At 38.8% G+C, this 576,716-nt stretch overlaps 4 protein-coding genes across 6 annotated transcripts in view; 2 read left to right on the plus strand and 2 right to left on the minus strand.

The window, feature by feature from the left end:
• The first annotated feature begins 43,124 nt into the window (after positions 1-43,124).
• Positions 43,125-44,591, plus strand: LOC308131108 (SCAN domain-containing protein 3-like). The gene is made up of 2 exons (XM_080497711.1): positions 43,125-43,781; positions 43,897-44,591. The coding sequence occupies exons 1-2, from the start codon at positions 43,128-43,130 to the stop codon at positions 44,443-44,445; spliced, it is 1,203 nt and encodes a 400-aa protein (XP_080353837.1). The 5' UTR covers positions 43,125-43,127; the 3' UTR covers positions 44,446-44,591.
• A 94,060-nt stretch (positions 44,592-138,651) lies between these two features.
• On the minus strand, positions 138,652-431,427 carry lrp1bb (low density lipoprotein receptor-related protein 1Bb). Its single transcript, XM_080497951.1, has 92 exons — positions 431,297-431,427; positions 345,342-345,464; positions 319,963-320,100; positions 298,283-298,402; positions 297,492-297,620; positions 293,872-294,129; positions 291,532-291,694; positions 284,615-284,837; positions 282,587-282,776; positions 282,310-282,453; positions 279,774-280,010; positions 279,247-279,427; positions 275,668-275,887; positions 274,135-274,324; positions 272,844-272,966; positions 272,382-272,525; positions 268,274-268,399; positions 266,774-266,887; positions 261,154-261,234; positions 260,908-261,078; positions 258,776-258,958; positions 255,296-255,496; positions 252,729-252,974; positions 249,012-249,209; positions 247,958-248,162; positions 244,418-244,582; positions 243,875-244,119; positions 238,526-238,657; positions 238,147-238,374; positions 237,574-237,748; positions 237,174-237,268; positions 233,760-233,909; positions 227,705-227,845; positions 227,478-227,603; positions 227,187-227,318; positions 223,192-223,326; positions 222,718-222,847; positions 221,074-221,200; positions 220,731-220,882; positions 219,956-220,080; positions 219,389-219,760; positions 215,843-216,032; positions 213,269-213,473; positions 209,662-209,854; positions 207,384-207,509; positions 205,501-205,629; positions 205,259-205,378; positions 204,368-204,481; positions 204,043-204,192; positions 203,684-203,806; positions 199,991-200,110; positions 199,099-199,227; positions 198,452-198,574; positions 197,203-197,343; positions 196,810-196,997; positions 195,070-195,253; positions 194,883-194,968; positions 192,625-192,747; positions 189,839-190,020; positions 189,271-189,470; positions 187,391-187,579; positions 187,100-187,248; positions 186,746-186,839; positions 186,420-186,536; positions 185,755-185,874; positions 184,758-184,877; positions 179,357-179,473; positions 178,200-178,306; positions 174,321-174,453; positions 173,346-173,452; positions 173,107-173,239; positions 171,896-172,018; positions 171,624-171,746; positions 169,888-170,031; positions 169,467-169,601; positions 168,858-168,977; positions 168,417-168,658; positions 167,966-168,189; positions 167,310-167,416; positions 165,363-165,479; positions 164,914-165,087; positions 162,110-162,235; positions 161,689-161,853; positions 155,247-155,408; positions 154,525-154,699; positions 154,039-154,143; positions 151,064-151,177; positions 148,714-148,790; positions 147,786-147,876; positions 147,314-147,464; positions 143,675-143,749; positions 138,652-139,889 (listed from the first exon to the last, which is right to left on the minus strand). Exons 1-92 carry the CDS (start codon positions 431,385-431,387, stop codon positions 139,749-139,751), a joined length of 13,932 nt encoding a protein of 4,643 aa, XP_080354077.1. The 5' UTR covers positions 431,388-431,427; the 3' UTR covers positions 138,652-139,748.
• Positions 431,428-541,404: 109,977 nt separating this feature from the next.
• Positions 541,405-550,167, minus strand: LOC308131151 (eIF5-mimic protein 2-A-like). The gene is made up of 12 exons (XM_080497764.1): positions 550,060-550,167; positions 549,357-549,430; positions 548,076-548,252; positions 547,730-547,824; positions 547,546-547,611; positions 546,574-546,709; positions 544,106-544,215; positions 543,675-543,845; positions 543,220-543,366; positions 542,848-542,986; positions 542,463-542,585; positions 541,405-542,055 (listed from the first exon to the last, which is right to left on the minus strand). The coding sequence occupies exons 2-12, from the start codon at positions 549,418-549,420 to the stop codon at positions 542,024-542,026; spliced, it is 1,260 nt and encodes a 419-aa protein (XP_080353890.1). The 5' UTR covers positions 549,421-549,430; positions 550,060-550,167; the 3' UTR covers positions 541,405-542,023.
• Positions 550,168-561,664: 11,497 nt separating this feature from the next.
• The window catches only part of myo1b (myosin IB), a 55,232-nt gene continuing 40,180 nt past the window's right edge, over positions 561,665-576,716 (plus strand). For all 3 annotated transcript variants that reach the window (XM_080498732.1, XM_080498733.1, XM_080498734.1), the window contains exons 1-2: positions 561,665-561,798; positions 565,054-565,169. In XM_080498732.1, coding sequence (XP_080354858.1) covers positions 561,673-561,798; positions 565,054-565,169 — 242 coding nt within the window. In that variant the 5' untranslated portion in view covers positions 561,665-561,672. The remainder of the gene's footprint in view (positions 561,799-565,053; positions 565,170-576,716) is intronic.

The raw sequence follows: 576,716 nt of genomic DNA on the forward strand, positions 1-576,716 counted from the left end.
CACCACTTTAGGAAACTTTCAAGCACAGGCTTTTTAAAAAAAAAAATTTTTTTTTATCCAGGCCATGGAAACAGTGACATTTAATGACTTATAAACATGTATCCTGGACAATGCCCTTTGTCTTAATGGCTTTTTAGGATAACTCATATATACTCCAAAAGTATTTGTACACTGCAATCTACAACCTCAAATATGAGCATGTCACCATTAAATCTCAAACTAAATAGTGCTGACGACCCAAGAAGCTTAACTGCTTCTACAGATGGCCTAGGATGACAGCAGTTATATGGCACACCATTTTCTCCAACTCAGCAACACCCAATGTGAAATCCCTTTTGGGTCCTTCTTGACACATGAACGCCGTTAACAGCAGCCCTGATTATCTATCCTCACTTATCAAACCCATGCAGAATAAATCTTGGTGTTACTTTTTATCAAGACTGGACTACTTTATCTTTTACAGATACATAAATAATTTATTTTGCATTTACAAATGGTAATTTGCTAATAAACAGCTTCACATGACTTACATTTTAGCCATCAGTATCACTGTTTCAGGCTCCTTGAGTCCCCCCCTCATGTTTGATTGCTGTTCCCTTCCACGATGTCTCTCCTACCACATTCATTCATGTGTGAATGTCTTCAGCTGGTGACAGAACAATACATATATTGGGCATGAATTCTGTGTCGAGTTTCCAGTTTGCACAGTATGTGTTCTTGGATTCCCTGTGTTCCTTGCGTTCCCTCTTTTTTAATAGAGAAAAATAGTTCTTCTGCACCTGTATGACGAAATGGACAATGACAACGATGGCGGCCTCCAGAGTGGTATGACTCTTGGTCCATATTCTCCTGGGACTTCGTAGTTTTATGATTACAGCCACCCAGAATAACAATCCAACGTTGTCGTCTTTCCATATAAATGTCCCTATACTCACCACTGTTAAGTTTACAGCCCATTGTGTTCTGATTGTGCATGTGTATGTGGTTTGACTACAAAAACAAACAACAGCACCCTCTAGAGGCCCAACATGAAAACTACATTGATTTCAGCATTTCTGCCATTTCCACGTAATTGGAGATTGTTTTCAAAACGTTGCTGTGTAAATGTGAGACTTTTCTGAAATAAAAGCGCAAAAATGATTGCGTTTTTATTATTATTTGAAACTTTGACCTATGAAGACGGTTAGCCAGGGTTGATTATGTCAACTTGTTGTCATATATTCTATCAACATAATGGAGCCTAGATTACTATGTAGGATTGTGAGTGTAGGATACATCATGCGAAAAGTAAATGAGTCTGTCAGAGGTCTGATAGTCATTCTGGAAAAGGAGAGATTTTTGTTAAATCATGGTCAGACTGAAGGTTTCTAAAGGGGCAGTGCAAAAACACTTTAGGAATCAGTTGTATCCTCGATCAGACGGACCAACATTGACCACAACATCAGAGGATCAATGCATCAAGGTTTTTTCACAACCTTGATGCAGCTTCATCACAAGAAACACGATTTGCTGAGCAAAGAATGAAAGATTCCAATTACCAAAATGTTCTGTCAGAGGAAAGCTGTTGAGTAGCGGTCTCAGTGGATGACCAGCAAACTTTTTAACCACTTCTGTCGAGGGGAAACACGGCTGCAGGCGAAGACATATCGGCATTTCACCAAAAAAAAAAAAAAAAAAAGGTCATATTTGCCAATGACAGGCGGGAATAGAAGAGTAGATGTGAGAAGGCAAGCAGAATTGAAAATGATACAGCAGTGTGTCAAACCTACACTGAGACAATGTGCTAGGAATATTCAGCAATGAGGTGATTTGGTTTCGCTGCAGTTCCACGAGTACAACGTATTTACCACATCGTGACCAAGCGGGAGGGGCACACTGTCCTTCACAGATATGCTCCACCCTGTGGTCTACATCTTACTGTATAAAGAGACTCATACTAAAGGAGGATAATGAGCTCAAACACACCTCAAAACTTGGAGGGAACTTTGCTCCACAGTCAAATGACCTCAACCCCATTGAACATTTATGGGGGCACTCGATGGCTGAGAGGCTGCAGCAGCTCCAGTGAGGGCTGCTGATACAGAATACTAAATGCTACAGCTTGGCTAGTGCGATCGAGAAAAAGAACCTTCTGGTTATTTGTTATCTATGTAACAATGGATCTTAATTTAGCCTATTTAATAATGAAGAACATAAATAAATCAAAATAATGTATTTGCTTATTTGAGTTGTATCCATCTTCAATCCTCTAATACATACTTAAATCCATGTAGCACTGCGGTCTGCACACTGCGATGAGTATCCTGCGCTTGTATAAGGTCATCCCTCACAAACAAGGACAACATGTAAGTGAATTGATTTTAAACCAATTAAAGTTCATGAATGAAATTAAATCCCAGCTCTGTCAAAATAATTAAATTAATAATTTGGGGTTGCTTTGTAGATATTCACCCTGAGCCAAATATGATTAGTACTCCAAAAAATGTTTTATTATTAAAAACATATAAATATACATTTATTAAATGGCTTAATCCTGGGAGAAATTGGATGAATATTTGAGGAGATTCCCTCCAAGATTTATTCAAAGCTTAGGATTTCACACGTATTGAACATTGGAGAAGAATCAAACATTACTTCTATTCTGACAAGAAAGAGGATCTTTAATACTCAAAGTATGTGAAGACAAAGACCTATCCACCACGACAGTTTTACTTCTTGAGATATTCCTTTATCTGAAATGTTTGCACATGTTATTGAGTTAAATGGAGCACTGAAACTAACTATGGTGATCATTGTGTTCCTTATATAAAGAAACATTAATCAGTACAATAACCTCAGATCATTAAGAGGGCGTTTCCTCTTTAAATAGGTAGTGTTTATGCCTAGTTGATCCATTTTTGATAAATATTCTGAGGTCATTTCAATTCTTTTCTGCATTGCTCTAGTTTATTAAGTTTATATGGGAATCGTGCTCAGAGCAACGTTTCACTTGCACTCCCATTTTTATAAATGGTCCTGCGTCTAACAATGTTATACATTATCGCCAATAACTTTTGATTTTTATTTCCTTGGACTGTTGACATGAGTTGATTAATGGCTGTGTTTACGGCTTGTGTTGACACACTTTTGCAATGTGGGACACCAGGTGGGAGATATAGAGCCTTCCAAATTCCCCACATTATTCATTTAATTACCACCGTGAGGCTCAGGTAAATGTTTTTCTTCAACACCAGCTTGCGCACGAGATGCACGCACGCAGACACGCACGCAGACACGCACGCAGACACACACGCAGACACGCACGCACGCACGCACGCACAGTCCTATGTGATGTGAATCTGGCATAAGTCTCTGCATGACTGTTAATTACAAGCTTCAACAGTGCTTGAAAGGTTCTTTTGAGCAGGTTTGGGGACACAGTGAGACACGCTCCTTTGTAGCGACTGCTAATGACCCCTCATCTGGAGGCTGGCGTCTCTGCGATATGAGCACACGAGCAGATAACAAGGGACTGATCTGCACACTACACTGCGTCACAAGTCTTTATGAGAATAGTAAAGTCCTCTGACAAATAACTTGGGATTTACGAAACAGCGCTGACGGGTCTCGGTGGAGGTCATTACAATGGGGATGAACAGGGTTTCCTTTCACTGAATGGAGCATCCACTGTCAGTACAGCCGAGAAAGCGAGGATAGAAGTGTGATTGTGGAGCGACGGAGGGGACACGAGTCAATGTTGTCAGCGAGACAGTCATTATTGGAGACACATTTAAAGAAGTGGGAGTGCTGGGAGAATGACATAAGTACATGGATGGATGATGGAGAGATGAAAAACCTTGTGTGAAACCAACGCAAGTTCGCTCCCTGGACTGTAGCTGCTTGAATAAGCAATGTGAGAGTTGATGCTTCTCCACCAGGTCATCAAAAAGAAGCAATTATTGGATTATTTATTGTTTAATATTTGCTGTGCTGGGTGGCACAGTGGTGGAGTGGTTAACACTATTGCCATACAGTTGGTAAACCTAAAGCTTCTGTATGGCATATGGGTCTTCTCCCTGTGCCTGTCACTCTGAGGGTTTTCTTCAAGTACTCCTGCATGTGCTTCACTGAGTACATCACAGTCCAGCTTGTTAAAGCCGTTGCTCAGTTTAAATTGCTGTGTGTTTGTCTCAAAGCTCTTGGAGATACTGGAGATTTGCCAGACTTGTGCCTTGCCTTTCTCCCAATGTTGGGATCTGGGACTTTCTCTAATTCCTGTAACTTTAAGTTGAAAAGAAGGAATAGAAGATAAATGAATGGAAGATGGCTCATAGTAAATTGAAGTTATTGGCTATACTCTATATACGGATGACATTATTGTAGTGTCTGTGTTTGAATTATACACAAATCTATCGATGAGGCTGTAGGCTCAGATTTGTATTTTGAATTTGTATAAGATTTGGCTGTCATTTTAATTAGGTGTCAAATTCCACTTTACTTCTATGCAAAAACAGTGAATCTTACAAATGCCCAAAGCTGGACAGCTAACTAAATACTGTAGTCCACAGAAATTGTTTGGCTCTCTGAAAACGTAAATACTATGTATTAGAAAAGAACGGCAATGAAGGAACACAAATAAAGTGACCTACACATGCAAAATCTTCATATGTAGTGCAGACTACACTAAATAACAACCACAGAAGAAAGTGGGAATGGCAATATTTTGACAGGATCATGGGTGGAACAAGATTGCAAAGTCTAAAGAGGATAGTTGACCTTTTTTTTTCTTTTTTAAATTAAAGTTCAACACTGAAATAAAAATAGTGGCTGGACAGAGACATGACCCATCACCTACCACAGCAGTAACTCATTGCAAAGAGGAGATGTTTATGGTCTAGAGTTGGCGCAGGAATAGAAAGAGCAAGTCAGCCAAAGAAATATAGAAAAATGAGACAAAATACAATGTCTACGTGTTACAACATGATCATTAACTCAAATGAATCCTGACAAGAAATATATATATTCGGAATGGGCAACTAGATCGGGAAAGGATTAAGGCTATATTTGAAACTAAACTTTACAAACTATTTTAATAACCATAATATCGTTTAAACATGTGGTTCAGCACAGCTCACCTGGTCAATAAAGTTATTTCAGGATTGAATGTGATATGAGACGTCACTAACCCTATTCTCCTGCTTAGGAAAATTACTTTTATTTCCCGCTGTTGTTTGCATGTTGAATTTCTACTGTGAAATATGCTTTGAAATATAGAAGATTTCTCCTCATATTGAACATCCTGAATGTCAGTCCCACTTAATCTTAGTCATTTTTTTTATGTAATATTCCAAAGATAATCCTAGACCAGTTTCATTCATTTGCATGTGATAATTGGTTTGCGGCTGTGAATGCGGTATGTAATTGCCAGTAACCAAGCACTCGCGCTCTCCGCCAACTCCGAGACACAGACAAATAAATTGATGGCGAAGTCAACTGATGTGACTCAAGGTGAGCTTTCCACTTCACAGTTTGAGCATAATGCACGTATGTGTGGAGATGCAGCCACAATCCTATCTGTGTGTGTCAGAAGCTGATTCCCCGTTGAGGCCTTAATTGCATCTCTCACTAATCCCGTCGCTTGTCAGAGCTGCCGTCGCTGATGGCCCGGTGCAGACGGATAATCGCCAGGCTCAACGGGCAAAACAGTGCACACCTGTCTGCCTTCCACCTGTCTCTCTTCCAGCAAGTTGATGAGCAGACCTTGTGACGCTCGCGCTTTCATGTCAGTTTGTGAATCCAGACATCCACATTACCCAGAAAAAACAAACTGTAGAAGCAATAATCTCAGGTAGTCGTCTCTTGGTGATGCAAGGCCTATATATATATGTAGCTGTCAGGTGGTGAATGTGATTTAAACTTCTTTTCTTTTGAAAATGTCATATTCTGAGGGAGTTAATCAAACATCAACTAAGTTCAGCCTTTTTATCTGGTCGATATGAGAAAGTTAGGTGCACAAAGTTTATATTGTTTTTCTAGGTTTGTTCAAACATGTTTTATTGCATTTTGAATTGGTTCAAATTGTGTCTGAAGAAAGGGTGTTTTTCTTTTCTTTTCACTTTTATTGCACCATTAGAGAGAAGAAAGCAACAACAGAATGTTTACATCCAGACTGAAATTTGTTCACATTGTGTTTCAAAAATTTTTTTTTCCTCAGGTAGTATATGGTTAATAGAATTTTATTTTCAAATGTCTGCTCAGGAGTCCATCCATCTGTCACATTTGGTGTGTCTCCTCAATACCTAATGATAAGTGAAAAGGAAAGACGAGGTGATGGCTGGGGTTTTGTTGTTGTAGGCAAATCTCCAGCTTTTAATTTTTTAAGGTCTCTCATCTAATCAGCTGCCCCCAAACAGCACAGTATCGGTACAGTGATCTTAAAATCAATGCTGATCCCTTCTTTATCGTGGGCTTTAATATGTGTAAGTACTACATTAAAGGCAAAGCGACTTGCTGCTTCTACCTTTCTCTCTGGAAAAACAGTTGAGAAACTTTGAAGCTGTTTAGTTAAACTTTTGTCAGACAAGCAGCCTGCATAGAAACTCCTGATTTATGTCACGAGAGACCTGTGTTGGGGGCTCGGCGCCATTTACTAGAAGCAATATTTGATTGGGCACTTCCCTTCAGCAAGAAATCAGGCATAGGGACTCTATTGTGGCATTGGCTTGTATTTCCATGGAGCCCCTCTTGCCTTTGCATGCTTTTCCAACTTCTGTAGTCTAAATTTTAATGGAAATACAAGCCATGTCCCAAGAAAGGGGCTGCTTTCTTCAAGGGTTGCATTTGAAGAGACATAACGTCAGTGCCAGTATGATGAGAATGTCCCAGTTCAAATGCAGCCCACAAATGTGCCCTTTGTTTCCAAGACAACCAAGGATCCAACAGCTGGATCCTGTGTAGCTTCATGTATCCAAAGATTCATACTGGGAACAAGACATAAAAAAACTACTTACGCAGCAATCTTATCTGGCATACATTCTCAGCCCCACCAGTATTCAGTTAACGCCTTTGAGCAACGTGATATTAGAGGGTTTAACAGAAGTTGCTTGATCCCTTTGAGCAAAAGTGTCATACAAGAACAAGAAGTTTTTGCATCAGACTGATGACACCACAGTTGAAATACAATTGGTGGCTCATTGTCACTCCTCTCCATCTGAACATGCCCTGTCGCCCACATCATTCTGCTGGTGCAGCCTGCACATGACCCAGCCTTCAGAGAACAGGTCGTTCGAAGGGTGCAGTCCCTAAATTGAGTGAAAGCTCAAGAGGTTCTCGCTAATCATATCGTACTGCCTGTCAGCTCAAGAGGAGGCCATGTGCCTCTGACCCACTCACCTCTGACAGATTGTCACTATCCAAAAGCTATCAGACAAAAATATCGAAACTATTCTGCTGCTTTGCTGCAGCACTAAAATCTGAGAGAAAAAAAATGTCCAAAAGTCACCTTGAACCTTGAGTTTCATAAACAATGAAAGGAATCTCCACTCAGGTAGATATGTTTAAGCAATTAGCCTTCTGTTCTTGATGTACAGTTGACAAACATTGTGGTCATTCTTTTAGAGATATCTAATGATTTGCTAGGAGACTACAACCAAAACTAGACCAGCACGATATGCTAGTGTTAACACCGGTCTCCTATTAATGGTGTTTGAAGAATTTGGCAGTGCCTTTTGCTGAGGGGACTTTGTTGTGGTTCATCCACTCCAACAGTCCTGAAAAATGGTCCTCTTCCTTCCAACCCGGGCTCACCTCGATCCAAACCACAACAGGTCATTCATGAGGTCCTTATACAAAAAGAGAATTTACCGGAAAACTCACATACAGTTAAACAATATGAGACCAGATGCACGGTAGTCATACATCAGAGCTTGTGTTTGGCGTTGTGCCTCTGCTGTCAGATGAAGATGAAGACTAAGACAAATTCCTATCCTCTCCTCGTGGAAGGTTACAGGCTTGGCAGGGCTCATCTCATCACCGCTTGACTGTTCTTCTTAAGCTGCTCTGGATAATACTCCGTATCAACTGCCATTTCTGACACTTTGTCTTCTAAAGCATTCCTTAGCTGATAGTTTGACCTCCTCAGGTATCACCATCAAAGATTTGATCAAGAGCCTCAGACAAAGTGAGTCATTTGGTCACTGAATGAAAAGTTGGCAATGAACAAAGCAGGCTTTATGTACGGAGGTATGTGAGAGATAGACTTAAGACTTTTAAAGCAATGAGAAAACTGTTATGGAAAATTATTTTCCATAACAGAGAGCTGTTGTGCCTTTTCAGGAACATTCTTTTGGCTATTGGTGATGCACAGCAACTGCAGGTGGCTTCTTGTAGAGTATAGTAATTTTAACAGTGGCAAGTGTGTGTTGTTGGTGTTAACAACGTATTTAGGCTGTTATATATTTACATGCAATTTCATATTCATCTGCAGATCTTAGAAGCCTCATTGGCACATTGGTCTATTTATGTTTGCTGTTCTCAAAATTTCGCACAAGTGGTTAATCTTAATGAGACCATGATACAATAAGAGATCATGCTGTATTAATCGGCTCTGTTGGCATAGTTGTGATGTCCTGATGTCCTTCATTGTATCACACTTTGTGTTTGCATTATATTAGTGCAAAAATTGTACAGTGACAGCTCCTGCTGGTAAGTGTATGACAACTATCAGCCTGGAAATGACTTCAGTAAACAACAAGATATGAGTAATGCAAAACATCTGCTCATTACTACAGAGTCTCTATATATTTTGTAATGTTCTTAAGGGGCGGCAATATATTTATGTGGTTTTGACTATTTGACATATCTTCTCATCTCAAATAAAAAGAAAAAAAAAATATATAATTAATCTTAAATGTTCTATTGAGCTGAATCATGGTCGTTATACTAGTGATGACTATAAGCTTGTGTAAATTACAACACTTAGGAAATTATTTATGTTTGTAACGTCTGATGTTTATTGATTCATCTGATGGATCATCTTGCAATCATTATTTGCTTCAAGAACTGTTGTCTGACAAGGTTGTAAATGATATGGAGCTCCAGAATGTGATGTATTTGATGATTTGTTGACTGGATGTTTTTGTTTTTCTCAGTTTCACTGCCGGTCGCTGCACCAAAGCCTGGAAGGCCTCACCACCACAGTGACTGGCGATGGGGTTCAATTGCATGTCAGCTCAAACAGTCTGTACAGAAAGGACAGGACCACCACATACAGTTTTATCAGAAATTGTCATGTGTGTCAGCATGCTTTTTCAAGGTAAGAAAATCTCCAAACAACACACTGCCAAAGCAGCTATAGGGCAAATTCTCATACAACAAGTAAATTTCTCCTTTGTGAGATCAATAAAGGCTTATCTTATCTTATCTTAACTTATCTTATCTTATCTTCTCGTCCATCAATTTGACCTATTTGTGGTTTGGGATTAACTCAGCCTGTGTCAGTGGCCATGCCAATATCAAGCAGCTGACTGATGTTCAAAGTCAACCAAAATTCTTTCTTCAGAGTTTGCATTGAATGGTTAGATTTAAACAAAGCAATATAAATACCAGAATCACAGATTGTCATGGTGCCATTGGACAAATGTACGTCTGTGTACGCGTGTGCATGTGTGCGTGCGTGTGTGTGTGTGTGTGTGCGTGCGTGTGTGTGTGTGTGTGTGCGTGCGTGCACATTGGTCAATGCGACTAACATTGTAAAGTACTTTGGAAGTGTTTAATCAGTGGAAAAGTGCTGCATAAGTGAACTCCATTTGTTCAGTAAAGCTGCTGACATTCATGCTCCTGGTAATATGTTGAGATTATGGTGTTCTGCATTCACAGCAACTGTTGGCTGGATCCCAGAGACCTCAGTGGACAACAGTCCACCAAGTAAACTGAAGCACATGATCTTGGATTATACGAGGAAAGACACATTCTAATCACTATAAGGATGTGTCTTTCCTCGTATAGTCCAAGACCATGTGCTTCAGTTTACTTGGTAGTGACCAGTTGTCCAGAGGTGTGAATGTGAGTGTGTGTGTGTGTGTGTGAGAGAGACAGTATCTGTGTTTGTCCGGCTCCATGTTTGCACAATATAAGTTTGGTTAAAGCAGTATCAAAGATGGATGGATGGATGTACTGGAGCACAGATACTATATAGAGAGTATCTGACCACCAAATGCAGATAAAATAAATCTTTACAAAAATATATTAAAAGAAATGATTATACCCTGACACCAGAGCAACAACCCCCAAGATCATCTTGCTCAAGCCATCTCCGTAAATCGCAAATAAAAACTTTGTTCAAGTTTTTATCTAACAATAAAAACAATGATAGAAAAGCTGAACGTGCCCAACTATCTCATCAAAGCTGGATTCAAGTGTTACTAGTATGACAAGGTGAAGCAGCACTGGTACAGCGTGTTATTAACAGAGCACCATGTTGAATTGCATGTTTGACCTTAAGCGTCCACCTCTATGGTTGATGTGCAGTAGCGTTCAGGCAGTGTGAGAAATTTCTGCAGGAAACGCAGGTTAAAAACAGACCCTCAGTGGAGTTAGAAGTCAGCTGCTTACCAATCTGACAAATTACCTTTAGACAGGTTGTGGTCTTTTACACAGCACTCAATATGTACGGTAGTAGTCGATCAATAGCAGACACAGAGGGGACACTGGCCACGACCTTACAGTTTGTGCTTAACGGGCATTTCCAAGGTCAAGGGTTACACCAAGCAAGCACATGAACGATGTGTGAGATCAGAGGTCAAAAAGAATCTATTGCAAGTTTCACAGAAAATTTTGTTTTCTGTTAAGGCTCTTTTAATATGTATGCTTATGTACTTTTTCTGACACCTTTATGTTAGTACTGATTGTTTTTGTCTTATTAGACTTCACATTCGGATCTGCTAGGCCACCGACCCACTTCATAGCCCCCTGATATCAACGTTTATACAACACAAAAAATGGTGCAACGCTGTCATTATTGCCTTAAAATCCACAAGAATAAATGAAATATTAAAGAGCATGCAGTATGATTTAAGATTGCCACAGAGGATCAAACATCAGCAGCCACTACAAAGAGCCTTAAGTTGATTCAGCATCTTTTCAGAAAGGAACTGAATTGAATCGAGCTCTGACAGTGTATAAAATGGCTGTCAGTGTTCTACTGCTTTGTGGGATAACGAGCATGAACCACTGAAGTGGAGCTGAGAAAGCAGACTGAGCTGGTGTGAGTGTTTTCAGTCATTGCATACTCGCGACTTGGCTTAGCCAGAGGCTAACCCAGATGTGGTGTACATGTTAGTGTTAAGCAGTCTGTATTTGCTGTGGATAAGTGCCAGCATGCATCTCTATTATCAAAGCCAGATCTTCAAAGAATAAAGATAGAACACCACATCCCAGAAGCTTAGTGTCAGTTCTTTCAGTCCCTGTCACCCTGCATAAGACACTTACAATAACATCATTTTGGTCCTGTCTTGTTTGAAGAAAAGAGGAAGAAAGACATGCTGCAATTATGATGATGGGATTTGGTAATGTAACACTGATTCCAATGGTAATAAACAATGAATCTGATCCTCAGAATCAGCAAAACCAGAGATGTATTTTTAGACAATATGAATGTGCTACCTTTACTTTCCTATGGTTTCCGAAAAACACACACTGCAACACCACTCAACACAACAGCACACCACCACACACACAAACTAAATGTTAACTTTTGGGAACAGTGGCTTTCACTTCTTATTGTTGGCTTCTAGCATAGGAACGTGATAGATACAACCTCTATTATAGCATGAGTAAAATTGAATTTCAGTCCAGTGGGTCTACTGGATCAACTGTGATTGGTGCAAAGAAAGGCAAAACACACCCTCTTTGACTTGCGATTGGTTAAAAATGAACAAGTCAAGAAATAAATTAATAAATTCATTGAGCTTGAAGTGGTTAATTAACATAAACTTTATAGTTTTTTTTATAAACCGATGTTTAAATTGAATTAATTCACATATTCGCCTTTAGATATAATGTAGTGAATCAGTCAGACATTACAATTACCTTACAATTTGCTGGTCAAACATGCAGCTATAGTCACACATCTCAAAACATAAAGCACGCTCTAAGATTTAAAAGAAATTATACATATATATAACAAACAGAACTTCTGGAAATATCAAATGAAATGCAAGGTTTTAGTGGGCATCCATATTTATGTCTGTTCTCTGAATAGAATTCAAATGATGATCTCCATTTAAAGCTGTTTATGATAACAAGGCATCCACTGTGCGCTTCATCTATGAATAGTGAAACGCAGCTCCAATATATGCAAGAGACTTGGCAAGAGCCAAATATGGTAACTACAACTAAAATGGAGTGACTTCATGCTCATTTAAATGTATTACTGGAATGTGTTCTTATTACTTCTAAGTACACTGGCTTTGATATACATTGTACATGCTCCATACAGAGTCCATTGAAGCAACATTGATCAGAACGTGTGGGTTTCAAAAACCTGACATTTCAGTCTCAGTGTCTATAAACTCACTGAAAGTTAGCTAATTTGATTTTTATACAAGTGGAATGTTTAAGATATATAACTTCATCTTCTGCTTGTGCCTCGAACAAGCCAAACGAAAGCTAGAAGCAGCAGATGTGACTCCTCCACTTGCCTAATGTTTTATAGCCTTACTGAGTTTGATACAGGCCGCACCAGCCACAGCAGAGTACGTTGCCGCATAAGAACAGATCCTGAAATATATCTTTATACCAGAAAAAGACAGTGTGTCAATTAATTGCTGGAGGCCACCAACTACAGGGAGACCTCTTGTCATCGGGGAAGCAGTAATGAACATTTAGTTCTGCAAGGTTTAGAAAAAAGCAAAGTTGTTTGTGTCCTAACAGGTCATACGCTGGTATCCTGGATGACAGTCGAGCTGTCTAACTATCCAACCAACTGCAAACTCGAGAGGAAGTGAGAAACAACTTGTGATTCACCATTTGAGAGAGTAAATCGCTGATGTGGGTTGTTGAGTCTCAATATGCAAGCAATTAAGACAATGAGATTGAAACACTGAGTGTCAGTGTCCACATTAAGTGAACATATGCAGATCTCATCTACTTCCCATGCCGTGCTGTGTAAATTGGACCGCAGCCATATTCTGTCGTGCTTCACACAGAACACATCACTTTTTGGAGTATAATGAATCCTAAATATACCAACTACATGAGTAACGTGTCAGAGTTTGTGGCAGCTGCTGTTTCCCTGCAGTATTTCTTAGACTAGTGCCCAACAGATGCATCATGTGATAACGGAAAAAGAACAAAGACAGCAGCATGAAATCAAAACCGCAGCCTCGCCTCCTACTCCTGCAGTACGGAGACATACAGTGGGATGCCCACACCGAATTCCCACCTGGTTTTAATAAATCGCAACTCTGCTGTCGAACACAGAGGCTATAAATATTCTCACAGATTTTAATTAGACTTTGATCTCGTTAACAATTTTTTAAAAAAAAGGGGAGGTGGCACCTTCCACACGTCTGACCGCTTTCACCGTGTAACTGTGAGAAGAGGTGACCTCTCCAGGGGAGTGTAGAGCGAAAGAGTGGATCTTATTTTTTCTTTCCATTTCCTGCATGAGTGGATCTGAGTGCAGGCTTTGGTCTGCTTTTGTCTCCTTTCTCCACTGTGCCTCTCATCTGCTCTCTGCCTTACGCTTGACATTTCTCCTCCTTATAGGTCAGTCTCCAATAGGAGGCAAGGGAAGAAGAAAGAAAAAGGTGAGAAAAAAAAACAACAACTAAAGCCTAAGAAAACACAACACCGGAGCAATGAGAAGAAACAACTGTTTAGGCAACCTGTGATGTTATGTGCCACGGAGGAGAGAATGCTAATTGTCTCTACTCAGAGGACAATCTATGCTTCATTTTATTTTTGCTCCTCCACAAACCCCTGTGTCGGTTAATTAGGAAATGAAGGATCTTGTTCTGTTGTCTGTTGAAGAAGAAAGAATTGAAAGACAGAAGCACACAGAGGCTCCTTGATTACACAGAGGTATCTTTTAATAGAACAAGAACTGAAACGAAGACCAGATCAAATGTGATTAGCGGCATGTTCAATGAGAGCTGGCAAGTGAAGAAAAATACCTGTTTTGGAACTAATGGGAGGAGGCTTCATGAATTTTAAGTATCCGTGAGGGGCGGGAGAGGGGGAAAAATGACAACAGATAGAGAGGAAGAGTGTGGCGATCAGATCGGTTGTACACCCTCTCCATCATCCAGCTGTGAAGTCAAACACCAGTGCCTAGAGATAGAGTCATTTGTAAGATAAATAAAGGCAGATACAGCGGTCTGCCCTCCTGAACTAGACAAAGGAAGAGTCGCTGGGCGTCTCTCTCTGTCATCTGTCGCAGGGCCGAAGCTCAGCCTCGAAACTATCAGGGAGATGATGTGTCTCTAGAGACAAAGACGCCTGGGGAAAGAGGCAGCTCTTAATCATCTGAGACCCACTTCTCTGGCATTTTTCTCATTGCTGAGGGACGCACTAACTATACACACATACCGTATCCCTTTATAACGCTATTTGCATATTTGCAAATCCCTACAAAATATAATTCTGATCTGTCATTTGTTTTGGACTTCAACACAATGGCATCTTCATCATGAGAATATATACAATATACATCTTTTTTCTTCAATGGCTGTGCAGTGGTGGCTCTTAAGCAGCTAAAAAAACCAAAAAAACAAACGACCATGTGGCTAATTAGAAACATGAACCCAAACATGACTCATCTCTTCAAATAGAGTCTGGTATGCTCGAATGGAGAATGACAGAGGAAATCCATCTCCAGACCACCCCCCATCCATTAGGTCTGTTTGGAAGCACCAGCCAGCCACTGTGGACTATTTCAGCCAGTCTGCAGAGAGCTGCCAGGAGGATGATCATTTGTTATCAGTCAGTCAAGAAGCTCGAGACCACACTGAGACAGGAGGTGAGGTGATGTGACCTCCAGCGAATCTGACAGACGCCCACTGTGAGAGAAATTAGACATGATGTGTAATCAATAAGGAGCATTATACACTAAACCCATGACTCCGTCAGTGTTGTACATCTTTGTATTTTTACATGCGAGCGCATTGTGATTTCCGCTGAGGTGTTTATGGCCTGTTGTCTTTCATATGTTCTGGCTTAACAGGAAAAGAGGAAATCACATCTAATTTCACCTTTCCCTTTATCTATCCGTCTGTCTGTCTGTCCGTCCGTCCGTCCGTCCGTCCATCCGTCTATCTATCTATCTATCTATCTATCTATCTATCTATCTATCTATCTATCTATCTATCTATCTATCTATCTATCTATCTATCTATCTATCTATCTATCCATCCATCCATCCATCCATCCATCCATCCATCCATCCATCCATCCATCCATCCATCCATCCATCCATCCATCCATCCATCCATCCATCCATCCATCCATCCATCCATCCATCCATCCATCCATCCATCCATCCATCCATCCATCTATCCATCTATCCATCTATCCATCTATCCATCTATCCATCTATCCATCTATCCATCTATCCATCTATCCATCTATCCATCTATCCATCTATCCATCTATCCATCTATCTATCTATCTATCTATCTATCTATCTATCTATCTATCTATCCATCCATCCATCCATCACAACTGAATGCATCATAATGTCTTGTATCATTAAATGACATGTAACTACAAATTTGCATACATTGTTATTAGATAAGAACAGTTCTCCAAACTGTGATTTCACAATGCAATATTATATTATTTCAGAGTGCATTACTAATGCAATGAACTGCAGTCCTTTGGAGTACATCACTTACCTGTATAGGCCCTTGCAAATTTCGCTAATTATTGTTAAACTCTGTATGTCTTCTGAGGGAGTGAAGCAGGGTTTTTGATCATTGTTGTGGAGCTGGTATCGTTGTTTGGCTCAATTTAGCGGTCAATCAAAGGGGAAACAAAGAAAATCACACACACACACACATATACTTGCATTCACAACAACAAGCAAAGGTGACCAAATGACCTCAAGAGTATTTATGTACGTTTTTGAACTGTGAGATGAAACCAAAGTACCAGGACAGATTTTACAGATGCCCAGGGAGAACATGGAAAGTGCATGGAAAGTCCCCCAAGCCTGAGTGCAACACTGCCGTGCAATCCGGTTTCACTTTCATCTCAGCAAACAAAGTTAAACGAGTAAAAAAGGGCTTGAATGTCCATGATATTAGTTTTGTGCTGGAAGCTCTACTAACCTGAACTAAATTGTTGCACCTTATCCTTCAAACAGGAGCTATTTAAACATGGCAAGAGTAACATACAGTTAACTCTCAAGTGATTTCTTCAGATATGCTTGTTGAAGCAGATGTGGACGGAACACTGATGACAGCCGTCAGACTGAATTCAACTAACCCAGAGGTCTAAAACACACATAGTCTCATTTCATCTCCAGTGGGTTGGAGCAGTACCACAGTGTAGTACATACTTAATTTGAACAAACTAAGTGTTTCCCCCAGTTTTCAGTGTTTAAGAAAAAAGGTCAAAATTTAATTGAATGTCTAATTACAAAACTGAGCAAGAAATAAAGGTCACTTAACCATTAGCCATTGTCAGTATTGTCCATAAAGTCAGATGTCCAAGAGCGAGCTTTTCTAGTTGTGGTTGGTATTATTTGTTTTTAATTGTGTTGCATCCAACATTGTGACAAGTGACTCCGTCCCTCCGCTTCAGACTAATGTAGGCAACTTTTTAATTTAATGTAAGTTATTTGAGCTTATTATATTTTTTATTATGTCATCTTGTGGGTCAGATTAGTGAGTTTGTCACCCTCAAGCTAGTCAGTTCAAGTCCGCTTTAGCACTCATGTAAGTGCTCAATAGTGTGACACAATAAGTCCTTTATGTCAGAAGCTACCTGCTGTGTTAGATTTGTTTTAAAGGCCCTCCACTTTAAAACAAATCATAGTTCAGATCTAATTCTGAAATTCAAGTTAGAACTCACAAAAAAGAAAACAATTCCATCCTGCTTGGTCTTTCCCATTATCAGAGGAGCGATTGCTAGTGGCACCTTCTGCACATGAGGACTGGGATTTTGAAGGTTGTAGAAAACAAAATGTGGAATTGCTTGAAAAATCCCTCCATTCAACCGAGGCTGTTTAAAAATAACCTGAAATGTTTTTCTTCAATGGAAAAAACCCCCAAAAAAGACAATAACAACATGCAAGCAAGGTTTTACTGGTTATGTTTTATTAATACTGTGTTTGTGTAGTCTTTCAGGCATTTCTGTTTTTATTGTATGCAGTTCTTTACGCCTCCTCTCAGTGAAGGCTGCTTAAGAAATACACTTTTATTCATTTATTTTCCACAAAATTGACTATCAAAAGATCCAGGTAGGGTTTTTTCTAAAATAACTTGGATTTATTAAATAATTTCAAGTAATACAGTATCCCATATAATATGTAATTCTGTTCATACAAATAATTTGAAATATAGCTACACAAAGTAAATTGAAAGCAAATTTACAAGGATGTACTATCCATGTCAATTTTTAGAAGTAGTTTTGTGTAGGAGTGGAGAACTCATTACTTTCTTTTTATGTTTGGTTTGTTTTCCCTCATTGTCAGTGTCTCCAGGCCATCCAGTCACATTGAGTCCATCCTTGAGTCATGTTGGTTTGTTCCAGTAATGACCTATAGGGGGCAGTATATCACCAGAAACAGGGCAACCAGCATCTCTCTCTCACTCTCTCTCTTTTTCACTCTTTCACACACACACACACACACACACACACACACACACACACACACACACACACACACACACACACACACACACACACACACACACACACACACACACACACACACACACACACACACAGGGAAATGACTAGTATCACAGTAAGAAAAAAAAACATTCATTGACAGTTTAGGGACTCAATTAATAATGCCTGCGATGAAGCCCCACACAAATGCTAACACGTTAGGTAAACAATCAATGGGTGAATGTGGGAAGGGAACAAGCTGCCCTCATTTTCATCTGTTTGGGAAAACAAGGGGATCCAATAAAGGATCCAGACTCAAGGTGCAATTAATATGCCTGTGCTGAGAAGTGGGCTTGATTTTAGGCAGGTCACAATGAACGGCTGACCGCCTTTCTTTCTTTTCACTCCCTCCCCACTCTACCTCACACAAGTCTGATAATTACCTATTTAGATTCCACCCCGACAGCCTTTTTCTATCATGGGTAAAGAAAAGCTTCAGTGTGTGACTGATAGCGAGAGTAGGGCGACGAGGGCGACCCACAGTCATCATAAACTCTAGATAAAATTAATATTCCATTGTTCAACACATGTAGGAAATGACTGACTGTCTGCGGGGGTGTTTTTCCACTTTGGTTGGGAAATTAAAATTTAAGCTCGCTGGCGCTTTGGAGGACATTTGTTTTGCCTCTAAAAGACAGCTAACAGATGTACTTTGATGAGTGGTGCGCAAGCCAGACCAATTGGATGTTGATGTCCTTTGGCTGATTCATCTAAATCAGGAGGAAAAGAGGGGACATTTGTTTTCACTGGAGAGGGCTATTTATCAACAGTGATTGATATCCAGCAACAGTGGACTGCCTCGGGCTGCATTCATCCATCCACTGCCAATCACTGAGCTTTGGGAGAGAAATCCGCAGCACCTACAGGAGTGGAGGTTGGCTGCAGCCGCCGCTCAGAGGCATTCAGGAGACTTTACCCTTACACTTCATAACATTTCCTGGAGGTTGACAGTACTGACAAATATATGTGTTGTGGCATACTGAATGATATATTATGCTGGATCAACCAAACCATTAATATGGAATCCAAAATTCGCAACAAAAAGCTCAGCAAGACAACTTTGTGTGACAGGGCAACGTCTCTAGGTTGACATAAACCAGGCCCCTCAAGAAATGGATGGAATCACCTTGAAACTTCTGCAATAACCTGGTCTGGTGCTTTGTCTGTCTTTTGACCAGGACCAGATTTTTCCATTCTGCACACATACACAAAATAGTATTGAAGTGATTTAAAGACAGCACGATTAAAGATGGTTGACATATGTTCAGTCAAATTTTCTTTTGTCTTAGTAGTGAGTTGCTGCCTGTCAAATTAGCGCTGCTACTTAATCATGCATTTCCAGACTAAAATAATTTCTGGATTACATGTAACATGTAAGTTATGTTAAAATCTAAACATGTGAAAATAGCTCAATAAACACCATCTGGGACCACGAGATGGCACTGTATGACAGCATGCTGCTACAGGCCACCGCAAAAATCTCCATTACTATCATATTTGATAGACAAGCCCAATGTCACAGATAAACCTACAGTGGAATTTAAACGAAGACAATAGAAAAAGCAGAAAAAGGGAAAGTGTATCAGGACAGTTTGTAGTGTTTTAGAAACTTGTGAGGGACTGAAGAAAAGCAGAGGAACTATGACAAAGAACACAAAGAAAGATAATTGTGGAGTAAAAGCACAACAGCTGGGGCTGGGGAGGAAATCTACAGATGGTCCTGCAACAGCAGCTGCTGGACGAGGATTACCATGCAATTCGGTGAAGTTCCATCTGGGCATCGATAAAAACGTTTTTTTTTTTTTTTAAACAATCGTGAGCGTCATGGCGATATCTTTGGTCTTGGGCTCTAAATCAGTGATCCTACGTCGCAAGTTCGACTATCACGTCGACTCAAGTACATCGTATGCTGTGATTCAGCTTGCCTTTTGAAGGACGGAAACTTCATGTCGTGCACAAAATCTTTCCGTTCCTGTCAAACAGTCTGGTTATTTTCTTTTACAAATTTCTTCTTCTAATCCACTTTTATATTCATTCATTCACACTCACACACTAATGATGATGGCTGCCATGTAAGGCAATCATACACAATTGTGAGCATTGTGGGTTTCAGTAAAGATTCAGTGTACATAAGGACAAGGTATAACATGGTGATCAATCCATCAACCTTGGGAATGAAAGATGAGTCTACTCACAGAGCTACAACTTCTCATGTCTCCATGAATAAAGACTTAATCAAAAACATTATATCACCTTTTAAAAGCCTGCTTAATACATTTGTAACTTCCAGGAGCTCACTGTTACCTATAGCCGTATTTATCATTGTAAATCCTGAAGAAAGGAACAAAAGTAAAGTTGTTAAGAAAATACATCTTTTGTTAAAACCACAATGTGTTGTAGATGAGGACTCAACTTGTACCAAACGCAAGTGTGTGCTTGTTACATTGATTAGAGCTTTGGATAAGAAGGGATTACATCTCCAGAGGAGTCCTGCATTGATTTTGGCTTCTATTGTGTGTGCCGTTAATGACTGAAAAGTTTCAGTTTGTCAGGAAAATACAACTGGTAGAAGTTTTGATACTAAACTGAAAAGTTATTTCCATCAAAGGTGCACAGTGTTTCTTGGTTTGTTACAGAATGTCCAGATCTTTAAAGTTATAATGTACAATGGTACCACTAGTACCATTATGACAAAGGCCCTTGTAATTTAATCCTCATCAGTTAAACTAAGGCTATATGGTTAGTTATTGGTTAGTACTCTAATCTCACAGCAAGAGGATCCCCAGTTCGATTCTGTGTGTGTGTGTGTGTGTGTGTGTGTGTGTGTTTTCTCCCGGTTTTCTTCTTTATTCCCACTGTATTTATTCTTCAATCACTGTACAAAAATATATTTAAGGTTAATTGATGCCTCTGAAAGCAGTCCAAATCGTCAATTTAAGTGGCTCGTCTCTGTTTGCCTGGTGATATACTGGTGTCAGCTCCATACTAGCTCCCCTATTAGATATATGAATAACCTGACAACTCCACCCTAATGTTGAACCTTTCCTTTTCTAGTTAAGCCATATTTTGAACCCCCATCATAATATTTCTTGGTGTATCTCGCATCGCATCACTTCACATTGTTCGCACTTTAGCAAAATGCGCCCCTGTAGCTGAGTTAAGGTCACAATGGTCAAGCTTTAACTATGTGCAAATACTCCACTTCCTTCCCTGTTTATTTCTGCTCACCTCGATTGGCCCTGTTGTTGTTTTTTTTAGTGCCTCGGTCACTCTGGCATGCACAGGCTGTGAGATCTGACACTATATTTTGAAAAATGAAGGAGCTCATGAAAGTTTGATTGTTTTGTTTTTGTATACTGCTTTCTCATTCCTTTGCAAAGTGATACAATACAAGCATGACAAATAAGAAGATTATGAAAAGCTCAACGCTAAAAAACAAAGCAAAACAAAATATATATGATATGGAAGAGTTAGAGACCTGAGCACAGAGCTGTGTATTTAACTTTCTCTGTGACACAATTCTTTCTATTGTTTGGAAATTTACAATATCTGTGTATCATTTCAGCTTTTGGCACAAAGCTGCTGAATATCATCAAGTTTGTGTGTGTTTTTTTAATTTTAATTATTTTGTTTACTTTGTGTACTTTCTTTAAAGTTGAGAGAAACTGAATTTGAACTGAGGAATTTTAATTGAGATTTTTTTATGCGTGCTTGAATTATAACATAAAGTTTGTCCAAAATCATGTAAAGTCTGATCTAAGTCATTTTGAATTCAATAGATTTATGATTTGGGTTTTAAAAGAGCAGTTATAAGCAGCAACAACTTCTGCAATGATCCGTTACGCCAAAAAATTCAAGGAAGTTTGATCACTAATGAGTGGAATTAATAGATGTTTGGCTTTTTGCACTGAATATGATCCACTGTGCCGACTCCTAAGGACAACAGTTAAAAGATGAAGGAGAAGAAGCACTGAGCTGATTCACAACTATTGCAACAACCTTTGGCACCATTATTATTGGCACATACTGCACATACCAATTACTGTACTTTATGTGAGCCACATATCATATAATCACAATTGCTAACTCAGCATGATAATCCATTTTCATCTGCTTGTTGAGACAATGTGCTACATGTTTAGTATCAGTTGAGATTTTAATCTTAAATCAACATCCTCCCACGATATGCAAGCAATAAAAAGAGAGAAAAGATTCTCATTTAATATACTTGCACATTTTCTTAGACATTCATATTTGGTTGGAAGGGAAAAAACAGTTTTCTCTGTGTGACAGACTCATATCATAGATTTATTGCTGCTTTGCGTGGACTTTCAATAAATTACTAAACCTGGAACGAAGACTACAGACAGCATATTAATGGATTTACCAAAATGATCCAGTCGGTAATGTAAAATCCAAATTAAGCTGCCATATTTAAATGCATTTCTTTATTCTTACCTGTCTGGAATGAAATCTTTAAACGTCCCTCCACTCTTGCGCTTTCTGTCCTGTCACTAGTCTTACACTGCAGTGACAGCTGATGCAAGCATGGGTCTTTTCATTCGTTGAAAGATCATTCATCAAAACAAAAACAGGATGCACAATATTCAAGTCTTGGTAGGTTATATAGTAGAGTTTTCAGATGGACCGAAATGTACTCTGTACCTCTCTTAGCTCTTACTCACATGTGAAGTGTGTTTTCCTTCTAGTAAAGTACTTGCACTTCTTGTTTACTAGCTTTCAGGCCTTCCTCTGCTGCTGAGTATATTTCTCTACGTTATTGCCATCTATAGATCAGACACATAATGTGACAATGCTGGCAGCGCTGCGTGTAGCTGATGTTTGTGTATGAGATTAAAACTGTAAGTGCTACTAGAGGCTAAATTCTCCATGAGGAGACTTTACCAATACATTTCTGCCACTGACAGCACAGACTGGTTTATCCTCATGCTTCAATGCAAGAAATAACAAACTGCACAGTACAAAAAAAAGTACACTGAATTTTTCTATTAGCAAAACCAATCATAAATCGCTGTTAGGGTCCTGTGGCACAATTTCATTACAATTTGAATGCAACTGTAAATTTAATCATTATTGTCAGTGTAAGCTGGCTGCTGTTGAGCAGGTGCCATTTAATTCAGAGTGAATACCCTCATGGGGATACACATTTTTTTTTTTTAGACCTATTAACAATATTGGTGATATGATACAGCACAATAAACAAATGACCACAACCACTATTGTGCTGTGAAATAATCCCTCAATTTTCTTTGAAAGCGCCCGCCCCCCTTCTGGACATGCAGCCTTTGCCAAATAGGTTGTATTACACAATCTATTGAACCTGTGAACATCACTGATTCAGAGGTGTGTTACATGTGTTGGCAATTGCAAATGCTCTCTTCAGGTTGTTGTCTATAATGTGCTCCTGATTATCATACTTTTGGAGGCAATGGAGCATCAAAACCGGTAAGCCCGATGGGTCTTTCTGCCTGTCTTGCTTTGTATCTGCTGTAGATGCATGAAAGGTAGATTTCTCACGTGTATTTGCTCACAATAATTCTTTTGATGGTAAGACATTTCAAAACAGTACCGACAGCCAGTTTTTGCAAATGTTTTCATAAACCAACTTTTGGGGGACTGTACAGTGTCATTTGGAAACACACAGATCTTTGACATTTGAACACAAGTCATTAAGCACATTTGGAGTGTGCTCGACTGCAATCTATACCTCAACGTTTCGTCTATAAACCAAGATGCTGTTGTCACGAACTTTTAAAATACAAAATAACAGAGATTCTTGCAGTAATCTTTCATGTACAGCCATTACAGGTCATGGGCAGTGCATCCTATATTTTTAACACGTTGTATATAGCCTTTTTAATGGTACTTGTCAAAACTCCCACTACTGTTGACAGGCTGCAAATAGAGACGCCGATTGCATACATCCTACCACATCAGTACAGGCACACAAAGAAGAGGAACTCAACTAAGTGAAGATCTCCTCGAACAAGGTTCAACAATGTTGTCCACTAAATTTAGTTTGATATATGGCTTTTTTTCTTTCTCATGTGAATCACTCTGTGAGACTAGGAACAAGAGACCAGAGAGACTGTTTTTCATTTCGAGTTGCTGTATAATGTACCACATAATAGAATGTATAATGTATTTGTTGGTCTAAAAATGTTCATTCATTCTCTTTATTGAGAACAGGATGATTCGGATCTGCGGCTAAGGCGTGGCATATGTTGAGGAGTTTCACCAGTTCATCATTCAACTCACATTACCAACTTCAACCAGTTTAACTGTACCTGCATATTGTGACATAATTGGCAAAAGGCACAGGAAGAAAATGCAAACTGCACAAAGTGTTGTTCAGGGTTATTCATTCATATTTTGAAATAATTGAAAGGATATTTTCATAACCTTGAAATTATTTGTTTGGGGAAAAAAAGTTTTAAAAAATCTGATTGTACATACACCTTTACCATTTTCTATTCCTATGGAACCTATAAGACTGAACAAACACTTATAAAGTTTTTGAGTGACTTTTCATAGTGCAAAGACTACAGGTGTTTTCATGATCGATGGCCTCAAGCACCACGGATTTCTGATTTTTATGACCCCACAAAATTCAAGTTGGAGCCAAAAAAAAACCCCTGCAATGATGAATCACCTCATCAGTGTCCTTGAAGATGCACTGTAAATAAACAAGGCCAATGTACTGCTATGAGCTTCTGTACTCAGGCCCATCCCGTTTACCATGCTAAGCAAACTATGTGGACAAGTGGATTATTATCTTAAAACCTGAAGACAGTGAAGTTGGAGAAGATCTACGTTTAAAAGTAAATATATCTGCCATCAAATCAGCCACAATAATAATCCAGAAGTGTTGCAATTCCTCAGTCAGGAAAGTAAGTGGTGGCTGTCCTAAAAAGCTGTGGCCTTCGTCCACTGACCGGTGCATTTAAGTGAGTGAGAGACTACTATGACCGCTAACCAGTGGAAGTCACCTTACCTTTCTGCAAAAAACAAAACAAAACGTTCCCGTTAATGTTGACCCAACTCTTCACTGAAGGATTAATGACTCATTGTGACACCTTTGTTGAACACTCATTATAAAGTATATTCATAGTGTTGTTTTCTTTCTATAAAACACGCTGAACTGGCTTCTGTTTTTTCACTTAAAAAAAAAAACTGAATGCAAACCACACTCATCCCCTGATAAAACAAGTCAGGTATTATCTGTGTTAAAAACCAAAAAAACATAAAAACAAAAACAAAAAGAGCAGGTAATACTCTTTGCACCGTCAGCCTGTATCCAAATAAAACAAGCAAAGGTAGAAAATATCTGCCCGGTATCAACACCGGGCACGGGGCTTTGTGTCCCAAGTTGAATTAAGGGAAGGGATTGAGGAGCCACAGTCTTCTTTCATTCTGTCTGCAAACTGCTGAGGCAGTCTGGAGAGCCACATTTGGTTTTCAGTCAGAAATCAAAAAGAAAATGAAAAAAGTTTGTGGACTTTCCAATGATAAGAGTTAACCTGTTAGTAAATTTACATGTTTTGAAGGATCTTCGGGCTGACTTACTGACTTGAAACCCTGCATACAATTGTACACTCACACACATCGATTGTACTTTTAGTTTAATGTGCAAATGTGGGTGAACATCTACTAATAAGATTACCATGAGTGACATGAAACGGTATTGTTTCCATGTTCACTCAATTGTTCAATTGCATCCACCGAGGAGTGATCAGCTGGAGCGCCTAATTCCCACAGAAGTCCAGTTTAATCTCTGCTTAAGTTCTCGTCAAACACGTTCAGAATAGTTACTATGATGAACAATGCAAGAGTTTCTACATCTTGTAAATCACATTACATAATGTATATTAAACCAATAACATTAATGTAACACGTAACTTCGTGTTTGTGTCCATTTTTATGCAAGCAATCATTTCAGCCCATTTGTGTTCCATAACTTGAATTAACAGATGTGTTGTGGATCATACATGAATTTTGCAAAATTCCATGTACATTTATCTCTTGCAGTTTAATTGAATTGAATTGAATTAAATTTCAAGATTCAACATTTCAACAAATTTAATTTGATAATTACTGTTACTGATACTGAGACGTTATTGTCACAGTAACCACATTAAAGCCACAACAGAAGCAATGTTTAGTTACACTTTTTGTTCGGTACTTGCATTGTTGCAAAAGTATAATTCTTCAACTTGTGCTTTTACGGAGAAACAATGTTCTCCCTGATGAGTTTTTAGCTTTATAATCCCCATAATTGCCTCCCTAATGTGGACTTTACCAGGCTTCTATCTCTAATTCTGCAGGCCCTCCATTTATGAACATCAGTATAAATACTCTGCCACCAGAGGTTGTCAATAAGCACTCTCACTTAAATAAAAGGGCGGCAACATCAAGGGCCGTCATGCATTCAAGGTTTTGTTTTGTTTTTTTCACTTTTGGAAATGTTCTATACTGAGCTCATTCCAAAGTCTCTGTCATGAGAAAGTGTGTAGGGGTACACAGACTGCAATGACAACTTTATTCGGGCTGGAAACAGTCTTGGATTCTTTTACTGCAAGAGGATGATGGACATATTGGGATTGATTGTTTAAGTACAGCAACTTGTGAAAATGAGCCCGAATTGACAATCAACTCCACAAACTGCTGGAGCCAGGTCAAGCAGGGTCAGGGGTTGGCAACCAGGGCTCTGGAGCAGCACGCTTGAGCCTCGGTCCCACAAGCGTTTTCAAAATGTTCCATCCTGGGATCCGTTTAAAAAAAACAAAACATTTTTGTCTCTGAGCATCATCTTAATGTAAACAAACATACCTGACTGATATGCACAGTCAGCAGGGATCAGATGGAAAATATATCAAACATTGGTGGTTCACTAAGTAGGAAAAACATTCACAGCTTTTTTCCCCCCACTACTGTGCAATAAAGACACTTTCTCAACAGCTCCTGCAAGTAAAGTGAATACAAAAAAACAAAACAAAACACTACTTCCTCCCAAACCTCAGCTTCATGGCTGGATCAGAATAGATACCCCGGTTCATGTTTCTGCTGTTTCTGCTCACATATGTTGTGATGACAGGTCAATAACGAGTGAAGTCAACAAGTGTGATAGCGGTGTCACACTTGGCTCTCATCTCATTCCGGAATGTGAAAACATCGAGTGTGTGGTGTGAAGCATGTGATGACAGGCTCCATGATGCAGGCCAGAACGCACACTTATAATTGCAAGAAGTGTGTGTGAGTGTAGGTAATAATGTCACTTGTTCTGTGTCACTGGCATAGTACCTTGTTTTGGCGGCTAACTACAGCTACTAGTGTTTTTACTAGTTATTCGATGAATTCTTGTCGCCATTGTGTTCCCACCGTGAACCCAGTTAAAAACAAAAGACATCTGTTGCAGTTTTATTAAAAGCTTGCAACACAGCTGCGCCGCACAGTTTGTTGTGGATCATCCGAACCGAATGAAACTAACAAGCAACATCTGCCTGATTCTACATATGCTTACGTTTTAATGAGCTAATAGTTCCATTCAGTTCCACATTACATTAGTTTAGCACATCATGCCTCAAAGTCAATGGCACACAAATGCTCAGATGGAGCGTCATTACAGGTAATGGCACTTACACAACACCTACAGTTCTCCTCCGGTGTCCTTGATGTGACATCAGTTTATTTCTTGATCCGAATGGCATAACAATAGCAGCGTAATTAACAATCCAAGTGTGCATAAGCCAGTGCAGATACACTTTATTCAGGCGTGGCAGAAGGAGATGAACTTTCAAGGACTTTTCTACGCTTTGTCATTATGTGATCAATTTATTACTGTGGAATTCTGTACAGCTGTCCTGTACGCCTCTGCTCAACACATAATTTATTTTGTGTGAAAACTGCATTTCACTTACTCCCGCACGCCGTTACATTTCTCCGGGAGCATCACAATGACTGATCGCTCCTTTTTATTGCTGAACAGTTTAATTCAAATACGTGTGTGCTGTGAAAGGCTTTTTACCTCACACATCTTTTGCAGTTTCTGTAAAAAGCATGCCGGTTTCATGCCATTGCTATCTTGAGGCTATCTCTGTATCCTATTGTATTCTGTACAGTTTATGCGTCCATCCTCGTAGTTAATCCAGTGGCGATCACATTGACCTCGTTTCTATGACGATTCTATTAGATTTGTTGCTTTCTGCCTATGGTCCTTGCCTGTTTCCATGACTGATACAGGTCCAAGTTTATCCTTGAAAAGTAAGCACCGTGTTGTAAAAATATCTTTAACTTCGGAGTAAAAATAACAAAACCCACTACAACCATGTCAAACTTAGTGATTGGAGCTGATTCAAGAACAGACTGAAAATATAATTCCACATTTCCCACACTATAGCAGCAATTCCATATTCACTTATTTGGTCGATCTGATTGAATGACTTCTGATATCACAGAGATGAGAGTGTCCTGTTTTCATGAACACTGAAAAGTGATCAGGTTGATGTGTTTGTGTGTACCAAGAGTATCATCCCCATTCTGTCAGTGGATCAATCCCATGATGCTTCGCAATGTGACATTGGCCGTTTCTGACATACGCAAATAATTCCCCATCCAGCTTTACCTGGAAGTCTGCCAATGGAGAAGATTAATTTGTTAGCTCGGCTAATCAAACTTGTTGAGTTTCTTTTGTAACTGCAACAACAAAGAAACATTCCCTTTGTTCAAAGTCTGTTCAGTAACAGATGGTTATACATTTCAGAGTAGCATTGTCTTTTGACTCAACCTGTCATGTTTTGTATTAATATGGTATTTTCATTTACTCTCTTTCATTTGAATTCGGCCTTCATCCTAATTTTTTGTGTCCCTGCAGCTATTAACAGTAAAACCAATGCAACCTCTAACCTACAATACGCCCCATCCTATTGACCTCATGTCAAATTGTAAGTTTTGATTGAATAACAGCATTCTTTTATTTTCAAAATCAAACATTATCGTGAATAGTACATTAATAGACAAGAAAATAGTCCTTTTTTTCCCCCACAAATGTATTCACAACGTTGAGGCTCTGCAACAGATGCACCTGAAACATTAGCCTTTCATTTTGAAATCATTACATTGTTATGTTTATTACTGTAATTTATGACAACACCTGAAGTTTAAAACTTCAACTTCAATTTCAACACATTTTGATAAGTACCACAATACATTTATTCCAATGCATCTGCTGAATGTTGGTGACTAAGCCTCCTGTTTTATACTTTAACAATGGACCCTCTCAAAGTCACATTTGGACATTTGTATCATGGACATTATGCCTTATGCAATGCACTCAAAGTCTCTCATAATGAAAAGCACAATATATTATATAATATAAAAGCATAATTTATATGAAAATTAAATTAAAAGTAGTAGCTACTCAATTGTTACAATCCTGAGCAGCTTTATGCTATCATGCGTATTACACTGAAAGAAAAACAATTATGTATTTTGTTTTTCTGTGACCCCACAATTTAGTCCACTTTTCTGTTTTTCATGATTGGATACTTGTTTTTTTTTTTTTTTTTTTCTTGGTTGCCTTTTCCGTGTGTCTTTCCCATAATGGGCACAGTATTTAACTTTCTTCTTGTTTTCTTGTACTTTTTGTAAGCTCACTACTATTTTGGTTTGGTATTTTAAATCACTTGCACCTTGTCTTTGTTTCTGTTGGAAAACATAAACGTTGAGAGTTGTGAGCTGATCAGTTATGATTTTCCTTACTGAAAAGATTCAGTTTCTCCCCCCGTCTGTATCAGGCATCATGCCATTAATATATTCAGTCCTTCCTCTGCTGTGGAAACTCATTTGGGTTTAGTTTTATTCATAAGTGAAGATCATTAATGGCCAATGGACCAGACATTGTGGACAGTGGTGTTTTAATTCCCCCTCTGGAGATGGATAAGGTTATTGAACTGCATATTGAATTGGAAGTAGTTAATGCACAAGCAATAGAAAATTGTAACTGATGGATGTGATAGCCTCTGGTGACAAGTTATGTGGGTACTGAAACTCAGGCTTGTGAATACCAAATTCACCACTGCAATTGAGCACTTTAAACATCTTTTTTTCCCTCCTGAAATGTGGTAAACTAAAACAAGTAAACATATTACATCTTTGGATGAAGTCCACTGTGCCACAGTAGACATTTAATTAAGTCCACATCAAAAACAGCCTAAACATTTGGCAATTTTTTAAAATTTAATTTTTTTTAAATTATTATTATTTTTACGAGTTCATTTAAGCTGTTTAGTGAATTCTTGCACAAATACTGGTAATGCAATTTTGACTTGTGGGAGTGACTCTTTCCCACAATTTTACTTACATCATAAGGTAAAATTTTGTTTTGATCATTTCAGTTTTATTAAGCATCTCATTTTGACTGTAGCCACTTTCTTATGTGTTTGACACAACAGCTGAGGTCATCACTTTCAATTTCACTTCAGTCTAGTTTTTCTTTTTTATTATGTGGCATCAATCACTGCATAGCCATCTAAACCTTTACGTTATACAGAATAAGTAATAACACAAGAGTTTTACATTAAAAATCACTGGAAAAACACTTTCAATTTGTACTTTCCATTACTTTGGCCTCCTTTTTTCATTTAGCTAATTGACTGATCATAAATTCATCCGAGATGTGTGGGATTGTCTCTTTTTGTTCACGCTTTGATAGACTAGTGACTTTAAGTTGTGGAAAGTGGGTTTAACAGATGGATGCATGTCATCCTACAACCTTTCAGTTATTAGAGTTGGTGCCAAAGTCAGTGTACTGAAAGCAGGAAAAACGTTTTTTTTAATTGGTCAGAAACATCTTCAAGCAATTTTTTCTTTGTGACAAAGATTCCATTCACTCATAACCATCTGTGTTCCTGAATCAAGACAGTATTGCCTCACGCTAGTAGGTAAGAACTTGTGAAACTTGATTTAAAGATGACAAGGCAATTATCACATTTCACTTGAAAATGATTGATGATACAAAGGAGATTTTGACAAATTAATGAAAACACTGACAAAAGGGTTGGCTTCATAGAGTTGTCTTTTGTTTTGTTTTATGTCTTTGAATATTTGTAATAGAAAGTTGTCAAATGTTTTCAAAACCGCTAAACCAGCTGTTTACTTTGTTTGAAAGGTTGAGCTTGATATTTTCTAGTTTCAGGAGGATGTTGAATAGATTTCCGGAAGAACGAACCACCTCTGAAAGCAGAGTGAGTCGAGGGGAGCATTGCGGCTGCCTTCTCTTGCAGAGGCAGTGAATCTAAAAAGCAGGAGTGAGACAGCGGGGTGGATATGTACCGACTGAGAGCAGAGACAGCTCATGATAGCTTATCAAAAGGTGAGGTTCATAACACCCCACCACTCTGGGGAATGAGTGTCTTCCAACAGGATTTTTGCCCAGAAAATTTGTCTGGATATGGGATTCAGCATCTTTTAATCTCACACGGGTGGGCTGAGAATGAGGCGCCTCCCTTCTCTGATCGTCACGTTGAAAATGGAACAATGGTGAAAGCAAGTTTTTCAAATGGAACCTCACATCATCCAGAAAGTAAGAAAATAGCTATTATGAACTTATGGTACTTCACTCTGTCACTGTGACTCAAGAAAAAAAGAGGAATTTAACCAGTGGGGGGAAAAAAGTGTAGGCCTCTCAACAAAATGTAAAAACTGGATTTTAATTAAGACACATTTTGAATAAAAATGAATTGCATCAACAACAAAAAGAGACTACAAAATAATGTGTTTTTGTTTAGTTGTGTCTTGCTATGATCTGTGCTTATATTTGGTACATGGGAACAGTTTGCACTAAACAATTAGCAAGTAGTAAATTAGTAGTGCTGGCAATGCATTATAATGCAAGACGTCACTGCTACTGCTATGCATTGCTAATGCACTTACGAAAGTTACTTGATCCTTTAGTTCTGGATAAAATACATTGGAACAGCTGCTATCTCTCTGTGTCCTGCTGGTTAGTATGCTTTAACAGGGCCTGGGATGTATGCACACATCCTGAATAAACCTTTTTGAGGGCTGGAATTATATGCACACAAACCTCACATCCTAAATAAGAGAGACAATTAAAGATGATGTACAGCTCTTTTTTCTCGTATTTGCTTGAGGCTCCACTTCAGCCCTTTTCATCACTACTTCTTTAAAAAACTTGCAGGAAGAAAAAACTCCAACACACAAACAGTCATGTTGAAGGTTATGAACTGAACCACGAGTCTGAACACAAAAAAAAAACTTTACACCGGTGTGAAACATGGCATTTGCTGAGAGCAGCTTTTGTACAAAACAAACAGAGCTGTGGGAACTTGATGAAGGATTTGTACTTCTGTCATGACAGTAACAATCATGTATTGTTACCCTTGGATCATTGGAAAGACCTGTTGGCTCTGCAGAGAGCACTTACTTCCAGAAGTCTTTTTGGAATAATATGAAAACTCTTTTATTTTGTTTCTGTTTGTACTTGTTTGACCGCTTTAGTTCATTTCAGGTCACATCAAAGGTCACCTGATAAATATATTTTATTCTTTGTTTATCTCTCTGTCCCTGCTGTAAGTTCTCTTATAAATAAACACAAAACCATGCTATAGGAGCAGAATCATCTGTTTTGTTATTTCAAACAACACAGATAAAACAGCTTTCTTTCAGAGGAAATTGTTAATATTATGTGTAGTCAAAAGGGTAGGTTAAGTGCACTTGACCTGTGGCATTAAAATGTACCACGTTTGTATTTTTGTGTAAAATGAATCCACTCGCACGCAGAGAGATTCAAGGGCTTTGTTAAAGCAATTCTTGTCAGTCCTTGTGTCATCGTGTCACAAAAGTAGAGAAGCAGGTGAAGAATAATCCAATATCTGAGAGATCCAGGGTAAAACAAATCAATAAATCACCTTGTCACCTTAATCACCTTTATACTAGACACTGTCTCCAGAGGTGATGCTTTACAGGGTACATTTATTGTTTATGTTGCTTATTGTACACTATATACTAGAAAACCTCAGCACCAGCCTGGTGTCACAAAGAATATATTGCAGCAAAGATACAATGGATGCATAGATACTGTATCATTGGTAGCAATATTCATTTGACTGTTTATTGTAAGTTGCATGTGGAGGTTTATACTTATTGGTGAGCTCAAATGCAATTTCAGGTTTGTAGGTATCAGAATAGATCTTCCACATAATATCATAAAACTGTGATTGTATCCACACATCCAAGTAGTAAAAAGCTTCATTATGTATTGTTTTGTCTGAAAAGGAACCCACTGTCCTGATATTCTATCTCAGGATATGGCCATTGCAACATCTTCTTGTGAGGAGTTCCTGGTTTGTTGCTGAACTTGAGGCCTTCTGTGTGTTGTTTACATTATGTATTATTTTTCTCTCTATGTACCCCATGATCAGCACTGAACCCTGAATTGGTTAACAAGAGATAGAAGATGGATATGTTTTGTTTTAGTTATTTATTTAGAACAGCAAAGGGTACAATCTTTCATTTGAGGACCCCCCCCCCCCCAAAAAAAAAAAAAAAAAAAATATCATGCCATTGAATCACCTGAGTTTAAAACATGGCGGCACAAGGTGATAATTGTCCCTGCCATGAAACTCTTTACATTGCAAGGATGTATTAGTCTTTTGATTGTACAGCAAACAAGGATCTCACACCAATTAGTTTTAGTTCCAGCTTGACTGCATTTGGTAATGAGACACTTGCAAAGCCTGTCTTCTGCCATTCACCACATACTGTTAATAAACCATGACCATGAACAGTCAAGCAGTCCTCTGAGAGGAACAGAAATGATAACACTAATGCATAAACATCTTGTAAGTCTCTTCCAGATTAGTCAGGGAGCAGTCCAACAGGAAGCCACATTTCCAAGGATGGAGTCATAAGTTTAGAAAGGATGTTTAGAAAATGACCAGAAAGGATCACATATTATCCAGTTATTATTTGTACTACCAGGTTACACTCTATCCAGACTTTGTTTTGGGGTTTCTGCATTTTTGCTTTTAAATTCATCTCACTGGCATTGTGACGACAGAGAATGGATTTTGTATTCAGAGGATTCTTTGCCTGAAGTGCGTTACCCTTCATTATTTGAACAAGGAAATAATATAATTCTATTATGGAGACAGAAAAGCTGAATCCCCTCCTTTCAGCACTCCAAAGAATATTACACCAAAGCCCACCTTCTGTAAATATTCTACAAAGACTCTGCAATGGAGCAGTGATGAGAATTCAGCTCTGTTTGATGGTAGTTAAAGTAGCTCCATGGGGAGATGGTACAGGGTTAATGAAGTTGTCTGACATTTTGTAGATGCTGGTGGTATCACCGACGTGTCCTGAAAAATTTATTTAGTATTTAGAACGGGGCAAATGCCACAGGCAAATAAATATCCCACAATAGCATCCTGGGACAAGACCAACGCCTGGTGAAACTGCACCAGGGCTAATAAGCAGAGTCAGGTTTGTAATGTGGCTGTAACAGATGCTGCTTTTTAACTAGGTTTCTGTCAAACTGATACTTTAAAAATGTGTTGGAAGCAGTGGGAATTAGACAATAGGTGCAACAATGGTCTGTCGTGTCAGCATTCTTCAACACCATCAGCAAAAATCAAGGGTGACTTGCTGTATTAGTTTCAGTTCTGCCCAATACAAGACACTGAAGCAATTTTTTTTTTAACAAAAGATGGACAGTAATACAATACAGATGGTCCAAAGACGCCACTGATTGAACTAAATGGGATTTCTGGCTCCATCCCAAGACTCACACTTGTGGTCTGTGGACATTTTCCAAGTTCCTACTCATGTTGTAGCTTTCCCATAATTACCTGCACAGCTCAAGTGTCTGCTCAGAGCACGAGGTGTGAGGATTTTCAGAACACACTTGGATAAATCAGGCAAAGGCGATCTACCCGTTTACCTCATCCAAACGCGCCTTGTCACAGTTTTGCATTTCAGCAAGGACGACTGAGGTTCTTGGCCGTTTTTCCCAAAGTCCAGTCTCCTCACAATTTACTTTATATCCCCACAGTTCATGGTGCCTCAAACAAAACAGTTTTGTAAGTGAATTGTATAAAATACTTAAAATGGGGCGAATAGGGACAAATAATTCAACAAAGACCGCAGAGCAGACATTTTCTGCAAGGTCTATGATTATAAAATTTTAATCATTTCTCTGAAGAAAAATTATCCCCTGAATCAAACTTATACCCCAAAACAAGCCTTTACAATTTACCTCACTCAACCTTTCATATACAGTTGTGTCTTTAACCACGTTGTATCACATGGACACTGTGTTCTTTCACTCAGTTTGCTGAAAAGTAATGGATTCCTCGAGTTTCAGAATTCATTATATATTAAGGCATTGTTTGATTCGATTTACTTTTTTTCCCTCTGTCAGCCTTTCCTTTGAAACAGTAGGTTGTACAAGCCATTTTCAAATTGCAGAATTTGGTGTTTTGGTTTTCATTAATTGTAACGGAAAAGCACTGAACTGTTAAAATAAATCATAAATGTGCACATGTCTAGCTTTCTCACTGCTCGACCACATATACCTACCAGGTAGGCAATATCTAATATCTATTGAAATTCCCATCAGCACCTTAAATCAAATGGGTGGGAAACTTTCTGTCTTGATTTTTACCAAATCGTTCCTTCACTTTGTATCACTTATCCTTTTTACAACAGAGTAAATTCAGAAAGTCTTGATGATATTTGATCAAACAGTGTCCAACGTTTTGTAAAATTGATTATTACTGGATGATGAAAAAGTATGACTATGATTGTTACTAATTAAACCTTTAATCCGTGAAACTTTGTGCACCCCGTCCCCAATGTCGCATATGCTCAATGAGCCTCGGGCAGGGGTGGGCATTCCTGGTCCTGGAGGGCCACAATCCTGCATGTTTTCAATGTTTCCCTGCTCAAACGCAACTGAGTTATCATGATATATCTGCAGAAAGCTTGATAATGAGCCAGTAATTGCTGTCACCTGTGTTGATGTGAGGGCACATTGAAAACATGTGGGAATGCGGCCCCCGAGGACCAAGATTACCAACCCCTGGGGCATTGTGCCACCTGATGGCTGGCAATCGTTAACTACTGAGGTGCAGGGCAGAATGAAGGAGCCTGTGAGCCTCAGTTCAGGGTAGCAACAACTAGGCTTTACAGCGTCTAATCCTTCAGACAATAGAAGTGTAGCAAAAGTCACGTGTAAAAAAAAACAGCCAGTCGTGAAACTGCGTGACTCGTAACTGGTGAGTTGTCTGTATTTTCAGCACTTGTATTTGAATGCATAGACTTTTCAGATTCAGGTTCACATTGACCAATTATTTTACACATTGACAACTATGACTTCAGACCAACAGATTGAGGTACAGACAGACAATTCTCCATACACATAGCCACATAGTTTTACTACAATAATACCCCCATATAAGTCAATTTCAGAAGTAATGCAATGCTTCTTGAACAATGTTAATGCTGAATCGAAGAAAGCAGACTGAAGACAGACAGCAGCTTTCCAGCTGTTTGAATGACAAGTAACAGACCTCTTAAAACTTTATTGATTGTCACTGCATGGTTTATTTCATAATAGTTCAATTAGTTTGTGTTACATCCAAATGGCATTCCAGAATTGTGTTGTGTAATTTACGGCACTAAAATGCATGCATGGTGCTTGCAAAGGGTGGCTGTTATGTGGAGCTGAGTAAGGTAGCGAGAGAGAGAGAGGCAGACTAAAAGTATTTGATGCTAATGGCTCCACTGGTGAGTGCTTATCATTTGGCCCGATGTGTGCAGCAGCCAGTTTGTGTCCTGCTCAGAAGCCCATAAATGCAGCATTTAGTGCACCTTCAGATTGAGCAGCAGCAGCAAGAAAACCTGAACAAAAAGGACTATGCGTCATCAGCTCTATTCTCCAAGGCAATGATCAATACTGCCGAAAGTTCAGTATGAGAAATATCCTTCGACAGTTAAATTTAGATATTCATCCAACTCTACCTAACATTTCTGCTCAGTGAATGAAAGTGTGAATATATATAAAGACAACCAACAAGCTACATTACAGGTTAAACCTTTAGGTTTTCATTTATCAGCTTATCGAAATGTTCCTGCAAATGTCACCACCAAGCAATATCTAAAGATCTACCTACATTGCAGTAGATGAGAGGGAATGTCGCATGTGTGCCAAGGCTTTGGTTTTCAGTTGTACTTGTTTAGCTTGTCTCTTTCTGAAGTTGTGCAGCTGTAATCCAGTTTGATATAATGGTTATGTTCTGGGTGTTTGATATGAAGTTTATGGTCATTTTAATCTTTATGTGTTTTTGACAGACAACCTTCTGTGCATATGGGAGCAATATTATTCAGATAAATAACCAGTGTTGCCCGAGTTGTTGCCCATGAAGTGATTCAAATAGGAAAACAAACAATGAGATTGGCAGCTCAGTATGAGAAGCAGTGTTTATGCAGCCAGATCCTAAAACAATGACGAGTTGGGAAGACCACATTTTCCTGTTTATAGCATTCAATTGACCACATCAAACAAGCAAGATGGCTGCCTCCAGCACTGGTTGCTTTATTGCTGCTGTCAGACTTCAGAAAAGATACAAACAAGCTCATTATCACACACATCAATAGAGTGCTGGAAGAAATGAGTCGAGTCACAGAGAAGAAGAAATAAGAATAGTCACAATACATCCATGCACATTTGCTTTACATGGAATAAGTCAAGGTCTTAACTTTCATCAATGGAGTGATGTCAGACACACTTCAGGTAGCTTTCAATATCCCCTCTTTTTGCAGTGGGAAACCTGAAGCGTTCACCTTTCACCTCTTTCCATTCTGTAATACAACAAAACAGCAGTAAAGACACGTTTCTCTAAACCATGCCTGACTCTGTTCATATGAGGCTTCCTCCACCTTCAGGACACTATCCCGTCATTCTCAGAGTTTTTGAAGCACGAGTTAATCATTTTGGACTGGAGGCTTTTTGAAACAGGTGCTGAATATTGAGAAGGTTGTGTTTCCTTCCCAGTGGTCATGGTGAGAAATTCCTGAAGGGCCATGAGGATCGGAGCACGCAACAATGCCATTTTATTTGTAAAGATTATAATTGCATAAGCCTGCATGTTATTTATTCCATTAGCTTGCGGCTGAGTCTTGTGTGTCAATACATGTACATAATTTATCTTAAGAAGAGCAAGGGGGACAAGCTTCCCGGGCTCTGTATTGGGAAACAAAAGCAATGCTGCTTGTTTATAGTGCTGGTAGACATATTTTATTAGCTTTAGATGGAACAGGAGAAGCTGTGTCACCTTGTTTGAGGTCTTTATGCTAAATTAGCTATGCCACAAGACAGGTGGCTTTTTTTTTTTTTTCAACTGCACACTGTAGCGATTTGCTGTATGTTATGTAGTTTCACTCTGAATGGCAGAAAAACCCAGCAGCGGTATTGAAGTAAGGCTGTAAGTGCTGTAAATGCCAACTATCATTAAGATGTCAACATTCAATTTATGGGGTATACTGTTAGATTTGGCTTTTAGGCAAGCACACAAGGGAAAAATGTGAATCACAGCAATTATCCAGCAATGTCACTCTTTCTGCCATTCTATGGTTTAACCATTTAATGAAAATTCATTCAGGGTTTTATATAATCACACAATGCTTTGCTGTATTTTTATTTGTTTTTTTTGCATAATTGATCTGTTGCACTTTGTCTCTACATTCATAAATCCCACCTCTCAATTATTATGATGTAAACTGTTCCAGCAGAAGAAGATAATTTTAATGGAGAACAGTTGGAATTGCCCACCACCAGTCCACAGAGCCCACCACCTTAATGACTCAACAACCTCCACAAGCTGTGGATGTACCTCACATACACTAATTGCATGGCATGCAAATGTTTATTAGAAACTCTACACTTGTTTTGAGTCGACAGGCAATTCTTCCAATACCTGAATGAAGCATTTCATTGGACATTTCTGCAAAACTGTCACACAGGCCTTCAATGTATGTATGGAGAATATTTGCTGCCCCACAATATTCCCACTACTGAGTGAAGTTTCGACTTCTCATTTTCTCAATGACAATCAAAGCACAACACAAATAAGTAAAGTGACAAGATGCCACTTGGCGAATCCGGTACAGAGACAATATCAGTGTCTGCTGTCATTTCTGCAAAGGCCATCTCCCTCTTCACATGGAAAGGTGGAATGACCATCTGACGGTTTTGGCTCAGTGAAGCCCCTACACCGCGATGTGCTGTGTTCCCAACACAGGCACAAAATGGATGGATCTGTTAATAGTGCTGTCCTCATATTGTAATACCATCTGTTCAGTGGTTGGCCCGATGAGGGGGTTTGCCATCAATTTGACTGTGCAGATTGAGTTTGTATGCCCTCCTTTTTCAATTCCAACATTAGAAAAAAAAAGTTTTTCACAACATGTAAAACTCTACAAGGAGCTTGTGTGCACAATGACAGATTTATGAGTTTTCTATTAAGCCTCTTCCAATGTGCGCTGCTCTCCACCAATGTGATAAACAACAGCAGGTTAAAACATACGCGCTCTTGCATGTCCAAGCATTCCATATTGTCCGAGAGTTGAGTTAGCAGCTGCATTGTGTTAGTCTCCAATTTCTGGCTGTCTTCTGACCTTATTTGGATTTTTGAATGCAAAGCAAATTGTTGTTTTCTGAGCTGTGTATTCCACTGATTTGGAGTTCAGATTTGCAAAAACCTCAGTGGAGAATTAATGTAATATCTCTCACACTGTTTGTATACTTGAGAGTGTGAGCACCTATGTTTTGTTTGTATTCTATTAAGAACCACTCAGTGATTATTGCACCTGAAAAGACGCCAGGTCAATTTTCCCTCCTTTTTCTGTATTGAATTGAAAATAGCCAGATAATAGATTCGCTCCACATATTCCTATAAACATAATTTATCACTAGGAAAGCAAAAGAAATTAGGTTTCTCTGCAGTGCCAGATAAACAACAGTGCAAGTATTACATGAATACCACACATATCAATAGGTCACCTGACCTCATCTTGGGAGGAAACACAGGAACATTTCAGCACCACCACACACTCCTATCATTTTAACTTGTCTCCAGTCTGATGCTTGCTTTTCTCAGACCACCATTACCTGAGTTTTTAAGTTATTCTGTTTGCTGTTGTTGCGGTTTGGGGGTGGGTGGGGGTAGTAATAACAATTGAAATTAATGACACTATACTTACAAACATATATCAATGGTAAAGCTCGCCTTTATTGCTTTCTTTCTTTTTTTTGGCAAAATGATAAATCTAAAATTCTGGCCTGGCAAATTTCATTTATCAAAATTCTAACTCTCTTGATTCCTTTTGAGTTTACACTTGCATTTATTTCCTCATGGTGGTTTATGACGATAGCATGGTGGTAAAGAGCATTGTAGTACAGCTCAAACAGTAGTGAGGATTGTAAAGTCACTTTCCCGAGATAGACTGCTCAAATGGCTCGATAAAAAACATGCATGCAGGAAGCACAAGGTAAAGCTGTGATAGTTTATTTGCCAAGTTGTCCAAGTCATGTGAAGAAAGTTAAATTTCAGAGCTGAGAAATTTTTTTAATGTGCCATTAAAGCTTAAAATGTTGATACTGATGTATTTTGATATTCTCTGAATACTTTGTAACCAAAAACACTGTACTGTCACAAGTCAAACATGGTAAAAGTATTAAAAATGTTACTGTAATCAAATAGTTTTTCGGATAATTGTACTTTTAAACATATATTTTTATGGAGAATTAATCTCATAAATAAGTGAAATTTATACTATTCTAATTTATGTTGCAACTTTGATGTGTGTGTGTGTGTGTGTGTGTGTGTGTGTGTGTGTGTGTGTGTGTGTGTGTGTGTGTGTGTGTGTGTATGTGTGTGTGTGTGTGTGTGTGTGTGTGTGTGTGTGTGTGTGTGTGTGTGTGTGTGTGTGTGTGTGTGTGTGTGTGTGTGTGTGTGTGTGTGTGTGAACCTGCTCTACATCAGCTTCTATTTGCAATTTGCCTTGTTTAATTTCCTTATACTTGATTGTTGTTCAAATAAATGTGCTTGAAGTATATAAATGTTGAAGTCAAAGTTGATCAAATGCCTGCCTTTGACAATGAAATGCAAAAGTAATTATTTCTTCAAGTAGTTTTAGAGAAGAGTAAATAGGACTACAATATTTTTCTAACACAAAAGTACCACTATACACAAAAGTACCACTATATGGAATTGCACCGCAGTAGCTATACTGATGTACATATTTGCTCAAGTACTTAATTAAATCATGGCATTTTTGTTTTGAGGGTTTGGCAGGGACACCGCAGCAGTTCATAGACCTATTGAAGCAAGATTGTAACTTGCCTGTGATCATTAATCATACCGTCTCAGAGAGTCCCCCTCCACACAAGGAGCAATATTGCAAGTGTGAGCAATGGAGTGTGTCATCTTGAGCTCAGACCTCCTACCAAGCAAATCAACTGCTTTTTTTTTTTTAAACTGCTGGACATTTGTTGACGAGTTACTGTATGTCAGAGAGAAGAAGAACTGAGCCTAATCAAGAGTGCATTATATTCATCTCTAGCAAACAAATGGATCTAAATGTCCACAGGTACACTATTTAAAGTTTATTCAAAAAGTTACTACACTCATAGTTTCCTCAACTACAGACAAAGAGTCTATTAATAACTTCAGAACACATTATGAAAACATGTTTTGCTTGTATAGAGAAAATACAATAGCATATTTTTGGAATATAATTCCATGCAACATCCTCAGAAGACTTGTGTCAGTGTACAAGTCTCCAATCCAAGAAAAGCATTTATTTTCTCACTGGACTACTGTTGCAGGAGCAGTTTTATACAGGGAAACAATGATGCAACATGATCACAGCACTAATGCCTGCAGGGCTACAAAGACTGTGAACAAACACTTTGATGCACATTAATGTGGCACCCAGTTTTCTAATGCAACAAAACTAATCAGATCCTCCAAAGCTCATTTCCAGCTGTGTGACTACAGCTTGTTCAGGGCTAAATAAAGTTAAAGCTGAAGTCTCACATGAGCCAAGTCCTTTTTAATTTGGTTGTTGGGTTTAATTAGAGCGATGATGGCTTCGAGAACATTTGTTGCGCACGCACAATGCGTCACGTTAAGGCACACAGAGGGCCAATGCAAAGCTGGAGCGGACGAAAAGATTAATTTAGACTCTAAATTAGCGGTACTCAATAGGCGGCCTCCGGGCCGCATCCGGCCCGCCGGCCACCTATTTGTGGCCCCCGAACTGTTATTCCTTCAGTACGTGTTTTGGTTGGGTCAACACGTGTATATCGGGACTTGTCTCCATGCCAACGATACATACACAGCCTTCTACTGGGTGGCGCTGCGAGCGCATTTTTAAGTTTCACTTTCGTTTTTGAAGGCGTCCTCATATTGCCACTTTGCCAGAGAAGGAGCCTAGATTGCGCACAGAGGAAAAAACAAAAAAAAGATTGCATGAAAATGGCGTGTTCCAAGTTCTCTGCCAAAAGAAAGGTGGACAGTGAAAATCGCCAATTCAAAGAAGAATGGACGGAAAAATTTGCATTCATTCTCCCTCCAACCAGCACAAGACCCATGTGCTTAATATGCCAGGAGACTATCGCTGTGATGAAGATTTCCAATTTGAAACGGCATTATGAGGCAAAGCACACACATTTTGAAGAAACATATCCTCAAAATTCAGAGGTAAGAACAACAAAAATAAATGCGCTAAAATCATCATATCAAGCTGCAAGCAGGATTCTTGTCACATCTATGACACAACAACAAAAAGCAACAGAAGCCTCACTTAGAGTGGCTTGGATTTTGGGCAAACACAAGAAGCCATTCTCAGATGCAGAAATATTAAGAGAATGCATGACTGAAGTGATGGACACAATGTTTGAAGGCAAACAAAAAGAAGAAATTAAAGCTAAAATTAAGCAAGTCCCCCTCTCAGATTCCACAGCAAGCAGACGTACTGAAGTACTGGCAGGTGATCTAGTTAAGCAGCTGTGTGATGGAATAAAAAATGCAGAGTGCATTTCCCTAGCTGTGGATGAATCCACTGATACCACTGATAATGCACAGTTGATGGTCTTCGTGAGATATTATGATGAGTCAAGAAGGGAGTTTGTTGAAGATGTGTTGGGCATGGTAAACCTCTGTGGACAGACAAGAGGTGAAGACATTTACAAGGCAATACTGCAAATGCTGAATGAAAAAGAAATTGATGTGAAGAAAGTTGTGTCAGTTGCTACTGATGGAGCTCCATCTATGATGGGCAGAGAGAAAGGACTGGTTCAGCGGCTGAAAGTTCTCCACCCTCACCTGATATCTTATCACTGCATAATTCACCAGTCCGTCCTTTGTGCAAGTCTTGGGGAAATCTACTCTGAAATCATGGTGACAATGATGAAACTCATAAACTTCTTGAGAGCATCATCTGCACTGCAGCATCGTTTGCTGCGCTCGTTCCTGACAGAGGTCAATGCTGCCTTTGATGATTTGCTCCTGCACAACAACGTCAGATGGCTGAGCAAAGGCAAGGTCCTGGAGCGTTTTTGGGCCATCAGGAATGAACTACAAGTGTTTATGGCAGAGCAAAAGAGTGCTAAAGCAAAACTGTTCACAGACTTCCTGCAAAATCCAGAAAAGATGGAAGCTGTGGCATTTTTGACTGACATAACATCTCACCTGAAGAACCTAAATCTGAAGCTCCAAGGGAAGAACAACACAGTGTGTGACCTGATCTCAGCAGTGCGGGCTTTCCAAAGGAAACTGGAAGTCTTCAAGAGTGACCTACAGGTAGGCTGTTTAACATTTTCTACCACACACATTATCTGGGTTTTACTTCTTTTCTTTTTTTTAAACTTCATGCCCTTTTTTTAATTGATTGTACCTTTTTCATTTTTACCTATAGGAGGAATTGCTTCATTTCCCCAAACTGTTGGAACAGACCAAAGACAAAGCAGCTCATCAGCAACATGTTCAATTTGTGGAGAAGCTGATTGAAAACTTCAAGACACGCTTTGATGACTTCATATTGGGAAAACAAGTCCTTCTTTGCATTGACAATCCATTTTTGGTCAGAAATCTGAGAGAGTTCACTTCAGAAGCACAACAAATCTTTCCATGGGCCACAGCTGCTTCACTGCAAAGTGAGCTAATTGACCTGCAGGAAAACATTGCACTGAAAGAGACTCAGTGTGACGTTATCACCTTCTGGACGAAGATGGTAACTGCAGCTAGTTTCCCTCTGCTGCAGAAGATGGCACTTCACATTCTGACGATGTTCGCATCAACCTACTGCTGCGAATCTGCGTTCTCAACAATGAATGTGGTGAAGAACCAGTACCGCAGTGCACTTACCAATGAACACTTGCAACAGTGTGTCCGCCTGGCCATCACACCATTTGAGCCAAAGTTCCAAAAACTGGCAAAAGACACAAGATGCCATTTCTCCCATTAAGCAGTGTTTCATACTGACAGGAAGGATGTAAAATAGTTTTTCGTTACACTTTGACTCCTTTTTTTTGGTCCCATGACAGGTGTCATTTCTTGTTTTATTCAAATATTTATTTTAATTTAGTCAAAATGGAAATTATATTTTATTTAACTGCAGTTGTTATTGTTTTGAATAAAAAGGACATCTTTTGAATATTTCAGTACAGTACCGACCTCAATAAATGGACCTTTGAGTCACTGAAAAATATCTTTGTGGCCCTTGAAGATTTGTATTTGAGTACCCCTGATTTAGAGGCTGGTCAGTGGAGAATAAGTAATATTGCGGCAATAACATTGTGAAAATAACACAGAGGAGGCCCACCGATGCTGATCCAGACAAAGAGTCTTCACAGGTCCTCAGCAGCATGGACTACATTCACATTATTTACCATTTGAGAGCACACATGATGCTCTAACCTTGTGAATTGAAGTGAATGAACAGATGCCCAGAACTCATGAAGAAAAAGCTGCCAGCGCTGCAGCTGCCTCCTGTCACCAGTCAACTCCAAGAAAGCACATCTAGACAAAACAAGACTCTGTACAAGGGAGACCTTATGTTCTTTGGAGCTGTGAAGGGGGAGCATTTACTCTGCTAAAGTGAACTTGATGCACAGTCTGGGGAGTTTTCATTCAGCAGAGGTGAAAAGTTTTCCTGGGGAATAAGTCAGGGCACTAATTATGATTAAAAAAACACAAACAAGATTGCTCATGACACTTAAGTTATAGTGATTTTCTTTTCTTTTGTAGAAGCAATGCTATGTGCTGTTTGAATACCATAATAGCATGCCGATAGCGAGTAAACCTGTTTAATTGGCCATAAAAATCAGACAGCTTGGAATAAACAGATAATTGTATTAATGGGACCTATCATGTCTACATGCACTTCAAAAATGCAACAATTAAAAGAAATCCTGCTTTTATATGTTTCAGTTGTTCTTTTGGAGTGTGTACATACAAAGTCTTAATGTTTCCTGTGTAGGGAGTTTCATTTGAGTGATAGTTGACTCCTCTTCACTCCACAAGTGTCTCGTCATCAACCTTCTGCTGCAGCAAGTCAAATTTGTTGTCTTTTGCTTAAGCTGTGAATGAGTCACGCTAAGTTTTTTGTTAATGATTCAAAATTCAACAAACTTCAACAAATCTGGCAAGCTATCCCTGAGGGGCAATTTTAAGGCACATAAGCAGATGTAGAACAACCAATTAAGTCACAAAAACAGGTTTACATGCAGAAAGATATTGTAGTATTGGTTTCAGTCCAGTTGTATTAATCCGCTTTCTTATAAACAGATAACAGCAGTTACGTATCTCATAAAGCACAATATATTGTGCACATGGATTCCCAGACATCTAAAAATAAATATTATCAACATGTTTAGCTTCCATTAAATTCAGATTGCTCTAGTATACTTCATGAAATGCTAAATATGCCTCATTTACATCCCCTGGTTTACTTTGCGTTATTATTAACTCAATATTAACTTAAGAGATATAAAACATTTGCATTGTCGTTTTATCTACACTTTACACACGTCCCCAGGCATTTTGGGATCAGGGTTACACAGAGCTGAATTTAATAACACAAATTCCTTGATCTTTATACATGAAAGTTGCAGTGAATGGAAAGGGGGACCAACTCTAAAATATAAAGACAATTCCAGTAGCCCCTAACTCAGTAAAGGGATCCCAATAGTTATCTAAAAATCAAAAGGTGAAGAAGCATGGCAAGGCACCACCCTTGCATATGGTGGTGTGTACCTCAGGATCAGAGAGGAACAAGAGTAGCTGAGATCCACAATAAATAAATTATATGCGTTTGTTAATTACTACAAGCCTCTCAGTCCCAACAATCAAATTATCCAGAGAATACAGCCAACAAGACAGTTTTTAGTGATTGATTGGAAAGGCGGTTGGATCTGGCAAAGGAAACGCTCAAGGGAGCCTTAAATCCACTGGTAATAGCTGTTGCTAATTTGAATGGTAACATTATATGGCAGGCTTCCAAATGACATTTATGAAAAATTTAAACAGATACTTCTGGGCCCCATTGTTACGTATGCATAGTGAAGGGAGAACAGCTGAAGATGCTTTGACTCAAGATCACAAAATACTTTTAAGATGTTAATTTAAATTAAATCCCAAACCTGAAGTAAGGAACAGTTGTTAAAACTACCAGGATACAAACTATGCAGCCATATCAATTATGGTTGTTAAGCAAAATGTACTACTTTATTACAACTTTGGTTTTATTACATTTAAAATAGCCAAAACTGATTGTTATGCTGTAGTTTGCTACAAATGTGTATGGGAATATCAAGTTTCCCAGTTTGCAGTTGATTGCATATTGATTAATATTATAAGTTCGTTACAGTTCATTACAGGATGTTGATTATTATTATAAATTCAGTTAATTGATTGTTTTATCATTTTGGAATCTATGGCACTAGATGTCTGAAATGGAAGAGTACAATTATTTTTCAGGACTCTTTGGGCAGAGAGGAATTGCATTATCAGCAACAAAATAATTTAATATATCTCTATTTTCCATATAATGGATGAGACAAGAAAAGTGTGTCAAATTTGGTTTGATCTTTGAAGATATGAGGTAAATTATCACTTTCACACAGTCTTTAAATATCCTATCACATAGTTATTATTTGGCATATAGCTGTTGTCTTGATATATGCTTTATCTGATGCAGGGATCGCTGACTGCATAGCATGACAATTGTGTGACTACTACAAACATTTGACAATCCCTTGAAGATTTGGGTGCTTTTTTGTAACATATATTTTAATCAAAATAAATTGAGTTTATTTTCCCAATAATTACAATAGTAATTCATTCTCCATCTTGCAGAAAATTGTGGAAATCCATCATAATTGCAAGTCAGTGGAAATAAATGAGTCTTTCTGAGCTTCTGCCTCCTGAAAAATTACTTCTGTAATCACTTGCTATAATAAGGATCCTATTGTTGTCAGGAGGAGGTCCAAAAATGTACCCAAAGGTGCAGATGTGAAATAAAAGAAAAAGGGATCTGGAAATAAGATTTCTCAATGGAAGGAAACGCAATCAAACCACAAGTGAATCCCAAAACAGGGAAACAGGGAAGAATGCCAGCAAGAGCTGAATAAACAAGGGAACAGGTGATTACATATGATAAGAGGAAATAACGAAGACTGAACAGACCAGACTGACTATGCCCACCTGTATGCTCACACCTGGAGTGTTACGTTAACAGGAACCAGCTGGTTACAACCAAGATACGGACATGATTGTGGAACAACAAGACAATACGTGTACACATAAACACAGTCCTGGTACATGAAAAACAAAATGTGCAAAGCATAAACTGAACAATAATTAAATGTGAACTAAAAATAACCTGAAGAGAAATAGTTGCAAACTAATCACAAAACAAGAAAACATGGCCATAACAATTTCATGTTTTAAATAGCTGCAAAATTCTCAGTAATAGAGCTCATTTAGTTTTGAAGCGCAGGATCCAGTTAAAGCACGTTTACACACAGTTTTCAAGTGAAAACCAAAAATCTTTGTTGCATTTTGGGTGTCCGTTTCCATGACAACTGTGCTTGTAGCCACTGAAAATGCAACTTTTTGAAAACAGCTCCCAAGGTGGAATCTTTTGAAAATGCTCTGTCCCTGTGGAAACGGGGGAAAACACAACATTTCTGTAACTCTACTACTGTACATAAACATCACGGCTTTGGTAAATAGTTCTTCTGGACAATAACAACATTGGCGGCCTCCAGAGTGGCATGACTCCCAGTCCATGTTCTCCTAAGACTTGACACGGATGTCTATGTCCTTGCTAATGTTACATACACAGCACACATGTGTTTGTGGTTTCATTACAAAAGTAAATAGCACTGTCCATTCGTGGTGTGACTTACGAACTACATCGTTTTCAGCATCTCTGCCATTTATACGAACATTATTTTCAAAACTTTGCCACTCAAACATTACACTTTTATGAAACAAAAATGCAAAAACGATTCGTTTTCACTTGAAGCGTTGTGTAAACGGGGCCTGAGTCACATCTTGCAACACAACATAGCTTTAGTGAGTTAATTCAACATTGCTGCCTAAAGAGTCACCCGCTCAGTTGTGAACTGATTACAGTCAGTTCTGTTAATGTGTCTGTAAAGAAAAAGCTTGTCCTTGCCACTAGTATAATGCTGTCTTAAATCCACATGAATTAATGTATTCATAATTTCTGAATCATTAATTGTGGGCCTATGAATATCCAATACATGACAAGAGTCATGGTTTCAATGTTTGTGATCAAATTATATTTACAGTATGTCTTCTGTTCATGCATTCGTTGGACTAGCCCAGGGTGTATTAAATACACTAGATCTCATGCTGTTTTGAGAATTTTAATTGGCACTCATGGTAACAATCCATAGTAACCAAGCTTTCCACTGCAGGGTGTTGGTCCCATCTGGAAGATTTTTTTATTGGAATTGGCTCTCAGATGCAGTGCTGTTTCATTAGTGTCCACCCCAACTAATGGCAAAAATAGACACCCCTGTCAATTAAAATCTGATAACAGTCAGGTCAGAGATGTCTGAGGAGTGTGGGGTAAAATTGCAATTTGATACAAGCCCTAAGACTACTTCTTTAGATCCTCTAAGGAGGAAGAAGCAGGATGGATCAGTCCTTTTTAAATCAGTACCAATACCTAATTACACAGTACATGGCACTGGCAGACAGTGTGAAGCCGTTTCTGAAAGCCCCTTAATAGTACAAGAGCGAGCCACGTGTTTGCAAATGTCAGTGTGCCTGCTTTAACTACTGTACAGTCAGATCAACCGTGACATTAAGATTACTGACAACTGAAGTGAACTCAGTTCAATTATCATGCAAGACGGACACCTGGCAACAGCTGGGATAAATTAAGCAGTGAGCGGAGTGAAGAAACTGTAAGTTGCTGAAGTCTAAAGTAGGAGTAAGAAAATGAACAAGTAAAAGTATCTCTACAGTTTTCCCAAAAACAACTACTGTGGTGAGTGCCTACCAAATCTTTTCCAAGAAAAACAGAAAGAGTCAATTTTATTGGACCCAAAGTTTGACCGGTCCAGTAAAATATTGGCCATGTGGACAGACTCACCGAAGAGCAGTTGTGGTATGACCTGCCAAAAAAATGTAATACTCACAATAGCTAGTAGCTTGGAATGTGTGGGTTTTGGATTTTGTAGATGCAGATTGGTGTCAATGCCCATGCTGAACCTTGTTTACGACAAAAAGCATCAGAACGGAAAATGGAACTATGATTGAGAACTGATTCAAAGTGGTAATAGTTCAGTTCTTCACGATGAAGGTGGATCATCTCATATGTCTGTGAGAGATGCTAAAACAAGGACTTCAAAAGTCCACAGATTAGATTTAAGTTAAATTGTTTGTTTGTTTGTTTGTTTGTTTGTTTTCAGTGTGAATGATTAAGAAAATCTACACTTCTCATTTAGCAATATCTGCAAGGGTTTCTCTGAGTGGTGTATAATATTAACTGCGCTTTAAACTTTCAGTTTAAAGCACAGTTAATATTCACTTTGTTCCATTTGGCCTAAAGAGCCATTGGGAGAAAAGATATAACTAGAGTGAATCTTTGCTTAAAGTTAACACTTGTATTCTCACAGGAATCTCATTAGGTAGATATCCAGGCAGCAGCTAATCCAGGTCTGCTATCAGGTGGTTTTGTTTAATTTGCCTGACAGAATTGGCTCCAGCTCTGTTCGGTATTCAGACCGTAGACCGTTAGAGATTGTCGCCTATTAAATGCTATTAATGCGATGTTCCTTTTTATTGGACATATGTTTGCAGAAGATTTTTGAAGATGTTGGGCATCCTGGTCGCAGCAGCTGGCTGATCCTGCCCAAGTTTGCCTTCGCCTTTGGGCTACATTATCAGCCTGAGGGCTGGGGCTGATAAGACAGGTAGCCTAAGGTGTTACCAGTCACACGAGAAAAATCGTGTGTGAATATATTATATGATTTAAAAAAGAAAAAAAAAAGTTTGTTCCCGGGTTATAGACTTAGTTTTTCCCTTATTGTAACGTAGCTTTACTCTAGGTTTTAACTAAGCTTCTTACGCATATGTTTGTATGTTGGATTTGGTTTGGTGGATCCTTCTCCTCATTGCGGCTCTTCAAGCCATTCAACATCATGTCAGAGGAGGCAGCGCTTTAAAGGGATCAGGGGATCAAGCTGATGCGTTTGGTCACGAAGGATACTGTACCATCCCTACCTCTACCACCCAAAATGTTAATATATGATAATGCATTCCCTTAAATCCCACTCCAAGTGGGCTGTCGATTTGTATGAAAATGCCAATGAAAAATGCCACACTGCAGCCAGGTCCACACTTGCTTTTATTAAACAAGGCATTGCTGAACTCTGTTTCAGTTATTCACAAATAACACATGTATCGGAGCAGAAAATAGCAACAAATTACTAAATTACTCCCGCTAAATATGTCTCACTGGAGGGCACGGGTGGATAAAACAAGATTCATTGAGATTCCCTTCGGTTTTGTTGGAGCCCACACACCCCCTCAGTGCACTGTTTTTGTATCTGTTTTGATCCTGGGTTGAGAACACACCATCAAAAGATGGTGTGTTCTCAATCCAGGATCAATAGTGCACGACTGTTTTAACTGCTCACGGTCCTTCTGAGGACATTTGTGAGAGAAAGACGTTAGAGAGTTACAAGTGGGAGTGTTGGGTCTCGAGAGTGGTTTAGGTGTTTGAGGAAAAAAAGCTGCAATTGTAAATCTTTGTGGAGAACTGTAGCTTGTTGCCTATGGCAAAACAAAACATGCAATGGCAGTTTACACACAGATACATACTAACTGCATGTCTGGTCTTGTGTCTTGTGCATTATGATGATGAGTAACTGGAAACAACTACACCAATTCACCGGAACATTATAGCCTGTGTCTCGTTCCAGGCTCCTTGACTTCCCCTCCTCGTGTACGATTGCCATTCCTTGCCATGGAGTGTTTCAAATGTGCCTGAGTGTGTGATCGTCTTCACCCTATGATAGCAGTATATATTGGGTTGGAGTTCTGTGTTTCTTCTGCCAGTCATTCCAGCCTTGTTTTCTGAATGTCATGTTTTTGATCCATCTTCCATCAGACTTCACCCTCGCCCTTGAATGATTGTTGTATTTTGACCACCCTTTTCCACAACTACGTCCTACGTCGTCCCTGCTCTGTACTGAAGTGAACTTTTGTCTTGTTACCTGTTGTGTTGTGTATTTTGAATCCACCTGACAGATGGCCGCTCTGGATCCTTGATGGAGGGATTCCTGGCCTGCAGTGGTCAGCCTCTGTCAAAAGTGCTGAACCAGTGACAAGATCACAGGTAGCCATGGAGGCTCCACTTCACAACTGCCAGGACCTAAAGAATTCAATGCTTAACCTTGGTGCTCGATAACACAGTGTACCTTCAGAGGGGAGATGGAGTTCATGTTTCATGCAGGGCTGCTTTGGTAGCAGAAGGGGGACTTACACAATGTTAGGCAGATGGTAAGAATTTAATGGTTGATCCACACGGCTTTGAAAAACAGCATTGGCTGGCTCTTTACTTGGGGTACAATACGAGAATCAACCCAACCCACAAAACAAAAAAGAAACCCGATTATGATCAATTACAAATGGCGACAGGCCAAATTATACATTTTCTGTAGGTTTTTTTTTTTTTGCTTTTAAATTTGAATTAGTTTGAACATGATTTGTTCCAATGTGTGATATTTAAGACCAGATCCTCTTTTTTCAGTTTCACAAGAAATCAAATTTGACCATAAAGAGGATGTGTCTTCTATAAGGACTAATGAGAGAATTCTGTGAATGGTTTTAAAGTGATGCACTACAGGATCCCCATTAGCCCCACCATCTTGAACAGCTTAGTGAAAATATGCCAATGTGACATCGAGATAAAAGGGAATCGAAGTGACACATCATTAAGTAAAAAGTCTGTATGGGCTCAGTTGTCAGGAAAGTGTGAGCAGCACACTGACAATGGGCCTACAGGAATACATGTGACTGTCACACCAGAGCTAAAGCAAAGCAGAGCTTATTGAAGTGTAGCAATACAGTACAAATTAATGTTCTTGATTGTAATTAGGCTCATCGCTCAGTCATTGCTGATGGTACAAGCCCAGAAAGTCTCCACACGATTGCGTCACAAATGAGTTGCTGTGTTGGCTACAGTTTGATTGTGATGAAATTGCACACAAATTGTGATAAAAGTTGAGCTGTAATGACACAATAATGATTGGAAAGTTTCACTGGTTCTTCCGGGGAGAGCTACCCTGTCACACCTTTAGTTTTTTGGCGCAAGACCAGGCAAATTTATTTATAGAACACCATTAAAACACAGGGCAATTCACAGTGCTTTACAAAGAAATTAGAGAAATACAGAAAAACTTTACAAAGACATAACAAATCTATTGATAAAAGAAATACATTGAAGCTTTAAAAGAAATTAAAGAAATGTATTAAAGCAAATAATGAAGAAAAGTAGAATAAATAAGTTAAGAGATGTATTAAAATAAATAAAGTAAGTAATCTATTGTTTTGTTCTGTGCAAATAAAAATGTTTTAAGTCCTGATTTAAAAGAAGTGAGTGTGTCAGCAGTCTTCAGGTGTTCAGGAAGGTTGTTCCACAGGTGAGGAGGGAGGAACTAAAAGCTGATTCACCTTGTTATTTTCTGACTCTAGGGACACTGAGTAAACCTCTTCCTGAGGACCTCAGAGGTCTGGCGGTTTGATATTCTACAAGTTAATCTGAGATGTAATTAGGCCCGAGACCATTCAAAGCTTTATAGAACAGGAGTAAGATTTTGAAGTCAATCCTTTTTAGTTTATAAATAGCTGCAGGCACTGGCACCAACTTCAGTAATTGCTAGTTTTTGAGTGATATCAAAAAAATAAATAAGTGGAAGATAAAGCTATTATCTGAAAAATGTATTTTTTTTTAAATTAAAACAGACAACAACACATACTGCCATTAACTCCCATTAACATGTATAGGTGCTATCATTGTATTGGAAATGTCAAATGATCACAGCCTCCCTGAAATTGTAACCTAATAGAAAAAAATTTAATCTCTCCAAAATGAGTCCTCTCTGCTCTGAAGGCTTCACCTTTTTTGTCCCATTAAAATAGTCCATCTCTCCTCTGTCATCATTGATATAAAACAACCTAACAACTCAGCAGCCTGGCAGTACAAGCTTTGCATTTAACCTCACACAACTCCCGCATCATATTTCCTCCTGGCAGTCTGAAAAGGATCCAAGAGATGTGCGATGCTCAGGTTATGGATTGCATATCACAATAAATGGAAATGGGCTTTAAATCTGTGGAGTCCTCTTCCAGTAAAGGAAGACCAGTTGTTGTGTAATTAGCATAATATAGTCCCCGTATAGCCTCGATTTGATTATCTATATAGCACGTCAAAACAGTTCCTCAGGGTACCAGCCAGCAGACGACACAAGAAAGAGTAAACTTTTTTAGAAAAGTCATATCTCTAACATACATTATTTATGAGAAATGATGCAAACAAATCTGAATATAACTATCCAACACTAACAAATAAACTGGTCATGTACACCACAGCCATAGTAATGAGCATTTCTACACATGGGCGAGTAGCTGGACAATAACAACAATGGCCGCCTCCGGAATGTCATGATTCCCAGTCCATATTCTCCTGGGACTTGGTAGTTTTACACTTCAGAGTGTTCCGAGCATAGATGTTTGTGTACTCCTCATTGTTAATTTTTGTAGTGTATTGTTCTCTCCCGCACTTGTTTTTGTAGTTTCTTTAAAAAAGATATACAACAGCACCTACTTGTGGCCCAACATGCTAAGTACATCTTTTTCAGCATTTCTACCATTTCCGTGTAAATAGACATTGTTTCTAAAACACTGTGTAAACACAAAACCTTTCTGAAATGAAAACAAAACAAACAACAATGTGTTTTCACGTAAAACACATTGTCGTAAATGGGCCTTATAGTAAAATACTTTGGGTTATAGTTTCATGGTTGTGAATTGAGCCTGTATTTTGACCGTGAGTCATAGTCAATGCAATGCTATCTAGTAATTAAACATTACAGTAGAATTAGGCAGGTGAGGTCGACTTACAACACCTCAGTGCTTTAAAAAGTTGAATAACTCCAGACTGTTCTAACCAAAGTGACCATTGTTACTAAAACTCAGTAACTAACCAACAATATTTCACAATCTGCATGAGTGTTGTGCACTTAGTCTTTGAGACCATTTTAAAGACAATAGCTTTTATAGAAACCATGTCCTTGCCTTTACAAGAGATCCAATTTTCACATGCATGATTTGTTGTAAGCACTTTGTGGCTGAAATACAAGAAATACAAGAAATGTAGATTATCCGAGGAGTAGCAAAAGGGAAATGATATTGTGAGACAGCCTGGTGGTAACCATGAGACCATGAAATGGAACCTCGGCTCTGGTGTGTCAGCCGGGCAATTTTCCACCGTGTGAGGTCAGACAAATTTAGAGAAAAGCTTCCGCCTGCCTTTGTGTAGAATTTCACAGGAGAATAATTCTTCAGATCACAAAGGGCTGTTGTGGCTGCATATGTCATAACCTTCCATTTCTTTCTTCTGTGTTCAAAAACACATTCACTTACAGAACAAAAAACTATTTTGTGTGTATGCGTTGTGGGTATTGGTAGTGGAATGCATATGGAGCATGCTCATCCTAATATTTGAGCTGTAAAGAGACCATCTGTTGGATCCATGTGCATTGGGCCTCAATCACAAAACGCTCACGGCGAGCCAAATTTTGCAACAGTGCTTTTTTGATTCGTACATGACACGAAATGTCTGCCAGCAATGTGGTGAATATATCTAATGATTGTGACTTCCCATGTGTTAGCTTGAAGAACATTTTACGACTGGACCTTTGTAGCTGAGCTGCTCAATTCTGATGCTGATGAAGCAGATGGAAAAGTGAGCACCTTAATCAATTGAACACTTCTAATTGTCGGCGACACTATCAAAGCAGTCTGCCTTTGTTCTCCCCAGAAAATTCATGTCAACTCTTAGTGGCTCGTGACCTGTGCGGCAGCACACGTAGACGATTTATACTTGGCTCAGTCCAGGATTGAAACAATAGCGGCTCTTCTGCCAAGAGGCAATGATATTTGTCAGGCTTGTTGATTGAGTACTTATTGTAATGTCGCAGTTTTGCTCCTCCATCTCAAGGTAACACATTGTGGTGGAGGTATTAAACTGTGAAACCAAGCCAGCGCTGACAAATTTCTACTCCATTTATTGAAAATCAGTTTTTTGTCACTGTAATAATTCATGTGATGGTTTCTCCTGACAAGTATACTAAAAAGCACAACCTCCAACGGTCTTTTTTAACAGTTAATCACTGCAAATGAAAGCAAAATATGCTCTCGTCATTACAGTTCAGTTTGTTATCAATCATACATTCAACATTAAAATAGCTCACACCACTGTTGTCACCAATACACAATGAACTAATCACTGCTTTGTGATTATGAATATGGTTACAGTCATTTAAGTTTCACTGAGGTTGTTACTTGTCGTGTCACAGTTGAAGAGTTGCACAGCTGCTGTCTCTCTCTTACTGAGCTGTCTGTGAGCTTTTGCATTGGCGGAAACTCTCACCCGTTTACAGGACAACATTTCAAGTGAAAACTTTTTTTGTGTTTCAGAAGGTTTGGCAGTTAAGGAAATGGCAGGAAGGTGGTATAATTTTCATGTTGGGCAACTAGTGGGTGCTGTTGTTTGTTTTTGTGATGAAACCACACACGTACGCTTGTTATAAACATTAACAATGGTGGACATTTGTATGGACATATGATGAAGTTGGATTGTTATTACAGATGACTCTGAACTTTAAAACTACCAAGTCCCAGGGGAATATGGACTGGGAGTCATTGTTCTTATTGTCCATCTTCTGAGCATGTGCAGAAAAAATATTTACTATGGCCGTTGTAAATGTTGTATTTCCTTTTTTCTTAATAGTTGGAGTGTTTTCAAAACATTCCATTTTCAGTGGCTCCGAACACCGTTGTCGTGTAAATTGAGACCCAAAATGCTATGAAATGTTTATATTTTCACTTAAAGACAGTTCACTGTAAGCAACTTTTCCTTGAGCTTGTATCCACAGTAAACATAAATATAAAGCAAACCCTACCCTTTCTTGCATTTTCTTATTCTTATCATGGCTTTATAAATGTGACTTCATAAATCAGGGGTGTCAACATACAATCGGAGCCTTGTTTTTTGTGTGTGTTTTTTGGTCTTCATGAGTTATTATTCATTTTGTATAGTTCAGCTTTTTGTTACTTATTTTCCTGTCTAATATAATGTCTATATTATGTTGTTTTGTTCCACACATTTGATTTGACTACATTGATCTCTATTTTCTGGTTCATTTCTGCTTTTATGGCTGGTGTGTTTTCACGTGTCCCCTCGTGTCTTGTGTGTTGTGTGCTCCTCCCTGCTTCCTCTCTGATTAGCCCTTCAGTGTTTTCACTTGTATCTCTTGTAGCCTTTCTTCCTGCTGTGTAAATAGGCACTCAGGCTGCCCCCGTGTCTTTGTTGGTTCGTCTGTTTAATTACTGTGTGTCCTGTCTGGCAACCTATTCAGCCTCGCAATAGCTCCATGCCTCCTTGTTCCCTGTCTGTTTTCCTGATGGATTATAATTTTTTTGCACTTTTGTTTGTGATACAGTTTACGTTCAATGAAGTGTAACCCACTTCAAGGTATGTACACGTCTGGATCTCTAGGTTTGTAGGAGCTATGCATACAACAATAACCACAGCACACAAGTAATTTAGTTAAACATGAACTTTAGTTCAAAAACTGAAAAAGTGCACATACATCTTTAAATCACAACCTATGGGCCCAAACTAAGAAAATAAAAGTGTCTCTGGCAGAAGAAAGTTCTTTCCGGAACTTGTTGTGTCCATTCAATGTTCAAGTCAAATATAGTCAGGGGAAATAGTCAAGTCAGGGAATGTAACTCTTGAATGTTGAAGAATCTTGTTGGTGTCGGTCAGTGGGACTGACACAATCCTACCACAGCATCCGCAGGAATGGCGGTAGAGCTCAGAATTTGACTGGGAGGCTCGCCGTTTTGATTCCACTCCTCAACCTTGTTGGACTCCAAAGTTGAGACTTCTCAGTATCACGGTCTCAAACAAGAAAAAGACCTGACCTGTATTTACAAAACAGGTTTTATAGTACAATTTTTGTTATGCAATTGCAATTATATTCTTTAAAAAAATATATAAAAGTGTTGTACAACATATGTATATTCCTTCAAAAATAACAATATAGTTACAGATACGTATCTACTGTTACATCCAAATAAAAGTGTTATTTAGTCAAAATGTATCATTTTAACCCATGAAATGTCAATGAATTGTAATAATACAATCACACTTTACCAATGGATTTACTTATCTATGGAAAATCCACTAACTTGGGTAGTATAATGTCTAGAACATATTTTCTTGAGCATATTATATCATTGCAACCCGATTTAACACAGGATTTTAGATAGTAAGTAAAACAATTGAAATACATCGGTTTTAATAACAAAATTACAGCTTTTACCCTTTTTAAATAACTTAAAATGAAATGTATCTTGAAATAGCTTATTTATCTGACCCACATTCACATTCAGTGAGTGTGACTGGTACAGTGTAATACATCCATTTTGCACTTATTTCAATGACACAGTGTGTATCACCATGAATTTACAAATCAAGTCACCTAATAAAAATTTCTTTTAACTTTATATCCTTCAAAAATGTACTTAAAAGTAACGAAACGATACGCTAGCATGACCACAAGATAGCGGCGGCGTATATACAAATCTATAGGAACCTGTGGTTGCTCGCTTACCAAGATTCTCTTCAGAAGATTCGGGACAATAAAAGTGCGTACTCAACGTTTCTCCAACCTCTAAACAGGAGTTATAATCACACTAGATCAATAACTTCACGATTTATACTTCTCAATACATTCAGATTCGATTTTCATACAACACTGATCTCTTGCTATGACAAAAATAGTGCTTTTCCTCGTGGACAAATTTTTAAAAGCAAAAAATGTAAATTAAAAATTTAAACAACAGAGGATTTAACCCTCCTGCAGATTGGTTTTGGCCAACTGGGCACATATTTGACCGCCCTGTAATATGTGAACCAAAGTGAATCAAACAGCAGAAGATTCGTCTTTATTGTCGTCGTTAAAACAATAAAATTGCTGATGCAGTTTAACAGACTGTAGTGGAGAAGGCGAAACGTATGGCCGATTTTGATTTTCAGTGTGACTGCATCTCCAATTTAGTTGTATTTAACAATGCCAATAGAGACAATTCTGATTCATGACACTGACCCACACTAAATAAACAATGGAGCTCATGTGTTATATACATTAATAGTACATCCCAATGGAGAGAGATAAAACACAGGGAGGAAGGTTATCTTAGAACATTAAAAAGCAGTGACTATGAACTGTAACTTAAGAACTAATCTTCACTTCTTTATAATCTGAAAGCTGTGGTCAACAAAAATATATGTTATATAGCTTTAACAATTGATTGCAGTCTTTACTAGAAAGCTGAGGCATCTTATGGCTGCAATGACCTACAGTCCTTGTTTTTTTCAGTGCATACTAAGAACATTGTTGGACAAATATGGCATATCTAAACATGTTTTCACATTGTCTACACTTCCAATTACCTCAGCACATAACAATGAGCACAACTCTCACAGTTATACTTTATATTTATATTACAATGTTTTGTTTGCTGTAATGGACTATTTTGTCTCCATCGAATCAATATAATTGAACAAAAGTGTTCTTTTCCTGCAAGTTTGTTCTCTCTCCAAACCTCCCATATGTTGTGTGCAGCCACAAAAAAAGGAAAATTGTGAAATTAAATATTAGCTTTAAATGAACATTAAGCCACCAACGAGTAAGATCTTTTCTCAAGGAAGTGTAGAGACTAAATGGAGAGTGTGCATTGATCTGAAAAAAACAACAACAACAACATGTTGATGTCTGTTACATGCAATGGATGTGTGAGGGTTCGATACACTGATGTGTGTTCACAAACCAAAGTGTCACCCTAAATTGTATTTCTATAGATTCAAGAAACTAAACGTCTACATCCTCCAAAAGCACCCATGACGACAGTAACAGCAAGTGATTTTAACACTCAGAAGAAGCTTGTAACATGACTTATCCGATCTGTTTGTACATTCGGGTCCAGATTTGACTTTAGAGCAAAAATATACAGATAACTGGATTTTATTGGAACATTTTAACACTGGGATTTTGCATGTTCCCATAGGGCATTTTCTTCCGTCTATGAAAATCCATGCTGGAGTTCACTAAATAATAAACAGAAAAAATAACTTTAGCTACTCTAAAGCATAGTTACCCTATGAAACCCACGCATGAACAGGAACATGCAAATTCCATACAGAAAGACCTGGCATGGATTTGAACCCATGACCTGCTCACCATGAAAGCACTTACTCAGTGCTTACCCACAATACTCAGCTCGACCCGAAACTAACACATTCTGAAGATGGATGAAGGACTGATTTTCAACCTTATTTTTCTATTCTTCGATCTTTGAAAACTTTTTTGAAGGGGTCAAGGACTAAATGGTGTCTTTCTCTATAATTGTAAAGAATGTTTTTAATTAGATATAGGAATCAAACACCATAATGAGATAATTACCATTCATCCACACATTCCCACAGCAGGGGCTCCACAGCCGCAAGGTGCTCGTCCTCCATCGGAAGCAATTCAGTTTTGACCTGAAAGAGACTGACCCTGGTCACACAAGGTTTTCAAGGGCAAACTTTTGTTGAATTTAGCTGTTGATTTCCTAACAATGGTGTAGAGGTTTTTTTTTTTTTTTTTTTTTTTTTTTTAAATTACTTCCAGACTGCAAAGGTTTCGAAATGCACTGGTCCCTGTCGTGTGTCTGACTGGTGCACGCAGTACTGCTCAGTGTCACAAGTTAATTATTTGTGCAAGTAGTATTGACAACAACCGTGGCAGCTTCCCAAGTGTCTGTGCTGCTCTCTCTTCTAAATTTATCAGTACTTTTCCAGCTTAGGGTGCATTTTCATACATCATCATACACTGTATATAAGAGACAAATCTCTTATGTTAAGGATATTCAATATTTACATTGTGCTGTTGACTGGGTGCATGCGTGGTGGTTGTATTACAAAAGTACTACACTAACTGGCATGCATGGTCTTTTTGTGTGTACAGCAATTATTTGTAAAATGTTGTTTGCTGTATCTGAAACACTTAAGATGCCAGAAAAAAAAAACAATAGTCCTTCCAGTCAATCATTGCAAACAGATGTTGAGGTAGATGGACAAGCAAACTCACAATTGGTCTTTCTATATTAACAGTTTCAAATCAAAAGACCGAATGAATGTCATCAAAGCACCATCAGAGGCAATAAAAAGCTAAAACAACAAAAAATATTTTCAACAATAGCTGATACCATGAAATAATACCGATGGTATAACAGCAAAAGTCACATTCATGGAACTGACTGCTCAAGACATAATGACCACGACACACACACAGGGAGGAGTGGAAGATAAATGTAACAATTATTATGAATAACTAAATGCCTGCTTAAATTAAACAAGCATCGGGTAAACAATTATTGCAGTTCGAAAATGAGTACATACTGAGCGAGAATGAAATTGTTTTCTTAACATAATACATTCTGCCATAATTTCATCATGAAACTACCCATAACTGTATATTTCATGTTATATATATATATATATATACATACACATACATACATGCATACATACATACATACATACATATATACATACATACACACACACACACACACACACACACACACACACACACATATATATATATAAAATTATATATATATATTTATTTATTTATTTTTCTGCTGTCGTCGCAGATCATTCAGTTCAGCTTATGGCAAGCTGAAAGTCAGTCAGCTACAGTCAGTCAAGCTTTCATTGAGGTCTTTACAGCTTTATTCTCAACATCTTTTCAACTTGGAAATAAAAGCAATGTGTGCTGATTGTCAGTAGATGTAGCCCCCGAACTCCAAACACACACAATCAAAGTGCACAGCGCTTTTTCCCGGAGCCAAACCTCGAACTTCCGACACACACACACACACACACACACACACACACACACACACACACACACACACACACACACACACACACACACACACACACACACACACACACACACACACACACACACACACACACACACACAAATAGAGGTAAGCGCTGTCTTTTGTTTTCCAAAGCCGTTATCTCAGCCACTGCCAGCTCTTGTTAAATGCTGCTTTAGCCTTACTTCAAGCCCTTAAGAGAAGCCCTGACATATGGGCAATGTGCTGTTTATCACTGGAGTGTGATTTTCCATGTCCAGGCATATGTCCCGACTTCACATTTACAGTATAACGGGACGCAAGACAGTTTTTCATTTTATAAAAAATAAACATATTCTGTAGAATTGGTGTTCATAGAAAAAAGAATATAAACCTATTTGTAATTCATTACTGTACATACGTAGATTATTCTGGTAACAGTACTTGGAAATCTATTTCTTTATATTTGAACACAAATATCTGTACAAACTTGCATTCATCAACAGATGACGGCTCAGACTTACAGTAAAAGAAACAAGCAGCTGATTTCCACCTTGAAGCTGGTTAAGAGTGATCAACTTCCATCAATAATAGGTGAATACAATGGCTGAAGACATGATTTACAACTGTTAAAAATACAACTTTGTCAATGGAATTTTTTTTCCAGTTTCCAATACAAATTGAATGATGTTGTGTGTCACTACCATTGATTCAGGTGGTGTGTCATAACAAAAAAAAATCTTACATGTGTTTGTGTACATGTGCATTTGTGTAGGTGCATTTCAATATTACATGTGTATTAAATGCAATTATACTTAGTAATGTACTTTTAATTGAGTGTTTTCTAGGACTATTTTCACTGTTTTTATTGAACGTAAAAACAATATATTTTGTACTTGTTCTGCAGGAACTTGTTACTGGTGCATTCAGTGAAGTGATGATCATATTAGAATAAATATTTGCATTACTTAGATATACTGTTGTCAGATGCTTTTTATCTACTAAATTGAATCTGCTCTTGATTTCATTGTGGGTGGAAAAAGAGGAGCAAACACTCACAGTATGTTGTTCGACCTTGACAAGGTTTCGCAGCCAAATTACATTTTGGTCTATGATGTCCGTGGGAAAATACAATTTACCACTTTATCCTAGTAATTTAAATTCTATCCATGATAGGCAAAACCAATTTTCAAAGAATTATTTAGCATGTAAAAAGGGGGGGGGGGGGGGGGGGTGGTGGTACTTCCTCTGCTTTATAGTCCTTACACCAAAGTAGTGAATTTTATCCCATGGGAATAGAATATGCCTAAGCTGGCCAACACAACAGAGTGATGTTGAAGCATTGAGATGTTTACGCTAAGAACTACCTGCTTCTGAGTCAGACTAAATTGACTTCTTAGGGCTGTATTACATGTTCAAAGATTTTGAAAAAGTAACCAAACAGTAGAAAGATATCGCAAGAAAGATAGTATTTGAAAGTTAGGATATGATTCATGAAAAGTACATTTTTAATGAGTTGTTTTAGCAACACAGTGAGTGAATTATTCATGTTGCATTGGACAGATATTTGTTTGTACAGCCACATGGTGTTAGTGCATCTCCCATGGTGTTTTATTTTGGGATAAATATGTGAGTTAATAGAACTCCTCAAATTTTAATTGTTGTTTAATTGCACATTTAAATGTTTAGATTTTTTTATTATTTTATCACAGAACCAGTTGTTCTGTGTTAACATGCATCTGTACACTGGATGATGTGTTGACTGTCTGATTCTTAATGTCCCCAAATGTAACACTTTGACTAAAGTCTCACCAATATCAGATTAAGAATTAGATAAGGGAGCCTGAAGAAACAAAGGCTTTTGTGCAAGGAGGAGCGTTGATTTATGGCTGGTTTAGAAGGTGGCCCCCTGAGTCAAACCATGGTAGGATGCAGGAATAAATCTCCCCCCTGATCTGACTGAGCCTGACTCAAACATAACAGTTTGTTTGGCCCCTGAGGTCGAGTCATCTGGCCTTGGGCCACTTGCAGTATTTAATCTTCGGCCCTCTGGCTGAGCTAAAGCTTGGATAATCCAAACCTACATGGACACAGACGGTCCCCTCACCATTCAGAAAGACTTGCAGATGCAGAGGCGGAGGTTTACAAGCCATCTGTGGAGCCTTCTTCCTGCAGTTCACTGCACCTGGAAACAGTTTGTACAAAACAATCACAACAGAACTATATAAAAAAAAGAAAAACAACCAATTAATTCATGAATAGTTCATAAAAAGAGACTAAATAATGAGTTGCGACAGACTGTTGGACACACCCACATACTGACTCTAGTTTATAGACATACGTAACAGGTTGTTTTGGCATCTGTTATTCAGGTGCTCCATGCACTCCAGCAGCTTTCTTTTTTCCTCAAAAATGTTTTTTTTTCCTTGTTCTAGGAATGTACACATAAAGCCCAGTTTGTGTCTCTAATGCAGCAATATGTAATTTGCATATTCAACATGACGCACTGAAAAGCAGTGTTGTGGATGGTGCTTTAAAATGTAATGGATTATCATAATGCCTCTACTTTTGACTGGAATGCGTTAATATATTTGGAAAGTTGCAAAGCTGCCGTCTCTCTCGCTCTCTCTGTCCTCCTCAGTACCGTAAATGTTCTGCTGTTTGCATTTATCTCAGTTGTTTTGTCACTGCCTCTTCCTGTAGTCATGAACATATTTTCTTTACGCAATAGTCCTGATTGTAGAGCATCCTCCTGTAACTAACTAATGCGACTAACTCACACAGTGCTATGTGCATTGGGCTAAAGTAACTAATGATATGTTGCCAAGATATTGGTCGGACTCCCCACAATTGTTGGATCACCACCTGAATAGAGTCCAATTTAATTTTGCATTGATTTGATCATGGTGTGAATCAGAAATATAATTTGACATGGTGATCAAGATCATTGATTTTCAGCTCTGGGTGTGATTTGCTACCTTCCAACATATAAAATGGACTCTGACCACCTTCTTACATCCACACACCAGGTGTTATAAAATGTCTTGGTCTTAAAACCTTGAAACACAAACTATGATTTGGCAACTGTGCCAGACTGAGGTTTTACTTTTCAGATGATTTTAGATATTGCTCCTGCCAGACATGGACATTGTATGTGGAGAAATTAAGCTTTTGAGCACATTTGCTATATTTGTGTATTGTGTGGGTTGCTGAAAACAACAAAAACAAAAAATTCCTGACCCGCTCTACACTTCGGAAAGACTTAAACTGAAATTGCCTATCCTGAAAATAAGCAATAAGCACCTCTCAGGGTTAAAGTTGAATAAGCCAAACCAATGACAGCAATCAATGTCCAAAGGTGATTTGTGCAGGTCACCATTCAGGTCCTCATTTTGTGCTTCTAGTTTAGTTTTTGACAATATTTCTGTTGACAGTTGCTATAAAAACCTTAGAAAATGTTAACCATTTTTCATTTGATGAATACGAAAAAGGAACATTGTGTTGTACCACAAAAACATGCTCCAACAGATTGTGCGTAAATGTACTTTAATACACCAGTACTTAATCTAATACATCCTCATTGCTATCAGCAGCCTAAACAGGGAAACGGTTGACAAGGATTCACCATGAGCATCGCCAGGTTGCAATGATAAATGTGTCCAATGTATTTCAATGACAACAAAACTGGGGACATGCATGTCTTTATCCACTATTTCACTTGACCTCTGTGGATCACATCTATAACGCAAACACGTGCATGTCACTGAAAACTGCTTACATTTGCTTATTCATGCAGGTATTCCTGCTTTGAAGTTCCTCTCTAATTGCCATTTCCTTTTGAAGTCATAATAAATTAAATACTCTGCGTAGATTTCAGTGGGAGTCATTTCATCTTTGGAGCACGAGCTTGTAGTTATCTCCCTACCATGGGAGAGTGGTCCTCTGGGTTTTACATCGTTCTTTTTGGATTTGTTGCTGTACTTTATGCTAATAGACGAATGCAAATATGGTGCCTGACAACAATTCCTCTCATGGTCCTCCCAGGTGTTACCAAGAGTTTATGACCCTTATCAAGGTACTGTATGTGCATTAGTGTGTGTGTGAGCGGGAATGAAGGAGCAGGAGCAACCGACTCAGAGAGAGAGAGAGTGGGAGAGAGAGCGATGTAAGTAGTAATAGAATTAGGAATGATTGAGTTCACTGGCATGCACAATCCTAATCACCTCACATTTAAAAGACCCTTGAGTAATTGTCATGGCCTGCAATTGGGCAGATGGATAAGCAGGGCATAGTCTCAGTGGGCTAAATGTCAAAGGCAGACAGAGACTCCTGGAGCACAACACCCACGCATAATCTCAGTTCTTCGACAAGGGCACTGTCAAGGACAAAAGACCACCACATATCTAAAACAGCAGCACTTTAAAATACTTTGCTTGTGATATATTTATCAGTGCCTGTATATCATGTTATACTACTTATGCTCTCAGTCTACACTTGTACACTCTTTGGTTTCTTTCTATATTTTACTTGCATTGGATTTCATCAGCTAAGTTGAAACCCATGCTGAAGCCAACAGAAAAAAAAGCCATACTGTCAGTTTTCACGTATCTTCTCCCGATGAGAATGAGTATCACATGTTTGATATCCAGGGTACGCATGTTTGTCCTGAATTTTTTAACCTTAACACGTCTCAGCTTGTTTAAAATGCAGAGCATCTGTCTCTGCATGCAAATGTTCCCATAAATTAGACTTTGTTTCCACCTACATCCAGCAAGTCCCCAATGCATTTCAATGCATCTCTTGATTCACCTATGTACCCAAAAGTCGATCGCACAGGAGATTTAAAATTTGAACGTTTACTGTTGTACTATTTACCTTTGCAATGCGGTTTTCTTTTTAATAGGGAAAATCCCTAAAGAGCATTTTGCTGGGAGAGGCATTTCTTATTGGGAGAGGTCTTATTATCAGCCGCTAAAAGCTCTCTCATTCCTCCGATCCCCAGTGAGCATGACAGGAGCTCTAAAGGACGGTCACAGCCGTTGTACTCATGAGGAACAAGAGAGAAGCAGAAGGCTGGAATTCAGAGAACGCCTTTTAAGCACATGCAACTTTTGTGAAAGAGACACTGTCTTAACACCAAAGCTCAAAAAGCCACATATCACAGAGAAACCAGCATACAAGACAAAGAGATTCAATCACATTGATTTAACATGGTGCTGCCTCCATCTGCAGCTTATTAGAGGGGATAAAACATTCATGTGAGGAGGACAAAAGGCTGTGCTTACACAGAGACTTTGAGCGTCAGCAGAATAGATTTTAACATGTTTTTAAAAGAGCAATCCTGACGATTCAAAGCATTCACAGCAATCTGATGCTAAACCTACACTGCACCATAATAGGTGCTTTCATGGAAAACTAACAGCCTTGGGCATTTTCCACAAATAAACCAACCTGTGCTGCCTCTGCTCAAGTAATTATATTGCTTTCACAAAAGGTGTAGATGGTGTGACAATTTACCACACATCCAAGGAGAGTTGCCAATCAAAGTGTAGCTTTTTTGACAAGAGTGTAAACAAAAGTAAAAAAAAAAAAACTACTGGTAGAGTTGAATTTAAGTCAGCAAAACAATTTTGTCCAAATGAAGTGAAAAGTACACACACAGTGAAAATAAACGCAACATACAGTTAGTTCTGGCTCATCGCTGTCTGTAGCTTATGAGCACTTTGCTTATGCCATTTTGATATATCTCAACTTTAGTGGATTTATCATATTTTCGTCTATGAAGGATGTTATGCAGACAACACTGTATTATATTGGCATGATGCGTGTATCCTCCATCTCAGAGTGATGAGTAGAAGCCATCACTACTTTCACCATAACCCTATACATAACCCCATCCCAGTCTTATTCTCATCCATCCATCCATCCATCCATCCATGTAGGAATCTGAAATATACAGAGAAAACATCTAGACAGAGAGGACAGATGAACCTCCCAGTGGAGATATTGTCGTGGTGAGGAGAGAGCACGAGTCACTACAACCCAACTGAAAACATGTCTTCCCCTACATTAATTTTAGATTTTCTACACTGGTTGCTAACTCATTTTTTTCTTGCCGCCGTGAGAAAAGTTCTCATAGGTCAGTCACCGATCACTCTGATCTCACCATGAATAAATTACACCAACACACACGCGCACAAACTTTAATTGCCAAAATGTAGTGTTAATGCTGCTCCATATGTTTATCTCAGTCCAGACTTACCTTGGCAACAATTCCAATGAACTAATAAAGAAAATTACACATTATACTTGATTTATATACTATAATGGGTTTTCACACTTCTGTGTGAAGTGTAGAAAGTGAAAGGATGGAGCAAGGTCGGAATCACCTGGCTGACTGACATTAACAGCGTGGAAAATTTCTTCATTTTCACCATATTGAGGCCTACAGAAGTCATAGTAGACATAGAGGAGACAAATTATATGATTGAAAGGCATTAGCTGATGATTCCCATAGTATAAAACACTAGGATAAGGTTCATTGTTGTGAACTTTATCCCTTTTTTTTTAACCTTATCCTGTTTTTCAGCTTCAGCTTCTCTGCTAATAGGATTTCATTTTTTGTTTAAAAATAAAAAGCTGGAGTAAATATCGGGCCAAGGGTTTCTGCCTCTTCATTTTGTATTCTTTTGGTTTAGTGGAAAGTCAGGGACCAGTTCAGTTCAGATCTGTAGCTTCCTTTGTGTTTTACTTAGTGGTAGAATTGGAAGAGTTTATTGTGTTGGTCAAGTCAACTCTGATGTTTGTTAGTTCTTTGTTATAGCATTTCTGAATATATTTGTGTTATTTATACTTTGACAAACCTCTGACAGACCAGCTTCAATGGTTGTGGGTCTTTTTTCTGAGGTTGACCCCAAAATAATGTTTTTTTTTCTTTTTTACATTAAAACCAAATTAGATCATTTCACTATCAAATGTGATGTATATTAAACCCCTTAAAAGCAATATAAGATAACTGAGTGGTACAGTGAAGAATGTATTTTCTATTTGATGTCAGGGAAATTGTCTTAATGAAGCCCCCTCTAGTGGTGGCAGTATGTATGACAGCAGCAAAGGTGAACGTGTACACACAAGTGACACTGGGGCTGTATGAATGAATCAAACTGAAAGGCTCACTCTATCTTAACTTAAAAGTTTGATGCTATGTTCAATAATTTTACCTGAGGCCCTTCTATAACTGTCAATCGTTTCCTAAGCAACAGTCCCACAGCTCTCATATTTATATTTGCGGTCAAATAAGTTTTTTTACAAAACAAAATGCCTCACTCATTTGTGTTCAGAATGTATTTGTAACACCACTTTAAAGTCAGAATCTTTCCAATAATAATAATAAAAAAAAAAGATTTTAAAATGTTTATTTGAGAGTGCAACATGAATTGCATAGTATAGCATAAAGAGACAATAGTGTATTCTAAAGATGCTCAACGATTTGGCAAGAAACTGGACCTTATGACCTCCACCTTCATGCAGGGTAAAAACCCGTGCTAAAATATATATTTTGGTCAACATTTTATTCATGTCCTTGAGGTTCCATTTTGTCTTTCTGAGGCCTCCTGTTTGGCAATTTCCTGCCCAATCTGTTGATGCCGAGGTGGGAGGAGAAGCACAGTTGAGCCTGGGTTTATGCCAAGCAAGCGCTGTAAAATTGCATTTACAATAAAACCTCTTATCATAAAAGCAAAGCAATTTTCAAGGCTTTAGTAGGCAAAACTACCACCCATGGACATAGCTAAAATAAAATAAAAATCAGCTTTTCGTCATTGTTTAGTTAAGTGTAGCCTTGTACCCCCCATTTGCCACTGCTTTTTATGTTTTTGCTTTATCATTTTCTGCACACTGATATGTGCATTTGAAACATATATTGTGGCCGAGGGAGATTGTCACCTTCAATTTCATCCACACCTATAATCTGGTTCAAAAGAATTGACGATACCGTTGTTACGTTTGATGCATATACACTTACAGTAGCTTGTTTTGCTGGATATGTTGTGGCTTCACAATCCCTGATTTGATTATTTTAAGCCTTACAGTGACAGAAGAGTCAATTTTGAAAGGAAAATGTTGTCAGGGTTTTTGTGAATCTTGAAGAAAAGGGACATTTTTCAGACATTTTGAATTTCAGTCAAATATGGTGGAAATTTCCGTGTCCGGGATGAGTCATGAGCTCTGTCAGGTTCAATCATGCAAAAGTTATTCAATGTATAAAAACGTCCATGCAGTTCTTGGTATGCAAGGTTTTATGTAGCCGAAGAGATTAGAAAAATCCAAGCTTAACACCTTGAAAACTGATTGAGTCTTTTTTTTTTTTTTTTTTGTAACCTCAGAGCACCTCACAGCCAGTGCTGGCAAAAGCGCAGCCTGAACCATTCTGTTGTCTGCAACTAGCTGCAAATCAATTCCAGAAAAACAAAACCTGTTGCTACAATACCTGATCTGATCTGCAATTAAATACAAGCACACAGCTTCTGCTCAGCGCCAAGAACTAGTCATGTATGATAACCACGATTTTTAATGATGATCTTAAAACTAAAGCTGTTGCAACCGTCACAACATTAAACAGAAACTCGAAATATTCATGTGTTCTTAGACGACTGACATGCAGGTGATTTCAAATCGTGACTGGAAAATGCAGACCGGGCTCTTTCTTGGTCTAGGTATGTGGTATTTCCATTTCTTAAAAAGCTCAACACATGACATCTTAGTTCAGCTTTGTAAAGCATTGTTGCTATAAATCCCATTCGTATGCCAATAAAGGCCCAGAGAGACAAAGCTGTAATCTCGTCCACTAATGAGGAGGCAGTCTACAGAACGGAGGTCCAGGCCATTATAGTCTGATGTCTGACTGATGACTTGCTCCTCAACATCAACAACAAAGAGATTCGTCATTGACTACACATGGTGAAGAAGTCCCAGCAGAGTCTTCTTCCTGCATTCCCTCGGGAAAAGTGTTCTCCCACAGAAGCTTCTCCCGCTTTTCTTCCAGTGTGTGGTGAGTTATGAGTATACTGTGTGGTTCTCCAGCAGGCTAGATTGCATTGGAAATTCTTGGTGACCCCCTTCCATCGCTGGACCAAATCCAGTCTGCCTGAAAAAGAAAAGGGCTGAAAGATCAAGAGTGCATATACACAGAGTTGGTAGAGTCTTTTTCAGGAGCCTCCCCTCTGCAGACTCATCAGGTCAAAGACTGAGAGACTTGCAAACTGCTTCTTCCCCTTAGCTGTAAAGGCCCTGCTGGAAGCCTGAACTGGCTTTGCATCTTATCCAAAATTTACTTATTTTATGTATTATTTTAATGTCCCTATTTTTATACATTGCTGTTTTCATCCTCACTACTGTGGCAAAGAGAGTTGTCAAACTAATTTTTATTGTATAGTAATGTGCAGTGACAATTAGTAAAAATGTATAATGTATAATAAAGCGTATTTGCTGCAATACATTTTATTACGTCGGGCCATGAGGTTGTCAGTTGGAAGTGAATGTGAGTTACCCACCATCGCAAATTCCATGTTTCATCATCAGAAAACTGATTGTGCTGTTGTTGGTGCAGAAGAAATATCCTGCAAATAACTATCAGGATGTTAGAGGAGAAAAAAATAATATTACATTTGGAATGGATGGAAAATTAAGAGTGCAGGTTGAGTCGTGAATATCTGACATTGTTTTAAAGGAAGAGAAGAAGTGGAGACTGGATATGAAACTATATTAAAGACCATTGAAGTTTATTTGAAATTGATGAAGACACAAATAGAAAACTGGCATTCACAGAAAAACAAAACAATCGTTTTAATGTTTCAAGAACCTTTCGTGTATGGCCGGTATTCAAGTAATCCAGATACAATAACCTTGAGTATCAGTTTGCTTCATTGATTCATTATCCTCGTTCAACATTTTATTTCTATAACCTGTTGTTATACAACACAAAGTGATTATTCATTACAAACTGACCAGATATCCACCAGCTCACATTGTTTGCTCCAGTAATAAATTAGTCTAATACCAGCATTGAAGTCTGTCCTTTATCTCTATTTGTATTTGTGGAGAGTTTTGAGAGTCCAATGCAAAGACAAACATATAAAAGTACGCTTTTCCAATTGGGGAAGTTTGAATGTACCACTTCTTGGGAAGCATTATGATTTGATGTCACTGAGGGCAGAATTTGGCTTGGTGCTCCATATTGATTTCACAAGAGTTTGTCGTGGTGGACTCTGCTTGACCAACAGTGAGGAAAAATACATCGCCAACACTTTTATTACAATGTCAGAGGGAACACGTTGGTACAAATGTACTGTCCAAGATTACAGGCTGCAAGAAAAGTGCTGCTTGGCATAAATCAAAGGATGCGCTCGAACAAAGTAGCACATTGCTTATTTATAAAATGCTTGTTCGCAAAGCAGCACTTGTTGCACTCGCAAGCCTTGACAAGCCTGCGAGAAAGTGCCTTCCTGACTTTGAATAAAAAAGACTTTGACAAGCAGATCCAGTTCATAATGAGAGAAAAATCCACCCGAGAACTAAGAGAGTGGGCAGATAAGGTCAAAACCTAAATGTCAGTCTCCTTAGAGCAGACACGAAAGTCTTGCAGAATTAAAGTTAAATTGTCACTGTGTCATAAGCCTTGTGAAGTCAGCTTGTCCGATAAATTCTTCATCAGCTGTCTGTGTTTATCAGAATTCTTTGTTCAATGATTGAGCACATTTTGTCATCGCAAAAGTTTCCCAATTCATTCATTAGTACGGATTGATAGGGAAAAAAATACTTTTGAGAATAGTTGTCGTCGTGTTGTCCTCATGTTGCTCTGCTCCAAAATATATTTTGTGGTCATTATGGCCTTGCATCTGAACACTTCCAGACTATACACTGAACTCAGACATCTCCTCATTCAACACTTAACAAGACAGAAATAAAATAGTATGAGGACTGAATGCTGCTGCAAAATCACATCAAAATGCAGATCAGATTCTCAGCGTGATTGTAATCTGTTATTAGTAAGCAACAATCTTTTTAGTTATATATAATCTGATAAATTCCACGATGTCTTGCACTTCCTGATTGGTTGGCTGCCTTTCTGCCTCAAAATCTTTGCTGCATTGCAGAAATCCTCAATCCAATGACCCTCTCTGTGGCACTGGCTGCCTGATGAGTGGTCCTGACCTTGAAACCAATCAGCAGGAAGATGCTAAAACATGAAGTTAGTAGGTGAATTCACTATAACTGTATCACAACATGTATAGAAGAGAGTCCAGGGACAGTTCTGACGTTTCTGTCAATATCGCAGATCTCATCCAGATTGCATTGGGGATTTGATACAAAGTAATGAAACACGTGTACGATTTAATTCTATCAATACTGATTTATTTTGCACTTTCAGACAGTTAGATGCAACTTAATGTGATTAACAAAAATCAAAAAATATTTACACACGTCATAAATTTTGTGTAAACCCATAGCACATATCTTTATCTATATCTATCTATCTATCTATCTATCTATCTATCTATCTATCTATCTATCTATCTATCTATCTATCTATCTATATATATATTATTTTTTATTTTATTTTTTTAATTTTATAGCACTGTATTAATCCCCGAAGGGAAATTCCTACCGATTGACCCATCGGTTGCAGCCACACAGAGCAGCACTCAAGGGGAGCTGGGGGGTGGAATTGAGGATACCCCCAGTACATGTTTTTGGGAATGTGGGAGGATACCGGAGTACCTGAAGTACAACAATGTGATACACATGGATAAAACATGGTGGTTAGCACTTTTTCCTTACAATGGGGATGTCCAGTTCTATTCCAGGTTGCATGTCGTCCATGTGCACGCATGTGTGCGTGCGAGGTGTGTGCACTGTGTAGTAGCTGGATGAATGAATTCTTGGTCATCGAGAACATAATTATTTTCTGTATTAAGCAGTACATAACCATGGATCAATATCAAATGTCATGAATGTTTTAAAAAAAAGGGTCACTTTGCTTGGCCATCCCCACCACATTGATTGTAAATATGTGCTATAGAGTGCCTATCAGTTTTTCTTCCAAAGTCTTTCTCCCTGTGGGTTTATCTCCGCAAGCCCATGTACAGCACATAGCTACAGTTTCAATTTGAAGCTGCTGCTGACAGCAACATTTGGAGAGATTGCTTGTCATAATGTAATCATGAAGAGATTTGTGTATTAATGATTGATAGTGAAGTGGGTCTACCTCGTGGATGATGTCTACCCTGACTGCAGTCATCAGTGGATAGCAGGGTGCAAATTATTGATCACTGCGCTTCCAGCAAAGCCCGTTACCTCCCCGACAGACTGTATCTCACATGACACCCCGAACCAGCAGCGTATCCCAGGAATTATTGAGACAGAAATGTGCACAGACATAGCGGGATGGCATTCCAGCGCTCCTATTCCTCTAATTGGCGAGACACGGCTTCAGCTGTGTCTGACAATAGAAGGCTGAGGGAGCAGAGGGTTTGTCAGTTGGGAGCACTGACGTGAAAACAAGAGAAGTTTAAGAATAACTGTGCTGTACGTGGTAGATAAGGCACACATTGATCACCTTCCATTTGCTTTAACTGCTCCACATTTCTAGATTTGGAAAAAAAATCTGCTAAGATGTACTGTTTGGTTACAACACTTTCTTTTCTTTTCTTTTTTTTTTTTTGTGTCTGTAAGGATCATTGACAAAGCCAGTCAGAGACGTCAGATCCACTGTTTGCATCATACGCCCAGAAAGAATATACATTTTTACCACACTAATAAAAGCTTGAGAAGGTAAAAAAACAACAACTCAGTGGTCATGCTGTAACACTGCATCCATCTGTAGAAGTGTTTTTTTTATGGCTGCTGCAGGAAGCCCCTGTGGTACTTATGTACAGTGGTGCAAACCTGAAGCATATGGTACGCATCCTATTTTTGGAGGCTTTTTTATTATTTATTTTTTTGCTGATGGTTACAGTTGCTCAGCCGGGCTTGTGTTTAAGTTCAGAGGCCACTATATCTCTCCCTGATGTCGTTTTTCTTGCATGCATTGAAGTGTGGGGGAAAAAAAGAAGAAAAGAGGTCCTTCTTTGGCTTGTCCATTCTTATCAGAGATTTGTGCTGCGGTGGCGCTCCTATATAGCAAAACCTGAACAGCCGCGACATCAGGAAATTTCAAAAGCAGGCAATGCGTCCTGTCCTCAAAGGTAATACACAATGCTTGATGCCAGAGTGAATCTATTTTCTTTCAGTTGCTGCATGAAGTACAGAAGGTTTGATTTTAATATAGCAAAGTGAACTTTATAGCGCTGCCCCATGCCAGTAAAGCTTTTAATATCCAAAGCATGAGGGCAAATTTGACGATCCAAAGCAAATTACTACTGTCAGACATGCAGTCCCTTGGCTTTGGCATTGAACTATCTTCTCTTTCCCTGTTGCTGAACAACAAGCTGAACCCTTAGTGCTCCAAGAAATTGCTTTCCTTTTAAATTCATCATTCGCTTAATCTGAATCCATGCAGCCGGTCCTCAGCTATCCGGGTTCATGCCCTTTCAAGTTATTTTTCTCAGTCCACAAATTGTTATATGGTGATTGACACTAATGTAGGAGGACAGTTTCAATCTATAAAGACTTCTCATTTTTCATGATACCAAAAAGACATAAACAAGATGTAAATGTGCAAAATGATGACATTGATGTAATTTCAACTTTGAATTAATATCACCTGGGTGGTAATTTATCTGATGTTAAGTGAAGTGCAGGTGCTTGTAAGATTGAGTTGACTCACTGTGGAGTTCATCCTGCCTCAGCAGGTTGGTTTTTTGACATACATGGTTATATTTATTGTTTGATACGTTTATACCAACAGCAACTTCACTTCTCTTGGTGAGATGTGATAATACTGTTTATCTCAGAAGGTGATAGTGATTTGATATTTGATATGTACCTATAAAAGGAATATAGTGCCACAAAGGGGGATAGGTGGTGGGTTTAAGTCCAGAATAATATGCATGTTCTCCTTCCTGCGCATTCCACAATAATCTAATCTGTGTTCCTAAATTTCCTGCCGGTATGATTGTGAGAAAGATGGTTTGATTACTTTGACCAGGCTATACAAACTGTTATCTGTTAGTTATTCAGACTCACCCACAACTCAGAATTAGGCAGAGCTGCATAGAAAATGGATGGCCTGTCACTATATGTCATGCAAACGCACGTAGCATTCAATTTATCAGAAAAAGTCTGTTTAGTTGATAATATCAACCCAAAAAAAGCTTTTATTAACCCAGGTTTCTTGCTACTCTGGTCGTAATAAAGGCTAAGCTGAATAAGAAGGGGGATGTTATATTTGAGAATAATATAAATATTGATACTTTAACTTGTTTAACATTTGACATTGGTGCAACAAGTACAGCTACAAATGTAGTTTTTTCAGGAGTTATTTTCTGGTAATGTGACGTTTATTTAAAGTCTAGTCTAGAGTATGAGTTCAAGGGCAGTGGATGTGCACACAAAGGCTCACATTCATACAGGAGCAATGCACAAGAAACATTTTCAGTGACTGGCAAGAAGCAAATATTCATTTTCAGTTCTTATCTGACTGCAAATTTTATAAATTCCCATTGGGGTCCATGACAATGAGATGAGGTGGACTCGCTCACATTGAAGTCAAATGGATGAAAGCTGGTAAGGATTTTATAACGTGCTGTCACTTTCTGTCTTTCGGGATAGAGATAACAACAATACGAGAAGCTCTGTGTTTGTTTATACTCGCTGCAAAACACAATGACCTAATCCTTGTCTTCACGTTTGCCATCTGAGGACAGAAATCTGCCGGGACGGCAGCGTCTGGCCGTGTTTCATATCGGCTGATCTAGCATAGCTGCAGCGTGTTTGCAGAGCCTGCCCTGTGAGAATGATAAATTGAACTGATACATGTGTGGTCTCACCTGTACGGCTCACAACTCTCTTGGGTGAATAACAACTCCTCTGTTTGTGTTATGTGAACTGAACCCATCCTCTCTCCCGGGGGGAGACAGGGTGCTGGGCTCTGTGGGGCCTCTGGGAAGACATTATTGCCCACCCACCTATCCCCATGGGCTGGAGCTCCCTGTATCTCTGCCAGGGGGACTCGAATGTTGTTTGTTACTGCGAGCAGCTTTTTGCGTGTCTGCCTGCAGGTGTGGCGCTTTCTTTATTGTATCCAATGGTAATTTAAGTGCTTGAGGTTTAAAAATGGCATCATTAGTTTCCACAGCTGCTTTCATAATATTTGTTTTATTATTATTTTCTTTTGCTCTATTTTTTGTTTAACAGTACTGCATTTCACAGCCACTTCAAATAAACTGCACCACACTGATTCATACTTTGCTTGAGGCTTCTCTCCAAATTATTTTAAATAAATATGGTGCACATTGAGCTTTCTATTTTGGCAGTTTTTTGTTCTTTGAGTAAGCCAGCTGACGATGGGTATGTGATATTTTTGTGTAGCTATAGATGAGTATTTTGGACACTGGTTGCTTGACAGTTGTTAGTTGGATGAGCTCCAGTGAGCTGCAACACAAACAGATATAAAAAGAAGATTTTGGAGTCTGTCAAGAATCAATATCGGTAGCTATACACCAATCTGCAAAACAATTTAATTTGGATATTTTGCAACAATCCCAGAAAAATGAAAGTATGTTGGGCTGCTTTAACACACCAGAGATGTAACTGATATACAACATAAAAATACACAATATAGCAAATATTTTGGATCAACCTTAGTTATAATTCCAATGAATTTTCAATAGTTCTTTAGTTGAAGGGAAAGGAACAGTGTTAATATGGTTTACACTATGAAAAAAAAGCACCTGCTATGAAGTCGCTGTCTCTTCTGGGTTTTTTTAAATGATTTAGAATTACCTTCTTGCACTATACCAAGCCTGATCAAATTTTGATGTACAATAAATAGGAAAGCAACATGATATAGTAATTAGCACTACAGCCTTAGTGTTGTCATTATTTGAAGTGTGCATGTGCTCCTTCAGCCTGTGTTGGCTTTCTCTGGATACTCCAGATTCCCTGTGTAAAACAACCCCCCCACAGCCTCTCTGAAGCTTCAGCTTTGTACATGTCATAATTCTGCAATATCTGTGGTTGAAAGAAAAAAATTTTTTTTTCAGGAAATTGGACACTACTAGTAGAGATCAATCTTGTGCATCCACACTCCCTTATGACAAAGGCATCACACTTTTCCTTAAATAGCCGTGCCATTGATATCCTGCGGACCATTCACCAAGGACTCAAAAGAGTCGGTGATTTTGCACTCTTCCGTCAGTACAATGCTACGCCATAAGCTCCTCACTTTTCTTCTTACAAGCTTGCTATGAGCTGCGCAGAGCGTTGTGTTTTGTGTGTCAGACAAGGACATTCAGTTAATCAAGGATATGTATAAAAAGAGCTTGAGGCTGCAGAGTGTAACTTCACGCAGCGTGTACCTTTATACAGACCAAGGAGGAAGGTAGGCTGACAAAGATGCAGTTTTGAACCGAATTGCTGGAATTGGAAGGTTAGACATTGACTTTAGCAGCAGGAAGAGAGTACAGAACGATCCGCATGACCTGAACGCCGATTAAAAACTAACTTTAGGCAGTCTCATGGAGGAATGAGCAGAATCGGAAATGACTTTCTTGTTTGTTTCCTGTAACTCATGATTCAAAGACACCCTCCAGTGATCAAAATGAACCTGAAAATGACTGAGGTCCAGGGCGTCCCCAAAGTGCTTGGTATTCATATTCAGGTGCACCAAGCTCACCATCAAACAGAGTATTCAGGCAGAGTAGTAATTCTACCACCTGCTCCGGTCAAGCTCAATAACACAAACAGGCTTTTTTTTTTTTTCTTTTTTGCACACGGTTAGGAAAATCTGGCATAACTAAGACTGATTATACCAGCAGGACACAAACACATTGCACAGAAGAGTTTCTTCTAAACAGTCTTCCTTTCTAAGCACCATTTTCCAACATCTCCACCACAGGTCTCTGGACAATTTAACTTCCCAGAGCGGCACACATAATGAGCTTCCTGGCACCCAATATCAATTTCAAACCACTCAATGTCATGTGATTAAAAAAAAAAAAAAAAAAAAAAAAGGTTAGTGATGCCTGTATTTTGACAGCAGGCATCTCTGCCCATAGCCAGAGAGGCTTTAAATCAGAGCTTTGTTATTGGAGCCAATTGATTCACTGTCTTCAAAATCTCACCTCAGCAGATTGCTGAGCTCCTACTACAACTAATTTGTTTGTTTGCTCAACGATTAGGCTTCTACACTGATGAAAGAGCAGTGGCTTGCATGTTACAGAACATAGTACACGTGCCGTACCTGGGAAGTGTAGAGATATGGTGTTATTGTTCCTCTGTGGGCAGCCGGTGGTGGTTAAATATTGCTTTAATATTGCAGCAGCTGACATTGCTAGGTGGAAAGCCACAAATTTTGCTTGTAAACATTGGTCTGGTTCCCTAGTCTAAGTATTAATGGCTCTCTTTACTGCCACAAGCTTCTGTGATACTACATTTATGACTGGCAGAAATAGATGAGTGAACATGGCGGCTTTTAATAATGCTCTCTGCACTAATTTGCAATATGCAAATATTCATTTGGACTAATATGAATCTTTTGTATAAATTATATATGCTGGCACAATAGTCTTCAAGCAGTATGATGTACAGTTTTAGAAGACAAATCTATGATTTTAATGGATGCTGAGTTCGACAGATTGTGGTTGAATATGAAAAGCAAGCATTCAAGTGATCCTCATTGAAGAAGCATCGCTTTGAAAAGGAAGACCGTGTGATGAGGCATGACTATCCTCGAAGAAATGAAGCCTCTTAAAAATCTCCCATGACCCCACATGCACACCCCTTTAACTGCTTCTTCATGACAGTAGATATGTCCCTGGTGGAGGCAAATTCCCACCGTGAGCTACAGGCTTTTTATTCTTGTTTAAATATCATTAACATCTCTTTCTTTGCCTTTCTTCGCTAAACCTTGCCACCCCCACCCCCACTCTACCCCTGCCCCTCACGTTCTCCACGGTGTCATATCATATCGGATTTAACATGATAAGACAAAAGATTATCTTCGATCATACCAACTTCGCTTTGATTCAGGTCTTGTCCAGGACGGCGTGTAGGCGGAGGAGGGCCTGACGGGTAGGAAGCGGCGTCAGAGCGTTCGGGTATGTGGCCTGAATGCATGAAGCCAACGCGCCTGCTCCATTACCCCTTCTGTCACATTTTGTTTCATGTATCAAACTGATAGTGAGGCTCGTTTGGCTATGAGACATGTAGGATTATGCGCCCGGCAAATATGGACAAATAGAGCAGACAGATCTGTTATGCTTGGTTATCAGGGGGCTCAGGTCCTGTCAAAACATTGCCTCATCCACTTATGAACTCCTACAAATTGCTGTTAGTTACCACTCTTATCCTAACAATGTTACTGAGTATTTAAAGTACTGCTGCGTGGACAATGATTGATTAACATCAATAACAATTCACATAGAGATTTTCTCAGCATTCTCATGACCAACTTAACCTCGATACACTTATATTGCACCAAAAAAGGTTTAATCAAGAGGGTAAATGATCAATTAATTAACCTTTTGTAATACCATGCTGTTTCATTAAAGGAAGACATTTTTTAACCTTCTAAAGTGTGGGGAAAATATTATTTTACTTGATTTAGTTGCAGTGAAAAGCAGCAGAAATGTTAAACATCATTAGAATTTTCCCAAATTCAACATACATGTATTTCAAAGTTTAACACAAATATTCAATGACGTATAAAGTGTCAATCTTTTTTTTTGGTTTATTTGGGAGAAATTAAAAAGTTTGCAAAGTGTTCCTTGCCCAATGAAGGGTTAAATGTGTAATTAGCCTGACTACTTTATGAGATTTCCAATTAGATAACATGCTTTGCAGACAATTTATGATACAGACAGTAAATCTGTGAGTTATTGCTTTCAGAAGTAATCCAGCTCAAACACATGAAGTAAAGCTGCATTCAAATATTTAAAATTTAACTGGATGATCAACAGTCTGTGCAATGTTTGGCTTTCAGCAGCAGAGTAATTTGTAGAAAATTGTCTGGTATATTAGTATTCAGCATGATAGTCAGTCTTCATCTCAACTGCTGTTGTCTGGTATTGAACCACAAGCCTTAATGATGTATTATACCTCCCAATCCAGGGAATTGTGACAGAAAACACCTTGAATAGCCATGTGCGCTTCACCGTATGTTTACAGCATTAATCTCGGCTGCAATATGGGCTCAAACTGCAGCTGTGCGAGAAAGAGACATACTCAGTTGGTGTTTTCAAGTTCAAGTGGATTGGCTCTATTCTCTGAATCAAATTAGTCGAATCAAATCATGTCATTAAAAAGAAGAAGAAGAAAAAACCGCATCACTACCTATCCAGCAGAGATATTATAATGATGAGCAAGAGATTTGCAATGTTACCTTGAACCTTAGTTGTTTTATCTAGATCATTTGACACCAATGACCAGTGACCACAGTGATTTAATCGGGGCAATCTTGAGTTCACTGTATGCGATGAGTATTTGATGTGTGTGCCCCTCAGGCCTTCTAAAACGGTTAGAACGAGCATGCTTGTTGTCAAGCAGTACTTAAAGAAAACAAGAAAAAAAAACCTTGAGAGACTAACGTGACAGAACGATGCTCTATGTGTCATCCAGGCGTGGAAGAGGATGTGGAACACCCAGCTGCCTTCTTAGCTTTGATCTACCCTGGGGGTGGGGGGGTGTGGGGTGGGGACTGAGAGCAGACATGCTGGTCTGCCAGTTAGTCTGGTGTGTCACTACAGAGACATTAAAAGAAACAGACCCAAAAAGATGCAGTAAGTGTCTGCATACTCCCCTCGCATAAATTATTCTGACAGCAAATGCTTCAAAAGATTGTTGAAGTGATTCCTGGATAGAACTTGTCTTTTCAGCACTTGAAAGAACAGGTACAGTTTCAAACAGAGACAAAACCTCTCAAAAGTTCTCTCTGCTGCAGGCAACGTCAGTTTTGTCTGCCACAAGATGAAAGAAGAGCAGCAGGGTTTCGATCCAGACTCAGCACGCCACCGGTAGTTAACCAGGCCATTCCTCCAAAGCTTGTGTCACCAAAGAGATTAATTGGCTCGGGTCTCTTCAGAGTATTACTGATTGGCTCTTGCAAACGCAGAGGCTTTTATCTCATTGGTTCAGGCACTGCCTTGGGTGGAATGAAAGACTGAGACCTTTCAGCAGCCCCAAAGTCCAAGTTAATGTCTGACAGCCCTTTCACAAGTGTACTTTGTCTTTTCCACCCTTCCTACTGGTGTCTGTTCCTCTGAGGGGAAATCGCCATAATGTCGGGGACGAAGTGTCAGCTTTTATTCTGCTGTATACTGCCTCTAAGCATAAGTTACATGAGACAAAAGTAGCATGTTACATTTACTCTGTTATATATCTTTAAGTGTTTTTGACTATCACTGTTCTGAAGAAGGTAGTGATGGAAACATGAATTACAGTCACCTCAAGCCAAACTGAACATTACCTTTGTAAGAACAGAGGTCATGACAGAGCTTGTTGTACTGGATCACATTATAATATTCAAGTCTCTATAATAAAAGTTCATGTGAGTCTACATTATAGCAATATTCTGATCTGCACCCTTATGATTCTATTCTTATCTGAGTAATGACTGATGCCACAGCGGGAGACTTACCCCAGGTGGACATCGTGGCCTCACATTATGTTTTTTCCACAAACAGAGTTTGTTTTTCAAACCACTATTTGTTAATATTAAGAGAGCACAGAGGGCAGCGTTCTCCAGGTGTGCTGCTGGGCTGAGGTCAGAGCAGTGGAGGGTGAACCGACATGTGGCTGTTCTGTTGCTAGTTAATATACACGGTGTGTATTAGACTTCAAAACACTTCCTCCTGTTTTTCTGTTCCTGTTACAGCCCTGGCAGCCCTGGCACCCCTGCAACCGTAATCAGTGTGGCTCTTGACTCAGCCTCATGAAGATAAAGAGAAGTCGGGAGGAAATGAGACTCCCATAAATAGGCAGACTGCATACTCCAAAGTTATTTATCACAAAACAGCACAGATTCTAAGCAAGTACTCAATGCTTCAGTGTAAAATATGATTTATTTAAATATCCTTTCAATAATTTATAAGCTTTCAGTCCTAAACACGAGCTTGTTACAAATTTTTGATATTTTTTTCTAAGATAGACATTGGTTATATCATGACAGTACTTTTTTCCTGGTGTGGGTGTCAAATGAAGTACATATCTTTTTTGAATTCTACTTGTCAATAAATTGTTCTTGAATTCCTGAGTTTGGTTCCACCAAATGCAGTTTTGACATTATTTTTCAACCATCATCTATACTGCATTATCTTTCGACAGTAAGAGTTGCAGGGTTAGACTGGCTAGTCGAGTAAATGGCATGAACTGAAGATAGATAGATAGATAGATAGATAGATAGATAGATAGATAGTCCTGTTGACCTGATTGAAATTGCAGTGACAGGTGTCCATGAAAATAACAAGGAAAAGCTTATGACCCTCAACCCATTATGAGGTAATATTGCTCACAATTTTTTCATATTGATTGCAGATTGACGAACCCAGATTTTATTTTGGTAGACTCTACCTCTCAAAAAGGCTATTTCATGTTGCCGTTGTATTGTCAATCAGCCTATGACAAAATGCTCATCTCCATTTTTTTTCCAGCCACATTTTTTACCTTTTTTGAGATAAATTGTTGCCAATAGAATCTTAATAACCTTATTTAAGCTGTTCATTAATAAATTAGTAAAATGTTTTGCTTTTGACACCTGATACATTGTTGATGCTCCAGAATAGTTGAAATCAAAGTTTTTGTGAGGTCTGAACGTCAATTCAACAATTTTGGACTTTGGATACATTTCTGAATTCTACTAGAGGTCTGCCTCACCATGTTCGGAGATGCAGCAAAGGGACTAGGGAGCAGTGGCTCATGAAGCATTGGTCACTGATTTTTATTGAGCTGTGGCAGCTCCAATGGACACACCAAAGCTTTCAGTCCATCATAAACTGTGAAGTACAGCAAGCACTCAGAGGAGCCCAGCCATGGGAAACTTCTGTCTCTTTCACCATGGGGGAAAAACAAAACAAAACAATAAACAAACCCAGAGTACATTGGAGCATTTTAAACTCCTTCAAAAACATATGACATTTCCCATTCGTGGTAATAGAGTACATGAGATGCACAAACTGAGGTAAATAATGTCTTCCACTGTTCTGCATATTGTGTTGAAAAACTCATATTGTAATCATACATTTTAGCAATGGTGTGTATATTCTGAGCATTAACACACACAAATACTATACTATAGAGATAGATGGATAATATATCAACTCACCATCACTTCATTGCAAATGTACTTGTACAATGTAATATGTAAAATCATAAACACTGACTAACATTGTTCAGTTTTGAAACTACAAAGTTCATTTTTTTATGTATTTTGCAGTGATGTTGATTGTGGACTTATAAAATGTGTATGAATCTCTCTCTCTCTCTCTCGCTCTCTCTCTCTCTCTCTCTCTCTCTCTCAAGAAAATATACAAGAGGGCAATCTTGTATTACAAAGTTCCAACTTCATGTCCAGAAAAAAAAAGACAAAAGTCCTAATTGGGCAATAAAAACTAAATTAAAAGACTGTTCATAACCACAAATGATCTGGGAGTATGTCATTTAGGTTTTTTTCTTAATATCTGGATGAAAGAGGTTGTGGCCCCAAATTGACCTTCAAGATGTGAAAGTCATAAGCACAGGCTGAAATTTCATCCTCACCGTCAGAGCTTGATAATAACCATAATGAAGACTTTGTTGCCACAGCTATTAAGCATTCATCAGCTGATGGAGTGCCCTGAAATCATCCTCTAGCAATAGAAGGTGGGAGGAATTGTGATGGGGTCCACATACAGGGATCATTATTGATGATCAGGCCACTGCATGAAACCCATCAACCTCTCTATTCAGTGGATATTATGCATGATGAGACATTAGCCCATGTGTGAATGGGGTTCAGTTAAAGGACATTCATCAATATGATCGCATGACAAGAGACATGAAGTCCACATTCACATTTCTTTCTGTGCTGTCTTATAAATGGCAGCCCATGTGGGATGCACATGTGGATGACTTTGGACAGCATGATGCATGAACACAAAGACTGTTTGCTGGCAAACCTCAACCACTATTCAGCTGTGTTTACGCTGTGTTTACTCTATTTGCTTACCACTGGGACCACCGTGTTGATATTTGGGTTTATCATGGTATCATATTGTAGCAGATTTTTTATTTAATTTAATTATTATTATTATTTTATTTTTGTAGTGACAGGTCAAGTTTTCCATGAAGCTATGTGTAATAATACTGAGCTATCTATTCCAAATTAAGAAAGCTATATTCACATTAATGAATCAATTTTCTAGAAACAATTAACACGTGAATAGGGTTAAGCTCGAGCCAGCTAACTCTACATAAAAAAGGTTGGGTATACCATTACAGTGCTAACATAAACAGAGAGAAAACAATCCACACACATTCACATCTAGAGTCATTTTATAGACACATTGCTATTTAGAAATTGTAAGAGGAGTACAAAGTGTCCTGTAGATATGTATTCCCAGAATGGCAAAGATCAAACCTGTTTGTGTTAAGGCAACTTCTTTAAAATTGGCTGCATTTCAGTGGTCAGTGGTGTTAATGAAAACTAACTCTTTGCCCTTTGTAAAAACGACAATATAGAGTGTTCAACGAGCAAATACAACTATCACTTATGCATATATTGACCTTTCATGTTTGGATTAAGTATGACAGTACAGGAAGTTAAGTTTCTCGCCAGCTATATTCTTTGATAAAGCCTACAAAATGCATCCATTCAAAGCTATATGGTCCCAATAAACTCTATACATTTGAATGAACTCCAAGTGGTTTCACAATGCTGGCCTGAAGTTGATGCCAGTGGCTAGAAATATATAATCTGACCAAGATTTCCCTATATGGAGGACTTGCACTGTGCGTAGGGGCCTCACGTTGCACTGAGGGTACTATTTTCTGAATGAATGTGACAACTATGTGCATGTTGCGCATTTAGTTCCCCCACATGCACACATGAAAGAGTGAATTGAGAAAAGGTGTTTGTCATCCACTGCAAACCATGCTGCTATAATGATTGACAGTCAACATTGAATATAAATGAGAAGTGAACCCAGTACAGAACTTAAGCATGAGTGATCTTGAAATTTCTCTAAGTCTATGTGGAAATAGAATGTCAACCGGCTCAGTAAGTTGCTAATAAGTTCCACTGCACTGTCAAATCCCTTGTTTATTGAATTCAATTGGAGCATTCAGTTCATAACCAGACATGTGCTCTCAGCTTCAAGAAGTTGTTGGTAAATAAAGTTTAAACTATCACACTGTGTACTTGTTGAGTTTTATTTCCTTCAAACCATCAGCCATAAAGCTACAATGTTGCCCCTCCTGTCAATCAGTCAAATCCATGCTCAAAATAAAAACAGAACAAAACATGGCTCCAAATTTCCTTTGTTGTTTTTGTCATCTCTGAACAATAAACTTGGGTTTGAAGTCACTGCATACAAGCAATGAACATTTGAACTTGAAGTGTAATGACTAAAATGTGCGGCATAGATTGACAAAAGCCTTGTGTCTCCACATCAGTTCCCCTCTTATCTGGAAACAATAATGACAAAAGACTTCAAGCCTCGTTAGGACAAAAAAAAAAAAAGACCTACTTACTCACTGTAGCTCCTTGTCATGCACATGGAGTGCTGTGAGTAGGGGCGCCCTCTCTGCCAGGATAAGGTTATCTTGAATGGAAGAAATCCTGGGAGAAGCAGTATTGATCCAGCCCACAGTTTCAGACAAAGCTCTACATTCACCATAAAAATGCTGGCAGGAATACTGACATTGCTTGTCATTTGGGGCTTAACACTGAATTCTCTCGAGGAGCTGCCCAGCGGCTTTACTTATTTCTTATTCAGCCTCCCTTTGGGCCATATCATAAATGTCATCGTATGCAAAGAAGGATTTCTGGATGCCGGGCTGTAGAAATGAAGCTGAAAGGGCTGAACACTCAGTTCTTTATCGCTCCAAATGACCCGACCACCTGGCACAGCGCTGACTTACCTTTCAGATGTAACCTTGACATTTCATTTATTATGCAATCAGTGACACTTTACTGACTTGTTTTGCATTGTAGGATGTGAGGATTGGTAAGCAGTCAATAATGGCTGCAAACAATAGTCTAAGCGTAAGTCCAAACTTTTAAAACCAAATTTTGGCTGGCAACAGTGTATTCCCAATAACTGCTATATAGAGATATATTTATTGCATCATAGCGGGTACCAACACACTGATGGTTTTGTTTTATTGCTAGTTACAAAAAAAGCTCATAACATTTGTTTGTCCTTCAACTTTGCTTTGTCAAGTGGCCTATCCTAAGATTGTCAACATAACAAACATCACCTTTGTATCATTAGCATCTGCACCAGAATGAGGTCGGAACTGCAGAATGATCCAAACTCTCTTTAACAGATGCTCAAAATATATAAACATGTATATAAATATACCTTCATACACCAAATATAATTAAAAACATATTACAGGAACTAATCAAACTGATCAAACCACATTTTTATAATTAGTGAATTATTTTAGTGGGATTTTTACTGAAGATACAACTTGAAATTGAAGAAGTTATGTTTCTTTCCAGTATCTCACTTCTGTGGTGTTTACCGCAGTACAGTGTCACATGTCAGCATCTACAATGTTTTTTTAATGACCCATCAAATATTTTACCTCTTTCAGTGACTTATATAATAGCTTTCCTAGTATTCAGGATTTGAAAGATTTTTATTGGCTGATATGTTCAGCATATGAGGAATTAGTAAATTTTTTTGTGCAGCATTAATTAAAAACCAAGAATAACTAAGCAAACGTCCACATACATACAACATTTACTTTTATGCATGTTCAATGAGCCATAATACAAATGCTTGAACAAGTGGTGTCACGATGTTAATGAAATGCAGCATGATTTTTCTATTTATACTCAAGAAGAGCTTGTACAATAAAAGGTTGTAATGGTGCAGCCATACTGTTGTACTGCAACGTTACAATTCAAGCAGTTGACGAATTGTTAAGTCAGGAATTCTGCACATGGAGGCAAATCAAAAGCAGTATTAATTCAAATCTTAAAGATATTAAAAAGCATCACCAAGCTATAGATTTGCAATTTTTCTTTTAACTCTCTCTACCTGGAGCTCCCTAACCCCACACCCGCAACTCTTCCAGTTCATTACTGAGAAGAAAAAAAAACACAGCCCCTCTTTTCAATCATTACAATTAAGCCAAATGCAAGTCACTAACAGAACAAACAACAAAAAAACGAGCATTTGAAATAAAGTCGTTTTTCAGTTCTACTGTGGATTGTACAACACAGTTCCTTGATGTTATTCAAGCCCCCCCTAGAGCAAACAGTCTATGATCTCTGGCACCCCTTCTGAGCGGCCTGGACTCCAGCTTGATTCACACTAGGATAGCGCATCGAAGCAAAGCATCCCCATGTAAAGCTTTTATGACTGTATTCCAAAAATCAGGGCAACAGTTAAAAAGATGTGTGATCTAACCTAAAAATGGAGTAGACGAGTCGGATCAGGACATCTTATCCAGGAATCATCAAACAACTGGGAAGCAGAATTTTATCCCATCTGAGACCTCTGCTTTGGACTCCATGTGACTGTCTGTCACTGCAACCAAGCTACAGATCCTCAGGTTACTTCTTTCTCCACGCTGATAGATGAAAGACTCAGGAGAATCTCATATCGGAATCCATATCTTACCTGACCTTGAAAATCTCTGTAATTTATTCACTGCTTTCAAAGGAACCGGCACAAAGAATGATATTAACATCTGTTGGGTCAGCGATCACTCCTAGGAGCTTAATGTTGCCTCTGATTTTCTTAAATGAGATGTATTTAATTGGGCTAATCTGTTAGGATGTGTGAAGCTAAGGTCAGGTAGAGCAAAATGGAGCTCCAAGGCAACTCTGCACGAGTGCACAGACCTCCATGTTTTGCTGTAATTGCGTATGCATATGTGTAATTGCGCTGCCATAATAGAAAGTATGTAGCTATTTCTAAATATCAATCTGTGTACCATGTCTGAAGGTCATTATATATGATTTCCTAGGCTTGATAAGATCGTATGAGATTACTTGGAAGCAAGAGACTTTGCTTAACCTCAAACTGACTGATAGAGGTTTGTAATATCCAAAGGGAAAAAACAAAACAAAAACATTTTATAGAAGAGGGGACCTCTCCCCTTTGACCAAAACATGGCATTTCCTCAGGAATCTTGACAGTATTCAATGTGCTTATTTGCTAAAAGGTGAATCTTCATCAAAACTCTGGATGTCAAAGTGGCTTGGAGGGGATTACCGGATCAAGAATGAAGCATAGTTTAATAAAGCCACTGTAGAATAATGCAGGGAAAGATACCAAGCAAATGTGCCTCAAGGAAGACTTTTTCTATCTCCATTACAGCTAATACCAAGTAGCTATTAAAGATCAGGTTTTATGACACGACTATTAAACATTTTCGATGAAAAGAACATGTTTTAATAAAAAAAAAACACTCACATGAGTAAATAGGTTCTAATTTTCTTTTCACAAATAAAAAGCTAATACATTATTGTCTTTGTAGCAATTAGAACTAATCAAATCAGAGTATTATTTGTTATCATTATTTTTGATAATACTGACAATAATTGAATGCAGCAAGTTTATATTATTGTATTTTTCTTTGAAGATCTTTTTTTTAATGTAACAAATACACATGTTTAAATATTCCCTATGACAAAGTTCACATATTGATTACACACCTCATTATTTAGCTAATGAAGATTAACCTTGTCAGAGGTAGCTATTTATTTACTTTTTAAAGAGCTTGGTTTGAAAAATTTGTGTTTATGTTTGTAAAGTATTTCTACAGTGAACTAATGCACTGTACTAATGTATCTATTTTACATAATCTGCCTCTTGTCTCTAGTAATCTGCATGTTATCATTTTAACTATTGCATAATCTTAACTGTTTTGAATCAGTTTGAAATAAATCTGAAAATTTGATGTGTGCTGCAGACCTCTTGGCCAGGTTGCCCTCTCAAAAGAGATCTCAATCTCAACGGGTTCTTTTCCATACAGAAATTGTACTGTGGTGTTAAAACATCCTTTACTATATATAAAATCAAATAAAAACCATCAGTAGTCTCACTATGGTATTTTGATTATTTGTGACCTTCATTCCAGAAAGAATCAGATGAATCAAGGTCAAACTATGACACAGGCTCCCTTCAAGAGAATATATGCTATTTGAACTGTTTTCTCAGGGCTGAATTTGTTCTTCATTCCTCTACCATCAGTTCATGACTGTTCATTACAGATAAGTGTGAGCCAATGGAACTATGATGCCAAAGAAGCCAGTAAGCGCGCCTAATCCTATTTTAAAGAGCTCAGCTGAGGCAAGCCGGTTAATATCCTCTCCAGTCAGAACCAAAGCCGGGAGGTGCTGGTGCTCCTCGAGACCCGGCAGATCTGGACCAGGGAGACGAAGTGTAGCTGAGCGGGAAGATGCAGATGGTCTCATGGGCGATTCAGCAAGTGCCACACTGGAGCTTCACTGGAGGCATCAACAGTCAAGTTGTAAATACATTATGTGTGGCCAACACTGCAGGCGAGGATGGGATCATGGAAGCGAAGACAAGATGCAAATAAATAAATAAACTGCACTTCAGGCAGAAGAAGGAAAGAAAGGACAAACAGCCCAACCTAATTAGACTAAAACAGTGGTGGCGGCTCGGAAAGTTCACCAGTGGTTCTGCATGTTACATTAATGCATTATATATATATTCATATATAAGGTTAAATCTGTAACATTAATGCCAATCTTAAGAACTAATTAAAGCCTGTTCATAGCAGTAATAAGTTGTCATTGAAGCATTGCTACTGCAATGATTAAAAGCTTTATCATTTTGAATCCCCTTTATCCTGTAATTTACAGTGTTCTGTAACTTCCACATGTTATCTTGTTTGTTTCAGACTAATAATCCAACATTGTGTGAGAAATGTATCTAATTTGTAGATTTTGAAGCTCGATACTGTGAAATATTGCAATATTTTTGTGCATTTGCATGTGTTTTCCATTGGTCCAGTGCAGGGGTCTGCAACCTGTGGCTCTTTTGAACTTCTGTGGTGGTTCCCTAAAACGTTCACTGAATTACACCAAATATTTGTTTTTTTTTTGTTTTCATTTTATTTATGCACACAAATTTCTTTTCAAAAATATATATTTACTCTTGGCAAAAAAGAAAAAGCTTAAAAAAAAAGTCATAACTAAAATAGGGGGAAATAGCCACATGAATTGTTTGATGAAGGCTCCTTTACTTAATAGTACAATGAGCAATATCACGCAACTTTGAAAATATGGACTGGGTCTTGGTGTGTGTGTGTATATATATATATATATATATATATATATATATGTTGCATATACAGTATAAAAACTGTCATTTTGATCATCATTGTAAATTGACAGGGAAACATAAACGCCAAAGAAAATGGCAGCGTGAGGTTTCTTTCCTGTCATGTGTTTTGATTTGGCTGGTTTACTGTTACTTTCAAAATTACAATGCGGTGGCACACACTGAACAGAGCATGAAACACAAGCCAGTTTCCTTTGGCAAACACACGAATAAGTGAATTTTGTACTGGTTTGTTAAATTTCCATCATAAGCACACAGATTTGGCTTGCATCCAACGCCAAATCTTTTCTCTCAATTGCCAGTGTTTAAAAAAATGGAGTGCTACTGGCTTGAATAAGACTATACAATGGAGTAAATAACATTATTTGCACATTGAAATGCAATTTCCTATCAGGCTTAATTCATATTACCCTCATATATTAACATCAGGGACTAAAAGTATGTCATGAACGAAGTAAAATAGTCATCGCTATCTGGCTGCAGTGTAGCAAAACACACCTTGGAATTCATTTTCAGATATTCCAAGTTGGCTGCAGACAATAATTGAAAGGAGTGTGGATATTCCCTGGAATCTCCCCTTAATCCAGACTGAAATGTTACAACTGCAGATGGATTTCCATTAACATTCATGGCTACTGGGCTGATTTTGGCATGTTCTTCAGCTACACTGTAAAGTAAATTATTCTGGTGTCAGATTTAGTTTCAGCTTTTTTTTTGTCCCTTTATTTGACATGTGAATTGTATATCACGTAGCAATCGGGTTGCCAGTGGGAATCCTGGTTTTCACATTGACTATGCAAGGCATCTTTACAGCATGTCCGTTCTTGCTGATACTGACAATAATAAGCACACTGGTTTTACTATATATGATTACAGCTGAAATATACAGTACAATGTTGTGGACTTGAATGAGTTGTTCGTGTGACATAAAATGCTGACTTCAACAGCATTTCATTGCTTGTTTAACAACAAATATTAGCCATCTAGTGAGTCACGTGTGCTGATCGCGTTTTCAGCAACCTCAAAAAATAGGAGAAAGTTTGGTATTGCAAATTAAATGATGGTTAATAACTTTATTTTGAGTCTATTTTTATGCTGTTACTGTCAGTCTAAAGTTTTGCCATTCCCGTCAGCCTCACCTGGACTTTTATTGTGTGTTCAGTGGTAATTAGCAAACGTTTCTGTGTCAACACGATGAAATTTATGCTGCTCGACTCGAGCTCGCTATCACCATGAATAGGTCTGCATTGTGATGAGAGCGCTCGTTTTCTCTGTAGTCACATCAGCTCGTGTGCCACCTGCTCCCCTCGACTCCTCAAGGAAAACCTTACGCTGCCACAAGCAGACGCTAATAACACAATTGTATTCTTACTGTAAATACACTGTTTTACACTTTAATGGGCTTCTTTCTTGAAATATCATACAGTGAACAACTCAAAGAAAATCAACAATCTGCTGACCAGCTCAAAATTCTATTTTCTTTAGTCACATTAAAAATGCTAAATATTGCTTGGTAAATGAATTAATAACAATAATCATAAAAAAATATCAAAATTCGGTCAGTATACGAAATGCCACGACTTCAGAAAGTGCCGGGCCAGGAAACTTTCCTTTCAGCTGGAGCACTCATCTCATACGCAGTGCAAGGACTGCATTTGCATGTTTCAAGGGGTGACAATGTCATTTGCATAAATTTAATGAGTCTTTCAAAAGAAAGAAAAAAAAAGAAAACTGCACTGGATACCTGCAGAAACAAGCTGACAGTGTTCAAAGGCCGCTTTCCCCCCCCTTATTACTCACAATATTGGCTCTGGCTGGCAGACAAAGCACTGTTTCGCAGATAATCAGGAGATTTGACATCTTTGTCCCACAGAGGTTGTTTTCTTTGGAGGGAAAAATGAGCACAGGAGATGGATTTTCATCCGATGTTAAACGGATGACATAGATAGTTTGGTTGATACTGGTATGAGGAGGTGTTGTCTGGGAGGAGCTGGCAATCACCAGCCACCAAAGCCAGCGTGTCACCGCTGGCAATGCATGGCGCCTCAGCCTGTGGTAGTCTGATGAAAGCAGTTGAACTGTCGGCAACAAAATGGGCAAACTAATTACCAGTGTAAGCTGATTTCCTGGTTCAAGCCCTCCGCAGCAGTGGCTCTCCCCAAGCTCAGTTGTATGATTGTTTGACTCAGAAAAGGTACATGCTCTGGGTAGGTACACCAGAGACTGAGTAAATGAGTGGGATTGAGTGTATGGAAATGGAATAAATGTGCTCCTCTTATTGGGAACAGCTCGGTGAATTCCAATGAGGAGAAAGTGGTCTCTGTGGCAACAACAGTGAAGGTTTACATCTCCGTCCTCCATTTCTGTCAGTCTGCCTTTGTCTAATTCTAATGTGAATCTGTGGTGCTGTGCCGCATAAGGTAGCTCAGGCCTTTTGTCTTCATATCTCCAGAAATGAGATGAAAGTTGGCACAAATACTTCAAAGATGACGTTTGTGGAAAACTCCTGCTATACTCCGCCGTGGTGGTCATTTACATTTTCGGCAGCTCCGTGTGTTTGTGCAGTATGTCCTGTGCAGCATATTGTTCTCTCTCCTGAGTCATTTATTAAATACTGATGAAACAATGGTGACACATAAGCTCTCCTTTGTCAGGCCCGACGTAAGTTAATTAATTAGCAATCCATGCCACAGTGCCAGGAGGTTGTTGATTGTATCATTCTAAGCCGTCATCCTGTGTAAATTGACTGAGATTGAGATCTAACAAGTCTCTGACCTGGATCCCTCACCAACAACCTGGTGTGTGAAACACTGATGAGGGGATTTAGCTGGAGGAGGCTAGAGGACATGTTATCTTTAGCCATGCCATCAGCTCAATTATGCAGCTGTGGTCAGGCACTCACTTGTGTGTAACAGTGTGGTGTACAACCTTGAAACACTCGTCCTTCCAGCTTCATTATCATGCTTTCCCACATCATACCATAAACCTCAAATATTTCTCCACACAGTTTCACACCCAAGTTGAATTACAGCTGTGGATGTATCGGCGCTACTTTCTTTTCCATCGTGTCCTTGTTTTTTGTTTTTTTTTTCTTTTTAAACTTTTGCCTGTACTGATAATTGCCTAAAAAATCACAGCCATTGCATCCTCTATACACCTCTTAAGTTGTTATCTATTTTTTGAGGCAGCGATTCTCAGGAGCTTTCTTTTGACTGTCTCAGTTTATACATGAAAATCATTTTAAGACTGCCATTGCGCTCATATCCTCTGAAGGAAAAGTGACTTTGGTGGCCACACCTAAGTGGTTTGTGAAAGCATCGCCGTCTTCATGGGCCACATCCTCCTGTAAGTCACGGCAGCTGTCACTGTGAACAGGCCCCATGGGCTGTGGGGAGAGGTTAAAAGTCTGTTCACTCTCATTTAACATGCTTTTGGCCAGAATAACAAGCAAAGCAACTCCCTGTAGACGCCAATACACAGTCAGATAAAGAGCCACGCTCTGCACATAAAAACCTGAAAGCAGATTCTGATTGTACTTTTTTTTTGGTTTAAACAACACAGGGAAAATGGTAGATGCTATCACTAGTTTTATTCATACTCCAAATCTAGTCTCGCAATGCTACTGTTTTTAATGCGCAGTGTTAGATGTGATTTGCAGTGTCACACAGTTGCTCTACGTCCATCCATTCTCCGTACTCACTTTATCCAACTGAGGGACAGGCAGACACCTGGAAGCAAAATAACTAGACACTAGATATATATACGAGGGCCTTGCTCAGGGACCCCCAGGGAAGGGTTTTTGGATTGTGGGGGAAACCAGAGTAGCCGGTGGAAACCCAAAGACGGGGAGAACATGTGTGGCCAATAATTATGGTGTAATATGTAATAACAAGTATAATTTCAGGTTTAATTATAGTCACATGCAGCATTTTGGAGTGACTGAAGTACAAAATGTAAATGAAAAATTGAGAGTGAGACGCTGCTCACTGTGATAGTAAAGTTTTCCTACACTGATAAAGACCACCATCAGGGCAGTCAGCCACAAAACAATGAAAATCATCAATCATTTCTCATGAAACTGACTACAATTTGAATTTAACCCACTACACTTTGAACCTTCCTCATAAACAGTTAATAAAATGTTCATTGAATGATTTGGATTTTGGCATGTTTTTTAAAATACATGGACAAGCGATGATTTAATTATTTAAATTTGATTTACTTCTGCAATGTCCATTTTTAAAACCACTCCCAATGCTCTTCTTTAATATTTGATTTGGTTTCAGGAGTGGTTGTCTTTGAAGTTCTTTAAAAATGAAGCTAAGTTAAGAACATGGAGAGTCCAACAGAAAAAGAAGTTAGAAATTACTTGTCGTTGTGCGATTACTGCAAACGTGATCTTTGACTCCTGGGAATGAAAAGCCATAATTGAGAGAAATTATAATAAGTGCCAAATTTGAGGAAGTGTCATATTTGTACAACAAACAGGATAGAGAAGTAACCTTAAAACCTTTCTCTAGTCAGGAGGAATTCAACAACAGTGGTTGTCACAATAAACCATTTTTAATATCTTTATTTGCACAGTTTCTTCTATTTTTTTTTATAAGTTTTGTTTCTTTCTCATAGGAACTTTAATGAGACTTTCTGCAAAATTTTGACAGAAAGAAAAAGTACCCATGATTTCCTTCACCAGTGGTCTGGCATAATCATGTGCTGCAGCCATGCATTACAGGCAATACATTAATGAATAGTTAAAGTTAAGGCTATGATTTCCCCTAACTTTGTTATTTAATCAGTTTTACAGCCCTGCTATGTGAATCATATTATTTCAGTCAGCATGTGATTAGCCTCTCATAAGACCCTGGCATATGGTTGGACTAACACCTTCGTAAAGTTTTCCACTCGGAGACATTGAAATTAGCTTTTTCTGATAGAAAACCCTATAGGAACTTTATCAAGTGAAGTAAAAATGTAATCTACCAGAGGGTGATCAACGAAGCCACAAGCCAAATGAGTTCAATTGTAATTACCATCCTCATGGAAAACTGGACATAAATGCTACTTCATGGCTTTGATGATTTAGAATCGTCGCGTTATATCATGTATGCCAAATGGTATGTCGAATCTGACTGTTAAGAAATCTATCATCATTACACATCCTTACGCCAATGGACGGAGACAATTAATGCTGAGTAATGTCAAACTCACATGGCAACATAGTTTGAGTTTAAAGGACACGAGTTGCTGTTTTAAGGTTTCTGCGTGTTTAAAAAAAAAAAGGAGAGTTCTGGGTTGTGTTTGTGCATGCCATTGTGTATAAATGAGTAGTGATTTCGAGTTAATACCATGTGTGGAGTCTGTTTTTTCTTTATTTACCTACCAATTGCACTTCCTGTTCATGTAAAGCTCAATAAACCTGCCTTATTGGAGGCATGAGAAGAGTGGCTGAGTTTCTCCTCCTCTATATCTTTGTCTGCTCCGTCTGAGTCTGGCAGACAGAGTTTTGAAATGTTTTAGCATTTGTTTTGGATGAGTGAACACCTCAATAAAAAACAAAGCACAGACAAATATAATATATCTGCACAGAAGTTTGACTTTCTGCTAACTTATGTATGTTTATCTGAACCTAATGAGTGAACGGGGCATCACAGTGACCCACACAGTGCTGACAGCTCAGCTGCAATAAGAAAAAAAAGCTATGTGCACATCAATACATCAATAATAAGACAGGACACACAGAGAAGAAAGGACAAAGATCACAGTTACTTCACCAAGTAATCTTTTGTTTGTATTATCATCATTTTATTTTGCTTCGGACCTCCATTGGCCAGGGACCCTGTTTGATACCAGCAAATCCACCCACACAGACAGTGCGGGAAAAAGCAGAAGTTCACAAAGGCAATAGAAGAGTTAATCCCTACCAAACTGCAGTGTGATTCATATATAATTTGCTAACATAAAAAGTAAAATAGAGAATTTCTCAGAAAAGCATTAAAAAAATGTTAAGGCAAAAAGACTGTTTAAAGCAACTTTATTTTGTTTTAACTTTTTGATAAAATAAATAGTATTCGTATGGTATTACTTTGCAACACTTTCCAAATATAAATCTCCAATACAACACGTTTGAATCACTGACATTTTTCACTTAAGAATGCAATTACATTATAAGGGAAACAACACGTGATTACATTATTTAATCATTGACCAGCACTAGTTCAAAGTGAAATGAGCCAATGTGAAGCAAATAGCCAAGAAGTACAACAAAAGACAGACTTTATCAGTAGTAGTGTCCCAATAATTTCCAACAGAAACATAACCAAATAACAAACCAAAGATAAGGATTCAAAGAAAAGGTACAGAGTCTCCAAGCAGGGCTTGACTGGATAAGTATTGAAGGGCTCGAATGAACAACCACCAGATTCATGTATAAACTGTACTGGTGACTATTTATGTGAGATATGAAGGGCTGACCAAGAAGATCAGATTAGGAAAAGTACACATGAAGACAGATTCAGCACAAAACAATGGAGAAGGATCCAAACATAAAACAGCCAACACATGAGCTACACAAACAAGAGTAAACCCCTATGATACAATTATGTGACAAAAATCATAAAATACATCACACAAAGCACAGACAACAGTGAAGGAATCACATGATTGAGAAGCATGTTCCACAACAAACCATCAGTATCCAAAATTAAACAGGGCAATTGTTATGGTCTTTTTCAGAAAGCACACTTTGTTTCAGAAAAGACCAAACTACCCCTACAAAACAATATAATAATAAAACATAGCAATGCAATGAAAGAAAAGCTCTCTCTTTTTTAGCGTCTCATGACAGCATTGAATAATTGCTTAATCAGAGGAAGCACAATGGTGAGTAATTATTTAACTGTCCAATGGATACAGGGTAGTAGCCATCAGTTCCTACCATACTGCTGCTACAGTTCAGTATACTTAATAACGACGTTCCATTAAAACTGTCGGCAGTAGCTATTAGAACGATAATTTTTGGTTTAGAAAAAGTACTTACAAATATAAGAATTCCACTCTACTGCCAGTTGCATATGGAAGAGTAGGGGAATCTTTTCTATCAAGTGTTTGGAACCCTTGAACATAAGATCAGTCATGAGCTTTAAAAGTGTGTGCATTTACCGTTTTGCATTAGAAGGCAGCACTCACATTTTCCTTCTTTGTTTCTTTTTATCCTCCACCAGAAGACGCTTTAATAGGAGCACTGGGATTCTTCAAATGTCACAGTTTTTTTCACATTATGTTGACACAGTCTAATGGTTGGACAAACATGTCAGTTCCACGCGAAGAAGAAAATACGCACTTTTTCTATAATTTTCTCTTTGTGTTGATTCCTTTTGCGTCCACTGGAGGCTCCATTTCTGGTGATAAAGCAAGGATAAAAACCAGAAGCTTTGAGTGGTTGTACTTAAGGTGGCAAGTCAATATGAAGATCTGAATTCCTCCTTGCATAATAAAATGTATACTTGCTTGCTGATTGAGAAATAAATGTCCAGTCCAGATGGACACAGCTTTTATCCATCACTGAAAAGACGCATCTTAGCAACAGGTGAGTGGCAATGTGCTGCAGATTACACAGGCACTGTATGCATGTTGATGAGTGGCAGGTTACTGAAGTGTGAAGTCGTTGAAGGCCTTCCAGCTGGATGCCGTCACATGTGAAAGGACAGTTAACATGGTGTGAATTGAGATGCTAACAAGTTGTGAATGCACAGCATATTGCAAAGGAGAGTGCAATTTTTATGCGAGGGACCCGGTAATCCTCAAAAAACACAACTTATACACATTCATGGCCTAGAGCTCAACTGTAATATATTTCTAATATTCTTGTTTGTCTCTTGGATTGTAAAGCTTATGTATTAGAAACACGTCACTATTTAATAGAACTGGATTTTATGAGCATAAATGATAAAAAAGGGAAAAAACAAAATAAAGAAACAGCTGCTGTTTGTGTGCAAACATTTCCTGTATCGAAATCTATTGCTTTAGATCCTCGCATAATGATAACCTATTAGAACAACATCCGGTTGCAGCTGTCAGATGTTTTCCTCTGATTCTGGTTGTTCACAATTACATTTGCAGTTTACAATGTGGCGACCCCACATGTATTCATTATTTCTGCAATTACTAAAGGCTTTTTTAGTCGATCTCATCATGATTGCATATAAATGTAGAAATATGTAGTATTTAGTGCAGTTTGTATTTGCGCATGAAAATTCTGAAAGATTTAACTGAATATAATTAATCTTTTGCTCTCAAAGAATAATTTTGTGGACTGATAAACTGCTGTATATATTCACTCCTTGATCTCATTAAATACTGATGACAAAAGGTGATACTTCTCTAAATAGATCTAACGAAGCTTTAAAGGTGTGATAAATGAAAGCAACATTTAAAACCAAAACTACAACAATAAATTGACAAAGATCGATATGTAATAGTATTCATCAGTTTTAAACTTTTATCATATATAATGTGTTTTGCAGCTTGGTTAAAGTGAACTTCAGACCATTTTCTTGCTGAGAACATTATTTCTACAATGAAAAACAGATGAATTCAGTATTTCTTGTTTTGGTTCCCTTACATTGCTTTAAATCAAGCACTTTATGACACACACAAACACAAAAACAAGTCTACAAAAAAATTCTGTTCTTGGTTTTCTTTTTTGAATCTCTCTCTATCTCCCTCTCTCTCTCTCTCTCTGTCTCTCTCTCTTTCTTCCACTCCGAAAATGTTAGAATGAGGATTAGCAGCAGCGGTTCTCTCCACTGAAGAGCAACTCCGTTGCAAGTTCACTAAAATCCTGTTTACTGGAGCAGGAGCTATGTCATAAATCCTCTTCACAGTGACATGGGAAATGCCCAGCTGTTACTGACAATACTGTTGGGCAATATCCTCAACAGTGCTGCATTATCTGTGGTAAAAGATGAATAATAAAATAAATCTATTTTTACAAATGTCGATCCTAAAACAAAGGTAGAACTGCAGCAATGTCACAATGAACCCACACCGACACAGTAAGTGTCACATTTACTTATATTTAACGCGTTTTTGGTTGAAAATGTAAATAGGACTTTCAGTGAGCTGTCACTAGGTAGAGAGTGGAACCACCTGGAATATTATTTAGTCACAGATTATCAGCCTTGTGTCAAATATTTCATTTGTATCGTGGATCTTCTTTAAAAATATTCCAACCTCACAAACTGATGAAGCTTTTTTAATAAAACCACCACATTCACGAAGTAGACCCGAACTAGGTTAGGTGCTTAGTCTCAAAGCTTCAGTTAAAAAAAATCTTATGTGCAGTGTTATGATGACAAAGGAACTTTAAAAAAATACACTGTATTATTTTTTAATTACATTCAAAGGGCCCACATAGTAGAGCAAGTGGGGTTTTTTTTATATTTCTTTTTGATTATGAAGCAAATCTAGGTATAAATAATGTGAGCAATGGCCAGATGACAGAGATATACACTGGCTTCAAACAAGCTGCTGGGACAAACATGTCCTATGTTTGCCATCCACACCTGCACCACCATACCTATATATCCTGTACAGTTCACCCAACTCTGAGTTACAACGGAGCAAATCTTACTTTAGGTGAAAAGATCACAGGTTCATCACAGGGAAACCCCTTGCACGTATGCATATATTTTAATAAGTAGCCATGTGTGTAAGTTTGATTTCCATAAATGTAAAATACCAACTGACGTTGGGTTGGTTGAGCACATGTAACTGTTGAATTATTATTGTAGGCAGTAAATGGACAACTTTTGGAGGATGCCAAACTTATTGAACAGTAAGTTGGGGTGGGATTAAATAAATTTTGCTTCTTTTGCCTCTTCTTCATACATGGTTACTGTTTGAGTGTGTAAGTGGTACGAGTTAGTTTAATTATGCGGCAGCTATAGAAATATGAGTGCATATGCGCATGAACTATGGAAGTAAAACTGTGCCATCAGATTCTGAATTCGAATTTCTAACTCTGAATTTTTTTACCATCGAAATCAGACTTTGAATTTGAAAAGCTGTCTAAAACATCTAAAAATATTCAGTGTGTAAAAATTCAATGTGTCTAAAAATTCATCTGCAAAAAAAAATTCGGCTGCAAAAAAAAATTCGGCTGCAAAAAAAATTCGGCTGCAAAACAGCCAGAATATCTGTGCCATCAGGACGATGCAATCGATACCTGTCTCATTCACCCAACATCCAATCAAGGGAAGCTTTGTTGGTCACGTGACCAGTGCAACACTGGGCAGGAGCGCCCAGGATTTTCAATCAGCCATGGAGGCCAGCGGTAGTGACGGCGCTTCGGTGAGTATTTGCCATTTATGTCTGTAAATCACACATTGCAAATCACCAGAAGTTATGAAGCAACATATGTGGTGAACTTTTAATGATGTGTGAAAATGTTTTCAAAGAAATTACATTTACTGTATGCAATGTTTTACATGCAGAAAATAGTTAAATTGTCTCCTGTTTGATTTTTTTTTAATGTCCATTGAATACTCTAATCTGCGCAGTGCTTGTTCTGGCAAAAACATTTTTTAACAAACATAACGTGAGCTGCCCCCCCCCCCACCCACCCAGCGAAAATCAGTGAAAATAGTCAAGTGGTTTGTGCTGCGTTGGTCCTGGTTTGTGCTGACTAAAAGTATCGTTTGTGCAGTTTTACTTTGTAAGATATAATAAAATGATTATGAACAAAAATTGTGTCAATCTGCATTGGTGGTGGGTTGTACTGCCTTTGTTTTTAAGATATTAAATAAATAATTTTAGGAAATACAAAACCTGAACAAAAAATGATATCTTAAAGGCATATTGAATGAGCATATCTGAATTTATGTTTGCTGATGGAAATGTTTTATTTAGTTGTTAGGTCTTGATAATGTATGTATACACCACAGTTTAAGTGTCATCTTTTCTGCTAATCAAACTATGTCACTTCAATTAAAGTCCAGTAATATTCAGTTGTTTAAAACTATCTTTGAAGTTCTAGTTTCTAGATAAATTATCAGTTATTATCATGCTATTTTTTCAATGCAGGTTCTTCTTCAGCGGATCACATGGCCTCAAGATGACAGTGATGATGAGGACGATTGCTCAATTCAAGCAAAATGCTGCACGTCGAGCTATGTAGGACAGTTCATAGCCAATGGTAGGTTTAAGGCCTCCTCATGCTACCAATGTCTGAGTGTGCGCAGAGTACACGTGATCATTATCTATTGTACTCTACTCTATAGCAGCTGCAAGTGAATTAAATGACCTGGTCAAGCTCTGGACTGGACGGGAGGTTCTGCCACAAAGTCTCACCATCCAAATCATCAGTGGCAGACACCCCACGGCCTCCACCTGCTCTGAGACCTTGTGCATCCCAGGACATTATACGGACTACAATTCTTTTAAAAACGACATCCTGGCATGCATTGCCACTTGCCATACGGGATTTGGTCTTGTGTGAGTTACTATATTGGGCCTGTATTTAGGTAAAGTGAAAAGTTCATGTTTCCAAGCCTAAATTACATGTTTGAGAGCTCTGGATGTCTGGATAAGTTTTTCATTTATACAATCCAAATTTAAGAAATGAGAACGGTTGAATTTCTTGTTTGTCCAAAGTAACTAGTGTTGATGTTTGTTAATTGTTCAAATAAATTTGACTGCATAGATCCCACTTCCAAGACTTGACTGAATTGTTGCATTTGTTGAACAGCAACCCACCGATTCTCTGAACCATGCACTGTGAGATTCCTTGCCCTTCTTACTCTAGTTTGACATATGCAATGTTCCAAGTATTCAACTTATAAAGTGGACACTGATTTTATTTCCATATTACACAATTGAAAGTCTTTGTTACATTGTTACAACACTCAAGCTACAACATACAAAACTCAGAGCTGATTCTCTGATTGATTCCTTCAGACATGAAGGAATTGCTCACAAAATTGAACAGCAGCAATGTAAATGTCACTGCCAAAGCACTGGGATGCAGCTCTTTGGTGAACTGCAGCTCTTAAAGCTGCCATTTGTCCATCAGTCAGTGGGCATCCTGTGTGTGGAACAACGATGCTGGAGTGATCATCATAAGGAAGTCCACTGTTTTCCCAGTCAATGTCAGGAATATCCAGGCCCTACAAATGGAGACAATTTTAATTGAAATATGTAATAAAGTAACATGAAACAAGCAGTATACAAAAATGTTTCATTCTGCATACTAATAACTCCATGCTTTGAAAACAATATTATCCAAAACATTACTGAAGACGTTACCGAAGAGCCACATGCCTCCGGAGCGCGGATTCCCTCCCCCTGCAATAGTGTTTCTAGCACCACCGTCAATGACCTGGTTATGTTTGTTAAAAAATGTTTTTGCCAGAACAAGCACTGCGCAGATTAGAGTATTCAATGGACATTAAAAAAAAATCAAACAGGAGACAATTTAACTATTTTCTGCATGTAAAACATTGCATACAGTAAATGTAATTTCTTTGAAAACATTTTCACACATCATTAAAAGTTCACCACATATGTTGCTTCATAACTTCTGGTGATTTGCAATGTGTGATTTACAGACATAAATGGCAAATACTCACCGAAGCGCCGTCACTACCGCTGGCCTCCATGGCTGATTGAAAATCCTGGGCGCTCCTGCCCAGTGTTGCACTGGTCACGTGACCAACAAAGCTTCCCTTGATTGGATGTTGGGTGAATGAGACAGGTATCGATTGCATCGTCCTGATGGCACAGATATTCTGGCTGTTTTGCAGCCGAATTTTTTTTGCAGCCGAATTTTTTTTTGCAGCCGAATTTTTTTTTGCAGATGAATTTTTAGACACATTGAATTTTTACACACTGAATATTTTTAGATGTTTTAGACAGCTTTTCAAATTCAAAGTCTGATTTCGATGGTAAAAAAATTCAGAGTTAGAAATTCGAATTCAGAATCTGATGGCACAGTTTTACTTCCATAATGAACTGCATGTGAGATTGTGAACACGTGAAAATATGTCAATCTGCAGCAGCACAGACAAAACCAACTTGAACTGGGAAGCTGCAGAGTGAATGTTAATGCAGGAGACACAAAATTGAATTCAAATGTATTTCAAATGGTCACAGCCAAAAACATACGCTGTAGGGTGTATGTCTTTGTCAGATTGGTCTGCCCTTGTAAGTATCCCATTCTCGCTGAGAGACCCTCAGGGGCATTCTGCAGCTCTTTCCACATGTTTGGCACAAGCCTTCACTCTGATTTAAGTTTAAACTTACTCTGACCTCATGTTAAAGTTTTTGGGGGGGTTTTCAGCCACCTCCATACTGTGTGTTTTATGACACACCTTAACAGCCTTGCAACATATGTTTTATGAGTACAGATTTACATTAAAGGAGAATGTGACTTTGCAGGTTGGGCAAACGCATTTGCATCTCAGGTGTACTAGAATGTAAGTCAACAATCAATGTGCTGTAAAAAGAATCTCAAGTACTGAATACATAGAGATAGTTGAATAGATCAGATAAAGATATGAAATGACTAACTACCTTAAATGTTGAATGCACAAATATATTTTTACAATTGTACATATGCTTCTGAATGGAAGATTTTTGGCACAGTTTTGGCTCTTTGCTTGAATGCTGCACCCATGTAACACTAGTTTAACAAAATGTCTCTTCCAACTAAACTTGCCATCATTCCGTTCAGTAGATTATTTCATGCTGAGCTCACAAAATTAATTGAGAATCAAAATGTTGTCTATGAATTCCCTTGCAACTTCAGTATATGTGTGACTTTATATAAATTAGGAGGTACACAGATCAGCCTTGCATCTTCAAAATGGATGCATAAACTTTCATGTAGTTGGGTTCATATTTTGACAGTAGTGACTCAGCAGGGTGGCTAAGGGAGATAAACAAATCATAAGTATGCAAAGTATAAAATTGTGGTTTATTTTCTGCAATACCTTTAAAAGAATCATGAAAGTCACATAGAAATAATTTATTATGCGTGTTTTTAGTAATATCTTCATTACTTGCCATCTAAAAGTATCTACTGCCTATTAATCATGTATAAATATGTCTGTTCTATTATGCATTACAGTTCATGGCAAGTCCACGCTGAGTCAAATGGGGGGATGTGTAAGACTGGCCTTGATATTCTGCAGCAGCACTGACCTCAGGTTCAAAGATGAAGCAGATTCTGGCTGGGACCATTTAAACCTGCTGCCCTGGAGAGTCCATCCCAGAGCAGTCATTTGGAAGGAATTCAAATGGTCAAGAGTTGTTTCCAGTTAATTAAAAATTAACTACAGATGATTAATTGACACCCTTAATAAGAGTACTTTAACAGGCTCCTATTTGAGTGAGTTGAGCACCGGTGTTTCACTTATAGCAGCCAATAATGATATTAATCAAAATGCATTAAAATTAAAGCTCACTGCCTGTTTAATTTCCATGTAGTCAAAACTTGATGGTCATCAACTGCTTCTCTTTCTCATTTTCTTGATGTGCCTGAGCGGCTGTTTTAAATATGCAAGTTATATTAATGATAGTGGGGACCAGAATATGTCCACTATTCTCTTTATCTACACGTGATGAGGATTGTATTAAGGATATACTCTGCCAGAATGTGATTTAATCTTCAAACATTTGATAAGAGTAAATGACTTCTGCAGGTTTTACGTAATTTGCATTGTACAATATTATCCTCACAGTCACTATTTCAGCACAGAATCCAATGGTGTCCAAATAAAACAGAGAAGCATTTCTTTTTATCCTTTTATCGACCATGTTGGGTTTAATTCTCATTTTTTTAATCGGGGCTTGCAATGCTCCTGCTTACCTCCAATACAATCCATAAATGCATTTGTTGTGCCTTAACAGAGCTTCTCCAAACACAAGGATTTCCTCTTCAGTGATACTTTCACCCTTTTGTGCAAAAACTATGCAGACTTTCAAAACATCTTATTCAGAGAGAATGTCAGGCCACTGCTCCCAGTTCTTTCAGATGAGCTCTAGTGTGCCACAGCATTCAGAGAGCATGTTGCCTCTGTGTCTGGCAGTGTAACCATAGAAACCACTGAAAGTTAAGTCAAATATGGATCATATTGTGTTGCCTAAGCTAAAGCACAAATGGTGAACATTGAACAGTGAAGATTGTTTTCAGTGTCGAAAGATAATGAATTATGCAAAACTGCAGAACCTTTAAACTAAAACTCTCACATGGTAACAAGTCTATTATTTGATATCATTTGTTGGTATTGTGTATCTGATTGCTCTGCATTTTGTGACTTTAGTCACTGATGTTGTTACCTTTAGCTGTGGTAATATAACGACATGTAGTCAGATAACGCTGGAAGATATTCAGATAGGATTTCTGCTCTTGTTCTTACCGTAACTCTACATCTCTGCTGTATGTATATAAACATACAGCAATCACCTGAGATGAAAGCTATTAAAAAAACAAAAAAAACTTTTTTTTCAGCTACAACTGACAGACATGACAGAATCTACACTATCTAGTTTTCAGCTTTATTTTCCAGTTGTAAAGACCAGAGCAGAGGAACTCACCATATCGTTGAAATGTAGATGGAGGAAAACACGCTACCAGATGCACAAACTGCTCTATTTGTTTGAAATAGACAATTTTGTCTTTCATATGTTTGTCCATTTTTTTACATATTCCATAAAAAAGGAATGTTTTCTTCATCAAAAGCAATCAGTCTGCCACATCTGTTAAACTTTAGTTACAACTGACCGGCGGCTGTCACACACTGAACAACAAAACAGAAAAATCTACATATTGCTCATGCAGCCTGACTGTTGTTTCTCTCATTAAACCAACCATAACTACTCACACAGGAATAGAGTGAGATGTCTCTTCTTAACACAGATGTTCATTTTGTTCCCTCATTAGTTTCTGGGCAAAGATGTGCATCGTGCAATTAAAAACCTCAGCTGTGAGCAGATGTATATTTCCTTTTTTTTTCATTTAAGAAATATGCTTTTTTTTTCATTCTAATGGTTCAGTTATCCATCCATCCATCCATCCATGGTTCAGTTATAGTAAACCAAATCTGTATACCAAACAAAAATATTAAATATTGGTAAAATTGCAACAATATGATTCCTAAATCTTCACAAACTCACAATCTTCTGAAACTGTTCTGTCATGACTCCCAGGCCATATTCTCCTGAGACTTAATGGTTTTATAGTTGTGGGGTTACCCGTAATAGCAATTCAATTTTGTCGTCTGTCCATACAAATGTCTAGCTACTCGCCAATGTTAATGTTTGTAGTGTATTGTCCTCTGCACACGTGTGATTTCATTACTGAAACAGACAACAGCACCCCCAACATGAAAACTACATAATGTCCAGGGTCCCTGTCAGTTCTATTTAAATAGACATTGTTGTAAAAACATTGTCATGTAAATGCAAAACTTTTCTGAAACAAAAACAATGCGTTTTCACTTGAAATCTTGTCACAGAAATGGGGCCTAATCAAAGAGGAGCTAGTTACAAACAGGCCCCCACCCAGGCCCAGACCACCAACAACAACCTCACACAGGGGTCATGCCCCCTGCCACGGCTGCCAACAAAGTGATAGCAGGGGATCGGCTTCCACAGGGAAATGATCCATACCCCCAGGGCATTAGAGTCAGTGAGCAAATTGTGTCCATGACCACGTCTAAGTGGCCCAAGCAGCATGCTGCAGGTTGGTACCACACTGCAGACCCAAATGCCACAGAAGGCTCATTATATAGATTAGATATCAACCAAAAATCACTTTAAACTGTTACAAATGAAAATTAAAAAAAAAAAGAAGAAAGAAATGTTCAAATGTTCTGAGACAAAACTTTTGCAATAACCCAGGGGCCTCTAATAAATTAATACAGAAAATCAATGGTAAAAACCTTTGAAAGTGTAACAACAAGACCGAGAAGACAATCAGACACAGATAAAACAAGAATGTAGAGGCAAGTGAAATGATCTAAGTATTCAAGTTCTGACATGAAGTCATACAGTGTTCAACACACACAGCATTGCACTGGATTCTAAATTAAACTTTCAAAAAGTAAAACCACACTGATTTAAAGCCACGAACAAGGCAGACTGAAGCCACCACAAATAAATTGTGCCATGAACATGTAACCTGGCACTGTAAACAATCGTATTTACACAATGCGTTTCTTTTCTTTTATTATATTGCAATTCTGCCTTGTTCTCTATAGATATCCAAATAGTATTGAACTGTAGGCACAATATTCATCGTGGATTATAAGAAAAAAGTGCAAAGCAGACCAAGGTAAGGGTTTCATACATTTACCTTTTCCATAGTCTGACTCTTACTGTGGTATTCATGAAGGGATTTTATTTACCATCCTGTGTCATGAGATGTATTATTGTGGGTGCACACTCAGATCTGCGACTGCGGGTTTAAAATTGTAGATTGTTGCATTAATGTTTAAGGAGATCTATCTGTTGATCCTGATATGTTTGTTCCTCCCAAGAGAAAACTTATAAGCTTTAATTTTATTTTCACATCAGGTATGGCTCACATTCTCTTCTCACTGTGTATTTGTAGATTATGTGTCCTGAGCTAACTCACAGGCAAGGTTAGGGCTTTTTTTCTTTCTTTTTTTTGGAATAAGTTAACTCTCTTTTTTAGGTGGTGACATATTGAAATAAATCACCTCACATTCATTTTCACTGCTTTGCTACACCTCATAATTAATGTTAAATGTTCATTTATTGATCCCCAATAAATAAAAGTTATCAAGAAGAGTGAATGCAGTGGTGATAAATTCAGAAGACTGAATTTATCAAATTGTGCAAACTGTGCTTTTCAGTGCAATAAATTCCCTTTTTGTATTCTTCCCATTATTGCACATATTCCTTGTCAATGCAACAGCTACTGGTCATATATCTACAACAAGAGAGGGACTAGAGACTGCACACAAACTTGTGTTGCTGTTCCAAAACATAGAAACAGTTTTGTGAGAGGCCAACTGAGAAAAATACCACGAATGAGATCACATGTGAACAGGATCACTCAAATAAGACCTTTGAATGCATAACTCTGATTACAAGAGAATAATCTGCTGGAAACTATGATTTTGGTGTTAAATTGCTTGACTTTCTCACGGGGAGATTTAATAGATTACTGAGCCCCCATGAGCACAAAATGAAATGTGATACCATGTTGTTGGAAATGTTGGTCGAGGAAATTACAAGATATACCAGAGCATTCAAGCAATTGCAAATCATTTGCTATTTATATATTGAGAACTTAAAAATAACTTTGAGGAGGAAGTGTAAAACATAGACCTTGAATGTTTCTTTTCTGGGAACTTTCAAAAATTTTTCCATCTCAAATAGCAACCGCAGGGCTTCAGCTTGAACTGAGAGAGGGCATGAATCAGTACTCACCTCTTGTACTGTAGCTGCTTCTGTACTCGCAAGAAGAAATACATTAGTGAGTGAAAACCACACAGATAGTAATAGTTTTAGTACATGTACGTGATTCCAGGCGATGTAGAAAATAATTAATCACCAATTTATTCATGCTGGACTTGATTTCTTCTTGCCCACAATTTTTGGCAACAGATATTTAAAAGGTTAGACATTAATACCGGCTGAACACTTACAATTGATAAATGTAATTCCCAGTCACACTTGAACAACAGCTTTAATTGTGTATACTGAATGCATATGTGATGAGATGATTGTCTGTTATTTAGTAATGTATAAATGGTTACACCTTGCTCATCTATTGTTTTATCACAAATTCAGACATTATTGACAAATGTATTAATTTGTCTTGCCACAGGTAAATGTCAGTAATATAAATGTGTGCTCTATTGTGTTTTTTTTTTTCATTTTAAACCCTGGACCAATATGATGAGCAATTTGAAATGATAAAGTTGTCAGCTTATGCAAGATCATGTAAGCAAACAAGTTCCTCATTTCTGAAAGATGTCAAGAATAAATATGTTGTTTTACATCTTCAGTGCCAGACATGAAAATGAGGAAGACGCTGATTCATAACTCATCTTCCTATTACAGTTTTTTTTTTCTTAGTCTTTTTTTTTTTTGGAAGGGGGAAGGTCAAGTTATTTCTTTCATACCAGAGCTATTTCAGCATCTTTTCTATTAATCTTAATGTGGCACAGGAATAATGGTTAGGGTTAAGCCCTTCACGACTTGATCTAATTCTCCTCTCAAGTCTAAAAGATTCTCAAAAAAAAATGTCACTCAGGACTTCAGACCTTTCTACTAGTGACAATTAATTCAGGCTCAGGTCAATTCACCATCGGTCAGACTTTCCAGCAACTACGAAAAAGAAAGCATGAGGAGAATGAACACTTCAATTGTCCGAGAAAAGAAGAAAAGAAATCAAGTTGGTGTGTGCCTCCAAAATTGCATCATGACCAGTGTCTGGAGTTTGGTTAGTGGAATTCACAACAACAGAGGCTTGGCTCCCACGAACAACCAGTAAGTGTTGGTTTGGTTATAGTATCATGAAAGAAAATCAGTACACATACTTAGTTCTATTTATTAACATCATTTCCACAATAAAAATTAAAAAAAATAAAATAAAACCAGACTATTTACCATCCTAACATCCATAATAAAAAGTTCTAAAAAGCTAACTGTGATCCACTTTTAAGAAATGTGCCATGTGTTGTTTTTCCTGTGTTCTTCCCCCCATTCTTTGTCTCTATATTTTATGAGTCTTCCTCCCAGTGTGTATATTTAAGCTCTCAGTCCATCCCAGTGTCTCAGTGGTTCATGTACTATATTACTGTGCTTTTGGAACCTGCCAGTATTTCCTCTGATAGCTGTAACTCCCGGTATGGCAGCCATCATCTCTAATGAATATTGCTGCACTTTTGAAACTGATTATGTGTTTGGGTCCACAATCGACACTGTCTGATGATTTATTCTTTAAATGAGACACAGGAAACCCACGAGAAAAGACTAAATCTTTTATTTAAACATTGCGCCATATGATATTTTTTAAAATGACTTTCCCACAGAAGTAAACTGCTTCAAACATGTTTTATGGTTGTAATATTGGCAGCAGTGGCGAACATTCCTGCCTCAGAGGTGGAATACCGTGGTTTGATCCGGGGCCAGGGCCTTCCTGTGAGCAGCATGCATGTGTTAAACATGCTTGTTACATTGACTGGGGACTCTGAATTAGCTGTACTGGTGATGTTGTGCTCCATTAGCCCTGGACACCTGCGCCGGGTTCTGCCCTGCCTTTTACTCATCGCTCTGCACACAGTTCTCCATGACTGTAATCTGGTCCAAATGGGTACAGCAGATGGAGGAATGCAAATAACATTAGCTCAATCACATAAAACAAAAATTGAAATGATATGATCTCAATTGCATTTGTATTTCTTCCATGAAATAAATGTGACCATTTGTCACTTTGGTTGGTTAGATTAAGAAAATTACTACGGTTTGGTTAAAAGTAGAATCGGCATATGAATGTATTATTTTTGTCACATAAGAACAATTGACTGAATCAAGCTTTGCTCTTTTCAAGCATCCCCAATGTACATCCTGTCAGTGTGGTTTAGTTGCTTGGGAAATCAGTTGTAAGGAAAAGACTGGGATGTGTTCTCAAAACCCCCCAAAAACATTGAAGGTTGTTTTCACACATGACATTTCAAGCGCTCTGACAGATATACTGAAATCAGTCTCCTCTGCCATTTTACTTTTGCTGATCTAATATGAAACCAACTTTTCACAGCAGAAGCCTTCGGGCAGTGAAAAGGGCTCCAAGTTTCTGGTAAACTTCACTCTTTAAGTCTCAACAAGAACTTATAACAACTGCTGAAAAAGTTACCTTCCAAAGCAGACACCAGATTCTGAAGGGTAGAAAGTTGCCAGCAAACCAAGACTTTCCATAATAGCACATAAAAGTAAGACTTTTCTTGTTCTTTTGTTCCCCATTTGAAGACAAAATACTGGATGGTTCTCTTTCTTTCAGACCCTTTATTCAAATTCAAAAACAAAAAAAAAACAAAAATGAAATGATTTCAACTTCCACCCACTTACTCATAAGATGCAATGCTTAAGAAAATGCAACAGTGTCTCTAAAGGAATACAGACATGACCCAGTGAACAAAGCAGAAACATGGCACTTTTCTTCAATTGGTGCCACCATGCCTGGTCTCATTAAACCCCCTCTTTCTGCAGTCCCTACTGCCACTGCTGTATTCCCAATGTGAGTGCTTCCAGAGGCCCCGCTGAGCTATTCACAGTGCTGCTGATGTTTAAAAGCAAATTTGAGGGTCAGCTGAGTCCCTGAGTTGGATAAAAGTGGGTTTAACTGAGGGACCTCGTTAAAGAAAAAACGTTGTTTTTTTTCGGTTGATCTAAGCAAATGTCTAATATAAACACTCAAACTGTATTACTCTGTCATACAATGAGACACTTTTTTTCAATAAACAATCTCTGTCAGCAAAGTCTCGGCTTCAAGGACATTAGAAAAAATAAGAGCTTTGTTACCATCTGAGCTTGGTGAACCATGTATTTTCTCACACACACACACACACACACACACACACACACACACACACACACACACACACACACACACACACACACACACACACACACACACACACACACGGAGCAACAGACTGGCAGGGCAGAGTCCAGCTCATTAAGGACCACAGCTTGCTGCAAACTCAGAATGCTGAAGTGGACAAAATGCAGGGACACTGTTTTTAAGAAATTGTATGTTTTCAATAAATTTACTTCCTAATTACTTCCTTAAGACTATTGTTATTTCTGTAAACTTAAAATGCTGACTCTGCTTTGTTTACACTTGATGCCTGACGCTGATATACCTGTGGATAGTTATCTTTAGTAAACTATAATGGTTAATGATATAATTAATACCACAATATATTGTGCTTCCTAAGGGCAGAGGTTGTTTATTTTTTAGGCCATATATTAAGGACTTTATCTCTCTTCATCCCACAGGATTTTCTCTGTTATACGTTCATCTGCTTCAGACTAATTATCAGTAAAATAATGATCTGCACTCTAACTGTAGTTCAAGTAGTAGTCAGAGTTTAGTTGCCCAAGCTGAAAAGGCTCCCTTTTGAAATTGGAGTTAAACAATATTGCTGTATGCAGTGTTTTATGCCAGTATAAACAATATCTACTCTTGTTTTTCTAATGCTTGTAGCACAATTTCTTTTTTCAGGGAAACTGAAGCTCTGGTGCTTCCAGTTTGGGCTGCTGCCAAGACTCCTATGGCCGTTGACCATGTACAAAGTCCCTCTAACCCATGCCAGTCAGTTGGAACGGCGAGTGAATTCCCATGTGAGGAAGTGGCTCGGACTTCCAGAGTGCCTCAGTAGCACTGGGCTATACTGTAATAGAGACCTATCACTGCCAATCTCCAGCCTGGTTGAAGAATTCAAGTGTGCCAAGGTGAGACTGACCATGTCCCTCACTGACTCTCAGGACCCTGTTATGAGAGGTGTCGCTCCAACCCTAGCAAGAAGTGGACCCCAGCCACGGCTGCACTACACGCCAAATCCGCTACGCCACTCCAACAAAGCAGAGCAGTCCTTGGCCTTGGAAAAGCAACATCTTTCTGGCAAAAGGCTTCTACAACTGAATGTCGAACGATGGTGGTGGAGGAGGTGCGCCAACAGGAAGAGGCAGCCAGACGTTCAAAAGCAGTAGCGCAAGCTAAACAGGGTCAATGGATGAGTTGGGAGGGTGTTGACTCAACGGGTCAAGCAGTCCCAAAGAACTTTACATTATTAGTCACATGGACTAGCCAGACTGGCCAAAGTGTGGCAATACCAGCAGGTTAATATCCAAATGTTTGAGTGGAATGTGCTTTCGCCTTGCTCAAATGGAGTGATTATGTTCCACCTCTCTCTAACACAGGAAGGGAATAATTATTCATTCAGCAATTGTTGCTTTCCAACTCCAAGCTTTCCATAACATTGATCAAATTGATGCCCTGTGTACATGCCAAATGTAAGCTTTTTTTCTTTCAATTGTCCATGTTATAGCTGACATTGTTACTTCATTAGAACCCAAGAAAATTATATTACTTTAAATCTTTTTAAGCAAACTGTTTCTAGAATGGGCTGTATGGCAAACCTCAACAAGTCCACTGGATTTTGCTGGTAATGACTATCTGCAATTACCTCTCTTTCTTTCTGTTAAGTATTTATGCTTGTATTATTCCACTCCGCAAAAAGCATCCTGACCCTTGTTTGTGATGCTAATGATGCACGCCGATGCTGTGATTGTGAGCATGTGAATAAGTGAGTCTACATGTGGGAGCTGTTGTTGCCAGGTGGCAATGTAAGCAGGTGTCACGAGAGCTCCAGAATTAAGGATTTCTATGAGTATCAGACTTCACTGCTTCTTCTTACATGCATGTATCTTGTTTGGTCACCTGTGAAGGAATATGTAAAATGGTACAGCCAAAATGTCCTGCTGTGAAACTGATGTGAGATTCCAACATCATTTCATATTAATTTCTGTCTCCACAGGTGCTGTACCCCGAAGCTGATATGGTAATGAGGTTACACTTGTCTGTTTCTGTTTGATGTGTGTGCTATGATTGTAATTTGAATTTGGTCTTCATTAGGCCTCTGCTGCCATAGTAGCGTTGCATCGAGGTGAATCGGCAATCTCATTTATAGTCACTGTGTGGATAATTATTTTTACAATTGAATTAACCCGAGTAATTGCCAGGATGGATATTGAACAATTTGAAAATGTTCAAATGAGATTGGGACTGGTCCCATTGTGTAATTGTCAAGGTGAGTGAAAAGTTTTTTGGTTTTGTTTTTATTTTTACAATTATCCACCTTTCTTCTACATATACTTCATGCAGCTTGAGTCACATAGAGCTAGAGTCAATTCCAGCAAACAGTGGATAAAAGATAATCCTAAATTCAATTCAGTCTCCAAATATCAAGCATGTTCATAGACTCTGCACATACAAAGACATTACTCACTCGCAAAAGCCCAAATTATAGGAATTACACTTTTATTCTGTGAAGAAAAAATTCAAACCATTACACAGGTGTGGCACAGGGGTCTTGTTAACAAAGGATATTTAGGTTTGTTGATCTTCATTAACTGAGGTGTACAACTTATATCAATGCCTGTTTTATCATTTACAAATAAAAAGCATTAAAAATGTTGACAATGAAGTATAGATTTTGATTCTATACTTTGTTATGGCTCAAGTTTGGAATGACAGGTGACCTTGTGGTCTCAGAATCAGCATGTTCATCCTGCTCGATTCTACACCACCCCTCATTGCGTCCTTTCTTCACAGACGAAGGCCTGCCCAGAGGAGAACGCCGTTTCATTTTTAGCCGATCATCCACACGGCGCTGTCTTTTGGGAGCCTGAAAAAGTTTTTTTATTTATTAATTTTTTTTTTCAAAACGAGTTGCAGAGTGAGGACATTTTAAAACACTACCTCGGTTTTGAGGTGTGGATGGGAAAGACGCACGTGTGTGGAAAACAATGATGTCATCCCGACAACCTTTTCACCTATAACGCTGCGGCCCTCTCTGATACGTACAGAAAATATTCAATAAAACAAATGTCAACTCACTCCAACTGCAGCAAAATTCTAATAGTCTAATCCCAAAAGCTACTGAACTCAATCACACTATGATCCTATCCAGAAAATAAATATAATATTTTTCTTATAACTCAAACACAAATTATTTAACCAAACCCATTTAACAAAACCAATGTTTTGAGTAATGTAATGAGTAAAAAACTGACTCAGGGTCCAAGACAGTCTCTAGTTATGTTTAAATTGACACTTGTATTGGCACATCCAATCAGTGAGTCTCAGGTTTTTAAGGTTGCATCCAAAGACAGTACAAAGACTTACTGACTCACACAAATATGTTAGATTAAAGGAAACAGCTCTCACCCTCTGCCAAACAGAACACACATAAACAAATAAAGGCAACATTACAGCCCCAGCTGTAAAACAGATCTGGTCACACTCATTTTATGTAATTCTACACACTAACATCATTGTCTTTACTATAATTACTAAAGGTGTTCCAAAGAGTTCTGTCATTGGTCCTCTGTTATTCATAATCTAAATTATCCTCCTTACCACTGTCTTCCAGAAACTGAAAATAAACTTTGGATGTACTACTAACTTATTCAAGTTAAAAAATATGTCAATTTCTTCATTGCAGTTGACAACTTCCCTTTTTCTCGTTAGGATTGTAGGTGTCAGTCTCAAAACCATCTCTCTGGTTTCAATCACATATCATAGCTTTCATTCCCCCTTTTTAAGATTCTCCACTTCCACCCTTCCCTTATATCTAATCCAGGATGGATCACACTCGTATCACTGTAGCCTGCCACAAAAAAACAAACATCCTTTAACTCCAACTTCCAACTCGTTCACAAATCAGCTGCTTGGATTTTCACTCGAAACCTTCCATTCATTCATCACATCTCCCAGTGCTTCAGCAGTTCTGTTTTACAAGATTGGAAAATGTGAACACTAATGACTAAAGAAGAAACAGATCCCCATAAGGAATGTAAGAAGAAAAATTCAAGGTGAATCATGTGTTTTCACACATTTACACAGTCCTATTCCATACATCAGTCACTTACTAATATTAACAAGTATATACCCATAGTAATAAATACTTCTGTTCTGATGCAATATATGTTTCATTGATCATATTATTATTATGTGAATGCCACAATAATACTAACAGCAACAACAACAACAACAACAACACTACTACTACTACTACTACTACTACTACTACTACTAATAATAATAATAATAATGATAATGATAATGATAATAATAATACTAATAATAATAATAATAATGATGTTCATTCTATCTCATCATCATCCATTTTTATTTGATCTCGATCCATTTGAATATATGAACCTTATTTGTCTTAAATGATGTGAGGTGTTGTGAAAGGGACCCATAATCATTAAGTATTATTGTTGTTATTATTACATATTTAGATTTTTATTCCTTTTTATGAGTCAGATGAAAAGCAGAGCCTCCAGTTTTTTCCCCCATAAACCCAAAGATTCATTGACACCTTTGTGTCTGGAGGAACATTATTTCATTTGATATTTTTAACTATGTATCCAACTGAATGTGTCCTTAAATAAACTGAAGCTCCAGTAGTAAACGCCCACCTATCTCAAGCCCTGCTCGGGGTGGTTGTAACATCGGTTTCTTGATGTAAATTTCCAGCATAAAATGCGAGCTGAAGTAACCCCCGGTGAAATCAGGAGAGCTTATTTTCTCCTATTTGGCAGCGCTCCTTCAGAGCCACAGAGGACATTATTACAACAGTCTTTACAGGCTGAGCACCACTCCACTTGGGTGTAGTAAACTGACCTCCATGTGTTAAATTGGTAGAGAGGAGTTTTGAAGCTTTATTGTAAAATGCTGCCATTCAAGGAAGAAAACTAGATCTATGCTGCTGTAAAACCTCCCACATCACATTAACTGTGAGGAACTCTTCTTCAAAAAGGTGTGATTTACACTGTGTAAACAGTACTGTTTCAGGGGGGACTCATCATTGATAGTGCTGCCCATGTTCATGATGTGAATATCAGTACATTTTATTTTTAAGGAGTGTGGATAAAACATGTATGTAGAGTCCTTGATAACTCCTCATTTTCTATCTATTCAGCGCCAAGTGTGCTCAAAATAATTACGAATTTGGCCACAGATAACTAATTGATTATTCACCACTTCTACCACTTTGATATTGAAGCACTCCATGTGATTGTTCACAAGACAGTAACAATGTACGTAATTCCAGATAACAATCAAATGCTGCAATCACGTATGTAATCAGTTTTTCTTGGCGGACAAATTCTCAAGAGCAGAAATTACTCAAGAGTCAACAACAGGTAATTCAATGAATCACTGCATCAGTGCATCGAAATGAGAGGGATTATGGTATTTGATGAGTAAATGTCATAAAATGGAATTTTTTACATTTACAATGACATTATATTGGTCTCCTATCTATCTTGTGTTCCTAGCAGGGTGCTTGATCTGGTTTCAGCTGACAAATCAAAGAATGAATTATTTTCCCCCACAGCCAGGGCTACTCTGGAAATACAGTAGGGTCACACATCCACAATTTTTGTGATTGTGAGAGAAAGCTGGGGGAACTGCGGACATCTTACACAGCACACACACAAAGAAAATACAAACTCCACACAAAAGTACCCTGGAAATAATAATTAGAAAACTATAACATACCTACCAAATGTAACCTTTGCGATTAGGATGATGTACAGTAGATGTGCCTCGATGCTTGCCTGAGGAGGCGCGTTGCACAGTCGAGGCACCTACAACAGTTAAGTGATGGACATTATTTAGATTAGATTCAGATTTGTTCAGTTAAGAAACTTTTCTTTTTCTGTGTATATTCATCAGCATGTCTGTCAGCCCAGTTGTATTATATTAGTCCAGAACATAAAGGAGAGATCCTGTGTAGAACCTTCTTATTAGGAGAGGCTTTTGTGTTGATATGTGAGCATATCTCAAAATTAATGATCCACTGTAAAAATTGCAGTTATGGCATGGTGCATTTCAAGCAATACACAAATATATTGTAACAATATTTTGATCTGATAAATCATTTACAAATAGTGATGAAAGAAGAAAACCCTTTTTATTATATGATGGGGGAATTTTATTGAATGGTGGCATAAAAACGAATTCACCCAGTCACTCATATTTATTCTAAATACCCAGACGACAGTGAGATATGAGAAGCCACAAACCATGTACCAGTGTTGGAGTAAAAGTCAAAAACAATTTACAAGGACCATCCATTCCTTGGCACCGTTGAGATATTTCAGACCAAACACCAATAACACACTGAATAACTAAGCAACTCACACTACATGTACATCTAACAATCCTGCGTGACATCCACTTTCCCAGTTTCTTTCACTCTGAAATTAACTATTCCACTTCCTCATTAGCCCTGAATGCAGCATTATCTATAAAATGTATGTGTACATCGCATATTGCTCCTTTATAAAGCTTCCATTGTGTAGAGCTCTCAAAGTTATCCTCCATTGTGGTTTTATCTGAATCAACATGTCCTCTGATTGTTTAAAGACATTTCCCCTTGATTAGTATATCAATATGAGATCAGATTAATCTTTAAGCATTGAAAGTGGTGGTCATTAATGCTCTTCTTATAAAGCCCAGCCATTTAAACAAGTTCCAAGCCAATATCCAACCTCTCTATTTGTTTAAATCCTGTAAAACGTTTTTGCAAGTCTGCTTTCTGACCATTTATGCAAAAAATATCTATTTGAGTTAACCTTTTCAGTGAAGTTTTACAGCTCTGGTCAAAGTTACAAATGTTCTCATGGCCTCTGACAAAGGACTCGTCTCTGTCTTTCATTTCGTCTTAGCTGATTAGATATAATTTTGGCATAAACAGGTGTAAGGTTAATTGACCAATAATTTCACATTCCTCACAAAACAACATGCAGTTAAAAACATTGGTTATAGACTCCCGTATATGAGAAACATATTTAAACTCTCTTTGAAGTGGCACCAATGTACCGAAATGTAATGAAAAGTGCTACGGCGTGTCTGCGTGCTCCAGATCTGTACAGAGGCGTTCGGATCCCCAAATTTTGCCCACACTTTTGCACGAAGACAGCATGCACTTGCAATTACAGTGGGTTTGGAGCTTCACTTTACGATACTGAAAGTTTTGAACAACAAAGGAATAACATGTTGCTCAAAATGAAAAAAAAAAATGGAACAACAGTCTGCTCAAAATCGATCTTGTCATTGGAGGAAAATGTTTAACGGAGGCTTTCATTAAAAATAAGTCTCTCTCAGGAACTTAACTGAAGACACTGATTAGGCGAGTTGCAGCTCTTCAAGCTGCTCTGGCCAGGGATAGAAACCATTTTGATTTTAATCATGCAGCGGGAACAGTTGGCGGGTTACCGCCTGAGGATGTTAGTTTGCTCACAGGCTGATGCGGTGACAGCGGATAAAATAAATATTCTGGTACCCTGCATTGCAGAGTTTATAAGTAATTAGCTTAATGTTCAAGTCAATCCTAAGAAAAGAAGGTAGGAGTGGGATGTTTCTTCTCTTTACATTTATTTTATTAAAGATTCCTGCTATAATATTTGAGCCTTGGGATCTAGGTTAAATACAGAAGACACATCTTTATTCTACCTTATTATATATATATATATATATATATATATATATATATATATATATATATATATATATATATATATGTATATATATATATATATATGTATATATATATATATATATATGTATATATATACATACACTGTATAATAAGCCAGAGGCAGGCACACTAAGTTTCCTCTGGAATGTTACAGTTTCATCTGTAATTTCTTTTGATGATCTTCACTATTTATATGATGCATGTAACCAACAAGCTTTTTTTTTTACAGTTATCTACAGGACATGATTTTCTAAGGGGCATTCATTGTATAATCATGGAACAGATTACTTTATTTTTCAATTAAATTGAAATTTGAAATTGACATTTGAATTATGAATGACAGACTCCTTCTGCTGATGCATGGTGATGTATGAGACTGGAAATGTTAAGGATGGTTTACTGAAATCATATCCCACTAATATGAAAGCACTATGTAAATACCAAACTGTCAGAGGTGGTCATATGAGAAGACCCTCGTCACCAGAGAACAATGGATGAGTCCCTGGTGATTTGGTCCTTCGTTCAAATGTTCTTTAATCAGTGTAATTGCCAGAATAGTAGACTTTAAAATTTGGGTGAAGACACCACAGGAGACGTGAAACCTTTTGAACCTGTAAAGGTAATATGTTCCAGAAGTCCTTTTTTGTTAGAGTTTGAGTGAGAAACAAAGGCTCCCTGTGTTCTTTGGTTGGATTAGACTATGTACATATAAGTGATGGTCTATGTGTCGAAGTGTCCTTGGGCAAGACACTGAACCCTAAATTGCTCCCAGTGGTCGACTAGCGCCTTGCATGGCAGCTCTGTCCCATTGGTGTGTGAATGTGAGCGTGAATGGGTGAATGACTGATATGTAAAGCGCTTTGGGACTGCACTCAGTGTGGTTAGAAGGCGCTATATAAATCTAGACCATTTACCATTTTACCATTAATTAAGAACACAATGGGAAGAATGTCTCTCTCAGTAAGAAGGAATGCAAAAGGTTAGTCACTCATGTAATGCAGATGTTGTGTTTGCAATATTTCCTCTCTGTGATGTGAGAGATTCGAGTAAAATGGAAGCGCTTTGGCAGTTTCTTCTACCACTAAATGCAAATATAAATGTCTCTCAATGGACCGCCTCATTTTAAACACATTGACACGCATCGTCCTGTCTTATTCCTCATGGTTTTAAAAATGCAATTTCTTAAAACACATGGTATGGTTGTGGTTTAGAAGAAGGCTGCCAGAGATCCCAATGGACTCATTATCCCAGTGATCCACAGTAAAACTATCTTTCTATAGTATTCTCCAGATGAATATCCGACTCGGTGAACGATAATTGTCCTCAAGCCAATAAATTCAATAAAAAAAATTTCTGGGTTTTCAACCAAACATGGCCCCAAATTCATATTCAAATATAATCTATACGTACATTGTAAGATAGTGTGCTCACACTCACTCTAACTTACTAGTTTATGTGTGACACTGTAATAGGACCAATTTAAGTTGGTAAAATATGAATTGTTTGAAGCACAAAAAACTAGACATTGTAAAACAAAAACATAATGCATATTTACAAAAAAAGGTTTACTAAGATTGTGAAGTGCTAACAGTCAGTTCAAGTGAAATCAGAGAACAGTCTGTAAGAATTTGGTTTATTAATCTTTTTATAATTAAGCAAAAATATAATTTTATAATCTTAATCTTTCAATGATGTTATAGTGGAGATATTGAAACATGGTTCTTCACAATATTGAACCGCTCTTACCATCTAATTTATCTGTTTTACAGACCAATAACACATTTGATGAAACAACACAATGGACAGATGTAGGAATACCACTGCATCAGTGACTAGATTAAATGGAATATGCAAAGCTGGGTGCAATACCACTGCTGAGCAAATGAATTACTTTCTAATAATCTTCTTTCCTCTCATATTTAGGAACTAACTTTTTTCTGACTTCCTACATGAAGAAAATTTACCCTCTGAATAGTTCCCCCTCTACTCTGCAGAGTGTCACAGGGCATGTTCATGTAACAGTGCTTCAGTCCAATTCAATGCCATTAGAAAAGAGGCCTGTCATCTTTTCCTGTAAAATCTGAAAATGCCTCAGATAATACTTTGCAGAAAGACATGCAGTCAGCAGACTGATGATTCATTTCTTGTATTCTCCTTTATGGGAGTAGCTGGGACATCTGTTTAACTCCCTTTTATATTCTTTAGAGACATTACATTTCATCCCAAAGAACTCATTGGGTTGTGTTACATGCATTATGCTTCACATTCACTGATTCATCATCATGTCCTGAAAGTAATTTCTGTTTTTATAACTGCATTGTTCCCATTCAATTATCACACAAACTGTATTTTTTGGTGTACAGTTAATTCTCAAACTTCCTTCGAACATGACTATTTTCTTGCTTTTGTGATATCAGCATTTGAATAAAATCCTGTATTTTTTTTTTCTTTTAATTCCTAAAAATGTTGTTCTTGGAAATATCTTTGACTGGTTACATTTCTCAAGATTTTATGCATTAATCAAGGTCCCGAAAAGCCTAAAAGCGGTAAAATAACAACATGGGGCATATGGAAAATAAAGGATCCAACCCAATCAATAAAGTGAAATGAATTATATTTAATATTCGGTACTTTAAAAAAAAAATGCAACCTTTGGGAGTGTAACTAATCTCCAGTAAGAAACAAACAGTTCTCAAACATTCAACTTAAGCAATGCAATGATAACAGGACATTTAAGTTGTTCTTTCCAAATAAATTCCAACACCTGTAAACACACAATGGATGCTTTTTCACCTCACTAGGAAACGTCTGTGTGAAAGCAGTAGCTGTTAAAGCAACCAAACTGTGAAAATGATCACTTTCAGATTCCTGTTGTAACAGTTTGGTTTGTTACAATTACCAAAAGTGTTTTCATGGAACTTCATAATTTTTTTTAGGCAAAATTACTAAGATTATTATGGCGTTTTTAATAACTCCATTGGGTTATGCTGTTGCAACATCGTAGAGTCGTTGATATCCAAATCACAGCAAGCACAATGAGAAAGGTTTCTAGAGAAAAAAAAAAATCCAATAAAGCATTGTCACAACAAAGACAAATGGGAAGAGAACTGAATAATTGCTCTCAAGTCAAACTCGCTACTATACTATGAAAGTGATTTGTTTGTATGTCAAATCATATTTTCAAGCTTTACACACACGTTTTAAACTACACTAAACTACAGTAAACAATCCAATTTTCAGGATGTAGAGGTGCAACCACATTGCGTTGCTGCAGGTAGCTGATGGGAGTCAAAGGACTTGCTCAGGGAACCCATGGTGGTGACAAGTCACCAAATCCAAATCTCACATCTACTCCCTAACCTCTGGGCCACCACCAGTTGGAAAGCAAAAGTAAAATATCAACTGGACCATCTTCATTCATGAGGGTGTTACTCTGTGACTGATCGAGTTACATCAACTCATCTGAAAAGTGTGACTAACCTGCTGGCAAGGGTAATGTTACAACTTACTTTGCCACAAAAGTGCTGAAAACCACTGCAGAGTGGAAAAAAAACTGAAACATTAATACATAAGAGAGGTGAATAAAATGCAAATTACATCTCAGGCAGGTACTTATCAGTCAGTTGTTGCCCTGAGAGAAAAAAGAGGCAGCTTTTCACTGAGTAAAGGTCGTGTGGTTGAAGGCTCCTCTATTATTTTGAAACATGCAGGTGCCTTTATCATTAGCTTGTATCTCACATTAATGAGTCACTCATTCAAAACCCTCAAGTCAGTTTATTATTTCTTTTCACCACTGCGTGTTCTTCCGTGATTCATCTGAGATCTGAAAGGGAGCAGTGATACAGTAGCCCCTTTTGAACATTGTGTTCATCAGAACACCCATGCTGCTTTCCTTTTGCTAAAAAAGCACTAGTGACAATGAATTAAAACACTTATATGATGATCCCTGTGCCACATTTTATTTCGTTTTTGATTTAACTTTCTAATGATGCGACAATCTTGGTTTCTCACATAAAGGCAGTCAGGGATAAAATTTAGGACAAATGTCATTAAATGGAATACATTGTGCTCAGAATGTTATTCTCTTTGAAGCAGATGAACTAAAATCTATTCAGCCGCTCTATTTTTACATGGATTGGTGCTGCAACCAATTGCATTAGAAGTAAAATAACCCTTAAAAATAGCTCAATTCATCTCCTTGGGCCAAGACAGACACAATTTATTTTATTACAAGTATTGGCATTTGACTTTTTTAGTGAACCCACTAAATAATTGGAGAGATGTTCATCATCAAGTATATTTAATCCATCATTGAGCCTCATGATCGTACTTGTCAATTTGTTACTGTCGCAAACAAGCAGTCTGAAATCAGTGTGAAAACGCAACATCTTTTTCTCTCCGTTTCAGGAAAGTTTCATGTTTCAATTGCAGCATTTTAAAAACGATGGAGAGAAACACTGTGGCAGATAGGATCTGAAAGAATTTATCTTACTCCTACTTACATGCCCTAATGATGTTTTGTAAAAAATAGTTGGTTAAAGGTGAACATTTTCATTATGTTCCTGTACTTCTTTTCAGTAAAAATAAGACCAAAATGAGATTAGTGATTATTTATGGATTAAATATGGTAGTAGCTTTTCTATATTTGCTGGCAAAAAAAACTGAGCTTTTGACCTTGAATACAATAACCACATTTTTCAGAGCATCTAGCTTTGGGCTGAACATGGCAAGTGTACTGCAGTGATTATTAGGACTCTCTACTCCTAAATGAACGGCTGAAGATGCTTAAAAAAAAAAAAAAAAAAAAGGACATTTGAATTCACATCCCAGCTCAAGAGTTGAGATTGAAACCCATGTTTTTTTCCTGCTGCGGTTACATCTGAGGGCATTCCCATTGTGCCAAGTCGAACACGACTTAAGAATACAAGACCATTAATGCCTTCCTCCTCGGCTCCCGAAGCATTACAGACGCGTCATATGGCACTTGCAGAAAGATGAAACATGCCATTTATGCAGATGTCTCTTTGCCACCATATGCCTCGGCTGTCATTGCTGCTCAAGTAATTGTAGTAAGTCTTGCTTCCTCAGCATTGTGGGATGACGTTTAGTATTAGCTTGAAGTTGCATATGAGTGCCTATCAGGAATCATGTGGGAGTTGATGGTTGAATTAAAATATAATTAAAGGTTAATGTTGATTAGAAAATCATCTTCCTGGGAAGAAGTTTGCCGACCTTCCGAAGATGTTTGTTTCCAGGTAAATCTACACCCACCCTGAAATAATTTTTTTTCTTTTTTTATCAATCAAATTATCTTGTCTCTGCTATCACAATGATGGATGGGTTTTGTAAAAACTTCCATCAGTGTCTCGCTGTAGCTCTTGTTTTAGCGTCAGTTTATCCAGGGTGTTTCTGTGGAGGGGTCAAAGCTCAGACAGCATCGTCCATAACATACACGTGTCCTTTTGTTATTAGCTTGTTCTTCCGGCACAAAAAAGGACAGTGACATGGCTTAATCGATTCCATATTATGTCAAGAAACAACATTTGTTTGGCAGGATGCCACTTATCAACACATTAAACACATTAAAAGTCATCCTGAAGATTCATTGCTTTCTAAACTAACAAGTTGGAGTGAAGGTCCTGGTGATCAACAGGTACAACACTGTGGTGATAGTTTCTTTACTTCATTTCTGCATTCAGGCTCTGAATCAGGAATGTGGGGCCTCTTTTGATCACCATAAAGTTTCTTAGTGGTCTCGGTGATGATTGAAGGTTTTCTGAAGACTCTACTATATTCACCCAACTTTTTAATTTTGTGCACATATTTTTGATTTTCTTTCTATGATTTGCCTATTCAAAAAACAAAAAACTGTTGAGCCAATGCATGTTATTGAGCTCTTTGTCTTTTAAGCATGAACAACTAAACAAGAATCTGACTAGGTCATGCAAACACATCAATCAGTAGAATTACTTCTGGAGAGATCCTGCCTGTACGATGTCACACAGTCCTCTCTCTGTGCAGTACAAGTCCACATAAATTGTCATTCTTTTTCAATGTATGAAACTGAATATCACATGTGTACATATTAAAACATTTGTCTGTTACACGGATGTGATTATAAACATATGAACATTGTTTTAACATGATTTAGTGGATAATTACACTTTTATGTGTTTCAGTAGATTATTCAATTAAAAATAATCTCATGTTGTGGAGTGTCATGCTTAATGGTGCTAATTTTAATTTCACCACTTTAGTTGTGTAACACCCTATAGATATTTTCTCATTTGTCAGAGGTTATTTTTTAGCATAAATGTAATTAAAAGGGAAATTCCACTGCAGTTAATCATACTGAGGCCTTTTATGACTGACAGTTATTGATAAGTATATCTTTTACTCGAGTATGTGAACATTATGTGAAGTGAAGCTTTTACAACTTGTGAAAATATCTTGACTACATTTTGAGTTCAAATGTTATAATTTCAATAACTATTGAACGAGTACACGAGATTATAGGATTGTGTCACAGCTTTGTTGAAAGCAGTAGGTTATAAAACAGGATCATTCAAAGATTTGTAAATTTTCTGAGCAACATTTTTCTCCAAGAGTGATCATTATACCAGACAGTTGCTTGAGATCTTTCTAACAAGCAAGGCCTTAAAAAACAGCATTAAAAACAAAGGATGATAGACAGAGACTCACAGAGAAGGACTCAGAGAAAATTCCAGAACCCGTTGGATGTGTTATGTTACATAGTACGCTGGGATTGCCTCCAGCGCCCCGCGACCCTGAACAGGATAAGCGAGCTAGAAGATGGATGGATGGATGGATGGATGGATGGATGGATGGATGGATGGATGGATGGATGGATGTTACATAGTCCGGTGAAGGGAAAGAGAGAGATGGATGGAGCAGAGAGCAGGTAACAGGGGATTCTGAGGAACGATAGAAAAACCACAACACTCATGAAAAGACAACAACAAATCATAATGAAGATACTATACAATAACAAATGAACACCTTGACCAAGTGGGCATTAAAATTCCTGTAATATGTATTTTAAACCACTTAGTTCTGGCACTTTTATTGATTTTTGAAGAGTATTACAGGCAGATGGTGCAGAGTACTAGTGCAGGATCCTTTGAATGGACAAAGACTAACATCCTATCTGAGTCCTAACTTATAGCTAGTAATGCATTTTAAGGCACAATGATGAGAGGCATCCAGCACATGGAGTAGCATTAGAAATACAGAATATTTGAATGTTAGTGTGACCCTTTGTGCTCGAGTCATACAAAGAGCCTCAAGTTGCTGTTCACAAGAATCCTTGTGAAGGAACATGGTATCTTTGGTGCTTTACTGAGTGAGAAAAACATGTATGTATAAGATGATAAAAGCGTTATGCTTCATCTGATCCCTGCATTAATTTGCAGTATTTTATGTTGAAGACGTTATGTACAGGCATTGATGAGGTAACAAGACTCCTCATGAATTATTTTTCGTATCCTAGCTCTTCCATAAATGTAGACTTTTCCCAAGTGTGCAATTTGTTACTTTAAGTATTCTTACAAAACATAACAGGATTAATTGGTTTTGCTGTTACTTCAAAAGGTTTTCAGGACCAAAACATGGTCTTAGCAAAATATAGCCATGTCGTCTACACTAACTCCATATAAAAAAAATGGTTAAAAATAGCTTCACACAAACAAGATACAGCAGTGACATACAGCCTACATAAACACGCAGCAGCAATTATGCGGTTTCTTGACAAGTGTGTGTTTTTTACACAATTAATCATGTTTTCCACCCATTCATCCTCTCAACTGCTTTCTTCAACTTAGGTTTCTTGGAGATCTAAAGATTGTTGGGTTTTACTCTGTAAAAGTGCCTATTTTGTGCTTTACAAATAAAATTGAATTGAATTGAATTGAATTGAATTGAATTGAAAAAAGTATCTGTCAAATGGTTTTGCACTTGAGAATAGGAATGGAGTATTCAAACAAAACACATATAAGCACAGGGAGAACCTACATGCAACATGCAGGATGAACTGGGGGTGAGAGATCCCTTCTTTTTATCTCCAGCTTGTTACTTGGGTCTTTTTGCTGCACTCTCAAATTTTCTATCTCGGCAGATTGAGAAAATCAGAGTCAGATTTACAGTCATGGTTTAAGAAGTACACATTGAACAACCCAGAACAAGACAGACAGCTAAACTCTGTAGGCCAAAAAATGCTCATATTCGCATTGACAGATCCCATAAGATCAAAAGCAGAATACAAAGTTTTGCCTGTTCATCTAAGCCGACAGCTCTAGGGACCGGGACGTGTGTTGAGTTGGATGAATTTGCGGAGTTGTGGCCAAGAATCACAATTATCTCATATCCTCACTGCCAGGCCACAAAATTGAACTGAACTTCCTCTGACCGTCACCCTTCATTCCTCTCACAGCGGAAAGGGTCAGGGGCTCTGGAACCTCCCAGACCTGCTGTGAGGTTCAAATATCAGAGAGGCTTCATGGTGAAAAAAAACAAAAAAACAACAAAAAAAGGAAGTAACATATCATTTCCTCAACATCTGCTACCACAGCAGGTTTCTGCCTCCTATAAGCTGGCAGAGCCGTGTGCGACTGACATGAAGTGGATTTAAACCAATGGGCCGATTATTGCTACGGCCAGACAGAATTGGGAAGTGCCAATTATGGCACAGCCAGGCAGGCTGCTGGTCATTATCAGGCCGACACTTCAAATGCTTCCCAGCTTTAAGCCACCTTACAAGGTTCCATATTCGGCAACAGACTGGCCAACAGTGAAAGGCCAATTTGGCACAAAGGGATGGAGAGATAAGGAGAAGCGAACCCTGAGCTACTTTTGGAATGCTAACATTATTTTTTCTCCCAGCCTGGATGAATACATTTTGCAGAGTGGAAGCCCGGCACACTCTATAGTAAACAAGTATCCATCAGGAATAATGATCCATGGAGGTGGTCAGTCTGTGACTAATGGGTCAGATGCATGGGTCTCCTCTGTGTACCATTCCTCCAGCCATGAATATTTGACTGTATCAGAACAAATAAGGTACACAGATATCTCTGTTCCAGTCCAACACTTTCATTTCCCACTCAGACTGAGGCAGGGAGCAATTGTTCAGCTACATAGCCAACCTCCTCCCTCTCTGGTTCACAGTCTGAGGCGCAGTCTGCAGGGAGGAAAAGAAGAGATAGCGAGGTGAAGACAGCGGCTATTTTCAAATGCATACCATGGCTAATGAGTGCCGCAGAGATATTATCAGGATTAAGAGAGCAGTATGTGATAATGACATAAAGTGTGCTGGAATAGGGACTGTGGTTCAGAATCTTCATACTGGTTGATTAACACAACCAAAGTGCAATTTTAGAGACAAAGCAAACCTTAGCTTATGTAAGTATATCTTTTTTATATGTGTTTGTACTGTATAAAACAACAACAAATAACAGCAATTTTTCTGTGTGAAAGACTGCTATTCATAATTCATCCACTGATATCGGGAACATAACACAACACTGATGACCTAGAATTGAACAATGTTTGTCATCAAAGCTCGTTGTGAAGCAGCAGTAGCTACCCAGTGAGGGTGACTCGTGGAAATTGTTTGTCCAAGGAAGCAACATGAAAATCCCATTGCAATCCCATTGCATTGATGGCCCCTGGTGGTGCGGCGGGCTCCGCTGCCGGGGTCGGGGGGGCTCCCTGCCCGCGCAGCCTGGGGGTGCTGCACCGGCCGGTCCCGGCTTGGCGGCTCAGGTCGGGGCCCGGGGTCCGGGACCTTGCGCCCTTGCGCCCTTTATCCTTCTCCTGTGGGCCCTCTGGCCCGGGGGGGGGGGGGGGGGGGGGGGGGGGGGGGGGGGTAAACAGACCGTGATAAACAGATCCAGGATCTCTCCATTTCCTGGGTTGACCGTTTCTATGTTATTTTGAGGCTGATTTTTGGGAGTGTTTTGTGTTGGAATATTATTTCATCACGTGACGAAACGAGTAATTCTGCGTCCCATAAATTCATGTTTCTACAGTTCTGTCAGGCATGATCATTAACCTCATTATTACAGATCAACCTGGTGGAGCTAAACAGAGTTGGATCAAGTCAAGAACAAAAACATCCTTCAAAGCCTCATTGATGAGGATTTAGTATTTTATTATGTCAAAAGATTGCTCAAAATTAATTTCTCCTCTCTGCTCAGGTGCAGCTCAGTACAGAAACCTATGCACCATCATTTAAGAATGGGTGGGTCATTTTCCAAGAGATCTGATTGGTCATAAGGCAAAGCTGTTATTGTGATCATATCTTGATTATAATCTGCTCAGGAACAGGTCAGACATTCAGCGTAAGTTGCCGGGGTGATTTATCCTGGTGAGAAGTCAGCAGGAATCATAGTGCGGAAAACTCCAAAAGATCCAGCATTGTCGTACAGCCTTCACCTTGCCTTCAGCCCGTTTACACAAAACAACGGTTTCAAGTGAAATCGGAAAACTTCCATTATTGTTTTAGTGTCCATTCACACAACAAAGGTACTTGGAGCCATTCTAAAACACAACTTTGTAAAAACAAGTCCAAGGTCAAACTTTATGAAAAAGCTCCAACTGTATCTCTGTGTTAAAAGTGGAAAACGCACCTTTTTTGAAATGATGGTACTGCACGTGTGGAGTATGGTTATTCAACACGTGTGCGAGTAGATGGACAATAACGGTGGCTTCCAGAGTGTCATGACTCCCGGTCCATATTCTGTGTATAGTTTTATTACAAAAAAACATAAAATAAAAACATCTACCAGTGGCCCTACATAAAAACATCATTGCTTTCAGTGTGTAAACAAAGATAATTTTCAAACACTGGCATGAAACGGAAACACAAATAAATATGCATTTTCACTTGAAACATTGGGTCAAGTTGGGATGGATGGACTTCAGCGAGCTTCTGCAAGCTAGAAGGGTAAGGAATGCATGAAAAGACTGCAAAATAAGAGGCTTTTCGAGTCCATTGTACTCACTCTTTCAGAAACTTGTTGACGTCTACTTGCTTTTTACACCCAGTGTTTGGATTGACATGTTTTCATCAATCAACTTAGCACAGGAAGAAACAGAAAATAAAATAAAAAAAACCCCAAACAAAACATGTCATGATGTTTGTATTTGTGGTGACAGTTGGTTTCATTGCTTATTGTTCATAATGTGTTAAGATCTGTTTTGATTGCTTGTGAATTAATTCTTTCAAAGATATGTCACATATTGTTATTATGACTTCAGCTTCATTTGTATCTCAAAAACAAGTAAACAATTCTAAACCATTTTTTCCCCCCATATCTGCATACAACATGCATTTTTCATTATTATGTGTACAACAATTTATCAGGTAGTGGAACAGTGGAACTGAAAGCTGCTTGTATTAAAGAGATGTCCTTCTCTTGAAGAACAAGATTGGTCAGTATGAGTGGTCATGGTTTCATTTATCTAGGTTCCTATTATTCTCTTCTTTTGCTTCTGTTTGTCTTTTCTTCTAAAAAGCACTGTGTAATCAGGTTAAGGAAAAGCACCCTACAGCCAGTACAGGTGTCAAAGTGTTAGAATTAAAGGGTTAAGATGTGTCCAAAATCACCATCATGCAGTCTTTAGTGCTGCAGTGATCAAGGACTGAGAGCAGAGGGGGTTCAAAATCACCAAAGCTGCCAAAGAAAGAGGAGACCCTCCCACTGATTTATTGGCCAAGCGTAGAGAAAGTGCAGCTTTCAGAAAAGGGGATTACAATTCAGCCCCATTTCCCCCCTTAATCCGGTCATTAGTCAGATTTTTGAGGACAAAGAACATCCTCCTCACTGGGTTGTCTCGGCTGCATATAAATAGGACGAGTTGTTGACCAACATTAAATTAAAAAAGACCAGCTTTTTTGAAAAGTTTCTAGAAATGATCTAAATGAGACAGTGGCATTGAAGCTTCCTCTGGCATTATATTGATTTATTCAACGTTGATTTACAAAACCTCATCAGTCATACACAACAACAGGTCATGAAACACACCTTTCGAACCCATTTATAACAAAATATAGATTATTATTCTTACAGTTCGCTTTGTATTTTATTATTGACCATCATAAAAGTCAACATGTGTCTCATAAAAGATGATGGAAATGGACATGAATTAGACGTTTTGTATACTGAATTAGAATTAGACAGGGAAGCCTTCAGACAAAAAACAATTTTTTATCACAAGCATTCATGTGGACATAAAACAGTGGTGTGGTTCTCAACCTGGGGTCTGGGACCTCCTTCAGGGGGCAGAGAGTACAGCTGTTGGGTCAAGGCTCTTATTTAAGGAAGATATGGAATAAAGCTGATTGAGTTTATTTCATGGACTCCTGGTTTTGTACGTCTGTGTTCGGGTACATCCAACAAATCTTTCTTAACTGTAAGATTCGGCAAATCAGATCAGAAAGAGGTTCAGCGTTAGGGAGGGAGAACACTACTGTAAATGATCATTTTACAGTAGTGTCTCTGTAAAGTTCAATGTCTCGTCACTGCTCAACGGTGATGTATGGAGCACTTATATAGTGTATATTATTATATATTTTCACAAAATAGGTTTCATTACAAAAACAAACAGCATCCAATAGTGGCTTGGCATGAAAACTACATTGTTTTGAGCTACAGTGTAAACTGAACATTTTCAAAATGTAGCCCTGTAAATGTGAAACTTTTAATATTATGCATTTTTACTTGAAACTTTGCCATGTAAAGGGGGCATACATTTCTCAGGAAAAGCAGCACTAAAAGTTGTAAAGCTGCTGTTAACTTATGTTTGAATGATGTTGATTGTTGTTAAATATATAATTCTATTTTTTAATCAGGATCATCTTGATTAGTTTTTTCGAATAAATGAAAACTTAATGAAATCTCATGATTGACAGCTCCTCTCAGTGGAAATTGCACTGCTTATACTAATATTAATGGGCGGGGCATTTGACTATTAGCTTCGCTGCTTCTGAACAATCTGTTTGCAAATGAGATTTTAAGATCAGTTAACAGCACATGTAATCAGGACAATTTTGCTCAAAATCACTGTTTTGATGCACAGGTGACACCTATGATATCGGTGTGACGCAAAGACTATTAAAGTTGGGACAGGAGTAGTCCATTGTTATAGTTTGCTTTGTCTTATAATGTGCTTAATTTTAATAAGTCACAACTTAGTCCTTTCTTGAAAGAAGAAGAATCCTTTATTGGTCATACACGGGATGTACAGCAACATTGGCCCTCAACACAGTTGCTTCTTGATGGAATGTAAATCATTTTATTGAATGAATCAAAAGTCATAATTAAGAACTGGACTGACTTGAAATATCTCTTGGTTTCAGAGTGGGTCTTCTTCCACATATGAGGTTGCAGGTTTGATTGCCTTTCTTTTCCTGTCTTTATGTTGAAGTGTCCTCCCAGAATTCTCAAACGGAGGTCGAGGAAATGGGTGTATTTGATTCACAGGGATTACCATGTGATTAACAGTGGGCACCTTGGGACTGTTCCTCTGTGAAGTCCATTTACCATTTATTTGTGAGCATATCAGTATAGGATGGTGTGAGTGTGGTATTAGCTTTCCTCATTAGTCTATGTTGACCAAAATCTGGTTGTGAATGCAACATGGAGACTATTTCATTCAGGGTATTTTATCTTCTGGAAAGATGTGTTTGAAAACAACCATGTTGCCATGATATTCGATGGCACATGACCTGGGACATTTGGCTATTGATGCTACCTGGATTTAGAGTTTTCAAGAAGCTGTTTTTGACATTAGCTCATTTATCCTCAATTATTTATCCCTATATCTTCCGTCTGTGTTGCTTGACCGCTCCCCTCCCCACCACTCGCCACACAAGGAGCTATAAGCTCTGTGCAGGCTGGAGCATGAGAATGGAGAACTTGTTGTTTATAATGTGAATACGACTCCTGCTGTTATTGATTCTGTCCGAGAGATGAGCCCTCTGGGTTTTTCTGATGTTTATGCAGGATAGTGGTGATGCTTGCTAAGTGGAAAAGAGACAAGAAAATCAATAGGCAAGGTGAGGGGAGGGGAGTGCCGGGCGTCTCTTAGTTCAGGATTTGTTTTAAAATTTCTGTTTTTCTCTTCTTTTGATGCATAGTTGTGGCTGGTTGAGAGGTTCGGCTGCGATCGCCTCATTTCATTCATTGACGAGATTAAGGCCTCATTTAGAGATATGTACAGAAGGGGTTGGCCAATGATTCCATGGTTTACGTTCTTAAATAAATGGATTTAAAACTTGCACCTTTCATTTATCTTTCTTCAATGTTGCCAATTACACTTTCCTTCACCACAGTACACTGTGGAGGGGTAGTTGGTAGCACTACATGTTCATCATCAACAGTAGTTAATTGAGTTCTCTTTTTTATAATAGAAATAAAATAAAATCAATAACAATTAGAATGCAAATAAAGGGACTTCAAGTGTGAACTTTAATGACCTTGATGTTGAATCTGTCGCTGTCTGTCTGTGTGTGTGTGTGTGTGTGTGTGTGTGTGTGTGTGTGTGTGTGTGTGTGTGTGTGTGTGTGTGTGTGTGTGTGTGTGTGTGTGTGTGTGTGTGTGTGTGTGTGTGTGTGAGCGAGCATGTGGGTGTGGTGAAACTCGATAATTTGCTCCACGTACTTATTTAACACCATGATCAAGACTATTGAAAGACCAGAAAAAGTCAAAAATATTATGGTTGCCAGAAGCAAATCGAAAATGACCTCAGGCTTTCTCGGGCACTGTGACTTTTTTTGAAAGAATGCTGATTAATGAAAGTTCACTAATTGATGACTGGAAAGTTATTTTCTGTCACAGTATTAATGTTGAAAATATCCCAATATTAGTAATCTTTAATTAATAATTAATGATTAATAGTAATCCTTAAGGTGCAAAGGAAAATATATCAGCTAGGTTCTACAAACAAATTACAAGTTAAAATATTAAAACTCTCAAGGAGACCATTGTGAACTGCAGTATACTGTTAACAACAAAGTCCAGAAGACATGTCCACAATCCATAATTATTGTATCAACACAAACACAATGTGAGGCAGGAACCAGACTGAGGTAAGAAACTTAAGGTGGACCTCAAAGTGCAAGACATTATTTATCCATGTCACTTTTCAGTTTTTAGAGAAGTGATTTTTTCCTGACTTGTTTGCCCAAAGAAAAGTTGTAGAACTTGGGTGATAAAGGAGCAATATTCAGCCCGCCGCTCACTGTATCGGAAACTGTTCACCCAAAATATGTGAGTACAGGCACAACACTGAAAATCACTCACTACTCACTCTCGGCCTGGGTCAAAAGCATGGTCAAAATAGGTGGGCCCGGATCTAAAACAGGTTGGTCCAGGATATCCAGGATATCTATTGGAGGGAGAAGAGATTTCTCTGATCTTGCGGAGAATGTTAAGGTCTCTCGGTATACGAAGGATATAGTCAAATGGAACAAAGACAAGAGTGTTTGTCATTTATTAAAAAAAATAAACTAAAACAGGACGCTTAAGTGTTGCAGGCTTTTAATGCTGAATATATTTAATGTAGAAGCTCCCAACTAGCAGAGGTCACTAAATTCAACCCATAACTATGTCTCTGCCGGCAATACAAATATTTCAACTAAAGGGGTTTATAAACGATCCCACAAGGCAAATTACACCCTGGTTTCACTTCATTATATTTTCATGGAAACTGAGTGTTAATATCTCTTTTTAAGTTGCAGGCTGCAGGCCCTTCCAACCAGACGCTCCTTCAAATTACTGTTTCTAATCCTTTTATTGGATCCAAGTGTTCAGAAAAGTGATCAAACAAGTTTAAACTTAAATTGACCTGAAAGTGAATTCATAATTGAAATGCTTTTTTTTTTTTTTTTTTTTAAAGCACTTTTAAACATTTTACTGTTTGTTACAGATATATTGCCAGGGGACTTGTAGTTTATGTTTGTACCGATTTTGTCCCAACACGTTTGGACATCTGCTTTTTTTTCTTTCCAGATATAAATACTTTTAAATAAAGAGATTTATAATCTTCTGGGTCAGGAATGTCAGTGAAAGATTTCAAAAACACTAAAAGTAGTGGCTCTGAAAATTCTTTAATTTGCTTCCATCCTGGATATGAGAAAAATCTTATTAGAAAGATCAACTTTGCAAATCTATTGAGTGAAGTGTTTTCAGGAGAACAGAATAACACAGTTTGAAGGGTCATTCAAGTGACAACAAATGGCCTCTTTGCTATGAAAGAAGATAAAAACATTGTGAAAATTCATGGTCACATGCTGAAAAGAAGAAAATTGGGATGGCTGACAAATTGAACCATATAACTGAACTTTTTCACTGCAGTTGATTAAAGATACATCGGAGTACAATGAGCAGACTGGCTGAGAAAAAATCAATAACAAGCAGCCAATGATGCAGGGTCACACAAAAATGATGAAACATATACCCTGGGAATAAAATAAATTAAAAGTTTAACTTTTCAAAGGGTTATTTGTCATTTATTACTCTTTAACAGTATTAGATACAATGAAGTATTGTCCTCACATTTAGAAAAGGGGTTTTCAATGTGTTTGTAACCCAGACCATCTTTAACATTAAACATGCTTTGTGTCATGACAAGAAGTCAGTTGAGCTCCTAACACTGTAACTATGTATTATTATTAACAGCTGTTATGATCCAAGTGAGACCCTTCTCCTACTAGACCCCTACCATTTCCAATTTTAAATATTTGTGAAGTCTCCATATAGATCCTTCTGCTGTAGTAACAACTACATGTAAGCTCTTGCACCAAATTTTCTTTTCTATTCAAATACATTCACAATGACTTCTCAACTCTCAAAAACTCCTCCATTTCTTTTTCGGGCTGGCAAATGATCACTCAATGCTCTGGGTTAAGAATTTTACCTCACTCAACTCATTGCTTTCAACTGTGATTGCTTTATTTTATTTTAATTTTTTGAAAACAACACTGGAAAAGGCCCAGACTGATATTGCCAGGTGTTATGACGCCTGGAGAGACCTGCCCCTCCCACAATGACTGACATTTGCTTTTACACCACAATAGGTATTCTATGAATTTCACAGTTTTTCAGGAAGCTGACCAAAATACCTGAATACAACTTGGTGCATCTCAAGTAGTTACTTTAAAAAAAGTGAAGAAATCTGCAACCGGCATTTTTCAAAAGATGAGGTGCCCGACAGCAAGTGATGAAATAAACTCAGCAAAACTTAAAAAAACCAAAAAAACGACAAGATCACTGCACAAAGAAGTAAAAATATCCATGGGTTTTGTAAAACAGTATTTTGTTTTGGGTTGATTTTATGAAAAGATCAAAACAGTAATTCACCTTCTTCGCACTTCTATGTCAGTATCATTGTTATCACTTAAGATGTCAGACAAATTGCGACAAAGTTACGATGCCTGTAGATGAAGAAAGTGGCACAGACAGATGGAGAAGAATGGGGGAGTGCCGTTTCCTCTCCTGGTGTATGCTTGCCTGTGTGAAGAGGCAGCCATTGTAGGTAGAGTAAAAGTGGACTAAATTATCATTCAGCAAGAGGCACTGATGCTGTGTCCCCACCCCGAGGTAATAAATGGCATTGGCGTTCCGCAACACACTGGGAGGGCAATAATCTTCCATCAGCCACCTTCCTCGGCACAGCAGGTGAAGGACCACCCAGGGGTGATTGACTTGTCAGGTCAGTTGTCGGGGGTGTCAAAGCTGAGTGTCGGTTCACTGATTGAACAGGCTGACTCACAAAATATATTACTGGGACGAAGACATTACATTAACTAAAGTAACTTGCTGTGGTGGGCGACTGTAGTGTCTGTGCGAATGGGGGGGGGGGGGGGGGGGGTGAAGATGCGGTGACTAAAACAGGACCACACTGTGGAAATAAGCCCCCTTTATTCAATATGGATTTACATTTTATATAAAAAATTACTTACATTTAATACATTTCTTCAAAATACAAGCAGCCAAACGACATACAAATCAAATACAAAATTATAAAATTTCTTATATTTATTATCTTCCTTGTCTGAATTAACAGATGTGTTTTATAATAACTCCTATTGGCCTTTTAGTAGCTGTGGTAAACCTCTTCCTTCAATCCATCTGTTGATATACGAGACCTAGAAAAATATGGTATTCAGGATCTGTCTCTTCAGTGTACAGTACAAGTTCTGGGAATCGGATCGGAGAACATTCAGGGTGGGCTTCAATCTCTTCCCCCGAAGGGTAAGTTCATATGGTGGATTACTGCTGAAAGGGGGGAAATGGAGCTTGAAATCGGCAGAAATGGGAAAGACACAAGACTCGCGGAATTGCGTATAGCGTAGGAAAGGTTCGTGTTGACACGACGTGGATTATGGCCATTGATGGAACCGTGAATAGATCCGTCAGAAACAGAACAGAGAAAGAGACAAATCATCCAGAGTTTCAAGCTTCACTGCTCAGTTGTGAAGCCTCGTGGTCCATCTATCACGTTTAAAAAAAAGAAAGAAAGAAAGAAAGAAAGAAAAGCATCTGCATAACAAACAACCAACATAACCCTCTTCTACAATACGTACATGTGTTCAGAAAGATCAAGTCAAAGCTTCCTGCGTCACCGTCCCCAACACAGTGTCCACACTCGTCATAAACAGGGGATGGGTACAAATCCTAGCACTGCATTTTAAGGGTAGAACTGTGCACAGGTGTGGCTTACTGTGTTAATAAAAGTTTTTGCAAATCAGCAGCTTTACCTCAGTGTCATAGAGTATACAGTACAGCGCTGTAGAACTTATTTGTGACGAACATTAGAGAGCAAACTGTCAATGGAAAATAAAAGCTCTTGGGCACACCGACAGGGACGTCACGCTGATGCTCCACCAGCAGGAGCCTCGTAGGAAATAGAAAAAAAAAAAAAAAGAAATCCTCTTTCCTCCTTCATATTATACATTGTACACTGTGGTAAAAAAAAGAAGTACAAAGTGTAAAGTTAGGCTATGCGGCGGTTTCATGAATTGTCCCCTCTAGTTTCTTTGGGAGTAGCTCTCTCCTCTCGTCGATACTGATGACCGGCTTCCGGCAGTTTTGCCCGTCGATATAGATCTTTGCATACACCGGGTTGGAGTAGTTCATGGGCTGTTTGGGAGGGACAGAAGTTGGCGGGAAGAAAACAATGAAACACCGATTCAAATTAATAACTTCAGAACAGTCTCAAAGTTACATTGGAAGTACATATATACTGTATTGCACTAAAGTTGATAGATTACCTCATCACGTAACACGTTTTGACCAAAAATTTGATTATTTTATTATCTAATGCATAATTAAGTGTTGTGCTGGTTTTGATGAGGTCAGGTGATATTATTTATTTGGGATGGGATCTCTACTTTTTCAGCTTTGGCACATGATGCAATGCATGATGGGATTGTGAAATTGTCCTCTAACCATTATGGCCAGAGAGAGATAAAGAGAAAGTTTATTTATTTATTTATTTTTATTTTAGTGATGGTTTGAGAGGTGATATATATATATATATATATATATAATTAGCCAAGGTGTTTTTCTTTTTTTAAACTTCACATTGCTCAGCTCGGAGCTGTGAAATCTTCTTTCTAGCACTATGCTTTTCACACTGTTTACCAATTAGCTGATGTTTACCTGAAACTTAAAAGTTAACTTGCTGTAAAATTGACATACTCATCACTGTGAGGAGTTTATTGTGAATAATAAAAAGTGTTAAGACCTTGTTGATTCATTTCACATGTTAATGACACGCTGCAGCAAACCCTTCAGTCTCTGGTCAACATGATCTGGTCAGCGCTGTTAAAATGATCCATGGTGCATTTTAAAGTGACCATGAAATTAAGGGTACCTAAAATGTCAATGATAGGTATTAGCTTAAATGGTCTTCACCTTAAATTGTCTTCTTTAAATTTTCTTGAAATGCTTCTTATCTTGCAGCTCAGAATTTCTTTAGCCTTCTGTATGTTTGCAATCTTCCACCACTGAGATGGCATATATTTAATCTTTTTTTCTTCGGAGGTCAGTTTCCTTGGTTAAATACTCTTTATCTCTTTAAATGCCAGCTCTGTACTTCATTTTAATGCAGATGTCACAGATGAAAAGTGCCTGCCAATAATTTTCAGACTCATTTAGTTTTCACTCCCTCTAATGAAATGGGCTTTAACTGGACTTTGCTGGCAATGTTAGATTCAATCAAACCGTAACTAAAAACCATCTGCATTATTGATTTATGACACAAAGTTAATGAATTGATTCATTCTGACAGTCGCTTTTGTCGTTTCTTGTGTGTATGTCTGTGAACTCGTCGAGAGTGAGACTGTGAGAACAGATGGTAGGACAAAACAGTCCTCTTGATTGATATGGAACAGTGAAACATTTTGTTTTGCTGATGGCATGGCTTTATCGAACTGATGTTTTTGTGCTGTCAATCACTTCTTCCATCTGCTGGGATGTAACTGATGAGAAGTCGACTAGACAAAGCCCAGTGGGATACCCTCTGCACTGATCAGAGAAATCCTCAGCTGAGCCATCTAAAGTGGAGATCAACTTGGTCATCATCTTTGTCCAGCCTGATGTTGTGGGACTATCATCTGTTATTTGAAGTTTCTTCAAAAAGAACAAGTGTAATTCAGGGCTCACGATTTGTTCGGTGTAAAACTATACACATCACTTACTTTCTAGGGCAACACTTTCTATAATTTCTATTAATTGTATTAAACCTATCCAAGCATACAGTGTTTTAGCTTGATTTTGCCAAAATGAGAACACTGCAGGACAGTCAAGCCCAATTCAGTTCAAAGGCCACATGAAGCCCAGTTTGATATACGTTGGCCAGACAAAATAACAGTATAAAATGCATAAATAGTCTATAAAAGGCTGCAACTATGAATGTTTTCCCCTTATTTTAGTGAACATTAATAACATTCCATGACAACTTAAATGAGTTTCTTTCTTAAAAAAAAAAGTTTATATTTCCAATGCAAAAGGTCACTTTTCAATATACCAATGTTATTGAGGGCTCCTGGTGCAAAATACAGTGACATGTCAAAATACAATGTGTCTTTCAAAAGACTCAAACTTTGTAATTTTTATCATTTGCAAGCTCCTCATGGCTGATTTAGATTCAGGCGGGTTTTAGCCTGATTTAATGTTATACTTGGTGAGTAGAATTAGAAAGGGATACAAAAACATAGCAGTTACTGGTGGTATAAATCTTCACCACAGTATTACTCAATGGAAAATGTGCAATAGATCTTTAAATCAATAGCAATAGTATTAGAGGGGCTTACTTTATCAAGAAATAGGTCTGGAAAAAGGGCTCTGCCTATATCAGGATATAATATTCGGATACTGTTGTTATTCTGAGTTCTGTGTAACAGAACTGGGCTTGAGAAAAAAGAGGAACATGCTGGATTACGATCTGTTGGCACCTGCTTGGACGATGTTGTTAATAAGCTCCTCAAAGGTTTTGAAATTCTGGCTCTCCTAGTCTTTGGATGACATCGCAATGCAGGAGAAACCAAAGCAAAAGAGTGACGATAGTTGGAGTGAAATCAAGGAGTCCGAAGATCAGTGTGAGGATTATACTGGAGACACTGGAGACGGTAGCATTTGCAGGTTTTTGTTCCGTCTGTTTTCGTAATCATCTTTCCCTCAGAAAAATAAAATTAATACCTTCATAAAAACTGTTTTTTTTTTTAAACAGTTGTTTATATCATATTTTCTGGACTATTTTATTTTAGTGTCACATTAAGAAGCATCATAACAAATATACCAGTGCATACCATCTAGGACCACTAGATGTCACTGTACGGCAAGGGAATGCTGCTACATTATGGCCAAAAAAACCTTAGGTACTGTCAGAATTGACAGTGCAAGTTAAATAAAAAAAACAACAAACAAACAAATAAACACAAAGAAAAAAACAAACTACACAGCAGAATTGTATCTAAAACTTATAAGATACACGACAGAAACTACGCAGAAGAGAGTTCAGAGTGTGAAGCATAATCGTGGGCTAAAAATACAACAGCCAGAACTGAAGAACAAATTCACAGATGGCTCTGGAACAGCAGCTGCTGGATGAGTGGAGTTACATATTGGAATGAGAAAATCAATGACTGATATGTTTTTTCCTCATCATGGCACATTTTTTGACATATGTGACTCAGGTGCAATTTATACTCCCAAAAATACGTAATCTACTGTATATATGGTATTTATTTCCTTTGATATACACATCTGTATATCACTGCATTGTTTCTGGGCACATTCGTCTGGAGTTCAAAACCTCAGATATTATCTCATAAAACTTGCATCTTTGTCATTTCAGACAGAAGTCATTTGATACTTTGAACTTGCATTTCTCTCATATGATCTGAATCTCAATTTAGTTTATATTCTTTATTCATGTGAGTGGAAAATGAATTCAGAAGCTGAGGAATAGTGGAGAAACACATAATTGTGTAATTTCTTCACAAAGTTTATAACTGCAGCTATAAAGGTTTAACATTTTTAGTCTGTTAAGAGTAAATAAAAACACATACATTCAAAAAAATACAGCGACAAGAAAAATACTCATGCATTTTAGTGGTTTCTTACTCACCAGGCATGCAGAGACTAGTCAAGGTAAACAGCACAACCATGCAGAAGCATGCAATTATGTCCATTTAAGACAATTGTATACATTTTAAACTCATTAGGATGATATGCAATCACTGACCCCAGGAAACATATGGTTCTCTGTATATTTCGTGAGTTTTCAAAAAATAAAATAAAAAAATCAACACATGTAAATGACAACTTGTTTGAGATGTTTGTGATGCGACTGTATCACTTCAAAACAACACAATGAATGGAATAAACTAATAAACGAACATGATTTTTTTGAAATTCACCTGTCCAGGGATTACCTCCTTGGGCACAGAATTGATGCCCAAGGCGTGAGGGTCACTGGATTTTACACACCAACCCTGTAACAAAACAAGCGCCATCTGTGTTTATCAAGTTGGTGAAGGTTACTCTCCATAGTCCTACACCAAAGCGGGTTAGGAAACATGCTCTCATATAAACCAAACAAGCAGAGACGGTTAGAGTAGCAGGAAAGAGAGAGAGAGAGAGGGAGAGAGAGAGAGAGAGAGAGGTGGAGCGCGAGAGCAAATCCACATTCACACCAACATGTCACGGTTAAAAATACAGCCAGGCTGGACTCACAATATCAGATGTCAAAGTTGGCAGCACATGAAGCAATAATATTAAGCCTGAAGCTTTAGCAGGTGAGCTCAATAGCAACAACAGTGAAGGTGTTATGATTCATTGGATATTTGGGGTGTTAGCGTGGGGTCCGGAGGTGTTGAATAGAATATATCGCGGGCCAGGTGGAAAGTCCATGTGGTTCAGGTGCAGTGATGCATTCTGGCACACGAGCCAGCTTTAAAGAAAGCCCGGTGTAATTCTATTTGAAGTATCCCGATGCTGCACATCACATTACAGCATAACAGCTATTCTACTCCAGTGCAGCACTGAATTATTGTTGAAGCGCTGGGAAACAGTTCTGACTTGGTGATTGGTGTCCCTGCTTCTGCCTGCAATTAAAGCCGACATATTGATGTTCTCAAAACGCGGAGAATAATTAGCAAGTGTGATGAGGATTGGCAATATTCAAGGTCCGTTAAATCTTTAGCGGCTCCTTTTCTGCATCGGGGAAACAGGACGCAAAATAAATGTGAGTTAACAACACATTCCTGTAAATTAATCTACACCACTTCACATTTCATTTGCAGATAACATTTGACGTCACATTTCTGGAAAGAGCAGAATTCTTGTCACACTGAGCACACCGACACACTGCCCGTCTTGCAGTCCCAACTAATGTGTTTGGCTCATTACTATTCCAAAGACATAGAGGAAAAACTATAATTTGCTTCCAGCTCAGTACTTTCAAATATTGATTTATACCTTTGTTAATTAGTTGCTTTTTCATTATAATGCGAAAAAATGTTTGCAAAGCATTTTTTAGGGATAATAGCTGACAAAACAATGCAGCTGGTGTCAAATTACAAACACAAATCTAGTTGATTTATTGCAGAGGAACAGAGTGTACAAAAACATTAGAGACCAATAATTACAATGAATAATAGATATATACAGTAAGAGAATATGCGTTTTTAATGAAGGTTTAGCAGTTATTTACCTCCACAGTAAAACCAATTACATATATTCTCAAATTTGACTGATGTGGTGGGAATGGGAAGAAATGTTTATCACAAGGATAAGTAAGGCAACAACAACAACCACCAGAACATGAACTGACTGTATGTACTGATCTTTGAGCAAAGGATGTTTCTTTCCTTATAAAAGGCTTGATGCAACTGAAAGATGAGCTTCCTGGAAACTTTCCAGTTGATAAGAGTAGGGATTAGCGAGCTGGGTGAAAGAGTACAGAGGCTAAAATGTCCTTTTTCAGCAGCTCATTGGAAAAAGTCAATAGTTCACGCATTGAATGTGTTTTGTTTTGCACTCCATTTCACAAGACATTCTTGGACACAAAATAAAGACTCTAATACCAGACAAATAATAAATGATCTGATCTATAATATACATATAGAACTTGTATGCTGAAATTTTTCTTATTGCGTTCAGAAATGCTTGTAATGGAAGTAGAAAATGTGTGTTAGTGGAAACAAATGTCTGAGAACGATTATGTGTTTGTACAATTGTGGTTGATTGTGGCTTAACGTCTGAAGATGTAGGTCACACTGTGAGAAAGGTCTGCAAGATGGCCATTGTTTCTAGTTGAGCTGCTCTAAGTTTGAACTCCTGGGAGACCTTCCTGCACCGAGCATCTCTCCTTTTTTATTCACCAAACATTCATGTGTTGCTATTACTGGGGCGGCTGTGGCTCAGTTGGTCATCTCCAAATGCAGGTTTGATTCCTCCTCCATTTGTCTAAGTGTCCTGAAGCAGGACGCTGAACCCCATATTACTCCCAATGGATGGATTGAGCTCCGTTGATTGATCTGTGTGTTAATGGGTTAATGTGATTAACGGTGTAAATTGCTTTGGAGTTGCCTCGGCAGTGGAAAAGCACTATTTATGTCATTGAAACCCATTAACATGGAGGCTGTATTCTCTCTCCTGAGTGGATTCATTCCACCCATTGTTCTCTAACCCCCAACTTGTGCAACAAAAAGCCATTACCTCTGAGTTGGTTCTGGAGAAGCTTTTTTCTGGTAAGTTTTACCATCTCAAACCTTTGTCTATGCAGCTGATGTGGAACTGGGGAGTTGGCTATGGGCTGAATAAAGTAGAACAGTCTGGAACAGGCCCCTGCATACTCCCTTTTTGAACCCATAACAACAACAAGAAAATTCGACAGTGACGTCAGCCAGCTGCCAAAAAAAGGGCTTTTTCGGCAGGACTGTTCATACTTGGAGAAGAAGCTGTCAAACACGCAGGCCACGCCCCCTCACAGCAGCCACACGTCAAACGTTTTAACATTTCAACTGCACAGCCTATTTCTCGCCTCCAGTGCTTTCAGAAATACATTTTTCTGAACTGTTTTAGTAATAAAATAGTTTTTGTCTGAGCTGCAATGTTGGTCCGGTTTTATCTACAGGAGCTGACAGTTTTTAATGATGCGTTCAGGTGCATCGTGTAAGTATGCTTCCGACATGTGAAAGAGCTGCGGGGCTCACGCAGTAGCGAGGTTACTGTCTAAATATGATTAAAACATGACTGATAGTCAGTAGCAAGCTGGAACATGCATGCGCAACACACGGCAGTGCCGAAGGTACCGTCACGGCATCATGATTGCTTCACGAAGCGATGTGACCGATGCTTACAAGCTACCTCAAGTAACAAGCATTAGAAATGCAGCAGACAATGACGCTGCAATCAAAGTGACAACAGTGCTGTGTTGAAATCGTTTGCTGATTCCCCAAGAGGTAAAACATTTGCCTGTATCTGACCGTGAAGAATTGACTACTATCACTGAACTATGTGGGCCCCATTCCACTGGCTTCATCCAAAAGCTCCCCTTCAAGGACTGTTATCCTGGTGCAGGTACTTCATCACAGACCTCTCCACTTGGAGACACAGACCACTCAAATCTGCTGACATATGGTTTAATTCTTAATCCTAATTTACATAATTTCCAAAGGACACATACATGACCTGCAGGATAATGCTATTTTTGCATACTAAATATGTCATACTCACGTTTAGAGTTTTAAGAATTCACGTTGCACAGAGTAGCTGGAAATAAGCTTGTAGTAGCCTCATTCTTGTTAGGTAGTTAGTGTTCAGTGTGACAAGAGATTCTGACAAAAAGACTAGACTGTAGGTAAAACTTCAACTTTTAGAAGTGATAGAAGTCCTTTGTCCACATTTAGAGGCTTATTTCTGTTTGAGTTGGTCTGGAACATAAAGGGTCATTAGTGTAACATATTTGTACTTGCTTGAGTTCTTCCAACATAACATCACATAATCAGCATTAAAATTACCGGAGGAATATGTTGGTGACAGCACAAGCCCACCTTGTGAGGGTCGAGTGTGAAGTTGGGTCGTAGCAGGCTGCCTGCGTCGGCGTGGTTGTCGTGGTCCACTTCGTACATGTTGTAGGACGGGTTCCCGATCTCCACGTTAATCCCACCGTTCGTCATGGGCTGCCTCTGAACACGTTTGCCCCTGAGGTTTGTGAAGCCAGAAGAGCATAAACGTGATATACGAACTGAAAGTACTGAGCATGCTGTGCGGTGTTGAATGAGCCCTCACAACAGACCATCACATCACAGCACTTGGCAAACTTGGAATGCAAAAGCTCTGCTGGATAAACCTGAAAGCTGATTTATAATCAGAGGCTGATCAGAGTTCAGGTGTTCTACAGAACGAGTTGACACAAGAAAAGACTTTCCACTTAAAAAGCAACAAAACTCATTCATCTTCAAAGTCATGCATCTCTCATCTGTTCCACCTTGGGAAAAATGTTTTTGGGGTTTATTCACATACCTTTGTCTCCGTCTGCAGATGTAAACACCTGCTACCACCATCACAATCAAGATTACCAGCAGGACCAGAGGCACAATGATAGCTATGCTCCCTGTGGGGGACAGACGAAAGGAGAGATGGTGATCAAAAGATCAGAGGTGAGTTCAGACAGTGGGTATGGCTCAAAACAAGACACTCTCACAATATTTACTCACTGTTCCTGTTTACACAATACAGTGTGCAGCAGTAATGGTGCAACACTCTCACTTTCATGAAACACATCCACAACCCTGATCCTCTGTTGGACAACACAACATATTTAATGTAAAAGACACAAAGCTTAGAAGATGTACTCATTTACGTTAATGTTTTCTGTTATGCTCCTTAAATTCCTTTAAAAACAAAATGGTCACATTACAAGCTCAGATAGGCCGGAAAACAGCAGCTGCTCAAATTCAAATGAGGTGAACCTGCTGAGGGAAGGCTTTCTGTGCTCCAATAATGCAAATGGGGCAGGGTTGGCTGGAGTTCAGTCAGGATGCCAATCAAGACTGCTTCCAAATATTGTATATTATGGACAAGTTTAACTTTAAAGTTGCTAGTAAAACTGCAGCATGGATTCATTTCAGATTTAGAAATAAAGACTCTTGCATAGTGTTTTGCAGTGAGCACTCTCGCCTCACAGTGAGACAGTTCCCTGTTCGAGTTTTATTTTATATTAGCACGTTCTCTCTGTGTATGCATAGGTTTTCTCTCGGGAAAATGTCCCCTGCTTTTTGATCAGAATTAGCTGGGATTGGCTCCAGCCACCTGCAAGCCTATGCTGGACAAAGTGATGTTGACAATAGATGATGTAAATAAGAATTTGTCTGGATGACAAAAGGGCCTGACTCGAAATATAGATATGTATATATAGCTATATGTGTTCAAGCGGGATAACGTTGCTCACCTCCACTGGTATTGTCTGATCTGCTGCTTTTAGGGGCGGGTCTCTCACACTGTGTTCCTGCCCAATTGGCTGAGCATCTGCAGGAGGTCAAAACAGAAATATCAATAAACTAGGATTAACATAACTTTTGTAGTTGAGAGACTGCTGAGAAAACACCTTTGCAAGATGAACTACGGAATGATGTGACTGTGGCTTACATATACAAACACATTATGATTCAGTCTTGCCATGAAGTGCTTTGATCGCACACAAACAAAAAACACCACCTGGAGAGAGAGCACTATGCACGTATATGTTGTGTCCGTAAGCAGTGTGTGTGAATTTACATGTTGAATATTCAGTGTATAGGAAAAAAAAAAAAACACTCAAAGGATGACAGCAGTACAACAGGTCGTCATCTTATTTGTGTTCCAATGAGATCCGATGGGCGTGATGTATGACCCTTGTTAGAGGAGGTGAACTCTAATTCCACATGACTGACGCAGATGGGTCTGGAAAGCATGAGTGACCTAGTGGGTGCGATAACGTGATTAAATTATCCAAATTTACATGCGGCCTCAGATTCACAGCATCGGGATATCAAAAAATATAAATACTGCCCCATACGCATAGGAAATCAATCACGTCTTTGTAGGACAAACTATCACAGTGACATGAAATTTAATGGGACTTTGGGGGCATAAGCTCCTTTGGGAGGCATAAACCAAAATAAAACTCTCTCAGTGAAAAATAAATTCTTTTTGTTGAAGCAGTTAAAAGGTAAACGCTGATGAGATGTTCAGGTCTTGTAAATCACATTTATACGCAATGACTGGGAAGTAAAGGACATGGCCACCATGCACAGACTGATGCCCACATCACACACACAGTGTTGTCGTGTCTCCTGGTTCATGTGTGCGGGGTGAGGACTGCATGAGATGGCTGGATGGGTGGCGGTAAGGGGCAGCAGAGGTGCAGAATCATGCAGCAGCTGATGATGTAATAATTGCTGCGTTTGCTAACATCAGCTAAATGTGTCATAAACACTGTCAAAGTGAAGTATGTAAATTTGATATGAATAAAAGATGAGCGTATTTTTGTGCCAAACTGCTGCCACTACAATCACTCAGTACAAAAATAGTAGTGACTGACTGTAGATTTAAATTCTTTGTTAAATGTTTTAGCAAAAAAGATTTGTATTTGATCTATTTATTCCTGATGAGCGTAATATATTGATTAAGCTTGCTCAGCCTTTTTTCTATTGCTTTTTTGTTTCAGTGATGAAGTTTCAAATATTTATTTGTGTTCCTCAAACTTTTTTAGCCGATATTGCTATTAGTAATATTATATAAATATTATATACATTTTACCTCTAAACTTGCATTTCTTGTTTTATGAGCATCTGCGTTGCATGTTTGAACGATGTTCTGAATTGCTGCAGTGCCTGGGGACAAATATTTTTTGTGGGACGAACACCATCTTATTTAATTTATGTTTTTATTAACTTGAATTTTGATACTTTTTAATTTGGTTGTGTTGTCTGCATGATGAAACAAGATTACCAGGGTTGGAATTCATAGTGTCAGAGTTTGTAGCATCTTTCCGAGGAACAAAGGACAAAACATTCAGGGTAAAATGTGCCCATGTTTTTAAAAGCTAGATTTAGTTTGTTTTACTGCTCAGTCATTTCCTGCAAAATTGATGTGTAATTTTTATTGTTAAGACAAAAAGTTAAAAAATACAGTAGCAATAAAAGCATCATGGGGTGGCTTTTCCTGTCATCAAGTGTCCTTGTGAGGCTGATTGAAGGGTTTTGAGGATATTTAGACTTTTTAATCTAGCTCAGACCTACAGCACATTAATTTAAATAAATAGTATGATCACATTTATTCCTGACTACTTTAAAATGGTGCCATATTGTTTTCCGTTGTGCCTCTTTTATCGCTGTATAGTTGTAGCAGTAGTATAAATAAAAACACAAAATATGAATCAGTCATCCTAATATAGGAAGTAGCTATTCTTTCACCCAGAGCTAGAAAAATGAACTGGTAACAAAAAGCCAATGGGCCAAACAAACTATTACTTTACAACACCTATGACATAACAAAGTGGTTTAAAATGGCCAAACAAATGTTACACTCAGTTTAAAATGACCCTATTTGTAAAGTGTATCATGTTGTAGAGGACCTTGAGTTATTTACTCCAGCACTTATTACACGATGAGCTGCTACATGGAGGCTCTGTGATAAAGAGTCCGTACAGTGGACCGAGTTTGAAATGAAGCCGGATGGAGTGTGGGTGGGGTGGTGTATACAGAAGGGGGAGAGGTGAGTGGGCTCTGAATACAGCTGGAGAGGTGAGAGGGACCTACTTGCAGCGTGGTTTGTTAAGAGCTGTTAATGTGCACATCCCCTCATTCTGACAGAAGTAATCGCAGGGGTTGGCCAGCTCATCACAACGTTGGTTCTTGAACCCTGACGTGCAGCTGCAAAACATTGTGTCGGGATTGATAAAAGGGCCTTGGAGAATGTATATTGTTGAACTGTAGGCTGCTTTGTGAATGGACACTGACACGCTAAAGAAAAAAAACAAAAAAGACCTTTTACTTCAGTTATAGGTCAATGTTGGGTCTCCATCAGACAAATTATCAATCAGAAAAACACAAATCAACTTCGAAAGTGGGGAATTTCTGCAAAGGAAACATCTGTTATAGCAGTGTTGAATCTGTGATGGGTGTTTTCTGGACAAAATAAATAAGACACATATAGCATGGAAAACCTGTCATTTCATGAGTGCTGTATAACCCTCACCCTACTACAAACAAAGAAACCCCAGAAATACAAATATGTTATACTACACAAGCAGCTTCTATTTCAATGTTTAAAGAAAAAAAAAATCCAAGAATTAATCATTTCTGTGACTGTCAGATTTTCTTGGGTTGGTTCACAAGACACAGGAAGACATGTAAGGAGATAAATTACAAAAATTCCATCCAGACTTGTAAAAATTATGGTGTTTTCTTGATGATACACTAAAATCTTTGTTAATTTTGTAGTTTTACTAGTTTGTTCTTAAAAGACCATCATAATAAGGTTCAGCAGGAGAGGTGAGTCTAAACGTCCAAAGACTGCAGTTAGCGCAATGAGATGCAATCAAAAAGTTCCTTAATGGTGCCTATAAAGAGGGGAAAATTACCCGTTTCAAATTTGATCACTGCCCTTGTCATAGTAGTCATTTTGTTGCAGTGATACACCACTGAATGGAAATCTCCTTCACACAATTAAGTAATAATCATCTCCATCTTCCACATGCTGATTTTCAATGCACTATAAGCACACAGATCATGAAAAAGAGCCAATTGGTCACCATTCAGGTGGTTTGCGCCAAACTATCTCCTTCGGACACCTCCGATTGATGACAGTCAGTCCCGGAAAATTAATTTATGTTGTGCAGCTCCTATAAGTCTATTGGTTGAGTAAACAGGAGAAATGTTTCATGTTAAACGACATTAGGGGAACTAATGCAAAGACATTGTGTCACCATGTTCAACAAGAAGTAACCAAATATTATGAAAATACATTTGAAAGTTACATCGACATGTATTTTTATCAATACATTTGAAATGCACATAAACATGTCAGATCTAATTATTACAATTATCTGATTGTTCAGAGCACACAAAAATGTGTGAGTTACAAATATTTTTTAACTGAAAAGGTAAGTTTTTTTTTTTTTTTTAAAGAAATATTATAGTTTTGCAAATAACATTGAAAAAGTCTGAAGAGTGTGCTTTAACCTGAGCAAAACAAAGCAGAGCGGAGATTTGAGTCAAGAGTTAATAAAAATGTGAAACTTTTGGCTTGAGAGCAGGTAAATAAAACACTTTGCATCTACATAATTGTGACGTTACCTAATCTCTGACTCGGAAAAATAAAAGCAATAATAATATCTGTTTATTTATTCAGGCTGAATGTATAACCTATTCAAACTGAGGTCCACTTCAGCAAATAGATTCTTATAAAGCCCCGTCTCTGTTTGTCTGCATAACAATCAGGAATTGATTAGCAGAAAAGTTCAAAGTGATGAACGGAGAGGTACAACAACAGCACTTCTTCATCTGCAGAGAAAAACACATACTCCTGATCCTCAGCACAACACAGTAACGAGCATTGAACCAATGCTGTGCAACTACTGAAGCAACTGAAGAGTCTGAATGAAATAAATTAAACCTCCATACCTACAAAGTTGGTTTCAAGGGAGAATATTGGAATACTTCACAGCAGCTCAAATGTTTCTTTCCTGAAAGTTTTTTGTTTAAAATCTGCATAAAATTGGAATTATCATCACAAATGAAACAACTCTGCCCTGTAAGGTTTTTGCTTTGTGAAGGCTTGATGGAATATACATTTACCGAGAGTATTAAGGTCAAACAGTGTGATTTCTTGACACAGACGTATCCATCATCTCACATAATATCTCATCTTAGCAGAAAATAATCAACTGCATTATCAGGATCTGTTAACCTCATCGAATAAGATGGAATCATTTGCATAGAAATTGATTCTATCCTCAGGAATTTGTGAGTGGTGCCCACAAATTTCAATTTAACTACAGTGGACAATGGACATTTAAAAAAAAAAAAAAAAAAAAATAGAGCATTGGCTTTTGAAATGGATTTCCAATTTCCTCTTTGGACAGATTTTCAACACAGAACTGCATGTGATTATAGCGGAGGAAATGGTAATTTGCAGGCCGCCCTTTGAGGAGCCTTTCACAATCATTCTCTTCGTGTCTGCCACTCAAGTTTTTGTCTGATACAAGTATTCGAGCTTCATGGCATCGTGAACTCCTGACATATGAGCCAAGTTTTTTGCCCCCCCACCCCACCCCCTAGAAATAAAACTTCTAAAACCGACTAGTGAAAGGAGTCGCAGAGGTCTGACACCAGCTCTTAACTCTTAAGAAGGAAGAGTGTGATATGTTCAGAATGGCAAGCTGTGAAGGAGCTGGAACCCATTTTTATCTGCTTGAAAACCTTAAGCCAGAGCGAGGTGTCACACAGCAGAGGATAGTGTACTGGCACTTAGCCCCCCGCTGTTCCATGGCCTCCACATAGTGACATCAAACCTTCCCTCAACTTAAGGATTTCTTTCCAGAGGAAGACATCCATCTTGTGCTGCTGTGGAAGGAGAGAAATGGTACCCCGTGATGATTTTCAGTTCTGCTTTTAAAGCCAGGCTTTTCAGGGCACAGAGCCAGCATTTGAATAGAAACCATAGTGTGAATGATAGAGGAGAACATTCAGCTTTTTTTCCCCCCGCATTCGCCCATTAAGCAGTGACTTACTGACAGAAAGGCAGGTTGGTGTCAGGGTCCAGGTGACAGGTGCCTCCATTGTAGCAATATCCGTCACACAGTTGACAGCTTGGCGCTATTCTGCCATTTGTGCAGCTGGAGGGTGAGGAAATAATGGATGCTAGTTACAAACAGCAAACAATACTTTTACAAGAAGCAAAAAAAGGGACTGAATGGTGATTTTTGTCAAATGTATGCATAATTCATGAGAAGATGGAGCGTTCACCTGGCTTCTAATTCACTGACATTACCAAAGACTAAATTGCTGCAGGGTGTGAGGCCCAATACATTTTTTTTTTCTCACCAATTTAATCAAATTCATCCGCCAGCAGTCTGCAGGAACTGCACCCGAGACGTGAACTGAGAATAAACTACACAACTAATGCTTCTCTGTAAATGAAGAGGGACTTTAAAGCCTTACAGGCGCAGCCAAAGTGGCAGTGGACGGGAACAGCGTGCAGATTTTTCAGCACTCACTTGCAAACCACATCTCCCGTCTCCTCGTTAATAAGGCAGGGAGCCCCGTGGCACCGGAGACACTTGTCCATCTCGCATTTGTTTCCCTCGAACCTGGTAGGACACACGCACTCCACGTAGCCGCTGCTCGACAGCGTGCAGGCCTTGGAGTTGACGCAGTAGTGATGACAGATGTCTGTTCAGCAATCAGGGAGATTAAGAGAGAGCGTAATGAGAGACTGGGAACAGAGTTTAAGCTGGTTTGATTAGAATTGTACAGGGTTTTAATGGGACTTAATTACCCACATCAAATGACATCTTAGCCACAGATGAAAACATGTCACCCCTTGGGCAAGCAACAGTAGGAAAATACTAATGATGTGCGACTAGAACTATTTTCCCACAACCCATTACGTCAAAGCGCTGCAAAAGAAAATACATTATCACTCCAGAACAGAAACACCCAAAGGTTGTTTGATGGGAGTTTTGATGGCAGTATTTTGATTGTGTTTATTTGAAAATAGAGGAAAAATTGGCGTTTGTGAAGAGAAAATACTTCAGGGGATTTCTTTGTTCCACATGCAGTGTGTATGAACTTTAAAAGGCTTTGTTCTAAGAATTTTACTTTAATTTTAAACTGTGTGCTTTCTTTTGTGATGAAATGCTTGTGTCAATCACGTGGACGATAATGATCGTCTGTGGATGTACGTGCGCTGCTGCCTTGTCGCAGCTGCAGGACTCACGGAAAAGACAGCGGTCTCCGGTGTACTCTGCCATGCAGCGGCACACGGGCTGGTTACCCTGCGTGACGTCACATGTTCCCCCGTTCAAGCAGTAATTGTCACAAATCCTCTTCTCACAAAAGGGCCCAGAGAATCCAACTGGACAGCGACATGTAGGCTTTCCTGAACACAAATTGGGAATAGAATGAATAATATTATAGCCTGAGAAGACTAAATAAAACAAACAGTGCATGGATTCTGCACACAAGACATAGTCTCATGTAGTTTATTTCACTGGTGTGCCCCAAGCAAACCACTTTATTCCAGGGCTTATTAAAAACACATCACTGTTGTAGACACTTTCATTACAATGAAAATGGGCTCTGTAGTTTACTTTGTGTGCCTGACATGACTTGTCTCATTGTAAGCACTCGTACTTGTGGCTGAAATATCTGCAGTCAAGTACACCTGATTTCTGAGTACAAGCCAGCCCTTAATATCACTGACCTATTGTCCATCAGTCATATATGTTTCATAGAAGAATGTATCTTCACACACATACCTAAGATAAAGTATTCAGTATGCTTGCGTCTTGTGGGAGAAAAGATGGAGCGCTCACTTCCCCCCCCCCCCCCCCCCAACACACACAGTATTCATGCCTGGGTCAAGGTGACAGTCAATTGGCTCCCATGGAGAGTAAATGAGGTGCTCTATTTTTTTCTTAGTTATGTCCTCCAGGGGCGTCTGGGTTATCCTAAATTGTACCCAGGCCAGATGCAGGATGCATGTAATTCCTCTAGGGTGTTCTCATTCTGGTCACAGTTTTCCCACACATGCCTGGAATACAGTATCTAAGCAGGTGTTCAAACTGGCTCAAACCAGTTTGGAGAATCTTTACACTTTAGAGCAAACATCAGCCCTATTGTTGCTCTGCTCCTATATTAGTTTAGTCTCTTTTCAGAAATCATTTATTGCACTGTTGAGGTTTATTGATGACAATGGTTGGTTCCAATTATTGTGTGTTACCTGAACACACCGTTATAGCGGGTTGGCCTGTGATTGGCTGAAAGTGGAGAAAAGGGCGGGTCAGATGAGCATGCTGTGTCTGAATGCATGCGCTCTGTGTGTCTCCTTCCATTGGTAGGAAAACAGAGGAGCGGACGGTTCTGCTTAAAGGTATACAGGAGGATTTTCACGAATTTTAGGAAAGAACCGCCCTCTCCACCTTTTGAAAAAAATGCGCATGCGTAACGCTGTATCTGCTCCCGAGACGGAACGCCTACTAAAACGCGTGCGAGAGACATGCACGAGCCCAGTTCTCCTCGTGCACGCTCTGTTTACAAGTCACAAGTCGGCATCGCTCACATAAGCTCACTTTACAAGAAGATTTGCACCAGAGGGGGTGAAACTGTGTAAAAATGTCCGAGAATAATGCGTCGGGTCGGCCACCGGCATGATGAGGACCGTGTGGAGTGAGCTGCGCGCAGGGACGAGCACGTACGACGGGCTTACGTCATATATCACCAGAATGATTGACAATTGGGAGGACCAGTTATTTTGATGATCCACCCGGAAGAAGAAAATCCTCTACTATACCTTTAATAATAAAGCGGCTTTGCAGACAAGAAACTCGTCTTACAGGACTAATTAACGCATTACCAGCATCACTGGCACAAACATATAAACGTTATTCCAAATCTGGTTGCTTTGTCGATCTTTTGTAACTCTGGCTGGTGCACAGATCTCATTGTAATACATCTGAACTGTGAGCACATTGTAGGTTAGTGTAAAGACTGATTCACTTATGAAGCCCAGCTTATGAAGGTACATCAGTTAGTTGGGGTAAGATGCTCTAGTCTCTGATTATCCCCTAATTTTAATGAAACTTTTACATTTTTATAAACAGCATATCACATACATATGTAAATTATTAGTGACTGCTTGCTGCACTGAGAGGACACAATGTGAAACATGCAAACAAATAAAATAACGCTTACCAAAAGTATGGAGCATATACATATATCAATCACACATGCTTAGACTATAAGGCTCCACCATGAAACATCTATCTGATAACATGGTAGTCTTTAGGACACCACCAGCAGCTAGTATATATTAATAAGCAGAACAGAGAGAGAAAGCAGCTCTGTAACTGTTTTCATGGCAAATGAAAGCAAAGACAAACTACGGAAAAGCCTTTTTTTGTAATTGTCTATTTATTTGTGCCAAAAGTAGTAGCATTACAGTAACTCTTTACTTCATAATATTATTTCCAACACTGCTAATCAGTAAAGAAAGCAATGCACACAAACCATGTGGCTGCCACTTAATTTTACTGATTATATTATGCAAAAATATTTCAGATAAGCCTCTTACACTCTCTTCAAGATGGTGCCCTTCCTGCCATGACACGCTTAGAATTTCCTAAGGGACAGGTGAGAGCAGGGGGCCCATTTGAGGGGAACAACTCACAACGACTTGTGTGGCCATGGATACAGGTCTCATCAGGGAGGTCGCACTACACCACTTTCACACTCCTCAGTTCTTTGGTCAGGCTAATCTGGGTTTGAATTGTCCGAGAAACAATCATTCACGTCTGCATTAACTCACCAGCTGTTGGAGCTTGACGCTCCTCGCTCAGGAACCCTGAACGAATGAACAGCCTGAATGTTGTGAAGTTACAAACTTCATATAATATCATGGATTTATACCACCTGAGACACACATTATCTTTTCAATACTTTATTTGAACCTGTATGTGAAGGTGGAGATTTATTAGTTAGATTCAGTGATGTGTCAAAACTGTTGGGATATGAACCTCCAGATGTTATGAAGATTCCGTGAATGACAATTTATCACCCTGTCAAGATTAATCGTCAATTTTATATGCTTATGATAGAATTAATGAGTCTAACAGAGAAAAAATTATTTAAAGTCCTCCCAGCTAATTATAATGAACAATAAATTAACACCATTACAAAATAAAAAAAATAAAAACCCTTTCTGAATTTGAAACAGAAAATGCAAATGATTGGAAAGAGTTTCAGTAGGTTAATTGCTACATGATTTGTAGACCTCACGTGTTGAGTCAAAACAAAGACAGTTATTGGAGAAGTGGCAGATAAGGAAAAAAACGTTAAGGGGTGGTCATGTAATCAGTCAGTGAATCATTGAGGCAACCAGCCTCACAAAGACAAAACAAATAATTCCAGAAAGCAGCGACATTTTCTATGCTGTATTCGTTCACTCCGTCTGCTCTTTCAGTCATTACCCTGTTTTGTGAAGCGAACGCATCGCTGTTTCTCAGTTTATAAGTCACTTTCTTTCTTTATTCTTTACTGCATGAGACAAACGGAAACACGACTGGCAAAGTCAGTGTGAAACAGGCTGAACTTTGAAATGTTTATTTAAAAGCATTGTTACTTTGCTTCATTGAAGTGCCTAATGTTTGACGGTGTGCACTATTAGTGAAATAGAAACTATTTTGTCGTAGACTAATTACACACTGAGTATCTTTGAAGACATGTTGAATGAGCTTCTTTAATTTGTAATTGTGCCATCAATGCAAAATTACAAGGGAAGAAATGTACATTATAGTAGTCACTGGATCGATAGATTTAGGACAATTCTGTACACTGTTTTCATTAAAAAAAACTGAATTATGATCTCAGACAGAAACAGTAGATTCGACTTTGGCTTCATGTCATGAAGAGGGTCAACCCTTATCATTTGATATTGCACTGGAAATAATTGGTGAAAATGGGAAGTGTCAAGCGGAAAGCAATTCGTAAGAAGAACGTTTTTCACTTTGGACCATCCTTCAAGGTCCTTGAGAGAAAAACAAACTGTGGTAACAGCAGCCTCTCTGAACCATTTAGAGCTTTGCTGAAGGCCCACAGCCCACCCACATCTCCAGATTACTTGTGACCAAAACTGCCCTCATAGTACGAACAGTAGGAGGCGGGTGAAAATGATATTAGAGGCGGATGAATACAATTAAGATTAAATAAATATGTGAAATAAAGCAGACGGGCTGACAAACGAGGTCACACTGACTCAGAGTATCTGAAGTATCTTTTATCATGCACAAGCTACTTCAGCACCAGGCCTGATAAAAGACAGGAAATACATATATTTGAAAACTAAATGAAGTAGACTGTCGCTTCTTACACACAGAGTAAACTCAGCTGACTAACATTAAAGTGACTCTCACGCCACACACTATTCGCCTCACCTGAAGTGGTCAACTTTGCATGGCAGATCCATAAGCAGTAATATTTCTTAACAGGTGCGAGTTAAAGATTTGTACTTTGAAAGAAAAGGCTGTATGAGGTCTATGTGAATAATCTACCTGTAATATTTATTATGGTCTTGCATGTTATTTCATAGGCATTACGACATGAATTTATTAGCGATTTTATTTTATTTTGAAAAAAAATGTAAAGCTCTGTGTTTGGACAATGCAAATATGTTTTGCACTCTATACCCTACGCATACAAAGAATTACAAAAATGTCCTCATTCTGCTTCTATCACAAATCTAACACCGCATAGACAGAAATGATCAAAGTCAATTATTTGATAAAGACAACAAATCTGGGTAATGGACGCTGCTACAGATTTATAACCCCTAAATCCAGCCATTGTCAGACGTACACTGCCTATGCAGTATGAAAGACAGTTACTCTTGTGAACTAGAAGGTTTTTTTACGACAACATATTTTTTATCATGCATAATTTTGGGTGGCATAAAGATCTTTTTGTTACCATTAACGTCGTAAAAACATAACAAAATGAGCAAAGCTGTTTAATGAGTGAATTTTGCTGCCAAAAGTTCCATTAAAGTGTTGGTAGACCTGTGACAGCCAGAAGAACAAGAATTCACCTTGTGTTTTTATAGATAAAACTGGAAAAAATCCAGCATCTAATTGATTATGAGATTGCTCTCAGTTCTTTTTTTATTTTCTATCAGCAAAGCAAGAGCTATGAGGAGATCCATTTCGCTATAATCTCTTCCCATCTCACCTTTAGTCACTCATATATACTGATATTTCTTTTGCTGTAGGTGTGCGACCGAGAAAAATGCAGAAAAATTTAAACAATAAAAAAACAATAAGCATTTTTTTTCCCTCTCTGGTCCACACCAAATAGGTAAAACAATTTATGATCCAGTGCAGCACTCTGAATTTAAATCAAAAATAAAATATGAAGAGCTAAACATGGTCCACCAGCATGCACCGTGAGTCTACACCACCTTCACAGACTGACTCACTCTGCTTTAATGAGCTGTAGTGATTCTCCTGGCTCCTTTTTAATGTCACGTACAGCTGTTTTTAAAAATCTAAACAGGATTGGAAAGAAGATGAAAACTGCGATATTCAAAGACATGAGTCTACTTCCTTTTGGGCAGACTTGTTTTCCAAACACCAGGAGGAAATATAAACAGCTTTTCAGTCAATCCTTTGAAATTACTGGTAGTGGGTAAGAAAATATCCCCCAAAACAAACAAACAAAAAAAAACAAACTCCAAATGATTAGTTTCTCTACACACCAGCCCATTTTCTTATCTTTCTGATTGTTAGCATCAAGTGCTATGAGAAAGATATTGCTTTGGTTCTGATTTTATTCACTGGGTTGCCATTTGATGAATACATACTGTATTTAAGGAATACACATTACATGAATGGGGTTCTCAAATGAGAACATACAGTAAGTAATGAAACCAAGGCATCTACTCTACTTATTTTCTTTCCCTGCAATTCTGTTTATATGTACATATTTATTTAACCATAGCACAAAATGAAGATGTTGTGGGTAATTGCTATGGTGGGAGGATGATATACACTCTTGTAAATCAGGGATAGCAGATTTAATAAGGTTGCACATCCTGTTCCCGTTTCTGCTGCGGACATATCAACAGCTTCACATACATTTAGTTCAATTGTGCGGTGCGGTCGCTTTTTTCTTTTCCCAGGAACCATAAGAGCATGAAAAGAGACCTTGACTTGAAAGGAGGCTGATGTTTGAGGCTCCTTCAAGAGGAGCATCAATGACAAAACCGCTCAACTGGCAGATGTAATGTGGCAAATTTGAGCAGAAGACAGGAAGGCGTGGAAGTTTAAAGGAAGACAAATGTGGCTGAAAGACAAAGGCTGGACCAGAGCAAGCACAAAGGAACAGGCAGGCGAATATAATTTCAGAGCTGCAGCTACTTTCCAAGCAAATTAGTTCTGCCTGGACCTGAATATAAAGAATCCCGCATCTGGATGACGACAATATCTCTTCATACAAACTACAAATAGGATCACAGTGTTATGGCTGATAATTGTTTGCAATAGTGTAAAAGCCAAAGAAAGCAGATGTGAGGTGAAATCTTTAGTGAGGCCTGTCACTCTGCAGGGATTAGCAAAAAATGTTTTCATCGAGAATTGTTTGTTAGATGCAGTATCTTGAGGCAGACTTACCCAGAGGGGAGCCCATGCACGTGCCTCCGTTCAGGCAGTAGTCTGTACAGTGGTTGACCTCACAGCGCTCCCCTGAAAAGTCAGGCCAACAGTAGCATCGCCAGTCTCCTTTCTCGTTGGCTAAGCAGCGGCCTCCATTCTCGCAGGGCGGGCGGCACAGTTCACCTTCACAACAGCAAAGCCGTGATCATTGGCTGTGCTGCAGTGTGCAGCACTCGCATCACATCTTAAAGTGTTCTGCAGCTCCCAGCAGGTAGCAACAAGCACGGAGTAAACACATTCAGTGTCTACTGACAACGACATCACAGCTGAAATATACCCTGTGATATATTCATATCGCAGTCTTCTCTGCGATATGAGTCTCTTCTCTTCTCTGATTTTAGTCTCGCATCCATCATTAACGTGACAAGACTTTGCCTACCTGAGATGTTGACATCATTACAGGTGCCATTGAGCAGCACCTTCCCCTCCGGACAGGTACATTTGGCACCCGTTGGATTGAGCAGACACATAAAAGCACAAGACATCCGTAAGCATGGATTTGAAGCTGTGGGGAGAAAAAAATTAATAAATCAGGAGAGAAAATCTATAATTCTGTGTTGCTTTAAGAAGAGTAAAGCCATTTATTTCAAGTGTTTTAATTTTTGGTTTTGAAGAGTGTTGAAGCACAGAAAGGACCTCTTACAGCTTCAGACTGAATTATCAATGACTACGTGATGCATTAATGATGTGCTGTTGTTTACATGATTGTCGGTACTTGATGAGCACCTCTTAATGCTGCCTGCAGTCCACGCAATGCAAACGTGTTGAGAAAAGTATGTTCAAGCTATGGTTGAACAGGCTAACAGTCACAATTATTAATGTAATGTTTGACTGTGAAGCAACTTCAATGAAATCACAGACAAGAAGACAGCAAATCAAATTTAAAGTGAGCATGTTAACCCTTACATTACCATCATGTGGCTGCAGACAGGATTTGTCATTCACATGTCTTCACACATTCCCCTTCATATTTAAAAGAAAAAAAATCTAAACATATGGGAAAGCAGAGATATAAAGCTTTACGCACATATACTCCTCATTTCAGCGGCCCACAAGACTTTCTCAGTATGAACACCCAATCAAACATGTCATATTTGTAACATAAGCTTCTCAATTCCCATCAAAAACACAGTAATATGTAAGAACTGCCACATACTGAAAGTTAGGGACTATGATCCTTTACTTACTGCACTTTTTCACAAATCGAAGAAAATCTGTGTCCTCGGCATAAAACAGAAACTGAAATTATGCATCCAAACTGACCCTCCATCTCTACAAAAATGCTAGATCAACTCGTACAGTGTATGGAGTGCTAAATATAATCATGGTTACATTTCTGAGAGTAAAAAAAAGAATGTTCTCAGAGAGAATCTAAATGGTAGCTTGGGGTTTGGCTGGAGATATCAAACCTTCACATCACAGCTTTTTGCACGCCGAGCGCATCTTCTGCCCACAGACTCTGAGCTGCACACAACGTGGTTGGCCTAATGAGTCTCTGAGGAGCCGAACAGCTGCCCTTTAAGTGGAGAAAACTGACCACGACTAAGCTGTCTGATGCTGTTTCACCATCAACACCAGCGATGGAACAAATAACTGATTTTGGTTTACCACGTGAACAGAGCGAGAGGGAGGACATGTATTGTGTTGATTGGCTGTGTCTCCAGACTGCCCTTTGTGAAGCTGCATCATTTCTTTTATTGAATCCAGATCAGTTGCATGTACACAACTTTATGTGGTGGGTGTCTTTGAACACTGTATCAAGACTAAAAATAAAGAAATTACACATACAAGTTTCATTAGCAGGATTTTTCTACACTAGTTTATGTTGAAAACTATTCTCTTATCAGGGTTGTTTACCATTTATTTTTAGTCTAAACATGCCTTACAGCTCGCAAAATGTATGTCTCTTAGTTACTATTAATAATGCCCTTAACAATGATACATTTGCAACTGTGCATGAATATATCCTTCTAAATGATCATTCTTTGTCATAGTACACATACGACAGTCCTCTGGATATTACAATTGGTCAGTTCTATTAGTATTTGTCAATTTACTGGCGTTTTTTATTGACTAAAAGTAATCTCTCTCTCTACATTGAGATATTGACATTTATTTAGTGTATGTTAGAATGTGCTTCTTTGGTGTGATATTTAGGCTTTGTGTTTGCATCAAGTTTGTACTATAAATAAAGGTGATAATGAAGTGTACACCCATCAGGGTGTAAAGTACACGGGAAATATGGCAAAGGCGTGTATGTATGTATAAATCCACATAAATGTTTGTTGGGCTTCTCTATTTTCTGTTAAAAGCACCTAGGAATGACTGTGTTGTATTTGGTGCTATATAAATAAAGTTGAATTGAATTGAATATCTATAGGGCATACATTTCAGCTTGATTCAGATCTTCCTAGATGTGTAAGCTGCTCAAGCCAAAGATGCTAATGGAACTCCATACCATCAGAGATGAGCATTTCATTTTTTTTTTACTTAGATTATCAGGCAGGTTGCAATTAAATTTAAATGTCTTTCAAACCATTTTATCAGGGCTTGCATACGGTGGTATTACTGGACAGTGGTCTTCACGAGACAACTTCTTTGTATGACAACAAATTTAATTTGGACTTGATTTTTGATTTGATTTGATTTAATTGGGATTTGTTAATAAACCATCATATTCAAAACTAGAAAAATCCAGATGAAATTTTGCCTGCAGCTCGATGTGGACTATTATCGCCTCCATTTTGTGCTTTTCACCAAGCTTCCATCGACTTTGACTGTCCACATCTTTGTAGCGCATTGTGGTTTTTATAGAAACCCGTAGCCGAATCAATTCCCACATTTTATGCACATTTTGATGTGCTTTTGTTCCTCCCAATCATGCGTGGCTAGTTACTAGTGGAAGAAGATGAAAAAAATTAACTGGTGCCTAGGATAGTAATTTTGAACCTTGACTTAAAGAGGGGGGCACACATTTTGATGAAATGGAAAAATGTTTTATTAAAAAAAAAAAAAAAATCTCTCTATATAAATATTCATTCACTGTGTATAGTCCAGCATGAATAAATACACTACCGGTAATCATAATAACCTTAATGGTATTCATTTCATAACCAAAAGTCAAAACAAACTATAATCAAAGAGAACAATATGTATTGCGAACATACAAACATGCCAACGTACCATCCTGCTGTTTATAGCGGTGGGAGATGAAAACATTTGTGGGCTTCTCCATCCCCAGATTGAGAAATTCCACCGACTGCTTGCCGTACTTGTGAATCTTGAATATCTCGTGTTTCAGTCCTGTTCCATATATGTAGTCTTCAAATATGTCAATCCTATATGGTTGTGAGATTCCTGAAAACCCGGTAGAATAAAAAGAAAGTGGAAAAGAGTAAGTATCTCTCCTAGCCTTGGGATGATGAAAGTTTGTATCTTGTGGCAAATGGAAGGGGGCGGAATGTGTTATGTGGGCAGATGTTAACAAGTTTCTGAGAAGCTTAAGCCCTCTGACACACAAGCAATAATATCGCTGCAATTATTTGATAAAACCTTGAGGAAATCAAAGTGTAGCATGAATAGTTCGCATTGAAAAAAAGAGAAGTTGTATTTTGTTTTCCTGTTGAGTTTACCGTGTCTGTCACTGATTGTCACCAGAGGGTCCGAGCCGTCCAATCTCATGCTCCCAATCTGCGAGAGCTCGGGATCAGCCCAGTAAATACGTTGGTTGAAATAATCAATGGCCAGCCCTGTGGGAGGATGAAAGTAAGAGATTTATTTACCTGACAAATTGCGCTGGGATCACTGCAGAATGCCTCAGTGCAGGAGACCTTAAGGTCAGGGCCGATATATGTAGCACAACGTGAAGATTGTGGGGGCTGTTTTCCTTTTGTTTCTATCCTCCTTTGACTGTTTGCATTCAAAATTTAATGTGGTTATGTTGAAAATATCACAGCTGTGCACTGCACTTTGGATGGCGGGGTTTAGGCACGCCTACATTACGATTTCAAGGCAATGACTCACTTTTACTTCCTCCCAAAAGTCTGACTGGATAATTGAACACCTGGCTGCTGCATTTAAATGGGGTTGCGTTTTTCCACACTGATGATGAATTCCTCTTTCTGTGACCAAGACAGAGCACGGGTCCCTTGAATTAAAGGAGGCCAAAGCAGCTCTTCAGAACTAGATCAGCACTAAGTGTCTCCCTATAGACATGCCACCACTTCCAAGTGGCTGTAAAGTATTCCTCACTGATAAATTCTCTTTGTGCTGTTTTGTAGCTACTACATTGAAGCTCACACATTTAAGCTATTGGCATGGCACTATGGCTATGCCGAGGATACTGGTTGTATGTGTAAAAAAACATACACGTTACTATTATAATTGGGTACTAACACACTTCATATTGTAGACCAGTGGTGTTAAAAGCCAGACCAGGGTTAAATTGCTCATGTATTAGTGTTTATTATTAACTCATTTTGCAGAAAATTCTATTCTTCCTTGTTTATGCATATTAATTGGCACTGCTTGAGCTGTTCTGACATTTCAAACGACTGTTCTGTACTGCTTTAGTTCTCATTTGTGATGAATACTAATGGGACTTTTTATATATTATAGACATAAAGACATAGACACCAATAAAGTATATAGTATGATGGCTTCTTAAGAATTAGGCCTTTGGTGTGATCTCTCCCTGATCCAGCCTCTGGTTGAAACATTTTTTCCAATAGTCTGGAGCTGAAGGACCTTCTCCCAAATAGAGTTTGACTGATCAAAAAGTAAAGTAAATACACCATCAAATGCTTGTAATCTGACACCAACCCTATTACCTTGTCAACTGCAGTGATGCAGTAATTTGGTGATTCGAATATTTAAAAAATTCTCTGACTCCGGGTCTCACAAACCTCGAACAAAGTCAGTGCCATTTTGATCATTTCAGCAAAAAGCGGTACTAAAAAATTAGACGACACTCATTATATTTCAGCTAAATAGAGAAACTCAAAATACTTTTATTCGAAAGTACCTTTCCTTTCATTTTGCTTTAACCATTGTATCTACAACCCAAAACTGAATCCACTAGTTATCAAGCTGACCCCAATTACACTCTACACAAATCAAATACAGGATAGTTGGATCCTTTAAATATTAATGTGAAAACTGGAGGTTTGAAAAGACTCATGAAGTGGCTTCGAACAATGTTTCATGAAGAAATGGAATGCAATTATCATCTACAGTATACCCTGTCTTAACAACTAGATACATAGATATTGTACTCAAACATAAGTTTTTATCATGATGTCAAAGCACAGCATCGAAAAAGTTAAATCAGTTGTGTAATGACACTTTTTTTTTTTTTTACCATACGATTTGTACTTTTCTTGTATCGGGCCTGAGAGAAAAAGAAGCAGCAGATTTTAAAATACATTTAATATAGACTTACTGGCTCACTCCTGCCACTGAGCTGACAAACGTGGCATTACAAAAGATGTGCACATATTTAGGGTAACGTTTGATTTTTCCATTTGAAAGTATTCCAAAAAAAGTAAACATATTACAATGAAAATCAAAGAAACACCTACCAGTGGGTCTCCTAAGGTTTTTCTCCAGGAGCACTCGACGCATTGAGCCATCCATGGCTGACTCCTCTATTTGAGAGTGATCACCGATTACACTCCAGTACATCATTCTGAAGGCATAGAAGACATAACGCACGTCACCATCATCTTGAGAAATGTTGCATGGATTTGAATGAGCAAATACATGTATAGAATTATGCATCCAAACAGCCTAATGAATATATAAATATTAAACATATAGCTCAAACTGGGTATTTTCTGATTCAGAGTCACACCAAAAGTGATTAATATTGATGACCAACACTGTTCTTATACACTTAAGGAGCTGATGTAACTGATAACAAAATTAGAAAAATCTGAGGCTTGATCGGGAAAGAGATTTAAGCAACCACATGGGGGAGTGGTGTTTTTTTTTTTGCAGTAATAAAATCAAGACGAGATGAAGCTGGCCTGGCAGTGATTGATGTTAGTGGTGGTGTAACTGATTAATCTACTGAGCTGACTAGTTGAGTGATTAATAGTCAGTTGACAGTGCAGAGGAAAAGGTGAGCCAATAACTTTAGGAAACAATATTGTTTCTAATAATCACGTGTGCATGGGTCATTCCTGGAAAAGTTCCTGCAGTAACAAAAACAAAACAACAAAAAAACAGATCTCACCCTCTGGCTGGGTTAACAGCGATGGCGTACGGTTCTCCTGCAATGTCAGTGATCAAGCGAGTACAGTTTGGTCCTTTCAGTTGTCCTACATTGATGGAATATCGTAGTTTAGTCCAGTGGGCTGTGTAATAACTGAACCAGTGCATCCGGGAGTGATCAGTCCAATAAATGTTGCCTGTGATCCAGTCAGCAGAAATATCCCTGGGGCGGCGAAAGTCTGAACACTGCAAGCGATAATGGACAAATCACATCAGGGCCTCTGTTATTTAAACCCACACAATGTTCAACTGAGTTAAAACAATGAAATAATAAAGTACATGCTATATCATTTTGATTCCAAAAACATAAGAACAGACCTGCATGTTTATACATGTTAAATAATATTTTATTTTTATGATAGAAGTTTAATAATGACAGACAACAGAGAGCAATATATGATGGATATACTTACAATGTTTCTGACATTTGCTTTGCTGTGACTCTTTTCTTGAGTGTCTTTGTAAAAAATCCCACCCGGGTTAAACTGGGTAGCCCAGATAAACTTTTGGTTGTGAAAAAGAGCATCCATCCCAATAATGCGGGCATTGTCTTCAATCTGAGTGAGCAATTTGTGTCCGTGGCTCTGGTTATATGGGTATACAAAGCTTCGGATTTCCGTATCATTGGCGATGTAGAGCACTCGATCCTCTGGACCTGTGTGGTGAGTCATTTTTACCCAGATAACAAGATAACCAAGAGAACAAACGAATATGAGATCAATTCCATTTTGTGTTTCAGGAAAGAACAGACAATCGCATTTAGACAACTCATGTTCTACTGAGGTTGTGTCATCAAATTACCATGCATGATGAGAATAGAGAAAAGTGTTTGATGGCCGATTTTAGGATCATACCTTTTGCAATGCAGTTGCCATTGATCTCCTTATAATTGCGGTCGCATGTGCATTTGAAGGATCCTTTCGTGTTTGTGCAGTAATGAGGACATGTGTCAAACTGTAGACATTCGTTTAACTCTGGGGAAAAAAAGAACATGATTTACTACTAAGAAGATTGCACAGAGACTGTGATGATAAAGATTGAAAAACGTCATAAACAATTACAGTAAGTAGTAAATGAGATATATTCTCACACGATTTGACACGAGTGGAACTCAAAGTGTGTGAGTTCATTTAGTGCAATGATCTCTTTTCACTTAGATGCTGTAAAGTTCTATTTAACAAAAGCTGATGTTTAACCTAGATTTTTCGAAGACAACACAACACCTAACATCATGAAAAAAAAATCTAAGAATATAATTCAATAAGCTACAAGAGCAGACGGAAACATGTTTTGTATGAGGAAAATAACAGAAGCTTAAAGTTATCAGAAGTAGCAGTCCAACTTTTCATATTGCATCAACTAAAAGGCTTTCATGCAACCTGGAGTCTCCCGTGTCATCAACGAAGAAAGATTCTTTTATTGTTGTAGTTGAGAGCAAACAAATTAATGTGATCAAGCATCACCTTCACACTGGCCTGTCTTCTGGTTCCTCTTAAATCCAGGTTTGCACTGACATATAGCATTAACATTGGTCTGGTTGCAGATTGCATCCTCCCCACATGGATTTGTTTTCTTTCCGCATACATCTCCGCTGGAAACTGCAAATAAAGACAGGACTTTGATTATACACCGTCCTCATCTTAGACACCTGCTGGGCTTTTCTTTTGATGTGCAACCGCCGAGAGGACATCTTCATCTTTCTCGCAGTACACAACACACATCCAACATTGGGATACATATATTACCATAAACAACAAAAGATCACATCTAAAACGGAAGGATTGCCGAGCTTCTTGATAACATCGCAGTGACATTTTCCGCATTGCATTTCCTCCAAGTTCTCCTTTGATCCGCTCGTTTCAAGGCGGCGGCCGTGATGCTTACATGCTTTGCAGTCTTGCTCGTCAGATCCGCCGTCGCCGCAGTCGTTGAAGAGGTCGCACTGCAGCTGGAGGGGGACGCAGCGTCGGTTGCTGCAGGTGAACTCGGTTTTCCCACAAGGTCGAGGTCTGCCAGCCACCACCTCTGCTTCAGTGCACACAGCAGGAGTCAGAATGACAACCACAACTCATAAACTAACCCATGCAGTGCGGTTGGTTTTCAGCACAATTCATCCTCTCAGTCTTATTTCGTTTAATTTTCTGCACGGTGAGGATCAGTATCACACTTTTGTAAAAAAAAAAAATTCCAAAATGCTTTTGTTTCAAATGTAGGACAATTATGAAAATGTTATGACTTCTTAATTATATCAACTCTTTAAAGGAACCGCCAATTTGAGGCATTTTACATTAAAAAAAAAAAGAGCACAACAATCGGAAAAGCACCTGTCAACTACTTATCCAGCTTATGCAAATGTTGAGGCACTCTGCACATCCTGTTTATGGTCATCAATTCACTGGAAATATCTGTACAACTTTCATTTCCTTCTTGAAAAATTATGCGGCGAAAGAATGAAAGTTTGGCACGCTCTCCCAGCGTAACGGAAAGGAGAAGCAAAGGAACATAATGAAGTGATGGAGAGATGGATGAAGGGAATTATGGGATTAAGGTGAGATCGAAGGGATGGATGGAAGAACGAAGCACACAATGGTGAGAGCTAATGGACTGACGTAGGAGACGGATGGATATATCAATGGAATCAGAGAGGAAGATGAATAGGGGACAGGAGAAACGAGAGAGTGATAGAGGACAGGAAAGATTTGTGCCTCCTCGTTCCTGTCTGCTCTTTGTGAAGGCTCACAGAAGGCGTGTGTTGGGGGAACATATAAACACACAAGCACAAAGGTTGGCGGCATGCCTGTAACCTTCGAGATACGAGAGGAAATAAAAAAGCATTTCCAAAAAGTATTTTATCTTAAGTAGACTAGATTTCGCCTGTAGCAGTGGCAGATATTTTACCTGCATTTCATTTCCTTGTGTTGCATTTAAACACAATTGTTAAAATTACACAGGGATCTGGGAATGTGCAACCATAAACAACAGTAAGTATTCGCTTCAGGCCTGCTTTAATCCTGTTAGGCTGGAGAGATCAGGCTTAGTTTTTGGGTTTGTGCAACTTGCCAATTTTCAATATAAGGAAACACAAAAAGGTTGCTGCATTGACATTAAAAAGGTCAGAATTTGAATTCTTTGTTTTAACTTTGTCTTGACAATTCAGTCTGAGCTGTAGGAAAATTGGCTTCCCCCCATAAGGAGGCCACAGGGTAAATCACAATGCTCCATAATCTAGGTGAACAACCCATACAAAAGAGCCTACAAAACAGTTTGGATCCCTTTATTTTCAACAATCGTTTAACCTCTTTAGCTTTTCAAAAACATGTCAATTGAATAATTTGAAAGGCAAACAAAACAAAAGGTTTAAAGACTAGACTAGTACTTTTTTTTAGCACAGATTCCTATATAGCATTTTTTTTCATGCTAAAAGGTTGTGAACTGCATTTAGTCTCAGCTAAATTAATGTTTCTCTTTTGAAAAGAGGCTTGAACTTTCAAGCAGAATGAAGAAATATCTGCATGACCAAGGCAAGGATACATGTGTATCATGGAATCATTCAGCTCTGCACATTTTGTTTACTATATTGTAAAAATAATCTTCTTAGCACAGGATCAGATCGCACTCACCACATTCTTCTTCATCCGAATTGTCCCCACAGTCGTCCACTTTGTTGCAGACCTGATCGGCACGCAGACACACGTGATCATTCCTGCAATGGAACGGCCTTGTAGGAGGGCAAGGGAGTTTTGCTGGAGATCAAACGAGATGGAAAATTAATGAGTGTATCCATTATAGAGAAACAAAAAGAGAAAAACCAGCAAGAAAAAAAAAGAAAAGTCTTCAGATATTCAATGACTGCCTTTAAAGGGAAACCCTGTGAGCGATAATCTCAACCCACCACACATGTCCACATCTTCATCCGAGTTGTCGCCACAGTCATCCTTGCCGTCACACACCCATGTGTGGAGTTTGCACAGTGTGTTGTTGCAGATGAACTCATCAGCCCGGCAGAAGAAAGCTCCTGCAATTACATGAAGAAGTCCAAAGCACTCTCACATTGAATCTCGGGGAGAAACAAATACAGTGAAATATTTGGTTTCAAAACCGACTGTTGCAGGATTGTTATGATGCATCAGTTCACTCAATGGAACTGATAATGTGGCTCATTTTGTAAAAGCAAACCCTGAAGACCTGAGAAACACCGACACAAGTGCCAAAAGTGTAATATGTTAGTACATTAAGGAGTAGTATGAGTGAAAATCCTTTCTAAATGTAATAACCGCAGCCAAAGTTGTAATAGTACAAAACAGCGTTACATCTCTCGGAAATATATATATATATATATATATATATACATATATATGTATTTTTTTGCTGGTTTCGTGCAATTTGCTCATCAACAATAGATGGAGTGGATGGCACAGCTGTCATATTCATTCATTGTGGATACATACTCTATAATACTCTGTAATGCAATTTTATTACTCCACTGGCAACTTAATTTTGATTATTAGTAAAATAAATTTTACCCATTCTATTACTTTTAGTCTCATAAAGCTTTACTTTATATTTTAATGCATTTCTGTTATTTTCTATTGAAGCACCATGCATCATGTCTGAATGGAGATTCACAAATAAACTTGCCTTGAAGTATTTTTCTTTTAACTCATATTGCTCATCAATAGCACAGGTGAATTTGAAGTCCGACACAAACTTAGATGAATTGTAGATTAATAACACGCAAATGTAATGTGTTTTTGTTTCATTCTTCAATTTTTTTATTTTACAATTTTTTTAGCCAGTGACCAAAATCACCACTATTGGATTAAATTAGTTTTTATGTTCTGAGAAATAACTGACAAACCGGTTAATCTTTCAAAGATGTTTAAATGAATGAGATGCATTTGAGGTTGAACAACTTACACATGTGATCTATATTTATTGAATATGTCTTAAACATATTATAGCAAATATAATTTTGTGTGCTGGTGAATGGGGGTGCATTAATATTGCACACAGGCCAAAGATTTGAGATGAAATCAGAGAACCAATTTTTTACCTTCAGAGATCAAAAACCCAATCATCACTCATCTTAGGCATCCCACTCACCCTGGCCACAGTTTTCTTCATCGCTGTGGTCCATGCAATCCAACACATCATCGCAGCGCCAGCGCCGGGGGATGCAGTGAGCACGATTGAGACACAGGAACTCATCCTCTCTGCACTCCTTCACACAGCCAATCTGCCAGCAGAGAGACGCCGTAAATCATCAGGCTGCAATCAGACAAAGAATCGCTCGCAGTGTTTCAACGTGAGGCTGATTCGTGAACACGTGAAGCGGCAGTGACCTCATCTGAGCCGTCCAGACAGTTGTCGTGCCCGTCGCAGCGCAGACTGGCTGACACGCAGCCTCCGCTGGCACACACGTACTCGTTCACAGAACACGATGGGAGATCTGCAGAAGGGGAAAGTACATCATTCGCCGCCGAACCTTTGCTCACTGTGAAATCACTCACACCAGAGGACTTTTTCAGCTCCTTGCACTACAAACAGGTGTGAGACTTCAACTCAGTGTAATGGTGACTGAAAATGGAGCTGAAAGTTGTCATTCTAAACACAGTGGGTCTAGTTTTTCCTGCAGGTCTGAGACCTCGCAGGGTGTCCTGCCTGCTGCTGGGCAAAGTCCTTTACAGTATTTGGCATGAAATAAGTACTTGAACTCACCAGAATGAAACAGCTGGACTAAAGCTATTACTATCCCACAAAAAACAAATAATCTAAGATTGTACATTTCCACTATTAACTCTGATGATATAATGCTGGATTTATACTGCATGGAGGTAATAGTGGGAGTTTTTCAATTTCCTTGTTACTTTATCATATTTTACCTTCACATTTTTACTGTCAATATTGCTGTATATCAACGCAAATACGTTGCATATTTCTACAACCAATGACAGCAGATTATACATTACAATAATAAAGCCAGTGTTGGCTCAAATCTCACTACACGTCATACATTATATCATGCAATGAAGTTTACTTAATTATGAAATCTTATCCTTGAGAAGCAACATTAACTCAATAGGTTATTGTTTGAGGTTGAAATCATTCAGTGGTTATTTCATTCATACCTCTCACAGCTGTTGAGGAAATTTCTGTCTGAGAAAATATTTCTCGCAGAATAATAAATACGGAACTACATACTGAATTTACCTTAAAAGGGTAAATTAATAAAATATGAGATATGTCAAAACACAAGGTTGTCCTCTGTATTCAAGAAGAGTAAATAGGAAATGAACATCAGCATCTGAGTCGTTCACCTGTTGCCATGCAGTTTTTTTCATCCTCTCCCATCTTGCAGTCCTCCTGCCCATCACACACCCACTTCAATGAAATGCAGAGGTTGTTTTGACACCGGAACTGGTCGTCTGCACAGCCAACCTCACAGCCTTTCTGTGGAGGAATACAGCACAAACACGCCACTCAGGGACTGAGAATAGATTTCGCTTATATCGCGGATATTAATGCTTGAGCAGTCTCAACACACTTTCCATGATCAGTCACATTCAACCGTGCACAGACAATTACACACAGTCACACTCCAAGGATCAGTGTGTTTGACCCTAACACACACACACACACAGCGAGATAAGGACCGATAACAACGAGACTAGAAGATGTACTAACTGTTATGGAGGTTGTCAGGTGTCCACACAGAGGACAGAGAATGGATTTAAAACTACTGTTAAACTCAGATGGGCCAAAGGCGAGCCTTCATTTTGCACATGTTTTCGAAAACTCATCAGAAATCAAACTCATCAAACTCAAACACTCATCAAAAATCATTTCTAAAAAATAAGTAAAACAAAAACTGTAATGCAATAAGAAAAAGTAAGGTATCTGTCTGTCTGTCTGTCTTGGATGAACACAGATGCAGCTTTGTTGTTCAAGCTGTTCAATACAACATTGTAGAAGTTCACCCTTGAAATGTCAGAAGGGTGACAGACCACAGGTCAGATTTCCGTTGCTCATCACCTACTTGTGACAATAATCTGTGTGCCGGTATAAATTATGTTATCTACACTTCAGTTTCAACACACACTTTGTGAAGCAGTCCCTCGCTATTAAAATATCTCCACCACATTCAGAAATAGTGTTAATTTACTGAAACTCAACTTGATTACATGTTAAAGCTGTTAGACATAAAAAGAGAAAAAAATACAAAGTAGAATCTATTCAGCTGCTTCCTTTTCACAGAAGTCACTTCAATAAATGTGATGACTTTTAAAGAAGACGCAGCATTATTAAGAATTGATGACCCTCCTATTATGACTCTGAGTCAAACGCAGGTCCCCCACACCTCAAGGTACTTACATGCTTTTTAACCACATTTCATTCTACTTATCTGTATAAAGTATTTCACACTTTAATGTATATAAATCTACTAAAAATACTACTACTACTATAACTATAGAAACCTTAGTGTTTGCAAAATACAGATACATTTTTTCACAAACTAAGTCGAGACTTAAGAAAGCTGCAAAGAATAGAAGTTGTTTATTTTACTCAAATATGAGTAACTCAACATACTTACCTACATATCTGACAAATATACCCCTAAAAGTACCTTAATGTACCACTTAATTACATTGTTACTTCAAGCCCATCCACGAACAAAATCATTGCTATTTGAGGTCTTTAAAATAAAATATTAAATTGTCAACAGCCTTAAAAGAATGTTAGAATTGCTTGAGCAGCTCATTCAGTAGCCCCACCAGACAAAATGTTACTAATTGCTGTTTGGGAAAAACTGTTGGTGTTCCATCCACACACAAAATATGAAAGCGTTTCGAGTTCATGAAAAGCTGAATTCGGAGTGAATGCAACCAAATGCTACTCCTAAAAATCGATTAACCACATTTGTATGAATGAAGGAATTCTATTCTATCCCGTGATGGCCGTCATCATCGACTGGATTTAATAACCACTGATGAATGAAAGGCAACTTTCTTTCTGGAAACTATTTGACTGCACTGACCCAGAAAGGCGGCTCTGGGGAGACACATAATAAAGGGTTAATTAGGGTTGTGCTGCTTTGCATGAGGAGGGGATATTACGTTAAAAAAAAAAGTGCTTTGCAAATGTTGAACAGAGCAATAAATTAACAAGAATAATGAATCATAATAACAAGCCTTTGTCCTTGAATTATGCATCACGCTACATCATTACCACGGATGGGACACTATTTCCATGTAAATCCTGCAAAAATAATTTTATACCATGCTAAGCTGAATAAAGATGCATTCAAGTGAATTTCTACACATATTGCAGGAGGGGAAAATTACAACAGCAATTTGAAGCCTTGCAAATTAAGATATTCAAGCGTCTTTAAGAACAAAAGAAGGCGTCTTTGTTTCTTTTGGGGGTTTTTTTTTGGTGAAAGGCATGGGGAGGATTAGGATTACCGAAAGCAAATTACACGAGGTATTTCATGCACTAATGTACTTGAAGGTACAATAAATCATCATACCGATGTTTCCTGTCCAGCATTGTTCTGGAACGTAGCAGCCATGACGAGGAGATTTGGATCAGGACAATGAATTATGACTACAATGGGATTATTTTCTTTGCCAGAGCCAATACACCCATTTAATTTCTGTTCTCTTTTCCTATTTAATACCTGCTCATGCTCAAAGCATTTCAGGGAATCAATTGCATGACAAAAAATACACGATCCACTTCATACTGTATGTACAATTCAATATATTATAATACAGACCTTTTACGCAGTCATTTGTAAGTCTTGACACAATGTATGCTCCTATATTTGGCATTCATTATATTTTTGTTTAATGACATGTAATATTTAGGTCAAATATCACTGTCCAAACTTTATTTTATCACATAATAACATGTTTTTTTTGCATGATTTCTACTCACACTGCAAAACAACAACAACTTGTGAAGTGTCATTGTCAGTACAATATTGGCAGTTGGAACTGAATTACCTTATCACTGGAAAGTCATCTACTACAGTTAAAATTGCTTTAGAGTTTTAGTGGGTGTCATAATTTTTTTTATTATACTGTAAAATAAAGCTATCTTTTTCTAAACTCTTCACAACACAACTATTAGCTTTAGCAGGAGCAGGGGCCGATATTTCCACTGGACACCTGCATTCGCTTCCTACAATGTTTGATATAGAGAGATGTTATCCAATGAACTTCGTTATCAGACCGCAACATTAAACTTTAAGTTTCTGTGAGTAATTTCATCTAACAATGAGCAGGTTAAACCTGTACACGTCAAACACAAGAACAGAAAACCACACAGCTTGAGTTAACCTCAAACACACGATTTTGGACCATGAGAACATATCTGATTACTGAGAGAGAAACCACTCATGCACAGGGAGAACATGCAAACTACATGCTCACCATGAGGACAGAATGTTCATAAAGACTGTGTGTCCAAAATACAGTATATATATATCAATGTAAAAGTTGTCACTTCTGTGGAATTCCATCTCACTTGCTCTCTTATGGTGTCAGCATACATCAGCCAAAATATATAAAAAATAAAGAATATAGACAAAATATATCACCCAAAATAGAACAAAAATGAGAAAATAGAGAATATAGGCAATTAAGAGAGATTTTAAAATAGAAGGCGCAATATACAATACAGTGTAACCTCAGGATGAGCTGTAATTGTCCAAAGATATGGAATGTGCATAAATTCTCATTGAGGTCATATGATCAGTGGGACTTGAAGCAGTTTCCTCTGCAGCAGCAGCAGCAGCAACTGACAGGACGTGAAACTAAGATAAGAAATGTACGTTTTCTGTGGATGTGTAAATGGTTCCTGAAGTTTTCTATTAGAAATCCTCGTTTTTAATTCACATACAGCCCTGTGAGTGACTCAGTGAGTACATTAAAGCTATGAGTGAAATAAATGACACTTTAACAAATGATGGAAGACATAGCGAATTTACTACCTTTGAATAACAATCTGGACATGTATGTGGCTGCTAATTTTAACACTCTTGTCGAGAACATGCTGTTTTCCTTGAAGGGTTCTGGTGGATTGTTCAAGCCTGAAGAAATCCATAAGGCAGAGCTTTTCGCTCCATTTTCTGCCTCATCAGTGACACTTGAGTGGCTTCACTTCCCTATTTGATTCATGAGGAAGAGACTGACCTCATCTGAATTATCCAAGCAGTCGCCGTCCCCGTCACAGCGGAACCGGGAGGAGATGCAGTCTCCATTAGCGCAGGCGAACTCCTTGTGGTTACAGGTGACTGGCTCTGAGTGAAGAACAACACAAAGGAAATGCAGTCTCGTCAAACTGACTCCTTTTCTTTTCCCGGGAACTACACACAAAACACCAGACCAGTGTGTCCCCAGATTCAGCCTCCAGCCAAGTGCTCTATGTTTAGAGTCACAAGCAAATGCTCTGGCAAAACCATCATTTCATCTAATTAGGCTCATTTTGTATTGGAAGTGGATAAACTGGCAGCGCTGATCAAGATGTAAATGTGTTCCACACTGCTCTCACAATAAGGAGGACAACATACTCTGAAGCCAAAAATCTTGTTTTCTCCCATTTAGTACGAGTCAGTCCCTGAGGACAATATTAGGATGCAGCTAAACAGCTGCATCACATCCTCTGTTTGGGCCCTCCCCTTGTTATCATGGACTGTTAGCTTCGCCAGGGTGTGTGTTATGAGTTGTGCTTCGACTGAGACTCCCAGCAGGCATTGCAGCAAAAATCTGATTTGCAGCCTCTCTACTGTCTGCTGGTCCACCTGCTTAATTTTTCACCACCCAACACTTGACTGCCTTTTATTTGCATTTTAAGTGACATTAATAGGCATGGCGAATAAGCATCTAATAAATCAACCAAAGTATGCACGCTCAGCAAAAGCAGGCAATAGGCGTACACACTCAGATAATGTAAAGGCACTGAGATCTACTCCCACATATACACATATAAGAACCTGATCACACAACAGGATGTCGGATTTAACAAGGTCCAGAGTCACCTCACAAGTAAATAAAAATTTGTGTCTCCAAAACTGATGAGGAATATCAAAACAGAAGAGAAGGTTTGCTCAGGAGTCTGAGAGAAATCACAGATAATAGGTATACTGTTGAGGGAATTGAGCCTGGACGACTTGATAGTCAAGTAAAGTGTGTGACAGAGGGAGACGGTGGTATTAGGGTGGTCGTGACGGTGGAAATGGAAGTCAGTGGCCTTTGGAGAAGTCCAATTCCTCACAGCGGGGGTAAAACGTCAGAAATGTGCAGAATGGGTCAAAGTGAGCTCAGAGGAAGTGAAGGATCTGGGTACTCACTGCAGTTCTCCTCGTCTGAGTTGTCTCCACAGTCGTTCTGGCTGTCACACCTCCAGTGGTCTGGGATGCAGTTGTTATTCTTGCAGCGGAATTCATGAGGTCCGCAGGTCTTTTCATCTTTTTCATCAGGAGCAAACAAACACAAAGATGAAAATGGCTTCAAAGAGCATGAATATTAATAGGGTGCTAGCTATCATATTTCCAACGTGTAATCATCGTTTCCTCAGGGTTTCCCTGAACAGGTCTGACACCAAGTTCAAAACACAGCGCGCACTTGGGAGGCAAACACACCATAAGATGAAATACCTGACTGTGCTACCAATCTTCCTCAACAGAATTTGTGACAGGGAGCAGGCAAAATTGAACATTCTCTCAGAAAACATCCAAGATCATTTCAGTACACAACAAGCGCTGAAAAATATAGTCGGGGCTTTATTATATACCACATCCAAACTGCATCGCTGTTCCTGTCAAGGAAGTAGCAAGTGCAAGATGAAGGTTTGACTGAGATTTCTCAGATTGGGAGAAAAGTCAATGCCTATCGTCCACATGTGGCGACATATTGGTCATGTTGTGAATTTGATTTGAGTCTTTAATATTTGATTAATCTGTCCGTTTCATCCAAGTTAATGTACACAGACTTCACAGGACAAACACAGAGAGACAGACAACCAAACATATTCACATCTACAGGCAGTTTAGACTCATCAGTTTCCCTCACATGGACTGTGGGAGGAACCAGAGGACTCTTACAGCTACTTTTTCACTAAATGTCTCCAGTGACCACTGGTGTTTTGTTTTCATTCCCCATATTATGTTTATCTCAGTTTCTCAGTCTCCTGGTGAATGTTTATTACGTGATAGTCAATAGGGAATCTTTTTTTTTTTTTTTTTCATCTCACAGTCTGGGAAGACAATGTCTGTTTGTTTTGTCATCTCAGTCTGTTTGTATGGCCTGGAGGACACCTGTATCTTTATTTAGTCTTTTTTAAACGATCCTGTTTTATTGAAAATAGTTAAGATATTAGGTATAAGCTGTGAACTGATAAGGAAAAAAAAATAGATTTTCCAGAAGTGTTGACTGCATCCAGTACATTTTAAAAGTAAGTGTACAAACTCTTTCAGTTTATTTTTTTAGTGTCAATATCTCTTTATGATTTTAAATAAAGTATTTGTTTGTTTAAATGCTTTCCATGTGTTATTTTGAGTGTATCTAACTCTTACAAATTACCATAGTGCAGCTTGTACATATATACAGAGGTTGCATGCTAAAATGTGTAAAACAGATAATTATTACTTCATGGTAAAGATACAGAAAGATAGAGAAATAATGTGGCACATGTAAAATATTGTCTGTACAACTATCCTAACATTAAATGTGTGGTTTACAATGTACTGAACACGACTTACTAAATGTTTACAAAGACATACTATCATTTGCAGTGGTTTTCTGTTTACAGTGCATAACACATTCTTTTCCCTCAATATTTCTTCATATGTTTAAGGTGACTGCATCAATCAGTAGCACTACCTGGAAATGGGAGATGCTTTTCTGAAGAAAAAGGGACAAATGTGTTTCGCCATCATAAGAAATAGTAAGAAAACGACACCTTTCTCTACCAATTAGCATTATTTCCTATATTCTAGCATTTCCTTGCAATTGATTATTGTTAATTTAGAACAACAAACAAAAAAAAACATAACAGAGATGGTCAAAATGCAGATTAAAGGATTGCTCTAAATTAAACAAGCAGCCAATGATTTTTCACTGAATCAAGCTGAAAAGTTTAAAGTAAAAAACAGAGCATAAAAAAGTACGTTTTAGTTCTAAACTAAGGTTATGGGCTGAAAGCTGTCCCACAATTTCAATGCTGAAACTATTCGTTCACTGTTTATTCGCTGTCTGTTATATTTTTGGTCTCTCTGTCAGTGAGTATTTGGAATGCAGTTGTTTTAAAAGCGAATGAAGCTCTGTTTAAGAATAAAATCAGGCATCCCACAGTTAAACATCACCACACAGGCTTATAATTATTCAAAATATCTGCATTTGCTTCAAAAAGAACAGATGCTTTGACATTTAGTCCCGTTATACTTCCTCAGATTGGGGTTTCAAAGTCAAACTGAGAGCTTCCTTTTAAAAAGTCATTTCTGTACAGACATCATCAGGGATAATGGCCAAGGTAACGCTGCTATCAGTTAGGGAAGAGATGTGTCAGAAGATGAGGGTGGCAGATTCTGCCTGGATCTCTTTCCAACGTGACAGCAGGAGGAGGGAGTCAGGAGGGAAAGCTGAGAGCAGCAGAGGACACAAGGCAGCAATTCATTAGGAAGCAGCTCAGTCACTTACAGCATTTAAAAAGATGTGACACAAGTAAAAAGCAATATTTTCCTGTTAAGTCAGGGCTCATTAACAAGCTAACAAGCAAAAACTTTCTCAAAAGACAATTCCGGTTTATTTCCAGGCCACATTTCCCATTAATGCGACTATTGTGGCTCCAAATGTCAAAGTAACTTTAAGACCTTCCCCTGCGTTGTGGAGATTCACAGAAATGAAGTGTCACACCAAAATGTAAATGGTGTTTACGGTGGACACAGGCAGGAGAGCCCTGCATCCATCCAATAGAGCTGCTGCTTTTTATTCATCATTTCTGTCATTTATTTTTGAGCCTGATTGCAAGTAAACACAGAAAGTAGTTTTCTGAATGGGGAATTATACATCCAAATCGAACATACCAATCAAAGCAATTTGAAATTCATTACAAGTGTGATGTGGCTAGAATGGGTCCATTATGTGGTAAAATGTGACACTGTCATGCATAGAATAATACTGCTATGAAAGTGAAATTTAAAAACAAAATATTAAGTTATTGTTAGAAAAGAGGAGTCCGAGTTTCTTTGGTTAAACTGAGCAGGTAGTCCAAAAAACAACAACATGGTAGACATCAATTAGAAATTGTATTGCATCGAGGGAGTCCATTTCATACCTGGTTCTGCCAAATACTATTGAACTTCCAGGCCTCTTTTACCCATATCAAATTCTTTCTGCTATGTTTACATACACTGATGGAGTCTTAGTGTGAGATATATGGTTTTTAGGGGTGAAATAGGCAAATACATGAAGATTAACTATGCTGTGGCAGAACAGTAAAAAATGATCAGATTCTAGTTAGTCAATATTAATGACTGGTACAGTTCAGGTTTATTCCGGGCCATATTCTCGATTAATGTGGCTATTCTGGCTCTAAATGTCAAGATAACTTTAATCTCAGTGGAGATTCAAGGGAAATTAAGTATCACACAAAACTGTAAATGGTGTTTATTGGGGCTGTGGGCCCAAGATCACTCCATCTGTCCAAAAGAGTTGCTGCTTTTGAATCAATCATTTTCAGTGTTTTTGAGCCTGATTCAAAGTAAATACAAAAAGTTGTTGCCTGAATGCAGGCGTTGTTGGTGAAAGAAGTGATTTTATTTGTATTATTATCCAGCACAGTTTAACAGTGATTGCACAGTCAAAAGTGTGTGACCATAAAATACAGAATATTGTGAGAAAGACACATTATTAGAATAAGCGTGTCACTGGAGGGAAAGAAAAAATATACAGTGCTGAAAAGGTGAAGAAAAGCTCTGGGGGATGCTGCCTCAGATATATGTGTAAATGCATCTATTAAAAAGCTGCCGATACAAACAGAAATCAGCTGCAGTAAATGTGGTACCATGTATGGTACCATGTATGCCTCCAGCTGATGTAATTTTCCTTTTAGATTCATGCGAGTTTAACCAAACATAACTATTTAGATACAGATTCTTGGCTAAAGCTGCACACCCGGCTCTTCTTCCTTTGGCACACAAAACCTCTTCATGCAACTTCAGAAACAGGCTGAAAGAAGATCATTTCTACCTCTGTAAGTGAAATGTGACATCTGAAAAATAAACACATACCCTTTGAAAAACACAAAATTGTAGTTAATCCATGATAAGAGTTAATGAGAAATCACAAGTAATTCACAACAGATCTATGCCCAATGATTGGGTTTTCAAAGTGGGTTAATTGTAGTAAACTGGTTATTTGCGGATGATTTAATAAAATGAAATAGGCGATTGTGCATAAAGGCAGCGTGCTCTGGAGTGGTATTTCTCAAATGACATGGTGCATATTTGTCAGCATGTGTCCTGCTCATTTCAGATGGCTAGCTAGATGTTGTTCAAGTGAATGAAATGCTTTTCACATGGTATAAAGCAGCTGTGAACATAAGAGAAAACTAATTTATAGTTCATTTGGGTCACTTCCTGTTTGAACGTGATGTGCAGTCCTTTTATATTTTACCGGCTATTATTATATTTTTAACACACATTGGTAGTCCTCTGTATTTTAGTGCATCAGAAACAGATCAGTCTCAAGACACATTTTATATGAGAATATAAACAATGTGCTTTGTGCTGTCTTGTCTGGATGAACCCAACACCTGTTCCCGCCGCCCCTCCCACCTGTGCACGGTGCACTTGGCACAGAAATACCACACAGATGCACAAAACAAATTTCAAGGGGAAGAAGTGATCAAACTGTCAAAGCGCTGTTTACGCTTACTATGAAGGCCAAAGGTGTGTGTGTGTGTGTGTGTGTGTGTGTGTGTGGGGGGGGGGTGTCTGATTATGAGTCTCCAGACAGTAGGAAACAACGAACCTCATGTTACCCAAGCACTTTGTAAGCCCACCAGACTTCGTAAAGGGACATTTTCCAAAAGCGTACGCTTTGATTGACAGCAGTTTGCTGACAGATTTATTGTCTGCTTTCATCACTGTCCGTTACTCAACGTTTGTAAAACCAATCACAAATTTGTACTCTCCGGCCTGAAAATCAAGTTAAAAGCTTGATATAAACGTGATTATGATGTCCATCAAAAAGGGAAATTAGTCCTTGCCTGGCAACACATTTCAGTGGAGTGAAGTATGGCGAGACAAAAGGGATAAGATAAATAGGAGTGACACATTACAGGATAAGCAAAATATGGGCCAAAAGAGCAGCTGACAGCTTGCATCATCTTTTATGACTGAGTAAATATTTAATCACTGATCATTTCAGAGGCAATATTGGTTTCCTTGAGCATGTTTCAGTTTTATTCATAAAGACATGCCCAAGCAAACATACTCTCTTTAGAAGTGTTATGATTCCTGCCTTAACCTTCTTCTAACTTTGCGGTATGTCGATTATATGTAAAGTAAAATCACAAAACTAAGGTTGAACTGACAGCTACCCACATAGTTATCTCACTCTGCTTTGAGTCATGACAACAGAGATTCCAAGAAACAAAAAAGGATTGAGTCAGAGCAGAATTAAATATACTGAGTAATTTCCCCCCTTCGACACAAAAACATTGGCGGGAAGTGGCTTTCTGTGACTCACCACAATTGGCCTCATCTGATCCATCTGCACAATCAGGGTCTTCGTCACAAACCCAGAGCTTGGAAATGCAGTGCATGGTCGCCTGACACTGGAATTGGTCTGAGGAGCAGGTGCTTTCAGCTACAGAGGATGGAAGTGTGCAGAGAAAAGATGGGTTACATGTCAGCAATAAATCTGCCAGACAGCTTTATTTGAAGAAAAAAAAAAAAAAGTTGGGGTGATGATTAAAAAATACTGCCCAGTAAGAGCTAATGGAGGTGTAAGATAGCAGCTCTTTCTCGGTGTAAAACCGCAGGTTGTTTTAAATAGTTTTTTAATTTTTAGTGAATGCAGTGTTCATTATGAAACTGCAGTAAAAAGCTACATCCAATCATGCTGGAAATCTAAAAGAGCTGAAGTAATTGGCTTCACTTTAATTAAACCTTTTAAAAAAAAGTCTTCTCCATGATTTTTTTTTCCCCGACAGTCTCGTCCCCCTGCTCTCACCCCTCCTGCAATCATATGCAAGACAAAGGCAGCAGTTTGAAAGACTTGAATGGGTTGTGATATTCTGATGACTTACATCATTGCAATGGAGATCTGTTCTTATCCTCTGTGTGATTCAACATCTAATCCCTTTTCACAAGAATGGGCCATAACAAGAGCTGCTTTTGGAATACTTAATGAAGACTATGTAACGTTAATGGCTCTGTCTATTTTCTCTCCAAGCACATAAAAGAATTAATCACTTCAAAACAGCAGAATGGAGGTTATGTATCTTCATCCATCTGATTATATCTTCCAAACACACGTATCACGACTCTTCAAGTGATGTTTGTTCCTTTTGCTTTTTCAAGGTTTTTCCTGCAAATTTAGGACAGGCGGATCAAACAGGGGGACGGATGGGGTGTGTGTTTGTGTGTGTGTGTGGGGGGGTATGTTCATACGCTTCCAAGTCAAAAAGCTCAGTAAAGCCACTCAAGACAAAGAGACGAGAAGTAATAAAACAGAGCCTTACGGCAGTCTGTCTCATCCTCTCCATCTCCACAGTCGTCCTGACCGTTGCAGCGCAGGTTAAGAGGAATGCATTTTTGCTTTCGGTTGCACTTGAATTGACCTGACAGACAGATGTATGTCTCTAAAGGAGGAGATGGGCAGAAGCAAAGGGAGACTGAATTAATAGGAAATGCGATTAGGACAAGCAAAACAAAGCATCGACTGGATAACATTAGGACTTTGTTAACAATAGTTATGTCATATCTCAAGACAAAACTATTTTCGTTCCAAAATTCTAACACCTAAAGACAAATGGGTAAAACACAACTAGACATGTGCTAATTTGAATTAATTGGTTGGATAATCATTGAGGCTATGAATTGTAAAGGTATTACAAACATGCACAGGCTCCGTCTGTTAATTACATTATTCCCAAACCGTCAGTCTGCGACTGAAAAAATACTCAATTTGCTGATTACAAATACACGTATAACAATGACATGCATGCATTTATAAGGAGGGTATCACCTGCTATAATTTAGGACTTATCACAATAGTTTTTTATTATTTTTTTTGTTTACTAACAAGTCAGCCAACTAATTATTTTAGCACATACCAGTACCCTTTCAACACATTCAAAGCTACTGGAAAATGCTGGAAAAAAACCTCAACTATTTCCACACTTACCGCAGTTGGCTTCATCTGTATTGTCACCACAGTCATTTTCTCCATCACAGATGAAGGGTGGGAGAGCACAAAGCCCAGTACCACACTGGAAACGCCCAGGCTGACATTTGAATTCGGCTGTGTGATAATATAACCACAGAGATGATGCAGTGCATGGACTACAAGAGTGCAATGATACAATATAAAAATAGTAGCAGAGCTTAGACAGACTACGGAATAGTAATATCTTTGAATAAGCAAGCAAAAAAAGTAACAACAGTTTAAAAGTGATCTGTTATTCGTTGATTTGCACCAGAGCAGGACAATGACTAAAACATGCCACTCACGGCAGTCGGCGGGTTCGTCCGATCCGTCCCCACAGTCATCCACCGTGTCACATTTCCACCAGAAAGGGATACACTCGTCTGTCCCGCAGCGGAACTGTTTAACAATAAAAATACACATTTTGAAGTCAACATGAATGCTCGACTCTTTGCTGTAGCTTCAACATTTTTCAAAGTCAAAGTCAAAATCAATACACAACTGTTTCCCGGGACCTACATGACGTGTCAGAGAAGGAAAAAGCTTCAGAGAGTGACGTGATTTGCCTTGAGGGGGAGTTTACAGATCTGCACAGACCAGCAAACAGCATGATCAGGCTAAACTGAGAGACAGGAGGAAGAAAAAAAACTGGAACTGACCTGGCTTGAGGTGCAATTGGACAGGCAGGTTTTATTGTCAGCTGCCAAGTAAAAATTAGTGGGACAAGCACATTTGTGTTCTCCACCCGGGGATAGAAGACACAGGTGACTGCATCCTCCATTTGCAACCTGACACTGGTGCTTGGGCACTGGAAAGAAGGACAGAAGTGCATGAGTGAGTTCAAACTGATTACACAAACCATTTCCTTCTTAAAACTATAAAGGAGGCCCATAACCTGGGCTCGGCATGGGAGAGTAGAATGAGCATGAATGCCAGATGGACGTCCCTACCTTCGGGCTGGCGCAGGGAATGGTAGACCTTGATGGATTTGATGGCTTGCCAGGAGTTGAGGAGCTCTATCCCTTGTGCGCCAGTTGTCTTGTGGGCACGTCGTAATGATTTGGACTTGCCGTCCGTCCAGTACACAAAGTCCTCAAACAAAGTCAGTGCCATTACTCCTTGGATGTGATCATAGGACACTGGAATGGGACAAGTGGCCATGGAAAGTCACAAATAAATCACATCTTATTCAAAATGAGCAACCAAGGTACCAATATCTGTCCAACATAGGCATTAACAGTTGATTCAGCATTAATTAATTTGAGCAAACTTTTAGATTTATTATTGATGTTTGGTTTTAGAATGAAGGTAAGGCCACAAACCCACAGTGAACTATCTGAGTGATCTCCCAATGGCTTCAATAACCGGAAGCTAGAAATCTCAGTACGTTTCCTATAATTTGCCATCTGGCTAAAGCGAGTGCCCATGGAAGTATTTTTTGGTGAGGTGAGAAACATTTTGAGGAAAGGATATGGTAACGCTTTATACTGGTTGAACCTCCCAGAGGGATGTCCAACTGCACAAACCTTTGTGATGGAAAGAAACCGCTCTGGAAAATAAGGAGTGAAACAGCATGCTTGGAGCTAAACTGCATTTGAAAGACTGAGGGCAAAAAGAAAGTGAAATACTCAAGTCTGATGAGTCAAGAAAATAGTAAACTATTTGGGCAGTGGTTCAAGAACTCTGCCTGCCACACAGACGGCGATGGTGGGACAGTATGATGCTTTGGGGAAGCTTCAGGGGACAGACAGGCTGGTTGGAGTCGAAGGGAGGTCGAATGCAGCCAAAAAACAGAGAGCTCCTTGAAGAAAAACTACTTCTGAGTGCCCATAGAACATCTGTGGGGAAATCTGAAGATGGCAGCTCACAAATGCTTCACATCCAGAGACAGAGCCTGAGAGGATCTGAAAGGATGATTGAAATAAACAGGCCAAATCCAGGTGGCCCAGACTTGTGGAGTTTTCCCCAAGACAACTCTAACCTGTAATGGCAGCCAATTGTAGATCTACAATCTAGTGAATTCTGGTTTTGAATAGCTTTAAAAATACGATATTTTAGTTGTTGAATATATATATATACATTTGAAAATTTGTTAGACCATACCTAAAATACTTTTAAGACCATATAGCTTGCTTTATTTCAAGGCGAACACCATTTCACAATAAAAAACGTAAATTAGCAGTCAAAAATTAACACGTGAACTATGGTGATTAATTTAAAACATGTAACTCATTGAAAAAAAAGAACGCAATTAATGCAATTTTGTTTACTTTGGATTTTTTTTTAAATGTGTGTGTGCGTGTGTCTTTGGTTTCTCTCTCTCTTTCTTGTGTGTGTACCTGTGTGTCCACATGTGCTTTGTGTGTGTTCCAAGTCTCTGTCCCCTGTAATAAGTTTACAACTTTGTTTCAAGAGATATTTAAATTGTCAAAGTGGTGGATCTGCACTTTAACACATGTAAGTATGGCTGTGATTGGACATTCTACTTTGTTAGCAGTGAGATGGGTGTATTCCACTGATCTCTGTGTTTTGGTCTGTTTTTCTTTCTCCTCTGAAAAAAACATTGTGAACCAAATGAAACATTAAAATCAGCAGTTACGTTTATTGTTGTCAAGAAATCGAATACATTTTTATCATTAGCATAGGCGACTCTATGTGCTGGGTTGGATGGGCTCATGGGCCTCATGTTTGACAAGCCAAATCTAAATCGAAAAACTGCTGGATGCAGTTTCCTGACACCAATCGTTTCAAAGTTCAGCAAGAAAATGAGCGAATGTACTTCCCTGAATGTCAAACTTCGTCTTTGACAGAGACGGCTCTTCAGTCTCACCTTTGCGTCTTTGGGTGCCATCCATGTTGGCAAACAGGATGTGGTTGTCGTCTGCCCAGTAGAGCTTCTTGTTGGTGTAATCAATAGTGAGAGCAGTGGGACTATAGATCTCTGTGTCAATGATAACCGTTTGCCCGTGGCCGTCCATGCCAATACGTCCAATGTGAGGGGGTTCGCAGCAGTCCACCCAGAATGCATACCTATAGTCAGGAGTACAATACAGTTGATCACATTGATCAAAACAGAAAAAAAATGTGTAAACTAGTTAGACATACATGCCATTAAAACAGTTTTTAAAGGAAAACAGCTAACAAATAATAACACAGAGGAACTGGTTTTATAGCAAAGTGTAATCTAAAAGTTGAATAAAAACAAAATAAAATATAAAAGTAACCACTACAATGTTGTGCAAGGCAGCAATTAATTAGTTGAATCAAAGAAACGCAAACATAATTCAAAAGAACAAGATAGAAGCCAGTTTATTTCAGACCTACAAAGTAATACAATCAATATTGATTAAAAAAATCACAGTGTGTCACATTTTATTCACACTTCATAATTTGCTCACCCTGACTGGGGGTCCAGGGCCAGATCTGTGGGATTTCTGAGGTTGGAGTTGATCAGAATAGTTGGGTAAAGACCATTAGCTTTAGATACTTCCAGTGTTTTTCTCTCAATATCACACCAGTACAGATTTTTCCCAATCCAATCCACTGCCAAGGCGCTGGGCACTGCTGTTCTGTGAACTATCTGGTAATGCAGAAAAAAAGTGTTGAAGTGAGGGGACAGGTTTATATACTGCACGTGTTCAAAACGTTTCTGAAGCGAAGACATACGGGGACAGTGTGACGGACACACAGCACTATAATGTACAAAAGAAAAATTCCCCCTTTTAGCCCCTCTGTACAAAACTGCTCTTAACATCTGCAGCAAGAAATCTGGTCTCCGTGGGTTGCCATGGTGATGACAACAGACACAAACACAAAAAAGAGCTCACCATTTTCTCAGAAATAGCGGGACATTTTTGTCTATTACCAATTTCAAGGGAATCATGCAATTTCTTGGATTTTGAGCGCAGATGAAATTAGCACAATTTAAATTGGCATGAACAAAAAAAACTAAAGAAAAAAAGACTGCTTCATGACCTTTAGAAGTAATTACTGCATCTGAGGGATTTCTGTAATGAGACTTCTGTGCTTGTCAACAATTAGATTGGTCCACTCTTGGATAATAAACTTATGGAGCTGTTTGAAGGTATCTCCTCTATTTTGCATACTTTAAATATTTTGTAGATGTGTGGAAGGATTCAGCTCAAGGCTTTAAGAAGGTGTCCTCAAAATAATCCAGAGTGATATTCTCTGTTATAGTTGTGTATCTTCTTCATGTTGGAAGACTCATGACCTGTTACTTTTCACAGTATGTTTTCACTCCCAGCAGTCTTAATAGTGTTTTTAGTGTTCAGAGTGCACCACTCTGATTCGAGGGACTTTCTGCTAAGCCTGAACTGAGCCTCCTTGAGGTTTCACATTACATATGGTGGTCTTCCTAACAACACACAGGGCTGACATGATTTGCTCAATTTTGTCTATCCAGTGAACATTGTTCTGAGAACAACTTCATAGTAGGTTATCACTAGCGATTTCAATCGAATTCCAGTCAAGCTTTCTTTATTTATAAGTTGTATCTTTTTTATTTTTATCTCACACAAGAGTCCTTACGGGTATTCTTGCATGGAGCCCACTGTTACTAAAAAAAGATTGATGGGCTCCATTGTTCTACCTTGATCATGGATTGTCACTTGTATCACTTTGAAAGTTTTCATTAGGTTTCTATCTACCATTCATTTTCCCTCTCTATAATCTGGCAGGTTTTATTCTCGCACAGCAACCAAAGGCATGTCTTGTCTGGGTTTGTTTCTACTTTTTTTATTTGGACAGGGCAATATGTGAGAAGTATGGTGTCTTGGGACACCAATGTTTTCAACACCTTTCCATCACAGCCAGAATTAGGCTTTCAGTCACTGATAACACCTATGATTTCAGCATTTCCTTTCTATACCTAATTAATGTGCTAAGCCAAGTTTGCTTCTGAAGTAGCATTGACCATTGTGAAACAAACATTTGAACAGAAGGTGGGATATGCAGACCACATGGGTGTATGTCCCACCCTCATCAAATCACACCTTGATTTACCTTAAATGTGCACTATGTTTTTTTATTCTGAAAACAATATTTTAAGACTGGTGATAACTTGGGAGGAACACCACAAGCCATATCAATCAGATGACGCAACTGATTAAGAAAATAAAGGTAAAATAAAATACTATTAAAATGAGTAGCAAGTACACATCTCTATCTACTTTGGTTTGAACATTCACACACATTTAGAAACAGACTGGAATTTGCAATTCCTGCTTGTGGGACTCAACCAAGAGAGAACCATGAACATGGCTGGGATTAAATGCATGACCTACAATTTTCATGTCTGAAGGTCTGATTGGTTAACCCTCAGGGTGGGTAAACAGAAAGATCACTGTACAACTCACAACATGCAGTGTGACAGACACTTTTTTAAGAAAAGACACATTAAAAAAACAAAAGGGCTAATTATCTGAAATTAATCATCATCATAAAATCAATGAAAATGAATTAACTTTGTATGTAGAGTCAAATAACCTCTGTGAGGAAGAAACACAAAAACGCCAGTCTTCTTCCCCCCATTTGGCAAACCCCCACCACCAGTTTCAGATATCAGTGACTCCTTTAATTAACCTGAGGCAAGTGGCTCCTGGATCTGTGTCTCTGACAGTTTGTCCTCTTGTTAAGCTGTGGCAGCGGCTCAAGCAGAGACTGAGGAAGTAATTGAGCTGAATAAGCCTAATGCTCCACGCACTAATGTGAATGAGATGAGGCGCAGTAGTTGTTCTTTCTGCTAATGTCCCAGAGCCGCCGGCATTGGGGCTCGGAGCCTGTAACCCTGAAAAACCCTAGGCAATTACACCAGAGAGCACCACTGTATCACCTGGCCTGTTACATTCATCTGGAAAGCATTCGAGGTATTCCCATTTCCACTGCTGCTAAGTAAACAGGTCACAGACTGTATAAAAGGATTAAACCCCACAATCACTTGTTGAGCAGCAATTATTAACCACCTAATCATCATGAAGTCTTCAGCTATCCAAGGATTTCTCCTCAAAGAAGACAAAGTTGTTTTTTAATTGCAATTTCATAGTTTAAATAGGCAATGAAAGTAAATTAAACAAGCATGAGGGGGAAAAACGTGAACTTAACCCATATGTTATGGGTATAAAGGAACAAGCCACAATATGGCACAGAAGTACAGTTAAAGTGATACCTTGAGGTCACTGCCATTCAGACGCATTCTGTTGATCTTGCGACCACTTGGCCTGGTGGAGTCAACCCAATAGATGAATTCCTTCTTGTAGTCAAAGTCTAAGTGGATGATGTTGTAGAGACCCTACGGATCACAGACATAGAGCACAAGTATTTTGTAATGAAATCAAGTCACGTGTAAGACACATTGAGATTCACTTGCAAAACTTTGTAAGTTTCACCAGGTAAAGTAAATGTTAATAAACTCCACACCATTTTATACCTCAAGCCAAGTTAATATGTGGGTATCCAAAACACAAAAGAAAGTTGTTGTTTTTATTTTGTTGTTAGTTTTTCATGGAGAATAATCCAAGCACTGGGTTACTGAAGACATTTATTAAGTGGAGATGTATCTAAACATTAGGAATTCCACGTCCACCTTTTCCTGGTGTGATGTGAACTATATTGCACAGGCAGTATTGATTTTGGGTGGTTTCCCCAATAGGTTCCAGTACTGTGAGCAACATGGAGTGAACTGCAGTCCAATCAAAACAACGGAGTGAGGTACTTCCTGTCTCCGTCATGCTCACAGGACCCCACTGTCTGTCAGACGGAGGGGCTTGCCAAACGAATGCCCCCACCCCGCAGCCTCACACGGAGCGTGCCGAGAAAAGATGTCAGATAATCTGACAGGCCAAATGAGACGTCTTCATCAGATCATCAGCAGCCTCAAAGACAGGCGGCAAAAGGTCCTGAGGGAACTTTCCTCCACTCCAAACATCAGCTGTGGAGATGGAACCTGCATGGCCCTTTTATCAGTGCTTCTAGACCATGACTGTGTTTTCTATTCAGACTTCCCCGGAGACACAAGAAGCTAAGAAAAAGCAAAGACTCAGAAGCTTGTAAAACATTCTGTGGCAAGGTTGTAGAAGTAAGTATTGGGCCATTCTCGATAGAAAATCAAAAAAGCATGCATACATGTAACCATGATTCTGTTTCGGTTTGGGAGCTATAATGTAATCTGCATCCTTCCATCTTCTATACCTTCTTTATCAAAGCCATTGCCATCTGAACACTGGTTGTTCATAACATACATGTCTGTTTTGTGGGAGGAGGCCACATTGCTTAGCACATGGAGGACATGCGAATCCATCACAGAAATATGCTCATTTGGGAATTAAACAGTTTGTTTACTTTGAGGTGAAATCGCTACCCATGACCCAACCAACCAAACCAATTTGAAATTTTATAGAGAAAAAAAAAGGCCACACTAGGTGAGAGTGTTTGCCTAAAAGCCAGAGCCTGTTATTTTAGCTCTAATTAAACAGAGACCAAAATCTGTTTGGATATTATGTGCAGAGAAGAATATCATTATGAGTCACCTGCGTTTGTCACAGGAGAACAAATTTGCAAAAGCAATACATAAAGAGAATGACTGTTTCATTTAGAATTTGCATAATATCACAGTATGACCTGGACAGGATATGAAATGGTGTAGCAAAGTAATATGAGGTCGGCCGCTGTTAACACATCATGATTAACATTAGTTGCTGTTGATGAGCACTCTGATACAGACGATGGCGTACGATGAGTCAAGAGGTTAATAAAACCACAGAGAGAGAGACTGTAGGATACCCGTGAGGTGATTTAAAATAAATCACAGGCAACCATTTCTGATAATCAACAGTCAGACTCAGGCATTGCCTGGAGCAGCAGCGATGGTGCCTACAAGTGATTGAAATAGCTTTTACAAAGGGTCCTCAATGCTTTCCCGTGAAGCCAATCAGGAATGCCAGTTTGCCCGTATGGTGGAGGACTGACAGATCCTGAAGGACAGAAAATGCTTCAAATGAACATGAAACTGAAAATTTGCTATTGAAATTAAGTAATTGAGTCTTTGGAGTGCATTTAACCCTGTACAAACTGCTGGAAGTCTTGAAATGAGGTTAAACAACAACAACAACAACAAAAATAACATTATATAAAGTGTAGCCGTGCAGATTTAATAGATGACCAGGTGAATGACACTCTTCTCAGATTGAGACAGTTCATGGATTCCAAAAGTGGATGAGTTGCTATATAAGGAAAGTTAATTTACCATTATAGAGTTTTCTTTATTTTGTCCTCCCAAGTTAACTTCCTTTACCTGATTATTACTAATGTGGCTGCTTATTACTTCCGCCCCACGAGCTGCATGCCAATTGATTAATGGTGACCACGAATCCAGTGTTCCAGGAATACATCACAGCAGGCACAGAGCATAATGCAGGTATGACTAACCTGTTTCAAGATGGTGTAATTTGAGCCATCCACACTCAATTTGCGGATCTCATGGTGGTCTGCCATAATGAGAATGGGCTCTTCAGCTGAAATGAGGGACATGGGATATTAGAGCAGTTACCATTATGTGCTGAAATTCAACATGTTACAACATTTTGAAAAAATACATTTATAAAGTTGGGCTGACCTGATACGGCCTTGCATGTGTTCGGGCTGCGGTCCAAAGGTTCATAACCATCCACACACAGGCACTTAAAGGAGCCATATGTGTTGATGCACCGCTGGCTGCAAGGAAGCGTAGTGGAACATTCATCAATGTCCACACAAGTCTTCCCATCATCCTTCAGATGGAAACCAGGCCAGCATTTACACTGATCATAAATAGAAAAAAAGAAAGAAAGTTAGGAGCGACGAATGAAAAAAAAAAGGAAAAACTGATATTTCTAAGCTTTGACTCTCTGAGGCAGAACAATTTTTATACTTGAATAGTATCTTAAAACAGTAACACATTAAAGCAAACTGGGCTTTAACAGCAATATAAGATCAATCTGCAAAAGCACAAGATCTATCTGAAGCTTATGTATTTTCTTCCTCAAGGTAAAGCAAGTCAGCATTAAAAATGCCCCACAACTGAGCATCTGACATATATGATGACACCAAATTCATGATAGAAACGCACTTTCCTTGGCAAAAAATAAAAGAAAAATAAAGAAAAAATCCCACTTCAGTGACCAGGGCCCCCCAAAATAACTCAAAGTGCTTGTATCAGCTACTGTGGACCCACTGCAAATCCCTTTCTTATCCAAAGTTATAACCTTGAGGGCCTTTCTGCTGATCTTCCTGTTCAGGCCACAAATAGATGAGCTAAGGGTCTGCATTGATGTGCTCCCTGTCCAGCTCTGGGCCTGCCATGACAAGGAAGAGTGATTTTTCTCTGCTTTCAGTCACTTTTTTTTGATGGGGTAAACAACATCTTACCGACATGTGGGAGAGGAAAATCCGAGGATGAAGGCATAGAACTCACATATTCTTACAACAGGGATGGCCACTGAAACAGTACGACAGTGGTGGCCTTCGCCTGAATTCATCCATAACATCCCATGCCATCATCTCAAGGTTGCTCAAAAAGTGAGACTTCAGGTATATAAATACATATATGCTCCCACCCACCTTTTTCTATTCAATGATGCGCAAAGGTAGACCTGATTCATTAGTGTCATTAATCATTCATGTTCGCACTATTAAGACTATAAGCCCAACATTCTACCTGCTACTGGGGTGGAAATGATGCCTGTGCTTAGAACTGTAGGTCAGCAAGATATTTAAATTAAATTCACCCACTGCAACTTGATGCATGGCTATTATAATGCGAGTCATACTGTCTGAAACAGGACACCTCAAAGCTGTGACTCAGCTTTAGAAATGAACTGACCGTCTGAGCTATTTTAATTTGTATCTTGCTTATGAGCCATTTCACATATTACTCCAATTTGTACCTATTTATCTACACATAATCTGAAGCTTTCTTTGACCTTCAGCTAGACTTGACGAAAGGATGAGAAGAAGGAGGCCAAATCTCTCCATGAGTCAGGTGATGAAAGGGCTAACTGAGGGACAAATTATCTCACATACACATATTAACACTTATGGAGGGTCCTTGGAAGCAAGGCAGCAATAAAAAAAATTAAGTTAAAACCACAGTAATACCTCATACACTTTGTTATGTAACTTCAGGCTTATTACAGATTTTGTAGGGAGTGTGCTCACCACCAAATCCCTTTTCTAAAGCTATCCAATCACGTCTCAATCTTGGTGTTATAAAAACATACAGCGTTGCCATGACTGACTGTGTCAGTAAGGGTTACTCCAATCCAACTAGCAAAATATTCAGAGAGGTTTTGCACTTTTGAGAGAAATGGTCACGTACCTTGTAGCCTACAGGAAGATCCTGGCAGTCCTGTGTGCACCCACTGATTCGCCGGTTCAAGCATTCGTTCACATTGCAATTCCTCTCATCTGACTGGTCTCCGCAATCATCCCTTCCATCACAGAGGCTCCCCTCCGAAATGCAGCGTCCATTGGAGCACATGAAGAATGAGCCATTGCACAAGCTTCCTGAAAAGAGCAAAGCAGGACTGTTACTGGAAGAGTGTGGCGTGATTCCTTTGACTTGGACACAGAAAGTCTTGGACCTGACAATGGATTCTGACGGATTCTCTCTTGGTTGTGGCAATTTTTTTTTTTTTTTCCTGGCAGAGTGGTGCCATGGGTGGCAGATCTGATGAAAGGGTTCCAGCTGAGAGCCAAACAACAGTCTTACCTGCAGCCAGACACTTGAGGTTTAGAGGCAGTTCATCAGAATGGTCGGGACAGTCCGCGTAGCCGTCACACTCCCACTGAGAGCTGAGAAGACAGCGTCCGTCCCCACAGCGAAACTCCTCTAATCCGCAGGAACGATAGACTGAAATAAGAGGGAGACCGACACTCATCAGGTTATAGCTGGGCTTGGTGGGTGACATTGCTTTAGACTAGAATGTAATGTCTGGAAAGTGTGGAAGCTATAATGTGGAAAAAAGGCTGCTAGATTTCCATGATCATATAACTGTGCTTAAAGAATGACTGTTGACTGACAGCTGAAGCAGTATTGTGGTATTAAAGTTCTCAGCTATATTGAACAATACTTCAGGTATTATTACAAAAGTTTATGGGAAGCAGATAGTCATACTATCTGAAGAATGGTTCCCTGAAACAGCAAATTACATATGTAGAATGGGTCAATGCTTTCAGGGTTGTTTACACTGATTTCTGACCCTACAAATCAAATGCTACAACAGAAATTGAGACTCATCATGAAATGCTGATCTCGTGTTTTTTTGTTATCTCTCATTTTGACTGACAGAGTTCTTGCTAAAATTCAGCTCTCTCTATTTTAATTCTTCAAAGTAATTGACAGTATTCCAAATATTCCATCATTGTTGAAACAATTCAGGTCAACTTCTGCTTATTAGAACACAGAAAACTTTTTTTGTCTTTAGCAAACAGGACTGGCCATCTCCTGCTGAAGCAGATCAGCTCATGGATTCAGAGATAGTCTCCTGTATAACTCAGCTTTGACAAGTTTTTATTTTCACAATTGCTTTCTTGCCATTCTTAGACTCACCATTCCTCTCTGACATTTTGCATCAATAAAGCTCGGCTTTTTTCACTTATTTATTCAATTTTTACTTTTTTGGACTACGCTCAGTGCAACCAAAAGATAGTTGTTTGTATGAGAAACACTCTTTATGGCAATCTGGCACCAATATTCATTATTTATTCATCAGACTTGATTTTTTTTGCCTAAATTTCCAATGTGCCCTGAAGCTTTTAAATGTCTCTCAAACTGGAAATCTGCCTAGAGTTGCTATTTTGGTGAAACTATGTTCATCTTTGCCAACTGCAGTTTTCAACAACACCTTGAATTTTGAGTCTCAGAACAAGAGAAAGAGAGAAAGAAAGAGAGAAAGAAAGAAATAATGAAAGAGAGAAAGAAAGAAAGAAAGAAATGAAAACAAAAGAAATGTACTTGCCACATTCCACTGACTCATCTGATCCATCTCCACAGTCGTTATCGTGGTCACAGACGAACCTCTGGGGGATGCAGGCTTTGTTGTGGCAGCGAAATGAGTTGTCATCACACGTGTTGTTGGGTGCTGATGCATGAAAACAAGAGGGTTCAAGTGCTAATCAATGGATAAACATTTCTTTCACAACATGGCACGCAGTATGTCTACAATGCTGCATTAAGCCTTATGCTAATCCACTCATCTCAGTGTTTTCTAATTGATTTTGATTCCAAAGTATACTTGAATCAAAGCAGAACCAATTCAAATTACAGCACTTAAAAAAGGCTGCAATTATCCGGCACTTCTTTCTGTTCTGCTGCTAGAAATAAACTTTGTATAGAGATTTACAGGGGTGTATTTTATGGATGTTATGATGGCAATGATATAAAGTTGCGGATTCCAAAATGTGAGATGGACTTCATGGGATTTCAGTCCCCCCCAACATCCTTTTAATCTTTCTATTTTTTAAAGAGCTACTACTATTAGATTTAAAATGCGTTCAAGTCCTATTAAGTTATCATCCATAGACACTTAAAAGTGTCATTAAAAAAAAAAAAACCCTGATAAATGCAATATGCATTTCAATGCTTAGAATTAAATAAGAGTTTTACCACAGCCAGCGGCTGAAAGTTCGTCACTCCCATCAGGACAATCTCTTTCACCGTCACAGAGCCAGCGTTTGGGAACACAGGCATACGACCCAGGGCAGCTGAAAAGGCCTGGAGCACAAGTCACCAAACCTGAGAGCAAAACATAAACGCATGGTCGCTTTTCACCAGCCAGAGAGTACAACTGATCATAGAACAGACGCGGAGCAGATGTTTTCTTTAGAGTGTTATCACATCCCAGCCATTACTATGAGCAAAAACCATTTGGTCCTTGGCCCTTATGGATCTCACTATAGCAGGTAATATGGGTTACGGGCAGGCTGTGAGCTAATACCTCTTCACAACCTCAAACAAACAAGTGTTTCCTTTGTTACCATTTTATTTGTAGAAATAACAAATAATGGTGGTGCTGTTGTGAATAACAATTATTTACCTGTATTCTGTACGGCAAGGCTTCTTTTTATCTTTTAAGACTGCCCTTAGAGGCAAAACAGACCAGAAGAATAGGCTACACTGAAAAATGAAGTAAATACAACAGTTCAATCAAGGGTGAAGCGCTAAAAAGCATATTTTGCCTCTGACAATAATTGCACCTGAGAAAACGTTGGAGCATTTTAATAATAATTTCTTGACACTCCGTTACAACCACAATAAACAACCAGTGTTTGCCGAAAATCCAGTCTTTTTATTATGGGTGAATTCATTCAGTTATACTGAAGATTGCCCATTGAAATAGCCTCTCAGGCCTGAGCAATGAAAAATCTACTTGTGTCAGTGCTTACACAAATGTTCTTTTGTTGCCTCATCAGAAATCGTTTCATATATGACTAATTATTTCCAGGTTTTCCAGAAGAACATGCAGACCTTGAAACATAGATGTTTTTGTGACACTAACCGCAGATCTGCACACTCTCGTCCAGTCCGTCCTCGCAGTCATTTTCCCCGTCACACAGCCACTGTTTGGCAATGCATTTGTTCTTGGAGCAGGCAAACTGGTTCCACAGGCATGAGGAATCTGCAGAGAGCAGTGGAGGAAACATTTCAGTGCTATAACTCAAACAAAGTGAAGAAGAAACAAACAAAAAAAAAGAACAAGAGCACCATTCCATGTAGAAGGGGCAGGGCACTTTTAATCAAAACACAACAAGTGGGCTGGCTCTCATTTGCCCCTTGGCTTGGTTGTTTTTCTTCCTAGATTTTCTGCATGAGAGTTGCTTTCACAGAAAGCTGTCTAAATAGCACTTTCTTTCCTTTGCTACCACAAGAAATCTAAGTGAGGAATGTTCCCAGTCACTGTGCAGCAGAATAAAAATACCATAAGAATATTTTCCAAAAAAGGAAACAAAAAAAAAGAAGCTTGGCTTAAATGCTTTATTAAATAAGCTAAAGAGTGATTAGAATTCATTTTCTCAAAAGGAACTTGGGTTCTCAGGATAACAAAAAACAGCTGGGTGTTAAATGTGAGAGCAGGCTGCTGATTGTCATGTAAAAGATAGTGTGGATGTATTCAAGAGCGGTGTTGAATTTGTGTCACTCAGCCACCCAATGTCCCTGGGAAGTTGCTCTGTGGTCTCATTTACTCAGATGTCATCCCGGGCAAAGTCTGCCAGAGCTTTGATAAGATGCAGAGAAAAGAAAGAGGATGTGTGGCTCCAGGTCAGACCACAGTACCAGGAATTATGGATCCGGCTAGGAGGGAGGGAGGGAGGGAGGGAGGGAGGGAGGGTGCGTGCGTGCGTGTGTGTGTGTGGTGGGCTCTCTTGCACTGTGCTGCTTTCCTTCCTGACAGACTTTGTACATCAGTGGCTTTATGTGTACTGATAGTGTGATGTAAGATACGGGTGAGATAAACATTAAATGGCTAAATCTGGAAACCATGATTATCTACACTTTCTGTTTGTGATACCAAATTTGCACTTCAAATGTGAACGGCTCCTTCAAGTGTATAACAAAATTGCAGGTCTGCAGCACGTTAAATGTATCAAAGGGAGTCTTTCATGTCTCATTTTCAATAGTGTTTCACACGGAAGCAAAAGCGCCTTATGCATTGTGAAGTGACAAATGACTATTCTGTCTAATCAGATGTGGAATTCAAAATTTCTGAAATGTAATGACATTTCCCTCAAACCACAGTTCCTCTGCAGTCAGATTATCAGTGGCTGGGGCTTTTTATATGCTAATTAACTCAGAGGAAAGGGAATATTGTCTATTTGTTCTGGAAATGCTATTCAGAACTTCTTAAAGACTTATGACATAATTCATATCAGTACTGATTTACACACATTTGAAGCATGGGATGTTATCATTTCAAACAAGCCGGACTGACTTTTCCAGTTAAAGGAATGGGAATGTGTTTGTCTGGAAAGCATCTCTCAAACAACTGCCAAGGGCAATTTACAGAATAAATCTGATAACTGGAATGGCATTAAATATGAAAACGAGGCTGCTTTCCATTGTTTGAAAATGAGAAAAATGAATGTGAGCTAAAAGAAAAGGAGCTAGTTAAGTATGCAGGAAGGATTCTCTCATAAGCAGAGGTACTGTATACATGTTCTGTATATAATGTTTATCGTCTAAAATGCTGTAGGTTAGCAAGAACAACGAGAAAATGAATAACACATAAGTCCAGCATGCACACTGATGTTTAGACACATTAGCAGTTAGAGCCTTCAATGACAGCGGTAAACTACACAGTGCTTGTAAAGTATGGCATTGTTTCGCATTTTAACTTGCTTACATTCTGTGAAATGCATTGAGCACAATGTATGAGAGACGGATGTCTCAAGGAGACAATAGATCTGCCTGATGCAAGTTGCTACAGAAGCTAATTTGAATGTTTTCTGCTGTAAAAACCAACAACAATAACAAAAAAACAACATCAACAGAAAACACCATGAATTTCTATGCCGACCAGTGTTTGTTGATGCTGGTTTCGCAGGTAAACCACCCCCATCATTATAAATCAAATGTATCATTAATCTTGTTGGTCATCGAGCGTGTTAATTCCTGTCCACATTTCCTTGTTTACAAATTGAATGCTGAGTTTTCGTTCATACTAAACACAATGTAGTTAGCCCTGACTGAACATTCTGAACTGAAGGGAAATGATGAGTAATGTAGAAGAGACAGTAGAAGTACCCAGAATAAAAGATACATGGTCCTGTGTGTGTGTGTGTGTGTGTGTGTGTGTGTGTGTGTGTGTGTGTGTGTGTGTGTGTGTGTGTGTGTGTGTGTGTGTGTGTGTGTGTGTGTGTGTGTGTGTGTGTGTGTACGTGTGTGTGCGTGTATGTGTGTGTGCGTGTGTGTGTGTGTACATGTGTGTGTGTGTGTGTGTGTAATAAATGATAATTTGCCATTTGTGTGCCTTGATGAGATGAAATCTAGAAGATCATTAGAATCATTGAAACTGTCCCTTCGTTGATTGGAAAAGCTAGCACCACATTTTATCTGACTATAATCAAATGTTTTCAACCAAAGTCCAAACTTGATGTTTCTGGCTTTAAGCTTGTGGGTTAAAAAAAGGAAATTAAGATGTATGTGTGAGTGTGTGTGTGTGCTGATGAGGTGTGTTTGTTGTTGAAATTTCATGTTTCCTTTTATCACAGCGGCAGAAGGAAAATACTCCTTTGGTCATTCATAGAATTGCATAAACTATTCATGACACCTGCCAGCCCGGCAGGTCCCAACAGTCAGTCTGGAGGATCGTACACAATATAATAAGTGGCAGGTAAAGTACAGGCCCCTTGAGTTTGTACACTGTATACACATGGCCCCTTTATGAGTGTGATGATGATGGAACATAACAGTGACCAGCCGCATTAAAGCAGCCAGCCCACTTTTCTTCTAAGCCAAAGGTAATAATACATGTGTGAAGCTGTTGGTTTTGAAAGAAAATTACATGAATCCACAGTGTGACTTAATGATGATCCTCCTGCTTAATTGGAGAGAGCTCAACTTTGTTATAGTATGCTGCATACGTTAACATGCATCAAAGTACAATTGCGTTTGCAGCCTCTGATGAGTGGAGAAAAGAAAATGCGTATCAATGTGTAATCCTTTCATATGTTGTCGCTATCCAATGAAGCCACATTTTGACCTTCAGCGTGACTGTTTCCGATGGTTCATTAATTGATTATTAATTTGGCAGGGCTGTTTATCATGATTCAAAGAGAGAAGAAGGGGGAAAATGTGTGTGTACTTAGCTGTCTTGCTGTGAATTCAGAGTAGAAATTACACTTTCAAACAAGCAGTAGCACCCACTTGAGAAATCTCAAACACACAATAAGGGGAAGCAAAACAAAGTGAGAAGAAATAGCCTCATGGCACGATGAACAATCATCTCTTGTCTTTCCGCCTCCTCCTTATATATTATACGTAATATTTCTTGAACAGCCGGATCTATTTAAATGACAAAAACATTACGACAAATAGCTTCTTGTTAATGGAAAATAAATATCCTTCCAATGCCTGACGGTGCTGTGTACTGCAACAAAACACCTCATCTATTTCCTCCCGTTTAGAAAACAAAGGATTATTTCTGCTTGTTGCGCCAAAGCTCTTCCAGGAGAGGTAAGATTTGTTGGCTTACCACACTGGAACTCATCTGCTCCATCCTCGCAGTCTTTCTGGCCATCGCACAGCCACACACTGGAGATGCAGTTCCCACTCGGACAAGCAAAGTGGCCTTCCTCGCACTTATGCCCATGGGAGACTGGAACAAACAACACACCGAGTCAGTCCTCTGGGCATTAGCAATGATTGAGGTCATTATCTTTTCCTAAGCTCTCTGTGAATCTCTAACTGCACTGTTATAATCACTTCTGAAAATGAGATCAGCCTTAAGTCCTCTCTAATTGAAGCTGGCTTCCTTCATCAGCGTTGAGTGAACAGGAATGAAATGTGTATTTTTTTTTTTGTGCGTGTGTGTGTGCTTGTGGCACTGCTCACCCTGGCAGTTGGTCTCGTCAGCATAGTCTCCGCAATCATTTGCACCGTCACAGATCCAGGAGGGGTGGATACACAGTGAGGTTGAGTTGCAGCTGATGAAATCCTTTTCTTTCACCCCCAGCTTGTAAAAGTGAGAGCAGTCTGTGTGGTCTGAATACAAAAAAAGGAAAACATGGCGCCACAATAATTGTCTGCTCACAGAGTGTCTGGCGGAGTATTCAGTCTGATCTGAGGCATGGGCACGTTAGCGGATCTGTCTGATCTGCTCGATATACAGCTGTATGTACATTTCCATTATTACTGCCATGCAAAGTGACTGACTTACTGCAGCCTTTTTCATCAGAGGCATCGGCGCAGTCAATGGCCTGGTTACACCAGGCTGATCTGGGCACGCAACTTCCGTCTTTGCAAGATGACTCTGATGAGCCACATGTGACATCTAAGAGGGGGTTAGAATTAGCATTTCAAAAAAAGACAGACAGCAATCAGAGGCAGGTACAGCTCACAACAATGCTTCTATCTGGGACTGGTGGAAATTAGCTCTGGGTTGAAAAGTACCAGACAGAAAAAAGGATTTTCATGAGTTTCAGCATCTGAGCCTGGCTGTGCTATGAAAGCCGTCTAAGTGCCATGTTTCGTTAGTGCTGTGCAAGAAGAAATCAGACTTAATATGCATGAGAGACATCTTGGTGTGTTAGATTTGACTAATTATGGTTGGTGGTCATTTCACCTTGGCGTGTTTAACATCATGTTACTATACAAGAATGTGGTGAAGGAGGCAGGAAAAAAAACAAAAACATACTGTGCAAAATTACACACCGTAGTTAGATTAACTCCTTCCTGAAATCTCAGACTGCTGAGTTGGAGGGTCCATGTTAATTACGAATGCAGTGCTGTATTCTCATAGGCTCAGTCAGCATGGTAAGAATCCAGACACAAATTGCACACTTCCAAAATGATATCAATGTGAAATCACTTTAGTGACATTAAAGTAACACAAAATACTGTCCAGGCTCTGGGGAGCAGCTTCTTCGGTTGGAGGTTAGCAGTCTCTTTGAATTCGTGCACTCCTCCAAGATCTCAAGGCTCATTAAACAGTGACGGCTTAGCGCAGCATGTGGCCTACCGCACCGTATTAATATAAGCATTAGTGTGACTGGATCCTGCCCTCAGAGGCAGGACGGATAGAACAGGAGATCAAACGGCTGTGACTCACTGCTACAGAGAGCTTCATCAGAGTTATCCCCACAGTCATCGATCCCATCACAGAAGCGATTGTTGGCCACACACCGCCGGTTGAAGCAGGGCCGAAAACCTTTCCGACAGTTCCTGTTGTCTGAACAGATGGATTCGCATGAGTATATCAAAAGCTCAAGTCAATGACGTTCTGCAGTCATCAAGCGAGCTCTTCACTCTCCACTCTCCATTCTCCACTTTGATTTATGAAGCATCTCTTACCACAGTACTGCATCTTCTCATCTGACTTGTCCTTGCAGTGGGCGATCCCATCACAGGTCAGTTGGTAGTTGATACACTCTCCATTCCCACACTCGAATTCAGTGTAGATGTTGCAGGATGAATTCTCTGCTGCAGACAAAGACAGTGAGGGTGGTGACAGCTTCGATCACTGCGAGGGCCACAAAATGTCATCTTCACTACCAAATAGTGGTAAATTGTGCCTCGGCACTTCTCTCAGTAGAATATACTGTATAAGAGCTGTGGCTATTGATTCAATTAAACGAAACAACTACATGCAAATGAATTAAACCTATTCAATTAGTGCATCCTCGAAGCACTTCTCTTTAAAATATCTCAGAGGTCAACAGACAATTCCTTTGACTTCATGCTTGGTTTGTGTTGTGACAAGCAACTGTCAATGGTGGGACCTTACAGAGACACCGTGTGCCTTTCCAAATGATGTCCAATCAAGTGACTTTACCCAACATGGACTCGTATTAAGCTTCTGGATGCATTGAACTTTAATTCAAAGCATCAGATTTAAAATGAGGAGCCAATAAAAACTTAAAAGGTAGACAGATGCCATTAAAACTATGAATCAGATACGAAATACCATGCTTGAATGAAGTTTAATAGTTTAATCAAATAAAAAACAAATTGCGTAGAATAAAGCACTATTAAAATAACAGACAAAAGCGATTATCAGTTCATTTTCAAGAGAACACTAATTCAAATAAAACATGTTAAGCTGCTTTCTGATTCGAGCAGCAGAGTGTACCTGATAAGAATTAATTAAATTCATGTGCATGCACTTATTGGTTTTGATTTGAAATTATATTTAATAATACAGCAGTCACACCTTTCTTCTGTCATCTGTGAAACCAAAGATTTTAAAATTCTTTGAGAATTGGCTCCTCTGAGCCAGAGAACAAGGACTGGAATTATATGCGTCTCACTTATTGTCATCCTACCCCCCATAATGTAAACAAACCTGATGCAAGTGAACTTACAGGAAAGATGAAACCATGCAGTTACTCCAACAACCCAGTTTAATGTCATATTCCTAAATGCTATGGCAGCATCCAGGAAGGACTACAGCATCACTCCGACTGCTACGTTTGATGGACTACAGCAGCGGGCAAATGTCCCTCGGACGGGTGGCCGTCCAGATGGCTGTCACTACATCCATTACACTTGCACTTTCGCATGGGGAACATCTGGCTCTAGGTCTCCTGGAAACCCCTTACATTGGTAGTCAATTCATGTTTGATCTATGATTATACACACAAGTGTGCTTTCAGTCATCAGGCATAAATTAAAGTTCGAACAACAAATACCCTTCCAGACTTTGATCAGGCTTCCTCTGAGCTGTGCTGCTTCTCAAGTTAAAAATACAGAATTGCTTTCTGCATTCACTTGAGTCAAACTTTGTGGTGAAAAAGTCTGCTGTCCTCTGCCATGACATCCAAACTTTCCACCCAGCTCTGAGACACACGCCATGTTCAGTCTGGCCCAACTTCCCTCGTTTGAACAGCTCCTCCTGCCATATGGTCTACCATCACACCGCATCTCAAATTCAACTGGCGCTGTCGAATTAGGAAGCGAGTCACCATCTCATCATTTATTTATCTCCATTCATTCTTGAAACTTACTGGCAACTGGAATAATGAAACTGCTTCATAAAGAGAGCTGCTGTTGTGCTTGAAGCGTGTGTGTGTGTGTGCGCCCGCGCGCGCGCGTGTGTGTGTGTTCGTCATACACTAATGAGTCAACAGGATGTTTCTTGTATACAGCACATGTACATTTGGACACAAGCAATGCAGCTGAATCTTTGAGAAACAATCAATTCCTAAAGGGTGTCATTAAAATCATGAACGACTTACACACACATCGGTTGTCATCTAACAGCACGCGCTCTCCACGGCATGTGCAATTCACCCTCCCGTATGGGGTCAGCAGACAGAGGTCACCACAGCCTCCGTTCAGGTGTCGGCATGGCGACAGCTCGCCTTTAAAAGGAAAAAGCAAAACTAAACCTCAAGTGATTAAAAGTTCGAAGTCAATGAGAAATTCTCAGAGGAAACACTTTGTTATTTTAGTGTCATTGGCCTGATGAGTACAGTTTCCCGCTAAATAACTCATTAAAAAATATTATTTGAATATCTAAATAACTAATTTACCTCTGCCTGGTACATTCAGCTTCAGACTTCCTCCTCTATTAGAGGATCATAAACGATAATAGATGAAAATTATGGCAACTGATATGAATGTAAATCATTAATCAAAGTTCTACAGACTGTGTACTCATCGCATTGTTTATTAAACTGACATTTATTTCAAAGAGTCAGTTAACATGGGTATAACATCCTTATACATAAAACATACAAACATATTTGAAAATGGAGGAAATACCAATTGATCATTTCTTCAACAGCTTCTCTTCCACATTAAGTGCAAAGGGCAAAATAAGGTTCTTACAAATAAAGAAGATGTACATACGTTGTTCTTTTAAATGTGTAGAAAATATCAAAGTGTTTGAAGGCACAAAAGTCTGATCCTTGCCCTGCTCTTTTGCTGTGTAATAGCTGATATGGATTTTTGCCTGTAAAATTCCTCCCCAAGTGAGATGACCAAACTGGAAACACATGAAAGAAACAACGTGCCGCTGTTGTCTGGGGGAAGAAATATCTGCCCTACGGGCATCCTTTCCACAACTCAGGTAAACCAAATGCCTGAATATTTATCGCTGGGATTTTCCTCGATGGCAAACGAAAGGCTATGGAGGCAATCGGAGTTGGACAATGTAACATTAAAAAAATGAAAGAACACATTTGGAAATATGAATTACCCTGCAGACATGCAGCTGTTCCCATGTAGGTCAAATGAATAGGTTATTTCTACGAACAAGATAAACAACAAAAGTGTGGTTGGTGATAACTGAGTCCGACCTCTGGGACAATCTTAAACCCACACGTCTTTGTACTACTTTGAAATTAAACTATATTTGGCATATAAGAGACTCCCACTACAACATGAGCTACTTTTATTATTAATTACCAGTGAAACATTAAGTTTCCAGGCATTCTATAGAATACCACTTTCATTTATCAACTGCATGTTTCATTTGTACAAACATTTATTTTTAAAGAGATTAATCCTTACTTATTTTTTACCACACATAGAGTTTTATATCAGAACATTTTGTAGTGTGTATTTATTAAATTTCTTTTATTGAAAATGTTCTAAACCTGGGCATAAATGAGTTCTGCCCTGTACTTATAACTTATTTACAATGAATTCTCAACAATTAGAATAAACTAAGCACGCATGGAAACATCTACCTCTCGATTCAAATGTGCCTCTCTTTGTGGATTCCACATATCTTCCATCACAGAGTATCTCACAGATACTCTCAATTGATGTTTGCTCACCTGTAGATTATTTTGGTAAAAAGCTTTCTCCAAGTTGACATCAACAGTTAATAGCCCCAAGCAAATATCTCCTTCCCACCTCTTCATCTTCCTGTTTGGCTGATACCTTGTACGAGCACTGACACAACCTGCCTGAGTTACTCTGTGTGTGTGTTCGTGCATATACATCCATTTTAATGTTATAGTTGTTGACAGTTTAGATGTCCCCACTGTTTCAGAGCAAATAATGCAGCTTATTCATTTTGGACTAGACAATCAATTCAAAGTATTTCATTAAATATGTGGTATCAAGTATTTTGTATTAGGTAATTTGAATTGATTAAAAAAAAAAAAAACCTATGTGGAAAATAAACAGCTTGCATTAGTGATCAAATTCAGTTTATCAGTAAAAATTTGGAAGATTTTGCATAAATAAAAAATTGAGAGTATAATGTTTTTATTTATTGTGGTTTTTTTAATGATTATGATGGTCATAAGCTGCTGTTGTTGGTTCCAAACTGGGGCGATAAAAACACAGATAAAGACATTTTCCAGTAAGAAATACATTTCGCTGCAGCTGGAAGTCTATATACCAGACATTTGTTTTGGTCTGAAGCCTTAAACATGGCTAACATAATAAATATTAACATGTATAAAGTAATGTGCATAATCATGCTCAAACCACCAGGTACCTACAAACACACCTTTGTGCATGATGGCACTGCTCATCCCCAGGTGTACAAATACTCACAGTTATTGGTGTCCTTGGCCACAGCTATAATTCCCATTGGTTGATGGGGTATATCTGCTCGGAGCACCTTGGTGTCACTGCCGGTGTACTTGTTTGATCGTAGCACAGCCCTGCGCGCCCAGTCTGACCAATAGATGAAATCTGCATAGATGGCGAGCCCATAAAAATTTCCAGATCCTGATTTAATGATGACCTGAAAGTAGAGGACTGGTGTCAACGAAGCTCCTCTATCTGCTGGTAAATACCTTAAACACATGCAGGACTTTGACTGTTGGACGATCTTAGTATCATCATCTGTAAAGCACTCAAGACGTCTATTTGGAGACCCAACTGGAGACAGCGTTGACGTAATCTTCTGTAAAACTCCGGGAACGAATGTGGAGAAAAACGTCTCCAGTCATCAATCAACAAATCACCCCCACCGCCCACTTGACTGCTTAACCCAGATGTTGGGGGAGTAAATGACAGTGCCATTTTGCAGGAAGCAGGAATCCATCAGATGCCTTCTTCTAGGACTTCAGGGACTCCTGTGGTTGTATTCTCAGCCATTAGTGGGACCAGCTTGTAAGCTACGTCACATTATCTCGGTGTCACACTGAGATTAATAGGACAGGTGTTGATTAACGGAGTGCAATGTGTGCAACCAACAACTGGCCATCATACAAGTGAGAGACATTGAAATAGAGAGAAATGCCAGATGGGGCAGGGGAGAACATATTGATCGGAAATTGGATTTGGTAGACATTCACTTTACAGTCAGTCCCACATTACTTGTGTTCTGCATAAACAGGCAGAAGCTTGATTGTCTTATCACTGTCTCTCTCAATTTGGCAGTATCTAAATATGATATTATGCGTTGATGAAATCTTTACTGATGACTTCAATCAGGCTTCAGTGCGATATGGCAACATGAACAAGCCCCGAGAGAGCACTTCTGACATGATTTCCAAATGCTGCTGACCATTTTCGTACAGCTCCCTGCATGAATCCTCTCCTCTTGATGGTGAAAAGGGCATCTTTTTCCAACTAAACATGCCGATATCTCCCCTTATCATGTACTCCAGTGCCCTTTGTGAAGCACTGCTTTCATTAGTGACAGAGGTTTCCACTCTCAAAATGGCAAAGAGGAGGGAGCCACACGCAGCAGTTCTTGTTCCTCTCGCCAACCACACTGTCGGTATATAATGGTACTGGTGCAGAGGAGAGGAGCAGCTGGGGGCTCAAAGACCCTCTGCTGCCATCAAAGTTTACATTCATATGAGTCATAACAAAACTGCTGCTGTACACTTTGATCTACCCTCCTTGTACCAAGACCTGCAGATTTCTCATTCCAAATTGAAATCCTTTGACATTTTTGCAAACTTAAACACATCGGTGCCAAGTGAACTTGAAACCCTTCTCATTTTAGCTTCCTTAATTGCAGTCGGATTGGCATATACAACTGATGTGTTTGTCCTAAGATTTCTCAGTTACAGTCTGAGCAAGAGCTGAAGTTGAGAGTCAGCTCTCTCTGTTTAATTTACACTTTTTAATTGGAATGGAGGATCTGCACCCAGAGTAGTCTCACTGCAAAGCCTTCATTAGCAGCCCTCAACTGCAGAAGGGGCAGGCGGGGACCCAAAGGTGAAGAGTTTGTGAGCCTAGTGACCCAGCTCATCAAACATATGGGTAACTAATTGAGGCGGGCCAAGGTGCTGAGCTGCAGAGGTCATGTCAAGCAAAAACTGAAATCCACACCAAAAAAAAAGAAAAAAGGCCATCTTGTTCTGGAATTTCCTGGACAACCTGGATACAGCTGCCATGCTATACAATATGCATTAAACCTTACAAACCTTGTAGAAAAAAATTTAAGTCTTGTCTTTTTCACATTTCACAATGTATTAGTTATGTGATTAAGAAAATAAAGAAGAAATGGCTGTTTCACTGTAAAGATGATCTTGTCCCAGAAGCTCAATGAGAAACATAGTTTATGTTCATATTTCTATGATTCGGATAGCTGGGTTTATCTTCATTTTGTGGAATGAATGAACAAAATCTCAAAATTTGTGCAAAATATGCAATGGCTGAGAGTTTCTACTCCTTTTGCTAACATAGTATTAATTTTCAAGGTCTGGAAAATCTTCAAAATTATTGGGTGGTAATTTTACAAATGTGTGACATGCTGGTAAACCTTGGATGGTCATCCAATAGAAGACATTGGTGCCACCACAATGGCTATTTATGGGCTCAAAGCTCTAATTCTCTGCATTCTGACTGGGCTCCTAACTATCGTAACAGATCTGGAAGCTATGGTTTGAGAAGCACGCATGTCAACTCCTGCCAGCGATGACTGAGCAGTAATATAAAGGTTGAAGATGTCTAAGCCATTTTGACATTCTGTTTATGACTGTGCTTCTCACATAAAGTGTTTTTTTTTTTTCATGCACATTTACTACTATACTAGGAGTTGGCATCCCAAAAGAAAATAAAAATAAAATTGAATGAGAGGGATGAGCAAGAAGCCCTGGTCAATTCTGCTCAATGGAAATATGTGGGAAGTGCTTCTGGATTTGGAGTGCGGAGTCCGGTATATCAAAACAACTCCTGACAGTCCAGTAAAGAAACTGTTGCCTACTTAATTTTTATGTTGCAACACAAAGGAACTCCTCTTTATGAGCTACATAACCCTAACCAATAAAGTAAACATGTTCAAAACAAACTATTTTGCCCATTGGAACATGAAAGCTAACCTGAACACTCTCACTCATATTGGTGACCACAGCGACATGTCAAGAGTAATATAATTTACAATCTGGAGCTGGCCACCCTCTTATTAGTTAAACAGAATTTCAGATGTATTCATTTTGTGAGGACTGACAGACTTGGAGTGTCCATGGGTAATTATTCCTTGGGGGGGTATTAACCGAGCAATAATAATGTTTCATTGGCTTGTGCGAGTTGCTATCAATGTGACAGTCTCCAACAGAATAAACAATAAAGTAATTAAACAAAATTAAGAGCTGGATTTATACTTGGGGGGGAAAAAAATCGTGCTTATTTAAAAAAAAAAAAAAAAAACATTTAAATAAGAACTTTCTTCAGTAACTATCATGCAGTTTGATAGCGTGCAACAGCAGATGGAAGCGATACCTGCTGTCTTTAGATGCATATTAAAAGATTTCCCGATAAAGGCCTACTGTGGCGACCATTAATTTGTCTTTATTCAGTCTGGCTGGCAGACAGCACGGTTGCATGTAAGCAAAAGCAGATGAAGAAAATGTAGATTTAAAGCAGAGGCACTTATAGAATATGAATGACCGAATTAAGAGACTATAATGTTATGAAACAAAAGTGATACGTATTTCGGTTAGCATCACACTGTTGAATTTTGCAGGGGTGACGTACAGGCACTCAACTTTGAGCGAAACAGGAGCTTGTTGATGAACCTTTAATGATAAATTATAATTTTTAGATTCTCTTAAACAAAAAAACACAACTGTGTTGAGGAACATTATGTGGGTCATAAAAAAAAACCAAATATGACATTTTCATTGGTAGAAGCAATCCCATTGTTTGAGATGATCACACTTATTATAATTTACGTTGGAGTGAACATTTCGATACTCACGTATCTGTTGGAACCATCATAGTCACATCTCTCAATCTTGCCGAGGCTCCCGTCTGAAAAGTACAGCTTCTCTGCTTTGTGGTCGATCGTCAGACCGTTGGGCGTCAGGATGTCAGAACTGATGACAATCCTCAAATTGTTGCCAGCTAAGGTAGATCTCATGATGCTGGGCCTTTGCTCATTCCAGTTTGTCCAAAACATGAGGCTGAAAGAAAGAAAAAAGTTAAGCAACAGTCCCAACAGTTAAGCAACGGTCCCAACCTGCCGTACCATATTTGCAAGTGCGTGCTGTCTATGTGCAAAAACGTGGGCAAAATCTGGCGATCCGTACATGGTGAGTACCGTCTCCATATGGATTTAAGAGCACGCAGATTGGACATCGGGCGGAAAAACTCATGTTCATCGCACTTGCACGCACTTGCAAGTGAGTAAGGACACAGTACATGAGCAGCACGTGTAAGTACAGCCTCTATAGGATAGAGCCTATACATTATTAGCCTTTAATACATTGTTGGTTGCTACATACCACCTGATCGGCACAATATTTTTTCCTTGAAGTCACTCATGACAAACAAAATGTAACATTTTCACTTTAAATGCATTATTAACATCATGTTATGTAAAGACACATTCATCAATAACCCTTAAATACTGGTTTGATTGAAGTGAAAAGACCTGAACAGATCACAAAGACAATCACACACATACATATCTAGGATTAATTAACAGACAGGAATTTTACTAATTGATATATTAATATCTCTATAGATTTTGGGAGGAAACTAGAATTAAACCAGTGACCTACTACTCTAAGACTAAAGATTAATCTCACTATTATATGTTATGTGTGAGTATACATAAAATAGATAACACTAACAGTAATGATGGACAAATGGGATGGCTAAATGAAAATGTAGCAAATGAAACTAATAGTAACTTCATCTTTTTTCAGGGATTTGGAGAATGGATGTACATTTAAAATCCACAGCTTTGTAAACATGGCTGTAACAAAAAATGCAATTATGTTGTGTATAAAAATCCGTTCCTGGTCTCCTGCTTTACACTGTAATGAAGTACTGGAAGTCCACTTGAGTGTTATAATAATGATTTGGGTCAGAAGTCACAACCAGGGGCTACTAATTAATAACTTGAGTTTAAATTCTAATTATGAGACAGTGATTCTGGAGTGGGATGGATATGGTGCCAAACTGCCAACCAAGGATAGTCTGAGGTCAAGAAATTAATTTAGTTAGTATAACAGAGGGGAGCAAGATACTTACTCTTTTCAGACTGCTCACAGTAAGATTTTCATATTCATGAAAACACAGATTTCTATTGCAAACTGAACCGGATGGAAGAGGAATACTAATGTGATAATATTTGAACAACAGTTTTAAAAAAGCACATAAATAAAATAAATAGAGTTAAACTGGGTATTCAAAATCATCATGTGCACAGTTCACAATGCACCAGGCGTAATACCTGAAGTGCAATAATACTCAATAATACCCAAATCACAACCGAGAGTATTACTCAGAGCGTAATGCAAAACTGACACGGTGCCACTGAATGCTTACTGGATAGAAATTAATCACAATTGTTGTGGAAAAATTATTATTTATGTATCATATGGTTGAAAACCATCTTGTGGTAAAATAAAAAACAAAAAAACTTTCCATCCAAAACAAAATTTGATATTCACAAACAGAATCCAAATTATAATAACACAAAATATAGTACCGTAACTTTGAAAAACCTGTGAAAGTGTTGAGCTTTTTTTCTTGATTTATAGGAACCAAGCTGATCCATAATGAAATAGGAGTCAAGTTTTAATATATTTTAGGTAAAAGGCTGAAAGCAGAGGCAGAAACTTGATGGATTTTTTTCCATTCCACAGATAGACTATTTAATTTGTCTGCATTTTCTCTTAGAGCGAGCAGCAGACACTCTATGGATTTGAAGGCTCTATCTTGGGCATATCTTGGCAGTATATCAACAATACAGTCCGTGAATAGATTTATAGATAAGTGCAGAGAGGAGGGGGAAGTGGTGCTGGTCTTAAAATCTGTCCTCTAATGGCAGGAAAGTGCATGGATTTTAAGAACAGATGCATCTGGCTCCAGTTAACCCTGTGGCAACATGCAACATATTAAGTGTAATTTATTTATAGACTTTCAAGGGAAATATAAGAGCAGTACATTGCAGCTGTCAAACCTACTTGTAACAAAAACACGCACAGGCATCTTCATGTTTCAATGAGAGAGAAAGTAAGAAGGAAGCATATCTTTAGCAGTGTTATTTAAATAGATAAGTCTGTTATGTCGTGTTTTTACATACTCTGGAAAACAACCACTGCATTTGTCCTGATTCAATTTGGCACCAAATCAGACGATGTGCATGAAAAGATAAGTAAAGCTTTTCATCATCGTCACAACAACCCAAACAAAGTCAAAATATAACAATGTTGTGAGTCACTGTGGCGAAGGCTCTGTTCTGTTGTGTAGATTTGCTATTGTATGACTGATATAAAGTAGACAAAAAGGAAAATTTGGCAATTTTTTGGAAACAACTCACTTTTGACACTCATCCAGAGCGAGCACATGTGGGTGGTCTTCCTCTGAAAGAGTGACCACAGCCTGTCTGGCCAAGGCACCGGCTCGTTTCTGGTCCACGCTCTGCCTGGTGATGGTGGATGTGGTGGAGCTGGTCCAGTACAGGGTGTCCCAGGCTCTGTGGTAAGCGAGGCCCTCCACTGAGCCCACATCTAAAGAAAAGAAACAAAAGCATGAACACCACTGCTGACGTTCCAAGCAGGTACCTTGAGTCTTAGACAGAAAACCAAAAAGGAATGGCTCAATGACGACAGACAAGCCTGAAGGACAGTCGTGTTTGAAGGTGTTCCTGACAAACATGAAGTGAGATATCTATTGATTTTTTTGTTTTGCGTTTCATTTAAATGCATAATAGAGCCATCAAGTTATATATTTGAAGACAAATAATATTGACATAAGTACATAGGAAATAAAATATGTTTTTTATGTGAAATTATTAATTGGGAAATTATGAGATTATATACAACTAATACATACCAACATTCAAAAAATGTTTCTTGGTTGTGTTTTTGATGCTATTTCACTATCTATATATTTGACACTCGTATACAATTGACTAAAAAAAAAAAGCATCTAAGTTAAATACAAAACAAGTAAATCATTTCCCCCCCTGGTGGGTTCATGATGTTTATTGATTAAATGCTGTGCACCTGTAATTTCAGAATTTCAGCTATCAGTCGCTGTCACTAGGAGTGACTTCAACTTCAAAGTTGTCTGTTGTGTAGATTTAGGGTAAGAAAAATATTGACTTTGCTTGTAACAGATGGCAGGCTCCAATTGTGTTAGAACTGGGATTGTGTTTCAGTGGTGAATGACAGGGAAATAACTTCATGCCTCGCTACGCTGGGCAGACAGCCATTTGTTGATGCTACAGTCACTCAGGAACTGAATATGTTTTCCTTGTGAACCAATTTCCTAAACACAGAAGATGAAAAGGGCGCTGCGGGCCCTGATGTTGACAGGGTGGGAACCTCTGGAGAGAGACAGTGATCGGTGACAGCAGATCTGGCCATATTCATATTTCATTAGCTGATGTAGTTGATAGAGATTCTTCAATTACGTTATCACCGCCTCAGTCTTCCACAAGCATTAGTAAAACCCACTACTGAGGTTGTCATGTAACAAACACGCTCGTATTCATACTTATAAACAATTTAGCATCACCAAAGTACTTCATGACCCAATAAAGATAAAAACAATTTACTATCATTATGCATGCATTATGTGTGCATGTATTTATTATGTGTATTTAAATGCAGATCTTGGTATCACAAATGCAACAATTGTTGAATTGCATCTTTAGTTTAGTAACTCATCAATTTCACTGATAGTCAATCTGTCAACAAACATATTTTTTAATTCATCTAAATGGTGAACATGTGGCCAGTGTTAGACAATTTGGCTGTAACTCTTTATCTAAAAAGCCATAAAACATTCCCTGGAATATTTAAGACTCTACCTGAGTCAGCCGACCACTAATTAATAGTTTGCAATAAACGCCGTCTGGCAGCTTGAAGTTTCTCACAAATTGTTGGCCAGGCAAGGGGGTAATTAATGGGGGACATAGAGTTTAATTAGGGAAATATGGATGATTAACATCTTCACCTTTCCTCAATGACATAATTCAAGCAAAAACTTCCAGAAGAAAACATAAGATGTTCCTGATTCTTTACAGCCTCGATGTGTTGATTCCATCAGTGTGTGGTAATTTCCATGAAGACCAAATACTCTGGACAGGAAATTGAAAAACTATATGGTCGCAATATCATAACACATTATGGATAAGAACAAAAAACAAACATTTACATTGCATTGAATAATTCCCATCACCATATTTTGTGTGTATTTCACAACTGCTTAGGTGAGAAGGACACGTGCCTATCCTGACAGATGGGTGTTGATAATGCTTGTTAAATAAATAAGCAGAAGAATTCCCTTTGCAGCACTGAGGAAGGTGGGTGAAGGGGAAGTGAGAGAGGATCAGTAACACCAGCCTCTCAGCATGAGAAGTGCTGAGGGGGTGGGTGGTCGGGGGTAGGGGTGTGTAGGTGCTGAGCTCTGCTTCCCGTGGAAACTTCACAGGAAAGGCAGAGAATGCTTGTCGTGCAGAACAGAGACTTTCTGTTCATCTAACTCCAGTCATGCTTATCAAGACGGGACTGACTGCGCTTTACTATGTAATACAATGGGATTGGTCTTCCTTCAGTCTCTGACAGTAGGTTGGCAGAAAACCTGTAAACCATAGGCAGCATACCCACACTTTTAGGCAGAAATTGGTGTTTTGGGTGTCCATACAATAAATCCAGGTGACGGAAATATATTTAGGTGGTGCCGGCCATGTTGCGGAATGGCACAATTAGTACTGAAAATTACTACAATTTCCACATAAAGTAAATTTTAATGAAACATTCTGGTGCAAAATACAGTGAAATGTCCCAAAAATTCCTATGAAGTCCTATATAGCCATGTTGCTTGGTGGTTTGGCCAAATTAGAGCCTTTTGTGGGCCGGTTTTTATGTTTGACACCCAGGTGTAAAGTGAAAGTGAAATGTCACAACACGGCACTGCGCTGCGGGGGAGGCTGTCCACTCATTAAGGTGTGATAACAATTAAATATGGCACAGTACAGGGTGTCATCTCTCATCTGGTCCCCTCATCTGAGGTTCGACAGTACACATAATATAGATGGCTTTGAGCAAACCAACCACTATTTTTCTACTTGTCTGTATCAGAAACCGTCCAAATGACTGCTGGACAGCTCACTGCCAAAAACTATAACTATACCACACTGGCCTAAAATTAAATGGTCTTTATAAATGAGTGGACACGATACAACAGTGAGATATTTCTCCTGACATCAGCCATTTTAGCCACTATTAATATGAATGCAATGTAATTTGAATATATTATTTTCAAAACATAGCAGAGTTTCATCAATAATCTGCCTAGAAGCAATTGCATGGTCTTGTATTTGGATCTGGTCGGGATCAAGAGCTCTTGTACAATAAGTGGATGTTAACATCTCTCACCGGGCTCACAATCAATGCAGTTACACTTAATACTTAATGAAATAAGGTACAAATATGCTTCAGGTGGCAGATATGTGCATAAAACGCTGGGCAAGACTCAAGTCTTGTGAGTCTTAAGAGCCTTATGATCCTATTTAGGCAGCTGTGGTTATTAAAGCATATCTTTATCAAGACAGGCAGAAGCATGAAACGGATGACTGGAAAGTCTAAAACATAGCAAGCGCATACATAGAGTAACAGATATTACTAATCTTCTACTGCTTTGTGTCACATCATCGGAGGCATTACACTAGAGGCAATCCCTAGAAACAGTCATAGGATACATGATAACATATACATTATAGATGCATGCAATAAGTGTGTGTGTGTGTGTGTGTGTATGTGTGTGTGTGTGGGTGGGGGGAATTGTGGATTTAATTTCGTAACATAACAGCATACAAATACAACAGAGACACTGAGGGAACATGACATGCACTTACTCTCAGCGATGACAGATCTCCCTGTCCAGTCGTCGTTAATAACCTGGATATTCCCGAAATGGACGTCACTGAAAAAGATGCGGTTGGATCCTACTGTCTTCTGGCTGTAGTCGAAGGCCAGCGCAATGATATTCTTGACAAATGCAGGGTTTTCCAAAGGCTGGACGGGTGAGTTCAGGTCGTTCTCATCGGAGAGGTGGATGCTTTTCAGTATAGTCCTTTCAGAGTAGAGCAGGTAGCCTTCATAGCGCTCACAGGCGAAGCCGTCCTCAGCCAGGCGGCCATGGGCGCAGGAGCATGTCCGGCGACCGCTGCCCAGGTGAAAGCACAGCTGCTGGCAGCCTCCGTTGCTTCTGGCACAGGGGTTGGTGCCTTCAAATCACAACACATTCGATTACCAGTTTGATTCAGTTTCCACTTTGCGCAGTCCTGCATTAATTGAACTGCCTTCAGATAACAACAGCTCATACACACAATGTCCAAGTCACACGTGTTTAAGCAGATTTAACCATCAGAGTAAACAGAAGCCAATTGGAATTTAATCAACTGTCTAGTTGAAACCACTACCTTTTTCTCTGCCTCTATTGAAGACTGTCACATCTTTTAAATTGACCCCGAGGCCACTCCTCATGGTCACTGCCTCACTTGTGTCAGTCTTTAAGCCACGTCGGATCGAGCCGTTGGAGTGAGCCCTGAATAGAATCATGAGAGTTGGGAAGAAAACAAATACTTGAAGTGTCAGACAAAAAAAAAAAAAAAACTGAAAACACTGTCTTCTGAATCTCGATGGAGATGGGGAGATATGCAGCAAAAAATAATACTTTTATTTGACAATAGCAATGCCACATCCAAAGCTGCAATCATCCTGTCATGGCACATTGGAAGTTGTCAGAGATAAGAATGCAGAAACATAATAAAGCTTTCTTTTTCTATTATGCTCATTGTGAAATGAAGTAAAGAAGATGCTTGAGCTCCAAGTGATGCAGGGTATGCAAATCAAAACAAAACAAAAAAACATAGAATTTAGCATTTAACCACATTTTTTCCCCAGTAGTTCAAAACTTTTCTGTCTTTCATTAATTTCAAGAATCGAAAACATAGACATGAAAAACATATACTATATCACAACACAAAATAACCACTTTCATAAGAGGAATTGCATTTTTATCATGTGCTTGATTTATTTTGCTGATGATGCTCAAGTTTATCTGAGCTATTCCATAAAATTGCTGGTGACTCTTACTGAGAAGAGTATCCTTTAAAGTGAAGGTTTAATGGCCAAGTTAATATAAAGCCTCTGCAGGCCAATGCATGCATGTGCAATGAAGAAATAATAAATTACCTGTCAGACCAGTAGATGTAAGGCCCAAACACAGTCACAGAGAAAAGGTCCACGTTGGCCATTGACAGCACAATCTCCCGGCTCTCACCTGTCTCAAGGTTGATCCTCTCGATCTTATCCGTGCGAGCGTCACACCAATATAATGTATTTTCCTGGAAGGTAATTAAAAAAAATAAAATAAAAAAATGCATATCACTAACCCAAACCCTTGAGCACAGTCATATTTGAGGTTCAGAAGAGGAAGATGAAGGAGGAGGTATGAAATAAGAGGCTTATCGGGCAGGGGTGGAGCAGATGTGAATGAGGTTGAAGGTGCTGATAGTGCATCAGCATGCAAACGCACCTCATAGTCGATGGAAATCCCATTAGGCCATGTGATGCCTGAGTTCACCAAGGTAACTTGGTCAGACCCATCTAAACGGGAGCGGCCTATGCAGGGGTTCTGACCCCACTCGCTCCAAAAAAGGTACCTGTCAAGAACAAAAACAAATATTTACAACATTGGTTATCACGTTGATATGACTGCTTCAGACAGGCGCAATTAAAGCAGTCTTTCCACATATCATACAAAGTAATCTAATAAATATATATTTTTTATATTTTATTTGAGCAAATACCAACAATTCAGTATTACAATGTTTTTAACCACTAAAATGTAAAGACTTTTTTCTGACAGATGAATGAAAAGTAAAAACATGATGGATGAATAATTGTTCTTAACATTTATGTGAATCTTTATGACAAATTAGCTATCGAGCTTTTGTCCTAAAGCATGTTTTTTGATGTCACAATAATATTACCAGTTGACCTTTCACTAAGAAAAAAGAAAAGTCAAAAAACCTAAATAAAATAAAAACTGTAGTAAGATTGCATTTTACAAACATTTCACTTGTGGCCTTCATCACAGTGGCCTTCATCTGGACCACAACATCTATTACCTGAGTATAAACTTATCATACTTTGGAAACAACTTGGAAAGTTACTTGAATTTTTTATTTCATTTAATCAAGAGTGGGTCATAGCCTGCTTTGGTATAACACATTTCCTATGGAAAATAAATACATAGAAAATATATTATATTACAATTACAATAAAAAGGGACCAAAATATTTTGAGATGTACAGTATGTTTGAAGGAGCCAGTTGAAATTGGAAAATTGTTGCAATCAATAAATTATAATGGTGGAAGACATTTCTCAGAGAGGCTGTACTAATTAAATCATGATTGAATGGTGGTGTTGGCCCCAAACGCACGTAATGACGACAACCCCAGTGTTTCACACCACCAAAAGACCAGAATGCTGGTTGATTCAGTCCAAGTATTTCAACTGGTAATGAAAAAATCTGAGCCCACCATCTGCGTGCCTCCACAGAAGTCAACATGCACCAGACCAGAGAAATGGATTTCAGTTCTCAGCTGTCCAGTTTGGGAGAGTCCAAGCCCACGAGCCTGTTAATATTCAGTTGGTAATTGACAGGCGTGGCACTGCTTTGACTGCTGCGGCTCATCAAGGTTCTTTATTTCATGAAAGATGCTTTTGTGCTCACGGCACATTATCGTATAACGAATGCTTGTTATCTGCCCAAACCAATCTTGTTACTCTCTTCATACAGCTCTCATCAACAAGGCATTACGATGTGGATCTGCATGACTGTATGCATTACATTGCTGTGACATGAACGTCAAACTGGAGGTTTGAATGATGGCATGAAAAACACAAGAATGAAAGGAACCCAAACAAAGTGCACAGTTCAAGTGGTATGTTGGAAAAAAAACAAAACTATTTCATCAATTAGAGTTCAGTTACATTCCAAGTAAAGATGTGACAGAAATATCTACAATGAGTTCTTTGTTTTTTTTTTAGAAATACAAGTTGATGTTGCACTTTGTTGTGCTCTTTCTTTAAATTTTGATTTGAAATGAGAGCATGTTACCGGTCAAATATAAATCCAGACAAATTGCAAAGAAAAAGAAATCCAAAACCTACCCTTTTTGTGGATGTACAGCAATGGCCCGAGGCTGATCAAGACCTTCAGATATGACTACGGAGCGAAATGCACCATTCAGACGGGAGATCTCTATTAGATTCAAACCATGATCTGTCCAGTACAGGTTGCCTGTACACCACAAAAGAACACAGATATAAAGACAAAATACAGCAGAGGTTTATTGATTCTAAAATGGACAGTACATGAAAAAAAACAACATGTTTCTACCATAAACTTCCACATACCATACGTTGAAAGCAATCCAGCACATACTGTATTTGCTGTGAATGGTTTTACAGAGGGTACCTAATGTTTGTTTTTTTATTTATTTTTTGCCAATCCAGATGGAAACAGAAAGCCTCCACTCAAAGCCATTATCGAACGCTTTGCACCTAAAGTGAAAATTTTCAACAATCAATACCACCTTTACAGCCTGGTAATAACTCCCAGGCCTGGGGAGTCACAACACTAACCAGCAATCCAGTCAACGGCGATGCCTTCCACTCGACTGATGCCGGTAGTAATGATGTCCTCCCTCCAGGTCTGATCACGTTTGGCACGGGATATTCTGTTCAGTCCCATGTCTGTCCAGTACACGGTATCATTTCCTGCAACGTGCGCCATTCAGTTAATGATGAGACAAAATGGAATGATGAATGCAACTGCCACAAAAGTATTTATGCCCTCAAACAAAGCAGCTCATGAAGCTGCGTTTTACTGCATCACGGTCCATTGCACCAGATGTTGTGTAGCACTATAAAGTATGATGGTGAGCTGGCCCACAGTTCAGGCAAAGCGCCTTGTTGACGCACGACGTCTGGTCAGGATCTTCCATTGTTGGCAACATTTTACAGGGTAGTAGACTGTTTCATGCAAAACAGGGTGTTGGTAAAATTGTTATGGACATCTTATATTTTTACAGCTCAATTAAATAAGCATATAAAAAAAGCATGTAATTTTTTTATGAACCAGTATTGAAGTGCATCTTTTTTTTCCCTCTGCCTGTCAGTTTGTCTCTGTACAGGTTGTTAAGAGGTTATATGGCGTTATATGTTTAATTGCACTTTCTCATCGCTGCCCTGTTCACACTCGCTTAACACCGAGATGACATACGACAGAGTACAACTGCAGGGCTTCATCTGTTCTGCTCTAGCAGGCTGGTCTCTGTAATGACATGTAAATGACATGTGAGACCTATCAGCGGTTCCTCTTGGGTGGTCTTAGGAACACATTTGCATGTTCACCTACCGATGGGAAAAAGAAACGTTGGGGGGGAGGGGCTGTATAATCATCAATCTTGTTCTTCATCTTTGTTCCTAATTTTGGATTGAGCTTATTTCCTGTCTTTATTTTCCTTGAAGATTGGCATCGACTTTTCGTGTCTCTTAAATTCAAAGTCAGGCTCTCTTGGTAGTTACTAGGTCTGATGTCAGACTCATGTCAGACTGAGTCATGACCATCACTGTCAGCATAACAACTGACCCAGCATGCTGTTGTTTTCCGGTGCACTCTTGACTTCATCTGAAAACTCCTATATAGATCCTTGTTGTCCACTAAAAATGAAGCCTTTGTGAGGCACATGCCTCCCGAGGGGTTGGTTTATACAGAGTGCAGCAACGGTAGGCCATTAACAAACATTAATTATTCACATGTGACATTGTGTCATGCTTACGGTTTGACATTTCCATGAGACCCATCAATATTTAAATACCTTTTTATACGTATCCATCTGATATATGTTGATATATGTCACTCAGAAATTCACAACTTTGACCTGTTGCACCTGTTTGACCTATGAGTATAAGTCAAGAGATCACCAAGTCATAATGGGTCATCCCATAGGTACCAGTTACATATGTACCATATTGAGTCCATTTGAAAGTAACAAACCAGAAGAAGAAGACCTCTTGTCTACATGCTTTAATCTTTAACTCTTTACCGTGTCACCTTGATCATATTTGGAAATAAAGTAGACCAAATCATGTTCTTTGGAATGCACACACACACACACACACACACATGCACGCACGCGCGCACGCACGCACGCACACACACACACACACGCACACACACACACACATTGTATATAGTGTAATATTTGAACCGTCTGTTTAATAACACCATCCACCACCTGAAGCATGCCTCAGTATGAACACCTGCCAGTCTCTGGCAGGTGTCTGTGGTCGGACCTGTAAAATACTGGGGATTGAATATTTGATAACAATAAATCTTTAAGGATAACTTTATCTTTAATTTTCATACATAAATATATTGTTTATATCTGATCTTGTTCTTTCCCAACTGCTGTTCACGTTATTTGATGTGACTAATAAAGTTGCAATGCCTTCGATAAACCAAGACGTCGGCAACTAAAGCACATCAGAGCACAATGGAGGTTCCATTAGAAGCCTCTGCTGCCACATTTAAGTTGCTGAAATAAAATAATTTCAGATGTATTTGTATGCAATAAACTTTTCTCACTTTCAGTGCCCTTATTCATATTCATGTGAAATTACCTAAACATGTATGCTGTTTTTCCTGCAAATCTTCAGTATGTAAACATGTGCATGTAAATTTTCCATCTGAGTATAGGCAATCTCCCTCAACCAGGTTGTTTTTTTTTTTTTTCTCTCTCCTTCATACGCCAGCTTATCATGTTATCATGCTTCACCAATAACCTATTACCTTCAGTATATTGGACTCTACCAGCCTGGGGTGTATTCATAGCATTTGTCAGTGTAATAAATTGATACTTTTTATCCGTTATATTATACGAAAGGAAGCACAGATGTAACAAATGTAGACACAAGCTATTGCATTCATGCTTTGCAAAGTTACAGCACCTTCGTCCGACACAACATCTTGGGAATTGCTTTGCATTAGGAATGCTTCTGAGGTGTGTGAAGAAATAGTTATTCATGCGGAGGTTCGCCTATAATGTGATCTTATTACTCTTTCATCTGCGCCACACTCCACACGGCTCTGGAACATTATTCAAAAAATATATGACGCACTGTATAACCAAGACCTTTCAGTCTTTCAGTGTATCCACATGGAGGGGCAAAGGTTTGTATATGCAAGAAAAAAAAGGAACGGGGGAGTGTTGTGTAGTATATTGTACATTTGTAAAACCAGGGATAGTTAACTGGTTCCAAAAAATGACGAATTCCTTTAATTTTTAATGCTTTTCATTTAAAAGCTTATTACAGAGCTCCGAGTGTTTGGGTGTGTTGTTTCCAGCACTTTTTGTAAATATTGAACTTTAATCATCCAATGGAGGGATAAGAAAACTTCTTACATTGTTGTTTCTCCAGTTATGCAATTGCTCATTTGCAGTAATTTGATTAGTTTATCATGGAATCAGTGGTGTTTTGTTTCATTACCTAAGAAGAGTAAAACATGGCAACTATCACAATTAAAACCACCAGTAAGATGTCATTATTATAAGACACCATCACAGAGGGTACAACTGCTCTTGTTTAGCACCAGCTATGCTTGTCATACCTTCATCAGATACGCTGAAGTTTAAATAGGTGTGCAAATTTAACCAAATGTTTTTAACAAGTCTTTAGATGCGGTTAAATGACCCCGAGTCACTCGTTAGCACCAGAGGTGCTATGTTCGGGCTTTGTCCATATAAAAAGGTGTTGATAAGGTGTCATGCCCTTGTCCACTTCTAATAGGAGCTACACAGCCCTCAGTAAATGAAGAGATATTGTGTGATTTGTCAGAATATTCATCTCGAAAATGATAAGGCGGCATGGAGCCTATCATAGGCTAAAAACTAAAAACAACAGCTGCAACTGGTAGGGGTTCTTGTTATCTGTGAGTTAGGTAGACATGTTTAGGCTCTGAGAGAATAATACTGCTCGTCACTACAATGACCTCACAGGACCGACTTAGGAGAAGAAAATGTTTCCAGGAAGTTGCTACGTTGAGTTTTAATACACTATGCCAGGATGCAAAGTTCTAACCTTCATACGAGTAGTAGTAGTAGTGCATGGCATAAAGTGCCTTGTACCTCAGTAGCATCTGAAATCCAATAATTTAAAAATGTGATTAAAACCTATTAAAGTTCCTCTTAATAGATGCAAGTTATATCAAACAATGTTTGAAACGCCTAAAAATACAGAGTGCAATCGTTTTGTCAACTGAGAAACTCCCAGGAACATCCCAAGTAGTAAATTAATCATGTGTACAGATTAAAAACAACACAAGCAATGATCTGCATTTTGGACAAACAAATGAAACAAACAAGATTTTACTTTTTATAATAGAGAAATCCTATGAATAAAACACTAATCATTGACTACCAGGTCCAAACCAGCAACCCACCGGCAGTGAAGCAACAGTTCCAACCAGTGCACCACAGTTCCCCCTGCATTCACAATGATATTTGAGATGAAAGAATGAAGTGATTATTACTGATGATGGGTGGATCAGTGAAAATCCCTTTCTTGTTATATACCTGCATGAAAGTCAACTGATACAGCAAACAGGGTGCCTGTGATGGGCATGAGGGCTTCACTGTTATCATTTGGATCCAGAGCGAGACCTCGGATTCCCTCATGGACACAGTACATCAGAAACGAATCGACCCCTACAGAGCAAAGTGGAACACCCATTAGCATATAAATACATATATGAAAGTACAGGAAATGATGTGCACTCTGGAGTACACACGCAAGCATTCACAAACGCAGACCCATAATTTCACTTTAAGGGTAATGAGTGGCTCAAGGGAGCCTGGAAAGCTTACCTTCACAAGACATGCGATCGCTCCGCAGGTTGTAGCCAACGGTGCAGGAGCAGCTGCGTGTGTTCTCTGAAGTCGGGAAACAGAGCTGGGAGCATCCGCCATTGTTTATCTGGCACGGATTTCTCCCTGAATGTCAAACACACAGAAACAAGGCAAACAGTGAGGAATTGCGTGCTGGTAGCGAGTCTCTCTTTCTGTGTGCCAGTATGTCTGGGGAGTCTGCTTACCTTTCTGACCCTCCCTGTCATACACCTTCATGTGAACCACCCCACTTGTCTTGTTCCTCAGAATCACAAGGTTTCGTCCGTCTCTCTTGGTGACTGTCCCCAGCTGTCCTAACTCGTCATCTGCCCACCACAGTTTGCCACCTGTACACAAAAACAAACAAAAAAAGCTTGATTCCAAATGCAGATTCAGCCACATCCAGGCTTCTGTGGTGCTGCCTGATTTGATCCTTTTCACTGAGACATGTAGAAAGTTTTAGATGTGAGCAAGATTTTAAAAAGTCCAGACACAGCACAATCAAATTTTAACCTTCGTCACCAATTCCGAGTGCAAATGCGGTGCTTGAGGGCAGTCTAATTCCCCTCCAGGCTGGCAGTCTGATGCCATGCAGCCCTTTAATAATTGAGGTATTTTCAGAGCCGATTTGAGATTAAAGGATGGGATACCCTGTTCAACATCCGCCCACTAGCTACCTATGGTAAGTGCATTTTGGTGAGTCATAACTTATCTTGACGGAAAGCGTCCCACTTAAAATCTCTTCTGTGTACTTTAACGCAAACGAGATCTTCAAAATTAAGTGAAATAAGCTCGATTTTGGTGGTTTTCAATGTGCAAACAAATGTGTCTGGTACCGGAAGCAGTGCAGGAGCTGATATGTGGCAGGATGCTGTTACCTGCTATGATCTGACAGTGTGACTGACCTGTCTGGCTCTGAGTGGTAGTGAACATCAGCCTCAGGGCTTTTGTAGTGTTGCCCTTCACGAGTGTAAGCGATGAATGTGTCTTTGCAAAGAGACACATGCACAATGGGCTCCTGACCCCAGCATGCCAAGCCCACCTCCACCACACTATCCTCCCACTGCCATCCTTGTTCTCAGCAGAGATCACTGATGCACAGTCCAAAGCACTTTGACACAGACTTGCCAGACGTGACAGGAAAGCTCAATCTTCAAATCTTACTGAAGTGCAAAGAAGAGAAGAGTCAGACGGCCTTTCTTTACAGAATAAGCATTGTAAGTGAGATTCTTTTGAAGCAGCAAAAAAATATTGTTATCCTGAAAAAGAAGGATGAAAATTAAATATTCAAAAAGAGGTACATACTTGGATTGGAAAGGAAAGGGATATTTTCCCTTACAAAAATCCAACTGTTTTATAAGACCAATCAGATGTACTTAAACTATTTGTAGACCACATTAAATAAAAAAAAAAAAAAGTGAGTCAAAGTGGTCTAAAAAACATTTCAAATCAGAGAAGAGTGCTAAACTACTCTGAAAAAAGTAACCAAGAAGGCAAAAATGACCTAAACAGGAATGAGTTTTAAGAAAAATGATTGTACATGAAGAATTATTCCAGTGTTTCAGAGGAGTACTGGACTTTGGAACAAACATCCTTGGATTTTCCAACTGTAGCAGAGAGAAAATACACTGGTAACAGCACCAGCAGTAACCACTCAATAAATGGCTGCCTCTTTTAATGCAGTGCCATTTACAAGTAAATTTCCTTTTATGTTTTCTGCTAATTCAACCATTTCATGCAGCACACAGAACGTGCTGCAGTATAATACCTTCTTGAATTATGCTGGATATCTATCCTAAATGAGGGAGTCATCATCATACAGTCGAAGCAATGGGGTGCAGAGAAATCCACCAACATATTGTAATTCCCAAGAAAATAAGTGTAATATATCCACTTTTGATAAATCATTGAAAGTCTCCACAAGGTAGAATATTTTGTGTTTACTTTTCTGAATTAAGTTCTACTTTCTTAAGGCCAACGAAGGCTTTAGCACATTTTTACAAATCAGATGAATTAAGTTTGCCATGAGTGGGAATGACAGTCAACATGCCGTTTACGAAACATTACATCATGGACGGCAGGCTACACAAGATTAGCTTTCTACCCTGTGTTAATTCGATGCTGCAGAAACCAATGGCGATGTGCGATTGCTCACTTGTGGCACATCATATTGAATTTCCACCTCAACCGCTGGTTTGATCCAAGTCAAGTCAAGGCTGATGGATCTCTCATACCTTGCAAATAGAAGCCCTCAATTTTCCCTCAGGCTAATCCAATTATTACAGAGCCTTAGGACTCGAGTGAGTCGACCTTGTGTCACTGACGGCGCTTTCATTATACCGTTTCGTGTGTGTAAAAACGAGAGGCCGAAATGAAACAAGAACACTGCATCAATACAAAATGCTTGATTCCTCTCTGAGTACTGCAATCCACAGGTTAACGCTGCGTATTCAGGAAACCTTGCTCAGAAATGTGTGTCTGGTTTTAAGGGTACCTTCAATTCCCTCTCCTCCTCCCCCTCCTGTGAGGAAGGTACAGATCAATCATGTTTGAACAAGCTTTCTTTGTTTACACATGGTGGTCCTTTGGAGCAACCTTAACCACTTCAAACACAACTAACTGATCAATCAAGCCTTCATGGTCGTGTGAAGAGAGACCAGGGCCATTGTTGGATTCATGCTCATTAATGCTGATTGGTTATGTCACTACAGAGGACACAAAAGCTCTTAATTACTTTTAATGCTTATCTGATGATATTGGCAATTTATTACCCCGACAAAGCAGGCTGCACATGTATTCAAATACACGTTGCATTTTGAATACCGGTTATAGTACATGTTTGTTTATTTCCCTTTTACTATTTAATCAGGAAAAACAAAGGCAAAGGGGACGGTTGAAGAAAACATTGTAAACAGAGAAAATGGGCAGCAAATTGCACTTGATTATCCCGTGCAGGGAAAACAAAACCCGCAGAGAAGACATCTCTCCGTAATGGGATGCAACAAAGGTCTATGTTCCTGCTGACAGCAGAAAACATGGCCTTTCTGACTTGCTGCTTTTTGTCAGTCTCATAATCAATTAAAATATTTTGTTAAATCATCAACCAAAAAAGCTGGAATGTTTATAAAATACATAATTTGCTAACTTTAAAGTATGTTATGCTTCTATTAAATTGGTGTGAGCTCAGGCATGTAAATATATATGAAAAATGTCCCATTGTGTATAGTAACTTTTTCCACTTAATATTCGACACACATCAAAGGTGAAACGTGATTTTAAAGCCCAGCGTCCATGCCAACAGCAGATGAAACCAATCATGCAATGGTGAAACTATTTAAAAAGCGACATTATGTGTGAAATTAAAATATTCATGCACTAAAGATCCACAGGCTCCCACACATGGCCTGACCTAAATAATCACAAACGTCCACAAGCTGTAAAGGTCTTCATGTACTACATGTCTATAAATAGGTTAGTTTGGACAAATCATCATGTCACATATAGGGTAATTCCATATATATCTTCACCATAGTCCACCATCCAATCTTTAATGCACACAGAATGTGTTAGAAAACTATCAAAGTAATCACTGCACACAACAATATGGTTCAGCTTTGTGTGCAGCAAATGGTTACCCATATCTCAAAGGGATAACACAAAACCAGTTCTTATTTAATTTAAGATAATCTGTTGAAAATCTGTATATCACTACTGATATAAGTGTGTGGAACATAGAATAAGCCACATCTGAATAAAATATAATAAGCAGTAATATAACTAATGTTACTAATGCAAAAATCATTGAAAGCTTCTCTTTCTTCTATTGATAAAGTAATTCAGCGCTGTTCATTGTACCATTGGATTTCTTCAACATAACAAAACGTAGTTAATTGTGATTGATGGAGACCTGCAGACATGGTTTCACTGTTTTGCTGTACCTGCTCCTCTGTAGGAACCGAGCCATTAGTCTATGTCAGCTTGCATTTTATCTCCCGTTTGTGAAGTGCAATAATGAAGTCTCCAACGACCATTCCTTCATAGTCAAAGCCTTCAGTGAGCGAAGTGCTTATAAAAAAAGAATCACATAAAGTAGCTTAGATTCGCAAAATGCTAACAGCTAACAAGACTGTGGGATTCCAATGGGCGACTGCTGTGTTATTCTGTAACACTGTAATTAATGCTCCTTGTGCATGCTGACTGATACCCACTACACAGGAAACCAAAGCCTGTTATGATTAATAGCACACTACAAGATCACAAGGCATCAGCCTGTCAATTATTCTATGTTTTTAAGCATTTCTTTTTTTTTTAGTCCACACAGACACACAGCCACCATCTCCTCTCATTACCAGGTTTGGCAAGCAAAATGCATCCACATAGCTCACTGGGAGGCTTCCCAATTGTCAAGATTGCAGCAGCATGGAAGTGAGGCAATCTAAAATTTAAATTAAGGTTTGCTTAAGAGAATAAAAAAAAATGCACAAAGCAAAAGACGGACATGAATAAAAAACGATTTCTAGTTTTTTTGGTGTTATTTGTATGAGTGGGGTACAGTTTGGTTTGTTTTCTGCTTTTGGGAGGGATTTTTTTTTAAGGAGTGAATTCTGCTATCATCACAACTTTAAAACTGTAGAAATGTGGTGAAGTACGAAATAGCTTGAATTGCTGGATGTTTTCTATTTGTCAGCAATTCATTATCATTCTCGCTTCCTGGGTCGCTCTTTCTTTTTAACTTCCAAACTAACGATACTGCTAATGGGACTTCCATCAGGCATCCAGCAATGTTTTTAGGAATGCTGTTTGGTGTCTGCTTACAAAGCCAGCAATCAGAGCATTATTAGACCCCAACCAGCTTCAACAAGGACTCAAACAACCTTTGCAAATGTAATTTAACTGTCTGGTGCTTGCATTGTATAAATAGCAATTACAATCTCAAGCACCTGTCTGCCTCTGAAGATATTCACCAAAACAACAGTTGTATGGATATGTCAATACAAAAATAAGCTACTGTGTGTCCAGTTAAATTCAGGCCCTAAATGGTGCAGCGTTTTCTTACTATTTGAAGATGCATAGAAATTGATAGATGACTCAAAACGTTGCTTCTTTTATCACAAAACATTATCAGGAGCTGATAGTTTGATTGAAAAGACGGATGAGCAGTCACAGAAAAACTGAGAAATGTTCTAATTCATCGTATACTGTGTCAATTACAACACAATCACCCCTATGCTGCCCTGACAAATGTTTTCACCCTTTTAATAATAGATACATTTATTTTAAAATCATGGGGGAATATTGAACGTGTACACAATACACATACAGAAGAGAGAATACACCTGCAAAGTCTAGAAAGTCATATTTAGTGTGCACATCTTCAAATAGGACATTGTATTGTCGATCAATATTACTGTAGATGATCTCGATGTGTGGTTTTGGTCACTTTTACAACACATTGCAATATTTTTGAAATATGATTGTACAATATGATATAGAATGAATAATATAATATGATGACAATTTGTATTATCTTTGACATCCTATATATAATTATCCAAACATAAAATGTGGTTGACTTCTTCAGTTTATGCACATTTTATCAAAAATCCAAAGTCATTTTTCAAATGCCATACATTTCTTACAGTTCAGTACGTGTAACATGAATTTAGTGAAAATGTACAGTCAGAAGGAGCCATTTAAAATGAAATACTCATAGTAAAAAAAATCTAGCACAATGCTGTCCATAACTGTAGTTTTCGTTTGATCTTTTTCTTCTGAGTTGTGCTCGGGACAAAAAATAACAATTTCCACATTGAAGCAAAGTAAATTACTTGTAATTAGCAGTTAGTATGCATGTGGTGGAAAAAAGGTGGGATACTGAAATGAAGCAGGGTGTGTGGAGCTATTCGACGTGAGCTCAATAGATGTGACTTTCAGGTGATTTTCCAAATGAACCAATGAGTTGATGGATGGTGTGACACATTGGATTCAGCGCTGATACCAAGAATCAACACGTAATTAACACCCTCCACCCTTTTCATTATGAAAGAGGTGAGGAAATCGATCACCAGTCATTGCTCTGTTGTGTTTCAATTATCTAATGCCCCTGCTACTTCACAAAAGGCGAGCTGCAACTGTTGCGTGGACTGCATATAAGAGGGGTCCATCCGAGAGCCACTTAACTGGTTAAACATGTAATCTCTTCACAATCATTGAATAATCCACCAGAGGCGAGCGGATGCGCTCGTGACAAGCTCCACTCACCCATCACAGCCAGAGCGGTGCCTTTGGCTAACTCCCGCTTCAGAGTTTCCAGCACTTCTAACCCGCTGCCGTCCAGATTGCACCTGTTGATTGTGCCATTGGCCGAGCTTATCCAGTACAGCTTGTTGGCAGTGTAGTCGATGGAGAGGCCTGGGAGAGTAAAACACAGACACAGATTTGCCAAAATACTTAATTTACCTTTTCATGCTTGTTGTCATTCACTTCAATTGCATTTTACTGCTGGATAATTGCTGTACGTGCAATATCTCATGCATTATGGCGGCAAAAATATAACAACTGGAGTGTGTTTGCTGAAGGGACTGGAGGGATGTGCGCCTCTGGTGCTGAAACATTTTCCATCACGGAGAGATACAGTCTACAAAAAGAGGAAAATCTTTAAAAGAGCTGAAAACTAGTGTTTATGACCATTATTTTATTTTCTACATAATATTGAGGTCCTTATCTTACTGTTGGCTGCTATGAGATGTTTGGAATGATATTGATAAAATAAAAGGACTATTATGCTAGCAGGAATGAAAGCAGATTGATGTGCAGAATGAGGACAGTTTAGTATGGCACAACAAGAATGATACTACCATATAATCTTATTAAATTAAAGATCACACAGCGCATATTTAGTCTTAGGCCTGTCGCTGTAATATCGGTTGCAATTATGGTTTAGTAGCACAGCTCGTTTCATTATTTAAGTGTGTCTTTATACCATTTACATAGAACTACACGTATCCCCTTTATAATACAGCATTTTACAAAGCAATGAGACGCAATGCAAATTGTATACATCCAGAGCTAGCCAGGGTTTGTATAATTAGTATGGATGCAGCCTATATTAGACACATTCTCATAAGAAAGTGCAAACAAAACATATTGCAACACTGAATATACTGTACAGAACCAAGCTTGCAATAACAGCCCATTTCAAAGCTGCATTGCCACAACATTTACATACTGTGTTCAGAGTATATCTGGCTGAGTGAGGACTGATAGAGATGTTTATGTGTTTGCTGGTGAATATTTCTCTTTAAAAGAACCCCAGCTGACGTGAAAAATGAATGAGAGTAGGACAGACTGCTTTTGCAACCATTTCTTCGCTGACACGCCGGCTTTTTATTGAATATCACTGTTAATGGAGGAAGCAGCCAGCAATTCCAATTGTGTACCTGCGGACAACTTACTGTCTCTCACCATGTGTTGGATTTATGTCTGGCAGATTCACAGTCACAATGCGTCATTAATTTACTTCTTGTCCCCAGGTCTTCCCCATAATCATAAATGAAGCTGGTGAAATACGATGCACCGCGCTATCTGTGCTGCTGACAGGCCTGTAGGAATGAGGAACCACAGCAGAGACAATGCTGCTGCGTGCGACAAATAAGGACTTTGACCTTGAACAATAACTATTAGAGATCCGGCCTGGCTGATTGTTTTCGCTAAGTCGAGCAGCTATTGCTTACTTAAGCAGAGGTCATGTGAGGAAAAGTTTACTCCGAAAGCAATAAATAATTTTAATAACAGAGAGAGAGAGAGAGAGAGAGAGCGAGAGAGAGAGAGAGAGAGAGAGAGAGAGAGAGAGAGAGAGAGAGAGAGAGAAACATTTCCTGAATATGCAGAAGAAGATTAAAGGCAGGCAGCTGTGACAAATCATTGGTCCTAATGAATTATAGTGCAGATCATGTCTTTGGAGATCGATGCTTTGGTAAACCGCAATGTAAAAATATATCACACTCTCCTATTAGCAGAGACTAAATTGCCCACCCAAAGAAAATAAAATATAAATCGAACATCTCAAGAAATTACTTTCTTGTCAATGCACTGAAGCAAAGTACACTGATGCTCAGTCACTACACTGAAGGCTAGATACATGTACACGAGACGACAGGAAACCACTGTAATGCTTCTGTGTTTTCCATAGTTGATTATCCTTTCCTCCCCAATCATCACCATGTTAAGGATAATGAATCATCTGTTTTCACTTTTAAAATCCACATCTAATATGAACATTGATCAATATCTTGGAATATTATTAGAACATGTAATAAGACTATACACTGTAGTAGTAATATGTCTGGCACAATTGATGAGATGTTGGACAATATTTTATATTGGATCGAAACATATTGCACACATGGCATATGTGTGCACACACTTTTGTTTAAAAGAATCATGATGATTTGAAGAAAAGAAAAACTTGAGCGTCATATACAGAGAGGGAGAGTTTGAGTGTTGTTGCAAAGTTTAAAACAGCTTTTCGAAGGCAACAAAGGTAGTGTGCAATAAATGAACCAGAACACAAGACTCCATCGAGCAAATTTAGAAGGCAACCCCCTGTATATGGATGTGGTAGAGGAGACTAAAGGCAAGATGCAGTCCACAGTAAAGCAGCAGAGGATAGATAATATAGTTAAATGTCATACTATAATTTTTAGTAACGACAACAGTTGCCTATTATTGTAAACTAATACTGTCATATGTGGAAACTGTGGAAAAGCTACAGAGCTGCTGTCTCTGTCCAGTTCACAGGGTTGACAGTCAGCCCCAGCAAAATCTGAAGCTTTTGTTGGCAATAAAGCACACCTGTGCTGCTATTTTAGCTCAAGTCAAATCAATCCTGTTCTGACTCAATCCTTAAAAAAGCAACATAAATAATGAGTAACAATACCATCAGCCTTTATCTACATCTTTTTGTCACTAATGTTTTTTTTTCTTTCCCCCCCAGCATTAATTGACCTCACAGGTCTGGTTTCGTCTTTACCAGACACCTATAGAGATTTACTCGGAAAAACCAGGAATGGTGAGAACATTCTTTGACGCTGCATATTTATAGAACATCACTCATGTGAAATCAATCTTTTCTGACTCTTGGCGATACTCTCGATGCAGACTGAATGTCACCAGATACAAAATCCAATCGGATTCAGTTTGTGAAAATCGTTGCGTGCAAACACGTAAACATATCGACTGGGACAGGATTAAGACAAAATTTGATTATTAGGGCTTTTATGTTAAAACTTTGATTGTGTTATCTCCATCGAATGAAGGCACAAACAGCAGAATCACTTCAGATTAACTTTGAATAAGGGGAATGCAGGTGCAAAGTGGTACACGTGGTGGCACAGATGTCAGTGTTAGAATTTATTTAATTATATTGCAATCCATAACCATCAAAAAATGCACTCAGTTTGTTTGTCTTATTTGTATGGCTGTAACATCTTTGCAGTGGGATTCTGTGCCAGTAGCCCCATCATTAAACAAATCAAGTACACATCAGGCTCCGAGGAAACTGAGCTACTGCAAATCATGTATATCCTTTAATGTGGTTATTTATATTCAGATCTAATCAGGTGCAACTAAACAGGAGGTCTAGTTCAATATTCTACCCGGAGCTCTCATACTGACCGACAGGTTCCCTCTGGTTCTGGTGGAGCACTTTGCTGTTGCTCCCATCCATGTTGGCCATGTTAACGGTGTTGCCGTCTGTCCAATAGATTTTCCTGCGAGTGAAGGTGAGAAGAGAACATGTAGTAATTCAATTAGCCACAATGCATCATGAGCTTTACGGCATGATCGATGAATGCTGTGTCATTTATAATTAGAACCACACGACGGACGTACAGCAATAGATTTTCTTCCATCTGACAACCTCTTAAAAAAAAAAAATCACATGAACGTACCAGCTTGTTAAACATGATTTCTTTACAACGAGGCTCTGATCCCTCTTTTGCATAGTTGAGGTTTGTCTATTGCAGTGCACTGAAGGTGAACTCATGAGGTGCACTGGCTGCACTAATCTACTTACCCCTTGGCAGGGTGCACTACGAGGCACCTTGGTTTATCAATGCCGTGGATGATGGACGTCTTCAGGGAGCCATCAAAGCGAGCCACATTGATTTGTGACTCGTCATTTTCAGAGCTGAGCCAGTATAAATTCCTGGAAAGCCAGTCTAAAGCCAGGCCGCGGCAGTTTGCTATATCTGTCAGGAAGGGCATGAAAAACTTGTCACACACGGATGTGGTTAAAAAAAGAAAGTGATGGAAACAGCGTGTATGTATAGAGAAATAACTTGAACCACATTGCAAACTCTCAGCCCCTGACTTTCACACTGCACATGCTTTTTCTAATTTGTAGTTGAATCTTTAGGATGTTTCACTTTATAAAATATGAATTATTATTCACCACTGTTGGGAACCATAGGCAATAAAATGTATGATTCTTCTCGTTGCAGTTACATGATTTTAACTTGGAATATGTGGTTATTCTGAAAACTTATGTTTGAATATAATTTTACACAAATTACATACATTTTATGTTACTTTTTTCTAATTCTAGAATATTGCATTTAATTGATACTCCCTATTTCTGAATACTCACCTGAAGAAATGATGGTCTCCAGCTGGGTGCCATTAATAAAAGCCCTTTTTATGGTCTGCGTTTTGATATCGGCCCAGTAGATGCGCTCTTCCAGAGCATCATAGTCCACCACCGTGACGTCGTCAATGTCTGGCACCGTGAGCGCCGTCATGACGTTCATGTAGGGGCTGTCGATGTCCACGCCGCGGATTTCCGAGCGTCGCACATACAGGAGGAACCTTTTCAGCGCTGGTGAGAAAATGAGGCAAATCAGTCAGTTGGGATGTTGATGTCTATCAAAAAGCAAGAATGTTATTTTTTCCTCCACTATGTATCATGCAGTATATGTTCACGATGACATGAGCAAAGTATGACAAACGAGGAAGATATTTTCACTCACCAAAGCAGGACTGCTTGTTGGCTGAAAGCTTCATGAGGTGTGGACAGGTGCAGGACGCCGTTCGGTTGTAATTGATGAGACACAGATGTGAGCAGGGACCACGTCCATCATTCCCCTCACACGGATTAGATGCTGATGAGAGGAGAGTGAAAACAAAGAGAAAAGTGGAACAATTCAGGACACTCACCATAAGATAACAAGCAGAGAGATCGGCTCAGAGATGAACCCGGACTAACAGGCTTTTGTGACATGACATTTATGGGGTCTGTGTGACTGAACCACAGGGAGACCAAAGGAGAGAAGAACAGAAAACAACTATAATTACAATATTGCTCTTGCAGTTTAACAGAGAAAGACGTAAAGCACAAGAGCAAGAGAGTCTGAAAAGAAATACTAAAGTCAGGCAAAAATAGGAAACAAAGGTTATGTATATAGGATAACATTAATAGGTTTTATTTTAAAGAAAGAAAATGTTTACTTTCTCAGTTTGAAATACATTCATATTCTTCCCAGGCTGAGGTTTTATAGCTTTAGATTAATTTGTATTCTAAGGTTAAGAAATTTGTAATAAGTGATAAAAGACTAAAAAAAAAAAAAAAAGAAATAAAGAAGACGTCAGCTAAGTTGTCTCGTCACTGTGAGGTGCTGTTTTCATTCAAAACTTGACTCGTGTGCCAAACTCAAGTGAATACAGCCCTTACAGCTATGCTTTTTAATGGGTGGTTATTTCTATTTCTGCTGCTTCTTCACTGTACTCTATTCAGAATAAATCACTTCAGCCAGACTAAAGAAAGTTACCCACAGTTCAATAATTCCCCATCATCCTGCAGTCACATTGCATGCATCAGATACAGCCATTTCTCTGTCTGCACTGGATGATTCATGTCAAACAAGCTGTTTCGAGTTCATTCCTACTTTTGGTGAAGTACTGGGGGAGGAAAGAGTGCATCACAAACATGGCTCATTTAGGACTGCACTGGGGAAGGGGTGGGGGTGTCTGTCTTGTCGAGCTGGAAACAGCAGCCAGCTGACTCAGTATGCTAATGAGGAGACATCTGAGGAAAGCTGCAGTCACCTGAAAAAGGCTCTTGAGGGATGACGGGCAGAGACAACAGAGCCAGGGCATTTGCTTCTACTAAACTGTCAAATTTATTTGCAGCAGATAAATTAAAAAAAGAAGCCCAATGCCATGACATGAGGTATAAATTGTGTCAGTCTCTAAAATTAAAGGAAATAAACGCCCATTTTCAGTCCAAACGATATTAAAAGGTACGACTATAGTATTTTGGTAAACATCAGAAAGCAATAAAGATTACTCTTGGCAGTGAAATGGCCCAACTGAATTCTCATATTTCTCACCTGTCCTTCTCTCAAATTCAATTAGAGAAAATTAATAAATACGAGGTTCTAATGCTACCAGGAACACAAGAAAGCACTTATTGCACGTAAAACTACACAATAAGTTTATGCTAGTGAATAGATTCAATTAAGAACAGTTTTTGGGGCAGCTTCATGAATATTATTCAAATCGAATGACGTACTGTGCCCCAGTAATAGGAAAAGTTTATGGTATATAACCATATAACAAATCACTGTCAAATATAAGGTGCATATAAGGCTCTAATTTGGCCCAAGGAAATGACCAAGCAAATTGAAAAAATGGCAAACAAACCATCTTTTTTTAAAATAGTTTTCTCAAGAGAAACAGGCACAAAACAACACTGAGACTCAAGCTGAGATATCATTGAGGTTGCTGAGGCATTTTTCACTACTTGTGAAACATTTTGTAAAAACATTTTTTTTTTCAAAATATAGTCTCAGCACCACAACAAAGACAAACGTTATACAAATATATTATCAGTCCACTCAAGGTGGAATTAGGTCATATGCAGCCCCTGACCTGAAATATGTTTGACAGCCCAATCTAAAAATAGTAGAAAAAGACAGCCAAAGCTGAGAGGACAAATATGTAATGTTTTATAGTGACGCTTATGTAACATATGTACGTTTATTTGGGTTGTTTGTTCTAAAATCCACTTCTTCATTTTGTCTTTCAGCTGCTCCTTTCAGGTTGAGCCACAGCAGATCTCACTCTGCCCTTACTACCGTTGCTCCAACCTCCATGTTCTTCTTCCAGACAGCCATGAATCTTCTCTGAGGTCTTCTATCTTTCTTCACGAACAAACGATCTCAGCCTGGCCTCTTTAATTTATCTCTAAACCGCTCAACCGCAGCTGTCCTTCCGTTCTGTTCATTTCTAAGCCTCTACATCCTGGTCTATAATCCCCTAATTATCAGTTTTAATTACCAGTTTATTGAGAATGATAATTTACATAATAATGTCCAGGCTTGTTACCCATGCATGGAGTTTAGATGAAAACTAAACTGATTAAAGGGAGAGTGCAGCTCAGGTGGTAGAGCATTTCATGGTTCAAACACTCATCCTGTCCCCAATGTCAAAGTGTGCGTCAGCTAGACACTGAACCCTGAAGTGCAATGATGGAGGTTGAGCCTGTGTGCGTGCGTGCATGTGGGTGTAAATGTGAAAAAAAGAGTACCTTGAGCTTATTGAAATAAATGACTTCCAAAACTAAAGTTAATATAAAACTCCAGCTTCATGTTTATGTTTTTGTTCAATATTTTTTTTTTGGAATGAAACCTCACACACAAGACAAATACACGGGCATTCGAATGGACAGACGACAAAGTTGGGTTACTATTATGGGCGACTTTCAACTATAAAGCTCCCAAGTCCCAGGAGAATATGGACTGAGAGTCATGACACTATGGAGACCGCCATTGTTGTTATTATCCACCGACTCATGCATGTGCAGAAGAACTATTTACTAAAGCCGTGATGTGCATGTGCAGTAGCAGCATTTCAGAAAAGTTGTGTTCCCCGTGTGCATAGGCACATAAATGTAATCTCTATATTGGAGTCCAGTAACAGCACAAGTGGTTTACATCATTAAATCAACGAACGTTACCACAAATGCCAACAACAATTAAGGCATAATTAAAACAGTAAATGAAAACAAAGAGAAGATAAACAGAGGGTATAATTGCTTTGTCTTTCAAACGACATTCAGGGTAAATAAAGCTCTGCTGTGAAACTGAACGGCGTCACCTGTTGAAGATACTGGTGAGGATATGAAATCCTTGTAAATTCCTCAGTGCCTGCATGGATCCATCATAAAATAATTGATGAATGGACAAACACAATGTGCATCAACTTAAGTTCAAATCAACTGCAATAGTCAATGTCTTTGATAAACAGCCATAGAACTTCTATTAGCTAGTCAAACTTCGACAAAAGCATTAAATACCAGCCCCCCAAGCTTGTTTTCATGTTTCAGCTGCTAATAGAGCCTAAACAACATTTGGGAACAAACCTTCTTTAGGTCAGCCGTATTCTTTAGGATGTCTGCTCCCTCGGCTCATTTTGAATGAATTACTAATAAGAGTTTTTCAAGAAATTGTGGAGGAGAATCACTTTCTAAATTAGAATCACTGTCCTGATGTATCAGCAGTTTCTATTAAGCTTGAACACTACCACATTATCTTGTAGGACACATTGATAAACATGGTAATAGTTGTTTTTTTTTCTTTCATTGGGGCAAGCAGTATGTGCAAGAAAAGAGCCCCTAATCAGGATAAGTTTTCCACTGGACTTTGCATAAAAGTGAAGCAAATGTTGTGATGCAAAAAAAGTAAGACAGACGTTTCATTCTCAATATATCAGCACCAAAATAATTTTCTACTTCTGTGATGCTGTGCACTTTGGTGAATCTCAGGCAAGCAGTGATGTAGTTGTGTCCTGTCCCCTGATGGGCAGGAACACGTTACAAGTAACATGTTAATATAATCTGATTACTTTTTTATGAGTAATGAGTAAAGTAAGGGATTATTCTTTAATTAGATTTCTGTTACTTTCCCGCAAGCAGGCCGCATTACTGCATTACTAAACTGTTACTTTGTTTTGTACGACTGTCTAGTATCCTTGACCTATCAGTGCAAACAACCGACAATGTAGTGATCAACAGTAGACAAAATGGAGCGCAGCAGAAAGCAGAACCTGCATTGCAACCCTGCACCGGTTAATGGTCAAAAACACCAACGTTACTTTCAGTTTGACTCAGTAAAAGGTGACAAAAACCTTTAGAGTGAAAAATTCCAGTAGTGGAGAAAGCAGCACAGGAAAGTGAAACTCAGTGAGTCTGAATTGGGAAAAAAATGTATTTAGTTTTCACTCATGGCCAAAGTAAGTGTTTTGATTTGTAATTTATGTTTTAAATTGTCCTTTCAAATTAATCAACAATCTATTAAAAGCAATCCATTCTATTTGACGGAGATGAACAATAATATTGTCAATCAAAAACACATTTTACACAATTAATTTCAAGTCTGGCACAATACCATGCAAGCCAATTTGCATCTGGAATTAAAAAAAAAAAAAAAAAAAAAAAGAACTGGCCTCTGTGTATAGGCCTCCTGTCAACACATGGATAGTCTCTCTTTAGTGGTCAGAAACCTGGGTGGTTTAGCTTCACATGTTATTGATTGCCTATTTCAGTGTGACGCAGAAGCACACTCAGGAACGAATAATAACAAAGTTTCACAACTATTCCATACAGCCCCTGTAATCGCAACACATTATTCCATTGCTAATTGATTTGCTCACTGGATATGCCATAATTATTATTATCATTCACTGGCAGATGTGGGCCTCATTCTGCAGCCCCCTTTATTCATATTCAGCACAAGGAAAAAAAAAGACAATTTAAAAAGCAGCACTAACATGGTAGTATGAGCCAATTATAATAATTTAGATGGGTGAAAAAAGTAGTAAAGTGGTACCTCGAACTCAAGGTAGATAATTCTCTGCATGAGTAACTTTTTGTATTCAGACCAATGGTTGTTGACTGACAGCTTAAATGAAGGTGGAGGCAGGAGGTATGATTAATTATATTATGATTTTTTTCCTTTTGCCACATGAGTCTAAGTTCAGCTCTAACCAATGCATCTTTGTATAAATTATAATATCACTGAATGCATGACGGTGAAATATTAAATGGTAAGTACAATATAAATGTATCTTAGCAATTCCTGGAGTCACGGTGTAATATTTTCTTACCAGACCTTTATTCTTTCATAGTCAATTTCCAAATAGATCATGCGAAAATGTCAATTAATTGATCCATAAGGTGTGTTTTAGTGTGTAAGTGATACAACCTCAAAGCAGCAGCTCTCCAGGGACAGCAAGCTGACGGACTATTACATGGGTTCCAGTTAATAGTGATAGTAAATAGTTTCTCATCGCTGTCAAAAAGATATAAACACTCATCTCACCTTGTGGCTGCCTGCTGGGGTGGAAGATCTGCAAGTCAAAAGGCTGAGCACTCGTCTTCTGAATGACTGTGACATTTTGCCCCGTCCACTTATTGGCTCTGGCCAGGGTGTTTGTCCTCCAGTCAGTCCAGTAGACATTGCCTCCAAAGAGAGACACCGCAAAAGGATGGGACAGGTATTCATGGCCTTTGAGGATCTCAATGACGCCACTGCCATCGTAGAGGGCAGAGAAAATAGCATCGGAGCTGTTTGAGAGTGAGACAGAGAGAAAAACACCACATGAAAATTTAAACCAGGTTTAAAATACCTAAAAAGCGACTGGAAAATGTAAGGAAATCAAAGTGAGATGCCTGCAGTCCACTGATGGAGCTATTAAATTGTTTAAGACTCACTTAAAACCAAAGATGGCCATTGTGCTAAGATCTTTAAATATTATATATCTTTCATTATTTAATGCCCTCTGGGAGGTTGAAAAGTTATATTCCTACTCGCGGAAGGTAATAAAAAGGTATGAATGCATCAACACAGAATGAAATTTCGAACCGTGCATCTGTCCAAACAATCCTCTTTTCTAGATGATCCAGTGTCAGTCCGTTTGGCCAAGCTCCGATCTCCATATCCTTAAACACAATGTGTCGGCCTCCTCCGCTCATTGATGCAGCCTCGATGCGGGGGAAAGTAGCATCCCAGTCAGTCCAGAAAAGAGTCCTTGGAACATGAAGACACAGGCAGCCATTAGCATTGATAACAGTCTTTTTACTTTGGGGAAAAAAAGTGCCATCAAAGCGCAATCATTTCTTCATACATCTCCAGGAAGGGCTGTTAGACCTGAGGTCTGTCTGTGTCATTTGTACTTGTTTGTCAAAGCGAGCAAGCAGAAAGCCACCGCAATTACATATATAATGCTCGTGTAACTCGGTGGTGACTGTCCAAGAACAGCACCAGCGATCCAGGGCAAACCCTCAACATCTGTGACAGGCCCGGGAATGGGAAGCCATCTGTTTTATTATGACTTTTCACAGCTCAATGAGGCCTGAAAATGAACATTGTCGCTGATGTGGCTTATTGACAGAATCCTGAGAGTCCGGCTTCAACCCAACACACACAGCCTCTGCCCTGCCTTGGTTCACAAAGTCCTCTAGACGGAAGCAGGAAACTGATACTCAGGCTTAAATCACACACTGACGAAAACAAAAGTGTGTTAGGAAGAAATATACCTGTCCGGATCAATAGTTCTATTCACTTGATAAGGCCTCCCTGATCAATGACGCACTTCTTTGAGTGGATTCAAGTAATTAGATTAGAATTATTGCCCTGTAATGGAAATGTCCCTTTAGGCACCAAAAGCACCCATTAATCCTACTCTGTACAGCCACGAAATGTACTGTAGTCATCCTCCCCAATGTGAAAGAGTACTACAGGGGAGAGTGCATGAGCAGATTACTCATTTCTTAAGAGTGTTAAATTGATTTTTGGGATGTCTGGTTTTCGCTTTAATCTGAAATATACTGGCTAAAGTATACAACGACTGGCTAGTTCGGAGATCCATTAAGCTAAGCAAAGCACCTCGCATGAAATACAAAGGACAAACCAAATGCAGAGATAATTGATTAGATTTTTTTAAATAATATTTCACGTGAAACTGATGCCATATTCTGCAAATTAGTAGTGCATAAAAATTTCTGATAAATGCAACTTATTTACCTTAAACACTGGTCTGATGGGCATTTGAGTTTGTTGGATTTACCCTCAAAAAAAGGCTGTGACACCCCCTCGAGTTGCTAAAAACATTACAAGACAGGAGCTTTCACAAATTAATTTAACAGTTTGCCAGGTCTCAAAGGGGGCTTAGGTTCGGAGCCACAAGACAGTACTTGGGAGTTACACAAGGAGCGCGAGTCTGGGGTTCTGAGCCACAGATAAAAAAATACAGACATTGAGATGACTTTGTTCTCTCATCTCTGTATAACATAACCCATAAAACACTATTGACACCAATAGATGAGCTGGGCTTGCAGAGTGCTACCAAATGGAAAACTGCCAACACCTTCTATTCACAACACTCTCACATAAATGATACAGAAACCAGCACTTTAAATATGTTTAAAGACAAGAGAGAAGTGCATTTAATGTTTTTGCTAAGTTTAGCAACAAATCCGAGTGGAGCACAACGAGCTAATGCATTTGTGCCTTTAGTTGCATGGGAGAAAAAAAAGAAGAAAAGAACAACACTTTTCTACTCAGAACTCTTCACCACCCAAAGGCTGTGAACATCTATTGGTGTACCAGCACAGTGATGAAAGTTGGGCTTAAGACCAAGGAAGAGGCATCGCTCCAAGAAAGTGAACCTCTGCAGTGGGGACTCGAGTGCTTTTCGCTACCTCACTCTGACAGCGCTAAATTTTTAAAACCTTCAGGATCTGCCCTTACATAATACATCCCTAACTTAATGCAGCAGCTGCTGGGAAATGATTCTCCCCTGTGTGATGCATTAATAAAATATTCAGTCAACAAAATATTACTTAGTCAAAAAGCATTTTGAATTTTTCTAACCTTTCGTCATGTTTTCCCTTCAATTTGCATTATTTCACAAATCAAGCAAACAGACATTTCAGACCACCCGGAAAAATAAATAGCCAGACCACACAGCTGTAACTCCATCGTGGAAAGCAATCTATTGACCCATACTATAAAATAAAAACTAAAATGTTGGTTTTTTCAAAACCGAATGAAAAATATTGATGAATAATAATTGAGCAAAACACAAAGTATCTATGATAACCTTGTTTAAAACGCTCAAACACCAGAGAATGCTCAAGTACCCTTATTAAAAAAATAATCACACTTTCAACACACTTCAACTACTTTCTCACTTTCAGTATAAATTCACAAATTCAACCACTTAAATAATAATGAAATCTGACATAATTACCACAATGTTCAAATCGGCAATCATAGCATGTCGTACAGTGACAGGGGGTTCTGAGATGACAGTTTTGAAGGTCATGTGACTATGGACAGATTTTATTTCCACCTCTTCATTAAACCATAAAGTGTAACTGGTATTATAACCTCAAGCTCATAACAACCAATATACAGTAAATACATTATAAAATGATATGATCAATGTGTTCAATGTGATCTTCTGTGGCTTATGTGTCTTAATGGATTATCTAATCTCACAATGAGAGATAACACAATGGATTACTATTTTGCATATGTTTAAAGAAAACAGCATAAAAGCCATCTTTTGCACACTGTGAGACAAATATAAATATTGGATTGCTTATTTTTCATAAATACTTTGCTCAGGAAGTTAAATGTGTGTTAAAAAGTGAGGGTGAACAACACGTTTTCACGACACGAGGCACCAATGGATAATGACTAAGTTTAAATTTACAGGTCATATTCACCAAATCAAAAAATGCAAAACAGATAATACTGAAAAAACAGAGAATAAAGAATGTAATGACTGAGGGGAAATGAAAACACTGCCATTTCTCAGCCACAGATCATTCTACAAATGCTCTGCTCAGGATGGACAACAGTGTGATTCTGAAAATTTGGCCCCGAGGGGACATATTCAAACGAGAACAAAGTCTTTCTTAGGTGTCTCATTTAACTGTCTCAGATGAAAATTATTGCAGAGAAATATATCCACGTAACACATACCAACCAAGTGGTGCAGCTTTAAGATGGAACTATGATTGTAGGTTTAAGCAGAGGTAGCTTAGAGGTCAGAGAAGCGGATCACTGGCTTGCAGGTTCAATTCCCACTGTTGACAAGTTACCAACGTCTTGGACAAAGCACCATGGCAGCCCACTTGCTCCACTTATAGTTAAGGTTAACTATAAATAGGACTAGTTCAATGTAGAGAACGGATGTCTCCAAGAGGAATCAATAAAGTAAGAGAAGTATAACTGCTGCCTTAATGGATCCCAACAGGATGGACATCTTTATGCATCACAGCAAATACAGAATAGATACATACTTCAATAATACCAATGTCGTAGAGATAGTAAAGCATGATGCTTTTAAAAAAACTAAACAAAACAAAACAAAACAAAAAACATGAAACGTACCCCTGTCCTGGGTCAAGAGCGATTGCCCGTGGATGCTCCATGCCTCCGGCGATCAGAGTGGTGCGCATGTCTCCGTTGAGCTTGGCCACCTCGATCTGGTCCAGATTGCTGTCAATCCAGTACAGTTTCCCAGTGATCCAGTCCACAGCCAGACCTTCTGGGGTGGCCAGTCCATGCTGCACAACCACCTCAATCCCGATCACTCCTGAAACAATATTGGCAATATGACTAGTTTGCACTGATCCTCACTGTAGTCAAGGAGGAAAAGTGGCGGTAGTTTTTCTTTTCTATTTTTTTTCCCAATGTGCTCAGGAAAGGTCTCACAGGCCACAAGAGAAAAAGAAATCAAGAAATTAACAAGAATGATTGCTCTCAAAACAGACTTCTATGACATAAGTAACAGAGCTTTCAAATTATATTTAAAATCCAGATAACAATGACTCTCAAATGCCCGGGCTATTAAGTCACAGAAAGGCAGAACAGGTACGGCTCAGAAGTGATTTGCACTACACCACAGAGAAAATTAAAGGCAGGAGAACTGTGAATGTGCTGCCACCCACTGAAGCACAGAGCCAACAAGAAGTTCTGATTCGTCATTTTATGACTCAGTACTTCAACAACTTAAGACTATAATTCCTGCAATGTGTTTTAATATTGGCAAATACATATATTTTTTTTTGTAAGAAATGGTATCATTATGCATGGAGGCAGACTTTGTCACCTTAAACTTCCACTTCAGTAGTTGTTGAAATATAAGAGCAAAACACTGAAGGCCTTCCCATGCTCTCCGTAAGGCACGTCTGCAGGCCGTGGGTGCGCACACATTTGCATCCATACTACACTCTGGGCTCACTTCTGTGTGCGTTCCATAATGTAACAATCCCGAAAATATCTCCACTTCTGCTGCCCGGTGTTCTCCACCTTTACTAAAGTAGTTTATGTTTCACTTCAGGGGTTCTGAGCACCCTAGCACACGGGGGCGGTGATGTCACTGTGCACACGCATCTTGTGGAGAGCATGGGAAGGCCGTTAGAGTGTACGTTTGGATGCTCACCACCGGACTCTGACAGTTTTCCTCTGTAAATCTTATCTTCCACGACATCCGTCCAGTAAAGGAGGCTTTGGTTGAAGTGAAAATCCAAAGCAATTGTGTTCCTCAGTCCTGGAACCAGCAGGTTGTAGTCCCTCTTGTGAAGGTCTATTCGTCTTATCTCGTGCCTGATTGAGAAGATGATGAATGCCTCGAATGGATCTGCTCAAAGAGAACGAAGAAACAAACAAGACGGTTATTTTTGTAAGTTATGGCATTAAACATCTGACTTTGTTAAGAAGATTATGCAGCAGTGAGCAAACTGTGCCTTTTTTGCAAACATTTCTTAGATTTTTTTTTTTTCTTTTTCTTTTTTGTTTTACGAGCCAGGTACTGACATGGAAACAAATGTGTTCCAATTATAAACCACGTCATTATTGCTACCGCAAAAATGTTGAATAATCAAAATTCTTGCTTCTTATGAAATTGCAGAACCAAATAAATATTCTCCTTGTTCAGTTTGATCAGGAAGAGACAAGCATGAGTTCTCATATTAACGTCAATCTAATCAGAAAGAACTGTTTACATGACCCATTTTCAATTGGTTCAGTGCCAAGTCTGAATATTACTTCTGTGTTACACACAGCTGCAGTGTGGCTTTTTCATGGGTCACAAATACACCTCTCATCTATTGAAACACAGTCTCCACTCAGCCTATAAAAATATCCAAAGGTATCAAGCAACAAGAGAAGCAGATGAGTTGTGTAATTTTTGGGATGTGCAGCCTGCAAAGGTGTGCTTTTTTTTAAAGCACAACCCAAATATGCCTCACTAGATTAGGACTTGGGGAACTCAGAGGCCAAGTCAACACTCCTGTTACTCAAAACATTATTATTATTTTTTTTGCAGTGAAGCACCGAGCTGGAAGAGGCCACTGCCAATACTGAATACTGATTACTTAACACAGACTAGTGAATAAAGCTGCCACGAAGAGTTGTACAACGTCTACAAATATATTTTGGGAGCTGGTAAATGGCGAAGGTACAGCCACATGCATGCCAGGATTAGAGTTTCCCCAAGCAAAATGTTGCCCGGAGTGTCACGCTCCGTTTGCCAGCCTTTTCCCTGCAGTACATCCTGCTGCCATCTGTTCCCCAGGTAAATAACACAAACACACCATGCTGTCTACATGACTCACCAGGCCAGACCATCTTCTTTTGCCCCATGTTCCAGTTCTGGTACTCATATGTCCATGGCCGAGTATTCAGCAGTGGATTGGTCTGCTTTCATGTACAGTAGAATGCTGATGCACTGTGCGCTCTGACACCTTTATATCTCAGCGACCATTGTAGTTTGTTTGTTTTTTTTTTTTTTATCAATTTGAGGTACAGCAGCTATTCCACACCAGTTTTATTTCCAACACATATCAACTAGGCTCGTGCACCCATGAACCTGTCACCAACACCTTGGCACTCCATCCCTAGATTGCTTTCAGAAAGTAATAGTACCAGTAACACCAACCACCATCCCAGTTCAGTTTTTTTTTTTTCTGCTTTGAAGACAACCCTAAGAACAATTATTTTGACCCTGTATTTGACCCTGTGGCAGAAGTAAGAAGGAAATCTATGTTACTCAATTCATCTGTCGGTTTTTTTGTTGTGCATTTTGTCCATTTTTTACTCGATGTGCTGAAGCTGGTTAGCATAATGTTTAATATTAAGCAGGCAGTAACCAGATTAGTTGATGAGATCAAAGCAAACCTCTTATCCCCACTTGTTGTACTATTTTAATGTGTCCAACTGCACAATGGGGCCTAAATTACCCTGTTAACTTTTAAATCGTACAAGGTCAACTTCATGCTTAGGCAATATTTATCAAGCTTGCTGACCTGCATTATCACATCAGTGAAAATGCCGTCCTTCACATTCCTCATGCAAAATCTGAGTCCTGCAGTCCTGTCTTCTCTTATCGCTATTGTTAGTAGCCAGTTTTACATGAATGGCTGATATCCATTTCCATTCAGCTGCTTAAGTTTTAAGATCCTTTCGTCAATGGGACACTTCCATGAAACAGAGGCAAAATGGATGTTGTCGCTACTAACTGTGCAGTGGTATTAGAAAAATATGCATGGGAATTGAAAGCATTGAGCTTAATTTGCTCCAAAACAGTAATTTCTCTCCGTTTCCTCTCAGCTTGATGTGCTGAGAAGATAGCATGCCATCAAACGCACCTCACTGGTTTGTAGTACCACGTGGTGCACATTTGTATGCATCACTTGCATCGAAACCAATTTGTTGCTAAACACTTTGGGATTCAACACATTAAACTCATCCATTCTCTCAAAAAGTACATACATCTGTCTCTTTTGAGAAACACATGTTTTAGGGTCTCTGATAATTTGCTAAATCCGGTGACAAGTTGCAAAAAGGGGAAAGCGTGCTTGCACTCAGAGCTTCTTCAGCCTTGCCCTTAGAGGTTTAGCTCAATCAGTCAGATTATTTCAGCCTCTGTTGCAGCTCTTTTTCTGAGGAGTTGCACTACAAAAACTCAAACTCAGCCAGACCTGGACAATTGCATGCAACTTAATGACACGCAATATTTCAAAAGTGGGCCTATTTGCAGGCCTGGTCCTCCCAGCACACTAAAATCACTCTTTTGGGGAAGAAAACGGTTTGCACACAAATGTAATTAAAAGTGTGTCCTTGCTTTGGTGACATATTTCACTGGTGTAACCACACTGGCTACAATGCTTCTACCAAGAGAAAAAATGCAATTTTGTCCCCAACAAATGTTTTATTACCAAGATGTGAGAAGGCAGAGAAAAAGGAGACATGTACCCGAGACTTCACAAAAAGAATCCAATAACACTTTTTCTCAAGATTAAACTGGAATGTTTGTGTTTGTATGCATAATTTGATTTATGACAAAGCTGTACAACTCAGATCAGCTTCCAGGGAAAATTGTCTCCTCTTTTCCCTGCGTTAATGTAAGATTAGAGCTGTGACTACCATCAATCTTGGAGTGAAATAGAATAGCAAGTAATCAAAACGAGGTCCATAAATCTGAATGTGACAAGCCAGTAGCATGTGTATAACTATTGTACTTCAAACGCTTCCATGCACTCTCATCAAATAGATTATTCAGTAGCAGCAATCACAACAGAGGAAAGTTTGAATTCATAATGCGATACTACTCCACTGAAACAATTGTGTTTATATGGGATTGGGCCCGAGGTGAGTGTCTGAACAGCTGAACGGAGGAGCAAACCTCTTGTGGATGGAGGATGGAGCACATGCATCCTTTACGCAGCATCAGAGCAGATAAAAACAGACAGGATTCATCGCAGAGGTGCCTCTCTGAGTTTGACACTGATTGAATTTGACCAGACAGTGCTCTAAATCACCCCTCTATTAGTATTCTTCAAACCACCTCCCCACTTTCTGTGCACAAATACAGCTGCTAACAGGGGATCCTCACAACTCTGTGGTTTGACTTTTACTGTTTTCCCTTTTAGCTTCAACCATGTGTGGTGCAGATCCTGCATTAATAATTTATGGCTAAAAGTTTTTTTTTTTCTTCTATTTTTTCATTAACTCACAAGCCCTGAAGCGGTGAGTTCAAGTCAAAACAAAAAATTGCAGTACGCCAGAGGTTGAAATTCATTATTGCTGCAGACACAAGCCCGCTGGCTCTCCATCACAGCAGCCGAGAGCAAACATTTAAGAAGTCGTGGTCTGTTACCTGTGCTGTGACAGCTGTCTCCGTCCGAGTCCAGCACCCATCCCGGATAACAGGAGCACTTCACCGTGGTCTTGTACTGCTCACACACCTGGCTGCACTTCAGGTGACGGCTGCAATAGTCCACCACCTCGCACGTCTTGTTGCTGGAGTCCAGGTGAAGCCCAGGGGGACACGAACACACCACTCCTTTCCCTGGTGCCACAGTGCACTGGTGGCTACAGCCCCCTCTGGCTACCAGGCACATATCTGTGGCAATGAAAGGATGGAGACTCTCAGAAACCGCTCAGAGATGACACTGAGCAAAAGAGATTTGAAAGAGCATGGGAGAAAATGTGTGTAGTGACTCTGACTGATGGTCGAAGAAAGCTGTGACTTTCCAGCAGCCACATAAACGCAAAAGACTCTTTGTTTGTGCAGAACAAAACAAGTAACAAAGTGCACTTTCAATTTAAATCTAAAGATCATACATGTCAAGCATAAGGAATGTGTGTTTATAATCTAATGATGAGGACAAAGGTGTTGGATAATCAAGGCACTTCTATACAGCACACAGCGTGAATTTTGTGGGGGCGAGTGGCCTTCACCACCATTGCTGCTTTAAAAACAAAACAGGAACAAGAACATTAAGCCATGTTCTCTTCAAAGGCAACATAAAGACGTCTTGTCTTGACTTTATGCTGTTTTATCTTCCTTTAAAGTTGTTTGTTGCCCAACACAGCTGGTTCCTGTTAGAAGCTACCAGTTTGAAAAAGAATAACAAGAACAAAGATTTATTTGATTTCTCTATTCCACTATAATGAATGCCACCTGTCTATAAGACCAGGGAGAACAAGAACTGTGCTCTGTCACACTGAGGGCAAAATTATAACATGTTCACAGTTTCTCATGGCAGGTGTAATTCCTGCTGAGCTGGTGCAAATCAATCAGACCCTCAAGGTCCCTCTGAACACAACCTAACTGTCTATGAGGAGGCAGGAGCCCTCTTTTCAACAACAGAAACACTTGAGGGTCCTGTAGGGCCCCCGTAGGGCTTGGTTAGTGACGCTCCAGAAAATGAACCTCCGCATTTTCCCTGCTCAAGGGATCATCCGGCTCCATGAAATCTTTTTTCATCCCTCTGAAGGCCGTTGGACAAACACTTACATTTCCCATCATCCCATAGTCACCATGTTTCACCTCTTTGGTCCCTAAGAAAACAGATACCAGCTATGTGCTGTTCTCCCCCCAGAAGGTTGTGAAGAAGAGATTTGTGGAAGGAGTCCAGTGAGAGATATTTTATCTATATATTGATATATAAACATTAGAAACTCAAGTGAACTAATTGTTCAACATTGCAGTCAGTGAAAGTCACTTTTACAGCTTTATTTTATCTTTAATTCCAAAAGTGAGTGATTTTCTCCAGTGGACAGATAACTGGACAGTGTCCCTCATGGGGAACCACAGTGAAGGTCAACTTGAATCCCACTGAAAATATACAGTATTTTGAAACAAAAGATGAGGTTTCTCAGTCACTTGTCACATTTTGGATACCGTGTTGTACTGAATATATCCAGGAATATAATATTACTGGAATTGTGTCTCAAAAAGTGGGGTAATCTTACACCAGGGGTTCAATATCAAGCTCCTGGTGTTTTGCTGACAATAGCAAACGAAATTCAGAAATGAAAGGCACACGCTGGATGAGAGCTGAAATCTGCCCGATTGAGCAAGTCAAACATCAGCTGTTGGCATTCAAAAGTGACTTGGTAGTCATACCGAGGGAATGACAAGACAGCTACAGGTGTTGGACGTTGTTACTAAGTGTTCTGAGACTCTGAAATGTTGCATTTTGAATACTTTGAATGGCAGAGAGGATTACATATTATGGGAGAAGAATGTGAAACGGGAGCCTGAGAATTACGATATCTGGAGCAAAACCAGCAAGGCAGGAGATCTGTGTGCAAACGTGTATATGAAACTATAGAAATGATACAACACATACACACAACAGCTGCATTCCTTTTTCTATAAATCCACTCATGCATAGATGACCTGATGATGAGCAAAGTGGGCGACTTGATTAATATTTTCTAATATAAGTTATATGTACTAGGTGAGAAGCACAAATGGGAAGGAAATGGTAATACTGACTTTTAATAATGCCGGAGGATAGAAAAGAGGTTGATGTTCCAATGCCTATGCAATGATGTGGTCTGTAACAAGATTGCTGCTATTCATCACATCAACAGGTGTATGAATGACTGCTTCTGCATGTGTGGTGCATGTGATGTGATCATAACTGGGATCAAGTTCATAAAGTCTATATATGAAATGCATAATATTTGAAGACCACAAGGTAATGTATTGAGGAGTATTTAAAGTGTGATCTTTGAGATGGCGCAGCTATTGTTGATGTAACAATGAGAGTTTTGGAATGGATCGGCTGCTGATCCCAGATGACTATTGGGTGAAAGCAGCATGAATACAATATTGCATTTCTGAGGATGGACAAGTCATACACAACTTGTGTCATTCTTATGTTGTAGAAACATAAGTATTTATCAAATAGACATATAAGACATCCTTACCACAGATGGGTCCTTCATCTGAGCGGTCAGCGCAGTCGACTTTGCTGTTGCAGATCTTATCTGGAGTGAGGCACGCAGAGGTGTCGTTGGCACAGGGGTACTTTGGGGGCTTACAGACTGCAGACTCACAGGACTCCTCATCTGAGCGGTCCTCGCAGTCAATGTCTCCATCGCACACCCAGCTCTTTGTGATACACTTTCCTGTAGACACAGGTCAGACACGTAAACATTTGAAGAGAAACAGCTCATTTTAGCAAGTATCTTTAGGATTGGTTGTCCATATGAAGTGTGTTTTAAACCATAAAGCCTGCCTGCATTAACATAGTTTAATTTAATTGACGCATTTAGCTTCATCATGCCCTCACAACATGCATGAAGAAGCAAAATGACCAAGTATTTCTCCCTGAAGATCAAGGTCAACAAGCTCCATTTCAGCGACTTGCTAAAATACTCAATTTGATTAAAAAAAAAGTCAGCAGAAGATCAATATCAACACGCTGACACCTGCACTGGAGTATAATTTGTAATTCCCCTACGGGAGACAGAAACAGGTATGTGCAAACCAATGTCAGAGAAGGCCAAGACACAACACAGACACTAAAATGCAATCTTTTATTTGCTCCTTTCTGTACCAGGTGAAATGTGTGTCATTGCATATTCTAATTTTGATTTTCTACCACCCAGAAACATCATGGGATTTGGAGATCCCGTGGTGCCTGATCAAACTAATGTGGGAGGCTGAAAGGACAGTTAACAGTGTGTGTGTGTGTGTGTGTGTGTGTGTGTGTGTGTGTGTGTGTGTGTGTGTGTGTGTGTGTGTGTGTGTGTGTGTGTGTGTGTGTGTGTGTGTGTGTGTGTGTGTGTGCTCGCGCATGCGCGTGCGCTCAGGCGTTTGAATATGCGTTTGCCTTCATCTCATTTTCAAGCTTTCCAGTTGTCCCTGTAAAAATTGTCACATTACATTTTAAATTAACTCTTTAAGCACCTGACATGACACGTGATGCCATCACAGTTACAAAAGCAAGCACTGATGCTTTTTCAGGCATAAACATATAGATCACACAGCAGCAAAATGCTTAAGAATATATCAAACTTGGCTGTGTTTTCTGGCAATGCAAACAGACGAGGAAATGAATCACGCGTGTAATCGAATTAACTCATCTTGATTCGTGAAATTTCACATTAAATGAAATAAACAAAAACGCCCAAAAAGTTTTCTACTCTGTGCATCTGTAGAAAGTAGAGAATGGGCTGAAGATGTGAATGAAGAAGGACAAGCATGATTTTATTCAGAGAGTGGGAGGCACAAAAGCCAAAACAGTACCTCTGAGTGGTATTATTAAACATACCCGTTGCTTATCATTCTGAGTGTGAAATACATTTTTTATGTTCTGTCCAAGTATAAAAACGCTCACTCAAATGTCTAAAAGTTTCATATTTAATTCAACAATACTGCAGCATACCCACAGATGACTTTTCTACACAGCTGGTTACTTTTATTTTATACTTAAGTTGGTCCCTCCTCTGAAGGTTTGCTTTTAATAATAGATGAGGAAATGCATGCGTGTGTGTTCTTTATAGGGTTTTTTTCCCCCTTCACCATCAGGGTTTTTGGATTCATGAAAACCTCACTGCATTTACATCCTCTCACCATGATGCTGTTTCTTTGCTGTACTATGTTTGAGTTGCATTTATTTTTCAAGTTCAGGTATATATGTGAAGTATCCTCGATGGACGCAAGCGTCTGAATCTATCTACATCTGCTCTATTCCATGGAGCTATTCTACCGATTTCTTTTGAATAAAAAACAAAAACAACCTTTTATGTCTATTTATTATAATATGCATAATAATGACTCCAAAAATGTTTATGATATCAGTAGTATTCAAAATGTATCAGAATACAGAGAAATACAGCTAGAAGCTCCTCAATCATACAAGTCATAAACCTGGTAAAACTAAATTTACTAAACTTACTGATTGTTCTGACAATTCTAACAATCCCAGTTAGTTTAGTACTAAAATTGTTAAAGAGGAGCCCCAACAGAGAAAGAAAACCACAAAAAGGAGAAACTGATTAACTCTCTCCCTTGGGTCAGAGAAGGACTGCTCCTATGCATTCAAAGCTGTGCGTGTGAACTGGTACATAAGCAAATACTCCAATATTCAAATGGCAACTTAATTACCAATACCAATACACATGTGCATGGGTTTGCTTTGCCATATTCTGGTGTTCGGAATAAGCACCAAATTAAAAGTTCCTATCTTTGTTTGTTCTTTACTCTCTATATTTGGAATATTTGTACCCACAGTGAGTATGCTCAGGTCCTTAGTTTTGTACGATACACACACAAAGTGGTAATACATCTCTATTTTCTCCTAATCACTGGTGACTGCCTCAATGGCCCCTTTCAGAAATTTGGTTTGAAAGCTCCCAGAGAAAGTGTTGTTCTTCTGGGGAGGACTAGAATTAGAGTGACTAATACATGTGTGCTATAACCAGCTCGTCACCATACAGCAGTGCCTGCATTCTTGATAAAACTGTCACAATAAGTGGGAAGCTGCAGGGCTGATGACAGACAGCCCTTGAATGACTTTTTTTGATTTTATACCTTCAATTTGCCAAAAGGACAAATCATACGTTGGATACGTGGACTATTTATACGGTGCACGTTAAAACTCTGACCTGATTGGTTAAACATTTAGACACAAATCTGGTTTTTCATCTCTGGGTTTTTGACCTTGAGGTGTATTTTTGGATACAACTTTTGGAATAAAGTCGACTCTTCAACACATACCTGCTGCACTTTCTTTAAAGACACTGATACAATGCATTTCTTAACAATTCACCATAACATTCACAATTAAGCTTTAAACATGAATCCGGACCCTTAGAGGAGTATCAGACATTAAGACACACAAGACCTCCACACATACACGATAAACATACACAAGCGGATGCTTTCTCCTCAACCAGTCTCATGCACACACACACACACACACACACACACACACACACACACACACACACACACACACACACACACACACACACACACACACACACACACACACACACACACACACACACACACACACACACACAGTATGCTGAGTCAGTCAATCATTTAGATCTGTTCATATTTCAGAAGTGAATATTGTGGCTATTTTTGTAATAGCTCATTTGACTTTCACACTGTCCTTAAAACTTAAACATGTTTCATGCAAATGATGCAAGAGAGACTCCAGTTAAGTTTCTGTTCACTTTTCATGCCTCAGGATCAGATTTCATACACGGACCAACCAAAACTTTCAGTCTCAGCTTCCGAATGAAGTGTAAATTTTCACTATAACAGCATATAGAGATGTTCGACTTGAGAGTCTTTCCAAGCCACATCCAAAGATAATAAGGATGATCCAGCCTTTAACATTTGATTTACTTCTGGGGTATGCTATGTTGTTTGTGCACCGTGTTCACTACCTGTATCCTTGCAGGTAAACTTGGCCTTGGGGTCACACATTCTCTTGGTGCCTTCGCAGTCTTTCTCATCGCTGCCGTCCTCGCAGTCCTTGTCTCCGTCGCACCTCCAGCGTTCGGGGATGCAGGTCCCATCTGTGACACAGTGGAACTCATCCTCGCTGCACTCGATCACAGATGGTGGCACTGAGACAAAAGCAATTTTGACAGTTAGTGCTTTGCACATCTACAGCATGCAGTCGTGTGCAAAAAGCACAAAGGTAATCGACATTATTTTTACAAAACATCTTTCACACTTTACGCAGACTTATGTTTTTTTTTAGCAGGTTATTTGGCAGCTGTAACGAGTCAGTGTATCCTCAAAAAGAAAATGTAGTTTGATATTTTTTCTGCCTTGTTTAATGACTGTGGTTACTGTACTACTGTATCAATGGTAAGAGATACAGGGCTGTGCTATTTTAAAATTTTCTTTGACTTGAAAAAGACGTTAGCATGCCAAAGAGACCTAAACAACTCCTGTCATGTTATTTGATGATGTATTGAAGAGTTTGTAGATGTGACAGATTGTTAGTTAGATCGTTAATCAGTTGATTAGGCTAGAAACATTCAAAATATATTAAAAAAGATCTAAAACAAAATACTGGACATTTGCCATGCATCCAGTAATTTAATGCACTAAATATAAAAACTTGTTTTATAATATATAAAAACCACAACATGTAATCATGCCATTGATGTAGAAAGTCATTGTGGTTTTGGCAGCACAGCTCTTATGTTGTACTGTTATTTTTGGAGTAAAACTTAACCTTCCATTGTGAAGCAAAAATGGACAATCAACTTAACTGTTACAAATCTCTTGTTGTAATTTAATAGTTCTGAAGCAAAAAAAAACATTGAGGTAACAACATTTCCAGCAAAAAACTTAAAAAGCAGAAACATGCATTAACTTAAAGCGTGCTATCGTGCAGTCAGTAAATACAGTATGGTGATTTGAATGTGATTAACTATTTGCTTTATACATAAAAGTTGAAACACCAAAAACATTTCTTTAGCAGCTGAAGCAAAGCTGAGACGAATTCAAGCCCCCCGGGGTGGCGGCAGAATCAGACACGGGGGAGTGGAGCAGCCAGCAGTTCCCATCACATCAGGAAACAGTTTGATGAATAGTTTACACATCCCAGTGACAAGCAAGTGAGCTGTGAGTATTTCTAGGAGCTTGCATGAGGTTTCTGTGGTAATTAGATTAAATGATTCAGCTCCTGATGGTGAAATTCTCCTGAATGGAGACATGCTAGATAAGATTTTGTCACACAATAGTGTGAAAACAAAGTTGGTGGACTCGAGCTGATTAATTGCTCAACTTGTAATTAAAACACCTACATTTAAACACTGATTTGACTTGCAAATAAAGTCATTTGCGCACTCAAACAGATATAAAGGCGACTGTGTGCTTATCAAAGTACTGCCATCAGTCCCTCTGTGATGGCTTAATCTAAAATGGGGTACTTACAAAACACGAGCGTCATACTACTGTAATTGTCTTCGAAAACATGAACAATAACATTACTCATCTGATGCTAGAGGGGATGTGCTATTCACTGTTATGTTTATCTGACTTGACATCAGGGTGCAATTAGTGAAATAAACAAAAGGCGGGACATTTTTCACTTTAGATTTTCATGAAAGACCCTAAACTCCTTTGTTTTTCCCAAATTAATTCATGATGTCTAAACAATTAATGTTTATCTTTATTAAAATACATTCTTAGGGCTGACTATTTAGGTGTGAACCCATAAAATATTACTGGCTTGACCGTTATGGGCAAAACATAAAGATTGGAAATTGGGAATTATTTTTTTCTTTTCCAGTTTTATTCATTGAAATTTCACCGGATGATTTAAACAGTTTTACTGATCAGTTGTCACGTACTGTGATCATTACTTCTTTTTTTGAAATTGTGAATTTAACACAAAAATTCCTACGTACTCATACAATGTATGAAAGTTGGTAAGTCAAGTTTGCTTAGATGTCTAAATAGATTCACTCCACAGATGAAGGAAGAACACAGGGGCCACGGGGGGTAAATCAGAGGTAAAGTTAGAGAGTTACAAAATAAGTAAAACAGCTTTTCTTACATGCAGCTCCACCTCTGCAGGTGGTGTTCTCATCACTGTAGTCCCCACAGTCGTTGTCCCCGTCGCAGGCCCAGTGGTCTGGGATGCAGCGTCCACTGGTGCACTGGAACTGGGTGTTGGCGCAGGACTGGATGCAGCCGGCTTCATCGCTGCCATCTCCACAGTCGTCATCTGGACACAAAAGCGAAGAATGACTCGTGAGATATCCTGCTATACTGTGAATGTTTGGAAGGATCTTGAACTCACCTGAATCGCAGTGCCACTTCACACTGATGCAGCGTCCATTGGAGCAGCTAAACTGGGTGACGGGGTCACAGGTGGGGAATGCTGCAAAGATTTGCAGACGGGTACACATCAATTGCAAAAAAATTAAAAAGTCACACTCCTAATCCATAAATGACAGGTATTAGTCATGGTATATATTGAGATGAACAATGTTTCATTGCAGGCTTCATGTCTAAACCTCACAACCCTCTCAAGTTAAAATAAAATATAAAAATCTACATAATTGAAACAGTCACAAACTTTCTATTTCCAATAAACCAGAATCCCATGAGCTGGATCATCACAGCTGGAAATATATGTAACCTTCAATGATATTTATTTACACTGTTCTAAGATATCAAAATCAGGAACAGAGATTTTTTACCGATCACATGACTTGAAATACTTCAATCTTGTCCACAGTGCCACATAATCTCTCAGATTCGGTGATCTACAGTAGATGGCCCTGGCTGGAAGCTGGAAATTATATAAAGTTTCTCATCTGATTCTTCATTTAGAGATAAAAAAAAAATCCTTGAAATGCTGTATTTTACACACAACCAATTTAAGTTTTAACATTCCATTTCATGTTCAATCACAAAATCTACTTTAGAAAAAAAAGAAAAAGAAAACATGTATGCCCATGAAACAAACAATAATATTTATATTTTCAGGGTCAGATAGAAAGCTTCCAATCATAGACATATTAGCTGACAGTTCGCAAAGATAAATAATAAGAGGCAGAGACTCTGAATAGACTCATACACGACAGTGACATATCTAACATCTAAAGTTTATATTTTACTCTGATCATTATATCTTCTGGAAAAAAAGGAAAAAGAAAACCTCACTCAATTTCATGAAGTGTTAACCTTTAAGGGTTAAGTATAATATCTGAGTTTATGTGAAACTAAAATAATCAACATGTAAGTTCAACTGTTTGAATAAGATTATAGAAACAAAAGAACATTTTGATTTTAATACATTTGAGAGTTTAACCCTATATAGGGGCTATTTGGACGTAGAATATCAATATAAATATTTCAAAACCTACTTTTTATTAACGTTTGTAACTTTTGAGAGTTTTAAAACCACAGGTAAATATCATTCATATGCAAAACAAATCTAATGGAAGGTGTAAAACTGACCAAAATAACACCATATTTCACAAAGATTATTAAAAATCTTGTCTTATTCAGATGAGATGAAATTCTCACTATACTTGACAATCCAGAATCTAATTGTTAGTTTAATCAGAAAAGTAACCATTATTACATCATAATGGTTAGTTTATTAAGAAACAAGAGAACGCTTATGAGAACAGACTCTCGGTTGTAATAGTTTAAGACACAAGAATGACAGCGTGGCAAGTTTGAGTGAGTGTGCATGCAAATGTTCATTTTCTAGTCTGTAGCTTTCCAATATGAAATCCAACATCCATCATTGTAACCAAGGAGAGATGGTGAACTGTCCTGATATTCAACATATTCTACAACATTTTGCTGACTGATGACATTGCCAAGATTGACGTTTGTATTCCCATCAGATATCAGTCCTGTTTCCGATTTTGAGATACCATATATACAGGGTGCCTGAAGCTTTATTGACTCCAGTATGAAATGCAAGTCCACGTTTGAATTGATTTGTTGGCATCTGCTGCCGCTGTCTGCCTGGAATACCTGAGGCACTATAGAGGAGACACATTATATCTTTATCATATGTGTCTTCTGCAGTACATTTCCCCTCCCACACATTCGGTCTCACTGACAGCACATGACCAGCTGGAATCCAACAAATTTTTAAAATGAAGAGCGCACATGCATAAATAATGAAGGCCTTCAAGTAAACAGTGAGTGCTACTAAAAATGAAACACCGACATTCATAAATAATGATGGCTTCAAGTGAAAGGAGGGCCCCAAGAAAGACACTGTGTGACAACTACTAAACTACTGACAAACAAAATCCAAATTAGTATCAATCTCGGAGGCGGCCACCACTGAGCTTCAGGTGTTCCTAAACCCACAGCAGCTCCACTGAAGCTAAGTGAGCTGCCAGAGCTGCACAGCAGAGCACCTACAGAGAAGTAATGCCTGAGGAAGCTCAGACAACAGTATGGGAGAGAATATGTTTTGCTGCACAGCTTGATTATGATTGAATGAAGCCGAGCATGAACTTTAATTACTGCTTACGCCCTGGCTGTTTGTCACAGAGTGTCGAAGCAGCTTAGGACAGACAAAGGAAGGCTGAGGCGTCGCTGCGTAATGCAGCATTTGGTGAACATCAATCACTGTTAAGGACTGATTTAATACAAATTCTCTTGAATAGAAATCTTAAAACCTTTCGCCCGATCATTCAAAAGTATGCCGGTAAGTCATACAGTTCAGTTCTGCCAATGAAAACATATTTTACAACCTGAAGCGCTCTTTTCCCGTGCATAATAAAAAGGTTAAATGCATCTTCAAAGCACTCAGAGAAGATCGGGCCAACATGGATGCAATATATTTTCTTCTATTTATTTATGTTTTCCCAGATTAGTCCTGAACACAAACTGCTCCTTTCACAGCCTGAAGCTGACAGATTGCATATTACCACTGAGACACGACTTAAGAACAGTGAACTACTGTACAGAAAGTGCGTGGTTTACTGTGTGCCGCCCCTCCAAGCTTTTGACTTTCAGTGAGGACACGTCTAGATCCTGGTCCAAAAAACACAACACAGTTTAGTCTTGCATGCACAAAACTCAATACTTTTTTTACTGTTTTGATATTGGAAATTGCTTTTTGAATGGCTGGCATGTCTCTGTCAAAAACATGGATCCTGATGCATGCCTTCCATCTATGTGGATCAAGACATGTTGTAGAAATCATAAAATGAAAAACAAATAAACAAACAAACAAACACCCAGCCTCTTAATGACGAATAGGACATTGCTGCATCCAAACCTGCAGCTCATGTCTCATAAAGTAAGATAGCAGCTGTTTGTGCTATTTTTCTCTCTAAGAAATACACTAAAGTAAGGAAATTGGCTTAAGTATATCTTAAGTTGCAAAGTAGATGCTCCGAATTGTACTAACTAGAACAAATACTGAAAGTGTTCAAACATACTGATGACTACAGTGGAGCATTTGCCATTTGGGATTTCATCTCCTGAATGCACTTAATGAAAAAAAATGCCATATTTAGTGATGTCAATGAAGCTGTATGTCTGTATGTTTGCAATGTGGATCAGTAAATAAGATGATAAAACAAAATGAAGCAATGACTGAAGAAAATTTTTTTTTAACTACTAACAGTTTTGAAGGGTAATGTGTTTATTTGGTTTGAGAGGGCTCTTTTGGTTATTATGGTTACAGACTCCTGCCTTGATCTAATAATATGTAACGTTGTTATTGTCTACATTTGATAATAGTCACTCAATGCGACAGCCGATGAGCATAATGGTAACTTTTGTATTTGATATAAATCAAAGTCATGAATCAAAGAACTGACATTGACATGACAGTCGCAAGAAAGAATTTCAGGAAACCATTTACATATTTACTTAATCATAAATCCATCTAATGGGTGTAATGTGACAAACTCTGGGAATCAACGTCATAATAAATCATCTGAAACCATGAATGTTGATATATTACACAACAAATTACATAAAAACACCTGTTATTCTTGTCAGTGTTGCTAAAATACTCCTGGGACAGCCACGGCCATCCTCGGGGGACAATGTACATCTGTTCCAAATTTCACGGCAGTCCATCCAAAAGCTGTCAGGATATTTCATGTTGAATACTGAAATGGACTAACCAAACAACAGTCATTCCTTCTCCTGGAGCTGCACCACTTCCTGACAAAAACAAAACTCATTGTGTCTACTGGATATAAAGTTGGATATGATGACAGTTGGAGCTTACATCCGTATCTGCAGGCTGTTTTGCATGACTTTTCTTTAGTCCTGGAAGCTACCTTAGACTACCTCACAAAGCCACTAGCTGATGCTTCCTTATACCCATCTTGTAAGCAGACTTACTCATAACAATTTTTACCTATATCGCAGTCTCAACATGTTTTACACGGTCCGTCTCATTCACAAACACAGTCACACAGCAATGGTGACCACTGCAATGCTCAGTATCAGCTTTTCTTTGTTTGTACACACATTGTTGGCATTGCTGACAGCACATTGCTTTGTTTTGAGGCTAGTTTAATAAATACCATTTGTTTTAAATAAATCTCTCTCCTGTCACACAGGATGTAAATTAAAGTGATGATGAGATTTTCCCCCTCTGGCTTATTTACAGATGTATTTTTCTTTTATTGTAAAGAGGACAGAATAATCATTTGAATAGCTGATAATACTTTCACTTTCTTACTAATATTTTTGCACTGCTCTGTTATTTTATTTTATATTTTATTTTATTCTATTTTTTGTGTATATACTTACTTATTTATGTATGTCGGCTCCAGGGTAGACGGCAAAATAAGAATTTCATTCACTGTGAAACCTGGCTTTTACTGGTGATATGACAATAAAAACACCTTGAACCACCTAATACAAACTACAGAACACACAAAGAATAGTCCAGGGTTAAAGCATTATGATCAGAATTGTATGTTATTTATTTTACTGACTGGAGCTCCTCTGACCACAGATGAGGCATTGGCTTTGTGTTTATCCATGTACAGTCTGTCATGAAACACACTTCAGCATGTCTATACATACTCCCAGGTAGGAGGCATCCGAATGCAAATTGAATCAATTGAACTGGACTTAATCCCATGTCTTAAAATACGAGCCTAGAAAACAGTATGGGATGCTGAAACCACTTGGATAAGAGGTGAAACCTCTTCCAAGACATACGACCAAGTCCAATTGACCTGATTCAATTTGCACTGAGATACTTATCTTATTCAGCATCAAAGCTGCTGCTTGGTCAAATAGTTAATGAGCGATTAGCACATAAACTGATGTTTAAATCAAAACCCCACCATGCTTACACATCACAAATTTGAAGCAGTTAGAGACATAGCGGTCAACTGTAACATGCATATTGTATGTGAAATTTGAATCATAGTAAACATGCATTAATTAGTCCTACATGCTGCAGTTGGGCTGTGTGTTTTTGACAAATACCATCAGGTGATTTCTGACTGCTAAAAATAAATGACTTCACATCAAATCATCCAGAGAATGCTGCAAGATGTATTTCTTTCCAATCACTGGTTATAAATACATATACCACTTTAATATAAAACTGCAAAAGGTCTTGTTGAGTTTCTTGAAAGTAAACTACAAACTAGAAGTTAGGTGATAAAAATAAATTAAGGCAGCCCATCCCCTCGGATATTCTGAGGCACAGTGTAAAAATGAAAAATATAAAAAAAAAAATCTTATGCACTGTGGCTTTAATAGAAAACAGGATCAAAGATTACTAAGTGTGGGGAGTGAACCATTATGGATTGCACTGCTTACACTGTTTACTTTCAGCTTCATCAGGAAGCTGGCTGGTGTTCTGTATTCGTCAGACAAACCCAACAAACATAGCAGTACATCCACACAGTGTGACATTTGAATGCCATTTGGTAAAAAAGCCACGTTTGACTCACTGCATGATAGCTCATCAGACATATCCCCGCAGTCGTCGGCCCGGTCGCAGCTCCAGTCTCGAGGTATACAGCGTCCGTTCTGGCAGGAGAACTGGTTGGTTTTACAGGGCTGGGCTAAGGAAGTGAAGAAAAATCTTTTAATTCAATCACGCTTGCATTAGTCGGTGCCGGATGTGAACAACAACTGTAATGATTGCTGGAACGCCGATGTTTCAGTGTCTGCCCAGTGTAAACTTTTCATCACTCAATCACACAGTAAAGCAGGGAAGGACCGGTGGCCGGGGAAAATGTGCTGTCAGTAGTATACTGGTCGTCACGTACATGACAGAGCACAATGGACGTCTGGCTGATGTGGGATATGCACGTCAATCTGCCAGCGTGGAGGCATTCATCATCCTCTAAGGCTAATGCTCACTGATTGATCCTCTGAGGATAAAAAGCTCCTGAGAGGAACCACTGAGGATATGGGAGGCAACTTGACACACTGCAAGTGTTTCTATCAGAGCTGCATTAAGGAAGCACAAGGGAGGGAAGACCAAGTAATAAAAATATGTCAGAGATGAATCACTGTAGAGAGAGTAAGATATCTTTGATTAGTAAAGTCATATTCATTTAATCATGCTGCTCTGGTGTCACGATTTTTCTATGCAGCATTCATTCAGTTTGAATTGTTTAAACGTGGACCCCGGCTTTGCCTGTCCATAACTTATCAAAATACATTTTGCACATATCTAAACCCCATTGAAATCCTCAGTAGACCCTCAAGCAAACTGAATAAACCTCAAGGACAACATGTTTTTATGGGAGTGTGCTGCTTGTTTCACAGTCACAGTCATGTCAATAGGATTTTTTTTTATAAATTTTTTTTTTTATTTATGCAGCATTATAGGACTCAATTAAAGCCTGGACTCGGCATACACATAACAACACTTGTAAGAAGTGGATAACTCCACATTGCTAATCAGACGAGACCCATCTCAGCTCCAACTTGTGGCGTACACAAGCATTTTGTCCACTGCCAAATGCGATTGCTTTCACATCAAATTCAGCCTGCACCAGAGTTAGACTACAGTCCCTCCAAGACTGTCTCTTCAGGCTCCTTGCAGCTCACCAAGAAACTCAACTCAATGAAGAAAAATATGGCCGATCTGCAAGCACCCTGCAAGGCAATCTGGGATGACTTCCAGGAAAATAGAAGGTTGAGAACCACTGATCTATGGTGGAAGAATGAGAGACATGGAACATGTTTTGGCTTACACAGTAGATCATGTGATTATCATGATTGATTTGACCATGAATGCCCTTCCTGATGCAATCTGAGGACCTTGCAAACCAGAGTATACAGCCATTGCAACTGCTACTCAAGCAAGTGAACAATTGGCAAAGCTTTTTCTTTCACCTCTCGGCCACCATTGCTTGTTTTGCATAGTGGGCAAATACAACGCAGAAAATGATGGAGCTGAACCAAAATCAAAGCATTAATAAAGCTAACAAACAAACCTGAGCATGTGCTGTTGGCCTCATCCTCATTGTTTCCACAGTCATTTGTTCCATCACAGAGCCATCTTTTGGGAATGCAACGGTTGTTACTGCATTTGAACTGATCAGCGGGACATGTGTGATTATCTGTAAAGAGTTAAAACAGGAAATAGTCAGCTATTAATCTCACAGCAATAGTAATTGATAAGTCATTCAATCATACCCCCCCCCAAAAAAAAAACATACACTTCCGTATTGGCACAGGAATAATTCAGCCAGTTGTGGTTTTTTTGGAGAATTTTTGTTTGACTTGTCACCTGACTGATGTCTAGTTATAGTTCCAAATTTCCCCAGGTTAGATAAGTTACTGGTAGAAAATGGGTGAATGGGTGGCATTTGGGCAAAAATAGCTGATTTCATTGACAACAAGTCACACAATGTCCTTTCATGAACTTAGAAACAGTTCCTTTGATCACCATCCATTAAAATTGAATCACAAAAAGCACAGAAGAGTCATGATTGGACTCTGGTCGTGAAAGGGCACAGCCTTATTTAGTTTGAAAAAAAATAAATCAAAAAACAACTCCATCATTAAAATAAGTATCACCTGTTTCATGTGGAGGAAGTTTCAGTTTGTGACACACACACACACACACACACACACACACACACACACACACACACACACACACACACACACACACACACACACACACACACACACACACACACACACACACACACACACACACACACACACACACACACACACACACACACACACACACAGACAGACAGACAGACAGACACACACACACACACACACACGATTACATTGACTTGTTAAGGTGGTTCTTTATCAGCCTGGCTACAAGCTCTATGACCAATGGTTCATTCTTGAGTCACTGGAAAGCAAGGAAATGTCCCACTTCCCGGCCAGAAGTTTACACAGAGGCTGGCTGAACTGGGAACTTCTCATTGGAATAGGTGGCCGTTCCTGAGAGATGCCAGAAAATATTGTAATGTAATTAGAGTTGAAGTGAAAACCAGATTTCATGATTACAGCTATGTAACCAGGAGCAGCAACTGATGTATTTCCATTTATAAAAATGAATTATCCAGAAATATTAACTTCTACATCATTTTATTTCTTTTTCACTACACCTACTACTTTGTCTGATAGGGTAGGACGTTTAACCTCTGATTTCCTGACAACATACTTTCGAGCTCCGATAGTGACTGAGTTGAGCTGATACATATGTTTGTGCGGTGATAGACTGGTGACCTGTCCATGATGTAACCAGCCTTCATTAAAATTCAGCTGAGATTGTTTCCACCACTGTGTGACCTTAGGTTTGGTAAAAAAAAAAATATATAAAGAAGATGAATGGATGGATGGATTGTGAACTTTTCAAATTGAATATTTATTAGCTCATAAATTTGCAGCCGCATGAATGCACTGCGGCATAAACTGTGACTAAATAGGCTGACTGTGAGTATACCGTCACTATACTTTCACAACAGGATAAGAGTTCAGAGTTTGACATTGAAAACATGCAGCATGAATGAATAAAATATTACATCTAAATCTAAAAGATTTGGATGATTTAAGATTTGAAAGATTTACATCTGAAATATTTAGATACGACTGCACTTTGACTTCAGCAATTCATGACGAAAACTCCACAAGTATCCAGAAAGCATTTTGTTTTTCTTCCAGGACTCTGTGGAATCATTTAGATGTTTCTTTGCTCTAAATTTAGCTGTTCGTGTTGATTTTTTCAGTGTTTGGAGGGTTTAACCAAAAACCAAAGCGCTTCAGTAAACTTTGCTCTGAGCTTCTCTCATATGCGGTCAAAAAAAAAAAGCTCACAGCTATCCTTGAATGTCACTCGAGTTTGAAAGATGCTGCTGCTACTGCTGCTCATGACCCCAAAACACAAGATAGGCTCTCAGTAAAATATTTCTTTGTTCATGTTGTCACATGCAGCTCTGAAGGGAGAGGCATACAAATGGAGCAGATGATCATAACGATCACAACAAAACTCCACTTAATCCATTTCTGGGCAGCTTAATGAGTTAAAAAGTACGAGTGAGCTTGATTTTAAGATGATCATTAAAGTGAACCTTCAGAATTTGCTAAATATTTGTGTTTGTTGTTAGTAGAGCGATGCGCCGTAACTAAAAAGCTCAAGTAGAGCTGTACAGCTACTCAATCATAATTACTGTGAAACATTGATCCATCCAGCCATTCATCTTTAATACGGGTCACCAGGAGTCCATCCCAGATCACACTGGGCGAACAGCATTGAAAACCTTAGACAAGTCACCAGTCTTGAATTAATATCTAAACCATCAAATATACATATGATATGTTTATCTTCATTTTAATATGAATATGCACATGTGGCATTAACAGGTTTTTTTTCAGTATGACAGTAGGAAAAGCAAAATATTATATTTCCCTGTACCAAGAAGCCACATAAAATAACAATGAAAAGTCAACAAAGACGTCATACCCTTCCTTTGTGTTTCACCCTTTAATTAAAAGTATACACTTCATCCAGCATATATTCATAGGAGTCACAGGAGTATTTTTTGTATATTTTAGGGCATGTATTTTTAGCTTTCATCTACACTCTCATCTTATTAAATATGTGACTGCAAGCAAACGAGAATCATGTCTGCTTTCTAGTCTTGTCATTTACCTTTTATTCGATATTGATTATTACAACTGCAGTTAGCTTCACTACAAAAGAATCTTACTAAATAACCGAGCAGACAGCAACACTTCAGGGACCACGGTAAATTGTAACATAACTTCTAAGATGGAGGTGAAGTTTAATTTAGAACGTACTGTATCTTAGGAAGACAAAGTTCTGACTTGGTTTCATTGTGAATACTTATTTTTGATTTTAAGCCTGAAGACTTAATTGGCATTTAACATGTATGGGATTATAACCAGCTGAGTCGTGTCGCTGTCATTCTCCCCTACCAAGCTCTGAAAAGAACCTACAATGGTCATGGAGCTTGTCAATAGCATCATAGCATCTATATTGGTGCCTAGAATTATGTAGCACCTGCTTCTAATGCAGTGATAAGATCCAATAATATTTTCTTAATCCTAAAGAAGATGACTTGGTTCACCTTAAAAGCAAATAGGGTGCATTTTATATCTTGACCATAGCCATGAATGATAAAGGTGACTTACCAAAGCCATCAGGTCAGATCTGACATTCAAATACGGCCTTATTTTCAGTTTCTTATAATAATAAATAATCACAAGAATTGCTCATATATTTTCAATATATGTATGTTATCTGATGTGTTTGGTGTTTGTGTGGTCTTACTTTATTAACATTTTTTGTTTTTTACATACATATTTTAAATGTGCTATAAAGATAAATATGACTTCAAAAATGTATTCATTTAAAAACGTCTAACTGAGGCATGTAAGAGGTGATGGTGAACCCTCATATCCCATCTGGATCAATTAAGTAAAACTAATAGTGCTCATCAATTTGAATATATTAGCCTTTCATGCACACTTAACGTGAACATTTGTATGTTTCTGTGAATTGCAAATGCTGCACAGCCACTCAACCACGTCAGTGTATCATTATGTATATGGATCCAGCTGATCTATTTGGTGTCTTTTTTTATATAATGTATTCTGATCGTCTTTTCAGCTCATGAAAAATTGCTTCTTTAATACAGTGACTTTTTAAGAGAAAAAGGAGGGGAGATGGCATCCAGACATCCAACATCACGTTTATCCCACTGATTTGTTAAGGAGCAAATCCACTTCAGCAGCAGAAAAAGAAGAGACAGCAGCTTGGAGGACGAACGCTGTACACCCCGACATCAATGACATTTAGGAACATAGAAGGTGACAGCGAGAGAGAATTAGCCTTAAAAAAAGCTTAGGCTGCTCCTGTTTGCTGGCGGTATGGCTGTGTGTGTGTGTGTGTGTGTGTGTGTGTGTGTGTGTGTGTGTGTGTGTGTGTGTGTGTGTGTGTGTGTGTGTGTGTGTGTGTGTACCCACATATAAAGTGTCTGCACATAAGGACAATATATTTCAATGACAACATGCAGCATGTTTCCAGCAGAGACGTTTTGAGATCCTTACAGCAGCTGTGGCTCTCCTCGTCACTTCCATCCAGGCAATCATCGTCTCCGTCACACTTCCACAAGGCCCGTATGCAGCGATGATTGTGGCACTGGAATTCATCACTTTTGCATCGCTGTGGCTCCGGACTGCTGCTCGAAGCATCTGGGCAGAACGATGTAAATCAAACAACAGATTTCCTGTGACGTATGTGTTCTGGGAAAATTATTGGTGCGGCCATAATTGCTAATAATGTCTCTTGACCCTCCGTTTAACAGCTGGGACTTCATTTCTATCTCTGGAAACTCTGTGGAATAATTCCCCAACTGTATTTATTTGGCCATTAGTGTATTTGCATGTACGAATGTAAGGACTATTATCTAATGTTTGTCCCATCGGGTCTAAGTCAGGATTACATTACACTATATGGGGAAAAGATGATCCTAGGCCTCTTGTTCTATTTGATTCATTATGTCCTCCTACCTGCACAGGTGACATTGTTTTTCTCCAGAAGCTGGTTGTCAGCGCAGGCACACACTCTGCCTCCTGGGATGGCGAGGCAGAGGGTACCACATCCACCATAATTCACGCTACATGCGTTGTCACCTGGAGAAACACATCCCAAATACTGTTAGATTTCTTGCTCATTTAAAGCGGTATTTTCTAAGGCAGGTGGTTCTTGTCTCTGTTCCCACCTGTATAATAAGCAGAGGGTCAGAAGTTATATTTTATCTGCAGAATTATTTAATTTTATTGGTACAAAACACATTTGCGGGATTAGAAAGGCATTTCAGCGTGCACTACTTCGTCTTTCAACATGTCAAGCAACACTGTGGGTGAAAGACATTTGACATTTTTATCACTCTTAGAGGGATAATTTGTCTTTCCTGGACAAAGCTCACACTCTCAGCAGGGGGGAAAAAAAAGTCACGTATAAAGTTAAGATGTGCGACACCTTTGTCACTTTTATTCCGCCTGGAGCACAAAAGCAGCGCCTGAACCAATGAGATAACGGTCCTGGTTTTGTGAAAGCCAATCAGTAATACTCAGAAAATACTGGACAGCCAATTAATCTATTCGGTGACACAAACAATGCAGAAATGTCCAGCAAATCCTGTGCATGTGCATCCACAAGCGAGCCATTCACTGGAATCTTATGCATGGCAAATCACTTTTTGAGTCAAAATATACAATTTGGTGTTCTGGTTTGAAAGTTAATTACTTCGGGAATCCACATTTTGAACAGGTACTCTGCACTAAAATTAGAGCAAAAGTATCATGATTCTTAGATTTACTTCTGAATAGTGTTATGCTGTTCCTTGCGATTGAATATTTCATAGATTATCACAGAGAGGAATGAGAAAAGAACCAGCTCCTGTGAGGACCTGCAATGTTCTCCACTGACAGCTATATGCAAGGCTTTTTCTATCTGCTGCTTTCAGCATGAATCCATCATCATTTCTTACAAAACTGAGCAAATCTTGGTCATTGTATTTTGCTTCATATAGCTGAACCCCAAGAGATTTGCAGGCTGCCAATGCTGATCAATGCACTGGTTTACAGCAAGGAATATGAGGAGAATATACGTAATTCTCTGGTGTATATATCATCTAAAGTGCTGTCCATTAAAGGAAGGGGTTATAGGAAATACAAATGTGTGGACACACAGCACAGAGAGGTTGTATTTCCACTGCAAAACAGCCACTCTTCCTGTTAGGGAAGCCAGGGTTCAGTGGCTCTGGATAAGGACTGAATAAAAGGGAAAGCAGCCAACCTTGCTGACTCTGTGCGTCGTAGACGCGCAGGCCAAATAGAGGTGGTCTCTCACTCCGCAGCAGAGTGACATCGCCTGTGGACAAGTCCAGCTGGAAAACCGAAGCGTTCATGTACTCCGTCCAAAAGATGAAATTGCGATAATGAGAAATTCCGAATGGATGGTTCAGCTCTTTCCCGCTGTACACCACCTGCAACATGAGGCAAACACGCGGCATAATCAAAAGATTAGGAGGGCTACGGAAAACATCAGCAAACAACGAAAATCAATCATCTCAAACAGGGTTTGAGCTGCTTGAATACAGGCTGGGAAATTATTTGATCACGGTATATGATGAATGTGATTCAATTTCTTTCCACAAATTTGCTCGCGCAGGGCTGTCTGCTTATAATAATGTTTGCTAGAAACTTGGCATTGATTAAATAGCTTTCGCAAATAATTCATTAGCTTAATATGCCTGTACAACTACTGTCGGCAGGCGCAGTTGAGAATTAAGGGATGTCTTGTTGGCATTTGTTGTGGGAAGAGTCTATTTCAATCAGGTCTCTGCTTCTCAAACATATCTGCTAAAATGTTGGAAATAAGGTTTGACTGTTGAATTATACATAATTAGAAATAAATCGTTAACTAGCTCATGCCTTCTTATTTATATTCACAGTATTATGCTAATGTTTTTTTTTTTTTAAACATTACTTGTTTGACAATGTGGCTTTTAGTGTAAATAATGTATATATTTGAAACTGATCCTTTTTGGCAAAGTAGTAAAAAATAAACAACAAAACAGTAAGTTTTGAAACGTGTCACTAGTTTTTAGAATTTTAAACACTGTAACACTGATTTACATTTTTCAATATTTTTCACCATGTTCAGGTTGCACATATTGACCAAAATTATCTGTAATGAAGAAAAAAAACAAATAACAAAACATGGTTGAATCTATAATGTAAGATACTAAAATAGTACATTTACATTGGTAGACATTTCAAGGACTGAAGACTGTAAAAGTCACAGACAAATTCAGATTATATCATAACTTTATTCTGAGATACAAGTTTGTCTCCTTCGTTTTTGAAATACGCAATACAAAAAGCCTAGTTTAGTAAAATCGGAAGGATTTTGAGGATTATAGAATATTTTTGGCTCAATGAAATGTGACTGTTTCAGTACAATTGTGAAAAATGCCTTCACCAAATTGTTATGAAATATGTATCTCACAGTAGTTGTACCCTTAAGCCTCTCAATGCAAACAGATTTGCAAAGAAGAGCCAGAATGGCCTATTTGAATTAGTTGTTGCCCCTGGGGAAGGAGTCAAGGTGACTGCGTCATCACAATGACCTTTCCTTTTAGCAGGTCACTGGAGGAGAATCATTCCCTCTGGAGGCTTCCAAGGGTTGCATTATAGTTTACACAAACAGTATATTGCAATTTATTTGGTGAAAGCGTGAACTGAGAAATTTCCCAAGCGAATTAGTGACCAATTGGATACCTGGCCAACGTATCTGCTGTGTATGATTTCACATGTCCAAACATACCTTCCTTCCTGTCCCGTTCAGGTGAATCTTCTCAATGTGATCATAGTAGGCGTCGCACCAGTACATTGTGCTGCTGCTGTGGTCCAGTGTGAGCCCGTTGGGCCACAGCATGTTGGAGGTGACGAAAATACGTCGGTTGGATCCATCCATCCAGGCCTTTTCTATCCGCCCTATGCTGTCGTTCACTTCATCCTCCTCCCAGTCCGTCCAGTACATCCAGCTGTCACACACAGACACGCATGCTTCAAGCACAAATACTCGGACACAGAGATTCCTGCACAAGTGGAGTAAAGTGAGTCATTGTCCCAGTTTAGATGGGTCTTGCCTGTCATGTGGTCACATCAGTAGATCGTCACCTGCTCTAAAGTCACACTGATCAAATCACAAGCTGAAGCCGAGGCAGTTCGTTCTGGTTGCCTGCCCATCATTCATCTCCGCCCTCACTCCATGACACGCTGATGTTAAATGGTTGCGCTCGCTGCTCTCTCCACCAGCCTTCTGCTACTTTGATTTCTTATCAATCAATACACATGTGACAGCATGTTTCTGCAAGCTCCTTTCAAAATGATCTACTTCATATCACAGTAAAATGTGTGTTGTGAGTTTTGTTCTGGATGCCCTTGGGAAGACGCAAGCGCCGTTTCCATACTGAAATCTCACACATGCGGCTCTGAGTCACACGGAGAACATCATAGACAACACAGCCTGTGCTGACAAACACGTACCGTACGAGTACTCCATCAGGGATCTGGTAACATCACGTAGGAAAGAGTGCTCTCTACTGAGATGGAATAAACTGGCACCCCGATTCCCCACATGCACAACCAGACAATCAGACAGTCATTGTTTGACAGCGGGGCGGTCGGAAGAGAGTGCATCATCATCAAAGAAACTATTCATGCTTATCAAGTTAAAGTGCTGCTTGACTTCACGCCATAGCCAATGTAGATATCTCATAACCCCCCCCCCCCCCCCTCCCAAAAAAAAAAGAAAAATAAGTTTTCTGAGCATCTTGTGTAAGACTAAACTGAAGCTTTTGGGGCTGTCTAAAGTACGATTGGGTCAACGATTTGACGCAATCTCTTATAAAGTAGTCATGCTCAGGGGATTTGCTCTACTTGAGAGTTGCTGACTGAGCCATGCCCCCCCTGTTTCTCATCAATGGCTGAGGGCTGGCTAAAGGACGATGAAACAGAATGGGATATGTAGGTGAATGAAGTGGCTCACTGTCTCCAAGTCATCTTTATGACCTCATGAATTATTCAAACCTCATTCGCTCCATGTTTGGAAGCACCCACATGAACACACAGTCTCAGATGGACAGCATGGATTCACAGTGTCATAATACAATGGCTTTAAAGCTCTTTCAGCTGAATTTAACCAAGACTGAGTGTAACATTTGATATCATCAATGCTTTCTTTGCCGTTTGGATTGAAGAGTCAATAACTCATTAATCATTTTGGGAATATCAAAACAGAGGTGAGAATATGGCTGCGTTTCTGATATTTTTCAATCTTTGGTGCTGCAATCTGAATATATTTGGGTTTGATGGCTGTTGGCAGGGAATAAAACAGAGACATGCAAAATGAATAGAAAGTAAGTCAAATAGAAAATCCAAATAATCTTACTGTGCAGATCAGTTATTTATTTGAAGCAATATCTTTAGAGGTTGTGCGTGAGTCCCTGCATAAAATGTGTGTTTTTGAAAGAAGACATTAGACTATCAACAGCTAGCCGCAGTTGATATGTGTAGTTATGGTGAATCCTAATGTAGCAAAATAGAGAGGTGTGACACTTTTAAGTTGACACTGTTGGTCCTTATCATGTCAACACAGACTGGAAGTAGCAAACAGAGCAGAAAATAAAGTCATGGGATTGCCGTCAAGAAATCTGTTGGAGAGGTGCTTCTTTTTCACCTGAAGAGACCCCTCCAGCAGAGCAGATAGAGATCAAAAGGACTGTCGGGTTCAGGCTGAATGCTCTCGCTGAAGCCCAAAGCTAGCTCTTCTAGTCATTAGAGGTGTCAGTGGGAGGGTTGGGAGGGCAAAACTTATTAATCTTTATACAAAAAACTGGCAAGACTTTTTGCCAACTCAAACACTGCAGCTGTATCTGACACAGTGGAAAGGCTAAATGTTGCTCTCAAATTTGTTCAATATTTTTGTTTGTTTATTTTTGGGCTCTTTTTCTCAGTCCATCACACAGCACACATTGACAAAATAACAACATCACACACAGAGAATTATACTTAATGGCCAATTAAAGTCACCAGCTAAACTCTTGTGAAGGAACAGTGCCAGATCAACTGTTTTGAATTATATTTTTTTGTTCTGAATCCCTCATTCCAGCCCTCAAAAGCAGCATCCTGTCACATTATCTGTTTTAAACACGACAAGGACATTAGCTTGATGTTTGAAAATCATCGCGTTCTTATCATTGTGATAAAGGTCAGTCACATCCAGTACACCCCACACTGCTTTGACACATCATCTGTGCTTTGTATACTAATGTTGACATTAGTTTCAAGGTTAAGATAAAGCCAACTCCAACAACAAAGCTAAATGGCAGACTATTTGGATCTTAAAGGTATTGGTAAATGTCAGAGACTTTGGGACATAAAGAAAAAATCAAACTGAGAATAAATAAGTTTTGATGTTTGGTCTGGTGCATTTGCCTCCAGCAATAAAATAGCTGTGTATAGCAAAACGTTTGGAACAGTCCCCCGAGGCTTGACAACTAATCTCTGACTGTTATGGATTTGGTGAGTGTTAATACGATTTAAGCCTTAAAGTGTTAATCCTTAAGATCCTTAAGACACTCAATGAATTTGAGTTGCAGCATCAACTGTATATGTTAATTACAGTTCCGGCTGTGGGAGTCCTCACTATATTAATTTGCTGCGAAATACCGAATTGTTGATCTGTGAGAACTACACAGAATTTGCTATGAAACTGGATAATTTCAGTTAAATAGCTAGTAGGAGTGGTTCTTGGAATGAGATGAGCCACCATCTCCTTTCAATAAGAAGAAGGGGGGGGACAATGTGAGGGGGGATGTTCACAGAAAACACCAGATGTCCTCCTATTTTTCACATCATGATATAGTCGAACTATGCACCTCATAATTCTACTATGCCTGTCTGAAATTATCTTGACGTGATTATCAATCAGAGTATATTTATGCTGGAACAGCTCATCCATAAAGTTATAGTAATATTGCACGCCATTCGTTATGCAGTTCAGCAACAACGTTAATAGTGCCTGAAATCTGGCATTTAAAACTTATTTGAATGCACAAATATGTCATATAGTTTGAGTGGCATGTTTTCCATGGGCAACACAGGCTTACACAGCCAAAATGTCAGAGACTGAATCTGCAATACAAGGATCAGGTTAACATTAACTTAGACACACCCATAGACAAAACATTAGCTTTTTTTCTTTTGTTAGTTTTTTTTAACCTTTCCCATCCAGTCTTCCTGTATCTAATACATTCTTACCCACACATGTACCTCTAGCCAAGAAATACATGATAGAAATCCTCAACTGCTTGAAAGTGGCAGTTTTCCTTTTCCTGACCTGTTAAGAGGATCAACCACGATGGCTCGGGGGTGTGACATATTTCCTTCTAACAGAGTCTTCCTGGTTTGTGAGGCTCTCTCCAGCCTGGCAACGCTGATCGTCTTCCTGTATCCGTCGTTGGTCCAATACAAGTTATTTCCAATCCAATCCACAGAGATTCCTTCAACGTTGTCGAGTTCTGCAGTTGAAATAATAATTATGAATAAGCACATTTTAACATGGCTGAGGCTTCTGATGTTTTCAATATTTCTATTTGTAATTTCTCTAGCTCTATATATATATATACATATATACATGACTAGGTTATACAAAGTGTATGTCTACACAAACTAGTCTTTGGCTAGATTAGGAAAAGATACACTTTTTTTTTTAATAGAAAGGTCCATTTGGATTGCATTCAGTTTGTTACAAGTACATTACATGAGCATAAACAGAGCATGATTTTCACTAAATAAAGATCTGGAAAACTGCAACAAATCGATTTTAAGGAAATGTGGAAAATAGTTCAAAGAAAAGGGACATACCATCTTTGAGGATTGTCTCACGCCCGTTTCCATCTATTTTCTGACGTCCAATAAGAAAGCTCGTGGTGTCAGCAAAGTAGATGTGTCCTAGTTCTGCATGGTAGTCGATGGCACGAGGATTTACCAGGTCCTCAATTGGCTCCATGTGCTCATCGCTGGACTTGATGTTCATATCCAGTCCCCGGATGACCCCCGGGCGCCCCTTACCGTAGAACAGGAAGAAATCGTTTTTTGGCTCTATGAAGCAAAGAAAGGACAAATGCCTTTTTACTGTTTATTGTCAATTAATTGGTCTAATTCATCAGTGCTGATCCCAGCATTAAACCCCTTTTACTGGGCACATTGTTCTTATATGTTTGCCAGAGTCTGGGCCATCCATTCACCTTAATGGAGCCAGTAATCAGTGCCAACGACTATACTCTCCCCCCTCAATCACGTTCCAGCACCTCAGCCTTGAGAGTAACAGAAGGAATGTGCTTGTGCACACAGACAATTGCAACACTTACTTCGACTGTGAACACTGTTTCTGATCTAAATAGCATGGTGTCTGGGTAGAAAGGCAAACATAAAGGCCCAGAAAGCTGAGGCAGCTCCTCGGCGGCCCGCCAGCCGCTCAGGGGACTGCATGTTCTCGAACCCTTTGGGATACTCCAGAGAGACAAGAGGAGGAATGAAGGAGGGCTTCCATTGAGAGAAGCAGACCTATCCACGCTCTAAGCCCCTACCCAAGAGACTTGGATTCTGGGGGTGAGGACCACACAAGCCTTACTTCAATTTATCATTTTGTGAAGGAGAGACAAACTACCCAGGAGACAATTAAGCCTAGCAAGAGACCCAGATATCAAGCCCCACTGTGACTGCTGTATGAAGAAGGACGACCATTTAACACCAAATCTCATTATGCTCAGGGAGATGGAAAGCGTGAGCAAGAAAGAGATAGCTGGTGTCATCAGAACATCTTTGAGCGGGGAATAAATCAAAAGTGCCATGGAAAGCCTCCCGATGCTTCGCTACACAGATCGAAATGTGGTGGGCCCTCAAATTGTGTCATCAATTCGATCCCATGCTTTTATTGTCAACTATACAATGTCCAGCCATTGATCAGTCCATCCAACAAATGCAGGCAAACTTAAAATCTCATTATGACAATAATCAATCAGTCTTGGACAGGTCAATAGAGAAACACTACTTTCAAATTGTTCTGTGTTCACCAGCTATCATCCTTCACCCTTTTCTCTCGACAGCCTTCATTAGAGGCACAACTTTACTTGCACATGACAATATGAAAAAGAGTGCAACGCATCCTTTTAGGAAATGAGTCAACATTTATGTTAAGTACAACCAGAATACATTGGCAATAAAAGTCTCTTAGGATCGTTAGTCTTATCGCTGGAGTCTCGATCCCTGGGGAGCTGAAATGAAGCATGTTACAATAATTTGTAAAACCTAAAACACATTAATATTTAAAATTTAATGAATATTTGAAATGCTTTCAGAATGACAAGTAGTTGCATACCTCCTGATTGCTGGAATGACTTAAAATTCATGTTGCACTACTAAGACAAAAAGCCATGTCCTGTTTAAGAATGTATCAAATATTAACATTTTGACATTAATTGTACAACACATATAGGAAAAAGAGTCCTGATGAAAAAATTTTCTTATTTTACACACCAAGTAGATAGTTATGGTTAATTTAATGATTTGAATCAGGACTTTAGGGTAAAAGTGCATCACTGGTCACCCTGGCTTAAAATTGAAGCATTGATCAGAAAAGCAACACTGTCAACTCAACAATAACTGGTAATCCTCTGCCATCACTGAGGGGGTTTTGAGAGCAAGAACAATATGTGGAAACCTGCCTTGTTAGTGTTAATTTCTGCAGAATTTACATGATGTCGTATGTTTCCTTGAAGAGAAATCAGGCAGTGTTTGTACAGAGGAGCAGATTAGAAATGTTCTTGCAGTGACAGAGTTGAAAGGAATGCCAACTGAATTGGCAGTCACAGATTGATGTCGCAATTGATATGCTTTCTGAAACAGAGGTTCAGGGAGAAGCCGATGGCTGAGGTGAATACTGGAGACTGAGTAAAGCACTGAGAAAAAAAAACCAAACAAACTTCCATTTGCATCAAGCTATTTCTTTAAGCTTAATTTTTTTGGCACTTCTGCCTGAAAGTACAGGGGCTGTCAAATGGGTGAGAAGTTTCTTAAAAAACATTTCTTAAACACCTCATTGCCTACCACCAACTTTAGCAACCCACTGAGTGAGTTAAGCTTTACCTATTTCATTCAATACCAATCTGAAATTAAATTAATTTATGACTACAAAACTGACTTCAAAAGCATTGCCCTCCCTGCAACTGGGAGATAAAATATTATGTTTCAGTTCATGTACCTGTTCTAGGGTAAACATGAAGCATCACTGCTTTGTTTGTTTTTTTTTCTTTTTTCTGGAAAATGTATAATATTGCACTAATGTATTAAAACACACATTGATGCATCTGTTTAGATGCCAAACAAAACTGGTACTAACTTTTACAGGATTTTCCATCAAAGCTCAGCCTGTAACCGGTGCGACAGCGGCACGTTCTGGACTTGTAGCTGCCGCTCAGGAGACACATGTGAGAACATCCACCAGGGTTTCCATATGAATCTATTTCACATGCGTGACTCTTGACTGTGAAGAGAAAAAGAAAACCATTAGAAACCAGTGAGGCATCCTTACTCTGATCTATTACAAACCTCACTTTGTGAGTCATAAACGGTGGGTAGCTACTTGCACGTTTTCTGATATAGAACACGTTCCCTACCTTTGGGCTGAACGAGTTTGTGGTAAACACGAAGTCCTCTAGAATTCCCCAAGCTAGCGAGCGTCCTGCTCTCTGCTGTGATGTTGAACCTTTGCATCTGCAGCAGCTCTGCAGAACTGCCTTCGGAGGGGTCAGAGTGGATAGCATAGAGGTAGTCCTCAAACACAGCTAATGCATAAATGTACGACACCTGAAAAACAAGAAAGACTCATGGTGCTTTATTTGTTACATCAATCTGGGTCTTCAAAAAAGAAAACCACAGTCAGAATATGAAAAGGAAACAACTTTAAATATATGAATGATGCATTAACATGTCTCATGCAAGAGGTGTGATGGGTGGTGGTGGTGAAGCTGCCCGTACTACGAGCCAAAGTTTAACTCCACTGGGAGGTTACTCGGCCCTGACTGTCTCCATGCTACATTTAGCAGGCTGACACCCACACAAAGCGACATGGCTGGATGAGTAGTGCTCACAGGAAGTACACCTGAGCTCACTGGCCTAGACCTTAACATCAGGGGCACCAAGAAACATGCATCAGAATAAATAAATAAATAACTAACAGACCACTGAACCATCTCTCCCTAAGGAGTCTGGCCTCAGCACTCCTACTTTTACATGTTTTTTTTTTTATTTCAAGCAGCCTCACACATTGTATTTCAAACACAGCGTGACTCTCCTCAAAGGAGTGGAAACAGAAAGGATGGTGGAAATGTGGCTCATGGGTTACCATGGGTTAAAATTCTCTGGATTTATGTGTTGTAGTAAGAGCAGTTCTTACCCTAACCCGACCACAGGCTAATATGATAGTAGCTACGTGTATGATGATTAAAGCAACACCAACACTGCACCAAAACAACAGTTTGCAGGATGTAGACTGCTGGTCTATTTCCATATTGAGCTATTTCCTTGCACATAACTGCAACACAAACAACTGCTTAATTCTTTATTCAATGTGTTTATTTACTTCCTGAATGCACTGATGAAAGGGCGATACGTTCATCAGCTCTGATTCAGGGGAGAGCAACATTTGTGCAGTCAAACTTACTGCCCTAACCAAGTTCATAAAATCTGCTTTGCACGGTGACAGAGGTGATTAAGACGACTAAATTTACACAATATGTACTAGGCTTCATAACTCTGAGAGAAATGCAAAGAATGTCTTCTGCAAATTATCTCTTTAAGTCTGGGCTACAATGACAATATCACAAGTGATTATTATAGAATTAATTCACGTTCTTTCAGCAATCATAATATTTGAATTTTGACTTTTACTTGTGGAAGCAAGTTGAAGGAATCAAAATTGAATACAAGACAAACAGTCTCAAACGAGAGAACGAGCCCCTTAAAAATTTACAAAAAATAAGATAACTATGCTATGCATTAGAGTAAGCTTATTAGTTCATTGTGATTCAATGCCAGTGAGCAGCATTGGAGATGACACACAGTACATGGAGAAGACTGAACTGCACTGCGTGACATTTGTAATGCAGATACAACAATATGGAAATGCTCCATCTAATGAGGTCACAAAGCAAATGAATGAGAGGAAATCCTGCAAAGAACACCTGCATACACAATAAGGTACTCGATATGCATGTTACTCTTCCTTCATGAAAGGAACCCAAGTCAGTTGAAATGGTATTTTAATGGATTTAAAAAGAAAAAAAAAGTAATCTGAAAGGCCTAAAACGTGTACTACAAGAGAGGGAATATTGATATGCCCATTTTGAAGACAGCCTTGCATGTTATTCAGCTCCTTCAATTTATTAACCCACCTACTTTCTATTCAAAAGACTTTTTCAGTGAAATTGAGGAGTAAATTACAAGCAACAAGCAGTGAATATACCACCTGTCATACTGTGATAGAGCACAGTAACCTAAATTAGAAAATTAACCAAGAAATCCCCTCTTGTGTCATAATTTGAGTCTCTCAAACGAAGCGGGAGACAGTGCGGATAATTTGTCTACAAAGGGTGCTTATGATTAAAGTTCCTGGAAAGACAAGAGCAGTGAAATGAGACACTCACTTGGCTACCGTGGATTATAGTATGCCTGTTCTTGCCATGATAATCCACCACGTCGATGTAATCCAGGTAGGCATCTGCCCAGTACACAAGTTTCTTGATCACATCCAGTGCCACAGCTGTGGGCTGCTCAATCTTATAATCCACCAGCCGGGTCCGGTTGGTGCCATCCATGTTGCAGCGCTCGACCTTGGCGACGTTCCCATAGTCGGTGAAGAAGAGCATCCTGCAGAGGGTCGGAGAGTTTACATGGTTAATTGATTATTTTTCATGCCTATTTTTTTACTGCAGACGGCTTGAGAGCTATTCTTTTACATTACACCACATTTTCCACAACAGTTGTTTTCACCTCAGACTACATCATTTTGCCAAGTTTAGTTAAGGCTGGACTTACCTCAAGCCACCTGACATGATATTTAGCATAAATTTTAACATGTTATGGTAATTCAAGCAGCAGACCATTTGCTGGATATCTCCCCAGGATGCTGACTTAATTTTGTATTGATTGTATCGGATGTAGGCTTGAATGTTAATATAATTCCACTTATGTATTTATGTGCAGTGAGATATTTGGAAGAAACTAAAGAAAGAAAACATTTTTCAATCTCGGTCAGATTATTTATCAGTAGAAAATGGAAGAAGGATATTATAAAAGTGATTTGTATTGTGATAAAAAGCAGAAGTGAATGCCAATATAACATAATCGAGGCGATAGTGAGGGAGCGGAAATGTAGTAGGTTTTGGAATTGCAGACCTAAACATTAGGATGTATTCACCTTAATCCAATAGCAACCAAAACTTCCTACTTAATGTGAGAATAAGAAGCATAGTTAATTATCTCAGTTGTTACACTTTGATTTCACTTCACTGCCTTCACAGTCTCAACATGTGCTACATCACTAGTCACATTCATAACCAATGGTGATGGCTGCCATGCAAGGTGCTCATACACCATCATGCAACTTTGAGTTTAATGGTGTGTCCAAGTAAGGATCTTCTTAGCACTTGGTAACAATTTATCTAACATGAGCAGTTCTGTAATACTTTTATTGAATCTAATTTCGCCAATAAACCAAAGACAAACATGCCATCCGAGATATAAGATATAAGATTTACTAATATAGAAAAATTGGTTTGTCAGCAGTCTTTACCTGACACACTCGTGGAAGTAAAAAAACATAATTTAACCTTAGGATGAGGTATGAAGTGTAAGTCTGCAAACAAAAGTTATTGAAAAGACAGCCTAGTCTTAGATTTTATTTCTGTCTTACTAAGGTTAATTAGTTACACTGAAAGGAAAAAAAGGGGTTATATTTAAATATTCCTTCCAATATTCCAGAAGTGATTTTATCATTAAGCATGCATAAAGCCATTTGCAGGAATATTGTGTTTTGAAAACGTGAAAGACCATTGAATTAAATATATGACATTCTTAGCCATAGGTCTACACCAGATATGAAAGTCTGTTCTTCTTTGACACGAGACTGTGGCTTGCTTTAATAGTCCTTTTCAACGTTAATGTGAAATGCCAAAAGTATATCTTTGCAAATAGTTGTGTCTTTACAAAGTCTATGAGCACTTTCGAAGTTGCAGACCTTCAATTATTGAGCTTATTAATAGTCAGCTAGCAAAGTGAGGTAACACTTGCTATAATGAATGTAGTAAAGCAACCAACAGTGCAAAAATAATGCATACATTCAAACATTTTACAAACCAGTTAACTCATAAGCCAAAAGAGCTGACCACAAATGCACAGACTCATGTCTATCAGGAGCCAAAGAGGTTGTAGTGACATTTTGGTCAGGAACCATCAAACATCTTAGAGATAAAGAAGAAGTGAACAGTTGGGTCGATAAAGGGGTTCGCTTTAATGTTAGATACAAGATGGCAGTCAGCCTTGGTTTCCATTACCTGAGATTGTGATCTTACCTTCCCTACACTTGACTTTTAGTGGAAACGGAGTGATGAGCTCATACAATCAGGGTCAATGTCAGTATATCTGAATGCAATGAAAAGTGTCATATAACTGACACCAGTGGCTTGCAGCAAACATGCAAGAGCTAAATCTATTACATTTTAGATCAAAGAATAAATATAACAGACAGATACATTTATGATAGACTCTTAAAGTTTTCAAAAACCGGGGCTGAATTGTGTTTAAATGTGTGCTAAAAAGTCTTGTAAGACTGCCTCTCTGCTGGCAACCTAATAACCTGGAGGCAAATGTAATAAAAGCATTTTTTTTTTTTGGTTCCCATTTCCTTTGTGGTAATTTTGGGGACATTTAGAAAACATGCTGCAGAGGACTTTGGGGTATGTGAATAGACATGAAATAATTGACACAGAGGAGTCTTACAGAGAAGAGCCAAATCATTTACAATTGCCTAAAAAGCAAGACAAAACTTTGGTTTGTCTTATAAAAGACAGGAAACAAGTCCAACTTCTGTAGGTGTTTTAGGCATAACAATTCTTGTCTTGCCACAACAGGGACTAAAAAAACATGAGAATAAAAGAAGAATTCTTCTTACAAAAAGTGAAAATCTCATGGACTCTCACTTGAAGTATTCAAAACTGCTCTGCTCTGCACATCGGGTAATTAATATGGAAGGCTGGCCACGCTGTCTTGCTGAGACTCCGTGAGGATGGAGCTCCAATGGCTCACAGTGATAACAAGCTCCAGCCAGAGAACGACGGGAAGCCGACTTAATCTGCACAAGTCAAGCCAGGGGGAGCGACGGGTTGCCCTTTGAACCTCAGACCCGGCTGTGCTCGGAAACTGCCAGCGTCAGCAAGGGACTCAGCTCCCCAAACAGGTGCACCACCACGTGGCATATCAATGATTGCTTCCCAGGATTAGGATGGTGCTGATTCTGTACTTGTACATTCAGCAGATACAATGAGATCCATGTTGGATTCTGGAAATGAGCCCCCATGATAACCGAAGCTGCATGAAACCAGTGGAAGATGGTAGCGTAACTGTGAAGCAGACATCATTACAGCTGACAATCAATGTGAGATGTGTATGTACACTCAAGCTGGGTGGTTTTAGTTGGGGTTTTTCTTTTTTGCTTTGTTTTTTAACAATAACTGCTTTTTGTCAATTCTAAAAAGTACTCGCAAGAAATAAGAAAAAGGTGATATTCAAGATATTTGGTCAGATATTTCTATTCTCTAATAAAATACATATTCAGAGGTGAAATGCTCAAGCCTGCAAAAGACTAAGAAACTACTTGACTTAATTTGACTCAAGAAGCTTATTTAAACAAGATATTTTTGACCTTGCTATCAAATTTGGGTGTTTGTGGTGCCTAGATATGGACCCTGACCCTGGAATTTTTCAGAGAAACACCAGCAGGGTGATTTGGGGTTTTTAGCTGAAATGTTTCAACAGTGTTTGAATGGTTTGAAGTACATTTTCTACATATGTGTTTCATCTTTCACACAGTATATCCTAAGGTAAATGCTAAATGGATTTTAAATATATAGCACGAGTTAAACTCACACATGGTCGGGACGAAATGCTGGACCTAATCACCAACTTTGGTTTTGGAATATCTACAAAATGAACTCCAGTGCAGATTATACCAATTTTACATATGACATTTTTGGGTAATGCTAACTAATAATGTACATAACTCTTATAGAGATCAATACACAACATAAAATATTTATACTGCATCATAGACTGAAGTCTTTCTTTCTCAATGTGAATATGTAATCAGCTGAAATGAAAGTTACAAGAAGCTTTAGGCTTGGAGCAGCACTTCTTTCAGCTGATAAACAAACCATACCATGCATCAAAGACTTCTCAAAAAAGGCTGTTTAAAGTAAAGAAGAGTGGTTATTAATCAAAAGGGCTATATTGTAAAGTTTAAAAGCATATTTAATGATGATAGATGGAGAGAGAAATGGAGAGAGGGAGAGAGCAACAGTGTCAAATAACAATAAAAATGGAGTGCCAAAGCAAAGGCATATTATATAAAAACTGGTCCTCATGCTGTGCTGCTATCTAACACCTCCCTGGTTTCCTTTGTTTTCACTCCATTGCTCCAGGCTGACAGACCTCTTGCAGACTTGCTCCTTCAGAAACAACTGTACCTATTTCTTACCAATTACAGCCGGGAAGATGACTTGGAAAAATTCTGTCTCCTGTGCAGTCAATCTTAGCAGTAACCTGCAAAACCGTCTCCCTTGATGGTCAGCGGACTGTATTTCTATTCGTCTATACCACAGGCACTTATATAAGTGTGTGATTGCAACAGAATTACACTGGAAAGCATGGCTGGACAAGGAGATTTACACATCCTAAAGAGAAACTCCAACATGCAACATGTTTATCAGAAGCCTCTTCACCATCTGTTTGTTTACCACAGGCCACATTTAAGCACAATGAAAGCTGAGATGCATTCAAGCAAATCAAAACTGTCCATGCAGTTAGGAAACAAGCAGCTAATCATTTGAATAACTCCTGAAGCTTAAAAGAATAGCTGACTAAATCCCAGTTTCTCAAAACATAAATGTATAAGCAGCAACAAAGTGTAGGTCTGTTTCAGTCATCATGGTATTATTTTATGCAGCATTTACATTTGGGAAGCTTGGCATGTAAACATTTTGACAATGCACTTAAAAAAAATTGGATATAAAAATGTTTCTATGTTCATGCATATTTAGTGAAACAAATAACTCGACACATGCGGGTGTCGGGTGCTCTCCATTTACTTCACGTGGATAACGTGTTCTTCTCTGCACACATCTGTGTGGTTGCATTAAAAAAATCAAGCAACAGCGCCGTCCCATGCCCCAGCATACTAACTCCATCGTTGTCCCTGTGTTCGCTGCTGCAGTGTAAACACACCCCTTTTTTTTTGTTTGTTTTTTAACAGATTTGGTGTTGTCATGTGAAACCTTGACGACACTTATTTAAATTTAAACAGTGTGCAGTAGGAGTATTTATCAATCTTAATAAAGCTTTTGACACAATAAACCATGAAATATTAATCACAGAGTCAGAACGGCATAAGATCAGGGGGTTTGCAGTGCACAGGATGGAAAGTTACTTAATGGACAGGACACAATTTGTGAAGTTGGGACAGTATTCATCACCGGATGAATACTTGGACATAGATTGTGGTGTACCCCAGAGGTCAGTATTGGGCCAAAACTACTTTTGCTATATGTAAATGACATTTCCAATGTATCAAACTAATAAAATGTGTTCTTTTTGCGGATGACCCAAATGTCTTAGGGGTTGACTTGCACGTTCCCACATGTCCGAAATCTATTTTCTTTTCTCCATTCAATTCAACTGAATGGTTTAGATGTGTGTCACCCAAAGTACCATATGCTAATGTGGGATAGTGGCTCATTGAAACTCTTTTGTGATTAAACAACATTTATTGGAGTCATATTCGGTCAGATGGGATTCAAAGAAAGTCATTTAGGATTGATTGATTGATTGATTGAAGTTGGATTAGGTAGTTCAGTTGGGATAGAAGAAAGAATGATGTGAATGGGTGAAAATGATGGCAAATCTTGATTCTTGTTACCTGAGCTCAGCACCATTTTGTTATTTTGTTAGCAAGTCATTCCAGAAAACTGCAAGAACTCAAGAAATCCCTGGCATAAAGTTGTAAAAGATCTTCCAACACATATGACCAAATTCAGTCGGTCTAATTCAGTTACCTACCAAAGTTACCTACCAAAGAGAAGAGATGTGTATGTGTGTTTTTCAGGTAGTCAGCGGGTACGCTGGTTTCCAAACCCCAGTCCAAAAATGTACATTTGGGCTAGTTACTGAATTGGGTGTCATGTGAGCATGTGTTAATGTCTGTATCTTTTATCCTGGATAAGTAAAACAATAAGAATTGGATGTTTATCACAGTACAATGACTTAAACTTCAATAAATGTGCTTTGTTGAATTATTCACATTAGTCTTAAAAATAACATTACCCTCATTCCGGTGAGAAAAACAAGTGCAAGAAAAGAGGCGTGTAAGAAAAGGCACCCCCCTCATCACCCTCCCTCCATCTGCTGGAAACATCCCCCCTTCTGGTTTCCTCCCAAATTGCTCCCTGAACACAAGCAGAGTGGAGCAGAAAGATACTTCCAGAGGAACTGAAGTTTGTAAAAGATCATTACTGTGCTACAAATGACACACATTTCCTCTTTCACGAACAGATCTGTCAACGTTATTAGTGATATCACCAAAATCTCTCTCACAAAGAGGTCTTATTAGGAATTTTGCCCAGATTCTGTGGCTCCTGAGCATCTTCGCAGTACAGTAGAATTTTCTCTCCACTGGCTAACCAGAAAGAAAAGTGCGAAGAGGACTGAGCTGCTAATAATTGGTCCACATCTTGCTCCAGCTGCTGCAAGCAGTTCGTTGGGATTATTTCACTGTTTTGTGTTTGTCTGCAGTACAACACAGGAAGCTGCGCTGAAATCTACATAAATTCTCTAATGTTGTGATCCTCAACCATTGTCGCATGCAATGCGTGTTAGTTTCTTTTTTTTTTTTTTTACGAAAGACAGAGTTCTTCCTTTCTGTTGTTCAGATTTCCAAATCTTCAGAGACCAACATTTTCTAATAGAAAATCATGAAGGGGCATTTTATTCTATGTGATGTTGGGTAAAATCAGTGAATGCAAATGACTGTCTCGACAGTGCGAGCTGTCTAAAGCATCACTGACTATCCACCAAATTACACAGCTCAAAGAAAGAGAAAGAAGGGCTGAGGCGAAGGACAGGGAATCATTTAAATCCCTTCTTTGGACCCAGTGAGCTGTTATGAATAGTGAAATGCTGCTTTATTCTTTGTCCAGGATTTCTTTCCCCACATAATAATAACATACAAAATGATAAATGAGCCTTGAGGAAAGTTTCAAAGAAGGTTGTATTATCCAGGCTGCAGGATACTCACCCCATGAGAGGATCCAGAGCTATTCCTTTAGGATTCAGTAGATCTAGTTGGAGGATAGTAACACATGTGTTCCCACTGCGGTCACAGACAAATATCTTGTCAGAGACGCGGTCAACAAAATAGAAGTTTCCGGTCAGCCAGTCAATGGCCATCTGCTCCATGTCTGCAAAAGTAAAGAAAAGATGTGGTTAGTTTGGTGGATGCAAGCACACGCACACGCACACACGCACACACACACACACACACACACACACACACACACACACACACACACACACACACACACACACACACACACACACACACACACACACACACACACACACACACACACACACACACACAGTAAATCCGAACAAGCTCACAGAACTCAAAACTTTTTGTGTATCAGATTACACAAGCATATTTAAGTGATGTTGTGAAATATTTTAAGTTAATATAAAATATATTATTTAAATATTATCTTTAAATATTTAACATCACTTAAATATTATTGTGTAATCTGTTACACAAAACGTTTTGAGTTCTGTGAGCTTGTTCGGGTTTGCAGTGCACTGATCTTCATGGCAGGATTGGCCTGTTAATGTTAAGAGTTTTGGGGGGTTAAAGTATTACTTGGAATTAAAATCATTAGATAAATCTATAAAAAAGTGAAACTAATATGCACGTTATCAAACATTTTCTTTTGATAAAGGATGTCATGTAAACAAATAGGACACATTAAAGTAATATTTATACAACAGGTACAATGGTTGCAGACTATAGGTACTTTGTGATTCTACATTCACAGTTTCAAAGAACTGCACTTAATCCCAAAACCCATTAACAATAGTTTGTTGGAAAAAAAAAGAATAATAATACTACTGGCATGCCATAGAAACTGTGTTCAGCATCATGCAGCTGCAAGCAAACTTACTTCCCCATGTAAATCTGCAGTGACCTCACTGTCTTTACTGATAGTACCAGTAGATTAAATGATAGTCCATTTATAATGCTTCACCCTTAATTATGTAAATGTTACCTGGCCGAGGCACAACCTGTCAATCATCTGCCCTCTGCAATGTTGCCAGGTAGAGGGGGCTAAGCCACACTGCAAAAATTGTTTGCTTTATGCTGCTGTGTAATGATAAGGAAGCCGAACAAACTTTAGTAGGACATTCATGTTTAATGCACACACACACCCACACCCCACACACACACACACACACACACACACACACACACACACACACACACACACACACACACACACACACGCACGCACACGCACACGCACGCACACGCACGCTCCTGGAAACTTACAGTTGTCATTGTGCAATGCATTTTTTAAGCCTATTTGACTAGGAAAGGTAGTTGAAATTCTGGAGCTCCAGTAGTTTGACATTCAACATTTTTGTGAGACCGCCTACTCCTCATTAATTTGGATGTGAACCTATTTTTAATGTTTCTTTAAAATATATCTTTACGGCTCAGGCGTAACATACCACTTTGCAGTAAAAACATCATGCTACATGTGTGTGTTTTCTTTGTAGGATTGCATGGAATGTCTTTGTATGTGCCTTCAAAGATGTAGTTCTTTCAAATTCTTCCACAACTTATTTATAGACAATAAAGCAATAAATGTGACCAGGGTCGGACCACATCATTTACAAAATACTCAATTACTCTTGTGTTTAAATGTCAAAGGCTCCCAGTGGTCGACTAGCGCCTTGCATGGCAGCTCTGTCCCATTGGTGTGTGAATGTGAGCGTGAATGGGTGAATGACTGATATGTGAAGCGCTTTGGGACTGCACTCAGTGTGGTTAGAAGGTGCTATATAAATCTAGAAAAAAAAAAAAACAGCAGATGTTGGAATGGTTTAAAGAATATAAAAGAAGCATTGAATGACAACTAAAAGTTCAGAAAATCTCATGCCATATGCATTTGATATTTGTGAGAATTTTTGCTGGGTCTGGAGAAAGAAAAAAGAAAAAACTGAGCTTTTGAAGTAGAGAAGCTAGTGTAACCCACAGGCTTAAATGACAGCTGTAGGATAAAGGTGAAGGCCAAAACTGCTGAGGCTAACCTCTCCTAAACCACACAGATAATGAGGGGATAGAAAGAGAGCTTGCAGGTAAGAGTGGGAAGATGAGAGCACAACAGAAAGAGGAAGCCAAAGGCGTGTGAGCCCGTATGCGAGAGAGCACAAGATTGTGTGTATCAGTTGAATAATATGCATGTTTATCCTCTATTTTTGCACTGCAGGTGAGATCATTCACCATTGCTTTTACTGGGATGAAGCAGAAAAGAGGAGGGATGGCTTGAGAGGAGAAGGATGCTGTCGACTGGTATAAACATACGTTGCAAACTGTGTTGTGTTCTTATTTCTTGTTCCCGTGTGAATCCGCGTAGACTCCTTGTTACAGCGCAACGAAGCAGCCCAGAGGACTCTGTAGACAGGGCCCAGCATACGTTTTCCTGGTTATGAAGAAAATCCAACGCTAGTGTTCCATTTACACTCAGAGACCTCATTGGCTGGAGGCCCGTTCCATTTAGATTGGTGATGACAATGCGATCCGAGCCTCCGATGAGGAGCACCGGGCGGCTGTCACCCGGATCTAAAGAGAGAACACTCCATTAGCAGGACATACAGAAAGAAAAAAAAAGAAAAGAAAAGAAAAAAAATACAGGAGACAGATTAGGCCACCTTTCTCTAAATATGGTCTTCAATATGGATAGTTACTTAAATATTGTGTTTAATAATCAGCAGGTTTACTAACTTTATCTGGTGCAGACTGAAGACAGACATGAGATCTCTTCTACATATACTAGTTGTTCTGTTTCAACTGGAGAAATTGGGCGCCCTCAATATTACAACTGTACATAATATCTACAGTAGCTGTGTTAGTAATTGTTAACTCAGTAGCGTCTTGAAAAGCTGAACACTATAATGTTATTATCATAATGTAATATTTCTATTGGTTTTTACCTTTAACGAAATTTGCTCTGAAATTGTGCTTTGTATAGCAAACTGTATATAGCTTAAACAAACAGGGATAAGAAAAATGTGTTTCACCTTTAATAGTATGGTCAGCAAGTTAGCCATTTTTTTTATTTTTTATTATTTAATAAACTTTACAGTACCTAATACATCAAGAGTATCAAACTTTAAAAACTGATAACCATTGTTTTTTTTTTTGCCTCGTTTCACATATGTCACCTTTCAGTTTGATTCCTATTATCTGTCACCTTGCTGGGAATTATATTGTTGAAGAAAATGAATTTAATGTATTGATATGTCAGCGTTCTGCATCTGTGTAATGAATAACAAACAGCTGTTGTTCTTCATGTGATCATGCGATAAAATGCAAGATAAAGAAATTCTTGTTAGGATGCGTTTAAGCACCTGCTGTGCAATGTGGTTGGTGAACATTATCAATAAACAATCCTCACATGCGTCCTGTGTGACATCTCCCAATCTCCCCTTTGGTCATAGTGATGGTGGGTGAAGAACATTTTCTCAGGTGGTACAAACTGAGAACCACTGGTTTAATTCATAATTTTTTAAAAAGATATAATTTATTGATGTAAATGAGGCCGACAACATTTGTTCCACACTATTATTTCTCAGTGACAGCAGGTAGGTTTTGAATTTTTCAACAGTATTTCCAAACATGAGCTTTTTTTGTCTCTCACAGATTGCACCTGCAGAATACAAAATCACACACAAACTTACAGCGGAGAGTTGGGCAACAACTTGTCCGAAATGGCAAACACATAAGTAGCAAGAGTTGGAATGTGAAGGGCATAAAAAATGGATGTCTAATTAAAAGAGTTACTCAATAAGAATCACTATAATTACAATTGTAATTGTAAAAAGGAGGAATAATCCCTCACAAGGAAAGATTAATCTCACTGTAATAATGTATAATACTACAACAGCATTTTCAAAATTTGATCTCGAAAATTAATTTATCCAACTCCAACAAAAAAGAGGGAGAGCATATGAATGAGCTCAGATAGCAGTCTTGACTTTGTCCCGGGCTCATCCTCCGGCTCGGACTTACAGAACGGTAGTCCACTGTGGTAAAACTGAAATAAGCTCTTTTTACGGGCTTAATTGACCATGCACATTCTCTGACACCAGGTCCACCCTCTGCAAAGGTCCCTTATTTATCCCAATCTCCAACACAAGTTCAAGTCAAGGGCTACTCTCCTAATATAGGCAATAAATCAGAATGTCTGGTCACATAACTGTGAGTGCATGACTCAGACACATTTTTCTCCCACACTATAGGGGGCAGAGCAGGTTCTGACCAGACACTGGGCAAAGGTCTGCAGACGTGCTATCTGGCAATATATTAAAACTGATGAATAGTTGAATAGCATAAGGCCAGATGGAGCTTAATGTCACGTACTGTCATGTTATTATCAATATATCTGTGCAACCTCACGTGAGGTGAGTGAAAAATTATTTACAAAAATTTACAGAAATTTGTGAACTTCGAATTGACTTCTTTTCTCCCATGAAAGCAGTCAAATATCATATGTGTAGATTTATGCATCGCAATGTCGTAGCAAACAGAGCTAACAAAGACTACAATATAAAGTTGGCACACCAATTTCTGAGGTCAAGTGTAAAGCTGCGTACGAGTAAAACATGTTGCACTTACAACTAGTTTTTAAACATATTCCATACTAGCCATATGTATTTATTTATTTCTTAAGCTGTAGGAGAGTTGGATTCAACAGCATGTGGCCAATATTCAGTGGTAATAAGAATTCTAATTTAGACACTTGTTAAACTAGAACTGCTGAACGTTGTGTTTTGGGGGGTTATCATGAGATTATAATGAGGCTTTTAAACATATTTTGTAATGTGAAATACTCCACATGAGTTCTGACCTTAATGAGATAAATCCTTCATTGTTGCAGTATTTTAATGAACGCTAGATGCATGAAGAATGCTTCATGTTACATATGAGTTGGTTATTCAATGAACACCATTCGTACCTGTAGATCCATGCAGCATTTTTTGGTGTATGAGGAAAGATTATGAGGTTATTGTCAATTTAGGTTGAAAGTGCAAATATAACCATAAAAAAACATTACATTTTGGAAGAAAATTAGATCATATTAAATCAAGATTGCGTGCTGCAGAGTTTTAACTTCAATCTTACCCTCGGCACGTTAATATGTTTTTCATACCCTGCTGCTCCTCATCTTCTAGCCTCCGAGAGCTCAATCGGAATTTATATTCATGAGCTTTTACAACTAATGGTAACCCCATAGTTATCCTCATACCACTATCGCTCCGTGCTAAATTAATATTAATGCATGTGAGCATTGGGTTCAGTTAAGTTTATGGGTAATCATATTCAGTTTATTCCTGGTAGGACACCAGTCACAATGATTAAAAGCTACAACGGTGGCATTCTCCCCAACAAGGTGTGTTGGGCCAAGAGCTATTTTCAACCCATGTATGCCAAAGTGACAATACCCTAAAAAAAATAAGCACTTTGCTTTGTGATTCAATGTGTGACACAAATACATACTGTGAAAGGTTGTGCTTGTGTTCTTGCAAATGGTGGACCACCAGAACACAATGCTTCTTTTAGTTGTTTAATTTCTACAGTAAGTAGGTTGTTTTACTCATTTGGACAGATGTGTGGCCAGGATCAGGGATTAACATAAATCAGAATGACGCTGTGCATTGTCTATGCACAAACCACTCCAGACTGCGCCCACTTAAAATCTCACGCTCATTAATTTCATCATTATATTGGCCTGACCACATCTACCCATTCCCATGTGGGTGATGGATGTGGTCACTGCAAAACCACATTAATCTTGCCCTCCCACTTTCTCCTGAACACAGAGGTGACAACGAGCTTGAATTCTACTCCGGACGACACAAAACCGGCCCGTTTATTATTAGAAATGAGATGTGCGCGCTATGCAGATTGTGTTGTTTTCTCACCTTGTTTGGCTTTGCAGGATCTCCTGTCAGGCTGCAGGATGTATCCTTCTGTGCAGCTGCATCTGTATGACCCGTAGGTGTTCGCGCAGGTTTGGCTACAAGCGCCATACATGGCACATTCATCATGATCTTATAGAAAAGGGAAGAGAATCATTTGTAACGAATTAGGTGTGCTCAAACATGACCCAAATACATAAAGTATATTTAATGCGGCCTCACTCTGGCACCTCCGGCATAATTACTTTTAGAAGAAATGAGCCTCCTTTGGAGCTTCGGTACCTCATAAACTGCTCTTTGTCATGTCTTCACCACTAGAATCAAATGCAGGAAGCGGAGCGACTTTGTTGAACCACTTCCACTGACATAATTACAATTTGATGCCACTGGTATGAGGCACATGCAAGTAAGACACTACAACTATGGAGACACCTTTGACAGCAAACTTCTGCCTCCCTTGCTGGCTGTCAAAAGCCTGGCCTGTGGCTCATGTGAGAAACACATAGAGAGGTTCATGGAGAAATTGTGTGCTCCGTACACAATATATGTGTGCATGTATGTGTGCTGCAGGTAAAATGCACTGTGCTGCAGACAGATGGTTCTCATATATACGCAGCAACTCCTGCTTATTCATCTGAAAGAAGTCTGGCCGAGGGCAAGAGGAGACACTGTGTGGAGAAGAGAGGGAGGAAAAAGCGAAAGGGGGGAGGGGGGGGGGGGGGGGGGGGGGGGGATGTCCATGGCAGGAGCCCTCCGCTCCCCCCACCCATCATGTCGGCACTGCAGGAGCCTACCTCTGCAGCTCGTCCCGTCCTCGCCGACCTCAAATCCGTCAGCGCAGAAACAGAAGGTGCCGTTTCTCGTCATGACGCAGCCGTAGCGGCACCGGAGCTCGTGGCAGGCTGACAGGAGCTCTGCGGGGGGGGCAGAAGGGGAAGGGGAAGGAGAGGAAAAGTGAGGGTTGAGGGGGAAAAAAAAAAAGTATGAAAGGGTAGGTGAAGTGGGAAATTGCATTTCGACTTGAGGAATTAACTTTTTGATAATCTTCTGGAGTTAGTGCTCCATTGTAACTGCTCCCTCAATTAGCAAATCACTTTCGCCTCAATATCACAAGTTTCACACGATATGGCCAAAGTTTCTGTGTTGTTTGTTATGTTTGTTTTTTAGGTAGAAATATGAGTTTGATAGAAAGATACTGTTTCTAAAATATACATACCGCAAGATATGACTTTCCCACTTTTGCGAAAAAAGATTTAGTTTTGGTTACAATTATTTTCTTGTGCACAAAATTCATGACCAGGATTTTGGGAATATTCAAATCTGCATATAGTGGAGCCGATTTTGACTGACTACTCATGACAAACAATCACATCTGGCTCATTTGGCTTCTGTGTGACTTTCAATTTCACTTCACAATAGAATTATTTCTTAGTTTTTTTGATTCAGATTTATATTTTTATTCTTTTTTTCCCAAATCAATTTCAGGTTATGATGCCACTCATTTCAATTTCTTCTTCCTCTGTCTAATTTCTTCATTTAACCCTTCTTCTTTGTTCTTGTTTTATTCATCTAGATAACAACTGGTACGTAAGGATACAAATTAAAGCATCATCTAACATGCGATCTGGCAGATCACAGTTCAAACTCATTGACAACCACACATTGTGAAGCCCTCAAATGACAAACTGAGACAGTAGGGGCCCCCAGGAAGTGCCAAACATTGTCATCCCTTATAAATAAACTGAATAATGTAATTGATGTTGATGGTTTGTATGGGACTAGAATAGCTAATAATCATGGCATTATGTACTATCCAAAAGGGGAAATAATGAATAAAGGCTACAAAAAGCAAAGTATAACTTTAAAAACAAAGCTCTAATAGCACAAAGATTGATATGCCACTTCTGAACATTAATTAACGTCAAGTAACAACCCAAAAGATTAAAAAAAAAAAAAAAAAAAAAAACCTTCTATTGACTGTCTTTCCTGTGCGAACCATTTGAAGACATTATGAAACGCCTCAGCAGCAGATCAAATTATTTCCTGACAGGATGTATTTACATCCAATAGCCTAGCAGGGACTGAATGACAATCAAAGCCTCTGTATTCATTATTTTTTCTGAACATGACAGCCTTTGGTAGTGAATTTTAAGAGTTGGAATTATGTGGTGTGGGTGGATCACAGTCACATAACAGTGTTTTTTTAATTTTTTTATTATTATTCATTACACTATCTAAACTGCTTACTGACACATGAATATGAATGGTACAGTTGAATTGTTAGGAGAGCAATATATAAATCGCAGTGAGTGCTTGTATGATAGTATGATAACGACAAAAATGGTTTAAGAGTGAAGGGAAAGATGAATCGGGGAAACTATGTATCTCATACCTCTGCATAAGGAGTAGCGGTTGACTAACAAGCCAGAGATTGGCATGGATGATTTATTACTCCTGAACCTGCGCACACACGCACGCAAGCACACATGGTGATGTTCCTTTGCAACTGTTGATATGTATTAAGACCACAAAGTAACTCCATTTGTTTCACAGTGAAACTACTTTGAATCTCATCTCCAATAAAGTTGGAGCGGCACATAACTATAAATATTTAAATTTTTTTTAAAGGCTGTGAAACAGTGTTCCTGCTACATTTAATAGCTTCAGAGAGAGCTTAGCTGGAACTATCAGGGTGAACTTTCTATGAATTTGGCACTAATATTGCCCCTCAGAGGAGTTTTGACTGACAGCACGTTGGATGTAAAATGACAGATTTTTCATTTTGGGGCAAACAATTTTAGAGGTGATGGAGTGCAAGTAAACACAGACGTATTAAAATGGTAAACGCCGGGTAGCCTTTGGAGCACACTGGCCAGACAGAGCCTGCTTAGATATTTATCTGAACTTTTTCAGGGTTGAGGACAGATTCTTGGGTGGCAAAGCATAAGAGTGTGATGAATATTGAAAAGGTCTGTGCATAAAGGACACGTTGTTGACTATCAGTTACTCTATTACTCTACATGATACAATTGCTCAAGTAGAGATTTTTTGGAATAAAACTGTATTCATCTACAAGTACAGAGTAAGGTTTAAACTTTCTAATGGCGTGTGTCCAACTACTTCTCTAAATTGGGTAAATATCATCACCTTGTAGAGGAGGTTACAGCTTTGGACCAAACTAGAAAAACTTGGGTACAACTTTTTTGGTTTGGCAAGTTGCTGAAGCTTAAATTCAAACATGCACGCACACTTAATCATTGTTTTCATAAACCAGAGTTGGAACCAAACCATTAACTCAAATCCTGCACTGGGTTTAACCAGTGAGTGGGTCCAAACTAGAACTCATGAAGAAACATGGCCCCTATATATATACAATTTGCACCATATTGCACTTACGGGTTTCTTAATATTGGTTGAACAGGGTTGTATCTCAACAAAGCAAGTTTAAGCTGCTCAACCAAAAGTAACGTGATGTTGTGATTGAGTCCAGAAAATGTCCTTCTGAAATGGTTCTGCCATTGATTTTTCTCCTGGTCTGTAGCCCTCGGTGAAAGAGGCTTAGACATCCCTACTGATTCCACATAGATCTTACACTTGTGTTCAGTTGTGTACATGTACACAATTGTCTTGTTACCATTACCAAAACACTGGTAGAACAGAAAAAAACAACATTCTGATCATATACAGTGTAGTTCAAAGATATATTGCACCACATTAGTCCCACTACATCATATACAACTGTTGGAAGCTTTTTAAACCCAGAGACAGTCTGTCTCACTAATTCTTACAGTGTCACTGGTCAAAAACATTTTAATGTAACTTTTTTTTTTTTTTTTTTTTTTAAGGTTTTCAAGGGGATACCCTGCCCTTCACTTGTGACATTTGGGGAGATGAGCCATTCAGGAGTGAAGTACAGACACTGTATGAGTCTCCATGAGCACGCTGTTAGCAGGGAAACCGCTGATATTCCAAATAAAACATTTACTCAAAGAAAAGAGTCAAGTTAGATTTCTCTCAAAAATCTGGCATCCAACACTGTGGTTCCCAACCATTTTCCCTCAAATTGAATTTAAGAAAGGCTGCTGGCCAAATATTTGATCTTTGATTTGTCAAAGCACTACAGTGAAGCTGTGCTGTCACACTCACTCATATGATGATACAAACACAGAGGGTAGTTGCCCTGGTCAGCTCTAGATTCTAAAAGTCTTAGTTTGGTTTTGTATTGATTGCCAACATATGTTGTGCAAGATAGTTAAATAACTACCTGCTGCTAAAACAGTTGCCGTATTTATAGTGGAAGAAAAGACTGAAAACGAGATGATGAGGCCAATGATAACATACATCCGCGGATGCTTCTCCTTCAGTCATCTTGTAATGACTGGAGCTGTTCGCCAGGGGGTTGTGTCATCAGATGGTTACCAACAATCATTGAAGGTTTCGACCCTGAACCATAACACTCTCCTGTTGCCCGCCCCCCCCCCCCCCCCCCCCCGACTTCCCGCTCATCTCCTCCCTCCTATTCCAAATCCAACAGGAGGCTCTCTCTGCCCTCTCCCTCAGTCTTTGCGCCGCCTTTTTCCTCTCTGAACCCCTCACTCTAATGGCAGTTAGCACCTTCCATACTGATTGGGCAGTACCAACATCATCTGATCAGGTTTATATTCAACCAAGTTTATGTCAGTGGTATGTTTATTTAAGGCCTGAGGAAGTTACATAATCCTTTTTCCTTTAAGTTGTATCGTTCAAATATAGACAAGTGGTGTCCAACATTTCCCCAATGATTGCAATGAAAAGCCTTTGAGTCTTTGATCTTCAAATCACAAACAATTTCAGTGGAGTCAAACCTTTGTAGATTCACCCACTCTCATTTTAATGCAAAGGCGGGTCTGCAAATAAAAACAATAAGCAGTTTCCAAGGTTTTCTGGGTTCTGGAAAATGTCTTATTATGTCTTTTTGATACAACGCTCCTTTGACAAGTTCAGAGCAACAATGCCTCAAGCCTGTCTGTGACCTCTGGTGCCCCCCAAAGAGGTCCAAATTTAGAAACCATTTGTCTAATAGATGTCATTTATCAAGAACAATATCATCCATCTTTGTGAACTCATCGAGGTGTCCTGTTTTCCTTTAGTGTTTTTTTTTTAATTATACTTTCTGTGTTTCCCTGTGTATATTTATATTTAATACATTGTACATTAATCAAAACTGGAAATCAATAGGAAAATACTGCTGTTTCATTCAACACATCAGGTCAAACCTACAAATTTGTATGCGACTTGGGATCAGGTTTTCTAATATTTTTGCTTTCATTCTGTATGGACGCACGCACGCACACAGAAAGCGTTTTCTGATATACTGTAGCATCATATACCTGTTGCTTTTAATAGTGTCAAAAGAGCTCAGTGATGCAGTCTGTGGCCAAATTGTTCTCTAACTACTATAACTACTTCATCCTCAAACTGCCCAAATGGAAGTGTCCAACACTGCATGGTGGAGAGGCTCTCACAAAGTAATTTCTGTTTCATTCCACTGAGACAGACAGACAAAACGAGCGGAGACAAGGCAACGTTGTTATGAGAAAGAGAGTATTTTAAATCACCAGCATGTCAGAAAGGTTGGGAAGGTTCCCACAGTTCCTACGTGTCAATATTATTTCCTGCAAAGAAAGAAAAAAAAAAAAAAGAATGGTAATGTTTCCCAAATTTTGGTTAAATACAAGGAGAGGTGAAGATCCCATTGTCCAACATTGTCTTCTTTTACAACCAATTTGTTTTGGCTAATGTTTTTTCATGTTTTATTAATATCTTTATTTTTCCCAGGAAAGGTAATGTAACTGCTTTTGTGTTTCTATCTCTGTCAAGAGGACCGTGTTCACATTTTGTTTGTCCAACTGTTTCGCAGGATTACAAAAAACTGACATTATTTTCATGGTAACATACGTTGAGCAGTAAGCCACTTTTAAAGAGATGCCGATGACGTTAAAGCATTTTGAAATATTTTACACATGTTCTCATTACACAGGTCATGTAGTGTAAGCACTATTTTGATTTGTGTATGGTTTGCGTGTTTTCTAAGATGACAAGCTGAGGCTAAAAATTGTTTATTTGTCTCTGGAAAAAAGCATGTGAATGAGGTAGATTATGATCGTTTTAGTCATATATTAATTGCATTTAAATGACAACTTATTGGAATAGGGGAAAACAAAAGTAGTTGAATCTAAAAGCATTGAAATTCATGCAAAGCAAATGCAGAAAGTAAAAGTAATTTCCTTTGTTTGTGCAATTCTGCAGTTATATCACTGTTGTAAACAAGGTTTATAAGGTTTTTAGTGTGACAGTAATATTTTTTTCAACAGTAAAGGCAGATATATTTGTTTTCAGCTATAGTAGCATCTACATTAATTGTGGATAGTATGGGGCTGAGCTTTAATGCATTGTCACATACACAACATAAGAAAAAGAAATGTCTCACTTTTCTGAGGCCACTCAGCTGTTCCTCTGTCACACGAGCTCTGGTTTTTCTGAATAATTAGCTAATTAACCAGCAAGTGAAAGCCCAGAGAACTAATGGGTGTCATCAGATCAATGGTGTTTCTTGACCATTTCTTACACAGAAAAAAATACAAAAAAAAAAATAAATCCCAGATAAAAAATATAGGAAAATAAAGGATACTGCTCAGTTAATCAACTCGTGCCAGATATACTTTTTTTTTTATTTCTTGTGACAATCAATTCAAAAGGCATTTTCAGCTCAATTTAACAGGGGATCATAAAACACATCAGTGTGTTATTTAAGTCTGAAAACATGCAATAATGCTGAAAAAACGTTTTATAGCACTCTCTTCATCAGATTCTGCAAAACCTCCTTTCAAGCCTCTTGATCTGTTTTATGCACTGAGTAGTTCAAGTAGTTGAGTAACTTGAGAGAATAGGGATATCTTCTGGTTAATTTGGGATTATTCAGAATTAAACTGCACCAAGCATTTTTGAATGGCCTACAAAGCAGCACCCCTGGCAAAATAACCCAAAGAAAAAGCTACACAATATTCAATACAACCAATTGAAGAGGAATAGTTTGAAATGGCCAGGATTATATTCACCTAGAGGAAGCCACATACCAGTGAAATGTGCCTGCTTGGATAGATGCATTATTAGTGGCTGCTGTTTGTTTGAGGTATTAGCATTTGAATGCATCCACATATACAGGCTTCCTATCCTGTTTTCTCACTGCCATTCATTTTGAGGATACTGTACATCAATGAAATCAAAAGGGAAAGAAACAGTGGCTTTGCATTAACAATGCTTCATGACACACTTTATATTGGCTCCATAATGAGGGTGTTAAAGAAAACCACTCTGTAACCTTTCCACTAACTAAAGTGTACAGGTCATATGGGCACAAATTTTCATATTGGCCGGAAGTTGGATAAGGATCCTTTGGCTCAGTCGGATGCTAATGCTATGTAAAAATGTGCTCATCATTCTAATTCAAACGTTATACAGCTCAATGGTTTACAACTGTAAACTGCCTAAAACAACATTTCTATCTGCATCTATCTTTAAAAAAAAACCAAACCAAAAAAAACCAAACAAACATATCATGCATCATAATAAAGAAATTAGTGTGTTTAAAAGGATGCAGAGATAGAAGGTACTTTTATGAAAGTGAAGGAGTCAGCCGGCAACACGTGGGTCAGAACCTGATGTCTCCTCCAGCCATCTCTGTTTACCTCTCCTCCAGCTTGTCTGCAGACCTCATGTAACCCATGCATTATTATTCATCGCTTGCTATGGTAACTAGCAAGCTTTCCTGTTGTGAAGCAGTATGCAAAACGACTACACGCCGGGCTGAAGATATTCAAAGCTAATCCTCATATCTGCTCAAAAGACGCCAGATGATCAGCCTTCCCTCTTGGCAAACACAGAATGCTGCAGGGATTGTATATCTGCCACTGAGTGTATGAGATACTTTTCACATATCTTGAGCTATACAGCTCTACCTCTGAGAACATGAGTCAATAGTAAAGAGTGTGTAATGTAGTCTTGATGCTGTGGTCTGTAAACATGCATATGCGAGTGGAGTTCTTTGCATTATTTCTATGCTTCTGTGGTGGCCTGTTTTTCTCATTCACTCTATTAGCAGTAATATAAACAATCCTAAAAACAAAAACAAAAAGGAGTCGTGAATGTTGCATGCCTTCAAAATTAAAACCAATCGGATCAAAACAAGTCAACTTATAAGAAGTGAGGTGATGAACACAAGAAGATCCATAGTTGCACAAAAATATAAAATAAAACATAAAAACCAGTTGGCCGGCTTTCTTTCATTTACATCTGGGAAATGTTTAAACTGCTGAAACATGTGCTGTTAATCCATCTGAAATACAGGCACATTTGCATTCCCAACAGCGAGCCCAGCCATAATTTGCAGTCTACTGGAGTCTAATTTGCTATAATCAGATGTATCAACAGGATGATTCTGCCAAATTCACAAAATTAATTCCATCTGTTTTCACATTATGCTTGGTTAAAAGAAAAAAAAAAAATGTCTGGTTGAGATGTGTAGAGCTCAGAAGAGGATCTGCTTCTTTGTTGTAGGTATCAGAGTCGTTTCATGCAGAGTAATTATGTAGGTCTTTGCACTGATTAACCATTGCACTTAGAGTGATTGTGTGCCCCAAGACGACAAGAATCTTGTGAATATAACCATTAAAATCTAATTCTCCATGCTTCATGTTGACTTATTGCAGTGCCGGGGTAACATGTGGTGCTGAGGTTTCAGGACAGGCTCCTATTGTCGGGTCTATTGCCCTCATCACACAGGAATCCATAAAAGACAGGAGGGAAGAGTTGATCAGTGCATTAACGTATTAAGTCAATGTCTCGTACTTATTGTTGGTAATGATAATGCCTAAAAAGAAGTAATAAAGACTGTAGGAATGTACAAGTTTTACTTTCACCTACTTTTTTTCCCCCAGACACTTTATATTATTTTACTGGATTTTTAAAAATGCAAAAGGCCTAAAAGTTAGAGATGCAAGTTTGCCTTGGGACTTGAACTGCTTGTAGTATGTGTAGTTAAGGTGTACTATTAATAGGGTTGACAAAATACAAAGGAATTATTTATCCAACGAGATCAACGAGAATTTAAAAAAGATACATAATGATAATCAACATCAATGAATTAAAACAGAAATGTCAGGAGACTTTGAAAGCCTCTTGAAACAAGTGTCAGTGTGGTATTTGTTGTTTCAATGTATCATCCAAAGCAATTACAAATCAGATTGACATTCTCAATATTGCAAATAATATGATTTGGATAATGCATCCAACAACTGTTTGAGCAGATATGGTGAAGGAGCAGAGGAGACCTTTACAAAGCTGCATCACAGCAGTGGGAGAGGGGGTATATTTCAACCAATGATTTCTAACGAATGAGTTGGAAAAACCTGACGAGTAGGTTGAGCATTCAGACAAGACTGTTTAAAAGGTAAATAAATGGATTGAACTTGATTTTAAATTACTACAATTTAGTCTAATCAAGACATACATCACCACTCATTACATAGCTGAAATTCATATTATTTGAGTTTTAAAATTATTTTGGTGAACGCAATGTGGGTGTATTACATATTACTGCATGTAATACAACGTTAAATTCATCATCCCTGAAGAAGTCAAATCACAAACATCACACATTTTTTCCATCCACCACTCTTTCTCTACTGTTGTGTTTGTCAGCAGCCACATAAACAATTCAATTATGAAATTCTTCACAATACAAAAATTGGCTGTTCTATTATATTACAAATCTTCCCTTGTTGAGGACATAAAATTCCACTCAAATAAAAAGCCTTGCTTCTGTCTCGCACATCCACGGAGCAGAAGTTTCTCAGACCTTCCACATTCAGCCACACAGATGGCTGAGTATGAATGGTGAGTGTGGCACTGTTTCTTTGCCAACATCAACAAGAAGTCTCACCATGGGTGAGAGAAAACCATCCCAGAGCTAACAGTCAGACGGCCCCATCTGGCCTAATTACGGCTTTCCTTCAGGGACAGCCATGGCCTTTGTTTTTTGAATAGGCAGCTTTCCCCCAAAACGCCTGCTTATAGTCAAGGAATATATGCATTGTGAAACCACATTAAGAGTCAAACCCAACAGAGAAGGTACACCCATGGCTGGCTCAACCATAGATTAGGACCATAACGCATGACTCCCTGACTCATCTGGGTTGTCTCATCTGGATGGAAAAGTGCCTGGATTGATTCCACAAGAGTGGAATTGGGTCAGATATCCTCCAGAGTTCAAACATTCAAGCGACATTCGCAGGGAAATATTACTAGTATAAGATGTGCAGTTACTGCAGTGACAAAATTCATTGACAATTCTTTAGAAAGGTATCTGAGCAGCTTAAGTGTGTCAGCTTTGATGTGACACGGATCTGTCCGGATGGTGGAGAAGGTAACATTTTCCCCAAGAAAATTAAGAGATACATGCACACATACATGTCTGCTTGGGGAAGAGAAATGTAATACTGAAGCTCAAACTTGGGCTCAATTGTGACAGTTAATGTTGTTAATCCCTCAAAGCACAATTTGCTGTGAGATTTGAGAACTGGTGCAGAGCCAAGCTTCTGACATGCCCTTAAATATTGGAAAGAATACCATGGGTGTGGGTGTCGAAATCTTCCAGCAAACAATGAAATTTTAATTCCAACCACTCCTGAGGAAGAAAATCCGCTGTAATAGGATTTGATGACACCAGATTGTTTCCTCATATTAGAGAGAGTAATGATATGAGTGACAATATCTTGCCAGACTGTGGAACAACAAAGTAAGATGCATGAAATATTGATTGCGAGTATCTGCTGTTGTTTGCATAGTGTGTCGCGGGGGCCTGGCAGCCAGTCGTAACCAGTGTAACCACAAGGCTTGGAACTTCCGCTCCAACAGCAAAACAAAATCTGACACAGAAGTTGGGATGAGATGAGTTTAATACATTCAAGATATAGAGCCTCTTGAAAACAGTTTGTATGTTAAGACGTATCTACTGAAAGCAAGAGCAGAAAATGGAACACTATAGAAAATGACTACTGGTACCTCATATTTCCTTCTTAAAGAGACTTCAACACGCTGGAATAACATGCAAAAACAGCACCTCTCGTTGCTCTGTAGCACCGGTGAGAGGAAAGAGATCACTTTGACTACTTACTGCAAATGTTCCATCCATTAGAGAGGCAGAAATTTAATAAATATGCTAATATGTTAGCGTCTATGAGGCTGGATGGCAGCATATTTTCAACCTATTGAGATAGATGCACGCACAGAAAAAAATTTCAATATAAGAAAAAGGAAAAAAGAAAAAACAATGCTGTATTCATGGCTAGTCATTTTGGAAAAGGAGCGTCACTTATCACCATCTCCTTCACCCCCGAGAAAAGTGTTTGTTTGTTTGACTTGTCGTAATGAAAAGTTAATCAAGTGAGATAATTGAATGTTGTTCAGAAACAGTGGGTGGGAGGGAGTGGGCATGTATGACACTGTTTATTTCTCAGAGACTTCATCAGAAGAGAATAAAGGTAAATGCATAGCAATACATTCTGTATTATGTTCAGGAAAAGTAAGTCGCACCCTGAGAAAAAATACAATTAAGGTGTGTGTTTGCCAAAGCAGATAAACCAGGGAGACAATACTTACTCAGTCTGATGTCGGTAATTACATTTTTTGTCTGCTACTTTTCTGCCAGTGTAAGTCTGAAAGCAACTATAATTCAAATCCCCAAATAACTTGAATCAGTGCGTTCTCCTACAGAGGGCAAACACATTGCATTTGATAAGTTGTGCTGTGACACAGAAATCATTGCAGCATAAAAGTCCAGATTACCCTTACGTGGCAGAAATAGATCCATATATTTTGGGATCAAATACATTAGAGAGGTTGTCAGCAGGGAGTGCGGGGAGAGGCGGCTGCACTTCGTCGTTATGCGTACATTCATCTCTGTTCTGAGGATTATTCTTGCTGACAATTTTTCTGTTGGACAGAGTAAGATTGGCAAAGGTTCACACTGGAAGTCCAATCGCATATGTAATTACGACCGAGTAAGCACACAAGGAGGCCATTTGTAACAGTATTTGTCTCTTATTTTACATTTTATTCCTTTCAAGGCTTTTCCACATCGAAGAGAGCCAATATGCACGCGGCAACATTTTCAGAGGGAATGAATAAACTTGAACATAGCGCCTCAATTTGTACTGCTTTCTGGGTTAAGATTTATTTTCCCTTTCAATTGTCACATGAGTTCAAATATAGATTCCATTTTGTTATATATGAAAAAGTAAAAATGGAAGTTATGCAGAGTAGTCTCACTTAAAAATAATCATATTAAAAACATGTATTTATTCACTTTCTGAGGAGAAGCTTAAAAAACATATCTCTAATTATTTAACTAAAAGGAAATGACTAACAGAGTGCTATTTCACATGGGGGTGTTTTCAAGCTGGGTAGGGGCTGTTAGATTGTAGGATTACTCGTCCACAAAACTGCAACCCTGGACAATTGTCCACGGATGAGATTTCAGAATTTTTGGGAGAAAATATATCCCGTACAATGTACCTTTACATATTATTTCAAATTTATATTGTATATATGTTTCACATATCTAGTACATGTCCATATATATTTAGTATAGTATCATATGGCTTTGTTTGTCGCGAAGAATGGTCTTCTTTACGCGCATCCACTCTTCTGTATTGTTGTTGTGTTTCGTAGTCCAGGGCTTTAAAAATTACAGTTTGGAATTGATTTATCCAACCAAAAGGATTTGCTTTCATGACAATTACCTTTTTACACACACTCCTTTTTTTTTTAAGAAACAAAACTATTCTGTGAGCTGTAACTTAATATATTTTTTGCCTTCAGTCAACGCTATTCCATGAAATTGTACAAGCACACATCTCATTACCACCTCGACAATCCTCATGTGAGGCGAGAACATCAGTTCATGTTATTTCACCAAAATACACAGGCTTCTTTCTTGATTCATTTTAATTGAATAACATAGAAAAAAAAGAGAAACTACAGCATTGAATCTTGTGTTCCACTAAAAGCATGCTTGGTGAACGTAAATAATAGTAGTGCCGGCACCAGCATGCACTGAGCACACCAGCCAGACAAGAGCCACGTTTCTTTTCTTTATTGTTGTTGTTGTTGTTGTGCCAACTCTCAAAATTACCTATAATTAAGAGCTGAAAGAGTTTGCTGACACAGTTGCAATTATAAGAAGTCACATTACCAGCCAGCAACTTAAGTTGTGTTAAAATCAAAATTATGAGTGTTGTGATTGGAAATTGACGATCATGTCTACTAAATACTACTCAGGTCCCAAACAGGGAAGTAAAACAATGAACAATCACAATTCAGTTTAAAATCAATGAAGCAAGTACTCGTTTATTTAAAGGTTTGAGTCCATATATCAAAATCAATGTAGAATCAAATTAAGAAGATCCAATATTATTGCAGATGGCTGATATGTAACATTGATATTCTTCTGTCCCTTGAGGACACTTTAAGTTGAGCATAAGAGAGAGGAGAGGCTGGGACCAACAAACTTGCATACTGAAGGAAAGCGTAGCAGTTCAATCCCAAGGGGGCAAAGTAGTGATCAACAGTTTTAACTGTGACAGGTTTTATTGTCATTGAGGCAGACAATTCAGTTCAGTAGATATGTCAGATTAAACAGAACATCATATTAGAATTGGGGTTTGGATATGACCGTAAAGTGTAGGAGTTCAGTATTGTGTATTTTTTGCAGAGTGAGCAAGTTTTTTGGATATTAAAATGGACTTGTTTGCTCTATTTATATTCCCTGTGTCATGTTTCATTAACAAGAAAACAGGATCATTATGCAGAAAAATGTTGCAATCATGAGCTATTAATAAAAACGTTTGGTAATGATTAATGTAACGGTGTGGGTCAGGCTTACTGTGGGACAAATGTATCACTGCACTTAATGATGTTTTGTTAAATGTCAGGAGGAGCGAAAGATACACTGGACTGCATAGTGTGATCATATTAGGAGAAAAAATAAAAGCTTTTTTTTTTGTTTATTATTTTTTTTTTGTTTTTACAACACCTGCGGGATAAAGACCAATATTGGTATCATCCACATTGCTTTTTTGATATTTTAAATTAAAAACTACCTGTTGATTAAGACTTGGCGATGTTTTGCTTTGCATCTGTTTCCGACAGGAGCAATACAATGACATCAAGTAACCCTTGGGAATTTCTAATTAAATGGAATAATTCTGTCGCTGGAGCCTATGACAAACAGGTATCCACATGCTGGCTGGAAAGTGTACATGCAACTCCCATTTAATTGCATGTTCACCATGTGCCCTGAGAAGAGATCAAAAATACATAAATAGGCGAAGCTCTCTGCAGAAAACAATCCCAAAGCTATCCTTGTGCAAATGATTGCATGGCCATTATAACTGAGCGCAGGCTATGATTATTATTTAAAGACCTGTAGCTTACTCCAAAGCCTCATGCTAGTCATCTACATAGGACTTCCCCAGAAATTACTGTATTTACTAATTGCAAAGATAAACCCCGATAAAGATTTATCATAGGCTGCCAAAGTCATGAATATGAGTACCAGGCGTTAGCGATCATCACATTGGCAATTTACTTACAATTTACAAAAAAGTTAGATCCTAAAAATCTTTTTGCCTTCAAAAGCTCAGTACTGATTTCAGACAAAATATTTGTCAACAAACACATAGGTTTTTGAAAGAAAGAGACAGCAATAATTAGCGATGAAAGGAACTAGAAAAAATATGTGGCTGCTCTTTTACACTTCCAAACTGATCTAAATCCAAACTAATTCAACGTGTGCAACAATGATTTCTCACAAACCACAATCTGTATATTCATTGTAATGCCAATTCATATTACCTTCTGTGACCCCATTGCTTCTATGGTGTCAGGTATTTTGAGTATGGTATTATGTCTAGTGTGTGTGGTATTATAAAATATAGCTATAAATCCAAGTAAACAAATTATAAGGTCTCAACAATGAACTGACTATTCATGACCTTCAAATAGCAAAGCAGGTTGAACGCTGCCACCCCAGCGCACCACAGGACCCACTAAGATCAATGCAAAATGACAAAATTAAAATTAAAATCTGATCAAACTCCAGAATATTAATTTGATTGTACTGGACAAATGGGTGAAGAAATTTCCAGTAAAAGAAGCAGTATGGCTCGGTTTTATTATTCAGTTATGCAACATTTCTGCACCATATATAGTCAAATCTGAATTGCTGACGTTGACTTTGAGACAGCGATGTGACAGCACTGAGTTGGCATCAGCCTATCATTGGTCTCTGATGACACTGCAGTAAATGTGCTGCCATGATACAGTCTCAAGAATCAGAGCTGGAAAACAGAAACCAAGGCACTCAGAGATGATAAATGTATGTTTTTCTAATTCAGTACATTGTCATCATGGTTTCTTCCAACAACAATGGACACAAATTGATATTATACAGCATATTTAAACACAGAGCACAGCAGTATGCTGTTCTTGCTCATAACCAAGAGGACTTTAATTCCAGTGCAGGCACGATGGCACTGAATAACCTGGGTGAACTTTTCTTCTTTACCATGTTCATTTAAAGGAAAATTGTTTGCGCTGATGTCCAGGGACTACCCTAAGGAGAGCATATGAAGTCGGAAGCTGAATAGTGTTTATTTAGGACTGACATTTGTCTTCCTCAATGCAAGCAGCAGAGACTACAGAGATCCCACAGCACCGCCATGAGCAGGCGATTAAGAATGAGCAAGTTTCCTCAAGGTGAGAGGAAAGAGTTTGGTGGTTTTCCATCTGGGCACCTTCATATCAAGGCCTCTTGGGATGTTCAGCATGTATATTCATAAGAAGTGGGTAGGGGAGGGGAGGGAGGGGGAAAAAGTTTTAAGAGACCCAGCTGGTTACCTAAAACTTCTCTTTGGTGACCTCAATTTCTCCTGCTTCCCAATGAGTTTGGTCTGTCCATGTGGGACAGGGCATCCTGTACAAGACGTGACCCTGAGTGAACCTCAGCAGAAGGATGGCACCATACAGACCGACCCACACGGTAATGTCTTATATATTTAAAATGGACTCAGGAAATATGAAGAAATAATTAATACTTTAATTATTTATTGAATATTAATTAATTCATTGAGATAGAATAACTTTTTTTCCCCACAGTTTTAGGCAAGGAAGTTTTCAAAGCACCCGACTGCAGGGTGACATTAACAGCCGGATTGTTAGTATTCAGATCACACAGTTTTACACTTCAGATTGTGGCTTTGAAATAAATCTAGAGCACATATGTGCCATGTCAACCTTTCATTGTTCAGGGTATGTGACGTGACATCATAGGACAAAGGAAAGTGGACGTACACAGGGTACAAGGTTAGGACCAAATGGAAATCACAGCTCGAACATAACAAATCACACTATGACAACAAGGCGAACACAGTGTAGAGGAACAAGTCATACAACAATTGCGCGATCCCCTACTGCAATTACCGTTAGGCCAAGAGTAGATAAAGAGATATAACACATTTGCAGCCTCATGACAAGATTTATGCATGAATCACATGTTGCATTATATGCAAGGCTGTACGAACACCAGTGTTTTGATATACTGTATTTAAACAATGAAAATGATTTTACTGACTATGTTTCTGTTCTCAGCAGATCTTTGTCAGATCAAACACATTGTTCATCAATTGAAAAATCCATCCCCAAATGTATAAACAATGGTAACAAAACAGGTGTTGCCATAAATTACATTTTGTTTGTTTTCTTGTTTTATTTAACCATGCAAGTTCCATGTGTGATGCTAATGCAAACACAAATACACAAAAAGTTTGAATATGGGCTATATTACAGGCGCATAATTTAATATTATTATGTTCATAATTTATGCTAATAATTAAATATGCTGTGACATAATAACATAGATATGAGTTAGTTCAAGTACGGGGCAACATTTAACTGTCATGCTCCCACCTGCCACCATTTAGACCAACAAAATTACAAGGTAGTAACCAAGAAAATGGCAAAAGAAGTGTGAAACAACAGCTGCAGTTTCTAGCTTTGCTTTGCTAACTTTTTGGACATATTTAAACTCATATTCTGCTCAGTTTGAGATGACAACGGAGCCTTTTCCAAACAGAGATCTACTTCCATTTAAAGTCCTAGTGAAATGAAAATTCGACCTCCAAAACACTCTGGCTATCGCTTCTAGGGACATTTTTATGCTAACTGGCCCAAGGGTAAAATGTTAAATCATGGCAATCTGCGAGAAAATAGCCGATAAACAGAGCTATTTTCGCTGCTCGGCGGAGCGCTTCTGACAATAATAGAGTGACGTCACTGGTTGTGCACATGCCCAAGTTGTGTTTACATTATGGCGGATCAGAGTTTTGACGACGAAGAGGGCTGAATTTAATGATACTTCATCATCATCGGGCATTTCAAATCCAGTGATTGATGAAGAAGACACAGAATGGGTCGTTCTGCCATTGGTGACCCATTGGCAACGTGTTTGAGGAAGCAGAAGACTGTTCGTCCGCGCCTCAGCAGACGGCAGTTTTCACCGCGGCTTTGAGGCTTCCTGACTTTTGGCAGAACAACCCGGCTTCGTGGATCACGTTGAAGCGCTTTTCCGACTGCGCGGAATCACCAAAGATGAGTCCAGGTATTACTTGATCGTCTACTAGCCGCGTGAGCTAGAGGCTCCCGCCACCCGTGCTCCTTTTCTCCTCTCTCGGGTCTCTTCCATGCTCAATCTTTCGTCAAGGCTCATAAAACGCCGACTATAACTTCAAAACACTGTAAAAACTTTGATATTTAAGAGGGAAACAACGCAAGCCAATATAAACACAACAGATCGAGATCTGCACAACTCTTGACGTCACGCCCACGAAGAAGGATTGCCTAGATTTCGTCCGCTGGAGATTCAAAATTCAAATAACTTTGTTATGCGACAACAGTGGTGGGGCAGAGTTGGAGAAACCTTATAAGTAGTACCCCAACTATCGTTTTTTGCAAAGTAGTGTTTTACATTTCACTAGGCCTTTAACTTTGTTGAAGCTAAAAGCTTCAGGAAGTAAATTCATTGAGCCCAAATACACACAACTCAAGCAAAACGAAAAATGCTGCATATGGTAAAAAGTTTTCATAAAATTCTGAAGCATTTGGATTGTTTCAAAATATGTTTCCCTCTTTTGTGGACAAGTCAGTTATTCTTAAAGTTTTGTTCAGTGGACAGATACATTAATCACATCTTATTACAATAATCAGACATTCTCCATCTTTTGAAGTCGCCCTTGCTTTTTAAACTAATTCCCTCTTTTCCTGTCACACTTAACAAAACGACTGGAGGAGGCAGAGGTCGTCTTGGCACTTTTCAACAATCTGACGCTGTCGTCATTTTTTAGAAAGAGGACAGGCTGCTTAGCAACGAAGAGCATGGTAGGACTCTTCGCTATCATTGTCTAAAACTCTCTTAGAGGCACATTAGAATGGTGTTTAATTGGTGCTATTTTGGGAATCTGTACGGAAGCAAGTATTTAACAAGTTGTAAGTGGCTGGAATCTGCCATTATGATGATATAATTATTCAGCACCATAGTAAAATGTCACGCGCACGCGCGCACACACACACGCACACGCACACGCACACACACACACACACACACACACACACACACACACACACACACACACACACACACACACACACACACACACACACACACACACACACACACACAGGTAGTGAGCATAAAGAATGATTATTCTTCCAGACCAGTGACACAGCTTCTGACCTCAAAGATGTTAACAACATTGCACTACTTCTGAAAACTCCATTTATGTCATTTCTTTTTTCTTCTGCTTGTCGACAAGTTTTGGAAACTTTACACAGCACCTACCCACTATAAAACCACAGCTACAACACAGATTTACATATGCGTGTGAGTGCAAGCCTTGGGGTGTGCGTTTATTGAGAACATGTGAGTGCAGGGCGTTAAAACATTCTGTAAAATACAGTAATTACATGTGCCTTTGTTGATACGGAAGTAGTTTTGCGAATCATGCATGTAGATATCAAAATTTGCTGTGGCAGTCTTCAAAGAAAGTTTTAACAATAGAATGACTGTGAGAAGGGACCCGATCCCCCACCCCACTTTCCACCTGATGGCGGACACTGCCCGGCGAGAAATCTGCTACGCCTCACCCCCAGCCATGGCGCGAGCCCAGCCTCAGGCAAAAAATATATTCACTGTTGTTTCTGCATTTTTGCACCCACTGGAAAATATCATAAGGTTTGTACTTTCTTTGTGCTCACTACCTGTGTGTGCGTGCGTGCGTGCGTGCGTGCGTGCGTGCGTGCGTGCGTGCGTGTGTGCGTGCGTGCGCGTGTGTGTGTGTGTGCGTGCGTGCAACAGCCATAAGATGTTTATCACCTTGGCCTTCGAGCACTTATACATTATGTGCCATATTTGTGGCCATGTTGACACAATCCACCTCCATAGCAGAAGGACTATGAGCCTTCAAAAAAAAAAAGAAAAAAAATAGAAAAGACTCTCCCTGTATGTTCTCCCATTGCTGATCTCAGCGTCTCTCCCAGGTGGCATTCTACATTTTCATAAAATTTGAAATGACATGAAGGCAGCACTTGAACCAGGCTTACAAACCCTTTACCCTGCGTGCTTGTTTATTCATGCAAAAAGACCTTCAGCTATTATTCCTGAACAGCACGCTGTAGCTTGGAATCATATTTACACTGCAGCTTCATTGCAGTTCCTCAAATCCTCTGGCCTCATCTTTGCAGCCTTTGCGCAGGTTGTGTGGACTCTCTGATAATAGGTTGGACTACAACTATTTTTAGGTGATCTGTAAACATGTATTTTTAAATGACCCCATTACGAACAGCAATGTAAAGCAAAGGGCAGAAGCTGTCAAAGTGTGGGAAGTTGAACACTTGCTTGTCCACTTAAAGATTGATTTTTTTTCACATGAGTTTATTAGGTTCAGTTTGGTGGTAGCACCGTGAAAAACACAAATTCAAAGCAGCAGGATGAAGTAAAATGTCACCAATTGTGTGAGGTTTAAATAGTTTGAAAACACAAAAGAATTAGGCCAGTTATCTAAAGATATTCAAAGCGAAACATGCAAGGTGAATTTTTTACTGAAATGACTCTAAATCATCTGGGTTCCCACTCAAACATTTCCTCACAAATAATGCACAGTAGCAGGTTGCCAAAACAGTCCAAGAACATTTTTAATAAACATCTTCCTCTGTTGCTGGTTCAATACTCATACCATGCCTTAGTTTAGAAAGTGCTTGAAATGAAGCCCAACACATTTATCCATTGTTTCTTAAACTATATGTGAAAATGTTTACCTATTGATTAAAAAAAAGTAACAAATTAATTGCACAATTTACTGTAATTAAGTGTTAATTACATTGTTTTTCAACTGAAGACTGAATCTTGTAATCGATATATATTCAGGGAAAACCACAGAAATAATGTTGACTCAACACACAGAGATTATATTTAAATTCAAAGATGGCTTTAGCACTATATATATATATATATATATATATATATATATATATATATATCTGTGTGTTGAGTCAACATTATTTCTGTGGTTTTCCCTGAATAAATATCAATATAGTACTGTTCCAAGTACTGCACTTTTCTGGACTGGGATGTCCGAGGTTGTTCCAGGGATCTTCTGTAGCCACTTTGGGGGTTACTGCCCCGAGTGCTCCGATTACCACGGGCACTACTGTCACCAAAGTTTCGCAGTCAACTGTGACTGTGGGTTTCGAAGTAACCATTCAGCCCACATCCTTTTCATGTAACCCCTCTGACTAGGGTTACTTGAGTAGTAGCATTTCAACAGAGCCTTGTTCTCGCATCTCGCCCATCTGTGCTTTGTTCCAGTAGCCAATTTCTCATCAAGGTGCTCTGGTTCCCCAGACCTTGTTTGGCCGGGTGACGTCTGAGCCGGCATCTCATTGCTTTCATTTTCACTCATCATTGTATGAGGTAGGCAGTAGCGTGAAGGGTCTTGCCCAAGGACCCACACTGGATGCTGTTCATTGCTCAGTGCCCCAAGCGGGAATCGAGCAAAAAAAAAAAAAAAAAAATATATATATATATATATATGTGTGTGTGTGTGTGTGTGTGTGTGTGTGTGTGTGTGTGTGTGTGATGAGCACCACCTAATAGAAGGGCACCCTCCTTTTCAAAGATGTGGACTCCATGAAGACGACAAAGGGTAAGCCAAGTTCACAAAAGAGAGAAAAAAAGAGATAAACAAGAAAAAGAAAAAATAATTTCCCAGTTTAACCGTGTTCATATACATTTTTCAAAGTTGGAATTCAAACCTTCCCCACCTTCCAGTTAATCAAGAAGATACCGCAAATGCTTCTTTTTTTTCCTTAGTCGTTCCACCCTCAAACCCCTCTGTCGCCCCCTGGGGGAGACATGCTGCGACTCTAAAACCCACTACTGCAGTGAGTCTTCAGCTCAGTGCCAACAAGGCGACTTCTGGACCCGTCACAGCCGTGAATCAAAAGCTGTCACTTCACTGCTTCTCACGCTCAGACAGAGACAAAGCCCAGCATGACTTTAACTGTCTTACAGGTCAGGAAAGGTTGTGGCTTCTGCCAGACTGGAGCTACTGTGGTGCCAAGACCACAACGATCACGAGGAAAATGTTGCCTTATCACAGGAGCCAGGTGTCTGTGGCAGCTTGGTATACTCGCAAAAGAAAAAAAAAAAAAACAAAAAGCAAAAAAAACAACAAAACTTGTGTACAACACAACACCTGGTGTTACTGTCATGCAGCGTCTCTCACCTGCTCTGACAGAAAGGATGATGAGAAGTCACCTTGGCAAACAGATTAACCAACAAATGGAAAAACTGCTTACTCAAACAACCGCATTGTGAATTAAAATATTTATTAGCAGCCAGTAGGTAGGTAGTTCGGATAAGCTGTAATGTGCTCATATCTTTCAATGTTGGATTGAGTTGTAATATATTAAAAGCCAACTTTTACATCTGCTTATTTGTTTGCTTTGTTTGTTTGTTTTTTTCTTGACCAAATAAAGGATTACTCGTTTTACTAACTTTAACTTCAATTAGCTCAGCTGAGGTTTGCAGTAATACACCTCCAATAAAAATCCCTTTAATAAAGAAACAATATTTTACAAGGCGATATAGCTTTTAAAGTCAATACCAATTGAAATGGTAAAGCAAATTCAACAATCTTAATAATCCAAATAATGTAAAAATGATCTGGTTAATTAGCATGATAATGAGGATATCTATTAATTTATTCACTCTGAAACCCAAGGCAGAAGAGAAGCAGGATATAAAAACATAATTAACTCTTACCTCGACAGTGAACTCCCTCGTCGTACCCGTCTTCGCAGTCTCTTGCGCCATTGCAGAGTTTGTTGAAGTGAATGCATTTTTTTGTCCCCACGCACTGTATGTGATTGAGTGGACATCTGATCACCATCTCCTGCGCACCTGGAGCCAAAAAAGAGAGAGAGAGGCCATCAAAAACACAGCAGTTACTTCGGCATTAATAATTAATATTTACTGCAAAAACCAAATGAATATCAACAACGTTTTCTCAGCATATGGAGATCCTTGCATAGTGAGAGAAAAAAGGCCACATAAGGGGAAGAAAATGTATATTTCATTGTCATCACCGTGTGTATTTTCTGCTGGTAAACACTTTTTTTTTTTTCCATATGTTTTTTTTTTTTTTGAGGAGGGCTTTTTCTTCAAAGTGCTGATACCTCAAGACCTCTTTTCATGAGAAGAAGGAGAACCCATGCATATGCAAATGTATTTATACTTCATAGCATTGTTCTTTACACACAACAGATGTTTGCACACGCCGCTTCGCAGCCATGCTGGTGACGTCCTGTAACAAAATGCCCCGGTTCTCACTGCCAGCAAGGCGAGCGGCGGCGAGCAGCTGCTTAAGGATTCATGAGGCACGTAGGTGACCCTCATTCACGTGGCGGTGGCGCGGGCACATAAAACACAGCTGACCAGTACACCCGCACTGTAAATGTGTCACATCGCCACCTCGACTACATTGATATCAATTACCAATGTGCCGTTGCGAGGCATTTAATGGGGAGATTTATCACCCATGTGATGAGATCTGCAACAATCCCCAGAGTTCTCCTGTTCCCGAAGAACTCGCATCCCGGCACACTTGGACCGTCTCAACTGTGCAAATGCCTATTCACAGCATCCATTTCCACTTTGTAAGGTAAGAGATGCCGCAATTAATGTGGCTATTACAAAGAAGGCTGTCAGCCCCTGCAGATTTACAGAGGGGATATGTGGACGAGTGGATGTGCGTCATTATTGACACAATAATGTCTGACATTAGTTTCACCTCCCAAGTATTTTACTGCCTGAAAACGGTGGCGGGGGATCTTCTTCTTTAATGAATATGTCTTGGCTTCCAGCACATTTTGGTAAGTCAAATATAAGTGACCTTGTCTCTGGGAGTTCATATTTCATACATGAGCAATCTGGCAGCTTCATCTGCTGGATTAAAAAATGTCTTGAACATTACTCCTTTCAAATCTTCTTCCAGTTTCAGGGTAGACTTCAGGATGCGTGTTTTGATTAAGCAGCAAATGCCACAATATATTTTTGATCATTCTAGTTTTGTATATAAAACAAGAAAATACATATGGCAGATACCTAAATTGTTTCCTGAATTGCTACAGTGTAAAATTATTATCAGCAGAGTACTTTAGTAGTAGATAATGCATTTGCTTTTTACTGTGTTATACATATATGTGGTTAGTAGGCGTTAATTGAGGTTATTAGTATGTTAAGGCTGTTTTTCTTATTCTGTTTATATGCAAGCGATAAGGACCAATGAAGGTTTTCAAGGTGACTGAGGTATTGTGTTTAACATATTACTGGGTTCAATAAGGGATGCATATGCCAAGGCCACAGTGGGAATTAAGATCAGGAAAGGAAAAAAAAAAAAAAAACAACAACAATTTAGGCTGCTACTAAGAGCACCATGGGCACCAATGGGTTTGGAGCACCACAGACATGTATAGGTGCATTACTGCATAGTTCACAAGCAAAACACTTAACGTGGTTAATTACTGCCGTATTGTCAGAATTATATGATTTTCAAAAAAAAAAAAAACATAACTATATGCTGCTAGTGGTTTGATTTATTCTTCAAAATAATAATGCTTTTGCCTCTGTGACAGGGTTAATTCATTTTAATTAGTTATTCACACAATGTTTGTGAATTAGTTATGATTAATCACATTTCTTGTTCCATTTGTAAAATATTGCGTTTTGTGTTTCCATGGCACGAATGCACATTACAACGAAAGATCACTAATCATAGTTTATTCAGTCTTCCATGCCATTTATTCTGAAACTGATTTGCTCTGTCATTTTGTGGAACACATATGACATATTGGTTACATTCCTGCTTTAGATGATCAGCTAAGCTCGATTATCTTGGGTACTGTATTTGGACACAGCTGTACACTGAGCTAAATTTAAATGTTAATTTATTTGGTTGTATTTACAGACATTTTATAAACATATATAATTGTAGCCAAAAAACCCACGACTTATTTTAACTGGAATATTATGTTTCTTTTTTTGGGGTTTTTTTGTCTTTTGTACAGCATATTGTAACACATTTTTTTTTTTGTCTTGGAAAAAACACATGTTATTACTATTATTCTATAAATATATTAATTAGAATATATATTGAGCATAAATAATTTGTATGCACCTTTATATCAGTCTCAATAAAAGACTTTTTACAGCTTAAAGAAACACTGGGCACGTTTTGTGCAATATCTCAGACTTCCCATTTTTGTCAACTATATATATTTTTAGGGATTGACTTTTGCAAGTTACAGTATTTAGAGGAAGTAGTTGCCAAATGCAGAGAACAGCTTTAATGCTCGAAGCGAACCGGGCACTCTGTCACACAACATTCAACTCAGTGCCCCGGTGTCCATTTGGCAAATGTGCTACTTAACACCCAGCTGTAAGGGTCCCTGACAACGTAACCATGTTGTCAGCCTTTCCCCTTGCTTTCTCCCCACATGGGTCCTAATCTAATGTGATAAGGGTAGGGATGGTGCATGAATATTCAGTGGCTCTGATCTGTCATGCAGGGGTACACAGATGGTCTCTCAACGGCTGAGGTGCTCAGAATTCCTCCGTCAATTCCCAAACTACTGTACTATATCGGATGATAGCTCGAAGTCAAATATACAGGATGGTGCGCTATGTCAAGTAATTCATCCTCTGACACCAGTACAGGAGCTTCTCTCTTCTTTGCTTCCCATTCCAAGGTGTTAGTGACACCTGAAAACAATGCCCCGCATGCAAAATCTTCTGACAAACCTGCAATTAGCTTGGCCAAATTGGAAATCTCAAATATTTATTTTCACCTATGAAAAAGAGCAAATTAAGAGGAAGCCACAAGTGATTACATCTCCCTCGGACCCATTTAACCATCTGTAACCATAAATAAGCACATTATTATGCTGAAATGTAAAGTAATTTCCTAACTCCGGATCTGTATATGCTGAAGTGCAGACAGTTAAAATAACTACTTTATTCTCTCGGAGGAAATAAATAACTGTAGTAAAAGGAAACAAAAAGAACTGGCTAGCACGAAACATGAATGACACACCAGGTTATGTTTATATATTTCCAAAAGAAAGTACCCATTGATATTGAGTCATCATGTGTTGAAAACTGCACATGAACAAGAAGACATGCAAACTGTAATAAGTCCCTGTTGTGTTGAATAATTCCCAATGTATGAATCATAAATCGTTTTAAAAAGAAGCTGTGCGGTCCAAGAAATGGTTTGATAAATGAATAATGTCCACAGATGAAATGGGCAAGCACACTTAAATACCAGTTTAATCATAACACCTTAAGCGGAAGGCATGTATTCCCAGTGGAAAGCTAAAAGAGAGAATTGAAAAAAACCCAAAAAAAACCTAATACGCTTATTCAGGTAAAGAGGAAAGTATTTAAGTAGTGCATCAATATGTATTAATGTCTTAGTTTACAAAAAGAACTCTACGGAGATAAAGAAGTAAAAAAAAAAAAATTCCCATCTCGTTTAAATACTGCACATTTATTTTGCAGCACAGCCGAGAGAGGCCATATACATGTCCTGCAGCAGGCTGCTTTCACTGCCTGGCATTTTGACTTGTCACAGCACGGGAGGAATTATTGCCAATAATGATGGCTCTGTTGTATTTAGTCTCCCAGTAAGCCATGGCAGTGACACAGAGAGCACAACAACACAAACACCCTCCAAAAGTGTTTGCCATGAAAAAAAGTAATGAGGTCTGCAGAAAAGAAGCTTGGGTTGAAATGTAAAGTGCAGCCGCAATCACGAAAAAAGAAAAGATACACCTTCAAGGCTGCTGACATACTTTTTTTTTTCTATTGACTAAAACGGCACAAACATCAGTCTATTGAATCATATAAGGTCAATGAAGGAAGTGAAGATTTTTTTTTTTTTTTATCCTTTTTCCTTTAAGAGGGCTCAACTGTGCCAACAGAAAGAAAGAACTGCTTAAGACTTCTAGCCTGGTGACATTTACTGACTGAAGTAAATAAGACAGAAGTCAGACTAATGGAAAATGAGTTTATTCAGGTTGAGATGGGATCAGGAGACTGCTGATGAAAATTATTTAAGACGTGCTTTCATTAATTAATGTTATCATTATCATAACTCCGCTGTACTGGATTTTGCAGATGATGAGCTGCACCTTTTTCCATAGTTTGAGTGGTTCTGCAACTTATTGTCAGGTCTGACTTATCGTATTTATCAAAATATATAACACGTATGACACAGCTGGTATTAGGGTGAGCCCCTGTCCTGTTCTGTCCGGGCCGCACAGCGCTTTAATGTCTTTTCTACCAAGATGATCGAGTATGAAACTACCTTCATCATTCAGCCGTTAGCATAGCCACCTGCATTGGCATCAATCAGCCGTTACTGCCGAGGTGCGTTACCCGTCCACTGCAGAGGAGCAGGGCGGACACAATGGGGGAACAGATGACTACCGTCTGGCTCATGCGGGCCGGAACCAGGCTCGGGCGCAGATGCTGCAACCGTTCGGCCGGCTCAAGCCTGGCATATATATCGATCAGCCGGTTAGTTTGACAACCACCGGTTTTACATCTCCATGGGCCAAAGCGTAGCGGAGAAAGGGCATAAAAGTGTGAATATAATGACAACTGGCCATGAGACCTTCACAGTGGTGTTGGCATGTTGTGGAGATGGACCGAACTTGCCACCGACAGTCATTTTCACACAGAAAACCATGCCTTCGTCTCGGATTTTGTGAAATAAATAAATGTGACTTACAGTCCAGTGTGACTTCTATATGTTTTTTTTCCTCTTCATGACTAATTTTTTGACTGGTGGAATGTATACTTTAGAGCAGTGCTTCTCAAATGGTGGGGCGCTCCCCCCTGGGGGGGCGGGGTGGGGTGTCAGGGGGGGCGCGAGGCGGGCGCGACTTTCAGTATTAGTGTCTTTATTCATGCTTGAACAATTAAAAAAAGGGCCTCCAGCCACTAGGTGGCAGCAGTGCTCAAACTCATCAACAGGCTGCCTGTTCAACCAGTAGAGAAGAAGAAGTACTACACATGCGCACCGGTGTACAGAGCTGGCGGAGGAGGAGGAGGAGAGGTGGAGAAGTTTCTGACAGGAGTGAAAAGAAATAAGGATGAGGCGTCAGAGGAAAAGAAAACAGGTGAGAGTAAACATAAACCTAGTCAGAGCAGGAGATATGACGATGCCTACATCGCCCTTAGGTTTACCGTGAACACGTCGGGAACCAGGAAACACCCGTTTGTGTTTTATGCCTAAAAACTCTGGCAGCGGAGCATGAAACCAAATAAATGAAGACGGCACCTGGAGACCAAACACCATACACCTGGAGACCATACACCCGTTATGTCAGTAAGGCACTGGAGTTTTTTCATCGTAAACTCCATGAGTATCGCCAACAAGCCGGTCATTTTGTCAGCGCGACATCAGTAAACAAAAAAGCACTGTTAGCCTCTTACAAAGTTGCCCACCACATCGCAAGGTGCAAAAAACCTCACACCATAGCAGATTTATTTTGATAATCAGGCGATTGTATGCAGAATGCTGGTGCCAGCAACTGATACAGTGGTTTATACAGATAAATAAATACATATTATCAAGTTCTCAATGGTAGTACAATTCGGGGGGGCCCTGAAAAAAATTCTGTCCTCTAGGGGGGGCGTGACAGAAAATAATTGAGAACCACTGCTTTAGAGCGACTTATAGTCCGGAAAATATGGTATATATCTCAATCAGTCTATGTGCAAAACCGGCCTGCAAAGAGGCTCCAATTCAGCCTGCCAAACGACTCAAAAAATGCCCTTTTTTTTTTTTTTGGCTGTATGTGGACCCCTGATAAATAATGTGTTTAACACACCTGATCGAAGTAATCAAACATGTAAAATTACATAAGGACCTTGTACTATATTTTAAATTTGGTATGTAAACGTAACCAAAGAGCAGCTGTCTGACGATGTAAATAACATACTGCTACTATTTTGTTGATATTTTCTATGCGTGCAAACAAGTAGTTTGTGGTGTAAATTAAAACCAAGAGCAGCTCCACGATGACAAAGATTGTGCCCCAATTACTGATAGTCTACAAAATGTACATTTAAATTCCACTTGAGCTCAAAACAATAATACTTATATGATGGTCATTCCAGAGCTCTTTACATTCTGATAAACAAATATTCCCATATGAGCACACATCCATCCACCTATCTTGTCCGTTCCGCTACTCCAATCCATGATAGCATGGGAATTGAGCCTCAGCTGGTCACCAATCCATCATAATGTGCACACGGAGAAACAGACAATCTCACACACTTACAGGCAATTTGGAGATGCCAATCAACCCCAAACACATGCTTGTGGACTGAGGGAGAAAAGCTACACACACAGAGGGAGGAACATGCAAACTCTATATGGTGAAGCAAATTCCAACACAGCCAAACTCAAAGGAGGCATCTACTTCAACATTATTCTCATTCATACATATAATTGGCAACAAAGGCACCGTTTGTCCAAGAGCTAATGAAAACAAACATTTTTAATGAAAATGTCCATTCAACGCAGGCACATCCATGATGATACAACATTATGTCCATGATTGAAAAAAGTACTTCAAATTAATCAACAAAAAAATGTCTTGTATATATTGACATGTTGTCAAATGCATGTTGCATATCAAAACAATTCATAGATGCTCAGCATGCACAGTGTTTCCATGTTTTCTATAATATGCAGCCTTTTGGATAGTTCATGGAGAATATTGCCAACCATCAGCACAAAACTTACAATACATCCCTGGACCAAGCATAAAATTTTAGCTCATTATGTGCAATGTGATTTCAATAAACACTGCACTACAGATTTGCATATTTCTTTTCAGAGGAAGTTCATTAAAAATCATGGTATTATTTGCGTACTTCTAAAATGAATGAGAGAGACCAGCTGGGCCAAACTAATACCTCTATTTAATATAAAAAGAGAGGCTTCTGGAGAAAACTTTCAGCAGCTATGTTCATTATGATAATCATGGTAATCTGAGCCACTTCCAGTTTGTGGGATATAATGGATTCAGAAAAAAAGAAAAAAAAATAGGAGGACCTGTCAGCGGGGGATGGCTCCTTGAACTTTTAAGCATAGAGATTTATCGTGTTCTTTAGAAATAATGATGTCATTTCCTTAATTTATGGTTAAAGTGCATGATCAAAGAAGCCTGACCTCAGGCAACATCAATGTTGTTCCCATAATGGCTTTGTAAAAGTCTCTTTTCGATAGAATCCAGAAATCATTATGAAATTAGCTGCTGTTTGCACTACAGTTTTCAATCTTAAGCAGGTTATTTTAATCAAATAAATACCTGGATAAATAAAGCTTCAGATAAATCCAAACAGAAAATTAATGAGCCAAAGTGGTCGAAGTTGTAGATTTCCATTGAAGGCAACACAAGATGAGAATAGTAATACAGCATACTTGACCTGTAATGCCATTGCCAACACCAAGGCAACCGTTTTCACAGTCTATTAACTAGTCAGATACCTGAAAGCATTAGCTTTGGCACGCACACCAATTTGCATGTAAGCCATGTATTTTTATACAAGTTGTATCATATCTGCATTGTTGAGAGCGTATCTCACGGAGCTACAGAACAGTACGCTGTTCTCGGTCAAAGAGGAGAGCATTCAGTGACCCTGTTTCTGTAGAAAGGATACCAGCTTCTTCCAGGCCTTTAAATAAGATTGTAGGAAAATCACACTACAGAAAATAGGAATGAAAGTATGAACTAATAAAATGCGTGAACCGGAGTTCATTTTTTACACAGGTTGAGCTATTTTTTGTGCAGAATAGTCGCAGTTATCTTTAAAAAAAAAAAAAAAAGAAAAGAAAATCTACTAAAAGGTTTGGGTTGAAACAAATGTGCTATTTGTGAATGACTTCCGTATATTTTGAGCCAGGTCTATTTTCCACAAATGTGGAGATAGAGGCTGTGTGGGTCAGGCAAACTTTGCACTCATAATTTTAGTTTTAGATTGCCAGAGGAAGGAACACATGGCAGAGGCCTGCACTGTGACCCTCCGACTGTAGTCCAAATAACGATTTTTTATTTATTTATTTATTTTTTACATGAATCACTTCGAACACTTGCTTATGAGTTGAACTGAAAGACAACAGAAAAGGAGCAGTCTGGAACGAACACTGCGGTAAATTCATTAGGGAGCCTCAGCGAGGGCAACCTGCCAGCTGGCCAAATCAGCCTCCATATTCATTGACACACCCCAGTTTGTTTGCACGTGTGAGACTTGTAAAGTCTTTTAAGATAGACTAAAAAGCTTGCAGAGAAGGCAGATCGTTGCCCAACGAGTTACTTCACATTAAAGGTCAGGTGTTTTTTGTTTTATCCAATGTGGAGAGTCGAAGAGCTACACCGAACAGAAGACAAGATCCCAAGGATAAGCAAACACAAGAAGGACAACAGCACCATCTCACAAGACAAAGCACCTTGGGGAAACAGCAAGTCTTAATGCAATGACTGTTCACAAAGCTGCCAACAGTGGGACCAGTCGATTACATAGTAAAAAATAGTCAGCCTCTTCATATGGTTTTAGCACCATACCTTCAAGAAATGATTCTACAGTTCTTATCACTGCCGTCATCTCAATGTCTTTCATTTCACCTCCCAAAACTGGCCGAAGACACAAGCCGGTTGGACCAAAGGCTTTTAATTAAAGCTCCAAGTGAGGAATTACAATACGCTCGGGTGCCACCAGCCATAAACAAGCATGAAATTACAAACGGTAGCCGGGAGAAGGCTCTATAGTTGAGTTGGATAATTAGCCCCAGGTGCAAACACATCCAAAAATATAATGCATTTGACAGCGCATACCATTTTCCGATCGGACTTATGTGTGTGTGATGTTTATCCAACTCGGATTTGGAGACGTCACTTTGCTTCTCATTGACAGTCAGCAGAGATTACAGTGTGTAATCCCCGACATGACACCTGATAAACCTGAAAGGTAAACTGAATTACATGAAACAATTAAATGATGAACATTACCGTTCTCTCGTTGAGGCTCGGTCTCTTCTTTTTGTTCACCATTCAGGTTTGCATGCTTTATTTTCTGCCCTGCTTCCCACTGTCACTCCTGCTTCACTTTTTTGAGGCAATTGTTGAAAGATCAATAATTTTCCATTCCTGACTCGAAAAACCAGGTCATCAATCCTGTGGACTCAGATGTCTGACTTGTGTTGAACTCTGGTTTAGATGACGGATATGAAGAGGGCTGATTTCTACAGATTGCCATCAGTGGTATGGAGGGTGAGCAGGTCACTTCGCAAGTTCCCCTGCCATAGATCTCGATGTTGATGAGGTCAAAAGCGCCATGTAGGATAAATACTGACTGCTCATGAGCACATTCACCATACAAGCTTCATGTCGGCGATTTATAGCAGGCTGCTGTGTAGAGTTTCCAAAACTTGTAGACAAGCAGAAGAAAAATGAAATGACATAAATGAAGTTTTCAGAAGTAGTGCAATGTTGTTAACATATTTGAGGTCAAAAGCTGCGTCACTGGCGTGGAAGAATAATCATAAAGTGTAAAACGTATGAATATTTCAGGTGTGCGTGTGTGTGTGTGTGTGTGTGTGTGTGTGTGTGTGTGTGTGTGTGTGTGTGTGTGTGTGTGTGTGTGTGTGTGTGTGTGTGTGTGTGTGTGTGTGTGTGTGTGTGTGTGTGTGTGTGTGTGAGAGAGAGAGAGAGAGAGAGCCGGAGGCATCTAAAATTCATGGAAACTCTTCACCTTGACAAGTAGTCTGTCGGTGGGGAAGTCATTACTGTTGTCATCCTTAAATCTCCAAGAGGGTTTGGATTATCATTTGCTGGGGCTCTGTGATGCTGTGGATTCACTTAAATGACTGATGGAACAGAGTGATATATTTCAAGCTGTCATGTAACAGCACTACAGTTGAACCATCCATGTGCCCCCCTCCAAAAAACTGAAAAAAAAAAAAAATCTTTGTAATTGACTGCTTTGGCTGTTTGTGTCTGGATTTGCATTATATCTCCAGGGCGCACAATCCTCGGTCGAACTCTGGCTGCTTGTAGGCACCGCTTGTCACAAAGAAAGTGCGTCAGCCATAGTTGCAACTTTCAACAGTTCCTTGGCAACAAAGCAAACTGCTAAACGCCAGGCTGATAAAGTGCATCCGCATAAACAACAGCAGCCTTCCCTACCTTCAGACATTTTATCAAATGTAAAATACAGCTCTCCACAGCATGCTCCCGTTTTCAAAGATGCAGTGGTCCTAACAGTGAGGCTCTTTAAAAGAATAACTTTTTTTTTTGTATGACCTTTGCATCCCTGACATTTGAAAAGCTGCACTAAGCCAAAGGAGATTTTTTTCTTTATGCTGTATTTGTCCCACTGCAGACATGCAGACAATAACTTTGCACAGTTCAAAACTCCAAATAGCTCATGTGCGACAACAGACAACAGAAGAAAAGTATTTCCTTCATCCATTCAGTTTAGTGACTGTGGCCCTTTGTCCTTAATCATGTAGTCTTTTAGAGCAGATACACCCTCCCGGACTGCTTTCCCACCTGTTGCATCACCTGGCCTCGCCTGGCCCTCTCCTAACCCGTTCCTATTCCTCTAAGCAACACCAGCGGTACACACACAACCACTTTATCACAGGGTGTCAGTTCAATTGCTTGTGTGTTTTCTGCCCTTTTCAAGTATTTTGTAACTCTGCTTGAGCCTTGCTCGTTTTTTACAGCTTCCAGCCATCATTGCCTGCTGCCGCTCGCTTTCCTTTTCAATATGTTTGGAAATTAATAGTTATTCATACCTCCAAACTAGTTCTTGCTGACTTTCAGCATCAATAGCTCAATGGGCAAGTCATTTAACACTAACCAAATCATACAAAGCATCCAAGAAGCATGCAGGGAACGATCTGAAGCAGCTTCCTTCCTGGTGGGTTTGCTTTTTTGGTTTTCTTGTTGGTATTGCTACCTTGGGCTAAATCTGCCTTATGTGATACAATGGTAAACACTGTTTGACGTGTGTGAACATGATTAAAAGTTCAGAGAAGCTGGAAGTCACTTTTGTGTCAAAGCTGACCTGCTGGCAAAGACATGTCATTCTTAAAATCACAAAATAGTGATTCAAAAAAGTCTGTCTGTAGCTTTGCGGTGTTTTATGATGACTGACTTAAATCATCTTATTGTATGCAGGACAACTACACACAGCACCCAAATAATCAAGAGGGGCACGGCTAAAGGGTGGAATTAGGCTGCTATTTAGGAGTTATGCATGTTCTGCTTGTGCAGGTGTGGGCCACTGGGATCAAAATCATAATGAGTTTTTTTATTTGATATATTTTTTTATACATTGATGATCATATCCTGAACGGAGAGACATGTTTGATGAGACCTGAAGGTGAGATGTACAATTACAGTGTTCACCTTTAGAGACCCCCTCTGACATGCGGTGAGTTACATGCGGTGAATTATGTGTATTATGTGACATGTATTCTCACAAAAACGCCCAGTTTCATCCCACAGCACAGTGGAAAAAGATCAAGTGTTGACATGTGTGACATCTCATCTTCACTGTACAGCTCAGGATCAATGCACTGGTGTGTTGGACGAAATGAACCCCCTCAGGACAATGGACCACAGCAGCACACCATGAAAGAAAAACAAAAATACAACAAAACATTGAAACGACAAATTTATCACTACAAAGAGCAGCATAACTAGTCAATACAGACACTTTTGTGACCAACTATTATGCAAATTATGTAATCTAAATGTTCTTGGGATCAGCATTAAATGAATAATACATACAGTATGTTGTCGTTGAAACAAGCTAAAACCAATATTCACTGAGAATAATGATCTCATTAGGAGTATAATGAACACTGTTCAATTTGAGGGTGGCATTCTTTTATCAAAGGAACAAATGCACAATTGTGTACACACTTGATCCCCAGCTGAATGAGTTGCTATCATGGCATCATCTTGTGTTGACTCCCCATCACAGCACTGCCATATTGCAGTCCACACACCATATCACTGGACCAAAGGCACTGTAATACATTATTAGAAACGAATATCTGTTCATTACGCACACCTGTTTAACATGCTCCGTCACATGGCTGCAGATTGCATTTAGCATTTTCTTCTTGTTTCTGAGCCCCCCGTGAAGCTTTAATGCTCAACTTAGCATAGCATCAGGAGCTCAATACTCGACCATGAATATGAGACAATAAGCATTTTCTTCCAAGGGAGAAAAAAAAAAACAGTCTTGTGTTTGGATCAAAACAGGACTTTATTTTAATGAACACTTCCTAATTTGGTGGATTCACAATGATCTTCCAACACTGTGCTTTATACGGTTTGAAATTTGTCTCTTTGAAAGACTTGAAAGTATCAAAACTTTTGTATTTCAAATGTATTTGTGACTTCTTCAATTAGTGCGAGTGAGTGTGTGAGTGTGTGATGACTATTTTGAGTGAATTTTTTCTCTTTCATGATCTGGCAGGTAGTGCACGCCGCTTATTCTCCAGCCTCTCTTCCACAGAACTCTTGATCTCAGAAAGACTTTCTGAACAAATAAAGTTTAACGAAGACAGAACGGGATATATCCTCGACAAACAGCATGCAGACCACAATTTCGTGAAATACTACCTTAAGGGATAGGTGCCGCTTTTCATTATTTCTTTGTTGTTGGCTTTTAATGCTAAAAACAGCCCCACTCACGTTTGTATATCTCACACCGTCACAGCCTCGAGTGACCTTCTGCTGAACTGAATTCCTTTGTTGCTCCAAATGAGCATTGTGGATTTCACTTACTCTGCAATTGCTTTAGGAAGCAATGTCTTTGTGGAGTGGAGGACGCAATACAGCAAACAATAAACCTTTCCTTGCACAGATGGGCACATCTGCGACAACATGTGAAGCCGTCTTTCAAAGAGACTGTCATCAGGAAGAAGGAAAAAGTAAAAAAAAAACAAAAAAAACAAAACCAGTCATTTGCTCACAACAAAGTGAGTGAGTATGACACGAGATGCCGCCGTCAGTGCCCTGTCTTGTATGGAAAGTCAATATGTTCAAGTAAGTAAAGATTAGTGTCTCACTTCTCTGTGTGAAGGTTGCAAAGGTTTTCTCCAAAGTACTGCAAAAAAGTGCACAGTGCAATAACAGGAGTGAATGTACGGGTTAGTTTTATTTATTTTATCCATTCACTTGTCATGGACCATGTTTAGAAAAACAAACTGACTGAGACCAAAATTATAGTATTCTAGCTTGTTTTTTTTTGTTTTTTTTGTTTTTTCCACAGTCCCTGTAGATATATGAACGGAGAACCAGACCTGAAAAGTGAAAGCTGTATTAATTTTCAAAATGTCATAGAAAAATGACCAGCATACAGGACACAGTGTTTCAGACCTTTGGATAATAAGGCGATACTAATTGCCCCACAACAGCTCCTGGGGGAACTATCTGGTTCTTTCAGCTGTTTAAATGCACCACTTTCTTCCCTTGGTATTTATTAACTCAGCATATTTGCCTTGGGCCAGTATGAGGGAACGTGGTGATTTTTCGTAGTCAGGTTATCATTATGAGCGCCCACACAAACCAAAAGTGACTCTGGCCAAACCCATTCAAACCCTGAGGTAATGAACGAGACATTGGATCAGAAGAGCAATGTTTCTAAAAGCTGTGACAAACACCACTGTGCTTCGTATAACAAAGACAACAGGAAATAGAATAGCTGCATATTTGTCAAACAGCAGTTGAATAGTTTACAATGCAAACTGTTTTGTTTAACCATTCTTACTGTAGCATCACAATTGTCTCTTATGTGATGTCCAAGAACTAAAGCCTTCTCTTTCAGATCTCCACATTCCTGATGTGAAGCCCACACAATCATACATGACCCTTCACCTCCTCTCCACTATTAATTTCATTTCATCTCCTCTCAAGGAGTTGTTGTTGCAGGGCGACTCCAGCAAGGACACGGCTACTAAAAACACCATCTTTCATCATCAACATCATAAACAAGACATACTGAAATATCAATGTTTTAATCTATACGTTGTATATCTATTGTGTAGGTTGTTTTAATTGTGTTTTATGTTATACCTTCATGAGATGCATGTCAAATATGAATTTCCTTTGATGGACAATATATATGTATTTATTTTTTCTGATGAAGTGAAGGTGCTCTTACATGCCTTGGCCTTGGATTTCTCAATCAAGTTATAAAAGATTCACTGAAAGGCTTTGACCTCTGCCTTTATATTTCATGCAATGTAATGAGTTCCAAGGCCCAGATTGTTGCAGTGGCCTGCAGGTTAAATCAATGGATCGTAAGCCAGTAAATAAGTCTTTTTTTTCGTCTTCTTCTTTGGCTGGGAGGCTTTTTAATGAGGATCATGGATAAAGTATAATACATGCCGCAATTGGGAGGACATGCATTTTAATTTAAATACCCTCTGGCAGTGATTCAGCTCCCCTGAAATAATCATCGAACTATGACTATGTTTATAGAGTGGCTATGGGAAGAGGCTCATTTAACTCACCATCTATTAAACAACTCATTATTTGTAATTAATAGTTAAAGAAAAGCTATTGTGATTTATTTATCCTGATTTAAATCACAGCCACTGCATGACTCCAAGATGGATCCACTCTTAATGATTATAGGACAATATTCTCGTTGGGTGTGGTGGTGAGCATGTGCGACTGCGTACTTGGGGTCGAAGCTCATATCACTCACCGTGATGCATTGTTCTCTGCCACAGCAGCGGCGAAATAATGTAGGTTTTAGTATTTAAAAGTCACACCGGTTCCATGACGGCAAGCATGTCGGATTATAAAATATGCTCTCTTCTTCAGTTCTCAGGGTGACAAGCTGGGACGCTGTCCTTTACAATGCTCGTACCAAGAGAGAATACAAAAGGGAGAATGTGTCAGAGCAGCTTAGCTGCTGAGATGGGGGCTGAGAGAGCAAAGACAAAGCGGAAATGTGCTCCTCCCAGTGTGTTGCTCTGACAAGGATGAGACGTTGTGTGGGTGCAAGATTGTCACCACGCAACAAAATTCACACACTAATGGTTTTGCCAGAGACAAATGCTCAAACATATGGAAATGTGTTAAACTGCAGAGGCAAAGCAGCAGGCACCGAAGTGAATCTAAGCTAATGACATATTAAGAGCAAAAAAAGTATGAGTTCTCTTTCATACAGCTATCACATTTTGTCAGGAGGAGACAGTTCTAATCACAGGGACTCCTGATAGCGTGTTGTGCCTCGGATTCCGAGTGCACAGAGAGGTGCAGACGCAAAATATCTGTTATGCCTCATCCCGTCGAACCAAAACTTCTGGAAGAACAGATGGCACAGGCTTGAGGACATGCGCTTAAAGTCTTCAGCAAATGTAGAGAGACAGAAAAAGGGAATTAAAAGTCTCATAAGTATCACTTCTCCTGGTACAAAAAAAAATCTGTGCAAACAAGATGCTTGTTGCAGGTTTAATTTGCACAAAGCAGCAGACATGCATTGTGATCTCTAATTAAATCCAGGTGACAGTGTCAAAGAAACAAACACAGTATCCAATTAACTTCTGCCGCATCGATATTCACAGTCAGTTATTTTTTTTTTGATCTGGTGCAAACAGTGCAATGACAGCATAGTGTAACCTGTGAACTTACTAATAACATGGGAAAATCGTGTTCCCAGAAGACAGGGAAGTAGAATCAAAAAGATCCAATAAACTTGTAGACATTCTCTGAGCTTAATAATTTCGCTAACTAATTGTCTCGCTTCACTTTTCGGTGAGTCAACGGGGAGAGATGTCTCAACAGGGAGGCAGAAATAGCATGGAAGGAAAATAAACGTTACATAATGCAAAAGGCCCACTCCTTTAGCTCAATAACAAGGTGCTACGCTACATTACCCCCTAAACCTCCATCCTACTGGCGCCAATTCTCATGGGGACTATACACATTTGTGATACATTTATTTCAATATGGGACTTGCCAGATAAAATACCCGGCAGGATGTTGATAGGCAGCTGAAAATGCATGGCTCTAGTTACTGCAGTTTCATTTCAAAGAGGCTTAATATACTCTTGGAAGTACTGTCCGCTCCGGTGGGCTATTTGGCCAAACGTTCCAACTTTAACAAGGTTTTGTTCCTGAGAAATGTGCTTCTTTCAAATTTATTATTGATATGATTACCTGAGTTTAACTATCGTTTTTGAAGGATTCCACTGGGCATGTAGAAAGAAGACAAGTCAAGTGCACCAGAAGGTGAAAAGGTCATTTATATCACTAATTGGTTAGCCATTAGTTGAATCCTATGTCATTCATGTTGAATGTTGTGAAATGTATTTCTTTATTTCACAATGCTGGGCTCTACATAAAAAGCTCCTTAGCTTCACAGGTCATCTCATCCCATAGTAGCATGCAAACTGTACCTTTGTTATTGCATTTATATTTATTTTTACTGCATATGCAAATAGAATGATAATGCTGATTAGTCACAATAGGTGTTAGAATTGCATTAATAACTGATCATTCTAAACATGAAGTATTATTTTGTAATTATTTTCAAAAATATTATATGTATTGATTATAGATCCCAACAGTCTTTGACAGTAGTGTCTTCTTTGAATACCACTACCAAAGCATTAGAGTCGGGATAGGGCATAATGTGGTTCAAGTTATGTGAGGGGTTTTCATCCTCATGTATTTTATAAAGTCCCTGTCGAGACAACATAGAACTGTAACGGTATGCTTCTGAAATATCTGCACAAACACACAAACAAAGAACATACCCAAATCAGGATGAAGTCAGATGAGAAAATATGCAGAGTGAATTTTCTTTCTGTGAAAATGATGGTAATTGCACTGAATTGAATTAAACATTTTCAGTGAAAAACATTATTTTGTCTTTTGTCATAGGGAAGCAAAGGAAGTCTGATTAGGGTCTTTGTGACCAGAGAAAAAACCCTTGAATATCCCTTTTTAACCCTTGTTTGTCCACTATTAAAGTAGAGCAGATTGGCAGCCCGCTGTGGAGAGAGCGATGAAAGACAATATATCCTTGATAACCCATGTCGCTCTCTGTACAGTGAATCGCTGCAGATGGGCATCTTGTTCACCCACCAGATTCATGCAACATAAGTGTAGAACTGTGAGCTTCAAGGGCAAAGGAGTTATGGGTTTGCTTAAGTATACTGATTGAAGTGCTCTGAAGTCTTCCAGATACCACATGCATAAATACAAGAGACTTTGAGATCATAGTGATCTCAACCTTTTACCATTTACCCACTAAAATATAATAGTTTTTGATTTGTTGTTAAAAATATAGAGGAATGTTCTTATATATATATATGTGTGTGTGTGTCCCTGGTTCATCTAACTGAACAAAAGTAAAGCTGGAATATCCTGGATATGCGGCCGTCTCATAAAGGTCACATGATTTGCTAAAAAGCAGCAGTGAAGTAGTGACTCGAGCCTCAAGGTCCCAAAGATAATGAAAATTCTCCATATAAACAGCTTAATTGGAATAAACAAGTCCAAACTAATTACGGTCTCAACCGGTTGCACAAGGGTGGTTAAAAGCTGTTAACAAATGTCCTTTATATTTCTTTTCTGCCCGTGCTCACGACCTCCTCTCCTGAGGTGCGTTAATGATTCGTAAACTGCAAATTTTATGCAAAATGATCAACAGTCGGCAAGAGTATATATGTATAAATCAGAAATCTATATTTAGTGATTCTTAAGGTATGTGGAGAAGCTATTAGAATCGTTCAAAAACTATTTGTTTAAATTTACAGTATCAATTTCTTCATTTTCAATACAGATGTGTCACCCCCTGTTGTACAGAACTTTATTTGAAAAAAGAAAAAAAAAGAAAAAAGAATATGCATACTTTTTGTAAAACATCAATTCAAAAAACAAGAAGAGGAGTGTGTGATGATTTTCAAATACTCACAAAGCCATATAACAAATATATATCAACAAAACACAGTATGTCAGATTTCATTAACAATTTTACCTTATTTTGAATTTGATGGCAGCAATATGACTAAAATTGGCACGAGGCTTTGAAGTTAAATATTTAATACAAAAAAGTGATGATTATTTTTCAACCAATTAAGATGATAAGCAGCAAAGTTGGGTAAAATAGCAGAAGTAGGTTTAAAATTTGCATGTTAAATAGGCAGAGATTTACTGTTCAGCATAGAGTTATGTCTAAAAGCTTTGTTGTTTTTCTTCTAAACATACATATGTGTTGCATTCAGTAATAACACAATTGTTTATGGTTTGACAAACTCAGAACCTGAATACATCCCCGCTTTTCACAGTATTAAATAACATCACAAATTAAAGTGAATCATCCCCTCTATAGCTTTGCTTCGGTCTTCATCAACCTATTATAATAATATCAGGATCTTTCATAAAATAAGTTCAAGTTTAAATAAAGCTAATAGATGAGAGTGGAAATCAACTGTGTCATTAAATGAAAATCTGCTTCCGTCTTCTGGAGAAACAAGATGTAGAATGCGATGACAAATGTCTAAAAAGCAGCATTCTTGACTTTCTTTGTGATAAAAAAAAAAGTTGTGAATTACAAATGTAGTACACCTCCAACAGCAAAATCCTGGACAACAAATCACTGATTTATTTAATGTCATAAAGACAACAAAGTTTAAACTAAATTACACTGTTGTTTAATTTTGCGATGCAGCATGTTGGGTCTGTGAGATGTTTTCCCTTTACAGTTTTCCAAACCATGTTGTTTGTTCTGAGGCTCTCTGTAGGGTACTGATGAACTCAATATCCAGAATCTGAGGACTTTAGAGGGGAGGCATGGGGAGACATGCCCTCCCCTGTTGTTGAGCGGGAATAAGCTGAGGAACCCCTGAGAGAAGTGTCTTTGAACAGTTCTCCTCCCCTGTGCCCAGAGGACGCCGAGATCAACATCTGTGTTGATTGGGTCAAGCCGAGCTGCTGCCATGAAACAGAGCTTCTGTGGCCATGTTTTTGTAGTCAGCCACTGACCCCTTTTATTGTCTTCTCCTCTGGGAGTGACAATTCAATCAGAGGATTCGCTGGCCCGCATGTCCACCAGATTCACAAAAGCTCCTCATGGCAGCACTACTAACACAAGCCAAAAGTCCATGAAATCCTTTCCTCAAGGATTCCTGAAGGAATTAAGTTCTAAGATGCACTTTGCAAGCAAGCTGCATCAATAAAAAGAAGGGAGCTGTATGCTGACAGCCATTAGCGTCCAAAGTTTTTATAAAGTGACACTTGAGAATACATTTAGAGAAAGTGAATTATGACTGCCGCACTATATCACAAATGCAGAGCTAACTGCAATTCTGTGACTCCCAACACCGCTCTGACATTTATACTTTCTCTTTGCCCCGATGCACAAAGCAGAAAAGTGATCCTCAACGGTTCCACTTTAACTGTCATCAGTCAAGCTGCTATACGTTAGCCCTAACAGTAAAAGGTTTACCTTGTTATTGCAAAGAAATTGTTTGTTTGAGCCACTGCACAATTGGAGAATTGCCGATTTTTGTCCCTGGGTTTTCTTTTGCCGCTCCCGAAGGCAGGCTGTTTTCCCAGCTCTTTGAATGACTGTCGTCAGTTGTCTAGTCCCGTGAGGCCTGCAGCTGAGCGGATAAGCTGATGCCTCCTTCTCGTCTCTGGCTATTGCAATCCAAGGCCACCTTCCCTCTGCCTCCTCCCCACAAGCCCTGAAGATGCAGTGATTACATCTCCATGACCGAGCTGGAGCAGGGAGGAGAGAAGCCATCGGTGGAACCAATGTTTTTATAGACGACAGGAGAGTAATATATTACCCCGCCTTTATCTTACGATAATGAATTTCTCTGTATAATGCAAAAAATATTCACAGCCAAATCAAAGTACTGAGGGCTGCACACAATCCTGAATTACTTGCACTTTTATTTCAGTTCAATGAACATTATCCCAGATGAAGGATCTTTTTTTTTCTCACAGGTTATTGTGATCCTTCTGTTCGCCGTAGACGATGGAGCACATTTCAGTTCCGTCTTCAGCTTGCTGGGCAAAGCTGATCCAATTCCCTGTTCTATCAATACATAATCCATGATAATGAGCTGTGCCAATTTCCTTAGATGAATATGCAAGGTCTTCTTTCTGCAGGCAGGGTAAATAAAATGGTGCCAACATTAATTGAAGTCGTAATTAATTGCCTTTCGGAGATTACAAAGACTTGGCCCCACAGCAACTGCGTAAAGGCTACATTATATCTGGAATATTTAAAACACTTCCAACACAGGCAGACTGAAAGATCATAGGTAACAGAGAGTAGATGTCAGGTATGTGCTCAGTCTCTGGTTTGCTCAGTTTAATTAGCTCATCAATGCTACGACCGTATTTTCCAAATTATAAATCAGAGCTGTCAGAAAATGTTCCATGAAGAGGGAAAAAAAACATTGGTCACTTTAGTGTATATAATGTGTTTTTTTGGATTTTGTTTCTTTGTATACCCAGATATGCTGTTTTCGAGCCCACCAACATGCTTTCAGCTCACAATCAGTTCTCTTTCTAACTTTGTCTGCTTTTCTCCAGTCCCGCACAAGTTTCTGCAAAACTACTAACTTTCTTTCTGCTGCTCCATTTCGATTTTCTATTGTACATATTTTATACGTACACTAGAAATACTTCTGTGAAGTAGGAGGGCTTTCAGGAAAGCTGTGTTTTTCTCTGTTTTAGTACCACTGCTGTTTAAATGGACACCAAAAACACAACATGTTTCCATTTTCAAGTACATTGTTGTGTAAACAGGAACCTATTTGCATCTGCTTGTCAACAACAACAAAGAAGTTCCACAATAGGTCATATCACCTTTAAGTTCTATTCAACAATATAATGTTGACCATAAAAGGTTGTAGTTTATCTCAAAAGGTTTGTTGCTGCTTCTTCCCATTGTTATTAGTTCTAGAATCATCTTCTTCCAGCAGAACATTTTGATTGTGGATCTTCCTCTGCCAAACCAATCTAACGGAATGACTCCAGTCAAAAAACTAAAAACATGACATCTTTGTGAAAAAAAATATTAGTTCGAGGACAACCAATATCATAAAATGGCTCCATCTTTTTAACTTACTAACTATTAAAGTAAGTATTAATAATAAGTGAATTTAAAATAATAAAGCACAAGATTCAAACATCTTGGACTTTCCTTGTTCTTGAAGGTAAAAAAAAAAATCTCAATATTTTTTGCAATATTTGTTATATTTAACTTTATTTTAATCTTGTACCTGTTTTAGGTGGACTTCCAATCCTTTCAAGAAATTAGCACTTTGCTTCCATGATTCTAAGGAGAAAACAAGTCTGAGTTCTGGCAGTAGAAGGAAAAAAACATGAATCCAGCTCTGCCATGATGGTTTGGATCTTTGACCTTCCCTGCTTCTGAAGTGCCCTCTTCTTTTAAACCTCATATTTCCAGTTCACAACACAGAGTTTCTGCTTAAAAGTGTAACTCTAGCCAAAGTCGAGTATTTTCCTTTTGAAAAGTTTGAACAGTCTCTCCAGAGAGGACATTTTCAGATTGTTTTCACAGGTTGAGTTGAATCCTTGTAGCAAACAAACAGTAAATAAAAAAAAAGTCCACGTGGCATGCCCCTTTAAAAAGAGTGCTTGCTCCTCTAAGTACTCCTACACAGTCTTTCATGGGAATTAATCTGGCACACAAGATGTGATGCGTGTAGAATAACAAGAGAGAAAAAGGCAACGAGCCAAGTACAAGATATTAAAGGTAGACTGATATATGTAGCGACGAGCAAAACCTACAGCGGCTCACTTTATCAACAAAATAATCTCCCTGCAAAGAAACAGCATTACGTGGCAAAATGTGTAATTCTGATTTAATAGTCTGGACAAGAGACAATCTATTCTTCAATCTTATTTCTTTACTTCCTGGATAAGATGCTACTTTATGTCAACCAGTAAAAGTCAAAGGAATTCAGTCAACGGACCACCGCTGTTTTGCAACATCAGAGAACGCACAGGCACCTGGTAACATGCTAACAGCTGGTGTGTGTAATTATACCGGTTTTGACAAAAGTGTCTCTTACTGCACCAGGCATAGCCGACCACGTGTAGCTGGTTTGATGGATGACATCCTGCGCAACAGGATTTTAGGATTAATAATTATTGCGCACTGCGGACAATTCATGCACAGATGTCACTGCCAAAACTATAAAGTCCTAATTATAGCCAATAGCTCACTCTGATGGGGAACATGGGCGGAATTGTGATTATCAGGATTTGTTGCCTTTTTTTTCTGCGCAGGATGGGATTAAGTTGACAAACTCATTGTGATTTAGAAAGGCAAATCCGGCTCATAATAAGTTATAATTACTGCTCTGCTTCAAAATGTTAAAACAATGTATGACTCAGAAGTGTGTAAATAATAATATTAAACACCATACCCAATTCTGATGTGAAGGGCGAATGAAAGTTTACATGAAAGCGGTTGAAAGTATAAATCAATTTTTTTCCCCTGAAAAGTGCACATTTACTACATGTTTACTCACAACAGGGTAATAAGGCACTCCCAAAGCAATGTGTGCCTGCTAAAATATAAGATTGTGCTTGACTGTTCTGAAGTCAGATTGTTAATAATCCTCAGATCTGAAGCAAGACAATGTCATATACTCTCCACTCTCCAGGCAGATGCATTATAATTCAATGCAGTGTCGCCCGTATTATAATATAAAAGATACACTGTTTGGCACTAAAGATAAACAACCCAGCAAACAATGTGCTTGTGGATAATATGGTATACTTGCAATCCGTAGACACCTGAGGTTATTTCCGTCTAAAAGCAGCCGTAACATTTTCTTCACACAGCAGTTATCTAGAAAAAATTGTAGCCTGCACCAGTAAACAACGAGAAAGATGTGGTCCAGTCCATCTCAGGCTAACATATGCAGGACAAACTTCACAATCACACACACATTTCTTGTCAAAATAACTGGCTTCCTTCACTTTTACATCTAGACGGAGTAAACATTCAAAAGTAATAGAAACAAATACTGCAACCTCATAGTCAAATACAAGACAAAGTGTGAAATGCTTTCTGGATGCAGATCCTTTCACACATTTGATTAACTAATGATTAATGTTTCACATAGCGATTGGTTTCATCTTTTCAAAATGCTAAAGACAAAAGAGTCAGAAGTCCTGAAATCTGGGGCCTCCAAGTTCATTAATCTCCTTGCATAACTGTTCAAAAGCTTTCAGTGTGTAACCCAAAGAGGACTCTCAGAGGACCAAGTCTGCAAATGCTGGGGTGGTTTGTGGAAAAAGCACCAAGCAAAACATCTATGGAGCTTAAATGCTGAACAACCTATTCTGGCACTTTCAGCTCGCTCCATGTGCAGAACACTTTATTACCACTTAAGGAAAAACTATTGTTTATATGTTACATAAGTCACAGCCCTTTCACCATACTGTTCTATATATAACCAAAGTACAGCTCTTTGGGAGTGCAATGTATCAGAATGCGGATGCCATAATGAAGCCCATTACAAATAAAATGCCCTACCTACAGTGAAGCATGATGGAGTATCTGCCATGCTCTCTGCTGCTGGTGCCACATGATTAGATGTGTCAGATGAGTGATGAAATCCAAAGAGTGTCACAGCATTGTAGAGAAACACGTGTCACCCTGTGTTTCAAAGTGAAGCAACTTCTGCATGCTTCCGAAGGACAAAGCACCCATTAAAATTCATACTTTTTCAAGCTGTGAAGCTGCAGGAAACAATCTGATGAGTAAAGGGTAGTAGGTATTGTTTCCTGGATATTTCCAGAAGGTTTGTTGTTTTTGGTATTCTCTGTAGGATCTGGCATTCCACACAACTGTGACACAAAAGTGGATAATTGTGGTTTGTTCCCCAAAATATTCTGATTTCAGTCCGGTGCATTTATAGCAGATGTCGGCAAACTGAGTCTCCAGAGCGACATGCCTATTTTTAGTGACTCCCTGTTGTTTTCAGATATGTACGCGTTTATATTGCAGTTCATAGTGAAAAATGTTATACTTAAAACAAACAACAGAAAAAAACAACAACTATTCTACACAAAAGTATCACTTGACAGGGTATTTGATTTGAAAGTCCCAGAATATGGATTATGGATCATTTCATTTCATCAGTTATTTATTTGTTATTTACGTAGTGTTTTGTTTTTTTGTTTTTAACTGCGCCTTAAGTGAACCGACCTGGTTACGAACCCCAGCCCCCAACCCTCAACTCGGTACTGTAGTGCTGATAACTGCTGATTTAGCTGTATGTTTGATACTTACAGGGCTAAACCAACAAAAAAAAGCAAGAAAGAGCAAAAAACGGACAAAATTGAACAGTTTCTCAATTTAAGTTCTTAAATTTCATAAATACAAGACTCATTCCAGTTTTGGTAAAAAAGTAGTAAATCTATAGATGGATATTTATAAGCTGTATTTTCATCTTTTGGGAGGCCGATTGCAGCTCCAGACAATTGGAGCAGAGGTGAAGGCATAATTGACACCAATTTGTCATAAAGCCAAGGCGTAACCCTCACCTATACAAGTCTACAAGCTCATTGCTTCTTCCCTATAGTTTTAAAATTCTCTGATTTCTATCAGCATGATCCACAGTGCCCATCATTCCCTACAGCACACACTCACAGACCAGTGGATGCCAAGTATCACTCAAGTCATAGTTTAACCAAAGTACTGTGAAAGATGTCGCTCTGTTTGTTGCCTGCTTTCAAGGAAGCTACAAACAAGATGTGAGAGAATTTTACATCTTCAAAGTGGCTACAGTGGTGGTTTTTTTCTTTTTTTGACAAAGAAAACCACAGACTTCTCAAACTTCCGATGTCTGAAAGAATGAATCTTTGATCCAAAGAAGTTGTCTTTCTTGTGGGATATCACTAACCGCATGTTAGTACGAGCTGGCGTACACCCGAGGTGAGACTCGCGGTCAAACGAGGCAAGATGGCAGAATGTCATGTGAGAGTTTGGCATTTGGAGAGGAATGGATGGCATGAGAGACTTACAAAGGTGATGGGTTTCATCTGAGTCGTCAGGGCAATCGGGCCCACCATCACAGACCCAGGCCTCGGGGATGCAGGTTTTCTGGTCGTGACAGTGAAACTCTCCTACGTCACACAAGATGGCATCTGGATGTCATGAGGGAAGCGGTGGAGAAGGAGAGAGAGAAGATGTTGCATGAGGTGATGGTACAGTGCAGACACAACACATGTTTCATCAAGAAAACAAAGACATGTACTTGATGCTCTTATATGGAGGTGTGAGTGGAGAAAAAGTGAAAAAGTTTCTTGGAAATAAGCAGAAAATGGCTCTGGTGGGAGAAGCATTGTTAGCAAAATCATCGTCAATGCAAGACGCTGTGGGAGAGAGAGCTGCAGCTCTGTACAGTATGTACATTTTTAGCTGACATGCCACTGACTAAAGGACAGCCTTCTGTTGATTATCTTTTGCAAACCCACAATTTTTTATCAGAGCAGAGGCCACACTTTTTAATAGAAAAGGAGTTGTGCAGGCATTGTGAAACTGACAGCTCCTCTCCTCTGAAAAGACACAACGTCCTTCGCCAGTTGGAAAACTGTTACAAAGCATTTTGGCAAATTTGTTCTTATCTTTTTGCCTCCTTGGTGTTGTGCTTTCACTTGATGATAGAATGGGGGAGGGAGTTCAGTGAACGCCCAGTCAACTAAAAAGTCATCATAGCCTTTCAATACAGCAGGCATCCATCAAACAGTTGACATGTTTCCTACCGGTAGCTGTCACACACTCAGCTCCATCACATCGCCGAGTGACACAAGCTTTTTGCTAAAGATTTGACACCACAATGTGACCCACACTGCTCCTTCTCCTCAGCGCAGAGCGAAAACGGTAATTTGTTTCAAAGCTTTACCCACAGACAATCAGAACGGCTATAACTCCCCCACTCCTCCCTCCCGCTCTATCTCCATCCTTTTCTTTCTCGGTGTGTTCCCTACCCATTAGTGGTGGGAGTGGAGCAAGTGGGAGATCAAGTCTGCAGCGTTTGAACAGTGGGAGAGATAATTCAACGCACCGCTGCTCCCTGCCCCGGCACCCTCCAGCAAATTCACTACCCAGAGACAAATCTGGAAAGGTCAAACATCTCATCCATCCTGCCTCTTCCATTTCCACTGATGCAATGTATCGTAAAACTTACAATTTAAATGAAGGTCTTTTGAAATATCCAAAGTATTTTTTCCATGTTTCAACGAGAGGACCCTCCCCCCCATCCACAAACCACACACTAAAGCTATCAAACCTGTTGAAGAAGAAAAAAAAAAAAAAGATTCTGCATGCACTCTTATTCACCAGACAATGTAAATATGGCAACTCTGTAATAAAATGTATTTTGAACCACATCTTCCTCACATGGTGATGTAGTAATTAGCACTCTCACATTAAAAAAAGAATAACATTAGTTTGATTCACTTCGGGGCTTTTCTGTGGGGAGTTATATTCCTGAGTGTGTGTGAATTTTCTCCGGGTAGTCTGGTTTCAACCCAAAGTCCTAAAGTATATTCATTTGGAGTGGATTTGTGACTCTAAATTTCCCATGGGGTTGAATGTGTGGCATTGTCTTTCATGTGTAAGGGACCTGTCCCAAGTTCATTTTGCCCATGGCGTGGCTACAATTGCTGAACCAAAGTTGAGTAAAGTGAGAAAGAAAATGCATGGACAGATAACGAGCCAGTAGTGTTTAACATTTATTTTGAAGCCAAAAAATACGAAGATTTTTTCAATAAACCGAGAAACCTTCAGCCATGTCACTCGGGAATGTTTAGAAAGAATGGACTTTATGTAAGCCAAGTATATGGACTACATTTCCACGGCAAGGTGTCAATGAGCATATACTGCGCTTGAAGTTGGCAAAGGTATGCTCAGTTTGCAGAGGTTTCCGAAGGGATGTCTCCTACGCCTTTAAAGCGGAATTGATTACCATTGAAAAGTAGAGGATTGTGACAGGAGGGCCAAGTCCTCAGCAAGTGAGGGAAGCCCTGAAAGAAACTGTCCCTGGACCTTAGAGCAGCCCAGTTATCTACTGATGTTCTACCTCCCTTCATGCCGCTCCGTCTTCAAAGCCAAGAGCCTGAATATGAGCAAAGCAAATGACCTCTTATGTCAATTCATCTTCACTTCCCACTTTTCCAAACAGGTCCTCCTTGACGGGCTGCACATCCCACAGCTGTTGCCGGGAAACAACATGGGACAAATACACAATGGAACGAACGTAAGTCCTGCATTGTTCTTTTGTTGTTCTTGCAAACTGCAACATATTTGCATGAGAAAAATACATCAAGGTGTTGTACAGTACACAGCGTGATAGTATATATTTTGGGGGAAATTCTACACCAACATCAAAGCAGTCGTGATGGCAGGGACTTGCAAACAAAAAGAGGCAATAGCCGCTGTTCGTGAGAGTGAAATAAAAAAAAAAAAAACTGTTGCCATTACCGTAACAGTGGGAAACACGTGGTGGCACTGAGCCGGGCACATTATCATGAGCTTCATCCCTAACATCCAACAGCCACCACTGGCACAACAGCGTGGCTCATTAAAGCCACCAAACCTCTAAAATGTGCCAGATTTTCAGGGGAACAAAGAGTTACTTGGATGCCGGGAGACAGGGAATGTGGTTTGCAAACCTGCAAGACCAGCCAGCAGTTATTAAAGCATCTATTATGATTTGATTTCTTTCTTCTTTTTTTTTTTTTTTTTTTTTTTGGGCAGGGGGGGTAAGGGGTGAGGGGGTTGTTGAAATGAGATAGAAATTTCAGTCTTGAGCCAGTTACTCAAACCGCCTGATATAATGTAACGGCACAACAAATGTCATCATCCAGCAATGTATAGCATCCATTGCCATATTTTCTCAGCCGTATTAAATTCTGACTTACATTAAAGCTTAACCAGTATTACACGCAATAAAGTAAGCTACAAAACATAGACAGCCCCAAAGTGCATCAGTTCAAAATATGGTTTCACTGGGTATGTCAAGTTATGGGCTTTTTCAAACAAAGCTTGTGTTATAACAGCAACGGTGGAGTGCACAGCATTAAACATCAGCTCAGCTGCACAGCTAAAAAGAAAAAAAAAGCATGTCTGCGAATATTCTTTAGTCAAGAAGCTGCTTCTTAAGGAGGCTATTTGTAGCTCATCCAACTTCCACTGTGCTTTGTAGGAAGCAGGATGTTGACGGGGTGGTTATAGTCCATTACATCCATGTTGCATTCAGGGTGCTCAAGGTCACCAACCGAACAGTGGTGGAGAGAGGAGGAAATTGCGGTTTGCTTTTTTCAACCATGTGGAATCATACAAGCACAAACAAACGTAGTTTAACGGTTCTGCATCATTAGGTTTGGTAAAAAACTGAAATAAAAAGCTCAAACCATTACCACTGCTTAGAGGCATGGTGAGTATTTATTATCCGAAACCTGAAGCACGTGATGCTGTGAAGTACATTAGATGTTCAGTGAAGTCTACTCCCTTTGGACTCAAAACACTTGTGTATAAAGGCATAATTATTTTGGTCTAAGCAGTGTGTATACATGTGATGCTGATTGCGGAGGTGCAGAAACTCAAATGCACTTTTTGCACGTCAGACACGCACACACACACACACATTAGAAGCCCACTTACGCATACATGCTCATAGATTAGTGATTTTAAACTCCCTCACACTGTCAGAGCAGACTTAACGTCCTGGCCAGCTGCAGGTCATATGCATTATGGATGAGCACAGGGCTATGAGCCAAACTAAGCAGGTTATTAAGAATAACAACAGTATAATGCGGCCTCTCCTTTAATCTTCATATCTTTAATCTGCCAAAAGATTCAGTGCAGTGTGATGCATCCCAATGACGCCTCACACCTGCATAATGAATCTTTATTGCAGGCGTTTCTCTAGAAGCGACGTATGCCGTGTGCTATTTAGACTTAAATGCCATTCACGTCAAGTCTGATAAGCATATCAACACGAGAGTACCGTGACTCTGCTCTCTGGTGGGCGCTTGCGACACTTCTGAATGGATGCCCACAGTAATATGTGCGGCAGTCTAATATCTCATCGTGTAAGAAGGTAGACTTTACTTTTGGCAAACATTTACTAGGATCCACTAACCCAAGACAACATTGGGATCTGCGCTTTAAAAATTTGTGGATGCCAGAGAAAGAAAGAAATGTACTAAGAGAAATGAATGTGTTTAGAGTGAGATAACATAACTGGCTTCAGGAAACACCGACTTGTACCTGAGGCCATCCCCCCATGGCAATGCTGAACAGCTCTGCATTCCAGCCATGAAACGGGTAAGAAATCAATGCTGTGAGGCTTTGGAGCCTTCATTAGATACTGCCTGACCTTCACCACGGAGCGAGGTCACTTTTATTTTCTCAACAACAGCAGGGGCATGTCAACAAATTATGAAAAGGGAGCACCATATGAAAAGTTTCAGAAGACAATCGTAGAATGGCCTACTGCTCCTTGGCATAAATCCCTGCACCAGTAAACAATGAATGATTCATGAGACTGATCTTAAGCTGTGTGCTCTTTAATACCCTTTCATTCTACATGCAAGGGAATGTATTACAGTACATTACAGTCACAAAGAAATGACTATATTACAAGAATTTTGTGAACATCATATGAGTGCGTTTGATGTTTGCAAATTTATGACAATTTAGTTACATATAGCATGACATAAAAATTGCACGAGTAAGAATAATGATTGTGACCATCAGTATTGTTCATGTCAACCATGTTATTAAAAGTATGGCAGATTTTTAATTTTCCTGATGATGGGTTTTAATCTACAAGTGTATAATCAGTGATAAAAAAAAAGTCATTCTCATTATATACTTGGTTGTCTTTCCTTTCTTTTTTTTCCTTACTGAATCACAGATTCATTATTTGGTATCAATTCTCAGAAACAGCATGGTTGGGCACATAAGCACCAGGAGTGAGTACCTTACAGTCATTATCACTGGTGGCTATAAATAAAAGCATTCCTTTTTTTTTTTTTTTTTGCCTTTATTCACGGGCCTGCTGGTTTTCTTTCGTACCAGGTGAACTAAATACAGGAATGTGGTGTTTGGAACCTGCAATTCTAATTGGTTCATTGCCTACTGGCACAAATATTTGCTCACAGATGAAAGCCGCCTTCTCATCCTCGGGTGATGATACACTAACTGCAGAGTGGGGAATATCAAGGGGAGAGAGATGTGTGCTGCAACTTCTTTGGCAATTGAAATATTGCTACTAATCATGGGAAGCAGACAAGGAAGAACAAATTAAATAATGCTGGACTTGGTAACAATTGATGTGAATCTATACAAATGAAGGACTGCAATATGTTATGATCAGAACAACTGACAAGTGATTGCAAGGTAGGGACGCAATAGAAGCAAACTGATGCATTTTATAGTTTTGGGCCAAGACATTGAGTCAAGTGTCCTAGAATTGTGCCAAAGCAAATTTATCAAGTTTAAACCATGTGAACAACAATGATAATGACTAATGTATGAGATTTCCAAAGGAGAGAGTGGCATCACACATCCTGTGGTTATCACTGGATATCTTAAATTTGTCTACATCACTGACAATAGTCCCCGGCATTGTATCAGAGGTAGTTTTTATCTCAGAGTGCTAGGTTACTGACTTTGATCATTAAAAAATATATTTTATAAAATCATTCACTTTTTACTCTAGTTGTGGTTCCCTTTGCATCTTTCCCTAATGTGGTCAAAAATTACAGTTTGACCGCACCTGCATGATAATACAAACAGACAATTTCCAAGTGCGATCAATGCACATCTTGACAACACTGCAACATTGTGTGATTTAAGGTGTGTACTGCACTGAATTTATGTGTGTTTGAAGAGCCACGTTCTCTGTTATGACTGTCGTTTTGATTCTTCTTTCATACCTCTTAAATCCACCTTGTTTACCCTGCTGGCTGCTTTTCACCTTGCTGTTGTGAAGAACAGCGTGTAACCACTTCTGACTGACAGTGCCTTGCTTGCTGCTTGGTATACAGTATATGACATCAAAACTAATGTGCATCCATAGATTTAAAAGGAACCATAGGGCAAACCATGATGGATATACTGCACTTTCCGGAGTGCTGTTCTCGGTCCAAATGGGGAGCTATAAATACGACTAATCTTTAGTGTCTCAGACACTAAAGATCTTAGTGGTAGAAAAAACACTACATTTGTCTGTCAATATAAATAATTAACCTACCTAAAACCGTTTTGAAAGTTTACATGTCAGCCAAATATACTAGCCAATTACAAGCCAAATATAATTACTGCAGTTTCACACTATAAGTCTACCCCTATCATGTGTATATCTTCAATTTTGAAAACAAATTGACTATTAATCTTGAAATAAATCAATGATACTATAGTTGAATTGACACATTTTTTTTAATAATCACCAATCAGGAGCTACAATGTGTGAGAATGTCATATTGGAGTTTTTATTCCAAAGAAACGGCATATTCACAATAGGCAACACCCTATCGTGAGAATGTCACCAAGTGGAGTAGTTTTCGTTGTCCCTGTTCAGGGTGCATGCAATGCAAATGCAATGCTGACACCCCTTGAAGGTGTGCTAATTTAGGAGTTTGCGAGCCTCAAGTGTGTGGGCAGCTCTCCTTCAAACTGCTCTTGACTGAGGAGAAAATAATGCGGCAAACCTGCTTCTCGGGGCGAGGGTTCGGACAAATACAACAGACCTCCGGCTTCTTGGTTTGTGCAAATAAAACGTACAATACATGAAAATGATGAGACTGTTGAGGTGAATGGAAACATGCATTTCTTTGGAAAATCATTCCGCTTATTTTTTGAGGGCTCTGGACTGTGCACAAAGTGGAGTGTAGCCTACGTACATGAATTTCATTTGCATGAGAGTATGTCATTATACCGCCAATAATAGAAAAGTACAGCACCCCCTGAGCCTCCCCGTGCCTGGCCCTCTTTCCTACCCCATTCAAGGTCATCTAATCACTGTGTTCCTTCAAAGACCTCTATCTTAACCAACTGCAGTCTGAGGGATTTATGCCTCACTCCATGTCATGATTACCAATCAGGTGGAGTAATAGCTGCTTAAGCAGACAGGGTTTTTGTCATCGCTGAGGGGTGAAGTGCCAGTCAAGGTTTCCACCGAGTCTGTGGGGCATGTCAGTGCCTTGGGTGTAGCCTCCAGATTAAACAGTATTATCGGAGTAGAGTGAAAGCTGTTATGGCGTTACAGCCCATACTGTGCCACTGCTGACACCGGGTGAACTGTCTGTTACCTACCAAATCCATGCCCACACTGGAACCTGGAAATACCTCATTACAAGAATAAGATCAAATATCTCAAAGTTAAAAACAGGGTCATTTATTCTTGTCCAATGGTGTCAAAAGAAATATCTTCATTTGTACTTTTTCATATCATAATTACATAAAATTTTGTTTGTTTGAAATTACCTGTTTTGGCCAGAATAAACAATGCCCCCCACCTTTAGTTGCCGTTTTCTGATGTATGAGATTTTGTTCATGACTTTACTTTTATTGTTTCATGCTTTTGTGATTATATTCATATATAGATGAATTAATGCCAATTGAATTTGTAGGATTTTGTAGTTGACTCATCTTGTCAAGTGGACTGCTCTGTGACCACACAATGCAGACTACACCAGTTCCTTGACCTTTATACCGCTTTGAATTGCATTGCACCCAGGAGTAATTTGTGGTTTGTGGTGGGCTCTGATGTGTTTCACAAGATATTATTACAACTTTTATTTAAACTCTTCCATATTCTATTAATAGTGTAAAGCACTTTCAAGAGTGCTTATGTGGTGAAAAAGCACTGTATGAGTGAAATCAATTTGACATGTATTCGAATTTGTTCAGAAGTTTGTTTTAAATTAATAATCCTCTCATCCTCCCATTTACTTACTAGCATTATGAATAAAAACCCTACCCAAACAAGAGTTTGAATCCTTCCCCACAATCCTTTTCTCTCTCGATACCCAACCAGAACTGTTGAAAGCCGCCACCTCTGAGCCTGTTTTGCAACCGCTTCTTTATGCTAAAAGGGAGGTTTTTCCTTTCCAGCATTGCCTATTGCTTGCTCATGTGGAATTGATGTGGGTTTTTTATTTTTTTTTAAGTGCCTTGAGATGATCAGGTTGTATATGGCCCTATATAAATGAAATTGAATTGAATTGAGTCTCTTTGACAAGTTTTTTCCTATTGCCGTGGCCCTTCTGAAGGGAATGTGCCTGCATATCATTGCCATTATCAGGAAAGACAAAGTAAAGCACAAAATAGAGATTTGTATTTCCCCCTGATCACAGTTGATCATAATATAATATAAATACTGAATTTGTTGGAGTCTCAGCAGTAATCAAGTGACTATAAACCCCAATATGAATGAATGGATGAGTCTGACATTTTCATTAAGGCTGATGGCTGATCATTTTCACGGGTGATTGCCAGCTGCACAGAAGAAAAACTTTTCACCTTTTAAAAACAATAATTGTCCCTTAGACACTCACCAGGTTAGCCTTGACTTTGAGTATAGAAGACAATACATTACTCATTAAATACTGTTGTGTCTAATTATTTGAAATCACAGAATCATTTAAGTAAAGATAATAAACAATAAACATAATATAAAATAAAATATTACAAAAATAAAAATGATCAATAGCTCTATTGGTTCAACCATCTATATGGTGAAATAGACCACTTGGCATTGCTAATGTGACATTTCAGTCTCATTGCTTGCCACTGGACCAAAAAAGCATGTGATTAAGATGGACTTGCCCTTTATTTAAGGTTTTCCACTTTACCACTCAGTGAATTCTGCAAAGTTGCACAGCTGATCTGATTTGCTCCATCCCATTAGAAACAAGGAAACATGTCTCCTTCAATGCAACTCACCACACAAACCAACCTTATGAGCCATGATGGCGGCAGGACTGTTTAACCTGGGATATGAAGCAGACACATTGCATTGTTGGTTGATGTCACACACAAGATATGAATTAGCATGGAGTGAAGATACATATATCCACCTATATTTGTTTACACATATACACCCAGTGTGCAATACTCATTCCCCATAATCTCAAAACAACACATTATTTAGTCATGTCCTTTTTGAAAATCACATTATACCTCAATTAATGATTTCATGTTGGCACATACCTTTAGTAATATAGTCACTCTATCCCAGTTTCACACCAAAAACTGGAATATTAAAAGTATTGTATTTGTTGAAGTTAAAGTCCCACCTTATATTATAACCCTCTTCTCTTTCAGTGAATACCTTTCAATATTTTCGGGTAGGAGATCTTTTTATTGACAGCATGAATAATGGATTTATGTGATTCCTATATACCAGCTCCATTAGTGATCTTCATTGCTTTCTCATGTAAAATGCAGAATAAATCTATTGCTATATAATTACTGACCTCTGCACAAAAATAGAAATAAGATATGACAAAAAAAAATATGAATTTTGTAATAGAAGAGATTTATGACCAAGACACAGAAATTCTCTTTGACAGTTCACTTTGTATGTGTTTGATGTGTCCTTTTCAGCATATCTGTTGCTCTATTGTCACCCAGAGACATTTGAGTGAATGAGCGCTTTCAATATTAGCCTCATCCAACTGAATCTGTAAATCTGTGTCATTTACACACACACAGTTTTGAAAGCACTAAAAATGATCCATATACTCACTTGTACCAATCAGAATGATGTCCTGAAAGTTCCTCATCAGTAATGTGGCATATACATAGGTGTAGTTTATAAAAAGTAACTGGAAAAAAAAGTTGTTACTGGATTTATTTTACCACAGCCACAGTGCTCTGACAATTCCTGAATGAACAACATTTCAATAGGAATTCGGAATTGACCAATAACAACACAGCAATATTACTACATACTCACTCATTAACTGTAGTCACACTATAACATAATATTATATTTTATTCAAACTGCGGCTGGTCTAACTTTTAACACTCCTTCACTTAAAAAAAAAAAAAATATATATATATATATATATAGAGAGAGAGATACATACAGCACACATGACAGCAGTATGACTTTCGGGTATAGATAAGGTGATTCAGCCATGCTGTGCCGCAAGTTACTACTAAAATGGGCCATTAAATATCTAATTTCCTCATACAAGTGCATCCCATTTTTCATCATCTTCTTGTTAACACATATACTGAGTGTTAGTTGCTCGAGAAAAATTATCCAAATCCTTTTGTCCACCTCCATAAAATATGAAAATAAAGAGGTGGCAGGTAAGTTATAATTAGAATTAACACATTGAATAGCTTCTGCTGTCTCTACTCTTACTTAGACTGCATTGAAGGATGTGTAAAATTATAGTGGCTGCAGTTTATGAGCACATTAAATGTGCAAAATGCCATAGGGAGTGAATCAATTGTCACATGTAGATTATTTGTGAAACTGCCTCTGGAAACATATTGAAAGTGCCAAATAGCTTGCAGTGTCTCAATACAAGTCCAAGTTTGGTGATATTAGTGCTTATTTTGAACAATTATGGTCTGTAGCTATGATGAATGGCTTTGGCTGACTGACCCAACACATTTCCTCATAATTATTTTAAGGCACACTGCTTAAGCACGTAACTCTACCGTAAAACAAATCGCCTAATTTAAAACTGTGGAGTTTAAAGAAGACAATTCATTTAAAACAAGACTGTTGAAAAAAGAACATCACTGATAAAGGCCTGCTTAATTAATCAGAGCCGACAGTCCAGATAACCGAGATTACCCACATTTGCAGCATACACAACCTGTGCAAAATAAGAATAGCTTAACCTCAGTAAATCAGTTTCACAAGGTGGAAATATTAAAACATTTGTAAAAAAAAGTTGATTTTGATCTGAACATGCACCGACACTATCAGGTAACATCTGGCCAGACTGAATTGCTTGTTTCCAACTCTTGTGAGGAACACAAGACAAGGCTGGAGCAAACACTCAGGCATGAGAGACGAACACAGATGACAACAATTACGGAGCTGCATGCAGCTCGGACAGAGGACGACGTGAGGGCGAGGTCAAACGAGAGTTTGAGGAGGAAGCTCAACCCTACACAACATGAAACCTAAATAAACTCAGAAAACCACACCACAGATCACATATCCTTGACGGATGTAATATACTATTATTAACTGATGGAGACTTAAGATACAATAAACATCCAGATAAGTGAGTTAAGGTTGGAGTGAGCAGCTTGCAACAACATATGATAACATAAACAATACTGTTTTGAACATAGAACAAACATATTTTTTTTCCTCCAGAAAAAAAATCAAGTGAATAAAAAAAAAAAGAAAATTGCAGTTTTTAGAAATTTGTAATGTAATTTGTCAGAGAGAAAATAGAAGGTTAAGATTAATGACTGTCTGTGTGTGTGTGTGTGTGTGTGTGTGTGTGTGTGTGTGTGTGTGTGTGTGTGTGTGTGTGTGTGTGTGTGTGTGTGTGTGTGTGTGTGTGTGTGTGTGTGTGTGTGTGTGTGTGTGTGTTTTCTTTATTAAGGTTACCTGTACTATGGGTTCTTATCTTAGGTTTTCAACTGGAGAATCAATGCAATCCACGGTACTCCACACAACTGGGCTCGCCATAACAAATCAATCACAATAATGTTTTTTTTCAGATTGAGAAAAATTACTTGCATGAAGAATGTAGGACAAAAACACATTTATCTCTTTTTCTCCTTCGAGATTGCATCAATTCAGACAATTCCTCACTTTTACAATCTCACAATGTAACATAACTACCTGAACTAAGTTATAATGGCATAACTCACATACCTTGACTAATAGGAATGACACAATAACAACAAATACAATTCAAAGAAGTAATAGAAAAGCCATGATTGATAGGTCATTTATCTTTCTAGTTGTAACTGTAACCAGTTTTTAACTGTATAAATAATTAACAACATAAATATTAATGTAGTTAAGTTACTGCTTTTACACATTTTAAACTAACAAAATATCATAACAATATGGAGAGTACAATGAAGTCCTTCATCATAACGTATCACTCCTAAATAGGGTTTTGTTTTTACTTCAACACGATTGCAATGTGTTTTGATGGCTTCTCATACTGGGTTGGAAAAACAGAGCTGCTGACTCTCAACAGGAGTTTTTAATAGCAACACATTCTGAAAATACAACCAGTAAAAGCTAATTGATATTACTTGAATTTTTATTTCTTGCACAAACTGTATTTCAACTTTTGCCAGCCGGAACAAAGGAGAGGTTACACAGAGCACACTATGTAGTTTTAGCACCTTGGAAGTCACATACTGGTCTTAACCCAAACTGCAATAATTTTCCAACTGTAATCAATGATCTCCAGTTCATCATATTAACGAAACTGTTTAAACACATAAACAATGTAATAAGTCCATCAAAAAGTAAGTGTAACTGAAAGAAAATATATCTATTCTTCATCATTGTTTTTAAGACAAAATAAACAAGTGTGTCCTTTACATGCAGTTTATTCCCGTGACCCTGCATTAAATCCAGTAAAATAAACTGCTTCCATTGAATTTGCATATCTTTTAATATTTCTCTTTGCTTTGCCAAGCTGCTCATATTTGTGAATATAAAGCACTTCGAATTGCCTTGTTCCTCGAATATTCTATACAAATAAAGGTACCTTATAAATAAATACTTCAAACTGAGGAGACTTTTACAGATGTGTTTATATTTTTATGGTGCATAGTTAATGCGCACTTTGAATAAAGGATTACCTACATGTAAATTAAAATGACAGTCTGGTTTACACCATGCAGCAGACATATAAGTTCATCAATAATGTATAGACTTGCCATTGTGTGCATTAGTGGGTGTACTGTGCAGCGAGCATCCGCCGCAGGTCCCGAAGCTAATGAGAAGAAGGAAATGATAAGAAATACATATTACTTGCTAAACAAAGCTGAGAACAGAGTGCCCTTCACATCTCAGCCCCAAGCAAAGACTAATCTGGCTCCATTAATACTTTCCAAAAGAGAAAATATCTCAATTCCTTTCCAAAGCTGTGGGACGAAAAGAACGGTATTTTTCCCCTCCAGATATTTAATGTGATTTGTTTTATAGACTCATATGTCTGCACTTGTAGAAGGAAAGGAGAATGCAACAATAATTCTGGTTTTGATCATGACCTATGACTACTCATTAGCTTTTTCAAACGTTTGTTATTTAATGACTTACCATTTATACCCAGAAAACAATGAAACATGTCTATCTAGTGTTGCGTATTGCGGTTCTCATCATAACTACCCACCGTTTCACCAAATGCTCAAGTAATGCTCTTGTCTCCAAGGGGGAGACTGAATCTGAAATGTAATCTGAACCAAAAACTCTGATAGACAAGACACAGCAGTGTGATGGAACTGAGGAGCGTGTTTGCCCTTTAACTTAACATAAAGGTCACATTTGAAAGGGGAAGTTTTCGGGGAAAAAAAAAAACAAGGACTGAATATTACACCTTTAGGGATTTTATATCAGCGCTATCGACTTTGATGTGGCCTTGCTTTATAGAAGGTTGACATTATTAGAGATGGGGCCGATCCAATCCAGTATCGGGTTCGGATACCAACATGATTCACGGATCGGAAATTTCTAATCTGCGGAGATTTGCGATCCATGAAGTCCACAAGTGTTTTCCTGTCACTGCTCTCGCTCGCAAAATGCGGAATGGATTTCCTGAATGGAGGCGGGTCTCAATGAGACGTGGAGTCAGGAAAACCATTCCACAGTTTGCGTCCAGCGAGCAGGTGACCGTTGTAGCACTGTGCCATCCAACTTTTCATGACAACATGTCCACTGTTTGGACGTATTTTACACTCAAAACACCGCAAAGCAGGACAGCAACGTTCAATGTTTGCAAAGCCGTTGTACAGCCAGGCGTCACCGTTTTAAAACGCCAGCTCGCCGAGGAGAATGGCAGTGACAGTAACACCAAAACAATGAAAAGCAGCTCCTCCACACTGTCAGCAGGTGGTTGAGACCTCTGTGATGCTGCCCCCTACCCCACGCAAAACACCGTGAAAATAGTGCCTATTGTTTGTGCTGTGTTAGTGCTGGAAACACTGCTGTTTGTGCTGCATTGCTAAAGAATTTCCCAGAAATCAATAAGGTGATTCTGAGGTTTTAAAGATATAGCAAGTTTATTATGAGATGACATGACGCAGACCCCCACATTGTCCAAACTGACCTTATACTAACCTGAAGTTGCTTTATGGAAGCATATATGCATACATTTGTACATTTCATATTTGCTTGAAGAGAGGAGTTTATTACAGCCTCATGTGAAATCAACAATAATGATGCTATCAATATTAAAGCAAATAGAGCTCTGGTATAGGAATAGTAGTGGTAGATATCCAAATTCATGTATCAGGATTCTACATTACATTAAAGTTATCTTGGAAATAATACATGGATACTCTGTCTTCCCTCAGTTAAATATCTCTTAACAGGTGATCACATTTGCACTAGTGTCTAAAACTGTCTGAAAAAACCATTACCAGCCATTTTTTATGCATTTAGCCCCCATGAGCAACCTTATTTATAAGTATCACTCCTGAGAATTTGAGAGAAAATAAAAGCAGCAGCCAGCAGAAAAAGTGGACTGATGACTCCTGTGGTGCAACGGGATGCATCTTTCCAAGCTTGTTTCAGAAATGTAACCGAGCTATCGTTCAAACCCGCTCATTTTATTTTTCAGGCACACCTCTGGAGGAAAGGAATTAACGGATCACAGTGTTTGATAACTAAACCTCGCAGCAAACACCAATACAGCATCAGTCTTCTCTGAATGCTACAAAAATGAAGGAGATTGTCCATATTGAACCGGGCTATAGGCAATTATGAGTAAAATCCATCACGAAAAGTCGATTGCAGCGGCCTCTTCGGGGCATGAAAGTAAGTCAACAGAAGGAGGATCTGAGCTACTTTTATTGCCTGATTAAAATCAATTTGGTGTGTCTGATGCTGAAGGTGGAGCAACGTGACTGAGTAACGTAAGATTGTCAAGCATCTCCTCCTCCTCCTCCTCGCTCGCTACTCACCGAGCAAGAAAGCTGGTTATAACAGGACACGATTCATGCTCGAAAAAAGTAAATAAATAAAGGTCATCCAATGAGCCTAGTCATGCTAAACAGGCAGACACGATTAAAAGATTATGAGACGACTATTTTGATAGGACAACAGCCCCCTATCAGAGCGAATAGCCCTGATAGTGCATGGAAGATCAATTCACTTAATCCAATTTCACATTATCACTCATTTCAGACACCATTACAATATAGCAATGATCTTTCTAGGCTTTTCAAATTCTTCATGAAAATGATAACCACAATGGATTCAATAAAAAAAAAAAAAAACCAACAAAAAACCAACACAACAGAGAATGACCATTGTTCCAATAAGCATTGATGCTAGACGCTCAGTGAAAGCTGTTCTCATGCTCCACTACAATTAGGTGGGAAAAATAACAGTTCAGCAGTGCCGCTCGAAATTGCCCAGAACATTGTCCGTTTGTGTTGGGACTGTGTAACTCGGCTCATTACTCCATATATAACCTTTACTCGGCTAATTAACAAGGTTGTCGGCATCTTGCAGACTTAGGTTAATATTTTCGGCACGATGTGCGCGCTGTCTTCAAATGAAGCATGCGGAAACCTGATTAGTGGAAAAAGAAAGTGGGAAAAAAAGAAGAAAAAAAACAACTTCTGTGACCTTTCGGGACATGTGTTAAACATCACCACCAGCACAGACGTAATGTACTGAGGCTGAACACAGTGCAGCAAATAGAGAGCAAAGCAAGAATGGGACTTTTCTTTCACATTTAAAAAAACAAAACAAAACGTCAGTTCAGTAGCTTTGCCGTTTGAAAACTCAATGCACTGGTTAGATGACAGTGAGGCTGCACGAAAAGCAGCCATACCCATATCTATAGCACAAAGAGATAATGTATGTTGAATGCAGATCATGCTTAATCGGATCAATTGTACAATTGCAATATGTTCTCTGTACTCAAAGCAAATTAACAACCCCACAAAACCAAATAATTTTCTCCTTCGCCGTCATATCTCAGTGGAGTACTATGTTGCCATGGCAACGTCGAGCAAAGCATTGTGCAGGCAGCAGTCCATTGAAACTGATGTAGCGTGACCAAAATGAGAGGGAATATGTATTAATGGCCAGATTTAAAGGTAATCTGTCTTTTTTTTTTTCCCCACCCTGTGGCAGACGACCAATGCCCACCGGTGCAGAGTGTATCCCAGTTGGGATATCCTTCAGCCCCCCCGCAACCCTTTGGCTGGATAAATTGAGAAATTAAGGAATGAAGAATAGTCAATGGAGGGGTGGATTGATTGGTAGACAGATAAAGTGGATTCAACATGTAAATACAAATTACATTCCAAGGATATGACCCAGGGCTGTGGATCAATTCATATTAAATAAAATAAATCAACCACAACCTTTTCCATCACAAATACATGTGTTCCCTCATTATGCAAACTGATGTGAGGAGGTGGATCGCGTAATGGAACATCGCCACACTGATTAGCATTGCCCACTTATACTGTCATTTGAAAACTGCATTCATTGCACAAATCAGGTTAAACTGGAGGCAATTTTGACCAAACATTTGAATTATTTCCCATTAAAAGCTTCTCATGTAAAACTTTGTTTTTTGGGGGTTTGTTTTACTCATGCTTCAGAGTAGTACTAATTCTCCCAGCCTATTAAACACAATTAGAATCACAAAACCTGTTTATTACAGTGTTGAACTCCAAAATTTTTAAAAGCAATCTGATGAGATTCAATTTCAACTGATGCAAATGTGATGTCTCGATTGATGACAATAATACAATAATTTTGTAATGAAAAAGCTGAGATCCCATAAATAGCAATTATATCTATTCGTGATTGGTTTGAATCATGTATACCGCTGAGAAAAACAGTTAAAAGTCAGAGAAAACTGTACTTTATTTATAAGAGAAGCTAGTCAATCAAAATAAAGTGTCCTGATATCAAAACATCGGAAAAACAAAAAAGACAACAGACATGTCATAGTGGAAAACTGTGCAGAGTAGAACTAATTTAGATGGGTCTTGGTGCCAAATATCACAAAAAAATTGCAAACAACTAAAAACTACCACAACTGCATAGAATGTCCAAACAATATCTTATGAGAATGTGATTCAATAAGTTTTATAATGGTCCTATCTGTGGTTATAATTTCTCTCTTTACATGGTTTTGTTCTAAACGCAAAAGGTGGGTGAGCGAAACTCACGAGGAGGATTTTTTCATTTAGTTGACCTTTGTTCAGGCTTTGTACACTGAGTTTTCAGAATAATCATACATACATAATAAATTCTGGCAGTATAAAAGACAAACACTGTTTGCCAGTGTGAGACCTATATCACATCAATGTAAAAACCTTAACATCATTATAGCTTCAGTATACACCACATATAACTGAAGAGTGAATTTACTTTTTTTTTTTTTCCTGGTCATAGTTTAAAAATAGGTCATCTTTCTCCTCAATCCATATCTCCCTCAGAACGTCTGCACAAAGGAAGAAAAATGTTTACCAGATGGCATTTCACTTTGTACTAATCAGCTTTTTAAGAAAAAAGCACCTCATAGGAACAAGCCATCCATAATGAAAGTACCGGTAAACAAATCTTCTAGCATTCTTGACCATAAGTGCATGCGTGTGTTCTCCAACCTGAAGTCTAAGGTTGGCAGCCCGACATTGCATGTCTTTTTACTGTTTCCTCTCAATTGAGATCAAACTGGGTTTAATGTGGCCCTTGAAATGAAAGGAGTTTGAAAGCTTCGATCAAAACAAACCTACAAAACTCACCGCAAACACACAGCCTTTTCTGCACCGTCTTGGTTGTCTCAACGGGGCTACTGGAGAAACATGGTGGCAAAACAAGGCAGGTACTGAGGAAGTCGATCATTCTCCATTGAGTTCTTAGTTATGCACAACACTACAAATGATTGTTTATGCCATGATTATACACAAATGAAAAGAGCTTTGAATTGTACATACATTTTTTTTTACAAATAGAAATATTAACCACTGGTCTTGTAATGCATTTTTAATTGAATCCTGTTAAGAGCTGAGAAGTTCCTTGCAGTATGGGCCAAGAGCATGCAAACATGAAAGCCAGGCTACTTGTGAGCCACATCAAAGACAGCATTTTCATTGCCTTGTGATGGATAATTAACTTTTTCTTTTTTTCTGATTATAATTCTGATTGTGATGAAGAGCCAAATAAACCAACGGAAGAAAATGAAAGACAGACAAGCCGCCCTCATAATAAATATCGAGGCTGTTTGATCCATGGGGGAAGTCAAAGCTCAAGACGATAACGTGACAACTGCTATTAGATGTTAGATTTTTAGTAACCCGTTAACCTCTCACAGGACTATTTCCATAAATGTACAAAATATTATAGAACAGTCCAACAAAATTTTTAATTGTGGGTGTCAGTGCTGTGGAGCTGATTGTGAAACACACTCAAGAGGCAGGGCTTTAATATTTGACATTACATTTCCTGAAAATAATTCATAAATCCTTAATGCAGTGGTGGAGCTATCAAAAATACAACTTTATATTAATAGTTGTTTGTTGTTTTTTTGTTGTGTTTTAGTGCATACTTTGACCTTCACTTCCTGTCTTACTGACTTCTTTCCCGGAAGAAGAAATAGCTGAAGAAAGATTAAAACTTAGCAGCCTACTGGCCAAACAAGCAAAATCCAATGACTTTTGGTTGCAAATGCAGATGGAGTCATTTGAATGTATTGCTGATATTAGGCCCCGTTTACATGGCACTTTCAAGTAAAAAATAAAAACCTGTCTTGCATTTTTACTCAGAGCCACTGAAAATGCAGCTTTATACATTTCTTTAAACTGTTTTTTGCACTGCTTTGTTGACAGTATCACACTATCACATATAAATTTAGACTGGTATGTCCACCAGATCATTTCCAATTGATGGCAAATATTCAGCCTGTCCACAGTTCATGCTATTCTCCATCAAATGCATCCCAATTTAAAGTAAAACGTTTCTGTTGTTGAATTTGTTGTACCACTCTTCCTTAAAACATGACTGCCACTTTGGTCCAGTGACAGCAACGGCCTATCTTTTTCACTTTCCTGCACTCTTTATTGATATTTTAACATTTCTGCCAAAGGCCCTGGCATTGTTGTGTTTATTGTTCAACAAATTACAGCTATTCCTTCAAATGAGAACAAGCTGAAAGACAAATGATAGCAATTCGTTCTCTTGAAAAGATGAAAAAGGCTTTCAAGCTTTCAAACGTGACAATCAAAGAGAGGTGCTTTGTGTAGGCGCGCAACTTATTCACTGACTGCCGACCAAATACTATAATGGCACTTTGATGCAAAGTTTGGAGGACAGCGTTTATGATGGTTCTCTTTTTTGAAGGATCTTTAATTGGTTTCCTATGCTAGAGAAAAAAGTAATTTCAACAAACTTTGAATGGCTGAAACTACTTGTCTGGGTGCAGGAATGTAAAAAGAAGAGTACTCAAACCTAACGGGGTTTTTTTTCATGCTTTCTTAAGTATGAAGAAATAATGAAGCAAACCTCAGAAATGAGGCAAACCAACAGGGTGAACCTTCTTCTTGACTGACATTAACTGTTTTAATAAAATATGAATTTAAACACGTTGTGTGTTCCCTTCTCATCATATTCTGGGGATTGTTTAAAGCTTGGCTGTCAGCAATGTCAATATGTAAGCCATGGGTTGATTCACAGCTGCTTTTCAGAGGTACAAGATAGCTTGCAGTTGTTTGTGTGGATTCAATAAGGGGCTGGCATTTTCCTATTCCTTCTAGACACTGCTGCAATGCCAGCACAGTGCAAACTCAGCAGGGGGGCTGGAAAGAGACATGAAACAGTCATTCAAAATTAAAGCTGTTCAAAGTGAATCAATGTTGGGAGGAAAAAAAAAAGGAGCCAGTGCATGCTGATGTATGTGAGGATGAGTCTTTCTTGTGGGTGAACCAGCCTAAACAAGGTTGTGATGATGTAATATAAGGAGAGTCGAAGAACACAGTTCAATACTAAATGGTTCAAACGCTCAAACATAGCATATTCTACAGTAAACTCCCCAGGCTACATTATGTCAACACCTGAATTTAAGCTTATGCATATTTAATGAAAGGCTTGTGGAAATGTTGCTTTGATAAAGACCTCATTAGGTACAAGATGTAAAAGCCATGTTACAGCTCTCGCGCTGACAAGCTAAATGATATAGGCTCGCAGAGCTGTCGCACTTAAATCATGCAGAGAAAAAGAAAAGGACCTCGCAGCCATGAGTCGTTTCACCAAACGTCTGCTTTCCGTCTGCACAGGAAACGGGTGTGGCGCCTCTAGACTCAACATATGACTTCATTTAAAGAACAACTTGGATTTATACAACTGGACTTTTCCAGTATGTCAACGAGCAAAGCGGCTGCAAAATCATTTTCTCACAGTACAGTGGTGTTTCGCCACAGAATGACTGGAAATGATCTTAGAAGAGGCAGAGGGCCTTCATATCCTGTGCATCTGAATGCGTTACACAAGGTTGCTCAAATGCTGTGTGAGAGCTTCCTTGTAAAAGTTGTCCGCTGAAGCATCCGCAGCGTTTTCAATTAGCCGAGCGCGCACACAATGAAATTCTTCACTTTGAATTATGGTGAGCTGCAGTGGAGATTAAAAGAAGTGTCATTACCCAAGACAACTATTGAAGTCTGTGGAGCATGAAAACAAAACTCCAAAGACTGAAAGAACCCGAGCTGATGAAAAGAGCAATTGAATTCCAAATAAACTGTTTCATTTTAAAATCAGATGTTTTGAATAAAAACCCAAACCATATTTTAAACCACTCAGAGAACAAATCACTCCTTAAATTGCAGGTTTTAGGTTAACTCAGCACTCATGTTCCACATTATTGCAGACATATACTAATCACTGCTGTTGCTTTGAGTTGATTCTCATACACCAACAGGGAACAATACTTTCAATGGATGTGTGAAATGTGTAAATCATACCTTATAATTAAGAATCTAACAGACTTTGTAGGCTTGTTTTTTTTATCTTCATTAATCCCGTTTTGGTGAAAAATGTAATTTCTTGTCATTAATCTGAGTCATGATGAATTAATTTCACTCAGAATTGTTTTTTGTTTTTTTTAAAGTCAAACCAAAGTTTTGTTATCACATGAAGACAGCCTTAATTAAAATGCTCTCCAGAGAAAATTTAAATAATAAATGCTAATATTTTGTATTTGAACAAACTACTGCCCCGGGACAGGACTCAGCAGCATTCCCAGAGCAATTAAAACATATCTTCAACTGAAACAAGATTAGAAAGAGCTATATGTTTACAAAGGTGCTAAAAAAAAAAAAAAAAAAAAAAAGTGTGACACTGAATCTGGTTGAAAGTGAAAAACACCTCCCCTTTGTGAGACTGCCGGCACATTCAAATGTTTCTGGATGCACACGTGTGCAAATGTGTGTGTGTTCACACCCCCTGCATGGTTTATTTTGTTATTTGATTTTTTTTTCTTTTTCTGAAAAGCCTCACATCCTGTACAACCCAATTTACATAAAAATGCAACTTCAATCACCTCCTCATGTCGATGGCAAATATCAAACACTCACCTTCTAACAGCGACCTAGCTGAGACCAAAGCGCAGATGTTGATGATTGTACATGTTAATTCACTAAAAATCGCCAATGTGTTGATTAAAATCTGACATTCAACAGGTGTTCCACAAGCTCTGAAATACTGGACTTTCCCTTTTTACTTGTATTTTTTTTGTAGTTTTTTTGTTGCTTAAAACAGAGGGAGGGGGGATATGCAGAGCTTTAAATTTTTTTTAAAATGGCCCAGTTTGCACATCAATTTCAAAATGCTTTTTTTTGTTTTTTAATTTTCTATGGAACTCAACAGCTTTATGTTAACAAAAAAATAATAATATTTTGAACTATATTTCACAGCTCAATGTTTGGCCACAACATTAACACAGATGAGTAGAGAAACCACCAACCTGTCAATATATTACAGTATAGATGTTGGATAGGTTGTTTTTTTTTTTTAATTTAAATACAAAAAGTATTACTGCAAACAAAGGAGTGATTTCACAACGTTCATGCCACCCTGGCTGAATCAATAGAAATTTGGATGGGTTACACATACTGCAGGAAATATGCAGAGGTAGTCAGTAATTGCCAGCTTAGCGCGCTCGGTTAATAGCTGCTTTGGGATTGATACTGATTTAATGTTTCCATTATGTAAGGGCATTAGGGTGAATAATGCAGTGTCAGTAATTACGTTTTTGTTGACAAGCCATGGCAACTGAAGTCACTGTTGGTGAAAGCTAAAGCACTACACTGTCTCCTGATACGTTTACTAAAGTTTGCTTTAACACAGACAACATATCGGTTAACCTCCTCCACAGTTAGGAAATACTGCTCAAATTAATTAATTATAGGGATGGACATTTGTCTCTATATTTCTGTCTTCTAAATCCACACTGATGCGCATCGCATGTGTTGGGATTAAATAGAAGATTTCATTTTCTGTTGGCGCTATCCATACTGCATATAAAGCATTTCTCTTATAGGAAGAACAAAAAGCGCAATTCTCAGTCAGTTCAATGTTTGACTGACTCTCATATGAAAGTTGAGCTGCGAATCAGGTCACTATCTTTCAAAGTTAATCTCTCTTTGTAGAAATTCCACTGTTTTATTTCATCTGATGGCAGTACCCTGCAGAGCTGTGACCTTTCCGCGGTTGTTGCTGAACATTTACTTCTCTGCTTGGGCTCGGAAATTAACGTGAAAATAAGTTTGCACTTAAACGAGCGCAGCAACTCTGTCCTAGCAGTACTCGCGTGGGCTCATTAATATAAGCAGCAGCTATACTGGAAGGCTGCTCGTAACATTTGGTAATGTGGGAGGCGATGAAACACACGTTTGAGTTTTACTTTCCTCCAAGCACCTTTTAAAGTGCAACCCCCTCAGCTAATAAGCCACACGAGGCTGCGGAGAAAACGGGAGAGACACTGGAAACAGGTAAAACACAAAATGCACTTCAGAGAAGAAATACTAATAAATACAGTGTGGAAAAAAGAGCAAACCCTTAAAATATGAAGCTTTTCTGCCAACTCTGTATCCAAATCAGGAGTGCTGAGAAACCTTTAAACAGCAGTGATCCCATGTTGGAGCTCTTCGTGGGGAATTCTGAGGGGTCGGGGGAATGTCTTTTCATGGCATTTTGCAAAATACAAAAAATCACAATGTATGATATATTTAGAGGATACAACTATAACCGAGTTAATAAAACCACATGTTTTAATAACTGAATTTGTTGGTGACGAATTACAATGATAAAATAAGCTTTAATGCAAACCAACTGTAGAAACAGTTGCTGTCAATAAGAAGACCTAACTGAAGTTAAGCTTTTTATTACTAATAAATATCAACGTGCATGAACTTGCCAGTAATTTCTACAGCCAAGCTAAATTTCCATTCTGTGTGAGAAGTATGATGGTAATAAGAGATTTTAAAGGGACTGTGGAGGTTTAACAGCTATGTTCAATAACATGGCATTTCAAATTTGTGCAGTATTAAGTTAGCTGCATTATATCACGCTATAAAAACAAGTCACGTGCACAACAAAAAACTAAAAACCCGTGTGTTAACACTTTTTGAAAGATGAGATATAACACATTGTAACTTCAAAAGGCTCTGTGTATGTTGTGGCAAATGTGGTGTTGCCACTTCTGGTAACACAAACTTTTTAGCTACCTCAACACAATGCGAAAGTGTAAAATTGCACAACATAAGCAGGCACAACAAGCTACACGGGGAGTCTTGCATCGCTCGAAAAACAAAAGCTCTCCCACAAGCTTTAGGCATCAAGATGGGGAAGGGAGTCCTGCTGTGTGCCAAATTAAACACCACATATAACAATATGAAAGGGGATGCATGAGGATACATTCTCCACTAAAAGTAACTCCGGAAATCTTCTGAGAAAGAAAAGAAAAAAAAGTGCTAGTTGTAAACCACCAATTTCAACTACTTCTAGTTTGAACCATTTGCTGTTTGCCTTTTTTGGACAAAAACTATTTTAGATAACTTGCCCTCAATCCTGTGTTTGCAGTGTAAAGCCTCGGCCAAACTTTGAAGTTCAATTCTGCACAGCTGTGCATTTTGTCACCCATTTTCAAGAGCGCACCAGCATACACTCAGGAACAGCTTCAGGGTCAGCACGGAGGAGTACGGCTACTACAGTAATCTGCCTGCACAGATGTAAATGTTTTAATATAAAGGAAAAAAAAAATCAAGAATCGCACAAAGACTTTGTTTGAAAATGAGCTTCTTCATTAGTTTTAAGAGTGAATGATTTTTAAGCTAAATTTAGAAACTTAAGTCCCTGCTGTCTGTCAGGCCGTGTATGTTCTAATTTCAGCTATACTACCACTGCACAAAGACAAAAAGAGGACACAGAGGGGGAAAAAAAAGACATGTCTAATACCTGATTGGATTTGTCACCCATGCACATCACCACAGGCAGAAACATGTAGTAATTTCACACCAAAGCGTGTATGATGTTATGGCACTTTGTCACTTTGGAGAGGGGTTGGGGTACATTTCCAGTTGAACAAGACCCTGCTTACTATGACCAAATCTGCCCTATTTTCTCCTGCCTGGTTGCACTGACCTCAAGTGATGAATGCTCTCCTCAAGAGAGAGAGAGAGAAGAGGGAGAAGGAGAGAAACAGGGCCTTTTGTTATTGATGTTCTCAATTAATAATTTGACACACCACTGAGGGGTTCAGTCATACCGTTCAGCTCGGGGCAGCATCACAACAAATACTTATCAGACAACGTGTGGGATCTCCCTGAAGCTCCCACCTAAACAGTTACAGGAAATCAAAGGCAATCATGTTTAGTTCTTGAATCATAAGGCTTATCAAAAGAAGTAGATTGTAATTATTGGCTATTATTCAAAAAGAACAGCCTAAATTTTGTCACTGTGCCATTTCTTTGAGTTGAAAATTACCATCACATACTGTGATAAGTAAAGATTTATTAGTGAGAAACGGAAATGCCACCGCCACTATCTAACACATCAAATATCTCAAAAACCTGTGTCTTATTAAAAATCAGTTCAGCCCGTGTCCTCACCGTGGAGTAAAATATTCTGATAAGCCTCCCATGTTCATTAAAGAACGTTGCCAAAAAAAGACGTCCCTGTTTGGCAGTGCATTTGTGCCACCTGCTCATACGAGGGGTCCAGCCTGCGAGCACCAAGCAGTCAAAGTGCCTCTCCACCGGTGGGCAAGTGGCCATCTGAAGGTGATAGACTCCAGTGGCCCCAGGCCAGCGTGAGTCACTGGCTCCATGTCCTCAACACCGACCCTGAGTTACTCCAGGAACCGCACAAGTTCACCCGCCCACCCCAACCCCCATACCCAATTGCCAAGGTGACTCCACTTCTCCTCCCTCCTGAAATGTTTTCCCACCTGGCACTTTGAGCTTTCGTTACCTCACCCTTTCCGCCACACTTGAAGAAGCAGAGGCCGAAATGCTACTCGTCACACTTCCTCAGTGACTACATCTCAAAACTTGAATACTATCAGGGTAGAGGAAAAAAAAAAATGCTGTGATGCTATCAGTGTAAACACTGAGCTGAACATGTGTTTATGATTGATGGTCCCGAGAGAGACTCCACAAGCTGAGACACACTCCAAAATCTAAGCTGACCCTTAAGCTCATATATATTACTGCATTAACTTGCACCGATGCTGCATGTCCTTGATATCTATCATCAAAAGCAGCAAGTCGATGCACTCCTTGTATTCACTTGGCAAGAAATGTAGTGTTAAAGCAAATGTTACTTAGAGATTATTCAAGAAATCTGTACACGCAATCTTGTCAAACTGATCAGCCACGGCTGTGGAGGGCAGAAAGAAATCAACTATGCTTCTCATGCTGCATTATGGCAATTGTTTAGCAATTATAAAGCCATAAGGACTATGAACAAGTGTAATGAAATACATTGTGTTTATTTCCAAGAAATATTGCTTCAACAATAAAAATGGCACATATGTAATTTCACAGTGACCTTGAACTTTGGCTAGTAAAACCCAACCAGGACTGAACACTGATATATAGTATTATGTAGGACTATGTGTACAACCTGCAAACACAATGTCACCAGGCTTCGGCTTATGGCAGCATGGAGGCTAAGAACAATACTTATCAGCTTATGAGATCTTACATGCAGGTTCATGACCAGTGAATCATCTAGTCTTCAATAAGAGGTTATCTTTCAATAATTATATATTTTTTCTTATCGAGTGAACCTGATTCTCATTCTTACTGGATGCACTCACAACAGGCAGTGTCCCCATTGGGCCACCTTTTGCATTTTCACTGCAGTTCAAATCAGTTAAATCAGATCCTACAATTTGTAGCATGATGCAACCTGAGGGGAGGCTCAGCTTGTAGCTACCTCACTGCTTGAACAGAAAATATATTAATCCTGCATATTTATTTATTTATTTATTTTTTTTGGTGGGGGGGTCACATACATTTACATTTGTAGCACGTCAGCTTACTTTTTGTCCTGCTTCATTATGATTTTCACTTTTTTAACAGCAACATTTATGTGAAAACCAATAGTATCTTACCAAGTATAAATGATGGTGTCAGTGGTGATGTGGTCAGAACATACATCTACATATCGGGGTGATGGTGACCCTACTGGTAGAATGTGTTGTCTAGTAACCGAAGGGTTGGAGATTCTATCCAATCCCACTCTATCCAAGTCATTGTCGTTGTGTCCTTGGGCAAGGCACTTTACCGACATTGCCTCACATAAATGGTACATGAATGTTGGTGATTGTCGGAGGGGCCGATGCGAAATGGCATCCACTGTCATTGTTGCTAACTGAACATCTGACTGAGTTAGGGTTTTCTTTCATGATCCTGGCTACCACAAAGAGATCATTTCTGCATACAGTTTATCATTGTTTTTTCACAACTGTAATGATGTATTTGCAACGTGCTAATTCTTAAAGGACTGCAGAGGTATGATTTATAGGCAGGCCAGACAGAGGGAGCATTGATTTACACATAAAGAATTTTAAAATGTAATTCATAACTGTGTTGACTTGCCATCCAGCCTCGTCCATGTGAGCAAAGCCTGAAGTTGATAAAGGAGTTGGCATGCTCATTGAATTTGTATTCCATCATAACTGTGGATTCGCAGCAGTACAAGCAGCAGGGGATACGTTATGGCCTTTAATGTGGCCGCCCTCCTGTGTTTCAACTCTTTGATCCCTAACAATACAGAGTGCTCAGACTGTCTGAGGGCTGGATATATATACAGGAAGTGACTGTGTTTACTTACAATCATGCTTTCTATAGTGAAAGTATAATTATTAATGTATAAGTCTATATTTAGATCTGCTGCCCATAAATGTGTGCAGTAAATCAATGAAGGACACTAGCATTTTAAGATAGTTATATTCATTCTTAAAGTTATGTATATAAAGGTTTTGATTCCAAATCAGCATGAATCCTGACAAAAGACAAGAAATTGAACACACACACACACACACACACACACACACACACACACACACACACACACACACACACACACACACACACACACACACACACACACACACACACACACACACACACACACACACACACACACACACAAATGTTTCAAGAAGCAACTGAGTACCCACTCCGACCCATAACCGCCGTCTTAAACAAGGCTTTATCTCTCACATACATGTTCATTTGTGCAACCCCTCAAGTGTATTATGTCAATGTGCTTTTAGCCACATAGAGAGAAATATTAGACCAAATGAATCCCTGCAGATTCAACCTCATTAGCTGTTTAGTTTCAGACTAACAGTTACAACCCCCCACCCCCCCAAAAAAGTTCCACAAATTATTGGTGTCACTGAAAATAACAAAATGACCATGATTTGGCTTCAATGACGACAATAATAATCCCTGGTGCTATTGTAGTAACTTACTACAGATGTACATCCATTTTTTTGAATGCTTCCCTTTCCCAAAGCTTCATATGTATGTTCCTCAAAACATATTATTTGTCTCATTCCAACATCAGAGATTTGTCAAGTTTACAATGAGTTGTTTTCATCTCTACTATTTTGGAAGTGTAATCTATTTCAATTAATTGGCTATGAAATTGCATATAAAGTGCTGCTATACATATCAAAACAGTAACGCGTGTTCATGAAATTTAGGAATTCCAATTGAAATGTCCTTCTGCCATTTTAGCCATGCCAGTGATTTTAGCACAATTTCTGCCACTGTAGCAATTAAGGCTCTTTTTACTTTTTTTGGCAGTATTTAATGAAGTGTTTCTACCAATCCATAGATGTTAAGACAATCGAGTAGTTTTCACATTTTGTAGTCTTTTAACCTCAGATTTTTCACTGAGAGGTGCAGTTAAATACATTTATCACATGCAGTGAAAAGTAGCAGGCAGTTACTTGACAAACTCTTCAACTATTCTTTGATTTAAGAGTTTAATTTGCCACCTTGAACTGTGAAATATGTTTGTGAAAGATACCAAAGGCGGTAAAGAGCCACATGTGGCTGCTTGCAGACTCCTGTATTAGGGTGCTGAATATTTCCACGAAGTTGCACGTTTATTCATAGAACTGAATCAGTTACTTCTCACAGGTTCGTTTTCAAATAATTTTGTCTCACCACTGGGACTTTGATTCTGTCAGCATTACTTACTTTTTAATAACCCTCCTAACAAGGGAGATGTGAAAGGTAAGCAGTCTGGGGGCACGCTCATTGAGATAACCTTTGTAAAGGTATTTACTGCAAAACCACAGCACAACATCCTGGATAGTGCTCTACGTGATAGCACATGTCAGCTAAACACAGCAGCTGATCTGCGGGATATAAAATAAGGCTTTCCATGTGTATGAATGTAGGTGCATATTTAATTTTGTCTTTATACAAAGCCCTGCTTGGCCTTTCACTGCACATGCATCAGACATTCTCCGAATGTGCAGCATAGCACGGCTGAGATGAAAGAAAAAGCCCTCCAGTCTTAACAAGGAAAATATAGCTTCAAGGGCAAATTAGCTATGAGCATCCTCAGAGGGATGGATGGTAATGGAATGATAGAGGTCTAGAATTAATATATTCTGCATGTTTTAGCTAATCTCTAGCTGTGCTAGTCCTGCGAGAAAACTTAAAGTGCTGAAACTGAAGTGACAATATGAGAGTAATTGTTTTGCTGCATAACAAGAAATTAATTTGAATGTTATTCAGGAGCTAAAGGGACTTCAATTCACTGATAAATGACTCATTTGGACAGTTTTGCACAGCATGAGCAATGAGTTTGGTGGAGCAGGTCTGTCAAATGCAAAGATGAAGTGAAGTGTTGAGACAAAATACACAGCCCCAATTTGGTAATCATGCCCAGCCACTTCATACCAGCTTGATGAATGATTCTAATCAAGTGATGTTGCCCCCACCAAAATTGTCCCACTGAGACCTCACCTAATAAGACGCAGGCAACAAAAACCTATAAAGGAAATATTTACCCACCGAGCATCCATCTGTGGTGTTATGTATCAGACTGAAAGCCACTCGATGAGTTTGAGATAACCACAAGAACCTTAACATGCTGTTTAGGAGTTTGTTAGATCATTGTGTAATATTAAGCCAAGTACAAGTGTATCAAAAGTCCTGTTCATCTTGAACAACAGCACAGCAAATAGCAGGCAAATGTACGGCAGTATGATGACAGTTTCAACACCACTGAAATTAACACAATGTTGGTATCAGTTGTGTTTTTCACTGCAGGATTGCAGATCACCTCCCACGTGAGATACAATTCAACCCATCTGTCTGAAAACATCTGGAGCGTCTGTGCAAGCTAATTCAATACGATCCTCTGACCTACTGGGGGGTCCTGTGAGGTAAAGGTTTAACCAAAAGAAATATGTATATATACATATATAAAACCCACCACAATAGATTTATGAAATACATAACAGTCACAGCAAACAGAAAACACTCTGTGGCGACGATCCACTCCACCCAAGCAAATTTCTTCAAAACTCCCTTCTTGTTTGTAACACATACCCTACTTGTTCCTCTCCACTGCAAACACCCATCTGGTAATGCCTTCCCATCTGGACTACTCTGTAACTTGGCAAAAGTTCTTCTGTCCCCCATTCGTGTGATGTGAAAACAAAGCCCACTGCTTGTTGCATTTGAAACCGATACGGTGAAAAATGCATCTGCCTCCAATGTGTAACATAACCTTCACAAAGTTGGATTGTTTAGGTACCACAGTTTATGAAATAGTTTAAAATTTTGAAAAGAAAAATGGAGTCATAAGATCACATATGTATGCTGGAGGAGAGTGTTACAAATAAAACAATGATAGAAGGGATTTGGGGATTTACAGTTGTGTGATTGTGCGTAACTATATCTTACAGAAAATGGAGGCAATTCTGTCACCAAAGCATGATTTAATGTTTTCCAAAACAAGGACCAGTTAGCTTTTTTGGCAAATGCTTTACAAACCACTGGCACAGCTTTAATAGAGACAGCGAGGAGCATCGTTTCAGTCTCCTGGTTGTTTTCGTACAAGCATTCAAGTAATTCATCTGTTATGATGGCTGACGTTTAAGTTAAATCACTACTTAGTGAAAGCATAAAAAAATATCCTTTTATTTTGAATAGGATCAGATGAAATGTTGAGAGGAAGCAAAGTGAAATTATAGAAAAGCTGCTTCGGCTTTCTGTACTTAACTTTAATCAATCAAAACAAAAACAATCATATAGGTGAAGTTAAAAAATGTAATGTTTGCATTGTTAATTAATACAAAATCTGATTTTGTTACACGATACAGCACGGTTATTAGAAGGTCCAGTAGCAGACCTTTCCAAGTTTGTGTTTGTGGTACTTGAGCTTGCCCGCCACAGGACATCCAGAAATACATGCATTTTTAATGAACTGGGCAAGTTTGTTACGGGCCGCTGCAACTTTGATTGGTTTAAATCTGTGTTGAAGTTGGATGGATAAATGATAAATATTCTAATTGTCCATCAATAAAAGAATAGGGCGGCAGTGTTTTCAGCGGACAAAGGGTAAAAAGACTTTAATATGACTCCAGTTCATCCGAGGGAGAAAGACAAACACACTAAGGCAAAGAGTAATGCGCAACCAATGAACTTGGCATGCATCTCTTTGCAGTGTGGAAGGGCACTGAAAAAGAACATGTAAATAACATAGAAGCCAGAGGCCAGGAGCATGGATGTCAAACACAAACTTTACAAATTCTATATATGATGGAAATGTTTATAATTGCCAAAATATTAAGAATGATTACCAAAAATGACTGTAATCTCAAAATACAGCCAATTCTAAAGATACTAGATGGCTGTGGACCAAGAGGGACAAGCCATGGACTAATGCTTCTTGGACACAGGCTGGGAACTGATCACTCTCGGTCGGGTCGCCTGGGCGAGGGTGTCTGAAGTTGAAAGACCCGAAACACCCGGTGACCCCAGGTACTATCACTGATGACGTGTCCAAGCGCATCGAGAGATGTATCCCAATATCATGTCTTGTGAAAAATACCATGAAATGTCCCAAAAAGCTCTTGCATTATGCATATTTCTCCAAACTCACCTTGACTAAATAACTTTTACCAATTGCCGATATCTCAGCTCAGGTCTCGGTGTTGTGTTGTGTCTACAACTGTTATGGAATTGGTAAAAATTTCAAAGAAAACATTGACTTTTTTAACAATTTGCTTTGTGGTTTTGATTGGAGCCTCTTGTGGGGCAGTTTTGGAACACAGGCCTGAAGTTTGACACTCTTGCCCTCGAGCCGGTAACCAAACCGACGTGTTTGGTTCTTGCTGTGTGGTGAGAGTAAATAACCACTACACCCCTGTGTGATTGATGTGCCAAATCAATAATCTTCATCATTAATACATTGACATTATTGCTCTTACACAAGTTGCACAGTGTTTGAATTTACCCAATCAAAATAAATTGTGATGTTTGGGGAAAGCATATTGAGAAATGGAATAAATGTGCTTTCACAGCAACTTAAGCAACAATCTGTGGCTATCCATCCATCCAAAACAGCCTCTTAATACCAACATTCTCAGCCTTCACACTCCATCACCCGATTTTCCCCATGGTTACCGTTATAGATACTATGACCATTAGAGGTTCCCTTCTGCACCAGTTAGTGGCATCAAATAAATAAATGTCCATTAACAGCCTCTAAACATTAACACTCAACCTTTATGCAGTTTGCAGAAACATACACCAACATTTTTTTTTTGTTCCTTAAGAACATACTAAAAAGACTACAGGGAAACTAAATAAGTTTGAGTAGGACTGCAGGATAGAAGGTAGTTTGAACAAATCAGCTGTGGTAATTAAATTGCAAGTTCCTTCAGCCTAAAGATATCCCAGCACAAAACAAACAGTATTAATATTATTATGTTTGGGCTATTTTTGAGACCGTTTCTTATCAAGATAGTCAAGAGATTACGTGCATCCTTAAACACAAATAATCTTGTTATTCATAATAACTATTAACCTTTTTAAACTGGTAAAGCCACTGTATTCTGCAAATGGAGCGCAAAACAACAGAAGACAACTGATTTTCTTATAAGGGCATTAGGAACACAATGACAGCACGACTGTGATCGTGATAATATACTTAGGGAGAATTATCACCCAGATCTGCCGCTCCCTTCAGCTTTATGGAGATTAGATCTTGTCCGAACTTTCATAAAAATACTCGACAGAGTCATATTGAAAGCTCAAGATACCCTTTTGTATTTGGAAAATATCACCTCAGACAATTACTAATTCTGGGAGAGTACTTTCTAGTGCAGCCCACCAGTCCATACTCAAACTTTAATTATTGTTATCTAACTCATTACAACTCCTCACTTGTGTGTGATGATTAATGTTTGGATTGCACAATGAAAATACAAAAACGGTGTTTACTCAGATAAACCAGTAATTGGCTACAGATGATTAGTATTACCTGAAGGTCAGCTAAGCTTGTGATGATGCAAAAGAAAGACATAGGAACACTGAGAATGTTATAGTAAACACACTTCCTCTTTCTGTTCATCAGTTTTTTTTCTGTGTACTTGTTCTTGATGATTTGTCTTATCTTTCACATGCATCGCTCTTTTGTTTAGCTTTCATAAGCAGCACTTCAGCTCTCTGAAGATGCCGAAATGCACTTGTATAGTTGAATGAGAAAAAACTGTTGTTATTGGAGTGCTTTTGTTTCATCTTGGCCATCTGTGACCATGACCTGATAGTGGTGAAAATGAACGATACCAAAAAGCCAGTTCCCTCACTTATTTTATAATATAGGTGTGGCAAAAAGCCAACATTTTTGGAGAAAAGGCACATCCTATGTACCGTATTTTCCGCCCTATAAGGCGCACCTAAATACCTCAAATTTTCTCAAAAGCTGCCAGTGCGCCTTATAGCCCGGTGCGCCTTATATATGGACGATTGTTCTACTCAAGACTGCTATTTGACAGCTGAACAACCAGAAGCTTTTATTTTGACAACTCTAACTTCGCAACCGGATCTTCAGAGCGGACCACACTCCGCACAACACCTTAATCACTCATGGTTGCACACCAACATTCTAACAAACCAAAATAAACTAGATGAAATAATTACTCCCTAAACTGGGGAACAAAAACACAGCATAAACACAATCAACACAACACCAAGCCCAACAACGAGCCACAATAACCTCCAACAACACAAAACATGAATTTGTCGCTGCAAGGCATGATGGGACATCATGCCTTGCAGCGACAAATTCAACCTGAGCTCCTCAGTGCAGCCGATAGAAACTCCCATAATTCATTGCAGCTGCTTGTGGTGTTTTAAATGCAATTATTGGGGGTTATATTTGGTTTGTGGTGTCGGTAATAATTGTGTTGTGTTGTGTTTTTGTTGCTTAGTTCATGTAGTTTAGTTTATTATTATTATTATTATTACCGGTAGTTGTAAGTTGTCAACCAGTAGTGAAGAAGGTTTTGTGTGTAGTGTCCTCCTGGCATAGGCTGCAGGTAGACTATTAAAATAAAGCGTGTGCACCTCTCTGGGTGTTAGAATCAGTGGAAAATGTAACCTAATGGCTTTGAGCTATAAATGTTGCCGATCACTGGTCTATTCCATGCGCCTTATAGGGCGGTGCGCCTTATATATGAATGAAGTTGAAAATTATGTCAATCAATGTAGGTGCGCCTTATAACCCGGTGCGCCTTATAGGGCAGAAAATACGGTACTGCTGAACCAATCCTTGAACTTCTGGACTGCACAATGTTCCTTCAGTAAACCTTTCAGCTGATCTGATCTGAACCAGTCATTAAAGCCACATGAAGACACACACGATCAAAGACCAACTATAAAAAGAAAAAGAGAGTTCTACCAATGTCAAGAACTACTTATGAAAGCCTCACAAATCACACATTTTTGTTCACAATCTGAGTAAATTGCCTCTGATTTAGTTCAGAGATATTTTGCCTCAGGTGTCTACTGACAAATTAAAAATGCACCCCACATCTGAAGGCATTAGCAAAGCACAGCAGGTCCACAGGAATCAGCAGAGCAGTAATCAATCCTTGCCACTGGATTCTATTGTAGAAAGTGACAGTAGTCCCCTAGTTTCGGGACAGTATATTAACCCTCCAGTTCATATGTATTTGGACTGCTGCCCAGTCTGCTCCCAATTGGCTTCTATTTAATTTTAAAGGAAATGACCTAAAATCTAATTCAATCCTAAACTCCCTGGCATTATGTATTCAATATACTGGCATCAACACATGCTTTGCTTCTCCTAGATGTTCCCTGCAGTTTGGTTCAGCTCCGTATTTCTGATGGTGACTGACTCAGCCACTCAAGCATGAAGGTACCATCTTGGAAAGCTTATTTGGTTTCCTTAGCCAGAAATTAATGATGGCTGTTGTCCAATTTGGTGAAAGGTATTTCTTTCAGTTACTTTTTTGGCACATTAGGTTGCCTGACTCCTCAGCATATAAATTACTCCTGCATGCATATGCATCAAGCCTACTGCTTCCATCACCTTCGAAATTATCAATAAACGTCAGTGTGTCTGCTTCTTCGGCAGCAATATATGGACAGCAACAACAGAACCAGCACCTTGTTTGACATATGAAGAGGCAAACTTGGGGTTTTAAGCTTTTCCTACACTTCCCAATGCCCATAACTTTGAAAGAATCCATTTTGTATTGTTACATTCACCAAAAGGTTTTCTGTACTTTTTGAGAACTTTGACCTCACATGACAACCTTTCAATTGAAAATGCATGTATTTTTGTTTCTGTCACAGTACAGTTTCATATTTATGCAGCAGAAATACTGAAAACAAAATAGTGACCATGTAGAAACACAAGTGTATGCTGTTGGCTATTCTTGCAGTGAAATCACACATTGTTGTCGTCCATCTACTCGTGCATGTGCAAAAGAACATTTAATTACAACTGTGGTGAGCATGCGCAGTAGCAGCTTTTCTGAAAAATTGTGTTTTCGGCATTTAAACAGAGACCGAATCGGAGCATTTCCGAAAAGTTCCTTCTTGTGACAGTTGCATTTTCAGTTGCTCCGAGCACCATTGTCATGTAAATGGTCCCCAAAACACAACAAAGCATGTCTGTTTTCATTTGAAAAGGTTGCTGTGTAAATGGGGCCTTAGTTTCAACTTTTGTGTTTTGATTTCTCAGCGGTTGTGCACACGCCTGCAGGAATATCCCCAGCTAACACATACTTGTCATTGTTTTTGTTTCATGTCCAAAGCCATCCTCTTTCACTATCATCCTCACTACTCAAGCGAACCGCAAACCTAATCAGCTCTGAAATGCATGCAGGCTCTTTTGTGCTTGAACTGAGCGAAAACAAAGCCACACAATGAGCACTCTGTAGCCAAATGCTCACTTTCGACTCATCTTTGTACAAAAAGAGTTGTATCTACTCCATTTGCTTTTCAACACTGATGAAAACCCCCTTGAGTTAAAGCAAAGGTTTCACACTTTAGTATTGCCTCCATTGGATGATTGCAAACTCCGGTGTGTTGAAACAAAAACCTTGAAGGGCAAACATTGTGTCATAATTCATAAGCTGAAAGTGCCAACTGAACTGTTGTGCAAGTTTTGGTGAATCTTTTTCTTTCCCATGGAAAACATTCATTCACAAGGACAAATAGATTCATAAAAGACACAAGACTAAAAAACCCAAGCATTTCATGCATCATCAATAAGAAAAAGAGTCAAAAAAGTAAAAGTCTAGTTTACTGAGCTGTTATCCACAGTTTAAGAAGAAGCCGAGAATAATATGTGCAGTTAAAGACCTTAGTGACCCCTGTACCTGTACAATAATACAGCCTTTTAATTGGATTTTCTAGTGACACATTTCAAAATGCCTCACTGCACGATGTCTGAGGATCTGATGGTACTGATGTACAGATAGAGCAGTACAGTGACAATGTTTCCTTTATCCTGCTGGATAACTTCCTACTGAGAAAAACCAACAGTTGTACATAAAGTCACGATGCAGCAGCACCCATAAAGAATGAGGTTGTCACACCTCTGGGCGAGTCCTCTGGGTATATCCAAAGAAATGCTCTGCTGCCTTGTGGGTGTGGCTGCAGGCTAGCTGAATCTCAGAGGCTGCTTTGGGCAAAAATGTTTTTATCCCATCCTCCCTGTGTGCATCAGCGTTAATCACTGCTCTGCACAGACACAAACATGCCCTCACTCTCCCAGCTTCCTCGCAATCTGTCCTCAGAATTGCCACAGTGCAATCTTGATGCTTGCTGCATTAAGGATACCACTCCCTTTTTGATCTAAGATGATAGCACCAGCCTTGGAAATCATTTAAGTCCATTATCCGCTGGCATATCTGAGAACAAAAGGCACCCAAAATGTTATATAGCCAGCATGTGAATAAAATGTGAACAGTTGAACAAAATCCAAACCAGGACTTTTAGCTCAATGCTGAGACTCGGTAAACAGAAATAAATGTGAGCTACAAAAGACCGTGTTGTCATTTTTAGGAGCGGATTGGCCAAATTCCACAATCACTTCATTCCACAATGGAGAGACAAAGTGGATTCTTGGAGGGTTACTCCACAATAAAGACGCATTCTTATGACTACATTAGGAAAGCATTGTAAAATGGAGGGTTTGCTTCTTCTCAAGTGGTTGTCCATTTAAGAGTTTGTTCCAGAAGTGGGTGTAGTACAAATTCTTCCAAAACCATCAGATGGCCTTCCCATCATGCATTGCCTTAAGAGAGCTAGGGGAAGCCCTGTTGCAAGCAGGTGGGAAGGTAGTAACAGTTCCACCTTGGCACAACATCCATCGTGTTCACCGTTTATGCAGCAGTTGGCGTGGTGGGCAGGCCATGTGTCGGCTTTTAAGAGACTCATTAGTACAGTGAGCATCAGTGGATTTAAGGTTCAGAGCTCGGGCTTCAAAACAACATAAAACTAGACTACAATGAGTCACCAGGTACAGAGAAATGAGGGCAAGGTGGGGAACTGTGCAAGACATGACATCTTAGTTCCACGGGAAGCGAAGTTGGATTAAAAATGGGTTCATTTTGGCAGATTATTATTATATGGCAGAGTAAACAAACACTAAATACTTGCTTATGCAAGATTTAAATTCAAAAGATGTCCTGAGCTTCAGCACCACAGACAGTTCTTTATTTTCCAATATTTTTAGTTTTTTCAAAGCAACCGACTTCTACTCTATTTTTGAGTCCGTTTTAATTTCACAACAATACACAAGCAACATGGTGTTGTAGATTGAATACATCTTAATGGATCTGTGATCTATAAATCTATGAAATGTGTAATACATGTAATAAAGCTATAAACCAAAGAAGGTTAATAAAACAGAATTAAAAGCAATCTATTGATTTTATCTTTCAGAAGCTGACCAATAAATACGTGTCAGTAGCATAGAGTTTCCAGTCCAAGCGATTATTGCCACTGCACTTACAGAGACACGTTAGATATATCTCAAATACATTTCAACACTAATTTTATATTCACTCATTTTACAATGTGCACTGGGATCTAGCGAGGAAGAAGCAAATATTTTTGTTCCCAATTTGTTTCTCTTTCAATGTCAATCAATAACACTTTCCATTTTCCATTTCTTTAACTCCATTATTTATTATACTGTAGTGAAAGTTCCTTTGCCTATTAAACTCATGGTAAAGTAATGTGTTCGTATAGAAAAAAATTGTTTGACTATATATACATATGAACTTGTGAATTTTACAAGATTGTAATTGAAGTTCCCAACATTCAAGTTACACAATTCAACAAGATGCTGTTGCAAGTGGCTTCATGCCAACAGAAGTAAACGTGTGAAAGATTCTGCATTATAATGACCGAATGTCAGTGAGAGATACTTTCACACAACATACCTATTTACAATTCATGTGGTTTGTTGTAGCTTGATTTGTGTGAAATACATACATGTAAAAAGTGCCATTTGGTAGTCAGCAAGTAATTATGTCGTTTCAGTGATCAGTAACTTTAATCATGACTCCTCATCGATAAGTCACATGTTATCAGCCGGAATTACACTTTCTGTCTGCAAGCTTGCTGGACAAAACCTAATTTACTTTAGTCTTATCTAAAGAAACAGCCCTCCATTTTATACAATTCAATTAGCCCTGATTATGTACGACTGAATGGCCTTCAAAGATACACACTTCACTACTAATTGAAGATATCACTTCCTGCTTAGAGATTATAGAAACATCTTCAGATAACCATGCACTTCCACTTGGCTGAGGAAACAAGCAGCATGCATTTTCAACCTATGTATCCACATATCATTCGATTATGAAAATGTATATACATACAAAGCAAACGCTGGGCTTTAGACGGCATTCAGAGCACCTGTCCCACATTTTGATTATGTGTTGCACTGATTTATCAAATCTTATCGGATACATATACTGACTCTCTCATGGGGAGTTTACCATGTGAGTTCTTGAGGCAGCAGGTGAGAGCTTTGTTTTCTGACTTGAAGAGGACAATTCACCATTATAGGAACACAAAGTCACCTCAAAAGTACAGAGCATTTTGCCCATTAAGCAGTGATGTGGTCCAGTTTATACACTATACACCCATTTTTTTTTTCAGTCAACATCTCATACACCTACTTCCAAATACCCCGTGAAGCAGTATCTCCAAATCAGATTCCCTATTTTTTCAGAGGATGATGAAGCCTTGACCCGCCTTACTCAGTCTTTAATTGGCAGGGATGTTTACTGGGCAGCATGAGAGCTGATGAGCCAATCAGAGGCAGAGCAGGAAGGGTATGATGAGGCAAATGTTTCAAACCCATAAATGATATCAAAATGACCTGACAATGAGTAAATACTATGGATGGATGGATTCACTGTTTCTAGAAGATGGTGTTTCAGGGTTGCTTTTAGAGAAGGCAAACATCAAGTAAATGGCCATTTCTCTAGGTATTACTACACCACTGAATTTATGGTCGAGTAAAATTAAAAATACATGCACAACCTCTCTTATGTCACGTTTTGGTACACTTATCTGTCCCCGCTCCCATTGTAATACCCTGGCATTTTTTCACTCACAAACAGTAGCTCATTTACCCTTTATTCACTAAAACACTTACTGTATGTGGCAAAATTCCATCCAAGAGATATTTCAAGTTTTATTTTTTAGACAACAGAAGTTCACAATCGAAACTTAAGATTTTGTCGAAATCAGATATAAATCTCTCTTGAGTACTGATGTCTAAAACTGTATAGTGTTATTTTCAAACTGCCCTCAGATGGTCTATTTTCATTTACTTTATATATGGAACTGTGTGGGTCATTATTACCTCGGTTATATAATTTTAAAGTTAACTGTGTAGGAGATGCTTTTCAAAGACAAAGTGGCAACACACATCAGTGTAAAAAAACAGAAGCGCCATTATACGTCTTTATTAATGCAAATCCTACAAAAGCAGCAGCAACTCCAATGTATCACACAACCTTTTTTAAACGTCTCCTCTGAATATCATATAATATATAAATATAAAAAAATAGATTAAATACATTATGAATGTTAATAAATGTGAAACAATAACTTTGCTAATAAGATAAGAAAGATTTAGAAATAAGCAGAAAATAGTCATGATCATAACAATGATCTTCTAGATTGCACCTAAACTTGACCTGAATAGGAATATGTCCGCATACATTAGGTGATTTATTATTTCCTCACAGTGGGTGGAAACGATCATTTGATGGGTGCTGATATTGATACACAGCACAGTTAGGCCACTGACATTTTAAAGCCAAAGGGGCCATATATTCCCACCCCCACTGCCTCAAATCTAACAAGAATCAATGAGGCTGGAAGAATAGACAGCATGTCAGGTTTGGTCCAATAAAGCGGTGTCGCAATTGAGTTGCTTGTTTCATCCCTTTGTAATAATAGTTTGACCTCTGCCATCTGAACCCTGGGGAACACCGAACAAGCAGGCTGACAGAATTTAAAAGAGAATTGTAGTCCATTTCCAACTGAGCTCAAATGAAGTTTATATCTGAATGCAGCACTGACCTAAAATTCACAAATCAACAAACCAGAGAGTGCAACATGTCTCAATCTCTTCATTCTAAGAAGGTTGTTAAGAAAACTAATTTCCTAAAACAAGAAGCATGGGCAAGCTCACGAACTCTCTGACCTGGACCAAAGGACAAAATTGCTTAAAATGAGTGAACACACATAGGAGGCACATTTGAGAGTGGGAACCAAAGAGGCAACATGTCAAGGAGGTGGAGGTTCAACACCGACTGAATGGAAAATGTATTTTTTTTTGTCAGAATGCACCACACAAACATTTTTAAAACTGTATGAAATTTTGACCAGCTGAAAACTGAACAATAGCAGAAACAACACTGCCAAAACCTCCCATGTAACATATACAAACAGCGACACAGATGATTTGCTGTAAAGAGACGGTGGTTATGACGCCTGTTAGATCCAGCCTTTAGTCCATTTGAAGGTCTTTGCTTTAGTTTTTCACTGACCCGCATCGATTTGTTTGAAAGTCACCTGAAATCAGCTTTCAAATAGTCAGGCTTTACAACCAGTGAAATCGCACCAGCGTTTGTTTAAAAAGGATCAACATGACAAACGTACCTTTGTGAAGAATACACCTCCTGTCTCGTCCTCCTGACATATTGATCGTATCTGATTTGTGGAGTTTGTGAAAGTTCTACTTTATGGCCCCCAACCATGAGTCTGAAATGTCAGTAGCTTAATTGGGCTGTGTCTTCATAAAGGTTCCCATTGGAACATCCTCCCCCTGCCAAGAGTTATGGGTCAACTCCACATGTTTCATGATATAATTAGTGGTTTTAAAACATCTGACAGCCACAAAATGATAGTTCTATTTGGTATTCAATTGTAGCAACCGTGTTTACATGTATGGTATACTAGCATGATCCAGCCTGAGCACCCATCGTCGATTTCATTTTATGAAACATGTATATTTTATAGATTAAAGGAATATTGGTAACAATAAAGTACTCATATAAAGAAGTGGCAGCTGGGGATGGATCTAATAGCGATGACATTGTAAGATTTGGTTCATCAATGCAGACAATTTTAACACTTTAATCAAACTGCAACCAAGTTCACCCCACAGGGGGTCTCAGTCCACTTGTTTGGCGCCATTCAGATTTCTGCAAATGAAGCATATTAACAGAGCAATCGCAGCAGAGTTGGTTTTAATTTAACCAAACCTGCCAAGTGTGAAGAGACCACGAAATTAATCCTCTTGCATTGGACAAAAACAGTTTGAATTTAAAGAGATGGAAAGATGATCATAGTTTAGTTGACACAGCTCAGCTTCAAGTATTTGATAAGTGATTGAGGTGGAAAAGGTGTCCTTCCCAGAACACCTTCAATGTAAAAAGGTCAACTAGATCAAGACTATTTATACAGAAAGAGAATCAGAGTTGCATGAACATGTGGTAAATGTCCTGCGTACTGCCCTGAGGGTAAAGTGACTGCTATCAAGAGGCGGCACAGGGTGGGAGGGTTCTGGGGGGGGGGGGCAGTGAAGTGGGTGTAAAGGGGAGAGGCAGCACAGCAGGTAAGAAGGCCTCCACTGTTCAGCTGCATGACCTCTGGACTTCATCCAGCACTGCCTCTGCAAGACACAGCACGACCTCACCTCTCGCATCACACATTCTCCAAAGACATCTCATGACTACCATCCACCAGCCAATTAAAAAGTTATGCATAATTTACCATGTCATTTGGCAGTACAATCAAATTGAATATGATTTGCAGCTAATTCTGGGAATTTTTTCATCAACGAGCAAAGGCAGGGGAAAAAAAATGGAAACCGTCTGCAATTGCAATATATTGTTCTTTACCTAAATTTCAGCCTCTGTTGATTTAAAATTTTAAATAATCTGGGTGGTAACTTTTTATGGATATGATTAAATCCCCCCCTGCAGAAATGTAACTGCAGTTTTTTTTTTTTTTTTTTTTAAATACAAGACCATGAATAACAAAGCTGAAAAATCTCACATGCCCATCGTGCAAAGCCAGCACAAAAGAAGCATCATACCAGTGAAATGAAAGTAACCTCAATGGGAAAGCTATCCACGGCTATTAAAAATGTGGCCTGGAGGTGAAATCACATTACAGAGGTGGCTGAGATTCTTATTCTATTCTGTCTCTATTCTTAGCAGGCCGAAGGCAGGTAGAGTACAATTCTCTTCATCCTCAGTATAAATTGACTCCCCTCCCTTCCTCCAATTAAAAGATAGCAGTAAAATACAGCAGACGCGAGATGTGATAGTGTAATTGCCTTCCACAGACGGCACGGGTGGAGGCGAAGCTTGCCCGTTTAAGCCTGGAGGGGCACCGCGGATAGAGGCGGGACTGACACACGAGGACATGCGGACATTAGCGGACATCTCTCATGATCCAAATCCTCTCTTTTGCTTAACAGCTACAGTTTAATTGTCACTTGCTGTGCCAATCATCCACTGCGTGTATGTCCGTTCCTTCTCGTCCTTGCCATTGAGATAAATCCCAGGGACGAAAGCCAGACATCTCAATGTCTAATGCACCTGTGGCGATGCTCTGCTTGGTACAAAATGCACAAAAGAAAATACGGATGTGAAAAAAATTTGTTTTTTTTGTATGCTAATTTCTTTCCAATTATTTTTTTTCCTTGACTGGCCTATGGATATATTTGGGGACAAATACTCAACAACAAAAAAAAGAGATACTTCTTTTCATCTATGTGCAGACAGAGAGGACAATCATATGAAATGATGCAGCAAGAAGTGTCACCCAGTCGAAAGTCAATTTAAGCCGGAGTAGATTGGTCTAAAAAAGCAAAAACTGTATTATTTGGCCTGATTCAATCCAATGCCAGGAGCCGTCTACTGCTTACTGATCAACCAATCTCATAGGAAATCAGTTAGCAGTTGCTTCTGAAACAACCTACTCAATTCCACTGCAGTGCATTGTGGAAAGCATTATGGTATGGTTCTGGGCTATTTAGTCTCATCCAAATCTGACACCACTAAGAAAAGCCACATTTCTGACTGAATCCTTTAAAGTTTAAGTGCAGTTGTTTCTGCTTTTTCCAGACAAAATATGAAGGGGATCAAAATGCATCACTGCTTTATTAACTTACACCAGTGTTAAAATGACACATCATACCCCAAGCCTTTACAGACTTAACACCCTTGATTTCTGGTCCCCACCAGCATGTTGGCAAAGTCTCCCTTGTCATTTAAAATGAAGAGAAGAATAGGACTGAGCAGCCACACTCTTTCTCTAATCAGTAAGTTTGCACCACATGTCAGCTATACTACATTTGAAGCAATTTTCTCTACTTTAATGGAACACAGTGTTCTATTCTTTCTGCCTTTTCCACGAATTCTCAGATGAGCAGTCTGGTTTGCTCCTTACAAGGACACAATCATGTCAGTATTATTCCTTTCAATTACAGACCTTAACAGAAAATTACAACCAAAAGACATTACAAGTTCAAATTCAAACAGGTCCCTAATTCCATTGTCACACCATATGATTTCACTTCTTTAATTTTACATTGAGTGGAAAAGTGATTTAATTTGATTACCTGTAATATATAGTGTATGACACTCATTAATATCCACTAAGAGCAGCAGACTTCTATATCTGGGGCCATGCACAATAGTATCACTGCCAGAGAAAAACTTAAATACACTTATAATTGATGTAAATGAATGTATTTTCTTTAGGATTATTTGGGAAATGCCATTACGTAGATCTCAACAAATCCACTAAGTGAGAGTTCATGTTCAAATGTATCTAAAATACAGCATGTGAGTTATGTTTTAACTATGATTTAGATTTATTACACAAAATCAGGATCATTAGAGGCTGTTTTTATTTGTTTTATTTGGGTTCAAACGTCCCAATGAGCAGGAATAAAATATCTAAATAAAATTATAGTATTTCCTAAAATCAGATGTATTCTGTCTTACCTTTTTAACTGGATATCAAAAATATCATACACATTTTTAATATTTTAATTTTGTGTGATGCATCAGCAGTTAAAATAGTTCATAATTAAAAAACTAAGAAAAAAAGTGTTCATTCAGTATCAGTGAACAGCAGGCATTGATGCCATCAGTTTATAATATAGCCCTTTTTCTTTTGGTATCTCTTTTCACAAAGAAATGATAAGGAAACTAAATTGTGAGATAATTAGTGCACCCTGCAGTTTCAGTCAGGCAACAGTCACACATCCAGCCCTGTCAAGGAATTAAAAAAAAAAAAAAGAGGGATTTTCAACTGTGTGAGCAGTCCCAAACTGCTTTAATCACATTCACTCGTTCACACACAGATTCATACTGGATGCTGTGGCCATGCAAGGCACTGTCAATCTATTAGTAGCAATTTGGGGTTCAGTGTCTTGCTCAAGGATACATAAGCACGTAGACAGGTGGAAATGGGCATCAAACCTGCAATCTTTCAATTGGGAGACAACTGCTTTATACACGAGGCGATGCTTAACTACAGGATGTCACTTTGAAAAGGTTTCAAGTATTTCCACAGAGTTAGCAAAGGCGCTTTAGTCTAATCAAGTTCTTCAGCTCAAACAAACATAATGGCAGAAAAAAAGCAGAAAGGACAGCATTTATGCTGGAGGACTGAAGCAAGGTGAAAAGTTTAATTTCCACGGAAATAAACCTCTGTTACATTGCAAATGTAACAAACAAAACTATTCAGGATGTGTGAGGCTCTTGCTTGCACACGACATGCTGTGAAAGCTTTTCACCGATTTCCAAGAACAATCAAAATCTACCTCTTTTCACAAACCAAGCTAATTAAGACATTACAGGCTCTCAAAACGCAAAGAAAAAATATAAAAAAAACAAACAGCATAATGCGAATGGGAGTTTGATTTAACATTTCTTGTTAAAAAAAACCAAACAACAACAACAAAGTGGCACAGCACTATAGGGGTTAGCATTGTCACCTCATTGTTAGAAAATCCAAGTTTGGTCCGTTGTGTGTTCAGTTTGGTTGTTCTCCTATATACTTGAATAGATTTCCTCAGCTTTCTCTACAATCCCAAAGCAAACTGCTGATTTAACGTGTAAATAGTTGTGAATAAGCTCATATTATGAATAACTGGGTTCAGTTCAAAACCCTTGTAGTCCTCCTTTAGATAAAGTAATGAATAATGACAAAAAATACGACATCTGAAAAGTTGAAATGCAAATAGGCTTCAGTCCGGAAACTATAGAACATATGCATGTTGTATGTAATGAAATCTTCACCTGATTTTGAATAAATATCATCAGGAAGACCAGCATACTCCATAGTACTAAAACTAGGCTCATGCATGACAAATAGTAATAACACACCTGATAGGAACAGACCATGAACATGATAGCAGCTGTAAGATTGTCCCTTTCCAGTGTGAGGATCTGATACTGTGCCTTTTTTTTTTCTCTACTGTTCTAAATCATATTTGCTTATTTCAGCTACATGATTGTATACACATAAGTCATGTTCAGGTGGTAAAAATCCTGACTTACCGGGTCTGACGAGCTCTCAGAACAATTTGCCGAAATGTTCTTTGATGTATGTGTGCATACGACTATATGCACTGCGGCACTATTTATATGCCAGACACAAAGCAATCTAGTTTCAGTCATTACATTGCAATGTCCCAAGATGAATTTCTTCAAAGACTCTATCCCCCGATGTAAGGGAACAATCTAAAGCACCACTGCGATTAAGATTATGTTCTCTTTGTGCCATATAAAATACAAAATGCCCCTGTACTGCTGAGGTGCCCCAAAGAAAACCACTAAATCTAAAACTGCTCCACTGTGGTCGCTCAGTGGTCAGAAGTACAAGAGTGAGGTTTTATTGGACAGCGTGAAAGTGTCCATTGGATTTAGTTTAACAGCGAGAAAAGGGGAAATAAATCACCATGACATATCCGTGGTTTAAATCCAATCCAAATCTCCCACCACACTGAAGCATTATACGAGCATGCGTTGCATTTTGCTCTGCATTCCACTTTCTGCTTAATCAAAACCACCTAACAGGCAAAGTGGCCACGCTTTGTACATGTCAGTCTTTTCTGTGTGTTGGCCAAACTGAATAAATCAGTCATAACAGTTCTTGAAACAGTCCACTTTGTTATGATTTATACAATATATAGAGGATTTTGTTTGTTTTTATTCCAGTCAAATAAAAAAAATATTAGCAGGTTTTCGCTTTCAGTGTCACAGCAACATGCACACATGATTTAATATACTGTGAAGGTTTTAAATTCCACATGGTGAAAGCAACAGCTTTTCCATTACAGTTTGACACTGTGTTGGGGCTTGATGATGCAGCAGCCACTGCCATATGGTCAGGGGCTCCATCAACGATGTTAACTTTCCAGATAATTTCAGTGCCCATTTCAAGTATGATGAATCAGGGAAAGTGATATCAGCACTCGTAAGGAGTCTTGCCGTCCCTATGGCCCATTTCTCGGTATGAAGAGCACCAGCACCACATTTATCTGTACTACCTGCCTGAATGTACAGTGAAAAAAAAAAAAATCCTGTCTATCCATTCACATATTCATCCATCTCGCGTTTAAATAGACCTCATCCAGTGTCGGAGCTGAAGCCGATCCCAGCTGACATTGGGCTGAAGGCATAGTACAGCCTGAAAAGTTCACCAGCCCACGACAGAGCTAACAGTAAGAGACAGACAATTACTCACTCATATATTCACACCTAAGGCTTAGTGAGAGTCACTGATTAACCTAACAAGATGTACCTGAAGAGAAAACCCTGCAGCGACATTGCGTACATGGAAGCTCAACACAGAAATCCTGGAATCAAACCCAGGTCCTGATGCTGTTGGAGGAGATGGGAAGGAAGAAACTACTGGTTCTGGTCCACATGTCCCCCTTTCTAATGAAATTGTTTTACTGCAGGGTTTGATCATATTACTCTTCCCTTCCTAATGATATAAGCACAAAATGCATAATTCCCAGAAAGCATAGCTGTCACTTCTCGCATCGAGAGTAAAACGCACAATTAGCTTTAAACTCACATTCATGCCACACACTGGTTGGCTGATGTCAAGAACAAAATGTGGGTTGAAGCCTGTATATATTATTAAAGGATACATTGTCAATGGCTGATCCATATGCAATAAATCGTATTTGTTGACAGGTGCTAGTTATAGGCACCTGAAACATTTATTATGTTCTCGTATTTTGTGTTTTCCATATTTCATTATTTCATCAATTCATTTATGGGATTGAGTTTTACTAAAATATAAAGTTGTAAAGTTTTGTGTTTGGGTAAAGTGCAGCTTTGTAATCTTTGTTTATTGTTTTTATTTGTTTATCTGATGTATTTTCATTCACCTAAACTTTCCAAACACTCTAAAACATTCATCCTTGGACTTTACCCTACTTAACTTTATGCAGCATCTCAAACTATTAGGAAAATCACCGGATCTTAGTTTTTTTTTAATAAATTTATATCATGTTTTTTAGACATTTATAAAATTATTGCATCTTTTATTTTTGTGTGTTATAACTGCAGAAATAACTGGGGAAAAAAACGTTTTAGTGATAATACATGTTTTGGTGCACATAAATCAAAAATGCCAACCAACTGGATTGTGCCCATTGGTGAACAAAAGCGTAGCTTTCTAACTTCTCCATACTGCCTCTTCCATGAGTTCTTCTGGGATAGGTTTAGTCAAAGTGATGATTCTGTTTGCACATGCCAAGCCTTTGACTCTGGGAAAAAAAAAAGAAATCTGTGATGGAGGCACAAATTGAATTTGACATTTCCAACTGCGAGCTGCACAGAAATGTCAAGTTTGGCAAGAAAAACAATTTGTAAGGTCAAAAGAGGCTTCAAGTCATGTGCAAAGATACCAAGTTAACTACTCGAACCTACGCTGAGCGCACCAGAGGTAGAAACAGATGTGACCTCTACATTAATACTCCATGTTAACCTCGGTGTACCTGCAGTACATCTGTTAACTCCTCCTGGAGGAGAATTGTTGGGTTTGTTATGGATGGAAAGAGACAGAGGTGTAGTCATGCAACGTTAAGTACATACAAGTAATACAGTGTCAAGTTTAGAAAGGAGATGTGCCTGTTCAGTGTTATAGCTATTATATGGTTATCACAGACTGTCTAGGCATATATAGCAATTTATAACATTAAACATGAAGCAACACTTGTTGGGATGAGGCAAGGTTTAATTTAGCGCTCGAGCTGCAACAAATGCTTCATCACCAGGAAGTTGACAAAAAATATATTATAATAGCTACATGGAAATGTCATTTGTAAGTATGTTAAATCACATTTTGTTAATTAACATGTTTTGTCAATATGTATGTTTTTTTTGTATGTTACAAAATGTTTGCAAAAATGATTGATGCAAATTGCATGGATTTTCAGGGGTGATTTGTCTTCATTGAAAGATGGGTCCATTCGATTTTGAGAGCAATTGTATCAAAGGTCAAGGTCTAGGTGACGGAAAGGTTAAAAAAATATTTTCGTCAAAACGTGGTCAGTTTGAATCAGATTGATGTCAAACCAATGCCAAAAAGTTTTCCAGTTCCCTATCCTCTGATATGCCAAATGATGCAGACGTTGTTTCCCTGGTTAGCAGTCGGGGGTCAATGGTCAGCGAGGCCACACAGAAATTGCAAAATGTGTCTACATCTGTGTCAAACAGTGATAAGATGAAGCAATTCAAATAACCATGGCAAATGATGAAAGAAGTGGTGTGGTGGGTCAAATAACCTCGGAATTCATTGTTTCTCATAGTGTCAAATGTTGCATTGGCAAAGGTACATGCTTTACCAAATGCCGGTTCTAGTCTATAAGTGTTTTTAAGTAATAGTGTCCTACCACATAAAATACAATCCTCATGTGTTGAACATATATTTTAAACAAAAATCTTTCCGACATCTGATTCTGAGAAGGACATATTTTGGATGGATATGTTTTGGCATCTCAGTATCTGGTAATCTTGTTACACCCGCCAATAAAACAGTCAAATACTGAAGACAACAATGAAAACTAGCATCTTTGTTCACCACACGCTGTTTGTAAATGAAAGGGAGAAAGAGTTTACTGCTATGCAATTGAAATGGTGCAGGAGCTACCTTTCTAATTTCAAATGTCTAAATTATTATTTTTCAATTCATATATTTCTCAATTATACATACCTAAATATATTATGAGAACTGTGACAACTACAAATATTCAATTTCTACCGAAGCGAGAATTCAATGTTTGCTCCAATTTTTTTTAATATTATGTCCATTTATTATTGAGAAAGCTTAAATGTTGAATTCATGGATATATTGTATCACTTATACATGAATGTTAGTCCTGTATTCATCAGAAATATAACTTCTGGTCTTGTTTGGTTAAAACCTGAAGAACTCCACGCTGTCTATACTCAAGCTGTTTCTCAGCAACATGAATTACTAACAACAAGACAGATGGAAAATTGGCGATGGGTTGTTAATATCAGGCCTACCTCATTCTCTTTCCCATCAGAGACACAATCTATCACACCACCAGCCGCACTAATGATCTCTGACAGATTGACAAGGCCCCTCTTTGGGAGAATTTTCATAAAAACAGGCACGTGTTATCGATCGGCTGGACTCCAAATGGGATCCAGCCGATGCATATTTTATTGGTTTGCACAAAAGAAAAAAGCAGATGCACAACAATCTAATTACTCATACTTGCACACCCTGCTGACATGTCTCTCAGAAGGAATTGTGAATGGCCTGAAGAATGTAGACGAAAAGAATGAACGCTCCACCTATGAAAACCTTATTTCCTTGAGCGCAGTGGTTTGCAAAGTGAGGAAGAAACCTGGACTGGTGGGAACTAGAGTGCATCAGGGAGCACAGAGCCAGGAAAAATGTGGACATAGCAGGGGGAAGCTATGTCCATTTTTTTTCTTTTTTACCTTTACTTATTGAGAAAATATTGTGAGTGGAAAATGAGTACACGTTTCATTAAATATGCACATATTTACATCCAAAATCTACTACAGAGGTATACTGTATTGTGCGTCCAGCTTGCGCTTGATGACATTAGGTAAACATGTAATTGTGCTGTGAGATTTGCTCTTCCAATTACCTGCTCTTTCCCTCATGCCTAATTTACACCAGCTGCGAGTATTCTTTTTTTTCCTGCTCTCCATCAAATGGAATCTCTGCAGTCTCTCCCAGCCTCAGATTTTCTGAGCAATTTATTGACTTTGGGCATTTTTTTTCTGACACTGACACCTACACTATGATCACCAGGTATGGAATAATCAGAAATCAGAATTGAACATGTTTTAATCAGTCAATTATGCATGTTTTTAATGAATTATGATTAATGGCACTTTTCAGTTTTCTCAGTGATTTTGCAATATTTGATTATTGTGATGTTGCTGATTTTACAAAAATGACAAAAAAAAACAAAACAGACAATCTATGATTAAGCCATGTGAGTTTACTCTGGGCCACAAAGCCTTACAGGACGATACGAGAGAACGTCCACGACTGCATTTTCACACCATAATGGGATACAGTGAATGCCCACTCTCGTGGTAAATATGTAGGAAATCCCTCCATGCTGGAGCAAAGTCACTTCAAGGTGATACCTGTGAGAACAGGATCTCAAGACCTATTGACTTTCTTCATTATTAATTCAGCTTCAAGCTTATAGAGTAGCTGCATCAATTCAGAGGCAGAGAAGAGCAATTGGAACAGCTGGAGGTTTAATACTGTGGCTTTTCTCTCTACTCTGCCTGTCAATACCCACACTAAAAAAGATGAGAGGTTACAGCACACATGTCAGGTCATGGCAGAGTGGCACTGAAATCTTTTTTTTCGTCTTTTCTTTTTTGCAACCATTTCTTTCAATAGCCAAAACAATGAATGACAAAAAAACTAACAAAAAAAACAGTCACTGACAGTTCAAAGTTGTCACTCAGAGACACAAGCTCAGGATGGGATCCAATTTCACTGCTCAGCACATTTCCTCAAGCTGTAAGACATCTTATTTTTTTTTTTTTTGCCATTTTCAGGGAAAAGACTTTGGAAAGCTAACAAAGCAATATGGCTTTGAAAAAAAAAAAAAGACAACAGAAAGACATTATTATTGTGCAGTTAGCTATTTTCTGTTTGGGGAGGGGAGGAATTGTTGTCTACTGCCAGAGAGTTTGGTGCCAAGGCGTTATTAAAGACTGAAGCAACAGCTGCCGCCACAAAAATAAATGTTCCATGCAAAGCCGTGGCTTTGAGGTTTGTAACTGAAGTCTTCCACTGGCAGTCACTGATGTCACAATTTATCTGGGAAAACATATTATAAGGCATTGAAAGACACTGGTTCACTGGTACCTGTGACCGTAATACCCACTGAACAGAAAGCAAACATTAGTGCAATTCCAGCCGGCTGTGATAAGAGGGGAGCAGTGTGTAATGACTGCTTTGGACAGCCTGTCAACAGATCTATAAAATGTTATTACTGCTCAAAGATAAACCAATGTCGATAGGAGGGGACAGATGTGCTGATATAAGTACGCATCAGCTTTGTTCCACACCCTTGTTTCAGTGACAGGCCTAACCTTTCACTGTTAGTGCACCTGGCAGACTAAATCTGCCTGCGCTTCCCCGCTTATCCTTGTTGTTTCTTTTCTCCTCCGAGCGACAGTGCATCCCTCCCACCAGACTCACCTTCAGGAGAGTCGCGCAGATAGAATTACGATTATGAACATGCGCATCGAATCTGCTATGCGAGTACGGAGTGGTCAGTTGTAAGTAAAGTAGCGGAACTGTCAGCAGGACCACTCACTGCCCTGTTAAGATGTTCGGCGGGTAAAGGCGTGCGCAAGTTGTCACTGATGTGAAAAATACAGTCCTCGCACAAGGATGACATTTCCGACAACTCTGAAGTGACTCTTTTGTCAAAGAACATCTCATAAATATTCACAGAATAACTAATCTTTGAAAAACCACTCAGTTATGAGTTAGAAACTCTTACAACGAAACCTTTTTAAGAGGTAATATTTAAATCAATTGCATATTAAAGAAATAAGCTAAGGATAAGAGTGTTTGCTAATGTATTTATCATGTAAACCATATTGAAGCAATGGAAAGTCCCAATGTGTAATATTTGACTCAACATATACCATTTATTCAAGGTTAGATGAGTTAAGCTCATTTTTAATCACTATAATCACAATAAGATGTATGATACACTAGAAAGGGTGCCAATTAAGATGATATATTTTCTACCACTTACTGGACTCTGTCATAGTAAACAAAGTTGTAAGCAGAAGTAAAATGCTGATAATACCTTGTTTAATTTCACAATTAATTTAATGAAACTTTGAAAATAACTCACCACATTTCTCTCCAAACACATATGAGTGAAATACATTTATGTATTTGTTCCGCTGAGGATTAGAGCAAATTCCATCTGTCACCATACATTACAATATGACTCATAACTTCTCACTGTTTTATCACAATACTTCATACTAAAACGTGCAAATTAGCAATTATATTCTGCCATCATTGAAGTTAAGTAATGTCAAAGTCTATTTTTGCATTCTGTGGCTGACCATGATTTGAATAGTGATGAAATATCTAGAAATATGAGACAGTGGGAAAGAACATACAGGTTGCCCAGAATTACCCTATTCATAAAAAATAAAAAAGCTAATGCTTACATAAAAATATCAGCAGCTGTGAATATAACAGTCTTTCTACTTTCAGTCTGCTATCTTTGTTTATGTGTTCACAGGCTATCAGTAGGAATGAGTGCAGGATTACTGTAGGTAGTAAACCGTTACATTTTCTCCCTTTATGCTCACTGAGCTCTGACTGCTAATCTTAAGCCCAGCCGAGAAAGTGAATAACATTTCAGACAATAAATGTGCATGTGGATGAGAGTGGGTAGTTTTGAAAATGCTATGTGAGTGAGTGAGTGAGTGAGTGAGTGAGTGAGTGAGTGAGTGAGTGAGTGAGTGAGTGAGTGAGTGAGTGAGTGAGTGAGTGAGTGAGTGAGATGTGCAGTTAGTGGGTACACTAAATTCAATTTCTAAGCCTAACTCTAAATGCAAGTTATTCTGTGCCATTTTGACTAAAAGACCATTATTTTAATTCTTGTTATTCTGTTTTTATTTCTTTGAGACACTTCTGTGTTTTCTGTAATGACTTCCACTGGCAGTGTGCAGCAGACAAAGTGTCCTTGCAGCAGTTTTATTGAATTTTTTTTTTTTCAACTCTGGCCATCACCACACTGTTAATACATTTGTTCAAAGCAGTTTCCACAACTGTTAATTTCAGGTACCACCAACAATCCCAGCAATTAGATATGGCTGCATATATGTAGCCTAAGAGGCAAAATAATAGCCCACAACTTCATTGCTACACAGCTCATTCAGATCCTTGCATTTCTTGTGTTGAATTAGTGAAGCGTGTCTTTTTAAATTATACCTCATATACTGTCTAATCCACAAGGATGTAAGCAGTTTCTGGACTGTGGAGAAACAATGGTGAGAAAACCAATCGCAGTCTTTAAAAAGGAAGACTGGAAGGAATACAATTTTCCAAAAAGATGGAGACATGCCAGCCCATCCAGCCGTCGTGCACTTTTCCCTGTGGAAATTACACCCTTGAATTGACATTAAATTAGAATGAAGAGCCAAAACAAACAATGGTTCAACACTATTAACCCCTATTCAATATAACCACAAAAAAAATAACAATAGCACAGCAGCAACCACCCATCGCAGCTGATTGGATTACACTTCAATATCATCCTACCATGACCATTTGTAGGCTACATGACCTCGCTGCCATGTAGAAAATGTTAGGACACGAGCACGTTGTAACACAAGTGCGGCACTCCATCACTATACGTCCGCAGATTAATGGCTGAAAATGTCACAGGGAATAAGGTCATGCACCAAGAGACCGGGCTATGAAGAGACATCTGAGCACTTCCAAGTCGGAGCTGCAGCTCCATGGTCCGCTGAGGAGCCAAATGTGCTGCTGTCAAGCGCTGCGGTGCAAAACGCGTACGCACGTGTACACACACACACACTTAACAGAAGGGTAGTGTGGCCTCCGTGATGAGGGAGGACAGAGACAGGGTAGACTCTTACATGGAACATTAGACATGATTAGAAGTCGTTCACTGAAATGCCCCCGTTCCTGCAACGACTCAGCATCACGGCCAAGCACAGAGCACGGTGAGTGTATTCTTTACTGCGACACACAACATAACCAACTAAAAACTTTGCTGATGTGCCAATGTCAAACTCCAGATTTAGCCCATTTTAACACATGACTGCACCTTTCCACCTCCACAAATGGGGGCATGAAGTCAGTGACATCTCTTGTTCCGCAGATTTTGAGTCCTTCTGGCACTATTCACTGAAACCGCAGGTTTTATTGTAAATTATCATTGATGGATGCGGCAGAAAAATCTTTCTCCAATTGTGTGAGTGACCAAAGAAACACAATTAGAAAGACAAATGAAACATTTTTGGTTTATATTCATAGTGAAAGCCCTAGTTTTAATTCAAAATTGCTTTAATACTTTACAGTGTTGGCAAATACAAGGATTGGACTCAATCATGCCAAGATTAGCCTTCTATGCCAAGTTTAAAAAAGGGCTTATTATCTTCTCATATATGGGCTCCAGTTAGCAGAGTTGCCGAGAATCTACAGTTCATCTATCAACATCACGAGTACTGAGCAGAGTTCACTTCAATTATATTCAAAGGACATTTATCACAGTGAATATAAAATGAAGTGAAACCAAGAAGGTTTTAACAATGTGTTTGATATTACATTCTCTTTTTCTGGGGCCCGAAAATGACAGCACATTTTAACACTTTAGGCATCCGGCCTCCCCGGTTGGGTTTAAATTGTGCAATCCCACAATCATACACACGTAATTAAGGCTCAAGTAGGACCTCTGAATTCATTGAATTTCAATCGTGATTACAATGTTGGCTCCAGACGATCTCGAATTTCATATAATTGAGGAAAAACGATTATGTGGTGTTTCCGTTCTGAGACGCGCAACTCAACTGCAATGCCCCCGCCCCACGTGTATGAAGAGTGGCGATCCAGGCCGGTGTAGGTACGAGATCTGTCCGCGCTACCAGCTCTGTGCCTTCCGATGACGTGTCACGTTATGATTGGCTATACAAACAATAAACTGAGTGGTTTTCAAGGCTGAAGATAAATATTGTAGCCAAATGAATGAGAAGGATGAAGCTTTATAATGTGATATTATGACAATTATAGTGTCAAATGGTCACGAATCCCTGTTTGCTTATAATATATCAGAAGGATAATCTGTGACTGATTGAGTGCAGTACAACCGTTCATTTTTTACGACTACATTACAAGATATATTTAGCAGGAGTCTTTTTTTTAAACATGTTCAGTAAATGCTGTTCCAAATTCAAACACACAATCGTGTAAATATTCGTGATTTCAATATTGCCCCAAAAAATCGTGACTATGATTTTTTTTCCCATAATCGAGCAGCCCGAGGATTAAGACATAGTGTTAAGGCAGAAGTTATCGCTGGGTTCAGTTCAAAAGGCTAAGTAAGGATCATTTTTAGAGACCTAGTTGTAATGGGTGGGTGGATGGGTTACAGGGCAAGGAGTTCCAACTTGGGGTTCGGGACTTTCTTGGGAGCTTGGCCTGCTGAGGTTGTCAAAGTTAAATCTGCAAATGCTAAAGAAATGGATAATGGGAGACATTCGGGAAGAGCAGGCCTAAAAGCCATGTCTGGCTTTGGGGGTCTCTGACACCTTCTGGCTTCACTATAATGTTTTGACAATTTGGAGAAGAGGTCTGGAGGGGCTTCAGAATGCATTTAATCAAGTGGAATGCACCACAAAGATAGAACCTCTACAGTGTGTGCTTGTACTCCTATTTATAAGCCTCATACTTAAATATCATAACATTACTGGGAATCCTCTCCCTGGTGAGTTCAAAAAGCAAGTTTCCAAAGGAAAAACAAATCATTTTCAGTGTTTTAGGCCCCATTTAGACAGCAGTGCTTTCAAGAGAAAAGCAATAACTTTGATTGTATTTGGGGTTCGTTTACTCAACAACGATGCTCAGAGCCTCTGAAAATGCAACTTTTTGAACATGGCTCCCAAGATGCAACCTTTCAAAAACACTCTGACCCGGTGTAACTGGGGAAAATGCAATTTTTCTGAAACACTGCTAGTGTGCATGCGCAGAAGATTATCCTCCTGCACACGCACAAGTAGATGGACAATAACAAAAATGGCAACTTCTAAAGTTGCATCACTCACAATTCCTTCTCTCCTGGGACTTAGATTTGGAATATTGAATATATAGTGATAGAATAACTTTGCTGTCAGTATCATACGAATGTCCATGCTTTCACCATTGTAAATGTTTTTAGCGCATTGTTCTCTGTGGATGTCTGTGTGCTTTCATTATGAAAACAAGCAACAGCAACCATGAGTATGACATGCTTTTAATACATTGCTTTCAGGATTTCTGTCATTTCCCTGTAAACGGACATTGTTTTTCAAAAAGTTGAAAAACAATACGTTTTCACTTGAAACGTTGTGTAAACGGAGCATTGATGTTGACTGAGACAAAGCTATGATTTGCAGGACAATTAATCGATGAAATTGACTTTTCTTTTAATTTCAAACTCTATTACCACTCATAATGCATGACAGACATATTTGCCTCGTGTCTGACAATAAAAGCAATGGTCTTTTACACGATACAGGAAACTGTTGAAATAACACACACACACACACACACACACACACACACACACACACACACACACACACACACACACACACACACACAGAGATACTCCACAAACCTTCAGCGAGTGGGCTTACATTGTTTTAAAACAAAAGATAATGCAGCTCTTCTTGTGAGAACAGCAGTGATTATAGAGGAGGCCTTGACTCCGACGACACTACTTAGATGAGACCATTACCTTTTGTGTGCAAGTGTGCGTCCACGAAGGCTTACAACAGATTTAAGGAAATACAAACTGCCAAGTTAATAAGAAAGTGTGTTTGCAATGGAGGGACGGCAGCAATATTCTCTATTCTAATCCATGAAAGGTTCATGGGAGAGGGAAACAATTTGAATTTCGTGTCATAGCGTGAAAGTCAAACCGAACTCTTTCACATTGATTAACATGCAATTTCCTCCAGGGCAGTGTTGAAGACTTCTTGCCACCTGCTTCTCCCCTTATGGCCTGCCACCTGGGACATATTGTCAGCCGTTTCCCTTCAGGAAAGCACAACACGCAGTCCTGGTGGACATAGACAGGTATTTAGGCCAAGCACATCAATATAAAACAGTTTTCACATTAGTGAAGGCTATGACAAGGATTTATTCCGTCACATCTCTGGCTCATCACTTCTTCAAGGTCTGTTTCACTTCCAGATAATGCAAAGCCAATGCTGTTTGTACCGATGGTGGATGCTTATCAAATCAAATCGGGATCATATATACTGCAATGTGGTGCCTGAGAAAAGAAAACTGATTGAATAGAAAACCCCTAACCTCAGATGTTTGGTTTGTAGCAATTACATCAATATTTTATTTCACCAATATCTGTTTGTTACAATATTGTGCATATCTGCTAAAAAGCACATTTATCCAAGCAAAAGCAATGACTTTATCAATAGTCTGATTGAATTCCAGCTGAAGCACCATGCCACAAATCAACATTTGCAGACACCCTCTACTCAACACCATAATCATGTTTGAACTGAGAAAATCAAATCCTTAGTCAATTATCTTGGCCTCAATGGAACTGATAATAGTTGCTCTTAAGCAGTAAATTGGCAGCCTTTAAATGTAAACACAATGTTTCACACTGAATGTGTTGGCTCAGTGTATCAGGTTCCTATTTTTCAGTCCAAGGCCACTTTTTCATTGGTGGGCTCTGATGGGGAGGGGGGGGAAACGATATGCTGCTGCACCCGGGGGTTCTTGGACCACATTAACATTATCAGCACATGCCATCACAGTCACAGAGCAGCACGATGGATGCTGGAGGCGAAGCCCCAGCTAGGCTCTCCACTGACACATCCCAATGCCAGAAATGATGTGATGAAATCACAAAGGCTGTGTCAGAGCACAACTGGAGATGATATGTTGTCTACCAGTCAGTCAAAATGACAATGGCATAAAGAGTGACACCTACACAGTCTTAAAAAAATATGGTGCCTCACTGTCAGTCATATCAACACAAATCACTCCATGGCTTTTGTTCAAGGATTTCTCAATGTGAAAAACATTCTAAATTCCATGTCTCTCTCAGTAACAAAACAACTGAATGTGAAGTTAAAGATGGACATGCTTCAATATATGTTCTTATTTCTTATTCCACCAAATGTCTGCCTCTATTCTTGAGAAATTCTATTTGAGATCCAAAATCCATGAGCAACAACTAACAAAAAAGATCAATACTTTCTCATTGGCCTTTGTTGTAGACAAAAAGTGTTAATCGATATGTCTGACTCTCTCTTCAATTCAGAGACCATCTTGAGCCCCCCTTCTGAAAACCTTGAAGGAATGAGTTATTTGTGAAAGTGCATCAGAGGTCGAGGGGCTAATGAGATGTACATTAGGCAAAACCATCTGACAGTTGTGATTAAAGTCCTGTTTCTCTCAAAACAAAAAGCAGATACAGTTGTAATACACTTCTCTTAAAATAGCTGATGTATCTTTCGCTTAAATAACTTTCACGAAAGCTACACTGATAGGACGATTATTAATGTCCAATGAGGCTGAACAACAGACAGTCCTGAGAGGCAAATTTGAGCATTAAACAACACAAAGCTGAAATATTTTAGTTTTTATGGGTATTCAAACAGTATTGAATTTGTTCAAACAAATGAATTGATGTAATCTTTAATGATTTATCTAACTTTTTCTTCCATAAATTCATTGATATCTGATGCTACATTATCTTTATTCAACTTGGGGTTGTAGTGCAAGGAAAGACATAAGTGTCTTTGACACGAAGAGAAAAAACCCCCATAAAAATATAAAAAAATTTAAGTAGGCCCCTGCTCTCTTAGAGAGGAGTCTGCCAATGTCTCACACACAATGGATGATTCTATCTGAACTAGAGCAATTTATATGTTAAATAAATAATATTTTGGAAATGGAAATGATCCTTTTCGAAGGTGTGGTGCATGAAAATATATTCCTGCAGATGAATTTTATACCTGTGCAGATCATGTCATCTAGTATATTGTATAATCTCACTTTCTCCATTACTAATAGCTGAGATAATCCCTAAGAAATATGTAATCATAAAGCCTAAGTAGCACTGAAGCAGTTCCACAAGAATTGAAAAAAGATTACCCTAATTTTAACTGCATAACAATCATCACAGACTGTGAATATGCAAATAATGTACATTTCATATCACGTTTTAACCTGGAGTGTTAATTGCATGATTTTTTTGTAAATGCAAAACAAATAGAAATGGACCAGTTTAATTAAATGTCAACAAAAAGAAATAAAAATAAAATCAATTAGAATGAAATGGGGAAAAAAAAACTAAACAAAAACATGAACATTAGCTTTATAAAAAAATGGCCCTTGTGAAAAGTAACAGTGGAGTTTCTGAATGCAGATGGGACAGTTTGCACAGATCAAGAATCCAGTCATCTTGTATACAGCTTTATCTAACTATAGATCACAGGGGGCTGAAGCTGATCCCAGCAGACTATGGGCCGAGGCTGTGTTGAAATAAAAATGCTTTTATTATCCAAGATAATGGATAAATAATATTTTAAATCAGAGAGCTTGTTCCAAGATCTTCTTGTATGTACAATAAAGATCTAACATCTGATCAAAAACACAGCAGATCTGAGTTCATAATGCATATTTTCTTCTTAAAATAGCCCTGCTCCTGCAGTTGAATGGTCGTACCAGCTCCTGTTATAGATTCTAAGACATTATATAAAAGAAGACTGATCTGAGTTCACCTGCCTTGGGCGGCAAATAGCCCAAAGCTGCCTTTTGACTTGCTGTCAGTTTTCACCAGAAATAATGATGTTTATATCAGCCAAGAAGATCGCCATTTGACACAGTTGTCAATAGTAAAGCCTGAGGATCAGTCGGTTTTCTTCTCGCTGTGCTTGTTTCTTCTTTCATTTCCCCTCTATGAACTCTAAGCTCAAAGCAGAAATGCCCAAAACATAATGATAATAATACATCTGGTAATGCATACATAAGAGCTGTTTGGCATTTCAGCAACTGGGTTCTTAAAACTCTTCTCAGTGTGAGCTTGCATCTTGTGTTTTCCCAAAATATGGAGGTAAATATTACTCATGTTGAAAGCACTAAAGACTGTGCTCGTTCAAAGAAATGTGAAAAGTTTCCCTGCTCATGCCAAGAGCGAGGTTTTTCATGATGTTGTTTGTTGTTATCACCGCGGCACATATTGCACCCATCTATGGCCATGCTGAATGTGGAAGTTGCAGCTTCCTGCTGCTCTGGGCTGATTGAAATGGTTTGCAGTGTTTCAACATTCTCTCTTCCGAGAGATTTTTCACCCTCTAGTTTCCCATTTTACAGCTTGATTCCAGCTGTTCCAATGCCTTTTGACTCATCCACAAAGTCAGTGGGTGAGATTAACAGTTGACTGCACATCCTATGAGGAATATAGCGCCACATTGGGAGATCAAGACTCTCAGTTCATCCCACATACTCGTGAGGTTTCCCAGACATGGTCCAAAACAAATATCCGCAGCCCGTGAAGTGTCCTCACAATTACACAAAAACAAACATCCAAATGAGCCATGGAAGAATCGAAGTTTATAATGCTGACAATCTCTTCCTGCTCCATTAGGTTATGAACCACGGCTCAGACAACTAAGACACTGTGACAGATTATATCTTTGCATGAACTTGTGTACAGCAGTATGTTTGACCATGTGAATTCAACCACAACAAAATCAGAGTGAGCAACTACTTTAGCAGCGTCATGTGATAGATATAAAATAAAATCCAAATTTTTAAGTCATTACAGGAGGTGTTGCTATGATCGCTCTTTTTTCATCTGGGACAGGCCAAAATTTCAACATTGTATAGCTACCTTTACAGCTGTGATGTACAGTGATGTAGCAGTCTGCAATTCTGCTTCATCACAAGAAGGTCCACAGTTCAAGATTATATGCTTTTGTGAGTTGGTAATGTCGGGGTATTTTAGACTCCATTTAAACAAAAATGGTGTTTACATGGCAATGTTTTGAAAATTATGTCCATTTACACAGAAATTGCAGAAATACTGAAAATGACATCCAAATATCCAGACATCGAAAATGCAATGGAAGTTTTGCATTTTCAATGCACAATTTTACATTTACATTTGCTGTCTACCTCTGGTATAACCCCTTTGACAGTTGTGAGCATGTTTTAACTAATATGCCTGTGAAATTGCTTTGATCATTAGGGGGCTATGCCAATGTGTGGGTGGTTTCATCCCCTATGACAATAAAAAATATTTCACCAGGATGGTATACTTAGACAAGAGCAATGTAACCTCCACCCCATCCTGGCAAATCGTGCCCTACTGTTGCCTATGATCAGTAAACGTCTAAGTACCAGATGAAATCACAAAAAGCTATTAAAGGAAACATAAAATGGTTTTCCACTCTATAAGGCAGGACACAATCTACTATATATGATCACATTCTAGTTTAATTATAACTGCATCATGATATAATATGAAGTTGGTGCTGAGGATCCATCCACCAGATAAGAACTGCTTCCTGCCCTCGACCAGTTGTAATTTCATGAAAGACAGCGGTGGGATGTTTTCAGGGCTGCCTCTGGCCTCATGCTGACCTTAAGCTGAATATGATTTGAACTTCACCCCTTATCACAAAATACAGAAATACACACACGCACGCATGCACACATGCACAAGTCGGCCAGCTGAGACTTTATCACGCGGTGGAGAATGATGAGGGTGTTTATAGATAAGGTACGACTGATCTGTCAGAGTTCGATTGTATTCGCACCAAACTCTTATACTTGTCAGTGTTCACAGTAATGCTCTTACACACTTCTGATCCAATCCACATAATACCGATACAAATTCCTACAAAAGACAAGTGAGGTAAATTATTTTTAATTTTGTTATGGATAACACCCTTGCCTGCCTTCAAAACCTCATCTACAGCCGTAAACAAATGAATGCTATTATTGTGATGCACTGATAATGCAGTTATTGAGTCACTGTTTTACCCTCATAGGGTTTATCATTCTTCTCATTGGGTTTCCAGCCTTCATGCTAATACTAAAGTGAACAAGGGTTGTCACAGTAGGCCTGGGCAATAAACCGAAAATTTACCGATACCAAAATTTATGAAAATCACCGACATAATTTTGCCCATTTCGGTATATTCGGTGCCCTTTCTCTTCCCCATAACTTGCAGTAGCTTTAACAGTTTGTTATTTGTTTCATTTTTTTTCTACTACACACAGTCACAGTTTCCACGAGCTGTATTTTCTGTCATTTTCCCTTAATTTGTAGTTTTGCAGTTCTGACTTCCATGCAGATCATGACTGCACAGTACATGGAAACATACATTATGGGTAAGTTGATGCTGTGCGTAACCAATTGCACTTTACACATTATTAAATAAAGGACATAATACAACGTTTCATCTTTGGGCTACGGATTATTCTGTGTTCACCATGTGAATGCCAAATTGGGACTATAGACTATTTACTAACAATATTATTACCAGTTACACCTTGGGAAAACTGCTCACCCATAAATGCATAGTGAGGCTTTTTTCTGCATCAATATTGATTTCTACTGTGTGTATTTCAAGTATGATATGTCGATTAAGTCAGCCTGGTTAATCAACCCCAGCCACCAACTACCCTTGACTTCTGATATTAAATTGGTAAGTTACCTTTCACTTTACTGAACTTTTCAGTGAACAACCTGGTAAAGTAGGATAGTATTTCAATCCGAAAAGCTAAAAAATAAAACAAATCTCAGAAATGCTGCAGACATGAAATACATGTGCATGGCCTGAGGCACTCTCCAAGGACACAGTGCCTGACATTAAATATTGAAAGAGAAAGTTCTAATATTGCTTCATCTATGATACTGATGTCATACAATGTCAGTGTGACACAAGCAAAATAAGCATTTGCTCTGCCGCTCTATTCCTGTGGATGTCTGAACTCGTGGGTAGTTTTATATTGAGAACTAAGTTCTTTCCTTTTTAGCTGCACATATGTTCCCAATATAAAACTAGCACAGACATATACTAAAATGTCTGTGTAAAGCCAAACTAAAGCCAAACAAACAATCCATCTATTATTTAATTTTTTGCTTTGACGATACATAAAATCTAATATAAGACAGGATGAGATTATAAATGTCAGAAGCACTCTTGCTAATTATTCTGGCTAACTGAAAAACTACGCACACTTATAGAGGTCTCAACAAGAACACTCATATTTTCTAAAAAAACAAACAAAAAAAACAATACAGCCACAATCCCTGTGCTCATCATGTGTCAATACCAAGGTCTATGCGTGGGAGTGAGGTGATCTGCAGACTTCTTTTTCCTCATCTCTTTCATTGGCATCATGAGTAGAGATATTAAAGGCGAAGGAGAGGTCCTCTCAGAATTGAAAAGTAAAAGGTATGTGTTTTATTACAATAATAAAATAATGTTTGCAGAGTTTCACATTCCCTCTGGCATGGGCTCTCACATTTTGTTGCAGCCGTGGGTGGAAAACTGGGTGCCACAGAAGTAAAGTTTGTTCACTTAATTGCCGGATGTTCAATTTTAATATAATGAACAAGCCTCGACCTCTGTGCTGTACCTCCCTGGTCGGTAATAACTTCCCTCAGTCACAGGCAGACATGCAGATCTACTTACATTCCACTTGTCTCAGCTGAAACTGGCTTGGAGGTGCCACGTGGCCAATGTCAAAGGTTTTCCAGATGCAAATGATCCAAAACCTGCCACTGTGTGCTAATGTGTGCACACACATACAAACACATACAAGCCACATCACATAAGGACTTAACCAATAAATACATTGTATGTAACTTGTGTTAACATGTTAAAGAGGAATAGATGTCAAATGACTTTTAATACTTCAAATGAGTCAATAAAATCATGCAATGAAGTTGTCATGATTACAACTTACACTCGTATGATAAAATGTATTTTAATTTTTAATCAACCCGAACACACCATAACGTTTTGAAGATCCCTCTTTTACTGAGTCATATCCAGAAAACTGCAACGTACTGCATTTTCAGAGAAGTTTCAGTCAGAACCAACTTTAATTTCTGCAAGTATCTGAACTTTCTCTTCTGTTGGACCGGACCACACGAGTATCAATGATTGTCTGCGGTTCACTGATTTTTCTTTCTTTGACCACTTCTGACTGACCAGAGCAGACGTTTCACAAAAGAGCTTCAGCTGTGGAAAGGCTTTCCCCCAGTCTTCCAAGCAATTACAATTCAGTCCCAGTTAAACGCACTGAAATCTTGAAAACTTCCAAACTTTCTTCTACTTCTAATGTATAATCTTTAGGGGAAAGAATGTTTAGTTACCTGTACGCACACTGACTGAGGTATCATTAAAAGGGACAATCGGTTATTGTTTTCAACTGATGGTGGTCACAATGTTGTGGCTTATCTATGTAGTGTCCTGTTTTCTTTTATCTTTCCCCCAAATAAAAAACTTAAAAATAGATGGAGCTATTTTGTCATTTTTGCAATTTGGATGAGATGCTTACAGTGTTACTTATTCTCTGTATATATACATTGAAAATAAAAATCCAATTCGGACATCAAAACCGGGTCCTTGGGCTACTGCAACAGAAGAAAACAAAAAGGAGCAGAAAAGGGATGAGCTTTAAGCTGTGGCTCCCCTCTCTAGAAAGTCATTAGGTCAGAGAAGTGTGGAGGATGATCGGCGAGGGGCCTTTAATAATGAAGAGCTTGTGTTCCACAGGGAAACATTGCCTGCAGCATGCATTCACACTGCGGTGACTATGGAAATGAAAGATTTCGAGGTGTGGAAAGGTCCCAGCACGGCTTTGAAAGAAAGCGGCTGCGTAACATGCCTTAAAGTGGTAGCTGTTTGATTTGGTTGACAGGATTTTAATCTCCATCACTATCACACCTTACACTGACACCTTACCTCACACGTTGCTGTCCAGAAATCGCACATAATGTCCAAAAAGAAAGAAGAAAAAAAAATCTCCCTGGAGATTATAGAAGTGAAAGATTACATTAATGCCAGGCAGTAATATAGTAGAAGTCAGTATGAGATGTCTATATTGGCACACTTGGATATACTAAATTACTATGCAGAGGCAAAGCCTCTACAAAGGCTCCTAGATTTTGAAAGAACATCCACATTTAGGCCTTGGTAGGAATGGAGATGCAGAGACGAGCAGCTCAGCATATGTGGCCCACATTATATTAAGAAGCAGCTCTGCAGCAGCAAATCGTGTCACAGTCTGAGCGACGATGCTTGTCTGTCAGGTGATCTGTTCATAAGCTCATATCACACCCAGGCTGACCTCTGCAATATGCCTAATCTGAAATATCTCAGGGGAAAAAAACAAGCTGCTGTATCTGTACTGATTTGAGATTTATGTCTTTATAATGAAATTCAACAGAAAAGCAACTGACAGCAGTGTTTTCAAGAGGTATCTGACATACATACTCTATTTGAGGCAGTTCCATTGATCTGGAGAAACGGTTTGAGAAACATAATATATAGGGATGCAACGATTTGAAATAAAAGCCAAAGGTTATGAAATGTTGTAAAAAAAAAAAGGAAAGAAAAAAAGAGATATTTTAGTAGAAAAATGTGACCTTGCCCATTTGGAAATATTTCAGTCACACCAGTAAAATAATGTCAGATGAGAAACTGCATGGACATTTGTGCATTTGCCAGCTTGCACAAGCTGCTAACCTAGCGCCGAAAGATGTCATAAGGGCAAAGATCCTCATCAGACAACCTCAATGGGAGCGTTTGCAAGAAGCCCCAAATACATTCACAACAGTGAAAAATGTGGGTGCAGTGCGCGACTGCCATCGCCAAGTAAAATGATATCAAGCTGACACCGATCCTATATTTTGTCTGTGTTTACACGCTGGTGCTGTCTCCAGTATCAGGCTGATAGAGTCTTTTTCAGCCGCATAAAGTCAGTGATCAGAGGTTAACACTATAAATTCATTTTTCATTCATTTATCAGGAAATATGTGGTTCACAGAAGAGAGATGCCGGATCTCTCTTCTGTGAACCACATATTTCCGTACTGGCAACTGCTGGAGGTGAATTTGTAAACATCCTGCCATCATGTATATTTGGGATGTTGCAGCCAGTAGTTCAGAAATTACAATATGGTCATTTATTGATATCCATCATCATTAAATAGAGTTTGCTTTGATTCAGTACAAGTACAACATGTTTCTATTGCTTCTATATATGTACATTGATATGAAGTGCACCAAGGTACTTGAAAACACTGCAGCATTCTCGAAACCCTGCCTGTTTTTTGTTTGTTTTTTTCCTCACCACAATAATCAGTGGTGAGGAAGAAAGATGTAGACGACGTGGAGTTCTGAGATATTGACAGGAAAACAGCTTATTAGCACCGATACAAAATGATTATCGCGATATTCAGACGATACAATGCCATTCCATGCCAGGTAATGTCTCCATATTTTCCAGGAACATATATCCAGAGAAGGAGGATTTACAGAAATCACACAGGGATAAATGGGTTCCCAGTGGACATGTAGTTTGAGTTGCACCATTTTGTTATTTGTAGGTCAGCTGTTGTTAATAATGATAAAGACCTTTTCAATATTTCTATACAAAGGGAAATATGTATATTCTTAATGACAGTGTGGTGCACAGACCCACACCAAATCTATATCTTAAGGGCCAAGAGATCCAACAGATTAACTTTTATTGAAATACACCTTAAAAGGAAATATGAGTCTAGATTTTCTTTCAACAGAATGATGGATAGCTCTTTTTTCATCGATGCACATTGCTGCTTTTACATTCAAATATATTGCCTAACAAAGCTAGATTTTGAACTGAACCAAGTGAATGGTGCACAACACACAAATCCAAACATCCAGTGTTCCACATATGCAAAACACATTAGGATGAGTTGATGCAGTGTCTGTTGCTTCACGCTGTTTGTCTGTCCTCATAGATCTGGACCGCTTTATAAAAGCACGATGTATCTCTAAAGCAATCAGTACGTGTGCTTTTACACATGTAATACACCAGCTGCAACACTGACTTTAAATATAGTGGACAGAAAAGACAGAATATGTCAGGATCAAACGGCAGATGATATGGCGTTCTTGTCTTCACTTAAGGCGGGTGAGCTGTCACACAGTCACAATGGACAATGCTGTCACTTTCACTTGTACAGGCTGATGTCGTTCCTTTGGAGAAAATGTATTTTCTACTGCTTGGTACGAAGTCTGTCATTCAGAACTAAAACAGACTAAGGTGCAAATGTACCAGGTACATTCAAAATACACTCAAAAGTATTGCTTTAGTGAGTAGGACATCTGAGTCCTAATCAAGATAATGATGTGCTTTAGATAAAATTGGTAAGAATCTTAAAAAGATAACTCATAAAAGTAAATTCCCAAAACATGCCCAGCTGCTCTTTTTACTAACTGTTAGTCAGATCCTTGCCAATGATGATGAAGTAGAACCAGTCCATGTTATTTCTCAAACTTCTATTCTACAGTACTGTTATATATCCACTTAGCCAATAGCCAAGCATAACTTCCGTCTGGCAAGGTGGTTTGCGAAATAAATCTCCATAGGGATGCCGTCACCACTGAGATAAGCACCATGTCCTATGAGAAGAGTCTTGGGGAGACAGATGCTGCGGCCTGACCTCTGATAACTTCGACAGAGAACTTAGCGCAAAAAACTGAAATCTGAAAAGTGGTACACCCAGAAAGCGCCGGCTGCCTCACGATGTCTCCTAAGACTTCATTTCTGGAACCAACACATCGCAGACTTCAGGACGACTCAAGTGCCTCGACTTGACCGGCTGATGTGAGTGTTGAATCAGGCACACCGAGGTAAATAAGAATCACACACACAAATGTTGGTTGCCTGAACAAGACTGAGGTCAGGAGGAGAGTATCTAAAAATGAGAACCGTCATGTCATGCTTGGCACGACTGACAATGACAGCTCTTGAAGATGCTTTCATTGAAACGTTGATTATTTTTAGAAGATTTTTTTTTTTTTTTAAGTTACTTTTAAAGTGCTTCAGAGGACTGACTTGACACACCTGACAAGCAGATGTACTTGTCAACACAGTTAACAGGCCACCGTGGTGAGCTGCGAGCGCGGAGAGGTCGCTTGGTTATAGAAGCTGCTTGTCAGGTAATTTCTGCCTCCGCATAAGAGATTAGCAGAAGAGTCACATAGCCAATTACTGTCGTTACAGTGTCTCATGACATTAATTCACACAAGGCAGGCCGATTTTGATTGTTGTACAATCTCAGAGGTTAATAAGAGGAGCCACAATGTAATTGCTTCGCATTTGATTGAGCCACAAGATGAGACATTTTAAAAACAATCACTACTAAATCATTGTTCTGTTATATTAGTCAACTTCACACTCGGCCCTGGCTTTAGATTTATTGCTGCGTTTAAAGGGGGTAAAAATATGTTACGATTGATTGTGATTGTGAAGTGTGATTTATATCAACTAAAGCCAGTTCTGTAATCACACATACACTGTGCACTCACAGGCAAAATCTCAAAATGTATGTTACTATCATTTAGCGGTGGGGCAACGTGGCTCAGGTGGGAGAGCAGATTGTGCTCCAATTCCAAGGCTGTCAGTCTGATTCCCTGTCATTCTGTGTAAAGGTCTTTGGACTTGATGCTAGACTCCATAAGACAAGCACCTTTTCTAGAAACTCCATAGGCATTGGTGTTCAAGTGTGTGCATGAAAATTAAGGAATCAGCACTATAGGTCTCACAAAGTGGTGAGGAAAAAAAAGTGAAGAAAAAATCCATTCAGTTATTGAAGAAATGTCTCTTTATAGCAAGTAAGTTCAATGTATTCTTTACAATTTCAAAAGGAAAAGTACCCGTGCAAAAGTTTGGGCAGGCACACCAAGAAATCTCTTCTGCCAATGAACGAGAAAGAAAGTGGTCACAATCATTAGGAAAGGTCAGGTCATGAAAATTTCAAAGGTTCATGAATAAAAGCTTCAACAATAAGAAGCCACTGGCTCTTCTACAAAGCTGACCAGCAGTCTGAATATTTAATTGGTTTCTACCAAGCAGAAAAAGGCAACAGGAAGATAAGTAAGCATTTTCAGGTAGCGCTTTCTCATTAAGAACCAGTTCTTAACTGTCTTAAATTAGGACCAAATAGCTAAAAGAATAAGTGGAGGTCAAGTTAAGGTCTGAGGGACAAGGAACACTTAAAAGAATTCTCCAAGTGGAAATTTTACAAAGCCCAATAAAAATCTTTTGATTAAAGAACGAGCCGCAGTCTTGCGTCTTAATGGTGGTGGACTTGCGAGAGATATCTGTGTGAACTTCATCATGAAAAATCCTTATCACCATTGTCACCATGAAACTCTGCATCAAAGGAGAGAACAATATATTTAAAAAGTGCAATGCATCTAAGAAAATAATTGACTGGGAAACAGTGACACATGTTTAAATAAACTTACTGGATGATGAATTTCATGAAAAACAACTACCTCACCAGCTGTGTGTGTTTTACTTATGAGTTATATTCAGTGAGACAGATAACATTTCAATTATAATGAGGAGAAAGATGGTTCATAAACAACAGTTTTAGATTATTTGACAGGAGTTTGCTCTGTTTTAGTAAAGATAGCGGACATAACAAAACATTGAGACCAGAGGCCTGTACTACGACACTGGATTTTCTCATATCGAGATATCTTCAAGGATTAGCCCTGGGTTTTCCCAGTACTACGATGCTCGCTCACTTCTCACTGGGATAAATCACCCCATCAACTTACACTTATTGTTTAACCTGTTCCTGAGCAGGTTATGATTACGATAACATCACAATAACAGCTTTGCCTTCTGAATAATCAGATCTCTCGGAAAATGACCCTCCCATTCTTAAATAATGGTGATTGGTGCGCGGGTTCAGCACTGAGCTGCAGCTAAGTGGAGAGGAGAAATTAATTTAGAGTGATATTTTAGACATAATAAAATAAACCCTCATCACTGAAGCTTTAAAGTATGTTTTTATTCTTGACTTGTTCCAAGTCTGTTTAGCTCCAGTGAGTTTAAAACCTGCTGGGGAGTAATGCTTATCAGGATTGCACGTGTCTGATCCAGACATGTCAGGAAACAGAAAGAGATCCTGGATATTTTTATCAGAGCTTGTAGTACAGGCCTCTGAGTCAATACATCAGTGATACACCAGTTTCGTCTCTCATTACCATCAGAGCCATGCTATGAAAATTAATTTATAAAATCATGCTGTTGTTCTGGTTGTGTGAAAAGATATGGAACAAAATGTAAACCTCTTCATTAATTGTTTGTATTTCTTCACACAAAAACAATGAAAAAGGTTGAACTGCATTCATTTTGTCATTCTAACTACATATGTGAAGACTTTTTTAACTCCAGGTAAAAGCAGGAAAACGTTTCTTTACCTGGCTGTCGCAGCCGAAATATGTCATCCAGGTAAAAAATATTTACCTGTCGTTAAAGAAAGAGTCTTTACATAACAATAAAAGAATCTGGACATTTCCAAAAAACTTGTTTTCAAATGTTATTTAAGCCATGTTTTAACCCAGCGGTCTGGCTCATAGGAGATGAAATGGAGTGGTACGTTGCCCCTGAATATTAACTTGACACCCTTGCCTTAGATGCACAAGTTTGCTCCAAAAAGAGTAATTACAACCTATGCTACTTACTGCAGGTGATGAAACTAGGTAAACAACTACTTTCTCCAGTCTATCTTCTTTTGGCTACATGGAATGGATGATCCACAACAAAAAACATTCCTCAAAGCATCAATAAATCAATCAAAAAAGGGAAGATCATTGTGCAAATCACCTTTACTATCCGAGACAAATGTATAATTCTGTTGCCACTCTGCATAATTCAGGAAAGGTAAGATATGCAGTACGTAATGTGTTTGGAAGGTTTAAAAAAAAATTATTTTTTATTTTAATGACATTCATGTTCATTATCCCTTATATTTTGTGTAAACAAGCATGCATGTAAAAGACAAAGGCTTTGACAACAAGGGTCGCACAAGACTCAAACACTGCAAATTAATTTACTTTGGTTCTGAATGAATGCAACTTCTCCTAAGGACTTTCTCGCGTCTTCAAGCTAATTCACACAGTCAGAGGTAACTTAGAGTATAACATTTTGTGTGCCTTTGTTTTATGTTTTAATCTGTCTCACAGCAGTTTTGTAAGTAAAAATTTTGCTGCGGAATATCCTAAAACCCCAAAAGCCAATAAAGCAAAAGAACTCAATTTGCTCTTGAGATGGGTGTCGGAAAGTATGTTTTTTTCCCCTTCTCGTCTCACTTTATAGTTGCACTCTCAAAATTTCTAGGTTATTGAAGATAAATTGATTCTCTAAAGATCATAAAAAATGTGCCGACAACAATTCATCAAACATCAAGCTACTGTTTCAACTTCAACATAGTCCATTTCAAAGCCTCTCTTCACAAGCAAGTATAAAAACTTGGATTCACACAGGTTTCAAGAGTAACGACACCCACTGTATGTCACTAAACATTCCTCGAACAATCTGCTGCTTTGGACAAACGCCCACACATAATGTGCATCAGTATAAATGTTAACTCCACATGAAGGCTTCCATCACCTGACAGTGATTACTTCACTGAAAAATATCCAAAACATACCTTTCAATGATACAAGTCTCCGAGTAGAGATACGGTTTTTCTTTTTATCCACGGAAAGCTATTAATTTCTTGGAGAGAGATGAAAGAGAGATGGAGGAATTGAGAAAAGATGGTCAGACAGACCAGAGAGTGCATTTTAAAACAGGGACAAAATTATACCGAGTATGAGGACACAACCTAATACAACACAGTCATCTACAGTATTAAACTTAAAACTGTACTGAATCATTTATATTAAAAACAGCCAAAGAGTTCAGTATCTACAGATTAAAACCAGAGAAATATGCAGCACTGTAAAGTCATTGTATTTATGGCATACAAGACTGAATGATCAAATGTAGTAAATGTGAATGATGTGGAAGAGGTTTTGTCTCAAGACAATGGATCTTTACAATGCTTACAGGAACTTGCAGTTATTTAAGATTTGAAAGGACTTCACATTTAGAAAGATGGCATTATACTTTGGTAAAATTCTCTTGTATGCCTAAAAGAAATCGAGAAAAGACCACGAAAAGCAATCCTCTAATGTGTCTCTCCAACTGGTAAATTGATTTGACCTAAATAGCGCTTTTTACCACATGAGTAGTCTCAATGAGCTTTACTTGATGAGGCACAATCCCACACACACAAAGGTGCTTGCACACCCTTGTGAGCAACTTGGACTTCAGTATCTTGTCTATGAACACATCAACACATGGACAGGAAGAGAGTGACCCACCATATTCCAGGCGTATGACGGAAACCTCAACACAGCCATATCATCACGCATCTAATCTGGACTGCAGCTCAGAACCATCATCAAAACTACAATGAGTTATTTTGGTTCGAGAGCCACAATATTTGAAAATGTTCTCTCGCTTGGATCAGCAGAATATGGTTCCTCTAATAATAAAAAAAAATAATAATAAAAAAAGAGAGATCACACACACCTCTTTAACTGAAGTAAAGCAGGGCACTGTCACATCTCACAATGACCAAAGCTATTTACACCAATCACCACATGACGACTGTGACCAACAAGATAATGCTTTTTCCAATACCTGACGACTATCCTGCTGTAACCTTTTGCTTCTCGAGAATGACTAATCTATAACTCATTAACATTTATGTGTAAACTTACATTTTTACTTTGAATGGCTGAGAGGTCTAATGTCTAAATATTTTTTTACGCTTTTTTATCAAGTCTATAAAACTCACCACGGCATGAAAATGTAGTTTGTATGTTTTCCTATGACAAGTGCAATAACTGCCACCTATACGATATCTCATAGTAGCACAGATAAATCATTTGACCTGATCTGAAGTTTATGTGTGAACAAAAAGTGTAGTAAAAACACTGATTGTATATTCAAATCAAAAATGAATCAAGAAAGAGTAATGTCCATTTTTCATGTTATGCTCAGCTAAACAAGTATATTGATTTTTACAATAACCATTAACAAGCCCCTTTACAACAAGGTTAAGTCATGACTTAATGTTGGCATTTACGGGGCTCAGTTGGTGGTTTAATTGGCCAGCAAATTAGGTTTATACAATGTTAGTCTTTACCGCCTGATTAAGAGTCATGATGTTGTATTTTTGGCACAGAAAAACAAAACCTACGAAAACTTAAAATAATGAAAATGGAAATTCGGAAGTGAGGACGACAAGATGATTATGTTATAAAACTGCTGTTTTCTGTGACAATAAAAAACACTATGAGCATTAAAAAAGTAAAAATGTCATTTTAACCAAGTTGGTCAACTTGAATTCATCATTAAAGCCACTAATGTCAAAATGTTGCACAAAACAATGCTGTGTCTCAAAGACAGTTCAACAAGGCCTTCTTTATAGATTTTACATGGTGCAAAATCATACACGTGGATGATCACCTTGACCTTTAGTTTGTCATTGAGTGTGTAAACGTGTGTCAGATTTCAATTATTCAGGATAATATAATAATGTTTTCATCCAAATTTTTACATCAACATTGCAGAGAAAAACGTCACAAACAGACGGAGCATACAGGTGGAGCTTCATGTTTAGCATTAGCACCACATGGTGCCTGATCAACGGACTTATTCTGCCTATTCTGGCTGAGTATGAAGCCACACATATGTCATGGTTCACTGGGAACACGGAGGGTTTTTCCTCCTGCATGTCATTTGCACCACCTATAGTGTGACTAAGCCACATATCTTTGGTCATGCACCACAATCATTTGAATTTAGCATTCATATAGCATATGTACTTGCTGTCTGACTGCACATGCAATAAGACAGTTTGAACAAAATAATCCCACACGTTTCAGTTGTGGTGTGTAGAGTTGTATTATTTCAACTCGGAGAATCCATCACACACATTGCAGAACCTTTGAAAAATGTTCAAGCTCTAAACAAAACAACCACCCATTTCCTTCACTTCCTTCCAGTAATTTAACTACATGATTCTGTCACAACAACAGTGATCTGCACTGAGACATCAAAGAGAGAGTGAGTTTGGGCAACAGAGTCTTGATAGCTATTCCATCCCATTTCCCTCCATAAAAAGAACTGCGTCCTTCTCAAAATCATTTCCATGCAGACTGGTGAACTCTTCAAATATGCTTAAGGGGAAGTTCTCTTTCTGAAAGGGATCAATTAATTTAGTTTGACAACTTGTTAAAAACTAGTCTTAATCTTAGTATACACTAAACATATGAAAGCAGGCAGTACAAATATGATTTTTTTCCTCAAAAATATACAAAGTAAAAAATATGAAACAATATATTTAAAAAAAAAGAAGAAAAAAAATTTCATTAATCTTCAAATGTTGACGTGAACAAAGCCACAGAAGCAATCATAGGAACGAACTCTCTAAGAGAAACATATTCAATCTCACCACGTCCAGAGGTGGTTTTCGTTTCTCTGGGGTTTGTTCTTTGCGAGGGTTGTTTCAGGAACGAGTGGCCCTTATCAGGCATGGAGCAGTGAGAGATACCTGCGACAGCCGACATGTTTGAGGCCCAAGTGTTTAATCTTGGGTCTCTGCTCGAGAGCACTGAGGCACATCACTATAGTATGCAGGGACCGACTACACACATTTCAAACCAGCCGATACTAGGAACAAAACAAGTAAAAAAAGAAGAAGAAGAAAAAGAAAAAAGAAAAAAGAGCATGAGCTTGAGTGCACTGCTCTATTCGTATCAGAGATTTCTACAAACAAACATTGGTGAACTGTGATTGATGGGAGCACAGTTAATAGGACTCCCAACCCAACACTGTGTGAGGAGGGAGAGTGCCGAGGACCAGAGATCAATAGCAGCTCGGAAGCATGTTAGAGAATCATACCGAATCAGATTGATGACAGCTGGTGGTGATGTATTTGGCAATCTAATTTTAGCACAAAGTAACTCAGTGATAGTGCTGCCACACAACTGAACTCAATCCTCGTAGACCAACAGTTGCACAGCTGTGAGAGTGAATTGTGTTGTTGCTGCAGGTGGAGGTAGGGGCTGTGGTTCAGTTTTGTTTTTTTTCTTAGATTTTTTGATGCTTGGTGTATGCTATTAAAGTGCATTCAATTATTCATCCTTAGTGCACGTCTCACAAATATTTCAGGCCCAAAAACCTCTTTGAGTGCACAGTCAGACTTGGACCTACACTTAGTCTGACTCCTCCAAATTGATATTGAAAGAAGCAGAGTAGAAGGTATCCTCAGTGCAGCCTTCATTTGCACCCGATTGCATTTGGGGGGCAACCACTCATTGCTTTGTGCACACGACTGGAAATGATGGCAAATAATTTTCCTATCTCTCTTCCTCGAGTACAATCATCTCCGCCATAGAAAGCAGTGAAAACGCAGGCAGAGCACCCACATTCATTGCAAAAACGAGTGTTGTACATTTGTCAGTGTGAGAATGAACACAATTTTAAATAAGGTAATCTGTATACATTATCGACTGTACACTCAATCTTTCCCACACACCACTTAATTTGCAGTATTCATTATTGCCCGTAATGCAGCACTTTAAGGCAATGGGATGTGAGAAATACTGAAAAACAAATTAGGCAAAAGACAAAATATTGTCAGTCCTTGGGTTAGCTGTTGCTACATAAGCATTTTATTTTAGAATCCATAAAAGAAAATTATGGATCATCACAGTGGTGTATACTAAAATGAAACACCTCAGTGGTTCAATATTTCCTAATTGCTCTGTGTGCCAATTTTTCTTTTAAGAGGGACACAGCACAGCATCACCAACTGGCCTTAGGTTTGTCTGCTGAATGAAGCTTGTTGGGGGATAGATGAATCCCTCCCCTGTTCTGGTTTCTTGAGCCAAGTCTGCATGACGGGGCCCTGAGCCCTCAGTCTGTGCCAGGTGGCAGCTGGGAGAGAGAGTCCCCGGCCAGGCTTCGACAGCTCTCTCTCCGCTCCTCTGGCCTTTTCCGTCACCAGTCGGAGAGCTTGACACCAGTGCTCCTGACCTGCAGATTGGTCCAAAATGTTGTGTCAACCTTTTTTTTTCCCATTCTTGTCCGATGAAATATCTCTTCAGAAAGCTGTGACCAAGAATATAATCAAAGCTGTGCTATAATGTAGTAAATCATTTGTCTTCTCTCCGCTCAGCTAAATTAATTTCTGATGTGTTTGGTATGGACACTAGGAGGAAATGTTCTCTGCCCACACAAAGTGATGAAATTGTGTAACATTAATCAAAAAAGAGATGCCTGTCGTCGGGGCCGGGTGATACGGTAGCCTCAGTGCCTACATTAACCAAGTGATAACCATATTGGAGGTTTATTTCTGTAAGGAACTGTGCCAAAAAAATGAAAGTTTCTTCACACAATGAGGAAAATCCTCTGTGCTGGGCAGATTGCTCCCACTGGTGAGAGCAACCTCCACCACCTCGAATGCAAGGAAAAATGATAGGTCCTTAACTGTTTAAATAACTGTATGCCTCATCATGTTAAATCAAATCGCTCATAACGCTAATACAACATTTTCGGTGAGACAGGCCTCGAAGTGCTGAACAATAGATGACTCAGGGGAGCCAACACCATGCCAAGCAGTTGCCTAATCAATCACAGAGTTCTGGCCTTTTTTTATGGACAGAACAAATCACTGATAAAAAGAAAAAAAATGCTAGGCTGTCAAATGAAAGATGAAACTCTTAAAAAAAAAAAGGTTGAGGTGACACTCTAGCTCCCCTGTACTTTTAAACAGTGCTATACCAACCACCATGGCAAGACTTGCGGCGCAGGTTTACTCCAATCTCAGTATTTAGACAAAGGCTTGTGCCATCAATCACACACACACACACAAGCCAACCGAACAAGTTAAATGCACACAAAGTGTTGAAACTCCTGCAGGGAAGTGGAGTTGTGATAGAGAAACTCGGTGTGATCTACAGTGTAAGAATTCACTGGTGCTACGTCGAACATCTGTACATGCTGAGTGCACTACAGTCCGTGCCGGGCATCTCCTAGGGGTGCTGCCTCCACCCAGCGAACTGCTCACCCCTTCAAACTGACAGACAGACCTTTAGTCTGAAATGGAGGCACTCTCCCCCCTCTGAGACACTTGAAGAAAGATGTTTGCTTAACTCAGGCCTCAGGCTTCAGACCCATCTGCACGCTAACTTTAACCTTTACTATAAGAAGATAGCCCATGGTAGCCATTCTGCTCAAGAAGATCAACACTGTTCACTCACCTGTTGAATTCGTCTTTCAGCAGATCACCCCACCTTTTTTGCGCATGCATGAGTTTTCGCGGGGCACGTTGCATCACCCTCGCATTTCATTTTATGATATATTCTACCTTATCAGTCACCTGGTAATGACCTCATACTGTACTCAAGAGGTGCAGCGTACCTCACCACTGCTGTTATACTAGGAGTGAAGAAAGAAAATACTTCACCAGCAGGGGGTAAAATGTTTATCTTCAACTATTTAGTAAATGTGAAGTCCAATATATTTGCGAAAAAATGCTTAAACAGAAAACAGAAAATGGTGGACAACTAGCATAGATGTAACCCCTACCATCAAATATTAATTCAAAAGTAAATACACATTTTGAATTTTTCGCCTACAAGAGATGACAAACCTCACTGCCCACCTTGCAAGACACCATGCTGAGGTAAATGCAGAGCGAATAGACAAACGTACGGCAGCAAACCAGCAAACACTCAAAAGCAGCATTTCCCAATCTACCCAGCAGTTCTGAAAAAGCAAAACATTAAATCAATTGCTGACTTTATTTGCTAAATGCTTTTTATGGTGTACATTTGTTTGCCTTTTCTACATGTAGCCAGGGCTTTGAAAAGACAGTTTTAAGTTCACTATATTATAGAGTATGTTATTTTAAAGGCTCCTATGTGTTGTGTGCAGATAAATATAGCTGTTTATTTCATAAAACCTATATTTTCTGTTCATTCAGTTAGACAGGTTTTAGATGTGGAAAGTATAACCTTCAAAAAACTATGTATTTTTTGATAATGTTCTTTTTTATATGCAGTCCCGGCATTTGAAAAGAGAGTATCAGTTCAAACAGAAGTAAATACTGACTCACATGGGATGTGCATTAACGAGAAAGAGCCCGCCTTATATGCACTATAAGGTAAGGTTGTGTCAGCAAATATGCTATTTTCATTAGCATATGTGCCAATAAAAGTCATGCTTTCCTCCATTAATGATTTATCCTCTTCACTTTTTTTTTTACAGCAGTCATTTCAGTATAGAGCTTTGAACAGCTCACACATTCAACTCCAGCATTTAATTTCTGTTGAAAAAAACTTACAGCTTCATAACTCAAATTTTTAAATTATATCAACTTTTTTTTTTTTTATTATTATAGTTGCATAATTAAGTCTGTCCACAGCATTAACCAAAAAATAGACCATGTGGGTCAAAGATGTAGCATCTCCTTCCATTGGTAATCAATGCTACAAGTCAATTTACAGCTCCAGGCTTTCACAACCTGAGCCAGTCCATTACTGATTCAATTGTAACCCATTAAGACTATGAGAGGTGATATTATAGTTGACACTAAGAAAAATCTAGTAGCTTCATTCAATAACTTTGTTCTATAAGAGTCACTTCAGTCCCACGGTGATGCGGTCCACCATAATGAGTCACATGGGCGCCGGTGCTCAGAAACCTTCTGTAGCTGGAGGTCGCACTTCACCTCTGCCCTGAGATGGATGTAAAAGCTCCATGACAGTAACACTTAGTCGACATCACGAGATAGATGTGTCAGCTGTTTTAATGTCTTTTCATTGCTCATAAAATACTTAAATGCCAACCTGCAAAAAGTGCTGTCTAAGCACCTCTGTGAAATCCTGCCGTGACTACTGTGATGTTTAAAGTAATTCGTGGGAGGGAAAACAAGCATTGAGGTTTAATAGAAGTGCTTAATCTGCTCATGTAGTAACTGAACCTGACCTTCTCCAGTGACTGCTCTGACAACTCGTCTCCTTTTCCGGCCAAGACAAACGTGTGAGGCAATAGTCAATAAAAGGCACCTGAAGTACACTTTGTGGGACATGAATGCCAATAACAACAACGGCCACTTCTCAAGTTTTTTTTTTACTTTGCTGACTTCAATATGTCCAAGATGAAACTGTGCTGACGAGAGCATCATATCCTGTTCAGACCACACTTCACCTCATTCACTTCTCTACTTCGGCTGTGTTTACTTATACCAACTGAATTTTTGCTGGATTCTACATGTGGTTTCTTCAATCACCGGGTGAAGACAGGGTGGGCCACTTTCCGTTTTGAGGATCCACAACTGCTGAGGTGGACAGAATGTGGAGGAAAATATTCACTACCAAGGAGGGTTCTCAGTCAGAGGGCTCATTTTGACTTAATGGCTTCCAGAAACAAGATGGAAAACAGCTAGAAAAACAGAATGAAGTCCAACCTTTGAAGGTCAACTGTTAGCCTCTACCAACAGGTCTATTAAAATGACATCCTGACCCTCCTATAGCGCCAACTCAAGGTGATCCACGTGTCTCCGAAACACTTCTCGGCGAAGAAATGTCTTGGTTAAGAGGTGCAAATAATTCACATAATCTCCATTTGGTTACAATTTATCACATCCAGCAGCAATTTAGTGACCAATTTCCTTCTTCCAAGCCATCTATTAAATGAGTAAGGATACAGCAGTGACAGCAGGCAGTCTGACTGCTTGTGTCACAGTTCTTGTCTCAGCTCTGAGTTATTTTCACCTCTTCATCCCCTGCCTCCTGTCACAGCCCATCCACCCACCAGATGTCCGCTCGTGTTCGTCCTGGTTCCAGTACCTGATTCAGACACCCGCCTCCCTGATTTTCAATTCCCCCTTCAGCTGCAGTGTACCTATACCTAATATGTTGCATTTTCCTTCATTCGATCATCATGAGTTTCATGCTGTTTTGGCTGCCTGTCAGCCTTACAGTACTGCGAGTCTAAATTTGCACTTTTAAATACACCGTTACCTTTGATAAGATTAATCGAATAATATTTGGCAAAGGTATGTTAGAAAATATTCCTGAAAGCCAAAACTGACTTCCTTCATCTGGAGATACTTTTCATGACAATCGATGGGAAACAAAGTCAATATATAGGGGAAAACTAAAAACAGAAAAATGTGCTTGCCTGGTTTCCATCTACACTCAGGTTATCTTGCCTGATCTCATTACGTGAAACATGACGATTTATTTAACCCAGCAGTGCAGAGTTAGCAGAGTTGGAGAAGGTGTTGGTACATTGCAGGTGATCAGCCATTCAGTTAACATCTGTGATCTCCGGAAAAAACTAATCAGCCTAATGCAGGTGTTAAACCTCACCCTGCAGAATCGCAGATGAATTCCTGAGTAAGAGCAGAAATCTGTGAGCTCTCAGATTGCTTTTTGTGACTGTTTGGACAGTTTTCCCACCAGAGAAGGTGTAAAATCCTCATTGTTCCTGATGAGCTGGCATCAAGACTCCAGAACAGTTTGCCCCTGGCCTGATGAAAAGATGTGGACAAGTTTCAATGATAACTACATGCAGCCCTTGTAACGCTCACATTGACCCTCTCTTTGCCTTTTCCCTTGGGCATCCTTGCCATAAACAATCTTCTATGGCAGACACTTACGACATCCCAGCCACGTGTCCTGATAGTCAGGCTTTCATGATCGTGGCATTAATACAAGGCCTTTCTGTCTGCTTCAGCGATTCAGAGTTCGGAGCTCTGTCTTGCCACCTTAAGCCTGTGATGCTGCCTGTGAGGAGTCTCTGGCATTCGAGGTGAAAACAGTAGCATTTTTCATATAGCGACTAAAAGTGGTCCAAGTCTCACAGGCACACAGAAAGAAAAGGTGACTACAGCTTTATACACATTTAGCTTTATTGTCATATGCCGTTTCAGTCAATGCCTTAGTCTGCCAAAAGCTACGCTTGCCTTGCCAATTTCTGCAACGTTAATCGTCTGGCGGTGACGATTCAGCTGAATTAATAGTAATCAACACATGACATTATCATGATCACGAGAGGTAAAACTTTAATTTGTTGCATAGCAATTTTTTTGGCTTGGTATTAACCATTAGGGTATAGTAGCAGGAGTAGGAATCATTTGTAGGAGCTGCAAGCTTCCCTTTCCACTCTGTGCAAAACATTTTTTCTCATTTCCATAATCTTGCAAAGTATGCCTACATGAAAACAAAACACTCAAAACACTATGAGCAAAGAAGAGAAAACCAAAGCAACACATCAGCTATAGCATTGCATTTGGTTTCATAAGCTTCTTGGTAACATGACTGTTTTATTTCTGTCATTCGACATAGGGAAGGAAATGATGAAATATGCACACCTCAAAAAGTTGTCCAAAAAGGTCTCAGTTTTAATTAAGTTTTTGCTAAATATTAAAAAGAAAAGCAGTGATGTGATAGTGGAAATATGCATTTTCATCCACATATAAAACAATTATGTAAAACACTGAATAATACAATGATTATAATACAGTTCAAGTAAATCGGGTAAAAAGGAGCCCGAAGGCACGAAGAGACTAATCTCATTTAGTAGACACTTTCTGACATCTCAAAGCTCTCCCACACCTACAGAGAACATTTTAAAGCTCCCTCGCTGGTTTAATTGCCCTCTTGTTGAAGAGTAAACTGACCTTAATATGCAAAATCAAGGGGTTCCATTAAACGGCTCGTGCACAAATAGCTGAGTCACTTTGTGTGTCATCCATATTAAATAATAAATGAAAAATTCACATGTTCTCACTTTTCTTTCGAAACAAAGTTTTTTTAAGAGGCTATCATGAAAACTGAACAATACAGTAAAATAAACTTAAAATTGTTTTTGTCTTCTCCAATAAATCTGCGAGCAATGTTAAAAAAGCTGTTTGTTGGATAAATGATAATCAATATTAGATTGTGAGATAGTAGAGATGTCTAATTGTATTTCATTCTGATCTAGTCTTTATTCATTCCGCATCCACACTGTTTAATTCAACCAAGGGGAGCAGAGGCGCTGGAGCCGATTCCAGCTGACTGTGAGACAAGGCAAGACTCACCCTGAACAGGTTGCAAGTCCATCACAGGGCAAACGGATAAGGAGAGAGAACCATGCGCACATGCTCACAATCACATCTACAGGCAGTTTGAAGTCATGAATTAACTTTAAATGCATATTTTGAGATTGTAGGAAGAAGAGAAATCCTATGCACACATAAGGAGAACATCAACTCCGCACAAAACGGCTCCCAAGCCCAGACTCGAACCATAAAGTATGTGGCAGGAGTGCAAAGTGCTGCTCCACCATGGAAAAAAAAAAAACTGAAGCGGTTCAATCAGGAGTTATGGAAGCATTTAAGACTAATCTCTTCTGGTCATTTTAATGCCAACAGATAGAGAATGAGTTCTCCCTCATCTTGACCGCACTTTTACTTTACTTACACACACACACACACACACACACACACACACACACACACACACACACACACACACACACACACACACACACACACACACACACACACACACACACACACACACACACACACACACACACACACACACCTTTGGAGATGCTATCTCACCATCTCACTTAATTAGCTCCAAAAGACAGTCTTCCCTGCATTAGTGTATGGACCTATCCATGTCCCCCACTATGCTATCAACTTTTAAATAACAAGCAACCTTGAGCTGAATGTGTTCAGTGATGCTTATCTGGTGCTGAGGTCACATTAGATCAAGGGCCTTTGAATTTTTTTTGTTTTTTTTTTAACAAAAAATATAATAAATAAGCAGTGCTGTGGTGTGTCCACATTCCCATAGCCGGTCATTTTGCATTTTGTCACATCAGCAGGTCAGGTCTGCCAGATCAATGTTAGATGGACAGGAGTGATAAGACTGTGAGAAAAAAATAAATAAATAAAAAGCATCAGAAGCACTTCAAAGACACAATGCCATTTCAGAAATTGGAGTTCTGGAAATGCTTCCAATGCATGCAGAGAAAACCGTGGGCTCACTGCTTGGCATTCATTGTAGCAAAGCTGTGACCACAAAGTAAATTAATTTCAGACTAATTAGACTAACAACCAACTTTGGTGTTGAAAGAAATAAGAAATGCTATTATCATTACCGTCCATTTACAAATAGCTCCAAGAGCCTTCATTTATTCTCGCTGCGAATAGAGCCGGACAGCAGGCGGGGATGCAGGTCCTAACTGCACTACCAGATTTATGCGCGTGTGTGTGTGAATCTGTCCTTCATTAACAGCTCTCCATTTAAATATTTTCACACGAGCCGAAATGAGATTTTACGATTGTGTGCATTTTACCCACTTTTACTCAATCAACCCTCTTTAGTGCAGGAACATTCTCAAGGAGTTTGAGAGACAAAATCTATCCCTTTGTTTCATGGACACGCACACACACGCACACTGACGGACACGCACACACACACACACAGTTTTTTCTTCTTGCTTGTGATAGCCAGGCAATCTGTGTGTCCCCATCCAACGTGCTGTGTTGTGGAGGTGCTCGCTCAGTGACATTTATGACGGTTTCATGACAAGCAGAGCAGCCTTGACTGTTCTCTGCTCGGCTGGGGAAAGTATCAGTGGGGAACCTATTACCACTTGCCATGACATCAATGAATACAATTGCATTATACCACATAAAATCCTTCATTTGCTCTTTTTTGTTAAATGCAAAACCGCAATAAATGTTAGAATTAGAAAATAAACTAGAATTAATATGACGACAGGCCTACATTTAAGTGTACTGATTCAGTGTGTAAATTGAAACCCTTGAATAAGATGGGGGGGGGGGAATTATGGGAAATACTATTTCACTTTTATAGGAATCGACAGTGCTCCGATTGTTACTCTTCTGCTTATCAATTCAACGTCTATGAATAGCTGATGATATGCTATATAAGATAAGAAATCAAAAATGTGCTTGAACTTTGCAAATAATGAAGAGGCTAACAAGGGTGAACTCGGTTTGGATGGGAATATTCTCAATGGACCTTCCACCCAATAATACAAGTGATCGCAGAAGAAAAAGCATTACATTGACTGAAATGTGGTGTAATTGTCGACTGCTATTCAAATTCAATTATGCTGCTGGAAAAAAAATCGACTATCATTACTGTTAAGAGTGCAAAGGAGGAGGAGGAGCTGGAAGCACAAAACTATCCCCATTAACTGCATCCTCGTGCCCCGTTAATTCCCGTGGCAGAGACCGGAGGCTTTACAGCTCGGGGAGAGACAAAACACACTTTGGCACGGGGCTCATTTTCACCTGCTGCATTGTAGGATAGAGCCACGACGCACCTGCAGTCACAGATACGGAGTCTTTACGCTTTTCCATGGAAATGCACGGACGCAAAAAAAAAAAAAAAAGGAAATTAAAAAAAGCTGCGCGTTAATAGGTTACACAGGTGGGACTGTGGTCCAGCAATCACCGGGACGCGTTGTAATGAGTCTCCTCTCTCCTTTAATTAACACTGAGGCAATATTCACTGATAGAAAAGAAAAAAGAAGGGGGAATAAAGCCGTGATGCTCAACTCTTTATCATTCATTAGTGATGCTTTTGAAGCCATGAGGTTCACGTCTTGCATTTTGGCGTCCGTGACAACAAGACGCGGCGCAACGAGACGACTGGGGTTCGCCAAGTTTCGCCGGACTGCGCATTCCCCCGATGGCCCCGGCTCCTGCTGCTTACCTTTCTCCTCGTCCGACACTGTCGAGGGCTCGACGCACGGAGATAATCCCGAGAAAAGGGCCAGAAAGGCGAGTAGAAAAAACTCCGACATGTTCTCGGAGAGCGGGCTGTTTAGAGCCACAGTGCTTCTCCCGGTCCGGGTCCGGGTCCGGGTCCAGTCTCCCCCCTCCACCAGCACCCGGTTGTCGAGCGCCGTTATTCGGTGATGTCCAGCGGAACCAGTGCGCAGAACAGTGCAGCGCTCCCCCGGCTTCCCGGCTGCATGCACACACAAGGCACAGCGCCGCGCTTTCCTAAAACCGACGGACGCACCGGCGAGAGAGGGAGAGAGCGAGTGAGAGAGCGAGGGATGAGAGTCAGAAGCAAAGGGACAGAGTGGAGGTGGGGTGGGAGTGCACGAGGATAAAGAATGAGTACGTTTCCTGTCTTTTCTCAATGATTAAATGCCGTCAAGGTGGCGCAGCTCGCCTGAAATTAATCACATTGGTTGGCTGTGCAGTCGTTGGAGTGTGTGTCAGTCTGAGGTCCGGGGCGCACAGAGGGGTCCTCGGCAAAGAAGAAAAACTCAGCCAATGGAGGATGAGGAATGTCAGCTTTTAGAGTCATGTAAAATCTTTCGATCAGGTGTGTCAAAGTCATATTAGTTCAGGGGGGCACATTCAGCTCAAATGGATCTCAATTACGCTGTGTAAAGATAATCTAACCCTTAACATTGGCGTTTTACTTATTATTTATAATTGAAAAATGCTACTTGGGTGCATTTACATTTTCACTTTTTGGTCAATCTCATTGAATCATTTAAGATTAAGAGATCAAGAGTATCCAGTGTACATGAACACTGTCCACAGTGATTTATTTGCTGTGCAGATTTATATATACAAGAATACCATCCAATTCATTCGGAGGCTTAATCAGTTTCTAACATGATCCTCGTGATCCCACATCCTGGTTTATCTGGAGAGTTGAAGATGGATTTGTTAGCTCAACTAACAAAGCTCTTGTGTTTCTTTTTCAGTTACATTTGAAAGTGCAAAAACAATCCACTTTTCAGAATATGTTCAGGAAGAGATGACTGAGTGCAACATCATCTCCTTTGTCGATCAGTTGTTCTTTGCCACAGCTATTTTATTTAAAAGCCAGCCATTTTTTTTCGTACATTGCTGCCTTCAATTTGTCATAATTTCCATCTGATGGGGCCCATCTATTCCTAGAAATGTTCACATGATGCAATTTTGATCACATTGGTGTTTCATTGGAGCACTTAAAGTGCATGTAGCTGCAATTATTGTTTCTGACATGCATATGTTGGTGAAAGCATGTAATTTCTCAAACATCTACATAGCTGCCCTCTTCAACATGTTTATTTTAATGAGCTCTGACTTATAGTAAAGACATGACATGAATGCTTGAGGCTCTAACTAAAGATTAGCTGTTCAGTTGTAGGTTTGATTTGACCTTTATTTCATTTACAAAATGCTATATATTAATTATCTGAATATATCCATAGAGGAATGGGAAGAAATGCCAACTTTGTAAGTGTTGTGTTGCATCCAATAATTTTTTTTATTCTAATCCCTCTATCTGCCATCAATATATGTACAATGGTTCTATGGACACAATTAGGAATAGCAGCTAATTGTACTGAAAAATTGCAATAAATATCTTGGGGTTTTTTTCAGTTTTGGAAATTTTACTAAATGCATAATCACTCTAGAGGGATTGGACCCACTTTGGTCTGCAGCCCACATGTTTGCCCGCCATAGTTTAGATTGTAACCTGTCAAATGCCATCAGCTACTGAACATTCAAGGACAAAACTAAAACTATAACACAGTGAAACACACAACCAAAGCAGCATGATTCATCATAGATCGATATGTATCACAATGATTCAAAGCGTCCATGTGAAGTGCCAGACTACATGCCTTGTTTCTGACACACTGCAATCCTGCTGTTTGAACAATAATGCGTTGCCAGCTGTGTCTATCATTTACAGGAACTAATAAGGATTTATTCTATTTCTGTACGTAAAGAAACAGTTTTGGCTTTTGGGAGGAAATAACAAGCTCAGAAAGAATGAAAAGGAGATTCTCAGAAAGCTTTTGGACTGAATAGATGTGGACTGCTGAGCTGAACCTCCATCCTGTCAGACATTGCTGTCTCCTCCATTTTGCCATACTCTGACATCCCGGGCTGGTTTTTTTTGTTGTTGTTTTTTTTACAGAAAAACAATGGTCAAGTCATGCTGACTCCACAATGATAAACAACCCCAAGTATTACAATTGTCTGACTTTACGTGTACACAACATCATTCTTAATTGGGAGAGAAAAAAAGTCAATATTTAAAATTAATTTATTAATATGAAATATATTGTGCTTAAGAGGGCTGCCTTAGCAAGGAGGAAGATCAACCAACTGTGAGGAAATATACTGGGAAATTGTTTCTTACTTCAATCAAGAAAATGCAACCATTCAATCATGAACTACTTAAAATCTATTAGCAAGTTTGAGTGCAAAGGATCTGCTGTCCAACACTCCACAACAGTAAGGGCCGGCACAAGAGGACGCAATAGCAAAGTGTTTTTCCTCGCTTGTTATGAATTGTGCATCCAAACTGTGTGTTTCAGGAGGGCTTGGTGGTGTGGCATCGTGCAGGAGCAGTGAGGAAATAAAGCAAAATAACTGAATAAAGCAGGCAAGTGCAACAAGCACAGAAAATGTAAATGTTGGTGAAGATCCTTCTGGATAAAATTGAAGTCAAATGTTGAGATGTTGTTGTTTTTATTTTCTACAGGAAGAGTACATTTCTTTGCTTGCAGGTTGTTCCAATAAAAAAGAAAAAAGTATTATAACTATTACTTCCTATCTTGAATTTTTTACTTATTCAAATTACTGACTTCCACACATTACAAATGGATGATAGCTACCGGCCTTTCAAATGAATATGGATACAAGTCTCATTTCATTGGAATTTATTATTTGTAATATAAAATTCCTCATAAGAAACAAAAATCCCAAATTATTATTAATGGGAAATAACATCTTCCTGGGCCACATTTTATACTTTGTGAAAGTATAAAATGGAATCATCTTTATAATTAAGGCCCCATTTACACAGCAACGTTTTCAACTAAACACCGCAAACGTTTTTGCATTTGAGCTGTTTGTTTACAAGACAAAGGTACTCTGAGCCACATGTCCCAAAGTGGAAATTTTTGAAAATGCTCTGACTTCAGAGTAAACGGAGGAAAACACAACTTTTAAAAATGCTTTATAGTGCATTGTTGCATGTGTGTGTAGTTTTATTACAATGTGTTTTTCATGACAATGTGTGATCCGTCATCTCGAAAAAGGTCCCTGACCGTTTTGTGAATGTGGCTGTTATCAGCCTGCTCAGTTTAATAAACCTGAAGGCATCTGTTTCCACGTGACACAGTTCTAGTAATCTTGCATGATGAACATAACATACAAATTAAGTTTGTTTCAGAACAATGAACTCGATTGGCTCATTGGTCAGCAAAGCCCATATGAGGAGATGCTCAGGCAGGACAGATGTGGGACAAATTAATGGAAGCTAACTGTAGTGTTTTGCTGCTAATCTGACGCCATGTCTAAAACATGGCTTTTTTAAGTGAAGATAAAGATATTCAGGAACAACTTGGACTTGTCACTGAAGTCAACAATATCATATACAGGCTTTAGTGAGTTACTGAAAAGACATCTAATCTCGTCTCGTTCAAGGTGATTTTCACACATATAACTGTATGCCACGATTCTCTATTTTCCTTTTTGTGTCATTGCTGCTTTGTTCGATCCTTTGACAACATGCATTTATTGTGTTGACGTATGACTTGGTAGGAGTAAACATCTGCCCTCACCCTTCGAGCTTCATTTCTATCCTCACACTTTTCTTTAAATGTGCTAAACAGAAAAAAAAAGACAAAGACTGAAAATGAAGCAGACACAACGCTTGTTCATGCGCTTGGAAACAAAAGCTGTCAACTGCTGTTATTTAAGGTGATAAATGAATTCCAAAACTCAATTTAGGAGGCATCGCCTCCTTAAACCAACATGGATAAAGGTGTTTAGCACATGGAAATTAAATCTAAATTTGGAGTTTTTGACTTTCATGTCTCAGATGAAAATCCACCTGCACACTAGCATGCTTGGATAGAAATATTATGGAGCAAAATTGAGTGTATTTAACACATTTATCAGAGGTTGGATTTGTTTCCCTGTCTGCATTTTCACCAGCCCTTAATTTCTGTGGTGAAAAAAAAAATGATGCGTCATGAATACTTCCCACACAGAACAATGTCCACATTCTGGTCAATGTATGAGAACAGTCAAGCCAACCGTCTTCTCTAAAGACTCCCAAGACTTTGTTATCTTCATGAATTATTGTATTACGCTTCAGGAAAGAAAATAAGCTGTTGCTATCATGCAATAGACCTTGTACGAATATGTAAAGACGAGTGAAATCCCCTAGCCTATAGTCTCTATTAATAACTATTGTTTGACCTGTTGGCGGTGTTTGATAGCAGCGGTGAAATTATTGTCTTTGAATTGTTTACATAATGCACGTGAGATCACTTTTACGCTTTTACAAAACGGTTAGTGCAGCTCAAACATGAGCAGAGGTGCCCTGTCACTCCATAAATTAATTCATTAAGCAGTACATTCTTTAAGGTGACAAAGAGCTGTATCTCGGATGAGATGGTAACATTAGCAGCTTTCATGCAGAACAATCTGTCACGTTTTATTATGTAGTCATCACAAAGACTTGAGCAAGTCCATGTCTTCAAGGCCATTTCACGTTGAGCTTCAGCTTTGTCTCACTGCAAGCGTTTCACTGTTTCCTGCCTCTCAAAGAAAAGAAAGGCAAAAAATCCGCAAATGAATAATTTCATGAGGCTTTCTTTTTTTCTTCTTCTTTTTTTCCTTTGAATGCTGAGAGCAGACAGCATTTTTTTTCCCATCACAATCATCACCGACACATTTTGACTGAACCGCTTCAACTTTTTAAAAACATTTTTTGACTATTATAAAGTGCTGTACTTGTGATCTGAATGATTCATATGCGCTAACACTACAGTCGCTGTTCAACGAGAATATAGTGTACTTATCTGCCTCTTCTTTTCACCTCTGCCCTTAATAAAAAAACAAAAGAAAAATGTACCCTCCTCTAAAACAACACATCAGCTTCGCATTTATTGCCCTTTTGGTAAATCTGAGGTAAAAGGGAGTTACACACCTGTCAATGGGAATGATGCTCAGCGTGGTCTGGCAGGCTTGGCTGGAGTACAGATGTGTCAGAGGGAATCAAGAGCCAGTGGCAGCCCAACAACTGAATAGCAAGGGCTAGGGCAGCCTAATGGGTCACTCATGCATCACGTGTCAGTCTCTTACGGTACAGGTCCCGACATATAGGTCTGGATAGGGTCTGTCTGCCTATCACATGCACACACGGACATGCAGCTACAGAGTCTCTTGACACTGGGGTCATACATCTGTGCAAAGTGACGCTCTGTGGGTCGGTTTCTTGCACTGAGCCCCCGGCATTCCACTCGCTGACTGACGTGAGTGATGCCACTGTCGTTTACCCGACTAGTTCTCGCACCGCATTTATCATAGCCATCAATTGGAGACGCCATTCTCCCAAATTAGCAGTAGCTATTGACCTCGCTTGACCCTGTCAGCATTGCAAGCTCATTATCAGGCTTATATTGCTGGCGTTGTGGTTTTCCTAGCTGCAGCTTATTTCCTCATAGTTATCCACAAGCTGAGTTAACCACAGGAATCGGCTCAGAAGTCAAAAGCAATTTCATAAAATGAGGAATGAGTTGCAAACTTCCGGACAAATCCAGTCTGACGTGCATTTTGTTTCTCATGACAGTTATTAGTCAAAGAGCGGGAGGCCGGCCGATTGGAAGTTGGTTCTGACTCGCAGTGAGGGCAAGCGAGGTCTTCTGCCAGAGCTGTAAAGTGATGAGGATACACAGGTGCTCCCCAGGGTCTTAGCGCTTGTTAATCAAACAGTGGGATGACAGGCCATTTGCTGCATGAATCACTACTTTCTTGTGACGCTGGAAATGACTTGCACATTTCTTTTTCTGCACTGTTGTTGCTTTTGAGGTAGTTAGTGAGGGATTTGTGGCAGAGATTGTTCAATAATTGTGTTTCAGTGGGAAAATGCTCCCATCCAATTGATTTAGGGGCCTCAATCACGGTCAGCTAGCTGTAAGTAAAACAGTGGGATGGTTTCCTCCACCGAATATGGATCCCCCCCCCCATTCTGCTAAATATCACTTCGCGCAGGAGTCCATCAGCATCAAATGTTAATATGAATAAACATGTTATTGTGTAAGATCTGATTGCTCCTCACCACACATCTCAGGGGAGATGAACATCATACATTTAATTCTTGCAAATACAGAGCTGCTGTGATGCCATTTCCTGTGCAAGTACTAAGCTGTTTGTGGAGCAGTTTCAACAAAGCAATTCCAAGTTAATTGCCTTTGTGTGAGAACTGCAAAAAAACCGTTCCTGCAATCTGTATTTATTCATGAGTGAAGGAGAAACCCAGGTCCTGTAAGCAGGAAACAGCAGGACACCGGAACTATTGTGGGAAATACTGTATATATATTTTTTTTCTTCTTTTATTAGTTTTTTTGTTTAAATTTATTTTTAAAATTACACCAACACACTTTATCAACCTCCAGGGAAAACAAACAAGCAGATACATGCTCACACACATTGAGAGACCCACTCTTTCCTGTGGCAAGTGGTGCACTGATGTCTAACTTACTACTGCCATCTAGGGATACATAAGATTTCTGGCTAAGTGCTGTGCCATGTGTGCATCATATCACACAACAGGAGTACATGATAATCTATATGATGAAATGGCAATGGAAAAAGGGCGAAACAAAAATGTATTTTGACTATTAAACTCTTCTTTATCAACAAATTCTTTAAAAGTGCTTCTTAATGTGACAGTCTCCGTCTTCTTTTATGTTATTTTCTGCTGGTTCCCAGTGGAGCCTTGCCGGTTTGGAGGAGCCACAACACAGACAGAGCTGCTCACCAGCTCTCTCCTCACACAGCTGGAGCCCACTGCTACTGAATAATGAACTCAATCTCAGCTCTGCCTCGGGGGGGACCTTGGAGCTGCCCTCGGCTTAGTGCAAGGCTTTGTTGCCCAAATGTGTGCGCGCGTGCGCACACACACACACACACACACACACACACACACAAACACACACACACACACACACACACACACACACACACCGTGACACTGTCATTCTCCTCAGCCGCAAGTAGCACTGTGAAAAATGCCTTGCTGATTGGCAGCGGAGGAGGACAAAAAAAACAGAAAGGGAGACACAGGACCGGGAGACATCGAAGGATGCTGATGGTTTCAGAGTGGAGGAGGGAGGATGGAGAGTTGAAGGAGAAGTCTGGAGGTTGCTGTGTCTGTGGAAGCTGGACAGGTCCAATAGCAGTTTGCCACCAGTTCAAGCAAGTACATGTTGAGTGTTTCTACCAAGGTAAGGATCGAAAACGAAGGGGCAGCAACATGCAGTGGTGAGGACATAAGGGGTGAGATGAAAGAGATAGCTGCTGGATAACTGAGCTAATGAATGGCCATGCTTCCTATAACTGATTTAGATTTAAGAGGTGTGTGGAGGTAGAGTTGAAGGGGGGGGGGGGGGGGGGGGGTCAGCAACATGAGTGAGTCATCTGACCTTTCAGCAAGCCCTTCACCTCAGCAGTCTCTACACAGAGCCCATTAACCACAGGAATATGGCAGCTTTTGATTAGATCTGCCATAATTACCCAAGACACTAATGAAATTTGTGTGCTACTCTATATACTATCTCAAAAACAGCAGCAATCCACGACAAAAAAGAAAACAAGGAGATATTGTCTGCATGTGAATCTGTCCATGGAGCATGGACTATCTGATCCGTGCTCCATATCTGATATATATATATATATATATAATTTTTTGCACGTCTTGGTATCCCGTGTTTCTAACGCATAGTGGCAGATCCACTTTATGGAGCTTCTTTTCACAGGCTGTGGCAGCAGGCCAACACATGCACACGCCAAGGCACACAAACACAAACACATACACAACTCCTCAGCAACATCCAAATAGGTATGGTAATTATCTGACTTGTAAGATCGGGGAGGTGGCAGTCAGTGAGTGGTCCACGTGATCAGCCTAAAACTAAAGCTTCTACTCAGCTAAAGAATATTAATTGCCTTCTGGAAATTGACAGGCCGTTAGCCAAAGACAGAAGAACTGGCAATAGACAGGGGAAAGCAGAAGTCACCCATCAACAAGCAGGGACTACCAACTTCCCAGCAATGTTACTGAATAGCGTCATTGTTGCAGTGTCCTTGTTGGAATGATCAGACTGTCGATACTGAGAGCGCGCTTGTCTGCTTTCACTCTGGGTTTGTGCCCGCTGTATCTGTAAAGATGCAGCATAAATGCTTGTCTATGAATGGGGGGAGGGGGCTATCACAGAGGGATAGTAAGAGAGAGGGACAAGTCAAACGAGCTGTAGATGATAATTTTTTTCTTCTCAGAAGGGTCAGAAATTGTTTTCAGCCCGTGAAATCAAAAGCAGTGATGATCTGGATCTGCTCACACACAAACTCACTGACATAACCAGTCTCATATCAAAGGATATTGGTTGTGGCGCAGGAACGTTTCCCTTCCCTTTTTATTTTTATTTTTTTGCTCGCCTATTTGCCTGGGCTCATTGATATGCGCTATGGTTCTGTGCTGATAATTGCCTGCTGAGCTCTGGATCAATTCTGTAATTTGCTATCAAAACTCTGATGTCGTGTGCAATGTCTTATCAGGTTAAAACAAGGACAGACAATAATAAAAAGCTACAATAAACACGGGGGAGGGGGGTACGCATAAAAAAAAGAGAGTCAATGGGAAAGTAAAGATTGTAGTTTTCATGGGATAAAAGAGTACAGTAGCAAGAACCATCAGTCTTTAGCTACCATGGCTTCCTCTTATAACACTAAGATGTAAGCTAAGTTAGTGACTCTAAAATGGAGCAAGTGATATTTTTCTCTCTGTCCTGATTTTCCTTCAAAGTCAACTAGGAAGGGCAGAAGCTCGAGAGTCTCTGGTGTGGATGAAGCAGGTTCAAGAGCTGGATGGACTTTCAATGACTAAGTCATGGCAGTTGGTGCATTCCCTCACAAACAAATATAACAACACCATCGAGAATATGCATTTACACAGGATATAGTGATTAGTCAAAATATCCTGATTCACAATATATGAGATGTTTAATGTGAAATGTATGATTGTGGAGCTTATTTGCTGACTTACAGATGCAGTAATATGATAATGTATTGTTTCAGTTCATAATGTGATGGCTCAGAAAATATATATTACAGTCTGTCGTTGTATGACAAGGTCGTACATCAACAATGGATGCCTGTGACCTTCATATCTAAAGAAATCACCAATATGTAAATAAAACCTCCATTTGAAAATACTTTGGCTTCTTTTTTTGAAACAACAATAACGGCCAACCAATCTATCCCAACAAGATTAGGTAATCTGATCCCATCCAGACCTTCACTCTAAAAAGCAAGACAAAACTATACTTCACTTGATCTCAGCTGCAGAGCTTCACTGTCGACTCCGGGATATGAACTGGCCTGTCTGCAGTCACACCTTTTGCCAACAGAAAACATTTGGTAAAAACTCCAGAATAAAAACATACTCTTCTCACTTTTCTGATTCCCCTTGATTGCTGTGACATGAAGACTGGATGCAATACAACAGGAAACACAGCCTTCTCTCATATTTTTTTTTCTTTTTATGTAGCTGCTGTGAAACACAAAATTAACAATATTCCAAAAATGTTTAATGGTTTGTTTTTCACATGTCATGTTTACTCTATGTTCATCTCATTTATATCTTGTACATCATTCAAAGCAGCGCCGCTTTTGCACAACATATCAAACCTTTTGACTCAAGGCCTTAGGCCACTTCATAAAGATTTTGCATTTCTTATCTTTTTGAATTTCCCTTCCATAATGCATTAGATGGTGACTCTAAATAGACTGTAGTTGGTCATTTGTCTGTGCTGGATCATTAGCTGTCTGTGTAATTGCTCTGTGGATAACTGGCAACCTGTCCAGGGTATGTCCTGCCCTTCTCCCAGTGTCAATGCTGATATGCTCCAGCTCAAAGCAATGCCAAGAATCAGTGTCTTTCGTGTTGGTGAGAAGTAAAATGCTCAACGGGGAAGGAGTCACAAAGTGAATGTAAGTGTAGTGATAGAATAATGTGACAAGCGAACAGACAGTAATTAATTAAATAATGCAATCACTTGCCAAAGAGATGAGGGTGATTAGAGGGTTTTCCTTATGATCTTAGAGCAGCTCACCTCTGAATCATAGCAGTCTGTTTTTAGCACTTTGGTTGAAGTCCAACATTAACACAGACAGCTGCTTTATTCATGAGGGTGAAGTAATATATGGTGATTTTTTTATAGCCTGGTGGTTATCAACACCCATCAAACATGGCTGAAGAAAGGACAAACTTGTTAAATTGCTATACACACACAAAGACAGAAATGAAATGACTCTTACATTTTTAAGCTTTAAATGGATCCAAAGTAACATTTTCAAAAATGTTTCTAAAAACAAAATGTTTGTTTATGTTGGTGTGATGCATGGATCTTTATGGACATTCATCTTCCATAAAAGATAAATGTGAGCCTGGGGTTTCTTCCCTTATGCGAAACTAAAAGGATGTCTGCCTCTGTACTGAGCGCTACAGTTTATACATGTCATCAACTTCAGCAAGGTTACAGAGCAAGCATGCCCACAGCAGCACAACTAGAGGTGTTAGCAAAAACAATAACAATTGCGCTAGTGTACTCGGGGTCCACAGTATAAGCCTTGAGAGCCATGAAAATGAGGCAGCATTCACCGTAGCATGACCTTGAAGCCGAAATGGCAAAATGGAAGTCATCCATCATTAATTTTACTATTTACCCTGGTGCTTTTCCAACTGTGACATGTCAAAATGTTTCATATGAAAAAAAGGCTTATAGACTGGGGAAAAAAAAAGAAGACAAAAGCGGCAAAGTATATGTGGTCAGTGAAGCCAACTGAATTTAACGTGTATTACCCTGACCCACACCAACCAGCTGGCTGAACTCACACTTTATTGCTTGAAATGCTGCAGAATGCATGTCCTCCATCCCAATTTTGCATTTGAAAACCCACATATTAAACATGAGTGTTTGCAAGCTAAACAGAGAAGCTTTTATTAGTCACCCCATTTTGTTCAGCGGTGCCACGAAAAGCAACGGTGAACCTTTTAGTTAATCATTTAAACACAGGTATACAGGAGCATTCATGCCTAACCTCTTACATCCAGATCAATAGGACAAATGGAGCAAGAAAAAAAAAAGTGGATTAAATAAATTTCTATGATGAATTGGTTCATGCTGTTGGATTGTGAAAGGAAGAAAAAGTCTGATGCCATTGTTTTTAAGTGTTTCAGTAAACTAACCATGTGACTGTGAGCCAGCACAAACAATCACAGCATTCTAAAAGCAGCATGGTTAAATTCCTCCACCATTATTTGGAAAATGGGCAGGGATATTCTGGGATTACATATCAAAATCAGTTATGAATGTTAAAGCCAATTTTTGCTAGTTAGAAACACTGAGCTTCAAAATTGTATCATTAATCTGAACTATAATGGTTAAAAACACAAAGACACAAATAGAATCTGATCAAACACTGCATGATATATTAAGAATAACATTTAAATAAAAGATCTGACAGATCTACTTTCTGATAAATAAAACATCATTCCAAAGTAAACACAAGTGGGCATCAAAGTGTTTTAAAATGTACTGAAATACATGTGAGAACCCTCATTATATACTCTTATGTACTGATTGGTCGATACAGCTTGTTGAAATGTTTAAAATACATTCATTCATAATCATAGCCACAATATTTATTTTTTTATTTTTACATTAGAGAGGCAACAGCCATTAACTCAACAAAATTTACTTTTCATGCCTAATTTAATTCAGTTTTCCCAAAGAAGCAAACCTCAAGGGCCTTCCTGTCAGTGTGTAAAATCCAACACTGTGAAGCCTGCCAGGAACTTAATATATGAACATACTGCTCATTTTTATTATGTCTTGAAAAAAGAAAAGAAAATGGAAACAAGCCTTTATTGGATTCTAAAATTGTAAACAAAATTGCATCATGATAGTGCTTGCATTAGGGGGGAAATGTAATAAAAGGGGTCATTCCCGTGAGTCCCAATCATCCTCATGTAACCTGAAACTAATGTAATCCAGTACAGTGTTTTTTAATATTATCAGCAAATTAATCTCAAGGATTCAGTCCAAACCATGTCTATGAACATTGCAATGAACAGGAATGGATAATGCAGTCCAGTTAAAGGAGCAGCCCGTGGCAGTGGCATGAGGTAAATATGCATAGATTTGAGTGGAGAAGGTTCAGTATCTAAATGTTTGTGATGAGCAGGCATGTGGAGTTTGATGCAGAGTGAAGAGGAGCAGAAACCTTGGGAGTAACAAAAGGGGATGTTAGCAGTTTATTTCTGGTAGAAGTCCCTCTTAGTATGAATGCCATTAGGGGATTTTCAAGGTGACAACAGATCACTTTCCTTCCAACTCAGAGCGAGGAATCAGACTGCTTCATTAGTACACAGAGATCCAGGTTCCTTGCTCACACAAATAGAACTATTTGTCTCTGTCTTTAACTTTTTCCATTGGGTTGTAACTCAAAATAAAATGTCATTCTATGTCCTTGCCCCTATGCAACTTCCAAGTTCACAAGTGTGGCCCATTGGTCTCACTGCTTGCACACGTTCCTCCCTCGTCCTTTCCTTCAAGCAAGTAATGAGCTTCTGTGTGCCCCTCTTTTCCATCAAATTAGTTTCAAAACAACGATCCAAATCTGATATTGCTGAGGTACAAAGAAGCAGTGTTGTGTCCGGACTGACCCATAATGCAGCGTATACTCAGATAAAATCCAATGAAATCTAATGCATAACAAGCCCTTTGCCATCAAATCCGAATATGACATCATATTTTTCACAAAAAGCCGCAATATATTACTCTCCACAATTTGCTCTGTTATCTACACTTAAACCTGAAAGTCATTGCATCTTCTTTTGAATATTGTGTAAACTTTTTGTTTCGAGTTTATTATTCAGACAGTGGACTGGTATACTCCTGCGGGTGTGATTGGTAATTAAACCCAAGACTCCTCCTTGTTTTAGAGTTGACTGTGGAAATGTATTTGTTTTCACAACCTTCAAACACCATTCTCAAGACACAGACAGACACACAGAAACAAATGTTGGCTTCTTCAGCTCACCAACAATTACAGTGTTCATACTTCCACAATAATTGTGCCTCCTGAAATGTGACTATAGCTAAAACTGCAATCTGCATTCCAATTGCATTGTTGTTGAGCGACCAGGATGCATCCGCAGACATTGCACCATCTGTTTCTTGAAAGTCATTCGTAGCTTGAAAGGCAGTCAGAAGAAACTGTCGAGAAGGAACACGAGTGCCCTGTTGCATCGGCAGCGCTGCGCTCAGCTGATTATTCAGAGAGACTTTGTCAGTCGATGACCGGTTGCACAGCAGGTTTCTGGTTTGGCCGTCAAGATCCTCTCTGGCCGTCTTTGCTCTGCCATTTCTGTTGTTTATATCTTGCATGAGTTGTGTTGATAGCGGTTGTGGATGCTGACAGATTGCTGTTGTGGCTTGCTGCCTTGCCTAATGGCCTGCTGTGATTGATGGATAACCGGTTAAAATGTGGGCCATGTTTCATTTTTCTGCCCCCCACTCTGCTTCTCTTGATGTTCTTCCTTTATGCAGAATTGACTCAACACTGACTACTGATAATGGGTTAAATATACATTTTTTAGAATAATATTTTCTCTGTTGCCCATTTGGATTTTAAAGCTTTGGGTTCTTCATGTGTCAGACAGTGTTTTCCCTTCACATCGTTATAACATTACACATAAATCAGATATACTCTCATTGTACAAAGGAGCTACAAGTTCATACTATGACCTGAGGAAAATAATAAATGGTTTGTTCAACTCAAGCAACCACAATGAATGTTTCTTGCTTTACCATAACCTTTTCGCAGACAAAACACTTATGGCAAATGCAGTGGAGAATGATCAACCGCAATTCATCTGTGAAGAAGTTGTGTATACAAAACAAACAGAGAGTAAAATGAAATCTTGACATGACAGTCACCTATCTACACAAGGCTCTTCAGCACTGTCATAACAATTTATGTAATATTTAGTAGTACAGAAATAAATTGCTACAACACCCAGTTATTTTACTTTAATGATATTTTGTGGCCTTTCGCCCAAAACACTGAGAACGCTGAGAATTGAACCTCATGAGAGAAATGCATGCCTACAAGAAAGCTCCCTGTAAAATCAAACATTTGAATAACCACAACTGTGTATGACCAGACATTCAAATTCTGGATTAGTCAAGATGCCGAGACCGTCCATTTCTATATAAAAATTATCACAGGATATCATTTACTGGCTACATCAATGAGTATCGGTAACTGGTGAGAAAAATCTGCAAGTGCTGCAGACACTGTGTATAATCTTCCAAAAATTGTACAAAGTGGATTTTATATTAGCTGTAGACTAAATAAAATCACACTGCAGTCACATTTAATTTAAAAAGCTTAACATTCTTGAAAGTAAGAAACGAATACACATCACTTTTGAGTTTGGAATTAGTTTAGAAAGGACAAACAGGAGTTACAAAAATGCAACAAACACTCCATTCTGGTACATTTCACAGTTAAAGCTGATAATGCATGACGTTTCTATCATGAAATTATAAAACAGCTTGGAGCTTTTACCAACTCTGCCAAAAGCCAAGATCTCAAAGAACCACAGAGATCTTGTTAGGATGAGCAGGTTGACGACCAATATTGGATGCGATTTGACTTTTTAAAATTTCAGTAATACCATTCTGTAGTTCAAATCAGTGCAAGGACTCAGAAGAGAGAAGCACTTGTTTGATTGTCACTGTACCCACAAACTGGAGCGAAAACTCTTCAATGCAGAAAATGCCTTCCCAGTGGTGCACATATTACAACACCAAGGCCCTGCAGGGTACAAAAAACAGTCCAGAGGCCAGAATGATTCTCTCTGCAGTTCTGATGCGTCCTTCCAACATTCAACATGTTTTAAAGAACCACAATTCTGAGACCAAAGGCCAAAGCATACTAAGAAGTACTGAAATGTTGATCTTTTATTTGGCAAGTTCAAACTATGTTCAGACTTCTTCCTCCCAAGTCTGAATATTTTTGAATAAAAAGTGAGAGCTGCATGATGCACACAAAACTGCATCAACAAAGTGGTGGGCCCCTCAAGTAAATCCATGTCAAGACGATACATGCAAATTAATAATGTGTAGCAACAATAACAAACTTGTTTTGAAAGGTTTACATTTGGGAGCTCGTTTAGAAAAAATATACACGTGAAGATATAGACACATCCGCACACAAACACACGCGCTTAGGTGGGCTCGGCCACAGGTCTAGTCTAGCAGGGAGGTGGTGACTGGTGTAAGTGACTGTGTAATCATATTAGAACATACAAGTCCAAAAGTGAGTCATAGTTATGGTTCTTTTTCTCTGGAAAGTAAATGATTTAATTTCACAGTATAGTTTAGGATAGGAATGGTAAAACATGCTATTTTATGTCTATTTACCAACCTTTTGTTGCACATATAACATGATTAATTCAGATCACATATCAAAGAAAAATAGAAAAACTTTGTGCTTACAAATAGAACATATACTACAGAATAGGAGATATAGAATCTGATTGTTTGCTCTCCAGCAATGCTCACTAGTGTCTCGTAAAAGCCTTTTACTTGAAGAACAACACAGCTAAATGAGAAGGTGACAATCAAAATGAAATATTTCTCTATCAGCGTTACTTTGACGAATGACCTCCACACTGAACAGCATTAATATCGATCTATCTGTAATGATCTGCACACAGATAAGAAAAAAAGGACAAAATCATAAACCAAGTTTGAAAAACATGTATATTAGTCCTCAAATCATGATATTCTTATCTTCTTTCAGATGCGGGGTCTTTGAGTAAGGGTTTTATGGCTCTATGAAGGTTGTATAGGTGATAGGAAAGAAAAACATCAAGCTGTTGTAGCCACTTCACTTCACTGCGCGATAGGCTTTTAATTCCACATCCTAACTCAGATATCGGGTCTGTAAAGCTGACAGAGAGCATAAAAGACACAGTTTAAATGTATGTTGAGTACAGCCTATTGCAGAGTCTGTAATGTCCAACATCAATCCATCTGATCATTTATAGACATGAACAAATCTGTACCGATTTCCGTTTCTTGCCCACATTAGAAAATCAATATTACAAAGTCAATGCTGACAAAGTGGTGGGCCCCTCAAGTAAATCCATGTCAAGACGATACATGCAAATTAATAATGTGTAGCAACAATAACAAACTTGTTTTGAAAGGTTTACATTTGGGAGCTCGTTTAGAAAAAATATACACGACATGAAAAACCTGAAATTTTACACATCACATTGGATGGTAGAGTGCAAAGAAACAAACAAAAACAAATAGAACAAAAAAAATGCCAACTATAAATAACATCTATGGTGAAAAAGCAGATTGGGAACAATTCAAGAGCCAGACAAGAACCAAGACAAGAAGGAACAGCTTAATGAGTCTACACTGGACACATGGACAAACTCAAATATATAGGAGAAGGTAACTTGAAAAGACACGAGTGACAAAAATGAAGGTGAGTTATGAAGTTGAAATACATGGAGGGTAGAGCAACATGATGGCTGAAAGGAGAAGGTGGGTGAAGTTTATTAACAGGGCAGACACCCAGCACAACAACAACAATGAACCTCGACGTAGAACCAGACAGAACATTACACCACACAGACAGACTAAATTGACACCCTGTATACACAATCTTGTTTGTTTGTGTATACAGATGTGGCTCTTAACAGACAATACATGATACAGGTACGACGGTGAACAGTCAAAGACACAAGACAAACCTGTTGAAACTCAGATAAACAAGACCAATAACATGGCATGGAAGCAGTTGATTATCAGACATTGGATACATATCAGGGAATTCTGTCCTTGTTTGCATCACAGTGCAAAAAAAGATATTATTGAAATTACTTTAACAAGCCAAAAAGTAATCAGTTCAGAATGCTAAGTTTAATAGAGCGAGGATTGCATGCTCATTGTACATCAAAACTTGTACCTAACAAAAGGTTGTAATACTCCATCGGTGTGAGCAGCGTTAGTAAATCTCTATAAGTTCTTAATTCTGTATTAAAACCATGGGCCTCAGGGAAAGTAAGTCAAGTAAGTGAGTCACCATTTTGTATGTCCACCTTTTTCTTTGAGTGGCCTGGATTGGAACTGAACAAGTTAGGATTTTTTCCTGTTTTGCACAAGCTTATGGCAGCATGTCATACCAATGTTCACAACTGATTCCTATGAAGTTCTCTTTGCTGAAGATTCTTGGTAGCCTCCAAACATGACCTATTGGTGTAAGGTCAGTATGGTAATGACTGAATGACTTTACTTATATATAGTACTTTTCAACAGTGTGAGCAGTCTCAAAGTGCTTTACATCGTTAATTGCATTCGTCCAATCACACACGTTCATGCACCAATGAAGGCTTCTGCTCTGCAAAGTGCTGTCAATCCATTGGGAGCAATATACATATTTCCAGCTGGGTTACAGCTCTTTTTTTCCCCCATTTTTGGATGCAAAATAATTTTGATTTAGGCTAAAATGTATCTCGTCTTTCAATATACATACATATGCATTCCTTCAGCTGCAGCATGATCTGACCATACAATCCACTCTACATTGAATCGTGGTACACAAATGATGAAAATCCATTCATGCATTTATTTCCTAATCTGCCTCACCAAAACTTGGAGTCAGGGCAAAAGCAGGGTACATCCAGTCCATTTACCAGGCTTTCAGAGGGCAAACACAAAAGGATACACATTTATAATCAAGGGCAATCTTAGGCTACGTTCACACCACAGGTCTTGATGCTCGATTCCTATTTTTTGCTGCATATTAGCACCATATAATCCAGAATGCAATATTTTACTTTGGATTCATTTCACATTAGAATTCCTGTTGCTGATGGTTGTTTCTATGCATTGGTGTGTTACACTGGGCCCCCCCAGGGCTAAAATAAAGAAAGTGGTGTGGGCCTGATATAATCTTCATGCAGAATTTATTAGACAAAATATGCAGAATTATTTCTTTATATTGATCTCAGCTGTGGTCACTTCCCTTGTATTTTAAATCAACACGCTGAGCTACTGTATCAGAGTGGCCAGTCAAACTTGTTAATTTTTAATGTGTAATGATTTGCACTAAAAATCATTCAGAGGAAAGATGTACGAGCTGGTAGAAGTTTTTCATTGCCAAATGAATTACAGCAGCAGGTAATTTATTCGTAACTTGTACTAGTTTCAATTAGTTGAAGTTTAGACTGATCATACTTTTTTTTTCATACCAGCTGCATTATATCTATGCTGATTTAGCACTAATCTTAAACTGTGGGTCATTAAACTCATTAAAGTCTATTCTGAAAAACAGCATAATAAAAAAGGAAGAAGCTAGTTATGCAATTGCAGTAATTCAGGAAACAGCCATCCATCGTCCCACCTGCTTAGTTCACGGAACAAAATGGAGTGACAGTAAGCTCAAACAGTCCCCTGTTACTTCCTCCAGTTTATCCTTGGGGACCAGGAGTTATGCCAGGCCAGCTGAGAGATATAATCTCTCCTGTGGGTCTAGGGCTGACCTTGGGGCCATATCCCACTTGGCCATGCTTGGGACAGTAAATGTTCTCAGAAAGACATCTGAAGAGCATTTGTATCACGTGTCACCCAAACTTTCTCCTCCCAGGAATAATGGTTCTGCTCTCATTTTCTTCAGGCATGCCCCCTTGCAAAGCAGTCTCATTTTAGCCATTTGAATAGATCTTATTTTTTAATCATGACTTAGGCTTCATGATCATAGATGTGTGTGGAGACTTCAACCAACCATGAAACAAAGATCTTTTCCTCAGTCCAGCAGTCACTGCATGACTGTTGTCGCTTTTCCAAGCTCAGTTTGAGACTAAGAGGTGCTGATTTGTGATAACTTGACAGTCACCTGCACTGAGAGTGCACACTGAAGGTACTTATGTGATGTTTCGAAAGGAGAACAACATCAGTAAATTGTAAAAACTGCCTTCAACTATACCTTGGAAAACTGCATACAATTTATCAGCTTGTGTGCTCGGCAAAGCCTAACTTGAAGCAAATACAAACATTTTTCAATCTTTGTGTCAAAAACCATAAACATGCAACTGAATTGCCTACCACATGCCAAGGACCTGTCTACATAAAAAAGCATAGTTTTTACATTTATGATTCAGTAAAGTTTTCTGTTCAGACAGCAATTTTTTGAAAAAAAAACAAACAAACCCCAAAACAAAACAAACCCCCCCCCCCCAAGAAAACCCTGAAAACAATGTATTTTTTTTATGTTAGACCCATAGCAGGTGCTGTTTTTATGGAATAATACCACTTATGTTTCCACGCAGCTAACACTATGCTGTGAACATTCCTTCAAGCAGTCCTTCTTTGTTGTTTTTGGTCCACTCAGTATTAGTTGATTATGAGAAATAAAATATGTTTCCACATGATTCAGATGATACGCTAGAAAACGTACAGTCTATTAGAGAAGCGCTGTTGAGTTCAAAAGACAAGAGCACACACCGGAGTCATAGTTATGAATTCTTCTTCTTCTTTAATCAACATGCCATAAGAGGACACCCTTGATAGAACTGACAACTAACTGCAGACCATTCTATCAATCCTTGATTGCTGAAGTGTCAATAAAAATGCTTCACTGTGGCATTAAAGATCTCCTGAGAGTTCTTTGGCACCTCCCACTACCAACACCTGATTTTTTTATTGCACTTGTCAAATCAAATGAAAAAAAAATTTAACATTGTGCTCACTTTGTGCTGGCCTAATCATAACACACATATTTTGAAATGCCTTTGCACAGTAAGCACTGTAACAGCTTTGTGGGACACAGAATGGTTCATCATCAATGTTGATTAGTTATATTTCTTATTAACCTGCGTGTTTTGCAACTACAGCACCTGAAAGATCATGTGCTATTTCCAAAATTCACAGGTTTGCTCAACCCCAGCAGCGAATGTCAATGTTATTGCAGTACAGGACATAAAGATCATACTTGTTTTATCAGCTAAAATGAAAATAATACACACAGATATTATTTCATGATTTGTTGCTACAGAGCAAACATTGTGAGTATTTAAAAATACTTGAGAAAAAGGTTTCACCTCAGGCGTAGTAGCTCTCTGCATGCCTTCCTTCACTGCTGCTGTGCCCAAAAGTTACAAGTATCTGTTGCAAGCTTTTGCAGCTTCTAATACTAAGAGCTAAGAAAATACAAACACGCTCCGACAAATAATAAAAGTGAAAAACTCAGTTTTGCAAAACTATAACAATTATAACATGAAGGCTCTCTGGCACAGAATGTTCAAGAAATATTACAATAGGATGTGTATACACCCTGGTAGCTGATCCTCACCTCAACCCTGGTCTTGTGGACACACTGTCCAGCATGTTTTATACATTTTTTTTGCTCCCAAAAAAGCCTGAATCATATAAATGGGTTGTCATCCAGGTCTGCAGAAGCCTGATAACAACCCATTTATTTAAATTGGGCTTGATGGTGCAGAGACACTTCAAACATGCAGTGCTGAGCATCTCTATGATTGGTAAAGACTTTACAGACCTTACATGCCTGTGTGACTGCTTGGTTTGTTGTGAGAGGGTCATAAGAAGCACTATGATTATTGTGATTGTACTTGTACATGATGGTGGAACAACTGATCACAGTAACCTCTCTCAAGCTACAACACAACTGTTTCCAATCAACAAGTTAGAAAGACTTTTCTGCAATGGCTCAATCAACATCATCTTCCATTTCTGCACAACAAAAACTTTTGATGACATGAAGTTCAAGTTAGTTTTTTAAAATCATTTATTGACCAGTAGGCTGAAGAGCTATGATTAATGTAGCTAAATGAAAAAAAAAAAAAGGTAGCATTTAAAATGAAATGTATTGGGTAAATCATACTGGATGTTTTTTTTAGACAGGAAAGTTGGATCTGTTCAGTTTCCATATGCAGATAAAACTGAATATAACACCAACGTATAAACATCTATCCATCGCCACACATGCACCTGCAGAATATTTAGTATTTAGACTGTTTGACAAAGCCACGGTCAGTGGAAAAAATCCCACACTTGAATAATATGCAAGGTCATGCACAAAGGCCCCAAAACTCTTAATCGATCCAGAGTATTCTCATTGTGAGGAAAGTCTGCTAATTATAAGTGCTAATAGATGGGCTGCTGACCATAAATTGAATGGACATCAAATACAAACAGGAGGGGATCCCCCTGGGTCAAATGATCAAAGTCTACTGACTTAATCCACAATTTCCTGGTTCGTTGTACATCTTTACTGATATTTTGCAAATGCCAGTGGTATTGTTTCAATGATCAGCATGCGAAAGGAAGCCTGGAAGAGTGTAAATTATTTACCAAGTCTGCAGATGATAACAGTCACAGAGATGACGGATGCAGAGATGAGAAATTAAATTCAGCAGTCTTTTCCCTGATGAATCTTGAACCAAGGATCTACATGAGGAATAGCATCTCAACTCCTATACTATGAGAAATATTGTCATGGCTGGCTGGTGGTAATCTGAACTCCTGTACAAAGCAACAAGCACATTAAATTGTTAAATTACACAAATAGCTGGTTTATGTTCACCATGAACTTAAACTAACTTTATAAACAAAACATTTGATCTGTATAAGCGTTCTGGGAAGCATCAGCTGGCTGGATTTGTTCCAGTACTGCTGGTAATTGGTACTGAACAAGTTCTAATGTAACATCTTTGACAGGTTGGCACATGGATTTTGTAAGTGTTGTGAATATCACACCCTAAAGAAACACTTCTTTTTTTTTTGGCAGCAAATTACTGATGCATTCAGAACTACAGAAGTTTCAGTCTTACCAATACTCTGTGGGAAAATGTAGAGTTTTTGAGTTGCTGTTCCCCTCTGTCCGGCTCATGAAGCAGCAGAATACAAGCACATGCTGAAAATTATTCACAACTAAAAAAAAAAATGTCGCTTTTTGTGGATGTCACTCAATATGAAAATGTTCTTTGAAAAAAGGGCAAACTGAAATCTAAAGTGATTCTATTCAAGCCTGAATGGGAAAAAAAAAATTGCAGAATCATAATAAACAATTTACTACTTTTTCAATATTGTTGCAAATGTGCATAAGACAGTACAGTGTGATGGGAAAAAAACATGTAAAAGGGAATATGTATATTAGGATATTTGACATTAAGAGAGACAAAACAGTACACTTGAATGAAAATGAATAAAATACCCAAAAGACACAAACATTCTACATAAAAATTAATCACAACCCTGGCAAAGTCCTGCAATCAAAGTTCAGTTCCACATTAAAAAAAAACCAATGCAATTGGACAATTTAGGAAAAGCAGGTACTTTTGTTAAAAAATATTGTTCTTTTTTAAAATTGCCAAAATCATTGTGGCAAGATTGGACCCTCAGGTGGGTTGGTTTTGGCATACAAGTTTACATATGTGTGACGTCGACTATTGATTTATCATACCGACACTACAAAAGTCAAGTAACCTTGGAGAAATACTTATTGAAAAAACAAGCAAAATAATTTAACCAATCATTTCAAAGCTAACTATACATTAGAACATGTACTTCAAAAATAAGTTTGTAGTAAGTTTTTTGAAGTTCAGTGCCTGCTGCAATCTGCTTCAGGGAATAGACAAAAAATTGCACGTTCAGTCGGTGAACTTGACAGCTCAGCCACCAACCTATTTCAGAGCTCACCAGGTATTCTTGCGCTGTCATTTTTATCTCTCATAGTTCTTATAGTTCTCTCTTATAGTTTCTCTCATTGCTGTATATCTATAATGCACCAAGATAAGGTGATTCTGTGGACTGGAGAGCATGGGAGGACAGCAGCACACAAACCATTGAGCTTTCAGAAGACTGAGAGAAGAGTAAATGAGGCATAAATGTTCATTCCTAGGGCACTTTGGCTCTGACCAGCAGCTACGTTTCAGAAATGTTGAGCACGTGGGTGACTTTTTGCAGCCTCACATGATTACTTGGGACACTTCTGGCTCTTATGAAGCCAATTTCGAAATCAAAAGGTGATCATGCTTTTGCCATCAGGGGCCCTCACCTTTGGAAGAACCTGCCTGAGGTGATGACTCTCACAAAATTTGGTGATTCCTTTGAATACATTTTAAAAACTAACCTACATTGACTTCCCTCATGATTTTATCTGACTAATTTGGCCTTGACTTCAATATTTTCAACATCATTTACAAAAATACAATTTTCTGTTATTTTGGTTTGCATTTATTTTAACTTTCCTTTGGTTTTGTTTTCTTGTCGTCTGGCAGCTGGAGTCTAAAGTCATCCAAGTCATCACTCACAGTGTCATCAAAACAGCAGGAAGTTTGGCCCATTCAACACCTGTTCGTAATAGCTTTTTTGAGAACAGAAGGGGTACAGAGAAATGAGCTGAAACAGGCTTTGCACAGTGTATGTTGTCACTAGCATATCACGAAGATAAAATGGTATTGAAGTTCAATGGATTGGTAGTGGTGATCATAAGGATCCAGAAAGTCAGTATTATTATTATTCTTAAATTGTAACAGCTGACACCTGTACTTTAGTATTACATTGTGTCTTGGTACGAACTCCCACAACCTCTCACTCTTTTGAAAGTCTGACAAGTTCAAGTGATGGTCACTAAAAACGAAACATGGACGTAACAACAAAAAAAACAATTCTTCACGGCTTTGCGTGGCTTAACTGACACAGCCGTTGCTGATGTAGGGGATCCTCAGGCAAGAAAAGAACAGAAAATTGTTTGCATTTTTTTGTGCGAGTGGTACAAAAGGAAGGGCAAGCTTTGTGGAAACGTTCAAGTGTTTTTCATGTTTGCAGCTCAGGGGCATCACCAGACTAATGCAGGATTTTACTTGCCCACGAGTTGACCTTTAAAGTAAGTCAAGATACACTCAATGCCACACTCACACAAACTGTCCAGAATGTCTAGTATTGAAGACCTTGTAAGAATGGTTTTTGCTTCACTTTAAAGGCACAACTACATCTTACAAACTCAGCCTTACACGATATTGTCTGTTTGTAATTGCTAATTCCTGGTGACAGCAGTTCCCCATCTAATCCCTACTCAATCAACTTCTTTTCACACTCAAGTATCATTCACTTTACTGAGAAAGTGTTGACAAAATCCCCATGTGCTGCTAAGCCACCAACACCTCTCCTACCTTTCTTGCCACTTGCTTAAATGTTGTTTCTGGAGGCTTGTGATTGACTGGTAACAAATCTCTTTATGCCCACTTATAATAGCCCACATGAATGGCTGATGAGATGGATTTACTCTGTAATTCCACTCTTAAGCAAGTTTTGTCCTCATGTTGCGTTGAGGGCTATAAAAGCCAATTGAAAAGAATCTCATCTGTCACCCCAGAATTTGTAAGTCGAGAATCTGCTTGAACAGTATTGAGAAATCACTCTCTATTCTACCTCTTTGCACAAATGGAACAGTAAAAGAGGCTACAGAGGCTAAATCATGAATGGAGCAGGTGAATGAAGTAATCCAACACACAACTGTGCTTTTCCAGAGACATTAAGGAATGTAGCAGCAGGTCCCACAAATGCTTTTGTCTAACTTTTGAATGAGACAATTTCTACAATGCGCAATAACACTATAGCAGGAAATGAGACTGAATTATATCATTCCTTGCACAAAGAAAAGGAATATGTAATAATGTGCATGATTCTTCTCTCACAGGCTAGATGTTTTCCATATATTACCAGATATTCTCTTCTTGTCTCCTGGGTCTTTTTCTTCCTCCTTCTGCCTTACAACTCATTTCTCAATACCCTCTGTCCATGTACCATCAGCCTTGCTTCTCTTCATGTTGTTGTGGCATTTTTCACCTCCCGGTTTTCTTACTTTTCGTACCTTCTCCATTCTGCTGTTTCCGGTCACCAACAATAGAACAGTCTATGGCATACAGCATGGCAGGCTGTACAATTTTGCTGTGTATTTTACTATTCACTTTTGCCAGGGCCCTCTTTAAGCAGGCTTTGTCTTCCAGTTCCTCATGTCCACGCCACTCTCCTCTTGATGTTCCCACCTCTGCCACTATGCTACCAGGGTATTTGGATTCCTGCATTCCTGGTACGCCAACTCTTTGCAACTGTACTTTTTTTCCTATCTCACCATGTAAGCAGTTTTGGAGATTTTGATTTCCAAAAGACTCATCTTCAAACTGCAGGGGTAAAAGACTTTGTGACAACTCATGCATGCACAAGGAGAACATGTAGAATCTCCCTTTCACATTTGCTGATACAGTATATTAAATTATTGCTAATCTTTGACAGTATATGTCGCATGCATGGGTACTTTTATAAATTACAGTGGTCTTGTATAAGAATCTCAGTGAAGTCAATGTGTTGCGATGTGTTCTACAATCAGTTATGTAGTTGTGTGTTGAAAGTACATTTTAGTTTATCCTTTTTACAAATACTTTCAAAGTGAATGCCTTACTGCCGTTCTTCTGTTTCCAGTCAAGTACAGTGCTTCCTTAAAGCATTGTGTAACTGCAAAAAATGCTTTAATGCGAATTGTCACATGGCGACATTTGTCACACTTAAATTAGCCCTGTGTGTTTGTGAGTTGCAGCCACTGAGCTGCACATGAGACAGGTAACCTCCTGCACAAAAGGGAGTTGAGCAAACAACAGTGAGTTGAGATCCATAGATCTGAGTCCTTGGCGGTTAAGGGCTGCCTCTCTCCTGAGGCTCTCGTTTTCTCTGGAGACACATCATTGTCCTGATGGCTTCTCAGCCGAGCTTCAACACACACACAGATGCTTGAGAGAGAGAGAAATACACAGCCTGTTGTTAGGTTTAGAGCTCTTGATAGTTCCATCAATGGTTTTGTGTATTTCAGTATTACTACATGTGAGATGACCGAAAAGCATCATAGTATGTTGCTGCAAAACGCTTGAGTGACCAGACAATAGTAGAAATAAACTCTGCAAAAAGTCTCATTAATGTTTCAATAGGCCATAACATAGGCTGCATCTTGGTTCAGTAGTTTGTACGCTTGCTTCAAACTGAGACATATTTCCATAATGTACTCTATGACCCTCACCTCCTGCAATCCAGTAAACCAGACATTTCCATTGACATTTTTAGTGACGCTGCATTGCCGGTGTGTGTGTGTGTGTGTGTGTGTGTGCGTGCGTGCGTGCGTGCGTGCGTGCGTGTGTGTGTGTGGGAGGGGGGTTACTGTGATTGTCTTCCACTGTGTGTTAGTCTTGAGCTCAGCTGGCCACCTGTCCAGTGTGACCTTGCTTTTACCACATTAGCTGGGATCAGCTTCAGTTCTTCACCACTCTAAGATGCATACATTTTTAAGATCCTATAGTGATCCCTTTAGGAAACTCTTTGCATTTAACCCATCTGGGTTAGCCTATGGAGCAAAGAGGTGCTACATTGTGACACCATGGGTGGGATGGTTATAATGTTTGATCTGAGAAGCTTCTAAAGCACAAGCCCAGCTGACTGCAATGTGCTTTGTTGCTACCGAACAACACAAAACCAGCCATGCTGTTTCTGGCTGCTGTGGTGCTGGCTTGGGGTCCATTTGCTCTAGGTAAGGTGGGAGAGGCAGACATCACCCTATGGCAGTGACTCTGAGCTCTTCCCTGCCTGAGACACGGCTTTTTGTTTTGTGCCAACGTGGCCCACGATGGCAGCAATCTTGCTGAGGCGCCATTTGATTTGATGATGCTTCCTCTCTTGTCCTCTGTACCCAGTCGCTCTTTTTATTTGTATTTTATTTATCACTTTCAGGGAGTGGGATGGGGTGGGGGGGTTATGAGGGGTGGACAAGGCCTTATTTATGTGGATCACACAGGCATCTTTTTTTAACATGTATGGCAAACTACTTTGTGCTGCATTTTACTGAGTGCTCTCTATAAAAAGGTTGATTGATTGATTGATTGATTGATTCATTCATTCTTTCTTTCATTCATTCATTCATAGACTGAGTGTCAGCAAATAAGTTCAGTTTGTATACTGTGAGCTTTAAAGTTGTATTAATGTAAGCGGTCAGTAATATTTTTGCAGGATGAAAATACACAAAGCAACTTGAACAGACAAGTTTGGTGAATATCATTAATGACATATGACAATAAATGTTCTTCAAAGACTTTATTCCCACATTCTGTATTCCTTCTAACAAATAGATGCATGCACTCTGTTTTAAAGGCAGCTAGACAGATAAGTCAGGTAAGGTCAGATATAGTATGCCAATGCAAAGTAGGATATACCAAACCTGTGTTGAAGTAACTAAAAGTGGGTTGGCTCATGGCTGGACTGCTACAGTTTTTCTCCAAACATCTCTTGTTTGGTTTTTGTGCGACGCAAGGGACAGCAAACCACTCAAATTATGACAGAAATATAGATTATCCAGAGCAATGAATGTGATGAATTTACTTTTCATACAATGGCCATCCTTTCATCCCAGGAATATACTTTCTGACCGTTTACATTTTTACCAGTTAGCACCTGTATCCATCTATGAATCTCCATCAAATAGACAGCTGGAGGTAACATAAAAAAGGAGTGAACGAAATCAATCAGCTAAGTACCATCAATATTCTACGTGTCAAAGAACAATACCAGTAATTGATATTTTATCAGCCAAGATTCTTTCAAGACACCATAGAAATAGAAAAAAAAAGTGAAAAGGAAATATAAAGAGGAGTCTGCTGCACACAAGAGTCAATCAAATTTAACAGCAGATGTAGTTCATCCCAATCCACTCCACCCAAACCCTGCAACACAGGAAAAGAGAGGCGTCTTTTACCTCAGGAGGAATTCCAGTCAGTTTTAAGGTCCTATAAGGTAAGGTTGAAATTTTAGTGCTTGCAAAAAAAATGTTCAGCTTGCATGTATACATTGTTTTCAAGTTTATATGTTTACAATAGGTTTGTTTCTTCACCAGGTTTCCCCAATTAAAAATGTTGCCTCATATGAGATACATTGGAAACGATAAGTAAATTTATACTTCTGTTATGGCTAAATACCTAGTTTTCTCAGGATAAACTGAATTGTACAACAGATATGTAATATTTGCCCCTTAAAATGTCAATTATTGCACTCAAATAAATATAGGCAAGGTCAAAATGATCTAAACTTTTATGAAGTTTTGTATTCAAAATCTAATCAGATTATTCATCAGAGTTTGTGAACAGTGCAAAATGTGCAGAATTCGAATGTGTTACAGAGGAGTTGCAATAACAAGGAAGTAATAGACAAGCAGCCCTAAACATAAAGCCTCTGGCTTATGGCTGACAGGGCCTGAAGTCCTGATGAAATTAACTAGACAGTGCAATTCCTGAAGATATTGCAGTTGGCTGGTTCCTTCTTTTTGTCTGCTTCCAGTGATGAAATGGTAAACAGCTTGTGGCAGTCATGTTACGGCAATGTCTTTCACCCAAAACCAAACCACGATACAGGTTTGACATTTTATGATGAAGCTGATGAAGTCGCTTCAAATCTCTGACCTGACCTTCAAAACTGCTGTTATTCAATCTGAGACTGCTCCATGAATGACCAAATAATTGCTAAGACTTTGGTGGATATATCTGTGAGAAACTGTCTTTTTTTAAAATAACAATCCTTGGTTTATTTTACATTGCTGTAAATTGCAATATTGGAAAAAAATATACACATTGATATGTCTATATTTTAGACAGAAGCTCTGACAGCTTAACCATTTTGGAGATCACGCAAATTAATGTTAGGGAAAAATAGACGTTTTTCATTTTACATTTAAGGCATTTTAAACCGAGTGAACATAAATTAACCTAATTTCCAGTTTTCATTTTTAATGGTGGTATGGCACTTGCTCAGAGGGAGTTTCTTGCTTAATTTGTAAATATATGTCACCGATAAATTACATTACCCCAGAATATATATTCCTTTACAAGACTTAGCTGAAAAGTAAAGACTTCAGACAACTGAATTTGTGTTTTACATGATTAAAAAAATAATTCTGTGTGATGCTCCCACTGAATCCAATACACTGGGATATTTTTTATTTGCTTATTATGTTTTTATTCTCTGGACTGATTTATTTTCTTGTGGACGTGTGTACACTCAACCCTGACACATGTTGGTTGCAAAATTATAAGACACAGCAGAGTTTTGCTTCGTCTTTATTTATTATTTTTTAATACCCCCCCCCCCAAAAAAAAAAATGTTTTAATAAAAATAATAATAATTAAAAAAATCAGACCATGACAAGTAATGTTTGAAAATCTCTTCACCTGTGATTTCAATAAAGATGGGGAAAAAAATAAACTGAAGAAAGGGCATCAAATGTTAAAAGTGGCTTGTCTTTATTAATAAAATAGATCCATATAGTGAGAATGATAACGCAGCAATTTCTGCACTGTATAGACACTAAAATGCTGTTGTAGCCATGGCCACTCATTCAATGTGTCACTGCTGTCAGTGCAGTTTGCTGTCATGTCAGCCCTGGAAGTATGCTGATGTGATCCATTTCCGCGTCGTCTGGTGCAACACGAGTTGGAACGACTGACCTCACAAGTGAAGCAGTGGATCAAGACAGTGCCACAGTGTGATGCATCAAGTTCAGCATCAAGCCTGGAGGGATGTCTGGAGTTACACTGATTTCTATGCATTTTTCATCATCCTTCTCCCTATTTCATTACAGTTAAGTCGACAGGTCTGCTGTGGGGATAACACAGTCATCCAACTGCAAAATAAGTTTTGAGTTCCCTCACTTAGGCTGCGTGTGTGTGTGTGCGTGTGTGAGTGTGTGTGTGTGTGTGTGCGTGCGTGTGTGTATGATCAGCCAATGCTCTTCTTCATTGGTATCATCATTTTCCAACTCACTGTCACTGTCCTACTGTGCTGCCACTATGTTAAAAAAAAATTGTGATCTATCTACTATCTAAAATGGCCACATTATAGGTGAGTAGATTCAAATGTGGATTTTTTTCCATGTGGACTTCTGATAGTGAATGTAAACCAAATACTCTATGTATAGAATACTGAAACCACCAAATGTGCTGTGTGAAGGTACACCATCGAAATGCCACATCTGTATTTCTACATGCTCATTATTTCCCCTGGCACTCTACTTTTTGAGAGAAGTAGTATCCAAGTATAATAGGATAAACCAGCAAATTAGAGGTGGAAGCTCTTGTTGGAGTGCACTGTCATGGACTTCATCTATGTTTCAAATGATACTGTTCCCCTTGAGCTGTGAGCCGTGTCTTTTGAACTTGTCTCTAAAAGCTTCCCATATATAATGCTGAATTATCTGTGTGCCTCTCTGACATATGATAAGGAGCTTCCCCCCTTGCCGCAGTGAACATATGAAAGGTAGAAGAAAGGTTTAAACATTTCTTGCTCTCAGATGAATCACCTGTGCATTGTTTCATAATTAATTAGGCTGTAAAGAGGCCGAACAAAAGAAAAGGAAGAGGCAGCATCTTGTGAATGCACTGAGGTAATTAACATCCCTCTTTCAACCTATAACATTGCAGCTTCTCCTGAATAATTGCCTCTCGCACCCAAAGGGGCTCGGTGGTCGTGTGCATGCCTGTTTGCTCAAAGAAACTGAGGGAGTTATATTTAGGAGGGGAGTTTTCAATATTCAGGTGTACTTATCCACTTTGAGGAAAAAGAGAAAGAAAAGGAGTACGACAAGTGCGGTAAGGTTTCACCTGAGTGCATCTCTATCTTTGACCGGTGCCTGAAGTCTCATTAAAAGGGAAGAATCAGATATTTTTATCACACTTACACCATCTCCAACACTTTCTGCCAAAGTACAGCAGATGAAATATTACAGCGGTTTTCTTGTCTGGTCCATTCACATATGCAGCTCTCAAGCCTCTGAAACTTGTATTTGTCAGCATCCAGGGGAAAGTTGTCAAAATGAAATGGTTTAATGCAAAATAGATGCATCCCCCATGGTTTTGTTTAAAATAGCAGCATCCATTACCACATAGGATTCAGGCGTGGAGCCGAGCCAGGCAAAGATCAAGGGAGTTAGCAAGTTATCATCCTTGCGCCGCATTTTCCATTTGGATACACAAGGGGCATCACCCACTGAAACGTGGCATAACAAATGCAATCTAAAAATATGAGCTCCAAGGCAAATTTGATGTGGACATATTAAATATTGATGGGTCATTGAGAAAAGCCATGTTTTCACATTTCCAAGTTTCATGTCACCAAATGTAATTTTCTGTGTGAGCGATAGGACACAAAAAGTAGTAAATAATGTATTTGAACATTTTCTTTATGAGAAGATGCATTGATATCAAGAGAATAAAAAAAAACCCAGGAGGAAGCGATTATATCTTTGGAGTCATTAGATCGGCACTCATCTAAGGAAAGAAAATACCACTTTACTGTCAGACATCAGCCTGCTATTGAACTCAGCCCTGTGGGAATACTTAGATATTTGGTTGATATGTGCCTATTCAGTGTTTTTCCAGGAGTAAGACGAGAAGGTGGCTCACACCAATGCCATTGCAGTAAATATAAAGCTGTTATGCACAGTGCTATCTTATGACTTGAACAACATATTTATAGCAGAAATATAAGAGATGGACTCTTCTTTCGGGGAAAATTCTCAGCAAGAAAGCAAAATAAGCACATTTCTGAAAGGATACTTCTTTTAGTATTGCATTGAACACAACACTGGTTCTCGTTCAAATTTAATGTTAAAGTCTCTTCAAGGCACATCCCAACTATAACTGTTGAGTGGCTGCATACTTTCTTGTACGCATACAGCCCTTACATAAGATCTAAACTGGACTTCTAATGGCCATTCATGTTTCTTGCCTCAATCCCCTGCTGCCTCCTGCCATACACAAGTGAGAATAAACAGTCAAGGTCAACAGCTGATAACACTCTTAACCCGAGACTGACCTCATGGCGGCTTGTTTCACTTGAGGGACCTCGCTGTGGTGGAGGCAATTTGTCATGTTCGAAATGTAACCAGCAATTACCCCACATCCTTATAGGCATCATGTATCATGGACTCTCAGCAACTATCTGTGGACCTCAAAAAATCCCAGCTGATCCAAACAGGCCAAACGTCACCACCACATTTGAGTTTTACCTCAACTCTAGATTGTCATTTTTTCACAAACATTATGATATCCATTGATTAAAAAAAACCAAAAAAAACCTCCAGAATTTGTTTATTATTGAGATTTTGCATGCACAGGGTTCAATATTTTGTCAATAATTCAGTGCACTGTCTGTTTCCTTTTAATATTTCATTGCTGCTACTTGACTACATCTCTCACGCTTTCTGGATAGACAATAATAATCCCCTGCTAAGGATCCATCGATTTATTGAATTTCTGTTGATTAAGGACAAAGAAGATGATTCACCGGACATCAGAAATATCCACTGACTATAAACCTGAGCAATGAAATGTGAAGGGGAGATCCTGACAGATTTATTCTATTTCACAACACCTCCCACCAACTCATCCTGCTCTCATCAAAAACATCCTCCATACATCACCTTCACGTTTGGACTAAAGTGGGTCAGCCTGTGCTTCTCTTGCTCAGTGGAAGCCAGCATCCACATTCATCATTGTGCTGCAAGCTCTTTGTTTCCAGACACAATTACCCCTAAACAATGGCACTTGTACAAAGATTCCTTGGGCTTAGGAGTGTCTCCAGTTTCCGGGATATATAAATGTCTGGTGTTTAATGTCATTCAATTAAAATTGATCAGTTCTTATACATGGATATTGTTGTAGCCATGTTATTGATCAACCTTACTACCCTGGATGATGTACATTTGCGTTTGGTGTGGTTCATCCATCTTCGGGATAAGAGTAGCACATGGGTGCCTCAAAGTAGGACAAAACATTTCAGCCAATTTCCCACAGTTTCCCAGTTTAGTTTTGAAATGGTTCACATGTATTCTGCACATCAGACCTGCATCTCATTCTGTATGTTTAGCAGCAGGAAGGAGAAGGAGAGGATGGCACAGGGCTGGAGGGGAGGTCTTAAAATAAAGTGGGGAAATATTTTACTGAAAAGGTTAAGTTATGCTGTAAACAGAGCTAACGTAGTATGAGCCTATATACATCTGCATATCAGTTGTTAAAAGTATTTATTCTGTATAACAGAAACCTGAACACAGGCTATTTTAAGTTTTTATAAGTACAATTATTTTACTGTATATTAATATGTGTAATGTTGTCTGTTGTAAATACAGGAATGTCACATGGCAGTGAATCAAAGTGAGGGAGGGACAAGAGCAGAGCAACAGGTAAGAGAGAGAAACATATAACAGCAGATGTTTTATAAAATTTCACTAATAAGTTAATAAATTGAGTTGTGGTCATCCATAGGAGTTCTGCTGTATCCAATCACTGTAGTAATATAAGCTTCCTAGCACTTAAAACTTGACAGAAACATTTACTTGTTGCACATTTTGTGACAATACTACAATTATGAAATCAAAACAAATCCAATGTCATAGTCACAACAGAGCTGAACAAACTTAGAACAAAATATACATTTCTCAGCCATCTGAAGAGATTTTCCATTGACAGCATCCACCTTTGTGAATGTTCTTTAATGTCAGAATATTTTGTTTGTTTCGGTGGCTTGGAAATTGGTAAAAACATGTCACACAAAAGCCTCACAAGTTACTGTTTTTATAGTTTCCAATTTGAAAACTCTGAACCTTATTTTGTCCTAAAACTTCACAGTTTCTTTAGAAGTGACTGCACTGCCTGGATGCAGAGCGCGACTCACCCGGGCCACTAAAATTCAGTGTCGCTGTCTTTGTTCACTGCTGCGACGCCGTGAAACCAAACAGACTGACATTCTGCATTATTCCCAGCAAATTGAGCATTTAAAATCCTGACCCGACCCCAATTTTGTCTGCGGCTTAGGAGGACCGCTCGAGCAAAAACCACACATTCTAATACACATAACGAATGGAAATATACTTGTCTCCTCTCATCATTGCTGAGCCACCAGGCTGCCTCTCTGTCTCGCTTCAGGGGTGGTTGTGTCTTCGCCATGCTGTTGTCATGCTTTGCTTTAAGGGAACATTTCCTCCCAGACAGTGATCCAATCTGGACCACAGGAGGAGTCACCCTCAGGCAATAGTGCTGCATACAAGACACAGGATGGCAAATGTGCATCCACAGCACACCATGCTCTGTAGTTTTGGGAAACAAATGATTCAAGTGTGAATACTGGCAGACTATTTTCCAGTTAGCGGCACAAATTGTGACCCCCTTTTCTTTTGCAGTTGCTTTATTTCCTCCGTGGCCCATCAGAAGGTCTTGCCTGAAGGAAAAATCTGGAAGAAGAATGCAATTAGATGTCTGAGTACATGCTGAGAGCATTTCGAACATAAAACTGTGTAAAAATGAAAATACTCTGACAGTTTCCACCTGTGACCTTCCTCCAGCGCTTCTAATTAATGAAATCCCGTCAACATTAACCTTTCTGAAAAAGACATGACATAGTTCTGACCATTAAATTGAAATATTCTGTTACAATGTGATATCTTGGCTTTTTACCAGACAACCAGTTCTGTTATAGTTTCTTACTTATTGACAGCTTCTTCAATAAAGTTTAAGAAACTATAACATATATATATATATATATATATATATATATATATATATATATATATATATATATATATATATATATATATATATATATATATATATATATATATATATATATATAATTCCAGACTTAAACTAGCTTTTACTGAGCAGAAGATCACGGGGCTATTTTTTTGTCCTCATCTATTAAATATTCAACTTCCCTTTGGCCTGCAAAGTTGTTGCACTATAGTGACATTCTTCTGCAATAGTATATCAATACTGCAAGAGTGGGGCAGTAAACCTAAGTTTACATGTTTGTGCTATTAGTGTATCAGTTTTTCTTTTGGTATGACAGCTTCCTCTTGCAAACAGACCATCATGTGATGTGCAGCTTACTTTGTGATTGCATGTCTGCATTAGCCATTACACTACTGCACCATTGGTTTTGTGGGAATTAAAATATTTTTTTCATTTTGTCACACATGGGTCTGAATAACACATTGAAATCTATCATGAATGTTGGAGGCAAAATAATTAGCTGAAAAATCAAAATGACAGTAACTCATTTATAGAGACATTTTTGTCATTGAATTCAATGACAATGATGTGCTCCATCTTCCTTCAATGCTTGAAAAGCTGTTTGGTGTCCAGGTGCCAGCGCAACTAAATGTAGACAACCAGTCTCTGTGGTAAATAAAAAAATTAAAAGTAAAATAGCATATCCATTTTTTTACATGTTCACATTTCTTGAGTCTTTTTTTAAAATGTTTTCTCTCTCATGCCTTCATTGCTTTTGCCACTGTGTTTGGATGTTCTCCTTCACTACATGCATAATTCTTCTATGAAGTCTCTCTCAATTAACACGTTTGAATCGTCTGTACACATCTGTTTTGTATTTGTGACATCAGCACTGTCTTGATCAGTCTAATTGTGATTCTCGCATCGCGTTCATTTGAGGCCACATCACTTAGCTGGAAGTCAAATGGTAGTGCACACATGCTATTTTGGTCTGTTGGACTCAATGAGTCATTACTTAAGTGTTGTCTTTAACCCATAATCCTCCGCTGCTCAAGCTCCCACAAGGATGATGTACCATTTAACAGTGATGCAGATCTTGGCCTGTCACCTGAAACCAAAACAGCGTGATCAACTGATAACAAGTGGCAGAAACAAAACTGCTGAGATGAACAACAAACGTGCAGAGAGGTTTTATAAAGTTCACAGAGCCACAGACACACAAGCACTGTGCAGAAAAAAAAATGCTTTGGCTAACACCAACAGCTGGCTGAAGGAACAGAGTGTCAGTATGGTAAATGCTTCATAAATTCATAATAGGAATCAGTCACTTTACTTGTCCAACAATGATCACTGCAGTAAGTCCATTACTGCCAAAGCAGTGGTGCAAAATAATGCTTTTTTTCAGTCCTACTATGAGATATGACTAATTCTTATCCTGTTTCATCACCATATCAGTTAGGCGAGCCCTGAACAGGCATTTGTTTGCGATATCAAGCACCAGGTGTGACCCACTTCAATAACAGGTGGGGTGACAGGTATCTTGAGGGGAGCTCAGGGTGGACAGAAACCTCCCGTAGAGCAGAAAGGCTTGCTTAATCTTGATTTTCAGCAAAAACACCGGTGTTGTGCCAAAGTACTTACCCCTGATGAAAACTGTACCCCCTCCTGCATTTCCATGTTTAGATATCAGCTTAGCTTATCGTCCAGTGACATGTTAACACCATGTGGTTTACTCTATAGATATTTTTGATGATTCGTAACCAAACATAAATTAGGACTAGTTTCATCAATCACAGCTGAAATATTAGGGGGATATGCATTATTTCAGCTTGCTTGACAGGACCCCTATCAGAAAATATATCCCCCCCTCTATAATCTTCAGGTGATGTACTAACGTCATGTGGTTTATTCTTTGGATATTTCTGATCATGCATATAACAAAACTTGTTGGGCTGATCGCCTAGCAACATTAAACTGTCGACGATAAACAACGATAATATGTTGTTTGACAGGACTATGAATACTAATACGTTATACAACATGTAATGTACAGAATAGTGAATACATTTATTTAGTTAGAAATGTGATGCATTACATTACCAAACATCTTCGATAATCAAAGCATGATTGTAACAATCCACATTGTGTTGTATTATTAGGCTAAGCTGATATCGAAACATGGAACCACAGCAGAGGATACAATTTCTATCAAGGGCAAATACTTTGGCTAGACACTGGCATCAGGGTGTGGCCTGTCGCGTTCCTCTATATTAAAACATTAGCCTAAGTAAACCTAAACTTGTTGGTGAAATCACAACAAACTGCATCAATAAGAACGATAAGCACTGGAAGGTGTGATTCAAATTAAGTTTGGGTGAATGACAACGACATTGTGGTTAGTACTACATCAAGTAAACTTTATATAAAACATTCAAGTAACTACAGGCATAATGTTTGCATGACAGCAAAGATCGAGTGGTTCCATGTTTTAGCAGTTTTGAACATTTAAAGAAAAAAATTCAACCAGCAAAGTTCATATTGCCATGTAAAAGTCTGTGGGTGTGTCAATACCCAACTTGAAAAATACTATTCAAAGACTAAACAAAGAAAAATTTTTATTGCAAACACTTTGATGAAGAGGCTCTGGAGACATTTCCATAAATAGCACAAAAGCATCAAAAAGTTCATATATGCCAACACAAGAATTGAGATGCCTGAAACAGCTTGAACGTTAAAAAAGAAAAAGAAAAAGCAGTCAAATCATTAAGCCAGTTGTCAAGATAAACAATCACTCATAAATGTAGTGTGACAACCTCACAATGGAATTGGATGTTAATTGTTCACGATACAATGGGGGAAAAGTTAAACTCCAAGCCACCTCAAGGCATTTTTATGTAACTCATACAACAATGAGATGTGGCAGCTATTTAAAGTAACTTCCTTGTTCAAAGGCATTACAAGTTTAGAGAGAAATTATTTTAAAGGAGTCTTCTTTATCATATTTGCACCAGGTTGCATCAGTCTTTGAGTGACAATAGACTTCTAAAACTCTCTGACACAATGCGTTTATTCCAAGAAGTCAGTTGTCTAAAAAAGACGATGCCGCTTGGGTAATAGTTTGAAAATATATTCAGGTTGTGCAAGTTGATATTTAAGGACTCCAGTGACAGTTAAGTAAGGCGTGACAATGTGTAGATGGTTCAAATAAAAAATGAAAACTCCATAAAGGTGGAAAAAAAAGGAAATTAGTTCTTAATAGAGTCATGTGTTATTGTAAATGTCTCTAGTTCCTAAACATCCCAGAATGGAATTTATTCACATTTTCATTCAGAGCACATCAATTTGACGCAACACTGCAGCAATCATCCCTCATTGACATTCAGGCGGTTTCCATCTCTAACATCATTGGCTCTGACAGTTCAAGCCTATTTCTGTAACAGATGACATCATGTGACACAGTTTACTTAACACCTGGATAATATGCCACACTGCTAACACATTTACTGCAATATTAGCTCTTTTTCCCTATCCCACGTCCATTGCTTTTAACTGTAAACAAGTCAGGGTGTGAAGGCCTGTCCAAATATGGTTGCTGTGTCAGACGATGTCCCAATAGAACTGAATGTGTTTCTCAAATCACCATTTAATAGCAGTCGAACTATGATATGAGCAGCAATCTGATTGTCATTTATGAGGCTTCACCATCATTTACAAAATAGGTTTCTTTGGAAATTCAGTTTTATTACTGACAGTCTGTAATTTTTGTTTATCTATTGCACTAACAGTGCTCAAATTGATTGGTTTCAAGGTATAATGTAACTGTAATGTTTGAAATTATATCAAGTTAGGGTATATAATAAAAAAAGCTTTTTCTTTCCAGTTATTTTTGTTGCTTTTCTTCTCAATTGTTACCATAAACAGTCTGACATGACATCGCTCTTCAGTTTCCCCTGTCTGCTCAACTTTAACGCTCACCAAACATGCCTCCAGCTATACAATATTAAGTGTTACTGAATATTTAAACCTTCCAACATTAATTATCCTCACAAAATGACTTGTGCACACAGTGACATCATAGATGTGTGTGCTCCTGAGACACATATGCAGCAAATACCACCTTTACTTTCGCAATGCTTTCAACATGTCTTGTACATTCCACAACCAATTGACCGAAGGAAATCGAAGGGAATGCTCGGAGGTTTAGCAGCTCACCGGATTCGTTCATGTTAAACTCTGTGGCTGTTAGCCTGTGGAAACGGTTTATGCCTGTTTGTGAAATTTCTCTAAAACTCACTGAAGCACGTTGGTCAACAGACATAGTTTTGGGCTTATTATTAAGGTTTTTGCTTCCCAAACTAAAAACTAAAAGAATAAAATGTCATTTACTGGCATTTCAGTCTCAGAAAATGTGACATGACAAAATTAGGCAAGTATCTAAAGAAGTTAGTAAATGTTCACCTTCAAGACTTGACCTAATTCATAGTATTATCATGTAGAGTAAAGGTGAAGCAATTGCATCCATTTCACAATTTACTCAGCTAAAAGCATCACACTCCCTTCAATGTCCAATATTGTTTTAAGTGGTGTCAGTGGGCTGTAAGTAAATGGTTGTGAATCACAAATGCACTACTGATGCTCATTTATTGTTTTGAAGAGTTATGATTTTATTTTACACAGTTGTTGACCTGATACTGCCATCTAACTCTAGTGTGAATGGTATTCAGCCTTGAACTTACAGTATGCAATGTTACACAGAGCCTGCTGTGTTTACAAACCGCATTAATCGCAATACAGAGAAATTGGTCTAAATCATTGGGGTGGTCTCAGAGTGGAGGTCTGTTGTTATGTTTAACTTCTGCTGTTATGTGGCATTCTGTACAGCACCTGACTGAGCCAGTCAAACATCAGGTCTGCACAATAAATGCTGACTTGGTGATCATTCCAAGGTTATGATAAGCCAGTTGAAGCTGCTGGACAATGTTGTGAATGAGGCAAGCCAAGTTTATTTGTATAGCACCGTTCATAAACAAGGCAATTCAAAGTGCTTCACAAAGGCAAAGATATACAAGAAATTCTATTAAAATCATAGACGTAAAACAATATATTAAGAAAACAAACACATTTAAAAGACAAAAGGCAATGGAACCAGGATAATACATAGTTAAGATTTTAAAATGTAGCAAATAAAAATGCATTTAGAACAGTAAACAATCACAATGATTACTGAATAATGAGTAATGTATTAAAACCATGAGAACGCTGCAGTGAACAATAATGTTTTCAGCCCTGATTTAAACAAGCCAATAGTATGAGCAGACCTTAGGTGTTTGGGAAGTTTGTTCCACAAGTGAGGAGCATATAAACTAAATGCTGCTTCACTTTATTTGCTTCTGGGAACACACAGTAGACCTGTTCCAGACAGCCTGAGGGGTCTGGATGCTTCATAGGGAACTAATGAATCTTGCACATATTTTCATCCAAGACCGCTATGGAGACAAGCAGTAAGATTTTAAAATCTATCCTTCAACTAACAGGATGCTAGTGTAGCATTTTAAGAATTTGTGTAATATGATCAATTTTCTTGGCATTTGGCTCTAGTCTAGCAGCAGCATTGTAGATCAACTGAAGCAGCCCGATTGATTTTTTTGTTAAGACCTGTAAAAACACCGTTACAGTAATCTGGCCTACTGAAAGAGGAAGTGTGAACAATTTTTTATGTATCTTGTTTAGACAGAAAAACCCTTTATTCCAGCTCCATGAGGCATTTAAAGCTGGGTTTCGACCAGCAATGTCGAGGACCTCCGAGGCTGTGTAAAACTTTATGAAATGAAAAGTCATTGATGTTTAGCAAAATGTCATTGTGTGCAACACCAGTCAGAGTCCAGTCACTGAACATTTTTATATTTATTATCTTCATTTGTTTTTTAAATTGACATTATAATCTTTTGTTTTTCTTTCCAATTGGAACGCTATAAAAAATTAGGAACTTTGTCTTTTGTACTTCCATAATGAAAAATGCAACAGCAGAAATCCACATGATGGTAGGCTATAATACGAACTGAAGATGCACAAGAGAGCAATCGCCACCATAAAAAAGGTCAAGGCTGTCCTACCAGATGTTTATACCTTATACCCTGAAGACAGCCAGGTTTCTGCTTTGATCCATTCATGTAGAAATCCATTGTGGTGGCCGCCTGGCCAGATAATAACAAGGAAGCAGACCTACCAAAGCGAGAGGCAAGATACTTGAAGTCACTGAAAGACCATTATGGAGAAATAAGTCAAGACATAACACCGCTACTCTGCAGCTATCAGACCTAGAATTAGATAACAATGATCACTGCAGACCTTCCAATGTCACCGGTACACAATACTGACATCAACGACACCAGGCCCAAGGACCAACATGAATCTGAGTGACAGTCAGGGCTAGATCCTGAAGGATCCACAAAATGGCAAAGCTCCGTCCAACTCCTGGTCAATTGCACAAATGGATTCTTGCTCAGGTTTTCATGATGATATCTAACACCTTCATCAGGAACTCTATGAGGCTGTGGAAAACAACTCCAGATGCAAAGGTCAGTCTATTTGTGATGCAGTACGAACCAAGGGGATGATCTGTTTCCACTGCAGTTGTGTCTAGGTCTGTATCATATCAAGGTGGGTTTTGTGAAACGTGGTAAAAGGCAGTGGTTACATGATACTGCAATTACCGGTCGATGGATGATGAATAGGCAAGTAGATATTCAATCATGCATGTTTAATTCAACAATCAGTTAGTTATTCTGAATAACTTGTCAAAGCTGAAGAGAATAGACTACCAGATGGCAGCATAGCAAGTGTTAAGGTTTGCAACAAATTGATAACCTTGGAGAAGCATGAGGAAACCAATGAAAGTGGAATAACTCCACACAGATATGTCAACAGTAGTCAGCTGAAAACAATAAGTTCTGAGCTATCAACATCTAAGCCTGGCTGGTCAATTTATACTCTGCTAACAAGGAGGAGAAGGGAGGAGGCTAAGGACTGGTGAGAATTGCAGCTATAATCATGAATACAGTGATAAGATGCTCAGTTAATCACACAGGCAGCAAAAGCTCAGTAAGGAGGAATGGGCAATAACATGGATCAACTGCAGATAGTATCTAATATCTAAAAAATAAACATCTGTGGGTGGAAAAGTTTAGACTGAAAGAAAGCAGAAAGGAATAATCATGGCTGCACAGGAACAGGCAAAATCACAGATGAAAGCTTTGTAGGCATAGTAGACGTATTTGGAGCTGAGACATACAAGGAGTGAAGAAAGTAAGTAGTGTACAGCATCATGCATACAAACACCAATGCTGAAATGCAATGAATATATAGTTATCACAAGGTCAGAAAGTAGACTGAGAGAAGTGGTGAGAAATATGAAAAACATAGCCATCTAAATGTTGATCTGAATCCTTGAGACTGTAACATTCGAACTGGTAAAAAGGCTCCAATAGACCCTAGGTGATCTGTGACCACTTTGGAAGAGTTCTGTCTTCCAGGAATTGCTGAGACGTTCTGAAGGAAACTGAAGTTCTCAGTTCCATGATATCATTCATTGTTTCTCATTGAACTGTGTCTATCAGTATAGATTGTTCTTTCTTTTCTTTGTCTGACTATCATCTGCATGTCAGCTAAATTGGATTATTCCTCTTTTAGATAAAATTAATTCCTCTTTTCCTCATTGAAGATCCACTTCAAAGGATGACCGCTGCAGACATCCTCCAGCATCCAATCCTCATCCTCAGCCACCTGGGCAGCAGCTACAGCAGCTATGTGAGCTCTCCAAGTTTTTATCAGAGTCCTGGTTGGAGCAGCAGCAATCATCTTATTAAAATCATCGCTCTTATGTTTCACGAGCATCGTTTGTATTAAACACTATTTGCCTTTCAGACTTCTGCAGCTTGACAGAGCAGGCATGAATCCGTCCATCTCCTGAGGACCACCAGAGGAAGAGGACGAGGAAGAGGGCAGAAGCAGAGTCTGGGACAGAACCCAGCCCAGCCAATCAAAGGAGGCAACTGACTTAACCAGCCCACCCAGCAGCAGAGAGACTGCCCATACCAAGGACTTATTGGTCCCCCTTACCACCAGACTCTTATTAAAGGACTGAAAACTGACATCAGAAAGTTTGAGCCACTTTTTGTTTAACGTTCAGGAAAATATGATGAAACAATATGGGACACTGAGTAATATTCAAATATGTAATCTGGTCTGTGTTGAATCGATTCCTACCGAATTAGTTGAGTTAATGAACAAATTGAATTGATTTTAATTTGAACAAATATGCTAATATTTACAGGAGAAATAGGAACTCGGAACATCTTCTACAGCTTCAGGCACCTAAAATTGAAGGAGATCCTGGTGACTGTGTGAAGGTTCATCACAGGACACCCTGAGTGTCTTTTATGGAGCACTTTTGAATTCATAATTTTACCATATGTCCAAATATTTGTATAGTTATACTTTTCTGTTTTCCATTCCAATTATATTCCCACGTTTTTATAGATTTATTTTAATGATACATTTTAACCAACAGTTTAACCATATTTTACTTCTATAGGGATGAACTCTTTTTCTATGTTTTCATACTGTACAGCATCAACACATTTATCCATTCTTTAAAATTACATATATGTTTGGCATTCTTGCTTTCTTTTTAATGTTTACCATTTTATGTGTGTACGTTCCAAGTTTTTTTCTCTCCATGTAATCATTTTGAGACCAACATTTCTCTAAATTTTAAACACTTGAACTGTGCTTCATAGAAAATAATAGATGACTGGAAGGATTAATTGATTGAGTCACAGAAATTTATGGCATTGAAAGCTCAACTTATACATTTTTAATCTGAAGATTTATTTGCAACTCTGTACATTTTCACATTCTTCTGGTCCTGTTACTTCATATATCAGCCACATATCCACTTAATGTGTAACCCACCCACAAACTCTTTTAATATTCAATGATTACCCTCATATCGTCATATAAAGGCTTTATTAAAGGAGCAATAAATAAAACCTGCCATCAATAACTTCTCAGTAGCCTGTAATATCCTGTTGAAAACAAGTCTGCATATCTCTGTCTGACTTCCAATCTGTCTAATTTGAACTTTATCTACAGGATCTACTGCTCACACTCAGAAAACAGTCGGCATCCCTGAGCAGTTTTGAAAAGGTAAAATAGAGGCCTAACAGTATCAGGCAGACTGAGCGTAGCTCCAACTTTACTGAGCAATCTCCCTTCTCCAAATCCCTGCAGCACAATTCAATTCCATATCACTGCAGGCCACGGCACACAGGATGTAATCTGACAGGCATGAAAGGTTGGCAAGGCAGTAAGCATGATGATACTCTTCCAAGTTCACGAATAAAGGCAAACCTTTGCATGTGGCCTCGTGGTTTGCAGAAAGAAGATATAAAAATGGAACATAACATTTTGCTGCAAAGCTCCAAATCAAGTGCTGATGAAGTGACATGATAACAATGGGGGTTGGTGCATTGATATTATTTGAAAAGAGTTTCACAAAAGATGTAACAACGTACTGCTGTTCGTAACTGGACCTCCTCAGGCGGAAGTTTCCTAGAAGAGCACATTGTCACATCTAAGTCACTTCTGGCGTGTCCCCCGGACTAAAGTTGCCAGAGGCCACCTCCAGGTCATGAGCATGTGGGCTGAGTCATGATGTAACTGGGAGCCATAACATGCGTTGCCTTACCTTTAATCTTTGTCCTTCATCCTAAAAATCAAATTAAGCTTGATAGCGTCGAAGAGAATTTAGGCAGACACGTAGAAATATAATAGGTCTAATTATCTTCTAAGTCAATCGTCTATAAGTCTATTTTTATATTTATTACTGCACTTGACCTTTTTTGCACACTTATGACGATGTGTGGACTTATAGGTGACCATGACTCAGCAGCATATAGAAGATAGCCACTAATACAAGTAGGTATTACGGTGAACTGTTTGTTGCACTATTGTTGTTGCTGATGCGAATAACAAGCATGAATACATTTCAATGCATTTTAAATTAACACTGTAAATTATTGTTGATGAGATTGTTTTGCCTCAATTCCTGGTCTCACATAATACATATTTATGGCAAGAATAGTCTATTATTTAGTCAAATTAGTAATTAAATGCAGCTTATTTTCTTGAAATGTGTATCAGTCAACTCAGAGTTTTCAGGAAAATTACAATCCTATAGTGTGTTGAAGGAGCAGTACTCCAAAATGAAACTGCACTTTTTATAGCCCGCAAGCATTCAACTGTATCTTCCCTCTGCAGTGGGTCAAATAGGTTGGGTATTTTCACACCATTTCAGGAGCTACTGTTGAGAGAATCAAAAATATTTGAAGCATTTATATGTCTCCGATAGTCTCGCCTGCCCCGGAGGTGTAGGGGGGGGGGGTCCCCCGTGTAAACGGCCCCGAAGTAATGAGATAAGAAAAATGGGCAAGTTTGAGATTAAAGAATGAATATTTAACATGTAAAGTGCCTTCAAACTTAGAATTCCTGTCTGACCTTACATTTAAATGATGTCATAATGTCATCTTTGACAGACAGCGAATGCAAGAACAGTGCTTTTTACTTTCTCTCGTACTTTTGCCTCTTTTGAAATTGGTTGTTGACCCATTTGCACTGTGCTCACTGTTGATTAAATCCATGCTACTCAGCTGATTTAACTTCTACTGGCACAATCTAAAAACTGCATATTTCTGTCAACATGAATAGCGTCGACTTGTACTCCAGTAAAAAGATGCTGTGAAATATTAGTTTCCCACACCCTAAAAGCTATGTCACACAATATTTGACTACTCCAGTGTTCCTATGCTGTGTAACAACATGATGAAGACCACTAATATTTGGACAGTTAACACTTCAGTTCAAGATGAGGCTTGTTGTTTGTACATGTGAGTGAATGGGTGATTAATCATATAAAGCACAAGTGTTAAAATGTGCCATACAGGCAAAGGCCAATTACATATTCAGCTAATAATCTATAGCATTGGACTAATTGCCATTTTCAACAGGTTGAGGCCTCCGTCTACCTTCCATAAGCCTTTATTCAACTCTGGGGCATGGGGTACGTTGACCAATCCCAGTTAACTATGGGCAAAGGCAATGGTACATCCATAACAGTTCATTAATCCCAGACACGACACATACAAAAGAGACAATCACACACACATTCACACCTCAGGACTTCAAATGCATGTCTTTGTACTGTGGGATGGTACCCTGACAAAATACATCAGTAAGTTCTTATTCTTTCTCAAATAATAATTACAAAAAAAGTCATATTTAATGATGTGGCTGTAATGTGTCATGCTGAGTGTTTCCAGATGAAAAAAACATTTACTCCTCAAGTCATGATAAGAATCATCTGTGGCCTTTGCAGCAATCTCCTTTATTTGGCTAAATTGTGAACTTTCATTGACCTCTTAGAAATAATCCTTCTCTGCATTTTTTCCATCCTGTTTATAGAAAGGCTACACAGACTCCTAGCATGGTGCTGAAGCAATGCAGGGAAGCTTCTGGGTCTCGCTGAGGGACTCACAGTGATGATTTCTGTATGCAACAAACTGTGATGCACTGTGTATCCGGACACCTCTCGGTGAGAAGCAGCAGCTTGAGATGGGGTAGGGCATCTGTTGGATTGGACCATATAAACCAGACTTCACCCGCCATACATATCAGGTTGCACTGGTTGCCCATGACATTCAAAAGATCTTCACTAATTTAACTTTTCCGAACCACTTTTGAGACCACTTCAGACCTGTGATACCTCACAAGAGCTTTAACTTTGGAGAAGCTCTGACCCAACTGTCTATCACAACTTGGTACTAGTAGCCACATGGCTCTGAACTGTACTCGAAAAAAAGTTTAGAAATTTTGTGTTGACTTTATGGATAAATATTGTATTTTTGTTGCATTGTGAACCTTTCGGATCGTTGCATGCTCATACACAGACTTACATGTGGACACATATTGTGACTGTCAGTGTCGATACACTGGTTGAATCATGATCACAAGTCAATATTCAACTTGTAAAATAGTTTTGAGTAAGAGGAAACATCGTTTTTGATGAAAATAAATAAAAAAAAGACTGTATACTGCATATCATGAGATTGATTTAAAAGTTTGATTATGAAAGACTTTTTGAATTTGAAACAGGAAGTTGTGGCATGGGGAAACTAAAACAAATAAAAAATAAATACTCAAATAAAGTACTGATAACTGAACACATCTGAAGCCACTAGATATAAAGACAGTATAACAAAATAGAGGTCATACTAGCTGCAATGCAGCAGGGAGTAAAAATTTATATTTAGCTCTCAACACATTTTTGAAGACCATTTTGAATCATGTGATTTCATTTTACCTCCGAGGGGATTATCAGTACAGATTTTCATTGAAGTTGTTCTCTGATGTCTTCCACACAAACCCCGACAGGTTTGACTTTGTCTAGCAACATCACAAACACGAAACCTTTCTTGCATGAGTCATGGGCTGACAAAAATCACTTACTACCGTTTCCATTCACATGTCAGGTTTCAGAAAGACATTTTGTGTAATATTTGTTAAAGTGAAGGATTGCTGATACGAAGAAAATCCCATACTGTCAAAAGTTTCTTTTTTCCCCCCCACCAAAAAGCTAATCTATTTCAACTCAGCACATTCCAATTTATATTTGCACCCCACATTGTGCGTCCTCCCCTGCTGTCACTCCACTGTCCATCATGCAGCGTCTCCGAGCTGCTCATCCCCGTCGTAATGACCTCCTCGGGGACCTGGAGGCGCTGTCTGTAATGCTCGGCGAAGGACTTCGCCACTCCATGCGAAACAGCAAAGAGTGGTGACGGAGCATGGTGACGAATGTCCTCTTGTTAAAATCTCTGATAGAAAAGAGCATACACAACCGTCACACTGACATGAAAAGGACAGTAACTTGCCCTTCCTCTCTCAGTAGCTCTGCGGCGCAATGATAGGGGGTTGAAATGAGACCAAAAATGTTTCTTTGATTGCAGCTTTCCCACACTGTTATGCTGTGAAATGTTCCTCTGCATATATGGAGGAAATTATTGGGGCGAGGAAAAAACTGAGGAAATACTCAAAATGTTGGTAGAGGAATGAATTGCATGCGACTCTGATAAAACTTCTAAGCAATCAGATGCAACATGTCAAAGAATTCTGGGTACAAAATGAGTAGTTTCAATTAATGTTGAGACCTAATTAATCATATGATATCAAGTAATACATTTCTGTTGATATAAATGATAGTCTAGGAGACATTAATGGCTGTGTAACTGTCTTTGGGTGTGAGTTGTACATCCACTAAGTTCATCATTCCATAATTTAATTTGATCTGAAAATTACTATCTTAGAGCTGCTGGCTTTGCACACCATCGAGAACATTAAACACTGTGTGCCTGCTGAGTCGAGCTCATGCAAAATGCCACGTGGAAGTTTTCTCAATTTATGACATGTAACTGACTCTGCTGCGCTCAGATAAGCACCTTGGATGTGCAAATATTTTCCCCGTTCCAAGTCTTACTCTTTGTCCCACAGCAGCACCCAGACTTTCCAAAAGTAGCAACTCTAACAAGAAAACACACATTTTGCTCGCCCGCGACGATTAAAATCCGACACAATCATTGAAATCAATTAGAATCACGTCCAGGCTGTCATCTGCCTGACATGTGGTAACCTCCTTTCTAGCTTCAGCTCTGGATCGACCGGTCTCTATTATGGTAATAAAACTGGCTATTTTGGGAAAAGGTTTTTTTTTTTTTTTTAAAGTACCTCGTCTGCCGTCAGTTTCCTACAATGGCATTAATCAGCTTGGAAAACAACAATGTCTCTTCGGGTGTCTGTTTTGAGAGTATTGCTGCTGATGGCTGCCCCTGTGGATGTGTTGATTTGTTTATCTATTTGAGACATTGCAGGGTGGTGTAGAGAGACTATTTGAAGGCTCAGATTCTTGTTGTTGTTTGACATAAACGAGGCTTAACAACCTTGTGATATGCTACATTGTGCCATGCTGTGCTCAAAACGTGGACATCAAACTTAATAAAAATGATGATGAAAAATGAGGGACCTTATAGTATATTTATCAACACTCTGTCAGCCCGTCGTGAATGATTAGGTTTACATGCAGTCCACAGCACAACAAAAATGCAACATTTTCTACCTTTTAAGTTTGTATTTTTGTTATTTACAACACCAATCTGCACTGCACTTGTACACCGGAGACTGTTTTTGGTAATCGGACTCTGAGAACTATAATCTCTTTTGATTCTTCATCCCAAAACAAGAGTCATGAATATGCAGAAATGGGGCTAAGACGAGCAACTCCTCCAGGCCTCGTAAAAAACAGCATTAAGCTTCCCTAATTAAACTGAACTCTCCCCCTTCTCAAAAGTGAGCTTGACTTTGGGGACATAATAGAGCCACTTCTGGTCTTTGTTCAGCCTCATATTAGTTCCCTGCACCAGCTCCTCCTGCTGAAATACCGCAGGCAGCAACAATCAATAAAATGCGATCTCATGAATAGAGAATATAGCCCATTATAAATAGTTACTATTTTGAAAGTGCCAGATACGGTAAAATGACTTGATTTAAATGCATTGGCTGCAGGATGACAACACAGTTTACAGCTGGTAAAGGTAATCTGTAATCCTGCGGAATGGTCAAGCCTGTATAAACTGATTAAATGAATTACACAAACATCTCAGTGCATAAAATAAAGGCCATTGTTCAGGTGTGAAAACATTTTTCAGAGTGGCATTTCGCAATAATGTTTTCCATGCTTGTTTTTTATTTGCCTTGTGTATAACGGCGAGGCTGCAAGAGAGAAGCCAAAGCAAATTATGGATAATGTTCCATATATGAAAAACAAAACTCTCAGCAACAAGGTATATTTTTCATGGTCACATCTTTTGTTTTAAAGATCAGCCTCAAAGTTTCCAGTGAAAAAATCTCATCATATCCTGTGTAGACACACTTAAAAAGTTATTCACATCCCTCAGATCTTTGGTGAATCGATCAATTCAACATTAGTTATAAAATAGTTCCTCGTAGTTATCGCATACTTGCGCCAGGGATGAGTAACTGTCTGGTCTTTTTCACTGTTTTCTTTTATTTTCACGGTCACATCATTTTACCTTCATGGTCGTCTCGGCTGGTTTTATACTTCGGATTCATATTCATTGTTGTGAAAACGTTTTTGTGGTCTTACTCTCCTCTCTTCCATATGTCTTGTCTGTGCAGACTTAACCACATTTTACTCATTGCTGAGTATTTCCTATCGCCTTACTCTTTAGCCTGATTTCCTTACCATGGATTGACTTTTATTTGAATAACAATTTCATCACAAGAGATCAATTCTGATACTTCATATATAAATTAAACACATGCTTTGTTAATTTAATATTGCATGAATGAATGAAATGCTGCATTTCAATGCTGAAATGCTGCATTCTCTTAGATTCTCATGAAATGATATTGTCATTGTTGAGATATTTGTGGTTGATTAGAAAAAAACACATTTACTTCTTCATATCAACATTTATTATCATGTTGAGGAGACCACAAATAATTCCATTATAGCTCTTCATAGTATGCAGTACAACACAATTTTGATTTAATTTGTAGTACACTGTGTGATGGATGCACTTTTATTTTCACAGAAGTGATGTCGTGGTTTGATACATTCTTAATCCAAATACAACTCATGGTTTTCCTGGTTTTACTATGATGGTGTGCCCTCTTTTTATTTGTGTTTTTTAGGGATAACCATTATACTTTTGTAATAGTTTGTCTGAGCCTCTTTTTGTGTCTACTTTCACTGTTTGCAATGCATCTGCACTGTATTGTGTGTGTGTGTGTGTGTGTGTGTGTGTGTGTGTGTGTGTGTGTGTGTGTGTGTGTGTGTGTGTGTGTGTGTGAGGCTTCTTGATGAGTTTTCAATGAGTTATTTCCTTGCAGTTTTTGAAGTGGAGTATTTTCAATTCTCCCTGAACTTACACTTGCCCAAAAGGAGTTTCCCTCTGGGGACAATAAAGTGTATAATATTGTACTTCCTGTGTTTTTGGAGGTTACTACAAATCACATCGGTTGGTGACACTAATGCATTAAATTTGTTGTTTGCCAACTGGACATAAAGAATAGAAAAATGAAGATTCCAACACTTTTCATCATGAGTAACATTAAATTGTCTAAAGTACGCTCCAGATAGTTTTCATCAATCATCATGAATTGAAAGTATTTTTGGTAAACTGCAGATCTTTTCAGTACTTTATATATATTTGTTATTTAATGTATATTAAGCTATGTTGTGAAAAATGGAATGCAGAATTAATTGGTATGAGGTTTTAAATACAGCCTCTCTCATATAGAATATTGATGTCCGCATATTAAATTTGATTTTGGATATTTAAAACCTCACAATAAACATCACCATGTCACTTTCTGAGTATGATTCTGATATTGAAGGTCTATTTCCAACTTTCATATAAGTCGGTGCTAAAAACCTGCTTATCGGGTGTTCACTACTATTCTGTATGTGCAAAAATTGTATATCTAAAGATATCTTTAGACACCACAAAAACCCCCAAAAAACAAACCACAAGATAAAAAAACTATAGTGCATGGAGTTGATTGGACCGGTGCTGCTGGTTGTCACTTTGATGAACTGATGACCACGTGCCATACAGCAGGTGAGTACATATTGCAGCATAAAATATTTCCTGCATGCTTCCATTTTTCACTTCAGATGCTGTTCTTCACACTGAGCTTCCAGACAGATGGGATTGCAATCACTGATTTGGAATTTGCCCACATAATGCCCCTCCCAGACAGAGTACATCACTAGTCTTCTGTCAGGAATGACCGTTTGTCATTTCAAACCTTGATTGTGCTTGTGACTGCTCACAATCAAACACCTCAGAGGTGAAGCTTGTGATTTTGATTTGATTTTGATTGAGCATAAAAAAAAAATGAGCTGCTGATTGAAAACGTTGATATATTTTATCTTAAACAGGAGCCATATACAGACTTCCAGCCCGCTGAGTTAACGTTTGCACACCAGAAGGTGATTGAATGAATGAATGAATGAATGAATGGATGAATGATCCCTTTATTCATCTCGCAAATACAGAACCTTACAATGGGGAAAAAGAGGGTAATCACAGGCAGTAAGGAGAGGAGAAAAAAAACTGAGTCAAGATCTGTGATTGTCCCCGGATATTTACAGAAAGAGACAAAAAAACACACAAATGTTTGTTTGTTTTTTTTGTCCTCTCATGCTTTATTACAAGTTGCTAATATTAAATACCTGGACCTGGAAAAGCTTTAAATAATTCATGAGGATGTACACGCTGCTGTGTATCGAGGACACTACCTCAGGAGAACCCAGCAATTAGGACAAAATGTGAAAGTCCAGACTCCAGCGTCGAGCTTATCTTTATTTCATGCATTTTTCCAACTTACCCAATGTAGCCATAACCACAAGAGTGATCAAGATTAGGAGATAAATCTTTGGAGGTGCATTTAAAGATCACAGACCTCTATGAGGGCCAACAGCCTGGTTGCACAAAGTCATCATAAATGTGAATATAATATATTTTCAGCTATTTTTATTCCCTTAGGGTAAAGATAAGCTGTGCAGCATGAAGAAATAAAAACTTTGTACATAGGTTTTTAATTCATTTTAAGTTTTTAGAAATCAACGCTGGGTCAAAATCATATGCACTGGGTCAAAATAGTCATACACCCACTTACTTTATTGAGAGAGTACAGCTGAAAGTTTAAAAATGTTGAGAAATGCATTACAAGGAATACTCTATATCTGATGTGTAAACAATGTGCAGAGCAGTCACAACCACAACATTCTAATATAACGAAAGAATATGAATTTATTGTAAGCCAAAGTATAAGATCTTTATAATAGTTAGTACCCATGACTGTCAATCATCAGACTGATGCTGATTTATGGCTGCAATGCTTCTGTCTTGTGACCACAACTGAATAAGAGAATTATAGCATATTTGAATACATACAGTATATCTTGATTGCAGGTTACTACAAATTCGCAAATTTCTAAAAGTAAGTCAGACTATTTGGCTTGAGTAGCTTCTCTGTACTTCTGATCTGTTTTATCAGTCGTTACCTTTCTGCAGGTTCACATTCCACTGTCTGATGCGGACCAGTTTTCTTCTATTTTAGTCTATAGAACAGTCAAAGGGGCTGAGTCCAGGTCTGTAAAGGGAGAACATAGGCCAAACTGAAAGCTACTAGACCAGTGGCGCAAACATCAGTGACTTGACAAGAACCCCTCCTCTCAAAATTCTACACACTTTCACTTGACTGATCTTTGCAGCTGACCCCACACGCACAAAGACATGAGTTTTTACCATCAGATGATAAATTGATCCATTTGTGGGGCCACAGTGACCAAAGGCAAGTTTGAGAAAGTGAAGATGAAGCATTTTACTCTGAGAAGAATGAAGCAACCGTAAGGCAAGGTGATGCAGAGATGATGTCCTGGGGCTGTTTTTTTTTTGCTTGTGAAACTGGTTACAGAAATGGATGATAAACAAAGAAAGAATGAAAAAAAAACAACCCACGTATCTCTGAATTCTTCAGCATAACCTGAAACCATCAGCTAAAAAGCTGGAGCCGCATAATGACCCCAAAAACACAATGAAACACCCAATGAAACTAGTTATTGGAATTGGATTCTAAAGTTCTACCGAGTTCATCCACAGTTCTGGCTCAAGTTTGTTTATCACCCAAAACTTTTGGCCAAGTGTAATGCAAAAGGAAATTCAGCCATTATTAAACATCTTGCACATATAATGCATATATCATCTCTGTATCTTTCTGAGTTAATATGTAATAAAGAAAACACCATTATATACTGTGATGAACCTCCATTCAATTGCCGAAAATAATTCAGGGATCAGCACCATGACAAATTATTCAAACAGACTTTTATAAGAGTTCAGGGTTTGACCTGACTGGGTTTGTGTCGATGTGATTGTCCATGAATATGTGGCCGAATTAGAAGTTTACTCATGAGAAGAAAAAAAAAAAGAATTCTGACCCTCCTTTATGCTCTTTGACTGGTACGTCACATTCTTCTTCAGCTGCGGTTCATTTGCATTTTTCTCTTTTACAAGTACATTCAATAATCTTATGATTTGTCTGTTATCTCTTAACTTTCAAGTGATTTTCAGACCTGGCAACTGACCCTAAATCCTGATATATTAAGTTATGCATGGTTTTCTGACTCAGGCTACAATATGGTGTTAGGTTTGGGATAGGAGAGGACTCAATACACCGGACACCACCATAGGCATCTAGTGTATTGAAGCATGTCTTTATTTCCAATAAGCAAACATCAAAAATAAGGAACCCAGAAACACTGACGGAGTCATTGGAGCACTATGCACTGAAAACACAGATGAATAAACAAGCAGAACAGACAGAAGATGCCCAATATATGGCAGTCATCAGGTGAAGACAATCACACACTCGGGCACAGGGGTAACATATCAGGGCAGGGAACAGCAATTAGACACGTGACGAAGTCAAGGAGCCTGAAATGAGAGACAGGATCAGAATAACAGCCCTCGAATCTGAATGGTGACTTGACTGATTTCTTTCACAAGTTTCATTGCAAGATGATTGTGTGTTAAACCAGCATATGACAACTAAACACATCTAATCTGAATCTAAGGCAAAGCTGCCACACACCCATACTGCAACTCCAGTTCATTTATGATATTTGAAACATTTGAGCTTGCGTCATGTGGAATGATTTGATGCAAAAGTAAAATATTCCAAATATTTAATGGTATCATAACAGACAATGTGCATTGTGATAAAAAAAGATTTTAGTATAAAAAGACTTTACAAAGTCTTTAAAAGTTAATTAAGTGGAAATTAATAAATGTAATCTGTTCAACAGGAACAATTTGAACTGGGTGAAGTGGTAGTTTGTAGATTAATGGATGTTTGCTAAGAAGTATGATAGCTTTTACAGCTTCCAGATATGCTGGTGACAGAGATATCTTTAATTTAGAAAATATTTACCACTAATTGTAATGTGAACTGTGTCAAGAGTGAGAATAGAGTTAATTGCAGGGCTATTAATATTATTGTTATTATTATTATTAGTAGTAGTAGTAGTAATAGTATATGCGATAGTAGACAGGTCTTCGGTTTCCAATTAAATTGATTTAATTGGGTAGGTAGGTAGGCAGCTAGACTTTCTGCACCAGCTCACCATATGACTACATATAATGAGGACAACAGGATAGACCTTAATAAAGCTTAAGACTTTTTTTTTTTTTAAATCCCAGGTGAAAGGAAAAGCCGATTTTTTCCTTAATCCAATAATTTGTGATGGCACTAGTTTGGGAGAAAGCCAACCATTTCCAAAGTGGTGGCAAAGACATCCAGGCTGTAGATTCCATTGGTTTAATTTGATTGAATTACTGGACCGACAGGTCTTTACATAGGAGCTTTCCTTCTTTACCATGTGACAGTTTGATACTCTTGAAGTCAACCTGCCCCTGACCTTTCTTTGTAAGGGCCAGAGCTTTTTTTTGTTGTTTGCTTGATTTCCACAAGGTTTATTTTGTTCACCTTTTTTTTTTTTTTTTACCTCCATCACATAATACAGGCCACTGAGATCTGCACAAGATCAAGGGCGATAGAACTAACGTGAACCTGAACAGAGATATTCTTTGAGCATTTTCTCTCAAATTATCTGAAAAAAACCTTGTTTGTTCACATATTTTGTTTCAAAATGCTGAAATATCTTGGCACAACATTGACCACTTTTTGTGGCATTTTTCTGCAGCTATGGACAGGAAGCCTTCAAGAAATCAAAAGTAATTTCCATGAATCAATACAAAATTCATTGGCACATCACCATCAACACACTGTGTTTTACTTATTTCACCCTGTGCTCTGCTTCGGCTGCCAAAATCATTTCACTGTGAAGAGGGGATTTCAAACGATTCCCTCCGCTAATTATATTACTGCATGTTTATCTGGGAACGCAGAAATCTTTCAGAAGTGTTGTGCATATCATCAAATCATTAATTCTCACCTGGAATTGTTTCTATGTGTGGAACCAGGTTTAGACCTAATTAGGTCAGTCTAATTACCTTGAGAAGTTATTTAGGTGTTGATGCGAGATCGAGCTGCTCTGCTTAGGCTTCATTAAGAGCTGCCTCGTTGTGTGAGGAGAGACAGCTAACACTGCAATCAAAAACAAAGGCGAGCACCACTTTAACTACACTTTTCAAAACTTTTTCCTTGCCTCAGTTGTGAACCTGGAGTTTTATTTACTATGCAGGATTGTTTCTGTCAACATAGTTATTCTTTTTTTTTTCTTTGTAACTTGAGAATCTGAATCAAAATACAAATTGTCTTTGTCCAAGGAACAATTTGAGGACATTCGTCCATACATTGAAGCAAATCCGAGGTATTTTGGAGTTATCGTAAGTATCTGTGTCAAGAGTGTGCATGTGTGCAGTAGAATATGTCTATTCGTTTTTTGTTTTGTTTAAGAACCTTGGAACCATAAAATCCAGTACTCCTTCTTTTACAATGGTCTGAGGACTGTAAGTCTTTTATTTTCAGGAGGTTTTCTCTGGTCAAGCGATGGTTAGTGAACGAGCACCAAAATATACTCTAACAGCAGATTTGGTGGAAGCATGAGGAGCAAATACTACAAAGACATGGCCAATTGGTTTGACCAAAAAGTGTTCTTTAAAGCAAATTTGTATGATGGTTTTATCTCTTTTCAAATGCAGTTCAGTATTTTCCTAAGTTGTTTGTCTAATAATGTATATTGTGTCTCACATATAGTAGAGCAGAATTAAATTGCTGCATAAAACAACACACAAGTATTTCTGAATACACCAAACTTGTCTTTTGAACTTGTGAAAGCATTCTGAGTTTGAATTAAATATGAATATCACCTAATAACAGTTTTCACCATTTTAATTGTTGAGAGAGTCTGGAACTAAATCGTGTGGTGGGTTCAGCTGTCCCAGTTGGATATTCTGACCTGCTACACAAACTTCAGCATAAACATTTACATTTAGCAGCCAACATTTACCAATTGATATTTGAATATTGCAAGATCAGTCTTCTTAAAAAAAGAACAGACGTATCCTGCCCTTGCCCATAGCTGGGATTGGCTCCAGTGTCTCCGCTACCCTGAATAGGATATTAGCAGTATGGAAGATGGACTTTTTATCCAAGTTTTCTTGTATGGTCTCCCTCATTGACACAAAGTTTGAAATTACCACAAAGTACCTGGTAACAGTTAGTTGCATGACTAATTTTACAAGCAAAGCTTTGATAATATTCTTGTTTGAAGTTAAGGATAGTAATGCTTAAATGTGATATTCTAATAAAATACCAGCAGCATTACAAATGCACAGTGTCCTTTAATACCTTACCCTGAAATACTTACCATAGAATTTGAATTAAAATAATAACAGATAAAAATGAGAATTACAGATGAAGAAACATTTTAATGACTTCTAATAAGTATTTTAATTACATTGGTTTTCTGACCAAAACCTCTTGTCTTTGGACATTACATCATGTATCAGCCCGAGGTTCTGGCCCACCACTCACTCTCCCATTCAATCTCTAAGCCTCTGTTGTGCACTTCTGGTCTCATTACACACAGCAGGTAGAACCGTGCTCAGTAGACACACTGCAGCCAGCATTTCAAAGAGCTCAGTCTTTAGTAACACAGACATAAGCAGAGCTAAACTGACCGCAGATATTGTATTTGCATTTATAAGGATTCTAAGCACATAGTACCAAAAGCTATATTTATGTCAGCACAAAATTTCAACATAAAACTATCGTACTTAGTTAAGTTCATCACTATATACAATAATTATGCAATCATACAGGGATTAAAGGGTGCACAACTATGTCTAAACCGAGGGACAACAGAAGGTAAAGAACATTGCTGCTGATTAATGATAAATAATTAAAGAGCTGGTGTTAAAACCTGTGTTACTGAAAAGGTCATGCCCTATTACTGGTCCACAAATAAAACATACCGCTGAGTTTGGCTCATAATATTTTAAACCACTGTTGCTTTCTACTCCTTCATCTAATATTTATGTTATCCTTGCACAAGTAGCAATATTATTACTAAAATCAATAAGGTAAATGGTATACTTTCAATTTTTTGGAGTGGAAGCGGTGCTGATCCCTTTATGGGTCAAACAATGTATTAAAGTACTATTTTGTGATGAATGGCTATCAGGAAAAGATCAGGCAGCAGATCCACCTTAAAGTAAAATTGAGTAAATATTAAGTGACAAGGTTGGAACACCCTGACACTCTCATAAGTATTTGATTATTATCAGTGGTGTGCAGTCAAGGGCAGCAGGGCTAAAAATGATTTTTCATTTATTACAAATAAATACACATAGGAAAGAGTGGAACGGAAAATCAAAGACAGTCAAATAATTTGAAACTAATTTATTTTGTGCAATGAATGTATAACAAATATGGAGTTTGTTTGAATTTAACATATCCAGGTAACACAGGAAACATGAAGTGATATGGGTTTTAAATTATTCTTAAAATAATTGTCTTGCAGGATTCATCTGTGACAAAATAAAGAATTATGATAAGTGCAAAGTACTGAGCAGGTCCTCTGGAAGGATAAAATACTTTTGAAAATAAAGATCTCTACTGTGTCCGTAGTGTGGAAAATAGTAGTCACCATGTCACTGAAGCTTCATAGCAAGCACATTTCCAAAAACAGACAAGTCATGAGAAATGTCAGATGATATCTTAATTCTGAATTTACTAGAAATGCAAACACTTTTTGTACATTACATGGCAGAATAGTTTTTTTTTTTGTTTGATTTCTGTCAGATCTTATCCAGTTTGAGGTTCCATTAGTAATTGTCAAGAGCTCCAGCCTCTCCTGTGTTTTTGTATTTGGTACCCACACCTACTGTTAAATAAAACAGGACCCACATTGCTGCTGTTACAAAGTGAATATTTTACTGGGTGAATGGCTGGATACACCATCTTGTGTTTTTTGTGCCCGGACCCCTCTGGGGTTGACCGCATGCAGACGGTGCATGTGCCAGAGCAGAGGTGTCACCTCACTCATTATGATTAGCCCCAAAATTTTGATTGCACACTTGCTTGCGTTGGATCAGCTATTTCTCAAAATAGTGAAATAAATTAATTAATTAAATTGTCATCGGCAGATCTATTGGCAAAAAATGCATTTTATTAATGCGCACAATTTAGAGGCTTTGACAATGAAAGTTAAAGCTCTGCATCCATTTATAGTCTTGCATTTTATTACGTCTCAATAACATTTTTAACTTTATTACAATATTAATTATTAAGAAATATTAAGGTCTGATAAAGCTGTCAAGCATTATTTTGTAATTTATTTTTTTTTTATTTTTTTTTATTGCTCTATTTTATGATGTTTCTTAAATATGTCTGTTTAACCTGACACTATCCAACAACATCCCCTCTTTTTCTTATATCACAAATGGCACCCTGATTTTACCCTTGATCAAATATTTTTGTCTCAATCACGTACCTTCGGAAAATTCAATGTTGTCGCTGCCCTTAATTTAACAGCGCTGATCAGATCCAGTTGATCATCGCTCAGCCCTCATTCTCTTGCACTACAAACTGTAGTGGCCGTTACAGACAAGAGGAGAACATGCAACTCAACACAAACTGAGACCCACTTGCAGAGATCAGGCAGTTCAGTATCCAGAAGATTAAATGTACTAATCTGAATCAGGGCTCATGCAAAGAAATCTTTCTGTGAGGAAAAGTTAAAAAAAAAAATCCACAAGATAACTCCAAACCCAAGAATCCACAAGATAAATGCTTGAATAACTTTAAATTAAAGTATGACAATCTGGCAAACAGGTGAATGGGTGGATGTATGACTGAGAGTGATCAGTCATGAGGTGCAGGTGTGGCGAGCGGGAAAATGGAGTGAAGCATGAGACCATGTGAACAGTGTCTGGGTACAAAATAAAAGGTGAAGTGAGATCAAAGCAGATAATTGTCACAGTAGCAATCAATGAAAGAGGGGTCCATAATATTACTGGCCAAACCTTTTCTCTGGCCCGTAGTCCTAAAAGTCCACAAGATAATGGCATCCCTGGCCTGTCTTATGGACAGACAGTAATCTCTTAATTGAGTCTAATCTAAACGCGTGTTCACATTCTCCCATTTGATCTGGATCAGAATTATCTTCAGGGAAAAAAACTTCCGTTTGGATGACGTGAACCCGCCCAGTGAACAAGCAAAGCTAATCACGTCAATCAGAATAAGCAGACGCAGAAAGAAAAAGTTGGAACATACCCTGGGGGCAGATGTAGAGTTGTGAGGAAGAAGTAGTGAGAAAGGTCTTCATTGATATCTGGTATGAAGACTATATATCATGGTTGTTTGTGGCTACCCATTAGCCAAACGCCAACTAGCCGAGCCACCACGGGCTGAACAGCGGAACTGCCACTTTAGGTCCGGACCAATCAGTGACCCGTGTTTCTTCTTTACTTCCTCTCTGGTCAGTGTTTGTTTGGGGAGACAACGCCCCCAAAAGAGCAGCTGTCGTAACTGTGTAACATTTTCCAGGCAGGTTGGTCTGGTGTCAAAAGGGAATATGAACGACACCCGGACCAAATGACGGTGTGAAAATGATTGGCTCCCCTCCAAGACCCGGATTATCTGAATCGGAAGGGCTCCTAAACTATCCCTGAACCAGAATTGCTGGAATAATAAACCTATTCATGAAAACAACTCGCAAGTTACAAAAATGTATAATAATCCAAGTAAACTAAGAAAAATCAAACTCTATCATATCTTATTTTGAAACAACACACCTCACCTCTTCCCTACCTTTTGTCAGTGTGTGTGTTCATGTGCCTTCCTAATGTGTGGTAATCGCTTTTCTTTCCAGTCGGGAACACAGTGAGAGCACAAAAAGGTGGGGATAAATGCTTATACTCTGAAGTGTGCTCAAGATTGACTGCTGTTCTATCACACAGACATCAACATCTGAATCCTGTGGATTTGAAAATAAATGTGGTTTGTATGTAAATTGAAACAGCAGGTCATTTGACTTAGCGATGTGAAATTATCCTATCAACCCCGTAACAGTGAAGATTCTCGCGCGCGCATTAATGATGTTGAAAACTCCCTGGCAGGTTCGCCAAGTCTTCTCCTCCACCAGGTCTGTCAAACTCATTTTAGTTCAGGAGCAACATAAAACCCAATTTAATCCCTGGGGGATCACCGATAATTAGCATGGATTTTCTCACATGCTCCCCCTTGTGAGGTGTAGCATGAAAGCTCATGCTACTCCGTGAGCAGCTGAATTTTGTTGTTGCATCACTGATCAGTGCTAAATGCAACGTTGCCATCTGCAGTTCAGTTCTGAGTCTCAGCATTGCATTGTGGCCTCTCCTCTTATTGACACACTCGTTCGCACACCAGAGGGCCTGTTGAAACCCTCTGGGTTCCTGGGATGGGCACACAGGCTGCATGTTTCCTTCACCATCTAAATTGACTACCCACTCTTTTTATTGTTCTTGTTTGTTCACATAATCAAGGCACAAATTAATCTATTCATTGATTGACTTTCTTGGTATGAACCTCAAAGATCTGAATATCAGTATGATCCTTCAAATAATGTTAATATTGTTATCTTGTTATTAATCAAACACACACTGACAAAATTGGTCTATCAGAGGAGACAACAGTTTCTGCCCCCCCCAAACTTTTTTTTTCTTTTTGTGTGACTGTGTCAATTATCTTTTTGGGAAATATTTTCCAGTAACTGTTGACAGCTTCAGCTTCACTACTGGGGAAAACCAAAAAGTTGGTTTTAGATGAATTAGTTTGACTTTCTTTTTTTACTAACAAGGGATCTTGATTAAATGTTTTTCAAAGTAATGGAATGAATCAATTATGCAGATTTGACTCATTTAAAGTGATTTTCTACCCTAACGCTCGTCAAAAGCTAGTGTGGTGCTGCTTTGTACCATATAACTTCAAAGAACGTGTCTCAAAATATGTTTATAAGAGAAAAATTGTTTTGTTTGTTCACTATCTTTCAAGATACATAAAAGTCAAGTTTTACTGCCATGACACAGTGTCACATTGCTTTGTGCAACCTCAGCTAGGGATTTGGAGGTTTGGAATCACTGGGAAATTGTAAATTGCTATATTGTTGCATTCAGAAGAAATGTACTGTTCCCACACAAATAATTAATAATAATGAAATTGATTCAATTTTGATGATCCTTATGATGCTGTTATACGTTGCAATTTAAAAGAAAGAACGGAAAAGAAGCACTTCATTGTATCCTACTGGGGTTGAAATCTCACAAAAGCAAAAGTGAATGTTACTCATACTTTTAGGTCAGCAACAAGCACCACACACCGCAGATCACATCCAATATTTTAATAAATGAATACTAGAGAGGAGATTGATGAGGAAGATGTTAACCTGAGTTGGTTTGGAGCGTCAAACTGAGGATGAGAGGTTTCGTCTTAGCTTGTGGTGCTCCAGCCTACGATGGACCTCCTGGTACCTGGAAGGAGTTTAGAAGCGGTGCTTTATTAAAAGTAGGAAGATGAAATGAGGGATACATGGAGAAGGACTGGTTGTTTAATGCAAGAAGCTGACGGATAATTTGAGGAGTCAGGGTGAGACTCTCCTCTTTGGTGAGTCACCTTTGCAACATTTTTGGGCTAAATGTATATTTGTACCATTTTTTTTTTAAATTTATAAATATGATTTTATCTGTGAAAGTGAAAATGTGTAATTGGTCTACCTGAGAAAAATGAGCACAAACATCGTCGGTGAGTGAAAGGTGAAAATTACATCAAGAGTCTAAATGTTCCACAACAGCCTTTCAATGCTGAATTCACAAGAAACCGATTGGTGCTGAACACAAAATTACAGTGAAAATTATTCTTTGAGTCACCTCCCCTTAGAGTGCCATGCAAGCTACGTTTCACCTGGAACACTTACGCCAGCTGGAGGGCTTTTGTTTAAAGCACAGATTGCTCTTGACTTTGTGCCTCCACAGTCAATGAGTCAAAGCCAGGCCAGTCCTTCACATCTTCACGAATTCAATTTAAATAACATCCACTGGAAGACCTTGGTATTAGGCAACATTCAAGCAAATATGAAAATTTGTGAATCAGAAAAAACCTTGGAAAGGAAGAATTGCCATCCCGTGCTTATTATTTAAGTCGGCATTGGATGCCAACGACTTAAAGAGCAGAGCTGGATGAGAGTCAAATGTCACATAAGTTTTAATTTGATTTAATATAATTACATTTAAATGAATTCAACTGCTATATATTTGTTTATTTTACTTATTTGATTCCACATACATGTCTTACTATAGTTTACTATATATAATCTAAAGTATAAAACACACTGCATAGTTTGACATTTTTGTGTTTACTCCATATTCCAAGGTTCCATCATAGTTTTGATGTCTTCAGTACTAATATACAATGTAGAAAATAATTATACAAATAGAAAAATCCACTGAATGATGACAAGGTGTGTCCAAACAGGATCCACACATATACTGTAAAGAACAGAATGTAGTTTAGCAGCCAATCAATCACCTTAATTCTAGAGGATTGTGCCCAAAAAAGGTATCTCAAATATTTTCTAGTAGCAATATATGTTTTTTTTTTGTCATTTTTCCTCCACTGCACTAAGCAAAAATCATCAGAGGGATATCTGTACAGCCACAAATATTTAACAAGGGTAAAGGATTAGTGATGCTTTTTAATGTCATTGAACTCAATGGTTTTTAAGGTCTGTAAAAGAAATGGAGAATTTGCTGGGAAGCATTTATTCCAGCATGTGCAGCCTAATAAGAAATGGGATGCAAATGTAACTTCATGGTCACATACAATTCATACACTATTACTGCAAAAATAATGAATGGATGGCATATGGTTTCAGAAATACAAATAAAGAAAAAAAAACACTGTGTGAGTGTACACACTGGGATCTCTCATTTAAATGTAAAGCTTGCAGGAGCACCCCGCTCCCCTACACATCTCCATATTTACAAAATGTCATCCTGTAGTTAGGGTTACCCTTCAAATTTAGGAAGCTTATGTATCCTCATAAAAAAAGTAAATGTCACAGCTAGTCTCTAAAGATGATGCGCGTGCCTTTAATGTGGAAGTATAACTCTAAATCCTGCCACTAATCCAACTAAATCCTGTGTTATAATCAATTCTCCGCAACTGGTTGTTTTCATGCAAATTCTCTCCTATTCTCTGATAATCTTTTAATACAGTTTTACTATCTCGCAGGCGTGAGTCCTTTCTTCTTTTTCATGTGGACGATGTGAGCCATGTCTGCGGACTATAATGCAGTTCTTAAAAAATTTCCATTGCTGAGAAATTGTTTATTTCTAAAGCCATTCTTTTATGGAATAACACAATACATTGAGGTTATGATCATTAAATATGAAGTCCCAAGAAACGGGAGGACTTTAGCACACAGTCTGAGCACTACTGTGATGAATAAGCTGAAACTGGGAGTCAAGTTGTCTCTGAGGATGCTATCGTGTCCCACAGGCCTGCTTGTACCTACATAGAGCGTTCAAGTAGCTTGGTACACCATAGTCGCCTCTGCAAAGTGACACAGCATGATAGTGTGAAATCTGCATTTGGAATACCCTCAGCTTTGCAAAAAAAAAAAAAAAACACAAAATGTTGCGAGATTGAATTTGCTGTAAGCAGATCAGTGTGTTTGCCATCTTCAGCTTGAATATTACAGCTCAGTTTGCTGATAAAAAAGAACCGTTCTCATTTTATTTCCCTCATTCTTCTTATTGATTTAATTTTCAAAGATATCTGATGTCTTAAATGATACTTATAACGCCTCTGTAATTCACATTGTCGAGAGAAAACCCCATCTTTGTATGTGAGTTAATTTTTAACAACTTTTAGGATATTTATAAGAACAGCAATAATAATAATACAAAAAAGTGTAAAACTACATCTATGCAACGCTTCTTCAAATTGAATTCAATACATTTTTAATGACAAAGATTGGATTTAAAACAGGGCTTATTAAAATGTGCAGCAGGTCACTCCTAATGGCACCAGAGAGCCTGAGGCCAGTATGATGTGTATGAAAAATGGAGTGGTTTATGTGATGCCTTTTAACTGCATGTCGTTTTCATTTCATTCCTGTTCAGCACACACATCCATGTCCCTCTTAACTTTCTACAAATTATTTGGGGGGAAGAAAAGTTGGTCCCAGACCAAATTAGAGGTCCTTGGCCAACCTTGGGACCTCCTGTAGTGACGTAACTGAGGGGGCCACATCAGATTCCCTGTCCACATTAACAGCATTCCCACAACTGCATGTCCAAAATCTTTAACTGATCTCATGATCCCACCTCCAATTACTGTTTTCTTCAAAATACTCAAATTGTCCCACCTGTATGTGGAAATGGGATGCCGTATCGTTTTCATGAGAGAACTATGTACTTGGACTTGGGGGTGTTGCTCCACATTGCAACCACCTGTGTACTTAATTGTGTTGCATGCTGAAGGCCCTCAGAGACAAAGTGGGGTCCAACACCCACCTTGAACAAATCATTTCTGATACTAAGATCCCAGCAGTGGCCCCACTACTCAACACTTGTCCAAGCCCATGTCCAAGACATATCAAGGGACATTGCCCTCAAAGTCTGCAAAACACAGGTAGACTAGATTGTCAAACTCACATTGCCCATCAATCACCCGTGAGAGGGTCAAGTGATGGATTTTATTAAAGGATCTAATGCAAATGAAAACATTTTATTGTCAATAGAGCCTACAAAAACAAACAATAATATGTTATACTGTGAAATAAATCACAAAGTCTAGCATTTAAAGCATTACTGGTATTTTTTCTTGAAACAAAGCATGTGCAGCATGAGGGGGTTTGTGCTTTTTGAAGAGGGTTCATCCTCCCACACTGCAAAAACACAAAACTCACAAAGATGTCTGCAGGGTCCTCAGAGCCCTTGTACACCAATGCATCTATTTTCACAGTATTATGAGACATACATTTCTTGACGTGATGGTGGAATTACTCACATGTTCAGCATTTTCTTATGAAAAGCGGGTGTGTGACAGACACAGTCAATCACACATCCACCATGCATTATTCATGCATCCATACTGCTTTCCATTAAAAGTGGCCTCTCGCTGTTATGAAAATAATGACTAAACTCTTTTCATCCTGTTGAAATTCCCTGTTGGGCAAAAAAATAAAGAAAAAATAAGAAAACTGCAGGGCAGAGACACAGGAGATTGTTACAAAAGATGCATTCAGGTGCAGCACTGCTGCGAATCTTCCATGACTTTTGGTGTCTTGGATGAATTTGCTGCATTTATACGTCATGTAAATCAGAACAAAAAAACCTGAAGCCGAGAGGGACTTTTCAGCTCTGCTCTCCACTTCTGCCACTGGCTGAGTCGTGTTATTTTAGAGACCATGCTGTATTCTTTTAAGCAGAGCCCAACAATATAATAAATAAAGTGAACAGTGGTTTTTTTGTGATACGGGCGCTGTTTTTATTCACATTTCGCGTGATCTCTGGATGAATGATTATAATGGGAGCAATCACAAACTGACGACTGTGTCCGACATTAGCGCATACTACATTTACTCAAATTCATTCAATTTAAAGTGATTTCAACGACAAAGAAATGTCAGGCTCAAGTGTGTTTTAGGATTCCAAATGTTGTGCAGCAGTTTACATAACAGAAATAAAAACCACACAATGGACAAATATGACAAAAATAATCTCATGCATATTCATTCAAAGCTCAACAGTAGCCGGAACAAAGGAGTTTCTTAGTCCAAGCAGAAATTACTTCCTGCAGAGTGCCCACAAACAGGTTATTTTAAAAACGGGATCCAGAGAGGACAATTTTAAAACCGTTGATTGTCAGGACCAGTGATGCCGCGAACGCGTTAATTAGTAACGTGTTACTCTCGTATGACCACTTTTTTCATTAACGATTAATCTAACGCATTACTATTTCAAAACCAGTAATCAGATTAAAGTTACTTATCCAATTCACTGTGCGTTACTATTGTAGCGTCCAATAAGACAAGTTTCGTGTCTGCAAAGCTGCTTTACCACTAAACAGAACATCAAATGCCTCAGTCGCATCTGCCCTCCCAGGAGATCCACTACAGTCTGGTCTTATCTCAATGGATAATAATCTCAAATAAGCAAATATATGAAAACATTTATTTATTAAAATATAGTTTTCATAAAGAAAATAAAACTGCGTAAACTGTGCATCAACAAGAGAATCAAAACTCAGTTTGTTGTTTAAGATTTTGTTGACAGATTTTGAGCTGTTGACCACCTCAACAACTTGCCCATGTGTGATTACAGGAAACATAACTAGGGAGTTTATCCTAAAATATATTATCATATTATTTGTCATGGTCACATTATTATCGAGGAAAGATGATTCAATAATATCAGACACAACTGGCTAATGATGACCGTCATTAGCCAGTTCGCCATGTTTAGCTCCTTTTGACCTTGCTCAAAAGGAACTAAACATGATCAGCCATGTTGATGCAATGCCATATTGTTGACGCTGGCTTGAACCCCCATTTTTGTAAGACAAAATAGCTGAGGGGAAAGAACATAGCTGACACACAGTGTATCAAGCAAGAAGCCACTCGCCATCGCATCCGTTTTGCAGTTGCAGACATTCCTAAACTCAAGCAATAGCTATAAACAAACAATGTCAACATGTATTGTTCTTTTCATTATTATCGCAGCAGCCAAAGTATGGTGCCAAACAAACAAACAAACATGGGTGATCCAATAATGATGACTTCTGTATAAAAACATTACAGTGGAGATATTCCAATGTTCTGGAAGGAAAAAATATTATTTTTAACTTTTTTCAATTTGTAAAAAAAAATGTAGATTTTGAAAAATCCATACAAACAACAATCTTATTCATGTACAGCTGCCAACTCATGGGTTGGTAAGGTTGAAGCTGTGAAGAAACTGAAGAAATTGCCAGGAGGTAGTATAGAAGAGTTGTGAGTGCTGTTCAGCATTGTGTGGATTATAGTGTTGTGGATTTCATATCAGCAGTGGGGCATCAAGTGCAGATGGTGTACATTTGAAAAGTAGTGTGGTACCGCTGGCCAAGTTTTTTGCTGAGTAGTCTCAAAGAGCCTCAAGTAAAACAAAATAAAATCTTTTAAAACCCAAAGTTGATCACATTCCGTCATTCTCTTATGGTCTGACTTTTTTGCCCTAAATTATGCACTTGTTCACATCCGGTTATGGACTGAAATTCTCTTATCAGGACACAATGGTGATATTAGAGCAGGAATGAGCTGCATGTTAAAGTGAGGACTACAGAAAGTGACTCAGTATTCCAGGTTGCTGGTTCTGCTTAGTGCTCATCCTCCTCATTTGCATTCATAGTGGGGTCTGTTCTTTGCAAAGCAGCTTGCACGTCAAGGCCAAGGTCAGGTTTTGTCTTGCTCTTGCTCATACACAACAGACTTCCCAGGTCCAAACCCTCACGTCCGACTGCCACCACAGCTGAATGTCTTTGAACGCAGCTGGTGCATTGCCCATGACCGATCAGCAAGTCTCAAGTGTGATTCGGGAACCTTATCAGTGTGAGAAAGAAGCAACTGAATTCAATGCATGTAGTAGGAGGGAATATATACATTTCCTGTTCATTTTCCATGTCCTGCTTCAAGCACAGACCAGCAGCACCAAATTGCATAGACTGATATTTGTGATCAAAAACAAAGGCGCATTCATAAATAACCTCACCTCCGGTCTCATGATTGTTCTGCGTTTATAACATGAGTGGTGTGGAAAATAAAGCGATCAGCTGGCTGTGTTTTGCAATTTATGACTTTTTTTCCCCCTCTTCACGTAGTAAAGTGATCTGATGCCTCTTTTCTCATGTCAAATGTCACACAGTAAGAAAGAAACAACCCTTAAAGTTTCAAACAACATCAGAGAAACTTCCAATTGACCTTTGCACAAAGCTTTGCAAGGCATATATTGTCAGGTAAGCTTTCCATGGCATATAAATGATACATTTAGTGTGAATTAATGTCTTGAGCTATTTTTAATGTCACATTTGCTTCACTGTGACCTTGCATGAAACATTTGCTTCTCATCTTCCTTTGATGATAGACTGCTGCATTTTTGGCTTATGAGGATTTCATGCCTGTCTCCTTCCTCGTATGTTATACCAGGTAGCAGTCTGACAACTAAACAATTTTATCCCCATTTATCAGTCAGAAAATCGATACAGCTTTCATTTAATACTTGCCAACATCTTTTCCCCTTCTTCCATAAAATTGTGATTGTTTTTTACCAACTTTTTTCCTCAGACCTTGAGGGATACTGTAACTTTGACCGATGTGTAAAAACTTGTAAAAAAAAAAGGATGCAGGAATGCGTCACCATAAAAAGCAGTATTTTACATATTTTACATAACAGCTTCTGTGCTTGTATATGCCACCTATTTTAAAAGTGATCTAGGCAAATCCCAGAGTGAAACTGAAACATAGGCATTGTCAAAGGCTGGGATGCATCTAATTGCAGTGTTTCTCACTTGTTTTTTTTATGCCATCTGGCATTGTTTGGGACAGTGCCGCAAGGCTCGTATTTTCTAAGCAGTGAGTAAAAAAGAAATGTCTGTTTATTCTGATCTTTTTTGTCTTTATGTGCAGCAAAACAGCTACAAGTTAGTGGTGTTCTGTCCCTGCAACTTTTTCAGAAAAGACTAATGGAATCTGGGTGCATAATTGAAAAGGTAGAAATCATCAGATAAATAACATTGATAAATAATTATATTCATATTGAAAATGGAAAATGTATAAACACCTATATATACAAACTGACATATGGACAAGTCCATTTCTGCATTATTGTGATTGCTTGGGCAACATGCCATTGTACTGATGGAGGATGCTGTACAGGTATGTACTGGATCTCAGTCAATCTCTCTTTCTGTGGCTGTCAGTGGGCCACATTGAGGCAACAGTCCAAATACTCTCCCTGCACAGTTTATTGATTTTCCTCAAATTAGCCTTGTGAAACAGGCTCTCGTCTGAATTGTGAGAGTGAGGCAAAAGTCAGTCAGTTTGTGAATGATGGTATACTGCTACTAATGCTGTCTAATGCTGTCTATAGCAGGGAGCATGGGGGTGTTGGCCTCCTTGATTAGCATTTGCATCAATTGGATGGAAGGTTGAGCCTCTTCAAAATTGAACCTGTGCCCAGGTGGAAATAGAGGACAAAGATAGAGCACCTCTGGACAATAGAAAATAGGGCTCTTAACCTTTACAGCCTATTCCTAAAGTCCTCCAAGTCACTAGATAGCAGAGGCTGCAGCAGCTATGGATTAGATGTATCCAGCTCATTCCTTTTCCCTATTGCAAATAATGAATAAACTTGACCTCTACCCATCTCCAGTATGGCAAAAATGAATGATCATTATAATGATCATCTCTATACACTTCCCAACATCATTCACATTTAACATATCAGTGGAAATTAGAACTGTTAAGATGCAATGTGAGACACAGTTTGTCATGTGCTGCTGTTGCAAGATGACAAGAAATGTCTAGAAATATCTGCTAGTAGTTTTACTAATCATAATATATAAACTTGTTGTGCTATTGAGGCTTGTCTCTATATGCCAGCGTGCAGGTGCATGTATTAAACCAGATTCCCCCAGTTTATCAGTTATAATATTACAACTACTTGCGCTTTTTCTAATTTGTCCACTGGGGGTCCACGGTCCTGAACTGAACAGCAGATGGCAATTCTGCCTTATCGTTATTAAAAGAGAGTCTTCGTGGTCTTTTCTGTCAAAATGACCCTCATTACCACAATATCAAAAAGGAGAAAAGTGTACATCACGTGAAGATTTTTCCAAGAAAAATAGGCCTCTTCCTATTTATTAACGGAAGAGAATGGGAAACCTGTGTACCTGGTGTGCACAAAGCTAGTTTCAGTGCTCAAAGAATATTACATTTGGCACCATTATGTCATATATTATGGTGAAAAGTACAAGTTGCAAAAACAAATTAGAAGAGAGAGGACAAATGAAATGTTTGCTGGGCTGAGGGAACAGCAGTTTAATTTTCATAGCCGAGATGCCAGTGGTGAAAGCTAGCTACTTGATTGCCAAAGAAATAGCATTGGCGTTAGAGCGGAAATCTGAGGGTGAGTTTATAAAATGCATTCTTATGGCAGCAAAAATGTTATACCCTACAAAGCGACTGACCTTTGCCAACTGTCCAAACTTTTGGCAGCAAGAGTTAGCATTTATGGTGGTTATTACTACTTGAATAATCTGAAGAAAAAAAAAGTTGCAAGGCCACAAAAAACTTGTCTTGCAGTTTTACAACAGCATACAAACATTCAAGTTGAAACTAACTTTGTGGGTGACACAGCCATCAAGTTGTGATCCTGCTAAGTTTCCTCATCTGAGGGATGTTTGTGCGACAGGGGTTGATGCCAGGTTGATGGTTTATCGTGATGATAAAGTCACGATAATATAATTGCTGCAAGAATTTGAGCAACAATTTCAGGCCTTCAGTGAGCTTGCGACAGAATCCAGTATTTTGCTTGTTTTTCACATTCAAGGCTTATGATCTGGCCGTCGACATCCAGCTTGAAATAATTAACTTGCAGTGTGATTCAGATTTAAAGGACAACGTTGCCTCGCTGGCATTGGACATACTTTATGAGTATCTTTCACCAAGGTACCCCAAATTGACAGCCTTGGCTGTAAAGGTTTTGTGAGTGTTTGGGACTACCTTTGTGAACAAGTTTTAATTCTTTAACAAAAATCCATAAAAGAGAGCTGTGGTCAAGGCTCACACACAATTACTTAAATACATTCTGAAATTAGCTGCTTCTCAGGATTTGACGCCTGATATTGATGCACTCATGAAGGCTCAACGATTCCAAGATTTAGGAACAAATTCAACCGTAAGTAAGCTGACTTCATGTAAAATGCTCCTTCACTTTTTCACCATGATGAATACACTTCTGTGAAAATGAATACCTACTGTGAAAATAGTTTAGGAAATTGAGCATTGTTCAATAAAATATCAGTACACAATAGTTTGGTTTTGTGGAACTCTGTTAGTCATGCACTGTCAAGACTATTATTGAACATATATATTTGGTATATTTACAGGGCAGGTGGACAACTTATCTTTGCTCTTTATTAACTCAAACTTGAGTTTACATTGTATGGGGTGAGTTTGGGCGCAGTTTGGCAGCCTGCTCACACGTAGATCACTACCATCGAGTATTGAGTGAGAATAATGCAATGTAAAGGATCTTTGAATATCCTGATAAGCGCTATATAAAACCCATGCATTATTATTATGAAAGTACTTTCTCGATCTTGACAACTGGTTTTAATCACAAAACTAAATACTATGTTGTTCAGTTCCAAAATATTTTGGGCCTGTTTAGATCCACAAGTTGTAATGCACATGTGTAAAAAAAAAAAAGAAAAATGCAGAGTATTGTTGAAATTGCACTTGGTTTTTTTTCTGTTTGTGGAGTGTAGCTCGTGTGTGACCAGCAAAAGGAACAAAAAAGACAACAGAAGTCGCAATCACTTCAAGGGAGCATTGTGAATGTGTGCAAGGATACAAGCAAATTTATAACATTACCTAACTTGGATGTCTGGACTTAGAAGCTTCAGATTACTTTTTTAATCATTCATAAATGTCTTCATCAACAAAGTTGAAAATAAGTGAAGGCAGTGATGCATGAGAACGTTTGAAAAGCATGCATGTAGGAATTTATGTGCTTAAATGAGACATGTTTGGGCCTTAAGTCCAAATAGAAAAAATAAAGTGACCTTGGGAAATAAAGTTGAAAGAAACAAAATTAGACCGCAGTACTCAAAAAAGAGCAGAAAGGTACTTGACATTTTGGAAAATATGTAAAAGCAACATCAGAAAGAAGCAAGGTAAGAATAAGACACTAAATACCATAGCTGTAATATTGTAATTAGCTGATTTACCATAAACCTTTAACACATTGGGCTTCAGCTTCACGCTATCACTTTTGTTTCTTACAGATATTCAGTACATAATGTCAACAATATTTATGAATGTTGGATAAAATAAAAACCATAGGCAGGGTGTTAAAATAAAAAAACAAACAAACAAAAAAACAACCGAATGACTGCCCCACACATTGATTCAGTCCATCTTAATTATATAACTCATTACTTGTTTTGGATCATTGATAGCTGCACAGTTGAATATCACTTTTGATTCATAATGAAATGTCTTTCACATCCAAATTTTTTTACCCACATGGTTTTGTACATTTAAAATCATTTTACTACTGATGTAGTGTACTTGCTAATATTACAGATTGCACTCTGCAGGGTCTGCAGCAACAAGGGGCAAACAAGGAACAGTATTTGGTAGGATAGTTGGTAACTGTATGTACTGTATATCATTACGAACAAGAAAGCGCAGGAGCACAGCATGATGTGCTAAAAGGCATTGCTTGTTTTCAGATCCTTTGTCCAACATTGCTCCCTTTATTTGTTTTTCTTTGTGGGGATTTTCTTCTTATCATTTTTTTGGGGGAAAATATAACCTACTTTGCACCTTGGTAAGTTAACAGCATAATTACACAGGTAACTTTCTTAAGAATACAGAGCACTGAGAGAATTCAAATAGTTGATATGCTGGAACATGAACAGATTAGTGTTCATAAGCTGCAGAGAGTTTCATTCAGGAAAAGACCCTTTGTCAACAGAATATTGCTTCTCGAGGACCAGGGCTGCCAGCATCATGCTGCCAGGGTAACACAGAGACAAACGACGAAAGTAAAAACAAACCAAATGTTAAAAATTACTGTTATTAGTTTGTGTAGAGGTGTAAGAGAATTCCTGCACAAGTTATCTCTATATTGTTATAGGAGGTTTTCTTTTCTTTTCTATTTTTTTTTTTTTTTTTTGGGGGGGGGGGTTCCTGGTGAGCAGATTAACCCTGTTTTGATTCAAGCCATGATCTCCATTTGATGGTATCAAGACGTACAGCGGTACACTCCTGCCACATGCAACTAACCGGATTTACAGCCAGTGGGACCGGACACTGTAGTGTACGACTTGCTTTAATTAAAAGCTAATTCCTGTTGGTCTCAAGGGCTTTTATATTCTCCCCTTTAACAGCACGAGAGAGAAAAAAAAAGACTGCACAATGAAAGGTCAGCACGTCTGGAGCTTCTAAATTTTGTTGGTGTGTAGCTTGGAGTCTTTATTGAAATGAATGCTGTGCAGCTCTCTGTGGGGTTCACACTAATCACTGCTCTAAAATCCAGGGCTGTTTTGGTGAGGGATCTCAGGAAGATTAAACATTTCCATTTCTCAAACCAAAAGAAGACATGTTTTGATTCATACACTGAAATGTCTCATTAATGGGCTCTTAGAAGGGCCTGAACGTTGTAAGCTGCTTTGCACAGATGAAAACTGCTCAGCAAGAGAGCTCCTGTTGATTTCAGCTGTCTGGCTCTAAACAATGAGGCTCCATTAGATTTCAATTGCTGAATGATATGTTTGGGACGCTCGGGAAAATTGTCTCGATGGTGTTGCCGCCTTTCATTAAAATCAGAAAATGTTTGAGTCTCAGCAGTGAGGAAAAACATACCAGGAGAAAGTGTTTCTTTAGTAACTGATTGACAATGAATGTCACAAATAGAGTGGAATAGGGCAGAAAAAATAGTTGCAGATAATGAATCATGTCCAAATCTTTAAAAGTACTTTTATGATGAAAGAAGTTCTGACTCTCAACAGTATTTCAAAATGCTTTTAAACTCCTAATTATTTCTTGTTTTGCACTATTTTAGTGAGGAATGTTGAACTCTTCTCACTTGAATTCTCACTTCCATGTGTCCTGCCATGATCAGCATGTGGACACAAACTTGTGTTAACAAAGATAAACAATAACAATACATAACAAAACAATAAATACATTTCAGCACAAGCCAAATTTTATTGCACAAATAAGATAATTGTGCATTGGCCTTCAGCTACCCCAGTTACCTCCTTCCCTGACTTGTTAAAAATAAAGCCAAATATCATTTAAACACAGAAAATATTAATCAGTATTCAATCAAACATCTGAAGACTATCAAAATACAATGAGCAACGTGAACTTAAATAGTTCTGTTCAGCCATAATATCTGCATAAAAACAATTTTGCTTAGCGAATTGACACTAAAATAGCTTCAAACAGATTTACAGAACAGTTATATTCTTCAAATCTTTTGCCTTTTCCTTTCGTACAAAACACCACCAAACAGAAGCATTGTATTCCAGCTTGCATTCAGTTGGGCTGGATAGAAATTTCAAAAAGTTATGTTTCTATTTCTTACAGGTTTTATTGCATAATGCTTAGACTCAGAATTCTGAATCAGTATCGATCAAAAATGGTTCAAAAGAAGTAGTGAACTGGAAGCAGGATCCTGGGAGGCAAATGATTTCCAATAATCTGCTGCAGAAATCTTGGTATATTATCTTCAGAGATCTCCATACCAAGACAGCACTGGGGTGATGAGGGAGCAGAAGAAGAAGGTATAATATTAGGCAGGTGGTCATTATGTTATAGTTCATCAGCATACTGTGTGCATGAAACAAGAGAAAACCCCAAACAGAAATATGAGTTCAAACCCTCAACGCAGAACTCTGCCTTTTTAAAATGCTGTCAGCAGCACAGATGTCAGTGTAGCGCCACTTTCATCTCCATCTACTGCCACCAAATGAAACTGAACAATGGATAACCGCGATTCCCACAGATCAAAAGCCAAGCTGAGTTTTCGGAAGTCTCCTGCATATTTCCCTGAAGGATCACACCTTAGCTAGAGCTTGTTTCGCACTACAGCCAGGAGGGAAAGTCATCACTAATTAACATGTGAGAGATGGCTGCTGCCATATGAGCTGATTGACTCATGGCTTCAGGCCTCTGGCATGAAGTATTCAAAATGCACTCCACCATGTCTCCGGGCAGAGACAACAATGCCGCAAAGGCTTATGTGCTAATTATGCTTCTCAAGCTATCTGACAGTGTTATTGACCACAATGACTGAAGGGAGATCAGAAAAAAAGGGAGTACATGAGTTGCAAGGTGATCCCATTGGATATATGGCCTGTGTGTATCCAATCACTCACCAACAGATTTGCTTGCATCACTCATTTCCAGGTCATTTCCATTTAAATGGGCAGAATTTTGGGGTATTGAACTTTCTGAGACACAAGGCACAAGTGGATTAGCTCCACACATGGTTTCCTCGCTCTCACGTAACATGAAGGACACTCGTGATGAGCTTTATCAATCTGCCACACATCATATGCAGACACTGAACACAGCTCCGATTACCCCCCCCACCTCCATGTAACAAATTGACACCACTGCTACTTGTATATGCAGGGTCAGGCAGTCGGCAGGTGGTTCAGTTCTTTAACTTGATTATGATGAATAAACACTACATTGAAATAATGGGGAAAAATTGATAAAAATAAAATATATATAAAGCTTTGCAAAATTTTAAGCAAAGATTTCTGCACACAACTTCAAAATTGGACTTGATTTTTATGTTTCATTTACTTATATATTTCATGAACATTTACTCGTAAATACTGTATTATATTGACCCTCAAATGAATAATTAACCTCAAATCTATACCGACCACTACCTACAAGCATAATTTCTATTTCTATTTCTACTATTTTTCATTTCACATTTTTATTATGACTCTTTTGCCTAAATTAATTATTTAATTTAGGCAATTCTATGCAAGTCCTGTAAGTTCAATTCATGTTGTCATATGTCACATGGAATAAGGTTTGGTTTGTCACTCATATAGTTTTCAATATTTTCCCCATTATACCATTACAGTCTTACTTATACATTTTGGCCCAATCTAATGTATCGCTACTACAACAGGTATGGTGTATGGTGACCACCTCTAATAGTAAGCAGACCCATTTGAAGTACATTTTGATGTAAACAAGTACATATTGATGTAAACAATCTTCACTCAGTGTCCCTTGGACTGATATCAAAAAGCAAAATATAAATATTGCAAAACACTGACTGAGGTTTGATAGATTGTATTTCTGGTGAATAATGTGCTGGAGAAAGGCAAAAATACAAACATGGCATGTCACTACTTGGGTAAATTTGGAACAAGCTCAATCATGTTATTACCATCTATTTAAGCGCTTGTACTGATCGCAAGCCATCTTTGCATATCGCCTGTTCTAATATATAACCACACTGTCAAATTGTACTTTTGTGCATTTGACCAATGGCCTGTTGTGACCATTTTTCTAAACTTCTGGAGGGGGTTCTTCCTATTTGGCCCAATCCTCTCTGTGAAACTTTCACTTACAAAGACAAAAAAAACACAGACTTGCTGTATATTGGTGCGCAGAGTGAAGCCTGGAGCTGCTTCTGTTGGAAACACTAGTATGGTGTAGAATAGCTGCAGATCACTAGGAGCATAACAGTGCTGAGGCACCTGCTGGAAATAGGGATTCATTTCACATTTGAACCAAAAGTTTGGTATTTCCTTCACAGAGGTGTTTATTTTTTTTTTTTAAAGGTTGCCATTAAGTATTGTTGTATTTGTAATGGAGCTTTTCATCATCACTATTAATTGAAACTATAATTCTAACACAATAGAACATTGGTTAGCTGTAGCAAGCACAATCATTTTCTTATATATAAAAAATCTTTGCTATTGAATAAGCAGAATAGTCTCAGAAATATTTAAATCAAATGAATTTGTCAGCGCTTGCCATCACATCCAATGGGAGAAACACGGACAGATAGTATGTTTTTAGGTTTTTCTTTTCTTCTCAGTTCACAGAAATATGAACTATTTTCCTTTCTTGGCATAGGTAAAGATTCCACTTGCATACAGCAGTGTCCATTTATCTAATTTCCCTTTTATCTTCCTACCAGTGCACCTCTGAGGCAGTGAAGAAGCACTACCTCTGTCTGAAAGGCTAAAGTGAACAATGGAGGCTCTAATAGCAACGAGTTAGCTGTTGTCGAATAAAAGTGCTGATAAATGTGGCTGTACTGGTATTTTCAACAAAATCTTCTGGAAGCAGCTTTCTCTTCCTGAGTGGGAATAGGTGACCCAGTGGGGGGGCCAGAACCCTCAATGCCAGTCCTTAGTGCCTTTTGGGGTCTTCTAACAATAACAGAGATAGTAAACGTGGGCACAACAACTATGGTGAAAGACTTGAGAAAGCTTCCCACTACAGGACGTAATATGTCCTATATGAGACACATTATAAAACACAAACCTTTACAGCTTCACAAATGTTTTTATTTAAGCAGAGTTGGGGGGTCTTTAGAGGCTAATACATCTCACAGCCATGCAATCAAATCAAACTGTGGTCATAATTAAAACAGCCACGAGAAGTATTTTAGTACAGCTGGTGCAGTTGGATCATAAAACTCTATTTACAGTATATGCCAGTGATTAAAAGAAATGACATTGGAAACCTTTTGTTCACTTTACATGACAGTTGAGCTTCTCTAATGTTCAGTAAAATGAGACAAAATGAGACAAAATGAGACAAAGGCGTATGTGTCTAACATAAATATACTTCATCTAATATACGTAGCTACAGCCAAATGACCAACGACATTTTTTCTTTAGTTTGACAGCATTTCCACCTTTAAGGTCCATTGTTTTGCCAGTCTGTTGCTTGAGTGACCATAAAAAATACTCAGAAAGAGGCATGGAAATAAAGTTAAGTTGAGACTTCCGATACTGTGATTGAACTCAATAACAACTTTCATAATTGATTTTTTTTTCTTGCAGGTAAAGTTTTACAAATCTATTTCCAGAACTCATCCAAGACAAAAAGAAGAATCTGTTTATAAATTGCCAGTGAAGAAACTTTCTCTCCCCACCACATGTCCGACGTGTTCTCTTCAATACAATGTAACTGCAACAGAGAGAGTGGTGATTGTGAAGGTCATTGAGAGCAGCTTTACGTGTATTAATGAGCCCCGGGCTTTGCTAATGGTGCTACAGTAATAAATATTGACACTATTTGATCGTTACGACGAATCTCAGGTCTCACGGTGGCTGCGCATTTGGTCAAGTTCATTTTTCCTCATCTGCTACGTTTCATCTTTTGCACTTTCACACTCCATTATAGCATGTCTGAGTCTGGCACATTGTGTCTGTGCCTCCCTATTGTTCCTCGTCCATCACACCTGGCAAGCAATCCACCACGGACACATGTCAGTTATCAATAAGTATGCCATAACTTGAAAGTATGGGAGGCACTTACAAGGGGACATTGTGGATAATACTTGTATTCTTATACCAGTTGCCAATGCTTAACAACTATACAGTCACATATACATACACTTGTTTTGACTTACTTCATCCAAGTTACAGTTGTGGGGTACTGCATCCTATCTCACTCACTTTGGCAAATAGTAGGGTACACCATGTCCAGGCCACCAGTCTCAATGACCACCACCCATCCATCTCCCGTACTCGCTTTATCTAACTGGAGCGGATCCCAATTCACAATTGATAAGAGGCTGTATACACACTGGACAAGTTGCCAATCCATCACAGACACACACAAGCGCGCGCACACACTTTCACACCATGGCCAGTTTTACTGTCACTAATTAATGTAACAAGCACAGGGAAAAGTGCAACTCACAGCAAGACACAAAGTCAAGAACTGGATTGGTGTCTTATCTCTGTCACACCTATGGTTTCTAGTTCTATATTTTGTCTTGTTTTGTGTTTTCCAAATATGTTTTTTTTTTATATAGTTCATATGTTCTAGGGTTCCCAGTTATCGGTGATGCCTCATTTGCTTACGGGTTTGCTTGATCTTGTTCCGGTAATTTACTCAACTGATATGCTCTGGCCAAACCTAGTTTTAGTGTTTGTGTCCTGCTTTTAGATAAAATGTCTGTGTTCATGTGAACTCTCTCTCCTCTTCTCTGGTCTACACTCTGCATTTGTATACTACTGTTTAGTTTGGAATTTGATTTGTTTCCTTTTTGAGTATATGTAGGGATTAATATCAATAAAGATCACATTCCTTCATCCTACCACACTTGACACTACTACACCAGTGTGCAACACCCCCCCCCCCATGCTTACCTGTATGACCTATATATTTTATGAAGGTGAAACTATCTGCCCAAGCAGCCTAATTACATACAGCTTAATTATATTTAGAATGAATGACAAAACTCCCTCAAAGCATTAGAAATAATAGATGATATGTCTGCAATTAATTTATAAATGCTCCATTTCAACTGCAGTCTCCATGTGGCTGACCCATATACTGTTGTAACATTTATAGCTCATAACATCAGTGGAGGGATTTCTTTGATTAAGCTTGGGTAATGGACAAGACAGAAATGCATTGTAAAGCACTATCGTGCCGACTCCTAATTGCCTGATGACTTTAATTAAACTTCAAGCTCTTATTCTTGACTAATCGCTCAGCCTCACAGTTCCCAGCCCTCCTTTAAATGGCGCTCACACGACTTTTTGCGGACATCAGCATTCTGTTAATAGCGAGTTGCTTCAAAAAGTGGCTCTTAGTGGGGACTCATGCACTGTACACAGATGAGGCCCAAGTGTAGTCAAGTGAGACAATTTGTCAGTGCTCCCATTACAATTTGTCACCAAGCAGTTACCAATGAAGTATAAATCAATATGCTCTTAAACAGCCACCATTTGCATCTCATCTCTCATATTAATTATCAATGTATTGCACATTACCATCGCTTCATTATATCACCCATAACATGCACAGAGGCACTAGAAGCCTTCTGTTCTGTCCAACTCCAGAAACTGACCCATGTTTTACCGCACTTACTAATAAGGCTCTGTATGCATACTCTATATTTTACTTTAATGACTCAGATAAAGATTTCTGTCTGCAGCTACAGAGAAGACACCCCAAGGAGACGCTTATATTTCTCGAGGGTTCAGAAGTTAATGCCTTACTTATATATTTTCTAACCTTTAAAATGATGCCAGCTTTGTCACAATTCTGCACACAAATACCTCTGCTCTGCCTGTAACCTTTACAAATTCCCAGACTATGGGCTGAAATAATAAAAATTACTCATCTGTTACAAAGAGCATGTTATAATAAGTTAGTACTGGACCAAAATACACAAGATGCCTGAGGTGATTGGGGCTGTATTGCAATGGGATGTGGCTGATATACTGGACATGCAGAAGATTGTTTTTTATGGTTCTTGTTTTATTTCCATATTTACCTCATAACAGTCTACATGTCATTTCCATAGATACGGTAATACACATGGAATTGAAGTACATGCTAACAAATAGTTTACAAGCATTATTTTCACTTTAACTGAGAAATATTTATTGAACATTTAAAAATTTTCTTGGAGGGCCTCAGACTTTTACTGAAGAGCAATACAGCTCTCTCTTAAATTTTGTAGGGAGGATCTTCGACTGTATTTCCTGCTAAATATCTACATTTACGTTGTTGGAGGGATCTTAAAGTCATTTGAAAGTGAAGTCTTATTTATGTTTACTACTTGAACCAAGAATGCTCTCGGAGTGGTACAGTAATAATATATGATCCCTGCTTTAATGGCTCTATTTAGCTTATGGAAAGTGGAATACAGGATACAACCAAGCATTACTGATCAGTAAATTTTGATTTGTTCCTTGGGTGATAAACATTGTTTTTATTTGCGATTGCATTAGCAATCCCTAAAAATCAGCCTTGAGCTCTGACACCCATTACTTTATTTAATTGAGACAGATCATGCAATATGTTTTAATACATCCTTGTGGGCTTTTATAGTGGAGGCATCATTTTACTTGGCAGACATACTACTGCTGCAGGTTAGGGAAATCTTGAGTGAGTAACATGCCAGAAGCTGTGAATAAACTGTATAGTAAGGATTAGTAGTGTTAGGTAATGGAAAGAAATCATTTCACAACACCACACAAAAAACTAAATAACATACAAATTCAGTAGGATCTCAAGATACATTCTTTAAACGCTTTGCTAAATGTCTTCAGAAAGCTGACTAAATGTCGTGTGGGAAACCTGAATTGCAAACAAACACTGTGTGTGGAATGTACTCAAGAGATGTGGAAACAAATCAACAGACAAAACGTCCGAGAATGTACCTTCTATATTGAACTTATACAAAAGCAACGTGACACACTCTTAGCTTTACAGTCTCCTCAGCAATCCAGAGGAATATCTCAAAAGAAAATCAGTTCTCTGTGAGTATACGGCAGATATCTGAGATTGCGAGTGCAGGGCATCACAGCGCCTTATCTTTGCAGTAAGAGGCAGACTCCTACACTGAAATGAGCTGGAAGATTTATTTTGGTACAAGAATGACTGCTTTGTCTCCGTGTTAGGTTTACAGGTCACACTGGAGTGTGCACCCCCGGCAGACACCCCGGCTGATATTTCTCTTTAACTGCATGAATCGTGCTGGAGCAGCTTGATGCAGCGCTGTAATCTTACTGCAACTTCTGAAAAGAAAGCTGAGGATGCAAGAAGTGACCACATCCTGTCTCTATGCTCATTGTGCTCCTGCAATGCTGTAATTGTTTAGTTGTTGTTTTGTTTTTTTACACAACCGCTCAGCAAAATCAGGTCCATCAAATTTGTTTTATAGTCAATATCTTTCCTTTGCACCCACATTTGGTTGTACTTCCAAAAGGGAACAATGTGATCAAACAGTGTTCTTGATGTCATTCCATTAATTGTCTGCACTGTGGTGTAAGTATCTGTACTGACAGTAGTAAGTTTAGCAGCCAACCCAAGCCCATCCAGTTATGTAAATCCAGCATGTCTTCTGCCCAATTTAAAAAAATGGTTTCGTGAACAAAAAAAGTTAGAACTCTTGATTTTTCTGACCAACAATAACAAGCTGTCACCAAATGCAAAAATGTAGGTTTACTATATGTTATGTATTTCACCTTGAGAATATGTACTAATACTGTGAGCATATGGAGAATAACAAATGACTTTCACATAACCCATCTATATGTAAGTTGTGTCCAAAAAGGTGCTGTGAAGCAACTAACTGGCAGCAACAATAGCCATCTTTTGTGGCTGTGGCTCAGTTAATGGAGCCAGTTGTCTCTCAATTGGAAGGTTACAGGCTCAATCTCCAACCTGTCCATATGTCAAAGTGTCCTTGAGCAAGACACTGAATCTCAAATCCCAATTGAATTGTGTGCTTTTTAAGGCAACCATCTCATTAGTGTATGGGTGAATGTGACTAACTTTATAAAGTGCTTTTGAGGCTGTTAGATTAATGGGAAAGGAAAGCTCTATATACGTATATACTGTAGCTCCATGTATCAGACTGTCAGTTTAAGACAGTGCTACAATTATTGGACCTTTCAGTGCAATCAGAGAACATATGGATGTGAAGGTCTCATAACTAAAAATTGACTTTCAAGGTGTTAAAGCTCTTCCAATCGCAGAGGTTAGCCCCTAGTGTACAGCAATTAAATTGACCCCCTGCCCAATCTAATCATCCAATGTTCTTTTTTTAATGTATTTTTAATCTGAAGAAAAAAATGTACAGTATATTGCAAGAATATTGCCTCATGAAACAATTGTTAAATGTCTGTCTTGCACAAAGGTTTTCTTACAATAATGGCTCTGAGATGGCACCACTGGTTGATAAAAAAAGTGACAATAGTAAATTTAAATTATCAGTTGCATGTTCTTTGTGACTGTGTATCAGTGAAAGTTGTATCAATTGTAAAATGTATAATATTAATTTGCCAAGATGTGGAAGAGTTTTTATTTACACATGGATTTTATTCTTTTTTGAGTGCCCTCCAGGGATTCTCTACTGTGTTTTAGTGTCATTCTAACGTAGCGAGCTTTAGCACAGCATCTGTTTGGCATCGATCACCCATGCTCTGGAATCCTCCAAGGCTAGTGCTCAATGTCATTTGCTATCCTTCTGAAATGGGGGAGAACACATGCATGAATGAAACATACACAACAGATTCAAACTGTAACAACTGCTATCTCTTCTTTGATGGTTGCTTTCTATCATATGAAACCCTGATAAACTTTTCAACTGCCTCTGTTGCACATGTATGTACGTGCACATGGTGCAGAAAACCAAGACACTAACAATAACTGAAAGAGACAAGTTACATCAGGAATATTTTTCATTGCTGATAAGGCACATCAGCCTTTAACTTAATAAACTATGGCTGTGTTTCTCCACCTGTACATTCGACAGTAGATAGTTTGAAAGTTGCAGTTTAAAATAATGTGAAGTTAAAAAAAAAAAAAACCTGGCTCAGCAGACGGCTGTGTGATCCCTTCAAGCTGTTGGGCCCCTTGAGGCACACAGCAGCAGAGCAATATGGAGGGAAGAAAGGAGCATTTGCCAGGACTGGGTGATTATTTTCAGCTAGCCAATCTTTACTAGTGAGGCTAAGGAAGAATGAAGTGCATTAATTATTTGTGCCACTTGCACGGCTCTGAACATATCAGAGTGACATATCACATGCAGAACACAGCACATATACCCTACAGCTTACTTCCAATGCTTGGCACACATTGGATGTGAGAAGGTGTCTCTCATGCCGAACCTGACAGATGGTACATGTTATTGGTTTGCTTGGTGAGAGGTATCCGCATGCCATCAGGGACCAAATAATCTCCCACAGTTCAATGTTAATAGGTTACGAACCTCTGAAACATCCTGTGAGTTTTCCTCAAATTTGTCATGTGCAACGATTTTTTTCAAAGTATGGAAAAGTATTTCTGATGAGCTTTTAACCAGTAAACCTATTAAGTTGGACTAAAGTCTTGCTCACAGTGCCTCCTGTCAACATCAATTTTAACATTGAAATTGTTGTGCATCCTTTGTAGCATTGAACAGGCCTCATCATAGAAAACTCAAACAAAGTTATTTCAAGTAATGAGCTGAATTTCGAACATCGATCACTAATATGTGTAACATCATCCTCAGAAACATCTATATTGTTGTTATTGGTGTTGACGGCGGCACAGCCAGAACAACACTCTTTGTAATTCATGTTTGAGGGATATTTTTTTTCACCTCAGGGTGCACCAGTCCATCTAAATCAAGACTATAAATAAGCGTGGGATCATGACTCTGCTGTCACACTCCATAAGGTTGATGCCTGGTCTATTTTCCTATCAAATTCCAAGGGGAACTTGCAGGTGAGAACCTCATTCCAGTGTGCCTTGAAGCTGTATATGTACACACAGGCTGGACAGACCGTATTAACTCTTCTTCATATTTCACTTCCCTGTGTCCTTAAATCAAATTCCATTAATAATATTATACTGTGATTTAATGCCATGTTATGTGTGCCAAATCATTCTTCTCCAATAATCCTACTGACTACAATGTTAAAATCCCTCATTTCTGCTTGATATACATAAACTAGTATATAGCAGATCAGTTGCTTTTCCTTTTTTCATTTCCATATAGTTATTACAGATTATTGTCATATTACAAGGAACTCGGCGATCAAGATGATCCACCTGACTGGAGCGCTAATAGAATGACAAAATTGAACCCGACAAGTGAACGTTGTACAAAAATATTTAATGAGCCCGTAGACTGTCTGTGATGGGCGCTGTTGACATGGCTGCACGTAAACACACATATCACACTGGTGTCACTGCTAATTATTTGACAAGGCGCACCATTCTCATCAGGCCTTGCGTATACACTGAGTTGTTGGATAATGAGCCTCACGATCCAGCTATCAATCACTGCGTAGGGATTACTGTGGACTTAGGTTGAGCTTTGATTTCCATACACAGGACTTCAGTGCGGTTCCTGTTTGTAACCCTGTTTATTTACCACACGCCACACACAGGCAGTCTCACAGTAGTAAGGAAAGCTTTAGACGTAATGCTCAAGACAAGATTTTCTCTGGGAGCCTGTTTTATATAATCCATCCATCACATACATTGGACGTCAAACAAGTAAACGTCCGTCTTGTGCAAACAGGAACCTTCCTTACAATTGCTTGAACTGCATATAGAAAGTCTTATTATTATTGGATATGGTTAAAAAGCTGCTTATACACCATTTGAATTTGCTAGAATATGAAATAGAAAACCTATTAGAGACACGTGGTAAGTTAAATGGATCATGACCCTGGAGCAGTGCATTTTATCAAAACCTATCACAGAAAATAACACTATTTTTATTGAGTTTTTGAATTCACCATAAAAGATAATCTTAAGTCACTTACAGCTGATCTTGTATCTGTTTGCCTTTATGTTATTTCCTTTCTTGTCTCTCTCTTAATGCCTCTTATTACCTGCCAGCTAAGATATAAGCTATTCACAGCAGTGTCTCGGCATGTAATTTTGCAGTTTCTTTCAATGGTAAAAATTACATGAATATGATTAAAGCATTACATCTTTATATCTCACGATTGTGCCCATGCATCAATGAATCAACATTTTCCCTTCATAATTTTAGTCCAGGCCAAAGGTATTTAAAGTTTGAGAAAATAACCCCCTTTCTCATATAGCTCTCCAGCACCTAACTCCTAACCAGCACATGCTTTTTCTCACACCAAGTACTAATTTTTGTTTGATTTCTGGACTTCCTAAATTTTCTTCCACTTCATAAAATGCTATTTTTATTGACTGTTGTGATTTATTGATTGACACCAACCTCATTGTGTTAGCAGCTGTATAGCTACTGTATGAAGATCTTTGTGAGAAACATCCATGCACCATATGTTTTAGATGAGGTGAGCACCACTATAATGTTATGATTGATTGGAGAGCTGCTGCAGCACCTGAGTCAATCAAATCCACCCAATGTCACACCTGACACCTGAACCATGCATTTGAACAGCAATGCGACAAAACGGAGGAGGCTCCTACGGTCTTACAGTGAATGCCAATTGGGGCAAATTTGTGCTTTGAACTCCACAAAGCAACATTATTCATTTAAAATGATAATATGCATTGATCAGCCATAATGCCATGAACACGTGCCAAGAACTATAGGTTGTCTTTATGTTGCCCTTTACCCACTGAGACCCAGCCTGCACTAGTCGTCCAAAAGTGTGTTTAGGTATGGAGCACAGAGGTGTTGGATCTCTTAAATCCTGGAAATTGTCAGGTGGGGTCTCAATGAGACCAATAAGCCCACCGATGCAATGGAAGCCTTTTCAAAATGTTCTAATTCGGCTAATAATGCATCACATTTCAGGACATATATATGTCATTATATCAGTTTTTATCTTTTTGCTATTAATGGTGTAAAAAAAACATTGTGCTCTTTATCTGTGAAAGGTGCGGTATAAATAAACTAAATTTACTTACTTACTTACTTATTACCTTAATATGTCAGCAGTCAAAGTTGTGTCTCATAGAAGTGAAGTTAGTAGCAGTTTAATAGTCTCAACCATATTCCTGCCTTAAAAGTCTTTTGGACTTTCATAATATGCATCAAAGCATTCACGAGAGCCTAAAGCAGATTTATGGAAATAAAAACCTGTGGTCATCAATGAGGGTGAAAACAGACTTTAACATCTACAGAGAATCTTTTCTTGTTACATCTCTGCATATTACATCTTTGTTTTACTGCCAGTCACATGGAAAAAATAGTTGCTATATTAAGAGTTTTGGGTGTGTTTTGGGCTCACTGTCTCTGGCTGCTGTTTCAAACAATCCAATATTTGGCTGCACAGCACACTCAAGCTTCTTGGCCTGCCTGCCAGACCGTATTCTAAAAGCAGTGACAGAGCTAATAGTGGGAGAATACAAACAGGACTTCAGCATTTAGAAGCAGGGACATTTATAGCAGCAGCAGGGCTCCACAAGACGCCCTGCCATTCACACTATTAGCTGCACACTCAGGGGTTCAAAACTATAATTGAATCAAAGCACAGGGCTGTCAGCTCATCGGGGTGGACAAAATAATACACACATTTCATGTCCCTGTTAGTTATGGCATGTGAGCACCACTACCTTTGTGACATGTCTGAAAAAGCTTTCTCACTGTCAGGAGACTTCAATAGAAAACACCCATTAGCTGTTTGTTTTTAATCACCAGTATAATAATTAGATTTTTTGTGTACGTATCAATCAAGAAAAAAACAAAACTTAATCTATCTCCTAAATGTTGAGCCATCACTCTCTTTCTCTTCATCCCTGTGTTCTCAGTGGTGAAACTATCATTTTTGGTATTTAGACAAATTACTGAATGTCACAACAACACAAAGCATAATCACTCAGTTAAAAATCTTCCATTTCTCTCAGCTGGAGTATTGCCCAAACAACCTCAACCACTGAAACAGGCTGCAACTAAAGGTCAAGAGCCCACATTTATTATTCTCATCCCTATTAAAGGCTCTACCTCGAGAGACATGTCCGTTCAAGGATTTATTCTTGTATAGTCACAGCATTGCTCCAAGCTCCAGCTCTCCGGCTCTCCATTCCAGCAATTAATTGCACCATCAATACAGGGAAAAAAAGCATGTTCTCGCCTTATTCTAATGGAAGACTACAAAGAGGAAGTGATCTTAATCACACATGGGAGTGCAGGGTTTATACATTTTCAAACTTTTGGCCAAGTCTGATGTATTTATTGATGCCGGTCCAAGTACACACTTTGAAAAGAGAATGTTTTATTCAAATTGATGGGAGTTTCACCTTTATAGTCATGGAAGCTGGCTGATGAGGGCAAGCACTACATCTTTAATGTTTTTTCATCTTATTCGGCATCTCAGGGCTGATACTTTCACTTCTATTATAGTCCCACTGCCAGGCTCATGGAAAAAGACCTTTCTTTAGACCCTGCGGTGACATCATTGCTCAGACCTTGTATATTGTTCACTTTCATAACAGTCCTGCAATTTCTGAACTGTGTTTCCCTTAGATACGGTCTCGGAAAGTACAGAACAGGGTACATTTCTGAGGTCAGAATAAACCTCACAGTAGCACATATATACATCAGATCGTAACAACCAGAACAATAATTCTTTAATAGCTCATCCATTGAAATATATGGTAAGACAAAAATGGATGTCTAGTTTGGCCAGTTTCTGTGTGTAAAAACTCTGGTAAATGTTTGTCCTTCTGAAATGTTGCCTCTTGTGCTGATTCTGCATGTTAGCACTGGCTTATTTGTGTGATGTTGCAGGAAGCAATACACATCACATGCTGATTTATGTGCTTCATGAAGTCTCTGTTTTCTCTGTTTTCACGGGCCACTCTCACTGTCTCCTATCAGCTCACGGAGATTAAGCAGAACTTGTCGGCTGCTCGCTGAGGCGCTAACCGCACCACTTATTCAGGTTCTCAGTGCATTTATCCAGCCCACAATACGCAACAGCTACTCTAATTCAGATCCTTCCTCCTGTGAATGAGCATGCCAGCAAGATTCTCAGATATCTTTGTTTGGCTGAGTGAAGCCCTCTGTGGTGCAGGTAATATGAAAACGAGGTTGCCTCCTGTATTTGGATGAAATACTCAGAAGCACTTTGTGATCCAGTTTGTGATTTATTGTGTAATTTTGTTCCATGTAGCAGGTACTAATAAAATATTTATTGCTTCCCATAGGTTCTCAGATGTAGTACAGTGCGAGAAAACATGACATATGGAGAAAAAGTGAGTAACAATTCACAATTTCAGTGGAATGGAAAAAAGAAAAGAGGTTATATTCTAAAGATTGTTTTTTTTTTTGTTTTTTTTCAATTCTAAGTACTTATTGGTCACGGAGAGTGTCACAGTGTGATTAAAGTGGAATTATCTGATATATGAAAATCAGGGTTTATTTAATGTGGCATGTTTAGTATAGCACTTCACACCAATGGGCAATGGAGTCACACATTAACATCAAACAAATGTTTTCAAAGTATGTGAGGAAACTGGAGGACTTGGAGAAAATGCATGCCCATTTAACCTGATGTCTGGTGTGCATTTACTTGTGCATTTCCTCTTCCCCTATTGTTTATAACTTGTGGCTCAATCCTCCGCGACTCCCCTTCGGCATCTCTTCAGCCCCGCTTCACATTGTGTGTGTTTAAGCCCTCAGTCTCGACACCCTGTGACAAAACTTTTGTTACTTGTAAGGGGGATTATTGGTAGTTATTTAGATTTCATTGGATCTGAATGTTTTCATTTAGAATGAAAATGGAGAGAAATGAAACCATTTTTTTTGCCAATAACATCTTGTGTGAATATGTTCCTCCTCAGTTTGCTGACGGGTGATATCAAAACATAGATGCCCCCAAGGCTATGATTTTATTCAGATGTATTTTCACTATAATGCAAGCCATTATATCAGAACATTACATGTCTCATCTCATGTTATTGAGGTTTGGGTTTTTTTAAATACTGTTGATTTTTTTTGTACTGTCTGATCTTTCAAGTGCTTTGTAATTCTTCAACACACAGTGTGTGATATTCATATATTTTTAAGAAATGTTTAGGTCCTCATTTAACATTTGAGATTACCATTGTATCCATTATATTAATTGACTTTCCCAGCTGATAAAACAATATTTTCTTGTGTCATACAGAACTGTGCATTAGTTTGTCAGTCACTGAAAAATGCATGCAAGTTTTCTTTATTTTAAATGCTGCAATGTGGAGGGAGGTTACATTTTTTTTGTCACCCAGTAGGCTACAGTGCCCTGTGGGTATTCAGAAGATCTCCTTTTTTCTATTTATATGTCATGTCAATGAAAATTTAAAAATATTACTCCAATGTTCCCTCTCATTCTGTTTTCCTTCACAGTGAGTTCCAGTAATGAAGAAATTAATATTTGATTGGTACAAGATGTCTTAAGAGAATTAGGTATCGCAATGTAAATCCCACGTTGAATAATGAAGTGCGACCAGATGAATTATTAAATGAAATAAGAATTTGACAAAATATTATGATTTCATTAAAAACTGACAGTGAATACTGAATAACACACATTACACATCACATATTCAATGTATTATTTGAATCAAATTGAATCCTTACATCCCATCTCACTCTTTTCACGGACACAAAGGCAGGTCTGTGCTTTCAAACACAATGAAGAGCAACAATCATGGGCATAGACCTTCACTGAAGCAAGTAGTCCACTGCTCTCTGCAAATTAATCACCATGACCACTTTATAGCGTGTTCAATTTACAAGTGCAGTGACGGCACTCATGAGCTGACCTGAAGGCCACTCATACATACAAACATGTATATACACATTCATATGCAGAATTAATTTGGCCTTAACCTGCCACTGCTTCAATACTGATCTTTATGACCAGGTACATTTTGAGGTCAGTCCCATTGAGATTCATCAAGCATTGTTGAAAAACCTTTTAAATACCAGTACCTTTTAAATTTGCGGGTTTTTCAGAGAACATCGGGCTGTAGGAAAATTCTGCAGGTCAGGTGGTCAGCTCTTTTCACGAGCCTGATTTTTTTCCAATGAACTGGACCGTCAAACTATCAATAATATTATAAATTTGCTATGACAACTTTGATGAGTTGAACGATAAAAGTAGCAAAGGTGCTAAACTTTAATATTTATGACAGATGCAAGACATATTTAAAGACCCACCATATGTTAAAAAAAAATCTAATGAGCAGAAGACAAGTTATGCATCAATCAGTTGCAATAATATCTGATAATGTGACATACATTAAGAAGGCAAGCTTTCATACAATTTGAGCCCTGTGAATGCGAGCTCAAATTCTCACACTTTTAAAACCTCTGCACTACAACATTGCACCTAACATCAAATGACAAACAGCACCAACAGCACTTGGGAGAGGTAATCAATCAACAATCCACTACCTAATTGTTCTCAAAGAAAATAACTGCCAACAGTTTGCAGGAATCAGCAAGTAAGTCTGGAATGTGCTGTACTTTGTATGTGTTTTTGATTTGGAAGCAACACGCAAATTTCAGTTTTTTCTTTGGGGGGGGGGGGGGGGGTCTGTCCATTCCCCAATAATATTTTTCACAGATTCTGAAAGCACTAAAGCTGCAGTCAAAAATGTGTTTTAATGAAATCCGATTCCCATGTTGTTGTTTTTTTTTTAATCCACACTAATCTTTAGTTTGTAGTTGAATGCTGAACTTTCTCAGAAGCAAAAAATATTTATCTGATGTGGTAAGTCTACTTTAATCAGTTTGAAATCATAGCGAAATGCTTTGTATTGTTAATTTGCCCCTGTTATTTATTTAGTTGAATTCAATTAATGAATTCAGTTTCACAACATTTAGTTATATTTAAAGATTACTTATTAAATATTCATCATAATTTCCTCTAAGAAATCACAATGAATTCTTACACTGCTGACAAATGAAATATAATGTGTACACTGTACATGTATTTGTTCTTGCATCTATGTAAATGCACCACACACACACACACACACACACACACACACACACACACACACACACACACACACACACACACACACACACACACACACACACACACACACACACACACACACACACACCTCATTTGTGCAATGAATGATATAGGAGCATATCCCAAGGCTTATTAACTGAGACTTTGTGTCACCAGAGTGGAAAATTTACCTCTATCCAAATACATCTATAATATAAACAATAAGAAACTCTGCAGATGTGTTTATTTTGAACAGCACCAGATGTTAAGCCAGCTGGCAAATCGGGTCTCTTTTGTAAAAAGGCATGTTTTTGTGTCTACATTAGTCATGGGGGTGTTAGAGGACTGGAGGCAGCGTTTCCTCAGGGCATAAAGTATAAACAACCTGTGCTACTGAAGTTTCTTTTGAATTCAATAAAGTGAGTGTTTTACTCCTTTCTAGCAGATTTACAGTCTGGTTCATTTTCCCTATGTATATTAAGTCACATTTAGAACATCAAAGAACATCAAATAAACGTCTTCGGTAACCCACAAAAGGAAGCTGCTTTGTTGGGATAAGTGAATGTTGTGCTGGTAATTAATAACTTTGTGTTTATAATTTTTGGCCTATTTCACTAATAAACAGTGACTTGTGCTCTCAGAAGAGCTGTGAAATCTGTTAAAGTTTGAAGTCACACCTGGGGCCTCTGTTACTCAGACATTCATCCTTGCTGTGTTGAAATTGTCAAAATTGCACATTGCCTTGAGATAATGTGATTGCCAGTAGGAGCCTTGTTGTTACCTTTCACAATGTACAAACACTTTTACTCTGTGCCACAGTTTCAAATTACCATTTATTTTAGAGTTTGTAAAACTGCGGCGAGCTGGATTTACACAGAAATTTGTCCTTGTTATTTTTAAAGTTTCTGCCTGTTTTTTTTACTCATAATCATCCACTTATAAGTTGCTTCAAATGCTCACATCATGAAAATCAGAAAAACTGTTATAAACAAAGGGAGAAGAAGAAGAGGAAGCATCCTTGGGGGAATAATATCCAAGGCTCCTTAATAACCAGATTCTAAAAGACTTTCTGTGTATTCAGCATCATGAAGCTTGGTGAATATTGTTTGGCACTCCCTTGATACACAAGGGTGACGAACAATGTCGGCCCCATTAAATAAAAATACAACTCCACTCCACTAACCTATAGCAACTAACAGTCATGTTGTTAAGAATAGAGACTTGTTTGACCTGGATGACTATAGGATGAAAAAATATTATGGCTGAGAGGTCAGAGATCACAGAGATTTTATTCCTATTTATTTTTCTTCTGTGCGATTGGAAGCAGCAAAAACATAAATGAATCTTGTTACAACTTCACCGCTGTCATAACCCATGAATGAAAAAGACGGTGTATGTTTCATATGCATTATGGGAAACAGCCTGTGAAAATGTACTTGAATATCATTCCATCTCTTTAGAACTATTATTATTACTTTGAGATGAGTAGTGACGAGACTTCACACAAGCTTGATAGTATCGAATCAGTGCAGCATATGCAGTTATAACACTATTGTGACATCCTTCTCAAGCTTTTGCTTTCACTGAATAGTATGCTATGGTTTACCATGGTGACTTAATGGACTGCTGTAAAAGTGTAGATTCATTGTTATGTGTTGCACAAAACCTAATGCACCAATATTGAGTGAAAATCCATGTTATTTGGACATGCGGCTGCTATCTTCATCTCCTGCTTTGAAACAGGGAATCAATGAAACATAGTGCCTATCACCTCTTTTATCTCATCAGAGACAAAATGACCTTATTGTCTGCATTCTGGGCCACATCAAAAGACGACATAAAGCTGGAGCATCACACAAATGCAACTAATGAGTGATGTGTTGATGTTAGAAAAGAAATGAAAAGACACATCCTTTCATGATATGGCTTTGAGTTTTTTCATCAATTGACTGTTGACGCCTTCAAGCAGCCCAGTTTGTGTCTCTTGTGCGGCACACTATTGTATTTAGACAAAGTATTTTCACACCTGCACTTTTCAGGTTGACATACAATATTTGATTATGTCTGGTGTGGCAGGTCAGCGTCCTCCATGGATCCAGTTTTACAAACCCACAACGACTGACTTCAAAGTAGGGTTGAGATGAGTACTGACTACACTGACTATACAGCAACAGACACCAGAGGCTTCTTTCACCATATTTTCAGAACCTTGGACAGCAACAGCAGGCCAGCAGGAGGAGCCGCACACACCAGCTGCTTCTTAGAGTTTGGCCTGGTTTTCTTTTTGTTTAACAATGCTGGACTTTCCTACTTCAAGTGATCAAGTGTCAAATCTCTAAACAGTAATGACACCTACTTAACTTCTTCTCGGAGTGACTACTTTCCAAGCAGTAATGACATCCATTGTCCATGTCTCTCCAGTGTTACACATGGAAAAATTGGGCCTGAACAATACAGTGACTTGAATGGTGACTCGAAGTAGGTTGTGTGTACACTTGACAATGAGATAAAATTAACTTATTAGCTGGTATAACTGCTTTAGCAGTTGTTTATCCGTATTGAGCTGCTTAATATATGGTAGGTCTCTAAGCCAATCAAAATTAAGTGTATGAACTGTTCAAGAATCATCATACAACACAACTCTTCAATAGTGATAACGCTGGCACAGCTCCCTCACAATGACTTTGCTGGCCCATTTCAGCCAGTATTTAAACAGCAGCCTATTGTTCTCATATGTCGATCTTTATCATTGCCTATTTTATATATTTCAAGAAGAATGACAGCTGAGGTTGAACAGTTTAGAGATAAAGTTACAGAAGCCAGATTGAGATGCAGTATAGGGTAAGAGAGTGGATATGTTGGGGAAATGATGTTGGTGATGAAGCTGCAGGAGGAAAACAAGACAACCTTAGAGAAGATGTATCGATGTAGTAAAGGAGGATATATAGTTGGTTTGTGTACCAGAGAAAAGAGATAGGATGATTCCTGAAGAGCGTGACTGAAAGACAAAAAAGAAGAAGAACAACAACAGCAACAGTGTATGCTCTGTGGCCTTCGCCTCAAATCACATAGATATTTTGTAATACAGAAATAAAGCATCAGGATCATGTCCATTCAATTCCAGGTGTAACTTACAATGCATGATAATTCTTGATATCACAATATAATATCAGACATCACCCAAGCTAAGTATCTGGCCAATTTCTTTTTACATCTGAAAATAATATTACTTTAATTTTTATATCTTAAACCGCTCAGAAAAACCCTTTATAGAAACAATTTTGACATACTCGGCTTCACAACAAGAGTCTGCCACCGAGCCAAGGTGTCAGTGAAAACAAAAGGAGCAGAGATCGAGCACCACTTGAGAGTCATCAAGACAAGGAGAAGCTGCTCAAAGTATGGAACAAAAACCTCCTGAGGCAGTTTGCTGTGTACAAATGAAAACCAAAAGTACAGGGATGGGCAGAAATGTCTTCCAGATTCCAGAGGCTCAGCAAGAGTACAGTGAGAAAGAGAGAGACACGCTCTTACAGAAAGTCTATAAATTGAAACAAGTGATGAACAGAAAGCAGACCTGGAACAAAATCCTGTTGATGGAGTCGCAGGGTGTGAACGAATGTGAAAACAGTCTGCGGGAGCAGAGTAAGACCATTAGAGCTGACAATCAACTGCAGAATACAAAAAACTAAAATAAATAAATAAATAAAAACCAAGGGCAGAAGTTAAAGAAATGCAGGAAAATAAGAAAGTTATACACAAGGTGGCCAACTCTCAAGATTTGTTCAGAAAGAGTGCTGTGCTCTGGGGTCTCACATCACTCCAGAGACTCCAGCAGATCTGGTGCAATTGTGTGCACCCGTAGGTGGAAAGGAACATAGTGTTTGTATTTTATACTGTACGCGAATAGGTTTAGTATCTGTCATTTCATTGAATATTTTGTTTTTTCAACACCTTTTACGCCCAATAGTTTATTATCTGCTCCTTGTCTTTTTCTGCTGATGAAGACTCAGAGAGTTACAGTGAAAGAATCAATGCAGCTGACAGGTATTGATTGTGAAGCTGTAAAAGCTCAATCAATCAAACTATGTTAGAGCACTTTTCATACAATAACATTTGGCTAAATGTGCTTTACATATCAAAAATTGGCACCCACACCCAACCCCACCATTATCAACTCTCATTCTACCCTTGTTTCCTCCATCACCTTGTAATGAAAACACCAATACAAACAATACTTAGGGAAATTAAACACTGATAATGATACACCAAATGTGGTTAAATCCCAAGATGTCTGATTTCCATTTCCCTGCCAACAAAAGCCTTAACATGATTTTTAAAAAAAAGGTTTACATCCGTTTATTTATGTTTTATTGAAGAGCCTGATTTTGCTTTATATCCAAAATAATTTGGTGTGCAAGTCTAATTGTGGCATAAAATGATCATAATCTGTATTATTGCTGATGATTTAAAAAAAGACAAAAAAAAAACAGTATTACAATAACAATCACATGGGACTCGATGGATGGAAAGAACAATTTCTATTACAATAACTTCCACTGCTTCGTGTGTGTGTGTGTGTGTGTGTGTGTGTGTGTGTGTGTGTGTGTGTGTGTGTGTGTGTGTGTGTGTGTGTGTGTGTGTGTGTGTGTGTGTGTGTGTGTGTGTGTGTGTGTGTGTGTGTGTGTGTGTGTGTGTGTAGACGACCAACACTCAGATCACCAGAAAAAGGCTCAACATTCCTTAATGTCGGTATTGTATATCTATAAAGTTAAAAAGACATTTTCACTTTATATTGTTGTACTTGAAACCATTTCTTAGTATGGGTATTCATCAAATGAAGTGATTAAATGTTGAATTAAAGAATATTTTCAGTCAACCCATGTGCTACAATGTAGCCTGAATCAGCAGTTTGTGCGATTCTACTTGGGGGGGGCATCGAGTGAAGTTTTTAAGGTGAGAAAGGTCCCGGGCTATCATCTAGTGAAGGCCGTGTTACAAGTATGAGTACTCAATGCAGTGTCGGTATCGGTGCATCCCCTGATTATCACTTTGCCCATTTTGCCTTTTAACCACAAAACAAAGTGTAATTTTATTCTTCGATGTCAACTAAAGCTCTAACATCACATCAACAACACGGCTACTTTTTTTTTGTGTGAGACAAAAAATGTCAAACAGAGACACTGAAAATTACTGTGGAGAAACTGTTGAATGGGATGAATACAATGAGGTGCATTCTTCAACAAGCATTCTTCAACAAGCTGGAAGGTAAACCTATCAGATGTTTCAACCAGTAATATGACAAAAAATATGGCCAGGTACCTGCTTACACACCGAGGGGTGTCCCTTGCTGCTGTGTTTTTTTCTCCTGGCTCCCGGTTTGTTCCCTCCTTCACAGCAAAGGAGGCTGTGAAGTGCTAATCGGGGTGGGATATAAGGGAAGGAGGAAGGAGTGGGGGAATGACAGGAGAAGGACAGACAACTGTTCGAGTCTCTCACTCACATACCTCTCAGCAGAGAGCATCGGGTTTGATTTGTCCTCATTTTTGGTTTGAACTTTGAAAGGAGCTATCCCGATGTTTTCTCTCTCTCTCATTGGACAGACAGACTGAAACACAAACAGACAACTCTCAAGCTCTTATCTGGTACCATCATCTCACACATTACATCATCAGTGCACAGACGTTTCTACTTTTCTCTCCATCTGGACGATGGCTGTGCATCTGCTGAATGTCGTTTGTTGAGACTTCATGTTAGTGCATGATACTTTGGCAGCACACCAAACAAAAATGAAAACTTTTTTTTATGTACAATAACTAAAGTGCTACAAAAGTTACCGCACATAGAACGGGTATATTAGTGTATTGTACATGTAAGTAGTGTATATTTTTATTATTATTATTATTATTATTATTATTATTATTAATATTAATATTAATATTGTAAATGTAAATAGTGTATTTAAGCAGTGGAACTCCTGCATGCCAGCAATATGATGGTTATTTTTTAATCGAACTGGCTTGTATGAGTCCCAAACAACCTGTGGGATACAGAACAAATGACGTGGCAGGGTCATCGTGTTCTGGTGAGGAAGATTGCAGTCAAAACTCTGGCACATCGTATCCCTATGAGACTGCAGCAGGGATACCATGAACCCTCTCAGAGATCTGCATTCATCCCTTTGTTCAAAGATCACACAACCCGCGTTCGGATTAATTTGAGTTGGATTTTAAGCACAGTTTCTTTGAAAATCCAATTGTTAATTTCCCACATGTGTTGCAGAAGACTAGAGGCCTGGAAGCTACAACCTGAAGCATTAACAAGGACCAATGAAAGGGGGCACATTACACCAGTCCTGAAATTACTGCTGCCCACTGGCGAAAGAATTAATACACAGCTCCTCACTTAACCAGTAAAGGAAATAAAAATGTATCACAGGTCTTCCAGCTGCCAATTTTCCCTCTGTACAAAAGAGCATAAGGGGGGGAAGACATAAAAGGGGGAGTTTGGAAGTCTGGATAATATCTTCAGAAAGTAATTTTGTGATGAAACTGAGATTCAACTTGGGGAAAAAGAGAAATCATTTGATCATTAATTTACTGAACTAAATGCTATTTTGTTTCTGGAAAATCCAGTGGGGCTCTGAGAGTGTGAAACATTTTTTCAATTTTTTTTAAGTTTAACCTGTGCTCTGTACTGATAGGGCAGAAGGAGTCTGGCAGAGGGGCGTACACTATGGAGGAGCAGAGGTGATGGAAGAGTCAAAATGTCTGGCAGGGGAGGTCACATGAGGAGAGCACATCTCGTGAGGCGGAAACAGGTTATCGTGTTGGGGTGATTTTTCTTTGTGCTGCTGCAATGTGGCCTCACCCTCATTTCACAACAGAGCACCAATATGTTCGCATGAATGAAAGCGATAAACATAGTGATGTGTAACAGGTAGGAGATGCACAGACTAATATACGAGGAATTGCCTGACTTTCATTTTCTCAGTAAAAGTTTCTGACTGCCCATGAACAGTAATCCTGTTTGTCTAACTATTGACCTTTTATTTACAGCTGAAAAGTTTAATTGGACATCTCGGAGTTAATAGTGTGATTTTCACTCTTGACATTTGTGAGTTGGCAGCACTGTGTTTCTTAGGTTTAAGAATATAATTATTAAGCATGTTTTGTGTGGTCTGCTGGTGGAGGAGGCTTAAGCTCTCTCAGAGGGAGACATATTTTATCCCTCCCTTAGAAAATAATAACAATAATAATAATGCAGCAGAGCAGCAGAAGACAGTCACGGGATGCAGTGACCAGGGAGGGTGGGTCTGTCCAGTCCTTTCACAGAAAATGCACAAATTATATAACAACTGCTGTATCAACACATAATGCAATAAAGCTGATTTTCTGATGGTCATTTTAAATCCATCTTTTAGATAAATATTAGAAAAACTAAAGTTCTTTATACGGTGAAAACTAGAAGAATACGGTCATAAACGAGAGGACCTTGTGTTTTCAAGTATATGAGCTATTCCTTTTTCTCTGTATTACTCTTTTACACTTTCTAATAATTTATTCTATTCATTTGATTAAATGTTTATGTTTTTCCTGCAATTCAATTTAAGTTAATATTTTGTACGCTCATCTCAAGTACAAAAGAGACCAAACCTTGGAAAACACTCATAGAAGCCTTTTTTATCTCCTCACCTCATCTGTCCTTGCTTAAGTTTTGCTCAATGTATTTCAGAGCATGTCCACATTCTTTATGTTAAGCTGAAAATTTCCTATGTGACACCGAATGGGGGAGAAAAAAAAAACTTGAGTAATTTAATATTTAAATGGATTCTTCCTCCTCCTCCAAGCTCTTCTGCCACTACTCTACAAAACTGTTTGTTTTGTAGAGGCTTTTTTTCCCATGTCTTTCCACAGTCTGAGTCCCCAGAGCCGCTGGTGCATAAATGGGCAAAGAAAAGCAGAGAGCTGCACGCAGACCGAGCACATGCACTCTCCCTATTCCAGAGTCACAGTCATTACGCTGCACTCCAGGGAGACTCGTTAAAAACATTCTGGAGATGCAAACTTTCATTCCATTTGCAAGTTATCAATGAGGTTTGTCACAGCCAAAGTGTTGTGATGTAGCAATGGCCCACTCGGACTCAGATGCTGGAAAAAAATCTGTGAAAACTGAAGGGGAAAAAAAGTGATCTGCTGCAGCTGAAGACGGTAATAACATTCTGCACTACAAGAAATCATGAAAACTTCACTCACTGGATATGGAATCACAGACGAGACAGGCACTTATCCAGAAAATGGCAACCCCTGAGTCGATCATTCTTTATCAAACTAGGCCATCCACACCCCTCCTGCTCCCTGTCATTTGTACACAGCTGTAAGGCCGGGGCAACTGAAGAGGGAAAAGGACAAGCCTGGAGAAAGTAATGATGTTTGTGATGAGCGTCAGTGTTGACTTACGTCAAGCTGTTAAATCCCACCCCACACACACACACACACACACACACACACACACACTTCCCATAAGCTGCCAGAGGTCAGTGAAAAAAAGTGTTCTTAAGTGAGGTAGTGGTGACCACTATTGCACAATTGCACAATTTGTATGTTTTCCTCTTAGTGATGCACGCTCTCATTATCACTATTCAGTTTGAATTGTTTGCTTAGCTCCCTGGTTTGATTTAGTGAAATGACAGCTGGGGCATTTTCTCCACAACTCTGCATTGGTGTCTTCACCCTGGAGATTTACAGAGCATGTGAATGATCATTTAGAGCATAACTGCTACAACTGTTATAGTGCGTGCACTTGCACGCATACACACACACACACACACACACACGAAAAATTATCTTTGGCACAGCTGTGAGTTGCGTGCTCAGATTTTCTGTACAAAATAGGTCAGACTCTGTGTTGGAGGAAGGTTAAGGAGAAGTGAGAGCTGCCATTCAGGTTGTGGTCAAGCTGTCTGGAGTGGCGTAAACGATTAATTGTGCATGCAAAGATGATAATATGGCTTGAAAAATTAGCAACAGTGTGTCTTGGATAACGGATGGCTCCTCTACTTAAAATAGATAGAAAGGCCTTCAGGATGTAGACATAGATGTTGTATTTAGAGTCATATTTGTCATGTGTTGGTTGAGGGATGAGGGCTCAGTATGCCAGACCCCAACAACCTGACAAACCGACAACCAGAGCACACAACACAAGCTCATTATATGCAGAAGGCACCAGCTGACAACAATCATGTACTCAGGCACAGGTGAAAGACATCAGGGCAGAGAACAGCAATCAAACATGATGACAGGAGGCTAAGGAGCCTGAAACAAGAGACACATAAAAACTCAAGAGACATACATGAACCTTGACATTAGTTTTTAAAATGTGGTGCCTTCGGATTTTGAGAGGCATTCATAACAAAATATTAAAAAGGTTTTCTGACATTAATCAATACAATATGACCTATTGGTCTATTATGCATTGATGTTTTGATTTCACAAAATTGAGATTCATACAGTTTTTGCCGTACCAAAGGCAGATAAGCAGTTTTGTGGCATGCTGGGACTTCCCACAATGTGGCTTATCTATGATAGCTTTTACAGAAACATTTCCTTTTATTATTTTTTTTAATTGTGTGTCTTTTTAGGAGTATTACTGACCTCATTTTTCCTCCTTCAAAATTAAGGGCTTTTATTAAACTTTTAAATATTACATTTTGTAATGTGGTTCACTTGCTTTTGTTATTAATTATTCAACATTTTTTATCTAAATATATGTGCTGTGCAAGCATTTCTGAGGAGCACAGTGATTGTTTCATCAGACTTTGTCAGGTTTTATTTGTTTTGTTTCAGAAAAGGCATGAAAGAGTTGCATAGAAACAGATATAAACAGAAAAAAGTTTATAGTCAGATGAGGTGTTCAGAAAGTCACAAATGCATATGCCATTAAGGTCAATGCGCCTCAGGGCCTATTTAAGAATGTTGTCTTGTTTCTTAAAATTACATGCCAGTGCAATCAATCATGATTGGAGTCTTTTTTAATGCGAAAATGACAAAAACGTGTTTACAACATCAAGGACAGAAGGATAGAGGACAAAACAGCACAGAGTGCAGGAAAATAGTTATATATACCATACAAGACAGGCCAACAAAACACAACATATTACAGTGGGAGATCTGCAGTTTTATTTCATTAATTTAGGAGGACACGAGACTAACAGGACATTTCATAATGGGAAGGGAAGGGTCTGAGTGTTCATTTTGCTTCAGAATTTTCACTGCTGAGGCTGTCTCAATATGCTTCACACAATCAGTCACATTCATTCCCACTGTCGCCACGTGAGGTATACATGCCCATCAGTGGGAGTGACTGGGGGTTCAGCATCTTGCTCAGGGACACTTTGACAGATGGAGAGTGGGACTGAATTGCATTAAGATCTGGATAGGACTCACTCGTCCACCTGAGCCACTGATGTGTTGTGTCCTCTCTATGATAAGCTGGTAAACACAAGAGGCAGAGGTTGGTCAGAATCCAGTTTTATCTGTTTATGTTTTCAGACCCTGGTTAAGCAAGAACTCATTCGCTGCTTGACATTTTCAGTAAGCCTGCTTTTTGTTCCTTTATATGAAAAACAGCCTGGCTTCGCACTCTCCGAATGTATTCTAAGCAAACGTCTTCGGTTAAATTTTTTTTTAAAAAGCTGATGAGGTTTGTCAAAACAGATGTACAGCTCAACCTATCACAATTAATGTCTGATGAAAGTGGACTGCTGCATCTGCATTTTTACTTATACAGCTGGAATAAATGTGATGCACACACAAAATTAAGTGTTTGTCTTAGGAAAGAACTCCATCAGACATTTATGGAATATACGGTATATGAATCATCACTGTGCACTACTTTCACTGTAGTTACCACACTGAATGTGAGGATTTGTCAGCCTGGAGTTGAATTTTCTGACTTGCTATTGTTGAGCTTTTCCTGCCTTAAACTCATTAGTTGTTTTCTCCAATGGATCCATGCAGCCCTACAAAAACAATTCTAAATTAATTTATTTGTTTTTAGAATTACTTCTCATCTTGGGGTCTGGGACCCCCTTTGTGATAATGCGGGGAATCAAGGGCAGAGGAACAGTTCTGTGTTTTCTTTGCAAAAAGAAAAGAAAAAAGCATGAGATTTTTTTTTTTTTTTAATCTAAAGTAGATCTCAGAAAGTGTTTTTATTCTGGAAGCTCTGGTCTGAGTGGGTGTGTCTGCCTTCAATGTAATGTGGCAAAACCGAGTGAAGCAGGAGCTCCAAGGAAAAAGAACTTTTTTTTTGTTAATTTGCACAAACTGAAAGTGTGTATTTGCATTGTATACTTGAGCAAAAAAGCTAATAAACAGTACAAATTGTCTTTATGGCCATGTCTAAAAATGTAAAAACACTGTAATCTCAGGCAGAAAATACTTTAAAAGGTTCAAATTCACACAGGTTGTGTTGATACATTACATTAAAAAGAACAGGTTGCCTGCATGAAACAGCGCAGCTGAGGACAGCTGCATTACCTCCAGAGACTGAGACAAACAGTGATGATAGACAAGAGCATCTGTCAGCCAATAATCCAAAACCGCTCCTCAGCCCTCTTGGTTTTAGGGGCTGAGGTGATGTTTTTCTGTCACAGAGGTGCTCCAAAGTCTATAAACTACAACTGACATGGGAGGCCGGGCAGCTTCAGGATCCTTGGCAAGGGTTGATGTGAGGACAAATCGGTGGCATTTACAGACTCAACATGATGGTCCTCATTTCCATATCTCACCTGGATGCTAAGCCAGGCATTAGAGATGCTGTGTCGAAAGACAAAGGCAGCAAAGGAGAGCGATAGAAAAAAAAATAAAAACAAGAAGCACTGACCTTTGACACGACGTTTCTGGAAATGCAAAACAAACTGCGATCACTAACAATTTTCCCCACAACAAAAACAGTGCGCATTAGAAGCTGAGCACGTCGGAGAGAGGTTTTTGGTTGTTGTTGTTTTTACCCCCCTTTACGCTTGGAAAAACTGAGGAATTATCTCAAGTCTCTCTTCTTGTTCAAAGGAGTGGTTGCCCCTCTCTCCCTCTGTTTTCTGACAGTATTATTCAGATGAGTTCTGCATTGCAGTCTGAGTCATGTTTACTGACCAAAGCCGCAGTGTGAAATCCAGAATAATTGCTCTCCACAACTCCCCTGGCACCCCCTGGCACATCGTACTCCTCTGTTCAGCTAAAGCGGGAAGTCCAACCGAGGCAGAAATATCCAGAGATAAATGAAGTCAATGTGGGGTTCTTCTTCACTTCTTACATTGGTCATGTCTTATAAAAGCCCACAGATTATGAAAATCTTTTATGTTTATGTGAATGTGACACGATAATAAACAATCTGAGGTCACTAAGTGAATGCAGGCGTGTCTGGCCCTCTGTCACAAAGAGTGAGTTCACACTTTGTCACACTGTTTTTGGTTGCAATAACTGCACGAGTGCCGTCCACTGCCACCTGGTGCACACCAAATAAGTAAAAGAGTTTTCTGGAAAATAATTTCTTAGTCGGCCTGTAAATGAACTGTGACGCAGTTTGACTTCAATCCTATGGAAGTTAAAAATGCGTCAAAGCTTAAAAAAATAGGTATACATCCTTACAATTAATTTCAATTATCTGTATACATTTAAGTGCTCCAATTCCCAGTCATTCAAATTACAATACAATACTCACAAAAAATTTTATATTTTGGTTTTAGGGGGACATTTATGTGAAATCTTCCACATAAAGGAAAGGTAGGACATTTAAATACAAGCATACATTGGTGATTTCCTCATCTCAAACAAAATCCAATAACAGTGGAAGGTATATCACAATTAAAAATATCCATGTCTCAATAACTGGTCATGTGCCCTTGAACATCCATTACAGCTTCACAACAACCTCTCAAGCTGTTGACGAGTCGACCTATTGTCTGCTGAGGCATCTGAATCTTGAAGAGTGGCCCTCATATTATTCGGGTTATGGGGTACAGAGCTGCGAGCCTCTGCACGGCCACTCAGCTGATCCCAGAGGTTTTCTGCAGGATTCCGGTCGGGAGAAAATGCAGGTCACAGCATTTGAGGTATCCCAGTCTCTGGCAGCCGTTCCCTAATGACACCATGTTGATGAGCTGGGGCATTGTCTTTAATGAAGATTAAATTAGGCTTGTGTTCTTTATGTGGGGACACAATGGCTGGATTAATGATGGTATTCAAGTAGTATGGGTTTGTCACTATATCATTCACAAAGTGTGGTGTAGTTCTGTAGTGATTAGACACACATTCCCACACTGCAACGCCACAACCAAAGGGTCGTCTGGTGACAACAGTGGTTGATGGATAGTGCTCTCTTTGACAACTCCAACATCGTTGTCGGCCATCATTTCTGTTCAGTGTGAATGGACATTGATCAGAGAACAATACGCATCCCTCGTCCAGTGTGAATTCTCACTGTTCCATCAAGACGGTGATTCCTGTGCCAGGTGGAATGGTCGGTTACCCCTGCAGGTTGTCCAGCACGCAGACCATGCCGACGCAGTGCCTAATAGTCTGATGTGACTCTTGGTGCCGCTCACCTCCTTTAAATGTGGCTGAAGTTGAGTGGCATTCATCATCCAGTTCTCCAGGGCTCTGCTCACAATGAAGTGGTCATTAGTGTGGGATGTGAGCAAAGGATGTCCACTTCTCTGTCTTGCTGTGACCTCTTCCAGTCTATTTCTGCTGATGACACTCTTGACACTAACCTCAGTGACCACTTCTGTCTGAAACAATCTCATTTGAAGCTTCAATGTTGAGGTGCTGTTGATCAGTTGTTCAATGTCATCTTGAAACATGGGACATATACAGGTGCTGGTTATATTACTAGAATACCATGAAAAAGTTGATTTATTTCAGTAATTGTATTCAGAATGTGAAACTTACATATATCAATTCATTACACACAGAGTTATATATTTGAAATGTTTATTTCTTTTAATTTGGATGATTAGTACTGACAATTACTGAAAATCACAAATTCAGTATCTCAGAAAATTAGAACATTAGTTACGACTAATACAAAAATTTTTTTTTTAGAAATGTGGGCCGACTGAAAAGTATGAATATGGAAAGTTTCAGCATGTACGGCAATCAATACTTCGTTGCAGCTCCTTTTGCCTGAATTGCTGCAGCAATGCGGCATGGCATGGAGTCGATCAGTCTGTTGCACTCCTCAGGTGTTATGAGAGCCCAGGTTGCTTTGATAGTGGCCTTCAACTCTTCAGCATTGTTTGGTCTGGCATCTCGCATCTTCCGCTTCACAATACCCCATAGGTTTTCTATGGGGTTATGGTCAGGTGAGTTTGCAGGCCAATTAAGAACAGGGATAGCATGGTCCTTAAACCAGGTACTGGTAGATTTGGCACTGTGTGCAGGTGCCAAGTCATGTTGGAAAATGAATTCTTCACCTCCATAAAGTTGGTCAGCGGCAGGAAGCATAAAGTGCTCTAAAACTCCCTGGTAGACTGCTGCATTGACCCTGGACCTCAGGAAACACAGTGGACCAACACCAGCAGATGACATGGCACCCCAGACCATTACTGACTGTGGAAATTTTACACTGGACTTCAGGCAACGTGGATTCTGTGCCTCTCCTGTCATCCTCCAGACTCTGGGACTCTGATTTCCAAAGGAGATACAAAATTTGCTTTCATCTGAAAATATAACTTTGGACCACTCAGCAGCAGTCCAGTCCTTTTTGTCTTGAGCCCAGGCGAGACGCTTTTGACGAGTGGCTTGACGCGAGGAATGCGACAGCTGAAGCCCACATCTTGCATACGTCGGTGCGTGGTGGTTCTTGAAGCACTGATTCCAGCTGCAGTCCACTCTTTGTGGATCTCCTCCAAGTTTTTGAATGGGTTTTGTTTGACAATCCTCTCCAGGGTGCAGTTATCCCTCTTGCTTGTACACTTTTTTCGACCACATCTTTTTCTTCCCTTCGCCTCTCTATTAATGTGCTTGGACACAGAGCAATGGTCAATGGTCATCTTTTGGACAGTTGTCAGGTCAGCAGTCTTCCCCATGATTGTGTGTCATACAGAATCAAACCGAGAGACCATTTAAAGGCTTGTCCAGGTGTTTTGAGTTAATTAGCCAATTAGAGTGTGGCACCAGGTGTCTTCAATATCTGACCTTTTCACCATGTTCTAATCTTCTGAGATAATGAATTTAGGGTTTTCATTGGTTGTCAGCTATAGTCATCCTTTTTTTTTTGGCAAAAAACACTTGAAATATATCAGTCTGTCTGGAATGAATATATACATTCTACACGTTTGCCTTTCTAAATGGAATTAATGAAATAAATCAACTTTTTCACAATATTCTAATATGACCAGCACCTGTATATTCAGAAGATCACCTGTAAAGGTTATGGTACACCCAGAAGCCAAATATTCCTAACTTTGTGCGCGTACTGTATATTGGATTAAGTGCAGCAGCTTTAATGGAGGAGTCGTGTTGCAGAGTATATGCCACTACTATACAGATTTGTGATTCCATTTTTTAGTTGATTTTAAAATGCATGTGTGAGGAAACTGAACCAAATCTGTCTATTTTCCTCACTGAACTTTAGTTTGGAGCACCAGTATGAATCCTGCTCAAGGGAAGTATCAGTTTATGTAAAGTAGTGGTTCCCAAAATGCCTTGAAGGCCCCCAGATAGCCTTTAAGAATGGCCATAGACCACCCCCAATGTTTGAATGACTTACAGTGAAGCTAAACTCTTTCAAATGCAATAGCTTTCCAGGTCTGTTGTATATTGTAGAAAGTGCGTTGTAGTTTTCTTCAACACATGCATCGAATTGTGACAACCTCAAAGCCTCGTGTCCCAGAATAAACCCTGGTGTACCCCTCAAGGGGGTCCCGGTCCCCATGTTGGGAACGACTGTTAAAAACCATGCAAAGATGCTGCACACTTTGTCATGCTGTCAAATACTCAAGGGGTGGATAGATGGAAGCACATCAGGTAAGGTCTGGAAAAGCTCGATTAAATCTTCAGCCAGCCATTGGAAAAAAAAAAAGAAAAGACGCGAGATAAACAAAAACAGATGGAGCAGGTCACAGTGTGCAGCTCATTAAACCATACAGCCCTGTGCTGACTGACATGCAGGAGGAGGAGCTCTCTATATGTGGTGTGAAGGTGGGTGATGCTGGTAACAAGCAGATAACACAGTGGCTGATGCTCTGCAGTCAGAGACGTGTGGAGTTGAGGGGAGGCATCATTGCCATTCAGTGCTGCACGCAAGCAAACGTGCACTCACTCACTCACCACCCCCCCCACACACACGCACACGCACAGCTCCAAGAGCAGTCATGTTTCCTCCTGCCGGCATGTCACTCTTCCAAATTGTTTCATGTTCTTTACAGCGACTAAATAAAACCAAAAGGCAAACAAATCCTCCTGGGACAGGGAGGCAGAGAAAATACTTGTGTCAGATACTTTGTACTTGTGCCTGTGTCTAATACTTTCTAGTCTGGTTTCTTATAAAAAATAAATAAGTAGCATTTCCTATTTGAGCTCGACTCTTAAGCTCAGGAGGACTTTAATATGAGTAGGAAGAATCTCTTAAGGACTTACTGCCATCTGTTGGTACTGAAAAAAATGATTAACAGCTAATCCACCAAGTGTTCATACTATACCATATAGAGTATACAGTGCTCACTTGAACGAAAGTCTGTTTGAAAGTCTCTGAACTAAGACTATTGTTGGAAATGGGAATAAAACAGCAACATCTAGGTACATCTGCCTAGCATCTCCCTTCTTACCTTAAATCATGCGGTGCATTCAAACCTCTGGGTAACTGGAAGTAAGTTTGGTGCTGCAAGAGTGGAAAGGTTCCATTGCTCGAGCATCTGTTGTAGATTACTCATTGTGAGAAACGACAATCCTCTTGACAAAAACACAAGAACGCCAACTACAATAGACTCGGAAAGGAGTCCACAGCAGACTTCCTATTGTTTGTGTCACAGCATTAAAATGGGAGCCTGTGAAACTACCTGCTCTAACGAATGCATGCAGACCTTCGGTCTCATAACATCTTGAATCACCATCTCACACACACACACTCATATTTGCATGCCTGACTGAACCATAATTACCATTTAAAGTGGGACAGGAGTAAACTGACTGGAGATGGTTGTTTGCACCTCAGGTGAGGTATGGCAGGCTGCTTTTCTTGATTGCATGATTAGGTGAAGCAAAAGTGGTTCAACCAGCCAGACACTTGCTTGGAACATGGCTCAGGCTTTCACACCAAACACGACCTTCCTCAACTCTCTATACGTTCGACCTTTTCCATTTCACAGGCTGCACATTATAATCTCTAATTGTTTGTAATAGTTGTCCTGTGTTCACAGTACAATAAGCTTTTGATATATAAATAATCACAGTAATAATAAAAACCATTACTTTCCATTTATTGTGAAATGAGGAATTGGGAAAAACCCTACAAAGCTAGCATGGTTGAGTTATTCATGATTTGTTGGGAGAAAAAAGAAATCATTTCTGGAGGCGGCGGGGCCAACACCAGTTGAAAATGGCACATCTCCATGACCCACAATCTGCAAACTGGCAATAAATTTTGAGTTTATGAGGTTACAAAACAGTTTCAGGAGGACCATACCATACCATGGAATGATACAAATGGACCTCTGGGAGCTGCATGGCGAAATACACCAGAAATTAAATGTACCTTGAAACTGGCTAATTTTAAAGGGAAGTAACTTTCCCCCCAAAAAAGATCCCCAGCATTATTACTTTGAAAGAGGTTTTATACCATTTAGCCAAATGTGTCAACGTGAATAACTCCTGCAGGAGTGCAAAGAGATATATTGATAAAAAAAAAGCATGTCAGGGAAAGAAATATTAAAGCCCTTACATTAAAGGTGAACTAGATATGAGGAGGTAGAGAAGAGAAAAAAAAACGAGGACTTTAGACAGACTTCCGTAACAAATCTTTGTACTGCATTTGACATTGTGTTACTTTGAAGATACAAATTAGGATGGTTGGTACAGAAAGAGGCGCTCAGTCGGCTTCCTCTTCCTCGGACTCGGACTCTGGAAGAGAAAAACAGCTGAAGTCAGATGAGAACTCGAGCATCTTCATGTGATATACTATCAGGGGTGAAATGGTTCGGTACAAGTTCAGTTTTTGACTGTCCGAAGCTAAAGAATTTCAACGTATATTCCTTTTCTTTTACAAGAAATCCTGTGTTTGACACTAACAGATGAACCAGGAAGGTTAAATATTTCAGCGAGTAAAGTGAGGAGAGTAATATAAGGTGTAGGCCAGGTGATGGGTGGAGACTAATCCACCGGTTAATCCCAAACAAATGACACCATTCCACCTCCTATTACTATCAAGTTAGAAGTGCAAAAACATGGTGCATCTGCAGTTGTGAGAGCTAAAGCCTGAGAAAACAAAGAAGTGACAGAGACAAAAGAGGAGCGGATGCCATTCCTACCTTCCTCAGCATTCTTGAGCCATTCGACAAACTTTTTCATCTGCTCAAGGAAAACGCTCTTTCCTTTGGCCACGTGGGCTTCGTTGTACCACTTCAGAATTGCCTCCTCGCTCAAAACATCAGCTTAAGAAATTGAAAAGCAAGTCAATAACAAAGAAAAAGCAAAAAAAAAAAATATATATTTTCAATATGACGCCAACAGCACAGATGTCTTGTGCAGGTGCTTGACAAACAAACGTCGTAAGGCAGGTTGATAATATCAGTCAAGACAAACTTTTGGCTATAATCTCCAGCCATCTGGAAGCATTCACACATGCCTACATGAACTTTTTCTTTATTTCTTCACAAATGTGAAACAGAAGCCTTTTGGGCACAATTAACTCACCTTTGTAAAGCAGAACAACAATTTTCTGGAAGGCCTTCATGAAGTGGATGTTGTCATAACAGTATTCCTGGATCTTCAGCAGAAGGGTGAGCTCAGAGAGGCCCTGGGAGGTAAACGCATTCAACAGTGGGCTGTATTGCTGGGGATGTGACAAAAGGGAAGATTACAGTTAAAGGTTGCAAACGTTCATGGCAATTTGAGATATCTTTGATTTCTTCCCATTATAGTCACTTTAGTTGCTTTCGGGCAGGTAAATCTATTATCTACAGCAGCCTGAATCCCAGGCGCAAATTAGGAGTGACATTTCTAAATTCCTTCGATCTCTCATTTCCCCGTGTGGTTTCATAACTGCGGACGAGGAGATAGAGTCACCTTTAGGTGTTTGATGGCTTGTTCCGTGACGAGCTCCTCCTTCTTGTTCCACTCCACGGAGCTCATTACACTGGACCAAATGAGTCCAATCATCGCCTGCTCTGAGATGTTGTTCTTGCTGATTTCCTCTCGGAGGTAAGCAATGATCTGCAAAGATGCATGCCCAGAGATGGAGCGCATGTTATTGACAATAGGAAGCGTTGCTGATGGAGACCGTTTATCAAATCTTGCACAACTCCAAGGAGTGAGAACAGGGCACAATATGTTCAGCCTGTGTGCATTTAAAACCTTGTCATTGAGTAAATGACTGCAATTTACAACAAAATCAATGAAAACAGAAGAAGGTGGACACAGAGATGAAGACACACGTGAGAGCGAACACATGTAGTGTTGTGCAAAAATGCGGGAAAACCATTTATATATATATATGAAAATATAAAATAAAGAGGACTTACGTCTTTAACGGTGTCTCCACGTGACATCTGATCCTGAAGTTCTTTCTGTAGCTCTTTGCGAGCACCTATAGACTGCTGATTTCTGGCAAAGTCCGAAAGCTCCTTGAGTCCAGCATCTGTGAAGTACTTGGAGAAGTGCTCACAACTGCGCTTGTTGGCAGGGAAAAGTTCCTGAAGAAAAAAAAGAAAATCACTGAATGGGTGAGGCAGGATCTTTTGAACTACACAAGGATTCATCTTCAGTTAGAAGGCCTTTATTAATTAGTCGTCTCAAGTGACTGAAGTTGAAGAATGCTATAAATAAATTTAAATAGACTTTTTTGGGCGGTTTAATTCTCATTCAGACGGGTTGAGAACGAGCATGTGACATCTGGGAGCCACTGTTTTACTTCAGCCTTGTAAAGATTTTGTACCCAGGATGTCCTTCTCACCATAAGCCTGTTGTCCATGCCAACTTTCCGGAGACTGGCAGCGACCGAGTTGATGTCCTTTTCCGAAAGCCAGGATTTGAAAAGTTTTACGGCAAAGCACGCCGAGACACCTGAACAAATGCAGAAAAATAAGATTCAGCTGTTAGCAACAGACCTGCCAGGATAAAGTTAGGCCTGTGTGTGTAATACGCTGGTAAACACAGCTCTGCAGCTTTTAACTGGAACAATGCAGCTTCAAAGTCAGAGTTTGGACCCAAGGTACATTAAATATGCATCAACAACTGAGCAACTGAAAATATGACTTTAGTAAACACCATTTCAATGACTTGAAATTCAAAATCTAAAGCACGCAACGCTTACATTCATCTTCTGGTTCGGGGCCACTGTGTCCGCTGACTGTCGTTAGTGACAAATATTCTACAAACAAAAGGTCAAATGGATGCTACTGTCCAGTTAGAAGAAAAGAAAACACTGTTTTTGTAATAGTAATTCACAATTTAGACATCCACTTCTCCCAAAGGAATTTCCTTTTAATGCATATGTAAGAATTGTGTACGTGTATTTCATATCCATGGCCAAATAATAAGAAATAAATCTTCCTACATGACAGGAGGGGCAATAATGGATAATCATGATCTATAGGCATATAGGCTGTACTGCAATAAAAAAAAGTAATGATTGTAGTGGAAATCACTGCCTGGGTTCAGAAGCACTTCTGAATATCACCTGAGAACACTTTTTTCACTGCATCTACAAATACAAGCTAAAACTCAACCAAGCGGAGAAGGAACCAGAAATAATCAAGCTACTGAACCGAATAGGAATTTCTCATTCTTTTTGAAAACTGCGGACTCCGTCATCTAAAGTGGGTTTGCTGTGTGACACCGGCATCTGCAAAGTCTAAAATTACACTGAACAATACATATTGTTGTCCTGATCAACATATACTAGAAAGTAGATGATACAGTTTACAGGGCAGATTTTTCTGAATTCAGAAAAGCAATGCCTCGTCACAATGATGTGGCTCCAGTCCAGGCTCATTACCTGCTGAGAACATCTGAACTGTTGTTTCAAGAAAATATATGAAAGTAAACCCTGAACTGAATCCAGACAATTTTTTTTTAATCATCGATCAAGCAGAGATTTTATTTGATGGATGATTTAAACCCCCAAAAATCCTCTCAATTCCCAGAGTCTGAGTGATATGAAACTGATACATCATAAAAGCTTAAAAATATCAAAATGCATCAAAATAAGAAACATGTATTCCTTCAAGTATTTTTCTAGTCTAAACATTTCATATTTAAGGAATGATTTTACCCCCCCCCCCCCTTTTTTTTAAGGATTTGTTTATTAGCACATTATGAAACACATTCCATTCACATTTGCAGTGTTAATTTTTTCCTGGGCTATTGATTAATTGATCAGCTGCCCTGTGTTGGCACTTGTTCTCTGAGAAGCTTAGTAAGTCAAAGCCAGATAACATTAGGCATAGGTCTGAAATAGGAATGAATATGAATATATATACTTAAATTGCATTAAATGCTGAGATGTAACATCACTTGCAGGAAATATATCAAAAGTGGAGTTTTTATTCGAGATGCAACTAAGAGCTGCAGCTCAACCTTATGTTCTCTCCTCTAAATCCTCACCTATTGTACTGGGCCACATTGCAACCTAACACACCCCATTGGAGGACACGTGATGGTAGGATGATACTTTAACAATGGTGAATGTAGAGTGGAAAAATGTATATAGATTTACAAGCTGCAGCTACATATTTATTGTACACATTCATGCTGCACTCATAATGAAAATACAGTTGTCACAGGGATGAAGTGAAAGCCAATAGCTACAGCTTTTTATGGATCTTTTCTTAAATGTTAACTTTGTCTAAGTCAGTCGTACAAAATCCTCTTGTCATTTGATGGCAAAAGATAATGCTTATTGAACCATTGTTTCTGGTACTGGAGGCTCAAGTGTGTGATTGGTTTCACAAAGTAGTTAACATAATTACAAAGTATCTAATGCACCAATTCACATCAACCCAAATTAAAGAATGTAAAAGCTATAGAAGCAGTGTTTAAACACCAAAGGAACAAGTGACATTCCCTCAGAGGAAATCTTTCCAAGCCCATTCTAAAGAACTTTTTATATTGGAAGTGATTATCTCTCATCAAAACAAACGATGTAACCCAAAGGCATTAAAAAACGGTGTGAGAATGAAAACGTTGTACTCTCAATACTTGTTAACATGATTGCGCATCAGTTTAACAGTTGTAAACAAAAGGCAGTAAAACAGTGGTATGTATTCCTGGCCCTGGAGGGACACATTCCTGCTTGTTTTCAATGTCTCCCTGCTCAAACACACCTCAAACTAAAGCCTGATAGCCAGAAACTTGTTCATGTCAGGTATGCCGGACTAAAGCATTTGGTCTGATATAAAGACAGATGAGAATAAAGAGTACCTTCTTTGACCAGGTTCTCATTGAAGAGGCTGCTGAGGATGGAGGCAGAGATACTGGAATTGGCCAGCAGGATCCCCGTCAGCATGGCCAGCTTGTTGCGCTCAGAGTCTGTGAAGCCCTTGAGAAACAGCAGTAACTGCCAAACAGTAAACATGTTAACACAAGTCTGAAGCCTGGATTCAATCAGTTACACAGTTTATTCAGAATAAGTCTCAGAAACAGACTGCTGGCACATGTGTGCCCAGAATACATAGTATTGTATTGGTGTCTTGAAAGCAAACTTGGAGCATTCTTTGTAGACACATTAAAGATGTGAGAAAACATCTGATTGAAGCACGAAAGGCTTCAAGTTCTGAATCAGTTATTCTTTGATTTTTTTGATTTCTTTGGGTGGGTCAGAAACAAGAGAGCTGATGTTGCACATGTCAAACAATTAAAAATCAATTCGAACAGGATCAATGAAACTTCCTACTACAACATTTGTGCGCCTTCCTTAAGAATTAGGGCTTTCTGTGGATGCAAAAAAAAAAAAAAGCAGAAAGGCTAAATTTCAAATAGCAATTTTTTTTTTCTTTTTCAAAATGCTGAGATAAAGACGTATGTTAACTTTACAAAGCCATTTTGCTGGAAAATTAACTTCACATTTGTCTGCAGTGATCAATTTACACTAAAAGGTTTAACTAATTTCCACTTGATAGGACAGTGGGATTGTCTTCATCAGGCTTTTGTCATTGCAGCCTAAACACTTGTGGAACGATTGTGTCTGAGCCAGTTCGTGTGAGAAAAAAACTGTGTTAATAAGTTACTATAGTTGTGAAGACAGTTTATTTGATAAACTCATTATTTTTAATACATGAGACAATACACTGCCACTTTTGGTCTCAGCAGTTCTTATTAGAAATACCTTTTCCATCTTTGGGCACAAAGGTAAAATTGATTTGAACAAAAAGCTACGTTGGAGGTAAAACTAACCTTTTTGATCTCCTCCTCAAACCCCTTCTCCAGATATTTGTATCGCCTGATGAGCTTGTGAAAGACCTATGTAAAAAACAAAAACATTATTCAGACCAGTTGCATTTTTTTTCACTATAATTTTTTAAAAATCTTACTTGTGATAATAACAGCGTGAAACAAGAGTGACTGTTTGGCTATTCACCTGTGCATAAGCCTGCATGGTCTCCATGTCTTCTTGTGCTTTAAAAAGACAGAACTCTGTGCAGGTCACGTCATCTGAAAGAGTCCCTCCTGGTGCTGGAAATATACATACTGTCTCAATGTTGTGCCATATGGCATCATGAGCAGCTCAACTTAGAACAGATCATGGAGTGGACTGCATACACCGAGAATTTCTTTAATTCTTTTTAATTGACCATGATTCTATTGAGGTCGATAGACTTCACCCCATTCTCTATCTGTTTGATATTGGGGAAATTACTCTGTCCGCCCCCAAAAAGACAAAAGAACAGAAAGCACAACATTTGTGAAACTATCCTGTCACTCACCCAGCATCCCACCAGCCACCAGGATGTCGAACAGGGTCTCAGCATAGCGTCGGTAGTCAAGCTTGGCACCAGAGGCATCGAGAAACTTTGCAACAGCTTCCAAATCAGTGCCAGTTTGGTTCAGGCCTTGTACGATGCTTTCTTGAAACTGGGAAGGGTCAAACTTCTCCTTTTCATCTGTTAGACAGACAAATGCTAGATATAAGTTTATTTTTGCCACGAAACCCTGAACATAAAATGGCAACCAAGCTAATACTTTATTTCTCTGCAAAGCCAAACTATGACTATGTGATTAGGTTAGGAGGAAAAAGCTAATTTTTCTAAGAATTGCTCAAAACTATTAAGATAAAACATATCCATTACTGCAAAATGAAAACTCAGATTGTTTAATCAATACAGGTGGCAGTTGAAAGAAGATGCAATAAGTTAAATAGATCAAAACGACTGTACAACTTGTGGAGCAGAAGGAGCCACAAATCCCACACAAAAATCCAAAGCTCCATGTGAAAAAACTAATAACTGGTTGGGCCACCCTCAGCTCAACTACTGCGATCAAATGTTTGTGATAATTTGCAATGAGTCTTTTACATCGCTGTGGAGGAATGTTAGCATGCTCATCTTTGCAGAATTGTTGTAATTCAGCCACATTGGGGGGGTTTTCCAGCATGAACCGCCTTTTTAAGGTCATGCCCCAGCATCTCAAGATAATTGAGGTCAGGACTTTGAGTAGGCCACTCCAAAGTGTTCATTTTGCTTTTCTTCAGCCATTCAGAGACGGACTTGGTGTGTTTTAGATCATCGTCCTGCAGGAGAACCCACGTTCACTTCGGCTTGAAGTCACGAACAGATGGTTGGACATTCGCTTTCGGGATATTTCGGTAGACAGCAGAATTCATGCTTCCATTTATCATGGCAAGTCTTCCAGGTCCTGAAGCAGCAAAACAGCCCCAGACCATCACACTTCCACCATATTTTACTATAGGTATGACATTCTTTTTTTCTCAAATGCAGCATTATGTAATGGGACACAGACCTTCCAAAAACGTCACATTTTGTTTCTTTCTTTCTTACTTAACTCCAAGAGAGGCCAGATTTTATTATATCCTCTGTGGACCACGTTTTGACACCATCTTATCAGTATTGTACGTTTCATGGAACCATGAGTGTAAAACCAAACACATACCTTATCACATTGTGATGTAGGTGCAAAAAAATAACAAATCGGACAATTATATATTTTGATGGCTGCAACACTGCGAGGGCTGCTGTAACCTTTCTCACCTCTTTTTCGGGTTTTAAAACGCTGGCCTGTTAGCGTAGGCTTCTGCTGCCTTTGATTACTCATAAAAGACACTCTGAAAGACAAGAAAAACACAATACCAGGAACATCAGAATCCATCTGCCTCTCGTAATTTGGCAATTTGCACAGAACATTTAAAGACACGTTAAAGACATGCGGAATGTGACGCTAAGCAAACCAGGCATTAGCCTTCTCCATTTATAGTTGAATAGTGCAGAGAGGCGGCTACAAACCATGACAGGCAGATAGAAATCACTGTTACAAACACTATTATCACATACAGTAGTACTAAAACTGAGCACAATGTTAATGCTGTGGAAGTTACCAGGTTGGACAGGAGCCGTGTATTACCAGAAACAGCATGTCGGTTTTAGCAGCCATTAAGCAGTGCTACAACGCAACAGGCCATTATTCCCCTTACTTCGTTTAAAAAAATAGAGTCATAAATTCCCCTTTGGTAGGTATTGGCAAAACAAACAAACTGTGGAATAAACCGTTTTATACTGAGCTAATAAAATCAACTCGTGATGTTGGACTTTAGCCAGCACGTAGGAAGTGCTACCAAGCTAGCTGGCTACAATGCGTTTTTAGCTTCCTCCCTTATTCTGACGCAGCGTTACGGTGAGGAAACACGCATACCCTGCGCCTGATCACAGGAAACGATAAAAACAACCACAAACTCACCGAGATCTTCTTTAAGAACAAAAACAGTCCGTGAAAACAAAAACGAATACAAGAGCTCTCCAGTACAAGCAGTTCCAGGAAAAAGGAAATTGTAGACGTTGAGGCGCATGCGCAGTTTCGCGGTGCGTTTAAGTCAGCGCGACAGAGCAATGTTCAGTTCATGTGCTTTAAAACTTAGTATGAATCCCAACATAGTATTTTAAGTCAGGGATGATTAATTTTCCCAATTTTTGATGCATGATAAAGTAAGACACTAAAAAAGATTTTAAGTTATTTTACATTTAAAAAAGAAAAGTGCATGTCGAAAGAAAAGCAAGAAAGTCAGAGTCGAGGGTAACAGAAATGTGTTTTTTTTTCTTTATATCAAAGCAGCATGCTGAGTTAGTCATTAATCGTCACTCAACTGGCCGTTGCTATCTGGAATTAAGACACAGGAGGGGAGTGTTGTGCTGTCCGGTCCATGGCGATCTGCCTATGGGACGAAGGCAAAAATTTAGTGATGCATTTTATATCCCCTCGTAAAACTGAATTCTTTGGTTTTATTAACTTTGTCAGTCATGTTTGGCCTGAAAAACACTAAGCATATATCACTGTAACATATATTTCATTAAAAAAAAAAATACGTAAAAAAAAAAAACAGTTAAACACAACCCTTCCCATTTGTAGTTAACCCATTTCGTCTCAAAAGGGCGAACTCCACCTTTCCTGCACACCACTTTTAAAATGGCACACATTTCTAATATAAATATATATATCACTATACCTAACTATTTGCTTTGAAGTGTTTGGCTTTGTAAAAGTTGTAACTCCTACACGCGCTGCGTAATTTGCGCAGTGTTAAGTTCTGGTTCGTCCTACGGCCCTGGAAGGCGCCACAGCCCCACCTCCCCGGGAGCTGGAGGTGATTAGGGGGCTGTGGAGTGTGGACGCTCCCGGAGACGCCGCTCCAGCAGCCACTCCCTACGCCCGGCCGGCAGACCCGAGCCCCATTCAAAGAGCCGAGAGCCTCGTCCAGCCTGCTCCTGCTCCAGCAGCAGACTGCAGCTGAAGCACATCCAGCGGGGACGGAGTCCAGGAGCCGCAATACACTTGGATCATACTTTTATCCGTAGAGTGGATTTAGGAGCGAAACGGAGCAACTCTTGTAGATATAAAGAGGCAAGTTGGATCTCTTCCGTTAGTTTGATGTATTTGAGATGCAAAACCTGTAAACATTTTTTTTTTTTTTATTTAAGTTTGATTCACGTGTGGTGCGTTCACCGCAACTCCTCAAAACTTTTCATTGTCTTCTCCAGAGCGTCTCCAACTCATTCATTCCCCTTCACTTTGTCGCCCTGCAAAGAGGGGGTTGGGACTTTTTATATGTGTATCTTTTATTTATAATTTTCTACTTTGTGAGGGGTTTCTAGCGTTCGGGATGATGGAAAACCTATCTAATAAACACTTTATGGTTGTGATCGCCAGATCTGGAGGCTTATGTCAATGAAAACTACGGTCGCTAATTGCCTCCATCTGCAGGCAACAGTCCTTTGTGACTCGACTGCTGCACACCAGCATATGTCAACCCTCAAACTCACTCGCACAGATTAGGTTTTTTTTTCTTGTCGAAGTTATCTCACGGCCGAGAGGGAAACAGGGAACGCGTCTCTCTGTATTTATAGGGAATAGTTTTAATGAAAATGTAAACTCGGGGATCATTTAAAGCAAAGCAGTGGCTATTTAAATTGCAGGAAGTCCTCGGGTTACATTATCTGCAGTGTGATCAATGGATATACCTGGATTTATAGTTTACTGAAAATGATCAATGTCCGCTTTAATGCTGGATAAAGTGACTGAAGGTGGGCTTACCCTCCAGTACTCTGCTGGTTAAAAGAGATCTTAATGCCTCTGACTGGAATAAATTACTGCTCTGCATGGACTGCATGAATAAAACTATTCATCTCTGTAAGAAACAACCCAAAGTTCCCCCTACACAAAGTTAACAGGGCTATTTAGGTACGAAAATACTGCTCAAAGATGTTCTGTACACATTGCCTACTTTTTTCCTGTTGGGATTATTTCACATTTACATTTTCATTGGATTCCTTTCTGATAACATATGTTTTATCAGTTATTCGAGCTTTTGATTGTGTCTATCCACAACAGTAGAATCTAAAACTTTTGGAATTTTTTTTTTTTTAGTTGTGCTCTGTATGTTTTTTGAAATCCATAATGCAGACGTAGGAGGAGAACGTGTATTGTGTCTCCCTGGTCAAGCAGTAATGACTAGGTGAACTCTTGACTTTAATGTTATTCAGCTTATTAGGTTTTTGCTGGCAACAGCTGCTGGAGTCCATAGGCAATACATACTTCTTAATGTAGAGGTTGCTTTAGATGTGAGGAATCTAGTTTGTCTTGCTATATCCTATGTAGTACTATAGTGTATTCAACATTTCACTTTGAAAATTGTATAGTAAGATATTTGATGGAATAACCTTCCACTCATGCTGAGAAAATTAATCTTACCAATCCCCAGATATTACTTGGTGCTTCAGCTTTCTATTCCAGGGGAGGTCTACCATAATTTGAGAATCTCTGAAGCAAACCAAAAAAAGTACTACGTAAATAACACACTTAAATTAGTGTGGATTTTTAAATATTTTTTATTTGGCTGGAACATAGGAAGTCCAGACACGAGTAAGCTGCTATCCATGTGTTGTTTTGGTGTGCTCCTTTCTTCTTTGACTCCTCCAGTTTCCAATTTATAATCTCACCAGTTAACTTGAAGTCCTGAGACAACCTGATAAGACCAAAAAGGTTATGGATTTCCTTTAGTGGTTTGAGGCAAATCTGTCCTGCCCCGATTGGCCACGTTCACCAGTGGGAAACCAGATGGGAACTTTATTACCCACAATGATAAAACAAACAGTGATGTAAGATCACTGTGAAAGGTACAGTGTGTGGTGAGCCTTCAGGGCTGTAGAAAGAGCGAGCGAGAGACTGACTCCTGGAAAAAGTAACAACCATTTAGCTCAGCTGGATGAGCGAAGTGTGTGGGACTATTGGCTGTGCTCGTAGCTCCACTCTGTGTGAGTTTGATGGGAGCTGCAACAGTAGTTTGAAAAGTGCCAAAAGCTTCCTAAGGAGCACTGCGGGGTGGGATGCTTTGGTCTAATTCGGGTTGCATAGAGGACCAGTCCCCCAGCTAATGCCATGGTGATGAATAGTGTTTGTACGTTTTGGCCTTTGTCACTTCAGAGTAGCAAGGCGTGTGTGTCGTGTTAGCTCTGCGACAACAGAGATAGATGGGGGCACATGTGCAGTTTCAGACAGAAATATGTAAAGCCTCCTACTGCTGGTCCTCCAGTGGGGGGATTTCCTGAGGTCATCAAAACTCCTTCGAAATGTAATACCCCATCCCCCTTTTATGAAAGCACTTAAGATAAGAATACGAACATCATCTCTAAATTTACCTTGTTAACATGCATTTTCAAACTGCCATTTTACTCCGAACATTTTCCAAGTCTTCAGCTTCGCTGGTGCTGCTTCACTTTGTTTCCCTTAAGGAGCCGCAGTAATAATGCTGTACATTTTCATTTCTCTCACCAAGCACCACTCCAGCTGCTTTCTCCATTTACTTATATAAATCTGAGCCGGAACAAAGTGTTTGACTGCCTGTTGTACATAAGACACCGAAACAGTCGAGGCAGAGCAGTCTGTGTTGCAGGTCATGAACACATTCCTGCTCCTGCTCTCCTGAGTGTCTTTAGGAGCCAGTAAGTGGTTTAATCACTTCTGAGGTATTGCTGCTGGTGAAGTCCGACATGGCAAACCCAGATGATTAAGTAATGCGAGAGTTGAAGGCATTAAATGTTAAAAACACAGCAGGCTCTTTGGGAAAAAGTTTTTTTTTTTTTTTTTTTTTCCATGTGGGTAGTTTCAACAGTGTGAATAAATCCTTATATCGAAATGTTGGTGTACTGTTACTAGTGTTGAATAAGAACTCCCAAAGGGTGCATGGATTTCATTGAGTTAAAACCTTTTACCTACTTGTTGACTCTGCAGGCGATTTCCAGAATGCTCTGTGTTCTCTACTGAATCACATTTCATATGTTGACTAGTACCTCATAAAATACTATTTTTGTGAACAGTAACTTAAAGATGTACTTATGCTCATATTTATAAAACATTTTTAATTGTGCATCTCCTCTGGAGTACCTTTTCATAATTGAACATCAAAAGGGAAATGTATAATCTTCTTTAACTGGGTTTACTGGTTTAATGCTTAGACTAGACTGAAACAAGCTATTTTACGCACTGTTTCTTTAAGTCTCGCCTTCATTGAAAGTTAGCTTTCTTTTGATTGGCCAGCTTCCAGGACGCAGCATCTTGCTGACTACTTACAGTGCTGACATTCACTGATCCTGCTGCTTGAGAGGTTTTCCTTTTGAATAAGTTTATTGTCAGCCACCCATTTAAATTGAGCTTGATTAGCATTACATCATAATGAAATGTACCCATATGTGGCAAAAAAGTAGTCGATCTATTATCTGGATTACTACACGCTCTCAACCTCCTAATATCTCAAATTTCTTTTCAGTGGTTATCTAGGGTCGCTTTTGTTGATAATACATTGTGCTAAATTTTTACTGTCAACAATAATATAGACGGTGGCTAGAATTTGTTGCAGATTAAGCTTTTCCCCCCAATTAAAGATATGGAGCTGCAATAAGATCTCTTTTATTTTCAAAAGGAAGAGAAAATAATATAAATGAGTCTTTTGGACAGTCATATTTATGTGTCATAGTCATATTTGTGACCAAACTAAATGCATGTAGTTTTCAGAGTGAGAATTTAGCATTTCAATAAATTTAGTTTCTTTGACTTTGGGTTACAACCAGATTACAACCATCTCATTATTGTAAGACTCTTGTTCTCAGAGCGAGAAACTGAGTAATTGAGATTTGTGTGCTCACGGGGTTCTTCATTGCACTGACTTTCAACCCTTGTTTCACTTGGAGTTCTCATCAAATTGCCTGGTTGCAGATCCCCTCTTGTATTTGTACTTTGCCAGGTTTGCTCTATATTCTAGACAGTGTCTTATTGTGGATTTGTCTGACATGTGCAATCACTTATTTGACAACCTCATAGCAGGAAAAAAAACAACCTTGTGATCTCTGGCAACCTACCATGAGAGCCAATTGTTTTGAACTGTATTGCACACAATAAGCAATGTTTGTATGAGAGTAAGTGTAACCCGTCATGGATGCTGGTGTTGGTTCAAGGCTTTACCTACTCAGCTACTGACTTGTTGTACCTAAATTTGAGCATCATTTTTACTTTGTTGTTGTTGAAGGCAATAAAACGTTTGACATTGTTCTGCTTTGTAGTGCCCTCACATGGGATGTGAATGCCTGTTGTTTTGACAGACATGATACACACACACACACACACACACACACAGATCCGCACCTGCAGTGGTGTGGAGGACCCTGCATTCCAGGTCACTTCCCGGACAGCTGCCTGCTCTCTGCTTCTCTAAAACTGTTGTTCCTCCTGACCTGTGTCGCAGCACTATGCCCGGCTGCTGCTGCTCAATTAGGGAGTGTTTGTAATCTCTATCACTGCCAGCATCCCGTGATGTTCTGACTTCTGTGCCCTGTGACAAGGCCAGAATGATCTGTGGAAAATGTACAGGCCATTATGCTCTATAATGGATGTTTATTTTCATTTGTTTGTACATTGATGCTCCCAAGGTAGTATGACGCCAACCGTCTCTCTTAGCCTCCCTCCACACTGTGTACACAATCACCTTCTCACGAACCACATGTGATTGGGGGTCACAGGGTGGCTTCGCTTACAATCAACACATTGACAGTTTTCAAAATTGCAAATTGTTCCGAGATTCCCTCCCCCTCCCAAAAAAAAGAAGGAAAAAAAATCAAATGTATGCAGCAGCGAGTTCATTGGCTTTGCATCTTGTACTATAAGTAAACGCACATGAGTGCCTGCTCGGCCATTGACCTTTGCTTCCACTTTCTCCTTGCTAAAGGACAGCAAAGAAAAAAAAAAAAAAAAAGCCTTGCCCCAGCCAAGGCCCTGTAAATAATATATGTACCTTTAATGGTGTTTTTTTCCATGTTTCCTCATAGCTTTATCTGATAGGAGAATCTAGGTCACTGTCGGAGGCATCAAGCAAAGCATGTCTCATAATATCACTGTGAAATCCCAGGTTCAGCCACCCATCACTCCCAGACTTCAGATGATAAAATCTCTCACTCATGTTTTTCTCCTCCCATTGAGCAACCCGGGTTGTCTAAATACAGCACTTTAATCTGTGGGAATTATAGATACAATTTTTATTTAGAAATTAATTCCACGACTTGCGCTGTATCTTACATACAGGGCCAGAATCATAACTCGGCACTGACCGCTCTCCTGACATTCAGTGTAAGCTTTGTTTGATCTTCCTAGCGTAGCGGCTTATTGCCAAATGGAAAAGGTATTTCCTCAATTCAGTTTTATTTCTTTAGTGACAGGTAAAAATAGCTGTCTAATGGCATTACATACCAATGAAATATAGAAATACAAAAACAAATCATGACAGTGAAAAGGAATTATTTTGTTTTGCCAGGAAAAATTCACAATAAAACAAACATTTAGCCCGGTGTTGTTCGTAATTCTTTTGGCCATTACATGTGCTCATCATTCTTGCAAGTATTCCAAGAGAATTTCGTCAGATCCAACTATATGATGTGAAGCATATTAGATTTCAAATGTTTTTGGAACATGGGGTCAGCATTTCCTTTTTTCATTATATAAATGTCTAAATTACAGCCATCTGCCACACACAGGCTCTCTGACAGTCAGCTCTTCAAGACTGCAAAGAGTTATGGTGATATGCCACCCAAATGAGGGTGTTTGGCTCTAAATTCTTGCCACATCACTGATTCACGCAATTTGGATGTGGAATATTGGCGGCTCAGCTGTGCAGACGTTTTTTATGCTTACCCTGTGAACATACAAAAACTACACCAGGGTGATTGATAAAGCTATAAAGTTGGGGTTTTTTTTGAAAGATTTTTACAAGGTGATTTATATTTAGGAATGTATTCTTTTTTTAAATCATCATAACCTAGTAGTTCATGCGTCCCACGTGAAGAAAACTTCGAACAACCTGTGTTCAAAACATTTCCCTGCGTAGTGCACATAGGTTGTATTCCCCGCCACCACTCGGCAGTGAGGATAATCCCCCTGAGTTTAATCAAGGCTGTCAGGTTTTCTCTCATTCTCCCTCTTTGGATGCAGTGCAACATTTAGCAGCGGGCAGCAACTGTTATTAATGGGATTGTGTCACTGGCTGCCTGGAAGCCAGTTGTGAATCTGGGGTAGTGGGTTATTGCATGAGGGTGTCCATGCTGCAGACTGATGCCCTGATGATGTCTTCTTTTTTTTTTTTTTGCACTAATGAAACATTTGGGCATAGTGTTCTCTCACAGATTAACTGCAGGCTTCAACTTCAGCATGTGTTTTCACTGAGTTGGCATAGTCTGTGTCCTTAAAAGTAATTGTTTGTGCATTCCAGAGACTGAGTACACAGGCATGCATCACTGAAAGCATCAACTCCACAGTCAATGTGGCAGAGCACTGTGTTTGTTATCACTGAGCATTTAACTAGTTTGTACTAATAGGTTTGACCAATATTGATTTTGTTTGGGAGGGTGCAGATGTTCTGTGATGCTCGGTATCGTCAGTATTCAAATGGGGTTCGTTAAGTGTTTGTAAATGTGAGTTTATATATCTTTATGTATTGTAGGGCTGCATTATGTGGTGTTTCAACATTTATAACATCGTTGAAATAAATGGTCCTCTTAAAGGTTGCATGATTTCAAGTAAAGTACATTAAGTACAAACCTGGTTGTCTGATAATTATATTTTAGGATGCAATGGTGAGTTTTACATATTGCATGGTAATACAGAAGTAGGATGCACATCTGTGTACATTTTCTAGTTCACAGTGACGAATCTGAGAAGTACATTTTAATTATTTGAATCTGTGAAATTGAATGTAAAAATTCAAGTTACTATCTTTACACAAATGTATCTGGTATTGAAGTAAAAAAAAAAAAAAACATTAGTTTTAAGACAATACATGAATAAATTGGGTAATGTGAGCCAATCATTTAAATTCATGCACACAATGAGGAAACGCCAAGCCATCAGCATTCCCAAGCACTGCAGATGGATAGAATGAAGATATACAAAGAGGCAGATGATATTGCTGTGTTGGAGGAAAACACACTTCAAACAGACTACAATCTATCAAACATACACTCCAGTTTATAGAGATGATCTGAGGATCCTGAAACAGGAAAAACAATACATTCACTTGGATTTTATTTTCATGTGGGGAAAAAGTGAGTAGTTTGAACCAAACACAATCTTGCTTAATCAACATATATAAATTATTCCAAAAGTTGCCTTATGAGGTAGATTTAGTAATTAACCATGCACTACTTAGCAATGGAGCCTTTTGCTATATGAGTTAATTTGGGGTTTCCAGTTTCATATTACAATATGGAACTGGAAATTACAATATTTCATACAACATGATTGCTAAACGTTTTCAAATGAGGTCAAAGTTATTTTTAATTTTCTTTGCACGTCAGTGAATATATATATATATATATATATATATATATATACACACACACACACACACAAGTTGGACAAAGCCATATGGAATGATGCCTTACAGAAAACATTATATCAGAGCCCTAATAGCATATACATAAAAAGTAAAGCAACAACTGCACTTGATTTAGGATTATAACGTAATCTAGTGTGTTCCTTCTGCAACAAACAAAAGAAAAAAACAAGCTGTAAAGGGTAGCAGCATTGGGAAGCTCTGACGGATGATAACATATGGAGTGAGATCACAGGGGAAGTGATTGTCACTTCATACCCCAGAGACTTGGGAACTATGGTTGAAGGAAACGGCTTGATTTTTAAAAGTGTGCTATAGATGACCAAGGCAGCTGGTAGACGTGAGCCATCACTGGGAATTGGGAATTTGGCACAGTGCCACATTTGCTGGTGGGAACAAAGTGACTGACCTCAGCAGCCTGCAATTTGACAAGCAGGCAAGTATTTGTCCTCCTGACTTCAATCCTTCTGAGCCGAGGTCCAGTTGATGACGTTACTGGAGACATTTAAAATGTCTTGATCGCTCATTCCGAAACATTCTTCAGCCCTTATTCTTGGACAACCTTTTTAAAAAAGTTGTCTTTGTGCTGAGCTTGAGTCTGAAGTGTGGAAATCAACTCCTGCTTTCTACCAGAAGCTGGGCAAATACTTTATGGGCCAATAATGCTTCTGTTGCCCTTCAGGGGCAAGACAAGCCAGGGAAAAAAATGAAGTAGAAGTCTACACAGAGGAATCCCCCCCCCCCCCCCCCCCCGCCAAAATGCCATGCTGTTCCAAAGCTGCTTCTAAAACTTGGTTAGGCAGCTGAGAATGAGAGGTAATGCCTTTAGACCAACTTTTTTGTTTCTTGGTAATATTTCAGAGTTGTGCAACTTTCTTTTAAGGACTGGCTGTAGATTACTAGATTCTCAGATTAGCACTGTGATGGAGTTGTTTCAACCCCAAAAGGGAACTTGCCACACAACTGGGAGTCAAATATTTGCAAGAGCAATCCAGATATTTCCTTTGAGGCAGTCAGATGTTGGTTTACTTTGAATCTGCCTGAATACCACTTCCATGAATGACTTGTTCACAGCAATTGGATAACTGCTTTAAAATGTGTCATATTTTGATTTGTCGTATGCAAGAGTGTGCCCCCAAGCTTTGCAGAGAGAGACGTCTGTACTCCAATAGCCATGAACAATGGACGACTGCATGGCCTCAGCTATTGGTCTTGTGTAGACGGTCTTTCACAACATTGGACACCAGGTTTTTGGTACAGCAAAGCCCCCTGTATCAAGGCAATGAATGTATCCCATGTATCCCAGGCCCCTCTTTTGTCTCCAGGCCTATAGCATCGGGATTACTGTCAGAACAAAAATGGGCAGCAGCACTGGACTGAAATCTGCCACCCCCAGCATTGTTTTTGTCCTGCAGTACTCCTGCCCCGGATCCTTTAATGGCCCCAAATATTATTTAGCTTCCAGGCTAAAAAGAAAATAAGAGTTGATACATTGACTGTTTACTTTTTTTTTTGGGGGGGGGGGGGGCGTATTTCTTTGATTTTTTTTTTTTTTTTTTTTTTTTTTAACCCTCAAATGTGAGCAAACTCTGGAGTAGACACCCACAAAGACGAGGGCAAAGTTCCTTTGTTATGCAATTTCCTATGGGACATTCTCGGCTGCCACGGAGGGGGTATGAGATTTGAGGAGCCAATCCAAAGAGCCCATTCTGACTCTGGAGGCAAACCACTGCTGTACAAACATGTCCACCCCTGAGTTTATTTGTATTGGCTAAGTTTAGGACCGTTTGTTTTGTAATCAGAGAATGCCGCGTAAAGCTTTGCTGGAGACCTCACAAGTAATCGACAACAAAGTTGACCCAAAGCCGCAATACATGCTAAACAGATACTTATCTTCAACCAAAATGCAATGGGTGTACATGCGGTGGTTATCAAGCAGATAAGTGGATCTCGCTCCTCACAAAACACACACAGCTTGATTTTCAGAAGCTGTTTCCGCACTTCTTTTTACATCTGTCATTTGCATGAATCCGGAAATGGGATGTGCCAGTAACATACATGGTAAAAACATAATAGGGTTTCACAATTTATGGCACTGCTCCAAGGGATAATGGTGCCCAGGAAATAATGCCAAAGGGTTATAGGACAGCTCATTAAATTTGTGATGCAAGCTTCAAACTTGCACATTTTTGACATGTTTTATGAAGTTAACTGGCCCTTTGAATTATTAATCTGAACATCTTGAAGAATTGACCAATAAAAACCACCAATATATAAATATTTTTAAACCTAACTACAAATTGTTGGGTAATTCAACTAATCTTTATGCTTTTTAGTTTTCCTTTACTATTTCAGGAAATTACATATTTTAACACATTTTTCTTTTTCTTTTAATTTGATGCTTCTTTTACTTTCCATCACAACTGTCAGTAGTAAATGCTGGTTTCTAAATCATAATTGTTTTCCATTTAAATTCCGATTTGCAATGCTTTTTTCAAGATTATGACCAAGTTGAAAAATTACTACCACATTCTTATTTAGTTCGTTTTTGTTTGTCTGTTAGTTTTTTGTTTATCTTTTGTTTTCCATCACAGCAGTTTGAAGGTCAAGAGTGTTCACTTTAATTTCATTATGGTATGAAATATGGGACAGAATGCTCTTATAGTTTAAATCTGCACAACAGATACAAACTGAGTGTCAGGCTTCTTGGAAAATGGTCTATTTTAAAATCCAGGCAAGTGGCATTATAAATGTATAACCAAAGATGACTTTCCATGACTATTGTAGTGCTTATATCATAAATATTTACTAATCTGCTGCTGCAGACTTTCTCTTTAAATGGAAGAATGATGTAAAAAATGTTTTTAATCATTTATTAATCTTTTCCTCTGTGCTTCTTTACAGGGGGGGGGACACTGACGGCCAAGATGGAGGTGAAGACATCACTTCTGGACAACATGATTGGGGTGGGGGACATGGTCCTCTTAGAACCCCTGTCAGAGGACTCATTTCTTGAGAACCTGAGGAACCGCTTTGACCATAATGAGATCTACGTAAGTATGTCGCTTGATGAATAATGATTGACTGCAAATACTCCTGTGTTTATATATTAAAAAAAAAAAAAAAGGCTACCTCAACAAAGTCTCCACATATTTTGTATGACTCCATTGTTTCCTCCTTCCCACACTTATTTTAGTCTTGGGTATAGAGTGGTACAGAATAAGAAATCACAGCAAGCAAGCAACCAATCAATAAATCACAGAGGAATGTAGACTGTGCTTTCAAATGAGGCATGAAATCCAGAGCTCAGGAGCACGGAGGGGGACGGGACTTGCAGTCTGGCTGGCTGCTTATCTCTGGGAGAAGAAGGGGGTTGTTGAACTATCTTCCCACATCAGACCGTCGGTTGAGCTGCAGCACGTCGGTGCTCCTCTGCTCCACAGGTTGGCTGCCTCGAAACGTCAGCCAAGATGATTACAGCTCCGCTGGCTCGCAGGGCTCAAGGGATAATGTCACCTCACAAAGAGATGATTGCCTGAGTGACGTGCCAGATATTTTTGCTGAGGCAGCCGACATCCTGATGAAGAATAAGGAACATTTTCACTGTTCAAATGTTTGTTTGTTTTTTTTTGTCAAAAACTAAAGGCGAAGTCCTTTTATACCTCCAATGTTGTGACCTAAACAGTGAGAATCGAGGATTATATAGGATATGTATAGGATCTATTGCCAGCCATATATTCTGAGAGTAATTATGTCTTGAAATAACGTTTTATTAGGGTTAAAAAGGTGATCCAAAGGTTTCAACATATTTCTATGTTTTATGTCCATATATAAACTATATATGGACACAAAAGGAGTTGTTTTGCTCGCTTGACGTTCTTGATGCACAGCCTAGATATGGAACAAATGGTAAATGAAATGTATTCTATCAAGTAGGAAATCTCTTGCTTTAAAAGTCCAGCATAGAAGCTGTTCAGTAACGAGCTGTACCTCAAAAGTGATGACCAGGAAACGCATCAGAGCCTATACTTAAACAATAAATCTGCGGTGAGCAGTCTTTTGCATGTCAATGTATTTTCCCTCATGAGGCATCATTCCTTACAAATGGGAACTTCCCCCATCCCCCTCACCAAACTATCATATGACAGCGCACAGTAGAAGAAACATCGCTTTGTTTTCCAGAGGGACAGCGCATCATGTATCCAATAAATGTGGAAAATCAAAGTGACTGAAAATCACCCAGTTAACCATCATAGCCCTCCTTCTGCTCGTGTCTGGCTAAGCAGGAGGAATCACTGAGAATGTCTGTGTTTCACAAAGTGTATAATAGTCCCCTTACGACCAGCAGCTCCCTACAATAAGTTGTATGATTAGGTGTGACGTCGTCTTTTCCTTACTCAGGACTTGGACGACTGGAAACCCCTCTGTTGGCAGCCTTTGCCTCGTAATAAGCATTCGAAGGAAATTCCTTTTTTTCTTCCCACCAAATCTGTTGCAGAAAAACTCTGCTGATGCTACAGTGAGGTAGTGGAAAGCACTCTCCACTCATAGCAAGAATATCCTGGGTTCGTTACTCAGTTTTGATGTCTCTGAGCAGGGTTTGCATGATCTCTTTGTACATGCATGGGTTTCCTTTGTATACTTGAGTTTTCTTGAAACCACCCTAAGACTCATGTTTGATGATTGTGTCTGATTGCTGACCTGTGAGTTGTGAGCACCAACAGGACACCACCATGCAGGCATTGGGTCATCCAATAAACTGAATCTTTCATTTTTCATTACTTCAGATTGTCATGACTTCAAATTTCAGTTGTGATCTCATCTAAATGTCATCCTTTTTTTCTCAAAAATGGTGTGAAGCATCTGTTTGAAAAAAATGGAAAATTACCACATTTGATTGCAAATAAATTTTGTAGCATAAAAGTCACAATTTTGCAAATTATGCTGTTGACAATCTGCAGACCTGTGAAGTCCTGTCATTGTTTTTTCTGCGTTACCTTGTGCTTTCTACTTTTCAGTTAAGAAAACGCCCTCATTCACACATGATACTTTGTTTATATTATGCGCACACTTTCCCTTTGTAGCCATTCTTTGCACTTGAAAAGGCCTCATTCTGCCTCTAGTGTGCTATTGAACAAGAGGCTGTGGGAGGTGGTGGTGTTGCTATAGGGAAGGCCGTGCTCCACTCTTGTCAGAGTGGCTTATGCAACAGCCATTACCACTGAGAGCAAAGAAAAATGTTTCAGGTTGACGCTTCAAAATGCGATCTGGGCTCTGCTTTGCGCGTAGGAGGATGATGATGAAGATGATGGCTGCTTGCATTCGCAGATATATCTGACAAGTATTATTTGCTCTTCTGAACCTGTTGGAATGTTGCATAAAGGTGTGATTTTTTTTTTTTTTTTATGTAAAAATGTGAGACCGAGGAAATAACATCTATGAATGTGACAATTTTGAAAAGAAAGGCTTATTCTTTCACATTGAAAATATTTTAGTTTACCTGGATATTATGGAACTGGTTTGTAAAAAAAAATGTTTTATAATAGGGTTTGAACTTGATTGGAAGTTTATCTCAGTATTTAAAATGTGCACTAAATCTTTAACAATACTTTTTCATCCAACCTTTCTATTCAATACGGTTACCAGGACTACTTGTAGATGCATCTTTCATTATTATTGTGAGACAGTTATTCTGGCAAAAAATTCAATAAAGAACTTATGACACAGCCCTGCCTTTACCCAGGCCTCTTTTGGAAACTTGATCAAGGTATTTCAAAGTGTGCCAATTAAACATCTTAAGCTTTACTTTTAACTACTAACGTGTTTTATCAACCATAGTGTTGCATTTTATTTTCAGAAAAGTATTTTGTTTGAACGTCAAGCATGTGTTGCCATTAAACCAAACTGAAGTGACGGTATGCCGTGTGTTTTGATAAGGCAGCTTGAATACTTGAGTGCTCAGGCAGATGCACTTTAAATTTTCTCTTTGTACCTCGACCCCATTGGCACCTGCATTCGCTGCTCAGCCCACAGATTCCTGAAAACTCTTGATATATATATTATTATTTTTTTTTTAACATGTTTTCATTTTCACTCCAGGGGCTGCGTGCCTCGATAGTACATTAGGAATCTCCAGCTGGGAACAGCTAACGACTGCAGAATTCCTGCCACCTCTTCCTCAATTAACGTCCAAGTGGACAGAGTGAGGGGAATGGAAGGCGTTTCAAGCAGTTGGTGTACAAAAACATGAAGACAACATGTGGATCCAAACTAATTAACTGTTGTGTTTTCTTTCTTTTCCCCGGCAGACATACATTGGCAGTGTGGTGATCTCCATGAACCCTTACAGGTCCCTGCCCATCTTCACCCCAGACAAGGTGGAGGAGTACCGCAACAGAAACTTTTACGAACTCAGTCCCCACATGTGAGTCCTATGTATATTTTGTAATTTAACACCCTATTCATGACAAAATGTGATTGACCGGGTGCTTTCTGATATTTTTGATGAGTATTTAATTTATTAACTTGCTGTAACAAAGAATCATGAATCATTGTGCTCTCATTCTGTTTTCTGAAGCTTCCTAATGAGTAGGGACTGTCATCAGTTTGTTGGAGATACAGTGTGTTAAAACCTCTGTAAGGATTATCAATTTGGACTCGTCAACTAATGTGGAGTGGTGAGAGGAGGGGGAGGGCGGTCGAGATCAGAGTGACACCAACTCTTGTATAGTGAGTTAGTCTGGGGGCTTCTGCTGGCCATTTAGTACCGTGGCATGCCATCTGTCCTTTGGCAACATTAAGCCTGCATTTCTGTGGGTCTGCCAAGACTAAACAATGCCCAGCACTCGTCAATTAGCCTGCTGTGTCTCTAGGCTGCAGCAAAACCCCTCAGAGACACGCGCTGGAAGAGCCATAGTGCCCTCGTCCCAGAACAGACGTACTCCCTGCAGACAAAGCAAGCTCCTTGGCTCTGTTTTACAGCCAACTGGACGGAGCCAACATGACACAGTTTCAGGCTGCTCAACTCTGTTTTATTCCTCCTTCTTTTTGTTGTTCAGTGGTTGTTTCTTCCTCCTCTTGCTTTTTGTCTCTTCACACAGAGAGTGGATGGAAAGTATCTGCTGTCAACTTTTGGTCGTAACATAAATTCTCTTAATTGACAATTTGTATTTTGATAAATATTGTTTTCCACAGGTGCCACAGTTTCCCATCTGTTCCCACATTAATTGGGATTCAGAAGCATCACAATTAAACTTGGATAGTGTTAAAACATGTAGATTTGCAGAGGGACAATGAAAGAATAATAATACCCAAGTATTGGCAACATTCTTAACCTACCCTGACAGAAGATGCTGCACTGAGTTGCACAAGGCTAAAGGCCAAATAGCTGACCATTTTGCAAACCTGTTTGCAGAATAATTTTCATTCGACACTGACACAAGACTGGCTGCCTTAAACAAGCTGCAAATGAAAATGCGAAAGCACACGTATGGTCCTGTCAAAGTGTTAACTTTGTGACCTCTTCATTAGAAATGGTACATGCTTCTCTTGTTTTTGAAATGGTCCTGTGGGACAGGCAACTTGAGGAAAACCGGCATGTTGTCTTTGCATGAGAATCGACTGCTTTGGTGTCGTCTGAGCTCAACTGATCTGCTTAAATTTTGACAAGTGGGGCAATGTCTAATCCTCAGATCATAGAGCCAGATTGAAGGAATCGTGTAGCACTGAATGAGCAAAGGTAATGTTTATCTGAGGCCTTTGCTTATGAGCAATGGCATGATTGTTTAGGATGAGCTGCAGTACAATAAACGGCATGATATTTTCTGTATTGATGGAAAAAGCTGGAAAAAGGAAAATAATGAAAATATGAAGTCCCAATAGAAATCTGCAATATGAAAAGTAAACAATCTCTTGCTATGACTTGAAGATATCTATTGACTGTTAACACGCACTTTAAGCATGTTAAACACCACCTCACCATTAGTATTTACACAAAGAGGATTATACTGTATTTAACAGGACAAGCTCTTGTAGAAGACCCAAAATGCCAGTCAAAGGAAGATTGTTTCAACATGCTATATAAATTGATGTTAATCCTCTGGTCAGGCCATCTGGACCAAGCTTTGAAGCTTTGCATTGATCGTCCTCAAGTCACGGTTTAGCCCAGTTATTCTCAACAGTTTAATTTTTTTCATGCCCAAGAATTCTTTTTTCTAAAATCTGTATTTATTTATTCAGTTGAAAAAGATACTTGCAGATGAATAATTTCCAATTTGATATCCAGTTTTATCAAGGCAGTTTTTTGATAGTTTTATATTGTATAAAGATAGTCCTCTGATATGTTATTTAGCTGTCAGAACTTCCTCTAAGATGCAAACAAGTGTATATCAAGATGTTGGATAGTCCTGAAACAATATCCTTTTTTATTGAGTGTCATACTTAATGCTGTTGTATAAACAGAGCTTTTATGGTTTTTAAATCCACTTTGATTTTTATTGCATTTTATACAGTGAATAACATGTACCACTCCACTGAGAGAATTGGGGCATAAAAAAGGCCAAAAGAACATCAGTACATGACATAAAAATGCGTTAAGACTCATATATTCATAGATAAAAGCATCAACTATTGTGAGTGTCAATCTAATGAAATATAATCGTATTAATTAATGAGTTTAAAGAAAATGACCGTGTATAATGAAATTGTATTAACTTTTGAGTGTTTGGATGTATAAACATTTGAATAAAAAGAAACATTCACTCGACATCAGAAAATGGCTTCATACATAAAGATCTGTCGACCCAGGGTCAGCTGCTGTGGTTGAGAAACGCATTTGATTATCGATATTTGAATACATTTGAATTGACTGGTATTCAAAGCAGAGCAGCGTGAGTTTCAAAACCATAAAGTAATTCCTGTCAGACAGACAATGCAAACATTTTCAGCTGAACCTGAATAAATGTTTGCCAAAGCAACCTGATCAGCATCAGTGGGCTAAAAATCAATCAAGCATCCAGTCAATATTTATGATTTATTGATTTACAAATGGTTGAATTCAGCTGGCCATTTCACCTCGGTGGTGGAGCAGTACTGAATTGAATCGGTGTTGAGCTTCAATTAATGCAACAACAGGGGGCCCTACAAACTCTTCCTCTCTTTAAACCTCATTAGACATTTGAACTGTATAAAATCTGCAGGTTGTGGGAACAAGGTCACAATTCTGTGGATTTGAAATTTGACGGACTTGCTGTGGGGGAATCTCTACACCTTCTTCTGTATTGAGCATGCCTAACAGTGTTTTGTAACATTTGAATCCTAATTGTAATTGTTTATTGTGTGAATATGCAATGATTTTCCTTTGCAGACCTATGGAAGGTGCGCTTTCATGCATCGCAATAACACGGCAAATATGGATTGTTGCAATAGTTGTTAAAAGTACAAAAGCACTGGTTTTCTTCTTCGGAGTGTTGGTTGTATTTGATTCCCGGTACTTAATAAACTAATAAGCCCACAGGTGGACCATGACCATCGCATAGTATGCAGCAACTGTAAAGGTGAATGGACAAAAAGGAGCACAGTGATGACTTCTGAATGATGATTAACATTTTCACACTTCATTATTTTGAAAGTGGATTAATAATAAATTCTGTCCACTGCATTTTTATGTTTTCTCAACAAATTATGAGTTTGTTTTATTATGATCACTAGTGGCTTGGTTCAATTCGCACCTTACTGTCAACGCAGAAATGCAGCTAAAGAGGACACACACACACACACACACACACACACACACACACACACACACACTTAGAGTTTAAGTGTGTGTTCACACTTGGAATGTTTGGTTGTGATTGACACCTGCAGTTGGGAGTGAATTGGTGTTATTGGGAAGTCCATTTATGCCCTCCTAATCCCAGTGCCCACGAACTAAGTGGTCTGAAATATTTTGAAAAGTCAGTTGCGGACTTCTTTTAATGACCTCCGTTGCAGCCAGCACGGGTCCCTACAGTATGCACTAAGTGGAGGCATCCAATCCCTGACAACATGTTTGGTTATCACTGTCTTTAAAACATGAAAATTAGTGTATGTGCTGCTATTCATTTTTTTTTACTGTCTTTTAAGTTTGTGGATGTCTCCTCCAAAATATCCTCTTTAGACTACCTAAAAGAACATGGTTTTGATTTTCTGATTATAATTTTTTTTTTTCTAGCTCATTGAATCTTTTTGAACTCTTTTGCCAGAATTGCATCTCCATGTTTACCTTGTGTTTTTTGTCATTTTATGCAGCTGCTTCAATATTTCTCTCGTACAATCCAGACAAATAATGTACATCGGCTGGAAGCAAAACTGCAGATGGTGCCCTATCTGTGAAGTTGTTAGCCTAATTGCTTGTTAAGTTCAGCTTAATTAAAGCTTTTGCAGATAAATTGTGACACATGACCAGGTTAGAGTCAAGTACGGTCGATATTGATTTATCAGAAAAAAATCTCACATTTCAGTGAACAAGGCCTGGTAGTTCAATCTTGCGTTTGTAAAACAAAATGTGGGTGTTTTTGTTCTATTTTGTTACAATTCTAAAAATATCTGATTGTAAACCCATCTGGGGAGTTTCATTCATATTCAAAAGAACTCCACGGCCACACCCATCCCCACTAATCTATCAATCACTCTCTCTGCTGGCCGATTTAGAAAACTGCTGTCTGCCCAGATGAGGCACCTCATAATTAACTGGCAGGTGTTTTCCTGCTCTCTAAGCACAGTCGGAGCATTAGCGATGAACTAATCAGTGGCCTTTCTCCATGCACCGCAGCCCTGCAGATGGCCTGGAGCCGTCCTTTATGTATCCAAAGCCAGACACAGATTGAAGTGTGTGTGTGTGTGTGCGTGTGTGTGTGTATGGGCGTGCTGATGGTCAGCTAGCTTCCAGTGTCTCCAGGGTAGGATCGTGTTTTCCCAATAGTTAATGAGGTATTGAGAGCCCCTGATGCTCTTAGCGCTCAATACTCAACACTGCAGAGCAGTAGCTACAGAGTGGCACCACGACTGGCTAATGGAGCAAAGAGGCCCCGTACAAGGTGTACATCCAAGCCTCCAGCTGTCTCACACAAGGGTTTGACAGCTTGGCTGTGAAATCTGCTTTGTTGCAGAGCTTCTGGCATCTAGTAGTCGTATTTTCTTGTCAGAATGAAAATAAAGACAAAACGAGTGAAGTGACCTTGCAATACTCAGTAGAAAGTATTTCTATGCACTGTTCAGTCTGCTACATGCTTTATGAAAGATGTTTGCTTTCTCTGTTGTCCCAAATTTTTTTTTTTAATTGTTCACATTTTTGCACATGTGCAACCCTTGAGTGAAAACTCAAAGAACTGATTACATAAGGCACTCGACAGTGCTGGTATGGCAGTTTTGAGGAAAATACTTGTGACGTTCATGTCAAAAACGGCAAAAGAGATCACATGTGGGAGTAAACTAATTGTGCTCATTGCATGTGACTGCTGTCTTTCTGTTTGATGTGTAATGTTTGTTTATACCGTCCATCCCGACTGTGTGTGGGTTCAAAACGGGCAATCAGATTGTTCCTCATTCCCCTTTTGTGTGGAGCTCCATTTTAATTTATTTTCTGGCTCCTGTTTCCATCTGCTTATGCCAAGTGTGAAGGACTCTCGCAGTAAATTCACACTGTTTTACCATACAAAACTCTACCTCCCCGTTCTTGTTAGTTAGATTATCTCTGAATGATTGACGTGGATGGATATTGTTTACTTGTAGGATGTTGCAGGAAAGAACCATGCGTTGCCTTACGGCTTTATCTGTGAGTTGGTTGGACTTTAGAGCCATTCAGTGAGTCGGTACATCACGCCTGTGTTTGCTTTTCCAGCTTTGCTGCTCGGAGCAATTTAATCACAAGGCATTGAATAAAAGTTGTCCGTGCGATTAAAAATTGACTTGGTTCTGCACACAGACACACTTCTATCAACTGTACAATGTTGGCCTTCCTTTTCTACTTTTATTGAAAGTTCACCTGCGAGATGCTGCACTAATTTTCAGTTATTCTAGATAAATTGCTTTTTTCTCCAATAGAGGCAAAATCATTGTGACTGATGTGTCTTGTCGCAACGGACTTCTGTTCAAGGTCTTCACACACTGCGAAGAAAATAAATAAACTGCTGGCTCTTCAAACATGGTTAAAAAGGTTTAATGCTTGCTTGTTCTCATACAATATTGCCCATACACTTATTTGTTAATGAGTTAATGCCTTGTTGATTCTGTTTTGGCATTGTAAGAGTTGTTTTTGAGGAGCACCTGCATGTGGGTAGCTTGAAGTGGGCACTTGTCGAAATGACATTTTGACTCAGGTGGGCTGCATGAGTCCTTTCCAGCATGTGTGTTGGCGTAATGGTGAGCTGGGCGAAACGAGGGAGAGATGAGCTGTGTGTCGATGTGCTTTTTATTTATTTATTTTTTTCTCCACCTACCTTTTTGCAAGAATAAAAAGGCTTATGCATAACATTGTATAATGCAACCATTTACAATCAACTGCTGCATTTTTGTATGTAGGCAGTACTCTTGGTTAAAACACCATATATATACACACACACATGCAATTCTGGTCCCTTTTTCCACCTACGGAGATCTTAGATCTCCATCAGTGTCTAGTACATTTGAAAATACACTTAACAGGTATTTGAAGTAATCGACCAACACTAATTATTTTTCCTTTGGTTTGTTAGCACTTAATTGAGCCCTCCCTGAACATGTGCAGAAAACACAGTGCCCCTGAATTGAATTTGGCCGAGGACTTATTGGGGATACGTCTCCTGCCACCACTTTGTTAAACTGTGAAAAAGGCCAAAAACTCAACATAACTCATACACATCCTACATACTCTCTGATAAAATATGTATTTGTGGTTGTTGAAAGCCCTAAAGCTGGTTAAATTGGGCTTTATTCATACTCCAATTATTTCTTCTTGACTGCTTGTGTCTTTTGTCCATATTGAATTTTTCATACTGTTAACTTTGGTGTCGATGCATAAAAATTACTAACCCCACTGGCAATGTTTAATCAAAGGTTGGGAATTCCCCAAATGTTTTGAAAGATTAAGCATCTACCCACCAATAATTCAACAAGACTGATTAAACTTTGCTTGCGTTGTCATTTATTGCCTCTGTGAGGGCAATATTATATTTTATGGATTTTCTTTTGTCTATGAGGGTCCAGTCTCCATTGTAAACTCTGGCTATTCACAGCCAGAACAATAGCTGCAGAGCTATTATCTGTGTACACAGCTTGCACAACATGTGCAGGGCATCCCGAAATGGAAGCTAGTAGATAAGGCCTGTATCGTCTGCTCGAGGAATATTGTTCCACCATGGAGCCTCTATGTATTGGACGTTGATGGCAGACACCTACTGCCATCTCATTTTTGATTGATTTGAAATATGGTTATAGATCCAGGTGGAATCATATCATGTTTTGATTATTTTATTTTACATAAGTGAGTTCATCCAATTTCGAGCACATCGTATTCAACAGTTTAAAGCCACGCAGTGAAGGAAGTCTTCTAATGGAGCAACTGGTTCTTCTGTGTGATGCTGTTTTAGATCTTTGAATAGTGTGCAGCCATGGACAACCATCATGTGATTAGTCGGATGAGCTGTCAAACATAGATTGGAAATGATTTGTTTTGTCGTTATAATTTGTCAATAGAGAACCGAGAGAGAACTTGCATAACACAAAGGAACTGTCCAGCTGTTTCTTTTTTTAAACAACCGGGCTTTATGCATGCTAATGTGTGGGTGAAATGGTTACTATGTTTCAGCAATGCTGCGTCTAGTTGAGTTATTTACCACTATAGCCAAGGGGGAGATCGTTTCATCCACCAGTAATGTGCTGATACGCTACAACATGCTGCAGGTCAAACCTACAATAAGTCTGTCTGTTATCGCTCGACTCAGTGGGTCACATGGTCACGGAGACCGAGGCCTGGGGCCACTTTGAAAGCATGCCAAATGAAACTGTTCTAAATTAAGCTTAATGGCTTATTTCTATGCGGCTTGTGTCTGTATGTGTGTGTGTGTGTGTGTGTGTACATGGCACATCCGACTAAGGCTACACACATTTTTAACCAACAAATTTGGTTCAAAAATTGCCCACACAAGTCCAAACTGAAAGGCCTCTAACGTTTTATATTTGATAGTTATTATGCTCACAGGGGCCTTTTAGCCAAGTTTATAATGCACATTTTTACTAAAAGCATTCACATACAATGTACAACAACAAAATGGGTACCGGATGGCATCTATTTTTTAAATAAGTCTGTGTATTGTGCTACAAAGATGCAGCACTGTGGTAAGACTGTATTTGCTCAATGGCAGGAAACATTTTTATTTGATCCAGATTTACTCCTCAACAGGGTATTGTAAGTACAATCATAATCATATAGCCAGGATTATCAATGACTATTAAGATAGTGTGTTATGGCAATTGCCACAAATATCAAACCTTGTCATCATAGACTCTGTCTGGGAATGTATGATTATACTGAAGAATTTGAGTTGGTCTAGATCCACATGAAGTCGGTCTTGCACTGAAACATGTTTTAGTGACCTTGGTGCATAAGTCCTTCACTAATTCTGAGCACGACTCCAACAAATTGATGCTGTTTTAAGCACAAAGGCTGTTTATTGTTTTGTCTTTCAAGTTACCCAAACAAAATTATAAAAAACTAAAATTAGAGAATACAATACTGTATGTTCTTACAGTATAGAAGTAATCAGCCAGGTGTTTTTTTTGAATGACTTAAGCATCTACTTTTCCTTTGGATTGTCAAAACAGAGGCAATGGTCAGAGCCACTGTTAACTGAACCAAAAAACAACTTATTGTACCTACAAACTAAAAACCAGACATCTAAAACTGACCAGACCAGACCAGACTACAGTGACTCATCATTATGACCACACAGAAAAGAAGTAGTATTACTGAAATCATATGCTCTGTACCTTTTAATCGTCTGTCATTACCTCCAGTTATGCAAGTGCTTAAAGGTTTCCTGAGGTCAGAATTATAGCTCATTTGTTACTTTGGTTTGACAAGCTTAAATTAGAATTTCGATCAGGCTAAGTTGTCTGCTGCAGATGCAATTTAGGCTTATTATGACGTGGCATTAAGTTGGTTTACATATTTTCTTTACTGTTGAATAGCACCTGAATTGAAACATTTCTGTTATACTCATGGATATTGGACAGAGCTGACACTGAGACAGGATTGATTTTGTCCTGTTGTACATTCTACCGCTACTAGAAATAAACATTCCCCGAGTCTCAGTTTGGCATGTTTCTACCAAGCAAAGTTTATCTGGACAACATCGGCCTCATAGTTTAGTCTGAAGTGTTGTTTGAAGGCCTTTGTGAGTCTGGAATGATCTCAGTCCATGAGCCAGTGGAAGACTGAAACATGAAGAGAGGAAGTCCTCAAACCTGACTGGACTTATGCTTTAAGGGCTATAAAAAGATTTCTTACTCCTCTGTTTCCATCATCCTGTCTGTGCACATGTGGCTGTATTTTTTTAAAGTGTTTTCTTCTGTATTGTTAAGCTTCAAGGTTTCATCCACGACGTTTTCTGTTTATCATTGTATTCTCATGATAGTTTGGCCTCATTAAGTGAGCCTTTTTACTGACTTATAATTGGACAGTTGTAAAGCATACAGATTGTACTGAAGGAGACTCAGTAGAGTTCTTTGTTGAGTATTGCTTTGAGGATGTTTTGATACTGATCACAGCATGCGTCTTTCCTGCTTTTTTTCCCCGGGAGATCACACAAGCAGCTCAGGCCGGTGTTTTCCCCCTACTGTGGAACACTAAATTGCTGTGCAATAAAGTGAATTAAAGCCAGAGACCCCCTCAAAAGTTTGCTGTATGGGTGGAGGAGTATCAATGAGCAATTTAGCCGATGTCCCAGACAGGCTGTGTTGAATAAATTAGAGATGTGTGGCAACGGCACTTCACTTCACATTTTTAATTTAGAGTTGGAAGCATTTGTTATTGCACCTTGCTCACTGACGATTCTCTTCGGAGTATAAAACGGTTATCCTGCCTCTCATTTAGGTCTCTATGTCCTGCATCTATGTTTTTCTTGGTCCTTATTTCACAGCAAAGCAAAAGTCTACAAATGTTGCATATTTCTCAGTGCCAACATCTTAAACATGTGTGTATCCTTCCTTTGCCCCAAAAGATCAACAGGTTGGCCTTTGAGCCAATTCTGACTGTGTGCCACTGTATGCGTGAATGCATTTTTTTTCCCCATTTTTTTTGTGCAAGAGCCACTAAGTCTACCACCTGGTCATACAGCATCAGGAAAAAGTTGCTTCCTTGGCTGCAACATTACAGTCAGGCGGATTTCCTGAGGCCTCTGGAGGAGCAAGGTCTCACTGAGATCACACGCATTTGCATTGGCTACCCAAACAATACATGTATGAAACCTCTGAGTAATTTTGTACATTAAATAACTATAATCTGATTGGAAACAATATAGTTAGTGCAGCTGTAAAATTGATAATGTATATAAACTGTAGCTCAAATAAGAGAATAATTTAAAAAAACAATAAAAAAAAAAGCTTTAACTTGGCCACCAAAAGCAAGATAAAGGAACTAATACACCAAATGAAGGCACATTTTGTAGAGACATTGTAAAATACATTCTTCTTTTTATCACTTTGAGGGTGGCCCCCCAAGTTACAAAGGGCTTCCTGTGGATTCTCTGGATAAACTCTTGTGAGTGGGCTACACCCCAGCTTTTGCATTATAGCTCCATTAGCATTTACAGTTCACGAGTTTACAGTGTGTCCAATCCCTCCAACTTTTCCACGCTGCAAGATTCAGGTCACACACTGCAGGCCCATCATCCCCTCCTGTGCCCCAGTTACCAGAGGTTGGATAGTACAAGAACTGACTGGAATTATTTTCGACCGCTTACCTCATGCCAGTGTGGCTTCATTTTCACCGCTGCCACGTGCACGTCCAAATTACAGCCTCCAGGCAGATGTGAATGGGAGGTGCCAAGCGGCGCTGCCAGTGCAAGGTTTTTATCCCAGCCTAACCCGCACAGATCAGGCAGACCTCACGGTTTTCAGTGCCTCACTCTCTGCTCCCTTTGTCTTTGATCGTTACCTCAGTGCTCTGTCATTTTAACTTTCACATTTGTGAATTGGTATATCACTCAGATTCATTTTCAAGACCTTAATAATTGCATGGTGATATATCTATTAGGTTTTGTATAGTCAGTGATGGTTTGCTTTCCTTTTAAGATGTGGACATGTGTCATAAGCAGTTAATGGGTGTGGCCTGTGTCTGCTGGGCTCCATTCATATTCTAATTGTCTGGCTATTGATATTCATATGACCCGCATAGTGTGTGTGCGTGTGTTACTGGGACGCGTTCTGGACGAAGGACCCCCTCCACTCCTTGCCTCTAAAAGTACATCCTCCTCCTCCGCTGGCCCTCTGGCCTCCTCTGGGGGTGAAATAATGGTGTGATGGTTTGCTCATTGTCAGGACTAGGTCAGGCAACAGGAGTGTTTTCACAAAGCAGACATCTGCTGTGCTGTGCTGCCCTTTTCAGCAGTGACGTAATGTCCTGTGGCAAGTCTCGTCCATACAGAAGTGGCAGATTGGCATACAGGAGAGATCAGAGATTGTGGGGGTGGAGACTGAGTGAGAGGCTTATGTTTGCATGGATAGAAATTGGGGTGAAAAAAACAAAAATCCAAGACATTTATTTCCTCTATGTTTACTGGAAACTTGGTATTAATGTTACTGGCTTCAAGTGAGCATGGCAACTACATCAGCTGACAGTAAATAAAACCATTATCATTTAAAATATATAAGATTTCTTGGATTCTAGCACATGCCGGAAAGTATTCTTCCTTAATTCCTTGTTTTCTATTCAATTGTGTTTTCTTCATGTTTGCTT

This window comes from Blennius ocellaris (genome assembly GCF_963422515.1).
Source record: "Blennius ocellaris genome assembly, chromosome: 6".
NCBI classification, from domain to species: domain Eukaryota; kingdom Metazoa; phylum Chordata; class Actinopteri; order Blenniiformes; family Blenniidae; genus Blennius; species Blennius ocellaris.

Excerpts from the sequence above, each read along its gene's own strand:
- LOC308131108 (XM_080497711.1), top strand. The coding sequence starts at position 43,128 with ATGGTAAACCTCTGTGGACAGACAAGAGGTGAAGACATTTACAAGGCA. Across the intron at positions 43,782-43,896 it reads TCTTCAAGAGTGACCTACAG|GAGGAATTGCTTCATTTCCC; the intron begins GTAGGCTGTTTA and ends TTTTACCTATAG.
- lrp1bb (XM_080497951.1), bottom strand. The coding sequence starts at position 431,387 with ATGTCGGAGTTTTTTCTACTCGCCTTTCTGGCCCTTTTCTCGGGATTA. Across the intron at positions 297,621-298,282 it reads GGACGGGACGAGCTGCAGAG|ATCATGATGAATGTGCCATG; the intron begins GTAGGCTCCTGC and ends CTTTTCTATAAG. Across the intron at positions 248,163-249,011 it reads AAAACTGTCAGAGTCCGGTG|GAGTGATCGGGATTGAGGTG; the intron begins GTGAGCATCCAA and ends ATATTGTTTCAG.
- LOC308131151 (XM_080497764.1), bottom strand. The coding sequence starts at position 549,420 with ATGAGTAATCAAAGGCAGCAGAAGCCTACGCTAACAGGCCAGCGTTTT. Across the intron at positions 546,710-547,545 it reads TTGAGGAGGAGATCAAAAAG|TTACTGCTGTTTCTCAAGGG; the intron begins GTTAGTTTTACC and ends ACTGTTTGGCAG. Across the intron at positions 542,586-542,847 it reads TGTTGTTCTGCTTTACAAAG|CTGATGTTTTGAGCGAGGAG; the intron begins GTGAGTTAATTG and ends CAATTTCTTAAG.